General features: G+C 35.6%; 4 protein-coding genes and 1 non-coding gene across 6 annotated transcripts; 4 read left to right on the forward strand and 1 right to left on the reverse strand.

The window, feature by feature from the left end:
* Window positions 1-114,342: 114,342 nt before the first annotated feature.
* On the forward strand, window positions 114,343-114,529 carry LOC150094311 (U2 spliceosomal RNA). The gene has a single exon (XR_016550283.1). It is a non-coding gene; the product is annotated as a U2 spliceosomal RNA (small nuclear RNA).
* A 15,866-nt stretch (window positions 114,530-130,395) lies between these two features.
* LOC150094312 (uncharacterized) lies at window positions 130,396-218,467 on the forward strand. 2 transcript variants are annotated; one of them, XM_090411935.1, is made up of 18 exons: window positions 130,396-130,563; window positions 179,829-179,970; window positions 185,430-185,570; window positions 186,197-186,280; window positions 189,011-189,119; window positions 190,456-190,527; window positions 191,706-191,777; window positions 197,116-197,187; window positions 197,306-197,377; window positions 197,551-197,622; window positions 200,006-200,077; window positions 200,819-200,890; window positions 202,641-202,712; window positions 203,645-203,716; window positions 205,625-205,696; window positions 205,834-206,672; window positions 213,486-213,727; window positions 217,038-218,467. In XM_090411935.1, the coding sequence occupies exons 2-18, from the start codon at window positions 179,907-179,909 to the stop codon at window positions 217,140-217,142; spliced, it is 2,304 nt and encodes a 767-aa protein (XP_090268061.1). In that variant the 5' UTR covers window positions 130,396-130,563; window positions 179,829-179,906; the 3' UTR covers window positions 217,143-218,467. The 2 variants fall into 2 exon arrangements, with proteins under 2 accessions (XP_090268061.1, XP_090268062.1); XM_090411936.1 differs by lacking the exon at window positions 130,396-130,563 and adding an exon at window positions 174,695-174,749.
* Window positions 218,468-226,874: 8,407 nt separating this feature from the next.
* LOC150094313 (uncharacterized) lies at window positions 226,875-471,338 on the forward strand. The gene is made up of 6 exons (XM_090411934.1): window positions 226,875-226,978; window positions 293,172-293,250; window positions 337,432-337,510; window positions 425,164-425,218; window positions 445,187-445,336; window positions 471,098-471,338. The coding sequence occupies exons 1-5, from the start codon at window positions 226,957-226,959 to the stop codon at window positions 445,315-445,317; spliced, it is 366 nt and encodes a 121-aa protein (XP_090268060.1). The 5' UTR covers window positions 226,875-226,956; the 3' UTR covers window positions 445,318-445,336; window positions 471,098-471,338.
* On the reverse strand, window positions 255,947-381,158 carry LOC150094314 (uncharacterized). Its single transcript, XM_090411932.1, has 18 exons — window positions 380,966-381,158; window positions 336,512-336,718; window positions 325,076-325,215; window positions 309,275-309,358; window positions 308,736-308,844; window positions 305,251-305,322; window positions 297,384-297,455; window positions 284,947-285,018; window positions 279,839-279,910; window positions 274,436-274,507; window positions 273,841-273,912; window positions 273,569-273,640; window positions 273,385-273,456; window positions 272,891-272,962; window positions 266,552-266,623; window positions 265,604-266,442; window positions 263,332-263,567; window positions 255,947-256,638 (listed from the first exon to the last, which is right to left on the reverse strand). The coding sequence occupies exons 2-18, from the start codon at window positions 336,607-336,609 to the stop codon at window positions 256,519-256,521; spliced, it is 2,346 nt and encodes a 781-aa protein (XP_090268058.1). The 5' UTR covers window positions 336,610-336,718; window positions 380,966-381,158; the 3' UTR covers window positions 255,947-256,518.
* Window positions 471,339-501,975: 30,637 nt separating the features above from the next.
* On the forward strand, window positions 501,976-567,176 carry LOC150094315 (monocarboxylate transporter 10-like). The gene is made up of 5 exons (XM_090411933.1): window positions 501,976-502,606; window positions 542,823-543,156; window positions 553,691-553,973; window positions 559,658-560,039; window positions 565,999-567,176. Exons 1-5 carry the CDS (start codon window positions 502,003-502,005, stop codon window positions 566,646-566,648), a joined length of 2,253 nt encoding a protein of 750 aa, XP_090268059.1. The 5' UTR covers window positions 501,976-502,002; the 3' UTR covers window positions 566,649-567,176.
* Window positions 567,177-576,716: the final 9,540 nt, after the last annotated feature.

The following is a 576,716-nucleotide window of genomic DNA, read 5'->3' on the forward strand; positions in this document are numbered from 1 at the left end:
AAAATCGATGAACCAATCACTAATATTGGGAACTGTGCATAAACATGATCCTAAAATTATGATGCACCTTCAAGCATATAATATTATTTAATTATAACTACATCAGAGAAGGGGAAAAAAATTAAATGAAACTTGTGCAACTGATCATGTTTGTCTTGACAAGAAATATGAAATTAATATATTACTTGGAACTGCAGTGTTCAGTTTATATCAAACCAAGCATGGAAAATGAAAGGTGGAAACATGTAATAACTGTTATCATGTTTAATATTCTCCATAGATAATGTCATATATGAGGTGGGAGGAACTGAAAAGTTTGATAAACACTTAGAACAAAAATGATATTAAAGCAACGGATATAACCACAAGAAATAACATACTAGTAGCAGAGTTATGAAGGTAACTAATGCTCATATATTCTTATATCCTTGTATGTTCTTTCTTGTGGTTATATCAGTTATTTTAATATAATTCTTGTTCTACGTGTTTATCACAACTTTCCAGCCCTCTACCTCTCTCATGCCATGTCAGCAGTTCTAGTTGCTTAAGTTATCTGGCTAAAAAAATAAAATAAAATCCTCATTCTACTAAGTCTTCCAGGTGATAGATGAATTCATTTACTATCTTATACTAATAAATTCATTTACTGATATTGAGACATCACCACTCTGCTCATTGGTGGCCTGATGCATCTTGAAGTACCATGTTAAGTCTCTGGAGCAGGTTTAGGTTTCCTGAATTATCTAACCCGTAGTCCACTCATAGTGATAATGCAATAGAAATTTGCAACTGCATGGAATTATAAAAATAAAAAAAAAGCCTGATTTCCATTTTAATTTCTTTGCTGATTCTTTGTTCGACACATTTAAAATAATTGTTTGTTGGATTTATCTCTGTAATGCCAGTTATGTCAGCTTAGTATTTCTGTTTTTCATCTTCTTTCTCTGCATCTTTCTTGTTGACACTTCACAAGTCGAGTGTGGAAATTTTTAGTTATGGCGAAGATGCATGTGTTAGTGTAATCAGTTTTGAGTATTGGGTGACAGAAATTGTCAGTATTGTAATCAGTTATGTCCTTTCAAATTGTGGAATATCCAGCACCTAAACTTTGCTTTCAGTTTGGTTCTTCAGTGAAAATGGTAAGGGAGGAGAATTTTAATTAAATGATGGCCCATCGTTGATTTCCATCTATATATAGCTACAGTGTAGTTAATCTAGGTTCTCAACTGTTAGCCAGTTCTAGCTCTAACGAAAACCTACTAATAGCATGCACTTTGAAAAGATGAGGACTTGACACTGCATCATGAACTCCAGTTGGATTTCTGAGGTACCCTTCATTTTTTTGTTAGGAACTACTGCTCCAGTGAAAATGAGAAAGGAGGATGTTATCCTTTAATAAACAGTACATTAAAAATTGATGTTCTGTTTAATAATTTGAATATCAAACATTTAAGTCTGATACAATGGATGTATAAATAGAGAAGGGTGCAACATAATCCACTGATCCTTGATAATTTCTTAAATCATATGAATAGCAGGATAGTAAATGAATATTTTAATAAATCATTCAATTTCACAATTTAAGTTAACAACATATTCTTATTGCTTGGTATTATTGGTTCATCAATAATACAATTTTATGCATAGAAATGTAGTAATTGAAAACTATTTATTGTTGTTCTTTTATTCATTCAAGTGATGGCCAGATTACTTGCCATATACTTGTTGGTTCATATGAGTTTTTCATCACTTGGATTATTCAGCTAACTATTGTTTGCAGCTTTGCTTAAGAAAATGTCATTCAGCTGTGTGAATTTCAAGTAACAAGCATTGACCAGCAAGAAATTTGTAATTGACATTTTGTTTTCCTCATCTGATATGAATACTTTAGTACAATAGATAGATCACAGGGACTCATAGAAGCAAAACAACTTAATTAATCAGATCTTCACATATGCACCTATGGTGACCCAACAAACATGAAGATGATCCTAATTTTCTCCTGTTGTTTTGTAGCATGTCTGGACTTGTAAGCAGTGATTACCAATTAAAACAGTTCAACCATATTGCATGGGATCTGCTTTCCCAGTCCATTTGACTGGAAATTACTCATTCAGAAAGGCTTTCACTGAGTTGCACAGTGTGATTGCAATTTATCACAGTGAATAAGATTATCTCATGGTAACTGTTGGACTGCATAGTTTCACAACATAGCTGTATATACTTGCTTTATCTTTATTCATGTAGAATCAAAATTTATGAGGACATAAATGATTGAAAGGTAGTCTTACATATAGTATATTTTTTTTTTGAATTAGTGGCCATGACTTCTACTAGTTTGCTGCAGCATTTTAAAATGCTATTCCATAAAGATATTTAAAAAAAAAAAAATTATAACCACAAGAAATTGAAAAAAATAATCAGAGATATTTATGATACCAGAACTGTAATAAGATTATTTAATTTAATTTAATCTATATTGGATGGTTCATTTATTCTCTCTTAGTAATTAAAAAATAAAATAAAATAAAATCCAATATGGCAGATAATAGCAAGAAATTTTTTTGGTGTAATACATTAGCTACATAATGTAAATATTAAATATCGTAATTTCATATTATTTACTTAATATGAAAACAATATCAATTACAGAAAAAAAAATTAAAATCTGAGTTGGATTGGTAAATTTTATAACTTAAATAAGTTTTGATCATTTAACAAAACATGCATTTAGTCCATCTTCCCACAAATATACAATAAAGGGTATCGCTGATACCCAAAATTGATAGAATAATCATAATTTAAAAATATCATATAGCAGGCTTATTATACAGTTTTGTATATATTCACACATAATGTATATATTTTATCAGAAAGATATTCTTTGGTAAGAACGTAACGTCTTGACTAGAATGTCGGCTCAAGATGCAGGACACACAGTACTTGCGTGTGATAAAAGTGGATATCTGAACTTCAAATTGAGTAAACATTTATGACTATCAAAAGGTTTGAATATTTTAAAAATTTGAATTTTAATCAACATTTGATGCATTCTTGACCCACTTGATTCTTCACGCCACTCCTCCTTTATAAAGGTCTTGTTAAAGTGCTATATAGAATTTTGATTATTTGATTTTATTTATGAATAGCAGCAGCAAACTCCCTCAATGAGTCTTTGGGGTGTTATGTGATAATAATAATAGGAAATTCCTATTCTTAACTGACTGTAGGTAAGAATGTGGGTTGTTTGTTACAAGAGACATGTAAGAGCGAAATGGGAAAAAAAAGATAATTCTCATCTTAGAAATATCTTAATGTTTATTCTCGTAGACAGGCTTATACGTTGGTTATGCATTACTAAATCACTTAAGGACTTGACAACATAGATATGAATATAAATTAAATTACACTTTAATAAATATTTCTGATATTTCGGCACCATCACGTTTCCATCTTCAAAAGGAACTTACAAAAAAAGGCACGTGCACGTAGGCACTACAACACAGTAACTGAGAATGAAGTCATGAAGCTATTGTTCTCCTAAAAGTCCTAATGGTGCTCCCTAGCTGGCTAAGTAGGTGTTCTTGGCCGTTGGGCTGAAGGTCAGCTGATGTAAACCTCCCAAATTTGGGGCAGTCTCATACAACCAAATTTGTTGAGGTTTGGAGAATTTCTTAGCGCTGAGGCTGATTCCATAGTCTTTCGAATTTGTATTTGCTATGGTGTATTACTGTAGCTTTCTTCCACCGTATTCTGTGGCGTGTATCCAGAGCATGGTCTGCAAGACCAGAATGGCTGTACTTGTGAAAACGGATGTAGTCCTTGTGTTCCGAATTTCTGATATTCGCTGTCCTGCCTATTTAGCCAAAGTAAGACAGTTTACAGCTGCAAGAGACCTGGTATATAGCAGGTAGGTCTAGGGGAAGTGGTTGGTCATTAGTGGAGCAGATAAGGGATGCTAATTTTCTGTATGGTCTGTAACAGGAGGTCAAGTCATGTTTTTTTAAGATTTTGGTAATTTTTTCCGACGTGCCTCGGATATAGGGAATGGTGATGGATTTAAAGTAATTCTTGTTGTGGAGGGGGGGGGGGGTTGTGGTTTGTAGGTTTCAATATTTTTTTGAATTTTTTTAGGAGGTAGCCATTGGCTGAGAAAGTGTTGAAGATGTGATTTAGTTCAGTGTTTAGGGCCATGTCGTTAGAACAGATTAGTTTAGCCCTGTTAAAAACCCGTGGGTTTTCTATAAACTGAGAAAACCAAGGTTCCATCAGGCTGGCGGGTGACTAGTGTGTCTGGGAAAGGGAGGCTTGTTTTCCTCTTTATCCTGGGTGAACTTGATTTTGGGGTTTTGGTTGCTTAAGTGTGTTAAGAAGGAGAGGAGTGTATCAGAGCCATGTGGCCAAATAGCGAACACATCATCATCATAGCGAAGCCATATGGTTGGTTTTTGTGGGGCAGAGGCTAAGGCTTTTTCTTCAAAGGTCTCCATAAAGAAATTGGCCGAGGGTTGGGAGAGTAGTGAACCCATGGCTGTCCCCTCTATTTGTTTGTAGAAATTTCCCTACCAAACGAAATAGCCTGAGTTCATTGTGAACTGAAATAGGGCTGAGATATCGGGAGAAAATTTAGCTTGGATTAGCTCTAAAGTTTCCTTGGGTGGGACATTTGTGAATAAGGAGGAGACGTCATGTAAAATTGACCAAAGCTCGTGACTTAAAGTGCACGAAAGCTGCAGACAAAGAATTTGAAAAAATACGAGATCGCCAGATGAAAAAATTCGAAAAATTAAGAAGTCGACCGTCAATCCAAAACTCCCTACCAACAATGTAATCAACCTTTTGTCGGTCACCCTGAAGCCTGAAGCACTCAACGCGCTTACACGTGGCCACAACTTTGCCATTGCTCCTAGAAAAATACCTAGTGAGGATATTATGATCCAGATCGAACGCGGAATCCGCCACCTTCCAAATCAAATCGCCAACAGTGTAAGACGATGTAGCTTGTGTCCTCTCCAAAGCAAGACCACCAAAAACCAACATCCAACAAGGAATATAAAGATCTGCAGGAAATGAGAAATAATAAAGAAATAGTTATCACCAAAGCGGATAAGGGAAATGCAACTGTAGTACTTAACCAAAAGGACTACACAGGTAAGCTTAATGCTCTTCTATTAGATCAGGCTACTTTCCTCCCCATCGAATACAATCCCACCAACTCACAAATCAGAAAACTTCACAGGCTCTTTAAGAAAGTCACTTCTTGGTCTGTAGAAGTTACCAACAGATTAAAGCCGTTGAACTGTATGCCCCCCCCGTATTTATGGACTCCCAAATATACATAAAGAAAATGTGCCATTACGTCCCATAGTGGATGGCATTGATTCCCCCACATACAAATTAGCTAAACATTTGGCCAAAGCGCTCACACACTATACTGGCAACACACCATCACACACAAAAAAAAACTCAGCCCACTTCAAAGCTAGCATAGAAAACCTTACACTCCAACATACTGACATAATGGTCAGATTTGACGTCTCCTCCTTATTCACAAATGTTCCACTCAAGAAAACTTAAGAGCTAATCCAAGCTAAATTTTCTCCTAATATCTCAGCTCTATTTCAGTTCACAATGAACTCAGGCTATTTCGTTTGGCAGGGAAAATTCTACAAACAAATAGAGGGGACCGCCATGGGTTCGCCACTCTCCCCACCCTTGGCCAATTTCTTTATGGAGATTTTTGAAGAAAAAGCCTTAGCCTCTGTCTCACAAAAACCAACCATATGGCTTCGCTACGTTGATGATGTGTTCGCTATTTGGCACACTTAAATAACCAACACCCCAGAATCAAGTTCACCCTGGAAAAAGAGCAAAACAACAGTCTCCCTTTACTAGACACACTAGTCACCTGCCAGCCTGATGGAACCTTAGTTTTCTCAGTTTATAGAAAACCCATTCATACAGGCCGGTACATTCACCTACAATCCCCCCCCCCCCCCTCACAACAATATGGAGTAGTGAAAACACTATACAATAGGGCTAAACTAATCTCTTCTAACGACATGGCCCTAAACACTGAACTAAATCACATCCTCAACACTTTCTCAGCCAATAGCTACCCCCCACACACACCAAAAAAAATATTGAAACCCGCAAACCGCAACCCCCCTCCTCCACAACAAAGATTACTCTAAATTCATCACCATTCCTACATTCGAGGCACCTCGGAAAAAATTACCAAAATCTTTAAAAAACATGACTTGACTTCCTGTTACAGACCATACAGAAAATTAGCATCCCATATCTGCTCCACTAATGACCAACCACTTCCCCTAGACCTACCTGCTGTATACCAGGTCTCTTGCAGCTGTAAACTGTCTTACTTTGGCCAAATAGGCAGGACAGCGAATATCAGAAATTCGGAACACAAGGACTACATCCGTTTTCACAAGTACAGCCATTCTGGTTTTGCAGACCATGCTCTGGATACACGCCACAGAATACGATGGAAGAAAGCTATACTAATACACCGTAGCAAATACAAATTCGAAAGACTATTTATGGAATCAGCCTCAGCCCTACGAAACTCTCCAAACCTCAACAAATTTGGTTGTATGTGACTGCCCCAAATTTGGGAGGCATACATCAGCAGCCCAACGGCCAAGAACACCTACTTAGCCCGCTAGGGAGCACCATCAGGACTTTTAGGAGAACAATAGCTTCATGACTTCATTCTCAGTTACTGTGTTGTAGTGCCTACGTGCATGTGCCTTTTTTTGTAAGTTCCTTTTGAAGATGGAAACGTGATGGTGCCGAAATATCGGAAATATTTATTAAAGTGTAATTTAATTTACGAGTATATTCGTTTCTACGTTGTCAAGTCCTTAAGTGATTTAGTAATCACGTTGTTTATATAAAAATGATATGTGAAATTTTCTTCTAAATGTAGTCACTTTTAATAGGAATTCTACACACACATATAGTTGATGTGCATGTAGAATTCATGCACATCCTGGATTATATCAAATTAAGAGTTCTACAAATTGCAAGTTTTTTATTGTAAAATTTATAAATTATTAACTTTAGACATTTCATTTTGTTTAATAGGATTACTGGGATGCTACAGAGGACTTTCCAGTAGTGTTTTTTATTGTTGTTTTTCCCCCAAAAGCAAATTGATTTTTTAATATAGTAAAAAGTTAATGTTATGTTGTACAGATATTAATGTTATGATGAGTAAAACTCATGAAACTGAAACTGCTGGTGTATATATTTTAATTCTGTAAAACATTGTTTTTTATTTTAATAAAAAAAACTATGGAATTCTTCCTTGTGTTTATTTATATGTTTAAATATTTCTATCTCATCCAAGAGCTGAAATACTATATAACTTTTTTAATTTTTTAATACAGCCATACATTTAGCAGATTTAATACTCCAGTACTCTTCTGTATTTATTAGGGAAAAATGAAAGAATGGAAACAATATCATAGCCTTATAAAGAGTTCCTGTTAGAATTGCAATCAGAAGCAAGGTAAACATATATCCAAAAGATGTGCCTCAAAAAAAAAAGCAATTTTTTTTAGGCACTTTATGATCTCTGTTCAGAGAGCAAGTAGATCATAAATATTGTCTGTCACTGTAACTCTTTTCATTAGACTTTCACTGACCACTTGCATGAATCCTGATGGCAACTGTGAATGTTATTTGTGTAGCTATGAAAATTCCATGGATTCTCTGAAAAAATAATACATATTAGCTTTAAATGTGTAAATAATATAGTGTGACTAGTTTTATAAATTATAATCAGTAGTTTTAAATTTATAAACGATATAACCCTGGTTGGCCAGATGAATAGTGCTTCTACTTTCCAACTAATAGGTTATGGATTTGAATCCCTCTGCAAGTATGGCTGTTGTGAATGGCTTTAAAGGTGATTGTCGATTTCTCTTGACTGTATAAAAAAAAGTATTATGATTTCCTATTTCTTAATTAATATGAATTGTGATTGTTAATAGAAGTAATATACTGGCCTCATATAGTGTTAGTTGTGTCAGGGCCATACTTACACTTTTCCCGAGGTAGCACTAGAGTGCCCTGGGGCCGACGCCTCATTGTTTGGGGCCCTTAAATTTGACCTAATTTTTCGGGGTCCTCAGCCAGAGCCTCGTGAGCTGAGGTACGGCCCTAATCTTCACGTGATATTATCGCTTCTGAAGCGAGTAATGTGATTTGTCAGATATTTCTGCGTTTTATAGATAGGTTAGCAAGCTAACAGCACTTACTATGTCTCCTTTTATCCGCATGAAACAACCGATGAAGAATATAGTGATTTTGATGAAGCTTAAAATAGAAAAAAACATTAAGCATCAAATTTTTCTACAATCAGACAATTTATGCTTTAAGAACAAAGCTTTTTTTTCTTCACTGCGCGAGTGATACACTGGACGCGACTGATTTAAATTTTTTTCACTTGTTCATTAAATAAGTTGTTAATTAGCATAATTTAATATTGCATATGCCTGCAAGGCTGATTTATTGTATTTTTTAAAAATAACTTTGTAGTAATGCAGTATATTTATTAATTATACTCAAGAAAGAACAAAATGTGATACTTGGAGAATGACAATGTAAGTACTGAGAAGATGCAGAGAATAAAATATGCAAGTTGTTTTTTTCTTCAAAAAAAATGAAAAGTATGATCCTTTTAGCTAATTGTACTCACTTTAGTCATGTATTTAAAAATGTACATAATTCCATAACGCACGTGTGGTATTCATATTTCAATAGTTATTGGATATCAGGGCCGTACTTAAGCACAGGTGCACGAAGCTCTAGCTGAGGCCCCCGAAAAATTAGGATCAATTTAAAGGCCCTAAATAGTAATGAGGATCCTTGAAGCACTCTAGCGCCTAGGTAAAAGTCTAAGTATGACCCTGTTGAAGATTATATGGCATTACTGTTAAACTGTCTTCAGTAGGATTCTTCAAATGGTAGGCCACATCAATCAGCCAAAGGATTATTCACAGATCACGATTTCAGCCCTACTCCGTCTGTAATGTAATGCAGACTAGTTAGATTTTTGAACACCTGTAAAAAATAAAATAAATCCACTAAGCACCCTTTATTCCCTGAAAGGAGTGGACAAGGCCATTCAGCCTTGTCTTTTGAAGACTAGTGGACAGCTAGCCCCCCCACCCTTGGCCAATCACAGGATGTGAGGAAAGTGCGGTAGACTTCTTCCGTCTCGTGGTCCCTAACACTATATATATTATTGTCTGAAATAGCACGAGTCTTAGTGTAGATTTTCTTGAGTACACGAGATGAAAAATCTCACTTTCTGGCAGAAAAAAACAACTGCTTACCAGATCCTAGAGATTGACTAACTCAGGACCCGGTCGAAGAACGGGCTTAGAAAAAAAGCTCCTCTTAAAAGTCGAAAAAGTTGACAAATTACATTAAAGAGTTTGACTGCACGTCTAAGAAAAACATTTAGCGAATTTTCTTCGTGTTGAAATAGTTTGCTTGTCATGAAGGCAAGCAGCTTCCTGTAATACAATAATAAAAGCATTAGGTTGCGCACAATGTTAATCAAATTTCCAAAAGTGTACTTCATTAAAACAATTTTCGATCTCAAGTAGTCGATGGACATCTTCGACAATTTTTTACATGTCAAGTATAAATTTGACTTCATGTTTTGCAAAAAATATTGTAGAAAAGATGGCGTTTTCTCATTAATTAATGCATAAATTTGCAATGTTAGTAAATATTTGTAGTTATTCAGTAATTATAAAGGAGAAAAAAAATATGGTGAAATATAATACTTATGTTTTGTTAATGTTCAGGGATTCGGAAAGCAGTGATTTACTTGTTTCCTAATGTTGATCAACAAAAAAGACGAATTAAGGATTCTCGAGATAAAGTAGAATGGGCAGGTGAAGCGAGCAGTCACACCCCCTCTACTAAATTAAATAAACATAACGGAACATCATCTACAACTGAATGCACAATTCTTTCATAAGCAATTATGAGGATGTCACATTTCACATACTTAACTGCAGATTTAAATTTAGTTGCAAATTTACAAACGTTCAATATTATATCGTTTTTCTGCGGTGTACTCGTTCTCTTTACTGCGTAGATGTATTCAGGCTGGTCAGTTCAGCTTGTGAACATAATAATATACCATGGAGGTTCTTGCGAACGAAAACCTCTAGTTTGCATTTTCATATCAACAGTGACAGGTGATAGTCTAGTTCACTAGAAGCCATAAGACAACTCTTGTTGTTCTCAGTGATTGTAAAAGGTCGGAGAACGAAGATTTCATGTTTTCAGAAGTGTTGATACAACCGCTGTTAGATGGCTTCACAATTAGCACTAGTCTCTAGAGTTCGTCAAAACAATTAGGCGATATTCTGTCATAGGTTTCAACAGTAGAACTGGAAGATGGAAGCTATTGCAACACAGCAGAACATCGCTCATTGAAGATATGAACACAAAAGATGCTAAAACATCTGCTTCTTACACTTTACTCTGATGGTTTGTCCACTTCTGACTGTTTGTGAGAAGGGGACAAAAGTTTCAGTCCAACATACCGCGAGCAGCATATCACAGGGATGTTTGATATGATAGAGAATAACGGTATGTGAATTCTACAGGTATAAGCAATGATGGCCATTTGTAATAATTAAAACAGTATGTTTGGCAGGACGTCATTAGAAGCCAAGAAGCCTATTTTAAATTGTTAACTATCATATAAATAGGTATAGCTGAGTAATCGTCGTCGGGCTTATACACATGCTAAGTTGCAGATAAGTGTCTCAATATTAGATACCTCAAAACTGAAGATCTTGTTATTAGAATGGAATGATAAGTAAAGAAAAAGAAAGTTCTCTGCAATGTTACATTCATATTCAAATATATAAAAACAACACACTCACTACCAATAATAAATTACGTGTTTATCAGCTGGCTTTATTTAAAAAAGAAATGAAAAAGTGTTGCAGACACATAATATAAAATAAAACCGTCCTGCATGAAATACGGATGTAAAGATACAAAAAAAAAAAAAAAAGAAAGCAAGAACTAGAGACGAAGAAAAAGTTAATAACTTACTAGCACTGATGAAACCTTTTGTCCAAGGAACAAATTTCGAGTGCTTTTCTTCTCTGTTATAGATGCACTCGAAACTAGATTGGAGAGAAGCTTAATCATGTTATATAAAAATACTGCAATTAATTTTCCATTTTTAGTTGATCTGAATATCTCGGAAACGCAATTAAATGAATGGTTCTGAGGATGCTGATGTTAGCCTTGCTGCAGAGGCATAGTACTTCACACCATTACTGAAGAAGTTACATAAATAAAACAAGAGTAGTTTAACCATAAAGATCACAAAGATAATTAATTAAAAATGATAAATTTCGTAGCTCGTCATTTGAAATAACCATGAATGACTTTGCTCTTGACAAACAGCGAAAGAAAATGTTCCAATATGTAAGTTAATTTATTGCGCAAACCCTATTCTTAGCTTTACACTGTTCAATGGATGAGGGGATGTGCCTCCTTTTGTAGGAAAAGACCTAGTCTCCATTCTCGTTGGTGGCGTAAAGAACTTACACGGAAATAAAACGATTTTTTTTTTTTTAATCAAAGCAAGTATCATGCAGAACTGGTTCACATAATTTAGTTTTTCATACCGAAATCGGGAAAACTGGCTAAAACATAACAATGAAGTCGATCACGAACATCAGACATCAGAACATAGAGTATAACGGGCCTTGTATGAGTGTTCTCAATCTAATTATACATGATGTTGGCTTGTATTAGTCTAAGAAACAAAGATCCTAAGTAAAATAAATAACCAAATTCTAATGTTAGTCCTTTTTTTTAACGATTCTTAATTAGAATAATAAATATATTTTACCCTTTAAGAACCTTTTATGCATAAGAACCCTAAGGTTTTTAAAAGATCGAATTCTCTCCCTTGTATAAATTCCATTTTCAGTCTAATAGGCAACAAAAGAGGGAGAGCGATAGCTTATCACACATGTAATTTTTTCAGTGTAATAGCCAAAACGACATTTTAGCTAACAAAATTATATATATATCTTCTTCTTCTTCTTCTTCCTATCCAGGTTCTAGGCCAAGTGGCCTGTTCCGGACTTCATCTTCTTCTTAGTCGTCCCCTATTTCTTGTTCCTCTAGGCTTATATGTTAAGATCTTTTTTGGTAATCTTTCTCTCTGCTTTCTTGCTATATGGTCTAGCCAGTTTTTCATATATTTAATCACTGAGTCTGTTATCTGTTTTTCAGATATCTGTTTCCTAATCTGTTTTTCATTTTCAGGCAATTAAAATGGACTTATAAATGATAGTTTATATAATATGATTCTGATAATTGATTCTGCGACCTTGGAAGTTAAGGAGGAATGAATGTGAAGTGTTGACATCGCATTTTTGTAAATATATATATATATATATATATATTTGGCCCAATGGAGAAAAAAAGCACCAAAGAAAAGCAATTTCTTTGGAAATGAAAATTGCAATTTTAGATCGCTTAGCAAAAGAAGAGGGATCTACTACGATTGGTAAACATTCTAATTTAGGCGAATATACTATAAGAGCAATTAAAAAGAATGAAGTCGCAATAAGAAAATCTGTCATTTCTGTCTTTTCGATGATAATTTGGCACAAAACTAAGTGCCAAAGTAATTGGAGCTGACTACTTCCGCTTCCCAGGCTGATAAAGAATTTTCGGCTAGCAAAGGATGGTTAACCGGGTTTTTAAAAAGGAATGCACTTCATAACGTGAAGATTACAAGCGAGGTTGCAGCAGCAGATGAAGAAGCAGCCAAATATTTTCAAGAGAAGTTAGCCAAAATTATTGAAGATGGTGGTGATTGTCCCGATCAAATGTTTAACACTGACGAAACAGGATTGTTTTGGAAGAAAATGCCTAGTCGAACTTACATTGCAAAGTCTGAGAAAAAACAAAGTGGGTTTAAAGCAAGCAAAGATCAAGTAGCGTTGTTACTTTGTAGCAATGCATCAGGAGCAAGTGTTGAAATACCTTCTAGTAAATCGATTTCTAAGACCACGTGCTCTAAAAGGCAAAGATCTAAAACATCTACCGGTATATTGGATGGCTAATACAAAGGCCTGGGTAACAACTGCTGTATTTACTGAATGGTTCAATAATTGCTTTGTAGAAGCAATTATTGAAGTAATTTCTGCTAGCAGAAATTATCTTCAATAATTTCTGCTACCAGAAGTGGAAAAATATATGAAGCAAAAAGCTCTCGATTTTAAAGTTTTATTAATTGTTGACAATGCACCCAAGTCATCCGCATTTAGAACATCCAAATATGCAGGTAGTGTTTTTTCCACCCAATACAACAAGCATTATTCAGCCATTAGATTAAGACATAATTGCTACTTTTAAAAAATATTACATTAACCACACTTTTCTATTTATATTGGATAAACTACAAAATGAATCATTAACAGTAACTGATGTTTGCAAAAAAAATTCTATTTTGAACTGCTTAAATCATGTTGCATCTGCTATCGCTGAAATAAGACCACAAACTTTAAATGCCAGCTGGAAAGCAGCTTGGCCATGGATGTGTTGCAAACAGTGCAACCATGCTTTAACATCTACATTATCAGCTGAAATCATTACTTTGACACGTGAAATTGGTGGAGAAGGTTTTGATACATTTAGCCAGAACGATGTCGACGAATTGTTTGTGGATAATGCCTTAAGTGACGATGATATTATTGGATATCGATTAACTTTAGATATCGTTGGAATCCAGAAAACGATAGTGAAGCGGAAGAAAAACTGTCCCCTTCACTGCAAATATAATTCGAGAAGGTCTTGAACTGTGCAATAAATTGGAAAATCATTTTCTTGTTAATGACACAAATTCTGAACGAGAATTTAAATTCCAACGTGAGCTGAAGAATTGTATGTTTGGATATCGCGAGCTGTATAAAAAATTAGTGAAATCATCATCGCAAAGTTTAATCACTGATTACATTGTCAGGAGAAAAAAAAATCAGGCACAGAACGAGCGTGAAGCTTCTGTTTGTGAAGAATTGTCTTTATTCTTTATTCACCACAGATGTGATGCGCTGACTATCTCTTCTGGTGATGAAAGTGATTTCGCACCAGTTCTCAAACGTTGCCGAATATTGTCTAATAGCGATGATAATTCTGATGACAAAATGTAAAAAAAAAAAAAAAAAAAAAAAAAATGTTAGTTTTAAATAAAATTAAATGAGTAAAGCTTTAAAACAAACTTAGGCATTTTTATTTTCCTGAATTTTCATAAACTTTTTAATGCGATTTTAGGTTTATTTTAATTCACTGCTTCGGTTTTATGCGGTTTTAGAAAAGTATGGAATGTATCCCTAATATATATATATATATATATATATATATATATATCTCCTCCAGAGATTTTTATTTAATAAGGTTATAACACCTTATGGTAACTTGTTTTGGTGAAATACTTACAAGCTCTGTATTACTAAATCTTGGTATTTCTAGCCTAGCTCCCACTGACGAGACCTCAATAAAGGTCGAAACCGGTCTGGGTAGTGGCCCCTTGCCTTTAATACAAAACATCATACATCCCCTTTGTTTTGGTATTAAGGGTAAATATTAAGATTAGTGATCGGAGCTTGTTCCACCTTTGCCACGAGTTGGCCTGGTCCTGCACTACCTGTGGGATCAGTTAGACTTGCATCAATTGCAGGCGCAAACTTGACTTTTAGTCTGTTTGCTTACTTGGGAAATGGAGTAAAACCAGGTTTAAAATTGCTTGGTATCTTTAATATATATATATATATATATATATATATATATATATATTTTTTTTTTTTTATATATATATATATATATATATATATATTTATATATATATATATATATATATATATATATATATAACAATTAAATATAGTAGCAACATTCTTGATATGCGATGTTTATTCCAGTTCATTGCATATTAACTTCTGACAAATCGTTAGCACGGAAATTAAATTCGAGTATAAGCACATCCATCTCAGATTGTACAAGGAAGCAATTAGTAGGTAAACGTTTTGCCCTTCATCTGACATCAGTTAAGAACCCACTTTCTCCATGACTGCCTAATCTGTTTTTCATCCTCAAGTAATTAAAATGGACTTATAAATGATAATTTATATAACATGATTCTGATAATTGATTCTGCGACCTTGGAAGTTAAGGAGAAATGAATGTGAACTGACAACTTTGGTGTTGTGATGGAGGGGCAAGTAACTCTACATTACTTGCATCTATAAAATTATATATGACAGGTGTTGTTTGAAAACAGGCAACACAGTTTGTGCAGTATGAAGAGTGATCCTGTGCCAATATCTCTAATTTGCTGTTGCTTTTTTTTTAAAAACCAACCCACTCAGGTATATGGGACATTCCAAAAATTATTGTGGCCGTGGTTCTTCTATATACACACACTGAGTAAAGGGACAAATCACGTGACACGATAAGGTATGAAGAGAAAGGTAGCATACCGAATGATTGGTAATTTTACCATTCTGGAAATGAATCGAGATCACAGTTAACTGACTTTCAAAGAGTCTGTTGTCATAAGTCGCCATATTTACAATCAGTCAATGCATTTGCTGTATAATTAGTTGATACACAATATCAGCTGCGTCTGGTATTATAAAAAAAACATGATGATGAGGGGGGGGAAGGAAAATTAGTTAGAACACATATACAGACGAAAAGGATAAGAGAAAAGCGGACTGTGCAGCGATGTTGACATTCGATTCGCATTGTTGACAGATCAACAACACGAATTGCATCGCATTGTAGATCTGTCAACCCGAATTTTAGGAAGTCCACTTTTGAGAGCTTTTTGCCAGAACTTTACCTACTGAACTCAGCCAAAAGAGCTGCTCGTTGCTAGCTCAAAGTTACCTAAAAGAGTACTAAAGTTGGACTTCATGGTGCAAAGATCGAGGTAATTGAGCAGTACAATGTTAGAAAACTATGAAGTAACAAATACACGCTCTTTAAATGAGTTCTATTTGTTTATAAATGGCATCTTTCTCAGAAGGAACCATATAGAGTATGTGAACCTATGTTTGACAGAAAGAAGGATTTGTATAACGCTGACGAACTGTATCTAAATGGTTTTAGTGTTAGGTGTCTAGAGAGAGCTTTCTTCACCCAAGCGTGCTGAAGTGCAAATTAAGGAAAACTTAAGCAACTAGGGAGGTTCAGGTGAATGCGTGTAAAGGCATCCATGAAACAAGTGAGTGAGTTTAGTCTCTCAATAAAAAAATTGAATAGGGCAGTCAGTTCAGGAAGTAAAGGTCGTTGGGGACCTAAGGGGATGCTGCAGTTTCTATATATACTAATGCCAGAAGTATAAGAAACAAGAGGGAGGAGTTTTTGGCATTGGTTAGCGCCAAAAGTTATAGGCATTAGTGAGACTTGGTTAATAGCAGATATAAATGATTATGACTAGAGCAGGAATTAAAATTAAAATGAGGCATAGAACGTATATAGCATACAGAGAGCGAGCATAAAATTATTATTTCAGTGGTAAACTGTTGTGTATTGCCTACATTAAAATATTTACTAAAATGCAAAATATACTAAAATAAAATAAGATGGAGCCTTCGTTAATAAAATGGCGCTTCCAGACAACCGTTCAGATTAAGTTCATTGGCTAGAAACACCTAGGTTCGAATCTCCTCAACGACGGGAAGTTTAAATTCAAATTGAATTAGCCAGTAACATATGGAAGTGGATGGAAATTTTTTCTTTCCTCATAAAGACCAGGAGAATACACGCAATTTAAAACAAAAATATATATTTAGGCATAAGACTAACCATGTTAGTCTTATGCATAAGTTTAGGCATAAGACTATATATAAATATAGTCTTATGTCTAAATATACAGTACGAAAGCCAGTCTTGAGAGCTAATGAGCCTTGAAGAAGTGTAATTACTGCAAATTATTATTATTTACTATAATAAAATATAGAAAGTACATGTCCTTCAGAGGGCGTTTTGTGTATGTCCCTTCAGTAGCTAACTGTTATCACTAATCGTCTGCGTTAAAATCGTCTTTATGAGATGTGTTGTTTATTAATACAGCACAGAAGAAACGTTATTCAAATAGAATTCCGAAAAGGTGAATTAAAAGTTGAATTGATAATTCATAATTATATTACCTTTCTTTTTCTCTTCAATATAGACAAATGAGTAACTGTACAGGATTTATAATACTGTTTATAATTTAGATGATATTTCTTTAGCAAATTGTTTCAATCAGTTTCCTTTCATTTACTGCAATTTTTAAGTTAATTAATTGTGTATTCCGATTAATTTCCTATTTCATGTTGCTTAGTTTAGGTCTGGAAGTAACGGAAACACCAAAAAACGATCCCATTCTTATTTCTTCCCCTTGCTCTGTTTTCCGTTGTTTTTAAATTCGTATTATTTATTTATTTTTTTAAGGGAATATTCAGGTAACGCTGCGTTCTAAGTAAAACATACACGTATAGGATTTGTAAAACCTCGCATAATATTACTAATAATCTTTACTTTTTTATTTATTTTTAAAAAATACTTTTGTTACTCCAGACTGTCACTTGACTGTTATTCGTTGGGTATTAATAAATTAAATTAAATACTACTTGTTACGGAACTAGAATACAACACAGCTAGAATTTTGACGACTTACCTGCATGTTTTCAACGTGACTTATCCCAATCATATGAAAAAAAAAAATATTTTCAGTCGTTCCCAACTTTCTTTTTTGTCTCAGTACCTCTTAGCTATTGGATGAACAGTGCTGATAAAATGCCTCTTAGCAATGGAATATGTCATTAGAATATAATGGAACAAATGTCAAGACCGTATCTGGGATTTACTTACATACATTGAGATGCTAAGGTAACAGTGTATCTTAACCTGTATTATTATGTGTGCATGTGTGTGTGCGCGCGTGTCTTGCTGAAACAGCAGTATCATTCATCTTCATCAAGCATACAGTTATACTTCTGAATAATGTTTTGCTATACCTTAGCATTTATTTCCTGATCTAAAAAAATTGGTATGTAATCTATATTTCCGTAAGAACACAGCCATATGGTAAAGTCTAGCATCATCTGAAGGGGGGGGGGAAGTCAATTGCAGCACTACACCTGAGAATCCCATTTTATCTATTTGAATTCTTGCGCAAACATTTGCGCAAAAAACATGAATGAATTTATAGAGAATATTATGAAGTTATTATAAGGTTTTCTTATATATTTTTAAAGACCTCTTATTCTGTCAATATCTTGATGTGGTTATGATTCCAGTCCTCTGCACTAGAGATTCTCATCCCCTTATGCATGAGCCAGTGCAAATTCATATTCAAATATTATTATGGCTTGATACTTGCATAAAGAGCTAGAACTTATCGCTAGGCCACTCTCCAGATCACAATAATCCAACGCTATTTTACCCCCTAAAGAATTTTTGTAAATTAATCATTTACATCAGTCCATCCACATATTTGCTGTTTATTATTATTATTATTATTATTATTATTATTATTATTATTATTATTATTATTATTATTATTATTATTATTATTATTATTATTATTATTATTATGCTGTTGTTGTTGTTGTTTTAAAAACGCCATTATAAACTCTTATTTCAGTTTCTAAGTCAATTTATCATTCCCGTAAATATAAATGAAAGGTATGGATATCGTTGAAAAGAAAGTGATACAAGGGCTAGGGCGTACCCCTTAAGCGACGCGCAGCCACATCGACCTACAGCTGCGAGAAGTGAACTAGGGCTACCGCATCAAGGGCCGGTGCGGTTAAAGAAGCGAGCCCACCAAGTGGAGAGAATGTTGCGAGTGGGAACATTGAATGTTGGAAGCATGACTGGAAGGGGAAGAGAGGTGGCAGACATGATGAGGAAGTTGGACATTTTATGCGTGCAGGATACAAGGTGAAAGGGGGGAAAAGGAGAAGGAACTAGGAGACGGGTATAAATTGTTCTACTCTAGAACGAATAAAGAGGGAAGAAATGGTGTCGGAATTGTAGTGTGTGGCAGAATGAAGGGAGAAGTACTGGAAGTGGGTAGGAGGAACGACAGGATCAGGCAAATGAAACTGGGTCTTGGAGAAGAATGGAACTGGGTCTTATGTGTATACGCCCCACAAGTTGGCTGTACAGCAGAAGAGAAAGATGAATTCTGAAACGTGCTAGATGAATAAATGAAGGAACTGGAAGAAAACGAGATGATGATTGTCGGAGGAGACTTGAACGGACACATAGGGAGACAGAATAGGAACTGTGAAAGGGTGCATGGCGGCCATGGAGTGGGAATGATGAACCAGGAAGGAGAGAGGATTTTGGACCTCCCAGTAGCGTTTGATCTGGCAATTGTAAACTCCTTTTTCTGTACGAGGGAAGAGCATTTGATAACATTTAGAAGTGGCAACAACAATTCACAGATTGACTACATTTTGACTAGAAGAAAACATCTTAAGGCAGTAACAAATTGTAAGGTAATCCCAACAGATCAAGTGGCGCAGCAACACTGGCTGCTGTGCGCAGACTTTAAAATAAGGTCGAAGATAAGAATCTTTGGAAGCCATGAGATGGGAGGATGGGAGTCTTATGAGAAAGACAATTAAGTGGTTTCGCTTAAAAGAAGAGAGTGTGAGGAACCGTTTTAGGGAGAAGGCGTTAGAGAGGATTTCAGATGGACTAGAAAATGTACAAGATTGGTGGAGACATAATTCAAAAGCAATTCTAAGCTGTGCAATTGAGGTGCTTGGTGAAACATCGGGAAAGATTAGAGAACAGAAGGAGGGTTGGTGATGGAATAATAATGTACAAGAAGCAGTGACGGCTAAGAGGAAGGCAAAGCAGAAGTGGGACGAGTCAAAAGTGGAAGAGGACAGAGAGGAGTATAGTGAGAAAAAGCGAGAAGCCAAGAGAGTTGTTGCACAGGCGAAGGCCATGGCATGTCAAGACCTTTATGATCAATTAGAAACAAAGGAAGGACAAAGAAAGATTTATAGATTGGTAAAATGTAGAAATAAGGCATCAAAGGACATCGTACATGTGAGGCAGATCAAAGACTGGAGGAAGGGTATTAAGGAGGGATGTGGGTATAAGAAACAGATGGAGAATATACTTTGAAGGGCTTTTGAATGAAGAAAATGCAAGGACTCACAGAGAAGATGGGAGTCTTATGAGGGGATGGTGCAGAACATTAGTAAGTGGAAGTGAAGGAGGCCATAAAGAGGATGAAGAATGGAAAATCGGTTTGGTCTGACAGGATCCCAGTGGAGGCGGAAGGCACTAGGGGGAAGAGGGAATTGACCTGCTGTGGGACCTGTTAATAAAAGTTTGTCAACAGGAAAATATACTCGAGGAATGAAGGGAAAGTACTCTTGTCCCCAAGAATAAAGGGGGATGCGCAAGACTATAAGAATTACAGTTGATGTCCCACACAAATAAAGTTGATGTCCCACATAATGAAAATCCTAGAGAGGGTTGTTGATGGAAGACTGAGGAAGGAGGTGGAGATTGCAAAGTAGCAATTGGCTTCATGCCTGGTCGATCGACGACTGATGCTATTTTGGAGTTACAGCAGATGATGAGAAAGTTTTGAGAGAAGCAACGGGAGCTTCATCTGGTATTTATTGATCTGTAGAAAGCGTATGATAAAGTGCTAAGGCAAAAAGTCTGGAGGTGTCTGAGGGAGAAGAAGTTACCGGAGAAATATGTCAGGCTGGTGCAGGAGATGTACAGAAATGTGAAGACAAGAGTTTGGACCTGCCTGGGAGAGACAAAGTTTTCCAGTGACAGTTGGCTTGCATCAAGGGTCAGCGTTAAGTGTCCGTTCCTGTTTAATATTGTGATGGAGGTGGTGACGGAGGAAGTGAGAGAAGATGCACCTTGGACTATGTTGTATGCAGATGACATCGTGCTGTGTGCAGAATCAAGAGAAGAAGTGGGAGCTAAACTGGAAAGTGAGGAAAGTACTGGAAGAGACAGGTATGAGACTGAGCAGAAGTAAGACAGGGTATATGTGTTGCAAAGCGGATGGCAGCCAGGAGACAGATCTGGAGTTGGAAGGAAATGTCATCAGGAAGGTCAGTAACTTGAGATACTTAGGTTCAACAATGAAAGAGGATGGTGAGGCTGAGAAGGAAGTCGGATGCAGGATACAAACAGGATGGAGGAACTGGAGAGAGATGGCTGGAGTGCTATGCGATAAGAGGGTGCCGATCAATCTAAAAGGCAAAAAATCTACAGGACAGTAGTGAGACCAGCTATGACGTATGCTATGGAAACTGTAGCCGAGATGAGAAATGACTATGTAAAGGGAACAGTGAAAGTTACGAACTTAGGAGCAAAGATACAGGAGGAAAAGTTGAGATGGTTTGGTCATGTGATGAGGAGAGAGGACGAGTATGTGAGAAGAAAGGTCATGTAGATAGATGTGCGGGAGAGGAGGAAGCACGGGCGGCCAAAGAAGAGATGGAGGGAGATGGTGGAGGAGGACTTGAGGATGAAGAACTTGGATGTGGCTACAGCCCAAGACAGGAGGTTGTGGAGGAGACTCACTGCAAACAGCGACCCTGCTTAAGTGGGACAAGCTGCAGAAGTAGAAGAAGAAGAAGAATGGTATCGCAAGATTAATTGATATCAGGCATATTCAATTTTCAAATTCTTGGCCAGCGTTCAAGATAAATGGATATGCAAACAAATAATTCGGTAAACGGTACAATGTGAAATATTGTATACGGGTCTGATGGATATTATAATACTCGGATTCACGTCTTGTGGAGACGAAAATAAGTCACCACCTTAGTGTATCATTTATCATGAACAAATCCCACCAAACACTTTTGAAGCTTTGTCGTTTATACTTCAGTTACACAATAAATATGCTTTTTTTTAAATACTATCATCTCGATTTTTTAAAACAACTACAAAAAAGTTCGATGTCTTAATGTCTTTTACTGTTACTAATAGCGACGTATCATATATTGTTGATTTAAAAATTACTCCGTCTGAAAAAACAAAATGTAATACTGGAGAAACTATAATGCTGCTTGCCACCAAAGATATTGCACCATCTATCCTTTATTATGAAAGAAAGAAAAAAAAACTTGTTGCTTTTTCTTTGTCAAATGAGATTGTTTAGTGAAGCGTTGATGAAAAACGAAAACGTTTTGCTAACGCAAAAAAAAATATATATAATTCAAGATAAACCAAAACATTTATTTATTTTTTCTTTTTTTGTGCAGCAGTTAGATTGGATTACTGATTTAATTAATTTCTGTCAGATGAAATACGTTCGGTAGTAAATAAAACATTATAAAACAGTAAATGAAATGTTTTAAAAATATAGACGTTTTTTCATCACAAATGAGATAAACTACTAAATTTTGTAAGGGGAAAATTAAAATAAATAGATAAAATTAATTAAACTGAATTAGCTGCTAAAACCGTTCTATTATTTTTTTAATCCTGACAATTAAGCTCACATTAATGGGAAGTGAAATTGAATAAGTTCTTTTTATTTTTATTTATTTTTTTATTTTTTTATTCTCAGTCGAGGTCTGTGTTATTAAGATGAAATACACATACCTGCCACTAAATTAGAAAACTTTTATTTAATACCCCGTTAGACCTCCTTTATTCAGATTTACAGAACATATGCGGTTTGGCATAAATTCCACAAGTTGTTGGATTGCATCTACGATTACAACATGCTAGACATTCACCAGATTTTAATAACTCAGGTTTGACGGAAGAGGACTTTGCTCCCTGATCTGCTTTTCTAACGTGTCCCATACATTCTCAATGGAGTCCAGATCCGGGTTTTGTGGGGCCAAGGGAAGATGGCGGAAGTTGTTGTCATGCTCGCTGAACAATTCTTGCTCGATGGACAGTAGCATCGTCGTCCATGAAACAACTTTACCTGCTGGATAAAAAGTCAACATTGCAGGATAACCTTGATAGGTAACAATGTTCAGATATTCTTTTGAGGACATCCGATCTTCCAGCAATATCAGGTGACTCGTTCCGTACCAACAGTACATACCATGACACCACTAAAGAACCTTGAGTAGTGTTTACAAGGCAAGCTGTTCATTACTTCGTGGAGCTCCCTTCAAACTCTGCCTGCCGTCGCTACAGAACAAGGTGTACCGTGACTTGTCGGAGCACATGACTTTTTTCCAGTCTTCCAGTGTCCTCTCACGGTATTCATGACACCATTGCAGACGAACTTACCGGTTCTTCGCAGAAATTAGTGGCCTGCGACTGCAACTACCGATCCATCTGAATTCCTTGCGCATAGTTCGGTGAGATATGAGTCGGGAACATTAAATGCTTCGGTCAATTGCCACACACACACACACACACACACACACACACACACACACACACACACACACACACACACACACACACACACACACACACAGGAAGTTCTGTTTATCCGTACAAACCTTTTCAAATGATGGCAATTTCGTTAATGATAGACCGTCTTAGGACCACAGTTACCCTCTTAGACTATATGGGGTATTTTTTTCACTAATTAAACATTCCGAATATCTCATATTTTGAGAAGTCAGCGAGCTCTGCTGATTTCAAAATCGTGGTTCAGCCAGACAGGCACTCACAAAAAGCCTTTATTCGAACTCCGAAAGATTCTTTGTTTTTCTCATTGTGATCAACACTATTGACGATTACTAACGAGCAGCATTTTTAAATAGTTACCTAGAACACGTGGTGACGCACGCGACCAAGTATTTTGCATATACGCTGCGTAAGTGACGTTTACGTATATTTGCATAAAGGTTTCTGTGGCCGGTATGTGTATTTTAACTCGTTTTTATGGAATAGCTTAGGATTCACAATCGAATCGATTGAAGTGATTTTGAATGCCTTAATTAAATTTCAGATTAGAGAAACAACTTCATAATCTTATATTTTTCTATGACATGATAGAAACTGGAATTTTAGGTTCTAGATGACGGAAAGCGATTTTCCGAATTAAAATAATATTCATTCATATGCATTTGTGTATGTATGTTCTAGTCGATTATACTGAGTTGTGTGGTTAAAAACATTCAGTTTTTTTTTCCATTAAATGAAGGGAGGGAGCAAAATAATTTTCCTGCGATATTGATCGATTAACTCTGGAATCGGTTAAAAATGGTTCGGAAGAAATCCCTCTAGTCGATAATAAGAATCGAACCTATTTTTCCTTAGCCCTATCAGCATGGAAGTTACCACGACTATACTTAGACATCTATCATGAAGTTATATTTAAAGAAAATAATAAGCAAACTCATACCTGTTAAATTATTTTTTCAAGCATTTACAGTTCACGTATACAATAGATTTTTAAAAATACCATCCTCGGTCTCAGTACATAGTGAAGTTCATCTTTGTATGTCGCGTATGGCTTGCAGTAGAACATTAAAACTGTCGTTTATACTGGTCTCTCAGCATCCAAAATGGGACCACGCAGTTCAGGCCGTATTTCCTCTTAAAAGTATGCTATGTTCGAAGACATCTTTGAATTTATTTTTGTGTGAACCATACTCCGAAAAAAGGTTGTAAACGTATAGTATTTTAGCAGTATGAGAAGGCTAAGGGTTCAATAATTCGAAGAAACCCTTCCGTAAACATGGCACTTTTCCAAGCCACTAGTAAGCAGGGTGGAAAACGTCACGCCAGGTTATGAAACAATCTACCACCTAAAATTACCTACTACCTGAAGACATTCCTAGCCATTCCAACAGAATTCTTTTTAAAATCACTTGTCGGTGTCTTTAGCCTACTTGTTGGAATGAGGACAGAGGGAAACACCATCTGCACATTTGAGCTGTGTATTTATTACTAATATTTTAGGTATAATTAACATTGCTTCCTTATTGTATTTAATTTTTCATACACGCCACAACCTGAATAACTGAAGTTGTAACTTTTTTTTTTAGATTTAATTAAAAGTACTTATTTAATTTTCAAATCGAGTAATTAGTATATTAATTTTTGTAACGCAAGCCGCATTTATTTTGCGCATTTAAAGATATTTTAAAGAATTCGCACTATTTTTATTTATTTCTTTTTCGATTGCGTTTTCTTGTAACCCACGCTGCTTGACTTTCTTCCTATCATATTTCCAGATTAATAACAGCAATTCTTAGTTACTCTATAGTAGGATTGCGTAAAGTCAACAAAAGAACGAAAACTTATTTCTGAGGATTATGATGTCTGCTCTGGTATCCAGGAGATTTAATCTTACGAATAATTTTGTCGTGTTAGTCCGGATACACCCAGGTAACGCAATCGCTTTTTTGTAAACCCTCTTGCAGTGCGCGTCTCATATACGCACATCCGAGAGAAGCCGAACGGATATTGCATTCATCTTTTTTTTTTATTTTTGCTCTTATTATAGATTGCTTCTTTTCGTCTTGTACAAATGACCCGAGGTAATAATTGAATTTGTTGATGGCCGCTTGCAAATAGCTAACCTTGAACGGGTTTCGGCTGTTGAAAGAAGGCTAGTGGTAAAATGAAACTTGTGTTCCGAATGATTCGAATGCTTTTGATACCGACATCAGCGGCTGGGAGTAAATAACCCATATATTGAGTAGTAGGAGATAATTCTTATTCTCAGAAAGTAATGTAGATATCGATATGAGATAACACACAACACACACACGCGCACATGAAGTGAAACCCCCATAGGCAAAAAAGCCATTTGCAGGGAATATGAGAAGAGAAAGAACCCTAAGAAGATACACATCAAAGGGCACTTGCAGTGCAGTTTGAAAAGAGAGGGGGAAATGAAAGCATTAAGGTTTACCTTGGAGGAAACAAAATTATTAATACATCTTAATAACGTATATTGCCATCTCATGGATGAAAATAATAAATTTGTTATACTTATGGTTGGACGCATCTACGTGTTCATACGAGTCTTGGATCCCTAGCACGATTTACTTGTTTCTACATAAAAAAATCCTACATATTAAAAAAATGGCTTGAACATTGTCCCTTTCTTGGTAAGCAGGTGTAAATTAAACAATACGAGTGTAACTTCTGAAGAATCGAACAAACATTCATTACTATCATAAGCAAACGAGGACGGGAGAGAAGTGTAACACTGTGTCATGGGAAAGGAAAAGTATACCTATAACGGAGAATGGCGTGTTGTACAGATTCTGGATTCCGATTTCAATAAAATTCATCAAGCCAGAGCTCTGGAATAACTTGCGTACTGACGGACGGATGAATGTAGTTTGCAATCCGACCTAATTACACATTTTGAGAAATGCCGGAAAAAAAATAACATTTCGCACTGTTTTTAAAAAAATCGCAAACTTCCGCAGAAGGTCGAAAAATTGATTAATAATCTCCAGCTAGAGTTTATTCGTTTTAATAAAGATCAGCACAGCACTGAAGAAGGAAGTACGCATTTTGATCTGTCAGTCAGTCAGTCAGCCATTTAGCAGTGAGCCGTTTGTATGTGTAGGCTACGATGATGCCATTTCACAAAATCTAAGGGATTTCTTTAAAAAATGAAATCTTAAATCTTAAATATCGTTAAAAGGCTTAAGGGGGTGGATTTACTTTTTATTTCCCTTTTTAACTTGTGATAACATAAAGGAAGTGATTTTTTCCGGCTCTCTCTGACCTCTATAAAAGGGAGATTTAAAATCTATCCTCCTAAAAGTGCGACTCTATTTAAGGATCATCCCTTAATCACCCAATCACTTTCTGAGGTTAAGAAATTTGTTCTGAAGGAGGGGGGGGGATGTTGGAGATGCACTACTTAGTTAATCTATTTTGCCAATAAATGTTAAGAATAGACTACTTAAGTGAATCTTGAGATGCGAATAGACGACTGAACGAGCAATCATCAGGAGTGATGATGCGTTTGAAGACGATGCTAAGAAGACCATAAATAAGCATTCCTCACAACTTCCTTGGCATGCATACTTGTGGGTGGTTCAATAGCCAAAAATAAACTAAGGCGCCAGAGCAAACGACATATAATGTCAACGTACACGCAAAATATAAATAATTGTTGCACGTGGGCAACTTTCTGTGCATTTTCCCACCTATCATACCCTCAGTTCAGCCTTGAGCCCTTAAGGAATAACGCTAAAAAACTCCTTCCCATATCCTCCAACTCTATTCTTCCATTACTCTCGTAAACAGTTTCTTGGCTTGTGACGTCACTGGCGCCAAATGGAGCGAAGTGGAGTTCCTCGCCCTGACAGTTAAAAAATGTGTAAGTACGCTGAAGAGACACGCTCAACAAAGCAAGCCTAGAGATATGGATTGCTATCAAGAAAATGTAAAGGAAACGCACTTATATCGGTTACAATACTGCTCTCTTTCTATCCTTATAGGTTGATGCACTGATAGTAGTCACACGACTATCCTCCCACTCTCAGGTGATGGTATCAAAAAGCTGAAAGCGGGAAAATTTTAAAGTATCGGTTCAATTGTGATATGTTATTCACTCTTTTACGCCATAAAATTATGCAATATACATGTAATTATTAAATTATTATGGAGTAATAATCCCTATGGAAAAGAAACAAAACAACATATTTTCTGTCCGCCCTTCTGTCGATATATTATTTCCTGTCAGTAATGAGTAGCCATGCGGACAGGAACAAAAATAGCATCTTACTGCCTAATGCTTCTAATATTTGTAAGAGTTAGCAAGAGTTGCATGTAGGATTCACAGTGCACTGCGAGCTCTAACGTGTTTACTGCCTTTTAGCTCTTGCATGAAACTTGTGCAAAGCAGCTGCTCTTTTAGAGACTTCAAGAAAACGTCAACAATGATGATATTAGCGTTTAAAGAGCTTGTTATTATAAAAAAAGAAAAGAGAGAAATTTTGAAAGGTGCCGTTATTTAGATAAGGCTGACAAACATAGGACCCAGAATCAATGAGCAGTGATTCTGGGTTCTGCTATATCATTTACCTCCCTCTATTGCTTATGTTTATTTTCGACTTCTCGTGTTGATTCCATGAGGGGAATGGAGAACTTTGTTTTTTCGGAGAACTGTCCCATGCGAGGTATTCTTTTGTCCACCTCCCTCAAATTTTATTTCCCTGGCTTTCTTGAATCTTTCATATTTATGATTATTATTTTTTTTTAAATTTTTCCTCCGTGTAATAAAAAGAAGAATAAAAGTCTCATGGTTTATGTTTCTTAAAAAGTATTTATGTAAAACTGTTTACGAAATGTTTTTGGCCAGTAATACAGTACGTATACGTACATCTGGAGCATTTGGCTACGAAGGAAAAATAAACCCCTTAAAAAAGTCTTTGAAATTATAAGGCTACCTCAAATAATCGAGTTTAAGAATATCCGTTCATATTCATGGTAATAGGGTTTGCTATAGCTACTATAACGCCATAATAAAAAATATTCAAGCTGCTTCTTGCCATTTTTTTTATTTGTAGAAGCAAAATGGGATCTTGATCTCAATACTACATGTATATTAGTTCCCTTTTTTCGAATTCCTTCGGACTATGACATGATTCAAACATAAATACTTTCTATTTAATTTGTATCAGAGGAGCAGAGACTCCATTCGTGAATACTGTTGAATGTTGACAGACGTGTCCTCAATGGACTGCTGAAAACATATTCATAGGCGACTTTCTTATTGATTACTAAACATTCAGCGAAGGCTACAGAAAAGTTAGAGATCCTGGAATGCAAGGTACTTTTTCATATAATAGAATCGGTCATCGTCAGTCACCTGTTCTTCTTGTAACTTGATTCTCAAACTATGTTTTTCTCAAAGGAACTTTGGTTTGAAAAAGTGTAGGATTTGGTTTGGGCAATCTGAAACTAATAAACAATTTTTGAAAAGAATATTTTTTTTAATAAAAAATCGTGTCTAAGAATTTGAAGCTACTTTGAGACTGTCTTTAGAGACATACTCCAGACATATCACCTTGCCTCCCGACATAGATCTAACAATTCTCAGAAAACAGTCCCACTGGTAGATTTTTCAGAACACTTCTTTTTAGCCGGTTCTTCAAATTCAAATGTAAAGTTTCGATACAATCTCTTTCTGTGAAATTCTTTCAGTTTAAAAAAGATCTTAAAAGGCATCAAAGGAATACCGTTGATGGCATGAATACTTGCATTCCTTGGATATATGAGGAAATTCTTTACCAAATATTTACCGAGTATGTTTTTAACATATTTGCTTTCGACATGGCAGTTATAAATGTAGACGTCGTTTGTAAATATGCTATGTAATTAGTGAGTATGTTGGAGAATACGCAAACATGTTCATTGGAAGCTTTGTAGATGATTGAAAAACAAGTTGGAATGGTTAGAAATATATGGTATTTGCTTACATAATATTCAAAATGTTATAAGTTTGGCAATGTCAGTCAAGTTTCGTTAAACGCTAGTTTAGCAACGATGTTCTCCTTTCACAAATTCTTTCATAGTTGCATTCACCATAAAGAATTATATCAGATTTCGCCATTTGCAAAGAGTGGGAGTCAAATTATATATTGATTCGCTATTACAACAGGTATTGGAAGCATCACAATATATTTTCACAATTTATCTATTGAATATTTTTTTTAAAGTAACTATCTGTACTTTGATCTACCTGAAAGAACTCCTTTATGACCACAATCCATCATCAGGATATATATCCAATTGATGAATATGCACAGCCTTGTGAGAGTAATGAGATAGCTATTATGTATTTTTTTGTTTAATATATGTTGGTAAAGGTTTATTAATACTAACCTTTACTGACAAAACCAGTTTTATAATCCTGCGCTTAGCATTTCTTTTTCAAACAACGTTTTAAATAAATTAATTTTTTATATATTATATACATGCGACTGAAAAATTCCAAATTTTATTTGAACCTAGTCTTTTAAGCAACTGGTATTTGAACCTGGTTTAATTCTTAATGAATGTTTTTTTTTTTAGTGTCATGTTCCAATATAACCTTTTTATATGATTTTTTATGTGAGTCTCATCAACCAAAGACTCGTATCCCATAGTATATTATTGTTAATAATGTATTGTGAGCCAAGAGTGGCTAATGCTGTGGATGGAGTAAAAGTTCGATATTGCGGAAGTCAACTATAGATGCAAAATTTGAACTTTTTCAAGCCTCTTCAGGTTTCGGTTAAGCAGAAGGTGGTCGGAAATCAAATTCATCTACCGACATTCATAAAGCATCCACGCTCATGTTGGGATTCGAACCCACAGACAATTGACTGGGTGAGCTAACCATTCGCCCAACCAGTCCGATACTTACTGAAAAGTAATGATATACTTCTTATTGTTCATTAGGCAGTTGTGTCAAGTAGATTACAATGAGATATTTCTTAATTTTCCTAAATTTAAACTCTAACTACTCACTTTACATCGATGTCTATAGTGACATCGAGTTTCTGAATTCTTAGAAATGTGGAAAAAGGAAAACAAATACTGTATACTTCGTAATACTGTATTAGAAAACACATAATATTACGTATCTATGCCGAAGTTCACTGCACACTGTATTTTCAACATTAGTAACTTAAAAATAGAGCCTCTGGAGCTCAGTTGGTTTCGACGGAGTCCTTTGGTTGAAATGACCTGGGTTCGAATCTCCTGTAGGACACGAATAACCCTTATCAGGGCTTTTCAGTTTTCAGCTAAAGGTGAGTTAGCCGGCCTCATACGAGGTGGAAGAGTTTTCCTTTCGGTAACTCAGGTTCTTCCTACAACCAGGTAAACCAGTCAGGAGAAAACATGCAGTTTATAGACAGAAGATGGAAAAGAAATGTGGTTTGGGCCTCATGACCGCTGTATCATCATACGCTAATTCTGGTAAATAAAAACGTGAATGACTAAAGCACTTTCTGTACTTTTGCCCACACTCTTCCCAATATACAAAAATGATCTGTCGCTAAGCAGGAATTCTATGGGCGATTACAATATACTCATACTCCCTTCCCATTTTTCTTTGATAAATCTTGAAGTGTTCAAATATCCCAACCATCTTAAGTCTTAAATACTGATCTCCTTGCCATTTGCCTGTGTGTGTGTGTGTGTGTGTGTGTGTGTGTGTGTGTGTGTGTGTGTGTGTGTGTGTGTGTGTGTGTGTGTGTGTGTGTGTGTGTGTGTGTGTGTGTGTGTGTGTGTGCGTGCGTGCGCGTGCGTGTGTGTGTGTGCGTGCGTGTGTGCGTGTGCGTGTGTGCGTGTGTGTGTGTGAGAGAAAGAGAGAGAGAGAGAGGGGTAAGAGCAGCTTTGTCATCTTCAGTGAAATAACGCAGTCCTGTGTTATTTGATGCAAGCAAGGTCTCACTTCGCTTTCCCTTACGTTTATACCCGATCTCCAGGCAAGAATTAACGTGAAGGCCAGATAATAGTTAAGTAGGGACCTTTGTTGCAGAACTAGCCAAATCATTGAAAATTTCAACAGCAACCTCTTAAGTTTCTTTAAACCGTTAGATGGTTTGTTTTCAAAGTACCTAGTACTGGATAGGAGATCCACTGTAAAGCGGAATCCATATTAATGAGACTCAAGGTAGATAAGAAGTTAACTGTTGATAACGTTGTCTATTACGTTCGAGAGAACAGAGGCGAAGTAATGGGATTATAGCATGAAAACTGATTTTACTCCTTTTTTCCCAATAGGTTGAATATAGGTTTGCATGCATGCTGTTGTAGGATAGATGCTAAATGAGCTGAAAGATTATTCTAAAGATGATATAGATGATATATAATGTATATTAATTCGGAAATACAAGGTTAGAGTATACTGGGGGGGGGCATTCAGAACTCGAAGACCCGTTAGTATTTAACTTATTCAGAATTCATGTGATGACTTTCTGAGGGAAGACGGGAAGTAAACTGTTCAAGATAATGCGAAGACCTTGGCCATCTACGAGCTAAAGAGAAGAACGATGATGTCAACAAGTTTATTTTATATTTGGATGATGTTGCAATAGTATTATCTGGATGTGGAAGAGGTAGAAACATGGGACAGAAGATGCTTCCATTGGCTTTGTCGAGAACCAGAAAGATTGGTTACCATTTGAGTAGGGGATAAGTTTTCCCCTATTTTATTTATTTATTTATTTTTCAACTGGTGAGAGCTGAGTTGCAATGTATACTTGAGTATGAAGCTAGAAGTTTGTTCTCGAGTCGCGTGACATAGGCTGATTTTTTTTACTTCAACTATCTTGGACACTTGTTTGAAAACCAAACCTTGGATACTGAGCTGGAATTTTAAATGGAATAGAGGTCTTCATTGAAATAAAGATTATTTTAATTATTCACTCACAACCAGTTTTGGGTCAGAAGTGCAAAGACAGTGTAAAAGAACATAAAACGAGAGTGGATGGGTGAAGAACGTTTCGTAGAAAAGGAAACGTGGAACTCGTCATTTGTTGAGTAAGTAATCAAGAGAGAGAGAGAGAGAGAGAGAGAGATGATATCCACAGTTATATGTGAAAAGCAAACTGATTAATAATAGATTGAGATATTGAGAGGGTGAAGATTATTATATGTTATTATGGTAGGTGATGAATAATTTTTTGAGATCATCTAAAGGTAAATTCGTTGGCATCTCTTCCTGCTTGATGAGTGGTATTGGAGAAGGAAAGCTACTTTGAGTTATGAACATTGAAGTCCTCAATGACTACAGTCATTGACAACAGAAGATCAAACTTCAGAAATAAAGAATCAGTGACAGCGTATTTATCAAAAATTGGTGAGCAATAGAGATACCAAATGAACGCCGTTGAATGGGACAATAAAATTTTGAGTCACGTTCGGCATTCTATGACATTGGGTTTTAGATCAGAAGGAATCATGCGTCGTGCAGAGTATATGAAGTTCTGAGTATATGAAAGTATTTGAGGTTCTGTTAGAAAATAAGTCAGAAAGTAATGTCTGTCTATGTGATAGTGCACATATTTTATGTTGGAGTTCTCTACGAATATTTTTAGGAATGAAGGGGACGGCTTTGGAATGCCTTTTTATTTTTATTTTTTGTTTTTTGATTGCATTCCATTTTTCTTTGTTGTTGTTGTTGTTGTTGTTGTTGTTTTGAGTAGCGTTTGTTGGTTTTTATTATTATTTGACATTGTTTTCAGTTGAAGATTTTTTTAAAAAATTCGCAGTGTTATTGAAATTATTCATGATACTTTGAATGACTGAGTGTTAGGTAAGAGTTAACTAAACAGTAAGAATACGCGGTATGGGGTGGAAGGCTCACAGATATATCTCACTAAGAAATCCCTGTCTGCTATCTACTGCGTGATCTTAGTGGCGTGCCCCGCATACTAATATACTTGTATTATACTATAAATTAAAGATGCCAAGAAATTATATTCTTGGTTTAATCCTTTATCCAAGTGTAAGCAAACAAAATTTTCGCCTCAAGTAATTTCAGGACTGCGGCAACTCGTATATAGCCGTTAATGACTTCACATCACTTGCCTTAGTATCCCATAATGTAAATCACAAATCCTTACAGATATGTATAATATAATGCTATGCATTATGGGAAGGACCACTACCTAGGCTGGTTTCGACCTTTATTGATCGCAACCAGTCTAGTGACCTTTCCCATAATGCATAGCATTATATTATACATATCTGTAAGGATTTGTGATTTACATTATGGGATACTAAGGCAAGTGATGTGAAGTCATTAACGGCTATATACGAGTTGCCGCAGTCCTGAAATTACTTGAGGCGAAAATTTTGTTTGCTTACACTTGGATAAAGGATTAAACCAAGAATATAATTTCTTGGCATCTTTAATTTGTACTATACTTGTACTTCACTTCCTGCATACTACTATGCTCGTAATTCCTGCATACCACCATACTCGTAGCAGCCTGCGGAACCCACTTTGATGTACCCTAGTAATGAAGGGGTTCTGGGTCCCTACAGTGTTCAGTATGCTTTTTTGTGATAGTGCACACACACGCACACACACACACACACACTGAATGGAAGAAAGGAGCAAAAACTGCTGGAACTCCTACTTTGGCTGACATTGAGAGATGATAGTATTTCATAAGTTACACCGCTTAGGAATTTAGTTGACATTTCCTCCATCACAGAAGGTATGGATGGAGTATTATGGTAGAAATACTCGACAATTTCGCCAGAGTTGCCTTTGTAGGAACTGGCTAAACTGTGAAAGGTGGTACTTGGAGAGGCTGTATGTTATTAGCTTCTTCACTGGTACATTAGTTTCTCCATTTACCCGTTGGGAGGAACGACCAGGGGGTTCGAATTCCTTCTAGGAATGCGAGGAACTGTTGTAAGTGCTTTTCAACTGATCTTGAGTTAGCCGTTCTCAATTGAAAAGGCATTAGCTTTATAGCCTTAGTTCCTTCTTCTCTTGTTATGTGACGATCTAAGATGTAATAAAAGCTTCCTAAATGCCAGGGGGAAAATAATTCATTATAGGATGTTTTAAAATGTACAATAAGCATATGCAGCCTAGCAACTGGAACCTATCAACATTTATGTTTTTTCTTTTTTATGATTGCGACAGTGCCAGTATGTTTAGGCGCCACACATTTACGTAGCTCTTGATACCAAAGGAGAACTATATTACTCAAGGTTTCCTTGAAAAATAAGAAAACTGTACACTAAATCCAAAAACTATGCTATAACCCTCTAGCTACAAGTTCAACAGTACGATTTATTTACTTTGTCTAAATTACGGAAGTAACTACACTTGAAAAACTCAAGAAAACAGTAAACGTCTTTGATGTCATGACAACTTTCAGAGGATATTAATGATAAAGAACCTCAAGTTTGATGTAACACACTTAATTAGAAGCACAGAACAGAAAAACAATAAACACAAGGAAAAACTTCTGTTCTGACATTGACACACAGTAATCCTATCCACTTTGCCTGCATGTATTTCTGGCTCTGCTTGTTGACTCTACGAGATCAGGAAGCCCTTGTATAATTTTTTTTTTTACTAACATCCTAACAACGATGAGAATTGACTCGAATTTGAGTAAACAGTATGCGGAGGCAGAGCTTCCTGTTGAGCAAAACGTAACTGCTTTGCTTACACGCCGAGTGTCTCAACAGGAAATTCCGATGTTTTCGAGGAAGAGTATATAAGTGGTTGTTTGTAGTGTTCACGAAAATCGGACCTATATCCACATCATTTGTTACCTTTTGAACAATCGCAAAGGGGAGAAAAGTGTAAGAACGTGATCTTCACAATACAGATACTAGAAGTTGCTGCTGAAAGGTAAGCGATTATGTCTGTTTACTACTGTTGCTTGGAATCGCCAGTTCCCACGATTTTCCACTTCAAAAAAAGTAGAATAAATCCACTTGTCAAATTGTGAGAGTAATTTTTATTATTTTGAGGAAAAAAAATGACGGTCTGGAGTTTTCCGTTATTTTTTTATCTCCTTTCCAGATTTTAGTAAATTTGTAATTTGACAAAAATTAAGTTAAATTTTAAGTAACCTGAGTAGAATTCTTGAAATAATTATTTTTCTGAGCTTGGCTTAATTTGAGCTTTTTCTAAAGAAATCTGGAATTTGCTTTGATTTCAGAATGATGGCTGGCATTTTACATTGGTTTGTTAGCACTCGTGCTGTAACAAAATAAAATTGCGAAGCATATCACCTTGTGGTTTTTCGTCATCTGTAAAACCGAACAATAGATAGAATTATGATACAATTTTGCTTTCATTTCGGTTACTCTATCAATTCTTAACATCTGCTGTTTTTCAGCTTTTCTTCATCAAAATTTTATCCGTTATAACGGATTTCTTTATGCCAAAAAGTTTAAAAAATTCCACTTTATCCTTCAAGACTGTTGAAACGAAGAGAAACACGCGGACAGTAACGAGAAGTTAAATTTGTCTGCAAAGGGAAAGACGGAAGGAAATGAAAGATGTATAAGCTGAAATTATGCAAAATCCATTGAAATAAAATAGTGTTAGTAGATATGAGTGTGAGAGAAGAAACTGAGCGAAAAGGAAGGTCCTATAAACTTTCCGTTCTTTCGTCTCCTTTACTTGTTTTCCGCTGCCGCAAATGAGTCGTGATATTACGTAGCACAAGATATGACCCACACTTAGCGCAAGAAAGAAGGATTGTATGAAAAGTAAATAAAACCTCACCAGCAGATGTCGCTTTCAGAGAAGTTAACTTTACAAAGAAGCAAGGCACTAAACGCTTATGTAATTTTAGATTGCATACTGTTATGTTTAAATGAAACTTTCGTTATGTTTAAATGAAACTCATTTTTTCGAAAAAAGGAAATCTTAAACTACAGAAATGTCATTATAATTTTCTTTTCCTTCGCACCTAAGTATTAAGCATTACGCGCTTCACAATTTGAGAAACTTCTGTACTCGAAATATTAATCTGAACAAACTTCTGTCAGCTGTATGCATTACGTGCAAAGCAATGTCGCATAAACTAATCGAATGTATTACAAAAACATAATTGAAGAAATAAGTAGCTGATACATGAGGAACTTGGAAATATCTGCCTTTGCACATAAATTGATTCGTGATGTAATTAAAGTAAAGGAATGGTTTCTAGAAAATATTGCAGGTTTTTTTTTTTTTTAACTTACGAAACCTTATAAGCGTCAACAAATTAAAAAAATCGTTTAATCATTACCTTGTTTACTGTGTGCAAATGAAATAGTTTTTATAGCTTTTTGGGGAAAAAGAAAGTCAACAAAGAAACTAATCAACAAACGGTGTTAATTCAGATCCAACGCGCTACTTAATTACGCGAATGTGTGTGTGTGTGTGTGTGAGAGAGAGAGAGAGAGAGAGAGAGAGAGAAAGAAAGAAATTCCCCTGCATGTTGTCATTCACTGCATCATAACCGTAACTGCAGGTAATTTGCATCCATTTCTTTAGAAATCTCTTGTGGAAATAAAACTCATAAGATTATATAATCATTCTTTTTAAAACCATGCCAATGGAATATCCCTGCTTCTAAGGAGCCAATAAAGCTGAGATTAAGTAATGGATCTTTTTTTAAGGCCGGTTTATTTATTTATTTGGTAAATCGAAATGTTTTGAAAGCAGACAAGAAGGGATTAAATAAACGACAAATCCAGATAACATTCATGGGAGCAGTCTATCCATGATCTCTTTCAAATGATTGGCTTTCAGAACGATCCGATGTATCCCATTCCTCCATTTGTTTCTTTGCTTATCTTTCACCAGCACAGGCACACACATACACAACCTTTTCTGATTTAGTAAGTTATGTTTCAACTACTGTAAATAGTTTAGAGTACAGAAATAAACTGTTATAAAAAGGATCTACAGGTTTTATCGAACTGTATTTCGATAAAACCCGTAGATAAAACTGAAAAGTGCTCTTTATTTACAGACTACACTTCTGTAAATAAAGAGCACTTTATTTATTCTTAGCTACTTTTATAAAGAGCTATTCAGAAAGCTTAATAGTGTAATTTCTTACATTATTAAGCATTAAGAAAAACTTTTTTAAATGGTCTTCTTATGCAAGTCATAACTGAGATGGCACCTCCACATTTCCATTGGCTGATAACTTCGTCGGTAGTTAATTTTAATTAATGTAGCCTTTTACTAGAGTGGCGAAAGCATGATATCGCATCTTTATGATAAACACTTCTTCGAAGTCTGTAAATTATCTCCATGTGCGATTGACATATCGATGTACAATCGAGTCTAGGAATGTAGCTGCTTACCCGTTCAGCAACATAGGCCACCACACGTGAAGGTAAGAATCGAGGCATTTTTATTTCATGTTTTACTCCTGGAAAGAAAAATTCGAAAAATATTACTCGCGTTTATCCAGAAAGATTTAGTTTGTAAAACAGCCGTGATCTAATAGTAAATCTGTCAAAACACAGTTATCATCGAAGACGATCTACTTGCAATTTCAGAAGTATCCTTAGGGAGATATTTCAATTTCATATAGTTATAGAAATCTCTGAACGCATTTCTTGGTATTACTTCTGAGTTGAAGTTTGATAAAATACTGGAAGAATAGAGAAGGAGATATACATATCAAAAGTTTCAATGTTATAATTGATTGCATATATGTGTAGAAGTGTCTCGTTTGGCTATATTTTTATCCTTGCTTTTAGCGCTCATCCGAACGGACTGGTAGGTGTAGTTGAAATCCTAATATCTCTCTCATTGGCATATTTGACTGCAAAAGTAAACATGCTTTTAATATCACAGTAAAATGAACTCTGCTGTCCAGAAAACAGATCTTAATTTGTAAGCATTCCAACATACTAACAACATTTTAGACAAATTAAGAAATTTTTATCACATATATGCATTGTAGACATGTCATGAGAAGAAGTCGTGTTAACAACAGAAATTACAATAAATACGACTAATATTTTTCGCCATGTGCAATCGAGTAGCTGCCAAATATCAGTAATTTGCCGTTTCGTATCACTTCTTTCAGATCCAGTATCTGACACCAGATATTGGATCTAGGATATTCCCTCGCAGCAATTATGTTGAAGAAAATTAATGTGTTACTTTTGTATCTTGAACATAATTTTCTTTTGAACATTCCCTTCCCAGTACATTGCTGCAGCCCCTGAGATTCTTCGATGTAGTTTTCATGCAACAGTAGTAAAGGGTTCTATCGTAATCCACGTTGAAATCAGGACTCTGTAAATGTTAATCCAACTCTAGAACTTTGGATCAGGTATTTGCAAGTTTTACTTTCATAAGCAGAATATTGGGGTTGCAAAAAACAACATACTTTTTCAGTACTCTCATGAAGAGCCGGCAGGAGTTTTCATACCGGAAACTCGAGTTTTTATTCTCGCGAAATAGACAACTCAATCAGAAAAAACATACGATATTAACAGACATAATATAATGGCTGGTCTGACAACCCAAGTTTATTCTTTGGGCGTAAATCCAACCAAACCAAAAACTTGTTCAATACAATTTTCAGGTGTAGTATCAGGAAGTTCTTCAGAATATCATCTGTATGTTACACGAATAATGAATTTTACTTTAATATTCAAATATTGTTTCTGCTCTATAGCTCAATGATCCTGGTCTGAATGGTGAGAGGCTTTCCCACATCATAACGACTCACTCTTCTCATGAACTTCATTCTTCGAATAATTCATTGGATACATAGTATTCTCCGGGAATTATCTAAATCCTAAGCTTTCATGAAGAAATAAATATTAATGGAGAAAGATAGATTAATTTGGCTGCATCTAGAAATTGAATAATAACTATTAGTATGTTCATGAGGCATAATATGCAGAAACATGACAGTCTCCTGATGGATATATATTTAATCGAATGGACCGTATACTAATTAACAGATGACATGGAAATTGCATGCAGAATATCCGGAGCTTCAGAGGAGCTGAATGTGATAGTGATAATTTTCTAATTGGAGGTATTCTTAGTAACAAAATAAACAGTAAATAATTTTCAATCTATGAATCAACTGAGATACGATATTAGCAAATTGGATCAAACAGAGAAGGCAAGAAGAAAAGATGGGATCGATTTAGAACAAAAATAATTGAATAATAAACAACTGAACGAGAATTAAAATTGAAATATTGAAATATTTTGATTTAAATATTTCACTCTTAATATTGAAAACATCTGCAATCATATCAAGGAAAATATAAAAACAGCAGCAGAAAACTCAGTTGGAATTCAAAGTAAAACACAGCAAAAATAGTTTAAAGAAGAATGCGATCTACCAAAAAAGAAAATTAAAAAGATAGAACTGGTTGGATTCATGCCACTCAGAGATACAAGAAGAGCAGAAAGAAAATTATTAAAACAGCACACAACAAAAAATAATAAAAAGTTTGCATTAACAGATGAATGAAATAAATCCATAAACAATTTACGTTAATTTACAAAAGAAAATTTTTCTTTGAAATTGGAAACTAAAAACCAGGTTCACATTTGAAAGCAAGATACTCAAAACTATATCATAACGTAAAGGCTGTATTAACGTTTATTCCAGCCTCTGCAGTATGATATATTGAATTAGATAATTTCCATAAAATAGTTTAATGTTTGACTTACACAGCAGCTCATCTGTGGAATCTGGGACTATAGAGTTTAGTGCGTAATATTTTGGCACGCAAGTGATATACGAAGCATAACTTACTGTTGCATGGAAATATGAATCACATCAATCGTAACGTTTGGTTTGATTTTAGTTTAAATTACAGTCATAAAAACTGAAGTCATGGGTTCTGTACAGTATGGTTGTTAATTGCATGTGTTCTACGGCAGGTTTGCATGTTTTGTGAAACATCACGTTTCCGAATACAGACAAAAACCTATATATAGGTTTTTGCAGTACGCACTATTTACGCCGTTGGTCTGAAACTTACATGAACACACCGAGCACAATGCTTTTAATGATGACATTAAAAAAATTGCTGCTTTAAAGCGACTTTACATTCCACACTTAACTGAATGCTGAATTATTACGGAAACTGTTCAATGAATTATGCGTAGCAGTTGAATTACTGGACCATATTTCTCTGTGTTTTAGCGAATTTCGCGACTCTCGTAGAATGTAACGTATGGAAAAAAAACAGCACAACACGAATTATCTGAGATTAGGTTTAGGAGGGAAAGTCGTGCATGTATTCATAACCAAGTATAAGTCACGGTGGGGATTATTGAGGAGATAGCGTTCAGTCATTATTTGTTTGATTTTTTTGATAATGTTTCAATAAGTTGAAATTCATAGTACATTTAGTAAAGCACGCAGACTAACGATGAGGTAATTCGGAAATCCTGCTCTAGAGCTTAAACATGATATTTTTTCGACCAATTCTAACCTTCAGGTATACAAGAAAAGTGGTTTCATTCATGTGTCACGAATATTCACAAGCATCATCCATGTCACAGATTAATATAATTCAAGCATTGTAAAAAATTGTGTCTCTCAATTGTGTCTCACTAGAGAGATGCTGCATGTGGCTAAAATGGCAGGCATATATTTTCTGATTCAGTGTGCAAGCGTTATGGCAAATTGTATTGCTTGTATTGCTAGATGTCCACTTTTGCTACTATTTTTGGCGTATTGTATCGCAGAAGTGCTTCTAAAATTTCCGATTCAGTATGCAATATACGTAAAATGACATGTAAATATTCCTCTTCAAATATCAGTTAATGATATTTGAAGGAGGAATTGTATTAATAATTTGTATTATTGATAAAAATAATAATCGGAATCACTTGCTTGTTAATTGTTTTCTTTGAGAAGCCCTTCCATTTGTTGTCTTCTTCGTTGAACTTAAGCGCATCCGTAGCGCAAACGCGAGGACCTCTGTTGGAAAGACCTGGGACTTGATTCGAATCTTCTCTACTATGTGAGGAGCCTTTGAGGTTTTCTGAAGTGAATGTGAATTATCTGGATATGGTAGGAAATTCAAGTTTTCATTCCTCGACAAACCCAACCCACCTCTTCTACTGACTTACGAAAGCTCCTGCATAGCTATTTTGTATACAGTAAATGATGTTGACATTATTTATTGAAAATTCGATGTAGGAAATCCTATTTAAACACAGACAATTAATGCTTGCTTCTGATTCATAGACGATGAGTCTTTTCTTTCAAAATCCACGATTTTGGGATTTCGAGTGTCGCTCACCAGATAAGCAAAAAACATTGGAGATACTTTTTTCATCCTCATTGTCTCGTATTATGAGGAAATGACGCGAAAGAAAGAATAAAATCTATTAGCTCACTGTAGCAACTTATAATTTCTTTGTTGTCTCTCTGAAGATTATAAAGATTCATAATAAACTTTTTTCAAAATTAATAGCCAATTACTGCTGCGAACTAGATATTATTCGAATGACAGGTCTACAAAAAGTGAAGGACTATTATTATAGCATCACAGCTGGGTATATCATATTATTGATACTGCGTGGGCAGTGTTTACAACCTTGCAACGTGACGCTATTAGACTAATGATGTACTTTTAAGATACGAAAAAATATTATCTTAAGTAAAGAAATAAATATCTCACAAATTACTGAATGCGCGTTGCAATCGTTCTGAATAGGAAAGAGCGATGTAAGACAAAAAAAAAACATTCAGTTAATAACTACCTACTCTATGATTACCTACATTAGGGATCTTCTTAAGCATATACAATAATGTATACTTAAGGAAAAAATTATCGTAATTAGAGTCAAACAAGAAATGATAAATAAGAAGATAATAACTTTTTCCGATGTACATGCAATAAGTTCTTAGTAGTTTTGTTTATTTTTGTGTGAAAAAGGTCGCGTGATCGGGTGGAAGAGAAAGAGCTATACTGAAATGAGAAGCCTCACAATAAATAAGGGTGTTTTCAAATGATATCCAGAAATAACTGCTCATCGTATTTGCTCGTGAAGATAAACTTCCCTTATTACCAGTATACTGTGAACTTCAATTATAATCGAAACTATGTTGTTATGAACATCGCACAAGTTTTTCAAACTACTTAAACCCCCATTCTTTCTTCTTTCCCATTATGTATTATGTAAGTATCGAATTTGTCTGTAGGTGTACTTTTATAAAACAACTCCATTTATAGGATACTTGGAAAAACATTTGTAGCAAAATGGCGCAGGATATGCTTTGTATTGTGCATATATATATATCCATGCATAATATGCATATATGCATATTAATCTCTTTTTTCAGAATGTATACGTTATCATAATGTAGTTGCACTTCAGGTAGAGCAAAGATTTAGGCCGACCGAATTTTCAGCCTAAAAACACAAAAAAAGTTCGTTTATTTTCTCCTATTCTTTTTTAACTAATTCGAATTAGTTATTTGAAAGTACAGCAACTCAGTACAGGAATTTTAATCTTACACATAATTTATCTAAAGTAATTTCTTGATAATACTTTTTATTGTTGCTACGTTCTTCCCAACCATTGCGGTTGGGCACCCACTCTCAAGCAAGTAGGCATACATATTTGTTCAAATTAACGAGGGCATGTAGTAACTTTTTATCCCTTTCATTAAACAGTCTAATAACAGATGTTGTTTGAGAGTGAGAAATTTCCCACATGACTTTAACTGATCCTTGTGTCACTCCCAACAAAATATCACAAATATTTTGTATTAGTTATACAAAATATTTGGATATTTCAGTTTTCTAGTGGATGGATTTTTTTATCTATTTGAGAGAGAGAGAGAGAGAAGGCATTTGTAGTTAAGAAGATTTGAGCTCTAAAAAGGTTAGAAATAATTATTTTGCACAGATGTTTTATTCTAATGTGCACTGGACACAAAATGCACAGTGAAAAAAATGTGCTGTGGAATTTAGAATTTGTGCAGTTAAGAGTATTGCACAGAATACAAAAAATATTTAATTAATTCGCAGCAAAACTTGGAATTTTGGAAATTTGTGTAGGTGGGGAAAAACTTAGAATAAATATCTAGTTAATAAAATCTAGTTTTGCATGACACCTGTTCTTGACTTGAAGACAATTGCTAAACGATAGAAACTAAGTTTAGAAAAAAAAGTTGACAACTGCAAGGATGATGCATATTTGATATGAGAAAGGAAAATTAATCTCTCAAAAAAAATCAGCTTCAGTAGCTTTAAACTTCTGTAAAAAGTACACGTTTTAAAAAAGCTGCGATGTTCCAACACTACTTTTACTTCCTACTGTTTTTCTTCTTATTATTATTATCTGAGATTTCCAGAGAGTCAAGGGCTCATCGAGGGAGGCTTTCATCACCCTTACCAGCTCTCACACTTTCTCTCAAACTAATTCACATTAGATTCGCTCACGATTTCAACAGGCAAACTGTTCCACTCACTCATTAACTCATGCTCTGTGAGAGCAAAATCTAACTCTTACCCCTTCCTTAACCGCCAACAAAGTTAACTTCCATGGATGCGCTCCTGCGTTCTCTCCCCATCTTACATGTAACGAAAAATTTCTTCAGACAATATCCCATTCAGAAGTTTAAACTCGTATCATCCCTCTTTCTCCTATTACCAGTCTCCAGTCCAGACACTATCACGTGCCTTCATAATCTACATTCCACAATCCCGATATAATCATTGTAACTCTTCTTGGCACTCTTTCCATGACTTCTTTATCCCTCCTAACGCAGGAGACCAAGTCTGTGCATAATAGTCCAAATGAGATATTATAAGGCGTTGTAAAGAGGCAAAATAATTTAATACTTTCCTTATCCTTACATGTCAATGTTCGTTCCAACATTTCACAATTATCTTATGAGCTTTTATTTGCAATTTTTGCGACCTTTGAACTTCAAATCCTATCCACCATAATGTCAAGATTCCTAGCCTCATCCTTTTCTTGTAGTATAATCCCGCCAATACAATATGCCGTTGGGAATCTCATCACGCCAAAGTGCATAACTTTACACTTATTAACATTGAATCGACGAACTCTAGGGATACAGTACTTAAATTAGGAAGTTCAGATACTTCCTAATTTAAATGCATTTTTCTAAGATTCCCATGCATTACTGATATCTTTCCCATTCATTAATTGATACCTTGGGACCAAAGATAGTATTCTCCTAAGTTTATTATAATTCCCAGCTTTATAGTTTTGCATGTAACCTATCTTTATTAGAACATCTGTATAATTATCTACTTCCCAGGAGAGTGCGGCATGATCGCTGTAAAAATAGTCACATTCTTAACTGTTATTTCTTCTGACGCTGTGATCAAATGTAACAATCTTTGATCTCGAGGTCCTTCTTTCACATACTGCTTGAGAAAGTTGTCTCGCAACAACTCAGTAAATTCTCCGTCATTTATCATGATATTTCTCTTTCTACCTTATCAATTTTTGGATAATTAAGTAACCCTACTCATCAGGATAATATGACGACGCATTTCATATCCCAGAAACTGAATGGACAGGTCTGTATCAACACGCTATCACTACCATATATTTCATTCTACTACCTCCACTTCACAGGAAAGTACAGCATAATCACTTCCGTAGTAACAGCCTCAAACACACTGCTACATGGGACATTATTACAATTATTACTTTCATGGGTACCCTAACTGGACTCAAGTCATCTGATATCATTATTGCCCCCCCCACCTCCTCTCCTATCTCTTCTGTCATCCCTAACAATACTATATCCTTACACATCGATCTCAGTTACAACATCTGACTCTGATAGTCAGGTTTTACTAATACCAACAGTCTTAGGCCACAACGTATTCAATAAAGTAACGAATTCAACCCTTTTGTTCTTGATACTCTTGGCATTATAGACATAACAAATTACTACCTTTTTTTTTTCTTATACAGTATATCTACATTCAACTTGGTCATGTCGGACAACTTTCTTTTTTCCCCACCCCAGACACACTCAAAAGGTCTGAAGAGCACTTTTCCACCTCTTCAAAAGATACATAACCATGCTCAAATGACATTTATCATTATCATATTTGCATACCATAGATAAACTTACACATTATATGAATGTGTATATGTGAAAATGAAAAATTAAACTTTTCATTTAACATTCGCTTCAATTTAATTTAATAAATAAATAAATAACATTTATTTATTATTTTTGAAATCTTTTCACGAGTTTTCAACTTGCGAAACATGAAATAAGTAGAAAATAAAATCAAATTCGAATTCTTGACTTAATCCTTGGTTCTACAAAAGGTGTAACGGAGATTCTACGAGATTCTCGTATAATAATAGAGCCAGAGGCAACTTTTAATGACATCAGACTGAAGAAAGAGAGGCCTCTCGCTTCAACAAGCAACCGAAAATAGTTCTAATGCACATAAATAGAACGCATATTTTATTATAAGTGGCGAAGGATTCATAAAAATAATGCTACATTTTAAATCCAATTTTAAAAATTTTGTAATCCAAACTATTTTTGGTTAAAATATCCATGGGCTTTTTATATTTTATTCCTTCTTTCACAAACTGGCATGTTCACGGTGTCTCCTCTACGATGGATATACTTGAATGATGGGTTTCAACGTTCCTATGAGTAATGTTTTATTCATTTATTTATCCATTTTGTTTCTCGTCACTGGCGCGAAAATCTGTCACTCCGTATTCTTTCCAGGCTTTAGATAACTTCGCTTCCCCAGCTTTGCGTGCTCCTGAAGTTTCAAATTCTTGGGAAGTTTTACATCTGTAAACATTCGTTTCCCATCCCTTCCTATAACCGCAGGCATTTTTTTAAAGGCAGGAGGAAGTCATCCGATTCATGTTTATATTGGATTGATAAATAACAATAGGGACATCAAAAATAATAGAACTACGAAGTTGAGATATTCAAATTACAGCCGGATAATGATAACGCTCTCATCTTGTAATTTTATATCAATATCAGTAAATTCAAAGCCACTTTTATGGGATGAATATAAAAAGCAAAGCGAACATACGATACTTCAAGGACTTCTAAGAAAACTAAAGGAAAATTAACTTGGGTATTGAATACCTACGCATGATTACTAACTAATAAATACTCTTCTCTAAAGTAATCAAATAAAAAAAGTGTCATTTCCGGTAACAGATACGGACTTTTTTTTAATATAATGAAGCCATGCAGTCTTTCTTGTTAAAAAATTTACATACTGTAATGCTAAACTTATTATATCAGGAACGTATCTGCGTCTAAAGGGGAAGAAGGAATACAGCACAAAGCACAAAAATGATGTGGAGTAAAAGTAAGTTATTTTTACTTATTGGATGATGGGTTATTGGATGATGCTGCATACTGGCCATCGTCCAAAATTTGGGTGTTGATTTTGGATATAACAGAATAGCAGTTTCGGGAAGGATTAGTGAAGGAGTATTTAAGAATTATAAAAAAATTAACACCTAAAGGAAAATGAATTTGTTTAAATGGACGATCATTTTTAAGATGAGAAAGAAAATCATCCAAAATATTACCAGATTAGCGCGATCATAACAGACAGAAAAAGAGAGATGTATATGCTACACAATGAACAGCGGCGTTTAAGATTGTCGGTGAAATATATATGAATTGATTATATATATATATATATTCATTTTTAATATAAACTGACTAAAAACCCGAGAATTATAACAAATTGAGATTTATTTGAAAACGCAACATGTTTCATCGAGATTGACTTCATCAGGCGTTAAGAACATAGACAGATATTAAAAGACACTGAAATAAACATTGGGACACTCTAAAGCTATACAATTATAAAGTTATGATATTCGACTGTGAATTACAGTTATTATGAACTTGTGCTATAGTCCGTGTTAAAGTTCTATTGTTGTACACTTGTGCGTGTGTGGAACCACGCGATCTCCAGTATCTGATAGTAGAGCTGAAAGAGTCAGGCAAATTATAGCTGAGATTATTGTTCATATGAAGAGGGTCCAAGGTGATTTCTTTTGACTTTACAATGCGGCGTTCTACCTCATCATGGCAAATGTGTAGGTTTGAAGTTGTTGTCCAATTTACTTCATGTTGGCGGCTTTCGTTGTTCGTGTTTATTGAAAACAGGACATGGCCTGATAGGGCAGTTGCTCTGGTTCTCTTATAAGCAATGTCTCTCTGGTGCTCCTCGAGACCTAGTAGGATAGATTTCTCCGTTTGTCCATAGTAAGGTTTTCAGCACTCACATGTGACTTTGTATACACCTGGAAATTGTAGAAGGTTGTGAGATTGTTTATAGTTTCTAAAACGTGATCTTATTTTTGGAAGAGTTGAGAAGCACGTTTGTGTGTTGAATTTCTTTAAGATTCTACTCAGTTTTTTGGATAGTGTGCTGATATATGGCAAAGAGATATAACCTTTGGAGTAGTTCTGTGTCTCTACGTTGCTACGCTGACGGTGGGATAATTGTTTGTTGATACTTTTTAAAGAGTAGCCATTGCTTTTAAAGGTCCATTTAAGATGTTGTAGTTCTTTTTTTAGTTCTTCATCTGACAGTACAGATATTGCACGATTCGCAAGAGTTGATATAACACCCAACTTTTGCGCTGGATGGCGATGTGAGGACGCATGCAAATATCTGTCCGTGTGTGTTGGCTTTCTAAATATAGAGACTTTTATTGATTCAGGCGTCTTGGTGAGTTTAATATCAAGGAAACAGAGAGAACTATTTCTTCAATCTCCATGGGCAATTTAAGAGAACCAGAGCAACTGCCCTGTCAGGCCATGTCCTGTTTTCAATAAACACGAACAACGAAAGCCGCCAACATGAAGTAAATTGGACAACAACTTCAAACCTACACATTTGCCATGATGAGGTAGAACGCCGCATTGTAAAGTCAAAAGAAATCACCTTGGACCCTCTTCATATGAACAATAATCTCAGCTATAATTTGCCTGACTCTTTCAGCTCTACTATCAGATACTGGAGATCGCGTGGTTCCACACACGCACAAGTGTACAACAATAGAACTTTAACACGGACTATAGCACAAGTTCATAATAACTGTAATTCACAGTCGAATATCATAACTTTATAATTGTATAGCTTTAGAGTGTCCCAATGTTTATTTCAGTGTCTTTTAATATCTGTCTATGTTCTTAACGCCTGATGAAGTCAATCTCGATGAAACATGTTGCGTTTTCAAATAAATCTCAATTTGTTATAATTCTCGGGTTTTTAGTCATTTTATATTAAAAATGAACATATTCCAACCCCGAGTTAATAGTAGTAGTCATATACATTGTGTGTGTGTGTGTGTGTGTGTGTGTGTGTGTGTGTGTGTGTGTGTGTGTGTGTGTGTGTGTGTGTGTGTGTGTGTGTGTGTGTGTGTGTGCGTGCGTGCGCGTGCGTGCGTGCGTGTGTGTGTGTGTGTATGTGTGTGTGAATGAGTGGGAAGTTAAATGTTGTTGGAATTACAGCGACACAAATAAGACTACGAGACCAGTGTGTTGTGTCTGTTATGGAGTATGCGTCTGTGTTCGGGTAGAAAAATGCTCCCCCCTCCATGCCGCTTAACTCGCCTTCACCTGAAAAGCTTTTAGAAAAGTACTTCGCGTCCTAATCGAGATTAGAAAGCCTCTTCAAATAAAGGACATCATCGATATCGACTTAGCTATGGAAGAAGCAATAAAAAATGATGCAAAGATATAAGATACAGTTTGGATTTTTAGTTCTTTTATACAGTAGTGTTTATTTTAATTTTGCCATTGATTAATGCTCTGAAAGAAAAAAAATAAATCTTAATATAAAAATGAGGTATCGATTTTAGTTTTCCAGGCTTAAATTATACTTTTCAGAAACAGCTGCGATTTTATATTGAAAAGATGAAAGTTAACTCTGTTTAGGTAAGTGGAAAATCTTAGAATACTTTGCGAATGTTAAGGAAAAGAATCTGACAATACACTTTTTCTTATGGCGAATATATTGTTCTTATCTGAACGGTTATATAGGGAAGCTTCGATATATTTCTTGATGGTACAGCTTTATATAGTCTATCACTGCAGTCAAGGTCACCTACAGATTCTCTCAGCCATGGTATCAAGGACAGCTAAACAAAATTGTGAACGAAGATGTGGCTGAAAAGATTTAAAGCTAACCCATATCCTGTTATTGAAATCTCGATTCGTTGTCCATCATGCTGCTCAGAAGGAAAAAGAAATGTTATCGAGAGAGCAGACAGAGTTTTTATTAAATCCGAAAGAAATATCACTGAAGAAAGTTTTTTTCCGTCTCGATGTCACCCCTTAAATGCGCAATCGATAAACGATGTGTGATTTTTACTGAAAGTGCTTATTTGTGTGTGCATGTTTTAAACGTGCCTACGCAATGTAGACGTTTTTCAAATGCACTGTTTAAATTTGAAGTTTAAATGTAGGCACATTTAAAAGACAGGGATGTAAACAATAGTATTTCTTCTGTCATTTGGGCCCACACATACCATAAACCCTTTCTATTTTGGAAGGAAATCGTTCCCAAGTGAAAAGGGAAACGAAATGGAATGTCCATTGTCTTCTTTCTTTGATCTTCGGACAATTCGTTGTCCTTTTTTGCAAAACGCAAAAATAACACCGAATTGGCGAGAAATAAATAAAGACAGGAAATCTGATGACCACCAGTATTTAAATGCCGATTCAGTAATATTCGAAATAAATTCTCAAGTGATAAGAAATTGTGAATTCGGTGATGATAGTGTTTTAGTTTCCATACAGGAAAATCAAATTGGTTTCATTATTTTTCATTTGAATTTAATAAAATAAAAGAGCATAAGTTGCTAAGAGTTTGTGGAAGCTCTCAGTTCTGTTTATTACTCAGATCTACTTCTTTATTTCATTGGATTCTAAAGACTGTTATTCACCAAACAAGAGACGGTTGGAGCTTCCATAGCTCAGTCAGTACAGACGAAACCCTTTGGTAGGAAAGACCTGGGTTCGATTTCCGTCAATGACGTGAAGAACCTTTATCTGGTCTCTTTCGACTAATTGTGCGTTAACCGGTCTCACACGGTGGTGGAAGTTTTTTCTTCTCCCGGTAACTCGGGTTTTTCATCTCTCAAAACAGGCAAACCGGTCCCGTGAACACACATGGCGAAAGTCATAAAATATACTACGGCAAGGAAGGTAACGGAAAACCACCTTGCTCATAATCGTCCCCCTAGTATGGTAGCAAATATAGCTACCCTCCACTAGCCGTATGGCTGAGGGAATAATAGAATAGATAGATAGAGATGCGGTTAGTTAATATTAGAACTTAATGCAATCTCATTATACACTTTTCATGTAATTTCATTTGACTTTAATGAACTAAAAAATACGCTCAAAAGTACTTTTGCGAAAAAAAAAAAATGAAGCTGATACTCGAATACAGTGTATAGTGACAAATCACAATAAACTATGAAAGAAAAGTAATGGACACTAAATCAGCTAGCAACAGGGAAGTTTCCGCCAGCGAAGACTTTTTTTATGATTGTTTTATTTTGTTCAAACAACTGATTGGAACTCTCCAATTTTGCATTTGTTTCAAAATGCGTAATACCAATGTACTGTATGATAGTAGATGTATGCAATACTGGAAATCGGTTTATAGTTAACAGAATTCCAAGAGGCATTATCAAAAGTCGTCATACTAGTCCACATCAAGCAGTTCGTTCGATTGCAACACAATTAGATTGTTTACGATTAACTAGAGTTGGCGTCCTTAAAAGACGGAATAAATGATGGCGAAGAGAAACTCAGTAAACAATCAAGAGCAAACCACATTAACTAAAGGAAAGAGATAGGAAAATAACAAAATAGTTTGCATATTCCTATTATTGTACAATGGATTCTCTCACCAATAGTTTAAAGTAAAACAGCTGTAGAGGTTTGTGCTAGAACATTACATACCGATCTTCTTTGGTCGATCTCCATGGAATAAGCAAAATATCATTCCAAACGATGCTTAGAATCCGACTTGTGTGTTGCGAGGGTCGCTGTGAAGGGGTGTAGTGATTGAATATAATGCCTGCCAGGATTATTCAGCAAAGTGTTATACTCTATCTGCTGTTGTTGTTGTTTTTGGGACGATGGTGGTGTTTGGATTGGGAGAATACTTCTCTTCGTTTGAACTTGAACCCGTTCGAAGTGCCTAATTAACATAATTCCGTGTTATGTACGATGTGCGCTTCTGTAGAAACGATCCACTTAAGTATCAGCATAGTAATGCAAATGGCATGTTACAAGTGCTTCTTGTTCCGATCTGAACCCTATAGAATAGCTTTGGGATAGTTGTATAATGTCGGTTAATTGCATGTTCTGTTATTCTGAGAGGTGGCGCTGTCGGCCTCTAGAGAGATAATATTCAGTTATTCATGAATTGACAGTACTGTAATTATATGTTCAGTCAGAAGAAAAGACTGTCTGTAAAATCGATAACGTTGAGGATCTCAAGCTGCATCTGCTGATTTAATGCATATAGATGTAGTTCTTGATTAATACTTAATTAACAGTTCATAAATCGGATTTCTTACAAAATAATTTGTATTTTGCTGTAACGGAAGAATTTTGTATTTTGCTCTAATAAAATACATTTCTATGTTACAAACAAAATACAAATTTTGTTTGCAACAAAATCGTGCATATTGTAGTAAAAACTATTAATAGGGGCTATAGCAAACTTTTGCACAAAATGAAGCTGAAGTTTTTGTTGTTTGTTTTTTCATTTCGAAATCATCGCTATGCATTTTCTGAAGCCAATACATAAATAAAGTAGACAAAAATTTAATAATACTCTTAATTTTTTTGGCGAGGAGGGGTCTATTATTGCTTTGAACTTGCCAGCCTCCGACATTATAAATGCATAATTACCTTTTTATTTTTATTTTTCCCATTTTGCTCCCCTACATGATACCTTTCCGAATTACAAATCTTTTAAAAGATATTAGAACCTCTTTCTCAAGAAGCAAGTGTCGTCATTGGTACACTTTTTCTTTGTTGTAACCGATCATTACTACTTCACTTGATGCATAATTATAAATAGTTTTAATCTCACGAAAGTTCAGTTTGGAATTATGATTTATTAATGATCCACTATGCCAAAACTTATCAAATTACACCAAGCAATTTAAGTGATGCAAGACTCGATGTAACTCCCTATGCTTGACGCACAGAGTTGATGATGTTCTTGTAAAGTGTTCTACTGTTTTCTCACCTTCCTAGTACAAGATTGCTTGAAAAGGTTCGATATTTTTAAACGTGTTCTTACTTTAAAAGAAATGTGCGAACCGCTAGCTTAAATTGCATCGCGGAAGGTTGTTGATGATCATTCTATCTGCGCACTTAAGCGTTAATTCTGTCCATTAAAAAAATCTATGCTCGTTATTTAGGTTTGACAAGCACGTATTGCTGTATAGTGCGGCTTTTTTGAATGACATGCAGTCTTTTCATTTTGCAGACTATTGGACATGCCATCGATTGAATCACTGTGAAAAGAAAGCTTTGCTACAACAGAAGTTATCTACAGTTTTCAACTAATGTACCATAAATTTCTTTGATTGGTTACCAACGACATTACTTTGGACACAGGCCTTTCGTCTTATATTCTGTGCTATCTCTCAAGCGTAAATAAGGCCAATGTCGCCGGTAGTTGGCAAAAACCATCATTACTCATGACTTAATTACTATTCTTTATCTTTTGTATAACGACAAACCGCGTGTCTTCGAAGCCCTATATTTCGTGGCCTTTTCGGTTCCATTTTCTCGGTGTGTTTTTCTCAAGATAGCAATTAATAACCCGACTTTGTCACAAAAGCCCATCCCCTTGCCTTTTATCATTCCCACTTTCATCGTTTTCTTCACTTTTACAAGTCTCGTTGACAGTACAATGTCCCTTGGCAAAGCACCAATTTTTTTCCTTTCAGAGCATCTTTACATATTTATAACATGTGAACTTGATTTTATTTTATTGAGGTTTTAAATCATTGTTAATATCAGCGAAGTCACCATTACTCGTGCAAACATAGACAATTATTTCTATTGTTTATGCCATCTTATGTGGAAAGAGAATACAGTGGCGGAAGAATATATAAAAAAAGATAAAAAGAATTTTATGTAAATATTGGAATTATTTATTGTAATTTTTCAAAAGTTAGTATCATATGTAGGCAAAAGATTAGGTACAGTGAACGGCTTAAGTTCATATAAGCCCTATTATAAATAAGTTATCGCACTGGCGATGAAATGACCTATATATTAAGCAAACAGACAAATAAGTCAAGTTTGCGCCTGCACGTAGTGCAAGTCTGAGGCAACTCGTGGTAAAGGTGATTTAAGCTCTGATCACTTTCCTTAGTATTTTTACCTTAATGTAAAGCACATCCCCTTGCGGAGATGTATGATGCTATGCATTAAAGGCAATATATACACATACAGAGAGAGAGAGAGAGAGAGAGAGATCTGATCCTGTCTGGTGATTTGTGTATTACTGAGAGTAAGGGTAGGCGAGCTTAGATCTGTTTTGGACGACAAAAGCCAAGACTGCATTCAGATAACATCGAAAGGAACCATATTATCCATTGAAGTATGGTACGAAGATATGTTTATGGCATTGGTTACAGATAATCACTCTTGGGATGTTTGAACACTGCATGGTCTGTCGAATGGAGGATTAGTGATAATTGAAAGTGGGTCCTTTATGTATAAAAGAAAGAGAATAAGTGATAGAACAGAGCTCTGCGGCACTTCTTCATTGGTGGCGAAGCTAGAAGAGAGCCGTCCACCACGACATGTAGTGAATAACTAAAGAGAAGCTGGATAACCAGTTACAGAGGTGACAGTAGAGTGAAGAATGGCAATTTATGAGTATGTTTTGTTGCCAGACACAGTCAAATGCTCTGGAAATTTCAAGAGCGACAGTACATGTTTTTCCGAACTTTTCCATAGCACGCGTCCAGTAGTGAGTGTGATGTAGGTATGAAGTCAGTCGTGGATTTAGAGCTGCAGAATCTATACTGGTAGTCACTGATTAATTGATAAGCTTATAGATAGTGGATAGATGACTGTTGGTAACTTTCTCTATTATTTTAGAGAGGACTGGGGCGATGGTGATCGCCCAGTGGTTTGACGGCAGAGTTTTTATCTCCCTTTTTGGAATAGGTTGGATATATTCTTGTTTCCATGCATTGAGATAAGTGTCAGCTGAGTAGGTATAGAAGATTGCAGAGAAGATATAGAAGATGCGTTATTTTTGAAGCACATTTCAATACAACTGGAGACATGCCATCGTCACTGGAACACTTCAGTATCTAAGTTACTTGGTATTTTCTGATGACCTTTTTGTCCGAAAACAACAGAATGAATGTGGTAACAAATCACCTCTTGGATATAACAAGAAGCGATTTGCCTTGGTCATCTATCCAGGAGTTGCACGAGGAGAGTGATGTCAGGCAGTATGCATTATCTTTAGGTGCTCTAACAGTGGTGCCATGTGGATAACAGTGAGGTAGTGCAGGTGAATAAAAGTTGTTGCGTTCGATGGTTTTTACAAAGGAACAAAAGACACAGCTTCCATTTTGACCGTAGGCGAGTTTTCTGTTATTGGCTTTCATTAAATCAGATTCTGATTTGTAGATGATTGTTTATGCATCTGTTACTGCTTAAGCACTGGCTGAGTATGAAACTGGTTTTTGTTACAAGCCACTTGGAGTAAGGTGTGTTTTTTCTTCAACTGCTTTGGTGTGCCTTTCATTAAACCAATGCTTGAAAAGTTTCATTTCCCATTCTACCTAATTTTAGGTAGAATGGGAAATGAAAGCCTTTATGCTGGTGAGAATAATTTCTGTGCCCCACTCAGAACAGGTATTGGATTAGAGGAGTAGAAGATAATCTCTATTGCGTATCTGGAAGAAGTGCTTAAAATTAAAGATGTTAGTCAAGTGAAAATGATAATCAGGAGGTGTAAGATTTGCGTTAGGTTATTGTTTACAGGAAAACTTCTGCTCAAGCTTGTTCGGTAGTATTGGAAAGGAGATGATTTACTATTTAGATATATTAACCACAGAAAGTCAAGCTTTATTTGATAAGAAGATGAAGAAATCGGAGTGGTTTTCAGAATTTGGAGAGCGGTAAAAAGAGCAAATGAAAGTTACTGAATGAGACAAGGAAACCGTAATCCAGAAAAGGTCAGATGTAGAGGATTCTACATTAGAGATTCTTTGGCAAGCAATGTCGAATCTTGGATAGGCACAAATGCCGCCTTTGTGGCGAACCGAATCGTGAAGCGTGTAATTTGAATACATTGAAGCTGGATTGTGGTTGTTGTAATTTGGGTTTCTGTCAAGATTAGAACGTTTGGTCTGGATATCAGAAGTAGTGATGTAAGTCATTTATGTTGGCGTTTATGCCACGAATGTCGTTAATGTGGATATGTAAGTGATTGTATATGATGTGTGTGTGTGGGTGGGGGGGGGGGAATTCTGGCATATTTTGCATACTGTGCTTTTTGGCCTTTCTTTGGACATTAATTTTTGAACGAGATTTATTTCAATCCCAGTGTCATTGTTTGTTGTATGCTGATTCAGAGTTGGATGACAAGATAGAGTAAGGACATAACATCCATATGAGCCACCAGTCTCTTTGCTATAATGTAGCCTGTACAATACCTTCTACATACCATTACGGGGACTCCTTCCCCTCCCACTAGGTATGAACTAGCAGAGCATGGGGTAACGAGATTATCTGGCAACTGACTGGGAAGCCTCTTGACTGCTTGCTGACAGGTTCGGGCCCGTGTACTATCTGGCTTCTAGCCTGTGGCATCACTTTATACAAATGTTTCCTCAAAAATGGAGGTTTTAGAGAGTCTAAGAATATATGACATACTCTTGAATAGTATCACTCGTGCTGCATCAAAGAGAGAGGGAGGGAGTAGTAGACAGAAATCGTAACTCCCTACTCTGGAGTCCAGGTATCCAATATAGATAGTAGTGCTTAGACTCCGGAGTAGGGTTTTGTCCTTCCCTCCTCCACGAATGGTCGATGGTACCATCCAAGGGACATGCGAACATTTCCACTATCCTAATTACTTGAAGCCTGAAGTGGCATTCATTACTTCTGGCCTCTAATGAGTAGGGTGGTGGATCTCTAATAAGTAGAATGGATTTGTGGGTCTAGTTGGCATTTTCTCCAAATAGGACGATATCCTTTTGCAGAGGAAATATATCCATCTAACATCTAAATTATTTTTTAAATAAATCCACACTGCAGTAGAATTCGATTCCATTGCCTTTGAAGTAAAGTGGAGATATTATCCACTTGGTCACACACATCCGATAGTTAAAAATAGGTTAGAATTAAAATTAATTAATACAAATACCTTCATACCTATATGATGTTATAGGGCTGCAATAACATAACTGGTTACTCTAATGCAGCAGTGTCAAAGGTACTTCTGAGGATCCTTGACGGCAAGGAACCTCAGTTGGCGTCAAGAACCAACAATTGGGAATTTCAGAGATCGATATTGCTTATCATAGCAGGCTACAATTAAACTCAACGTATTTTAATAGAGACGAATCTCAAGAGTGCTTTGCTAAGTGAAACAGTCACTATAATACATTTTTTTTATTTGTTTCAGAAAAAAAAACGAGTAGAATAGATACTTTTTACTTCGTATCGTGGTGTATATGTATACCGGAGACAGTACTATAAAAGGCTTGGCTTACTTTTGTATGTATGTGGGTGTAATTTTTTGAAATTAGGGAATACTTATTTATTTCTTTATTTTACCATAGGGAGTATTGGGATGAAGAGAATTGATAAATAATTCTGCACGATATTATTCAAATGAAAAAAAAAATTTAGGAATTACTTTGTGAATACAGTTTTAGAGTGTATTTCTGTTATCGTGCAAAATTCTTGCTAAGAAAACTGAATTCCTCGCTATTGAATTTTGTTTGGCTTCTGGCGACTTTCTAAGAAAGTACACACTGTTCTCTCCATAGACGCAAACAGTGAAAGCGTAAGGGTTAGATATTTACTAGTTTATGCGTAGTTGATATTAGAAGAGATCGCCTATCTGATACCTGATTCCACACGTCTTTAGAGAGATCTGAACAAGAATTTCCAAAAAATAAGTATCTAACTCTTTGCCTGCATACACTTTTCGCGATATTTTCCATATTACAGGAACATGCCGCCGAAGCAATTTGGTTCACTTTTGAGCAGAGCAACAAATTGAAACTGTTTATTTGCTTTATCCCTTTTTTGTTGTTGTTTTACTTTATATAAGATTAGATTTCAAAAAAACAAAAACGAACGTCTCATCTTGAAGAATTACGCAATGATCACAAAAAATTCCCACAGAGCGAAGATATCAATGATGAAATGTATAACATTCCAGAAGTCGAAATAATATCTTCTGGTAACCATGACAACGATTACCCAAGTAAAGTGCATCAGTTTTTCCCTGCTGGCTCTAAATCCAGAAGATCACATGAGTCATTTCAGATCAAGTCAGTTATGAACGATGCTCCATACATTCTTTGCTCTTCCTATTTATTTTATTAATAATATTCTTCTTATTTTTTTCTCCGAACGTATCCATCAATACGGAACTCGCATACGATAAGATATCGAAATATTATTATTTCAAGCGAACAGTGAAAATTTGAATGTGGAGTTGTATATTATAAATTAGCAGTTGGAAATGTCGGAAGATTACGAATTTTATTCCATAAAAAAAAAAAAAAAAAAAAAATTCAAGTTGCCGAACACAGGCCAGAAATAACAGCTAGCGTGTACAAGACATTATGACCAATTACTTTATCGGTTGAGTGACGTTTGGCCGCGATCCACTTGGACGAAATCTATCCTGGCGAGACTCTGTAATACTTTTTAAAACGCCAACGTATATATATCAGTCACTGACGTAATAACAAAGCGAAAAAGAGAAAGTGTTACGTCGTTTGTTACTAGATGGCGCTGTGAGCTTCATTCATGGTAAAACTGAGAAATAAATCATGCTTAAGTACTCGCTTTATAACATCAGAATGCAACGAAGCTGCAAATTTAATTATATATACAAACATCAAAATCATATTTTAAAAAAAAATTAGCCCAGCAGATGACTGCGATTTTAAAGCCTCTTGTAAGTGTATTGCATTCAGATAACTCTCTATATAGAAAGTTTAATTTAATTTATTATTTTTTGAAGCACTGAAAAATCAATGCTTTATTTATTTTTAAAATTTTGTGTACGGTTTTCTCTTCAACTCTCCCAGCCAGTGATTCTGTTTGGTCTGTCTGTTTGTGTCATTAATCGTTTATTATGCAAATGATACGTGATTAAAATGATAAGCGGAAAAATGATAAGAGGACGGTGTCATCCTCAGATAAGCTTACATATAAGCTTCGAGGATGAAAGCAGAGAAATTAGTTCTCATCCAAGATGTATTATATGTAACCAAATGCATGTAATATACGTATCACATGTAAACAAATGTATGTAATGTATCATATGTAATCACACGTATGTAATGTATGTAATAACTGTAACAAAAGTATTCTGTTATATATATATATATATATATATATGTGTGTGTGTGTGTGTGTGTGTGTGTGTGTGTGTGTGTGTGTGTGTGTGTGTGTGTGTGTGTGTGGATGAAAAACGAATTCAAACAGCAGAAATGAAGTTCCTCAGAAAAACAGCTGGATATACCAAGTGGGACCACAAAACAAATGAAGAAATCTTACAATCCCTAAAAATCAAACCAATTAATTACTACATAACACAGTATAAACAAAAATGGCTAGAAGATTTAAATCGAATGGACAACAGCAGACTACCAAAAATATTATACAGATACAAAATAAGTGGAAAAAGAAGAATCGGAAGACCAACAAAGAGATGGCATGAGACCGAAACAGGCCACATGGCCTATATTTCATGTTAGGAAGAAGAAGAAGAAGAAGATATCTGTGTGTGTGTGTGTGTGTGTGTGTATATATATATATATATATATATATATATATATATATATATCTATATATATATATATATATATATATATATATATATATATATATATACACACACACACACACACACACATATATATATATACATATACATATATATATATATATATATATATATAGAGAGAGAGAGAGAGAGAGAGAGAGAGAGAGAGAGAGAGAGAGAGAGAAGAGAGAGAGTGAGGGAGAGTGTAAAATTGCAGAGAAACATGTAAATCTGTAATTTTGTTATTATTATTATTATTTAAAAAACTTTATGTGCGAGAAAGTATTTGTTATGCATAATTGTGTTCATATAATGTATGTAATTTATCCGAGAAATAATAAAATGTTAAAAAAATGTTAAAAAAAATTATTACCCATGTTAAGATAGTAATTATGTAGATATAGTGTAACCAGAGATTCATCGTTACTTCTTTTATTTTTACAAGTAACACAAGTAATTATTAAGGTCGACGATGCAATACAATATGAACGTTTCAAAATTACTTTCATAAAATAAAATATAAAATATTCTTTAAAATGATAATCATTATCGGTCTTCAGCAGGAAGCTCAGTTGAACTATGAGCGCTTTTATCCAATAACTTTTAATATATTTTAATTATGTGCTACACCGGTATGCAATGGTTGTGACTTTTGTCAGGAAAAAAAAAGCTGTGTCGAAATTATACATACCTCCCCCCCCCCCAATCATTAGATTTCTTTGCAGACTTTCATGCAGTTCCCTTTCGTGATAAAATTTCTGTAATATGGTAGATAATCAGAACTATTAATCTGCTTCTTCAATCCTTCTTTATTTCATTCTGATATTTCGATGAAGTAAAGAATAATAATTAATTCGCTCCTAGTTAGACAAATTCTGTTATTCCATTCTTAGTATTTGGCTACTAACCATCTTTAATAGGAACCATCATTCGTTCTTTGTACTTCTGAATTGTCGTAACTGTTTTCAAGTCACATCTAAAATATGAACTGGCCGCATCTTGCAACTTAATTTCATTTTAAACTCGGCTTTCTTTTGGTTTAACATTTTAGTATCGTATTGACTTTTGAAGTTGTGGTTTACTGCTACTTTTGCCTCTCAAACATATGCCACGGTCACTGAGTAACCAAGCTCGATGCATCACTAAGTTGTAGAAAATATACATTATGCCTATTTTGAAATTAAACTCGATAATCAAGACCACGATTATCTGACTATCTGGGAAATATGGCGGATTTGTATTAAGTATGAAGTTATGGAAGGAAGAAAAGAAGAGGAATTTTATGCCTTTGTACATTTTTATGCTGTACACCAAACTAAAGATTGCTACTTTTGTTCACGTAAAATAAATGAGTACAGCTCTAAAAACAAACACCATTTTTTATCCGAAAATATTGCAACTACAATAGTCCCCAAACTCATAGACCCACAGTTCCTGTTTTTTCACACCAGGACTACATTACTATTGTGACGCTGATTTCCGAAGAGGAATAAACTGCAGAGATATTAGATAATAAGTAAATTGATTCCTGGTTTTCCCTTTCAGCGTTTCCGACCGTAGATGACTTCGTAGGCATTACCCACAAAGTATTCCTGGTGAGATTTTTACAGGGTAATTCACCACTGCTTTCTCCCCCCCCCCCACTTTTATCCGGGCTCGGGACTGGCATATGATTGGGTCGTATTCATGACTGTAATCCATGTGTGTTCACGGAACCAGTTTGCCTGTTCTGGGGACGAAAAACCCGAGTTTCCGGGTGAAACCCCCCCCCCCACCACCACCACCACTTTCGTATGAGACCGGCTAACTCACCTTTAGTTCAAAGAGATCAGTTAAAAGGTTCCTATAGCATATTACTACCATGAATCTACAGCACATTAGTACCATGGCTGGACTAAGGATTTTTTTCTCTTTTTTATTAATTTTATAAATTTTTGTAGTTTTATTTATGTTTTGCCTAATCCGGAAACCCATCTCTAGAGAGTAACACAGAACTTTTAAAGCCACTTTAGGCCTACAATAAGCAAGTCGGTGGTCTCACACGGACGATGAAATTAATCTACTATCTAAAGACAATCACATACATACATACATACACGCCCACGGTTGGATTTGAATCCGCAGCCTGTTGGTTGAAGAGCGGATACACTAACCACTCGGCCGGCAAATATAGAAACATTCACATATTTTCTTCTTAGCGGAATCGGTAATGGAAAACTTAGTTTAAAACGACGTCGGTACAGATTTCGTGCAGCAGATGATTCAAGTTTTTACATTTACTTCTCAAATGAAGGTGACTTTGACCTTCTCAAACAGATGTTGCAAAACTTTTTCTCACCAAATCTCAATATTTATTTTTCTTATAAATTAGACAAACTTACTAGAAAACATACAAAATGGTAGACCTCCCCGCCCTTCTAGCACTAATTAGGTTTCATTAAAACCAGTTTTACTTAGATATCAATCCTTAGCTATACCCAAATTATTTTGTTTTTTTATGTGTATCCTACCCACAAAAGGTTTGTAAAAAGTGTCGTATATTAATACCGTTGACAGAGATTAGATAATCCACAAACTATGCTCTGGTGACCAAATATTGAAATTTATAAGCCACTTCAGGCCTCCAATAAGCAAAATAGTTTTTTTGACAGTGAACGACGAAATTGATCAACTGTCCAAAAACATTTACAAGCTATCCATGCTAACGGTGGAATTCGAACCCCAGACTATGGGTGGAGATCGAATAAGAAATTCACTCGGACAACTCTGCCGGCATAATGCTGTAATGTCATACTTTTCTTTTTTTATATTTATAACTGCAACTTATTAATATGCTTAAGTGAAATCATCCTCTTGAGATCTCTTGATACTTGATACTCGTAAAGGCTACGTTGAATGTCAAGAACACATATCCCTCGTTTTTCCCATTTTATATTTACCTATTCCTAATGTTTAATTTTTTATTTCATATATTAGGGACACTATAAACAGGAATTACCATGCATAAATATTAGAAATAGGCATATTCAAGAAACTGAAAGGGTATGACACTTTGGTATTTCCCTAAATCTGCAAAACATATATTAATATAAAACTGAAATCATGAAATATTTGCCAAAATTCATCGTGCGAATATTTTCCTTCCGTCCTCATGAATATTTGCAGAGGAAAATTTTAAAAAGTTTACTCGATACTCGCGATACTTTTAATGAGCATATTTTTACTAGTATATTAATTAGAGTGCTCTCGAGAATACGAGAGTACTCTAATTAGTACTCCCGTATGTGCGTGCACGGAAAACTTGCACAACACTTTTGACCTTGTTGTCTCCTATCCGTATTAAATGCTAATCCCTTGTTTTCAAAATGGTCATGATGAGACAATGTCACGTATTATGTTCAATTATCTTTTGTTATCTTCTGAGCTAAATAAAAGTTTCACTCTCAACGTATTCATTTAATTAATAAACACCTCGTTTCTTATAGAAATAAAGCTGCTAAGGATTTATCTTTCTTCCTAATATCTTAAATTTGCATCTTCTTTGGGATTAGAAAAGGATTACTTCAGTACCTTATCTTGTGTAAGTCGTATAAAGAACTGAAAGTTAGCGAGTTCATGAAAAGTAATGTCGTAAACGTACAACGTACTCGATGTGGTCTTTATTTAATCTTCATGGAGAATATATAGGACAGAGGCAGTTTCGAGCTTATAAAAATATAATCAATGATTCCTGTATCATTTTATGCTGTTCAGTTTTGATATTATGAAGCCAGTAAATGTTTCCACAAAATGATGATTTAAAATGTATACATACACTGGACTTACCAAGACATTAATCTTATCATGCGTAAATGTCCATTCAGTAAAAAAAAAAGAGTTAGAATTAAGCTTATACAAATGAATGATGCTTGCTTCTGTGTTCGAAAAATCAAAACATTTCCCCGTTTTTATGATGGCAGTCATCGAGTTTGAAGCACACTTAATAGTATACAGCAATTCTTTTTGATCTTAGTAATCATCAAAGAAAGCGAATAAATTCAGGTTTTGTCTCTTGAGTTTCGTTCAGGGACTCACTAACTGAATCTGGAAAGAACAACAAAAATTGTATCTTTAGTTAGTTATAAGCTTCCCTGAAGGTTTTTGATTGAAAGAATCTTTTAACGATATAGAGAACTTTGTTTTCTCAAAGAAGAAGAGGTCGAGAGATTTTTTTAGTAAAGAGAGAGAGAGTGAGAGAGAGAGATGTTTCTCTCTCTCTCTCTTAGCGATTTTCAGAATGACCTTTAAAACTTTGAGTCCTTCACTGATTAGCCAGCTCTTTAGCGATTAATATTTGGAACAGAGATTAATCTATTGAAGCAGAGGAGGCGATCATAAATCATACTTGTTAATAATATATATAATTTCTCCGAAATGAATGTATTATTATTATCAAATTAATTTCGAATCATGTAGGGATCGCAGCTATCTCTCTTTCCCCTTTTTATTATTTCGGTGTTTAATAATGATCAGAAGTAACTGAAAAATATTTTGAGATATGTTATTAATAAAATTTTCGTCTTAATTAAGTACAAAATATAATATAAATGATAAGAAACGTCCCCTGAGTATTAAAAGAGCGATTTTTTTCTATTTAGCTTGCCCATTAATTAATGTTACTTTCTTTGCTTTCTCATTAGCTGATCTTACCCATTAACAATTCACAGCTTATTTGTTTACGACACTAATTGTCGTCCCGAGGCTTTTACACGCCTCACTGAAGGATGCGAATAGTGAGAGAAGTTATCTGTCTGTGACAGTAATCTCTTCGGAACTTCTCGGGAGAAAGAGTGCAGTAAACAGGATCTCCTCTTTCATAATAACCTTTCTGGATGCAGCTGGAGTGTCTGCTTAGCTCACGTTGACCTGTCAGCGACTAAACGCGTTCCGATGTCGGAGAACTCCGTCTCTGTATACGTGCGACAAGACCAACAATAATTAGCTAGGTGATGAGTGAGGCGGCCCGGCGCTGAGATGGAAAAGAAGGGGGAGGGCTTTATGGTTCGTTGAAAAAGATCGTTTAAAAACAACTACAGATGGTATATTCTACATAAATATACACGAGTGTTGCTGTTGATTCTGTACATTCGTGGCAAGTTAAAAACGTGTCGCTTCAACGAGCAAAGCGACTTACATGAGATGGAAAAGTTTTGGTTATTTTAACAGCGAAAGAGTTTTATTTCAAATGACAAATATTACTAAAAAACATGTTATTCATCATCCCATAATGAACTACGAAGTCTATTACAATAAATTATGTAAAAATATTTTCTTTAATCTTGATGTGACTTTTATTTATCATTTTAACAATTAAACTCGCATCGTTTCTAACCCAAAATCTTTTTCCAAACATCGTAATGCGATCGATGGACATTCTAGTCTCTATTCTCCAAACCAAAAGACTGTGGGTTGAAATTCCGTAATGGGAATGGATTTTTTTAATATCTTTAGACGGTAAATGAATTTCATTACCACTTGGTTTTGAACAGGATAAAAATGATCTTCATATTGAAAAGAAAAACATGCTCGAAAGTTTTCAAAAGAATCTGTCTAGCACATTTCAGAGGTAAATTGCGCTTAATGGCAACCTGAACTGGTGCTTAAAAAAGTTCTATTTGATCTCTAATCCACTCAATGGTACACTAATTCTAATTAGCTGTAAGCTAGAGGCCTTTCTTGGACGGGACTGCCATTAAAGAAACCTTCTCTGTCTCGCTGAATATCGTTTCACCGTTAAAAAACAATGACTGGACATCTCCAGTATGAATAACCAAAAAGGGCAAATATCATCACCACTGTCGATCCGATGTTGCTACCTATTTACTAAAATCATTCCTATAACATTATGATCAAGCCTCGTAAATCTCAAAAAATTCAGGGAACCATTAGAAATGTTCTTATTAAGTACTTTAATTAAACCATTCAAAATTTCTTTAAAAAAATTAAAATTCTAAAAAAAAAGCATCCAGAATATAATATTGCATTTGAAAATCATGAATATATAATGGTTATGTTATCTTCCTTAATCGAATATTTATATTGAATATCATTAAAATACATCTGTTTTGATATAGAAATACATTCAACTAAATCTTTTATAATACTGAATACTTTATAATTGTTATTCAAACGTTAAAATGCATAAAAACAGTTTAGCAGGTTGGATTATCCTTATTTTTTTCGCAGTAATTTTTTCTCATTTTAACACTAGAGGGCGTCTTACAGCCTTAAGATTAATTCCTCTGCTGAATTTAGTTTTAAACTTGCGAGCAAACGCTCGATAACTGCACCGTATGAATACAACAAATTAAGTTAATTGTCGCCAAGTTTTAGTTCTTTCGTTCCACTTCATCTTTACAAAGCGAACATTTTTCTTAGAAGATGAATATGAGTCGTGTACTTTGTTGAATTCCAGAGACCTACATAAGGTCACCTTCGTCAATAGATAAATTGTAAAGGTCTTTGTCAAAGCAGATGCTTACATTTCAAGAAAGAAAAATGTGATACTTCACAAAGTATCACATTGTGCCGTAGAGGCACTAAGCAGGACGTAAGGGATACCTAAAAAGTTATACAAACCCAGGCCTAATTATTCTTAAAGTGGTTTCTATTGCTGGGATTAATTATTTAAAAGAGCGAAATGAAAATCTTTTTTTTTTTTTTTTTTTTTTTGTTCTAATTCATTTAGATGATGAAGTCGTGTAAAAATATTCTAGAGAGAGAGTTTTACAGTTCACAATAAGAAAATCTGCAGTTTTTGTTACAATAACCAGTTCTTTCTTTCTTTCTTTCTTTCTTTCTTTCTTTTTTCATTGTCTTTCACAATGCTTTTATAAAATTAGCGTTATCCAAAGCTGTTGGTAATTTATTATTGAAGTAATTTTATTGTCATGAAAGAAGAACTAAGTCACTTCACTAACTTTTACTAATAATCCACGTTATTCGAACAATGCACAGATAGATAACCGGAGAGAAATCCGCAAGGCTATAAATTTCCCAAATAGAATTATATTTAAGCACACTGTATTTTCTTCACGTATTAAATATGTTTGAGACCCAGAGTTTCTTTCCATAATTATAAGATGTATGTATTTTAAGGTTTCATTTAAACCTAAATTACGTATTTCATTGAGGTATATAAATTGATTCTGACGTGAAAACACACTACGCATAATAAAGAGCCCATAATTTATATCTAAAACATTATCTCAGCAATAAAAAAGTTACTTCTCTTTGTTCAAAAAATATCACTATAATATCTTAATTAATAAAGAATAAGAGATAACAACTGTTATCTCTATCACTACTTCGCAGCATTTATCGAAACCCGTTTGTGGTTGGTCAAAAGCATCTTCCTCAAATATTGTTCAGTGACCTCGATGTCATCAAATCTGTGGCTTTTCAAATAAATAAAAATAAATAATAGAAGATAAATCGAATGGAACTCCAATACCCAATATGAATGTCTTTATATTTGCGCTATCTCCTTTTTGGCCGAAAGCAGAAGTAAACGAAGCACGGACTTTGCTGAAACACTTTTCATGTTCAGGTCTTCGACTAAAACTGAATCCCAACAAGCCTATGAAAATTCATCTGTTTCTTTAACGGCAAATTATTGATCCGTTGAACGGGAGTACAGTTTAGTCTATTCTGGACGTTTATGATAGTCGCAGAGCCTCCGTAGCTCAGTAAGTATAGACGATGACCTGGGTTCGATTCCCGTCAGTGACGTGAGGAACCTTTGTCTGGTCGCTTTCGACGAAAGGTGAGTTAGTCGGTCTCATACGTAGGTAGGGTTTTTTTCACCCAGAAACTCGGGTTTTTCATCCCCCAGAACAGGCATAACAGCACCGTGAACAAACATGGATTACAGTCATGAATACGTTCCAGCCATATGCCGGTCCTGAGCCCGGCTAAAATTGGAGGATTTGGGAAAGTAATGGTGAACTAACCTGTAAAAATCTCACCCGGAATACCTTGCGGGGCAATGCCTACAAAGTCACCTACGGTCGGAAACGACTGAAAGAGAAAATTAGATCATATATGATAGTCGTATTCTACAGTAGAATGCATCAATCATCTTATGCTATTTTTACGAAATCATCTAGCTTTTACTACATTTGCGCCAATTTGAAAACAATATAATAGAAACATATAGCCCCTTATTTTCAGACATTGTAAAAATGACTACGAAGCAAAACACGTATACCTTCATAGGTTCACCTTTATAGGTTCACAATAGATATACACTTGACATCTACCTAGGGTTTAACATAAGCAGTATATAAAAGCACTGCCTATGTTAAAAAAATCTCGAAATATACATTCTTTCCGAATACTTTTAAACATACTTCGTAAGTTAATCTGAGCTAATTTCTGTTTCCGATGTTATTGATCTTCAAGAATTAAAGTTGAAAAGTAACACCATAAAAGCATTCTCTTTAACTTAGTACGTTCTATAACTAAGTACGCAAAATGATTTCTTTACTTTGAAAAGGGAAGATACACAGTTTTTTTAATCCAAATTAAACTAAACTTCCAATAGCTAAGCAGATTTGTTCTCATTTAAACATAACGAATCAGTTATTAAATATTGTTACCCTTATACATATATCCAAAGGCTAATTGAACTGCTAGAGTGAACGATCTAAATCTATGAAACAGCAGTTTATTTCTTCTAAAAGTTAGCGTAACTTATTACGGTCTTTCAAACCGTTTCTTTACGTTTATGTTTGTGATGATGATGATGATGATGATGATATATATATCATCATCATCATCTTCTTCATCAAATTCCTGATATGTACCCTCAAGGGGTATACAGGATATGATAGTACTACATGAAAAACTTACATCATTACTAACTTTCTACCTACAATTTTCCTCCAAATCAATTGGTTACCTGTTGATATATATATATATATATATATATATATATATATATATATATATATAATTGTGAAAGTAGTTAAAATACAGAATCAATCTGTGTTTTATATTTAGGTATATTTCGACAGAATCGCCATTGTCTTAAATGTGCACTGAAATACAGAAGTGCATATGCTAAAACTACAGTTGTGATTAATAAGATTATCGCTCCCCGACCTCATCATTCGAAAGTCAGTCTAAAGTATTCTTCAGGAAGTAGTTTAACCTTTGATCGAGACGGTCACCGATGAAGTGGGCAGTTGTATATTTTCAATTCAGTTTTTGTTGTGCTCTGGCATATAAAAGTGATCTCTGTTCTCTTTTCTGTATTTTACTAGAGTGTTTATGATACTCAAGCATGTGTTTTGCTCATTTTGTTAAATGAAATAATAATTTCTATCTCCAGAGTGATAAGTATTAACTTTGACATTATGTTCGTGTAATCTGTTTAATTATTATAACGTTTTTCACTTATTCCTCAATTCAGTCCATTAATTTTATTTATTCAATTATACTTTATTTCGGTGCTCATTCCAACCATTATAATCAGGAGAAGAGCGGACCATTAACCATTCGTCATACAAAAGAAATCTTAACAGCAAAGAGTTCGAACTGTAACAGTTAGCCGTTCTTTCTCCGTTTCTTATCTCCTGGTATTTTCCCCAGAAGTGTTCTATTTCATATAAGATTCCATTGCATTCTTATATTTGCTTCCAGTATTTCACCAATTATAGACTTAGGGGGCTATTTATTAGATAACTACATTATAGAGTGTTGGACCGCCCAGGTTTCAGAACAGCCTCCATGCGTAGAGCCAAGGAAATCAGAACTCAACTCAGAAGTTCTGAAAATATTCCGCAGTTAAACTAAACCAGGTGAATATGATAAATTCCTGCATTTACATCAGATCTGATGGCGGTGGGTTCCAGCTAGAAAAATCTCTTTCCGCCATATCGCAAAGATACCCCATGTGACATCCGGTGAATGAAAGGTGAAGGTAGTCATTATTATGTCCCAATAACTATTTCTTAATGTCAAGTGCCTTCTGACACAGTATTATTCTGTGCATTTATTTTCTGTTGGAAAAGCATTATTGCATACAGAGTAAATAGTCATTATGAATGAGTCTTCTTTGAATAACGATGTTCAGGCAGGCAGAATCATTTCTGTCTTTGCTCTAGTATAAACGCACTTATGGAGTGCAAGGAAAATATGTCCTAGAATTCGCTCTGAAATAGCAGGAAACGATATTCACCCGCGTTCCAACTTTTCTCCACTCCTCTGATTGTCCATTACTGATGTTCTTTCGGCCACCTTGACTAGCCACTTGTTTTTGATAATTGATAATGCTCTCCGTTTTATATTCAGATACATTCAGATACACATTCCTTCTTCTTGGACTTGAGGACGCTGTAGACCCATTGTCGTTCTCATCGATCAGCTGTTTCCGGCCACGTCGTTGACTTTATTTTTCTGTTTGCAACATTCTCAGTATACCCCGAGAGACACTGTTGCACGTACGTAGCTATCCTAGCAGGACACGATTTCTATGATATCTTACTTGTTTATTTTTCGCTATCGCTATCATCTACCGCTCGCTAACCTTCATACTCTCTCTCTCTCTCTCTCTCTCTCTCTCTCTCTCTCTCTCTCTCTCTCTCTCTCTCTCTCTCTCACACACACACACACACACACACACACACACACACACACACACACACACACACACACACACACACACACACACACACACACACACACACACACACACACACACACACACACACACACACACACACACACACTGACGATACGGTTAGTGTATGTGTTTCGGATGGCTTCTACTTCTTATTTATATCCGTTGCTTGTCATGCGTTGTTAGTCTTGCATTACTAGCAGATTCTATTTAGCACAGCGAATTGACAATAGACTGTGGTAATTGTTCACGTAAATCTTTGCTGATGTTAAATTATGTGATTATTGTCACAAATTTCTCGTAACGTATATTCAAAGCAAAGGAGCATATATGTGAACGGTAATAAAAAAAAGAAAAAGACGAGAAAATAATAAAAAACCGGAGTTGTTACACTTTCCATTTTGTTACTTTTGCGTAAGAGCCAATGTCAAAAGAGCCAATCCACATGTCAGTTTAAAAGAAATTAAAGCAAACCGGATCACTTCGGCTTAGGTGATGGCTTAAGGTCAACTTTAGGTTTTATTGAAATGAAAACATCATTAAATAATTAAACATAGGTTTAATAGTCCATCGGTTCGTTTCTCTCACTGAGACATCATCTGGGATTCAATATTCAATATCCAATGCAATAACACACACGGAAATACACAAACCATAAGTGGACGATGTTAGACTAGAGGTTTAAAGTCCTCAGAAGTTCTGTAAGTGATGATAGCTAGGCTTGCCTATTGGGCTGGGGGTCTGTTATTATTATTATTGTTGTTGTTGTTGTTGTTGTTGTTCCGGGCAACTCCAAGGAGTCGACAGACTCATCGAGGGAGGCCCTAACATCATGTCAAGAACAACTATTCGACATTCACACAGTATCTATCATACCTTGCCTTGAACTCATTCACGGTCGTAGCACCCACAACAGACTCTGGAAGCTTATTCCACTCATTCACTACTCTCCAAGTAAAAAACCTAGCTCTAACACCCTTGTCAACCACGCTCTTGCCCAGCTTCCATTCATGGCCCCTAGTTCTCCTACCACCAGTCATATTTTCAAAAATATCTTCTGGATCAATCTTATAGAAACCCTTCAGTAATTTGAATGTCTCAATCATATCACCCCCTCCTTTGCCTATCGACCAATTTCTGCAACCCACAAATCTTCAACCTATTCTCATAAGGTTCATTCCTCAGACCTGCTATCATCTTGGTCACTCGTCTCTGGATCCTCTCCACTTCCTCCCCATCACGAAGAAACCCTGGTGCCCATAACTGGGCACATTAGTTTAGATGGGGTCTTATCAAGGCTCGATACAGAGGAACAACAATTTGTTTGTCTCTGCATGTTAAAGTATTTTTCAGAAGCCAAGTGATTTGGTGAGCTGTTTTAGTCACTTTTGCAATGTGCCCCCTAAACTTCAATTCCCTATCCACCAACACCCCCAAATCCCTGGCCTCATCAATCTCCTGGAGTACGGTTCCACCAATGCGATATACTGCTGCTATTCTTTTCACCCCAAAGTGCATAACCTTACACTTTGGCACATTAAATTGACATCCATTTTTCCTAGCCCAGTCCTCCAAACTATCCAAATCATCCTGTAAAATTTTGACATCCTGCGCACTCATAATTGCTCTACCCAACTTTGCATCATCAGCAAACAAGTGAACACTTCCTCTCAAATCCTTTCCTATATCATTGATGAACAAATTGAAAAGCAGTGGTCCAAGAACAGAGCCCTGTGGCACTCCACTAGTCACAAGCCGTCTTTTAGACTCCACTCCTGAATAAACCACTCTCTGGTATCTCTCCTTCAACCACCCTCATATCCATCTCACCAACCCTATATCTATCCCCATTTGCTCAAGTTTACTGATTAGGGTTCTATGTGGTATCCTATCAAAAGCCTTGGCAAGGTCCAGTAGTATTACTGTAAACCCATTACCCCTATCCAGTTCAGCCGTCCCTGTGTTATAAAACGTGAGCAAGTTACTGAGGCATGATCTACCCTTCACAAAACCATGTTGTCCCCCATACAATATCCCATTTTCATCTATCGAATCCTGTATTCTTTTCTTGACTAATTTCTCTAAGACCTTGACAATGATTCCTTATATGCTAATCGGTCGGTAATTTACAACAGCAGTCTTGGAACCACCTTTATGCAGTGAAACTATTTTCCCCTCTTTCCACCCCCTCGGGACTAACCCAGACCCGAGACTCAAATTAAACAAAATGGTCAAGGGTACTGACAATTCTTTAGCTGCTTCTCGTACAACACGAGCTGGTATACCATCCAATCCCACAGATGTATTGACATTGAGGTTATGCAATAGACTACTCACCTCCACTTCATTCACCACAATTCCCGTATAATCTACTGGTACATTCGTTTCTGCAATGTCACCACCTGGATGATATATTCTTGCAAAGTGCTCACTCAGTAACTCAACTATATCAACTGATTCAGTTACCTCCCTAAAATCGGCATTCTTTAAAATCATTCTGCCATGTACATTTTTCCTTTTACTTGCTACATATCTAAAAACTGTTTAGGATTCTCTTTAGCCTGCATGGCCAATGTTCTTTCGTAATCCTTTTTTGCTTTTCTTACCACACTCGTTACCCTTCTGGCCTGCACTTTATACCGTTCGTGTGCCTGCCGGTCACCTTTCTCCTTAAATTCCCTCCATAATTGTTTCTTTTTTTGCAGCTCAAGCTTAATGGTGTTATTCATCCATTTAACCCCTAGTTGATTTATTATTCGGACTCTAGGTATACAGTCAGCCATTGCTTCATGCAAGCACTTCTTAACTATCTCCCATGCACTATCGACTTCTAGTCCTTGCAGTTGTACATGCCATGGCACTGAACCAATCAAACTCCTAAGCTTGTCATACTTTCCAGCCCGATAATTCCACATGTACCCTGTCTTAATTGAAAATTCTACACCTTTAGCCACCTCCCAAGTCAAGACCCTATGATCACTCTCACCGATTGGTGGCAATGTGGTCATATTTGTTACAGCCAAATCCTCAGATGTAATTACTAGTCAAGCACTCTCTGACCCCTAGTATTTTCCATTACATGCTGTCGCAGATAGTTATCCCTTAATAACCGCATAAAATACAATTCCTTCCTCCCGTGTGTCCTCTCCTCACTCCAATCAAAGCGACCATAGTTGAAATCTCCCATAATAATCACCCTCCTTCCACTCATTTCTTCTATTTGCTTGTGCATACTGTCACCACCATCTTTTCCATCACCTGGTCTGTAGCAGCACCCAATTGTATATTTTGTTCTGCTAGCCACAATCTCACACCAAATGGCCTCAAATGTGCTCTTTTCTCTATCCTGCAATTGAACTTCTATTCTCCTTAGCTGCAGTTCATCAGCTATCATCAACAATACTCCTCCCCCCATTTTATTCTCCCTGTCATTCCTGAACACACTATGCCCATCACATTCAATCCCAGTAGCTATATCATCTACAGTCAGCCATGTTTCAATAATACCAATAACCTGTGGTCTGGAAGTGCCAACAATGGCCAAAAACTCTTCCTTCTTGTTCCTAATACTCCTACATGAATTTAAGGCCCCCATTAGCCCCAACCCTACCTTGATGCCTTATATTAACTATCCCACTCTGATTTGTTGTCCTTATTTGCTCGGGCATATTATATTCATTCTTACATTCAACTGCCTCCCTAAGGACTGTCTATGAATTACTGTTTCCCAGATCTTAGGAAGTGTCATACAGCTATATTTATTTAGATTTGGTTAGCCTTATAAGTCTTTTGTTGATCCTGAAAAAAAAGTCTTTCAAGTTTTCATTTTCTGCGGTAAAATAGTAGTCTTTTACATTTGATTCTGTGCAGTGTACAAGACATGGTCAGCTTGATCTGATCGCCCATAGGCGTCGCGGAACATATATTTCTTGTGTTTTTCAAGGCGGATGTTAGCAGATCTCCAAGTTCTGGAACAGAGGTGATTCGTAGGAGAGCGGATAAAGAGAGCCAACTTTACGTGAGATTTGAAAACAGGACAAAGATATAATGTTTTTTTTAGAGTTCTGGCTTTTTTCCCCTTAAGTGCCTCATATATTGAGAATAGTAATAGCATTACTATAATCTGTATGTTTAAAGGAATGTGAGGCAGTGGAAGAATAATAATTTTGTAATCTTTTTGCATTGTAGCTATTATGTCTGAGCCATGTGGCCAAATGGAGAACACCTCATCAATATATCTTTACCAAATAGGAGGTTTGAGAACAGTTGTATCAAGAGCATGTTTCTCGCGATGTTGTTATGCGTATTTTCTAGATTTTCACACGTCTTCCCAACGACATCTTTCTTTCTCACTTTACAGAGAACACACGAGTAGATACATTCATAAACTTTTCCCATAATAGCTACAATTACAACAATATGGTGATAAAAACCCTCGTTAACAAAGACACCAAGCTCCTGACAGCTAAACTCTCTTTTATTCACTGTACTCTCCTATCCAGCGGCTACAATGCCGAAATGATTAACATATAACATATATATGTTATGAACGATATATATGTAAAATTATTATTCCTCCCACCACCTCACATTCTGCTCAACATATATATTATAGTAATACCATTGCTATTACTGTTACCTACATCTGGGAAGTTTCTGGGGAAAAAACCAGAAATTTAAAGAAACATGGTCTTGGCCCTGCTTTCAAACCTTATATGAAGTTGGCCACCTTTATCCGCTCTCCTAAGGATCAATTCTGTTCTAGATGTGTACAGAGTCCCTTGTTCTTGCAAATTGTCTTAGAACTGGGATATCTGCTATCTGCCTTGAAGAGAACAAGAAATATATCCGCCGCCACAAATGTAGTCAATTAGATCTAGCTAACCATGCGTTGATTGTGTGTGTGTGTGTGTGTGTGTGTGTGTGTGTGTGTGTGTGTGTGTGTGTGTGTGTGTGTGTGTGTGTGTGTGTGTGTGTGTGTGTGTGTGTGTGTGTGTGTGTGTGTGTGTGTGTGAAGTACAATTTGCATTTTAACTGTTGTCCTTATGACAGAGACGAAACATTGGAACTATTAAACGTGTGTTTAATTATTTTATTGTGCTGTTTTCGTTTTAGTAAACTTATAGATGAAACCTGATCACTCTCTAAATGTCAAGTGCAACTCTTTGATTTTCTTCAAATGTTTTTATAGCATTTGTTTAGGTGGCCGAACCGAATAATTCTTTACGAGAAGGCTAAGCTTGGAGGTATGACCTTCCGTTTTATCTCTCTCTCTCTCTCTCTCTCTCCCCTCATTACTCAAGAACAGAAATTTTTGAATTCATGTTCTTAAGTAGTTGAACGTTTATTTTTCACTTGGTTAGAGTATAATAAATTTAGTTTAATCCTTTATCCAAGTGTGAGCAAACAAACTTTGCGCCTGAAAGTATCTTCAGGACTGGGGTAAGGTGGTACAACACCAGGGCACTCCTTGCAAAGGTGGAGCAAGCCACCAACACTCCTATCTCAGTATTTCCCATAATGCCAAACACATCTCCTTGCGGATATGTCTAATGTTATGCATTAAGGGAAGGGCCACTACCCAGACTAGTTTCGACCTTTATTGAGGTCTCTTCAGTGGGAGCCAGACCCAAGTGGAGATACCAGGCATTATACTCTAACCAAGTGAAAAATAAACTTTCAACATCTTTCTCTAAATCCAGAGTAATTTATTAAAAAAGGGTTGCACACCATTTGGCAACTCCTATAGGTAGAGATGACCTGCTAATGCTTCTGCCTGGTATCTCCACTTGGGCCTGGCTCCCACTGAAGAAACCTCAATAAAGGTCGAAACTAGTCTGGGTAGTGGCCCTTCCCTTAATGCATAACATTAGACATATCCGCAAGGAGATGTGTTTTGCATTATGGGAGATACTGAGATAGGACTGTTGGTAGCTTGCTCCACCTTTGCAAGGAGTGTCCTGGTGTTGTACCACCTTACTCCAGTCCTGAAGATACTTTCAGGCGCAAACTTTGTTTGCTCACACTTGGATAAAGGATTAAACTAAATTTATTATGTTCTTAAGTAATAAAATGAAGTGATCCGCAAAAAAAATTTATGATCAAAAATCTTACGAACTACAGTTACATACGAAAATTTTCACTTTACAAGAAGAAAAATTTGTTTTTCATGTTGAAATTACATTTTGCTAGTTATTGAATACGATTTACTTTCCAGTATAGTTGGAAGATTTTCTACCAAATGCGAAAACAGAATTTTTTACAAGCAGAGACGCAATTAAGTAATGAAATTGTACTCGTATATATAAAAAGTGTTTTGAAGCATTATAATCCCATTAATTAATTTCTTCCATTGCTCGGGAAATTTTTAGAGTGTAGAAAGCATAGTTAGATAGATAGATAGAATAATAAAAAATAGAAATAGGGACAATGAGAAGGCAAATGAGGACAAAAACAGAAATGAGAGGGAAGGAAGACACAATGAAAAAAGGAGAACATAGATAGCGTGAGTGAGAGAAAGCGTGAGGACTTTGGAGGAAAATAACGAATAACAAAAATATATCGCAGTTTGATGTTTGTAAAAGAACTCAGTCTAAGTAATTTCTGCAGGCTACGTTTTAATATAATCTGTAGAAAATTATTTAAAGTGAGTTATTTTACAAACATCAAAAGTGAAGATCCAAGTTCATCCTAGACTGAGTGGGTGTTCTAATAAATAATGTCAATTACTTTACGACGAATCAAAAGCAAGTTAATGAAAACGAAAACTAAAACAAGTAGGAGCTCGATTATCTAATGAAATGAATGCTGATTATGAAATGGAATGAAGTGATTAGAAAATGAAACATGAGATGAAATTATTAGAAATTATCTTCTTTATTTACATTGGACATCATCATATCCAATGGTGAAATCATATCGAAAGGCATTTTATATTGCTGATTTCTGTTACCAAGGTAACCGCGATGCGCATAGAAAAGTAACTCGAGTTACAGATCAATTTCCGATAATGGAACAAGCGAAGAACCTTCAGGGGGGGGGGGTTGGTGATGTGTGATACTAGGTTTTCTTTAAGATGTAAATGGGAAAGTGCAAAGTGACCTGGAGCAATCGGACGGACGAAAGAAATGACATAAAGTAGATCTCTCCACATTTTACTTTACTTGTATTGAATCAGCTGATGATTGCTCTCAACAAATGATTTCCATCTTATGGAAGCCGTTTTGAATCTCTTATATACGAGTTGTTATCAGAAGAGCATTTGATTGCACAAAAAATCAAAAACCAATAAATATTAAAATGGAAATATTTTCTAATCCGATAAAGTAATGATTTCAATGAATTACATATGACTTGCGATACGATGAAGGCCGATGGATAACTCGAGGACTACTCAAGGACCTCCCATTCGTAAGATCACACTATGTTAATGTTATAATATTAACATAACGTTATATTCTATATAATGTTATGTTAATAACATTATATTCTATATAGAAATAATGAATATTAAAGATCCAGCATTATTTCAAAACCCAAATGTACGTAGAAACTTCGAAGTTTCTAAATTTTGGCTAGGGAGCTTAACTTGCACTGCACGCTGTCCGTGCAGTGCAAGTTAAGGCAACTCCCAAGCCTAGGATTGTATTATCATAAGCTCTCCGTCAAAATTTCGAAGCTTCCGAAGTTTCTACGTATATTGGGCTTTGAAATAATGCCGGATCTTTAATATCCACTATTCCTATGATTTGCGTCGTTGTAATGAAGCCGTATGGCTCTTTCTTTGATGATTATTATATTCTATTTTAACATATATTAAAATTGAAACTCGCGATATTGCGATTGGAAAGAGGGAGGTATTTTTAAAGTTTTTTTAAATAATAACTTTTAAATTAAAAACAAAATAAAAAACTCTAGAAAAATAGAGTTATACGAAATGTTCTGATAATTCTATGGATCCAATGTTTCATTTAACCATCGATTCGTTACCAAAATATCTCACGTTTTAGACAGGTGACAGAGTTTAAATTTGTGTATTACTGATCGTATATTTACTTTTATTTATAGCCTATTGCAAATTTTAATTATATTTAATTTTGTGTTAATTTGAAGTTCTGTCCTAGGTTAGACAATGGCCTCCTATTTAATTTAAATAATTTAGCATAATTTATATTTAAAGAATAAAGAATTAGAAGGCACTTTTATAGTTTCGGAAAGATAGTTTAAAGAGGTTTTGACTTCCGGATGTGAATTATATTTTAGGTAACGCAAAGCAAGTAAACAAACACATTACGAAAGTAAAAAAATGAGACGCATTATCCGACAGTTGCCAAATACGATCCATTTAGCTCAGCTTCCTGTTTATGAAACTGTAAACGAAATTTGGAAAATTGTAAAACAGTTTTTCTTTCTTTCTTCCTTCCATTTTCTGCTTTTTTTTTTTTTTTGTATAGAGGGTACAAAGAATGCTGTTACTTCTTATGAATGAAATAAAACACGCGACATTACCGTTCATGAAAATTATCCTCACAATATTTCCATCTGGTACATACTTTTATTTTCATATCACTCAACAGTGGTTTGATCAATGTCACATAACATAATTTCCCAAACGTGTCTAAAGCAAATGGATCGAAACATTTGCTGTGCACATTCCAGAAATAACTATACTTTTTAATATATCTGCTTAGTTCCAAGTTCAATGGACTTGTTACCTAATTCTTTTCTTTTGCTTTAATCAGCAAATGATGAGTTTAAATGAAATATTGCACCCAGCGAACTGCGATATTTAATGGCCGTTTCACTCCTTTAGAAAACTGGCTTTTTTTTTAATGTGTGCCGTTATTTTTAATATTAAATTTTTACTTAGAAATTGTTTGAGTATTATTTGCGTCAAAAACCTTATTTGACGCAAATACCTTAACTTCCAATAATTAGAAATAGCAGTTGTTTTAGTGAATTCAGGACATCTAAATTATGGCGAAAGAAAGAAAGAAAGAAAAACAAGATTTGCAGACTTAATCGGCTTATAATTTGGTTATTGGCTTGCATAATAAAAGGATTAGCCTACCTTTACCGTTTCCACTTTATTAAGTATGCTAGTCCATAGTGAAAATGATTAACGATTTTCTTGATATTAATGGTCAGAGTATACTACAGCTTCGACATAAGAAGAAAAGTGAAGGAAGTACTATGTGGTGTGTGTGTGATAGTTTTTTATTAATTAATTTAAATTATGTAATGGAAAAATCATGTAGATTTCGGTCTATGATTTTTAAATGTAAGTAGGATTGATTGTATTTTATGTATTTTGAAACGAGGTCATAAATTTTTATTTCATTATGAACGTATTTACTTGCGACAAGTTTTCATTTTAATTGAAATAAACATAATTAAATCTAAACATTTTTGGCATTGCTACATTACGAGAGAAACTATTTCTTTTCAGTGTTCTCAATAAGGATATATGGACTCTTACTTGTTAAAAGGCAGAAACAGATACCGTCGACCTTCACTCAGGGTAGCTTTTGATCTACGCATGGTCACGATTAACTGATACCCACTAAGGAAAAAAAAAAAAAACTATAACTAGAACTATGGAACAAAACGACAGATAAATGACATGCATCATTCCTACACGTGCGTCACACGACCTTGTCCAAGATGGTCAACAGTAGAGTAGTAAGATATTCAGGATCAATTACCACCAAAAAACAAAACAACAACAAAATAAACTAGTTTTTTTTTGTTTTTCTCCATTCTTACATCAGGTGGCGCTAGTGTCCCCGACCGGCACTTCCAGCCCACCCACGGATCACACCTGATGTTCTTAAGAGTCGGTGCCATTTCATGTCCATGATACTAAACTCTTAACAGCAACTCAACACTGTTACAAGCGCTGGGCGTAACTGCGCGTGTGTGTTTTTTCTTGTTTCTTCTTCTTCTTCTTCCGGGAATGATGTCTTACAGCACATGAGTGTGTAAATAGCCCTCTGATGACAAGTGTGTTTCACCACTACTTTCATTTGTCGTCTCACCCGGTGTCACGACTCATAAACTTTCCGTTTTCTGTCCTTGTCGGTTTTATTTAGTGGTGTCGAGTGTTTTGATAGCAATGATGAATTTCCAGTAAGATTCTGACGCTTTCTTATGGGTGGTATTTTGATCATTCTTAATGATTACATGGTAAGGACGTGACCTATCCTCTACTCGTAGCAACTTTTTTATTTGCGCTCCATCCAAACAACTTGTTAACGAAACTATACCGAGTCGCCCACTGTTCTATATTCTCCTCTTCTTTTATGCAGCCTTTTTAACTCATTTTTATCTTTTTCTTTTTAATAGAGGAGGAGGTGAAATATTCCTATAATCTTTCACTTTTCAATTTTCAATTCCTGATATAGTAAATTGTTTAAAGCGAAATTGCTGTACGCCACAGGCATTTAGGAAGTTATTTGAATGTAGGCGTGTTTACACTATTTAATTGGTCTTTTTGTGTGGCTTTTAATTGGTCTTTTAACTGCATACTAAATACTGGTAGGCGATGCTTTTGAGTTGTTTGACGTAACATCTTAAACTTACGTATTACATCAGGATTCGTGCGTGACGTGTTTTAAGAAGTTACATGACGTCATAATATTTTCAAGAAATGATGTTTTACAACATCATTTCTTGAAAATGATGTTGTAAAATGTTTCATTCTTTAATCCTTTTTTAGGATGTGGGCTAAAAAGATTTCTTCTACTTTCTTTTTCTCTTTCTCTCGTATTTCTTTCTTTCTTTTTTCTTTTAAGTAGTTTTCGTATATTACTTCATTTCTTTTTTCGCTCTTGTAATATTTTACTAGACCTGCCTCTCCAGGCGTAGTTGAATTTTTTCTTACATCTAGATAGATAAAATGGAGAATACAAAAGTGAAGACAAAATATGACTTTTTTCCCTTTAGCCTCAGTTCTTAAATTAATCTGTACCAAAATGTTTCGATGACTTTCACCAACAATTTGGATGAATTTGAATTAGTTACTCGTATTCTCTATTTTATACTGCGAACAAAAATAGCCCCGTCTTGTGCAACTGATTGTCCTATTTAGGCAGATATTTGCTAGCCAGAAGCAAATCGATATTGTGGGATAAGATACCGGCTAACTTAAATCCAGCTACTTACAGCACCAAGTTCACTTAACGCTTTTATTATCTATGAATCTCATCGCATATAATCTCCGATTGTTTCAGAGCATTCATTAGAATTCAAGTAAAATATTAATACGACATTAAAATGCAGTCGAATTAATATCTTCAACAACATCATTTCCTTCATAGAGATATGGAAACTTCTTTTTTCCCCCAATATATTTCGCATGTCCTATAATAGAGCAAGAACCTATAGCGACTACTCAGAAACCAACCGTCAAACTAGTAGGACAAAATCTTAACAATACGCATGCAGTATTCCACTATAAAAATATAGTGCAATATTTACTGAAAAGTAGATAATATGAGGAACAATATGCATTTTCTGTTTCATCTGAATGCTTCGTATAAATATTTTTGAATAATGTTTGCCTTTGGTGGGTAAAGAGACAACGTGTCATACAGATAACGCGAACTGTTGCGACGATCATTTCCCTGTTCAATTATTTTCTGTATTTTGTCTTTTTCAGTTCCAGTTATCTTTTTCTTCACTTGTTATTACTGACTTAAGTCAGTAATAACACGTGAAGAAATTATTGTAAAAAATCATAAAAAAGGTGCATTTCTAATAGCATTTTTATTTGCAGTGACTCCATTTATTATGCCTTCATCGAACCCAAACCGTTTTAACTTATTTACCTTAAACATAATTTTGTTTATCTAATTTAGACACTAATTTGGTCCAGTTGAACCAGAATTGAGAGGGTGAAGATAGAAAATTTCATCCAATTTTACTTTTGGTTTATTTATTTGGTTTCATTCAGAATGGAATTATTATTTCCAGTTGGAATTGTTTCGCTAATACAAATGGTCCAATATACCTACATGTCAACTTGAAATGAAAACCAAGTTGATTAAACACATTTTAATGATCCTAAATACTAAAATATCATTAAATTCCACCCAACTAGAAATGATTACTTTTGTATCATTCGAAATGTTTCTTGAATCTTCTTCTATAAGTCGGTCAAAAGTGATCAAAGTGAGTAAGAGTGTACATGAAACAATTTCTACTTCGTTTAAAAGTGTTAGTGGTTGAAATTTAAAATGAGCAAACATGTAGTAAGTTTTATAAGTTAAACGTAAATTAAAGAGGGAGCTCTTATTCTATGAGTCAATATACATCGAAAGATGATCCTTGCACTGTTGCAGTGGGTTCTTACTTTTCTGCTTAGCATTTCTAATATCAGTTCTACATGATTTACATGTGGAACCCTCGTCTGACAAATAAGGTTTTGAGAAGACTTTATATTGATAAAGCAAACTTTTCTTAATCTGTGAAGTCCCGACAGTACATGTTAGAGATATCTTTTAGAGATATATTCGTTTCGTAATTTTTGAAAACCCCACCGATTCTTATAAGGATCTCGAACTCTAAAGCCAGAAAAACATCCCAAGATCACAACTGTCCAATCTTCTTGATTTACTTATACGCGGTGGTAACATTTTTTTCTTGACGGACGAACATCTGCCTTTTTTTCCAACTCCATAGTACGATTCTCCTGGTCAAAGTTTTTTTTTCTGTTGCTCTGCTCTCCAATTCCGATGTTTCCAAACAATTGAAGTCTTCTCTTCTTATTAGCTAGTCATAAAAGACGTTTTAATCCAGCCATTTGACAGGCCTCGTTAACTGCGCTTTCCTCAAGCGACTTTTAACTGTTAGGATACTCATATTAATCTGCTTTTATTAAATTCCGCGCAAATTTGCGATGCCGAAGTCTTCTTCTTCTGTGCTTTCTGGTAATGACATTGCATGTCACATTTCATCTTCCAGATCGGTATTCATTCTTGTTCTTCCCAGTTTACTTCATATGTAGAAAATTTGAGCTGAATATCATTAATCTCTCTCTCTCTGAGTTCTTTGTATTTCAATGTTCAATTAAGCGAGGTTTTTTTTTTTTAACCTGGACAGTAAGAGTTGTTTTGATGGAGTTAATATTAATACTTTTAGTTTTGTGCCGGTTATTCACTTGAGAATGTTATATCGAAAACGAATGGACATTAGTAACGGGAGATGAAGTTAACATCTAGTCTTTTAATGAATATTGACGATTTGGTGAATTATTTATCTCAGTTAAGGTTTCAATATGCAAACTACGAGTGGTATTATTAACTTAATGATTTTTTCGTCTCTGATTATAAATAAATTTCATTATGATAATGTAAAAAATTTTAGACTACAATATTTATAATAAGTAATATATATGGAAACGTATGCAAAATTTTCATCTTTTTATGAATAATCCCCAAGGAATTTGATAAATTCATCACACACACACACACACACACACACACACACGCTCCTTAGTCTTGCTATATTGGCTTTATTTCCTTTACTTCACTTGCCGCAGTTCCTGTTATTTACGTAAATGCTCTTCTACCATCCTCTGAAGATGAAAAACAGCGTGTGCCGTAATCACAAGTGGATGGATGCTTTTCGCTACGATCTAGCTTTGTTTGACTTTAAGAAATCTAACAATGGCTCTGATTGTGTTGCGAGCCAGCCCTCCAGGGTTCTTAATTAAAATGTATTATGACTACCTCGTCAGCTGGCTCTGAGACAATTCTCGCCATGTTCAAGTGTGAAAAATGTCAACAACTTCATGCTTCCTGTTTATTTATATAACAATAGAAATGCAGGTTCACTGAAAAAAAATTTCCACACTATGTTGTTGGATATTATATTAAATTTCATTGTCTCTTCCATAGGTTGCGCAGTGAAGGATGAGAAAAACGGTTATTCAAAACTTTAAATAAGAAAAAGTATGTTTAAGAAATTCACTATATTTCTTAAGTATTAATAGCTATAAAAATTAAGACACTTTGATGTAAATATATATAAATGAATAATATGTCTTTTTATTATCTTCTCAAATGTTTTCTTTTAAAGTTCTTATAGTTTCTATCTATACATTTTATCTCTTCCGGGTACGTTAACCTCATTCGTCTGGACTGTTAAGAAAATCTAAAACTTCTAAAGTGAGATTGAATTTATCAGATGAAAATGTAACGCACAATTTAACCTATTTTCAAACAAATCTGTCCATTCTCTAGCAATTTTACTATCATTTAATTTATATCCATTTCTTTATTTCTTCCTCTGTGGAAAACACTGACTGGAGAATTATACAGCAAATGGAAGAAACGAGCGAAGGAATCTCAATGGTATGTCTTGAGGTGTAGACAGCTGTCGCGCTGTCTTTAAAATACATCAAGGAGAAGACATTTGTCGGTTGACGCGAATATCACTTACTTTAAACAGCCCAAATAGTTTGAAGCTGAAAGATTCATGCAAGAATAGGACATTCATTTTTCAGTTATATTTATTTCATTTTTAAGTTTTACGACTTGCACTATTTTCAGTTTCTGTCATGGATGCCATCCTGTTTCTCTGTTATGGGCTAACAGAAAAAAATTATACGATATAATAGAAAAAAGTTGTCATGGTCATTTAGGGGAAAAATCATAGACATAACTTAGGAGAGATTCAGTTGCAGCTGTTTTTCTCAATTTGATTTTTATTTTTTCGGTGACACACAGCATATTTGACGAAATAAATCTGTTAACTTTTTTGCAGTCTTTCTTGTGTGGTTTGTTCGTTTCATCTTTCCTAAAAAAGTGTTCTACAAGTGAATGATAGTCGGTATGTACTTTGTGACTCACTGATGCATTAGCCTTGAGGGTTTCACATGCTGACATCGATATGTTGTAAAAGAGAGTAACTAAATGGACGAAAGCTGCCGTGCAATAAGAGCCCTACATTTAGATGTTTGCTTATCTTTTATCTTTTCAAAGTACACAGTGATTGTTTGCATAGTGGATTTTCACTTTATATTCTAGTAGATAAAATCTAGACTATATCTCTCAAATATCAGCATATGGAAAAACAAATAATTATGAGCACAAACATGCATACATTCATAACACACACACACACACACACACACACACACACACACACACACACACACACACACACACACACACACACACACACACACACACACACACACACACACACACACACACACACACACACACACACACACACACACACACACACACACACACACACACACACACACACACACAATTTTACCTGAAGTCAGATTCAATAGCCTGTCACGAGCAAATAGCATTGATTCTTAAAACAGTTAATGCGCTGGCTATGATATATATATATATATATATAATCAGTTCATAAAAGATAAGAGCTTATGGGCACTCTTCTCCTTCGTTTTTGACAATTAAGAAATGGGCTGCCGAGTTTACACGGGGCGGTACCAGCCCTGAAGATGATCCACGTGAAGGACGTCCGAAAAGTGTAACAACACCAGAAATCATTGATCAAGTGCACGATATGGTATTGGATGACTGACCAGTCAAAGTGCGTGAAATTGCTGAGACTATAGGCATTTCAAAAGAACGTGTAGGATATATTTTGCATGAAGAATTGCAAATCAAAAAGCTTTGCGCAAGATGGGTGCTGCGCTTGCTCCCGGCAGATCAAAAACGCACTCGCATGAAAATCTCTGAACAGTGCTTGGAGCATTTTAACAAGAATAAAACTGATTTTGGGCGTAGATTTATTACTATGGATGAGACTTGGATTCATCATTACACACCAGAATCCAAACAGCAGTCAAAGCAGTGGAAAGAAGCCAGTTGTTCAGCGGTAAAGAAGACAAAGTCGCTTCCATCAGCAGGAAAGGTCATAGCATCAGTGTTTTGGGATGCTAAAAGCATTTTGTTTATTAATTATCTTGAAAAGGGTAAACAATAACCGGAGAATATTATTCCGATCTTTTAACCAGACTAGATGAATAAATTCGCGAGAAAAGACCCGGTTTGCAGAAGAAAAAAATCATCTTTCATCAGGACAATGCGCCCACAAAGGTGTTTTGGCAATGGGAAAATTAAGGGATCTGCACTATGAATTGTTGGAACATCTACCCTGTTCCCTAGATTTGGCTTCCTCCCACTTCTATCTCTTCCCAAAACTAAAACTCTTCCTCACTGGTCAGCATTTTTCTTCGAATCAAGAGGTGATTGTAGCTGTAGAGCGGTATTTTGCAGATCTTACTGAGAACCACTACAGGGACGGGATAATGGCGTGCTGGAATAAATGTGTTAGTCTTAAGGGAGATTATGTTGAAAAATAAAAATAATTTTGAAATTATAAACTTGTTTTTTCATTGTTATGCCGAGAACTTTTCAGACCACCCTCGTATATATATATATTACTGAAATTTATGTAGGATAGCTTCTACGCCACCTAAATATGTGAAACTCAAAAGACGAAATTCAAAGAAGAGTCTCCATGTTCCTTCGGGGTTTCCCTTACTGTTTCGCATCATATTGAGAGAGGAAATATTCATATAAATAGTTAAGAATTGTAAAACTCGCTACATAACACTAGCCGCTATATAAAAAAATATTTACATATCCAGCTCATGTTCCTTTAGGAAAGAGAACCATTGCATTCTCTCTCATGATTTAAACAATAAAATTTCTGCATAAAGAAATTAATAAATCACAGCAGATGTTTTTTGCGGTAGGGGGGGGGAAGACTGGAAGAAGGGCCTTTCCGAAACAGCTTTGTCAAAAGGACGCATGCTAGAAGCGTTCTGACTTTCTTTAAATGCTGTAAATTTAATGTTCCAATCTTTACAAAAACATCACCGAGGCCTCGTATGCAGAGTAATTTAAATAAAAAGAAATTGAGAAAAAAAAAAGAACAGGGCTGACATTAAATATGATTTAATGTCAGCTTTTAGTGTTAAAGTTAGTTGATTTCTTTTAATTCTTTTTTGATTATTCTTTTAGAATCGTTTTCCAGGAACCCTGTTGGAAATTCTGTATTCCAATAACGTGTTCGATATTTCATTAACCTCAATATAATTAATTTATTTTGAGAATTCTATTATGGAAATTCCTGCTAGAGAATAGTTAAGAATCTACAACACATTAATGCTGAGTTGGGGGGAGGTCAAAGATATTGAGAGTATATGTGATTGTCTCAAAGGTATTGAGAGCGTATATGGGAGTATAATTATATGAAGACAAGGCATGGTTTCCAATGCTACTTCAGTCCTCCAATAAGGATATGTGTTATACTGACTAATAAAAGTCATTTGTCACCTAATAATCTTTATGGAAAAAATAACTATCCATACCGTAAAAAGGGATTTATACTTAGATTTCGAAAAAAACGGGGACTTCTCTGATTCAACCATCAAGACTTGAAACGTTTATTTATGGATTTAAATATTACGCCAATGAAATAAAATCATTTATAGCTAATTTTGTGTGAGAGGGAATTGGCATTCGAATTCTTGCATTATTTTAGATTACTTGAGATTCTAGTTTATGAAATTAGAATCTAAAGTAATTCATGTCTTTCGAATGTCCACCTCTTCCTTTTTTTTATTCCAGTGTCATCTAAGATAGACTAGAAACCTATAGATGCGTTTAGTAACATTGGTGTGAGATCGGTTAGATCACACTTCAAACTGTTTCAAGCTACTTCAGGTCTGCAGTAAGTAGAGGGATGATTTCATAACAAGCAGTGAACATTATTTACCTTCTGAAGACATGCGTAAACGTCATGCACCAAACGTGAAATCATTAAACGGTGGAAAGCGATGACTCCATCTACTGGGCGAAGTAGGCCAGCATCCCTGTCAAACCCACAGATAGAAAATACAAATGTTCGCTATATATAAATATTCATCAGTCTGTTTTCACATTATTATTCACACTGTTTGGATAAGGAGAAAACAGAACAATCAATCATCGACAAAGAAAAAGCTGCCAGCGGGATATGAGATCAAAGGGTATAATTAAGAAACGTTGTGAAACCATACTAAGACTACTTCTAAAATTTATGTGTAGTGTGTGTGTGTGTGTGTGTGTGTGTGTGTGTGTGTGTTTAGCATATAAACTATCAGTGCTGTCTAGTTAGAGCATTGGATAGCAGTTTTCATTCAGAAAAATTTAAGAAATATTTTACTTTCTATCGTAATTTTGATCAAAGGGGCATTCTAGGAGTTTATTGGTCAATGGTTCACAATACGTCATAAAAATACACCCATTCAAATTAACGAGAAAGTATTTTTCCTGAGAAAATGCGTGCTCTTTAATAATATTAGTATTGACAATTGAAAGAAAGAGAGAAAGAGAGAGATGGAGAAAAAAACGAAAGCCAGTTCCAGTTCTTATAAATAAATTAACAAGATAAGTAAAAGAAATACTAGGCGAATGACAATAGAGGCAAGAGTCAAAGATGAGACAAGCAAATGCTAGTACCATAACTGTATTTAAAATAGAAATCGATTCATTCAAATTAACTACCAGTATTTGGAAATCACTGGTTGTTTACAAAACCCCCATATGCCGAACAAAGTGACGAAGTTAGTATTCGTTAAGCTAACCCTTACGGAAAGGACAAACCAAATTCTCGCTAAAGATCGATGTCTGCAGTGACGTCATATCTTTTGCTTGTGCTTATGCCAACCTTAGGTGTTTAAAATAAATTTCCGAAAATAAACATAGCCCAGATAATGAATTATATTTTTAACTGGCAAAAAACTCTTCGACTACGCTGATATATCTGCTTGCAAAGTATTCATTCATTAAGTTCTCTAAAGTCAAGTTTTGGATTTCTGTACATAATTTAGCATCTCACAAGAGCATAAGAGATGAGGTCGCCAACAGATGGATGCAACGTTTGATGATTTATTATTTGACGGGTTTTTTTTTTGCAGTTTCATTAAACCCTAATAAATGACATGGAACTTTTTGATTTTTTTAATAACTCACCAGCATTGGATACTGATATGACTATTATCTATCACGACTGAGTTGTTGGCTTTTAATCTATCACTTCCTGTAGTAAGATAATTCATGGTCGCAGTTGATGCATGCAAGTGCATGCTGGGAACACACATTTTGCGCTTGAAGTTCATCTCGAAAGGAAGAAAAATCATTTCTTCACTGAGAAATGATTTTTCTCGTTTAATTTAATTTATGAGAGATCATCCACACTTCTTTTCCAGGATTTTTTTATTTTGTTCTCACTTCTGTTATAGTGAATGTACTTCAGATCTCTTCCATGCTGTAATTTTTTTTTAAAAAAAAGTATGTAAATTGAGTTTTGTTTTTAAAATTTTTTGAGAAATTTATACTGTTTTTTAAATTTAATAATTAAATATAATACAATCTGCATTGTCTTATTTTGAAATCCCACAATTAGTAAAATCGAAGTTATACGTGAGTTTCATTGTCTGGAGAGATGGTATTAAGCGGAAGACAAATCACGTTTACTCTCGAAGGCAGAGCACTCGACCCCTAGAATCGCTGCGGTGCATTATATCCTTTTTTTTTCAAGTTTTAAGTTTTCGTAGGTGGAAATGATATAAATAAACAATTGAATTATGTTCCCATTCAGCAGTAGTTCGAAATTTTTAACAATTATATCTTAATTTTAAAAATTTTAAGTTGAAAAGTACTGATAAGCACCTGGAACAAAAATGGGTATCCGGTGAGTTCATCATCATCATCATCAAATTCCTGCCATGTACCCTCAAGGGGTGTACAGGATATGAGTTCATTGAAAGACAATTCATCGAAAAGGCAATTAATGGAATGAACAATTCATTCGAACGACAAATCGTCGAAAATGCAAATCATAAAAAAAAACAATTCACCGAAAATTTTAACTTTTCGAAAATGTTATGATAAAAGTGATCCATTTAGAACAAATAGTGAACCGTGCAGAGGGAGAAAGTAATGCTACTTTAACAGGGAATAATTATAGACCAATATAGTTTCTTATCGTCTTTCTTGTCCGATAATTCATGTTTGTTCATGGGACTGATTTGCCTGTTTCCGGGAGAAAAAGGCGAGCCTACGCAGGCGTCTTTATTATTACTAGTAGTAATATGCGACTTCAATACAGCAATTATTATGGGTTGAATTTTACTCAGATTCGCTATTTGAAACTTTTACAAGAAAATGTCTAACCGTTCCAGGTCAGCTATATTCGAAGCAACAAAGAAATCACGTGTCCAAATTATGTATTACAATAACTCTCTGACTTAGCGGAATTAGTAGAAGTTGTCGGTACAAGAAGCTGCCTGCACGGTTCAGTTTTTTTTCTAAATGGATCACTTTTATCACAACATTTTCGAAGAAAAGTTTCGAAATGATATTAGCAATTCAGCTTTGGCTGGATCAATTTAATGAAATATTCATTAAATTTTTTGGTGAATTGTTTTTTCGATTAATTGCATTTTCGATGAATTGTCTTTCGATTAACTGTTTTCGATGAATTTTCATGGAACCCAAAAATGATATTGAAACAACTAATATAACCGCAAGAAAAAACATATCTTAAAACCATTTAACCTCCAAAACCCTTTAACCTTCATCAAATTGTATTTTTTTTCTTTTAGGATATATAATAAGACATTTTTTTTATGTTGGGCCCATATACAGGAAGACTGTTCCACAGTACTGCAGTAGTAGGGATGAATGAGGAGGAAAAGAAACATTGTGTGGGTTTCGAGGTGTACTGTAAAAGGAGGTTGGGCGGCAGCTGTACGTGTCCAATGGGTTTAGTACAGGGCGGGGTAATTATTGCTGTTTCAGATGAACATTTCCCGTGAAAGTATTTATAGAATATACAGATTGCAGAGACCAAGCGTCTATGTGAAAGTGAGGGGAGCGAGTTGGTGAGGGATGGGTCATTTATTAGTCTAATTGCTCTCCTCTGTATTGAGTCAAACATTTTGAGGGTGCTTTTTGGATCCCCACTCCAGATGTGAGAGCAGTATTCGAGAGCCGGGCTGATTTGTGACTTGTATAGTGTTAACAGCTGTTTAGAAGTGAAGTGGCATCTTGAGCGAAAGAGAAAACCTAGTTTTTTGGAAGCTGAGGATGCAATGGTTGTGATGTGTTTATGCCAGGAGAGGCTTGATGTCAAGGTAATTCCGAGAAGAGAAATTTCGTCCTCTCTGTGAATTTGAATTTCGTCGAAAACAATGCTAGGGGAAAATGGTTCGTTCTTTTTTGTGAGAAATAAAGCAGAACTGGGTTTTACTAGCGTTGAAGTTGACAAGGTTGTCTGAGCCCCATTGGCGGATGGCTTGGAGGTCGGTATTAAGGGCAGCGGTGGTTGATGTTCTGTGGGTTGAAGTGAGTTGTGTAGAGTAGGGTTTGTCAAATGAAAGGGAGGATTGTAATGTGCTGTCATCTGCAAAACTGTGTATTGGGTTACAGGTGATCAGCTGTGTATTGGGTTACATCCATCAGCTGAAGTAGGTCATTGATATATAGAAGGAAGAGAGTCGGCGAGAGAACTGAACCCTGAGGGACCCGAGAGGATAGGGAGCAGTCTACCATCACACATAGTGTGCGTCCAGACAGGAAGCTGGCAATCCATCTGCAGAAGTCCTAAGGCAGTCCAAATGATAGGAGTTTGCTTAGTAAGCATTTGTGCCAGATTAGGTCAAAGGCTTTGGAGATATCGAGTGCAACTACTTGAGATTCACCACATTTTTCCATAGCATTTGTCCAGTGATGGGTGATATATGAGAGTAGATCTCCTGTTGAACGGCTTTGATGGAATCCATACTGGTGGTCACTTAATAGCTGGGTACTTTCAAGGTAAATTAGGAGTTGAGAGTTGATGATTTTCTCCATTACTTTTGATAGGAGTGAGGTGATTGAGATGGGGCGGTAGTTAGATGGCAGTGATTTGTCACCCTTTTTAGGAATGGTTGAATATAGGCCAGTTTCCAGGGTTTGGGATATATATATATACCGGGTGTTCGGGATAAATTTGACAGTTTCGTAAGGAAAAAGAAAATCTTCTTTGTATCTATTAAATTTAATGAATTGACAAAAAAACATTACAGGCAGAGTTAATTACAATACTATCAACAAGATTTACTCAAAATAACCACCATTAGCATCGATCACAGCTTCAATTCTGCTTCGGAACCTCGAACAAGCTGATGCTACAGTCTCCCTGGGAAGGGCCGCAAAAACTGTTTTAATTTTATCCATTAACTGGGCTTTTGTATTACTGGAAGTGCGATTGGTGTCTTTTTCAACTGCGCCCCATACAAAATAATCCATGGGGTTAAGGTCTGGGGAGTTTGGAGGCCAAACATTTGGACTGGTGAAGTCGTAGAAATTTTCAGACAACCATTTTTGACTTTTCCCAGAGGTGTGGCAAGGGGCCGAATCCTGCTGCCATACATACGGCCTACCATTAGCTACCCTTGTTATCCAGGGCTTGACTACAGTTAGCAACTCCACGAACAAAGCCCGAATTCCAATGCCAGGGTTCTTCAACACCTGTTCCTGCAGATTTGCGAGGAATTCTGCTGTACGAACGCAATCAGATCGTCTGCTAGGGATCTTTCTTCTTGCTACATCCTCGTAGTCACCATTGCAAGTCTCTAGTTCATGCCTGATTGTTTTTACTGTATTCAGGGAGCATTGGGCAGCAGTCGTAATATCCTTATTTTGATGGCGGGCACGAATCATCATGATACAAGTTATTCTCTTCCATGATTCAGGTGGGTTCCAGCTATCCATCCTTTCTGACATCTTGTATATGAATGAAGAAGGGTCCAAACTTTTAAATGAAGAGAAGTGTGTGTTAATACATGTAACTTACGGAAAAATATAATTAATTATAAATATGTCAAATTTATCCCGAACACCCTGTATATATATATATATATATATATATACCAGTGGAGTAAGAGAGAGTGTGTACAGGTGGCATAGGATAGGAGTCAGTTCAGATGCACAGCCCTTCAGGATAATTTGAGGAATTCCGTCTGGGCCAGGAGACTTTTTAGTGTCTAATTTAGACAGCAGGTTTGCGATGTCTTTTTGGCAAAAGGATAAACGGAGCATTGTATGTTGGGCAGTTAGAATGACTGGAGGGCATTTGCCATTGTCAGTTATGTGTGCATTGGAGGCAAAGTGTGATGCCAGGAGATTAGATTTTTCTGTGGGTGATGTTGCAATTGTGTGCCATCTGGGTATGATAGAGGTGGGAATAGCGTAGAGCAAAAGTTACGGCCGATTGCCTTGGCAAGAGACCAAAAGGCACGGCTGCCGTTTGGACAGGCTGCAAGCTTCCTGCTTTTGGCCCGTTCAAATTCTGTTTTGGAAGTGTTGATAATTTTCTTGCATTTGTTACGGGCTTCAGATAGGTATTGAATGAGGATGGGGTTCTTGATTTGAGCCAGTTCTGGTATGCCTGATTCTTCATTTGTACATTTGTACTTCATTTGTTTCACTTGGCACATTTTTTGAAAAACCAGGGTTTAGTTAGGGGACGGCTGGTCTGAGTAGTGTGGGGAATATATGTTTTCATGCCAATGAGGATCACTTTGCTGATACGTTCAGTGCATATGTTTGGACTGGAAGACTGGAAACAATAGTCTAACCATGGGAATGAAGCATAGTAGTCTCGTAGACTGTCCCATTTGGCACTGTTATAATGCCAAACTACTATTGTGTAAGAGTGACAGTGTAAGCGTTATTGCATGGGGAAGGAGATGAGCACTAAGTTGTGGTCAGAATTTCCAGGGGGCTCACTACATTTACTGCATATTTAGAGGGGTCATTAGTAAGGAAGAGATCTAGGGTATTTGGGGAGTGGTTTGGGTTATCTGGTATTCTGGTTGGTTTTTGAACAATTTGTGTGAGGTCATTGGTGACTGCAAATGTTTCAGCATCTCTGCCTTCAGGATCTGTATAACTGGAAGAGGAAAACCAATTGGTGTTATGGATGTTGAAATCACCCAGGAGGATGATTTCATGCTAGAGGTTTTGAAGAAATTCGAAGACACAGAAGTGCAAGCCATCATCAAGTTTTTCATGCTGCAAGAAAAGTTTGCAACTGAGATTCACCAAGCTTTCTGCGAGACTTTAGAGGACTGTGCTCCAGCATATCCAACAGTTGTCAGGTGGGTGGCCAAGTTTAAAACTAGGCATCCCAAGACAACAGAAGCCCTCGGGTCAGGAAGACCTACCACAGCGATCATACCTGAAAACATCGATGGAGTGAATGCCATGATCCTTAATAAGGGACAAATACCAGTCAAAGCATTGCAAAGAATAGAATCTGGGGATATTCAGGGAACGAGTTAAGGTCATTATTCATCAACATCATGAAATGCAGAGGCTCTCAACGAAGTGAGTCCCCAAATATTTGAATGCCGACCAAGAGAGGGAACGTGTGCTGTCATCTCAAGGGATTTTGGATCATTTTGAGAAATCAGGTGCAAATGTTTTGGCTCATATTGTGACTGTTGATGAAACATCGCTTCATCACTATGAGCCAGAGACCAAACACCAGTCAATGGAGTGGAGATACAGAGGTTCTCTATGGCCAAAGAAGTTCCAAACCCAAACGTCAGCAGGGAAATTCTTGCCATTGTCGTTTGGGATATGGATGGTGTAATCCTTACCAAGTACCTAAAAAAAGTGAAACTGTTACAGCAGCAGTTTATTCAACAGCTCTGAAAGAATTGAAAGAGGTACTGAAGGAAAAAAAAAAAGGCGCGGGAAACTGAGCAGAGGCGTGTTGCTTTTGCAGGACAACATACCTGCTCATGAAACTCAACAAACAATACAAAACTTGGACTTTCAATGTCTGCCTCACCCACCCTATTCGCCAGACCTAGCCCCATCTGATTATTTCCTATTCCCCGATTTAAAGAAACACTTGAAAGGAACAAAATTTACCGTAGATTATGAAGTTGTATCTGCGGCTGAGGACTGGTTTATGCAACAAGGGAAAGACTTTTTTTCTCAGAGGATTGCAAATGATGCAAATGACAGTGTTGTAACAAGCGTTATAACACTTCATGGAGAATATATAGAATAATGTGTACGTGTCCGCGCGGTTGGCCTAGTGGCTATACGCTTCGTAACCATATGCCTGGGGAAGGAGTGCCCTAGGTTCGATTCCCGTCGACGACGTGAGGAGCTTAAGGATCTTTCTCAGCCATAGCCAAGTTAGCCGATCTTGGGGAAAAAACCTGGCCAGCAGGTTTTTTCCCCTAGTTTATCTGCGGTTTTTCATCTCGCAAGCAGGCAAACCGGCCCTGTGAACACACTTACGGATACAGTCAGGAATACTTAAGACAATCCCTCCAGCCATAGATCTGAATTGTCAGCTATGCCGGTCCCGAGCCCGGATAAAAATAGGGGGGATTGAGGTGGTGCCGTACCTCCCCGTAAAAGGGACTCACAGTCGTTAAATCACCATACGAAATGAATGAATGAATGAATGTGTACGCTACATGGTTTTACCTCAATTTATTCGTGGTGATTATTTTAACATTTCAGCACACCCTTGTAAATTTAAATTTTATTTATCATTTGCAAATTTAAAAAAATAAAAAATGCTTTGACGTCTTTGTGACGTGACATCGTTTTCGAGATATCCATTACAAATCCACCTCTCTCTTCCTCTGATCAGAATGTGATAATAATTTCAGTACAACTCCTTCTTCCTTCTTTCTCTCACCGGAAAAATAAATATATGGTAATATGCATTATGCTAATTTTATGAAATTTGCAAGTATTTATGTGAAATTGATCGTAATTTGTTCTTAGTAAATACTTTTAAAAATAATGAGTGAATTTAAAAAATTACAACTCATTTATCATGCTAATTTAAGCTCTGTCTTTGTTTTGTCATCCAATTTCCATATTTAGAGGTTGAGAGAGAGAGATTTCATTTTAACACAGCAGATTATAACGTTTTCTTTTTATTTCTGATTGTATAAAGGGAGGAATTTATGAGCGAGGGAATAAGAGGTTAAAGTGAAAAGAGAAACTCATAAAGATCAACGAAAAATATCGGATGACTGAGGACTTACAGTGAGTGAAAACTTTCTCCTTTTTGTAGGGGGGGGGGTAAAGAGAAAAGAGCCTACTCATTTTTGAAATCTAGTGCTTATGGAAGAATTTAACTAATGAGGAGGTGGTGAACATTTTCTATAATATTCAAATATAACAGTGGTGTTCAACCTTTTTTACTACTTGAGCTACTTTTCTATAAAAAGTTATTCGGCGATCTACTCTCTTATATAGATCACGTTCCCCCCAACCTGATATCTGATTACGCACAAATAAACAACTAAAAATAAACAACTAAAAACTTTATTTGTGCATTTAAAACTTTATTTATCACTTTTAATTATTTTAATACAACAAAAAAAATATTGGAATAAAATATTTATTTCTCCATTTTGGAAAACCAAAGTTAGAAAAACCAACAGATTGATTACAAACTCATAAGTTACAGGAAATGCTGGTTGATTAAAAAAAAAGTTAATGTGAAATTTGGCATTGTTTGGACCTCGCAATATTTTCATAGTCAAGTTGATACGAAGAAGTGGCCAATCGCAGACAATCATCCAAATTATCATTTGTAATTTGGTTTCTTAATTGATTTTTTTATGACGGTCATATTTGAAAAAGCGGATTCTGACAAGTATGTCGATCCGAAACACACAGAATTTTTCGCGCAATATCTGTTAATATTGGGAATTTTTCATGTGCATACTTCCAAATGACTTCATTGTTTATTCATTTTAAATATAAACTATTCTGAATGTTGATTATCTCAAGTTATACTTCAGCTTGGTTTATATCAAACAGCCCACTAATTTTATTCGAAATTTCTGCGATGTTCAAGTTTTCTTGAAATGGATTATTGATAAAAGTACAACCATTTCAGTTTTATTAAAATCTTTAAATCTTGAATTTATTTCTTCCTCAACTAATTCTATTTCACGAATAAATTCTTTTAAATCATAGCGAAGCATTTCTTGATTGCGTTCAAAAAATTTTAATAAATATGGGAAATGTCTAAATTCGCGGGCATTTATATTTTTCTTTAATAAAAGTAAGTATTGTTGGAAAGTTTTTATTGAACTTAACATGCCAATTAAATTTTTATCTCTACCTTGTAACTCTAAATTTAAATTGCTTAATTTCGTACAGAAATCTACTACAAATGATAAGTGTAACAACCATCTTTTATCACTCAATTGTGTTTTCTCCTTTTTCATCAAGAAAAATTTTACATCGTTAATTAATACGAAATCTTTCTAAAAATTGACTTCTGCTGAGCCAGCGAACATTATTGTACAACAGAAATTCCCTATCATCATCTGCCTGTAATTTAAATAACCGCCGTTGCAGGGCTTTTCCTCGAACAGAATTTACAATTTTAAATGTAATATCCAAAACATCTTTTGTGTTTAATCTTTTACTACACAGTACTTGTTGGTGAATAATACAGTGGTACGTTAAAAAATCTGGATATTTGTCATCGTTTTTACATAATGAAATGAAGCCTCATTTATTACCTATCATTTCAGGAGCATCATTAGTAGTAATAGACACAAGTGTAAAAAGCGGAAGTTTGTGTTGTTTCACAAATTCATCAAATGCCGAAAAAATGTCTTCTCCCCTAGTCCTTCCCAATAATGGTATACTTTTGAAAAGTTCTTCTTTACTTGAATAATCTTGAAATACCATGCGAATAAATACCATTAACTGAGCAATATCAGCGAAGTCGTTTGATTCATCAAATTGTAATGAAAACGCAACACACTGGTGAATGTCTGACATTAACCTGGCCTGGAAACTTTTCTCCGGCAATTGGAACTCTTCCTTTCGGCAATTTGAAACCTTTTCTGCGGCCTATAAGTAGTCTCTCTCTCTCTCTCTAGCGACATCTTGAACCCAGAAGCTCCTTTCTGGAAGCGGGAAACTCCTCTCTCTCAAGCAACTTGGATCCGGGCAGTCTCTCTGAAGGCAATTCTGGAACCGGGACCCCTTCTGCTTGCTTCAGTCCCTTTTTATTTGGCCTCCTCTGAGACCTCGCATGAAGTTTGGCAACCCCTAAAGAATCGGTATGAGTCTTTCATCTTAAGTTTCAAGTTCGGCACGCCTTTTGTTCTCCTCTCTTTTCTTTTGATTGTAAGTTGCCGGCCATCGGAAAGTTGTTTGAACTCTTTCTGACTGTCTTCAGAGATGTTTACACTTAGAGCCTGCAAGCCTTTCCCATAGATACAAGTTTCAATAACAAATTTCTAATGCCGCCATGTAAAGCTTCGACGACAAAAACATTGCCTTTGTTTTTAACACTCTAACAAATTCTTATTAAAGCAGTATATACAGTTAGCTTCAAAAGAGTTATTTACAAAAACATCTAATACAAACTATACCGAGACAAACAAAGTTTATTTTTTTACAATATTCACATGGCACTTAACCTAAGTAAAAAATCGATGTATTGTGCTTTGGAATATTTTAAGCTACAATCGAGTTTTGACACTTTGCTTATAATCGTATTCACTCGGCTCGCTGTTTGACTTCTACTGATCCAAATTAATTCATTTACCCAGACTTATAAGAAAATTACTGATTTGACAATTTTAACGAAAAATAAATAAATAATAGCAATACACTTAAAGCGAATTAAAAAATGATGATAAATTATTTTTTAATAATGATTAAAGCGAAATACAAAATAATGATAAATAAAATATTATGTTTTCAGTTTTAATTAAATTTGTAAGGAGGAATACACAAGAGATCGATCAAAAATCGCTCTGCGATCGACGGGTTGAACACCCCTGAAATATAACTTGGTTGCAGACGTCGGGAGATTTTTGAAAAGTTAGATTGTAACTTCATTTTATGCATTGTTCTGCTAGTCTAAGAAGTTGTTCATATTAAGAAAAAAATCACAGTTCAAAAACAGGATCCAGAAACGAAGAAATTTAGTATAATTCCGCTCAAGAAAGATTTCCATACTCTAAAAAGTGGATTACAACACCTAATAATAACTGATCGTTATTATTACAAAAAAGATCAAAACAGACTACATCTCGACTGAAATTTAGAATATTGCTCTATTTAATTTCACCAATTCTCCTCCCCCCTCAATAAATAAATAAAAAATCGTTATTGTACATTATGATGAAATTTAAATAGGGTAGATGATATTCTTGCAGCTTGCTCATTTTTGTGTTTTAACTGCAAAAAAAGTTATTAGAAGGTCAGAGTATTTAAAAGTGACTGTGAAGGACGCCACTGTTATTACTAACACTGCTTGCTTACCACGTTTTTGGAAGAAAGTAAGATTGTATTACTTTTCGGCTGAGTTTGTAACAGTGCCAAGATACGCAAGTGCATGCGAGCGTGTTTGTGTGTGTGTGAAGCGCCTACGGATATTAACATACACTCCTTAACTTACATATTTGTATAAAGTAATTCATTCATTGATAGTATTTTCGCCATCATTACTGAAAATAGACTACTTAAAGCAATCTCATTAGTTTTGAATATATATTCAGCGATAGTTTTGTTAGCCAAAGAATGGCCCGTGTATATACAAGGTAGAATTAAACTGGTATTGTTTGTTGCTTGCTATGTATTTTCGAAAATGTATCGACGTTCAAGTCTGCATTAGTTCATTACACAGCATTAGAAGTCCGATGACTGCGATGGGCAAAGCTGTGACGAGTCATAAAACCAAAGCTTGTAAACAAACTACGCTCTCTAGATGACAGGACAAGATATCAATTGATTTGTTGCAAACGTTAACATTGTGATGCGCTCAGTTGTCTTTCTTTGTATTGTTTGACGTAAACATATCTTTCTATGGAATTAAGATAAACTTCATCCCACACGAGTCTGACCTAAGATTAGCTTAACTCTGGTCGATGAAAGCTGTTTTGCTTCATTGACTGCTATTGTGTTTCAGCATGGTAAGCTCTTTGAGTATTAGTTGAAGTTTAAAAACTACAGTAGTAGACTTTATTATTATTGTTGAACTGCTGAAGCAAAAGTTAAACAGTACTGTAATGAGTGCTTAAAATACCTAGTATAAAATTCTACAACTTTTTTATATAAATTAAAACTAAATATGAAAAATGAAGTGATAATATCCTTGACAGAGTGGATAAATGCTACGTTATTTCTGTTGCTACATTGCAACCGGTTACCTTGGTAATGTAGAGGTCGTCTGTTGAACACAAGCATCTACAAACTAGCATGTGAAACTGACGAGGATTTCAAGAGTGAAATCTCCCGATAACCTTGCTTCATACTCAATATGTTTCGGACTTTTGCCACTTAAAGTAATGACAATGCTTTAATTGGATGCAATTAAATACCTTTTAGTTTCGCTCGCTGTTTCTCTTCTCCCAGTACCAGTTGAATTAAACTGTCGTGAACTAGTTATTTAGAAGTAGAGTAATTGTGGCAATTTGTCATACGATATCTTGTCTTTACGATTAATAATTTCTAAACATTGAACAGAAACCTCTTTGTGAAATTGAATAACATGCATATAATATTCAAACTATTTCGTATATTTGTAAAAGTCTTCATTGAAATTAGGAACTGTACTTTATCTGTAAGATTCGTGGTAGACTTACAGTATTTAATTAAACTTTGACGAAATACACAACACAGATTTTATAGCATACTCTCTAATTTAATCATTACAAGGATATTTAAACGTACTATTCATCTAAGTCGTAATTAAATTTTCATATCACGCTGAGGGAAGTCTATTAATTTCGTCGCTGTTTACAAGAGTAATTTAAAGCGTTCCACATCAACTTAACTAGCACTACATACGTCACTCTCCACACAAATAATTTCTTGGAAGCAGTGATTTTATTCTGTCGAAAGACATTCACAAATTATTCATAGTGGGAATCGAACTCATGATGTATGATGTATTGGTCAGATAGCTAAGCGTTATCCACTTTGGTCAACCAGGGCGGTATTCAACGGAGTGGAGAATGATATGTGAAAGTGTTTCTCCATCATTGAACAAATTACTCATATCTATTTTTTTTTTACATCAACCCCCACGCACGAGAGGTCTCAAGACATATTCTACTGTAGCCCCGTGTGGGGGGACAGGTGATTAGAGAGAAAAAAGAAATCCATTAATGTGTTTCTTTATTCGCTTTCCTATAGATGGAAAAGGAGAGCATCATTGAGAGACGGGTCATCTACTAAGCGAGCCTCTCTTCACGATACAATCAAACATTCTGAGCTGGGGGAGGTTGATACGCCACCCCAGACGCGAAAGAATATTGATGAGCAGAAAAGTAATGTTTATTAATGTTAAAAAAAACGAAAGCTTTCTGGAATTAAAGAGGCTATGGAGGTGATGTGTTTCTGCCAAGATAAGTTAAATAAGTTAAATGTGAATGTCAGACCTCATTTTGATAAGTGAGCGAAGTGTTATCAAGAGTGTAGGAGAGGGAGGCATGTAAATTATATTCATCCCACTTTGGAATGACTAGAAGATGGGTGTTTCTTCTTCTTCTTCTTCTTTTTCCTCTTATTGCTCTACAGCTCAAATCGAGCCTTGGCCTCTTGGATTTGTTGCCTCCAACCCTGTCTGTCCAAAACTTTACTTCTCTGGTTTGGACACTTAATATGAATCATACTACAGTGTCCAAACAGGGCCGGCGGAAACGGGCATGCGGGCGCTGCTACGAAGGGGGCGCCGCCGCAGAGGCACGGTTCATAAGTTCATTTTTAAGAAACAAAATTTTTATCATAAAAACAAAAAATTCTTAGAATGATCAATATTAAAATAAATAAGGCCGGATACACCGAATAAAAATTTTTAAAAAATTATAGTGCCGCCTCTTTGATCAGCCGGCTGTTTACAATTTTGTAGCGAGAGCAGGCTAAACTTGCTTGCAGAATGTTGTGTCTACTGCAGTCTATCTAAAATGAAACGGTGAACGGTTTTTATGCGCAGAAACGAATTATCGTACAAAACATTTGTTCCTAGTTAGCCAGTCATATGGCACGCATCTCAGTAGGCTACTGACAGCAGCATTGCGAACTATTATTTCGTCTCTTTGTCATGTTGTGTAATAATTTCTTGTGGGTATAAAATAGAAATGGAATCAGAAATTTAAAAAAAAACGTTATCCGGTGCACAAAATCGTAAGCGTCATGCTGCGAAAGAAGCAGTTATTAAGAAACAAACTGGGGCTCTTAATAAATTTGTTAAAATATCAAAATATTCTGATGCAGATTGTAACCAACTCGATACATCAGAAATCAGAGTTGAAGAACCGTGCATATCATCCAGTTTTCATGAAAGTACTATTGCAACTATTGCAAACATAAGACGCATGATTTAAGTGAAAAACAGTTAGGAGAAGATTTAGTTGTAGTTGACCACGAAACTAACACATTGTTAGTCTCTGTAAATTTAGAAGATCCAGGTGAATGCGAAAATATTGATGAAAACTTACGAGTTGTTTTAATTGAAATTGGGCCTGTTCAAAAGAGAAATATAATATATCCCAGAGATACATATGGTCGTAAATTTGGCGACACGTATTATAATAGAAAAATGGAAAACGGGGAGCTCGTGCCAAGAACATGCCTCATTTATTCCGAAACTTTAACTTCTGTTTTTTTGCTTTTGTTGCGAACTTTTTGCACCTACTGAATTAAGTAGTCTTGTAGAAGATTATAACGATTGGAGAAATGTAAGTACAGCTTTGCATAGACATGAGGCTAGTTTAACTCACATGAAAAATTTCTTAAAATGGAAGGAACTTGATAAAAATTTAAAAAACAAAACTGCTGTTGATTGCCAGACTCAAAGCATGTATTAAATGGAAAAGAAACATTGGACGAGTGTTTTAGAACGCTTGATTGAAATTATAAAATTCCTTGGTAGCCAAAATTTAGCTTTACGCGGATCATCTGATAAATTATATGAAAGGAATAACGGCAATTTTTTTAAAATTAGTTTGATCCCGTTATGGAAAAATCATGTTGAAAGGGCCCTACATCGAAATAATAAAGTACACTATTTGAGTAAAGACAGACAAAATGAAATATTGGAAACTTTAAGTAACGCAATCAGGGATACAATTTTATAATCAATTCGAAAATCTAAATATTATTCCATAATTTTAGACTGCACACCTGATGCAAGTAAAACAGAACAAATGACCATTATTATTCGCTTTGTTTACTGTGACAATGGAATTATCAAGATCAGGAAAAACGTTTTAGGTTTTGTAGATATATCAGATTCCACAGGACGTGGTTTATCTGCAACAATAATGGAACAACTGGAAAAATGGAACATCCCCATTGAAGACATGCGAGATCAAGGGTATGACAATGCGGCAAATATGAAAAGGTAAACATATGGGCTCCAAAATTTGCTTTTGAACAAAAATCCTCTATCTTTTTACGTGCCATGTGCTGCTCATACTCCAAATTTAATCATTAACGATGCAGCCAAAGTGAATGCAGATGCAATTAGTTTCTTTGCAATTATTCAAGAAATATACAATTTCTTTTCATTTTCTTACAAACATTGGGCAATACTTTTAAAGTTCCCAAAATTTTAACATTGAAATAGCCATCAAGCGAGGGAAAGTAAAATTAATGCAACATTCTACGATATCAATTACGAGAAATTTACGATGCACTTTTTGAAATTTTAAATAATGAAAATTTTAATAAAGAAACTCAGCATGAAGCACAAACATTATGTGCTAAAATAAAGGACTACAAATTTATTTGCTCTCTTATAACTGGGCATGATTCACTTGACAGAATAAACCCTGTGAGTAAAATGCTTCAAGACAAAAATATGAACATTACACTTGCTTTAGAATCTATCGAAAACTTAAAAATATTCTTACAAGAGTATTTAATAAAGTTTAATTTAATAAGAGTATTTACAAGAGTATCTATCAGATACACATTTTAAAGAAGTGCTAAAAACGGCAAAAGAACCTTGTGAAGAGGTGGATGGAGAACAAGAATTTAAAACTGGTACGTTCGACGACGAAAGAAGACACGACAATTTGACTACGACCTTCATGACAAAATGCCACAATCGCCAGAAGATAAATTTAGAGTGAATGTGTTTTATACACTTCTAGACGTTGCAATGTGTTCGTTAATAGAACGTCTTGAACAACTAAAAACATATTATGATAATTTCAATTTCTTGTATAGATTACTACCAATTAATAACGAAGATTTACGAAAAAATTGTGACGATTTAAAGATTCTCTTGAAGGACGGCGACAATAAAGACGTAAGTGTAATAGACCTATATGACGAGTTATGCTTTCCGGGATATTTTTCAGAAGGATAATATAAATATTCAAAACCCTTTCGATATTCTTAATTTTATTGTGTCCAATAATTTATCTTTCCCTAACTTTTCAATTGCTTTAAGAATACTATTAACCTTACCTGTTAGTGTAGCGAGCGGTGAACGTTCCTTTTCCAAGTTGAAATTGATTAAAACCTACTTAAGAACAAGGATGTCACAAAAAAGGCTTGTTAAAAGTTTGGCGTTAAAAGCAATTGAAAATGATATATGTGCGAAATTAGATGTTAAGACCATTATTTCTAATTTTATGAATATGAAATCAAAACCCTAAAATTTTAATTAAAAAAATTCAAGTATATTTATGTAATTTAATTTATTTTCTGTTATTCTGTAAAGATGTTATTTTTTGAATACTTATATTAAATGTTCTAATTATTTCTGGATTCTTTTCTTATTTTCTCATCTATCTTGAGTTTCTTTTATTTTCCTAAAAGATAGTTCCACTTATAAAAATTATTAAAAGTTTTTACAAGTTACTAAGTATTTAGTAACTTGTAAAATGAAAGAAATTTTAAACTTTAGTTCAAATAAATTTTAACAAAATTAAAATTCATTTTAATTTTGTTAGCGATTCGGATCGGTGAGAAGGCTATAATCCCTTCATCATTATATTCAACGATTAAAGTGAAGCGGCTTTGTCAAAATATGCTTTAACTTTTAAGAATTTTTTTGAATAATCGGGTTTTTAACGATTATCCTGCCTAGTCAACAACCGCGGTTCGTTACATTTAGCGAACCCACGTATGGCTGTTCTGTCAAAATTTATTTAAGAAATTTCAAATAATTTAAATTTTTATTATCGTAAAAGAACCACACACGCCCGGATCGTTACAGGGGCGCTTAGATAGAAATTGCATGCAGGCGCCAAAGACCCTAGCGCCGGTTCTGAGTATGATGTTGGTATCTTTTCTAAAGGTGTCTATCCATTCTTGTTCTAGGTATTTCTTTTGGTCTTTAACAATAATTTTACCAGTCCATAATGACCTGAATAAGATAATACTCTTATTTGGTCCATATAATCCTGCTATCCAAGTAAGATCTGCATATCAGGATGAATTCATTCAATCAGTACCTTCACTCTTACAGTGTTGCAATATAAGAGTTTAAGATGGTGCCATACACATCAATTTTACATGCGCCATTCGCGTGTCAGAAAAAAGTGACGAGAAATGTACAGTCCACTTTTGAATAGTACTGGGGTTTATTTAAACAATCGTTTCTTAAATAGCTTCATGTTGCCGATGAATATCATTCAGCAAAACGCTGTCTCCTCTCTCTCTCTCTCTCTCTCGGCTATTTCGCTGCACAATTCAGCGACCACTAGTGTTAGGACGTGAAACTTCACACTAAAGAACGAGAACTGGAATATCTAATAAATGAGTGCAACCTGCTTTCCACTATTACTTGGTTTGTCTTTTCCTAAAAAGTGTATAACATATTTTGTTATACACTTTTAACATCTACCATTTCGAAATATTAGAAAAATTTTTCTGCGATAATGGACTATGTGTTAATTACTTGTTTTGAAGTTGTAACCTCTTTAAAAGGATAAGACAGTCATAATTCTTCTCAAATAGGAAAACGATAAGTATTATCGTTTTCCTATTTGAGAAGAATAATAATAATAAGTATTATTATTATTATTATTATTTAAAAAAATTATTATTATTACGGGCAACTCCAAGGAGTCCTTAGACTCATCGAGGGAGGTCCTAAACATCATGTCAAGAACAACTATTCAGCATCCACACAGTATCTATCATACTTTGCGTTGAACTCATTCACTAGTTACCACTCAGAACTAGTAGAAATACCACTAGTTTTCGTAGTATCCACTACCTAAAAGATGTGGTTCTAAATGACCATATTTTCTTCTTTTAACCGTTCTTGTTAAAGTATCGGTGACTTAGCTCTGTTTCGAATTTCTTAGTTTTCGTTACAGACTAGATAGAAACTTCTGTTGAAATTTATGTAATTCGTATGTTTGCTTTTGATTGGAGATCCAAATCTTTATGTTTATTCGAGCCATGCATGTTTTTTTAGGGATTGCAACGTGTAGAAAATAATAAATACATTATTCGGTGCAATATCAAGAAACTCTTAGTAAAATTGAACCGCGTATACTGTTAGCATACCCCTACTAGTTAAGCTTCGTTTCTAAAAGGAAAATGATAGATTATCTTTAGTGAGATAAAAATACTGATTTTTCAAAACATTTTTGATTATTATTAAATTTCCTCAGCTGAACTCTTTCTGCTATTCCTTCACTTGTACATGCGCCTTGTTTCCGTATTCATTTTAGATGGTAGGGTTTCTCAGAAGCACTTCATACTTCCAAAGTTTTTTTTTTTTTTTTCAAAGTTTGAAAAACTTTTTATTTTGAAGTACTCTGTTAGTTTTATTGAAGTTCACAGACTTGTCTCTGGTTTTGATCGAATAGAAGAAGAAGAAGAAGAATCACGAAGATCTGGAGAGTCTAAGATTCAAAAGATTCAAGCCAGCGTTATACTGCAAGCAATCTTCCATTCTCACATGAAAATTCTTTCTGAGATTACCAGAGCCTACCATCAAAGCATTCAGCGGAACCCAAACTTCAAAAGTTGAACATTATACTATTTACATTACTGCTATTGATCGTAAGGGAAGAGATTCTTAAAAAAGACGATGACCTTCTTGAGATTGTTGTCTGTTTCTTAATCTGTATTAACTTTTATATGCTTGAAAATGAAAAAAAATATTGGAAACACTATAAGAAAATCCGAATATTGCTTTGAACTGTGAAGAAAAACAGACATGTCCTTACGCATAATACTAGTCTATTCTCTCTCTCTCTCTCTCTCTCTCTCTCTCTCTCTCTCTCGTTCGATCAAGATGCGAAAAGAAAACTCTTCATTGCTATTGTTATTGTTACAACACATGCATAACTCTGAATATGCAAAGAACGTGCATATCTGCAGCTGTGCGCATTGTCATTATATAATTATTATATTATTATTTTACATAGTCCAATCAAACTATTATGACCACTCCTGTTATTTCACAATTGGCTATTTTAATTCGCCAATGGCACTTCTGTCACACAATCATAGTGTGGTAGTTAATGCGTTTCAAGATTTAATTTTGAACAGCGACGAATGACTGTGTTGTTTCCCTATTTCGGAGACTCCAAAGTAGGTGCCCAGTCATACGAATGCCTTATCATCGATTAGGATGGATTTCTGCAAATGCTTTCGACTTTATCTTCTACGCTAGATTCGTTATATCAAATCATAAGGAAACTACTCCGAAGTGGATATCACGATAAATTACGTTATCTTAAAAAAATACATCCTGCAGATACGCTGTTACACTCAATCAAGCTCCTTTATCATGCGATTAATATTTATTGTACATAATTTGTTTTCGATCCAGACTCACTAGATTTTGAGTAATTTATATTATCGACACGACTGCTTCCTTCTGCAGAAAATGTCCATTGGGAACTTGCATAAGCGATCTATTTCTTCCACTACGAGCAGCACTGACATTAGATGCTGAGAATTCTGGCTGATTTTAGTCGAAAGAACTGATGCCTCATCTATTTAAAGGATTTCAAGTCTGTTTAATAAGGATAATAAAGAAGTAAACTGTCCCATCGCTCTATCAGTTTATAGGGAAAGCAGAATTTCTCAGCTCTACATTTTGTTAAGCGATGCACGAAATAAACAGCGTGTTAGTATTTAAATATCATCGCATTTAAACTCAGAAAAATATCATAAAGCGAAGTGGACTTAAAAATAAGAATGAAATAAATGTTTATATCCAGATGTGTTTAATATATAATCCTCGCAGACTCGACAGTCAGGAAAATTAAAATTAAAATCAGCTTCCTCTTATATCTCAATGTCTTATATCTCATTATAAGAGAGTGACATACCCTAAGAAAATTAGATTCTCACGATATCCTATGTAAAACCTCCGTAGCGCTGCTGCGATGACCTGGCATCATTTGTCATTCCACTGGAAAATCCTAGATTCGAATCCAGTCTGGAAGCTAGGAAACTTTATAGAAGCTTTTATAAACAGAAAGTGATCAGCTGGTTTCATATGGATGATGGTAGGAATTTTTCCTTCCTGAAGCTCGAGTTTCATTCGGCAGAACAGCCAAATCGGCTGTAGAACACATGCAATTAGCAAAGATAATATTATGGCTTTATGTATCCTTAGATCCTATGGCTGTGATTCTAAGCAACGCATTCCATCATCTGCTAATCTAATAGACGGAATGGTGGCTTGTGTCTATGTGATTTAACTTTCCATAAAGCTAATTTATGCTGTTATATGATCTGCCGTGTCTGCTATGTTCTCCATTAGATGTATCTGATTTTTTTGGGAGGGGGGGGGATCAGAGTATCTGGAGGTAAAGCCTTTAATAAGTAAAGTGAATGTTGAGAGAGAGTAGCATCGAGTCAAATAAACTTAGTACAAAGAGACATGGAATTGAGCAAATATCCATAAGCACTTCATCCGGTTTAGCTCTTGATTGCCACTAGACCGTTCATTACTCAACGTATCTAATGTTTATTTAGAACTTTAACAATGTCACGAGCTGTCTTAGAGACTAGATGTTGTGATAACACCGTTTGAAGAGCAAACTGATGTGTGTACAACTCATTTTCATGTGCTTTGCTACATAAAGAAATACAAACCTTCCTTTCGGAGAATAAAAAAAAAGCGAAAACTCGTTTTAAAGTATTGCTTCAAAGGAAGCATTGCTTTCAACTATTGCTTCACAGTTATCCTCACTCTTTTGAAGAATTTCAAAGAAGCTTGCGTTGTGCACATTATCCTTTGACAGCATCTCAGATATTGCAGTCATGATTACGGATGTATACTGTGAAATAGCCTTAAGATGTATGAAAGCGTGTTTTAGTTGGGAAATGTAATAATATTCTTGTTGCTGTGCTTTGCGGATTGCTCACTCTACATTATATGAAGGGACTGCAGGCATAGTTGGTGATCAATTGCTTATGTTTCAGCATCGCATCGTTTTAGGATGGCGAGTAGGTTCGTTAATATTGTGGTGTTAGTCATTTTATGGGATTTATATAAACGGTGGTTTCAGATATAGCGAAAAGGATTACTTGAATGACAGATATTGGATACTGGAGCCGTAAAAGGTCACTGAAACTCGAACACACACACACACACACACACACACACACACACACACACACACACACACACACACACACACACACACACACACACACACACACACACACACACACACACACACACACACACACTTAATAGTTCAAATAGTTTTTATTAAATTGTTAAACTAGTTCGTTCAAGCCTGCCTTTATAGAAATTATTATTTTTCTTATCATTCCATTTTTATTGGCAAATAATTCCATATGAGATTTTTTTTTCATTTCACAGCATAAGTGATAAGAAAGTGAAAAGTGGATTGTCTCTCAAAACGATTTGAAATAATAATAATAATAATAATAATAATAATATTAATAAATCTTTCATAGATCGTAGGAATTTAATCAACTTTGATAGTTATGATATATTAAAATTTGAGCCTTCGTAGTTCAGTCGGTACCGAGGATACCCTTTGAGTGGAAACATTTGTGTTCGAATTCCATCTGGAACTCGCATAACCTCTATTAGATTTTTTTTTTTAACTTAAAGTGAATTCTCCGACTCCAGATTCGATTGTGATCATGGTGTCAGCGTAAAGACATGCGATTATTGGAAGCGCACCTTTTTAAAATCGTCTATGATCGCTTTCTCACTTGTTACTATTTGCTACATTTTTTTTTTTATTGAAATGACTGATTTACTGACAACGGACTTATTACATCATTCGGATTCGTCAAAAAGTGGAAAATGAGATCGCCTGAATTTTAACTTTTAATCAAGTCTCATATTTTGACTGATAACCCACTTATTTATCCTTTTTTCACGAATAAGTATATTTAAACTTAATTTTACTATTTCTAAAATATTTTAACCATTTTCCAAACTTTTTCTGAAAATACTAGTTGAGACAAGAAACTTTTCTAAGAATATCACGGTTTCCCTATTCAATGCTAAGCTAGATCTGTTTTGTTATGAACAAACATCATTGTACGGTGAATTCGTCCTACCCTCCCTCTCCACTAAAAATATTTCCCACAGCACATGTATATATAATATGTTGCTTATGGTGGCAGATAAAGTGGGATTCTTTTCATCCTTTACATGCCTAAAGTGAACTCAAGTGAGAAGACGAAGTGCAACCATCTTTTTTTATATATACCGAAAAAAACGCAGTCTGTTGTTTGGTAAGATATACTGCATAGTTTTGAGAATTTGTAGCTTTGTTTCTTTCTGTCGACAAATCTGTAGAAGTTCCAATTTTTTTTTACTTACGGGCTTCTCCGTCGACTATAAAGTACGTATTTTCTTCCAGTTAGAAATCGGAAAAAAAAAAAGAATACATCTGATTTCAAATCAGCCTGAAAATCAGTTAAAGAATTATATTTTCTCAGAATTTTTGCGAATTGATAGCAGGATTTTCACAGCATTCATCTTCTTGGGAAAGTCGGAAAATCTTTTTATAAAATATGTTTCAGCAAAAATATACAAATATACTGAGTGAATCAACTGCAAAGAACTGTTATGACATTCCACCCATTGTGCATTAGAAATGCATTTAACAGAGAAGGTATATAGTATATGCTTCTTTCTGCTTGGTTATAGGCTATTGCGGTAGTGCCGCAGCTTTACCATATAATGTTGTCAAGAAGAAATATTCGGGATCTTTTGTGTCACTCGACTACTTCTATTAACTGTGCAGAGTGGTTACATTTGTAATTTGCATTTATCAAGTTTCTGTTTTTTTTTTTGTTTTTTTTTTTACTGGGCTGTTGTTCCGTATACACTCAGGATTATTGCTGACTATAGCTTCACTCAAAGATTTGTATATCAACGAAACTGTTCCAAACCAGAGACAATGTCTTTGGTCTGGAACAGTAAGGTAGTTAATATCGCTAGTCCACTTCGTATCGTGATCTGCGTATTGGCTAAGATATTATATAAATAAGTTAAATATAATGTTTTATTATAATAATATTCAATATTTCCGCGCGTTTCGCAATCATATGCCTGGGGAAGGAATGTCCTAGGTTCGATTCTCGTCGGTGACGTGAGGAGCTTAAGGATCTTCCTCAACCATAACCAAGTTAGCCGGTCTTGGGCGTGGACAGCAGAGTCCCCCCCCCCCGGTTTATCCTGGTGTTTTTCATCCTTTAAAGCAGGCAAACCGGCCTTGAGAACTCGACACTACAGACAATAGGATATACCCGGGCGTAGGGCTGACCACCTTATCCAGTGAACGGTTTTAGGTCTGATGATTAATAAACCCTCGACATCGCAAGGTAAAAAAAAGAGGGAAAGGAAGATGAGATGAGATGAATATTCAATATTGAATTCAATGTAAGAAATTAAAAAAAATTATTATTAATTTTTTATATATATTTATAAAATCATATTTCAACCATTGCAGAGTTGAGTAAGGGAGTGGCCAACCTGTGACTGGCCACCCGCTACTGTATTATGCAGTGGTTCATTCTACCACTCTACTATGCAGTGATTGGCATCAGCATTCACTAAGATGAGTCAACTGCCCGAAATGAAAATTTTGGTGCCTAAGTGCGTGGTTCATTATTCCTTACCCATCACACATCGGAAGTGTAACACTCGAGCATTTATTGACACGGTCTACAATTACCTCACAGGTTACATAACAACACGTTAGGATCTTGTAACCTAAATCTACCATCGAAGGTAAGTAACAATACCAGATTGAGTGTACTTTCAAGTGGATCGGGAATAACACAGAAGATCGTACACAAATTTAGGAAATGTCCTGACTTAGTTCATATATTATTGTTGTTGTATGTACAATCTTCTTATCTTTTTAATCCTTTTATTCATCAGGTATGCTTAGTGTTTGAAGCAACCAACTGTTTACTAATTGCTGTCTTATTATCTCTCCATGGTTTTGAATACTAATTATGCTTTGGTAACAGCGCTGCTGTTTTAATCCTCCCATTAAACGGAATTTGCGTACAGTTTGCTTTAAGAACTTTACAGAAGTCCGTAAAGCTAATTAAAGCCTGGCGATTTCCGTTATTTTTACGAACTTAGCGGATGATTAAGCTACTAAGAAAATTCACGGAATCGTGTCTTGTTGTTTACTAGTCTAGATTTTGGCCCGAATAACGCAATAAGTTGTGCAATCTCCATTTTCTTACTTGAAGTGTTCTTTACGTTATCGAAGCTGATATTCAGCGACCATCTTAATAATGCGATAGTAGTCATCTTTAGACAGGATCTACTGTTCAATCTGTGATCATATCTCATGGACGCTGATAGCTTATTTGTTTGAAGTAAATACCTGAGGGGATTGTGGTGCAGTTTAACAAGCGCGGACTAACTCCAAGTTAGTCTGTCTCTCCAAATTAGTCTATAGTTATTCTGAAAATCAGCATTCATTATTAGTGATGAAATTACTAAACTCTTATAGGAAGTACAGCATTAAAAGCTTCTTTTTGCTTATTTTATACGGTGTCGTTTATTTCTACAAAATAGATTATAAATACAGAGCGATTGTAAAAAGTTTCTTTGGTCACAGATTTTATATTTTTGACTGATGCTGAAATTCAAATCTGGAAATAATGTTACTAATGGCGTATTTTCGGTAATTTAAAGTGCATATGTAAAGTGACGTATTTCCAGTTTTCACTACTGGCTAATGATAATATTAGATTGCATTTGTGATCGTTACCATAATAATAATACAACCCAAAAACTGGCTCAACAATCCTAAAATGCATTCAGCTAGTGAATAAGAATATTATATTATATTAATATTATATTTTTATATAAATATAACTATATTATATTTAATATTATATAATATAGTCAAAATATATATTATACGGCCAATTAATTGCTGAAACATTAGCAGTTAATTGGCCGTATTGAAGAACTCAGTGATTTTCAGCGTGACACTATCATAGGATGGCAGCGTCACAAAGAGTTAGTTCGGGAGCAACAACAGCACAATCCACATCTGGTAGGCCACATAAAATTACTAAGCGGGACCGCTGAGTGCATGTAAGGCAAAAAATCGTCTATCCTCGGTTGAAACATTCGCTACCGAGTTTCGAAATGACTCTTCAAGCAATGCCACCACCACAATTGTTTGTCGAAAGCTGAGAAACATCGGTTTTTAATGGTCGCACAGCCGCACATAAGCCTAATATCAACAATGACGACGTCAAGCAGTTCGGTTGGAGTGGTGTAAGGCGCATCACCATTGGATTTGGGAGTGATGAATTATGCTTCATCATCATCTGGCAGTCTGTACGAATATGAATTTGGAGGATGTCAGGAAAACAACCTGCTTGAATGTGTTGTGCCAGCTGTGAAGTTTGGTGGAGGAGGCATCATGGTCTGGGGTTTTTTTCATGGTATACGTCCCATCTGAAACGTTGGCCCAGAAACAATACCCAGAGAGGACCGAGGTTGTACAATACCAGGCAATTTAAGGCAAAGATTGGGCAAGCCCAAAGCACTTTCGCATGACAAAAGTCAGTTTAATATCTTGGGAACCGAAGAAGGTATCAAGTCGGTAAGAACAGATTTATACTTTGACTTGCCCAAAGGCCAAAAATGTGATATCTGTTGTTATCAGTTTAATACTGATACAGGCCCGATCGGTCCTAATATATTTAAATGAGTTTTGTCAGGCGACAAAGTGCGTGTAGCTTTCTCCACGTTTGCCACGAGTTGCCCTGGTGTACTACTACTAGTCTCAATTCCTCCCATCGTGGAGAAGTGCAAAAACAAGGTTTTGTAACGCTCGCAAAGGGCGTTACAAAAAAACAACTACTCTAGTATGCATCGGAACGCCCATTGCGAGCCAGGCAGAATCACCCGATAACAGTGACCTCCCATGCTAATGTCCTTTCAGAAGAATGGAACAAATCAAGAAATTTGACATTGCTTGTCACAGAAACTTGTTTATTTAAACCTACCAAAGTTATTAGAAGCTTAAGTTGTGAAAAGATGAAATACTGAAGATGATAAGTTAATGAAAGCATAAATCTGTTTTTCAAGAAGAAGGAAAGAAAACAAAAGTTGGTATGCTGATCTTAATACATAAAACGAAAATAGAGGATAAGGATCAGTTTGCAAATGTATACAACGTCAAGGAATAAAAACATTGACCTTATGACAAGTGAGATTCGAAAGAGGTAAACGTTACGGTACGGGAGTACCCTCTTTGCGTCTTCTTATCTGAGTTCTGTATGGTGTTAAAATATGAAAAAAAAAAAAACCCGAACGGATACACTGAATGCCCAAATGAAAGTATGAAAGGAGGATTTTATCAAATGGGAATCATATGTAATCTGCTACTAAATGTATGTGCATTTGCAAAATATAGGAACGAGATAAAAGTATCTCACATAATCCGAGTGAACGATAATTAAGTATTCTTGTCAACCATGGAATCCATCGTTTCGTCAGCAATAGTTACACGTGTTCTAAGCTGTACATAAAGCTAGTAGTCATATTGCGGATAGTGTGAATGTAAAATTTGATAGGATAATGGATCAATAGCGCTAAAAAAGCTTTGAGTGCAATATGATTAACGCCGCTAGTCGTGCCGATGCCAATATGAAGAGAATTGCCTCCTTGCTGGGGTTTCACGCATTACAGTGGTGTGTAGTATGAGAACGGACTACCAATCATCCAGCTAATGGAAGTTGTATGAACGAGGTAACTTGTATTTGTAGCGGACATAAATTGGAGGAATAAGATGCTCCCAAGTCAATGCAACTGTGGCCAGGTGAAATGGCTGCCAGAAGGGAACTGAGAATTTGAGACAGGCGTTGTGATAGGATGTCATATTGCAGGCCTATATGTTCGACAAATCGGGCCATCCCAGTTCAATCAGTGATACCTGATTGACTGAGATGAAAGCACAGGGGAGTCAACTGCAAGTGCTACCTTCAGTGGACGACTCACCACACTCACCGAACGTGACTGTAAGTTGCCACGAAGGATAATATTTAAAACCTGTCATTCGTCGGCCGAACCGTTGAATGCAGAATTCTGGGCATCGACTATATGCAAGTCCCACATTACTCTCGAACCAACATGCAGCGTCGTCTTTTATCCATTACCCATTTTTTTATTTTTTATCCATTTGTTAATACGATATTTAAGGTACTGTTTCAAAATTAAATTTTCTTCGGAGGCACATTACACTATCGTCCAAAATCTAAGGTCGAATTACCTTTTATCTACATATGAAAAAAATTATTTTCATGACTACAGCCAAATGTGGACATACATTTATTGCCAGCATACTACGAAATTTATAACACATTTTTGTGTAATATAATTTATTAACCATTTTGAATACTGCAATCCATTCAGATTACTTTGTAGTAATCTGAATGGATTGCAGTATTCCATTCAGATTCCTACAAAGACAGTGGAGTAGTTATATTCAAACGACGTATATTAGATCTGTTTGGTCCGTCTATCTGTTTGAATATAACTACTCCACTGTGGCTTAGTGGATTTTAATGAAATTTGGAATTTGAAATCTTTGTTATTTTTTATCGAATCTTCTTGATTATTGTTTATCTCATCTCATCATCTCATCTTCCTTTTCCCTCTTTTACTTGGCGGTGTCGAGGGTTTATTAATCATCGTACCTCAAACCGTTCACAGGATAAGGTGGTCAGCCCTACGCCTCGGTATATCCTATGTCCTGTAGTGTTGAGTTCTCAAGGCTGGTTTGCCTACTTTGCGGGATGAAAAACCCCAGGATAAAGTGTAGAAAAAACCCTACTGTCTACGTCCAAGAGCTTCTAACTTGGCTATGGCTGAGGAAGATCCTTGAGCTCCTCACGTCACCGACGGGAATCGAATGTAGGACACTTCTTCCCCAGGCATATGGTTGCGAAGCGCACAGCCACTAGGCTAACTGCGCGGACATTTACACATCTGATTCTATTTGTTATTACTAACATGCTATCAAATCCCTCAACCTTACATGTTTATAAAACGTTTTATTTTAATACTGTTCATCTTTTTAAGAATCGTTAGTGAATTTGGATCATTAAACTTTTGTCCATTTATTTTCCATTAAAGTCATTTAAATTTATTAAACTTTATAGTAACTTTTATTAATCTTCTAAAATTCTGCTAATTTTCGTATAAAAATAAACTTATTTTATTTTATTTCAAATGGAATATGCTTTAAATGTGGAGTTAGTTATTGCGAAAATTTTTCAGAACAGCTTTTTACCATGTTACACAATTCCTATGTTCTAATATTTATTGATTTATTATTATTATTATTATTATTATTATTATTATTATTATTATTATGTTTTCCATTTATAACCTACAGTTTTATATCATTTCGAACTATTTGGTTTTCACTGGTATTGCTGGATTGATATGGTTGATATCTCTCGAGAAAAGTTTCTTGCTGATCCCAGATACGAATTTCTACCAAACCTTAAAATTCATCCTCCGGAAAGAAGTTATATGGGTACAGACAGACCGACACACACGTTTGTGATCCATTGTTCGAACTCAACTAAAATCTCCCCTGTGTCATATCCAAGCACTTTTCTTGCGACATCCGAAATCCAAAGTTAAGGAAAGGGAAATCATTCTGCTCACGTTATACCTCTGTACCATTGCAATCAAAAAGGGATACCATTGTAATCAAATATCTGTTATCGAAGTACTTTGTCTTGGACAATTCCCTATCACAAATGGTTTAAAATAAATTTTGAAGTAAAGTTATTACGCGAGTACTTTCGTAACACAGTTGGTAACGATGACTTTAGGATAGACCTTACCCATTTGAGTCCTCCATAGAGAATGTTTCTAAAAGCTCTTTAACCGAAGGCGAGTTAGTCGGTCTATATGATGTAAGTTTTTATTTTTAAACCTGCAAGTCGGGTTCCCACTCCCTCCTGCATAAGGGAGAACGAACCGGCCTAAGAACACACTACTCACCAGACATAGTAAATGTTAATGAATTCACCACCCTGTTATTATCAAAATTACATCATAACAAGACAGCCAAGTTATCCGGGACTAAGAGAGCATTGGGTCTAATCGATAAAGAGAGATGGGATCGGTGGGATTATATGCAAAAGCACGTGACAGATATTGCTTCCATTAAAATTGATGGAACATTAAAATAATAAAAATAAACAAAAAACAGAACAGTACCGTATAAATTAATAAACTAGGAACATTAATTAAACAAACAAGAACAACTTTCAATGAGAACACAAATTCTCCTCAATGAACCGTACAAGAAAAGAAGCATATATACACATAAAATATTAATAGTGTAACTATCCTTTTTAACAATGCATGTTTTATGTAAACCTTTTTAACAATGCATGTTTTATGTAAACCTTTTTAACAATGCATGTTTTATGTAAGAGGAGTCCTGATTCTTATTGAATTGGCGGAATATTAACATTCAAATTATTAAGAGAACGAAAAAGTAGAATTTAATCTGAAAACTAATATAGCTTTCAAAAGACTTGAACAAAGCTTTTAATAAAGTAAATGAAGAAAGAAAAATGCTGGTATCATATCAATAATATGGATTTCAAAAGTTCATACCACCGACATCATGCATTTCAATACTGCCATTATTAAAGCTAGTAATCTTCTTCTTCTTCTGCAGCTTCTCCCACTTAAGTGGGGTCACTGTTGATAATGAGGCTCCTCCTCACCTTCCTGTCTCGGGCTGTCACCACATCCAAGTTCTTCATCCTCAAGTCCTCTTCTACCAGCTCCCTCCATCTCTTCTTTAGCCGCCCGCGCTTCCGCCTTCCTTGCGCATCCATCTGCATGACCCTTCTTCCCACATATTCGTCCTCCCTCCTCATCACATGACCAAACCATCTCAACCTTGCCTCCTGTATTTTCGCTCCTAAGTTCGTAACTTTCGCTGTTCCCCTGACATAGCCATTTCTCAGACGATCCTTTCTGGTCACACCGCACATCCACCTAAGCATTCTCATCTCTGCTACCTCCATCCTGCTGATGTTATTTTTCCTCAGGGCCACAGTTTCTATAGCATATGTCATAGCTGGCCTACTGTCCTATAGATTTTGCCTTTCAGATTGATCGGCACCCTCTTATCGTATAACACTCCAGCCATCTCCCTCCAGTTCCTCCATCCCGCTTGTATCCTGCATCCCACTTCCTTCTCAGCTCCTCCATCTTCTTCCACTGTTGAACCTAAGTATCTAAAGTCTCTCACCTTCCTGATGACATTTCCTTCCAGCTCCAGATCTGTCTCCTGGCCACCGCTCACTGCGCAACACATATACTCTGTCTTACTTCTGCTCAGTCTCATACCTCTCTCTCTTCCAGTACTTTTCTCCATTTTTCCAGTTTAGTTCCTTCTTCTTCTCTTGAATCTGCACACAGCATGATGTCATCTGCACACAACATTGTCCAAGGCGCATCTTCTCTCACCTCCTCTGTTATCACTCCATCACAATATTAAACAGAAACGGACTTAATGCTGACCCTTGATGCAAGCCAACTGTTACTTGAAAACTTTCTGTCTCTCCCAGACAGGTCCGAACACTTGTCTTCACATTTCTGTACATTTCCCGCACCAACCTGACATATTTCTCTGGAACCTTCTTCTCCCTCAGAAACCTCCAGACTTCTTGCCTTGGCACTATATCGTATGCTTTCTCCAGATCAATAAATACCAGACGTAGCTCCCTTTGTTTCTCTCGATATTTTTCCAACATCTGTCGTAACCCAAAGATAGCATCTGTTGTTGATCTACTAGGCATGAAGCCAAATTGTTCCTTTGCAATCTCCACCTCCTTCCTCAATCTACCATCAAGAACCCTTTCTAGGATTTTCATTGTGTGGGACATCAACTTTATTCCTCTGTTATTTTTACAGTCTTGTGCATCCCCTTTACCCTTGTAGATGGGGACAAGAGTACTCTCCCTCCATTCCTCGGGTATATTTTCCTGTTGGCAAACTTTTATGAACAGGTCCCACAGCAGGTCAATTCCCTCTTCCTCCCCAGTGCCTTCCATGCCTCCACTGGAATTCGGTCGGGGCCCACCGATTTTCCATTCCTCAATCTTTTCATGGCCTCCGTCACTTCCACTCTACTGATGTTCTGCACCATCCCCTCAGAAGGCTGCCCATCTCCTCTTACATTTTCCTCATTCAAAAGTCCCTCAAAGTATATTTTCCATTTGTTTCTTATGTTCACATCCCTCCATAATACCTTCCTTCAGCGTCTTTGATCTGCCTCACATGTAAGATGTCCTTTGCTGCTTTATTTCTACATTTCGCTAGTTGGTAAATGCCAGCTCAAACTATGATTAAAACCCGTAATAATAGAGCGAAATGAATTTCAGATTGCTGATAATGCATACATTACACCACAAAAGAACATAAAATGAAACTCTTCCAACAAGAAAACAGAAACAATCTAGTTCGAATAAAAGACTTCAATAGGAGAAGCTCCAAAATAACTATAGAAAATTGTTGTACACGTCAGAATATTTAAACACTTACATCACTATCTGAACTGTGAAAACGGTCATAATGAATAAAAGAGATTAGATACAACAAAATAAAAGTAACAATGCCCTAGCTCAAAGGTTCCCAAACTTTTTTTCCGTGGGCCGGTTATTTTAATACTTCATCTTCGTGACCCACTAAAATTTTATGGCCAATAGGTAAATAAAACAGATTTGAATGTTTTCATATTTTCATTTATTATTATTATAATAAAGAAGCGTTTACTCTTACAAAAATATAAAGAAATTAAACTAAAGCCAAAGAATTTATTAATGAACAGTGTGATGCTATTGATTGATAACTAGAAACTTCAGGTTTGGAGGAAAAGATGATAACTTTATTCTTAAATCCGGATCGACTTCCAGTAGGTTTCTATATTTATTTAAAAAAACACTGTTGAAAAGCCTGTTTTACACTTATCGGTTATGACAAAGGGCATTAGAAAATTTATCGCTTTTTTCTGCTAAAAGTGGGTACTCCTGATGGCAAGACAGCAAAAATTTCATCAGTGGTATTGTGGTGAAGATGTCTTTGAGTGCCGTAGGTCTCATGGACTCGTTTGAAAGTGCCGCACCAAAAATAACACATAATGGTTTGTCATCAGCACTCTTGATGAAACCGAATTGTATGTAATCCTCAGAATACTGTCGGGTTCAGTACATCTTCTTTTTTGTAAGAGTAGTAGACAACACATCGTTCGGCCGTTTATTAGTGCTGTTCTCAGAACTTGTGCCCGGCTGCACGTCATTCGATTGTTCTAATCGAGGAGTTTGTAACTGGCGCATTGTTTGTTTGTTGTTTTATTACCCATTTATCCATCGTTAAATGGGTAATGGCAAGCGAGATGAAGAAAGAATGAAATAAATTATTTAGAAACAATTATAATAATTACGGTTGTTCAGCCAAACCCACCGGCAGTAGCGGCTCGTGGCTTGAAATCGTGGGGGTGCTGCAACTTTCGAAATATACATACACACTGTAAGTACAGTGTATACGTGTTTGGATAAAATATCAAAATTATAGTAAAAATTAAAAAAAATTAAACATGAAAAAATATTTAAATTGTACATTTTTGGTCTGATGTATTAAAATAAAGAACTTTTATTGTTAAAAAAGACCAGAAGATAAATGATTAAATATACAAAAAGCCAACAAGTTTCACTAGCCACTGTCTAGCATTTTCAAGGCTGAACTGGTGTGAAAACAAATGCATTAAGTTACATTTAAAACATACACTTTAGTAACTGTTAGGCCGTTACATTTGATCATTCGTGTTTCATGGCGTGCATGTGTTCGAATGCTTCAGTCAGAATCCGGTACATGACCACGTGTTGTGTAGTTTTTTGCATATTGTAGTTCTGTTGAACTGAGAGAGATGATGAGATTTTTCCATATGTCTTTAAGAATAATACCTTGATTTCTATTTAAATTATTGCCTGTTCGTAGTACCACAGCTGCTTCTTTTAAAGTTCTGTATCTGTAGTCATTCTCGATGTAAGGCATAGAACTGTTTTTCCAATCTATAACGTGATCTGATGTTAAGAAATGATGAGCTAAACCAGAAGTGATGAGTCTGTTATGATTGACATCCCCCACATGCTCCTTCTGTGTTATTTCAAAACTTCTAGAAGTCTGACCAATGTAAGAAAGGCCACACGTGCATGGAATTTCATATACTCCAGGACATTTGAAGAAAGGTACCTCATCTTTGGGTGATCTTAAGATTTGTCCGATCATGGTAGTTGGTTTAAAAACCACTCTGATGTTATGAGATTTTAACATTCTCGCCAATTTTGTGGAAACTGAATTAATATATGGAATGACAGCTGTGAACACATATTGGGGCATCGTAACACGTTGTTGGATAGCCATTTGTTTAAAATGTTAGAAGGGTATCCATTAAGAGATAGAGTGTTAGCTATTAGTGACAGTTCTCTCTGTACATCTGCTTCTTTTGAAATAGATCTTAAGGCTCCATTACGGAGCATGTGAATGATGCTGTGTTTTTGTGATCTATGATGGTTGGACGAATAATGTAGATATCTACCTGTATCTGTGGGTTTCTTGTAAATGGAGAGTTGGAAATTGTTATCTTCTTTCTTCACGAGGATGTCAAGAAAAGGAAGTTCTTTGTTCTTCTCTAGTTCTATAGTGAATTTGATGTTATTGTGTAGTGAGTTGATTTTGTTCAGAAACACGAGAAGGTTTTCCATGGTATCCTTCCAGATGATGAACACGTCATCGAGATATCTCCACCATCCTTACATCCTATTCCTCCACACCTTTATGGGGCTCCCAAGACTCACAAAGAAAACGTACATCTTCGTCCAATAGTTGATGGAAGATCCTCACCTACGTACTTACTAGGAAAGCATTTGGCAAAATTATTGAAAGGAACAATTAGACACAGAGAGACCTACATTAAAAACTCTCAACAATTTGTAGAAAAAATCAAAAGTATTAAAATATCAGAAACGGACATTATGGCTAGCCTTGATGTAGTGTCCTTATTCACTAATGTACCGATCGTAGAGGTAGTCAACATTCTGAAAGATCTTTTCCCTCAAGGCATCACACAGTTGTTTCATCATTGCCTGAAATCAAATTCCTTCAAATTTAACAACACTGTATACAAACAATCGGAAGGTCTAGCCATGGGTATCCCCCCTCTCACCACCATGTGTAGACCTTTTTATGGAAAAACTTGAAAAGGGTATTCTTTCCACCATTTTATCAAAACCGTCAATTTAGTGGAGATATGTCGATGACGTGTACATCATCTGGAAGGATACCATGGAAAACCTTCTCGTGTTTCTGAACAAAATCAACTCACTACACAATAACATCAAATTCACTATAGAACTAGAGAAGAACAAAGAACTTCCTTTTCTTGACATCCTCGTGAAGAAAGAAGATAACAATTTCCAACTCTCCATTTACAAGAAACCCACAGATACAAGTAGATATCTACATTATTCGTCCAACCATCATAGATCACAAAAACACAGCATCATTCACATGCTCCGTAATGGAGCCTTAAGATCTATTTCAAAAGAAGCAGATGTACAGAGAGAACTGTCACTAATAGCTAACACTCTATCTCTTAATGGATACCCTTCTAACATTTTAAACAAATGGCTATCCAACAACGTGTTACGATGCCCCAATATGTGTTCACAGCTGTCATTCCATATATTAATTCAGTTTCCACAAAATTGGCGAGAATGTTAAAATCTCATAACATCAGAGTGGTTTTTAAACCAACTACCATGATCGGACAAATCTTAAGATCACCCAAAGATGAGGTACCTTTCTTCAAATGTCCTGGAGTATATGAAATTCCATGCACGTGTGGCCTTTCTTACATTGGTCAGACTTCTAGAAGTTTTAAAATAACACAGAAGGAACATGTGGGGGATGTCAATCATAACAGACTCATCACTTCTGGTTTAGCTCATCATTTCTTAACATCAGATCACGTTATAGATTGGAAAAACAGTTCTATGCCTTACATCGAGAATGACTACAGATACAGAACTTTAAAAGAAGCAGCTGTGGTACTACGAACAGGCAATAATTTAAATAGAAATTAAGGTATTATTCTTAAAGACATATGGAAAAATCTCATCATCTCTCTCAGTTCAACAGAACTACAATATGCAAAAAACTACACAACACGTGGTCATGTACCGGATTCTGACTGAAGCATTCGAACACATGCACGCCATGAAACACGAATGATCAAATGTAACGGCCTAACAGTTACTAAAGTGTATGTTTTAAATGTAACTTAATGCATTTGTTTTCACACCAGTTCAGCCTTGAAAATGCTAGACAGTGGCTAGTGAAACTTGTTGGCTTTTTGTATATTTTATCATTTAACTTCTAATCTTTTTAACAATAAAAGTTCTTTATGAAAAAGTATTATTTATTAGATAAAATTATACAGTTCGGTATAATTCAAAATTACTTAAAAATAAAATATATTCTTCTTGTTTTGTTTCATGAAACAATATTGCTTATATAAAAATAAAATCCATTCCTTTAATTGTAATTAAAGGAATGGATTTACAATTTTTGGACATTACAATTAAATCCGTTAATTGTGATGTCCAAATATTTAAAGAGACGGAGTAAACACGATAAGCACTACGAACACTCTAGTACTGGCGCAAACTGCATATAAACAACAGTGGAACTGCGCGACGGACAGTGTCGCATTACGCTAAAGCACGCATCTCATTATGACGTGCATATGCTTGCGTGCGTAGCAATATGACACCGTGGTAAACACAGGGCTGCTAACGTCTTTCGCCCTCCTAAGTGCTACAAGATGGATTTTTATTATTTTTATACAAAATAAGAGAATTATATAGAGAATTGTTGATGATAAAATTAAATATTACAAGCAAATATAAATAAATTAATAAATATGTTTATATATCGAGAAGAATTGGGGGTGCTGGAGTTCCGTAGTGCCTATGCATGAGTCGTTCCTGCCCATCAAGCAAGGTACACGTAATCAGTAAATACAAAAAAAAAATACTCTGTCTCTCGATGCTTAAGTCAAACTGAATAAGCAGAGTGATTACGTTGCAGGCGAGTAAAACAAACACCAGACCGCCAAACGATTCGGCTGGTGGCACGGTTGCCACCGCGTGGCCTTGCCATTAGTTGAGCTACTTTACCGCGAACAAAGAGACTGTGAAATGGCTACGAGGACGCAGCGCGTTTTTCGTCTCTACTAATTAAATTATTTATTCATTAGTCCCGATTAAACGCTATTTACTTGTATTTTAGAGTTTCTTGGGGGAAAAAAAAAACGAAACACCTAAATTTTCGAGAGTTTTTTTGGGCGACCCGGCATTTAGCTTTCGTGACCCAGTGCCCGGTTGTGACCCACCATTTGGGAAACACTGCCCTAGATAATTAAATTCAGCATGATACAAAAAAAAAAGGAACTAGGAGTATATTTCTATTAATATTACGCAGATGTTTATAATAATACTGTTTTTAGTATGGCTTCATCCCCAAGAAATAATATCTACCACTTTTTAATGTATTTCAACTAAAATATTTGCCTTTTCTCAAACAAAACATTTTTAACTCATCTAAAACAGCCTCTATTTTTCATTCCTCCAACTCATAGATTTTTTGTGTAATGATTACAGTTCTTAGTCCATCATTCCATCTGCAGCAGGTGTTAACTTCCCACATCCCGATAGCCTTCGCTATAGAATTGTATAATCCGTATGATTCTGTCTATAGGACTGTCTGATTCTTAGGTCTTCGTACATTCAAATTTTGTGAAGAATCCTCTAGACAGCACACATTAATTTTCATGCTTAGAGGGATGCATTCTTACGCCCTTTATACTGCATGAAAAAAAAAAAAGATTTGTCACTCCAGAGAATGTTTCCCCCCCCCCGGATATAGCGCGTTTTTACATTTTTATCCCCCCCTTCTTCGGATATGAAAAAGAGAAATTTTTGGAATGTAATATGAGTTTGCAGAAATTAACTTACGAAATACCTGTTGATGCGACTCCTACATACAGCAAATGCGATGACATTATCCTGTAAGCCCCTGAAATTTCTGGATGATTTTGATGCTTTGTGCATTTAATATGTTTTTTTTTTGTTGTTGTTTTGTTGTTGTGTACACATTTGAATGTTCTTCAGTCCAATTTCTTATTTTCATACTTGTTTATTTCACACTTATTATTATTATCATTATTAATTTACTGATCCATTATCATAATAACAATAATAATGCTTCAGAAATTACAAATTACATAAGTGAAGCTGAATATAATTCATTTGCTGCATCATATAATACATGCACTGGAAAATAATGCTTCGTCTTGTGACTGCCAAGATAGCTTGATCATAGATGCGAGAAACTTTCATTGGAGCTTTTTAATTGAAAGTATGTTAGCTGGTCTCATACGGAAGCGCTCCCAGAAACTCGGGTTTTTCCTTCCAAAACCAATCAAACCGGCCAGGAGGAAACTGATATTTGAAATTTTATTAAAACTCAAGAATTCTTAATTTATTGGTACAAATTATAGCATAATACAACTGATGCAACATTGGTCTTACAGTAATACAAGTGATAACAGAATCTAGTAAAAATGAATACGATATAATTTATAAATATGATATTAATGCAATTGCTGCTCAAGTGGGGTTATAGAGACTGATAGATTAAGGAAGATTTAGGATAATAAATAGGAAAAGGAAATAGAAGGAACTGTACAATGTGGGTAACAAAAGGCCGTAATCGTACTGGTAACTAGAGAAATATAAATGTAGGTGATCAGTCACTATAAAAATGAAATAACTCTATCTGTGAGGGCTTACGTAAAATGGTATATACTTAGAAAAGGGGTTGAAGAAAACTTCAAATCCTCTAATTCTCTTATCTTTGCGCACTCACACTAAATTGGCGCTACTTTTTTTTTTTTTTGAAGAGTACGTATTCTTATATATTCACAAGAAATGTATTCAAGCATTTTTGTACTGATTTTAAGGATCCTCATGACTGTTTTGCTTTTGAAGATACTCCCCTCCCCCGAAAACTGGATTTCTTATTCTATCCAAAAAATTAGCAAGTTTCAGGTAAAATACACATACAGTTAACAAATAGAATACACTGGCATCACATCACAGTGACTTTAGCCACAATTCTGTCCGCCTCATCTCTACTGATTCTACATTCAGAATAAATATTTAAAAAATTAGTACCCGTTTTAAATGCTGACAGTTTGGGATTCGGTAAATATTTCCCTTCGGATTTCTCAGGCGTTGCTCATTTCGTTCGTCAAGTCCATCGAAGGGATCCCTCTTCCACTCAGTAGAATTTCCTGTTTGTAGTTGCTCAGTGTCATCATTGACGCCTTCGCCCTTCCAAAATCACAAAGTCATTCATGCTTTCGGGCGACATGTTCTAAACACACCGAGAGTTTTGACGATGGGAACCTTGCTCAACAATGATATTTTTATCATCTTTTCTCCCTAAAAAATTGCTGACTGATAGTTTTGTTCTTTTATCTTGTTTGTTATTCGTATTGCCTTACTGGAAGCCTTTTTCATGTTGTTATTTATTATTTTTATCTTCTCCTTCTTCTTCTACTGCTTCTCCATCTTCTTCTCCTTCTTCTTCTCCTTCTTCTTCTTCTCCTTCTTCTTCTCCTTCTTCTCCCTTTTCTCCTTCTTCTTCTCCTTCTTCTCCTCCTTCTTCTCCTTCTTCTTCTCCTTTTTCTCCTTCTTCTTCTCCTGCTTCTCCTTCTTCTTCTCCTTCTTCTTCTTCTCCTTCTTCTCCTCCTTCTTCTCCTTCTTCTTCTCCTTCTTCTCCTTTTTCTCCTTCTTCTCCTTCTTCTTCTCCTGCTTCTCCTTCTTCTTCTCCTGCTTCTCCTCCTCCTTCTTCTCCTTCTTCTCCTTCTCCTTCTTCTTCTTCTTCTTCCATTCTTGCCAACTGAATACTCTTTACTAAACACAATAAAGGTTTATTATATACACTGGTGTTCAAAACCTAAAGATGAACGCTATTTCCGAAGAACGCTATTTCCGAAGAACCGCAAATTCACACAAACCAGTTTGCGGCAATCTTCCGATTTCGTGTAGAAGGCCGGAACATATTCAAATTTTCAAATTGCGCTTAAAGGGATCATGGAGTAACACTCAACAAGATAAAAAGCTAAAGGCTGCGCTAAGTGAATTGTGTTTGAAGCTCTTTTCGTGTAGGAATAAAGTTACAAACTCGAATACCAACCAATGCGGGAAAGAAAGTCACAGAATTACTGATATTGCCAGAGAGTTTGGAATCTCACATAGCGTTGGTGTCCAGGCTCTGGGCAGCGTTTCAAACCAAATGAATGTGTTTCAGACGTATGCTAAGAAGTTTCCCTCGCTCTACCACGGAGCATGAAGACAGATTTTTGGTTATAACAGCAAAACGTAATCGACGCACAACGGCAGGTCAGCTTGCAAGTCCGCTCCATTCAAGCACAGGTTCATATCTCGACAAACTGTGGCAAGATGGCTTCGACAAGTAGGCCAATACGCCCGAAAGCCTGTAGTCTGCTCCCTTTATCCACAGCTCATCGTAGAGTACTTTTTCAGTGATGTTGAATCCATAAAAATTGGACAAGACATCAATAGGCTAATGTATCTTTACAGATGAGAGTTGTCCTCAACTCTCATCTTGAGGATGCTTGCCATCGCGAGAATGTTCTTGAAAGCGATAAATACTACGGACCACGCTGTGAGAAGGCTTTATACTCAATGGACGCACGGAGTTACAAGTTCTGGAAAAAGGGATTATGACTGGTGAACGATATTGCAACGAAGTTCTTCAGCGTCTTGTTCGATTGTTCCGTAGTGCTGTAGGCGAAGAATTCATTTTTATGGATCACAATGCCTCATCGCATCGTACACGTGCAGTGGAGATACTTGTGGAGACAGAGGATGTTAATCGAATCGAGTGGCCAGCACGCTCCCCGGATCTCAATCCCATATAACATATTTGGGACGCAATAGGGAGATGCATTGCTGCTCGAAATTCCCTTTCAGAAAACAAACAAAGCCTTATCCTTGCTCTGAAGGCGGAGTGGGCCAGTTTGCTTCAAGAACTCCTGAATCACTTGGTGCTAAGCTTCGTATGATGTTGTGAGAGCTGCATCGCAGTTCGGGGTGTACATATTCCATACTGAAATGCCTCTCTGCATAGTTTTTTTTTTTGTAAGCACTTTATTCCTTAACTACATCCTTAGGAAATTTGTAACTTTTGCCAAAATATACTGGAATGTTAATTTGTTCGAAATTTATGACACATTTGTATTTTAGTAATATAATTTATTAATATGGTTGCAATAAATTTACGTGCACATTTGATTGTAATGATGAAAATAATATTTGTTTTCATATGCAAGTAAAATGTTGTTCATCCTTAGCTTTTGGACACCAGTGTAGTTCACGTTGTATTTTTTTCCTTATATACTTAATCATCAGATTATATTCAGATTAAATCTTATGAACACGTGACTACTGACGAGACAAGCAATTACGCATGTCAAACTCAGTGACCTGGTATCTAAAAGTCTTATCGATAATCCATAACTAGTATGTTTATAATACAGAGAATAAGGAGAATTGCTGTTTGATCGATTTGTCTTTATCTATAGAAACCGCAGCATATCGGAAAAAAATTTTGATCATTAAGCTACATCCAAGTACTTTGTAGCTTGAATCAATGCCTGCGAGGGATACGTTTCAAGTTTTAGAAAACAAACCATCAACGACGGAGAATTCTAAAGATGGAATTAACATCATTACAGGTAAGTGGAAGCATTTAAAATGCTACTCTTTAAAAGATGTACTTAGAGAGAGTCTTTGAAAGAAATTTATAAATTCTTTCAAAGGCTGTCATTGTTGATGTACATTTTTCTCTAAATTATGCATAATGAGACCTCTGCCGTTGAAGTGGTTTGCTTGAAAGGCCAATGCTCATGCCACTGAGGATGTTGAAGCGTGTATCTGTGTTTTTATAAACATTATTTAACTATCGAAGAAACATCAAAGATATCACGCTTTCCACATTAACTTAGACAAGATTATATTTTTCTAAATATAAAGAATTCATAGCCATGAACATCAATATTTTATTTTAGAACCCTTGCGTTCTTCTACGTCACTCCCCTTAACCAGCCATTTTTGACGAGGCGTTTTTACACATACGTAAGTTAAAAACATTTAACTTTCTAAAGAAAAATACGTCACTCGTATTTTGATTTATTTCTCTCGTATGTTGAAGAAATGACTCATAAAAGCCTTGATTTCATTATAGAGGTGTAAACATCCCCAAAAACGTAAGCAAGGTATCTTAGCCTATTTTTAGTCTACTGAAGGCTTTGCCACAAACTCACTCTTCAATGAAACGCCGTTATAGAATTAATCATAAGCACAAAGCGTATGTTGTATTTCCTAAGCTCTCCCATAGATGGCGCATAAGAGTTATTTAACATTCTATCCAACATCGTTTCATTTCAGTCTCGTGTTCCGCCACGCGCAACACATGTATTGTGCAAAGTATGTACGGACTGCGTAGATTTCATTAAATCATTCCCAATTTATGACGCTTTTATAGAACTAGTCGTCGGCATTTTAGCTCACTTCAAAGACGCTTAATTAGCAAAGAGTGACTTGTAATTTATTTCACAGATAGTTTTGTCATACAGCCAAGTAAGTGTTTTTTGAAACTAGCAGCATCGTTACTAATTAATTAATTCAATGGGCTAATTTTTTTAAAAATATTTTATTTGCTATCGGTAAATTTTCAAAGGTATAAAATGTGTAAATAGAAAGATTTTTTTACCGTTGGCATAAAAAAATGCAACTTTCTTTAAGCTGCTATCAAAGCAAGTTGGAATCAGATAATTATCAGAGCGATGATTTATTATTTTGTGTGTGAAAGCCAAATAAAAGTAGACGGCAAATAGCACTTAACGAAAAGATAATTAGTTGAATAATACATGCCATTCTAAGGAAAAATAATAGTTGAATGGAGTTCTAATGTAAAACTGAAAGTTTCTTTAACATGAAATAAAAAAATAATTCATAAAAATATAAGAATAAGAAGTATAAAAGTATATACTATTAGCAAATGAAGTGGATAACACTGTACAATAAATTAATAGAATTTGACATCATTAGAAGAATTTAGGTGACCTGATTGAGGTAAAAAGTGGCCCATCTAGTTCAACATTCACGGAAATATTTGAGCGGAATAGTTAATTAACCAATCACATCAAGTGTAATTAAGCATTTAGGTTGTTATCGGACTAAATCAAACCCTAAAGGTTTCCTGACTTGCCTTTTTTCATAACTTAATTAGAATTCATATGCAATTAATTGCAATTTAATTAACAGAACGTTCTTCACATCCTGCTAGAGATTCACTCAAAATTTTAATGTAATGGAAATTACATTAAAATTACATTAGAAAAAAACAATGAAAATGAACTGGAAATGAACAGATAATGCGATAGATAGAAAGAAATGAGCACCGGTTGTATTTTAAAAGTAAGATTTTTAATGAAAACTATGCATTTGAAACATTTACTGATAATTATCTAGAGATATTGACTACATTCGGTATTATCCACACACACACACACACACACACACCAATATGTTGTTTATGTAGGATTGCAGTTTTGGTTGTGTCTGTGTGTATTTAACATTAAACTTCACTAGCCAAATGTCAATTAATTTCAGTCACAATAAATTAGCAACTACACATCATCTATCATGAATATGAGGATTTAAACATCCCTAAGTGGTGATGGCGCATCGCTACCATTATTCAATTTTTGATGCAGCTGTTGCTAACTTATCAATTATCATTTTTCCCCCTTCTTGTTCATTTCCACGAAATAAAAAAAAAGTTGTTTGTCATTAACAGTAAATATTTTTGTCATTCGTAACTTCAAAAATTAATTTGAAGTTATTCGTATAAATTGTTTTGTAAATTCATAATGAGTGGTTTACATTATCATGTTTACTAAATTTAAATAAATAAAACTTGCTATATGCAAGTATTACATTAAATATGAATATGAATAAATGCAGATATTAACAAATACCAAGAAACTGTGGAGTTTTATATTTTGTGTAAGAAAAATCTGAGTTTATGTTGAATATGCTGTATTAATAATATGAGAGAAGCTTTTGGAATCCTTTTCTTGGAGGATATTTCAATCTTTTCGAAAGTCTGATCAGGAAAAAATTGACTATTTCACCTACATATTTAAAGCATATTCATTTATGTTAGTAGTTTTAGGTCTTCCTATAAAATTACTCTTGCTGTAGTATTTTAGAAAAAAATATTACTTTGTGCGTCTTTCTTTTTTTTTTTAAGTATTTAAAATCTTTATTTAAATATTTGCATACATAAATAAATATAAATATCTGCATTCTTTGATTATATACTGCTAAACATTAAAGATAAAAAAGAGATTTCATTTGGCAAGTGAAACGTTTATAAGGAGTACTACTTTTATTCCTTATAGTTGAAAAGAAATTTAAATAGAGAATGTCTGTATTTGGAAGATACGGAAACTATTTTTTGCTCTGTCACTTTTAATCAATTTTTCTTTATTGCTTTGTAGTTTCAATCAAGCAAAACATATAAGGAAAGGCTCTCTCCGCATACGCTTTTTCCTTAATTACTGATCCTGGTCTCTACTGCCCTTTCGACATTTTTGGAATTTTGTACCTCTTTTGTCAACATCGTTAGCATTGCGCCATTAAATTTTTATAGTTTATTCGCGAAAGATGCAAGTATCCATATCTCTTAACCAAATAAGACCTTAACTTTAGTAATGAGAAAACGAAGTTACGATACCGAGAGTATAGTGACTCCGCCTTTGTGAAAGTTGTGTTAGTTTACATCACTGTATTCGAAAGGCCCTCTTCTTGGAGGACCGAGAAGAGCAATATTTTTGCATTTCATTATTGTTCTCATTATCAAAAGCCAGTCAGAAAGAACGTTATGCTAGTTAATGAAGAGCAGTACGCATGCTTGCTGTGTTGTGTTTTCCGTCGAAATAATTAGTTTGAAGGAAGGCTTCATTTGCAAATGTGACTACGTATTTTAGTATGACAGTTATTAAAAAAATTCTCAACATTTTCTAATGTACAAAGATTTTCATGTATCGTTCATATATTTAGCCTAATGACTAATCGCAGCCAAGTAATCTGGCCGATTTTTAACTTAATTGTTAGTAGAATGAATGGCGAATTGTATCTTGATGTTCCTTTTTGAGGTGAGATGAAGAATTCTATCTCTCCACCTCCGTCCGAGACTCAATATGGAAAAAAAATATACAATAGGTTAATCATCGCCATTAAGACTCTACCCCATACATTAATGTGTATGGGGGAGAGTCCCTTCATCTGTCTGCGTACATAACGTTTCATTTTCATCACAACGTCATTTACTTACTCTACTTACTTAATTATTTTAATATGTTAAATAATTTAAATTGCTCAAAACAGTCTTTTTTCGCATTATAAACTGAATGTGAGAACTTGGAAGCGAACATTATTCGTTGGGCAACAAACAAAATGATATACACTTTATAGGAGTTTTGTCTCGTTACAATACAATCTAGAGCAATTTCGGAAGAGCGGAAGGGATACGATATTTTCTTATGACCCTTCTAAAGATTAAATTATAAGATTACTAACATTGCTTTTGTTTTATTACTGTAGGCAAACCATTTTCTCTTTTATGTTTTGGTTAATGGTTATGTTCAGAAGCTGTATTACCGGAGAAACTGATAAGGAGGATATTTTTCAATACCGCCAATGGGCTGTGACTTTCAAAACACTGGATGGCTTTATTTCTCCATCTCTTTAGTGTGTTATCAGTCAGGTCTTACAAAGTAGATGTTATTAACTAATTAGCATGTTTCGCACGTTTATGTTATCTTCTAAATGCATAGTTTCATAAGACAAATTTAATTAGAATATTAATTAACGTATTGATTTTGATTTTTGTCAGTATTTGCATTATTAATATTTTTTTTCTAATAAACATCTTTTCTTGGAACAAAGGGGGAAAATAATAAAGTACTCGTATATATATATATTGTCGGTGTATATATGTCTATCTCATCCGGATTATTTTGAATTAATAACAAGGCGGCAAAGGTCAAGGGGCGAGTGTATTATGTCCATCAATCGCATGTGCTTACCGGATGGTTCGTGCGTTTTGCAGGAAGCAAAATCCGAGTTTAAGACAGGCAAAGATAACCACAAACCATCTCCTAGAAAACTTAGGTTCAATTTGGTGGGAAGGCTTAGAAAATCGTATATTTCTAGCACGCTTTACGATTATTTGTAATTGTCTAAGTTTACTGAAGTCATTTATAAATCGTCAGTCCTTAGTTAACTGAAGACAGCATCTTCACTCACCCTTAGATTAACTTGGAATGCGCACCATGGTCTTTAGGTGGTAGATTGATTTCATCTCCCGGTGTGAAACGACCGCCTTATTTATATGAGGCGTGAAGTAGCTTGAAAAAAAACTCCCACGCTTGGTACGACAGGTTTGCGGTTTTTATTGGATGGGATTCGAATTTAATAAAATCATATATATATATATATATATATATATATATATATATATTTTTTTTTTTTTTTTTTTTTTTTTGTTAAGTTCTTCTTCCGGCAGCATCGTCGATCGATGTTATGCGCTATCATGAATAAACGTAAATTGTTTGTTCTGCTTGTTTCGGCATATCCGGAGGCAGAGAGACGGAGTGAGGGAAGATAATATTTTAACCTAGGTGGGTGGTATAATAGAGCATATATTAATCTGCATTCTTCACGTGAACTCTACTAATTTTTATCTATTTTGATATACGATTGCATATGCGTTATTTTTTATGTGATCCACTTTTTAATTTTTTGAAATAATATTAATCTTAACAATGAACTAAAATGACTGACATAAAATTAATAATTTCATGTCAAATATGACAAATTCATCATATGATTTTTTGGTCTGTTGGGCAAAAGATTGGTCTATTAAGCAAATTGTCTTCCAGTATAAAAATTTTACGAATGAGCTTTACAAGAGATCTAAAAATATTCCTTATCATCACTTCATATTAAGAACATTTTCCATCAAATCTCAGTTCAAATATCTAAAATAGCAGCGAAGCATGTATTTATTTAAGTAATAAATTATCAGGACTAATGAAGCTGAAATAAAGGCTATTTCTATTGACTCACAAAATATCATTTTTGAGTCAATGAATGAATCTGCGAGCGAATAAATGAAGTAGAAAAATCAGCAAGATTTGCCTTTAGGCAATTTGTTCCAACTTTCGATTCTGACAAATATGTTCATAAATATGAACTGAGATTTACACCTCTTGATTTACATCTTAATTACTTTTCCATGGACTGCAGCAGTACGTGAAGAGCTCGGGAATAGGTTTCATTAGGACACGAAATGATGGTAACGCTCTTTCAGAGAAAATGGAATTGAAATATGCTGATTAATTAGTGCTGGATTCCCTCTAGAAGGTACTTCCAAACGAAAACCATCAGCAAAAACTTTCTAAATTGTCAAATTTTGTATAAAAACTAAAAACACATTTATATTATTTATGTTTTGTAATTTTTACTAAAACTTTTGCTGAGAAAAAGTTTTCTCAAAAAAAGACTGGTCTATGGAGTAGGATTTTTTTGATTATCTAGCTCTTTCACCGTTGTCACAGGGGTTTTATTCTACTGCCCTTAAGATGACGAGTAGTGCCTGTAATTCTCAATTCATTACATCCGATGCTTCAAAAACAAGCAGTTTTTTAATGGCTACACACGGTCTTTTTTTAATGCTACTCCAAACTTTTAAGTAAAGCAGTATCACGCTATGCGATGAAAATCTACTACTAAAGACATTCACAGACATCCATTCAGCGTTCATTTGAATCCACAGGTTGTTTGGGAAAGGGAGAGTGAAGACTTTGCGCACTTCACCAAGACCGCAAGCTATTTCTAAACTTATTTTCACTTTATCTCCTTGTAACTGACGTTGTGGTAAACATCACGCGAGAGTAATTACTCTTCCCTGAAAAGAGTTCCGGAAGTTTAACACATGCCACAAGTGTGTGGGATAATTCACTTGACAAATATGTGTTACCTACTATTTGAAGACAAGACTTCTTTTTATTTCTATGATTCGAGTTATATCATTACTGCTTGCGCACTCTGGCAAGCGCATCCACAACAGTCTCCGGAAAATTCTGGAACTTTAGCTTCGTATGTTTTTATTTTATTAAGCATATATGTGAAACTTCCAGTCATGCATTACTGTCTGAGTGTTAAACGTAGACTGGTACGATAGAGTCCGCTACTAAACCAGAAATAATTTTTAATTAAAATGCTCTTCACAGTCCGAACAAATCAAAACCTCGAACGAGGTAAATTGCATACTCTACAAGCCGCGTTTTTCTTTTTATCATTTCCTCGAGGACTTTATTGGAATTCTGTTTTCTTTTATGCGTGTTAACTGTATAAAGAATAAGCCAAAAGTGAATTTATATTTCTTACAACCTTTAGTCATTTGCTATTGGTGTTTTGATCTGATTGATATTGCTTTCATCAATTGACTTTCAAAATACGCATATTACGTTTTTCGTTTGGCATGAAAATTAACAAAGAAAAGAAACCTATATTGAAAATGAGCCGGAAAAATAAACATTCACATCCTTTCTCGATATATGTTTAGCTATTTAAGCAGAGCAATATGGAAATAGATAATAGAATAAGTAAAGCTTGGGAAATGTGAACAATATATTTATATGGAATTAAAGAGAAATCAGCCAAAAGACTAATTGAACAATTTTAACATACGTATCGGAGAACTGCTTAAAAATAAAACGGTTGATTAAAAACTGAAAAAGGAGATATCAGAAATGAATTCTTAATTATTAAATTGTAAGAATGTGTAGACAGAAATCTTAATAGAACGATCACTTGAACATATTGTGAGTTATGATGGATGAGCAAAACAAGGGTTTGAAGCAAATTGCAGGAAAAAGACTAATCAAATCAGACCTGACCAATAATAAACCAGTTTGCAAGAAATGGGTCAGAAATCTTAATTGTGTTCGACTCTCTGGATATCTGTTACACCTCCATAAGGGTATTCACCACACAATGGTGATGATAAAGCACAATCTTTTAATGGCTTCATATGAAACGAAAAATAGAAGCCGCTGTATAAAAGACTGTAGGAAGATAGTTGGAAAGAATGCTTATAAATCACTCAAGAGAAACTGATGAATTTTTATCCTTCCTTTGAACCACCATTATTTCGCGATTCTTATGAATTCATTGAAACACGAAGCACCTCTGCAATCCCTTACTTAAGCAGCTTTTCTTATCACTGTTTGTTGTAACAATGGGAAATGGTTAAAAATATTTTAGACCATACAGGCAAACCAGTATATAAAGAATGAAGCATTGATTATTTGAATTGTCTGTTGTGAAATTAATATAGTTACAAGCCATTTGGCTATTGTATTTAGAATTTGGAAAATAAGGTTTCCATAAAAGAATATCGGTATTTCAAATAGAAATATTTATTGAAAAAAATATCAAGCCACGACTGCGCAATAACAAATTATCTTGAAGAACATTTTCGTGCATAATTAAAGAACTTAATTTAGGATGAAGTTCAATCAATCTAAATATGCAGCTCAACACACGTTCAAGCTGCAACTACGCTAAGCACTTGAAAATTTCGGAGTAAATGTGACTCTAATTTTGTCTTAAATTTCACTCTTCATGTATATAGTCTGGTCTTTGTCATCTTTGTCTATACTCTCTGGTCTTTGTCATCTTATTAGAAACAAAACTCCCTCAGGGATGTAGGATCGGGACTACGAAGTTGCCCGGAAATTCCTTTTCTGTTTATCGCCTATTCTGGAAATGTACATCCAAAAGAAGTTTTTATTAATTTATAAATTAAGTGTTGTTAGACTTAATCTTTCTCAATATTTCCGGATTCAGTTAAATGGATTACACTAACCCTTGATATGTTTATCGTCAATTAGGCAAGCCTAAATGATTCACCTTCATTTTTGATACAAATGGATCATTGAATCAAAATTTGATGCGCTATGAAATACACTTAATTGCCACTCATTATTGATGGACATCACTGTGCCAAAAACTGAGTACGTAAAGAACTAGATTAGGTTATGTAAATATCAGTAGATTGGTTTTAAAATGTTTGCATTTACAATATATCGACAGTCTTTTGTCGATACCTTGTATTTAGTTTAAAAGGACTCTACTTCTGTAATTGAGGTGGAGCCCATTTTTTTAATGGTGAAAGGTGTTAATCTGGCATTCCCCATTCGTTTTTTATGAAAGAAATTAGGGAGGATCAAGATTAATGGCGTCGTCAATCTAAGGTAGGACTGATTTTTATGAAAGAAATTAGGGAGGATCAAGATTAATGGCGTCGTCAAACTAAGGTAGGGCTGACTGAGAGAACCCTTATCCAACGGGATATTAATGGACGCCAAAACGAAGGACAAGAACTTCAATATGCTTTCAATAAATTTATGAAAGAGTTAATTACTAATCTATCTGAACCGTAAAAACATCTCGTTGCTGTCTTTCCATCAATGATGGGAAACATCAGCCAATGAAAACCTTTCCGATCATCTAAATGTTTTTTTTGGTTGAGCAATATGTGTCCTGAAATATGTTTTCATGACACACATTTTAAAATAACAGGAAACAGATTGTTCCTAAATTTAGTATGAACGGTTAATTACTAATTTGAGTTTGTTACACAATACTTGCTTGTTTGATTTTCAATGTAAATTGAGTATGGTGTTAAATATGTCAAAATGTAGAGTAATGCTTTCTTTAAATGCCCCCCCCCTTCCCCCGCCTACTAGTGATTGCTGCATATGCCGTAGCAGCAATAGGGTCTTATTCATCCGACACACAGTACTTTATCACCCCACCTACTATTGATTGCGACATATGCTGCAGAAGTAATAATAGGGTCTTATTCATCCAACATATACCGCGCGGTTAGCCTAGTGGCTTTGCGCTTCGCAACCATATGCCTGGGGAAGGAGTGTCCCAGGTTCGATTCCCGTTGTAGACGTGAGGAATTTGAGGATCTTCCTCAGGCATAGTCAAGTTAGCCGGGCTTGGGCGCGGTCAGTAGGGTTTTTTCCGCCAGTTTATCTGGCGTTTTTCATCCCGCAAACAGGCAAACCGGCCCGGTGAACATACACCTCTACAGTCAAAAATATATCCCCCCCCAGCGGCAGACCAGGCGACGGGTCGGTTGGGAGTAGTACTAACAAATAGTCGCATCTAAGTAACACGCGGACCCTGCATAGGAAGCGGGAATAACGCGAAGAAGAAGAAGATTCATCCAACATATCCCATCACAAATTATTCCATGCCAATAAATGAGGAAATTTCTGTAAACGCATTATTACTAATAACGTTTAGGAAAGAAGTTGGTTACTGCAACGTGTGTCAAAAATTGCTTCTGTGTGAATAGAATTTCCAATTGTTGATTAAATTTCCATTATACTAGACCATCTGGAATGATGCTCCCGAATGTCCTGGTCAAGTGCAAACTTAAGCGACATTTGGAACTTGTGTTCACGCTGGAAAAAACTTTAGATGTTGTTTCAGTGTGAATAAAGTTCTAGAATGCAATGCTTTGGACACTCTTTGGACTTGTCACGTAATAAAAAATTTTAATAATAAGAACAACAATAATAATATTTCCATGCAGCAAAATTCGGTGATTACATCAGTTGTTAATTTTAGTTGTAATGTAATGTTCGTATTCACTGTTCATAATGATTTGTTAGGTGATTAATTTTAACTACTAAATAGATTATAATGAGAAGAGAATTTAAATCAGGTCAGCGAAGAATGAGCATATACATTTCGTAATGTGCATGATGAACCGACTAATTATATCTACGGAATATTTTCTGTTATTAGACTGCGTTGGCGTAGAGCTGCTTAATGATAGATATCAGTGCAATTGGCTGCAAGATATCAATTTAATAATAGAATATCATTAAACGTTGTAGGAGGATGCATAATTAGATGAAGGAATCAGCTGTAAGACTGATTCCTTCATCTAATTTCAATTACTTTCAAGACTCTGTACCCTATAAAAGTGCTTCTTTGCACCTTGGTGAAATAGTACTCCTTACGAAGCATCTATCTGCAAATTTTCTCAAACATATGGTGGGAATAGGAAGCATTTCCCACAGTAACTGACTTCATATGAATCATTCGTCTTCCTGTTTGAAATTATCAAAAGTTGAATTCGTTGATACTCTTCATCTCTGAAAACTTGTCAGTTTTTTTTTTGCTCGGAATCGTAAATTAATTTGTAAGACACCGCTTTGAAGGTTTATCCACGTTATAATTGATATAATATTTTGTACATCCCAGTTCACCGATTCTCGAAAGAGAAATACTTACAACGTTTTAGTTTGAAATTCTAAAAAATGTCATTCTCATAAAGTCCTATTCACGGAATAATCTGTCTTCATGTACTACTCATCAGTGTACTTTTGCTTCTATTGGATTCCAAGCCAAATATTTGATGCAAGAACAATAATGATTAGCTGAATACGCCTCGAAATCAGTTACCGTACTAACCGCTGTTCAGTTATGGGGCACATTAAAAACACGATTTAAAGCCTGCGTAATTCAATCAGCGTATCTAGCAATTTGATGAGCTCCGACTAGTCGCAGTTCGAACTACGCAGAACTGATACATTAAGAAGTTAATTATATGTTATAAAACATCATGGTAATATCAATCATGAAAAGTGATATGCAATTAAAATTTTAATAAAACTTGGACAGTCGAAATTCCCTAGAGTGTAGCACAGGTTCATAAAGTTGTTTGGCTCTGCCTAAAAGTCTTGTGACATTCTTTAGTGCAAGAGTCTGTGAATTCGCTTCACTCTTACTGCGAGTAGTGCGATGCGATATCATCTAAAGAAACTCGTCTTTCATTTTTATACGGTTATATAATACTTCGTGCATTTTCGGAATTTTCTGATTCTATGTACTACAACAATTTACATTTAGATTAATTAATTTTTAGGTGTTATCCATGTGTAATATCCTTAAGTCTCTATTAATCATTCCATTATTTTTCACTCTGTTACTCTGCTTATTAATAACCGAAGTTCATCACTTATGCGCATATCTGATTACTCTACAGCATCTCTTGTGAATATATGAGAGTAATTATGTTTTAAATCAGTAACTTCCGTGTAACTTAAATTCATACGCTATCTATAAACTGCAATATCTTCAACTTCTACGAATATGATATCAGCTTTACTAATGCCAAAAATGTAATGAAAGCGATCAAATGGAATCCTTGGCAAAGTTCTTGTCTTTCAAGTAGTGCATACCAAGGGAACTCATCCCAGAGGTTTAGCATTTTGGTAAGTTTTCAGTCATTTTTAAAATTTAACTTAAATAAAAAGATAACACTGTTTGTCTATTATTTTCTTTAAAATAATAGATATTTATTATCCATGCTTTTAAATTTTCTTACAAGTGACTAGGAGCGGAACTTCAGACTCATAGTTCCGTTGATACTAAGGTTACATTTTCGGTGCCTTGAGCCAAGAGCATCTTTCGATAGGATCTAATGCTAGCACGCGCGCGCGAGCACGCACGCACGCACGCACGCACGCACGCACGCACACACACATACACACGCACATATTAAAGCCTAACCAGTTTTTGTTGGTATCATAAGTGTCACTTATCGTTTGAAACGGTGAAATATATTAATATCCCAATATTTGTTTGGGACTAAAGACTGAGCATTAGATGCTAGTAGCGTTCATTACTAGCGGGTAACATCTTCCTGTAATGATAGGATTTCCTGGATCGTATGCCAGAACTTTCTTTGCTGCCTCATTTCCCTAAGGTTATCTTGGGAGAGCCGTTACTATAGTGACGAGTAAGAGCTTGATCTACACATTGAGAATCCATATATAGTAACAAACAACTGTTAAATCTCTCTCTCTCTCTCTCTCTCTCTCTGTGTGTGTGTGTGTGTGTGTGTGTGTGTGTGTGTGTGTGTGTGTGTGTGTGTGTGTGTGTGTGTGTGTGTGTGTGTGTGTAAGCAAAAGATGTGCAGTAACAGAGAAAGAAAGAATGAAAGAAGGCGTTATCTTCCGCAGTGGTTAATGGTCTTCCTTCGGACAACAGTTACGTGGGTATCAATCCAAATTTCTATATTATGAAACCGTCAGATCAAACTGGGTCGATGTCCACATAACTGCTTTCTGAAGAAAGATCATTAACCTCTAGATGTTGCGATGGCATTTTGACACAAATTGCCATAAACACTATAAAGAGAGAAGGCGTTTCTCCGATTGGGTCTTCAGTTAATTAATGAATAATATGAGAGTATTTTGGAAACGGTACACAAATTTGTGATAATTATTTACGAACAAGGATATCAATGATTTAATGTTGGTAGACATGACAATGTTTGTCGCACTGAACATAAACACTGGGTCTGTACATGCACACGTTACAATCAATGTGGCTGAAAATTGGAGTTGGACACACACAGAGTTGTGATTCTTTTTGGGTTGCATTCAAACTGCAATCCAGATTCACTAGTTTTTGTTAGCTTGTGATTTAGTATATTCAAGAATCAATATGCTGACCCGAATCTTGAATACGGAAAGATAAGCATGAGTTCAAAAACAATGAGCACTACCAAATCATGCAAATGGACTATTTCGAGCATTTAATCAATACGAAACATTCATAGACAAAATCATTGGCGATGACAACAGATTCATCGCGTCGCACTTTAAGAAAAGCTGACTCAGTATAAACAAGCATATCCCAGTTTAAAATCAGACAGACCCATCAGTGAGAAGTTATGACGACTTTTGGGGGAAAGACGATCTATGTAGTAACATATTAGACAATGAGGGAAGCTGTTCGTCGAAAGAGTCTGGAAAAACCACTGATTAATAGTGAACTATTTTATAACACCGCCCACCTTCTCGGAAATAGCAGAGATGCCAGCAGTATAGAAACATGTGTTTACAGCATACAATCTTGATCAGTTGTCTTCGGACTTGCATCGAGCCAACCAAGATTCCTTCGCTACAGCTTTAATGCTCGGCTTTCTGGTGTGAAAAGATGCACATATAATTGTGTTACAGCGGTAATGAATGCAGTGTCACAGTGCTTACCAATGGTTAGTTTAAGAACAGCCTTCGTTTATATCTTCATAATTGTAACTCTTAAAACGTTAAGTGTCAGTATTTAATTTTAAGACATAATCCGAATGCTCGAGATAATTTAAAATAAAATAAATGTCGCTAATCAATAACTATTTTGAAGTCGGCTGTGGAAGTGAAACTGAAATCTAAAATATTCAAAACTCAAAGTGACTTTGAACGTTTATAACAGGGCTTGGAAGAATTCTTGGTTTTAAAATATTCCAAGACACAAACTGTCAGATAAGATAACGCCTTACATCAGCGCCCACTTTTAATAACAGTTCAACAGAATTCGAATTCTTGCTGCATTTGTAACACAACCAATAAAAATAATTTCACGATACTTTAAAATACGGGTCATTGAACTAATTTCTCACGCATTTATGACTCCCCACTGCATCTTCCAAACTCCGTCACTTATCTGCCAAAACTATCTCCTGGCTTTCGGGATAAGAAAATTTATGAAGTTTCTCTCAGCTTAAGTTATAACTGTATGCAATTGCTCGTGAGGAAGGAAGACCCTCAATTATGTCAGAGTGTCGAGAGCAGACGCTTATCTTCAAGAACACCTAATGTACCATCAAGGAAGAAAGATTCAACGGCAATAAAGTGAAAAATTTAAATATGTTTGGGTTTATTTTTCTGCCTAAAACTCATTTGTTTACTTTGCATCAGTAGGTCGAAATATTTTCGCGTCACTTTTAAAAGCAAACATCGGCATTAAATTTCTTTTTAAATAAACTTTCCATAGATTGCAATGGTGTAGAAATGAGATTTATGATCTTTAGAATGCTCAAGTAAACATTTAAAAAATTTTTCTGTATTTAGTCTCTCTTTTATCGTTTTCTGTCTCATAGAATTTTACACCCAATATGTTTACTTCAACAGTTTTTCTTCACAGTATTGCTTTCTGTATTTTAAATTCATTGAATGCTTCAAAATTGCAGATTTTGAATAAAAAAATTCCAACCTTTCTGAGAAATTAAATGTATTGGATATCTTTCCTCCCTGAACCGCTGTTTCCTTCATTTCTTCACCTGCCTTTTTTCCCCTTTCCTTTCCTTTTTTTTTCTAGTTTTCACACTCAGAGTACTTGTGATTTCACTGCAGACTGGTGTAGTGTTTGTTTCCTTGTTTGTTTGACAACATTTTCAATCACTTGTTTCTGTATGCTATTTTATTCAATAATTTTATTATTATTATATTTATTATTATTATATGGCTTTCAGAAAAATAAGGGAACAACATCTCTCTTGGAAGACTTTACAGACGTAATTAATACCGTCTTAGACAAAAACAAAATTGCCATGGCAGTCTTTATTGATCTAACTAAAGCATTCGATACACTCACACATCAAACCTTGTTAGAAAAGCTGAAGCATGTTGGAATAGACGGGCCTCTTCACAGGTGTGCTTTACAAACTACTTTCAAAATAGAAAGCATATCACACGTATCGGGTCAAACCGAATCAGAGAGCTACCAGTAACCTGTGGAGTACCACAGGGAGCTGTACTCTCCCTAACTCTATTCAACATTTACATGCACGATATTAATCAGCTACCACTCAAAGGTAAGATATTCCAATACGCAGACGATACAGCAATGATATCCATCCATAATAACGTAAGCATAGCCCAAACAAATATGCAACATGACATAAATCTGATCATAGACTGGCTCACGAAAAACTCCATACACCTAAACTCAGAAAAGACAAAATTGATGATATTCAGAAATCCACTGACGCGAATTTCCAACATTATTATTATTAATTGAGTAAGCTCGTTAAAGATAACGGTTTTGTGCATTTAATCTTACTTCCTTCTCAATCACGTCTTCATTTTCTGTTTCGATAATATCGCAATCTTATTCTCTAGGATGTTTGAATGAGTGAAATGTGATCCCTGAGTATATAAAGGGTGTCGCAAAATTCACGCAAGATTTAAATTTAGCGCCATTTGTGCGGTAAAGTGTTGCCAACGAGAAAAAAAAAGAGAGCGTGACAGCTGACAGTTCAGGGTTATTAAAAATGGAGAGCTACACGAAAGAACAACGCATTTTCATTGTTGAGCAATATTTTAAAAATAATGAAGGTTTGGCAGCTACAGTTCGTAATTTTCGTACAAAATATGGTCGGATTAGTGATTTAACTTCATCAACTGTGAAAAGATTAATTAAAAAATTCAACGAAACTGGATCAATTAGTGATCTTATTCACTCTGGCCGTCCTTCAACAAGTCGTTCAACAGAAAACGTCGAAGCAGTTCGTGAGAGTGTTGCTGAGAGTCCAGGAACATCAATTCGGCACCGTGGTCTTGAATTGGGCATTTCGAGAAGCTCTCTACAGCGTATTCTCACGAAAGATTTGCATCTTTATGCTTACAAAGTTCAATTGACTCAAGAACTGAAGCCTACTGATCACACAGCGAAGAGAGTTCGTTGAATGGATTGTGGAACAACAACAAGTGGATGCTTATTTTTCGAACAAAATCATCTTCAGCGATGAGGCTCATTTTCATCTTGATGGCTTCGTTAATCGACAAAATTGTCGCATTTGGGGTTCAGAAAATCCACGAGTGATTGTTGAGAAACAAATGCATCCACAACGTGTCACTGTTTGGTGCGGATTTTGGGCTGGAGGCATCATCGGTCCATTCTTCTTCGAAAATGCGGCTGGTAAGGCAATAACAGTTAATGGTGCTCGCTATCGCGACATGATAATCCAGTTTTTTTGCCTAAATTGCAAGATATGGATGTGGACGACATGTGGTTTCAACAAGACGGTGCCACATGCCATACAGCCCGAGAAACAATTCAATTACTGCATGAGTCATTTCCTGGTCGTGTAATTTCCCGTTTTGGTGATCAGAATTGGCCGCCCAGATCATGCGACTTAACGCCGTTGGACTTTTTTCTTTGGAGTTTTTTGAAGTCTAAAGTTTATGCCGACAAGCCCACCACCACCCACGCCTTGAAGAAGGAAATTGAGCGCTGTATCAACGAAATTCAGCCACATTTATGCAAAACGGTCATGGAAAATTTCGACAAAAGAGTGCGTATGTGCCAGAAAAGCCGTGGAGGCCATTTACCCGATATGCTATTCCATGCATAACCCTATACTGTATACTTTATGAATCAATAAGAAATTACAATTTTTAATTAAAAACTTGTGTTTTCTATCAAAATTACTTCTTCCGTGAATTTTGGGACACCCTGCATAAGGATAAACGACCACATAACAACTTATAAAGGTAGTGGAGTTTTGTTTGTTCTTTGTAACCATTATTAAATATACCTACCAGATAATTTGTACCAAATTGCAATCGCCAGGCTACGAGATCGAATGCCGATTCCAGATGTGGAATAGATGTTGAGAAAGATTTTAGATGGTAGATGATTTCGTCGCAATGTGTGAGACCAATAAATTTCCAGGCCTTTATAGATGTAATTATTATAAAAATTCGGTTGTTCTTCCACGCACCGCGGCTTAATTTTAGGATATCTAGACTTCTCCATATTGTTAAATTCCTCACATGTTATGATACACTAGTGTAATGTCTTGCATGAGGCGAAATTGAGAACTTCAGAATGCTGTCAAAAAACGGGCTACAAACCAATTTGAAAATTCTCCCAGGATTATAGTTTTTTTTCCCGTTGTTTCAGATGATGTCAAATTTTTCACTTTATTGCCGTCGAATCTTACTTCCCTACAATTATCTGCTTTTCTATGGATTTTTTAATGGAATATTAGAATATATCCTAAACCTTCTGTGATAATTCGAAATTGGGTCGAAAATCAGCACAATGTTTGTGGTGATTTTCGACCCATTTGGATAAACTTTATTTAAGGAAAGCGCATACAGAATGATTCGTGAATAGTAAAACAATGAACAATGAAAAAGAACTTTGAAGGACGCAAATATCAAAAAGGAAATTTTTTATGATAAATCCATCCAAATTTGGAAAGCCGTAGTATGTTAACCCAAAGTGGATTTTCGGCAACCTCTTCTTTCTCATTTATGAACATATTAGACGTAAGACGTACCTAACTGAATACTGTCAGTAGTCACCATCTATCATAGTCTTCAATAGCATCTTTTTACATTTTGTTTCTTCACATTTACTTCCTTTTCAAAATGTCACTTTCTGTTTATACAGCCCTAATAAGGCACTTCACTGTTCAGCTATAAAAACCAATATTTTACGCTCTTCTTTTTCTCATATTTTGTCGAATCACAATTGTCTGTTTCTTGCTTTTTCCTACTTTTAGATATCTCACCAGCACAATTTCGGATGTCTACAGTCCCTTTCAACGTTTGCGTATTTTGTGACCTTTTAGAGATTCTCTTCTGTGATATTATTCTTCAGGACTTCGTTTTTGATCATAAAAATATTTGCTTTTCTTAAACAATTTCCGACTTCTCTATCGTATACTGTATAAATATAAAAAACATCGAATTCATCACGTTAAAAGGAAATAGAAACAGGATGTTAAATTAAGTAATTTAGGAAAGTGGGAGCTATAGCCGTAATATATTTTATTTACCAATATTAGTCGTAACAGAACGAGATTTAATACTAGAGCTAAGTCCATTCCTTCTGTTTTTATAGCTTTATCTTTACACAAAAAGTTAATTGCTTTTCTGTGTAGAGTGCAAAGCCTTTTTTCTCCTCTACGGATAACCAAGGAGGAATATAAATAATCGCACATTATTTTAGATTGCGAGATAAAACTGCTTTCGACTGCTGTTAATACAACTGCAGTTGCTGGTGTTTCTGCAATCAAGAAAGAAAGAACCCAAAACTGGGCTGTAATATTTCCCGTTGCGTGGCCTATTTTCATAAACGGCGAACTCACGACCCTGACGAATATTGATGCCACAAATACACACCTTTGTAGTCGAAGGAAACGTTTTTTTTTGTTTGTTTTTTGTTTTTTTTTTCCAGTGAAACCACCGCTTTGTTTATTAGTGGCCTAACGTAGCTGATACGATGTTGTTTCCAGAGCAACGTGTACGTAGAGACCTCAAAATCTCTTTTCATTTGCGGGTACAGCAGTAGAACGTTCTTCAGGTCGGTCACTGGATACTATACTGAAATCTACCGGTGCTAGGAGGAAATCCGAACGTAGTGGAGGTCAGGATGAACTGTCGGGGCCATGTGGTGAACTGGACAATGTGTGCTCTCTCTTAATCCTGTACCTTTGCTGCTCTCTTTACCGATTTCTTCATATTACACAACCATTAAAGACAGCATAAGGAATTTTGTTAGTACTGCAGATAAAAAAAACTCTCAAAAGCTGTACAGAAAATAATAAAACAACTCTAATCCGCCAAAAAAAAACTTTTAAAACAACAGAAAATCCAAACAAAATCCTAAAAACATAACGAAAATCCATTAAAAAACAAAAAAATAACAGAATCCATTAAAACAGCAAAACAACAAAAAGACATTCATCTCCACTTTATTAAATTCGGAGAGTGAACACAAGTTTTAAGCTATTCTTAACAGAACCTAACCTAGTAGCCTCAGGTTCCACTGTCTACCTCAAATTTCCTCTATACACGCTGTACAATTACTTCAGTCACAAGGGTGGAACCCCAGTAGTTGTGAAATCTGACATCCCGTGCTAGAGAATGTTAATTGAATCTCCCTCTGTACGAGCTACTGTTGCTCAAAATTTCCGTGCTCCATTTAGTTACGGTCATTTCCTCTCGCCATCGCTCTCCAGTTCTGATACTCACTCTGATCTTTTTCACCATCTGTTTGAGAATCTGTTAAGAACAAATATCTACAATCGAAATATCCAAACAGTGAGCTTGTCTTTTTTGGGAGTACTTCAACATTCACAACTCAGAATTGTGTCTGCAATTCCACGGATCTCGCTGAAATTGATCATATCTGGCATAGACACAAGAATCTTTTTTCTGGTTTGTGAAAGTAAGAATCTTTCACAAACCAGAATACTCACTAATCCTCTCCACTCACCACCATCTCTGATCTCATCTTAATCGGTTCTTCTGATAATTGTACTATACATATTAACTTCCTTCTTTATAATTCAGAACATCATCTTATCCGTCTCCTTTCTTGCAAAACACACTTCGTTGAGCTACTCTCTACCGCGTGTCCTTTTGCAAATAAGTGTGCCAAATGAAATGACCTGCGTGATTTCTACTCCTTTCCTTGGGCTAACTATTGCTTTCACTCTATTCTGCTTCAAAAGAATTCTCTGTATCGCAAGTGGCTTGAAATCAAAACTCCAGCATCCCACTCAACTTGTATGGCAGCAAACAAGCAGTATCTACAAAAAAAAGGTAATCGGCAATCCAGATCTGACTTTAAAAAAGCCAAATGCAACAAACTTACCCCTTGCTCGAAATGACAGCCTTCTATCCTTCGCAAAGGCCATCAGGCGAAACTTGAAGAGTGGGTCACACGAGGTGTGTACTATCAGGTGGGCTATCGGATGATGAAGGAGTCGATGGTTAACAAATTTCTCCATTATTTTCGATAGAATTGAGGCGATTGTAATGGAATGGATACGTGGCTTTCTTCTCCTTTCATTGGGAATGGTTGGATATAGACTAGATTTGTCGAGGAGATTTCTCATACTGAGCTGCATCTACCATTCCATGCTAAAGGATAGGATCAGAGAATAGGGGGTAGGGAAGAGAAGGCACCATCCGATTAAAGCCTTGTTGGTATCCACTATTCAGAATTCTTCTGATGTCTTTCTGACGAAAACTTAGGAGCCATGCAGTGTGAAGTACTTGGTAAAGTGAGGGCTGATTTGCTTGGACCATCACCGTAGGAGCTGGAGGATAATAATCATGTCAGGAGATCAGCATTGTGTGTTGCAAATGACCAGTCTGGATATGATAGCGCGAGCGGGAGAGAGAAACATATCCAGATTGGACAGTTCATTTCAGTACGAGGCTATTCCCAACTGTTTTTTCATGGAGATAAAATTTATGAAACATTATTCATTCAGCTTTTCAAGTTCTCCAAACGGTATATTTTCTCAATGCTTGGCGTAATGAGCAAAGTTCATATGTTGTTATTATTTCGATACCGATTTCAACACTAACAGGTTTTGTTGATTCTATAATGATGTGCGACGCAATTTTCTCCTATGGTTTCCATCCGGTGTTCATTATAGATTCCTGATTTTAATGTAGGACAGTCAGTCCAGCCATATATATATATATATATATATATCGAAATATCAGTACCAGGAGATAGTCGGATTGACTACAAAGAAAATGAAAAAATTACAAAGTATCGTGATTTGCAAATCGAAGTTGAACGAATCTGGCAAAAGAAAACGAAAGCTGTTCCCATAATAAAAGGTGCTTTAGGCGCCATCCCTAAAACATTGAAAAAACATCTAGAAGCACTCGAGTTAGATGGATTAAAAATTGGGCAGCTGAAAAAGGCCGCTTTGTTCGGCATTTTCAGAAAGTATTTCCACAACTCATAGGCCCTTGGGTAGGGCTCGAATTAGTGGAATATAACCAGCCTTTTCTTAAGACTGAGGAAGCAAATCAAGCTTTGATGAATATTATATATATATATATATATATATATATATATATATACACACGCCAACAAGCCTATTCAGACATGTGCAATTTAGTTTAGTCTGAAATATAATACTCTCAGCATAGTATACACTGTGCAGACTATGTGTCCAGGTTTAATGTCTCATTCTGCGTGCCTTGTAATATTGTTATATTTATTATTTTTATCACCTTTAGATCACCATGCGCTTTGCATTAAGTGCTAAAACGTTTAAATCCACATCCGATCGATAGTCTCTGAAGGTATCGTATGCAGTCTAATATCGTGCTTTTGCTTCAATGCTGTTGACAGCAAACGCAGTGTAAAATGAAACTTTTATTGAGAAGTGATTTAGTGCTAATCGTGCTAATTTCCTTGATTAAGTAGCTCCCAACAGCAATTATAAAATGCTGGAACCTGAATGGCTAATAAGTATTAGTAATTATATGTCTGGCGTCTTGATTTCTTGCAAGCATCGAGTATATTTAACATCAAAGATGGGACCGCGGATCTGACACACTTGGTTATATTTTCCGGATCAGAAGTAGAGAACAGATGCCATCTATTTCATATATCTCTCGAATTCGGGATGTTCTAAGTATGCTCATTAATGCGTGAAAGCGGAACATCAGCTATTACAAATTATCAGCCATTGCATGTCTGAAGGCTTCTCATCTGACGACATAGCCGATCGCTTTGCTATCCGATTCGTTGCTAGGGGATAATTTGTTGCAGCATTCAGTATGCTCTTGTTAATATCTTGATGTAGACATGGCGTGCATTATCGTATACCTACACCGAAATAAGCAAGACTGGGATACAAGACTGGGATTACTAGTGCACTAAAGCAGCTTGCTTTATGAAAAAAAAGCAATATTGCTGTTCAGATTATTTTCTCTAATTAATCAGCGAAGTATTAGGTGGGAAAATAGCGAATAAGCTTGTATAAACATATTACAACAAGAAGGAAGAGTATAATTCAAAAATGTCGAAAATATTGAAAAGGCATTCTTCACTATATTTGATACAAACTCTGTCCTACAACCTTGTTCAATAAACAGGCAACAGATTACTTCTGATGTGCTAGACGGTTTTCAACTTCGAGATCAATATTATTATACCGTAAATTGCGAATGTTCTCCAACTGTTTTGTCTGTTTTGCGAAGGGAACGCATGTTCTCTTTGAGCGAAAAAACCTTGCATTCTCGTACGCCACACTGGTTAACTCACATTTAGTTCAAGTTCTTATATTACCATATATTGCTATTGAGCTATAATGGATATCGAACCCAGTCCTGCCAACCAAAGATCATCATCGCTACTTACACTACATGAGGAACATTTCAATCTATCCGTCTCTCTCTGTACCATTACTGTACCATAATGTTACTCTTGCTGTTGCTGGCATTTTGGAACATAAATATATGGCACTCAAAATTAAAGTATCTCCGTTTAAGGCCTTGTGAAGCCCCATCCAGTTCATGCGAAAGCGATATCCGAGTAAAAAAAATAAGTAATTCCAAATTTCAGCACCAGAGCGTTGTAAACACGAAATGCATGGAATTTCCACATCACGCAATTCGGCAGGTGCCGGGTGTTTAAAACGATGGACACTGAAAGTCGACTGACATTCACTTTAACATTCCTTGCTCTGGAGTTGGATGCTACGTGACCGTGGATGATTTTGTGGGGAGATGAGGCTCACTTTCACCTGAATGGAGTTGTGAATACCAACAACTGCCGGGGTATGGGCTATGCAAAACCCGCATGCAATCCAACAAATTCCTTTGCATTCATCCAAAGTTATTGTCTGGTGCTGGTTTACAGCTTCGTTTATCATTGGGTCACAGAACCCAATGATAAACTTCGTTCGCCAATTGGGTCCTGTGACCTGCTCAGTTACTGATGAGAGGTATCGCGATATGATACCTCTAAAGGTGCAATGAAGTTACAAACGTTTATAAAAGCAGTAATTATTTAAGCTTACTAGATTTCCCCCCCCCCCCCCATAAGAGTGCTCTAGGAAGAGAGAACTTTCATAACACTTGGACGTTTGCTGCTTGCTACTCATCCATTAGCAAATATTTGGACAACACAAAAAGTGAAATTTTGCATCCTGTTGCAGATGGGGGTTGTTTGATTGCCTCTGTAAATTAAAAATTAGTCCTAGTAATATGTTCAGGATTGCATGCGCTTCTCACTGCTTTTTTGTGCTGCTCCAATTGTACTTATGATAAATCCGTACGATTTAACTGCAACGAAAATTGCCTTTTAGGATATAGTACCTTTAAGAGAATGAAGATCACTATAAATTGTGATTGAAGTAGGAGAACACTTGTTTGTTTATGCTTTAGTACTTTATTAATACTTTTATTAATATCCTTTAATGCTTATACTTCAGCTAAAAATATACAAAAATAGTCGCTAAACTAAAACATTGAATTCTCTAAGCTGACAAAATATTTATCACCTAAACTACAAATAATGCTTTAGTGACAAGTCATTTTTGAATTAATACTGAAACTGAATGTCTGTGTAGCCTAGTGGCAATTTCTGGTTCCATAATACTGGCCCACCAGAAGGAAAAGCATTCCGGATTATATTCTAGTGGCCAACTAGAGAAACTTTAGCATTTATTTTGCCATTTAGTTATTTTTCCAGTTTGAAATCACTATTGAAGAAATAAAGATCGCAATTTCCTAATTTAGAGATTAGCATGGTAATGAGTTTGAGTGCTTTTCATGTTTCTTAGCGAATATTAATGGGATTTCTTTGAAAGAGTTGAGTTGCATGACCTAAAGTGGGTCTTATACAGATGGACAGAACTCTTCTCGTTCAAAAAATATTATCAGTCTTGTCGACAACATTTTGAATGAATTTATATCTGTAAGTAGGTTTTTAATATATGGGGTTGTCTCGATTTATGAACAGTCCTCCTCTTTCGAAAATAAACAATCAAAAAAAAGGACAGCTCAAATTCTAATATAAACTGAAGATGATCGATGAAATCATCAGTCAGTTTTTGTTTTTGTATTGAAAACAGCTGCCGTGTAAAATGGACAGAATTGAAGAAGGAGGAGTAAATTATATGTAAAAATAATAGTAGAGAAAGCGCTACATTGTCGCACATTGAAACTGCAGTATTGTTTCTTATCTAGTCCGGTAATGATGGCTGTGAATCACAGCGCAGCATTCAGATACATTCGAAACCCCTTTCGTTGGTAATGGCTTTGTTGTGTCAGGTATATCAGACATAAAGAATGCATCTGAAAAAAAACTTTCGATTCTTCTTCATTGAGCTAAACAATCTTCGCAGCTAACAAAATGTTGCAATTACAGAAATAAAACGAAAAAGTTCGATGATAAATGTAGTTACAATGCCTTGGGGGGGACACGCATATAAACGTCATAAATGAAAAAACTCAGATTATTATAATGTTCTAATAATAGATTAGCTGCCTTTTATAGTGATTGATGTAATTAACGATCGACAGGATTGGAAGATGTCCAACAAGATGCAAATTGCTCTGGTAGCAAGAAACTGTTTCAAGCAAGTTGCATCTAATGCCTTGCAGTTTTATGTCATCCGAAAAGTCTGATGAATTCAGATACAAGATAGTTGAGGACTCAAAGTCATTGGAACGATAGATTGATACCCTTTTTTCCAGTCCCTGGTGGTATCGTATAACATCATGTGCTGATTTAGTTACGTCTTTATACTCTAGTTCAGTCCTTTTATTCATTGTCAGAAGCTGATTTTGAAGTTTTATCAAGGTACATGATTTAAATAGAGTCATTTAAGTTCAAAATCAATGCCGGATTTATAGCTAGGCGGTGCAGCAATCTCCGGGTACTGACCATGCAATCTCCGGGAGGATCATGCTCTCAATATCTTGACAGATATCACTTATTAAGTACCAAGTACCATGATCTGGCTAATTAGCCACCATTGAAATGAAAATAAAACGACAGACCACTTAAGTAATATATTTGCCATTTTGAATAGATGCCTTAAATTTAAAACAGAGCTAAATTATTAAACCAAATACTTGGATTCTAGATAAACATTCTTTCTCAGCTAGCTACAACTCTCTTAAAACATTATAAGATATTGATGAATTCTTAAACTTTTAAGTTCTTAGAAAAGTATGGTTTCAAACAGAACAAATCGTTTAAGATTTCTGTGATTTATTCTTGTAATTGAACCCAAATGGTTATCTTGGAGGATTATTTGAAAACGTTTTATTATACCTTATTGAAAATAGCTAAAGAAAACTAAGCTGAACTACTTGTGTAGTGAATTAAGAATAAACCATCTTTTCACAGAAAATAAAAAAAAATATCGCTTTAAACATTTCGATCCGTTTTCAATAAGCATCACATACTTATCTAAAGGAGAAGCTTTGGAGTATGGAACTTTAGTAAAATAACATTACGAAACTTCATTACTATTTATTATTCTTTCATTTGAAGAAAACTTTCACTGGCATTCAATTTAAAACTGAAAGTTGAAAAGAACAAAAATAAGACAAATTCTCTTTAATAAGGGCTGAAACCGACTACAAATATGGCTAATTAGTTTACAAACTCCTTGAAGTCGTGGATATATTTCTTTAAAATTGGACAATGTGCAAACAGCCAATTCTCCCAGAAAAGTGTTTTTATCGTGTTTACCCAACTGCAGCATAAACGTCATCAAATTCGACCACATTCTTTCTTTTTTTATTCTTTACAAATCCGTATTTCTATTTGCAAATATCATTGAAACAAATGATGAATATGCTCTTGGGGTTTATAAGGTACATGTGCTACCAGATATAAAAAAAATCATCATTTTTCAGAAGTATCATTTCAGCATTGATATTATGAATATTGTAAATATTATGAATTTTGAATATTGATAATTAAAAATTCATTTTTAAAATGAATTTTTAAACGTATTCCTGACTTTTTGAGAAAATTAGAGGAATAAACACATTGGATCAACGAAAGCAAAGCGCCGTATTGAAAATGAAGATACTAGAAATAATGATATTATTATTATTATTCAATGTGTAAGCGAGTCGATCTTAGATGATATGGTCGCTCATCAAGGGATACGCGAATAATGATGACAAATGATTGATTGATGACCAAAAACAAGCGAAGGACGAACTCTTGGACAAGAGTTCTTATCTTTTATTAGTTTGGTACTATTATTGCTCATGACTAAGGTTATGTTTTTTTTTTTCATTTTGTCATACAAATGATAATACTGACAGATCCCCAAATTTCGATCGGTACGCATTTCGGAGAATCGCAGTCGAATCTCGCGGATGGCTTCCCTAAGGTTATATGCCATAATCGGGAAAAGCATTCTGACACTGATTAGTTATTGCAGATCGCTAATTGATTTCATTGATAAATGAATCACATCACTATAAATGGATAACCAGAGGTTAAAAATGTGAAGGATATGATATCACACACTTAGATGGCACTCCGACTGGGAAAGATCTAAGAAGAGGAAATCTATAATACTACCAATAATAAAAAAAAGGCCAAGCAATTTTCTTAGAAAAACATTTAATTTTTCAGACATACAACTTTATTCTCCACATTAACGTAATTTCATATTTGAAGAATCTTCAAAATTATTTAAAAGACACAAAAAGACTAGTCTTAGGAGTTCAAAATATAGTTCAAATCTGGTTCAAAACGTGGTCGATTGGATATTAGTAAGTGCAGTTGTTGAACTTTAAAATATAGAAATATACGTTAATTAAATTTTTAATCACAAGACTACGTGTTTCTATATTTTTAAATTGTAACAGTAGATGATTGGAAGGAGGAGGTTTCTTGACACAAGTTGGGGGATTACCAAAATTCCTGAAGACGAGATATCATAGAGTAACATCGTTTAAAAATGGCTTCTTATTTAGATTGAATTTAGAAATATAAATCTTTCTTTTACTCTTAAAAATTAATAAATTGATAAGATTGTTAAACGAAGACCATTTTCCTTTCTAAGGACTTCAAACTAAAGTTTGACTTATAAGAATATAATGAATAATTTAAATGATAATGTCGATAGGATTCAAATTAATGTTAATGTTAAATACTTAACAGTGGTTTTAAATAAATTTTCACTTAACAATACTCGTAATAATACTTAAAAAGAAGAAATACAAATCCTATATGGATTAGCCGCATATGCCAATTTACTATTTCACAGGTATATTCTTGCTTGCTGTCGTTACATCCTTATTTTGTCAGAGCACCAATAATTCTTCTTTCATCACTCTGAAGGTTGAATTGCGTTCACTGTTAAATGTTTTATTGATTTACAACACTTGGTGCTTAGTCTAGTGTCTATAAGTCACTTCAGTTTTTGCGTTGCGAGAGGCGCTAGTGTTCAAAGACCAGTTTGGCGGATCATCTATTATTGCGCTGGAGATAAATGACTGCGTTTATTGCTACCTACATTGGGATAGGCTTCATCGGAATATCAAGGGAAGGGAATCGCTCGTGCACTATCATGTCACAGGTTTCTTCAAGTTTTTGAGGCATTTATAAGTATAAAAACTGCATTAGCTGTACAACACTCTCTTATTTCAACTCCAAACTCACTCACAGATGACTTTTTTTTCTTCCCCTTTTTTCATTTCTTCTACTGCTATCCTTTAGAATAGTCCCTCATTTTTGTAGTTCCCTCTTAAAGAATAGAATCTGTCGGTCTTCAAATCCAATGAGCACTTCAGTAGTATAGTCACGAGGTCGACCTGACAATGTCCTTCAATTTGAAAACGACTACTCGTTTTGTAATTATACTTATTTCCTTAACCATCAACGACACTTCGCTTCTCTCCACATATGTGTTTGTTGCTTCTTCTTCTTATTATTATTTTCACGACATTAGGCGTACTGGCCTGTTCTGGTTTCATTCCATCTCTTTAAGATGAAAAAAAAATGAAAGATGGAATTTATTTTGGTATGAATTTGGTATATATTTTAGTATGCTTCTTCTTTTTGGTAGTCTGTTCGGTGACATTCTGTGTTCCCATGTTGAATCTGTTTGCTTCTGTAATTACCTATTGTTTGTAAAATCGATTCTTGTTGTAGATCTTGTAAAATTTCTTTGTTTCTTTTTTTATTTAGTTTAGTGTATCCTGCCATGCTTAGAAATTTCATTTATGCTGGTATTATCCTTTGTCAGTCTATTTTTTTTTTCATTGTGTATGTTTCACTTCCATATAATAACCAGTTCAGCTTAAAATATTGAATACTTTCAATGTTGTATTTCTTTGTACTAAATTTGGTTTAATGATATAGTTAATCATGCCTGTAATTTTGGTGAATTATTAATTTCATGTTTTGGATCTGTTTCTTCCATGTAGCGTGCATCAAAACCAACCAAGATAATTAACATTATTAATTTGTTCAACTGGTCTGTTAATCAAAATAATTTTTCTTCTTATTGGTCCCCTTCCTTTAAATGCGCCATACTTTTTTTTTTCGGAAGATATTTTCCCATATGTGATAGCAATCTTGTCAAGTTGCATAGAGAATTGGCATTTCTGACTTAGCAATTAAGATTTGATCATCTGCATATAATAATATACTTACTCGTCGGTAATTTGGTTCTAATTGAATTCCTGTGTTATTTATACATTCTCATTTTTTTAATATCTCATTAATATGCACATATACAGTACATTAAAATGGATTCGACTACTTCCCTGCTATATTTCTCTGTTTTTATGCATTCTGTAGATTTCTCATTGTTTTTTATAGCATTCTTTTCGTATTTATTATCAAATGTTTTTATTAATTGGGAAATAATTCAGTTTTAACTAATATTTCAAGCAATTTGTTTCTTTTTACTAGATGAAAGGATTTTTTATAATATATGAATAGGACCTGAGTACTTAGGTTGAATTATCTGTTTTTCAATTACGTGTTTTAAAGTGAAGATTGAAAAAATAAATCCGTTTTGTTCTTCTACTAAATGATTTTCCGTATAGTTCATTTTCCTTTTCGACATTCTTGCAAATAAGCTTATGAGTTGGTTAGACATACCTTCTAATTTTTAGGAAATGACAAACAACGTAAATTAGTTTATTAATTATAAAAACTTTAATTAATAACTACCTATATTTCGGAAATGTTACACTACCATCTCCAGGGATCACGAACAATGATATGTGCACGCAGGCACTCATACTAAGCAAATGAGGCTCAAGAAAGGCAAGAGAAGTTGGTCACAGAGTCCTAAACGGTGCCCCATAGTGGGATAAATTGTTGTCTTGGACGTTGGGTTGACGATCTTAGAATGTATGCTTCCCAAATTTTTGGGCAGTCTAATGTACCCAAATTTGTTGAGGTTTGGAAAGTTTTTCAGAGCTGAGGCAGATTCAAGGAATAGCCATTCGTACTTGTACTTGTTTCGGTTTAATAATGTGGCCTTCTTCCAGCGTATTCTGTGGTGACTGTCCAAAGAATGGTCATCAAGTTCTGAATGGCTGTATTGATGGAACCGGTGTAGTCCATGTGTTCGGATATCCTGATATTTGCTGTCCTGTCTGTTTGGCCGTTGTAGGACAGTTTGCCATTGCAATATCGATAGCCATTTGCTAAGCTAATTTTTCTCTTTTATTATTTTTTCCATATGATTGTTCCAGTTTCTGATGCTGTTTTCCTGTGCCATTTTTTCTTTTCTTTGGTATATCGACTTTTCGGCATTGGCATTATTTAATTACTTTGCATATATTCTTCCAATTTTTTTTCGGTATTTTCATTTACCTCTATCACTAATAAATTATCTTCTAATTTTCTTTGGTAAAGTCTCTTAATATTTTCTTCCTATAACAATTTTATTTTAAATACACTTTCTATTATTTTGTTTTTGTTTTCATCTTCAGCAGTTTTCGTGGTATTGATATGTTTCTTATAACTTCATAAGGAGTTTATTGCTAATACTGAATAATTACAACCGTTTATTTATATACCACTGGGGCGTCACAACTTTAACACCAACACATCACAGACTCGTGAATCAACACTTAACGTTCAAAAGTACTTGTGATAGTATGGAAGAATTACCAGTTGTACGGTTTCTTATATCCTTCAATTTAAACCTTCCCTTGAGAATTGTAATCGACTCGTGACTATATGAATGTCAAAATTCTCCCCGTCTGTACAACACACATTTAATTAAACAGGATATAACTTATGTCGTAAGGTGCCATATCCTCTATTGCTCAGGCTCTTAAAGAATGAGTTGGCATCTCTTCAAATATACGATTATATATGCGGTGTGTATGACTACATATTACAATCCAGCTTATCTTCTAAAGAACTGGTGCAATACAAATTAGGATAAATAAGTATAGTCTGTTTTCAGATACCGCTGGCATTGAGGCAGAGGAGAGAAAGAGGCACGAGGACTTATCTAGCCCGTGACTAACAGGAGCTATGGAAACGAGCAGAGCATGAAAGCCATTAAGATAAAACGTTCATGTAACAGATGGTAGGGGTGGTGTGAGGTATTTATTTTAATGCTGTTTCAAAATACTCGGATGATATACAAAACAAGTGAACTTAATACTCCTAAACCAGTATAGCATTAAGAAAAACGAAGAGTAAGGGAGGGGGAAGAGAGAGAGAGAGTGACGGTTACATCGAATGAGAATATTTTGGTGTCCCATAGAGTATCGTATAACTGTTAAGTAGGTCGTAGAGTGTCAGTTATTAATAGTTCCCTCCTTAGCAAAGTTAGACACTCCTCCCTCCATCAACAGCTTCTTTTTTCTTTTGCGGAAGTTTCGATTACCGCTTTGCAATGAAAACCCTTTCAAGTCTCTGCCAGTCAACAAAAGAAAACAGACAAGAAATTTGATCGCACTTTTAAAGAAAATGCTTGTGAGGCTTACATGAAAGAGAGGTCTTGTTACTGGCAAAGTGGTTCACAACAAGCTTTGCGAAAAAAACACGCCCCCATTGTTTCTTGTAATAAAAAGATAAACACACGCTTAGAACAAAGCAGATCATCCTAATCTTCCAATTTTACGGTTAATCTTTGAAGTACTCAACTCATCTTCTTGTTACTTGAGCTTCCTTCAGGCGTGAACTTCATATATTTTTTTATCGGGTATGTGTTTTTTTTTAATAAATCCCACATACAGAACACTAAACCTGTAGCATGGCAGTATTACTATCTTCTGGTGGGTATAATAATTCAGAAATCCCTTTCTAGAGGCAAACGTGGAACTTTTTCAAGCCACTTAAAGCCTCCAACAAGCAGAGTAACAGTACAGTCATACCTAGGCGATGAACTTGTTTTCTACCTCAAGACATACAAACATCGAAGCCCGCTGTAAAATTCAAACCCCACAACCACTTGGCCAACCACACAGGCAAAACGATCGAGAAGATACTTAAGGCAAATATTAAAAAAACGCTCTCCAGTCTACTATGATGTCTTCTATATATCATTAGGATATCTTATCCTAATTTACGCGTAGCCCTCCACATTTTACCATGCAGGCATTTGGAACCGAAATACTATGAAATGGGTTGGTTACCCCTTATTCCTGGAGGTGTCTTATGTCTGTAGAAACTTATTTATTATTCTCTTCCTCGAATCATTTCAACATTTGTGCAATTAAAAACGACTAACAACTTACAGTTTCTTTGTTTTGTTACATATTTCATAATTTTTGTTAAAGTTTTCTCGAATTATTTTCCCCATTAATCTTACTGCTGCAACTGATACGATGGATACTCTATCAAATGTTTTTGTCAACCAAGTACCGAAGTAGGTCTAAACCACAATGTAAATAAATGACCCATCAGTCTCCTGACAGCTGTTTTACAAACTTATACAAAAACTTTCGGTCGTAATACAGAAACACTAAGTCAATATTGACGAAGGGATTTGATAGCGAAGTAGCGCACTCAAGATGTTAGATGAAGGTTATTGGTGATCCACAATGTAAATTTAAATTTTAAAAATTCTAGCCGTTTCTTTAAGTATTTTCTACGTATTTTTTTATTTCTTTTAGCGCTATCATTAAAACAAAACGAAGTAATTATCATTTATCTGGCATTTCAAATTTTGCAAAATGATAGCAGAATTGAAGTATTGTTTTTTTGTGAAAGTTAGAGGAAAATAAAGCGGATATTCTGTTGCTGGGAATGCGTTACAATTCAAGCTCCCAGACAGAAAAAAAAATACTTTGTTGTTATTTTTACCATCATCTTGCTGATGGTTTAGCTAGTCTTCAACTCTGAAAAAGCAATTTCAAATACTATAGCCTTTTTTATCAGTCTGCTTTGTCTATTTAAATATTTACTCCAGTGATGAGATGAGATCAATATGGGAATTTTTCCAATCTTGGAAGAACTTCAAGTGCAGCGCACATACCAGAAAATCGAACCCATTTCGATAAAAGTGTTTTTAATTCGAAAACTTAATGATTTGCGACGAAGTCATTAGTGAAAAAAATACTGCAATGTTGTTAAAACTAGTTTCGTTAATAGGAATGTATCTCCAACAACCCTTTTTTTCAAATTATTATTATTATTGTTAACTCACTCTGGTTTCAGAAATTCTGTTTCTAGGTTGAAGTTTTAAATCATTTGTTGAACCGATTGGGTGAAAATATTTTCAACAACAGTGTTGGCAATGCGATATCATTTTCAGAAGTATATCAGAAGTATTCCCTTTTTTTAAGAAATCTAATTCCATCTCTGGTTTTCTTACAATCACATTATACAGAAAATACAAAGAGCTGACGATTGATGCAAAGATACACAATGAGAAGTTTCTTTTTTGGTCTGGAGATTCTTGTGTACTAACAGATCGGTCATTCTGTAATGGAAAATCCTGTCAATATTCCGTCGTCTGCGTTATTATATATATTTTGTACTCTAAAGTTTTATTGGCGGATGTGGTTTGTCGGTCGTCAGGTGTAAATTCTATCTCCGTCAGCAAATATGAACTGCTCAAAACATCCATCATCCATAAACGGAACAACTTCCTTGTTGTCCTAGGTACGGTTTGATTGCAATAAACTTCTATAAAGATAAGAAATATTCGCTTGCGAAGGTGTTTTTGAAAGTTGCAAAGCATTGTCATGGAAACGAAAAATCCAATTTGTCCACCAGTTCCCTACAAGCCATGCGTATTCGGAAACCACGTGTGTACGGTCAAGTGACTGTTACATTAATCTGAAACCTGTCAGATCGGAGACATCAGCACGTATGAGATGATTGCTATTTTAACATAACTTCATGCAGTGGACTAGACTCGGAATTTTTGATGCGATCGCAAACAAATACTGATGAATTCATTCCGGGTTAGTGGTGGAAAAGCCTGACTTGCGTTCCATGTAATGCACTTGTTTGGATCGATGATACGGCAGGTGCTGCTCCTTCCGAAGTGGAAATTTTGATTGCATTCATATGAGATGCACATTTTGTGACAACATTGACAGTGATAAGAGGATGTCTTGTCAAGTATCACTTTAGCTGAAAACGAATCACGAGGAAGTTCCCAAGAGCACAGGAAGTATCGATGACCTCCGGTATGTCTTACAAGTTCTCAACACTGACACTGCATGTGAAAAGAAAGTGATTTAGGGATGTAAGAAACCTAATTTGGACTTGTATTCAGAGAAACTATGCCCTCAATACCTCAACGTATGTCCGTAAATTTTATTTTCTACAAGTTGGCTGTTCTCTTTTCCACTGGAAAAAAAAAACCGACGGGTAGCTCCTCCTCCTCTTTCCTTCATCAAATTAATCATTCACATTCAAACCCAGATGTTTCCACTTAGCAGAAGTCGCTAGTAGTTGACTGCATACGCAGTGATCGGCTCACTTTGATAAATACATATTCCCATCCTTTTGGGAGCTTACTGAGCTTTTTTGCCACGTAAACTCTCTTATGTTATGCCAATATATGTAATTGCATTGTGAATAGTAAAGAATATAATATAGGATTCCGCCAAAAGTTCTGAATGACTTTCTGCTTTCTGCTGTCAAACTCAATTTAATCCCATGAAATATTTTACTAAGTCAGCTTAGCTTCCTTTTCAAATAATGTTTCTTTTATTCAATCTTTTATTAACTAAAGAAATGTCATGCTTAGGAAGACGAAATTACGTATGTGAAAGACACACACACATAATTAATTTTCATATCTTATTAAGAATGCAATTGCTTACGTAAATTTCTTAAAAGCGGTTCTATATTCCTTAAAAGTAGTACTGTAACTGAGGTGTTTTTTTTTTTTTCAGTTTTCTCCCCTCCTCTGAATTTACTCGCTTAGATAAAGAATATTTACACATTTTATCAGAAAATATTATTTCTAACTTAATTTTGACTTCTAGTCTGTTGGTGATATGTTGCAACAGCATGAGGTAATATAACTGTCTTGTTCATAGCTTGACTGATTTTAAGCGATACTCCGAGATGCATGCAATGCAAGTGGAATCTTTCGGGGGTTTTTCAGGCAAATCAGTTTCGACATTGCCAGACAGAGATGAAAGAATAGTTCATCCTCAAAATGTAGGTCTTTTCTGACTTAAAAACAAGCTGCTGATTCACGACCATAACCCATTAAAATGCCCCCCCCCCTCCTTTAATATTCTAGCTAACCAGTTTTGTCTAATACGAATAAGTAAGTGCGCGCGATGTCTGAAATGACTAATGGTTCAAAATATAATAACTGGCGCGGTATATGTAGCAACAGGTCTGGACAAGCTACTGTTTAAGTGCAAAAAATCACTTCAACACTCTGCCTCAATTCAGCGGCGCCTTTAAAGTTAGTATGTTATTACGGTGTGCAGTCCTTTTAATGGCTAATAATAATGAATGTCTTGGGTGCATTAACTCATCATAAAATTCAGTAAAACGCTAACCTGAATACAAATTTCTGTTGTAATAATGAGCAATGAAAGGCATATAAAATTTTTAAATTATATATTTTTTTATGTTAAAGAAGTCGGCCGAGTACTCCGCAAGACTAATGTGTTGCCGAGTGCTTTCTGCGTTCATCTTCAAAGAAAATAAAGAGCATCCATTAACCAACATTTGCATTTAGAATTTCGGAAACCCCTGAGTGATGCAGTACACCAGAAACTGGGAAAGAGGACGTCCGCCAAATGGAAAGTTCACCCTTAAAGTTACAGTTTGCATTGCTGGCCTTCTTGACAGAACCTTAAAAGGGAAAAGGTTTCATTATGTTGACGCAATTAAATTAAATGTGCTAACCGACGAGTCTTTTAGTGAATGTTTAAAACTGCATTTGAACGGCGTTTCAGAAAGTGGCTACATTAGTCGTTTTAGATTATGCCCAGAGCTATGAGTGAAGTCTGTTAATGGGGGTATGTTCTCCGGTGGTTTGTTTTATATACTCTTTGGGAGTAAATTTAAACCTCAGGGATGGACCCCCCTCCGTATGAAATAAGCAAACCATCATCATTTGAAAATCTGTTATCCTAGAAGGGATTCAACCGCCGGCATTTCCAACCAAAGAAGACATTTTCGTTACCAGTGGGATGGAGGCCGAGTTCTTATTACATAATCTCTATTAGTAACGTACCCTTATGTCAGCCTAATTAAGAAATTAAGTCATACTAAGGAATGGCGAGTTAGGAGCGTAGTTAGAATATATATTATTTCTAACTTAATTTTGACTCCTGGTCAGTTTGTGATATGTTTCAAAAGCAATATGAGGTAATATAACGGTCGTTCGTAGTTTGACTGATTTTATAATAGGATATAAATTATCAGATTCCAAATATACTACTAGCATGAATTTCAAGGCATATTCTACAACTGAAACCTAAAGAAAAGATCTAATAAACACGATTCTAAAAACCTCGCATTTCCGAAATAAAGCTCTTTAATGGTAAACCCCAACAATCTAAAATGAAATTAGACTGCAAAATATCAAAACATATGCATAAATCCCGTGCTAACTGGCAAAGTAAACACTGCAGAAAGAAAGTACTTCACTGCAGGCGTTCAAAATGACATTCGTTGCCAGCAACGCAGCCGTTAACACGCCTCACCATTGACAGTTTCATGCGCTCGAAAGTTTCTGGGTGGTAGCTGATGGCAGAGTGCATGCATGTTCAACTCCTTCCTTTAGTTCATCAACATTGCTCACTAGGGTAAAGCATACCAATGATTTCAAATGACTCCACAAATAAAAATCCACAGGTTTAGGTCAAGTGACGGAGGCTATCATACAAATTGGCCGCCTTGGCCAATCCACCGTTTATGAAGCCTTTGATTAAGATACTCTTAAGCCTCACAAGGAATGTGTTAGAGCTCCCTTATGTATAAACAACATATTTCTCCTCTACACTAAGGAAAACCATCAAACACATCATGGAATATGTTTTCTATCAGATTTTGCAAGAAAATATAATTTTCTTGTAACGTAAAAACTACATTATCGAAAAAAAATTTTTTTTCTCGCAAACAAGTTATTATGAAACCGAACATTAATATGTAAATTTAATTATTATTAACTCAAAACTACGCTACTTTCAGAATCATCTCGATTATTTATTACTGGCAACTGGAACTTCATTGTCATTGAAGCTGTTTCGTTCCCATCAAAACTCTTATCTAAGTCCAGAAATGAACTGTAAAATCAACTTCAAAAGTAACAATGTTTGTGTGATATTTTAGGTTATAAGATATATATAATATTTGCCTAATTTAGATGCTAACCATTCTCCATTCTAAACAAAGTGGAATTTTTTTATGAGTGTTACCTCTCACGAAAGGCTATCATTGTAAACTTACGTTATATAAGTTTACAACATACATGGGTAGAGTAACAATTAAATAATTCCATAATCTTTCTCTGGAGACCAAATATGGAACTTTCATGTTTACGTCTTCAAACGCATCAGTATTGAATGTGGATTCAACCCACATTCTAATAGTTGTGAGAGAGTAAGCGTTGTCCGCTCGGCCAACCAGACCGATATATTTGTGTTATATTTCAGAAAGGATTCTAAATGCTTTGGCAAAATGGATTTTTCATTAAAATTCCACTTTCCGGAGTAGATTGCCGTATCATATTCGGAAGAACGACCATCCTGTGTGTGGAAACATTAAGCTTCGAATACAGCCTATGACTTGAGAAACATCTCTAAAAGCTTTTCATTTGAAAGTTAATTAACCCGAGTTCATATGAGATATCAAGGTTTTCCTCCCAGAAACCGGGTTTCGATCCCCGCATAATAACAACAATAACAAAAGAAAGTCCAGAGAACGAGCACTGACAAATGGTGGACCATGACGTTATCTTTTCTAAGATCAGGTTATCGAAGTCAAATTACTTGACATTAACATGTTAATAATATTTGATAATATGTTAGTAAATTATCGCCGAGTTCCTTGGCAGTAAAATTTATTTTCTCTTATACTAAACCAAGCATTACTGAGATATACAGAGCTGTCGTTGTTATTGTTGTTGCTGTTCAACATTACGACAAAAAGCAAATGAGTCTATGAGAATGTCTGTTATTTGGGTGCGTTCTCCTGGCTGATTTCCTGGAGAAAAAGAAAGCCTGTCACCTCCGTATGTGACCAGCTAACGCACCCTCACTCGAAACGATCTTATAAAGGTTCATTGTGTTCTACACGGGATTCGAATCCGAGTCTTTTCAACCAAAGGGCAACGTTGATGCCGACTGAACTAGTGAGGATCAACATATGAAGCCAGAAATTGACCTGAAATAAAATATATAAGAGTAGTTGATGGACTAAACTGCTTCTTAAAAAGTGGATAATAAATACTACATCAAATGAAACACTTAATATGAGGGTAGATCAGAGTCTAAGGTTATTAATACAGTGATATGCGAAACCGCGAGAAAACATTTTTGCTTTCTTCGAACGCAATAAAGAATACCTTATGAATGGCTGAGACTCAAACGTATTGTGTTGCTTTATGTGTCAAACATACTGTAATTTATTGGCTGCGTTTTTCCACTTCATTAATCTTTCTCGGTACCATAAAATATAAGGGGCGGGGCAAGTAAAACAGGGCGTTCTTTTATAGTAATGGGTTGCGAGTAGAAACTCGAGAATACTTGTAACTTCATTTAGACTAACATACCGGAATTAAACTAAAGTGTAACTTTGCTGCGTCTTCACGTTTCTTAAGTGCCAATTTGTGATGCTAACCATATTCCGTACTTAGAAGGACGCCACTTATAACTTGGGGAGGGGATTTTACTGACACCAAACTTCTTATATAAGTTTTTTGAAGTTTGATCCCTTTCGAATCCAGCCTAATGTATACCAGAGGCAATACTTGTTATTCTTCGTGACATGTAAAATGATCTTAATCTCTTTAGGCTGGTGGCTTCAAAGTTTTCGACTTTACTTCCTGGAAGCCCGTCTAATCAATCATACGCGTGGGGATTCTGCCGTTTCGCTGTCTGCAGAAGATCTTGTTTACGTGCACCTAAATGTATTATGAAAGATTCAGTAATCTTCCATGCTACTTTTCAGAGACTTAACACAAATTCTTAATATTTTCTGACCTTTCTTTCCTATTTGTAAACACGCACTCCCCTGAAATTCTTTAACTAGTAAGGTATTCTGAAGATAGAAAGCTTCGTGATGAGTAGATCATTTCGACTTCTGGCGTTCTCTTAAGAATGCTTTACTCGTATCAGAATTCCAGGGAGTATGTTATTTCAACTTTCATCCTGTTCATCAATTATCTTCCTTTAATGACACCATATCCTTCTTTCATCTTCCCGATACTTGAAGTATTCAAATAATCAAGGTTTCAAGAACGTGTATAACCATGTCTCAAACTAGTCTTCGGGGTATTCATCAGCAGGGACATCACATATAGACCGAATGCGTGTATTTTTCTCACTTTCTAGAAATCGTGTCTCTTCCTTCCAGCGTAGGTGTTACTTCACCTACCCCAGGTCGAAAAGAAGCAACTTCAAGCACACTAAAACTCTGCACTTGTTTTGTAAAATATACATTTGCTCTTTAAACATTGATTACATCGCATGTTTTAAAATAAATCCTCCTTTATTCATAACTCTAAGTGTTTGATCAAGTTAAAATCATAAAGCAACAAAGAAAAATTGAAAGACAGTAATTACTCATTCACCAAATGCTTGTGTTTGGATTCCTCACATTTTCGCATTCAACATATGACTGAATATTTATTTTTCTTCAATGAATTTCATTGACAGGTGTTTAAAAGTATCCTAAGTACACACTAGATTTAAATGTTGACCGAGATTAAATTCAACTACACAAAATAGTTTTTGGCTATTCCTTTTCTCTTGCTGTTTGGTTGCATACATTTCAATAAAATTCTTTTTAAAATTATAAAAATACATTACGGCCTTATTTTTCTTAAGAAATTATAATAAGTTGCAGTCGCAGATTTTATAGTCATTGTCATCATCATTGCTATTTGTTTTTCTATTATGGCTCTTGATAAAAGTTCGGATCACCGCGATGTACAAATTCAAATACATATTTGGTCTTACTTCTTTCAGCTTCTGTTGTCACAAAGAAACCTAAAGATCCTTTAAGACCCTTTCTCACTTACTCAATCCTTTTTATGCCACAAAGTGCTTCTTCTCGACATTTTAACAGCGCTGCAATGAACTATCTCCAACTGAAATGGTTTCCATATTTCTTTCACTTAACGCAAAAGTCGGTAAATTCATGAGTGATCAGCATCCATATGCAAGCCCTTTGGTTTAAATTTAATCTCTAACTAGCAAGTACCTACTTAAGTGCCAGATGTTACATCATCCTTTGTAATATGGAATAATTAAAAATGTCAAATTAAGTGCATTGTTCCAAAAGAGCTAAAAGTACACTAAACTAGCAATTAGCATGTGCCATCAATTATCTCCTTATTGGTTTTTCTTATAAGGAGATAATTGAATATCTGCGATGTACACGTAGCGGAGAAAAGCATTATTATGGCAAAAATCAAAAGCTAATTTTGAAAAATAAAAACTCTCAGTAATATTATATTTCTGCACAGTTTTTAAATCCATATTATACTTGTATTTCTGTCTATACGATTTAACCACTTCTCTCTGGCTGAAAGGATTTTATTTATTTATTTATTTATTTTATTTTATTTTATTTTATTTTATTTTATTGTTATTATTATTATTATTTTATTTATTTATTTTTTTTTTTATTGTTGCTAAAATTTCACGTTATTTCAGTTTTGCTCTAAACCGAACCGAACCAACAGAATTCAATAAATAAACAAAAACAAAACAGCTGTGGATTCAATTGTTATGACAATTCAACTGGCTTCATAATTCAAGAATAATATTGTATTCTTTATCGATCGAACAAATAACCAAATGGGCAAATTAAATTCAAAACAATATACCAGCTTTTATAATAATTACAGGCCTGTTGTAAATCTACAGATCGCATTGATAGAAACCTTATTGTTTGCAATGTCTGCAAGTTTTCCACCTACAGAGCTATGGCAAAATGATCTCCGAACCAGAAACATTACGAAGGATAATAAGAGCACCTCTAAAACTCAATACGACTCCATGCTGAGTAATTATAGTATATTTCTATATCAAAGATGCTGATTAATTTAGATCAGGTTGCTTAGAATTACTGAAAGAATGATTAAGCTCATGTCGCAACAGTATGCTATGTATTATTTACGAAAGTATTTTCGAACTCCAGTTGAGATATTTTATGATTCTCCCTCCGATTATTTACAGACTTCGTATGTATTTTGTATTATATATTTATGCATTTTGCTCTTGCTGTTGTAGTCTCTAAAAATCTTTTTTTAAACATTAATTCTTAATTTCCCTAATTTATTCTTCATTTAATTTCTATCCATCAACCAAATACTTGGCTTAATGTTAATAAGAAAGTCCAGTGAAAATATGTAATACGACGCCTGTGACTTGAAGTACTCTTTCATGCCCTTCAAGTAATCGTTCAGATTACTATTTTTTATTTAATTTATATTAAATTAATTCTTCTAGTAATAGGAACCAAATCTAGGACCACTCCTTTTAAATTACGTCAGTGTTGCTAATAAATAATGTTATTTATAGCCCTGTGGAAAGTCCATTCTTGAAAAAAAAACTTTTTAAATCTGCGTGAATGGAACCAAATTTATCTCCCAAAACGTGTTTTAGGAGAAATACGTCCGCAAAGTAAGCATTAGTTTTATATTTGGACAGACACATGCTGTGAATGCTGAAAGAAATGGGGCAGTATTGATCGACTGGACAGTCGTAAGCCATCTCAGTACCGTCTACTGTGGAGACTACTCCTAGAATTTGCCGAGTAGATACCTAGATCGCGTTATTCGGCATCTATTTCGGAACTACAGAAACGAGAGAGAGAGAGAGAGAGAGAGAGAGAGAGAGAGAGATCGCCTCTCATGCACTGTTTCGAGATGTATTAACAGCTAACCAAATACACCATTTGCTCATTGAGAAGTTTGTCTCTCTCTCTCTCTCTCTCTCTCTCTCTCTCTCTCTCCATCAAAGAATCATTTTCTTGGTTTGCAGTAATGGAAGTACATGAAATCAGTTGAATTTTATAATTTAGATATTTCTAAATTATCTAAATATTATCAGGAAACATTATGTATCATGAAACATTAGCGACATTGTCCAAGAAGTTGAATTTAAAATTAAGAACTATAGACAATACCTGCAGAGCTAGTAAATATAAAAAAAAACACTGGGTTTTATTTTTATTATTTTATTTTATTTTTTGTGTGTGTTTCAATTCAGTTCATAAGACGAAGCGAAAATAAAATTAGCGACTACAAACATAAAGTCTCTAACATATGTTTCATTTTTTGTTGTTGTTTTTCTGCCATGTCCATTGTTTGTTTAACAGGTGATTTTATTGGTAGAGTTAAAATTCTGTATCAATTAAATTATATGAAAACGAATGCTAGAATGCACATGAAAGAGAATAAAGTAATTTTTTTATTGAATAAAAGAAATATCTAAGGTCTATTCTCATAATATCTGTATGCAGAAAATCTCAACAATGCGTCTTTCTGCAAACGATGTTAAAAAAAATAAAAGCCTTTCAGTAAATTCAACAAACACTGACGAAGCTAAAGATTCACCTAAATAATAAAAAATGCATTATAACTTAATTGCAATACGACATCACGCAGAAGAATTTAATGAGATTTTTACCGAGTTGCCTTGAGGATAATGTAATGCATTTAAAAGGCAACGCAAATGAATATTACACGACTTGTAATGAAATAAATATTTAAAGATATGTTTCATTTTAGATATTATAAAGTTTTTGATATAGCTGGGAAGAAAGAAAGAAAGTGATAATTACTATATCACTTTAATCCCTATCGACATCTGCAGTGGAGATATGGCAGAATTTTGGTAACTTCGCCAAAGTCGTCAAAATGGGCAAAACATTTTGATTTCAGTTGTTAAAATTTACGTCCATTTGATAATAAACGTATCTTCCAAGTTTGTTAGGTCAAACACGCGAAAATCTTTAGTCTTAATCACTGCAATATACTGCTCTGCTAAATAATATTGCCGATATTCGATTGCTGGTTCAACTTTCAGAGCAATATCTATTCTTCGGCTACAAATTACTAACTATTGCAGTTATCATGAGAATCTTCATTCATCTGTTGTGCAATTGCTTTAAGAATCTTTATTTGTCTACTTGACATTTGTCTAAAAACGTTTTATTCTTCTGCTGTGCAATTCAAACAATCTTGTCTGCTGGACTATTCTACTAAGAAAATATTCTTCTGCTGGACAACTGTTGCAAAATATCTGCCAGTTCCTACTGCACTCTTATTGCTTTAATCAAGTTCGATTTCGACATCTGCAAGCGATTTTTTTAGATGCAATGAGTCTACATATTATCAATTCTTATTGCACATTAGTTCTCTTTCAACTCAAACTGATCTCTCATGAATCCATATTTTCCATGCCACCTTACCTATCGATATAAACCAATGTTTGACATCCTTTCAGCTAGCTCATAAACACGTAAGCAATGCACTGTATACTTCTGTTGCATGGTCTATGTTAGTGAGAACCCGTGGGAGTCCATTTTGCGGTTGTGTGCGAAGGCAATTTCGCCTTCGAGTAACTCTTCCCCAGTGCACGCGAATAAACAAATACATCACTGCGTGAAATGGGTAGTGCGTGACATCCACTTGACATTGGCAAAGTTCAGGGACAGACTTACAAATAACAGATGGCTATTCTACACGAGGATATTTGGAATACTTGTACGTGTTTACGTATAGAATGGACCTTCTCGGCCATTTCTTAGACTGCCGAAATACCTAATCCATGTATATTTCTTAAGCGTGGGTATTGTCACGGTTTTACAGTGCTAAGAATTGCAGAAAACGCATTTCACACGCCATTTTTCACCACTTCATAAAATAAATGGAAACAAAGGTTAGACGTTCCCCATGGTTTCGATGAATTGGTTTGTTTTGAGTAAAGTATCCCTAGGCGTACTTCTGATTGTGTGTGTGTGTGTGTGTGTGTGTGTGTGTGTGTGTGTGTGTGTGTGTGTGTGTGTGTGTGTGTGTGTGTGTGTGTGTGTGTGTGTGTGTGTGTGTGTGTGTGTGTGTGCGTGCGTGCGTGCGTGCGTGTGTGTGTGTGTGTGTGTGTGTGTGTGTGTGTGTGTGTGTGTGTGTGTGTGTGTGTGTGTGTGTGTGTGTGGAAGCGTGTTGATCATTTCTTAATTGATGCTAATATTTCATGATCCACTTTAAACCAGTCGCGCCAAGTAGGTTGACAGCAGATTAAGCTGTTTCTAACACCAGTAGGTGTGCTATTTAAATAATAATTAAACTTTACTTCTAATTAAATGTGCATTGAACCCAGTAATCAATCTTGCACATGTCAAACACTAATGTCATTCATGTAATTAAAATATTTAATTTTAATTACGTTACCGATGACGTCGGAAAAACTAAAAAATGAACAGAGATCTTTTGTATTATTATTATTATTATTATTATTATTATTACATAACACCTCCAGGGGATAATAAATATATATTTTCTAAAAATTTAAGAAAATCGAGTTATTTTGATCTTTCTCTGATACATCACCGAGTTCTTGTAATGAGAATTTGAATGAAAACTTTATCAGTACTTAGACTTTTATCTTCAGATATTTAACTTCAAAATAGGAAATACACAGTCATTCCGTTTTACCGAAGGATGTTTCTATGTGATCAATATCCCGCGCGTCGAGCAACTGCAATAAACGATTGTATCTCAGTCTTAGATTTCTGTAGTGCAGTTTTTGTTGATCTGCCATAATTTTCAATAAATCAAGTGCATTCGATTAAACAGCATCGTTATTAAAAAGGTCTTGATTGAAGCTGTCACTTGATCCAGTTGAAAAAAGCTCTGAAATGTGATTAACGATTGCAGACGCAATACAGCGATTTAATCACACTAGTCCGTTGTGCGCCAAGTAGGAGTCTTCACCCCATCAATTGGTCTCTGTTTGTCAATCATCTTTTTTTCTCGTTTTAGAAAAGGGAGATTCCCGATTATAGAACAGAAACGCAGCAAAATAAAATGACCTCTTCTCTGTCAGCATGTGTATAACCGAACCTTAGACTTCAACCCCCTCCTTTTGCCTGCCTTCGATATATAGTGGTAGAGATATAAAGGATATGAGATCTCAGTTAAGCAGTTCAATGCTTACTGAAGGTATGACCTTTGGAGAGAACTTTACAGCTGGTTGTAGACGCAATCGAACGATCTCGTTACCCTGTTTCTTCATGTGTCAAGTGGGAGCTTTCTTCCTTCTTGATTCTGTCAGTATACTCGAGAACTGACGACTTCACTGAGCGTCTGTGAAACATACAGAACTGAGCTTATGGATCCAGGAGTATCAACACACAAAGGACCCACGACCTATTTAGCTTTGCGCAGCTTGTGTTCGGTTACTGATCGCAGTATTGTACAGGTTTGTTTTTATCATTCCCACTCACTGCAAGTTGTAAATATATAATACATTAATATTCTGAGTGGGCTAATTATTACTATTTTTATTTTATTTATTTTATATTATATTAATTTACTTATTTTGACATCATCCGGCAATCCTGCTACAGAAACCAAATATAGCACTTTTTAAGCCACTTCAGGCCTCCAAAAACCAGTGGATGATGAAATTCGTCTTTCAACCAGGCTTACACAATAACAGCTTACCTTGATATATAAATATACATAAAGAATGAACACCACTTTATATTCATATATATGAATATAAAGCGAGTATTCATAAATATAAAGCGAGCACTCAGTAGCGGTGGTTTACAAAATAAGTACTACTTTTTACTGACAGATGGATTTTATTCACATTTCACCGTGCATGCTTTTAAATCTCAAATACTTGTATATCTAATCTGCGTGACTTCAATATTCTAAAGCTCTTCTAAAAGCACCAACGACTTTTCGATTGCACTATTGGATAGAATGGTCGAAACATCATCGCGCATGAAATGGCTGGAAGGTAACGCAGGAAGAGAAAATAAATAAAGAATTGTAGCACCGTTGGCTTATTTCTTCGCATAGCGAAGAAACCCGTTTAGTGGCAACATAGCCCTCTATCCAAAGGAAAGTGCGAGTTCGTGCGTTTCTTTTGATAGAGGGCTTGATTGTTGTTGGATGCGTAATGATTTTGCGTCGTTTTTTATCTTCCGAAGTTGCAAGGTTACAATTTTGAATCTTGGCTAAAGCAAGGTGCCGTACAGGAACTTTTAGTGTGTGTGTTGCCATAGCAACTGACAAAGTAACAATAATGCTATCTCAACCATTAATTCAGAGCGTGGGCGTCCCCAAAGAAGATAGAAAGAATGCGATCCACCATGAAAATGGATAGAATAAAGTAGTCATAAGTGTACATCGATCAAAAAACTTATTTAAAAAAAAGGATTTCATTCCTGATATTTATTCCATTTATTTGCTTTCTTATATTTTGTTGTATTATTAACAGACATGGATCATATCGATCAGAGTTGGCACTTGACCTAGTGTTTACCTACTACGTTCTACAATTTGTAAATTCAGACTGCGTCAGAGATACATAGTGTAGTCCGGTTCCCAATCCACTCCTTATTAGGGGAATCCTCAGCCAGTATGTTAAAGTCCTTGCGTAAGAGGAAAAAAAGTAAGAAAACATAAAATAATTCTTATACGTTAGTTCCTTCGGCTTTTAAGGGCACGGGTGGGAAATGTGAAAATATTTGAATCATGTCAGTATTTGGTGTGCTAGATAGAAAAACCACTTCCGTTAATGTCTTCTAAAGGCTGCTGTGTTCATTATGGATGCAGCTACAACAAGGTTACTTCCTATGTGATAGCCTTCAGGTAGTCACTAATAAACAAGGTCAGTGTTAACGTCCCATTTAAAACGTTTCCTATTTTGCCGACGAGATGTGAGTTTGTCCATGACTTTACTTTGAAATGATTGTTGTTGCCATACCTTAATCACTACTGAATGATGGACATTTATTTATTTTCCTTGTTTCTTGTCAAATCTATTGCAGTGTTTAAGGTAATATAAAGTACGAATTTCTCTTGAACTGTAGAAACCAGTTTATAATCTTCTCACTATCCATATCCTGCTACGTTTCTATGATTCATTACCATAAACACCGGTTCTTTTCAAGGACAACGGCTTTAAGAATCTGCTTACATTAAAAGTGTTTGTCCTTGCTTATAAGATTTTCTTTGAATACAATAATACATTTTATCTTAATAGCAGTTTTGAATCAATATTGTACTCATATCGGAAGGTGGGTAGTATCTGCATTATTCGTTTCTACATTCGATAACAACGAAATATGAGATTAATGTAATATACCCAAGCTGACGTAAAGGTAACCACATCGTAGATACTTAGTCCACCTTGACCTTCCAGAAAAATTCGTAACCACTTAAATATCACAGTGATGTCTTATATTCTGCTTTATCCAAATTTTTGGATAAAAATTGAATCCTTATTTTTAAACCATTTTATGGATTTCTACAAATAAATAGCAATCTTTAATGCAGTAGACCTGTGTAATCACCTTCCTTAAAAGGAGCTATCGAAAGATACGATTAAGGCTTACGTTACACGTGAATGTTAATGAACAAATGACATTGGAATAATTGAATTATCAATATGTATCTAATGATAACCAAAGAAAAGACTGATAATTACTGATTTTCGTTAGACTTCAGGGTTGAAGAAGAACCATTTTGAATTACGCTGATTTGAAACTGAATATAAAACCCATGCAAATATCTTAAACTGAATAAAGCAGAATAAATGGTGTAAAGTAGAATAAACCATAGTAAATTATTGAACTATATTTAAAACCTATAAACGTTTATTGTGGTGCACCAAATGGTTAAATAAAGTTGTAAAATGATGAATGATGAAGACAGGTGAGAGAAAATCCAGTGAGAGAAAATCCACGTGGACGACTAGTATTTCTAAATCTGAATGACAGACAAGACAAGTATCCATAGGACAATGTAATATGACAAGCCTAAGAATATTGTTACCTAATTTGGTCCGTTGCGAGCAAACATCGAAGTGTGCTCCATCCAACACTTAGCTTTCCATCTAAGTTTGCACGGCAATAAAGTAAATAAGAGACTGATTCACTTACTTTGAGAATTAAATATTTAATGACTGCAAAATTTTGGGTCAAATTTCCTGAGCCTTGTGGATGATTAGATACAGTTTAAGAGAAAATAGAACAACAATTGGAAATCATATATTGTATTAGAGTGTACGATGTTAAACTCGGGAGAAAATCTCGATCTGTAGCCATTAGAGTTCAAATAAAAAGTGAAACAAACTACTGTTGAAAAATAAAGCTACTTACCGTACTCAGAACGAGTGCCTAAACTTTAAGCAGTATCGTATTTAAATTTGATTGATGAATAAGACCTTCACGGCTTTCTTTTTATAATCTTTCCCACAAAAATGGCTTCGCTGTAACAATTTTTTTTTCGAATGAATTCTCTGTGTGATAGTAATGGCATGACTACCTGATTTATCAGAGTCACAAAACCGAACGTATGTTGGTGTTTTTCTTCTGAACGTATTGGCGCATATCTACCGGTCTGTCCACAATACGAGAAACTTCACGAGAAAAAGAATATATCCCTGGATATGAAAGAAGGGGGAAATGAATTCTTTCGAGAATGCTGAAACGAGGTTAAATTACAAACTGGATGGGAAAAAGAAATTGGAGATTTATTTGGCGTATAAATCGAGCGAGTTTTTCTAGACGGACCTTTGACCTACGGAAGAGAAACTTGGAAAACCTTTCATCGAGAAAGGATGATCTCGCCTATCCTTTTTGCGATGAAATCAGAGTTGTAACCATTAGAGATGAAAGTATTTTTTAATAAAAGATAGTTTTGTTAATAGAAGAGAATCTGATCTACGAGCATATAGTATGTGCATGGCGCAATAGCATTTTGATAATACCTGACTTCAGAGATGGATGACATTAGATCGAGGAAAGGATGGAAGGCTCTTACCGTCTTCTATTTCAAGAATGAAATTAATTTGTTGTCGTGTCTATTACTTACGTATCGATATTTCAACATATCTAATTGTAAAGACTCAAATACGAGCATCGTGAGCCATTATTGTTTACAAAACTCAAAGTACATAACAAACTTATGGATTTAAACCCGATTATTTAGTACTTTCCTGCACGATACATTGTAGTAGTAGATATCAAATATAAAACTTTTATGACTAAGGATCAGTTTTTCATAATATTTTTAAACCCATTTTTCCCTTCTTTTGATGAACATAAGAAAATTAGCCTCACCAAAGCTGTCCTCAGTAACTGAACTGGAAGATCAAATGAGTGGAACATCACAATTAAAAACAAATTAAAGCAACAATGAAATGAAGCAAACGAATCACATTGTTATGCCACATATCCCCTCTGTAGTTGGCCGAGTGGATGACATATCCATTCTGCATCCAATAGTCGGATTCCACTGATTCCAGGTTCGGAATTCCACTGAGGAATGTCTTTAGGTGGAAGACAAATTTCATCAGCTAGTATGAGACCCCTGCGGTACATATTAGATAGTGAAATGACTTGAAACAGTTCCATGTTTGTTCTCTTGAGCACGGTTTCTGTATTATCTAGCCTTATCTAAGATTGCTAATGTATCATAAGTTGACAACCTATCGTGGATGAAATTAAAAAAAATACTCCATTTGTTTTAATTGTTATCAATGTTTAAGCAGTGAGGACAGCTTGTTTGTCTTTTTTTCTTTTTCTTTTTTTGGACAGTGATGAAGACAGATGTGAGTCGGTTTAATGAAAGCAACAGAATTTTTTTGTTCGTTTGTTTGTTTTCTAGATAAAATGATTCTATGAATTAAGTACGAGCTCCCGCACCTCTCAAGTACTGTCCAAAAGTTTTTAATGTTTACAGCGGGATACAAATCAGAACGACTATCCACTTTGACCCTTTGGTTCTGAAGATCCAGCTACAAATGCGAGGAACAAATTTTAGGCTTTTTCGGTCGAAGTGAGTTATCCTTTCGGATTAATTGTTTCGATTTTTTTTCATGAAGTTCTGTTTACTCGTATCTTTCAGAATAGTAAAACAAACCTTTATACATAGCACATTAAGAGATAATTACTTCAATCTTAATCTGAAAACAACATCAACTTTAATGTTAAAGGCGGTGTCACCAATTTAAGCGCATATTTCTTTTTATTATTTTTCTTATGGGTTTTAATACAAAAAAGTAAGCCACGGAGGTTTCTTGGATGTATAATGTTGTCTGCATTATACATCGAAAGAACATCCGAGCATAAAATATATAGCAATTTATTTCAGAGGAAACATATTAGTATTACACTTAGTATAAATCACAAAATCTTAGTGATTTTTCCGAGTCAGCTGCAGGACAGTTCCAAGAAATACATCCATCCAGTTTAGGTAACTTTTCACTATTTATTATTTTACCAAAGAAATAAATCAATTTGTTTTTGTAATTTTGTAGGGCGGTAGCACGATGATGCCAAAAAAAGAACTACCTCTTCTCTTTCTGACCTCTGTATAAGTTTCCAAGTTGTCCATCATGATAAGAACAAGTTCCATGCGAGTGCTTCTTCTGTTATTGGTAATATTTCAACTAGTTCTAGGTAAGTTCCACATTCATTATCGTCCAGTATAGAATATCATATAGTACATTATGTTTAGCAGAAACAGAATTCATTTTAAAGTAAGGATATAGTAAGGGTGTATATAAATTATTTTTAGTCTAAATACTGTCCAAATTTCAGATTGGCTAATATTTAGCCTACCTTCAGCATTCAGTAGTATGCACTGTTATGAATTAAAAAGATGTGATCACGAAGGATGTACACGTTCGTTTGCATTTGATATTTTTCAAGTTTAATTCGGTATTCGAGTTTACTAAATACGAACATGGAAATTGCAGTGTGAGATTATTTCATACGCTTAAAATGGTTCGAATATGAGCTTATGTAATATGTAAACGAATACCTGTCTTTCTGTTTATTTGTCCAGAATGCAATCTGTATCAGATCTGCATTGTCTATTTACTTTCTACCCAAATTTTGAGTCACAGTGACGTGCACGTACATTCTTTTACCACAGTCCTAAACAGGACCTTAAACGTCCACAACCGTACAAGGCGTCGTTGGATTTCTTTCACTATTCCCGGATAGGGTGGTTAACCCTATGGTATACTTTGAATGTAAATTAAATTTGCTCTCCTGGGTGATTTGTCTATATGAGGGAAGAGAAACCAGGATTTCCATGAAGAAGAAAAAAAAAAACCTGCCACCTCAGTATGAGATCGGCTTACTCACCATCAATTGAAAAGCCTCCTGGTCATGGTTGTTCGTTTTCTAGCGGTTATTCAAACCCAGATCTTTGCAACCAAAGGACATCTTTGAAACCGACTAAGTTATGGATGATATGCCACGTGCATGAGAGGCTCCATAATAATTTTATTTTTTCAATGGCGTTCAGTTTTTTATAGTGAATCACACTTTTAGGTAAATCTTATATGAAACACTCATGGAAATGATCAGGGAGAATAAGAAGGGTGAGAATTATGACCTCGCAAGAAAGTAAAGGCATTTCTATTAATTTGACTGACGCACGAAAACGATCGATCGAGTTGGGCCACTTTCGTGTCGAACAACTGGAACTGGTATTGATCACACCAAGCAACGCTTTTCCATTCCTTAATCCATTGTCGACGCTCCAATGTTCATTACGCTTGCATCTGATAAGATAAAACCCAGTGAGCTTGTCTATTACTTTATCTACATCCCTGACAAAGTCTGATATGCAGATTTGCTATTGCATTGTGTTCTTTTGCAATTTGATGGATCAGGACCCTCCTCCTAGACTGCATGATTCCTTCAATCGGCCATTGACTTCTTACATTGGCAAGTTTTGTGCAGATGTTGGCTTGATAACGAAACTTAGTTGTTGGCCAATTCGCTGTACATAATCTTGTGTATGAACGCCCCAGTGAGAAGGAAAGTTGCTGCGATACTTACGCCTGCACATCTGGCATCCATTAAACAGACTTCAGATCGAAATTTGTCGAATAAGATTTGCAGTCGATTAACTAATTACCCGTAAATTTACTACTTTGATTTAAACACAAGGGGAGGTCCATATTTACGCAGGGCTACATACGGAATTTTCCCAATCCGAGAAAATACGTAAGTATCTTTTTTTCCATTTTGCCGGATTCATTTATTTTACTTAATGACAAAATAATTATTTTATATTTTATAAAACTATGAATAAAAGGAACCAAAAGTAAAGTAAAATAAAGTTTACATAAAAGTGAAATGCTTATTCGGAGTCCCAAAATCTTTTCTTCTCTCTTTCTTTTCTTCTCAATTTCTTTTCTCTTTAAATAATTCCTTTTTGTTCCCTTTCCCATGTATTTGCATTAGTATTTTCCCAATTTAAACATCTGCATTAAGCAGACAACATGCTGACAATCTAGCATCCCTGATACCATCCAACCATCTTATCCTGATGAAATCCTCACTGCACCGACATTTTCAAGGCTATACCAATAAATGATCCTCCGACCTCACATTACAGCCTAACTTTTCCTAAGATTATTTTCAGTTATACTTTTAAAATCCGAATTTTGTTGTTCTCGAGAAACTTTGCTATTGCATTTTTGAAACAATACATTCTTCGTTTTTCTGCTGTGGTTAATTGTTCCTTCAAAAAGCCATATCGCGGTTGATTTTTCTATGCCTTCTTCCCATAATAAATACCATCTTTGAAACTGGTATCTGAATTTCTTGAACATTTGAATCTAAGACACTTAAATCATTCACCTTTCGTGTTTAATGTCATAATAAGCAAGTAATGGCATCACTGATCCTAATTTTATATGAAGTGGTTTTAAGAATTTCTTGTTAACTCGAATTTTATCCCAAAATGCATGCTGATAACTTTCAAATCACCACAAGCCATTCTTGTTGTTTTTTAATATTTCATGTAATAAGTAAATGAAATGAAATTTTGGATTTTAATTTTTCTTTACGAGGACAAAATGAGAGATTACTGCAAATTTTATAGCAATAAACACGTTTCAAGCTCATCTTTATGTTGAATAATCTAGTGACCAGGCCAGAAATATCTGAGCAGTACTTGGTTTATATATTTTGGATCGGACACATGATTCTCTCTCTCTCTCTCTCTCTCTCTCTTTCTAACGGATGAATGAATTCCAGGCTTGATCGAGATGTATGTAATAATCTGGCCGCTCCGTGTGTATTTTATAATCGAAAAATGACAAATTTTCACAAACTATTCCGATGGCTATTAATTTCTGTAATCTTCCTTGGCCGCTTCGACCACATTATCCGGAAGCATAAATGAAAAGTGACCTGTATCAAAATTTGAGATGCTTCCCCTCTAAAGGATGCTTTACCACAAATCACATCATCCATCTGATTTAAAGTGTCTTCATTTCATTAAGCCGTTCTGTATCAACTAATTAATGCTAGAAGAAAAACTAAGTGACAATTACAGGTGTAAAAATACGATTGCTTAATACTATCTTCCAGCCATTGTTTTGCTCACCGAGTGGCAGTTTCTCTTATGCCGATTTAAATGCAAACAACCTTTGACTTCTATTACGCAGGAGCCTCCTTATTTCAGTCAGTTTTAACGATGCCCTTTGGTTGGAAACACCAGGATTCGAATTTTGTCTAGGACGAGAAAGGTCCTTCACTCATAACACGTATGCACACAAACAACATAATATAATTTAGCCTTCACTTTAATCAAAGACGAATTACTAGATTCAATTAAGGCCGTCAAGAGGAGACTATTCTTTTATGAACCCGTTGCTTTCCAAAATCCATAAGTCGCCTTAATGCTATAACGTCACTCTGCAGGTAGCCACTCCACTCATGCGCAGAAGCTTAGGTATTGAAATCTGATTACGTAATTTCGTTATCAAACTCTGCGAAACAGACAGAAACATTCTTTGGAAATTCATTATGAGTATTATTTGATTCTTTCAAAAGCTTCTGTCCAAGAACAGATTAAAAACATACATCGTTTCGGTGTTTAATTTGAAAGGTCTGTTGATCATTCTGTTGACGAAAGAACGGCTTTGATTTGGTAAATTGAAAAATTTTCCAAAATCCAGTTCTCAAATTGAATATCCGTCCGTTACTTTTCATACTTTAAGTGCGTTTCCATAGCAATGCTAAATCTCTGATATTTCTGCAAAACAACATTTATTTTAAAGTGAGGTACAATCAGAAGAAAAAAAAAAAAACATGCGTCTTCCTTCCCTTGTCCACTTAGACACCGCGCTCGATGCTAGAGAATAACGTTAAATGGAGCGTATTTGAATGGTTGCGTCTTGCGTTGGGATCATAAGGAAAATTCAGGTTAAACTCCTAAATCCCTCTCTTGATCTAGGAAAATGCTTAGGATGAAAATATTGCCGTACTGGGGACCGAACAACGGAGAGTTCTGCGAGATGAATTATGCACGCTGGGAAATATTGTGATCGGCTGCGGCAATTCGAGCATGAATACACAAATGAGAAATATCGCTGTAAAAAAAATCAATAATCTCCCTTTCTGTTTGTTGGTGTGCTCTATTCGTGGATAAAGATGAGAGTATACCACGAATGATTACTTAATGACAGCACTCTCAATGGTAATGAAAGTCGGATTACAATTTTCCATACAGATTTACACAGTCCATTACGTAATAAAAGTCCAACATAGCAACTGCCCTAACGATCAATGCAATAATGTTAAATATACAAAGCGTTTCCTTATAACTCTATTTCGTTTGTGGAAAATTTCAATAAGGATTAGCAGTTGAAACTACGCGAAATAATGAAGAAACTTGTGCCTGAAATGACCTTTAATCCTCGTTTAATAAATTACGGTATGTTTATGTTCGACTGTTCATTCAGTTTTATTCTTTAAGTTTGTTCGTTCTGCTACCGAATGAAGGTTCGATAGTTATTTTAGGCAAATGGATCGTTTCTATCGTTTTTTCCCTTAAATTTTATATGCTCTGCGAAGTCACTTTTATTTATTTAGTATAAGTATGTTAAGAATGATAATAAAATCACTTGAATGGAATTTAAAGGTGTGTCGTGATCGGTAAGCAGACACTAATTTTTCTGGTTTGTCCATTCTCCGTAAATATCACGTTTGTTTCAGTGTTCATACTAACATGGAAGTTCGTATCGATATCTTTCTTTTTTTGTGAATAGATCGTGAATGATTAACAAGACAAATTCGCTGTTTAATTTGATTCAAATATTAACTATTGTAATTTGAAATTGATTACTGAATTTGGTATTTGACTCCTTGAAGAGAAAACTTACGTTTTTAAGTAGCATTCATTATAAAGACTTATTTTCCGACCGTTTTAAACGCTCATAAAAGTTCCCGAAAACTAGAATAACTTAGCAACATTATTTTACGCTTTCTTAGAGGAAAAAAAAACAACGGAACTGTGCGCAACACAAAACTTCCTGTCTCAATTATCTTCTTGCTTCTAACGCAATTCCACGTTGGGTATTATTTGCGATTAATGAAGAAAATGCCGCGGCATAAAGATGATTTGAGATTGGAAAAATATTTCTATCATGAGCTAGATTCAGAACGTTAAGGAAGTTTCAGAAATTCGAATCCCTAAATAATCCCTCCTTCTCTAGGGGTTAAAATTCACTAGATAGTAGTAGTTCTCTCCAGTTGCGTCAAAAAATCTTTGTTCTCTTATCAAGGATTAAGCCTCTGGATAAAACTTCATCAATATCTCGATAGAATTTCATCACGCACGGATTTTCCTGTTGTACAAGCAGGTCACAGTAGCGCCATCTCGAATTATCAACTCCTTTCCGAAATATTTTATTTGACAAACTTAAATAACTTCATTATTATCAAAAACAGATAATATTGAAAACAGATATGGATAGCCTTTCATCAATACACATTATTCGTGCTTATTAATTAATTACAACTAGTCACATTTCTTTGTAATAGTAAAACTTATTTTTGACATTTTCTTAGTCATTGATATTTTTTTTTATTTCCATGCACCTTTTCAGCCAGAGCTTTCTATCGTTTTGATATCACGTCGTGTCCTCCTGGATATTTCCCTTGCAATAGCACTTTAGACTGCGTGGAGCAACGACTCAACTGCGATGGCAACCCAGACTGCGATGATAATTCTGATGAATGGCATTGCGGTGAGTTGGATATCTATTTTTGGGACTAGTTCATAATTTAAAATATATTAATGTAACTCAGATGTTTACAATATGATTGATCATAAAAATGGGATGGGTTTCTTAATTTAGAGATTCTCTCATATTAGGAATATTTATTTCGCGCGCGTGTGTGCGTGTGCGCGCACAACCGATAATTAATACAAATATTTTCTTAAAGTGCGTTAGGTGTTCAGAAGTCAAGATCAACAGTTATGGAGGCTCCCATTATCGATGATATGTTAAAAGCACAACCATTTGTGAAGGCCTCCTTTGTTAACGATTCTCACTTGAAATAGAGAAATAACTGTTTATCGTACGTCAACAATCCTTGTATTGTCAAGTGGTTGTTGTTATGCTTCATGTAGCTAAGTTATTGTTTGCAGATCTGAAATATAGGAAAACACGAACACGCACACGCACATTTCTTGATCATTACTTTATTAACAAAATAACCAAATAGAAATTGTTCGAGTTTACATTCAAATAAGCTCCATTAAATATTTCGATAAATTAACGAAAATTCTACACGAGTAGTAAAACAAAAATAGAACTCTTGACAACAGACAACGCGGAAATAACTAAAACTTTTGTCTCTCTCTCTATAGATGACTCTGTTCGTAATGAATTTTGGAACAATTTATTCCGCAAAAGACCGGATGAGGACAGAGAGAAACATGTGCAAGGATGTGGTAAGTACATTTTGGCAGTTCTTTTGTTGCTAACATTCTTTGCATGTTATGAATACGTTTAACCTTTCAAACGATGGGAGTTGTTTGAAGAGTGCACGAATTGGCGTTTGTTAAATTTATGCATCAATAATTGCAAATGTGTTGATCGAATATTTCATTGTCTTTTGATAAACGCCTGCTTGTTGCTGTTACTGGAAGTTAAGCGGCATAATGTTTATATTGGGAACTGGTTTGACGTGGATGAAAGCGGTGTTTCCCCCAGCTGGAAGAAGGAGCCATTGCATCTATCATCGCTGCACTCTTAGTGTAGACTAGACGTTCGCTAATCTGTTATCTAACGCCGTAAACATTATCAGGGAAAAACCGTCTATCGTGTTTTGCTGTGTGGGAGAGAAAGAATAGGATACTCAGTGCAGTGAGACTGGAATTTCATCAGTTTTCTTATATAACGGAAAATATGAAATGGTTTACTTACTTTACGGTTAAAGTAACTTTCATGATTGTTTGCAATCATGACAAGATGTTAAAATGTTTCATTTATTATGGCACACCCTTGAAAATAATCAAAACAAGAAGCTACCAGAACTATCATGCAAGGTTAATGGAAAGATGACTGACCAGCTTTCCAATTTCCACTGGAGTTCTTCAGGGAGATTCTTTGCCTCCATATCTTTTCATTATTACCCTTGATTATGTATTCAGACTCACAGGAAATGAGTCCGGAATAATTCTTGAAGATTACGCAGGACAAACTCACACAACCAATCTCTATTTTGAAGATGATGTTGTTGTATTGATTGACTCTAACACTCAGACTGCCCAAAACCACTTAAGATAATTTATGTAAAAATGCGGCACTGATCTGAGATCAGGTAATATAAATCAAACTTAAGTCTTAAAGAACAGAATAGAAGGAAATATTAGGCTAAATGACCATATTCCTGAAGAAGTAATTGATTTTCAGTACCTTAGTTGCTACATCGATACTTTAATTGACGTAGTAGAAAAAAGCACAAAGCTCTCCAGTTCCATAAAAGTCTAACCAACATCTGGAAATGCAATTTCATCACCACAAATACCAAAATTCGTCTGTACAAAACCGCCAGTCAAGCCATATTTGCATGTTGTGTCCAGACATGAAACATCATTACTCAACGAGCAGTTTATATCATCAATGGCCTTGGGACAACATATCTTCGAATAATCCTAGGATATATGTGGCAAAGATCACATTCCTAATACTGTCATTCTTGAAGAAAGCCAGCAATGAAGAAAAATTAAGAAGGCCAAGCCAAAATTAACTGAGATAGTTGGGACACAAGCTTAGACATCCACCTTCATCTACGTTCAGCGTTCGTGCTCTTTACAGGCATCTTAATGGACACAGAGCAAGAGGAAGACCGAGAAAACCGTTTTGGCAATACAGAAGCAAACTTCTTTTTGAAGATGAGGCTCATGACATTTACTATTTGGCAGAAACAAGCCAACCTGGCTCACGTTCATGATTTTTTTTTTTTTTTTTTGCTCCGTGAATATTTGTGTATGGAATTCCCTATTTATGCATGAATAAATGATCATGGTGATGAATTAATGCTACTGTTAATATGGTGGTTAATTCTATCTAAACTGTGCTATATCTGTCAAAGCGTATGGAATGTGACCCATTTATCCGTTTTTTTTTGTGGACCAAAAAACCCTGAGATTACCCCAAATCCACCTCCTCATGAGAATAGCTAACTCATCTTCACTTGAAAAGTCCTTATAATGTTTCTTGCATTCTAGATGAGATTCAATCTAACCCGCGACTTTCTTAACGAAGGCCATTCCTACAGACTGAGATTCTTTTACGGTTTTATACAATTAAACAAAAGAGCTGGGTTCGAAACAACTATATTTACACAGCACGATTTATCACTTTAATTTCACATAACGATATTTTTCCAGTCGGCGTGGGCTGATCACCCCAATTTTTTTCTTTATTATTATTGGAAAATGAAGAACCATTCTTAACACATATTAATTTTGCCTTTTTATAAAACCGGATCAAAACGCAACATGCAATCCTCCGAAAGAACATGGATTTAACTCCAGCTTTCCCGAAACATATCACAAAGAACGTAATTTTATTAAATAACTGCCGGCCTTGTTCAGAGTGGTTAGCTTATTCGCTCTCGAACCAACAAACTGCGAGTTCGAATCCGATCCGCTGTGAGTGGATGTTTTAGGTAAGAGATGAATTTTATCGCCCGGTGTGAGACCACCGTCCCACTTATTGGATGCCTGGAAAGTTCCTTGTTTGGCCTCTATAGCGGGGTTTCCGGATAATGTAAAAAATACTCTCTCTCTCTCTCTCTCTCTCTCTCTCTATATATATATATATATATATAATTGTTCATGTAAAAAGTATCCTTTAGTCCACCCGCAGTAAAGGTTGTAAGTACTTAATTTTAGTGTACGATGTTAACAATGATACAGTGACTTTTTAAATAATTACGTACACAAGTAAATTACTTGAAATAAGGTAATTTTTTTGCGTGCTGGAGCAGAAGTGGTTGCTACGGAAACTTGACGCTACGGCTGTCTCACCAGATAAACTATTTTGCTGTATAGAGATATAATGTAATTCAAGTCGAATTGGTTTATACAATTTGTGAATTGTTATTTGCATAAAATAGCAAGCCTTCATTATGTAAAGCACTTGAATTGAAAATTGATTGTTTTTTTCTTCAGAATTATGGAAAGTTCCCGCTGAATGTGTCTGTTCCAGTGTTCGCCTGTTTTGCGAGCGAAGTGGCCTAGAAGCACCACCTCAAAATTTGCCTTCAAATGTCAGAGAATTGTAAGTATCTTGATGGCTGGACTTCGGCGTACATTTTTTGCGTTATTTTTAGGTTGCAGGCTTTGTTTTTTTTTATGTTTCGGTTAAGAAAAATGGTTGTTAAATAATACTTAGTAAATTAAAAAAAAAAAAAAAAACTGTTGATCACTAGATAATGACGGGACATTAGCCGTAACATAAACATACGAATTGGTTTTGGTAACAACCGTATTTTGCAACAACAATCCGAAATGCCAATTAAAATCATTATTAATCTGGACCAGCTATTCTGTGATTGGTTACGGATCGAAACTAATTGTCCAGTAACCGTCCTTTTTTATGTGTACAATTCTTGTCAATTTAATTGCCTTAATTGTTTGTTTTCGTAGTCTTTTAATTCTTTATAACTTACGAACGCCTGTTTTCAGTTTTAATAATTAACCATTCCGTAATAACAAATCTCTTATTCAAGAACAGTTTATTCACGAATACTTAATCCGAAATCATTGAAGTAAGAATAAAAAAGTAAATATTTTTGAAACATTCTTGACATTCTAATGAGTACGTTTGCAGACCCACAACATAAATATTAAAAATGCTAGAATCGTTTGCTATTCTCTTGAGTACTCTCATAATAATAACTTACGTTTTTCTGTTAATATCTAAAATACATTTCGAAATCAGGTGCAACTTGCTGATGAAGAAAATTCAATATTTTAATATATACTTGGAAATCTTTCTTTTTTGCTTAGTTAATTTTTTGTCAACAAGTGAAACTCGAGCCAAATTAGACCAATGTTTTTAAGTTTGTTTTTTAAAACAAGATTCTTGTTTACTAGAAACAGGAGCCCGTATATCGAGAAGCGGAATTTATCTTTAGTTTATTCCTGTCTGTTTTCTACCGTACTCTTTTTTATGTTCGTAGTTCTCATTCACCGACCTGATTACAGCGATTCGACTTGACATTTCTGCGTTACAACTGTTTACAATAGCTAAGACATTTATTTCCTCCTCCTTTTTGATGTCCGTTTCCATGGATACCGTATAACATAATCACAAATCTCATAACATTTGGAAGAATCAGATCTCATTTGGTTAAGTTCAAAATAGGAAGTGTCATCAACGAATACTGATTGCTGTGAGTAGGCTTGACATCACATTGCTGGCTTACTGTAGAGAATAAATGGACTGCTTCAATACAACTTTATTTCTTCCAAACCTTCCGATACTCTCTAGAAAATGCTCTGTTCTAAAAAATTGCTAAACGCTCATCCATTTTATATAATATATCATCACGTATTTTAATCTCCTGACTGTGCTCATATTTTTCACTCGTTTTTTCACGATCTTTATCTAGGGATCTCTCAAGTAACAGGATCCACATCATTACAGAAGCAACGTTCCCTATTTTGGAAAATCTTCAGATATTGTGAGTATAATCTTCGCACTTTTACCCTATGCGTCTTCTTGTCATGCGCGTAGAGTAATATGACCTTAAATGATCTCTATTAAAGTATCCACAGAAATTTACAGAAAAAAACATGCTTTAAAAGTACATATTACACAAGCCTTAAGAACTCTCTCCTCTTCTTTATCTTTCTCCCCCACCCCACCCCACCCCACCCCAGCGCACACACGGCCCTCTCCCACAGTTCCCAGTAGATTAGAAGCACATCTTCGTTTTTCTTGGTAGCGGACTCATCAACAAAGTTTCGTCATTTTCTAAGAAGTGCTTCACTTGAAAACAGCAGCTTATGCAATTCATATACAAAAAAAAAAAAAAAAAGCGATAGCCATGATCGTATCGCTTATTGTGCTATTTTAACCTTTTATCGCTATCAGATGGCGCCACCAGTATGCACTTATTATTCGTTTGTTGTGCATTAACACATAATTTAATAAAGATATTTTTAGTAAACAATTAATGTAGAATATGGACCTATATTTTAGAGAGTTGCCTGGGAAACGTGGTATTTTCTTTATCACAGCTTATCACTTTGTAGATTTATAAGACTACTTCATCCAAAAAAATTTGGAGCAACTTCGAATTTTAGCGGTAATTCCGTGCAAATTCTAGTGGCTTTTTTTTATTTTAATACAAGTGCTAAAAGTTTCGAAAATCATATTAAAGAAGGCCAATATTAAGCTTTAAAGCCAACACTTTAGATAACATTCGACACTTTTTTTTTTAATTTTTCAACTTTTTTTTTAAGAATGATTGTTATAAGCTGGAATAACGAAGACAAGAAAGTTTGAGGGCATCTATTTTATATTGTTGCTTTTTTTAGTCTTTAATGAAAGAGAATAAAATACCATGCTTCTTAAATTCAGACAGGAACCTTAACATAAGAAATAAAAGTTTGTTTTTTTAACAAAATCTCATTACAAAAGTAATCTCTTTCGAAATAATAAAGCTGCAGTTCGCTGTTGTCTTTTCTCTCCTTATAAATATTGAAATCTTTAATATATCCATGTAAAGTAGTTTGATGCTATGGTTTGACTGGGAGATAACGCGATATTGTTTGTTTGATATTTAATGTTGTTAAAAGCTGTTACTCTTCCAGTTCACGGCATTCCTGAGCAATTTTTTTTTTATATATTCTGCAGAATACTGACATCCTCCGAGGTAAACTTCCTCAATACTGATGCTTTTCGAAATTTACCTAATTTGACAAATCTGTAAGTATTTATTTAGTTCGATTCCCTCAACTACGTTTGTATATTATACGTAATAATTTCATAATGCGCTTTATATTCTTAAATTTGTTGAATACATGACAAGTTGGATCCATTTGTATCTGTTATATAATCAGTTATTGTTATTTGGTTGCGTTTCGATTTTTAATGAAATTTCTGACACGAACAACTATCTCTGTGGGAGAGAGACCAGGTATTGTTCTATGTGGCGACATTGTGGCCCGATGAATGTGGATTCTTCCAGCAAGACTTGACAAAGTTCGCATTTTATAAGCACGGTTCGATGAGTCTATCGAAGCATTCCGTGTGCTATCCTGGCTGTGTAATTCTCCCGATTTTAATCCCATTGAACGTTTATGGGATTATGTGGAACGCAGCAACCGCTCGATGCTGGTACCACATACCATTAACGGCTTCGGCTGTAATTGTACGCTGGTCTCAATAAATTAAGAACAAAGAAAAAAATAGCGATAACACGGAGGGAAAAGGGGGAAAAACTGTGAAAGTCAGGTACATTATAAAAAGTAACGCTGAGTCCTTTTGAGTGACGCTTTCGCCGGTATATGCAAATGAGCCACGTCATAAAAGCGGAAGTTTTGGAGTGGGTTTCCGTTTCTTGTCTGGAGTGAGAACAAGACATTCCGTGAAAGCAAAATTCTTGGACAAGACAGCATTTAACCAATGAATTCAGGTGGCGAGCCATCGTAAGAGTATAGGTCGGCCAAAGTCAAGAGAGATAGCCAGATGGTGACATGTGAGTCGTTCTGTAGTTCACAGAGTGTGTAACCAATTCCAAAAATCATAAACAGCATCCCGAAGATACACAACCACAGCGAACACCAATATCTCCGATTATCTGCTAACAGAAATAGGAGTGCCACCCCGAATCAGCTAAGTTCTGACCTCGTGTCGGAATATTGGTATCTGCTTTCACTCTGCGTGCCTCTATTTCCACACCACAGGAAAAAACGTTTGAAATGGGCTAGGCTCCACGTCAACTGGACCCACCACCACCAATGGAGGTACATAGTGTTTACAATCGAATCCCGATTCTCTACAGAGTGATGACAGGCGTGCTCTGATCTACAGAGATCAGATACACATCATTCTGCTAGAATCCGTAGAGGGTAGCGTGATGGTTTCGAGAAGCATCTCGTTGGATGGACGCATTGTGTTTTCTACCGGAATCATTAATGCTTCAACTTAATACTGCAAAGGTTCCGGACACTCTATGCTCATGCGTATCTGGGACCGATAGAAGAGACATTTCTTTTAATTTTGAAATAATTTTAAAATAATAATGCTCGCCTTCATCGAGCGAAGCTGGTAGACCAATATCTCAAGAAGAGACTATCGTATGTATGAACTGGCCAGCCAGCCAGGTCTTTTGACCTTAATCCTGTTGAGCATATCTAGGATGCTGTACATAGACGTGTTTCTTTTCTCGACTCCCCTCCCCAAAATCTTGAGGGGAAGTTATGAGAGTTTTGCGCGAGCAAACAGAGCTCCAAGAGACCATTATAAACTGCCCGGGACATTGTTGTGAGGGACGAACACAGTCCTTATTGAGGCACTTTGACAATCTCATTTTGACTTCCTGTTTTGAACCGTTGTCTTCATGTGGTCATTTGTTACTGAATTAAACTATTCATTTGCAATTTATGTGGGTGTTTCTTTTACACATCTCACATCTCATATTATACTACTTTTCCACCTAATTGCATAAAACTTCGTCATACAGTCTGTGAGTTACTGTGATTTTTTCTTTGTCCCTTATTATATAAAAACGAATGTAACTGAATGATTCTCCTTCAAAGATCTGTTTTTCCAAAACAGTTATCTTCCCTAATTCTTTTATTTCTCCTTATTTTAATGTTAGATGGGCTACATACAGTCACGTGAAGCTTGTCTTGACGTTTATGGCACTGCTAACAGGATGCTGCCTTGCCTTAAGCGAGGTTGACTTATCCAGTTTCATATGAACACAGAAAGATTATCGTCTAGGAATCTTTCGTTTCTCCGCTTTTAAAAAAGACACTCACTTAGATTAAAAGTCAGGCAGCCAATAAACATAATGCAAGGGCACCTCGTGATATTAGCCATCTCTACGTTAATCTAAAATATCTTATTTTCTTAATATATCAAATAGGGAAGTTGAGAAGTTGCAGAATGTATCGTAGTACATTAGTACCAGAGTCAATTAGCGCTACTCATTAATTAAGTGCCGCTAGTATAGGAAGTGAAGGAAGATTGGCGGAAGCGGTCGACCGATTGTACAAACATAAGAAGAATCGAATGCTGGTTTAAGTCACAGGATTCTGCTTTGGATGTAGGCAGCTACGAAAACTAACTTCGCAAAAGAAAATATTTCATTTCCTTTTCCTTTGAAGTTCAACAGCAAAACTCTTAAGAAGCATTGTGAAAGAATTATTTTTCTTTCATTCATACTTTCAAAGAAGCGAAGATTGCTTCTTCTGAAAGTAAGATGAAAATCAAGCGGTCTTGAAGTAGTAAAAAAAAAAAAAGACCGAGCAATAGAAAAAGCCTATTCTTTGCTTGTCACTCGGTAATAATAGATCTGACGAGTGTCGCTTGGCGTCTAAAATTCTAGAGAAATGCTTTGATCCACGTGCCACAATGGTGTGAAACCTCTCACTCCTACATCCTCTTTCCTCCCACCTGCTGTCTTATTTTTCCTGCTGGAGGAGCGCCTCAACATCAACGTGCTCTCGTTCGGTGAAGAACTGGATGTAATACACTTCCTTGTGTGATCTAACTTCGAAATCTTTCAGTAATTGAAAAGCAGTACTTCATATTGATTTCTCCGTGTCTAAGAAACTGTGAAACTTGTTTAAATGCTCATATTTCCAATGGATCATGTAGTGATTCGATCAGCTCTGAATGGAAGGCTGTACAGCGAAAATAATCGTACTAGCAACAGCATAATTTGTGATTCTCATCTTCGTATTTGCTTGATATACACAATGAAAAAGGTTTATAATAATTTAATAATAATTACTGGTTAGGTATATTAGGCGAAGCGTTTAGTTATTTCTGTCTTCATTTTTGGTTTCTTTAGTTGTATTATTGTTAATATGTTTTACGGTGAATAGTTAATTTCTTCCTTCCGAACAGGAAACTAACCATTAATTATATCTGTCGGCTTGATCTCTTCAAAAACCAGAAAACAGTGTCTAAAGTACATTTTGATTTCTCCAGCAGTGTTTTGTTTACAGACGGACGTATTGAGAAAAATCAAATTTTCACTTCAACACAAACAATACGTGGAACAACGGTTTTAAGATATGCATCTTAAGCGTATGCTGTAGCATTCACAGCAATGGCTTTCCTGGACTGTCTAACAGAGCAACTTCATGAGATTTTCACGGATAATTCAGACACTGTCTGAATTATCCGTGAAAATCTCATCCACAGTGAAAATCGTCCATCCACAGATAATTCAGACACTGTCTGAATTATCTGTGGATGGACCTGTTCACCATTAGCATGAGAATGTAGATTACGCAAGATGGGCATCTTCACATTTCAGCATGATGGAACGTAAATATTTTGAATGCTAATGGCCGTAAGTAGCGAATAAGTCATGATGGTCTTGTTTCATGCGAAGTACAAAGTTTAATCTCGTTCACTTCTTTCTATGAAGACATTTTAAAAGTCTTGTGTACGAGAGATCTAAAAACCACTCCCGAACTTCTGAAGACTTCAACTTCCCTCTCGTATTCAAACTGCATGTGACTACATTTGTCAAAGTCCCAAGATTTGAGCATGCTTACCAATCAATGATGTGTCGTTGTCTTTCGTAAGGGTTATTTATCGGATTCTTCCAAATTATTTATTTGGAAACTAGCATTTACTGAGGGTGCTATTGTTGTTTGGGCAGAAGTATTCTAGGCTGTGCTGCCACTGTATTATGTCTAATAAAATTCCGCGTGTTTTTCTTACCAGTTTCGTGTGCAGTGAAACACGATTTCCTGGGAGGGGAAACCTCAGTAACTCACCTTCATATTGAAAGTCTTTATATAGGTTAATACCATCCTCGACAGAAGTCGAACCTAATCGACCAAAAGGAATTGTTGATAATGACTAAGCTACTCCCTGATGCACAGAAAACCCTATGACTGAGAACGAGGCGAAGCCCCTCTCTTGTCTGAAAAACACGTCTCTTTCGTTGTCTTCAGCTGTGAGGAAAACAAACTATTTTAACATCTCTATATATGCCTCCTCTGTCCAGCAAAACGGCAATGGCCTTCAGTTGAAAAGACCGGTTCAAATCCCGTCTAGGACGAGAAAATGCTTTATAATTGCTTTTTAAACTGAATGTGGATTTGTCCGCCTTGCAAGAAGGTGAAAGCCTCACCCGAAATTTAGGTTTTTCACCTCGCAAAAAACAAACTTATAATCATTAATGTAAAAGGCTGCTTCAGGCGCGAATATGACCAGGTTTATGTGACATTTATGCCATCAATTTCATTTAGCATGGATTTGCAAATTTGGGTTATTTTAGATGACGTTTTCCGTCTCTTAGTTTAATTTTGTAGACGAAATACTACACACATTCTTAATACATTCCACTCCTTTGTCAGATGTTCGCGGTTGGCGATTATCTCCAGTAGGCCATCGAGTAATTCTTTTGTCACTATGTGCCTTTGTTCTGTACTTATATCAAAATTATTTGACGACTTTAAATGAATTGTAACTGTTAAGCGCACAACTGACTTGAACTTGCATAGTAAAGCAAGTATCTAGTCTTCCGATGAAAGCACGACATCAGGTGTTACGCAACATGAACTCTGCATTCTCTTAGTGACACGTTTGCGATTAATGCTTCACTAACTTTGCGTGGGAAATTTCAGATAAAAGATGTTTTGAGTATTTTTAAACAAAATCCATTGTTATCTCGCAAATTTGCTGATGGTGTAAAATGCAAAACGCCAGAATTCGGAATCAACGGCTCTGTATTAAGTAACAGTTTAAACCAGTGAAAATCCTTACTTGGTTTACTAAGGACACCTCGATAGTGAACTCAGAAGCTGACCATAAATACAGTATTTTTTGACACGAGATTGGCGGTACATATCTGTCGATTTTCAATAACTCGCTGAGTTCTCTGTCTGCCCACCGATGTCGGTACAGACTCAACTCGGCCATCTGACTAATGAAAAATTGATATATAATGAGAGACATTACGAGAATATCATTCGAGAACAGCATCTTTTAATTATATTCCTTCATTATATTAATTAAATCATTAAAAATTATATTCAGATTCTAAGGAATATATTTTTATTTATTTATTTAGTTACCTGAGCGGCAATCAGATCTCCATCATTTTGGATGGAACATTCGCTTCCAATTCAGCTCTACGACTTCTGTGAGTTTTTTTCTTTTCTTAATCACGCAATTTCACTTTATAATTAACTACTTTCCAGATTAGTAGCGAATACACCGTTGTGTATGTTCTAATACAAGATCGCCTGTTTTTATTCCAGTATGCTATCCCACAATCGAATTTCTGTTCTCTCTCGAGATTCGTTTAAAGGACTTTACAACCTCGAAGAGCTGTAAGTACTTAGTAAATGATTTTTTCATGTTAATTCACTAAAAAGAATTTTTCAGAGAGAGAGAGAGAGAGAGAGAGAGAGAGAATGAGAGAGAGAGAGAGAGAGAGACACCAAAAGCAGTGTATCTCCTTCCATTTAATAACATTCACCCTAATTAATCTTCTTTTTTTTAGCGATCTCCGAGATTGCCAACTTCGTTCTCTTCCCATCGGACTGTTTGATACCCTGGAGGCCTTAAGATCCTTGTGAGTACCGTCTTTCTTTCACGCATCTTATCTAAACATTAAAAGAAAAACAAACATACTTAATTTAATATCAGTTGTCTGTTGTGTGTGTTTTATTATTAAAGTTATCGGTTTTTATTAAAATGTATTCTCATTTCTGGTTTCTTAAACAGAAACTAAGATAGTTTTCTTAAATGCGCAGTGTGTGAATAAGGACAAAACTCAGAAGCAAAGACTGAAATATTCCATTCATCAGTGCTGTGAAAACACTTTGATTAAATGTAAGGAAACCAACCGCACATTAGCTCGAAGTGAAGAAGCCAAGCGAATTATAATCCACATTCTAATTGAAATCTTTGTAAACACCTTTGTCTGTTCTCCAAATGGAGCATCATGCTGTCTCTATGGTGATTACTTGAAAGAGGCGGCGGACCAATTACCGCTGTAATTGTGTTACAAGCTAAATCTCATTGTTCCCCTGGTAACAGAGTTATTGTCAGCTGACCGTACACTTGTTAGCGTGTCTAATTGGGATTTTCGCTCCATCTTTCTGGACATTGCTGGAAATAGCGAAAAGATGATAAATACCCTTCAACCGATATGAGTTATTGACTTGCAAATCCAAACTTTCTAATTTTCTGCTGTTTAAGTTTTACGAAAATTTTAAAATTGTCATATAAGGCACAACAAAGTTTGTAAAATTTAACCCATTCACGTAAGAGGTCAATAAGATTTTTAAAGTGACTATAAAATCCAATAATGAACCGTAAGATACGATGACATGACTTCAGGATTCAACAATGAATCCTAGAAATAAAAGCATCTTTAGATTCAACAATGAAATGTGAAAATGTGAAGGAGATTGGCTTTAGGATTCGACAATGAAACTTAGAAGTAGGAGTGAATTGGCTTCAGGATTGAACAATGAATCCTAGAAATGAATGAAAATGGCTCAGGTTCGAACAATGAAACGTAGAAACAAGATGAAATGAAAATAGTTTCAAGATCTAACAGTCAATCCTAGAAATACATATATTATTCATGTCAATAATCGCTGGTAAATATTTATGTAATGCTTTATTTATTTACTTTTTGCTTACATGCATTGTTAACACAAATAATCTTGACTAAATATTAACTTGTGCTTTATTTGTTTACTTTTGAATTTCTTACATCGTTCAGTAAACTGTTAAACAAAGTACTTTATTTTGTGCAGCAAAACTGATAATCCGATCCCTTTCCAAAAACGCGACTAAAAACAAAACCCCCTTTAGTTCTTCAAACAATTATCATCGAATTACTTTGCTTATTCTAGATATCCAAAGAGAAGTGATACATGTACTTTTGCTCTGAGTAAACGACGATTGTCGTAACAATGTCAACAGAATATATTTCACAGTAAATGGTGACAGCGCGCCACTAAAACTTCCTGCTGTCTAATACGGCTCAGGCATTAATCTCATCCGGGAATGTATACTGTTGCTGAAGTCGTAAAATGCATTCGGAGGGTGGAGAGGTAGTTAGATTGTACAAGGGCTCCTTTATAGACAGCGACTTAAAGCTAAGAACAGGAAAACACATCGAGAGTGTTGATGGTTAAACCGTAGGATTGGGTCAATAGTAGCAGTTTAAACGAAAACACCTTTTCTGGGTGAACAGCAAACGAATCAATATTTTTCGTTACACTTTAGCTACTAATATCTTAAGTGGCTGTATATCCGTGATCAGAGTTCTAGAATTAAATTGCTTGTTAGTAAAAAAAATATTTTTGATATTAAATAAAGAAAAGCATGGAGTCGAATTCTATTTCATTACATAAGGACAGAAAGAGCATGATGGAAATCACGCTATATTTTCAAAAACTGAAAAAAGAAATAAAAAAATGCACGCCTCTCAAATTTCAAAAAACTGAATAATCCTCACAACTTTATTTCGAAGAATTTCTATTTGATCATTTCAAATACTCTCATTTATACCATTTTTCCTTTTAGTTCGATTTTTTTGTCGAACTAAAAGCGATATTTGAGACGCGTTTCAAGTTGCTTCAAAAGACCGTAACTTGAAGCTGTGGAACTAGTTTCGCAAAACAGAAATCAATAAATAAAAAGAAACTCACAGTACTGAATTATCTTTGAGTATTATGTTCTTTGTGACTTTCTTGGAAGGATCACTTGAGCATTTTGGTTGGCAATATGAAGTGTCTGAGTAACAAAAATCCTGAGATTTCTGTGGGCGGATGTAATGGAGTTTGTGTATACTCACTTGGTAATACATGAACAGTCGATCGAATATTACAGAGCTGCTCGCGACTTATGAAAAATTACCGAATGCGTTTTATATGCTTATTTGCTGGGTACGTATGTGGTTATTTACCTTTAAAGTTATTTATTTTGTATCGTTTTAGGTGGCTAGATGGTAACCAGATCTCTACTATTCCATCTAGAGTATTTCGCAATCTGGAACAGCTGGAATTCTTGTACGTATATCTTATAATAGCTTTTTAGATCATCATCGTCATTTTTCTTATAAAATAGTTTTTATTATTAGCTGCTAGTTTAGTTTAGCGTAGAGTTGATTGTGAAATTTTTACATAAACATTTAGCTCAGCGTAAAGGTGAAGTCATCTAATTGGAATTTGTTTTGAAAAAAGAAAGTGCGTGTTAAATCCGATCAGTCGATTTCAACAATTTTCATTTAAAAATGTAGTTAAAACACGAGTTTGAATTATTTATCTTGGTTTGAAGCGAACCTTCAACTCACGGTCTTGTGAATAGAAAAACTGCCATTTTTTCCCCCTTTTAATTTCACATAGTGACGAAAAGTTATTTCCCCAGCCCATCTTTGCTCACAGATCTCCACTACCTGATAAAGTTAGCGAATGTAAACACCCCAATTGAGTTATGTTATGCTAAGTGGCGCTGAGTGACGTACGGTCAGTGATTTAGTTCGTCAAGATTTATCTCTTCCGTGTGGTTAGCAGGATATTTGTGGCTCTCCACGTTTCTCATACTTAATGCTCAGTCTGCTGAATTAATATTCGTTTCCATGGAGATACGTTTACCTGCCATTTTGTGTGTGTACATTTCGCTTCCTTCTTGGACTTAGCGTTAGTAACATGAAGTTTCACAGATGCGGTTTCGATCCCGAATTAATATATCAAGAATATTGATTGTTTGAGATTATTCATTAAGTGATTTGATGTTTTTTAATTATACAGATCATTCTCAAGAAACATATTAATGGACGTGAATTTTACGGCCTTTGAAGGACTCCATAGCCTTCGCAGTTTGTAAGTATTTGTTTTAATTCTTTCAATATTTGCTAAATAGTAACTCGTTTTGAATATAACGTGTGACTAGTTTTTGAATTATTTCAAATATCTGACTCACCGTATCAATTTCCAGCCAATCAATTGTTTCATTTACTGCGATAATCAAGATTTTTAAATAGATACGAGCTCGTAAGTTAAGAAAAGTTGTTAGCATGAAGAACACATTCTTAGATTTGGAACTTAAAAGCCAACTCTTCTACGTCATCAGTTTTTATTTTCTGACCTCCTTGTCAGTAAAAAAATCTCGACTGTTAGGATAGGCAACATAGTAGATAAACACAAGTAGTAGACATCCTTGCTTGTTTGTTTTACCGAAAAACACGTAAGGCGACCTCAAAATAAACGCATTTGATAGACATCTCATGAAATTAACTATCTCGGCTATAATTCAAAAAAATTATTTGTTTAATTAACTTTTTTGTGTGTGACGCTGAGGTCAAAAGCGAGTAATAACTGGTTGTCATCAACGGCCGAAAAAGTAACCTGGTAGCTTATCAACCTTCTTACAGATTAAACAAGTGTCCTACCCAATAGTGAATACCACGACACGAACAGAGCACAAACAAATTATCCCACTAATCAAACACTGGAAATCCAATCTGGACAAGGTTCGCAGACAGGAAGTTGTCCTTGCTCAGCTCTTGGTAGTGCACAGTCATGTGACGCATTCTTTCCTGTCGATGGCTGATGACCCACTTATGGGCGAGTATGTTCACAATCCATCACATTCCAATCGAAGCCGCTGCTTTTAGCAATGAATACGACTGGTTCTCTTTCAGCAAGGAAAATACACCTTCAGGTTTCAACAAATAACAAACACGCATCCGCATCTTGTTAAACACTGTCCTTCTTTACAGATAGATAATAAAAACAAAATCGTCGCTACACTTTAATTGGGAACTCTTAGTGAAAAATGTGATTGACAAATACATTTTTGTTTGGATTAGCTCCATCTAATAATCCTCTTTTTTTTATCTAATAACATATAATTGGTATTTCAAGAGAGTCTGTTGTCATGGCAACAGAACCACACTAACAAAGCTCACACGCTAAGAATGGTCGCGTCATCACTTGCCAGGACACCTCTTATAATTGATTCTTGAGTATAAAATCCCACTGATGTCCTTCTCAAAGTGTTTTAGCGTCTAGTGCCGCATCCATCCGTTTTTAGCTCATTCCAACAGTCTGCAAGGAAACTTTCCAAGGTTGTCTGCGATACAAACACAACTACTGCCACGGAGTGATTGTTTCCTCTGCTTTTCGTGCTTCTCTTTGTTGACTCATTTGCTCCAATTCTACACTTTGTTCGCATGATCGTTTATTGTCTGTTGTTGACAGGATGGGAGGATTAGTTACAGTTGCGAAATGGACAAAGCACGGTGATTACTGCGTTTCTGTTGGAATTATTCACGAAGTCTTACGTTATGTTAGTTCGATAATTCCATTATCAACAGAGTTTAGTTGCATAATTCTCCTATACGTTGTTATTAGTACCGAAATAATTAATACGCATGCGTATTAAATCTTATTAAACACACACGACTACGTTTCGGGTGAATTTATGCACGAAATTCTATCAAGTTTAATAAGATACGTGCAATTTGTTTCATATGCGATGAATAATCTGTGCATGTAAATAAATGCAAATAAATTAGTCATCAGTTAACATTAAAATAATTAGCATTCTATCAATGATTTTTTTTTCCAGATCCTTTTCGAAAAATAAACTCGATTATCTGAAGTTTAACAGTTTTGGAAATTTGACCTCGTTGGTGAAATTGTAAGTATGTGTGCCACTCCTTCACCAAATCAGACGCATGCGCATTGTAATAACAGATGTATGTGATTGATATAACAGATAATAGTTGATTTAAAAATAGATAAAAGAAGCAGAAATAACCTGAATTAATTGACATAATTGTTCTTATCCATTTAAATTAGTGTTTGAAATCAGCAAATACGATACGCATCAATATATGCAAAAATAAATGTCGATAATTGATAATTCACTGATATTTGGAGTTTGTTTTTTTATTTTATATTTTCCATGTCGATTTGGAACGAGCAATATTACACTTAATGGTAAAAAATACTAAAATTAACTTACAGGAAACCTTTATTTATATTTTAGTGAACTCAGAAAGTATTCATTTCTTTACCCTCGCGTACTTGTTAGATAATGAGAATCTTGATACTCCTTGCGTTTTCTTGTTATCTTCCGAGTTCTTGTTTCCTTCTTAATCTATATTGAGAAACAACTTTCTCTAAAACGGGTGCTTTTAAGTACTTGCATAGTTTTTCTCTTGATGACGATTTGAATTTTTGAAATAATTAAATTAAAATTAAACATTAATGAATATTTTTCAAGGTTGCAAACAACTTAAACTCCATTACAGATGACACATACGAATCCTTTCATAGTTTTCAAAATTTACTGAAATATATTTGAAATTTTTGGCAAAAAGATTATGGTTTGTGGACTATGCCCTGTAGACAACCGCAAGACAATAAGTGCTGCCCTCTACCCACGTAGGTTTCAGAGAGATCACTCTCGCAAACTGTTGATCGGATCGAACGCACACAAATCCTTTATTACTTCGTTCTTTCAATACACCCATTGTTACTTGATTGTTCAAATGAAATATTAATAAACTGTTAATCTTTAAGACACAATACGATCAATTCAAACTATTTTTTTTATTTCGATTTCAGAGATCTTGAAGGCAATCGAATACGAAGAATCGACAACTCCGCCTTACATTATCTTCCAAGTTTGGAATCTCTGTGAGTATTTACGTATTTCATATGTTCATACGGAAATTGTGCCCAACTTCCATTAACTGACTTTTAAAAGAAGCGCAAAAAAGCTATCGAACGACGTTATGATGAAACTCATGTCATTTATATTAACAGTAGATTGCCTTTGTTCATTTTAACATTCCATTGCCTTTGTTCATTTGGCGTAATACAAACTTCAAACGATTCTGGTCCCTCTCTCTCTCTCTCTCTCTCTCTCTCTCTCTCTCTCTCTCTCTCCAATCAATTCTCTTATCTAAACAATGAATCATTTCTCGTCTACGCTTGAATTCGACTGCTTACTGTTCACTGTAAATTCACTGTTTACATTTCTATTTTGTCTCTTTTATTTTTTCTTTGTTCTTTGTTTTAGATGATGAAATGGAAAGGAAGCTGCAACTTGCTAAAACATTTTACTTTAAAAGCAGCTCCTCAATAGAATCTTTATAATTTTACAACTACGTTTGTATGAATGTATTTTTTTTTTTTTATTTCCCAGGTCCCTTTTTTTTTCATTGAAATACTTTTCATCAGATATACTTTTCAGGAGATCTATTGCTTTTGCAACTGATATACACGTTACGGCCGCTGAATTAGAAATTCAGCGGCCGTAATGTTAAATTAAAAAAAAAAACTAAAAGAATTAAAAAACTGAATATGTGTCGGGAATAGCCTTCATTCAAAGCTTCGGTCAATTGCGGCAAGCAGGAAGTTCTGTTTCTCCGCTCAAGCCTTCTCAGACGACGGCGATCTCGTTGCTGACAGACTAACTGTCTTAAAACCACCTTACCGGCCATTAAAGATCAAATACGCATCCTCATACGCTTCGTATCCATCATATATTTCAATGTAATATCAATGGCATTACAATTTTAATATGCACTTCGCATCCATGGGAACTTGGACGTATATATACGTCCTGGCCGGTTGCGTGGTTAAGACCACGGTTACGTGCAGGCAGACAACAAGCAGCGAAGGTTGTTTTTCCACTGATTAAACACCTGGGATATCTCACCTTTTGAGAAACCAATCAGCTCTGCTGTTTTCAAAATCGTGGCTTCAACCAAACGAATTCCCACAATAAACCCTTTATCGAACTCCGAAAGAGCCTTTTTTGTTTTATTCATTGTGATCGACACTATTGATCACTGGCCAGCAGTATTCTTACGTAGTTGCCTAGAAAACGCGGTGACGCACGTGACCAAGTATTTTGCACATACGCTGCGTAAGTGACGTTTACATCCTTCTGTATAAAGGTTTCTAATTCGGTGGCTGATTTTTGATGTTTATTTGACTGCAAAACTCTTGAGTATTTGAAAACCGACCTATCAGGAGACAATAAATTCTTTAGCTTCTTTTTCTCATTATTTTCTGTAATATTTTATTTGAAACAAAAAATTGATATTGTCTCTAGAAATTATGATATATTTTTTAAACGGATTTAAGTCTACTGTTACAAATTCCTTTATAAATTTTCCCTCTGGGAACTTGCGAAAATTAAAAAGTATATTTATATACTGTATATTGATTTTGGATTTCGAAGTGTGAGTTTCATTGTTGTATTTGTAAGCATTTTTGTCATTGTTGTATCCTTTATTTTTTTTAAAGACTATTATGAAATAGTCTAAGTTATTATAAAATAGTTTAGAAATATGACTATAATTACATTTGTAAACAAAACTGTCATTCTAATTAAATGTATGTACCAATTGGATATTATAAAAGATAAATATTATAGTATTAAGAGAATATTTTAACAGCTACTTATAATGAATAAAATTTAACATACTGCAGTTATGATGTTTATTTGTAAATATCGATTTAATGAATTTAAAATTTGAAATACATTCAAATTAGTAAAAAATGCGTATTTTAGTTAGTGCTATTATTTTGTAGCGATCTACGGAACAACGCATTCCGGAAGTTACAGCGTGGCATTTTCGATAACATTACCTCATTACAATACATGTGAGTAGGCTAGTTCTTTTTAAACGCGTTTGTCAAGAAACGTGATTTATTAATGGAATTTTTACTAACCTGAATACGTATTAGTCGGAGTTAATACACAACAAAACCTTCCAAAGTTTTTGTCTTATTTATTTCAGATATTTTGATGAGTTCCGAATGTGTTCGTACGCGCTCCACGTGCGTGTGTGTAAACCCCGAGGAGACGGAATCAGCAGTATCGCTCACCTGCTGGACAGTGTGGTGCTACGAGTGAGTGTGTGGATCGTTGCCGTCGTCGCTTGTCTAGGCAACATCTTCGTCCTCATCGGTCGGATCTTGTTGACCGAACCAAACGAAGTGCATTCGTTCTACATCAAGAACCTGTCCCTGGCTGACCTACTGATGGGGGTGTATCTCATCATCATCGCCTCTTACGACACTGCATTCCGAGGGGAATACATCAAACACGAAAGCGGTTGGAGACACAGCTGGCAATGCAATTTCTGCGGGTTTCTCAGTACTTTGAGTAGCGAGTCGTCAGTTTTGACACTTACCGTGATCACCATCGATCGCTACACGTCGATTCTTCATCCCCTCACTCTTAAGCAGCGAACCATTCGTTTTGCCATCACCTGCATGTTCCTAGTTTGGACGGCGGCCATCTTGTTTTCTCTGTTGCCCGTGTTGAATATCAGTTACTATGGCGACGAGTTCTACGGTAACAATGGAGTGTGTTTGCCTCTACATATCCACGATCCGTACGCTCAAGCTTGGGAATATTCCACGTTTCTGTTTTGCGGTGTCAACATGGCTGCCTTTGCTTTTATAGTGTTCGCTTACATTCGAATGTTTTTCACGATCACGCATTCGAAAATAGGACTTCGATGTACGCAGCAACTCCATGACAGGACAATCGCTAAGCGTTTTGCTTTTATTGTAGGAACAGACTTTTTCTGTTGGGTGCCCATCGTGTTCATCAAGTTCATAGCCATGGGAGGTGAGTGTGTTTGCACTATTTCTGTAAAAGTATAAAAATTCGAAATCAACATTATCCGTTATTAAAAACATTATTAATTATTCATTCCTACATGGCTTTTGATAGATTGGTTGTGTGCAATCGGGGTCGAAGCAGTTAAGACTAAAAGGCCATTGCATCATATCTTTGCGCATGTTCTTTGGCTAGTCTGTCTGTTTAGCCGAACGAAATATCCCCAGTTCGCGGAGCGGAACCTGTCAAGTTTCGTGTGAGAATAGCTAATTGACGGACGTCAGTTAGTTGAATTGGCACCATAAAGGTTGTTTACATCACAACCAAATGGTATCATCGATACCGACAGAGCCACGGAGGCTTCTGATTTTTTTATTAGAAGTGATAAGTAATAATTAAACTGCAGAACTCTCACGTTCAACAATGCACAGTATTGTACTGTATAAGACTGATAAACTTTTACGACTCGTACTAGCCAAATATGTACCAATAATTGTGTTTTGTTCCGTTCATTAGACAGGTATTCACCTTTAAATATGCCAATCTTCATACTGCACCATATTATTCGATGTCTACAATGACAGAACACCTTAGCAACGGATGCAAAGGCTTCGTACTTTGCATATATGTTGAATCGCTTGTAATTCTAGGTATTTCTCTATTCGGTGACTATTATTAGGCAGGAGTCCTCCCTTCCAGTACAGGTGTTCATATTCGCTTAATAATAGCATTACACTTAATGGAGATAGCTGCGTGGAATCTCCAGTAACTCAACGTAGAAGGCACAAACCAAATCACCGTTTATCATCATACGAGCTTCTATATTCGTGCCTGTAGTATTACAGTCCACTCTTAGTTACTCTGATGTATTGTTTATTACTTTGGGGCTATTTATGTTCACTGATGCAAGTCCTTAACTGCTAGTAGCAATTTTCGAAGACACGAATAAAATTTTAGAGAGTTTTCAGGACCGATGTTTTCAGAAGACAACGAATGAAGCAAACACCTTGCATTCAAACCCACATTCAATACCACCACGACTACTGCGTATTGGAGGTCTGAAGTGAACTGAAAAAGTTTCTTTGCTGTCTCTCTTTGCGAAGTAGGAAACTGGATTATCTTACTCTTAGCTTACTCAAGGTACTCTTGTATGCTGCAGTTTTTTTCTTAGATAGGATTGAGATAAAAATTGACACGTTCAGAATTAATAAAGACTAAAGGCCTTTTTATTATATGAAAATAGTTTAGTGATATTTGGGCCGACATAAATTGCATTTTGTAGTTTATGTAGGCCCAACTCATGTCAAATAACACGCACCAAATTAAGTTTTCCTTGTGGAATGCGAAAGTAATTATGAAACACGATCTTGGCATATGAAAATACACCAAGACTACTATTATTATGAAGTAATGAATCATGAAGATCTTGGAAGAAGAATGCTCGAAAATTAAACTTATCATGCATCTATCCACTTGATTTGCCGTGTTGCTTTCCTCCAGTCGGCTACCTGTACAACTGACACGTTCCCTCGAAGTGCATGAAGCATCTTCGGTTCTTTCGCGAAAGGCAATCGTTTTAATGCGTCTGATCATATTAAATGATGTTTTCGGTGCACTTTATTGTCAAACTTCCATTCTCTTACTTTAATCATCAACATCATTAAACGAAATAATGTATACGGTGAACTTTGACATTTAAATGCTCTTCTGATCTCTTTGTGCATTTAAAATAAAGAAAGAAACCTCGTTTGGTTTGTTTTTCTTGTTTACAGTGAAATTCAACTTAAATTAGAGTTCAGTCTTCTTTCAATCGACAATCCATTATTCCCAGATAACAGACGTTTGACAAGCACAATGCTTAAAGCAAGAAATTAGAACTGTCTTCGATCTGCGCTTATAATACTCTGGTTCTGGCTTCTACTTTAAAACGCATGCTCGTACTACTTGACTCTCCCTCATTCAGTCGGTTTCGACGAATCCCTTTAGTTGGAAAGGCCTGGGTTCGAATCCCGTCTCCATGAGACGAAGAACCTTTATAAGGGCTTTGCAATCAGTGAGTTCGCTGACTTCATACGGAGATGGAAAATATTTTCGTCTCTCAAAACAGGCAAACCGGCTTAGCAAACCTACATATCTGCAGACATACAATACTATTGGACAAGGAAGACAACGCTAAAACTACCTTGTTCTATAATAAATAATTTCGTAGTAAAGCAGCATTGCTACCCTACCAATCATTAGATTGAGGACGCACACATATACTGGTTAACTACAATGATTAAAAAATTGTTTTGACTAGATATTTGTTCAGATATTTGCTTAACATCTTTCTGGGTTATTTTTGCGAAATAAAACTAAGGAAAATAAAGTGATTTCGCACTAATTGGAAAGAAAAAAAAGTTAAATGTATCGCAACATTATAAATGAGGTCCTGATGTGTGCAATAACGAATGTAAATATTGGAAAAGAAGAATATAAATCCCTAATGGCTTTTAGTTTCTTCTATTAATGGAGTAGACATAAAGACACAACATTAACAAAAAAATGTCTGGCAACGTAATTATAATTTACAAAACTATTAGTTTCAGAGCAACATCCACTTATTCTTGGTGCTGCCATCTACTGGTAAGAAATATAACTTCACTTCTCGATCGCGCGGTTTTGAATTCTCTCAAAATAAATACATAAATAAATAATACTGACAATGTTTTGTTCATTTGTGTATATATAAGACATTGTGTATAAAACTTTAGGTTTAATGTTTTGGTAAAATGAATTAATATGTTAAGTAACTCTGTAACCAATATATTATTTTCATTCTTGAAGTTATTCCTACATATATAATCAGCAAAGAGAAATAAAAGTGCTTCAGCAAAATATCCACAAGTGACTCGACTAGCTCTCAGCATGCTACTGCTGGGGACATATGGCATTCTTTCTCTTCAAGCGTTCGCATCTGTGACTGAGGTACGGCCATCTGCTAGCTTACCGCTACTATCTTCGATAGTTAATGGCTGGCACTGCCAGAAGCGACATCTTTATGAAATCAGGACGGAGATAAATTGGATGTGATTGATTTTCATTGCTCGACCCTGTGGCGATGGTGTTCTGGAAATAAAGACTTATGGACACCGATGACGGCTCATTGCTAAAACACATTATTATACCGTGACGGGATTTTCTCTAAGAGGTTTGCACAGAAACCGAAAACATGGGTTATGTCAACACCACTGACGGCACAGTGGGTGCTGGGGAGGGGAAGGGAGGGAGTGATAAGGGTGCTTTATTGTTCCGGATTTACATGTGGCACAAAGATACGGAATTCAGTATTTTCAGTCAGGGATGTGCTGGCACAAACAATGATATCTGACATGTATTTTATTCGATTTCTTATTTTTATAAAATAGATCTTTTATAACCTTCAAGTAATATAATACATTCTCTGATGTGCACTGAGAATTCACTCAGTGTCCAACAATGTACAAGTCTATTGAAAACATTATCTGGACCATAAGGCTATAAGGCCACTGTATTATGTTTGCTAATTGCGTATGTTCTTATGCCAGTTTCTCCCTTGTGTTATAGAATGAATAAAAACCCGAGTTTCCTAAGGAAACTGCTACCTCTGTCAGACACTGGTTATCAGCGTCTTCATATAGTTGGCATCCTAGATGGGATGCCAACGCAGATACTTCCATATCTGAGCATGTTTAGATGTCACAGACTGGTAGTGACTGTGTAATGTCAGTTCTCTATAGCGAGTCAGGGTGCTTGCACAAATAATGAATACCTGTTAAATCCTTTATTATTTTATTTGATGTATTTATTTTATTTTGTTTATGTGCCACTTTTTTTTTTGTTTCCATGGAGATTTTAGCGAAGAATCATGCAGTCATGAGTCTGTATTAAGTTTTGCATTAAAATTACCAAAATGATAGTGAAAGATATCGTTTACTGAAAGTCGAAATGCCACCAGGGGACTGACTTTAAGTGGTTCCATCTATTTAAAGAGGGAAGAACTTTAATGAAAAGTAATGCACATTGTTCTTGACAATTGGTAACGTCAGTAAACGCCCAGAGTTGAAAAAATGTGTGCAGTTGAGTTCGAAATAATTGACAGAACGCGAGAGACGGGAAAATACGTTGAAATTTTCAGAAAATCACTTGACTCATTTTTAACTGAACAAGAAGCGAAGTTCAACAAAGTTAGTAGCGTATCTATTCCAGAGTGTCCAGAAACAGAGAAAAACTACATCAGATTCAATATTAGTAAAGTTTACTAGGTACAATTTTTTCTGGCTGTTCCAAAATATTTTGATTGGTCGCAGATTTGATGAAGTCAAGGTCATTAATTCAATGTAAATACCTTTTTGTATTTACATTGAATAAAAAACACAGATTTCCGTAAATGTTCCAAATATTATGAGCAACTAACTGCTTCAGAACGGACGTACTTTGAAAAAGACACCACTCCGAATCTTATATAGTGTATATTGAAATATTGAATAATTTCCTACTCTTTTTTAATGAATATCAGCTGAGGTTGGGGTGAATCAATCGACCGTGAGATGAGGTGATTGATTAATACCCTTGGAGGTAATGAATGGCAATGCTGAACCAATGAAGTTTAAATGAATTCCTTATCCCTACACTGTCCTCGGCTGTTGCTGTTACCCCCTTGGATAATGAGTTTCGAGAGTTTGCTCTCTTGAGGTTTTTGCCTTAAGGGAGCAATTTGAGTCTCCGGAGAAAGTGTTCTCCGGCACGGCCCGGTGAGGGGCTTTGTCGGTGAATTATTTTCTTCAGAATTTGAGCGGTTCTGCTCGGTGGTCGGGGAGCCCGTCACTGAGTGGAACCAACGCTGAGACATGGACGGTCTTTCGCCCACTATGGAGTGGCCTAGAGATCGTCCGATTTTTTGAGATATCACCTTTACTTAAACAGTCGGTGATTGATTCATTCAATCCGATACCCTTGGAGGGTAATGGATGGCAATGCTGTAGCCAATGAAGTTCTCACTGAGGCTCGGCTATTGCTGTTACCCTCCTGCCATGATCAGAGCTTTAATTGCTCAATAACACCTTATCCCTACACTGTCCTCTACAGATAACGGGGAAGATAAAAGCATTCTTGCTTCGCCCCTTTAAGCCAGTCCTTATAAGGGCTCTTTTTTAATAAACACATTAATCTGATTTGCTCCAAGACACCCAAAGTAATAGCTCAGTTCTACCGTGTGGTGGCCGGGAAAGAATAGCGCCAATGCAAATCCAAGCATGTCGTAAGAGACGACTAATTGCATGCTGAGATTAGAGTTTGAGTTCGCTCTCTTAAGGTTTTTGCCTTAAGGGAGCAATTTGAGTCTCCGGGGAAGGTGTTTTCCAGCACGGCCCGGTGAGGGGCTTTGTCGGTGAATGCTTTTCTTCGGAAAATATGAGCGGTTCTGCTCGGTGGCGGGGAGAAGGCCATCACTGAGTGGAAACAACGCTGAGTTGGACGGTCTTTCGCCCACGATTGAGTGGTCTAGGAATCGTCTCAATTTTTAGAGATTGGCTTTACTTACGTATTACTAAAGTAACAGCTCAGCTCTACCCAATGATCAACCGTAAGAGCAAACTGAACTTACAAAATAAATTACTACTTTATACGTCCAGTTATAACCTACGCCTCACCGGCATGGAGTCACACGTCACGATCAAACATTTTAAAACTACAAAGAATCCAAAATAAATGCCTGAGGATGATTTTAGATGCCCCATGGTTTATCAGAAATTCACAGATTCATCGAGAAACTGGCATTCCATACATCTCCTCCCTTCTTAGTCAAGTCAAGTTCGCATTCAAACCCGCTGATCGTACAAGCTGTCAATTACAATGAGACTGATTACTACAAATACAAAAGACTGAAGGCTATTCTACTCCCAACTGATCACAGCTAACACAACTGCCCCCCAGTGGGCGAGCTTAATTGCTCACAAAACTCCCTTTCTCAAACAACCTCCAGCACAGACAAAGGGGAACATGAAAATACATGTGCTTCACCCATCCTGACAGTAGCGCTATGCGTTGTACTTCTTTCACTGTGAGAATCGTGTAGCTTAATCATTGCATATCCCAGCTGTACAAATAGTCATTTGAGAACAAGGCAAAGCCGTCTGGGGAGACTTTAGATAATGTGCACAGAGCTGTGCACGTTTCTTCAAAATCTGTTAGGTGAGCTGTCAGTATATTAGCAGGATCTGACCATAATCAAAACAGACCAGACGAATTAAATAATTATGTGTACGTACAAAATTATTAACTCATACTACCACCAAACTGTGAAGTATAATCCCCTGAGAGTTAGCTAAATTGTACAGTATTAATTAAACAAATTAAATGTATTGTTTCATAATTTTCGAAGCCTGTCCAATACGTAATTTACGGAAATGATATAATAACCATGTAGCCAATGGTTATGTCTTAAAAAATCGTCTAACTTGTTTTCCATTTCTAACGGCCTTGACTGTTGTTTCCTCACTCTGCCAATAATCGAAGGTTTTAGCAGAAAAGCAGCCTAATAAAACATATATGGAACTTTATTCACACTCCAGGTGTCGCTAACGATTATTTGAAAAGCCGGCCAGCAACAATATTGATAGCCGCGCCCTGTGTGTGTGTGAGAGAGAGAGAGAGAGAGAGAGAGAGAGAGAGTGTTGCGTGCTGATGCGATCTGTCTCTGTATCAAAGATCTGCTAAGAGATTATTGACGTTTTTAAGTTGCAGGTCGGCGTATTTAATGTCGATTTATCAGCCATTACTCAATGTCATATTTTCGTTTTTCAGGGGTGGCTATTCAAGCCGATCTGTATGCCTGGATGGCTGTGTTTCTTCTGCCAGTCAATTCTGCACTGAATCCTATACTCTACACGCTGACGACAAAATTATTCAAGCAGCAGATTGCAAAGATTGTGTACAACTGCCGACTTGGAGTTCCTGGTTCTCACGTCAATGACAACTCAGGTATTTCTCTATCTTCCATCCTCCACAGTGGATCGAAACGTCTGGCGGTCACAACTTATTCAGAGGTAATCATTACCGACGAATCAATTAATCTCAATCGTTAGTACAGTTGTTTCGAATAACACACACACACGCACACAAGCTTTGAAATCTAAGGTTGCTCGAATCAAAATAGTTAAAAACGAACTGATCTCCGAGGTTTATAATAAAGCCCGTCAAAAACATTTCCGTCAACAAACACGCCGATAATCCGATTAAATCACAAGTTTGCATTCCAGCATACATCATGCTAAACAACTTCAATTAAAAGTTTGTCTTAAGTCCGACCGATCCAATTAACGCCAATAATCAGATGACTGGAAATCAGAGTCCAAACAACCCTTGACGCGGTCCTGATCCTTACATTCATAGCACCCTCATAGGTTAAGTTGACACATAAGAGTTTAATTGAATTCATTTGAGGAAGCTCACTTGGAATTCGTGTTTGGGAGTCTGCGCAAAATCAGAATCCCGTCTTTATAAATTAGCCACTTTCTCATTAGTCTTAATGGAATTTTCGTATTTAATCTTTCTCTCTGTTAGACTAATCTAGAAGCAAATGATAATTGAATTTGTTCGTGAATATTATTTTTCCATCCTTAATGGTTTAGATGACTGACATCCTTAAGTTTGATAAACCTTGTCTAACAGCAGGAAAGCTTATTAAAAGAAAATTAGTTTCTTATCTGTTTAGTTTACATTCATGGTGACCAGCTTGGAAGAGTGGATATTTTATACTTTCACGAATGAAGAACATTGTCAAAGCGGGATTCGAACTTCGCAGCCGTTTGCCAGGAGAGTGGATACTCAAACTACTCGGCCAATCAAATCGGCTGTAAATCTTATTCAATTCTATTCTTCTAATGCTATTGAAAATATCCACAGTTCAAACTATTTTTATCCTTTTTTGATTCTAAGGTTCTAAGCATCCTTATTAAAAAATCGAAACTAACTGTATTTCATAAAGTTGAGTAGAAACATCCAAGCATGCAGAAAGAAAAAGCGGATAGAAACTGATTCAAATATCTCCGGAATGTTTTTCTACAAAGGTCTGACGTTAATGATGTTCTAAGAAGAGATTGACTGCATCTTTTCCAGAAAATATGAAATAACTGAAGACAGGCTTTAGATGTGAAAAAAAAAACTGCAAGAAATAGAATCTGATTGAGGTTTTGTTATCTTATCAGATCAGGTGACTTCGTTACCCATTGAAAATAATTAAGTGAACAACTTGCAGTATTTTTTGGAGGTCTTGTTCGATTAAAAGTGATAGGAACTCATATTATATTAAGTTATATTAGGCATAACCCGAATGACAGATCCGCATCCTTTTACCTCGCTATACAATTAAGACGGAATTCGTTCGCTGATTTTCAGCGAAAGAATCTACATTGCTGATCATCTGTCAAAGACGGTAATTCAGAAATTAATGAATTTTGTTCCAATAATTTAGAAGCTGAAATAAGACAAGAAGGAAAATAACTGGACGACAAAGATTTGTCTTCGGTTTTAGGGAGACTAAATATGGACAAGTTTTCGAATTACCTGATTTGGAGATAGTTTGAGATTATTTTCAAAATAAAGAAACTTTTTTTAAATCATGATCTTTTTTAATCAATGCTCGATACAAAAAAAAAGTTGCTAATAAACAGTTGTTATGTCGCTATGAGGCCGGTGTAATTATGTGTGTTCTTCGAGATGGTTTGTTGATTTTGCTGGGGGAAATCTTTTTCTCCTCCTTATGAGAACAGCTAACTCACCATCGGTTGAAAAGTCGTCATGAAGATGTTTCACGCCCTAGGTTCGAACCCAGGTCTTTTCGACCATAGGACATCGCCGCAATTACTGTGTGCGCTGCGTGAGTTCTGTAAGAGTGGATAAAACTTGCTTTTGAAAGAAAGACTAATTTTTTTGTTGTCAACTATTGACAGCTTCCGTATGTTCAGAAGAAGAAGCTTGATTTTGATACAATCTAGTTGTGCTCGGCTTTTTTTTGTCTTGCAGATTAGGGTCGTTTTTCCATTTAAAATAAAAATAAGAAAATTTATTCCAAGCTGTGAAAATAGATTTGAGGAAATAAAAAATTCCAGTGATCACCCTGTTCGAAATATTTCTTCAGCAATTCCGAACAAAATCTCATCTACCAAGAAAGGATCAGTGGAATGAAGAAGTAATCAGGATTATCAGATATTCTTGTAAATCGTCAGAGAGTGCAGTTTCGTCAACATTTTCAATCATTTAGAAAGAGAACGGCTGCAAAAAGGAATCTGTTGAAGTTATGAACGTGTCACTGAAAAAAAAGATTTATATTTAGGGAAGTTGGATTGCAAAAACTCATAGAAAGTTTTTGCAATTCGCACATCTTAGAAAACAAAAGTGTGCTGGAAGCCGAAATTATATAACCAAATATCTTTTTTGAGGTGGAAAGAATATGAAAAGTGAAACGAGTACAAAGTATGAAAAGCAATAATTTTAATCCATTTAAGTTCGATGTTGAATAGTTTTAAATAATTTATGTCCCAAAATGTGTGTGTTGGATACTTTAGCGGTTCGTGGTTCTACCGGCTTTATTATTGATGTTTGGTAACCTTCCGTCACGATTCACATGCTTTATTTTTATTTTCACTAATGTTTCCTGCTCCACCTCTTTACTTACCCTCTCTTCATTTGCTAGAACAGGAAAATGTATGATGGGTCACAGATTGGCTGACCGATTGCAATTTATATTTTGTATTCAAGGAAGCAGGCTTAGACATAATTAAATCTCGCCTTTCACTTAGTGAACAGATGGCATCGCATTTTTCGATGTATTCGTTTTATTTAGATTTATCCCACACACCCTGTCGGTGTCGAGTTACGTGAATTTTTTCCAGAGAGAAAATCTCAGTTTTGCAAATCGGCAGGATGAAGTAATACTTGTGATCATTTACTACTTGCTGCAGTACTTGGCTTCTGAGCCGCACTCAGTAACTCATAAGCTTGGCGAAACGTAAATCTGAGAAATAGCATAATAGCTTCAGCAACAACAATGACCACTAATTATTAAAAATATCAATAAAGTACCTTCTAAATTGCAGCCAACCTTTCTGCTTCTCCGGTACTAGCCTCACGTTTTTCACACACGAGATGTTTTTTAATGTAAAAAGGGAAAATTCCCATCACGAATGTTTGAAATGTGAAGCTCCTTCCCATCTACATATCGTCATCAGAGTATTCATTTACATTGGAATTTTCATTAGATGTATTAGCAAGACAGAAAAAAGGTCTATAAATTAGCTAAACATTTAAAGTTAATTACATTAAACTGTAAGTAAAGTTTTTTTCCTTTTCTTTCAGAACAACCACAATAAGACCGCTGTGTTATCTGGAAGCAAGCATCACTGCTGTTCCAATGGCAAGAAGAAGAAGATCTCCACTCCCGTTATAAGCAGCATGTTATAGTATTTGTGGTTAGCACGCAACTCCTTGGACAGTTTTCGCAAGTCAACCAATAGCAGAAGAGCACGATGAGTTGGCTTTCCTATATACAGGACCAAACACTGTAAATACAGAAATTCATATTCTGGAAACGAAAATGGCGAATTGACACTGGAAATTGTAAATAAATTTGTGCCATTTCTAAAGTATTTTGCGTGGTTCGGCTAACAACTATTTTAAGAAATGTTTTCATTAAATATAAACAATTTCTGTGATATTTATGGAATTAAATAGCTTAGATGAGTGTGATGACAAACTTTTTAACTGGGTTGTTTCATTTATGAGTTGAGATGTTGCGGCAACCATTCCTCAAATTTCAAAAGCGGAACTATGAAGCTATCTTACATGAAAGGAGTGACATAAGAAACAGGTGGAATTTCGTAGAATGAATATGAACATACTAGTATTTAAATTCATCAGCTCGTTCTGTGTTATAAGTTACGAGGTGTGATTAAAAGTTTCAGGACTAACCGCAAGATGACACTACTGTAGACAATACAGATTTTCTTCGCAAAGTATAGATTGTATAGTGGGCATTATTAAGAAGTAATACCTATGTAAAGTGCGACTGTGTTGGATCCTTCTTTACATCCGATCCATCAAACATGGAAGACTTCAAAAGAACAATGCGTGAGAAAGGTTTAGGTTCCAGTCTTCCTGATGATGTTCCTGAAATTGTGGTACGAAATGCGTTACTAGAAGATATCTGGAGAAATGAACAGAGCAAAAAAAAACCTACCGAAGATAGGTTTCTGAATTACACAATGCTTCTACATACCATGATCTGTATGTATAGAATGTCTCTATAAAAACATCCAGATTGTTCGTTTTCACTCTTAGTATCACTCGCTGGGACTTTTTTTTCGATCTTGCAAACATTCAAGTAGATACTGAAAGGAAGAAGATCTTATGACATCATCACGATGAAAAAAAAACGCTATAGATATTAGCTTCGTTGAAAAAAACATCTACAGATATTTTCACCGATGGCCTCCGAATTCTAGACACGCTGTAATAAGTCGTAAGGGAAATTCAAAGAATTCATTATGGGAATTGCAAGTAAATGGTATGATCTTAAAGAAATACAATAGGAACTTTTGGTTATGCATAATAAAACATTGACACAATGATTGATTAAATATTTAATAGCAAATAATTTAATAAACTAAATGAAACGACATTTTATTCAGAGTAATTTCTTTTTGTCGACTAGTTCAGTTCTTTTTAGAGTTTTATTTGTGCGTGCGTGCGTGCGTGTGTGTGCGCGTGCGTGCGTGCGTGCGTGTGTGTGTGTGTGTGTGTGTGTGTGTGTGTGTGTGTGTGTGTGTGTGTGTGTGTGTGTGTGTGTGTGTGTGTGTGTGTGTGCGTGCGCGCGCGCGCGCGTGCGTGCGTGTGTGTGTGTGTGTGCGTGCGTGCGTGCGTGCGTGCGTGCGTGCGTGTGTGTGTGTGCGTGTGCGTGTGTGTTTCTAACAAATCCAGGTTGTACTACGAGTCAATTGACACTTGTATTTGCCTTCCAAAAATCTCTTTTACTTGTCTATAAATAGAAGTATGTCCAAATCATAATTACGTAGATGTTCCGTTCAAATCACCTTTAGCCGAAATAACTTTAATAAACAAAGATATTTATGTGACATTCTAATAGTCATCCCCAATTATCAGATTCCGAAAAAAATCATTATTGCAAGTCGCAATAACTCCATCATTTCAAGCTAAGAAAACGAAATATGTAAGGTTATACTTTGCTCTCTGCCAAAAGATGTCCCAAGATTAAGATTCTTCTAAATTAAAACGGAAAAATTTCCAGTTTTATGCAATTGTCGGATTGAATTGACAATTCATCTCGAAGAATTTTGAATTCTATTCTCTCAGTTTGATAATTTTCAGGAAAGCAGGACATTGTGCTTAATCTTTATCCAGTCCGATATTATTAACCATCTTATTCGAATTGTATACATCATTGCATATGTGCTTTTAAAAATGTCTGTTTTTGATACTTTTTTCAGAGAATTCCATTGACCATACATTACAGTTACATTAGTATAATATTAGAAAATCAGTATTGTGTTTATTATAAGATATACCGAATATATCATTGCATATGTATTACATAATCTGTAACGCTTGGCTAAATTACTTCTGTTGAACTTATTTAATGACCATCGAAGTTTGGGTAAAACAATGGACGGAAGTCAAGAAGCGGAAATAATGTTTCTCGGACTCAAAATCCCAACCAATTTCCCGTTGGCGTCATCTTCTAGATAGTGACGTCATTGCTTGGTCCGTTTGTTGTTAGTGACACACTTGGATGTTTTTATCTTCGACTGTGATTGGAGATTTAGGAAAGGGCTTGGCGCCAGATGATGTTTATTTCTTCTTCCACTTTGTTCGCAATAAGGAAGAATGGGTTTCCTGCTTATTTTTCAATGTCTACAAATCGTGCTGTTCCAAAAAATGCCATGGAAACTGACTTCGCTCCTGTTCAACACTTTTCGCTATAGGAGATTGTCAATTGGCGAAAAAAGAAAAATCCAAAGATTGACCAATAATCCTTAGAGAGAATGTAACTGATAATTCTCAAAATATGACAAGAAAAATAAATAAAACACCATCCTTACTTCACATCATCGACTGTCTGTTAATTTTCGAAATGCATCTCAGAGAGTGAATGTTAAATCCGCTGGTAGAAAATCAACACTGGAGACATTAAAAAGAATACAGTGGCATCTGGGATGGATATGCCACACTACAAACCAGGAAATATATGATTCTAAATATATTTTATTCCTACAGATGTCGCTCCTACGAATACAAGTGCTAACTTGAAATTCTGACTGCAGCAATCCTTACGTCAAAGTATAATTAGTAGATCAAATCATCATCTACTTACCATGACATTGGAGATATATCAGAAAGGCTTATTGGCTTTCAGGTTCTCAGTGATTATCTTTCCTAAGCTGGAGAAGATGAGACGTAGTTATAGTGTTCTTACAGTCTTCCTGCTCAGAAGATATCCACTCCACTGTGCTCACTCTGAGGATCGCTAGCCATGTTAGACTGATGGGTGTTATAACAATGAAAGAAGTGGATGTTGTTAGTACCTGAGTGTTCCTGTTAAATGTGTAAATATCATTTTAAACTAATTTCAGAATACTTATCTACCGATAAAAAAATACGAATGGATGTAAAATGTGTATTTTAAACATGTTCATTGGATGTCTATATATTTCTATAAGATTAATTTCTATACTATACGCACACTGTTTGCGCCGATTGTGACGTCAGCGATGCTTTGTCTGGTTTTAATCCAATTAACTGAGTCTCTTGTTGCATGTTATATTTGTATATATTTGAGGTTTTACGATACTAGTGATACAAGAATGGAAATTTGTATATATTTGTTTATATGAATAGTACAATGATAGAGAAATCTGTGCCAAAATAGAATAGTCAATGAATTTCTATGATCCTACGAATTATGTTTTTTTTGTTTTTTTTTTGGAAAAAAAAAAACATCGTTAGCAGAGAATCGAAATACAGAGGTTCCTTTATTTTAAGCACCTCTAGAGTACAAATATTTTGATTGGTAGCTTCAGTTATTAGTATCAGCGAAGAATGTGCATTGTGTTCTAAAGAAAGTATCTTTTCCTGTTGTCCATAAAATTCATTGTATTTGGATCGATATTCAACTTAGTCACGGCCACGGCCTTAGTTGCTTTTCGTTATGTTAAGCAACCGTATTTATCACTTAGTTAATAATATTGGCATTTCTTTAAAAAATTTTAAGTGATTCATTTCTGCGAGGCATTTTATAACGTATTTTTAAGCACTCTTTAACCACCGAATCTGATAGTTATGAGGCCTCTTCTGGATCATGGTGCACTTGTCACATATTTCATTAGCAGCTATAACTGAATTTTTTTCCCGATCGAAATTGTATATTTTGTGTAATAGATTGAGAATTTATGTGCTAATATTCAAATGATATTCAAATGAATATTACTATTTTTGAGATCAGTAATTATTTAAAAAAAAAGGAATTTAGTCCCAAAAGATTTAGTGATCCCAATAAATAACGAACAAATTAGTGCGATTGTCGTGTGGCTTTCACAGTGAAATAATAAAGTTAAATCAAATTAAAAACGAACATTAAAGAATGCCTTTTAAAGCGATGTGTATTTCTTTAATAGAGTACACTCTGCCTTCTTATTGAGATGAACTAAAAAGTATTTTTATGATTATTTATGTGCAAAAATTTGATTATTTCATCGCCGTTAATGTTTCTGAATAAAATATGTCAACCTTTCTGTATATGTAATAACAAAAACAATAAACTATTTAGATAAATATTGCTTAATTTGTTCATTTTGTTATACGAACATTTTATTTTTCATAACTTGGCCAAGGAAATAATATTTTACTTTGCTAATTATTGAACTGAATCATGATTTCCCTGACGAAGCACAAGCCTAGCCTCGGAGATAAAGTTGTCTTTGTTTGTATTCACACCTGCTTCTTTTTAACACTGACATTTTTTTTTTCAGGAATAACTGATTTCGAGAAAATTGAAAGTTAAATACTTTTGAACTTAATTGGTTGATGGACTGAGTCCTTGACTCTTTATCCCTTCATCTGGATTTTAGATTGTGGGTAATGAGATTATTGTGGGTAATTTACCCGCTCATTGTGAGCATTGAAGCTGTATCAGCTTTCTATTGCGATGGAAGATTTCGGTTTTTTATGTTTGAAACGATCTGAGGACTTGTAGTCCGCTGCCTGTCGAACTAGCTGATTTGGGTGATTATCCGTGATTGTGAAGCATTTCTCCGCAATGCTTGTCATGTAGGTCTTAATATCTGGAAGACTTCTTGATGTTTCTGACGAACCATGGGGCATTAAATGCCATTCTTAGGCATTTATTCTGTATTATCTGAAGTATGTTGATGTTGCGTTTAGTCGTGTGATCCCAGGTTGTAGAGGCGTAAGTTAGTTGTGGTCCGATTACCGATTTGAAAAGTAAGATTTTGTTGCTTATGCTTAGGAAGCTGTTCCTGTTCAAAAGTGGATATAGCTGTGCTATGGTCTGACTTGCCTTAGTGGCGACACTATCCATATATGACTTGAAGTTTAGACGTCTATCAAGATGAACTCCCAGATATTTGGTAGAATTGTGCCAAGGGATGATTTTACCAAACATTTGTATGCTTGTATTCGTTTCTGCTTTACGTCTGGTGAAAAGTACTGCAGAGCTTTTGTTTGGATTAATTGCGATACGCCACTTGGTGTACCAATCCTCCAATTCATTAACTGCTCTCTGCAGCTTGATTGTGGCCAGGTGTGGACGGAGGGATCTGGCTATAATGACTGTGTCGTCGGCATACAGAGCGGTGATAGCTGGAGACAGTTTGGGGAGATGTGCCATGTATATGGAGAAGAGTAGGGGAGATAGCAGAGAGCCTTGAGGGACTCCGGCCGTGATTCTTCTCTCTGTGGCTCTGATACCGTTGAGTTTTATTTGAAAGTTAAATATTAGTCCTTATAAGGACTGGCTTAAAGGAGCGAAGCAAGAATGCTTTTCATCTTCCCCGTTATCTGTAGAGGACAGTGTAGGGATAAGGTGTTATTGAGCTATTAAATAGCCTGCTATTAAACAGCAATAGCCGAGCTTCAGTTAGAACTTCATTAGCTACAGCATTGGCATCCATTACCCTCCAAGGGTATTTGATTGAAAGAATCAATCGCCGCACCTCACAGTCGATTGATCCATCGAAAGTTAAGTATAATTTGTCATAATTTAATTATAATGTCATGATGTATAAAATAAAATGGTATATTTAATTTTTAAAATTACAGAAAAATAATTCAATTATTTTACGGTGATTAAGGTATTTTTCTCTGACATATTTAAAGTGAATATAAGTTATATATTTTTCCTTCGAAAATTTTAAAAATATGCATTGGTAAAGCATGCAATCAATGGTATGCAAAAATACATTTCATTTCAATCGAAAAATGTCGAGGAGAAAATAAAAATTTATTACCAAGATTTAAAGAATGGCGGTAATCGAATACAGTTTAATCGGTTATGTAGTCAGTAAATGATAGAATTAAATTTTTCCTGTTTAATTTATTCAGTTAAATTCAAATAAATAAACACAAACAAAGTAATATAGTTGTCAAGGCGCGGTTATTTTTATATTTTACTCTATTATTTTATTTTCTTGTTTATTCTTAAGAAGTTGAGACCCATAGGAAATCTAGAAAGACTGACTACTTTTTGAGATCAAAAGGAGTTGGAAAGATTACTTAAATTTTTACTGCATTACCTTTCCCCTTACTTTCTATTTCTTGTATTTTTTTAAAATTGAGCTGTTCGATCGCAGTGGGACTTAAAAAAACCCATCAAAGACTTTCTTTTTTAGCAACCTCTGAAAGAAAACATCAAAGTACTTCGTGTTAAAAACCAAACAGTTTTTGATGTAAACTTGGAAGAAGAAGAAGGCAATTCATTTTTAATGTTTTTGATAATTGTTTAATGATTTAAAGTAATCTGACGATGATTTCTTTTAAGTACTGTCTAAAAGCTTCTTTCAATTACTAATCTATTATTAAGAAAATTTTCAAAGAGACTTCTGTGAGTCGTGTAATAAAAAAGTTAAAAGCAGATTTATAACAGAAAAAAGAAAAAAATTTATTCAAGTAAAATAGAGCGAGATTTAAAGCATTGCAATATCGTTTTCGATAATGAAATCGCATTTGTGAATTGTCCCGGGGAAACATAATATTACATACTATTACTATTGTATGTTATCATGAGTGGGAGGGAAGTAAAAAATAGAAAAACAAATAAATTTATAAAAATAACGATGCTACGCTAAGCTCTAGAATATGTGTAATCGATCTTCATCAAGGCCCCTTCGATTGTCGCTACACCACTAGTAACTGTGAAACTATGCGTATGCAGAATCTATACAAGCGTGCAAATCACGTGTCCATGATATAGAGTCGTGCGTGTTTACAACGCTTCGTCATTCTAGTAGTGATTCAAGTGCTATTCACGACGTGAACTTGACGTGTGCCGAGAGTGTTTTGCTTTAGTTTATGTTATAATTCTGCTTTGTTCCTATGCCTAAAAGGAATTGTAAGTTCAACGATGAACTACAAAAGGGCTTTCCTTTTCTTAACATTTCAATGTAAAATTTATATTGCAATTTTTTTGACCGCGATCTTACTGAGGTTGCGGTCAAAAAAATTGCAGGATAGGTCGCGTGTATCTGAGAGATACATTCATTACTAGTATGTGCTAAAATGTGATAAAACTTTAAATAAAAAAACACTACAAATATAATACATGATGGTTTATTTATTTTCAGTTACAATCTAGAAATCATTGAACAAAGAAACAAAGAAAGAAACAACTAAACCAATACTATATTTACATCGGAGGTCGCGGTATCTCTCAGATACAATTTACTGTCAAAATCACACACCTTTATGTAATGGAATGCAATATTTGCATTCCATTCTGTTTCGCATGATGTAAGTTTCAGAACCTCTGATTGTTCATTTAAACTGATTTCGAAACTTTTTGAATCAAAATTTACACTTGCCAGAACAAAATCTGAGGTTGAACGTAATTGGACCCATGGCAATTGATGAACTCTACGAGGACTTAGAGAAATGTAATTTTGTCACAGTTACAACAGACACATCAAACAGAAAAGAAATTAAATTTCTTCCAGTCGTTGTGAGGTACTTCATGCCCGAATATGGAATAAAGATTAAACTTCTGAATGTTGAAACACTCCCTGGTGAGACATCGGAAATAGTGCCGGAATCACTTAAGACCATCATTAAGAAACACAAACTGTCTACTAAAATTGTCGGATTCTGTGGCGATAATTGCAATACCGACTTTGGAGGTGTAAAACGCCAAGTTGAAAATAACGTTTGAAGAAAGACTTGGGGAGAAACATTGTTGGTGTTGGTTGTGGAACACATATTGTCCACAATGTCTACAAACTGCAGTAGATGTTCTTCCAATAGACATTGAAGCTTTGATCGTTAAAGTGTATAAGTATTTTTACGTTTATACCGTTCGCGTATCTCAGCTGAAAGATTTTTGTGCCTTTGCGCAAGTGAAATACAGGAAATTACTCAAACATGGAAATACAAGATTCTTATCTCTCCTCCCAGCTATTGAACGATTTCTTCGTATGTATGAAGGTCTGAAGTCTTACTTCTACTCACTAGAGCACTGTCCAGTGATTTCAAGCATTTTTTTCAACAGTGAGTGTGAAGAAATGTAACTGTGGTTTGTGCATGGACAGCTCCGTCTCTTCAATGAAACCATTTTGGCTATGGAGACAACGAAGGCAACTGCCACTGAAGTGACTATTGAGCTTGAAAAACTGGGAACAAACATTCAGGAAAGGCTAGAAAGTAGATTTTTGGCACAGGGTGCCAAAAAAACTATTACAATAACTTGAAGACGAGGGACAGATTAATGATACAGTTGTCATGGCAAGAAGTTACTGCCTTTTATGAGAGATGCATCTCTTACATTGAAATGTGACAAAACAGCTTTGGTGAGGACACCAGATCCTTTGCTTGGATCAACAACGAGTGGTATACTACAGCTCAGAAAGAAAGACAGTGGATAAAAATATTACGAACATTGTTTAAACTAATCATTAATCTCATCAACATTCATAGACTAAAAACCATTTTTAAAGTTTAAGTTTTATTCCAAAAAACAAAATAGACATTTAAAACATACATAATTAATAAAATACTTTAATTTTTTTAAAGTTAACAGTAAACCTGTTTTCTTTGCTATTCTTGGAAGAACCGTACTTAAATGTACAATTATTTTGATGCCAACTAAACAATTTAAAGTTAAAAGTCAATATTAATATATTTGTCATACAGTTATTGTCTTGTGTAGAAGCGTCCCAGTTTGGAAAATCAAAAGATGGTCAGCTTACTCAAATAATAAATGTCTTTAAGGTAATAATGATTAATAAGGAATTGAGTCTGTCGACGTACGTTTTGGCTATAAAAACCAAAGTATTAAAGTATTTAAAAAATACATGCAAATAAGTGAGAGTAACTTGTATTTCAGCGCTTAAAACGAATGCATAATATGTCCAATGTGTTTAAATTTTAAATATTTAGCCAATTTTAGTTTACAAAACATCATAAAGAATTCAAAATTTATTTCATTACATATAATAATATTTAAAATGATATAAGGTAATATTTTGTTGATGCTTATTCATGTTAAATATTTGTAAAACTTAACATGAATTATGTGAAATGTTATACACTACTGACCAGAATAAATACTAGTTTCCAGTATTTTTTTGCTCTTCCAGATTAAACCTAACACCCCTATTAGTTTATTTTTAATCTGACGTCAATACGTGTTGGACTGCATAAGCACGCAGACGACAACTTAGTGCAAGTAACTATATTCTCGTCCTCAGCTGTTTTTAAAACTGAAGTTCATGTATGCAGCCATAAAAATTCCTCTTCAGCTTTTCACGTATTATATTGTCAGTTAATTATACCCCATTCGTAAGAATTTGCAAGTATTTGTATATCTTCAAATATTTTGTTTGTGCTTACTGTTTAGAATATGCAATGGAAGAATAAGTAAAACAAGACTTTACAATGTCTGCCTTTCCAACGTAAAAACAATAATGTAGCCGTTTAACTCATACTTATATGAGTCAAACGACTTTCATATTTACAAATATGAACAAAGATTCCTATCATGTTTTGCTACAATTTCACAAGTAAGTCTTTCTGAATTTTTTCGTGTTTTTTATTCTCTAGAAATTTAAATATTTTTGTAGACGTTTTTTTTTTATTATTTATTATTATTTATTTTATTTTATTATATTTTATTATTATTATTTATATTATTATTATTTTATTTTTGTAGCCCATTGTAGACGTTTGCGTTTAAGCGATATTGATTTGTATAGTGAAGAAATATCTTCGTGTCAATGTAAATTCAGGAAGGTATAAAAATAGTTCACAATTACATCGAGAGGGTTCTTTTTATGTTTTTTTGAATGAAGCATCAATTGAGTAATTAGCAGAATTGTTTTAGTCTCGCTTACATGAAATATAACAAACTAAATTGTGTGGCTGGATTTTTTTTTCTTAGGAGGATAAAAAAAAAAACTTTTTGTTTGATAGCGTACGTTAGGGAACTGTTAGTATTAAATGTGTGTTTAAAAGTAGGCGGATGCATTGCATTGAATGCATAACTAACGACCATAAATACACGTCCGTTGCAAAAAAATAAACTGCGTCAGTTTTAGGACATTAGATTAGATGTGCCAAGTAATTCTATGTAGATTACTTTCTTGTTGAAACAAATGACTGAAAGTTTATTCATTTATTTGGTGATTCCAACTCACAGAAGGTTGTAAACCTATAATAGTCATTAGCACGGGTGGGAGCTAAGTATTTTTTCTATTTTATTAATTTTTTTTATTGATTTTTACCTAGTCCAGAGACCTGTTTTAGAGACACCACGGAACGTTTTAAGTTTCTTCAGACCTCCAGTAAACGAAGGCGGTGATGTCATACCGTATGATGAAAATCATTTATTACCTAAAGACATTCACAAACATCCCAATTCCCAAGGTGGGATTAGAATTCGCAGGACTTCTGTTTTAAGGGCAGATACGCTAACCACTCGGCCAAATAGGCTGGCAATCTATAGCTCCTTGATTATTTATTCTTAGTCATATAAGGTTGGATGTTTCTCTTCTATTGGGAAAAGATGGGCCCTCGAATCCTACTATAGAACTAATGAGTTGAAAGTAAGTTAACCGGTCTCATTTTTAACTAGTGTTGTGCATTATTAAAAAAAAAACTCAGTTTTTGGCTTAAATCCATACAAAGTTTGGATCAATTGAACAATGCAACAGTAGATGGAGATTACTTGGTTGTTTTGGATTTATGGTCGAAGCTAATCAGACTAAGTCAGTGTGTTTGAAGAACGTTCCCCATGAAGATAGATTGAGAGTGTCGACTGTAAAAGTTGGTTGACAAGCGAAAAGAGGGGGGGGGGATATGATAGAAGCGTTTAAGTTACTTAAAAGGATTGTATAGGATTGATGTAACTTGGCTACACGGGCAGAACAAGAAGCCATCCTTGGAAGTTGAATAAAAGTGTGGTTAGTAGAGACGTGAGGACTACGGTGTCAGTTGTTAGCGCTTTGTCTGTAATTGGATTTAAGGAGAGGGGTGATAGATTATTTGTGGATAGTTTGGGTCTCCCGCGATGAGTCTTCGGACTCCATGGAGGTGCTTATACAATAACAATAATGGCGTGTGTTCTTATGGCCGATTTGTAGTGTAGTGTATTTATTCCGAGATGAAAAAACGAGTTTCCGGGAGGACAAACCCAATCACCGCAGGTGATTGGGTTTGTCCTCAAGACTGGCTAACTTACCTTCAGTCAAAAACCTCTAATAAAGATTCGCGTTCTACACATGATACGAACCCAGGTCTTTCTAACCAAAAGCATCGTCGAAACTAACTGAGTTACGAAGGTTCCATGGATTTAAACGAAGACGTATTTATAAACAATTTGGTTTAAAGAGTTAGAATAACAAACGTATGTGCCAATACCTTTCTAGGACATTTGCAGGTGTAGCGTATTTCTTTTCGAATAGAGTCCGTAGCGAACTCATTAAAACAACCCGACATTTGGCCTTCGGGATGTTCCTTGTTTGGGATGCGAGAAATCTTTTGTTTATTGAGTTATTTGAACTCGTGTTCAAGGTGATGACATTTTTTTTTTCCATTCGGCAAAACAAACAGATTACCCAAAAGAGAACGCACGTAATTAATACACAATACGCTGACCTCATAATTTTAATTGCTTCAGAAGAAATTGAAATCAATCCAGTAATGGGTTTAGCAATGATGACATTTCAAGTTAAAGAACGGCAAATAACCTCCAACATACGCAACGTGCATGCAGGTGTGAGTACTGCGGATGCTCATAGTGGATTAGTGAGTGATCCGATATGCAATCATGCTCATAGTGGATTAGTGAGTGACCTGATTCTTGATTACATGATCCGATATGCAATCATGGCAACAGATCAGATCAGAACATTGAAATACATGCATTTTGAATGCTCTAATCCAAATCAGCTGACAGAAACTCGACACCACTGAAGAATTTCAAAATAAAAAAAAAAAAAATCTTTTACCAAATCCTTGACGTTATACGCATCTTTTTTGTTTTTTCGAGGAACAGTTGATCACGCGTTTTTTCTTCAACTTAAGTCAAAAAATTGCATTTGTTTTGCGTCTATTGCGTTTTACGTTGTGTCTGTGTTTACATTTTTCTAAGCCCAAGCAATGCGCATTGGCATTGATAATTTGGATCCGATACTAAGAATCAAATGAGATTTTATTGTAAACTATCAAAAGGAAAGTTTCGATTCGGAGAAAGAAGAACTTATTAAATTTTAAGTGAATAGAAGTCATAAGAAGTCCAGTTTGATTGGTTTGTTCTAGCACTTTTCTTAATGCGTCAGTGATTAATATTAAGCTGTAGATTCTTAGTGTGTATCAAAAATACTTTACACTTCTTAATATCTATAGATTTTTATTAAATTATAAAAGAAAATATGCAATTTTAAAATATTGTAATATAATAATAGAAAAAATTTAAATAATAAACATAATAGTTTTAAAAAAGAATTTCTTATTAAATACTAATACATTTTATTTATGGATAACTCTATATAAATACTATATTTGGTGAATTTATACAGATACAGAGGCGGTGATCCAATACCCTTGGAGGGTAATAATGGATGGCAATGCTGTAGTCAATGAAGTTCTAACTGAGGCTCGGCCATTGCTGTTACTCTCCTGCCATGATCAGAGCTTTAAGAGCTCAATAATACCTTATCCCTACACTGCCCTCTACAGATAACGGGGAAGATAAAAAGCATTCTTGCTTCGCCCCTTTAAGTCAGTCCTTATAAGGACTATTGTAATCTCATTTATAGAAAGAAAACTGTTGTAGTTTTTCTGATTATTATTTATCTGTGAATTTTCTTCTCGGTAGAAAGTGTAAATCTAATATGAGAAACTTTGGTTTTGTAGTGTAGCAGCAGCAGCTAGCTTAACTAGCAGAGACGTGATTAAAGTTATTAAATTACGGATTATACTGTATTTAAGAACAGCAGCACAGGTAAGTGGACTGTAATTGCAACGAGGGCGATTCGTTAGGCCTAACAACCGCTAGAATCGCCATTGTTAGCACATCTATTTCAGATCCATATATTTGCAGGAATTACTTGCGTGTATTTAATGGAGTTATTTTGCGTGTAATTAATGATGAATGTGTTAGAATTAGACGCCCTCACAGATTCTCTGGATGAAGAGCCAGCGCTTATTCTTGTAAATAAACTTCAAAGGATGTTTAAGCTCAAATGGCCATCGAACATGATAGATCCTGACATCATTATAGACTCTTTAAATAAAGGGCTGGCATTCAGCTTCATAAAGAAACTCCTTAAGAAGTTCGAGATTGAATGGCCCGGCTTCCTAAATCTTTACTCTTTACCCGAGACTGATGAAGATCAAAATGAAGACGCTCCTCAAATGGAGGAAAAATTAAATCTAGTAATCTCGGACTCTACTCATTCAGATCAAGGAGAGACGCGCGCGCAAAACTCGCCTCGGAGTCAGCAAGCGAAAATGGCATGGATGAAGATGTCCCCAACACAGATTCCTCTGCCTCCAGTCATCCTTAGGGAAAAGCAGAGATGGACAGCCTTAAGAACCACCATGGCCAACCTGCAGATAAATAACTCCACTGCCAAGAACACAGATGAGGGCATCAAAATTCAGCCCGCTACAGTGACTGACTATAGAAATTTAACCAAGGAGTTCAATGTAAGAGGTATACAATACCATACCTTCACACTTACCTCGGAGAAAAATTTAAAAGTGGTACTCCGAGGAGTATCAGAAGACATTGAAACAGCTGAAATAGTTGCTGACCTCAACATGCAAGATCTGCCTCCCATAAAGTCAGCAGAATGTACAGATCAAACAAGACCCCTATGCCTCTGGTATTGGTGGAAATACATAATATCTATAAAAATATTTATAACTTGAAGACAATCTGTGGGCTTAAGGTCTCACCAGAGCCACTTAGGAAGAGGGCCTCTTCTGGGCAGTGCCATAGATGCCAAAAATTTGGTCATGCCCAGAAGTTTTGCAAAGCTCAATACAGATGTTTAAAATGTGGTGACACCCACCCGACACATACCTGCTCCAAGCCAAAAACCACCCCGGCTAAGTGCGCTAATTGTGGTGGCCCCCACACTGCAAATTACAGCGGGTGCATTTGCCACAAAAAACAGGCAAACTGAGTTAATCAGTGAATCTACCTCATTATCAGAAACGAGAGCCTAAGAAGCTCAAGTTCATCAGGCTCCTGTTAGTTTGACCAAGATGACAGGTGTTCACCCACCATCAACTGAGCCCCCCAAGAAAATAAATCTTCAACACCAAACAAGAACATATGCTGACGTGGTCCGCCCCAAAAAAGCAGTCCATGATCAGAATATGCCAAATCCACATTCAAATATAACAGCCATCATCACCTCTTCTCTTGTAAATATGTTACAGGATTTCAGTAACGCAAATCCATCACTAAGCACTACAAAACGTTTCTTGCAGCAAACACCGTCCATTTTATCTGCACTCTCCAATGCATAGGGAAAAATTCACCCCAGATTCTCTAATGATTATTGCATGGAATGCCAACGGCCTTAAAAATAAAATACTAGACGTGCAGGAATTCAATGACAGATATAATCCGTATATATTATTAATTAATGAAACTCACCTGAGACCTGCTGACAATCCTAAATTCAAAGGATATCAACTTAACAGGAATGATAGGCTGGATTATAGAGGTGGTGGTGGTGCAGCCGGAAACATAAATATCTATGCTGCTTATAACCCACCCAAAAAACATTGCTGACCACAGATCTGGATGCTATCCTCGGAGTTAAACTACCGGTTATTATCACCGGAGATTTAAACGGAAAACATCACGCCTGGAGCAGTAGGTCTATAAATAGGAATGGCCGCATCCTCTTTAACTACACAAGCTCAAATTGCGCAGCTGTGGCTGGCCCCTCAGTGCCAACTCACCACAGTCCGACTGGCTCATCCGACGTCTTGGATATAGCTGTCCTTCAGAATATCAACCTACAGTACACCCTGGAATCATTGAATGAATTATCATCAGACCACAATCCTATTCTGCTCCAACTAGGTTATCAGAGGGGACTTCCTCCTTCGCCTCACACCTTCATTCCCTGGGAAAAACTATCCAAAATGCTTCCAAACTACATTGATCCCATCCCTAATATTAATTCCAAGGAAGAAATTGATTCTGCAGTCAATAAACTTACTGATCAAATCAACACAGCCATAGCATCTATCACCTCAAATTCAATTGCTTTCAAGCCTAAACGACTACCAGATGCCATAATGAACTTATTCAGGGAAAAAAGTAAAGCTAGAAAAAGATACCATGACACCAGAGCACCCCAAGACAAAAAATATCTCAACAAAATGAACAGTGCAGTGAGAGATGCACTTAAAGCCCACAGAAACAAACTATGGGAAGACAAATTAGCCTCCATATCACCTGGTGATGAATCCGTTTGGAAGTTCCTGAGAAACATCAAAAACAAATCTCTTCCTCCTCTCAAATCTGACCTGAACATTGTTTACACAGATACAGAAAAAGCCGAAACTATAGCTAAAAATTTAGAAAAACAGTGTAGCCCTTCATACAATAATCTAAATTTTAATCATATTTACAAAGTCCACCGCCACGTCAGACACGTGTTAAAACGGCCTGATACTTGTACCAGCCAACTCACACCTACTTCCCCAGCTGAAATTTATGACATTATGAAGAATTTAAAGAATAAAAAAGCTACAGAGCCTGACGGCATATCTAACAAAGTTATTAAACTGCTACCCCGCCGAAAGGCCATCTTACAACAATAATAAATGTTCAGGTTTAGGTACTTTCCTTCTGCATGGAAGTTGGCAGACGTAGTTCCTATATACAAGCCTGGCAAGGATCCTCAGCAGCCTCAAAGTTATCGTCCCATAAGGCTGATTTCTAATTTGGCAAAATAGCAGATAAAGCTATCCTTTCCAGAATTCAACTTTCAGTAAAAAAATTAAACAACCTTCCTTCAGAACAGTTTGGTTTTCGCCAGTTTCACGGTACCACCCAACAAATTCATAGACTAATCGAATTCATTACCACAAGTTACAATTGGCATCAATACACCGGAGCAGTTTTTCTTGACTTAGAAAAGGCGTTCGACAAATTATGGCACTTTGGATTACTATACAAGTTGATTTTAGCTGGCATTCCATTAGATCTAGTCCAAATTATAAAGTCATTTCTTAGTGGCAGACGAATGCAAGTCAAACTAAATGATATATTATCTACCCAGCGACGAATCTTGGCAGGAGTGCCTCAAGGGTCCCTACTGGCACCGATACTGTTCACGATTTACATGGCCGACATTCCGCACAATCCAATGTCATTTATCATTGCCCTATACGCAGAGGACACAGCTATATTAACCAGATCTATTAAACCGCACCTTGTCACCAAGAAACTGCAAGAAAACCTGCAGAGATTAGAGCACTGGTTCTCGGAATGGAGATTGCAAGTAAACTCTCAGAAGAGTATTGCCATGCTCTTCACTAAAAACTCAATATCTCCCAAGGATGACATCTTCCTATTTAATATCAAGATTCCCTGGAAAGCAGAAACCAAATATCTGGGTGTACTGCTGGACAGAAAACTAACCTTCAGTCCACATATAAAAGCCTCATGTACAAAAGCATCAAGAGTCATTGCACAGCTGTACCCTCTCATCAATAGGAATAGCAAGCTGGATACCAAAATAAAACTGCTTCTTTATCAGTTGATGATTCGACCCATTATTACTTATGCTTCCCCAGCCTGGAGCCACACCTCAAGTACAAATATCCTCAAACTACAGAGAGTGCAAAACAAATGTCTCCGCATGATCTTGAACGCACCATGGTATGTCAGAAAGGTCCAACTCCACCGGGATACAAAGATCCCTTACATCTACTCTTTCCTGCAGTCTTCAGCAGTAAAGTTCTTCTCAGCATCCTCTTCACATTCAAATGAATTAGTGCACCAAGCCGCAAATTATGATGAAACAGACTTCTCCAAATATACATGAGACCTAAGGCCACCCTAATTCTTAACGAGGATCTATAACTCGCACCCACTCAGGCAGAGCACTTAGCTCATAAACTTTTCCTCACGCAGCAGGGATTATAAATGCATTTTGCTTCACTCTTATAGTCAACAACGTCTTGCGTTGCGAATTTATACAGTATGTAGTTAAATACAAAGAATAGTGTTATAAAGAGTCAGTTCATATTTTTTAATTTTATTCTATTACGTAAATTATTCAATTTGAAAAAAAAAAACGATAGATCATTTTTCTTCAGCATCAATCATGCAAGTGGTATTCGATTTATAGACTTACACTGATATCGAATTTTACCTCATGAACATGCTAATTTAGAAGGCGGGCTCGTGATGCTCCTAGAAGATGCGCTTTAGTCCGCTGTGGCTGTTTTTTTTTTTTTTTTCATATCAATATGGCCTGTTTCTCTCAATGCGATCAATCTGTGTTCACATCTTACACAACATTACATTGCTTCACTAGGTGAAGCAATGTAATGTTGCGTAAGATGTGAACACATCCGTAATTCGTTCTTTCACTCAAACGACGTTTCCAATTCACCTTATCTGTTTTTCCACTTATTTAGGATTTGAATTCACTGCTGACTTTCTATTTTATTTGATGGATTGTTTGTAAAGCAAAACATACACGCAAATATTTATTCAACGCGAAGTACGGTGAATAAATATTGTTTAGCACTTTGTTTCTAAAGGCAAATAAATATTTAATCGGCCACCTTTTTTACATGCAGCAGTCCACAATTCCACTTGTTCGGTTAGTATTGCGAAGATGTGAAAATACCCAAAGAGGTTTCTTTTACAGCAATTCTTGGAATGTCTGCTGCAAAGTGCGTGCATTTTCTATTTACTTGAAGAGTGCGTAGCTAATGTCAGAAGTTGTGTTGTGGTACACGCATCCGGAACATTACATCTTAATAGATTACCAGTGCTTTTGGTCTGTTCCCTTAGCAACCTCACGCTCTCTACGGCATGTTTACTCAGTTTCGACGCTGTTTGACTTCTTCCTGGAAACTAAGTGAGTAACAAAACGACTTTTATATCGCGTAGCTGCTACTCCGGAAACAAAGATGAAACCATTTTGGTTGGAGATCCACAAATGACCCTGTTTGGGGAGTTTTCTGACGAAGTTACGCCGACGCAGGGAAACGTTTCTGACTGTTTCTTGTTTATTCCCGAAATGTGTGATTCTTTGAGGGATATTGGATTCGTATTCACTTGATTTTTACAAGATCAGGAAATTTTACAAGAGCAGGAAATATCTCTTATGAAAAGTAGGTTTTTCAAGTATTGGCAACTCTGAAGTAGTTTCTGGAGAAGATATATAAAGGAGTTAAGTGTAGTGGTAGTGTAGTCACTTCTGACAAGATCAAGATAAGATAAGGAATCGTGACGTGATTGGTTGTTCATTTGATGACGTCATGTGTTTGGAATGTTTGGAACTTCCCTGGGGGCATATGTCTCAGTGACGTCAGTTCTCGTGTTTTGGTTTCTCGTATGGAATTATGGGTGATGGTAGAGATAAGGATTCGTGTTGTGATTGGTGGGACACTTTGAACAAGATCAAGATAAGATAAGGAATCGTGACGTGAATGTTTGTTGTTATTGAGTTTGGAATGTTTGGAATTTCTCTGGGGCCCTCGTCTGTCAGGGACATCACGTGGTGTGTTTGGTGATATTTAGAGATAAGAATCGTGACGTTATGTGTTTGGAAATTTCTGGGGAACATATGTCTCTCTGTGATATCACATGGTGGTTTGGCTTGGCTATGGAATTGTGGGCGATGTTTTTCGAGATAAGATATCTTGGAATTTTCCCAGGGTGACACACAGCCGTCATTGTCGTTATGTTTTGTGTTTGGTTTTCTATAGATGAATGTACTAATTTCCAATACATTTTGGGGTATTTCTTTCCTGTTAAAGGGTGGGAATTCTTAGAGTAGAGTAGGGTCTAGTGGCGCAGTGTTTCGAGCTTTTCTGAATAGTTTAATTATATGCTAATGTCACTCAAACATACACTTTTTTTTTCTTCTATAGATGGCTGTACTAATTTTCCAATACATTTTTGGGTATTTCTTTCCTGTTAAAGGGTGGGAATTCTTAGAGTAGAGTCGTGATGGTGGCAGTGATTAGGCGTTTCTGAATAATTTAATTATATGCTAGTGTCACTCAAACACACACACACATTAGACATGAAAAGTCGCTAATGTATCCAAGTTGATACTCTAATATATACCCTATGATTATTCTTATGAAAAAAAAACTATTCAGTATTAGAATTACGCTTACCAAAAAACATACGGCTAGTGATTATTGAAATTACGATTATCACTTGTTATGTTTAAGTTAAAAAAAAATTAACTTACATTTCTTTCCAGAATGGGAACATCTTGGTACTATCTAGGTTTTCTGAATATTCCAAATTGTTGATGTTTAACGTATATTCACAGCACAGAACACAAACACAAGTCTGAAAATGCAGTTGAATTTTTCCTTATAGGTTACTGGGGCTAACATATATTCACAGCACCTGTCTTTTGCTGACTAATATATCAGCCAGCGATCGGAAATTGTTGTGTCTACTTGTGAACTTTTCTGACTGGGGGTTTGGAATTCTCCTGGTCTTACTTGAGGGTTTGATAATACTTCCCACAGCAGCACAACCCGAACATCACCTTTTACATGACTCATATTCTCCCTTTGATGTTTTGCATGGTATTATCAGTTAGGGGAAGTACGACTGTTTTTCTAGTGTAAAATTCTGATGACACATATCCTAAGTTATTCATTCCTGATTAAGGATTTTATAAACTTATTGTTCTCAAGTTTGTTTGTTTGATTACATTTTGTGTAGCTAGGAAACTGGAATTTATTTCAAATGAATATTAGCTCTGTAACATTTTGTTAATTTCTATGTTACCTTTTATTTTACCGCAATATTATTAACAAATTGTATTTACTTAATCTAACATACAGAAATTAAATAAAATGCAAAAGACAGTTTTTTTTTTCTTATTCTTCCGATTTCACATTCACGCTGATGTTCATAGTGTATGATTTCCCACTGGTGCTTACGTATAATTCACGTGATTTTTCTCCATGTGACGTTTCAAAACAAGTTGAACTATAGTTTTTACATAGTTCAATTATGTAAAACTCATATCTGTTAGTTCCTATTGACTGTTGTCCTCTAAGCCCGACATTTATTTCGCAGTAGGGATATTTATATATATATATATTTTAACACAATTATTATATTAGATATTCTTTCCAATACAAATATTTATGCTCACAACAAACAAGAAATTCATCACCCTTTCAAAGTTTTGAAATTCATGCACATATTGTTTTCATCATTTGGTATCATTTAAATGAAGAACAGGTCTGGCTATTAAGTTCGTTAATGTTTTTTGATTTTTCTCTTCCAATGGCGAGTATTTTTTGATCTATACGTATTGATTCACTTATTATCTGCATGCTACGATACCTTTTTATTTATACAACAAACTTTTAAGAGTTTAGTAACTTGATGGGTTAAAATATCTAATTTCCCTTTGTAAATAACCAAATTCTAACAGTTGTACTTTAAGTATGATTGTTTTTTCTAGTCTATTAGAGGTATCTACATATATAATAAATAATTTGTCACTTTTCAGGTGAAATATTCTCCACTAAAATTCTGCCTATTAATTTAATACCCATTTTCTTTTGCTTCCAAGAGTTGACATAGTTTCACTGAGTGGATTTTCAAAAAAAAGTCTTTGGTTAGTTTGTGGCATGAAATTTTACAAGGAGAAAAAAAAATGTTATGGTCTTAAGTTTGTATAACACATCAACGATACCCAATTTGTTCATTTAAATTTACACATTTTATTTGAATGAAATATTATTTACAAATTGTATTTACTGAATGTAAAATTTACTTTGTAAATTTTAAAGTGAAAATAAAGTGAAAAATACAATCTTTTTTTTTTGTTCCTTAATCTTCTTATTGTTAAATTTGCACTGTTGTTCCAAGGTTCTTCCCATGCTGATGGAATTGCCATCTTGTGGTTTTTGACAATGTGACTGTCATCTGAATGGTAATTTTCATTTGGTGATCGTTGGGAATTTATTACTGTAGTAAAATGAAGGGTTGCATATTTATATTTTTGAAACCAATACATATACTTCTGAGAATTATTAAAAGCACAGAATCTTTCGTTATTTTTCCAAAAGCATTTAAAAGTACACGTTATGTTTTCACGTTTTGGGCATCCAATTTCATTTAAATCAAGAACAGGCCTCCCTATTAACCTCGTTAAAGTTTTTGATTTTTTCTCTTCCTTTAGCGAGTAATATTTTTGCATGTTGATTCTATCATCGAATTTCTTAGTTCAGTTTTAATACGCCAAGTGGAAAAATGAAAAAAAGAAACTTGTCCAATTTCCTCTTACAGATATACTTCCGCGTTTAGGTGATGGCGAAAAGCTCGGATGAAAGTCTGTATTGCATCACTAAAAGATCAAAGAACTATGTGGGTCACGAGTAGTATTAACTACAAATCCTTATGTTAGGTAGCGCTGTGTTAATGTGGTGAAGTTGTCTTTGCTTGGTGAATATAATCTTGCTATCTCGTCTTTTTTTTTCTCTCCAGGAGCAATTTTTGTAACGATTTCATTGAAGTTGTTTCTGCAGAAGTTAACGTTGGTGTCATAAGAATAAAATGCTTAGGAATAAATACAAAAAAAAAAAAAATCCTTTTTGGCTTTCAGAAAGGTACTGTTTAAACATTCATCCAAAACTACCTTGACTACCAGTGATAATTGAAGAGGATAATGAAGTTTCTGTGCGATGTAGAAGCAACTTTCATTGAGCAAAGTCCCCCTTTTAACGACTCTCTTAAGAGAAATACCAGAGCACCTTAAACGACAACTGAGTCACGTAGTGAAATTTAGGCCATCGATAAGACAGTAAAAGGCTGATGTTCAGTATTCCCGACATCTGCTACCGGACCCTATTACTCTATAAATGGATACAGAAACATGAAATTTGGGATTAAATAGCTGTCATCTCTCGTCATCGATGTCCCTGTTAGTTTCCGATTGTCATAAAGTATCGTAATTTCTTAAAGACATATTTAAAAGCACCTTTGTGAGTGTTCAAAAAAAAAAAGTTATAATTTTTAGATGATACGCTTAAATCCCTAAAGTTTTTTTTTTTTTAAATTAAAGCTCTGAGTTAAATTTGTAGCGAGTTGCATTTCGTGTTTTTTTTTTTTTTTCTTTTGGCATATATTGGTGGTTAAATTGCATTAAGTGCGAATTTATGGTGATAAATAATTCCATTTATGGAAATCCTGTTACCCTACGATACGTATACTAAAGTACATTACTTTTTCAGGAACTATTTTATTGTTAATCTACACTGCTCAAAACAAGTATGGGATATTTTAGTTTCTGTTGGATAATTATAAATTTTTGCAAATAATTATAACAATTGGGTACTTTATACATGAATAAATATTTCTTACTTATGGATAGAGTGTAATTGATAAAATATTGTTTAAAAATTGATATTTATTACAAATTTAACAAATTATACATTTTAGCCTGAAATAATTTTAACAAGAATAGCCCAAACGCTTTTGTTAATTTTTAATAAGACCTATGGTCTCCATTAACATCTTGGATAAGACTGGATAAGATGATTAAACTCTTGTGGGATATTTCTCCCCTCTTCTGTGAGAGCAATTTCGAGCTCTTGAAGCGATCGTGGTGGCCCCAGTCGAGCAGAAACGCGCCTACCTAAAGCATCCCAGGCATGTTCGATTAGATTACAATCCGGTGAACGGGCAGGCTAGTCCATCCGTTCAATACCTTCTTTCTCAAACCACTCTTGTACTAAATTTGCACAGTGTGGACGAGCATTGTCATCCATAAAAATGAATTCTTGGCCAATTGCAGCAGTATATGGACAAACTGTAGGTTCCAAAATCTCATCGCGATACCTTTGGGCTGTTAAAGAACCGTTTCTGATAAAATAGAGATCAGTATGGCCACCTATACTTATTCCAGCCCATACCATCAAACTCCCACCATGATTTGGGGGCCTTCCACGAACAAACTGTGGATTATTTCTTGTTTCACTTTCACGCCATATCAAGATACGTCGGTTATCTGATTGAACCTGGACTCGTCACTAAAAAGTACACGAGCCCAATCCTCATTTGTCCAGTTGCGGTGTTCCTGTGCCCAAATTCTTCGGGCTCTTTTGTGATCTGCAGTACGTGGAATGCAAACCATTGGTCTTCGAGCATATAAATCTATGGCATGAAGACGATTTCGAACATTTCCCGTCTCCACAAAGCGATTCCAAAGTCGTGAAATTACGCTTTGAGATACACGACACGCTTGAGCGACAACTTGCTGCGTTTGTCCAGCTTCTAATCGACCAATGGCTCTCCAAGCCATCAATTCCAGGATATCATGTTGCTCTGCCATTTTTAACAAAATAATGGGCGGTAGATGATACAAGTTTACAATTGAAGTGATAATTATGCACTGTGGATGTGAGCGCAACAAGCCACGCTTTTATACCCCCCCCCACGTGCTAATACTGCTAAGACACGTTTCGACAAGTCTTAACATGATTTTGTACGCATTTGCGTGTTCTACTTTGTTGTATATTAAGAATGTTTTAAAACAAATGTGTTACATTTGTTAATTATTTTTAACTTTATACTTTACAAGAAAGCCAAAATATCCCCTAATTGTTTTGGAAAGTATATATTTAAAATCCATTCAAAATGGTCCAGTGCTTATAATCCAGTTTCTCTCGACCATTCACAGGGATCGAAGAGAGCAAAACCTTTCGAAGCTCTGTCTAAATGGAAACCGAATAAAATTTGATGTCTATGATATACACTATGTTGACAAAAGTGTCTGGACCCCTTATGTGGCATGCAAATCACAACATCCAATGGCAATCCAATTCCAATCACGCACCACCCTATGAGAAAAAAACCTAGCCCTGACCCCTTCTTAGTAGCATTCATTTCATCTTCCAAGGATGCTCTCTTGTCCTCCATAAATTGAAATCCCGTATGAATCTTTCAGAAGTCTGTAAGTCTCCATCACCCCTCTTTCTCCTGTTTGCTAGTGTCTGGGGCCTAAAAAATTCTCAATCTGTCTTCATAATCAGTATTCCACAATCCTGATATCATTTTTATCACTCTCCTTGTACTCTCTCCACTCTATCAGAATCACAACGGAAACCAGGAGACCAGACCTGCGCACAATCACCCAAGTGAGGTCTTATCAAGGCCTTGTAAAGAGGCAAAATGACATCCTTATCTTTGCATGTGAACGTTCGTTTCAGCATAGCAATTATCTTTTAAGTTGTATTTGCAATCTTTGCTACATGGCCCCTGAACTTTAACTTCTTGTCTACTAACACTCTGAGATCCCTAGCCTCATCACTTTCTTCTAGCATAATTCCATCAGTATAACACGACATTGGATATTTAATCACGCCAAAGCGAATGACTTTACATTTACACACGTTGAACGGACACCCATTTTCCCATACCCACAATTCCATTCCTATTCAAATTATTCTGCAAGTACTGCATATTAGCAGCATTCCTGATTACCCTTCCTACCTTTGCATCTTCAGCAAATAGCTGTATGTCGCTTGTCAAATCCTTCCAAATGTCATTCGTGTACAGATTGAATAACAGTGGATCCTTGTGCTACACCACTGGTTACCTTAAATCTTGCAGACTCACATTCTCCATATACCACGTTTTGATATCTGTCAGGCAGCCATCCTCTTATCCATGCTAATATTGTATAACCCAAACCCATTTTCTCCAATTTATGCAGCAGTCTGTCATGTTGTATTCTGTCAAAAGCCTTAGCAAAATCCAAGTATTACGGTGTATCCATTCCCATGTCCAGTTCAATGGTAACATTGTTACATTATGTGAGCAAGTTGCTAAAACAACGTTGGATGGTAGTTGGGTGTCACATCAGTGGTCGTTTTTCCCGTGACATTGCTATCCCTACTGCGCTGCTGCGAACATGTCACGCATCACCCCCGTCAACGCCAAACGACGTTTGGACTTTCACACCGGACCTGGACCATAAAAGATTGGAAAAAGGATTCTGTGGAGTGGTGAATCACGCCTCCAATTTCACTGTGATGGTCGTGTTTGGATCTGGAGATTAGCCGGTTTCGGCAGGACTGCATCATTCCAACTGTCAAGTTTGGGGGGGGGGGGGCTTGGTAATGTTATGTGGGTGTTTCAGTTGGACAGGGCTTGGTCCATTGGTGGACGTGTCCAAATCCATGACGTCTGATAGCTACCTGGACAACTTCATGTTCCAATGCTGTGGAAGTACTTCGGCAATGACCCTTGAATGTTTTAGCATGACAGTGCTCCATGTCATACTGCACTGGATGTCCAAGACTGGTTCCACAACGCTGAAGTGTCGCACTGGCCGGTTCAGAGTGCAGACCTTAACCTCGTCGAACATCTTTAGACAAATTAGAACACCGAATTCGCTCCAGACCACAGCCGCCGTCATCAGCAATTGGAGATAGTTTTGCGAGAGGTATGGAAGAATATTCCTGTTGCGTATAAAAAAAATTGGTTGACGGCACTCCCCGAAGGGTAATTTCTGTCATTCGGGTCAAAAGTGGTCCCACTCGTTACTAAAACTGTAATTAAAACGCATTTTTTTACCTCAACTAGGTGTCCACATACTTTTGTGAACATAGTGTATATTAGAATACGCTTTTTCGCTGTAGTTGGATCATTTTATTGTCTAAATGATTCGAGTTGATTAATCACTAGACGGATGAAAAGGATGGAAATTTCAATTACAGTTTCAGTCGAATGTTTGTAGTGGCAAAAATATAATTGTTACGGTACACAAGTTAAAAAAAAAAAAAAAAAAAAAAAAAACACGGTCCTACTAGTGTGATAAAGAAATGACGTCACTGTAAAAGAAACGTACCTGTGAGACGCATCTTTTTTAATAATTGTCCGCGAATAATATCTTATTAATAACTCTTCCCAGACAAATCCGCTTAAATATTTTCATTTTTTTCCTTCTCTTACAGCTAATTATAATATTTTTAGAGGGGTTCATTATTGTGTTATTTAAAAGCCGAAATCAAAACAACTTTTCCTGTCCTTTTGCTTCTTTTTTTTCTCGGAATGTTTCGTAATTCTTTACGAGAGCTTATTAGCTGTGTGTGTGTGCAGTAAGTCTCACAAATTCTTCTGATTGTTTTTCCATCGCACAATTTCCCAATCCACATTGCGATGAGAAATTTAAAAACAATTCATATTCATTACGATCATGTAATAAACAATTCCCTGAATTTCTGCGGTGTAAAAGAAATAGGGGATAAGAAATAGAAACAGTATTTGTTTTAAAAAAAAAAAAAAAATCTGACATTTCCGCTAAGTGAATTAGTCATATTTCTCGTGTTTGTCGTTAAATTCCTTGTTAACGTTTATTTTTATATGCGAAAAAAATATAGGATTAAATACGTTTAATATTTATTTAATAAAATTATAGAAATTACATTTTTTATAGAAATAAAACTATATTAATAACTTGTATACCTTACTTGTCACGAAAATTTTAAAAATGGATTATTTTGCGAATATTTATTACTAAGGTCAGAATGCTAATCTTTTTTTGTTCAACCCTCTTGCAGAGGAAAACAATTTTTTTAAATTATAAATTATGATTTTAATAATTATAATTTTAAATTTTATATTAATTTTGCAATACATTTTACCGTTTTTTCAGTTTAATATTTTACATTTTCACACCATTAAGAATTAAAAATAATTTTAATATATAATTCTATTTATTGGAGTTCATATTCATATATTCATATAGTTCATATTCAAAATTATATTCATATAATCTTTAAGATTCGCGGATTGATTTATTCAGTCGCTTCTCGGCCTTTTGGCTTAGATCAAGTGTGTAGTATAGTTCGCGTTTTTTCGTGAAACAAACTGAGCATCTGTTCATAACCGTTGATATCGGTACGAGTCCCATCGGGCCTCACGATATATTTAACGGAGATTTACAGATCTTCCTAAACCTCGGACCGGGGCAATAATAAACACCTGGGGGTGGGAATAGCTAGGCCCCCCTCGCCAGCTATGGCCAATGTTTTGCCGCGCACGCGGACTCTCGGCATCGAGACTGACGCTGATCTGAGACCCCGACTTTTGGCTAAAGCCCTGATTGACTGCGTCGGTGCGGACCAGATATTTGGATTCACTCCTTTCGGTAATGGCAGATACCAAGTTGTAGTTAGGAGCGCCGAGACTAGGGACAAGTTGCTCAAAGGCTTTCAATGTAACGGAAAGGAAATTTTTTCGTTCATGGTGGGGAGCATTATCAAACTGCTCAAAATCTCCAGATTCCCCTTGGAATATATACAATGTGATGAAAAAATAATCCACGAAGTGTTTGGGAAATGGGGTGTTGTTCGAAACATACAAATCTTAAACGATGCAGACAACCCCCATTGGAAGTCGGGGGAAGTAAACATCTCGCTCGAGATGAAAACAGCGGTTCCAAACTTCGTCAGCATCGGATCCGCTAGGGTAATGGTAAACTACCCTGGCGTTAAGAAGCAATGCTTCCGATGTGGATCCTTCGACCATCTAGGAGCGAACTGCCCAAAACTGACATGCAAAAACTGCCTAACGACAAGTCATTCACTGGACAAATGTCTCATGGCTTGCCTCAAATGCGGGTCCAAAGACCACAAAGTTAACACCTGCCTATCAAGAACGCATGCAGAAAGGATGGGAGGTGCTATTATACCAGTCACAGTCTCCTCAGTAGAGAAGCCTACAGCTACTACAGAACAAGAGTCGGGAAACGGATTTTCCAACTATAAACGAGGCATACGGCAAAATAACGGCTATAGAAGAAAAGGCAGCCGCCACAGAAACCATAGCCTGCACACCCAAGAAAGAGAAGAAGCGAGAAACAGCCAATAAACAAGCTGTGTCACATGATGAAATCACTGCAGAAGGTAAAGTAAATAAAACAGAAAACATGGAGGCAAGCAGCGCCCCCTTCAAAAGACCTCTGAGTCCAGAGGAAAAAGAGATGAAAAAAATAAAACCAGCAGAAACAGAAGAATTTGGAGACTCCTCATGCAAAAGCAGGGGAGACTCTAAAGCATCTAGTTAAAGGTATCCCTGGGGTGGCAGGAAAATTTCAAGACGCAATAGTGAGAATAGGGGAACCTGAGCTCCTCCTCACTGGGAAATATGGTCCAAACGTAGTTAGTGCAAAATGGGGTGACATATTTGTTGAAGACATCAGCCAAATCACCCCTGAGCAAGTACAGATAGCCATGGACATAGACGAGGAGGTGGCATCGGCGTTCTTCATAGCTCTCTCCAAATTAGAAATGGCCAAGGGAAGTGAGGTGGCTAAAAGAATAATGACTGCCCACAAAAAGCGACAGTCACAATAACCATCCCATGGTTTCCTGTCCACAGCAATAGCTCTCTAGTTCCAACAGGTGGGGGAGGGTCTGAGAACCTGAGCAGCGAAGGCCTACAGCGAGGCGGTGCAGCTTCTTGAGAGCTGCATCACTTAGGCCAGACCCTTTTCCCCTCATCTTTTTTGGTTTCCAGTTCTTTCTATATTGTTCTATTTTCTCTGTACTTCATGTTTTTGTTTTTGTTCCACGTTTCCTTTTTAGGATTTTTCCTTTTTCTTCTAAAGTGAAAAATCAACGACCGTTTTCGAATCGCCCCTGGGGGGCAAACAGCTAAAACAGGTCAACTGAGGCCTCTTTTACCTACTCTACTACTATGCACTCTATCTTTATTTCCTCTCCCACTATCTGCTGACTCTCAGTCTATCTTACTCTACAGGCCGATGATGAAGATTTGTTGAACTCACAAATTATAGTTCATATTCAAAATTATATATGATTGATTCTTACTGACCGCGACTTTTAAGGTGACTCTTGACGAGATCGGATGTGTTATTTTAGACTTTGCCTGATTGACTGTTATATAAGGTTTTTCTGGAATCTCACATTGCACTGGCGCTAACACAGTTCTAAACCTACTGTATCCCACTCCGCGTGAAAAATGCACGAGGTCTGATGGCCGTGTAGGCCACACCCGCGACGAGAACCAGTGGTTGATGTATGGTACTTTAGGGAGGGAGGTTTTCGCTCTGTGGCCAAGTGAGTTCTTGACACTCCTTTCCTCTGTTATTAGAGCATTATAAACTTTAACATATATTGTTTTGCTTGTAGACATCCGTATGTGTGTCTACGGGATTTGCCAATGGACCCTCCAAAGTCTACAGAATTATCTACAGACACCGCAATATTCTTTAACAATATACGGTGAACAATAACGGAAAACGTAAGACGTTAAGGACGCCATTCAAAATTTAAACAAAGATCTGACACTCGACTTTCTTAAATTTACCTTAAAGAAATTTGAGACAGAATATCCTGGCTGTCTGAATCTCTACACTCAGTGACATGGAAGAAGTTGATGTGGACACTGAAGGGGACTTCACACCTGTTAAACCACCAAAGACCCCCCCCCCCCCGACAATACGATTGTTCGCAGGAGGGACAATCAAACAAAACACCAAGAACATCTGAAGATGACATAGAAGAGGATGTAGCAACACATGATACCCAAGTTACCCAGGATAGAAAAGAAAAGGTCCCTCCAGTTATCCTCCGAGATAAAGAGAAGTGGACCTCAGTCTCAAGGTCCCAAGGAGAACAAAACATCAACTTCTCCAGGGCAAGAAATACCGATGAGGTTGTAAAGATTGAGCCTGCTACTGTTTCAGATTGTCGTAAGATGACTAAAATGTGGGACAACTCCAAATTGCCCTTCCGTACTTTCGTACTACCAAGCGAAGGTATTAAAAATCTTAAAGCTTAGAGGGGTTGCTGAGGGCACCATAACTGATGAGATCACTGCCGACCTCATCAGCCAAGGACTGACCCCAATCAAAGTCAGCAGGATGCTGAGATCTGACAAAAGGCCAATGCCGCTGGTGTTGGTCGAAATCAGCAACACACAGAAAAGGATATATGAAGTGACAGGTATTTGCAGGCTCAAAATGACAACCGAGCCTCTAAGGAAGAAGGCATCGGCAGGGCAATGCCATAAATTCGGGCACACCCAAAAACTGTGTAGAGCTGCCTACAGATGTCTGAAATATGGAGAGGGACACCAGATCAACACCTGCACCAAGCCAAGATCTACACCTGCCTGTTGTGCTAACTGTAGAGGACCACATCCCGCTAATTACAAGGGGTGCCTTTTCCACCCAAAAAATCGTGGGTCAGCAAGAGTGCAATGACACCATAAGCAATCAAGCAGGTCGCCCTCCTGATCGAAATACCTCACATTCAGCAGAACAGGAAGGCACGCGACCTTCATCCATGACCAAAAAACATACGCAGAGGTGGCGCGGACTCAGATTCCTTCATCTCAAGAGCAAACAAGCTCCAAGTTAACATCCGTTCTAACTGTTTCACTTGCCACAATGCTGCATGAATTCAGCAAAGCAAGCACTTACCATCTTCCAAAAAGAGATTTTATCTATAAACCCAATCCATATTGACAGCTCGCTAAAATGTATAAAAAATTCAAACCAAACTCCCTCATTATTATAACATGGAATGCTAACGGCCTGACAAATAAAATTCTTGCGCTGCAAGAATTCGCAAACAGATACAATCCGGACATAATCTTGATCATCGAATCCCACCTCAGACCATCTAACAACCCAAGATTAAGAGGATATATACTATATAGGACAGACAGACTTCACTCTAGTGGTGGTGGCACAGCCATTTTTATTAAAAATTATTTAAGCAACAATGTTTTAACCAATCCTCAATCTTTAAACCTTGAAGTGACAGGTGTGGAGGTGCACACCAACAACGCAGGTAGACTTAAAATCTACGCAGCGTACAATCCTCCGAGCATTCCACTATTGACATCGGATTTAGACTCCATCATCGGCTCTATTGATTCCATAATTATGACAGGAGACCTCAACTCCGAACATACAGCTTGGTTTAGTTCGTCAATCGACTCCAAAGGCCGTACTGTATTTAACTACACGTCACTCAACTCATCAATAGTAGCTGGATCTACTGAGCCCACCCATTATAGGCCATCAGGAAGTTCGGATGTACTAGACATAGTTATCCTCAGGAACATCAGATATCAATATCAGCTGGAGACATTAGAAGAGCTCACTTCAGATCATAATCCTATCCTGCTCAAGCTAGATACCCAGGATCAGCTCTCTCCTCAACACTCTTTTATAGCATGGGATAAGCTCTCTAAAGTTCTCCCAGATCACATCGGCCCATCTCCTGTTATTCGCAAAAAAGATGACATAGACTTAGCTGTAAGCAACCTAACAAGACACATTAACACAACAATAACATCAGTCACAAAAGACAGTCTTTCACTCGACTCCAGTTGGATTCCGGACAAGATAATGGACCAGATTAGGGCTAAAAACAAAACCAGAAAGCGATACACAACACGAGAGCACTGCAGGATAAAACAACCTTAAACAACTTGAACAGACAGATTCGAGAAGCTCTCCAGAAACACAGCAATTCCGCATGGGAATCTAAACTTACGAAATCAATCCAGAAGATAACTCCATATGGAAATTTCTAAAATCTCTTCATACCAAAAGACAACTCCTTCCCCCTATGAAGACCAAACATGGAATTGCACACTCAGATGAAGAAAAAGTAGAAGCCCTAATTGACAATCTGGAAAATCATTGCAGCCAATCTTACGAAAACTTAAATATTAATCTCATTTATAAAGTTCATCGTCAAGGCAGAAAAGCTTTAAGACAGCCTAATGATGATTCAGATCTTATCATCCCCACTGCTCCAACAAAACTAATCAATATTATATCCCAATTGAAGAATAAAAAGGCTCCTGGTCCCGATGGTATCACCAATAGAATAATTAAATTACTCCCAAGGAAGGCCATAATTCATCTAGTTAATATAACCAATTCCATATTAAGATTCCAGTACTTTCCCTCAGCTTGGAAAACTGCTGACATCATCCCTCTGAAAAAGCCTTGTAATAACCCACAACTTCCCCAAAGCTACAGGTCCATCATTCTTCTTTCCTGCCTCTGCAAAGTAACAGAATAATCATCCTATCAAGGCTACAACTAGTAGTGGACAAACATAAAATAATCCCAAATGAATGAGCAATTTGGTTTTCGCAAAACTCACAGAACAGTGCAACAAATTCACCGATTAACAGAAAATATCATCCATGGTTTCAACTGGCATCTCCACACTGCTGCTGTGTTCTTGGACATTACCAAGGCCTTTGATAAGGTCTGGCATCAAGCCCTCATAAGTAATTTTACTCATAAGTAAAATTAACTCATTTTATTTATGAGTTAATAAGTTTTACTTATTAACTCATAGCTCAGCGAAAGATATATGCAAGTAAATCTTAACGGAATTGTTTCATCAAGGCTCAAAATTCTAGCTGGTGTACCTCAAGTTTCCCTTCTGACCCAAATACTTTTCACAAAGTATTTGGGTCAGAAGGGAAACTTGACGTATCAGACATCAAAAACATTTCAAAAAACAACCAAAATTCAAAAACAACCATTACGGCCCTTTATGCCGACGACACCGCTATTCTAGCAAGGTCTCTCAGCCCTCGCCTGGCAATCAGTAGACTCCAAGGGTGTATCAACCCATACATCTCCTCCCTTCTTCGTAAAAGATCCCATGGCAATCAGAGACCAAATATCTCTCGGAGAAAAATTCTGATCGTACACGTTGTCAATTACAATGAAACAGAGTACTACAAATACAAAAGACCGAAGGCTATTCTACTCTCAGCCGATAATAACTAATAAAACTGCCCCCAGAAGGCCAGCTTAAAGCTCACAAAACTCCCTTTCTCAAATAACTTCCTTTACAGACAAAGGGGAATATGAAAAGCATTTTTGCTTCACCCATCCTGACAGTAGCGTTATGCGTTACACGTAGTGATATTAACTTCGTAAAAAATCGTCATGCAGTGGAAGTTTTTGAGTATGGTCACAAATGTGTCTTGATCGTATAATTTTAAAAATCTTTTGTACGTGATTGGTCACCAATAAGACTTTAATTTTTCAGTAACTTCGAAAGAGGAAAGGGTTTGTTTAATTACTCTGTGTGTGTGTGTGTGTGTGTGTGTGTGTGTGTGTGTGTGTGTGTGTGTGTGTGTGTGTGTGTGTGTGTGTGTGTGTGTGTGTGTGTGTGTTGCAAAAGAATCTGAGACATGTTTTCTATTGAAATCGCAAAGAAAACAGAGTTATATTGCGACTAATAACTTTAAATCGGAACGGCAAACATTTTTTGACCGGTTGCAAATCATTTAAATTGAAAATATCCTTGACTAAATTATTCTTAGCTCTTTACTCTTCAAACGAGACTTGAAGACACAAAACAGCCAAATTTTTATCTATTATTTCTGCCATTTAAAATTATAATTTGTACGTTCCTTACGATATTAACACGTTTGTTAAAGGAACATTTAACCGAACTGGCTACGCCCTTGACGTGTTTGCATATTTGAGTCTCAGCTCAGGAAAGATTCCGCAGGAATGGAAAAAATAATTCCATTGTATGGGGATGGTGCAAAGACTCATTTCTAACTATCGGCCTGTCAGTATCTCTTAAGTGGTTGTGAAGATTTTAGAAAAGTTGGTAAGAATTCTCATACATTCTGATCAATTCGCTCATATTTTATAATGTTACAGATGAGCTGGATAAAAGGAATGGATACGCTATGATACTGTTGGACTTTGCTAAGACATTCGATAGGATGCCACACTATATTATATTATATTCTTGGGATTAATATCTCATGTAATAGTTTCTTTCGTAAATTGTATTTTCGTTGCATTATTTTTAAAACATAACTTTAAATATAAGTGGAAATTTAAGTTAAATTCTATATAAACGTTTATAAACACTTATATAATTTATAAATATATATATATATATATTTCAGTTTTGTTTACAGATATTTACTAACTAAACACTAACAATAATAAACACCAACAATAAGTTTGTAAAACTTTTCTTTTAAGAAGTACCGAAGACCTGTATTTTATCGTATAAAGTACAATGTATTTTATCGTGTAAATCGTGTAAAGTACAATACATGAGTTTGTATGGTTAATCTAAGTTTATCACAATAGGAAATGACCCCACAAGTCATCACGTTTTTCAGATGCTAATTAGAGTTGTTTTTTTTTTTTAATTTCAATACTGTTCGCGCTCTTGTCAATTAGCCGACAAATTCGGAAATCAGTGTTTATAATTTCTCGCTTACAATGTTTTTCAAACAAATATAATTTGCTCTTTGAATTAAGGCGACTCCACTTACTGATGGAGATATTTCATCCGCTTTGCTAATGGAACAGTTCACCAACTGATCATCGGTGAATACTTCAATGCATTTGTTAATCTCGATGGAAGTCGCTCAGATGTGATAAATGAAATACAATCCGCTCTCCATATTGTATAAATATTTTTTAATTAATGTATTAAAATAATTTTTAAATACTAATACGAAATATATTTTGTGATAAGATCATTAAAATATTGCGCAGATACACTCAACAAGAAATATATATTACCAGGAGCGTAAACACCAAATGTATAGCAATGTATGTTAGTGGGGAACTAACCTTTCCCCACCGTGCTATGCTCGTGAAGCTGTGTTACCTAAACAATTGCAATGCTGTTGTTGCAAGGGCGCTGCAACAACAGCATTGCAATTTTTTGTTGGGTCTAACAAATAATTTTGTTGGGTCTCAGCAGCGCCCTTGCATGAATTTCGTTATTTGCATTCAGGATGGGGATCCTCCACACATCATCGGTCAATCCGAGCACGAGGCTCTTCAAGAACATTTCGCGGAAGCCAGAGTAGTCGGCAGTGCGTTTGACCTTGCATGGTGGTCACGTTCACCCGATCTTACCCTATGTGACTTCTGGCTTTGGGAATTTCTCATTGGCAAGTTATTAGGATGATTCCGATAGGATTTATCGGAATCATCCTAATAACTTGCCAGCGCTGAAAGACAGCAATAACGCAGCATGTGTGCAACATCAATTCCCGACCAGCTGCATTTTGCTGTTGAACACACTGTGACAGTTTGTGACACACGAGAAGAGCAGCACGTTGAACAGTAGTCCGTGAATGCATAATGGAAGTGAATAAAACGTGTTATGCTTGTCACATTTCTTCTTCTTCTTACACACAAACACAAAAAAGAAAAATTACTACGTCTGCATTCAGTACATCATACAGCGTCCCCTGGTGATGAATTTTGGAACTAGTTTTTTTTTTTTTTTCATTACATATCGCTTCTGCATAACGCACAATGCATTCCTGCAAAGATTCGCAGCAGCATTTGAATCACTGAGTGGCTCTCCACACGGTCTTCAACAGGGTACACTAATGTTGATCACCCTGTATATTCACACACACACACGCACACAGCTTGGAAAGAATAGTCAATGATTCCCTCAACGGGCAAAGCGCATAGTTCCAAGTAACAAGTCACGTGTTTGTAGCCGGTATAATTTTTAGGAACACTATGCTCCCAAGTCGGTGCAGCCTGGGTGAAAGGTAGCGAAAAGGGAACTAACAGAGTTTGAAAAAGGCGTTGCGAGGCCTTTGTTCGGCAAATTAGGGCACCGAGGTCAACAATCAGTGACACCATACTGAGATGGAATCGTAGCGAGTAAACTGAAAGTGCTACCCTCAGTGGACGACCCATCACGTTCACCCAACGTGACCTTTGATTGCTATGAAGGATAATATGTAAAAACCGCCATTCGTCAGCCGATACCTTGAATGTGGAGTTGGCTTCGACGGGAACACGAATCTGCACAAAAGCATCCAGAACCGGCTCACAAAATGGGCTTCCGTGGTAGGATTGCAATCTTCAAGTTCCTTAACCAGTATGCAGCGTCATTTTCAGTGGTGTAAAGAGCGTGTACGGTGGGATGGAAGCTTGGAATGCTGTGATGAAACGACGAATCACGCTACACCCCCTCTACAGAACAGTTAACGAGTGTGGGTGTGGCGGGTGCCTGGTGAACGTCTCTTATCAGCGTGCCTAACCCGACTATGAAATGCAGAGGTGATGGCATGGTCCTGTTTTTCCTGGTTTGGCCTTGGACTTCTGTTTGTGGTGTCACGAACTTTGAACTCCGAGAGGTATCTCTGAACTTTCCAGGCAATGCAATGCTTCCTACTTCGTGACGTTTCTACGGAACTGACCATTTTCTCTTTCAACAAGACAAAGTACCATCGTGTCATAAGGCTGCTATTGTAACTGCATGGTTTGTGGACACGAACGTCGCCACACGTGACTGATCTCCACAGAGCCTCGATTTCCTCCCTGCTGAACATCTGTGGGATGAACTGCAGTGTCGGGTGAGGTCAAGAGACATCCTCCAGACATCAGTCTAGAACCTGATCACATGCTTATAGGAAGAATGGTTCAAAATTCCCATTGGTCATCGCAGCGAAAGGAGGTCCTACATCTTAAGGTGTGCGCCATGGCTATTTGTTCGTCACATTATGGTGTTCGCTGACTTCTTTCCAAGCTGTGTATATATATTTTTTTTCAGTTTGTTTCCCAGAATATTTTTATGTCCAGAATTGGCGTGAGTAATATGATCACCCTTTCGTTATTCATCTACAATTAAAAGACAAATATATATCCATTGAAATTCTAAAGCCAGATTAAAACTTTCCTGAGAGCTTATGAAAATATAGAGTTTGTTACCTTGGCCTGCATTACTTAAAAGGCACGAACTGGCCCGTATATTCGCCTTTTATTAGTGCGATTGGGTTTCACTGGCCTGATAGCTGTTTCGAATAACTGGTTGATTTCATCAGATAGACAGAGAAAAGGGGAATTTATGGACTCGTGGTATGAGTTCATATCTTTTAAGGAGTGCACACCATTGCCAAATGAGCTCTCAGGAAGTTTTAATCTGACTTTAGAATTTGAATAGATATATTATATCCTTTACATGGATAATTTGATCTGCCAGTTGTTAGTGTCGTGATCGGCTATTACCATGTATCCTCGAAATGGCTATTACACACGCGCGCACACACAAAACAAGAAATGTAAATATCCGCGCAAGTAATATCCTAGTTAGAGCAGTTAATGTCACATCAGGATGGACACGACGATGATTTATTCCTCAAGTGCTGGCTCATTAAATGTCAAATAAACCAAGTAAATCTTTTTTACCACAAGTTCATCGGCCTGCATTGTTAACCAAATGTTGGCTTCTTTGTGGGCTGACTGGCGCCAAGCAAAGACGAGAGAATTCTAGTATCCTAACAGGCAAAGGTAATTAAAATAAATAGTTTGAATTGCATTTTACTAAGCAGAGTGATTTTACGCATTTTGTACAAGTAGCGTGGATTTAAAATGATCCAAGCAAACAAAATACTGTTTCCTGTATATTGTAGTAATTTCTGAGTTACTACCATGTTATTAATATATAGCATCATCTGCCTATTCCGAACAATGAATAAATGAAAAATTACAACCAACAATGCAATTTCTGCTTACTGTAATGAGCAATGAATAGTCACATTTTCATTGTTGATTAAAACTGTGTTTACTTTTCATTCTTTTATGAATATATGCATAAAAGAGCGTCCATATTATACAGAAATTATATATATATATATATATATATATATATATATATATATATATATATATATATATATATATATAATATATTCTTATGAGCGAGCAAACTATCTAAAGTCAACTGAATATCAATAATAGTAATGTTATAAATATTTTATGATGATATAGTATTTTATGGAATACGATCCAAATTCTCCTCAAGCGGAAAGAATCGTGGATGGACATCCCATTCAGTGAGTTTTTTTTTTTTTTTTTGACGTCTCTAGTGATCAGTGTCATCAAGAGGTACTTATAATTTGTGACAGAATATAAAGCATGTAGCGTCAAAAGCTTCGGTCCTAGACAGTTCAAACTAATCGACACCAGTCATATGAATTTATAACTAATGTTCGAAATACCAACGTCTAACTAGGCGGATTTAAAATAAATAAATCACTGGGAATAGGGAGGAATTGAATTTTAATATATGCTTCTGGCTTTAATTTTCCACAATGAGACTGAATAAGTGTTTACTTTTTTTCAAAGCTTCGTAAATCTAAGTGTCCGGGGGCGTAGATTTGACTTATTGATACTAAAATTATGCGAATTAGTGGTAGATGCATGGATTTGTAAGGGAAAAAGAAGAAATTTACTATTGGTAGGCAAAGTTTTTTTTTTATTATTATTATTCTGCACATTTTTACAATATTTATATTAAATATACAACTTACAATAAACTCGTGACCTTCAATCATTGTACAACAAATAGGCAATAGATTTCATACGATTTAAACTCTTTATACATAACAATGAAACCGAGATAACAATCACATATCTACAGTTACCATGACAACGAAACTCAGTAAGTCATGACTATCATGAACAAGGATATGAAATGCATAATTAAATATTCATGATACCCATAAACTACGATACCGGATGAACAGTCGAAAGCAACAATTACCATAAAACCAGGACTTAGGAACTCCCAAAATCAAACGGCGCCAATATACAAATAATAGCAATAATTTTTTTTTTTTTTTAATTAGAATATTGGAAAGCGTGGACATCTCGAAGGTGGATTCATCGATTGCACATACCTAAGCCCGGCCTCTGATGTAATTAATATTGAGAGTGGTGGTTTCCATAAATATTCATGGTTACCATGAAGAAAGATAAACAAGGTCGCCATCACACGATCCGCGAGTACCTTAAAAATCGTCAGTTGTTCTTTCTTATAGCATATCACATACAAAACGCGATGGAACGTTTTTCTTCCACACAGTACGGACTTGATTGTTTCTATTACATCCTGTAGATAGTAAATTATTCTTGTTTCCCGAACTATGATCTTCCTGTAAAATATTAAAATAAAAATGAGCATAAATGACCAGTCAAATATAGATAACACCGACCAATCTGTATGTTGGGTTTGGGGGCCAAGAAACAAAATTTTATTTGGTGGTCGTTACTTTTCTGAGATGTATTGTAATGTCCAAGAATGGGATTAGAAACGCAAAGTTAGGGAAATAAAAAAAAAAAATAAATGAATTAAAATCGTTAAAAGAAAGAAAAATCCTTGACTGGATTTGTGAGAAGTAGATGCAATATTTGTACGTGAAAGAATAAAAAAAATAAAGAAAAGACACAGAAAGTACTGTACTAAATTAAAATAATAAAGTAAAACGTACCGTATATGTATTACATTTTGAATCCCACTTCTTTCTTAAGATCGCCCATTTTTCTCAAATCTTGGTCTTTAGGAAATGCAAAGTACTTTGTATTATTATTATTATTATTATTATTTTAGTTGTTCAGCAAATTACTATCACATATGTACATATAAAACTGAACGATTATAATTTTTTTCATTAAAATATTGCTAAATTATCTAAAGGAATACAATAAATTTAAATACATTTAAAAAAAACATATGTTATTTGAAATTATAGTCCATCACTGAAGTTGACTGCTGTAAGTTCAGTTTCGTAGATTATAAATTACTGAAATGCGTTTTCATGTGTTATCGTACTGGCATGTTACCCATCAAGGATAATCCATTGGTATCTATATAAATATTCGATAATAATATTTTATAGAGCAAACTTATAATTTTAACATTTCTGCGCATGCTATATAAGCATATACGAAACGAACCTTTCAAAATATACTTTATGAGAGAAACAAAGTACTCTTTCCAATCTTATCTGCTTTGTCGTCCCTACAAAAATAGAAGAGATTTTGTACCTTCTGGAATAAAGTACAGTAAATTTATGTTTTTCTTTATCGAGCGACCATAATGCAATATCAGAAATGAAAAGTACTTTTTATTATTTCAATAATAACTTAAAAAAAAATGAGGCAATCGATTCTTTCTTTGAGATATAATGTTCTGCGTTGATACTAAAAAGCGATCACAGAGGACGCGACAGTCGCTCGCTCTAAAGAAATAGAATATCATTAGCGATTATTTTTTTGAAGAAAAAATAAACATTTACTTTGTATTATATTGCGTTAAATTTTATTGCATTAAGATGCGTACTTAAACGCCAAAAGTATTTTATACTGTAAATTAATAATCTTTAATTCTCCATCTTCTTTATTCTTCTCAATAGTTTGTTGACATAATAAAGGTGCATCTATTTGAACAGTTAAGTGGCTAACTGTAGCTGTTGACACTGCTTGAAATGCAGGCATTAAATATCTTCTGGCATATTTCTTTACCATTTTATATTCTTAGGAGTGAATTAATAATTGTAAATTACAAGTGGACTGTATGTCCACGTTTTTCATAAGTAAATTCTCAGTCCGTTTGTAAATTTACAGAAAGAAAATATTTTTTTCAACCTGCTACGTCATTTGTTATTATATTTGTTAAAAAAATCTCCTCTATAGATAGATATGTATTTATTATATTTGTTAAAAAATAAATACCATAAACATCCTTATAAGGATTGGCTTAAAGGGGCGAAGCAAGAATGCTTTTCATCTTCCCCGTTATCTGTAGAGGACAGTGTAGGGATAAGGTGTTATTGAGCTCTTAAGGCTCTGATCATGGCAGGAGGGTAACAGCAATAGCTGAGCCTCAGTTAGAACTTCATTGGTACAGCATTGCCATCCATTACCCTCCAAGGGTATTAATCACCGCAACTCACGGTCGATTATGCTTCCATACCTTTCTACCATAAACACTGACAATTGACATTTATGACTTCAGGGGTGAAGCAAGATGCTTTTCATATTCCCCGCTATCTGTTGTGGTTACAGTGAGGGTAACATTTACGAGCAGTTTGCTCGCCCTGAATGGGCATGGAGATTATGCATCGCTATAGTAGGCTAATATAGCTTTTGGTCTTCTATATTTGAATATGTCCGTTGCCTCGTATGCTGCAGCTTGCTGAACCAAATCGTTGGGGTGTGTGTGGACGTCTTGAGGAAAAACTTAGATGCTAAGGATTGTAGAAAAGAGAAAATATAGGAAATATTTGTATCTCTATGAAGTTGATTGTTTCTAACATACCAAGGGGCGTTCAGAATCATTCTCAAGCACTTGTTCTGCACTCGTTGTATTTTGATAATGTTAGTATTAGAGGTGTGGCTTCAGGCCGGAGAGGCATAGGTGATTATAGGACGAATCATCATCTGGTATAGTTGCAATTTGATTCTGTTACTGAGCTTGCTATTTCTGTTAATTAGCGGATAGATCTGAGCTATGGCTTTAGATGCCTTTGCGCACGTAGACTTGATGTGTTGGTTGAAAGATAGCTTTTTGTCGAGAATTACACCCAGGTAATTTGTTTCTGTCTGCCAGGGAATTTTAGTATTGAATAGTAACACATCTCCTGCAGGTGACATTGGACTTTTTGAGAAAAGAACGGCTGAACTTTTCTGGGGGTTTACTTCCAATCTCCATTTGGAGAACCAACCCTCCAGTTTTAGGTTTTCTTGAAGCTTTCTGGTAACGAAATGGGGTCGGAGAGATCTGGTTAGTATTGCTGTATCGTCCGCATACAAGACCAAAATGGAAGAAATGGGATTGTGCGGGATGTCCCACATGTATACAGAAAACAGCAATGGAGCTAGTAGGGATCCCTATGGCACTCCAGCAAAGATATGGCGCTGGGACGAAGTAGAACTGTTGATTTTTACTTGCATTGATCTATTCTGAAGATATCAATGGATTAGATTAACCATTTTAGTGAGGTAACGGCTGAGATAAGTTTGTGTAGGAGTCCAAAATGCCAGATTTTGTCAAATGCTTTGGATAGGTCTAGGAAAACAGCTCCCGTACACTGGTGCCAGTTGTAGCTGGTGGGGTGATGTATTAGACAATTCTGTGGATTTGTTGAGTAGTGCTATGGTGTTGCCGAAAACCACTGTTCTTTAGGGAGGATGTTTAGGTCATTTACTGAGGTTTGGAGTTGTGAGAGAATGACCTTCTCTGCAACCTTACCCAGATTAGAGATAAGACTGATTGGACGATAATTTTGGGGCTTTGCCTGGTTTATGTACAGTAATTACATCAGCCAATTTCCAGGTAGAAGGAAAATTGTGAAATCTTAAGATTGCATTTATTATAATGGTCAGGTGCACTACAGCTTTTCGAGGCAACAGCTTGATTACTCTGTTTGAGATGCCATCTGGTCCCGGAGCTTTATTGTTCTTAAGTTCTTTAATAATATCATATAATTCAGCTGGTGATGTGGGTGCAATATAGTCAGCACTGGTATCTGGGAGATTTAATGCATGTCTGACCTGTACTGTGGATTTTATACAAGTGATTGAAATCTAAGTTGTTATAAGAGGGTTTGCACTGGTCTTCAAGAGACTTTAGTATGGCTTCTGCCTTATCTACATCTGTGTGAATTTAGCCCTGGTTTGAGATTATGGGGGAGGGAACTGTTTTTATTTCTGATGTTTCTCAGTAACCCCCAGATAGAGTGATCAATAGGTGAGATAGAGGATAACTTTTTATCCCAAACGGTTTCTATGAGTTTTAAGTACATCTCTTACTGCCCCATTTATCCTGTTTAGAGCTGTTTTATCTTGTGGTGCACGCGTGTTACGGAGTCTTTTCCTAGCTCTGTTTTTGTCTCTGATCAAGTTCATGATGTCTTCAGGCAAACGATCTGGGTTGCGAGCAGATTTGTAGGCGGTAGCTACCTTTATAAGAAGAATTAATTTGTCGTGTGAGATTTGTAACTGCAGCTTCTACTTCTTTTGTGCGTATGTGAGGAACAGATCCAATATAATCCTTGAGTGCTGTTGACAGTCTTTCCCATGTAATGTAGGAGTGAGGAGGAGGACACAGGTATTCTTGATTTCCCAGCTGTAGTAGAATTGGATTGTGATCGGATAATAGTTCATCCATAGATATGATGCTGTATTGAAGTTTAATATCCTGCAGGAGGATAACTATATCCAGGATGTCAGCAATGCTAAACGTACTGAGATAAGTTGGTTCGGTGGGGCCTGCCACAACAGCGTTGCTTGATCCTAAGTAATTGGAAAGGATGCAACCATTCTTGTTGGTGTTTGTGCAATTCCACGCAGGATGCTTGGAATTCAGATCCCCGGCAATGGGCTCTCTGGTGCATAAGATGGCATTTAGGTCAGAGTGAAGTAGAGATTTTTGGGGAGGGTTGTAAGCTGAGTAGATTTTCAGTTTGCCAGTGGAGCTGGTGACAACTTCCACGCCTGTGATCTCAAGGTTAGTGGTTGAAGGATTGCTCACAGAGTGGTGCTTAATGTAGTTTTTAATGAAGATGGCAGTGCCGCCACCTTTGTAGAGTATTCTGTCATTTCTGTTTAGGTGATAGCCCCTGATTGTAGGATTGTCTTAAATGAGTTTCACTGATTAAAATAACATCTGGTTGATATCTATATGTGAATTTCGGAGTTCCAGAATTTTGTTTTTGAGGCCATTTGCGTTCCAAGCAACTATCTGAAGAGATGCTGGAATGAGTTTGTTACTATTCATTTATGAGAGCAGTGAGGATGACCTGCGTTTCACGAAGAAATCTTTTAGTGGAGGTTTCAGTAGGGTTTGATAGACTGAAATTTTGTAGCATGTTGGCTAGTGAAGCCGTAATAACAGCTGTTAGGTTTTTAGGTGCTGTTGATTTATTTTGTTCTGGTATTGGTCTATTTGTGCGAGTCACATCGGCATAACATCTTGTTTGTTTTTGGGGGTGTCTATTTTTGGAGGTCTCCGATTTTGGCCGCTGAGTCTCCGGTTTTGATGCCTGGGCCTCTGGTGTTCTTATACTGTAGGAGGAGGGCTGATTGACTGCCTTCATCCGTCTGTTTTCTTTGGGCGCTGAGTATATCCTTTATCGTTCGCAGGATGAGGGCCACCGCAGTTTGCACATTTGGCCGAGGTGGTCCTCGGCTTTGTGCAGGTATTAGTTGGGTGGCTGTCCCCACATTTCAAACATCTATATTCTCCTCTACAAAGATTCTGGCATGGCCAAACTTCTGGCACCTGTGGCACTGCCCAGAAGATGATCTTTTCCGGAGTGGTTCTGGTGTGACGATGAGACCACAGACTGTTTTTAAGTTATAGATATCCTTGTATATTTTATGAATCTCAACAAGGACTAATGGCATGGGAGTCTTGTCTGCTTTGTACATTCTGCTGACCTTGACTGGAGGCAGATCTTGAGAATTCAGGTCAGCAGCTATTTCTGCTGTGTCAATGTCTTCACAGACACCACGAAGGACCACTTTTAAGTTTTTTTCGGAGCTGAGCGCAAAGGTATGATACTGGATGCCTCTGTTGTCCAGTTCTTTGGACAACCTTCTATAGTCTCTCACTGTTGCTGGCTGGATCTTTATGCCTTCATCCATGTTTTTGGCCTTAATAAAGCCAATATTCAAATTGGACATTGTGGATCTTAAGGCTGCCCCCTTATGCTTTTCTCTAAGGATGATCGGAGGCACCTTTTCTTTGGGAGAAATAGCGGCGTCCGAACCCTGTTCCATTTCATTATTGTCATTGTGCGGTTCTTCTGTTGCCCTTTGCTTTTTGGGTGCGCGCACTTCTACAAAGTCTGAAGGAGTAGAAGGCACCGATTCTAATTGATCTTCTACGACAACGTCTGTGACACTTTCCGGGGAAAACGTGTCGTACAATTTCACTTTTCCCGGCCAATTTTTGTTAAGTAGTTCACCTAGTCTTATAAATTCTTTATATACCTCTTCGAATATTGTCTCATTTAGCTGTTTTCCATGATTATCAACGTGAAGTTAATAAAATAAAATAAAATAAAACGCTTACCGTGCAGTTGTAGTCTTACCGGCAATGCTACAAGACTTTGTACTGTTTTGGCAAGAGCACGGAATCAAAAATTGCATGATGTACAAGACACATAATGTAAATAAAACGCACCACAATTCCAAAACTGACCAAGGACGCAAACAAAAACTGACCATAAACATTATAGTCCTTATAAAGACTGGCTTAAAGGGGCTAAGCAAGAATGCTTTTCATATTCCCCGTTATCTGTAGAGTACAGTGTAAGGATAAGGTGTTATTGAGTGTTATTATATGGTGTCTAAATTCACTATATAATTGATATTAATAATAAAAAGGTGTATTATAGAAAAATAATATTAAAATTCTTAAATTAATAATTTTGAATAATTACAACTTATTTTGAATTATATATTTTATATAATATAATATAATATAGTATAGTAATTATTTTTATAAATTAGCCAATGATTGTAGAACCGCATATACTGAGGATACGGTTATAATGCAAATGTAAATCTCCTCTATATATGAAAATTCAACCATGCCATGGTTTAGTGAATTTCCATGGCATGGTTGAAGTACAACAAAGTGGAAATCGTTTTTAAAATTTAACAATCTATGAAAAAACGAAATGAATTTTAAACTAGGGATAAAATTTATTGATATTAAAGCGTGAATACTACATGAATACGAACAGATAATACATGATTCAAGAAAGGTTGAGGTTCCTGTTATGGATTAAAATATTATTTATTGACAGGGAAACATTTAAGAAAAAAGATGTACTCACTTCTGATAATGTGGCCACTAACGTTCTTTTGGATCCACGATGATGAAGGATGGATGACAAAGAAATTCCGGAATTGTCAGTGGCGTGCACGCTGGTTCGACACGTGTAAACGATTTTCGCTATGTGCTGTTTGAACAGTTTGGTTGTCAAAGTGTACAGGACTGGATTGATGGCAGAATTGACTGGAAGGAGGAAAACGGCCACCCACGCATACAAGTCAGCTCGGATGGAAACACCTGCCAACGAAAAAACACAAACGAACTGTGAAAAGATGAGAGTCAAGTGCTTATAAATACAGCAATCCCTCGATTAGTTTTAGTTTTAAAGAACGCATTAGTGTGCCTAATGCGTTCTTTAAAACAGGCGCATTAATCGAAAACGCACTAATCGAATATAGTAACCTATGGGGAAAAAGTATAATTCGTTCCTCAAATTTCCTAGTTCCTAGTTAGACCTAGTTAAAGGAAAACCGTGAAGCTGAAGGACAATAAAACATATTCAGAATATAAATTTATTATTCTACTTCTTAACAAAGAATTGAGCTAACGTAGTTTGACGGGCATTCTGTTTCTTTTTTTCATACAAGTGACGGTATGGCCCTATTGCCTCTTCTGCAAATTTTACTGGTTCTCTCTTCACCAGGGTCAGTCTCTAAGCATTGCTGCTTACAAACTTCGATTGTACGAAAAATATTTTCAGATTGTTTCTGTGAAAGCTCTTTGGGGGCTTGTCAGTGATTAGATTTTCTTCATATTCTTCAGGATCTTTCCACTGTGCATCTAAATTTAGCAGGTCGGAATCACTCGATTTCTCAGAATGAGATTTAATTAACTTAGATTCATTTGAAAAACCTCTAAAATCATTTGCACACTGTGGAAGAATGTGCTTCCAAACGGCTCGCATATTGCTAGCAGTAATTTCATTGTGATTAGAACATTAGCTATTTCTCTTTATGAAACGCTCAAACCACCCAGCACTAGCGTGGGATTCTTCTTCTTCTTCTTTTTTTCTCCCCATCATTGATAGCCCTTTCTTTCCAGGTTACAAAGATACAATGCTTTTGATATAATAAGGTCAGTGCTTAGCAGGATGTTTTTCGTTACAATCTTCAATCCATGTAGAAAGAAGTCTCTCTAATTCAATCATTATAATACTTTTTGATTTCGAGTGCATGCATGATGAACTTGAAGCTGCCTTACCTTTCTCTTTGTATTCAGCAGTTGATTCACCCATTTTTGTGTTCTTGTCCTATCTCTGCTCTGGACTCGCCTTGTTCACTTTCTTTATTACATCACGTTTTTCTTCCAGTGAGATTACTTTTCGAATAATTTTCACACTTCCAATTTTTTGCTCACTAATTCTTTTACTCATGATGAAAGGTTGAGAAAATACTTTAAAATTAAAAAAAAAAAGGTCTTTCGGTTAGCCGAGTGGCTATGTGCTTCGCAACCATATGCCTGGGAAAGGAGTGTACCGGGTTCGATTCCCGTCGTTGACGTGAGGAGCTCAGACATAGCCAAGTTAGCCGGTCTTTGGCGTGGACTGCAGGGTTTTCCTCCCCCAAGCAGGCAAAGCAGCCCCGTGAACACACGAATCTGCAGACATAGGACACACCGGGAGGTATAGGGCTAGCTACCTTATCCTCTCCTCGGGACGGGTATGGCTTTGAAGGACTAAGGATAGCCCCGTAACAGGCCACTAGGCCATATATGTGAAGGAGGAAGAAGAAGATAAAAAAAAAGTAAGGAAAACAATTGCAAAATACGCATGAGATATGATCATCAAAATGTTATGTAATTAGCAGCGACATAAACTTTGGCGGTAAATTTGGAACATAGTGTACATAGTAGTGTAGTATGCCATTAAAAAATAACTTTGTAAAATGTTTTAAATCGGTAACTAAATTATTTCGTGGTAGTGATTTTTTTTAAATAGTTAGCCATAAATATGTAGACATAGAAAAATTTTTAAAATCTATAACATTTATTTTTAAGATGCATATAGGCGCACTAATCGAATTTGGGTATCGAAAAAAATGACGCACTGATCGGAGGCGCATTAATCGAGGGATTGCTGTATACTGAAGCATCTAAACCCATCAGAACTACTGTTGACCGAAGAACAATGGTTTTTTTGGCGCATGCGCAGTCAGTACGCATTCTCGAACCAATTACATTACTAATGATAACAATGTTTTTGGCTCGTGTGCACTCCAATGCAATATAGTTTGTAATGACAATATTTTAAACAAGAATATTAAAGTCTTTCTCACCTGCCATTGCAATCAGCTTGATCAGGACAATGGGCACCCAACACAGAAAGTCCGTACCCACAATAAACGCGAACCGTTTAGCGATTGCTCTGTCGTGTAACTGTTGAGTCGACCTCAGTCCTATTCTAGAATGAGTGATGGTGAAGAACATGGTGATGTAAGCGAAGAAGATGAACGTGAAGGCAGCCATGTTGACGCCACAGAACAAGAAAGTGGAATATTCCCAACCCTGAGCGAAAGGGTCGTGAATGTGCAGGGGCAGACACACGCCATTGTTGCCGTAGAACTCGTCACCATAGTAACCAATGTTCAACACGGGCAGCACAGACAGCAACACGGCAATGGTCCATACGATCGTCATGCAAGTAACGGCCGAACGGATCGTGCGCCGTTTCAGGGTCAAAGGGTAAATGATGGACGTGTAACGGTCGATGGTGATGATGGTTAGAATCAGCACGGACGATTCGCTGCTCAGAGTGCTGAGGAACCCGCAGAAATTGCACTGCCAACTGTGTCTCCAGTCGTTCTCGTGTTTGATGTACTCGCCGCGGAACTCCGTGTCGTACGAGGCGATCACGAACAGGTACACGCCCATGAGTAAGTCCGCCATGGACAGGTTCTTGATGTAGAACGAATGCACCTCGTTGGGCTCGGTGAGGAGAATGCGACCAATAAGCACGAAGAAGTTGCCGAGACAGGCGACGACTGCTACGACCCAAACGCTTACTCGTAACACCACACTGTCCAGCAGGTGGGCGATGCTACTGATGCCGTCTCCCCGAGGCTCGCAAACTCGCACGTGTAAGGAATAGGAACACAAATGGAAATCGTCGAAGTATCTGAAAAAGAAATCTTTGAAAATAAATACCAAAAAAAAAAAAAGAAATTTTAAAAATTCATCAAGCGATGTTTTTGAATCTCATGATTTTCTTTTTTTTTCTTACTTACATATATTGTAAGGAAATTAGACTGCCAAATACACCAGGCTGCAACTTCCTTAACTGGTTATTCCTGAGATCTCTGCAACAGCACCAAATTCGAATTACTCACGTAAATCCAAACTGAAGTTTAATTACTTAAAAAATGCTGCCGAAATCATCAATAGTTATTTTGTTCAACTCATTCATTCTCCAATATATAAAATTAATACGTAAAACTAAATTCAATAAACTCCGAAACAGCAATTTAACCTTTTTCATTTTGAGTTCTAACTCGATTTCAGTGATCTTATAAACGTATTTCTTTATATAAGATAAGGGCACGTCCACGAATTATATATTGCTTGTTAGATGCAGGGAGGAATCCTGAACGCATAAAAACAATAACCACAGATTTTCACTTTTTTAAATATCCATTTTTGGATTCCAATCGCTTTACACATTACAACTTGAATTTTGACAACGTCAAATGAAGGTTGAATTTATTGTAAGAGAATTTAATTCACAGTTTCGACATCAAATATTAGGTGCTTAAACATAATTACTGAATTTCAAAAAGTGTTAAATAAATACGGGATAACAGTGCCCCCACAGCTAGCTAAATTCTAGATTTTGAATAAATCTAGCTTTTTCTTACATAGAAGAAACAGCTTCCCCAGAAATAGAATAAATAATGATAAAACTACCTTTTAGCACAACAACAACGTTACTGACTAGATGGGTGAAGCAAACATGTTTCTCACATTCCTCTTTGTCTGAATAAAGAGTTTGGTTTTGAGCTTTACGTTCGCTCTTTGTGGGTTGTGGGATTAGTTATGTTCATCTGGGAGTAAAACATTTCAAAAAAATCTTTAGTTTAATTATTTAAATACATTTTATGAATAGAAACAAAAGGTGTATTAAAATTAAAGACATAAAACTTATTAAAAAATAATAAATATTTGAATATTTCGTCTTATAATTTATAAAATAAGATTAATATTTATTTTTTATAGTAGAAACTTCAAGTTAAGCAAACAATTTTATCATATACTATGAAATGCCAGATTTCATAGTATATGGGAATAATAAAGGTGAATAATATTCACATTATTCACCTTTCTTTTTGGGAGAGCGAATTCAGAAGTTTCGAGGGGTGGGGGGGTTCGTAGAGATAGAAATGTTCAGGATCAAGTTTATACTGTATGATAATTTGACAGAAGGGGAGAAGAAAAATCTAAATATCAGGAATACAGTATATCATAGCGTAATTTATTTATGTAAAAATGCTCACTCATTTTAATTTTTTTTCAGCACAATATGCTAAACGAAAGCAAAGAAATTCACACTGAAGTTCATGAGTTTATTAATAAGGCGCGTTAGGCCTAATTGAACTTGAAACCAAATGGCGCTTCTGTTGCATAATCTGAAAAACACACAAACTTTGTTTAAAAAACCCTCGGATTCGACTCCACTCTTTTTAATCCTAATTTTGTTAACTAAGCTTGTTAACCTGTCTCAGATGAAGGTGGCCTCTCCATCGGAGTAGTTCATAATTTCAAAATATGACTTCTGTTTGCAATTATGTCTTTAGGGGTGAAGCAAGATGCTTTTCATATTCCCCGCTATCTGTTGTAGTTACAGTGAGGGTAAAATTTAGGAGCGGCAGTTTGTTCAATCGTTGGGGTGTGTGGACGTCTTTAAGAAAAACTTGGATGCTAAGGATTACAGAAAAGAAAGAATATAGGGAATATTTGTATCTCTATGAAGTTGATTGTTTCTAACATGCCATACCAAGGGGTGTTCAGAATCATTCTCAACTTCTGTTTTCTTATCCTTATAAGGACTGGCTTAAAGGGGCGAAGCAAGAATGCTTTTCATCTTCCCCGTTATCTGTAGAGGACAGTGTAGGGATAAGGTGTTATTGAGCTATTAAAGCTCTGATCATGGCAGGAGGGTAACAGCAATAGCAGAGCCTCAGTTAGAACTTCATTGGCTACAGCATTGCCATCCATTACCCTCCAAGGGAGAATTTTATTATTCATTCAATCTATCTAAATCAACTTCTGTTTGACATAACATACATAACATCATTGGCCAGAAGGGTGAAGCAAGATGCTTTTATTCCCCGTTGTCTGATAAGGAGGATGAATTGAAGGAAAGATTTATGAGCTGAGAGCTCGCCCTGGGGGGCACGGAGATCAGTCATTGTTGCAAGTATTTAGGATGGCTTTTGGCCTCTTGTATTTGAAGAGGTCAGTCTCTTCATAGTCTGCTGCTTGTTTAACTAGATCGTTGGGGTGAGTAGAGATCTTTGAGAAAAATTTTTCTGCTGTAGTTAATAGGAAGGAGTAGATGTAAGGGATGTTCGTATCTCTATGCAGTTGCACGTTCCTTACGAACCACGGTGCGTCCAATATCGTGCGTAAACACCTATTTTGCACTCTCTGCAGTCTGAGGATGTTGGAGTTGGATGTGTGGCTCCAGGCTGGAGAGGCATATGTCAACATTGGGCGGATCGTCAACAGGTAGAGGAGCACTTTGATTCTGGTATTCAGTCTACTTTTTCTATTTATTAGAGGGTAAAGTTGTGCAATAGTTTTAGATGCTTTCGTACATAAGGCTTTGGTGTGTGGGTTGAACGTTAATCTTTTGTCCAGAATTACTCCAAGATATTTTGTTTCTGTTTGCCAGGGGATTTTGGTGTTGAAAAGATAAAGGTCCCTCATGGGAGTTGCCATTCTTCTGGTGAAAAGTATTGCTACACTCTTCTGGGGATTCACTTGTAATCTCCATTTGGAGAACCAATGTTCTAGTTGTAGTAGGTTTTCTTGCAACTTTTTAGTGACAAGATGAGGTCGTAGAGATCTGGCAAGAACTGCTGTGTCGTCCGCATAAAGTGCTAAGATGGATGACATTGGGTTGTGCGGGATGTCTGCCATATATATTGAGAATAAGATCGGAGCCAATAGGGAACCTTGAGGAACTCCCGCAGAGATCCGTCGCTGACTTGAAACTGTACCATTTATTTTGACTTGTATGTGTCTGTCCTGGAGGTAAGATTTAATTAGGTGGACGATACTTGATGGTATACCTGCTGAAATGAGTTTGTGTAGCAGTCCCAAGTGCCATATCTTGTCAAAAGCTTTCGCTATGTCAAGGAAGACTGCTCCGGTGTGCTGGTGCCAATTGTATCCGGTGGTGATATACTCAATTATCCTATAAATTTGTTGAGTAGTACTGTGATGTTGTCTGAATCCAAATTGTTCCTTAGGAATGATATTTAACTCATTTACTGAGGCGTGGAGTTTAGAGAGAATGATTTTTTCAGCAATTTTGCCTAAGTTTGAGATTAGGCTGATGGGTCGATAGCTTTCAGGCAGGTGTGGATCTTTACCTGGTTTATGCACTGGGACTACATCTGCGACTTTCCAATAGCTGGGGAAATAGTTAAATCGGAACATGGCGTTGATTATGGTGGTGAGATGTACAACAGCTCTTCGGGGCAGCAGTTTTATTACTCTATTTGTTATGCCATCTGGGCCAGGGGCTTTTTTATTCTTTAGCTTCTTTAGAATTTCATAGATTTCCGCTGGTGAGGTGTTTGGAGGTATGTTGTTGCTGGTATCGGTGACTTTCAGTGCATGTCTGACATGGAGGTGGATTTTATAGACATGTTTGAAATCCAAGTTGTCATATGTAGGGCTACATTGTTTTTCTAGGTTCTTTGCTATCTCTTCAGCTTTTTCTGCGTCCGTGTGTACTAGTCCCATGTCTGACTTGAGTGGGGGAAGAGATTTGCTTTTGTTTCTGAGACTTCTTAATATGTTCCAGATGGAGTGATCGCCAGGTGATACAGAGGCTAGTTTGGCTTCCCAAGTTTTGTTCCTATAAGCTTTAAGTGCTTCTCTAACTTCATTGTTCAGTTTGTTGAGAACCCCCTTATCCTGAGGTGCACAGGTGTTGTGGTACCTTTTCCTTGCTTTGTTTTTGTTCCTAATTAGATCCATGATGTCTTCTGGGAGTCTGTTTGGCTTAAAAGTGGTTTTGGTAGAGGTGATTCTTCTGTTTGATATTCTGTCCATACCATGCCATTTGGCTTAATATAAAATAATAAATGGTGTGGAAATAAATAATTAAAATATTTCCAGTAAATTTTGCATATAATGTAAATTTAAGATATTCTAAGTTTAAAATACAATTTGCATTAAGCTTTAATTAAAAAAATCTAATTTTTGCGGGATTTATTCTTAGAAAAATACAAGTGCGTATGTGAGAATCTTCATTCAATTTTAAAAATCCACTTCCGCTTCAAGTTCATTAATTACTACTGGATTTATGAGTCCAACAACCCACGGGGGTTGCCAATTCGGGTAGAATGATGAAAAAAATCCTGCCCGAGTTGTATTTCTCCAGCTGTGATAGTTTTAAAAAGTTTCTATCCAATTTACTGTTAAAATATCTTGAAAATCACAAAATATCGTACTCGTAAATTAAGGCAATTATTAATTTAAACATCTAGAACAAGTCCGTCAAAAATGCATTAAATTAAGAAGCTTAACATACTACTCTCTTCAGATATTAAACTGGTGTTGTCAGAGAGTTTAATTTGTGATTCAAGAACGAGTAGAAAAGATTAAAAGATTACTTGTTGGCTGAATTTCATTTAAGTTACCAACAATGTCTTATGATGGATTAATCGACTGGAACTAATCTTTAACATGTTATTCATCGTAAGTGTAGTAATAGGAACTATTCTTATGGAAAATTTGTTCCATTCGAAGTTATTTTTACCGATTTCCTCCTTAACAATATTAAATTGACTTTTAATCCTTAGACCAAATCCTAACACATTTATTACAACTTTAAAAGCAATTTTTTTTTTTTTTAGAAATGTTAAACTTTCGTTGCTTATAAAAATATAACAATGCAGGTATAAAAATTAGAATTCGGCTTCACTTCAGTTAGTTCCATTCTGCTCCTTGTTCTTTATTTCTTTCTCTCTCTCTCTCTCTCTCTCTCTCTCCCTTCCTGGTAACATTTAAGAAACAATTCAAAGATCAATGCCACAGCCTCTTACTCTCTTTAAACATACCAAAGTAGAAATTCTAAGAAGGAAAACAAAACCAAAATTGATCACAGCGAAGAATATCGACATGGAAAAGCCATTAACTCGATTTTGGATTCCTCCCTCTTTTTGTGTGTGGGGGATAAGCCTTTTATTTACGAAAAACACGGTCGAAGAACTTCGCACTTTTATTCCTTCGAAAGTTCAACAGATCCTTATTGAATTCGGTTGCATACCAGATTAATTCAGACTTTTCAAATCAAAGTTGTTCTTAAAACTGAATGCGTAAAACAGTGGGAAGAGTTTTGAGAAATTTGTTGCGCCATTTTTAGTAGAATGGAGTGTTTGGATCTGCTTTTGATTCAGTTAAAACTGTTCGTATGCCGATTATCTGATCATCACTAAATTCCTAATATTTTTGGATCTTTTAAGTTAGAAATAGCAGGTGGAAAAAAAATAATCGCAGATTACCTGAAATTTATGCTAAGGAGGCCTCCTTATTTTCATAATCTTATCATTGAAGTTTAGCACTTATTAAAGTTTTCGAATGGATATCAATCCTTGTGAAACCTTGCAAGAACAAGATGAGCAAATTAAGCTTTTATTTCTTAAGAGCTTAATTTGCTCTTAAATTAAATATCCATTTAATTTAAGAGCAAATTAATGATATGAGCAATCATAATTACTCATCTTATTATGATTCTATGATTCATATGCCTTTGGTTAAGCAATTAAGATTTTCCTTGTGTGAAAAGTCTTAATCGTATGGTGTAACTTTTGAAGAAATTAAAAAAAAAGAGAAGTTTGTTAACATTTTAACGCTGAACCAAATGCTGCATCTTTTCACTACTAGGTGGCGGGAGGATATGACAAATATATTAGTCACTATCATCAAGGTAGGCGATGAATTTTTATAATCGATCATATTCAGATAACCAACACAAATAACAGTACAGCAAACAGTAATACGAAAATTCAAATATTATTTAAAAACACTAGTATCTTCAAAATATTAATATAAAAGAAAAATGTAAAGGAAAAATTTCAAAACTTTTAATCTATTTTACTTGCTCTGCAGAAAAATTAAATATATATATTTGAATGTTTTTCTAGACACTAGTCTACTTTTTTAATAAATCATCTGAATCAATTATCTAAATGTTACTGCTGCAAAATAATCTGAAATCTATTTCATGAGTTTAATCAGACATGTAGCATTCTTCGTAGTTCCTGATTATTGTGTACAATTTAGAATCTTAGTCAAATGTTTAAAAAAAAATGCTATAAAGTATTTCTACTTACAAGGATGTTAGTTCCGGAAGGAAAGAAAATGCCTCCTCGTGGATGCTTTGAATTTCATTTCCATTTAGATCTCTGCAATTAAAAAAGAAGCAAAATATTGTATTGTATTGTAGAAATTAGAACATATAAATATATTGGTTATTATAATTTTAATTCATTAAGCAATAATTCTTTCAACATTCTGATATACGACTTATTAATCTTTCATATAATCTCTTCTACAACATAAATTCTAATGGTGGATCAATTACATCTTATCACTTTTACCTCTTCAAACAAATAGCTGAAAACAAAACAGTATATCGCATTAAAATTGTCATTTTAATAAAATGCTTTTATGACATTTTCTTCAATGGAATGAGATGGCCAGTCCCCATTTTCCTTCTCATTTATAATATTTGGAATTTCAGATGATACTCTAAGCCAATCATATTGCTATTACTAGACTTTCTCCACCACAACAGAAAATAATATAAATTATGATTTTTACTTACAACTTACGCAGAGATGAAAGATTTCCGAAGTTTCTAGCTGCTAGACTAAAGAGTTTGTTACGAGAAAATGACCTGTAAAATAAGAAATAGTATAGTTGAGTTATCGGCTACTTATTGGGTATTTAGGATTGTCTTTTTAATTAGTCACAATAATTAAATTTTATTATGCCCGTTGAATACTCACATTGTGCGTAAATTGTTGAGTCCCTCCAAGGCTAAAGGGTCAATCATCTGGAGCTCATTTCTTGACAAAGAACTGAAATGGGTAACAATCCAAATGTTATTCACAATTGGAACAAACTTAATTGGAAGATAGCTACGAGAGTTTCCACATATGATAAAAACTGATACGGTCAATAATGAATTTTACATTTGCAAGCTCAAAAATTGATTAAAATTGCAGGAAAATATACTTTATTAATTCATGCATTAATATCAATAAAACAAAATACTCACAGTATGAAAAGGTCATGAAGGCGATAGAATATGTGAGGAGGTAGAAGAGAGATCTTGTTACCATCTAGCCATCTGAAAAAAAAAAGATTTTACCAAATGTATTTTAATAAGAAAACTTATTAATTACAATTGAATTTATTAAAATTATTTAAATCTTCAAGGCGACTACCCGTTTGACAGTAGGAGGCAATTTATGCTATTATTTCTTTTATTGTTGTGTAGAATGCCCTCTGGCGGATACTTTAAAAATAAATCCAAGTCATTGTCGATTAAAATTAGATGCGTCTGCTCTACTATATGAGTATAAAATGTCTAAACGATTGTGTGTAATTGTCAGTTTTCAATTTTAAAAAACCCTGTAAAGCTCGCAGAATACAATAATTGTAATTACGATTAAGTAAATTAAATATTAAGTAATATTAATTCATTGAAAATTAAAAAAAAAATTATAACTCACTGTCAACACTGAAACAGAGCTCTTTAGTCTGTAATTTGAAATTACATCGTGTAATATTGACAAAACACATTTTCAACACGATAAATCAGTACGAAATGAAAAGTGCAAACAATTATCGCAGGGTTAATCGATACTCACAAGGTCTTTAACTTGATTAATGAATCGAAGAGGCCCCGAGGCAGTCTACTAATTTGGCAGTCCCTCAGATCCCTAAAGGAACAAAATGTTTCAATTCGCTACTTCATTTAGGAACAAATTAAAAATAATCACTTCATTTAATAGATGCATAATTACTAAGAGCATAATTTTAAATTTCAGCTCTCCTTAATATTTATAAATAAAACAGTTGCTTTGTGTTTTATTAATGAGATTATACGAAATAGAGATGACATCCCTGTCTCACTCCACTTTAAAATTATTCAGTTATATATTAAGGAGACGTACGATTGTACGCATGCGCATTATCATCAGGAGTATGATTGTTCATTTATTTAGTAGCTGTTGCGAATATTTCGAAAATGCTATTAGGTCTCCGCTATTTATCAACAGAAGTATTTATTTGTTTAGCGTATGATGACACATCGGATGGGATTCCCACACAGGCATTTGCCACCATCTTATGAAACCAATATGCTACTATTGGTTATAATGTAGTTTTGTTTGTAAATTGCGTGGGTTCTTTCCTTCCCTCACACAAGTCTGTTTGAAGGAGGAAAACCTTGTTACTTCTTACCCAGGTCTTTCCAATTAAATGTCTCCATCTATACTGACTGAGCTACTGAGGCAACAGAAGTATTCTTAAAAATTCAAACCGTTATATTTTTTGAATCAGTATTTTGCGTAACTAATAAATTAACGATTAATATTGTCAAATGTCAATATTGTAGTAAATGTCAAATATTATATTATATTATATTATTATATTATATTTGTCCTTATAAGGACTGGCTTAAAGGGGCGAAGCAAGAATGCTTTTCATATTCCCCGTTATCTGTAGAGGACAGTGTAGGGATAAGGTGTTATTGAGCAATTAAATTAAATTATTAAAGCTCTGAACATGGCAAGAGGGTAACAGCAATAGCCGAGCCTCAGTTAGAACTTCATTGGCTACAGCATTGCCATCCATTACCCTCCAAGGGTATTGGATTGAATGAATCAATCACCGCATCTCACGGTCGATTGTTCTCATTCATAATGCATATTTCATATATTAAGGTTCTTATTTTTCTAAAGAGGTGTCAATGGCTTTTAATAAATTATTGTTAAAACTTCAAGCTATAATTATTGCTAAAATTTATATATATTTTGTATATATAGTTGCTCATGTTTTGTAATAAATATTTATTATCTATTATCGTTTTTATATTTATTAACATTTATCATTATTATATATTGACATCTAGAATGCCAATTATATTTATTGGTATTTATTATTTTTAAGGAAAAAAATGTTTTTAGTGACTATTGCACTATACTGGACTGTCATTTTTTTAAATTGATTTTTATAAAATTTACAAACGTTGTGAATAGTGACATATGCATAATCATAGCAAATATTTATTTATAATAAACTATTTCTAAATAAAATTATAGAAAAGTATGTATTTATTTGTTTTAAGAAAATGTTTCTGTAAAAATCGTTTATTTATTCAAAACACCATCTAGTTTTTTTTCTCTTCAGTAATTATGAAATTCATTTGTTTCACATGAAAATCAGACTAAATTTTAACTTTCATCACTTATATATTAAATTATCTCTGTGGATGGAAGATTCTTCAACGAACGGTGCAAACCGCCTATTATCTTTTCATGACACAGGGACAAATTAAACCTTGTCTATTTTTATAAAATAAGTCTTTTGTTTTATAGTTCACAAATAGGAGGGAGTTGATCTGATTAAACCCGCGCTGCGAAAGCCAGCATCGAAGCTAGTAAATTATATAACACATTCTATGTAGAGCAGTTTATTATACAATATATTAACTCAGCTTCATTCCATCGAAAGTTTGGGATCCCAAACTTTCAATACGCCGGCGTATCTCTTTTGAAGTTTTAGTAGCGTCGGATTACTCCATCTTAGGCAATTTGGGAGAAGTTATAATATTTCATTGAAACAAGAATAATTTATTTTTTTTAACACTGAAAATTCTTTCTTAATTATTAAATTCAGTTTTAGTTATACAAATCCAATATGCATGCAATAGAAAAAAAAATGAAATTTAAAATTTCCATAATAATAAAAAAAAGTTTAATTGGACGAATGAAATTCAGCGGAGAGTTCCGACAGCGTGGTAAGAACAATTTGAATTTTAAACTTGTAATGCAAACAGTTCGAACGCGATCGTGCCATCAACTAGACGCGGCTGTCACGGAGGTCAGTCGACACATGCCAAGAAAAACATTTTGTTTAAAACATCCTTTAGATTTTTTTATTTATTAAAAAAATTAAAATAAAATAAAATAAAATTTTAAAGTGCCTCGTAATGCAACTAAACCAAAAACACCATTAATTCAGCTAGATAAAAAAAAAACTAGAAAAAAATTAACTAAATTAAAAAACACCCTTGAAATTTATCTTCTCTTAATCTTAATTTATATGAAAATCCATTGAGTCAATATGGTCTTATTATTTTTTGATGACAAAAAGCTAATTAACTTAGCTCAAATGAGAGAATTAAATTGTAAATGTTGAAAAACAAAATAGTGGGAAATGGAAATCGTTATTTATATATAAATATTAAAAAATCGCTCAGCATGTTCCTGGCAATAAAAGCAATCCTTGTTTCTTCGTTAATGTCGACCAGGGTTAGTTTTCATCTATGCCACGTCGCGCTGTATTACAAGAATCTAATAATCTTATGCCTTATCTGATCTCCCCACCCATTTCCCCAGCAAGTCACCAGTAGTTTTATCTGTGATCCCCTCCAGCGTCCAAACACGTTTCGTAAAAGAAAAAAAAAAAAAAAAAAAATTTAAACGAGCTAAACCTCCTTCCCTAATTTCGCCTAGCGATGACTTACCTCGACTGGTATTAAGAACGTCGTCATCATTCTGGTGAACTAATAGGTGTCGTAATTTTATTAATGAACGTGTTAGTAGCGGAGATGATGGCGGAATTGATAATGTCAGTGTAATGTGGTGTACAACATCAGGTGGCGAATTATTGATCCTAAATAAGAGTATTTCTCAGTAATGTTGGCTAGTCCCTAGAAATAGTAAACACTTAGCATTTCACTTAGCGAAATTGAAGAAAAGAAAAAATTATCAAATGATTGTGAATCGAAACACATTATTATTGGGAATAACTGTTCCAATTAAGGGGAAAAAAACTTTTTTTTGCGTGTCTGTTTATGAATCTATTTTACCTCAGATGGAAAATTCTGAGCAGTGGATTTTATTTATTTTTTCAGATTAGCGAGGATTATAGTCGTTATTTGGTGTTTTGTTTTATTTAAAATATGTTATAAAGCATTAACCTTAGTATGATTATTGAATGTAAATTACCAAAACTAATCCTACTCTTTCATGTATGAAATCTTACCAACATGAACTTCATACACCATCTAATTGTGTATATAAAATAACATGAAATAGAATTCTTTAGAGTTGCAACAATGCTTCTTTATTTAATTGATTTTGAATAAATAAGGACACTCACCTCTTCTATAAATATAAAATAAGAATGTCACTATCCTTTAATTCTAAAATCGATTTTAAAATGGGACTGAGAACGAGACAAACAATTTTCTCTGACGTACACCATGGTAACATTATTTTCTCATTGTTACCATCCTCGATACATAGTTTTTATACAATTAAAGCATCGTTCCAAAGCTGGTTATTTTGGTTATTTCATATATTTTGGTTATTTCATATATTTTGGTTATTTCATATAATTATTTATAACTTGATGAATTTTTGCCAAAATGAAAAGTTCAGCATCAATTATCTGCATTTGTAAAGAAAGAAATTGAACTAGTCAATCTCAACATGTTGAAGTTCGACAAAAATAGTGTTAAAGTAGATTAATAACGGGGTTTCAAAAGTTCTGCACACTACCCCTCTTCGTTTAACAAAATACATTTAAAGGCCTTCGGAATAACTCCATTTTTCCTTACACTACTGCCCAAAGTTCGGACGAGTATACCTATCCGCAAGCCGTTTTTGTGTTTGATAAACCAGATCATATCAGCAGAAAACTCATCAATGGTATTGAAGCACTTTGCAACTGATCCAGTTTGCGTTTCTGTTGGCAGTAATATAAAGTTTAAATACTAAGAGCATTTTAAATCTGATTTAAGGATGTGGAAATACGTTCACGTACGCTACTAGAGGCATGATATATATTGTCCACATTTCTAGATACCGGCCATCTTGAGGTGGATGACGTCATCTTATATCCGAACATCAAGTAGCTCGCGAATACTTATTCAGAACGCTTTTCGATTTTTTCTTTGTTCCGTTACCCGGAAAACTGGCGAACTTTTTATTTGTTCTAGTGAATTTGCATGATTGCTTATGTGCGATTCTTTCTTTGAACTCTCCTGCGGAAATAGCTGTTTGTTGAGTGCTTAGGAAGATATTGCTGCAACGAGATCGTGAACCGAAGACCCTTTACCTTGCTAAGGAGGAGCATGTTGCATTTTCGAAATGAAAGTAGACGGTTTATGAGATATATTTTTGATCAGTTATTCACCAAACTGTTCGATCAATTTTGAAGAAATATCTATAATACATTCTAATAAAACTCGACGAGGAGTATTATACCTAACTTATCCCAATTTGATAATAAACATAATTACAGCACTTTCTAACTGAATCACATTACCGTATTATTTTTTGTTTACAGTGTTTTACAACTTACAGTCTAAAAATTAATTCCCATTTATTTTATATTTTTTTAATATAATAAATTTTAGAGTGTATTAGATATAACGATAATGCTTTTAGTTTTACTGTTTCATTTCTTAAAATAAATTTTATACATAATTTATATAAAGTTTAAATACTAAATATATATGTAATATGCAAAAATTCATTTTTGTTTTTGTATTATGCTGTTTCTTACACAAATAACAAAACAAGTTCAAAATCTTTCTTTTTGAACTTCTGGTATATAGTAATAATGTGAACATTAATAAAATCAAATAGGAGTGTTTGTGTATGAATTTTCAGACATTTGCTTGATATTATTCAATCTGTAATAGCTAGTTAAGAAAGAAAACGAAAAGAGATTACAACATCACACCAAAAAAAGAAAAGTATATTAAAACTATATAATGCTTTGTAATGTATATCTGTAGATTTGAATGCAACAATAGCTTAACATCGTAAGCTATCTAACAAAGTATATTTTTTATATTAGTTTACTGGGTGTGGTTTCTATTCTAAATTTAAGAAATGCCTAATAATATAATAAATATAACAAATATATAATAAATATATAATAAATATAATATATAATATATATACAATAAATAAATATATGTATATAATATAATGATAATTAAAATAGTTCCTATTGAAATAACTATAACTTACAATTCTTCTAATTTTCTGAGTCCAAGAAAGGCACCCTGAGGTAAAGCATATAGGGGATTGTGGGATAATACTCTGAAAAAAACAGAAATAAACAGGCCTTATCAGTTTTTCTCTAAAAGTTTATTTCTAATTCAATTAACGAACAGCTTAATTGAAATTATGCAAGTCATGTCTAAAATCTAAATTAATCTTGATTGATTTAAACCTTTTTCTTATTACTGTTAAGACAACCGAGTGTCGACTTGAAACATTAAAGTGTGCAAACACTTCAGTACACCATACCGTGTTTGGATGAGAAACCTCTTTAAGTGTCGATGCGATGTTATCTGGAAAGTCGAGTATTCTTGTATACGGAAGTGTGGTCGAAATGGACACCGAATTAGTATGGATCACGCACGACATGTAAGGCGTTATCAAAGTGTTGCAGTTCTGGTGTCTTCGTATATGGTTACAAGTCGCAGCAGGATCTCGAGTGTTATCAGCAGAATCGGAATAAACAGAATAAGAAATAATTAATTAAATATTCAGAAGGGTGATTAAAATTTCTTTCCTTTGAGAAGATTTGATAGCAGCAATATTTACTGGCTTATCAGGACAACGAGCTATATTTTTGCTATCCTCCTCACCACCACACACACGCACGCACGCACGCGCGCGCGCGCACACACACACACACACACACACACACACACACACACACACACACACACACACACACACACACACACACACACACACACACACACACACACACACACGAGAGGTCACAAAACCTATAGCACAATAATTTTTTGTGGGCTAATGCATGTTTAGTGATATCAGAAGCATCCAAATTCAACGGTTGGCGATATAATCGACAAATGGTGACGTTCTGGCATCGCTAGTGCAGGAAAACACCCAGGGCGGCCGCCGAAAATGACTGATAGGGACAGGAGGGTATTAAAACGAGTGGCACGCAAAAACCGGCTACAACCGTCACAGACAATCCCTGATGAGTTCCATAGCGCCAGTAACACCATGGTGAACACTAATACTGTACGAAAAGAACTCCATTTATTGGGTTTCCACGGAAGAGCAGCGGCACACAAGCCAATCAAAACAACGAACAAGGCGGCTCTTCTGGTCTGTTGCAAAGAGCTTGGGAACTGGACGATTGACCAGTTGAAAACGGTACTCTGGAGCGATGAATCAAGGTTCACCTGTTTCCAGTCTAATGAAAGGGTGTGGATGTGGAGGCAGCCTACTGGATGCTTGTTACCACAGTGTGTTGTACCCACAGGAAAGTTTGATGGTGGAGGAGTAATAGTATGGGATGAATTCAGCTGGTTTGGAGTGGGACCACTGGTCGTTGTCCGTGGTTCCATGAAGGCAGCTCAGTACCTTGATATTCTGAATAATCAAGTGCTGCCTACACTGTGGAATTTTTATGGAATGGACCCGTGTTACTATCAAGACGACAATGCCCCATGCCACAAAGCTGCAGCTGTTATGGAATGGTATATGAAGAGATCGACCTCAATCTGACCTCAACCCCATCGCACACCTGTGGGACGAATTGGAGGCGACTGAGCTCCAGAGCAGCAGGTCCTCGATCTGTCGCAGAACTTAGTGTTGCTTTGATGGAGGAATGGAGACAAGTTCCACCTGATGTCTGTCTCACATTGGTGGAAAGTCTCCCTCAAAGGATGCAGGAGGTGATCAAAGCCATAAGTGGCCATACCTGATATTAGGATTCGCCTGCTGGTGTCAATTGTAAATTGCTAAAGTGTCCGGACCATTATTGGCAGATAGTGTATATGTAACCTTCCTGCGGTAGAGCATATATCTCTCAAACTGGAAGAAGTTTTGAAATCTGCAAAAAAAGAAAAAAACTAACAGGAATTAAATATAAAAAGAGAGATAAAAGGCCTAATTTCACATTTTTTTCAGAATCTTATAAAATGATTATCTTCTTTGATACCTTACTTGGAAGACAATCTCCTCTTAATGGTATTTAAGGAATTCTTTGAGGTATTGCAATCGCGTAGCACTTTCAGCAGAAACCAAGATCTCATATTAGATGTTATTTAGAAGTATTATAAAATCTTTGCACGATGAACAGTTTACACTCGAAATATCAAATGATCCAGGTTGCTAATCCATGCTATGATTAATATTGTGCGTTTGAAAAAAAAAAAAAAGCTTCTGTTTAGAAGTTCTCAGATTTGTTTTGTATATTCTCTAGCATGCTAACCTAATGACATCAGTTTGTATATAGTCAAACATATAGAAGTTATATATATTAAATCTACGAGTAATCCTGCTATTGCGTAGTCGCTGTTATGAGAAGGCTTATTCGCCAGTTGATCGAAAACCTCCTGAAGCGTTGCCACGAGGTACTTCCAAGTACCATCTAGCTCCAGGCCTGTGGAATCCTATTATTGCTGGAATGGAGGAGGTGATAGCTGCTTAGTTAATTACGGAGTATTGAGTATGTCAAAGCCATCTGTCGCATTGCATGTGCAAAGATACTGGAGATAGAAATCGGATACTCTACTCTGGAACAAAAATGTGTAAATAGCCATTTCATGCCTCCAATAAGCAGATAATTACGTTTTTATTGGGAAAAAAAAGTAGTCCACCTATCAGTGTGGTTGGTATTTCCTCGCAGCGCAAGAGCCTGGTGTTTGGAAACAAGATAGCAAGGAGAAGTGGAATTGACTTCGATCTACACTGGACCAAAGATCGACTAATTATGGAAAAGGCCGAAGAAAGACTTGAACAGCATTCCTCCAGTCAGTGACTAGAATCTGTAATTTCTTTTATAGGCTTAGAGTCACTGAAGATTATAACTAAGCTTAATTAAAATCCTTTAACATTTCAGGATATAATGATATGCCAATTTAACTCGGTGAAGAGTGATTAAAATCGATGAGGAATTTCCGAAAATAAGTCGAATAACAAAATTTGTTAATCATTAATAGAATAATAATTCGGAAAAGGACTCCCGAAAATATCGTTAGACTTCACTGACTTGATTAAATTAGCAGATCTCATTTTTTTGACGACTTAAAAAAAATAACCGAGAGTTATACAAGCACATCCAGAATAGGCTTTTACAAACATCCATGTACGGTGGTATTCGAACTCAAAATCTATTGGTTGGAGAGGGGGGGGGGGGTGGTATCTACTCGGCCAGTCAGGCATTTTATTTTATTTACGGTTTTCATACATTGATAATTTACTTTTAATTTATTGTACTTTAATTTAAAAAAAAATCAGCTAACGCCTTTTTATTCCCGTATATAGAGAGTAGCGAGGCCGTTTTAGCCCTATCTTACTTTTGGAGACTGAGTTGGCAGCTCAATCTCCACTGGTACCCAATCAGAGATAGCTGGCCCAAGGCTATCGCTAATTAAATGGCACGCAATGAAGAGTGACGGCTCAACAAGTGCCGCCATCTCGTGGTCCCTAACGCTCGTATTTAATGTCTGAAATAATGTGGGTTCTACGGTCGATTTTCTTGAGTTTACGGGACGAAAAACCCGAGTTTCCGGGAGAAAAAAAACCCGTGCCAGAGATTGACTAACTCCGGAACCGGTCGAAAAAAGGCTTAGAAAAATATCCTCTAGTCCCCGACTAGACTCGAAATTAAGTGTTCCTTCGTGCGGCCAAGCGCCGTGGTATGCAAACGCCACATCCACTGAGCTACACAGGCTCCTTTAGTACTAATAACTTACTGTTTTTATTACACAATTTGTGGATATGTAGAGAAAATCATCTTTACCGAGATCAAATGTGCACAAACCCGATAAATGCAATAGTGCGATACAAAACACTTGTACTCGGTTAAATAGTGATAGAAAATGATGTAAAGAATATGACTCTTTATTTACATCTAACTTCAAACATTTTCCCTTGTTTCTGCAAAGACTTGTTTAAAACGTTTTTGAAAGCACATTTAAATAACTTTAAAAACAAAAGTTACAATTATGGTTTCTAATCATAAAACAGTATAAAAATTTATGAATAGCGTTGGAATACTTCTGAAATATAAACCAGAAAATATTTAATTATCTAATATAATTTATAAGAGAATATTAAAGATCCAATATTGTTTTATAGAAAACAAAACAAAACAAAACAACGCTTCTTACCAACAGTCAGATCTAGCAGCATGACAATCCATGCTCTCGCGAATTCTTTAGGATCTTTTGAAAATTATTTTTAATTATGTAAAGTTTCCCTTTTGTAATAAATGTTTCCAAGTGCGGAGATTATTTGTAATAACGAAGTATAGAGATTAATGAGAGACCTACCTGTAACGTTACTACAAATTATCAGTTTTTGATTGAGTTGTGTCTCCTTATGCGGCACAATTAACATCGGAGTGTGACAAAAATCGCTTTGTTAAAGTCACAAAGGCCAGTATTTTGTCCTTATTGGATGGCGGGCCTCTTTATTCTTATAATGCACCATCTAGAATAAGAGTAGATCGCATATTTTTGGCATTATGTGGGAATCCGTAATAGAATTACTTTGACTCTATGTTGTAATGCCCCATATATCAGCCAAGAAGGAGAGAAAAATGAGCGAAAGCTATTCCTTGTACGTACAAAACCGACAGTCACAAATTTCTGAAATTAAAGCACTAATGTCTTATTTACCAACGTCTCAAATGACCTTTTTCCAAAGACACGAATAGCGACCTTGAAGACGATAGGTGGTCGACAACTTCCAAATGACGCATCATGCGAGCAATGATAAGCATTTTTCTATGCGATAATGTAACTGTTTGCGTCTTCGTCGAAGAAAGATGTGATGGATGAAATATTTATTTTGCTTGATGGTTGGAAACATGAAAGAATAATGATGTGGGTTTTTCACTTCAAAAAAGGAGATGGAAGAAACAGATCTATTTGTTCATGCGGCGTATATTAAACCCAGAAACTCCTTACTCATGATTTTGTGAACCGTTGAAGATGGAAATGGAATGAAGGCCAGTCGAGAATCGAGGTGACATCAATACTTCTCTTCATAATGCATTTTCTACAAAAACAAGATCAGTAATACCACTTAATTCGATTAGTTTGTGTTACTATTATGAAATGTTTTGTTACTATACTTACAGAAGTGCCATGTTTTCATTAGTGGAAAAAGTGTCATTCCTGATGAATGAGATGAGATTTCCACTGAGGTACCTGGAAAACGAGGAAAAAAAAAAAGAGAAAATGTAAATAGTTTTGTTATAGAGAATTATGTGCTAAAGTGTCACACGAAAATATAGGTGAAACTGAATGTAGTTTTTAATAATAGGAACTAACTGGAGACCGCAGAGTAAAAACAATATGACGGTTAGAAATAGGAAACAGTTACTGTTACGAAGTCAATTTTAACAAGACAAAGTATATTCTTGCCTGCTCAAACAGAAGTTTGCACATGAACTATAAAAAGTAACTTTCTATCAGTAGTCAAGCAACCTAATTCAACTTATACCCATGTACCCATGGAAGGTATATATATACCCATGGAAGGTATATAACATTTATGATGTAATAATAATAATTTGTGAGTTCAACAAATCTTCATCATCGGCCTGTAGAGTAAGATAGGCTGAGAGTCAGCAGATAGTAGGAGAGGAAATAAAGATAGAGTGCACAGTGGTAGAGTAGGTTAAAGAGGCCTCAGTTGACCTGTTTTAGCTGTTTGCCCCCCAGGGGCGTTTCTAAAACGGTCGTTGATTTTTCACTTTACAAAAAGGAAAAATCCTAAAAAGGAAACATGTAACAAAACAAACAAAAAGGTACAGAGAAAAGCAAAAATTGAAAGGTAAACTTAGAGGTGGAGGAAGGATCTGGCCCGAGTGATGCAGCTCACAAGGAACTGCACCGCCTCGCTGTAAGCCTTCGCCGCTCGGGTTCTCAGGTCCTTCACCCACCTGTGGGAGCTAAAAACCAGTGAAGCTGAGTACAGAAATCCACAAGGTGGTTACTGTTCCTTTCTTTTGTTGTGGGCTGTTATGATTCTTTTGGCCACCTCACTTCCCTTGGCCATGTCTAGTTTCCAGAGAGCAATGTAGAACGCCGAAGCTGCCTCCCCGTCTATATCCAGGGTTACCTCTACTTGCTCAGGGGTGATTTTGCTGATGTCATCAACGAAAAGGTCACCCCATTTTGCACTGACGATGTCGGGTCCATATTTCCCTGTGGGGAGGAGTTCAGGTTCTCCTACTTTATCTATTGCCTCTTTAAACTTTTCTGCCACCCCGGGCATACCTCTAAGGAGATGTTTTAGAGTCTCCCCTGCTTTTGCATGAGGGACTTCTGGGTGTTCGGTTTCAGATACTTTTGCTGTTTTGAGATTTGTCAGCTCTTCTTCTTGCGGACTTATGGCCGTTTGGAAGTTTTGGTGTTCGTCTCCATCTCTACTACAGCTTCTTCTACTATATCTGAATTGGCGATGTGGGACGAAAGCGAAGCTTTCGTCCGTGGGAGTTACCATGATGGTTTCTGCATTGTCAATCTCTTCTGTTGGGATCGTATGGCTGGTCTCTGCAATTCTGGTAGGTTTCCCTCCCTTACGGGACCTTTTCGTTGTCTTGGACATGGCGGCATGATCAGGAGTGGCCTCAAGAGGCGGAAACTCTTCTTGTATTGTGACCTTTTCGTTACTTGGTTTTGTTGCTGATGTGACTGCACCACCCATCCTCTCTGCGAGGGTTCTGGATGGGCAGGCGTCGACTTTGTGGTCAGTGACCCCACATTTTTCTTGGTTGTGGCCAATTTTTTGGCAGTTCTTGCATTTTATGCGAGGGCAGTCTGCCCCAAGATGATTGAAGGCACCACATCTAAAGCACTGCTTTTTGACGCCTGGGTAATTTACCATTACCCGGGCAGATCCTATGAGGACAAAGTTAGGAACTTCGGTCCTCATTTCAAGAGAGATAGTTACCTCCCCTGACTTCTACTCAGGATTGTCTGCGTCATTGTGAACCTGGATTTCCCGTACTACTCCCCACTTAGAGAATACGCTGTGAATTATATCGTTGTTCTCTGCCTATTCTAGGGGAAATCGTGGTATCTTAAGGTTTCTCAGGATGCTCCCAACCATGAAGGGAGACACTTTTACTTTACCACAGTCAAACCCATTGAGAAGCTTTTCTCTGGTCTCCATATTTTTGGTCACTACCTGGTATCTTCCTCCCCCATAAGGGGTAAATCCAAAAATGTTCTCTGCGCCGACGCAGTCTATGATAGCTTTCGCCATCGCCCTTGCCGGTATTGTGGCGTCAACCTCAATTCCGAGGGTAGGGTATGCACACGCGGCAGAATAGAGGGCATGATCAGATACGGGAGCCTAACTATTCCCACCACCAAGTGTTTGATATTTCTCCAGTCCGGGGTTTACGAAGTTCTGTAAAATTCCGGTTAAATATCGTGAAACCCGATGGGACTCGTACCGATATTAACGGTTAAGAACAGAAACTATACACTTTATAGTTTACAAACTGTATAAACTACACACTTGATCTAAGCCAAAAGGCCGAGAAGCGATGTAATCGTTAATAATAACGACTATATCATTGAAGAAGTCATGTTTTAATATACAAATAGAAAATCGGTGTATTAGAATATTATTAAAAGTTTTGAATATATATATATATACTGTATATACCCATGGAAGATACATATATATACAGTATATCTGCCCATGGAAGATATATATACGTAGGCTGTTCAATAAGTGATAAGACTATATTTATACAGAAAACAGATTACCTTTAATCGTCATCATCTACATGGTCTTTTTCGAAGTAACTACCGTGAGACTCGAATTTGTCCCAACGTTGCGTCCACTTCTTAAACACATGTGAGAGTCCGTTTTTTTTGAGAGTTCTTTCAAAACCGTCTCCACAGCTTTTACACATGCTTTGTTGCTTTCGAAATGGCGGCCTCTTAGTGGTTTCTTGAGCTGAGGACACAGCCAGAAATCGCACGGTGCGAGATCAGGACTGTATGGAGGGTGTGGTAGGATATCTGTGTTGTTCTTCTGCAAAACGTCCACTACACAACCAGCAATATGTGGCCTTGCATTATCGTGGTGCAATAAGAAGCCATTCTTCAGCAATGGACGCTTCCTTTTGACGTGCTTGATAATAATCGCTGATGTGTTGATCATTGTCTCTGTGATGGACGTTGAAGGTCTTCCCTCACGTTCAAGATCTTCCACATTTTGCCTTCCTTCCTTAAAAGTTTTATGCCAGCGAAAAACACTTGCCTTCGACATTGCTTCATCGTGGAAAGCTTCGCGTATCATGTTAAAAGTGTCCGATGCCGATTTTTGCAAATGCACACAAAATTTAATCGCATAACGCTGTTCCAAGGACGCTTCCATTTCGAAGACTGGTCGCGCCTCGTAGACGCGCCGATGAGCAGTTGCGTTTAGTCAGGTGATACTCTGGCACATCAGCCCCTATACGCCATCTATCAACCTCTTTTGTTAATACAGACAGCAACATTTCTTTATTCCACAGAAATTAATATTGTGATGAGTGGTTTCGCCACATTAATATTAGTCTTATTACTTATTGAACAGCCCACGTATATATATATATATATATATATATATACCCGTGGAAGATATATATATCCATCGAAGATAGAAGATATAACAACATACCATAACATCATTGGCCAGAAGGATCAAGATGCTTTTATTCTCCGTTGTCTGATAGGGATGATGAATTGAAGGAAAGATTTATGAGCTGTGAGCTCGCCCTGCGGGTGGGGGGCACGGAGATTAGTCATTATTGCTAGTATTTAGGATGGCATTTGGCCTCTTGTATTTGAAGAGATCAGTTTCGTCATAGTTTGCTGCCTGTTTAACTAGATCGTTGGGGTGCGTAGAGATCTTTGAGAAGAATTTTTCCGCTGTAGTTAGTAGGAAGGAGTAGATGTAAGGGATGTTTGTATCTCTATGCAGTTGGACGTTCCTTACAAACCACGGTGCATCCAAGATCATGCGCAAACGTTTATTTTGCACTCTCTGTAGCCTGAAGATGTTAGTGTTGGATGTGTGGCTCCAGGCTGGAGATGCATATGTCATTATGGGGCGGATCGTCAGCAGGTAGAGGAGTACTTTGATTCTGGTATTTAGTTTGCTTTTTCTATTTATTAGAGGGTAAATTTGGGCGATGGTTTTAGATGCTTTCGCACATAAGGCTTTGATGTGTGGGTTGAACGTTAATCTTTTGTCTAGAATTACCCCAAGATATTTTGTTTCTGTTTGCCATGGGACTTTGGTGTTGAATAGATAAAGGTACCACTTGGGAGGTGTCAATCTTCTGGTGAAAAGTATCGCAATACTCTTTTGGGGATTAATAATAATAATAACAGTCCTTTTAAGGACTGGCTTAAAGGGACGAAGGAAGAATGCTTTTCATCTCCCCCCGTTATCTGTAGAGGACAGTGTAGGGATAAGGTGTTATTGAGCTCTGAAAGCTCTGATCATGGCAGGAGGATAACAGCAATAGCCGAGCCTCAGTTAAAACTTCATTGGCTACAGCATTGCCATCCATCACCCTCCAAGGAAATCAATCACCGACTGTTTAAGTAAAGATGAACTCTCAAAAAATCGGATGATCTCTAGGCCACTCCATGGTGGGCGAAAGACCGTCCATATCTCAGCGTTGGTTCCACTCAGTGACGGGCTTCCCCACCACCGAGCAGAACCGCTCTAATTCCCAAGAAAAGCATTCACCGACAAAGCCCCTCAGCGGGACGTGCCGGAGAATACTTTCCCAGGAGACTCAAAATTGCTCCCTTAAGGCAAAAACCTTAAGAGAGTGAACTCAAATTCTCGAATCTCACCGCCCCAGGGGGGTAACAGCAACAGCCGAACCTCAGTTAAACTTCATTGGTACAGCATTGCCATCCATTACCCCCCCCCAAGGAAATCAATCACCGCATCTCACGGTCAATTCTAGGTCATTAATTCGAATAATAATAACCCTCAAGACGTTGCTGACTATAAAGATGAAGCAAAATGCTTTTATATTCCCTGCTATCTGATAAGGATTGCTGTGTGAGGAAAAGTTTATGAGCTAAGTGCTCTGCCTGAATGGGTGCGATTTAAAGATCTTCATTTGGAAGTAGGATGGCCTTGGGTCTCCTGTATTTTGAGAAGTCAGTTTCATCATAATTTGCTGCTTGTTGCACTAATTCATTTGGATGTGAAGAGGATACTGAGAAGAACTTTACTGCTGAAGACTGCAGGAAAGAGTAGATGTAGGGGATATTTGTATCCCGGTGAAGTTGGACATTTCTGACATACCATGGTGCGTTTATGACCATGCGGAGATATTTGTTTTGCACTTTGTGTAGTTTGAGGATATTTGTACTTGAGGTGTGGCTCCAGGCTGGGTACGCATAAGTAATAATGGGTCGAATCATCAACTGATAAAGGAGCAGTTTTATTTTGGTATCCAGCTTGCTGTTCCTATTGATAAGAGGGTAAAGCCGTGCAATGACTCTTGATGCTTTTGTACATTAGGCTTTTATTTATATGTATGTGAATTGAAGGTTAGTTTTCTCTCCAGCTGTACACCCAAATATTTGGCTTCTGGTTTCCAGGGAATCTTGGTATTCAATAGGAAGAGATCATTGGAAATTATTAATAATAACAATTATATATGTCATCTTTGGGAATAATGAAAAAATTAAATTAAATTAAAGCTCTGATCATGGCAGGAGGGTAACAGCAATAGCCGAGCCTCAGTTAGAACTTCATTGGCTACAACATTGCCATGCATTATCCTCCAAGGGTAATCTTCTGTCTGGGAATAATGAAAACTATATCATTGGAAAAGTCATGTTTTAATATACAAATAGAAAATTGGTGTGTTAGAATATTATTAAAAGTTTTAAAAAAGTTTTTTTTTTTATTCAAAAATTAAATTGAATTAGGATTATTATTTCTTTTCTAGTTTATTTTATAAAAATAAATAAAAATAAGGAAAAATAAGATTGAACAAATTAAAAAGAAATTTTTATTTGTTAAATCATTATTTTAAGTTCAAAATATTATTTATTTATTATTGACATATTTAGATTTTAATAGGCTTGATGTGGAAATCACAAATTCTTTTAATATTAAGAACAATAATATCAGATCATTATCTTGTTTGTTCCTGTATGCTATCTTGGTTACAGTATAACACGAATATCCATCTATACATATCCATATATCAGTAACAAGGATGCTACTGATATACATCACTTACCGAATAATTTGAATAGGCTGGAAATTTGGGTAAATGATAATGTCAACCAGTTCAATGTTAGTAAGTGTAAAGTTACACTTTGGCGTGATGAGATTTCCAACGACATTTTATATTAACGGGGGTATGCTACAAGAAACTGATGAATCTTTGCGTAAATAGGTGAATAGGAATTTGCTAATTTTGCAATGTGATCGTTGAAAAATTGCAAATTCATCTCATAGGATTATTACCGGCTGAGTGGATAGAGTACCCACTCTCCACCCACCAGGATGCGGGTTCGAATCCCGCATTGGGCATGGATGTTTGTGATTATCTTTAGGTGAATTTCATTGCCAGGTATGAGACCGCCGCTCGCTAATTTGAGGCCTGAAGGGGCTTCAAAAATTTCCATGTTTGCAAGAGTGTAATTTTCCACGAGGATTCGATTCTTCGTTTAATATCCATCACAGTAATTTAGAGATCCATATTGTCACACCCTGTAACTAAATTGTCTATGTAAAAATAATTTTAAAAATGCAAAAAATATATATTGGCATATTCGTGGTCGGGAACAACATAAAATTGCGATGTTGAAAGGGACATTGATATGTGAGGAGATGGGAATAATTTTTCCTTTTTACAAGGCCTTGATAAGGCCACACTTGGACTTTTTGTGCACAGATTTGGTCTTCTGGGTTCGGATGGGATGTGGAAAGGACGCAAAGAAGAATTACCAGGATTATGACATGTGTATTGCAGACTCTGGTTAACAGGAGAAAGAGGGATGATATGATCGAAGTCTATAAAGTTTTGAAAGGGTGTTATAGGATATCGTCTGACATTTTTCGTGATATGGAAGGTGGGAGAGAATACAGGGGCATCTATGGAAGTTGAATTTGTTCAAAGTTAAGAAAGGGGTTACAAGAAAGAAGTTTTTCCTCTCACAGAGCAGTGAGTGAGTGGAATAGCTCGCCTTTAGGGATAGTGAGTGCATCTAGTGGGAATGAATTTAAGAAAAGGCGTGTGTTGGTGTGTGCGCGCGCTGTATGCCTCCCTCGATGAAGCCTTTACTACCTGGAGGTCTCAGATAATAATCATAATCCACATTAGCATCCTTGGGTATTTACCAACTCTTTGCAGTTGTCATTTCTTTTACTTTGGCAAGATATTTCACGAGATATGATGGACTACGCTTATTTCCATAATGTAGATAGTATTACTTGAAACCTGTCATCAATGTTAAATAAAAAGGGGAAGAGTTTTGTTATTGTTTCTAACCTTGTCAGGACTTGATGCTTCGTTTCCGCTATTCAGTGCCACTTCTGCGCTGGTGCAGTTTTTATTGTAATTTTAACTTGCCACATTTTTCTAATATTTTAATCCTGTCGACGTACAGAAGATTATTGCTACACAATTCATAAAAGACCCTAAGTTGAAAGCATATATATATATATGTGTGTGTGTGTGTGTGTGTTATATATGTTACATGTGTTATATATGTTATGGAAAACTATTTAAAACAATAAACCTACAAAGCTTACCATATGTAATAAGGTTTTTAAAATAAATTAATAATGTAATTTTCTTATTGGTATATTCAAATTCTTATAAATTATTTTTTAAAATCTTAAATTTGTAAAATTTTTAAGAATTTTTTTTTAAAATTTAGTTATAATTATTTTCTATTAATAATTTTTAATCTACTCATGGGTTATTTTGCATCTAATGAAAGTAAACTTTTGTTAAAAATAGAGCTATGAATGGTTTTTTTTAATTTTTGTGCCCCTTTAACGAAATATGCTTCACTGAATGAGGGGGAACCAACACAGGTTGATAAATGTCTTTTCTGAATAACTGTTTCCAAAGAAATTTTGAAATAATTAAGTATACGTTTAAAATAATGAAGGGCTTAAACTGAAACATATATAAGAAATTTAAAAAAATATGCTTTTTCTGGTTAAATACATCGAGTTTTGAATTATTACTGTAATATTATTATTATCAAGTATACCCACCAAAACTTGAATCAATGCAATGTTAATTATTATTATTTTTTATATCGAACATTGCTAAATTTATTCATTGCATCCTTAGCTCACCTCATTCTCATTGAAGAAAGCGCCTGGACTATCGTTTTTCCTAAGAAGACCTCATTTCAAGTGCTGAGAATTTTGTAAGTTCAATTTATTCTTTTATTATTCGAGAATGCATTTCGTAAGAGCAGCCACTAGCGTTTTCAGGATATAATCATAAAAATCTTTTATTTCCCATTCGTCAGAACTTTTCCCATCGAATCAAAATTGCATTTAATAACTCTTGAGCAAGATAAGATTAGATGATATCTATCAAATAAATAGACGTGTTGCTTCATCCTCATCGTGGCAACCAATCAGCTACCAGAAGCCGTTTTCAAAGTCGAAAAAGTCTTTAATTATAAACAAGAGAGAAGAAACATGCAATAAAGCAGCTTCTGAAGGAGGTCGTAGATAATTGATAACAAAAAAAAGTAACCATGTGGCGCCCCTCCTCGAGAATATTAATATTAGAGCTATTTTACAAGCGATTAGTGAAGATGTGAAAGAACCTGTAGTATTTCGTACAATGAAGGAACGCACTATCCAATAATAGATGGATAATATCCAAACCATATAATGTATAAAATCTATTATTTTTCATATTGCTAGCTTGAACCATGCACCCTTTCTAATCAGACAAATGACACGTAAAGAAAAAGGTCAAAACTTGGGCTCCTTTGTTGTCATGGGAACCACTGTATCATTTTCTATGATGTGAAAGACATTTATTTCGTAGACAGTGACAAGAAAAACTCACTTAACAATATCAGTTCTTTAATTATTAATTATTAACTATTAATGAATAAGAATTTCTATATCAAATCTTTCCGTATGTTATATGCAAGAAATCACGTGTCTGTAAGAGATGAGATCCGAAAATAAAGGGATCAGGTGCTAGTCCAACAAACTAGGACTATTTCCTTTCCCTCTCGATTATGAGGTGTAATGACCCAGAGAGAAACTGGATCCTTCTCCATAAATTTTCTTTCTGATCCCTTAAGCTCCCCTATAGTTTTTACGAAGACTCCTTTTAACCTTAGCTACAGACATTAACTTGTTTATACAAAACATGTTATGTAGGGAAATAGAACTTTGTTATTTAGTTAGCACGGTTATTTAAAATATATTATAACTAAATAACAGAAGTGATAGTGGGAAATATAAGTGCAGGAACAGTTGGATTGGATTGGTATGGATTTACGGCAGAAGCGACTCAGGCTAGGAGGCCAATATATTATGACTGTGATACTGCTGTGTTCTTATGGCCTTTTTGACTTTTGCGGGATGGAAAAACCCCGAAACTTTCGTATGACATTGACTAACTCTCCTTTAGTTGAAAAACACAGTGACAGGTAAGATATAAAGTAATTAAACAACATAACACGAAAGAAATAAATTCACGAACTCCTTTTTTGCGCTCCACAATGAGTTGGTAGAACGCTTTGAACCTTGATGTTTTGGAAATAGCTGCCAGAATGATTAGGCAAAAGGTGGCACAACAGAAATTCCACTATCTTGTGTCCCTATTACTTGGGATCGGGGATTACTGTTTGTTTAATGGCGAATGTTTGTCCATATCGAAGACTGATTAACTTGAGAACCGATAAAATTGGGTCAGGAAACAAAAATTTCTAGGCGATGACTAGAATTGAATTTATTTCTTCTGCTTCACTGAAGTTAACAAGAGGCTATACAGTCTCTCTCTCTCTCTCTCTCTCCCCCCCTGCAATATTATCCCTTAGACATAATAGAACATTACAAATTTTCTGAAACCCAACAGTCCGCTGGAGCTAATTATTCTCCACGATTGCTAAACTTCTAAAAGAAATGCCTCTAATGATACGTCGGGTTCTGCAGTACGAATAAAACAATTAGGATTGGAAATCATAATATAGGATTTTAAATAAACTATTTGGAATCCTTTATGGTGCCTTCTTGTGATGATCTCAAAAGTGTCAAGCATGAGTTTATGGTGTGTTCCTTTTAGCCGACGACCCCGGGTATATGTATTAAGGCATTTATAACCAGCAGAAAATGACCAGTTTGATGTTGGGTGTCCTGACGGCAAAAGAAAAGTGACTGATGATCCCTTGTTCTAAGTAAGTCGCATGCACTTTTTGATTGTTTATAGGATAGGAAACATTTCCGTATCACTGCAAGGATCGACAGCTTCAATAAAATTGTTTCATCATCTGTTTACAGTTAAAAATTGAAAGCATTTCCATCCTGCCCAACATAGATCATTTTAAATGTAAAAAGATATTTTGGGAGTTCATATCTTTCATCACCGGCCTGTGGAGTCTAAAAGTTGTGCTGAGGTTCAGAAGATAGCGAGAGAGGAAGAGAAACAGGTAGAGAGGATAGTAGTAGGTATTAAAGAGGCCTCAGTCGACCTGCTTGGCCACACTTAACCTGTTAACAGGTCTGGGCCAAGCAAATCTCCGACATCATCTCCCTACATCCGTTCTTACAGCTTTCGACGGTCGGCCATCTTTTCAGATGTCTGACCGACGAAAGAGGCAACAACAAATACAAAGAGAACACACCAATGAACAGAACTGGGATATAGCACGAGAAATTACCCGAACAGAAAAACCGAGTGAATTGCAAATTTAGACATGAAAGAGTGGGAGAAGAGCCTGGCCCGAGTGATACATCCCACAAGGAGCTGTACCGCCTCGCAGTAAGCCTTCGCTGCTCGGGTTCTCAGGTCTACCCCCTCCTATTAATCATCAAACCTATTGAAATCAGACCGAGAACTTTTTATTTTTCCGAGAGAGACTAGCGAATCTATATAAGGAAGCAACGGAGTTGTTAGCGTGTTAGGGCGAGGTTTACTTCTCCCTGCTTTCTATTTTTGTGGGTTTTCAGGATTTGATCGGCTACCTTTTCTTCCCCGGAGTAATCTAGCATACAAAGAGCTCTGAACAACGCTATTTCCACCTCTTCTTCTACGTCCAGAACTCCTTGTACCTGCTCGGGAGTTATTTGACTTATGTCCTCGATAAAGACGTTATCCCATTTTGCACTAACAACTTTGGACCCGTTTTTACCTGTAAGTAGGAGTTGGATATCCCCGAATGTTCCTATTGCTTTTTGTAATTTCCTCCCAAGCTCGGGGAATCCCTTTAAGACATGAAGTAATGTCGCGTTGGCTTTCGCGGAAGCGATCTCTGTGTCTTCTGATGTTGCCTTTTTTTGTTTCGTCTTTACCTGGACTTCCTGGTTTCGGTTTTCTGACATTAACTACTTCAAAAGATGACACCGTTGGTATCACTAATTACTATCTCAAGGTCGATTGGATACCGGTTTCTCCACCACTAACTAATTACTATCTTTTTTTTTTGTTGAATTTTTATATTATTTAATAGTCAATTTTTGATTGGTGTGGTTAAGATTTTTAAGTAATTTAAAAATGTTATTTAAATTAAAAAACTAAAATTTTAAATGTTGAATATAATTTCTTTTAACATAGGATTTTATATAACATATTCTAAAATTTGAGTTAAAACTAGTAAAACTAATAATCGCAGAGATTGCGTTGGATTTTATTGAATGGAGAGAGAGGCTTCGAAATATTATTTATCTAAAATTTCATGTTGTAAAAAAAAAATCCCTAATCCTTTTTTTACTCTAGACAGGGAATGAGTGTGGCATATTTTTTTTTTTCCATAGGATTTTAGTATCCGCTGCTTACCATTTTATGGACCCAATGCCTTCTGCATTCTTCTGAATTTCGGCATGCTAGGGAGGCGTTAGTAATCCTAATTAGTATTTATATGTACTCGTGCGCGTGTTCTGTTGTCGACTTTGCTCAATTGAAGAATAAAAAAAAACACTATATGCTTCTCCCAAAGATCGACTAACTCTGAAATAAGTTGAAAACATGCCTAGAAAAAAAACATCCTCTAGCCAATGACTAAAATCGAACATACAATAGTCCTAAAATCTATCACCATAATTATCACAAAGCCAAGCAGATTTAGATGATGAATTGCAAAGTTGTTTTGGGAAGAGAAGCACAACTGATAGGTTGGGGACCAACAAAGGATCTGATAAGTTCACTTTCCGGAAAAGAAAACACGATGAAATGAAACTCTAGGTCCCAGAGGGAGAGGAATAGACAAAGAAAGCGAAAGAAAAAAAAGCAATAACACAAGTCTTTCTGGAAAAGTAGATAAGATAAATGACCTATTTTCAAAAGTAATTTACAACACGAAACTATACTTACAGATTTCGAAGACCTCGTAGATTTTTAAAGCCATTCTTGTGTATGAAATTCACTTTAGATGTTGTTAGGATCCTGAAAAATAAGAAAAAAAAATGGAAGTTTCTGATTATTATTTATAAACTGTCCAAAACAAGAATGCAAGTAAGAAAATTTATTTAAAAAATAATTGCCTCTGTACATAAAATATTAAAAAAAAAGTTTTTTTTATGAATATTTCTTGAAACTTCTTGTAGTTTTCAGAGTAATAGCTACACCATTTTATAATTAAATTAATAAAAATTGAAATAATAAACGAATAAGTAAATTTTGAAAAATTCAAATGGTGTGGTCTTCAGTTCTTGAGGATGCTCTTTTAACTTATAGTTTCTTATCTTATTTTCGATTAAATTGCTTATGACAGCAAATTTAAATTGGGTCCTTTAAATTTACATAGAACCCAATTTAAATAAAATATTTAAAAAATGCATACGAGTAATTGTGAAGACGTAGTAAATTCTTTATAAACTCTTGAGATAATGCACTGCAATTTAGTGGAAAGAAACAACATATTGGTTCTATATAAAGCATTTCTCTCTCCAAAGTTAGCTAATTGTAAATTATAATCAATTGTAGTTTATAATAAAAGAAGTAAAATAATATTTTTAAATGAATACTTCTAATTAAATTTAACTAAATACAATAATTTGTTTTGTAAATAAAGTAGCAACAATTTATTATTTTTTTAAACTATAAAACAGAATTTCAAAGTCTAGGTTAAGTAAAACGTACTTGCCTTGTGGATCAAATGGGTATAAATGAAAAAACACCGAACATGATCTTTTTTGTGAAGCGTATGATGCATCAAACTAGCACTCAAATAATGTTCCCTGAGTAGAAGGCCCGATGAAAACATTGTAATTTGTCACTGGGTCCTCTCATCCCCCACTGAACATACCTTGGCTACTAATTCTTATCTGGGAATTGTTTCGGACAGGTATTGCCTTAGCTGGTAACAATTTGGGTGGCCTATGGATCCGGATACATCCAGTAAGACAACACCCTATATCACGAAGTTGTTATTGTGTAATTATGGTTAAAATAGCATATTCAAGCATTACGTGTGCTCCGCTAGATAATTCTTCTGATTTGAATCCCACAGAACATTTATAGCATCATATGGAAAGTATCATTCCTTGGTCGATACCGGTGACGTGCTCGATCATTGACCTCGTGGACGTTATTTTATTTAGTTGGTCCAGAATACGCCAGGACATCTTCCTTAGTCTATAAATGAGACGAGCGCAAGCGGCCATCTCGGCCAAAGGAGGCCTAAAAGAGTGTAATTGGGCTTTTATGACTTTTGTTAATGGAATATTAACTGTAGCTAGGATCTAAGTGCATTGTTATACTATTATTGATCCCAGTGTGTTGATATGAGAAGTCGATTGTAGGTTCAGTATTGTACAGTGTGTAAAACAGACGAAACAGTCAAATAGCAGAGCTTCGAATAGTGCAATATTTGATCTCTAACTTTGTCCAATGTTCTGATGCTTCTTTGCATCAGTGGAAAAACCATAGCAGTCGATCTCATAGAATTCCGTTGCTCTCAAAGAGGGGAGGAGTGACAGTGAGATGTTACTCTCTCTTAAGTAGATATACCTAATTAACTGGCTACTTCGTGCATAGTAGAGTTGAAAAATAGGAACCAAAACCGATAACCAATAAGAAAGTAGTTAAAACCAGTGATGAATATGCTGTAAGTTATCAATCTGGTTTGAGACAACATATTATTGGCTTTAATTCCAATAATATTTTATGAAAGCCATAAAATGCATTGTTATAACCAAATTTTCGGTTTAGCGAAACAACTGAGTTTAAAATAATGAAGGACTTAAACTGAAACGTATTTTTTTTTTTAAGAAAAAAAAAGATGGATAACTATTCAAGGAACGTCTTTTTCAACTTGATGCGAGTGTATATCACATACACACTTCACCTCGATTGCTAATAAATACCTCCGCCCACAGGCTATTCCTCAAGTCCTTAACTCACGCAAATGTGCTATTTTTGCCTCTAAAGCTCACACGTGTTTTGTATCAGATCAGTATGTCGACAACGAAGGCTTATGTAGGCTATTCACAAACAATGCTTGGTGAAGTCGATCTTGCTCAAGGTGAAGGTCACCACGACTAATGTACCAGAGAAAATCCAGATAACGGAACGGTGGAGAATCATTCAGAAGCTTAAGATTGTGAGTGCCTGGCTTGAAGCCCAACTTACAAGATGATGTGAAATTTTCAAAGCTCCCAGTATGGGAGCGTGTCAGGACAAAATTACACAAAGAAAAAAGTACAAATAGATAAAATTACACTAAGAAAAAAATTAAAAGGAAAAAATACACATGTAAGAAATTACACAAAATAAAATTTACCAAAAATTGTACAAAATTTATAACCAGCAAGGGGTAAGTTACTAGTGCAGATTAGGGAGGTGGTTGAGTTGGAAACTCAAAATGATGTGGTGATTAGCTACCCTAATTAGTACTTACCTAAGATTTACAAGGAATAATTTCCTAAGGTAAAACCAATCGACAATTTTTAATCACCATGAACTGCTCAAGAATTTCTAAGATTTGTTTGGGTGAAGGTATATAAGTAAATATTTTTCTTACATTTTTCAGTTCTAGTTTAGTGACTCGTAATACAACTAGTGTATAACGTGCAAGTTAATAAATTTCGTGATTAATTTTTTTAAATTAATTTTTAATTTACCCATGGCTGATTTTGAGTACGGCCTTAGTAATAAAGGTGGTCAAATTATAATTTACAAAGAATTCGAGTTTGTTCGTCACCGTGAAACTGCTATCGGAACTATTCATTGGCGTTGTGCAAAGTTTAGAACTTTACATTGTCGATCGCTGCTCCATACCAGAGACAACAAGATTATCCGTGAGTCTTCAGAACACCGTCATGTTAATAGGACTTTTGAATCTGAAGCTCATCAACTTGCAAATCAAATGAAAAGAAAAATGTCGAATCCAGGCGCAACGGCTCGTGCAATTATAGCTAACAGTTTAGTGACTGTATCAGACGGATTAAAAATGTGTCTACCGTAGAAGAGCTCCATGACGAGGCGATTAAATAGATCCAAAACTAAAACAATCGGAAACGTTCCGTCAAATCCAGATAATAAAACTTTTGAAATACCAGAGAAGTACTCTAAATGGATTGTTAATGATTCCTGGGCAGAAGATCCAGAACGTATAATACTAATTGGTCACAAGACTCTTCTAGATCAACTTGTAGTTAACGATTTTTAACTAGCAGATGGTACATTTAAAGTGGTTCCAGAAATATATTATCAGTTATACAGTATCCATGTCCAATATGATTTTCAGGCTCGGTTTTCCTTGTCTACTGGCTCTTCTGCCAGGGAAAAAGGACGAAATATACTTGAAGATGCTGAATATGTTACTGGAGAAACTTCCTCAAGCTCGACCACGAAAAATTTTGACCGATTTTGAAACAGCAGCAATGAATGCTTTCCGTACCGTGTTTGAAAACATCGAAATTGGTGGCTGCGTTTTCCACTTATCACAATCTATTATACGCAAAGTAAATGAATGTGGACTAAAATCTCTATATGACTCCAATCACTCATTTGCAGTAGTACACATTAAAATGTTACAATCACTTGCATTTTTACCAGAAGAAGAAGTGTTAGAAACATTTTTAGAAGTTGCTGATCTGTTCTCTAATTTAGACGAATATAATGAACAAATCGAGCAAGTTCTCCTTTACTTCGAATATACATATATTCGAGGTCGACAGCTCAGGAACGGCACTTATGGACAATCTCTATTCAATATTTCTACTTGGAACCATAGACACTCTGCAGCCAACTGTATAGTTAGAACTACAAATTGTATCGAAGGATCCAGATTACTATGGACTTGAGTCTCTCTTTCAGTGTTCCCATCCAACTGTTTGGAAATTTTTGGATAACACTGTTAAAGAATTATCTTTACAACATACAAACTATTCGCAGCATTTAACTGGTCAACGAAACCCAGGACGTCGTAGGTACATTTCGTTAAAACAACGTATTTCAAATATTGTAAAAAATTACGACTCTAATAGACGATTGGATTTTTTACGTTGTATAGCTTATATGACTTAGTGTTTGTTTTTTTATTATTTTTTAAAATAAAAGTAATTTTTGCAATATTAAGAAAGTTTATGTGTTTAATTTGACAACAAAATACCAATAATATTTTAATCGAATTAAAGTCAACAGGTAGGTCTTATAAAGTATTACAAAAGTATCGGAACTCTTATCTGAAAATAAATATGAAATTCATCATAAAAATTTAAAAACTCTAAAGTAAAAAACCTCGGTGTGAATATTCAAATTTGTGTAATTTTTTCTGAGTGTATTTTTATCTATATGTAATTTCATCCTTGTGTAATTTCTTCCCTGTGTAATTTCTTCCTAGTGTAATTTTATCCCGTGTAATTTTGACATGTAACCGTGTGTGAGTACGTTGGCACGTCAGCAGATGAATCTACTTACTCAATGATAGTGTTGTAGCTTCAGAGTTAATTGATATCATTTATCTCGACATTTAACGCTTATGATTTAGGTAATGCGGGTAATATTGGAGTAGAATTATTAGATTAAAATCGAGTTGTCATTTTTCAGTTGAGGTTGTCACATGGTTAAAGTATGTTGTGACGTCATGAAGCCATTCGCCACAGATTATGAATTATTCATCCCAGTAGAATAGCGAGTGGTTTATGTCAACGAGAGCTTCTTGTGACAGCGTTAAAGGCCACAAGTTTATACCTTTAACAGGTGAACCATAAGTTAGGTTTCTATCTACGGTGAAAAATTTATATATATTCGGTCTAGGCAACATCTGTTTAATATGACTTTGCCTTTGAAGATTTTTAAGGGTTCGGTAATGCTTTTTTGTTGGTTTTAAAAAAAATTCTGTTTGCTACAGTTGTACCTTTCCGGGTAGTTCTGACCTCTGATTAACGTCAGTTTTTTTTGTTTTTTTATTTTTATTTTTAAATTGGTTTTCCCAACACTACGAACAGATTAGCAATTGCAGTAATTTTATGTTACTTCTTTATTGATTCAATATATTGACAATGTTTTTCCTTTTCTTGTAGAGTTTAGAATGTCGTTAAATTTCCTTAAGTTGCTGTTGAGCACTAAAATCCTTGATGTGTTTTCGTTATTCGGCTTAGGTGTAATCTTAACCAAAAATTATGTGAATTGAACGATTGTATTAGTACATTAACGTGAATAATATTGTGATTTTTGAACTTCTATAATTACTCACGTACACTCGCAGTGATGCCAGTTTCCTTCCCCTCAACCCCCTTTTGCATTGAATGTAAACCTTTTTTACTTGGTTTGTTCGTGGTTTGCGGACCGTATGACGAAACAAATCCTGTGTATGCGCCAGAAAATGTACCTCAAGGACTGGATATTAGAACCATCCGTATGCGTGTGAGAATGGCATACTTAAAAGAGATGGGTAGCCTTAATAAGGACCGATATCAATCTGTGTGTTTGTGTGTGTGAGAAAGCGAGAGACTCAGGTAAGATAAAAACATTAAGCCTTGCTCTTCCCATAAATGAATATCATATTACATGTATAAAACATAGACGGGTGAAACTCTGTCGCTTTAATAGAAAGCAAGTTCTATTTTTAGCAGAATATTAGTAGGAATAACTGCATTTTATTAATAAAAAATCATTTATACTAAAAAAAGGAGGGAATGATTTTTATGATACAATGACGCATTTTGGTTAAATTAAGTTATTTTAAATATTGTAATTATTACTCAAGTTCTTGATAATCAAAATATTTTTTTCGTTGAACATATTTTTTTTTCTGCAGAAAAGGGGGGTATGGGATTTATTTGTCCAGACGTCGCGTCCTATATATTTTGTCTCTTGTCGTTAAAGTTTTGAGTTCTAGAATCGGAACTATTATGTACTCAGAACCGCTGTGAGATATAGTATTTTAGAAGTTCGTTCAGTCCTGCTTACTGCTTGACAGAGAACTTATACAAAAACTATATAAGTATTGTTTTTGCGTCATGAGTCCCCCCCCTCCGAAAGAGTATATACGTGTTTTGAACTCCGCATCTAAAGAACGAATGCTGATTCACGCATTCAGGAATTACTCCATTTTTTTTTTCAGTGAATCCCCCCCCCCCCAAGAGAGGTGGAATAACTACAAAAAGCAACTCTCACACCAATCGACCAAAAAAACAGTTGCCCCCCCCCCCTAAAGCCATTCACATACATTGATTCCCGCAGTAGGGGTTCAAATCTGCATCTTGTTGATTCGCCAGTACAATATCATCCATCGGCCAGCACGTGTTGGATGTCAAAGATCAGGGGCGTCATGCTACGTTAGAAAAAGCTAGTTCCTAATATCGTCAAGAACTGAACAAATGAGTCTCATTGGCTGAGTTAATCAGATGTTTATCATTAGTTTTAATCGATTGAACCCACATTTTTTTTTTTTAATTTTGTTACTTTGAATCGAACAAAAAGCATAACCATTAATAGGGGTTGTCAAGTAAATTTTTGCCCGTTTTAGTGTTTACTGATAGTAAGAAATCGGAGTTAAGCACTCAAACCAAGTGCTCTTGGCATGAAAACTCGACAAGCGGTAAATGACAGTTTTTATTATGACTTTCCGATTTTCAATTTCCTGCCTCGCATACCAAAATCTTCTTATATTTTGCGCTTAATGATTGGCTCAGATTCAACATATTTTTCCTTGAAGTTTTAGGATTCCTTTTACGGTATACAATTGCTCTGTAGTTCCGGGTTATGTTTTGAGTAAGCTAGATGTTACAATTGTTTTCGTTTAGCTTCATTGCTGTATGACATTCCTCTACGCTCGTCCTGTGGTCGATTAACTTTATGAAAGGCTGAAGGATTGATTATTTTATTGGTTCATTCATTTCGGTCCGAGACATCGGAACTTAAATAGTTTAGCACGTCACTTCCTGTTTTAAAACGGAGGGGACCTACAACTTCCGGAAGTAAACGTTCTCTTTAATCTTCATGCATAAGGGCCTCATATGAGGAGATCATTTTTAACATATACAGGACACAAATTTAGCAGAATTAATGATTTTATGGTAATACTGTAAGGCTTAAATGGTACTGTATGATCATTATAATTTTTTATAAATGAATATAAAAATTCATGCACGAGAGGGTTAAAGTGTTTGAGAATGTTTCTTTCATGTGAATTTAATAAGATCATTACGTGAGTGTTGATTTTATATAAACCAATCGGAACATATCACAAATCAACTAGTTTTCTAACGAAGTCCTGTATAAAGTGGATAAAATGAATAAAATAAATATGAAGTAGAAATCTCTCAAGCAGTGTTTAAATATTTAATGTCCTTAAGAACATTCCCTTACATCGCTTTACTAGTAAATACACTTAATAACCATTCTCTAAGAAATATGTTTACCAGTATTGAATCTTTACTACACGATAAATCAAATTTCAGTATAAACAAGCTAAAAACCACTTAATTCTGATAGAGGAGGGGGGGGGGGAGAAGATATAAGAATCTGTTGATTTCTGCTGTTCTCCAAGAAAATATTTTTCAGAATTTCAATTGAATATTTTTATATTCATTTATAAAATCTACGTATTTCTTTATATAGACAATTTTTGGAATGGAAAACATTTACTTACAAAAAAAAAAAAATCATTAAACCTTAATGCATTGCATATCTACGAATGCACTTAAAGATTGGTAGATATTGCATATCTACTAATGCACTTATCGATATAAGTAAATATAATAAGCAAAAAATTCTTAAAAATACTTACAGGGTTTCTAAGTGCTGAAGCAGTGGAAAATGATCAATGGAAATGATATGAATGTTGTTACCAGACAGATCCCTGTAAGGATAAAAATACAAACTCAGTATAGGATTATATTGAAAAACTTATTGTTGAGTTTTATTATATTATTATGTAAAATACATTTAACTGATTCGATTGATTGGAAGGATATAATGTGCTGCGCACCTATATAGAAAAATGCACTTAGAGATTTTCAAAACATTATTTGAAACTGACGGAATAAAAAATAAAATTTTTGTGAAATCTACGTATTTCTTTATATATACAATTTTTGGAATGGAAAACATTTGACACCAGGTGGCGTACTGTCTCTGTCTACGTTATCAAGATGGCGTGAAAAATATACAATAGCGATTTCTTTATCGCAAGTCATTGAATGATTTTTTTTTTTTTTTTACACATAAAAGTATTTCCGATAAAAGATTAGTATTTTCATAATGCCTGAGAAATGAGAATCAACGTTCTCAGTTCTTGAATTTGAGGAATATCTTTCGACTGCGGTCACACAAAAATTTCCCTATCATGATATTTTTTTAAGAAACTTTATTCAGTTGTCCAGAGTTTGAAGAATTTGGATCACATGTACATTTACTCAATAATATAACACTTAACTCTAATGACCGATGTCTCAAAACAGTTACATATCCTGTTTTCGAAAAAAAAAATTTAAAGTATCTTCAATAAATTAATAACTTGACCTCAACACGTTTCTCATATTTCGATCTTTTTATGATATAAATAAAAGTAAGTGAATAATTTTTCATAAATTAAAATGTCTGATGCTGTTATCAAAGGTTTGCATTTTCTAAAATTTTAAATATAGCTTTCTTCCATATAAATTCATTCACTCAATTAATACACTATTTTTTTCTATATATATGTATGATATTCATGGTATTCGTGGAGTGCGGATGGAGATTATTAGATTTTTAATAATTAATAAGATAACTGGCGCTTGTTCGATTACGATTAGAAGGTTTGTTTCCCTTCATAGGACGTGATAATCTTTCGCCCTTTGAGCAACTTGTAGTATCTGTTCTTAACCGTTAATATCGGTACGAGTCCCATCTGGGTTCACGATATTTAAACGCAAATTTACAGATCTTCCTAAACCCCGGACCGGGGAAATATCAAACACTTGGTAGTGGTGGGAATAGCCTAAACCCCCCCCCCCCCCTCACCAGCTATGGCTTTGCCGCGTACGCGGACACTCGGAATAGAAGTTGAAGCCGACCTACAATCTCGATGTTTGGCCAAAGCCCTCATCCAAAGCGTCGGTGCTGATCAGATTTTCGGGTTTACTCCGTTCGGTGGTGGCCGTTTTCAAGTTGTTCGAAATGTACAAACGAGAGATAAGCTACTCGGAGGATTTGAATGTAATGGGAAAACAATAGTCCCATTTCTGGTAGGAAGCATCACCAAAGTACTTAGAATCCCCAGATTCCCTTTGGAATATATCGAAACTGATATAAAAATTATTCGGAAAATGGGACGTTCTACGTCTACGTAATGTAGAAATCCTAAATGATGCAGACAACCCGGAATGGAAGTCGGGCGAGGTCATTATCTCCCTGGAGATGAAAACGCCCATTCCCAACTTTGTTGTTATCGGATCCGCCAGAGTAATGATTAACTACCCTGGCGTAAAAAAACAGTGTTTCAGATGTGGTGCCTTCACTCACCTTGGGGCAGACTGTCCTAGAGTTAAGTGCAAAAACTGCCTCAAAGCAGGCCACAATGAAGAAAAATGTGAGGCAGCTTGCCTGAAATGCGGGGTCATTGACCACAAAGTGGACACATGCCCATCAAGAACCCTGGCAGAGAGGATGGGAGGTGCAATCACACCTGCAACTGCACCAAGCAATGGAAATGGCACAGCACAGGAAGCATCTCCACCTTTAAAGGCCACTCCTGATGCTACAGAAAGCCACCCCTCCACCTCTAAGACAACCAAGAAAAACCGTAAGGGGAAAAAAAATTTCCACAACAGAAACGAGCAGTAAAAACCACACAGAAGAAACAGTCGATATAACTACAGTAGAAGAAAGAGAAGTTACAAATACTAATATAGATATAGCCAAGGAAGTAGAAAAGATGGAGGCAGATACCAACATTTCCAAGCGGCCATTAAGCCCGCAAGAAGAAGAGTTGATAACACCAAAAACAGCTAAAGTATCTGAGACCGCCCACCCAGAAGTCCCTCATGCAAAAGCAGGGGAGACTCTAAGCCATCTTATTAGAGGTATCCCTGGGGTGGCGGATAAATTCAAAGAAGCGATGGCAAAATTAGGAGAACCTGAACTCCTCCTTACAGGGAAGCATGGACCTGATGTTTTCAGTGCAAAATGGGGTGACCTTTTCGTGGATGACATCAGCAAAATAAGCCCTGATCAAGTAGAGGTAGCTATGGATTAAATGAGGAGGCAGTTTCGGCGTTTTTTATAGCTCTCTGCAAACTGGACATGGTCAAGGGAAGTGAAGTGGCCAAGAGAATATTAACAGCCCACAACAAAAGAAAGACACAATAACCACCTTGTGGGTTTTCTGTACTCATCTTCACTGGTTTTTAGATCCCACAGGTGGGGGAGGACCTGAGAACCCTAGCGGCGAAGGCTTACAGCGAGATGGTGCAGTTCCTTGTGAGCTGCATCACTGGGGCCAGATCCTTCCTCCACCTCTAAATTTAGTTTTCCATTCCTTTGGCTTTCTCGATACTTATGTTACACTTTCTGTTTGTTACATGTTTTCCTTTTCAGGATTTTTCCTTTTTCTAAAGTGAAAAATCAACGACCGTTTTAGAATCGCCCCTGGGGGGCAAACAGCTAAAACAGGTCAACTGAGGCCTCTTTTACCTACTCTACTACTATGAACTCTATCTTTACTTCCTCTCCTACTATCCACTGACTCTCAGCCTATCTTACTCTACAGGCCAATGATGAAATTTGTTGAACTCACAAAATATATATACTTGAATATTGTGTATTTTGAGAAAAAGGCCTGTCTGGTCGAGTTATTTTCGCTTCACATTCATGTGCAATGAATCCCATTATAACTAAATTGCAGATAATGCAACAAGGATATGTTTTATTCGCGGTAAGTCAAATAATTTAAACAATTTAAAGTGGATTACTGACGATAGTTGAAATACTTCAGTTTTTGTTCATTGAACGAAAGGTTAATTTAGATATTTTTTTTCCATTTTTACTCAAATCGAAATGCAATTTTAAAACATGGCTTGAACTCTTAAAGGGACGAGTATTCTATTTCACTCTGTTTAACTGAAAATTATTAATAACTTTAAAAACATCACTCTTCTAAATCTCCACGTGTGTTCCTTAATAGCTTGGAATCCTTATAAAAGGATTTTTATTAAAACCCTTTTATAAGCTTTTTAATAATAAAATTAAAAATAATAAATTAATAATAATATATTTACAATTAATGCTTACAGTTCTTTTACTTCAGAGGGTAAACCTGTAGGTGGATTTTCCAGTTCTTTATGGTTACAAAATAAGTTAGAACTTGAGCATGTACAGTCGGGTGGAATTCTGGGTAGCTCTGAAATTAACCAATCAAATATTAGGCGGGAAAGAACACAAAATTAGCTCATCTTATTTCTAATGAGATTACTTTTTATTAATCATTAATACAACGAACATATCGTTATATACTGAATTATATTAAACATTAAAATTATAATAAAGTAAATCTATTGCTATCATAAAAATAAAGTTTTTATTTAACTTTTACTTTCACTTTAACGTTTTTACTTTGGATGCAAAGATGGAGATAGAGACCAATCCTTAGTTACCCATATATGTTGCAGAAGGTTTGCCCTTTGTTTAAGATAGTTAACGGGTGCAGCATTCATCAAAGACATTTACTGCGCTCGCTGTCTATATTATTACGCCAACAGATACGCTACAGAATACAACACACTGTAAACATTGTTTTAAAAATTAAAAAAAAAAATAATAATAATTCTTACCACAAGTTTGAACTTTTTTTTCCCGATCTTCATCTGGTCGCTTGCGAAATAGACTATTCCAAAATTCCTTTCTGGTTTTATCCTCTACGAAAAAAAAGAAAACAGATTACTAGATCCTTCTGATACTTCTTACCAATATTGAATTTGTATGCAATTTCATATAACTCGATCATAAAGAAATGCATATTTTATTTCTAAAATATAGAGTTTAAATTATTTAATTTGAATAAAATAAATTAAAAATGCGTAGGGTGTTATAGATCCAATCATATTTTATAGCTAAATATAGAAAAAAACTAAAAATTTTCGAAATTTACTACCAGAGAAAGCTTATGAGAATATAATCTTGAGCATTGGAGTTGCCTTGGTTTACGCAATTTAAAGCACAAGTCTTGCCCAGGAGCCCGTATGATGGCCTTTTATTGGGACTTGAATTAATTTTCATTGGCTTGAGAGTTGTTTCGAAATTGTTACGCTTTTTTCTAAATTTCGGCTATAAAATATTATTGTATTTATAATATCATCTATTTTAGTAATTTTTTTATAATTTGATTGCAAATTTTCTTGCTTGAAGAACGTATTTTCTCTGTCCACATAGGCAAACAAACATCTCAATACTAAAATTTACAGATAGCGGAATGACAATAATTATTTTATTCATACGCATCATCGTACATCACGGATGAAGGCCACTGTAGTTCTGACGGGGCGTTCAATGTCCAAATGCGAGTAATGTCCTCTATATCCGCTTGATTAGATTAATACCGAAACGGACAAACACTAAACCCATCATAACTGATTACTAAAATGAAACGGTAATTATGTATCTGCTAAAAACAAGAGAACGGTGTTATTGCGAAATCGTGCTGGCGAAATGCAATTCCAGATAGTGTTGCCATGGTAACGTTCAAAAGCTTTTAATCAGCGTAGGAGATTAGCTGACGTGTTTGGCAGTTTTCAGTTACATTCACATTTCGAGTACAGTGCTCTGCAATGAGTCGATTTAACTACTTTATTTTTACCAGCGAAACCTTCAACTATTCAAGCAAAGGTTATTTGATGTTGTTTATGTTATGCAGAACAGAGAAGGTCGTCTACCAAAGACATCCCTTTCCTGTATAATTCACATGTCAGTTTATTTTATTCGATGACACTAATGTTCTAACATCACTCAAAGCCGTTGGTAATATTAGTACAAGGTAGCATGCAAAACACACACACACGAAAACGATAATATGCTAATATTGATTTATTTAGAATAAATTAATCCACTCTTAGGAGGGTCTATATGCGTGCTGATTGTAGAATTAATAAAGAATATGAAATAGTTTTGTGGTATGGAAAAATAGGTTAAAGATAAATAAGTAAAAATATGCACATTAGGACCTGTTTATCCGCCTCATTTAGTTTCAATATACCTGAATGAAAAATGCCTTTTTAATATTTTAAAATTCACGTTCGTGACCCTTTCCTTTCATCTTTTCTGTCTACTAGTACGGGTGGGGTCACGGCATTTTAATGAAACGGGGATGCATCAGAGGGGTGCTATACTTGCATTAAAATGCCTATTTTATGCTCATAGACGCGCGCGCGCGCGTGTGTGTGTGTTAACAGTTTGCCTGTTTTAAGGGATGAAAAACCCGAGTTTTCAGGAGAAAAAACCTGCTCCCCTAATTCTTGATACTCAACGTTTTTTGCAAATAGCATTAATAGACTGAAAGTCCATATTTGCCAAAATTTGACATATCCTATCCTAGGTTGAGAAAAAACCTGGATTCGAATCCTGTTTCTGACGAGAAAAACCTTTATCAATTCTTTTCGGTTGAAGATGAGTTAAGTCTTATACGAATACTGAAGGGTATTTCCTCCCAAATTCGGTGTTGCCTGTTTGTCTGTCTGTTTATTCGGAATGAATAGCCGATCTCATAGGTTTTTTGACTTCAGAGCCTTAGTTGCCTGGGTCATAATTCAATCCAGACATATTTACGTAACGTGAGCATGTCTACTGCTTTCAGTTACTAATAATAAATACAGCAATTTAGCTTCGCCTATCGGCTTTCTAATATTTCATTACCACGAGACTGAAACTCCGATGAAAAAAAATTAATTATTTTCAGTAGTAAGGAAGGTCAATGTATTTAAGAAACCTTTAGAATTTGAGTCTCATGTGTTATCGTCCACGTGTGTCGGTTTCTTTAGACTCCCCGGTATCCCATTTCATAGGACTTAGTTAATGATAATAGTCTCTAATGAACTCTGAATAACAGACTCTTAGGGTGTACAGTAACAGTAAAACTGATAAACAACTAAAATTAATGATCGAAATGTAACGTTGGTTTACTATGCTTTAACATATTTTCAGCTTCCATTTTATCATACGGTTGTTATGACATCGGATGCATCCCTTTTGTTGTTACCGTCATTGAATAAATCTTGGGGTACGTCATGTTTTGTATATCTTTCCAAGTTTTGTTTTATATTTAATGTTATATGAAGGTGAGAGAGATGCATAAAGTTCCTGCACGAGTGTTTGGATATATTTTGTCTGTGTTATTATTAATCATGCAAACAGTATTGTCTTTTATAAATTTAGAATAATCTCTTTCTTTGTGTAACCATATCGACTTCAAAATAGAAATATTTTTCTTTGATGTCATGTTCGGTCTTACTAGATATTTACATATATATAGCGTTATTACCATGAGAAACAGCACTTTTCAAAGGAACTACGTTAGGAGTTACTGTTTCTTTGACGTATTTTATCAAAAAAAAAAAAAAAAAACATGCATGTTTGCAAAATTTTTTCAAATCTAGTTTCACTCAAATACCATATAATTTTTTTTTTATTATTTTAAAACTATTAATCATGAATTAGGTGTTATTATCGGATATAACTTTTTCTTTTGCGGGAGTTATAATGATTTTATGTAACTTAACGAATTGATAGCAATACACATTTAAATGTATCGAATGTAGATGTACCACACAAACTATCCAAACATATTTTCTCCAAATTATCTTTAAGATATCTTTTGGATTAGTGAAAAGAAATTTCTGTCTTTCGTTTTTAAAAAATATATAATGTCGACATCAACAAATCTTATTTGTTGCACTCTCTTGAAATTCAAATAGGCCATTATGATATCAATGAAAATGCAATTAGTTACGAAACTAAATGAGAAATTTATTAGAAGAATAAACTCTTCAAATAGCTTTCAATCTAAGCCTCTTTCTATAAATAACCCCTTCTGAAATGATTATATTGATCTTCCTTCGTGTTTTGGGAAACCCATTCCCTTAGGACTCTCATGTCATTAAATTGACAATTAACGGATCCTTTTACGGCAACAATGACCCACACATCGATCGCATTGATCTATTTTGTACGTCTCCAGCTTAGACTGTTCTTCACGTGGATGTGGCCTTTACAATAAACGTTAGATAATATCAAACCATGTTTTTATACAACGATGATAGGCACAGCATCAAGAATGACACGGCAGTAATGCGAGTCACCGCCGTCTGTCAAATTGAAAAGAAATACGATCGAATTTCTCCAACTCGACACTTGTGTTGAGACTGCCAGCTGCTTTGCACTTGATTAATGTAGAGTTGAAGTTAAAAATCTCAACGAATCCATTTGGTGTCTTCGAACAGTTGATTGCAGTTCAGAATGACAGGCGACAGTGCGCAATGGCTAGACTGCCGCCGTTTTTAATTGGTTCTTCGAAAGTCAAGTAAAACATTTAAATTTAAAATAAAAGCCAAAAAATAATAATAATATTCTTATAAAAAAAGAGATGCATGTCTATTTTAAAAAGAAATTTATAAAATTTTGGATAAATCATTATTTTTAATACATTTTGAAAAATTACCATTTTATTTAAATAATAATAAAAGTATATCAATTACCAAGTAAGGTACGGTGAGAGGTTGAGTGGTGTGAGGAATGTTCTCAATCCAATACCCTTGGAGGGTAATGGATGGCAATGCTGTAGCCAGTGAAGTTCTAACTGAGGCTCGGCTATTGCTTGTTACCCTCCTGCCATGATCAGAGCTTTAATTGCTCAATACCACCTTATCCCTACACTGTCCTCTACAGATAACGGGGAATATGAAAAGCATTCTTGCTTCGCCCCTTTAAGCCAGTCCTTAAGTCCTTATTATAAGGACGGTGAGAGGTTAGATAATGGATAGTACTCAAGGTTATATCAACATATCTGGTAATGGCGGTTGCCAAGTGTTTATGTTTATATATGTGATCAGTGATTTAAATAGTTGTTATGATGAGAAACTTTGGTTTTGTAGTTTAGCTGCTAGATTAACTAGCTGAGACGTGTTTAAAGTCATTAAATTGCGGATTATACTGTATTCAAGAACATCAGCGAAGGTAAGTGGACTCTAATTGCAACGAAGGCGATTCGTTAGGCCTAACAGCTAGCCATTAGAATCGCCATTGTTAGTATCTATTTCAGATCCATTTACTTGCGTTTATACGCAAACTGTTAGTGATGAATGTGTTAGATTTGGACGCCCTCACAGATTCGCTGGATGAAGAGCCAGCGCTCATACTTGGAAATAAACTGCAAAGGAAATTTAAGCTCAAATGGCCATCAAACTTGATAGATCCTGATATCATTATAGACTCTCTAGATAAAGGACTGGCTTTCAGCTTCGTAAAGAAACTCCTTAAGAAGTTCGAGCTTGAATGGCCCGGCTTCCTGAATCTTTACTCTTTACCCGAAACTGATGAAGATCAAAATGAAGACGTTCCTCAAATGGAGGAAAAACTAAGTCCAATTATCTCTGACTCTACTCATTCAGATCAAGAAGAGAGGCACGCGCGTAAAAAACGCAAAACTCTCGCCTCGGAGTCAGCAAACGAAAATGGCATGGATGAAGATGCCCCCAACACAGATTCCTCTGCCTCCACCAATGAAAAGGTGCCTCCAGTCATTCTTAGGGAAAAGCAGAGATGGACAGCCTTAAGAACCACCATGGCCAACCTGCAGATAAATTACTCCACTGCCAAGAACACAGAGGAGGGCATCAAAATTCAGCCCACTACAGTGTCTGACTACAGAAATCTAACCAAGGAGTTGGACACAAGAGGTATACAATATAATACCTTCACACTTACCTCGGAGAAAAATTTTAAAGTGGTACTCCGAGGAGTACCTGAAGACACTGAAACAGCTGAAACAGCTGCTGACCTCAACATGCAAGATCTGCCTCCCATCAAATTCAGTAGAATGTACAGATCTAACAAGACCCCTATGCCTCTGCTATTGGTGGAAATACACAACATCTATGAAGATATTTATAACTTGAAGACAATCTGTGGGCTTAAGGTCTCACCAGAGCCACTTAGCAAGAGGGCCTCTTCTGGGCAGTGCCATAGATGCCAAAAATTTGGTCATGCCCAGAAGTTGTGCAAAGCTCAATACAGATATCTGAAATGTGGTGACACCCACCCCACATATACCTGCTCCAAGCCAAAAACCACCCCGGCTAAGTGTGCTAATTGCGGTGACCCCACCCTGCAAATTACAGAGGGTGCATTTGCCACCCAAAAAACAGACAAACTGAGTTAATCAGTCAGTCTACCTCACTGACAGAAACGAAAGCCCCAGAAGCTCAAGTTCATCAGGCTCCTATTAGCTTGAACAAGATGACAGGTGTTCACCCACCATCAACTGAGCCCCCCTAAGAAAATAAATCTTCAACACCAAACACGAACATATGCTGATGTGGCCCGCCCGAAAAAAGCAATCCATGACCAGAATATGACAAATCCACATTCAAATATAAGAGCCATCATCACCTCTTCTCTTGTAAATATGTTACAGGATTTCAGTAACGCAAATCCATCACTGAGCACTACAAAAAGTTTCTTGCAGCAAACACAGTTGATTTTATTTGCACTCTCCAATGCATAGGAAAACATTTACCCCAGATTCTCTAATGATTATCTCATGGAATGCCAACGGCCTTAAAAATAAAATACTAGAAGTGCAGGAATTCAATGACAGATATAATCCGGATATATTATTAATTAATGAGACTCATCTAAGACCTGCTGACAATCGTAAATTCAAAGGATATCAACTCTACAGGAATGACAGACTGGATTACAGAGGTGGTGGCACAGCCATCCTCATTAAAAATCACATCAATCATCATGCTGTAGCCATTCCTACAACCACTAATCTCGAACTTACAGGTATCAATGTCATCACAAACTCTATCGGAAACATAAAAATATATTCTGCTTATAACCCACCATCAAAAACATTGCTGACCACAGATCTGGATGCTATCCTCGGCATTAAACTGCCGGTTATTATTGCCGGAGATTTTAACGCAAAACATCACGCCTGGAGCAGTAGGTCTATAAATAGGAATGGCCGCATCCTCTTTAACTACACAAGCTCAAATTGCGCAACTGTGGCTGTTCCCTCAGTGCCAACTCACTACAGTCCGACTGGCTCATCCGACGTCTTGGATATAGCTGTCCTTCAGAATGTCAACCTACAGTACTCCCTGGAATCATTGAATGAGTTATCATCATACCACAATCCTATTCTGCTCCAACTGGGTTATCAGAGGGATCTTCCCCATTCGCCTCATACCTTCATTCCCTGGGGAAAATTATCCAAAATGCTTCCAAACTACATTGATCCCATCACTCATATTAATTCCAAGGAAGAAATTGATTCTGCAGTCAAAAAATTTACTGATCAAATCAACACAGCCACAACATCTATCACCTCAAATTCAGTTGTCTTCAAGCCTAAACGACTACCAGATGACATAATGAACTTAATCAGGGAGAAAAATAAAGCAAGAAAAAGATACCACAACACCAGAGCACCCCAAGACAAAAAATATCTCAACAAAATGAACAGTGCAGTGAGAGATGCCCTTAAAGTCCACAGAAACAAACTATGGGAAGATAAATTAGCCTCCATATCACCTGGTGATCAATCCGTTTGGAAGTTCCTCAGAAACATCAAAAACAAAAACAAATCTCTTCCTCCTCTCAAATCTGACCTGAACATTGTTTACACAGATGCAGAAAAAGCCGAAACTATAGCTAAAAATTTAGAAAAACAGTGTAGCCCTTCATACAATAATCTAAATTTCAATCATATTTACAAAATCCACCGCCACGTCAGACACGTGTTAAAACGGCCTGATACCTGTACCAGCCAACTCACACCTACTTCTCCAGCTGAAATTTATGACATTATAAAGAATTTAAAGAATAAAAAAGCTCCAGGGCCTGGCGGCATCTCCAACAAAGTTATTAAACTGCTACCCCGAAAGGCCATCGTACATCTTATAACAATAATAAATGCTATGTTCAGGTTTAAGTACTTCCTCTCTGCATGGAAGTTGGCAGACGTAGTTCCTATATACAAGCCTGGCAAGGATCCTCAGCAGCCTCAAAGTTATCGTCCCATAAGTCTGATATCTAATTTGGGCAAAATAGCAGAAAAAGCTATCCTTTCCAGAATTCAATTTTCAGTAAAAAAATTAAACATCCTTCCTTCAGAACAGTTTGGTTTTCGCCAATTTCACAGTACCACCCAACAAATTCATAGACTAATAGAATTCATTATCACAAGTTATAATTAGCATCAATACACCGGAGCAGTTTTTCTTGATTTAGAAAAGGCGTTCGACAAATTATGGCACTTTGGACTGCTATACAAGTTGATTTTATCTGGCATTCCATTAGATCTAGTCCAAATCATAAAGTCATTTCTTAGTGACAGACGAATGCAAGTCAAACTAAATGATATATTATCTACCCAGCGACGCATCTTGGCAGGAGTTCCTCAAGGGTCCCTTCTGGCACCGATACTTTTCGCGATTTACATGGCGGACATTCCGCACAATCCAATGTCATCCATTATTGCCCTATACGCAGACGACACAGCTATACTAGCCAGATCTATTAAACCGCACCTTGTCACCAAGAAACTGCAAGAAAACCTGCAGAGATTAGAGCACTGGTTCTCGGAATGGAGACTGCAAGTAAACCCTCAGAAGAGTATCGCCATGCTCTTCACTAAAAACACAATATCTCCCAAGGATAACATCTTCCTATTTAATACCAAGATTCCCTGGAAACCAGAAGCTAAATATCTGGGTGTACTGCTGGACAGAAAACTAACTTTCAGTTCACATATAAAAGCCTCATGTTCGAAAGCATCAAGAGTCATTGCACAGTTTTACCCTCTTATCAATAGGAATAGCAAGCTGGATACCAAAATAAAACTGCTTCTTTATCAGTTGATGATTCGACCCATTATTACTTATGCTTCCCCAGCCTGGAGCCACACCTCAAGTACAAATATCCTCAAACTACACAAAGTGCAAAACAAATGTCTCCGCATGATCTTGAACGCACCATGGTATGTCAGAAATGTCCAACTCCACCGGGATACAAATATCCCCTACATCTACTCTTTCCTGCAGTCTTCAGCAGTAAAGTTCTTCTCAGCATCCTCTTCACATCCAAATGAATTAGTGCAACAAGCAGCCAATTATAATGAAACAGACTTTTCAAAATACAGGAGACCGAAGGCCATCCTACTTCCAAATGAAGATCTTTAAATCACACTCACTCAGGCAGAGCACTTAGCTCATAAACTTTTCCTCACACAGCAATCCTTATCAGATAGCAGGGATTAAAAAAGCATTTTGCTTCACCCTTATAGTCAGCAACGTCTTGCGTCTTGCGGTGAGAGGTTAACGTTGGTACTGGAAAAAGGCGTTTTTATTACTTCCAAAGCAACAAATGGCAATACTGTAGCCAATGAAGTTTTAACTGAGGCTCGGCTGTTGCCGTTATCCAGCCATGACTAGAGCTTTTAGCTCAATAACACCCCATCCACACAGATTTTCTTTATTCAGATGACGGGATAAAGAGTCAAAGACTCAGTCCATCTCCCAGTTCTTTTAAGAACTTTAGCCAACTTTATTATCATAAAAAGTCATTATTTTCTTTAATAATATCTTAAATATTTATAGTATATGAAATACTTTTTCATTCTAGCAATGATAAAAAACATATAAATCTAAATATTAACCAGCAAGCAAGATTGACGTTTCAAAGAAAATAAGGCATGGGAAAGTTCCATTTTGCACGCCAAACGTTCCAAGAGTAAATCTATTAGATGGATTAAAGCTCTTGATTTATGAGCATATTCCATTACAGTATTTGATTTCTCCATGTTTTCATTTCGCACCTTCATTTCCGACATTACTCTTGGGATTCATTCCCGTTTCGTGTTAAAACCCTTTCAATTAGAAATGTATAAAATATTTTTTGGCACTTTCTTGTCGTCCAAATACCTTCCTAATGTCCATATATCTTATTTTGTTGTTCCTAATGTTCGCAGTATTGTCCCAATAACTTTCATTTCTGTTGTCTACTTATATCTATTTATTAATTTCCATATTCTGCATAATACAACATTAGTAAAACTAACATTTGCTCTCTATCCCAAAGCAAATAGCTTACACCATTATAAAAAGGTTTTAGCCAGTGATATTTCTTGATCCGAACTTTCATCATGAGAAAGCAAACTCCCCAAATATTGTAATTTTTTAAATAAGTCATTAATCTGTACATTTTGTCTCACTCTTCTTAGTATCGACGTATATCCCAAAGCTCTGTCACATTGTTCCATTTCCCCTCAATTTATTCCATATTTTTTTCTGAATGTGCCCAAATCACCTTATCATCTTCAGATGCAGCTATTTTATGTTTCAGTCGTTAACGATAACTTCCTTACAAGTATAATATACATTTTGACCTCGCACACGAAAGGTCACACGATCCGTAACACTGGGACAAGTGACTACAGAGAAAGAAGGAATCTATTAGCAAGTTTCTTGAAAAGATGTGGAAGAAGTTTGCATTCATTGGAAAAAACAATGGAGAAGGCTATTAAAAAGAGGCAGACAGATAATGGAAGATGACGAGAAGTTGGTTCTGGTTTGATATGTCCTAGTTGAATTGTGTACAGATGTTGACAAGTGGCTGCTCTTATGTGATGAGAGAAAAGTAGAGAAATGACAGCAGTGAGCTCAGTGGAGAAACCCCATGAAAGTATATATAAGATAGACAGAATGCAGAAACAAAGCGTCCATGAGAAAGTGTGGAGGGAATCTGTAGGAGAGGCGGTCACCTCTCCCGTATGAGAAGTAGTGTTTTGAACGAAAAAATAGAACCATGGGGGGGTGGGTCCTTCAGTATTCGTAAAGAGATCAGATAAAAGGAGCCAATGACCATGGCATGCATTCAACGTGTTTTCTTTCTTTCATTCTATATTATTACCGTCTTTTTGCAGCTCTTTCCGATTCTTGACCTCATTTCCCCCCCTATTCCTGTTATGTATTCGCCAGCCTGAGCGTTAAGATTTTTACAGATGATTATGCTCTTATATTGTGTATTTTTCGATTGATCTTCCAATAATGTCTTTTGTTCTATATCCTGACCTTTCCGTGATACACAAACCCGAATCAGTGAGATCTGATTTCCATTAGATGCACATATAATGTCCTTATTCTCTCCCTAACTCCCATAACAATTTATAAGCCTCTTATTATCATCGATATCATCTTTTTTCTTTTCTTTTTTTCCTTTCGTGTTAGGCTCCATAGCCTGCCACGGTCGAGTAACTTGGTTTTCTTAGAAGCCTGATTATTGCTTATGGGGAGGAATTAATCCTGTCCGGTGTGAATATAAGCTGGGCGTTCTTTAGGCTGGTTTGTCCAAGTCTTTTTAACCAAAGGGCATCTTCTATACCGACTGAGTTACGTTTATTTAATTTGCTTCTTTCCTATGATAAAACTTACTCCATTTATCAAATCCCTTTCAACTTCTTCAACGCTACCTTGTTAGCATTAATACATAAACTTTCTTATGATCATTTTTCTTTTACAATTCAGCCCTCCATTTATAACAATTTTTTTTTAGCTATAAATAAATGCACACCCAGCTCGCTGAGTCCCACTGTATCTTCAGAGACTCGTTAAACCATAACTTTCTGAGTTTTTAGCCGTTCTGGTTGGCCGAGTGGTTAGAGTATCCGCTTTTCATCCAAGAGACTGCGGGTTCGAATCCTACCAAGGGCATGAATGTTTGTGATTGTCCAATTACCATATGTATTGCTGTGTCCTGGCGCAATACTGCGCCAGGACATTTCGTCTTAAAGAATTAAAATGATGTCATTTCGTCTTAAAGAATTAAAATCAAAATCTGAGTTTTTAAATGATTCTCTTTCGTTGGGAATATTACGTTGCTTTCGCTACTCATCTCAAGATTATTGTCAGAGCAGATGGGGTGAGACTGGGTTATGCTACATTATATTACGCTATTTAATACACTTGACGATAAATTAAAAAAAAGTGTTGCTATGATGTTATTTGGAGGACACCGAACACCTCATCATGAATGATTAAAATCATCACATAAATGAGTCGAACCCCTAGAAAAAAGTGAAGATTACAAAGTAGAGATTCGGAATGACTACGGGAACATCTCCAAAGGGAGAGAGCAGCCACCCAAAAAGTAGTAAGGATAGAACGAAAAATCAAAGCAATGCAGAATAAGAATAAACTTATAAGTTTGCGCCTGGAAAATATAGAACTAAATGTGAGAGAGAGAGAGAGAGAGAGAGAGAGAGAGAGAGATCGTAATAATCTAGAAATAGAATGACGGGAGGACGAACTGAAAGAAAAATGTAATCTTACCATACATAAGAGAAACAGAATAAGAATTACAAACTGTTTGGAAATCAAAAAGCTGCATAGCATGATTACAATAATACAAGGACGGGAAAAGAAAACGAGGGCAATACGCATGCACGAATAGGGAAAAAAAATTCAAATTCGTAAACTGAAGGATCATGAATTGTTCATATTAAAGCATACCTCTTCAGTAGAGCTTCCTTGATGAAAGCCAGAAAAAACAAAGATAGTCAATAAGATAGAAACCAGCCAACAGAAAATATTGGGGATGTTTCTACATATATTGCCTTAGGTGATGTGTCAAAGAAAGTTCATATACAAAGCATTTTCAATCTGTAAGTCCGGAAGAAATGGATAAAGGAGCAATATACTTATTAATAAGTAAAACGGGAGGGGAGGGGAGGGGAGGGGGGATTACCAGAACAGTTAATTTAAAAAAAGCAGAAAGATGTTGGTATTGGTTCCAAAATACCGCCCTAAAAAGACATGTTTCCACAATTAAAGACTTTTCTGTAATTATTTCAGTATTAAACTACAAAACTAACCCGTAAACAAGGAAGTCAACGGGAAAACACTTTGTCCTATAATAATTCCCCAGTAAAAGCAGCATCGCTACTCCACCAGGTGCTGGGCCGAGGGAAAACAGAAACGGACTGCCTTCTCTGTTAATCCATGCAGGGCAAAGAGCTTGCTTTGTGGTGGGACAAACGGATAGCAAGATAACAGAAAAAAAAAGTGTTTAGCTGTCACATCAACTACTATGCTAAGTGGGGGAGACTGCTTACTGCTTAGAGGACAACTGAAAAGTCAAAAGTTCGTAGTCTCTGGTGTTGAGAGAAAACAGGTTACCATATCTTTAGCATTGCTGAGTGGGTAGTTATGTATTAGGTCACCTTTTGAACGCTATGAGCGTTGATCACTTTTGCGAATTATTTGCGAAAATAGCCATTTGTAAAAGGAAAAATCAAATTTTTTTGTGAATTACGGAGTATAGAATAATGATTAAGTTTTCCATTCTATTTTGATTTGATTTATTGAGTTAACTTGTAAACTCGCGAGTATCCATCTTTTGAGTTATGATTATTATCATTTCGAATTCCACGTAGCAACTTTAATCCATCTGGAGCGGGGAAATCTCAATTAAAATTACCCAATCCCTACTGAATACATAAATGTTATACTAAACATGCATTCCAGAGGCCAGTTTTGTGTTTTTAGACAAAAACCGTAACATCGTAGGAACCAAACCATAAAAACACAGTCTCACAACTAACTAATTCAGTGGTGAGCTATATACTGCTCACCACTAAATTGTAAGTAGCAGTGGTGAGCCATATACTGCTTATCACCACTGTGATTCAACGAATCCCTGTGGTGTGGGGAGAATCTTGTAACAAGAAATTTCCCGCATACACTTCACACAAATGGCTTGCCTCTAATTGCCTTTCCCCACATATTTATTTTTCTTTATCTACAAAAACATCAGATTAAACAAAGCAGTTATCTATCAATCATAATAATGAATCAGGATGGTAGTTAATATATAACGATGCCAACTGTGCTAATTGAATATCCATCTTTAATTTACATATAACGGCTAGTGACATTAAACTGGATTATCTTTCCATTAATTATCTATTAATCCTTAATATCTATTAATGTTAATTGCCTATTAATCCTCTCAGTAACTATTGGATAAATAACAGTTAACTGATTGTTATACTCTGCCATTTCGCTTCCATTTTAAAAAACTGTCCACTTTTTTTAAAAATGTTTTTTTATGTGACGGAGGAATGCACGCAGTAGCCTCATAACCTTAGCTGCTTAATAATTTCGAACAACTCACCTTGATGCACCGTTCAGTGACTTGAGTAAAGGTGCTATACTAACTTATTCGGCAATTCATGTATCAGATAACTCTCTGACTCTCAACCACAAAATGTTGAGAATCTAGAATGCATTAATACCATAGACGGACCATTTTTTTTTTTAATTATTCCTTTATTTTTCTTTCTTTACTTAACCCAGAAACTCTGTTAGAGCCATAAACCAAGAAATACATTTTTTAAGCCACTTCAGGCCTCCAGTAAGTGGACGATTCAATTACTTCCCACCTAAAGACAATCAGAAACATCCATGCCCATGGGGGGGGGGGGGATTCGTTCTCTGTACTCTTTAGTAACTTACCAAATATTGATAGGAATTTTTAGAATGATAAACGGCAAGTTCATCCACGATTATCGCAAAAACTGATCGGTTGTTTTAGCAATTGAGTTATAATTCTCTTGGCGACAACACCAGGCTCTGATACTCGTATAGATAATAGCATTATTTTTGTATATTTTTAAAAAAATAATGTGGGCCCATAGTGGAATTCCTGAATTAGGTTATACCAGGACCATTTACAAAGTTTTGCAGACTGCGCGTCAGTGACCAGTTGGCTGGCGGAATATTTTCTAACTTTATAGTGAAAACTGTTTTCCTAAAATTATCAATAATTTTGGAGTTTATTCATTCTTTTTCTGGTGTTCTTGTTCCTCTAAATAATACTTTAAAATGCAGGAAAATTTTAATTCAGGTTGCGTATCACTCCCAATTTTCATGTGCTCAAGCCTACATGTTTCTCTTATCAAATCTATGCTTTACAGATAGCAAAGCATGTACTCGTCCAGATGTTGGGAAGTAGCGATAAGGTAGAATAAAGTAATTGACAGTTTGTAAATGTATATTTCGTTCGATAAACGTTTGGTTTGACCACTACAGGAGTACAGTGTGCAGAACTTGAAATAACCTCTCATATTTATGCAAGGTATATTTTAAGTAGGATTTTAAATGTTTTTGTCCAGATAAATCATTATTGGTTATTTACTAAAATAAAGAGCCAAAAGGCTTCATTTCGACGATTTTGGCTCTTTATTTTAGTAAATACTTTACGCACCGACCGAGAGTTCGCTTACGAAAAATACACGTCTCCGATACTTCGAGTTCCGAAGTACTGAACGAGAGTTTTGGCTCTCTTAAGGTTTCTATCTGGTTTCTGAGGAGAACCAACCAGTTGAAAACAGCTGTCAGGCAAGTGAAACCGCAAAATGGACCAATAGGAGGGGAATATATGGACGCTTGGGCAAGCGATCATGTTTTCTAAAAGATCCGCGCTAGGGCAACTCGGCGCAAGTGTATTCCCGTAAGTTAACTGGTCAAATTTCGTACGAAACTTGGATAGTTTCTACATTCGGCTTTGAAATAATACTGGATTTAATATCCACTTTACTTATATAGTTATTGATTATGTTAATTTTATTTAGAAATATTGAATGAGGAGCATTCAACATAACGATACAAGAGCACATAAGTGTACAACAATTCTGACAGTGATCTGTGGCAGTCTTTGAACTAAAATTATCTAAATAAAAATTGTAGTGATGTATAATTACGGAATCATTTCTGATATTAGGCATTATACAGTGAAAAATCTCAACATTCAGTGAATGGTGAAATCCATTTCCCAATTTCGTTTGTTAAAAAAATTCTTAAAACGGAAATAGTAATTCTAATTTACGTTACTTAAAATACCTTAGCAAGTTTCTTCTGCGTCTAGAAATGATTTTTAAAAATCGTCACTGCTGTGAAGATTAAACACAGAAAACATAACCAAACGAATCAGCCGAGTGCTTATATTAAAACAATATTTTATCGCAGGCAATCTTCTTCCCATAAATCAATGAACAAACTGGGAGCAAGTATTATTTTCTTTTTTTTTTCCTGTTATTTCCCAACCACACTCACCAGCTACGCTACCTTTCAGCAAATATAAAGAGCATGTTTGCTTTCTTTCGGTAGTCTGTTAGTTGGTTTCTGGGAGTAGTGTGGGTGGTTCGTTTTACGGTTGAAGCCTGTTACTACATAGCGAAGTCCTACAAGTGACCTTTGTTCCATATGTGGCAGTCACCTGCCGTGAGCGAGTGAAAGAAAGAGAGAGAACATGTTCTATCTCTTAAAAATTAAAAATAAAAACGGAAGAAGGTAACTCACCACAATGCCATTCATCAGAGTGATCTTCGCAGTCTGATTTTCCATCGCAATTGAAACGTTGCGCTACGCAGGTGTCGCTGCTGTTGCATGGAAAGTACCCCGGTGGACACAAAGACTTGGAATGTTTTGGGACTTCTAAACTGAGAAAGAAAAAAAGCGATTTAAATGCTTGCTTTTCTGTCATTGGATTTAAGACGTAGACGGAATGAGAAAAAACAAACACGATATGGAAATAATAATTTTACTTGCAAAATATCTTTTCAAAGGAAAAAAGAAACAAATCAATAATTTAAGCATTTACAAAAAAAAAAAAAAAAAAAAAAAAAAAAAAAAGATGAGAAAAATTTTATGACCATCTCAAAGCTAAACGTTTTGCATATTTCTTACTTGTCCAAAATAAGATTTAAAATACAAATCTTTGTTATATAAAAATAAGCAATTACAATTATTAATGGTATTATATATTAAATTGTTATATTAAATAAATTGTGGTAACATTTTAAAAATTATATAAAATTTTAAATAAAAAAACATTTCATATTGAAATATCGTATTTCAGAAATATAACATTGAGTATAATCAAATTATTAGCGATTTCCAATTTAAAAGTTATTTTCTTAAATCAACTATTTAGTTGGATACTGGACTTCATTTTATGTATGAGATAACATAAAATGAAGCTTCATAAAATTTTTGAAATGTTCAATATGTGCTTAGGCTTCAATTGTAATATATTTCACGTCCGTTGACTTTCCGATTAGGGTTTATGTAGGTTTTATGATTTTGTTTCGCTTTAAAAAGCATTTTCTCTCTTTTATACCACACTTTAAGTAATTTATATAAAATAATAATGAAAGAATATAAATTTTATTTATTTTTCATAATTTTTCTATATAAAATGGAAAAATAAATAAAAAACGTAATTTAATTTTGAAACACTTATTAATATTTCATTCATACTAAATACATAACTTTGAAATGTGTGTTTTTGTAATCTCATAGTATTGATCTCATAGTATTGACCGCGAGATGCGGTGATTAATACCCTTGGAGGGTAATGGATGGCAATGCTGTAGCCAATGAAGTTTAACTGAGGCTCGGCTGTTGCTGCTACCATCCTGGGACGCAGAGATTCCAGAGTTTCAGTTCTCTCTCTTAAGGTTTTTGCCTTAAGAGAGCAATTTGAATTTTTGCATTAAGGGAGCAATTTGAATCTCCGGGAAAAGTGTTTTCCGGTACGGCACGGTGAGGGGCTTTGTCGGTGAATGCTTTGCTTCGGAATTTGAGCGGTTCTGCTCGGTGGTGGGTGGAAGGCCATCGCTGAGTGGAGCCAACGTTGAGATGGACGGCCTTTCACCCACTATTGAGTGGCCTAAGGATCGTCCGAATTTTTAGAGGCGGCTTTACCTTTAAATATGGCAATGCTGTAGCCAATGAAGTTCTGAGGCTCGGCTATTGCTGTTACCCTCTTGCCATGATCAGAGCTTTAATAGCTCAATAACACCTTATCCCTACACTGTCCTCTACAGATAACGGGGATGATGAAAAGCATTCTTGCTTCGCCCCTTTAAGCCAGTCCTTATAAGGACTATTGTAATCTCATTTATAGAAAGAAAACTATTGTAATTTTTCTGATTATTATTTATCTGGAAGTATGTGTGATAAGTTAGCGATTAATTTTTTGGTACCATGCTATATTTATATTTATAAGAAGATAAAAAAAAAATATTTTCTGGAAATATGTCCGTTTATCTTAAGTTAGCTGCCCACAATGCCTAGCAAACCTTTATAATTCATACAAATTAATACTACCAAAAGGTAAGATCGCAATATTAGTGACTCAACCTGTTAACTTTAAACAGACATTTCAGAACTGCCCTCTTTCCATCAGAATGTGTAATTCGATTATATAGAGTGTTATATATCTCATTTATTGCACAAAAGCAAGTCTTCTTTCTACAGTATCCTTCGCCACTTACTAGCATAGAACTGATCCTAATATTCTTATGAACAAATACGAGATCTGGAAAGATTTCTCTGATGTTCCAGTTCACTGATTGCTTTAGATTTCGATCAACAAAGAGGTTCTTGTGGGAGATCGGAAATCAACTATAAGGCATACGAACTAATTCCTTTCTTTTGTGTCGTGGTTATCAGTTCTATAGAAAACATTCGGAGAAAGAAAGAGGGAGATGTTGTGTGGGTATCTTCGATGGTTTTGTTTGAAAGTAATTGGAATTTTGGAAGTAATGAAATTCTATAAACACTAATAGGGAACATTGTGATGTCAGAATTTGAACATTAATTTTGAGGCTATTGGATCCTTTATCAATAGTTCGAAATCTTGGCGAGGTCATGGAAATTCATAATGAAAAAGCACTTCAATACGGAAGCTTGAACAAAGTTTCTATCGTTTAAATAGTGCACTACCACGGAAACTCATATTGGAAGATTGTAATTTCATACGGCAGTAATTACCTTCGAAACCTTATAGTTGAAAGCACATCTGCCTCCTCGATATAATATAACTAGATGTTTACTATATTTCCTCGTTAATTAATTACTAAAGAGAGAGGCTAATTCTAGCTAAAATATTGCGTAATAACAACATCAGCTCTTCCTGGTTCGGCGCCATTTTTAGCATCGAAAATATTGCACAGGAAAAACCTACATTGAAATCCTACTTTTTTGTTTGTTTTCTTTTCTTCTGTTTTTCAGCTTGACTTCAAATCTCATCTCCATCGTAGCAATTTATAAACATTACGAAACTGTTTCTTAGAAATTTCTAGAAAACTTTAATTTGAAATTTTCTAGGAAATAATTTGCACTTTTGTATTATTCACATATTATGTCAAGCGAGTAAATGCACATTAACTTTCTTATTCGTTGTTCTTTTATGCCACGTTTATTATCACTACAAATTCTGCAACCAGAATTCAAAGCATTCTTAGTATACAACCCACCGCTTTAACTCATACAGCATGGAATCTTGAAACCATAGAATAATCTTGTATAAGGACAATAGTAATACATGTAGAAAAAAGCGCACTTCTGACGTCCTCAATTAAATTTAAGTTCCATATCTTTTATTCTAGATTTCAAGTTTTTTTAAAAGAATATTTCCCTTTCGGAAAAGATAATTTTCGTTAGGTAAACGTGAAAATGTCGCTTCTAAATACGATTATATGCCTCGATTACTTTGTGTTAGAGGCCGATGAGAATGAATCAGTGCCCAATCAAATAATTCATTGAAGTATAATGAATTGCCGTCTGCATATAACGTCATTTATTTTATAAAGTCATCTGCTAAGGAATGGAGAGAAAATTCGATAAAATATTACCATAGCTACACGTGCATGATGATGATGTCGTATTTTTAATGTTCAAGATTGCCATCTGAAAAGTTAGAATAATGTTATTAACGAAGCCTTGAAATGTTTCTCAAAATAAATAATTCTAATAATTCAATTGGAATTTGAAGTCCATTACAAGGGCTGTAATATCTGAGTTTTTATTAACCTTAAATGAATGAGTTATGCAAGACGATGCTCTTTTCATCAAACCGAATGTACATCTTACTATATTATTATGTAAATATATGGATATTATAATTATATTCTGTGGCTCAATCATATATTCAAATTAATACGCATTCCTATAATGCTGGTTGTCATGACAACACATTGGATTTTAGAGGTTCACTCTCTCGTCTTATAGAGAGTGGTAGAGAGAGAGATGAGGTAATTAAAGAAAACTATATACTTTAAAAGTATTTGATAATTATAAATAATTTATATTTAAATTCATTCAGTGCATAAACATAATAATTTAACTTTTCACTCAGTTTATTGCAAAGTGATAACTATGTAATTTACTGCTATGTAGGCAATTACTTCCACATACAACTATAATTTTTAAAGAGCCCGATTGCTATTGCTCTAGAAAAACAGCTCAACGGTTACTAACCCGCTATTAAGGTAGATACCCTAAGGCGAAAGATACAGTGATGCGTTCAACTAAGAAATTGTTCATATATTGGGGAAAATCTTAGACATAAACAGGGGTAAAAAGAAAGACAATCGATTCTATTGTCTTGTATTTATCGGTGTTTCAAAGAACTCGAAACCAATTGAAAACATATTAACCTTGTTGACCCCATACTTGCGACTGTAGAAGCTTAGACGTAAAATACTTATACAATGTTTTTATACGTCTGGAAATATTTCGGCAGCAAATAGATTTTAAGTGTAGTGTGAGAAGTAGTAGAGGTTATGAGTTTGCAGACAGTAAACGAGGTGTTTTGAAAGAGAAACGTGCCAATCTTAGTTTTGAAAAGATGACAGAAGAGATAAAAACTCCTTTAAATGCGCCTTCATGATGATACCTAGACAGTTTTTCTGCTTAATTATAAAATTGAAAAAAAAAAAAAAAAAAAAAAAAAAACATTCGCCAAATACTTCAAAATATATTTTATTTTCTCACTCAACTTATTACCTACAATCGTGGCTTTGAGATTTGTGATTGTGCCTAACTCTTTAAAGTTCGTATTTTAAGAATGTGTAACTGAATTGTCTTTTTTTGCCACCTAAAATTTAATTAGTAGTCCGTACTGTAACAACACCAAACTTTACAAACTTTCAGTCAATTTTTCCAGAATTTTTCAAATAACTTGTTTTACGATAAAAGAGTAACAAGCGCTGATGAAGGTTAGCTGCTGCCGGTGGCTGCAGCTTGCATTTTAAATGCGCGGACAAAGAATACAAAACCTAGTAGGTAAGGCAGGCCTGCCGACCCTGAAATTAAAAGAATCGCATCTTTGATGTACTTTGGAAGTTAACGCTAAAGTTAATGTTTAAAACTGAGGTGTGTCGTGTCCTTAACTGCGTATATCCAATAGTCGATGTGTTTAAATCACGAGGAAAACTCAATTTTTAGGAGTAACATAATATTATTCTAATATTACTATGGATCTAGGAAGAATTAAACTATTTATTAAACAATGTGCGTAGTAATTAGAATCGTAATCAAATGTGTATATACACTGCTTGGAAAAAAGTCAACGGACACCATAGTGTAAGGAACAAACAGCCATGATACCTTAATGATATGTATGATTGCTATTGTACGCTTTTCACAAGCGTACGATAGAGATCAATGGGAATTTTGGAACATTCTTCCTATAGAAATGTAACGAAATTCTGGACTGTTGTGGGGCCGAGGTCCCTTAATCTTACTGGACTCCAGTTCATCCCACAGATGTTCAGTAGAGTTGTGATCAGGGCTCCTCTCTGGAGGCTAGTCACGTGTGTGACGTTCATGTCCATAAACCACGCAGTTGCAGCCGCAAGCCTTATGACTCGATAAATTGTCTTGCTGAAAGGTCAGTTCCGTAGAAAAGCAGGAAGTATTGCACGAAGAAGTACCTGAACATTTTGAATGTTCAGGTACTTCTTCGTGTTCGGTGTTCATGGTACCACAAACAGAGATCCCAGGCCAAACCAAGAAAAACAGGACCATCAGATCGCCGCCTGCGAATTTCATAACTGGGGTTACGCACTCAGGTAAGAGATTCCCCGTGCATCCGCCATACCCACACCCGTTCATCTCGCTCCATGACAGCTTTCCAAGCTTCCACTGTACACGCTCTTTGCACTACTGAAGATGACGCGCGCGCTGCACGTCGGGTAATGTGGGGCTTCCATGTGGAGTCCTACCATGAAAACCCATGTTGGGAGCATTGGTTCTGAATGTTTTTTTTTTTTTTTGTGCAGATTGTTGTTCTAGCCGATGCCCGGAACTCTGCATTCAACGTGTCGGCAGATGAATGGGTTTTTTTTTTTTTACATATTATCGTTCGTAGCACCCTAAGGTCACGTTCGGCGAGTGTGGTGGGTCGACCCCTGCGGGTAGCACTTGCATCTCAGTATGATATCACTGACTGTTGACCTGAGATGGCCAAATTTTTCAACAGGTTGCCGAACAGATAGGCCTGCAACAATCAGTTCCCTTCTCGCAGTGATTTCACTTGGACGCAGTTGTACTGAATTGGGAGCATCACATTCCTCCAATTTATACTGGCTACGACCACGTGATTCTTCACATGGCACGATGCAACCTTACCCATGGGCAAATGTCTACTGACTTCTTTCCAAGCAGTGTGTGTGTGTGTGTGTGTGTACATATGAAATAGAGGGTCCAAATTCAAATTCCATATTCAGGCTGATTATGTGGAATTTTCTCAAAATAACTGTGGCATATCAGACTCATAAAAAAGAACTTGTTGACTGGGAATGGGAAATGGAGTGTAACAGGTTTATTCTACATTAAGAAAAATAAATGAAAGGCGTTTTATGTAATGTCGTAAGATAATCTCAGGTTTCAAAGACGAAAGAAATTCAAATCAAAAGTGGCAAAATGGGTCTCATTAATTTATTTTATTATTTATTTCATATGATGATACAGCGGCCGTGAGCCCCTTTTACGGGGAGGTAGGGCATTATCTCAATCCTCCTATTTTATCCGGGCTCGGGACCGGCATAGCTGACGAATCAGACCTATGGCTGGAGGGACTGTCTTAAGTATTCCTGACTTAAATCCGTGAGTGTTCAAGGGACCGGTTTGCCTGTTCTGGTGGACGACAAACCCGAGTTTCCGGCTCCCTACCTCCGTATGAGACCGGCTTACTCACCTTTGGTCGAAAGAGACCAGGCAAAGGTTCCTCACGTCATGGACGGGAATCGAACCCAGGTCTTTCCGACCCAAGGTCTTTGGTAGTAGAAACATTTGTAAAGTTAATGCATTTGGTAAACCTAAATAAATACATACAAAAATACTTTTGTATGTATTTATTTACTATATTATTAATATAGTAAATCGCTCTGTCGTGTTCATGAGGATGCCTTCAGAGTTCAGTCGATACCATGATGCCGTTTGGTTGGAATGACCTGTTTCTAATCCTGGAGGTGAGTTAGCCAGTGGTAGCTTTTGCTTTTCTTTCATCCCACAGAATAGATAAAGAGGTCAGACGCAATGCAGTTAACGGGCATAATACACTGGCCTCACGGCCGATTAGGCCAAATTCCAAATAACAGCACAATCTGGAAATCAATCTTACACATATCCATGTGCACATCACTTGGGTTTTCATGTTGCCAATCAATATCACGCAACTTAGTGACTGTCAAAAATGCTTTAAGGCTGCTAAAAACACATTCGATTTCCACCTTGACATGTTCTGCTCAATGGTTTTTTACAGCCAAATGACTTCATACTAGTTACTCGTAAGCACTGTTATGATAAGATGGCTAAACCTCTTCCAAGAGTGCTGCGTTCGTAGAATGCGCGTTTTTTGTCCGATTTGTGTCTTTTAAGAAATGAAAAAGCAACAGTTTCTGGTAGGAAATCTTTCTACTTTTGTATGAAATCGGCCAATTGATTTCGGTTGTAACAAAGTCCTAATCATTTCTGACATTAACAGCATTCAAAAAAGGAGGTATTTTCATCCAAATGTGTTTCGTTCTTACCTACTAATTTATGAAAGTACTTTTAGCAGATCTAAATTTTGTGTTTGAAACTCGTTCAAACTGGATCACTGTGTTCTGAATAACTGCTTAAAAATAGTAAACCTAATTTTAGGACGATTGTCAGAACAATGCATCGATACTTAGGACATTTTGAACAAAGGAGGCTTACCTGGGTTCGGAATCTTGACTTTGTTCATGTGAAGGATAGCTGCTGTTTGGGAATGGGGGGTGGGGAGAGTTGAGGTGGGGGGGAAGAAGCGGGAACAGAAAAATTAAGATAAATTTTTGTAAGAGGAAGATTAGTGAAAGGTGTACAGAAAGTGCTATTCCGGTAAAAAGTCGACGGAACTTGAACACGTGCATGTTTACTTTGACTGAAATAACATTCCCGGCCTCTTCACTATAACTTCTGAGACGGAAGGCGAATCTGGAATTTTTATAACAGATGAAGTGTCGCGTCACCTACGACTGCCCTACGAAGTTAAAAATGTCATTGAACTACGATGTCATTAAAAGTTGGTACGTGTCACCGGATTAAAAAAAAAAAAAAAATAGTACTCTTCGGCTTGGAAAATGACAAGATTCCACTGATAATTGGTTATTTTTTCCTGGATTTATACCATAAACGATCCTTGCTTCTGTGTTATTTGAGTGATTCGAAATTAAGATCACAGTTTTTACCCTTTTGAAATGACTCCGTATAATATCACGTATGTGTAATTTGATGGGAGAAAATCGAGTTAACACGTGAGCATGTTTAACTCGGCTATTGATCCAATGTAAATGAGCCCATGTACCTGCTGTGTCTTAAAAGCAACGTAATTGGAGTTTAATATCGAGTACCATTCCCCTGCTGGTTCTTGTTTACAAAGTAAGCATTATATTACTGTATAATCAATTCTTCCACAACCTTTCTAATTAAAATGCTACAGTTACAAAGCTCACACCCTAAGAAGCACGCGAGGTAAATATTATTTACGTTTTATGTAAATCATATTTACCTCGCGTGCTATTATTTTAGACTGTGAATAGCTAGAATAAAACCAACCACAGAGAATAATATCCTACAGGAATTTACTCTCGGTAGATCCAGAGTTTCATCTAAGAATTTAAAGGCTATTTTCCTTAAGGTTTTATTATGCGATTTAAGAATAAAATGTTTCTTGGTAGCAATGTAATATTTGAAGCGATGCAGTAGGGAGTCACCGAATACTACACCATTAATGTACAAATCAGTGAGCGCGACTGATCCAGTTAGATGGCGTGGCCAATTCGTTGTTGGCCAACCAACCTTTGAACACTATGTTCTGTAGAATGTCTAATTATTGATTATTTATTAGTAGAATAAATAAACGGTATCATTACTAATAAATAAGCTTTATTTATTAGCAATGTCTAATAAATATGGGCAAATTAGTTAATACTGGTGCTTGTTCTTTGTGTGTGTGTGTGTGTGATATTTCATATAAATATATCACAATTAATTACCTACCTTGGCTCCACATGCATCTGATGCTTATCCTTCCAAGCAACAGGAGCTCTGTTCATCAAATAGGATCGGGACTTGTTTAACATGCCTGGGAGACCGAACATGGTTTTATGTTACATGTCTCCAGAAGGATAAAGTCCTCAATAAGCTCAATATATTTAATGAAACAATGAAATTTAGCTTCTTTGTGATTCAAGTCGTAATTTTATTTGTATTTCAAATTTTCTCTTGCGTGTTAGGCTTAATATCTCATGGTATATCTCTCTTAATATAACATTTAGTCTCATATTTAAAACTTAATGCCCAAATAGGACGGTTAATCATAGTTGATGCACTCATCCAACTTCGCATGACACTGACTGAAAATCCCTGGTTCTAGACGAGATACGAACCCAAGTCATTCCCACAAAGGCATCCTCTGTACCGATTGAGCTATGGAGACTTCTTCAGGAAAATAGTTAAAAGTAAATATTTGGCTATTAATTCATCCTTGCAATCCTTAAATTTTGTTATTCTATTCTTAAATTACAACCTGAAAATAAAGTTAACACAAGAAATATTTATTGATTTTCAATATCTCTGAACTTTCTGAAACTACAGTGCGTGGATTGAGATATTTGTATATAAACAAACAAACCAATATACGTACATAAAAAGTGCTTTAGTTGGGATATGTTGTTTGTTACATGAACCAGTATTACAGAATTGTAGGCAACATTTCTTTTGTCCACAAAACTCATATTTCTATAGTAACAGAAGAACGATTTTGATTTAGAGAGATTTCACATAGAATATCAGCTGTCTGAATAGCAGAGTCAAATCAGTTTGGCAAGAAATAGTAAACAGGTTGCCGAATACGATGTCCTTGCTCATGAAACACAGTACTGCGCAGTCTCTGAAGTCACATAAAGGACTTACAGAAACAAAGATAAAAATCGAATGATCGACCCAACTATATCTTACAAAAAACTTTTCTCCCATAATCTACAACTATCAAACCGCAGATGCCTTCTAACAAACTAATACAAGCCATTAGCAGGCAGTTCCGCAAAGTCGGGTGACGGACAAACAAATCCATCACACTTATACTTTGGAAACCAGCCAAATATCACCAGTGGAAAAATATGTCTCTATATAAAAACGTATGACGCAGAGTTTAAAAACAAACACGCGCAAAACATAAAATACTTAACAAAATAGTAAAAAACAGAGCGTTTTAAAGAAGAATGTCTTTTAAATACTTAGACTTGTCAAATTCTATTAAGTATTGATGGTAAAAAAGGATAAAAACATTAGCCCACCCACGTTACTATTAATAGGACAAGTTTACAACTTTTCGTGTGGGATTATTCACGTAAAAAGCCCAGCTGACATTTGTGCAGCATGTGAAGTTTCTTAAATTGGCAACGGCCACACATATGAACAAAACATGTGCAGAGTTTTTTCTTTCGTTTTGATATCCTAGATCAGTTCGGGAATCGCACAGCACTCGTCCCCGAATTAAATTACTCGTCCCAAAATACTTCAGAAGCTTGTGTGTAAGAGAGAATTACATATTGAATTGTGTTGTACTTAGTGCAACATCGAGACAACTCGTAGCAGGTCCTTATAAGGACTGACTTAAAGGGGCGAAGCAAGAATGCTTTTCATCTTTCCCGTTATCTGACAGTGTATGGATAAGGTGTTATTGAGCAATTAAAGTTCTTATCATGGCAGGAGGGTAACAGCAATAGCCGAGCCTCAGTTAGAACTTTATTGGCTACAGCATTGCCATCCATTACCCTCCAAGGGTATTGGATTGAATGATCGTTAAAACCGTCCTTATCCTTATAAGGACTGGCTTAAAGGGTCAAAGCAAGAATGCTTTTCATATTCCCCGTTATCTGTAGAGGGCAGTGTCGGGATAAGGTGTTATTGAGCAATTAAAGCTCTGATCATGGCAGGAGGGTAACAGCAATAGCCGAGCCTCGGTTAGAACTTCATTGTCTACAGCATTGCCATCCATTACCCTCCCAGGGTATTGAATAGAATGAATCAATCACCGACTATGTAAGTAAAGGTGAAATCTCAAATCTCAAAAATACGGACGATCTCTAGGCCACTCCATAGTGGGCGAAAGACCGTCCTAATCTCAGCGTTGGTTCCACTCAGTGACGGGCTCCCCGACCATATTTACAGCTCTGAAAGCTGTAAATATATTAATATTACTTGAAAACATTAAATTTTGGTGTATTTAAATATCGAACCTTATTGAATGGGAATCCATTTCAATGAAGTGATTTTCAATAAATATATTAATTATATAATAATATAACTAATAAAATATAAAATTCATTAACATTTAAGGATTTTTTGAAACCTAAAAAAGCACTTTAGTTAGTATCAAAGTCTATTCGTATATGAAATGCCCAATACAAGGCTTACCTTTGTGTAGAGGCAATGGAGACAAAGATGAAAAGAACCATGTAGATGATGGACGACACGTGTTGTCGTCCCTCATGACAACACGTGTTGTCCCTCATGACAGGGTGTCCAGGGTGTACTCTTGATAAATAGCATCAAGGTGCTGGGATGGTCTGGCCTGGAAGATAATCGTCATCTGTTGATGTCTGATGCGGTCATGATGGGCATCTATTGGAAAAGAAAAAAAAATAGTAAAATCGAAATCACTTTTGAAAAATATTGTGATTACTTTATTTAATTTAAATATAAAGCTTCAAAATTTAGACATGTCAAAAAAAAGTTCGAATCTATTGTTCATTCTTTGCATTTGGTGGTATATGCAAATAGAGTCTTACTGTTCAAGTGAGTTCGACATATAGATGTCGCTGTTGTGATAATAACTTTCTAAATACAATACAATGTAGTGATAAAATTGCTAATGAAAATTAGACCAAAATATTAAATATATCTAACACGTGGATTTTTAAAATCACCTGTAATGATATTTTTTCATTTTATACTTTGTTTATAGCTGCAAATGCCTCTTTCGGTGTATATTTTATGGCTGTTTTTGTATTTCTGAACATTTCTGAACACCGATTAAAAGATCTCTAGGAAACTCCAATTATCGTAATAGCCTTGGCTATTGAAAGATCTACTGCTCATCCACCAACTATAACAACAACTGGAGAATGCATAAATGCGCAAAAATGCACAGAATTTATTTGTGCTACGCATTATTAATTATGCACGTATACAAAAGATTTCAAGACCACAAAATTACTTAAAATTCTTAATGTTCTTTTCATAATGAAAACGTTAAATTCTCATTTAGTTTTTTTTTAATTTAATAATTTGTATTCACATCCACAAGAAGTATATTTATTTATTATATGTTTCAGAGAAGAATCATTGGATTACAATCATAAGGATCATTCTATAGTACAAAGAAGGCTGAATTTTGGACAATCTTGTAGTAAAGTAAGTTCTTCAAGAAGTATATTCTCGAGAAAAAAAAAGCCAAGACTAATACTCGAGTTTTGTAAAAATATTTGTCTAATAGGTTTATTTAATCAATGTATTACTTAATAATCTCTTTACACAGAAAATTTTATTATAGATTAATACAATTTAACCTTTTTCTTTTTATTATATTATTATAAAAAATCATTTACATTATTCTTCCCATATCTTTCAAAATCCTCCACAGGTTACTAATTCAATCATATTGATTTTGATTGATTGAGAGATGACAATTGACATTTGTCTTCAGGGATGAAGCAAGATGCTTTTCATATTCCCCACTATCTGTTGCGGTTACAGTGAGGGTAAAATTTATGAGCAGTTTGCTCGCCCTGATTGGGCATGGAGATTTTGCATTACGCATCGCTATAGGAGGTTAATATAGCTTTTGGTCTTCTATGTTAGAATATGTCCGTTGCCTCGTATGCTGCAGCTTGCTGAACCAAATCGTTGGGGGTGTATAGACGTCTTTAGGAAGAACTTAGCTACTAAAGATTGTAGGAAAGAGAAAATGTAGGGAATATTAATCTCTATGAAGTTGATTGTTTCTAACATAGTATGGGGCGGTCAGAATCATTCTCAAGCACTTGTTCTGTACTCGTTGTATTTTGATAATGTTAGTATTAGAGGTGTGGCTACAGACTGGAGAGGCATTGGTGATTATAGGACGAATCGCCATCTGGTATAGCTGCAATTTGATTCTGTTACTTAGTTTGCTATTTCTATTAATTAGCGGATAGATATGAGCGATGTCTTTAGATGCCTTTGCGCACGCAGACTTGATATGTTGGTTGAAAGTTAGCTTTCTTGTCGAGAATTACACCCAGGTATTTTGTTTCTGTCTGCCAGGGAATTTTACTATTGAATAGTAATACATCTCCTGCAGGAGACATTGGCCTTTTTGAGAAAAGAATGGCTGAGCTTTTCTGGGCGGTTGACTTCCAATCTCCCCTTAGAGAACTAACCCTCCAGCTTTAGAATGTTTTCTTGAAGCTCTCTGGTAATGAAATGGGGTCTGAGAGATCTGGTTAGTATTTCCGGATCGTCCGCATACAGGGCCAAAATGGAAATCATCGGATTGTGTGAGATGTCTGACATGTATATAGAGAACAGCAATGGAGCCAGTAGAGATCCCTGCGGGACTCGAGCAAAGATGTGGCGCTGGGAGGATGGAGAACCGTTGATTTGTGCTTGCATTGATCTATTCTGAAGATATGAACGGATTAGATTAACCATTTTTAGTGAGATACTGGCTGAGATAAGTTTGTGTAGGAGTCCGAAATGCCAGATTTTGTCAAATGCTTTGGATAGGTCTAGGAAAACAGCTCCTGTGCACTGGCGCCAGTTATAGCTGGTGGTCATGTATTCCACACTTCTGTGGATTTGCTGGGTAGTACTTTGGTGTTGCCGAAAACCAAATTGTTCTCTTTAGGGAGGATGTTTAGATCATTTACTGAGGTTTGGAGTCGTGATAGAATGACCTTCTCCGCAACCTTACCCAGGTTGGAGAGTATTGGGGGAAGAGATTTGCCTTTGTTTTTGATATTTCTTAGTAATTTCCAGACAGAGTGATCAGTAGGTGAGATAGAGGCTAACTTTTCTTCCCATGGATGGTCTCTGGGAGCCTTGAGTGCATCTCTCACAGCCCCAGTAAGTCTATTTAGATTTGTTTTATCTTGTGGCGCACGAGTGTTAAGAAATATTTTCCTAGCTCTGTTTTTCTCCCTGATCAAGATCATAATGTCTTCAGGCAGATGACCAGGCTTGTGGACAGATTTGTAGAATGTGGCTACCGTTATGGTGGAGTTAATTAGTTGGGAGAGGCTTGTAACTGCAGATTCTATGTCTTCTTTTGTACGAATGTGAGGAACAGGGCCAATACTATCCCTGAGCACTTCCGACAATCTTTTCTACTATATATAGGAGTGAGGGGACAGGTATTCTTCTCTTCCTATCTGAAGTAGTATTGGGTTGTGATCAGATGACAAATCATGTAATGATCTTAGGCTGTATTGAAGATTAAAATCCCGCAGGATAGCTATATCCAGGATGTCCTCAGTTCCAAACGTACTAAGATGAGTTGGTTCGGTGGGGCCTGCCACAACAGCATTGTGTGATCCTATGAAGTTGAAAAGGATGCAACCGTTCTTGTTGGTGGATCTACAATTACATGCAGGGTGCTTGGAGTTCAGATCCCGGGCTATAATGGTGGGTTCTCTGACGCATAAGATGGCATTTAGGTTAGAGTGTAGTAGAGTTTTTAGTGGTGGGTTGCAAGCAGAGTAGATTTTCAGTCTGACAGCCGAGCTGGTGAACACCTGCACGCCCGTGATCTCAAGATTAGTGGTTGGAGGGTTGTTCACAGAATTGTGCTTGATGTAGTTTTTAATGAAGATGGCAGTGCCACCACCCCTGTAGACCAATCTGTCATTTATGTATAGGCAGTAATCCCTTATTTTAGGGTTGCCTGAGGGTCTTAGGCGAGATTCGCTGATTAATATAACATCTGGTTGATATCTGTTAGTGAATTCTTGAAGCTCCAGAATTTTGTTTCATGGCCATTTGCATTCCATGCAATGATCTGCAAAGAGGCTGGAATAAGTTTGTTTCTACTCATCAATTGGCTCTGTGAGGATGACCTGTGTTTCACGGAGAAATCTTTTGGTGGAGGTTGCTGAAGGGTTTGACAAGCTGAAGTCTTGTAGCATGTTGGCTAGAGAGGCTGTAATAACAGCTGTTAGATTTGTAGGTGCTGATTTGTTTGTACCGGCCACGTCAGCATAACTTCTTGTTTGCTTGGACGCTTTGGACTGTGGACGCTGAGCCTCTGGCTGTGGTGCAGGGGCCCTCTGGTGTTCTTGTACTAGAGGAAGAGGACTGTTTGGCTGTTTCCATCTGTCTATTTTTTGGGGTGCTGAATGCATCTCTTGTAGTTGGCAGGGTGGGAGTCACCGCAGTTGGCACATTTAGCCGGGGTTGTTTTTGACTTTGTGCAGATATTAGTTGGGTGGCTTGCCCGGCATTTCAAACATTTAAATTCAGCTTTACATAATTTTTGGAAGAAGATTCCCTTTTTCGGAGTGGCTCTGGTGTGACAATGAGTCCGTAGATTGTTTTCAAGTTGTAGATATTTTTATATATGTTATGGATCTCTACGAGGACTAACGGCATGGGGGATTTGTTGGATCTATACATTCTGCTGATCTTAACAGGAGGTAGATCCTGTAAATTAAGATCAGCAACTATATCTTTTGTATTAATGTCTTCACAGACACCACGGAGGGTCACTTTTGAATTTTTTTCCGAGCTGAGCGAAAAGGTATGATATTGTATACCTCTATTGCCCATTTCTTTTGTTAGTCGCCTGTAGTCTATCACCGTTGTAGGATATATCTTTATTCCTTCATCCACATTTTTGGCCTTTACATAGCCAATGTGTAGGTTGGACATGGTTGACCTTAAAGCTGCCCATCTCTCATAATATAATCGGAGACACCTTTTCTTTGGGAGAAGCAGTGAAGTCCGAAACTTGATCGTGTTGTTTTATTATGCTGTCTTTGAGTGGTTCCTCTGTTGTTCTCCGCTTTTTACGTATGCGGACTTCTTGAAAATCAGAAGTAGTGGGGTTTGCCGATTCTGACTGATCTTCCATAATCTCGGCGTCAACGTCTGTGACACTTGCCGGGGGAAACGTATCATAAAGTTTCACCTTTCCTGGCCAATTTTTGTTGAGTAGTTCACCCAGTCTGATAAATTCCCGATATACTTCTTCAAACGTCGTCTCGTTAGGCTGCTGTTCCATATCTATTAATCTATTAATGTGGACCTTAAAAAAAAAAAATTTAAAAAAAAGGCTTACCGTGCAGTTGTAGTCTTACCGGACTGTTGCAGGACTCTGAATATACAGTATATTAAAGATATCAAGTTATTTTAAATATAAACCTGTTTTTTTTTCACTCGATTTCCCAAGTAAGCAAACAGACAAGTCAGTCAAGTTTGCGCCTGCAAGTGTTGCAAGTCTAGCTGACCCTGCGCGTAGTGCAAGTCAAGGCAACTCGTGGTAAAGGTAGAATAAGCTCTGATCACTATTCTTAATATTTACCCTTAACGCAAAGCACAACTCCTGGAGGAGATGTATGATGCTATGTATTAAAGGCAAGGGGCACTACCCAGACCGGTTTCGACCTTCATTGAGGTCTCGTCAGTGGGAGACAGGCTAAGAAATACTAAGTTGTAAGTAATACAGAGCTTATAAATATTTTACCAAAAAAAGTTACCATAAGGTGCTTGTTAAACCTCCGGCTCAATATATATATATATATATATATATATATATATATATATATATTTCGGTTATCTCGGTTTTTAAGTTATTAAATCTATGTTTTAAAATGTATCACAACAACCGAGTAAAAGTCTATGATCACACACACATATATATATACCAAGTCATTATATATATATATATATATATATATATATATATATATATATATATATATATATATATATATATATATACAGGGTGTTCGGGATAAATTTGACAGTTTCGTAAGGAAAAAGAAAATCTTCTTTGTATCTATTAAATTTAATGAATTGACAAAAAAACATTACAGGCAGAGTTAATTACAATACTATCAACAAGATTTACTCAAAATAACCACCATTAGCATCGATCACAGCTTCAATTCTGCTTCGGAACCTCGAACAAGCTGATGCTACAGTCTCCCTGGGAAGGGCCGCAAAAACTGTTTTAATTTTATCCATTAACTGGGCTTTTGTATTACTGGAAGTGCGATTGGTGTCTTTTTCAACTGCGCCCCATACAAAATAATCCATGGGGTTAAGGTCTGGGGAGTTTGGAGGCCAAACATTTGGACTGGTGAAGTCGTAGAAATTTTCAGACAACCATTTTTGACTTTTCCCAGAGGTGTGGCAAGGGGCCGAATCCTGCTGCCATACATACGGCCTACCATTGCCTACCTTTGTTATCCAGGGCTTGACTACAGTTAGCAACTCCACGAACAAAGCCCGAATTCCAATGCCAGGGTTCTTCAACACCTGTTCCTGCAGATTTGCGAGGAATTCTGCTGTACGAACGCAATCAGATCGTCTGCTAGGGATCTTTCTTCTTGCTACATCCTCGTAGTCACCATTGCAAGTCTCTAGTTCATGCCTGATTGTTTTTACTGTATTCAGGGAGCATTGGGCAGCAGTCGTAATATCCTTATTTTGATGGCGGGCACGAATCATCATGATACAAGTTATTCTCTTCCATGATTCAGGTGGGTTCCAGCTATCCATCCTTTCTGACATCTTGTATGTGAATGAAGAAGGGTCCAAACTTTTAAATGAAGAGAAGTGTGTGTTAGTACATGTAACTTACGGAAAAATATAATTAATTATAAATATGTCAAATTTATCCCGAACACCCTGTATATATATTAAGGATACCAAGTAATTTTATAAACTTGGTTTTTTTTTACTCCCTCTCCCAAGTAAGCAAAACAGTTAAGTTTGCGCCTTAACGTAGTTCAAGTCTAAAGGTAGTGCAACACCAGGGCAACTCCTTGTAAAGGTGAGTAAAGCTCTGATCACTATTCGTAGTATTTCCCATAATGTAAAACACATCTCACTAAGAGATGTATACTGTTATACATTATGGGTGTGTGTGTGGGGGGGTCACTACCCAGACCGGTTTCAACCTTTTTGAGGTCTCCTCAGTGAGTAGCTAGACCCTGAAGTACTAAGGTTTCCTTATAAGGACTGGCTTAAAAGGGCGAAGCAAGAATGCTTTTCATCTACCGCGTTATCTGTACAGGACAGTGTAGGGATAAGGTGTTATTGAGCTACTAAAGCTCTGATCATGGCAAGAGGGTAACAGCAATAGCCTCCTTGCCATTCATTACCCTCCAATCTCACGGTCGATTAAAACTGTCCTTATGCTTATAAGGACTGGCTTAAAGGGGGAAAGCAAGAATGCTTTTCATCTTCTCCGTTATCTGAAGAGGACAGTGTAGGAATAAGGTGTTATTGAGCTATTAAAGCTCTGATCATGGCAAGAGGGTAACAGCAATAGCCCAGCCTCATTTAGAACTTAATTGGCACAGCACTAGTATCCATTGCCCTCCAAGGGTATTATTAATCACCATATGTTAAGGTAAAGCCGTCTCTAAAAATTCGGACCATCCCTAGGCCACTCAATCGTGGGCGAAAGACCGTCCATCTCAGCGTTGGCTCCACTCAGTGATGGCCTTCCACCCACCACCACCACCACCACCACCGAGCAGAACCGCTCATATTCCGAAGAAAAGCATTCACCGACAAAGTCCCTCACCGGGCCGTGCCGGAGAACACTTTCCCCAGAGACTCAAATTGCTCCCCTAAGGCAAAAACCTTAAGAGAGCGAACTCAAACTCTCGAATCTCTGCACCCCAGGGGGTAACAACAACAGCCGAGCCTCAGTTAAACTTCATTGGTACAGCATTGCCATCCATTACCCTCCAAGGGTATTAATCACCGCATCTCACGGTCGATTCTTCATTTCCCTCCCCATACCAAGGTTTGACAATTGACATTTATGTCTTTAGGGGTGAAGCAAGATGCTTTTCATATTCCCCGCTATCTGTTGTGGTTACAGTGAGGGTAAAATTTATGAGCAGTTTGCTCGCCCTGAATGGGCATGGAGATTATGCATCGCTAAAGGAGGCTAATATAGCTTTTGTTCTTCTATATTTGAATATGTCCGTTGCCTCGTATGCCGCAGCTTGCTGAACCAAACCGTTGGGATGTGTGGACGTCTTTAGAAAAAACTTGGATGCTAAGGATTGTAGAAAAGAGAAAATATAAGGAATATTTGTATCTCTATGAAGTTGATTGTTTCTAACATACCACGGAGCGTTCAGAATCATTCTTATGTACTTGTTCTGCACTCGTTGTATCTTGATAATGTTAGTATTATAGGTTAGTATTACAGGAAGAATCGTCATCTAGTATAGCTGCAATTTGATTCTGTTGCTGTGCTTGCTATTTCTATTAATTAGCGGATAGATCTGAGCTATGACTTTAGATGCCTTTGGCACGTAGACTTGATGTGTTGATTGAAAGATAGCTTTTTGTCGAGAATTACACCCAGGTAATTTGATTTCTGTCTGCCAGGGAATTTTAGTATTGAATAGTAACACATCTGCTGCAGGAAACATTGGCCTTTTTGAGAAAAGAACGGCTGAGCTTTTCTGGGGGTTGACTTCCAATCTCCACTTGGAGAACCAATCCTCCAGCTTTAGAAGGTTTTCTTGAAGCTTTCCAGTAATGAAATGGGGTAGGAGAGATCTGGTTAGTATTGCTGTATCGTCCGCATACAAGACCAAAATGGAAGACATCGGATTGTGCGGGATGTCCGACATGTATACAGAGAACAGCAATGGAGCCAGTAGGGATCCCTATGGCATTCCAGCAATGATATGGCGCTGGGATGAGGTAGAACCATTGATGTTGACTTGTATTGATCTATTCTGAAGATATGAACGGATTAGATTAACCATTTGTAGTGAGGTACCGGCTGAGATAAGTTTGTGTAGGAGTCCGAAATGCCAGATTTTGTCAAATGCTTTCGATAGGTCTGGGAAAACAGCTTCTGTGTACTGGCGCCAGTTATTGCTGGTGGTGATGTATTCCACAATTCTGTGAATTTGCTGGGTAGTAGTACTATGGTGTTGACGAAAACCAAACTGTTCTTTAGGGAGGATGTTTAGGTCATTTACTGAGGTTTAGAGTCGTGAGAGGTATCAAGGTTTTTAGTAATACAGAGCCTTATGAACTTTACTTATACAAGTTGCTAGAAGGTGACCTCAAAAAAAGGTTGAAACCGGTCTGGGTATGACCCCACACACACACCCATAATGTATAACAGTATACATCTCTTAATGAGATGTGTTTTGTCTTTTACATTATGAGAAATACTAAGAATAGTGATTAGAGCCTTATGCACCTTTACAACGAGTTGCTCTGGTGTTGCACTACCTTTAGACTTGAACTACGTTCATGGGAGAAGGAGTAAAAAAAAACCAAGTTTATAAAATTACTTGGTATCCTTAATATATATTATCCCCAAGGCAAAAAACTTTTCACACACACACACATACATATATATATATATACATATATATATAATATTTATTTATTTATTTATTTTTTGTGAGTTCAACAAAATCTCATCATCGGCCTGTGGAGTGAGATAGATGCTGAGATTCAGCAGATAGTAGGAGAGGAAATAAAGATAGAGTTCATAGTGGTGGAGTAGGTAAAAGAGGCCTCAGCTGACCTGTTTTAGCTGTTTATCCCCCAGGGGTGTTTCTAAAACGGTCGTTGATTTTTGACTTTAGAAAAAAAGAAAAATCCTGAAAAGGAAACATATAACAAAACTAGAAAACTTAACATGAATAAGATACAGAGATAGTAAACCTACAGAAAAGTCTGGAAAGAGAATAGAAAGGTGAATTTAGAAGTGGGGGAAGGACCTGGCCCGAGTGATGCAGCTCAGAAGGAGCTGCACCGCCTCGTTGTAGGCCTTCGCCGCTCGGGTTCTCAGGTCCACCCCCTCCTGTGTGGACTTAAAGACTGTACAAGGAATTGACAAGGTCTACTTCCTCTTGTTGTGTGTTGCCAATATTTCATCTGCCAACCCCTACCACCTTTGGCTAAAGTTATCACGTGGAGAGTTCTGAAGAACGCTATTTCTGCCTCTTCCTGTCCAGAACTCGAATTATCTGTTCTGGAGTGACCTCACTTATGTCTTCTATGTATAGGTCACCCCATTTCACACTCACAACTTTAGGGCCTTTTTGGCCTGCGAGCATGAGTATAGGGTCTCCTATTTTTGCTATTGCATTCTGGAACTTTTCTGATAACACAGGGGTTTCTTTTAACAGATGACTTAGCGTCTTTCCTGCTTTCGCATGAGGGGAATCTTGGTGGGCAATATCTGCTTTTTCAGATTCATCTGATTTTTTTTTTGTTTCCATTTCCTCTGGACTGATTGGTCTTTTGAAACGGGTGTTGTTTGTCTCCATGCTTTCTGTTTTATCTTCTTCTTCTTCTGCAGTGGTTTCATCATTTGTGGCAGCTTGTTTTTTGGCTGTTTCTTTTTCGTGTGTGCCTCGCTTCTTCTCTTCCTTAGGTTTCGATGCTGAGGTTTCTGTGGAGACTGTCTTCTCTTCTTCGGCCGTTGTTTTGCGGTATGCCTCTTTTAGAGTTGAAAAGTCTGAGTTTTTCCGACTCTTGTTCTGTCGTAACTGTTGTTGGCCTTATGATACCTCCCATCCTTTCTGGATGGGCAGGTGTCCACTTTGTGGTCTATGGCACCACATTTGAGGCAAGCAGCTTTACATTTATCTAGTGTATGGCCTGTTTTAAGACAATTTTTGCCTTTTAGTCGAGGGCAGTCTGCCCCAAGATGACTGAAGGCACCACACCTGAAACATTGCTTTTTCTCGCCAGGGTAGTTTACCATTACCCTGGCAGATCCTATGAGAATGAAGTTGGGAACTTCAGTTTTCATCTCACGGGAGATGTTTACTTCTCCTGATTTCCACTCTGGGTTGTCAGCATCGTTAAGAATCTGAATTTCCTTTATGTCGCCCCACTTTGAGAACACGCTCCGAATGATGTCTTCATTCTCCGCGTATTCTAGGAGGAATCTTTGTATTTGGAGCATTTTTAAGATGCTCCCTACCATGAAAGGAGAATTTTTTTCTCTCCACATTCGAAGCCGCCAAGTAGCTTATTTCTGATTGCTATGTTCTTGACCACTACTTGGTACCTTCCGCCCCCATAGGGGTAAACCCAAATATGTTTTCAGCTCCTACATAGTTCATAATAGTTCTTGCTATCTTCCTTGCCAGTGTTGAAGCATCCAACTCAAAAGTCGAGGGTCCGGACACGAGGAACCACAATGTTATTGTTGGAATATTGCCTGGAGGGGGGCCTATAAGGTCCTTATCCCTATTTCGTGTTTACTTTTACCCCAGCCTGGGGTTTAAAGTGTCTGTACTTGGATAGGTTGATATCTCGAGCCCCTATGGGACCTGTATCTTTGATATCAACTGGAAAGAACAGACGCTACTCTCACTTAGCTCGAAAACTTTGTGAGAACAGAAACTACACTTTGATCTTAGCCAAAAGACCGAGAACTTATGAGCGTTAGATGATTGCTTTGATAGAACCAGATTGAGACCTTATAAGGACTGGCTTAAAGGGGCGAAGCAAGAATGCTTTTCATATTCCCCGTTATCTGTAGAGGACAGTGTAAGGAGAAGGTGTTATTGAGCTATATAAAGCTCTGATCATCATGGCAAGAGAGTAACAGCAATAGCAGAACCTCAGTTAGAACTTCATTGGCTACAGCATTGCCATCCATTACCCTCCAAGGGTAATTTTAGTCGCCTCGTACGACATGCATTAGCTACATTGGTGTTATTCTTATCCCGGCAACCACACGGGGACCAGATTGAGAGTCCTTAAAAGGACTGGCTTAAAGGGGCGAAGCAAAAATGCTTTTCATCTTCCCCGTTATCTGTAGAGGACAGTGTAGGGATAAGGTGTTATTGAGCAATTAAAGCTCTGGTCATGGCAGGAGGGTAACAGCAATAGTCGAGCCTCAGTTAGAACTTTATTGGCTGCAAGCATTGCCATCCATTACCCTCCCAGGGTATTGGATTGAGTGAATCAATCACCGCATCTCACGGTCGATTGATTCAATCTCTTCTCCTTTAGTTGTTTAAAATTCCCCAGATTGAGAGATGAATTATACTTTAACTAATTGGTAATCTATGGTGGATTTTGAAAGGTATGGGAAGAATAATGTAAATGATTTTTTTATAACAAAAAGAAACAAAGTTAAGTTGTATTAATCTAAATAAAAATTTCTGTACAAAGAGATTATTAAGTAATACATTGATTAAATAAACCTATTAGACAAATATTTTTACAAAATATGAATGCAAATTTTACTTCCATATTATAATATTTTGTACCGTGGAAGTGAATTTTCAGTTTCTGCATATATATTTTGCAATATTCGTTTAATACAACCTTTTAAGCAGTCTTCAGAAACTTTACTAAGAGTACAATTTTCGTTAAGCGTTGTTTACTCACGCTACAAACGATAATGACATTAGCTTAAGTAAAGAAACTTTTCAAAAGATATTTCACGCATTTATTTAGTTGCAAAAGTACACAAAAGGATACCATTTGTTAAAAATCGCATTGAATTAGGCTTCTCTCTTTTGATGCGCTGCATCTATTAACTGTTTATAAAATTTAATTTTTTTCGTTCAGGCATTTATCTATTAATTTTCACCAATCCCAGTAACAAAACACACAGTGCATATCTGAAGGAAAATGATTTATTTCTTTATTTTTGAAATGTATTCAGTTTATTTATTATTGTATTTTGTTTATTATTATTTGCATCCGATTTTACATTTTGTAATCATATAAGCAGAAAATGTATAACTTGTGAAATAGATGGCGCTTTTTAAAACTTACTGGTTTCAATTGCAGATATTATTTATAAAGATGATAAATTAAAACAAATGTATGTTCTGGCAGTATAATATTATTTCTTTAATGATGTCTTTTAGTCCTGTTTTTTCTTGATATCTATGTTTTTTACTGTATCTATTCTTTTTATATCTAACATTGATCTTTTCATATGTCTCTGTTCCGCTCCTAATTTATTTCCCAGTCTTCTCGTGATGTTTACGTTTCTGTTCCGTATGTCATAGCTAGTATGATGGATTGTTCATATGCTTTTCTTTTTAGACAAATAAGTATGTTTTCTTTAAAACATTTATTGTATTTTCCAATGTCTCCATCCGTGGTTTATTATTTGACCTAGATATTTGAATTTAGTTACATTTTCTATTTCTCTGTCATTTATTTCTATCTTTGGGTTATAGTTTATCTTTTTGTTGTACATTATTTTAGTTTTATCAATATTTACGTTGAGACCCGACTTGTTGCTTTCTGTATATATTCTTTAATCATTTCTTTTAGATCTTCAGGTGTTTTAAAAAATAGTACAACGTCGTAAATTGCTTAGATATTGACCATTTATTCTAATACCTTCATTCCTCCCAATTTAGATTTTTAAATATTTCTTGTAGGAAAGCATTAAATATTATTGGTGACGTATCTCCTTGTCTTATTCCTCTGTCTGTTTTAATTTTTGCTTTTACATTATTGAATCGTATATCACTTGTTGCATTCTGGTATACATGTTGTATTAGTGGTATGCATGGTTTTTCAATACCTTGATTATTTACTGCCTCTATTATTGCTGTTCTTTCTAGTGTATCAAATGCTTTTTCATAATCTATAAATGCCATCAAAGCATTTTTTATTATCTGATTAATAGTTTGGAGGGAGTCATTAGTTGAATATCCTCTTCTGATTCCTGCTTAGTCTTTTGTTTGTGAGACTTGTGCTTTGTTCCAGTCATGTGAGATTTTAGTCAAGCATTTATTAAAAAGCATTTGATTTTTTTAAAGTAATTCTCTTCCTCCATGTCTTATCATATCTGCTGTAATTTTATCTGGTCCGGTTTTTATTATTTCGCATTTGTCTTAAGGTTTTTTGTATTTCTTCCATCAGTATTGATGGCGCTTCCACGTTGTAGTGGATTTCAATGTTCTGACTGGGCTGTTTAGAACTATATAAATTACTGTACAATTCTTCGATTGTTTTATGTCTTTCCTGGATCAATTTACCATTCTTGTGTTTAATATTGATTATTTGTGCTTTTTAGTATTCTATTTTGATTATTTTACTTATTTCAATAATTTCTTTGTATTATATTCTCTTATTTCTTTTTCTATTCTCTTTGATGGTTTGTGTTAATTCCGTCTTTTCTATTTGATTTAAGTTTTGCTTATTTATTGGATTCTTCTTTATTGGATTAGGTTTTTGCTGTTTTCCTTTAGTTCTTATCTTACTTAAGATGTTTATAATTATATCAATAATATATTGGTTTAGAGTATTTAAATATTTTCTTCCAATATCCGTTTTTTTTTATTTCCGTTTGGTATATTTTGTTTAAGCATTGCATTTGTTACGGAGTCATCTGTTTTCTTTTGTATAAGTTTTTTTTTCCCCTTTCTACTCTTGTATTTATACTTATTCTTCCTCTTGAGCATTCTATGGTCGCTTCCTGTGTTCAGTTTATTTAAGACACCTACATCTTCGATTATATATTCTGTTGGTTAGGATGTAATTATTTCATTTTTTTTATTATATCATTTGCTCCTTTCCGTGTCCATCTTTGTTGAAGTCTTTTCTTAAAGAAGATGTTGGTTATTTTTAGCTGATTTTTGGTTACAAATTCAGTTAGTCTTTCTCCAAGTTCATTCCTATCTCCTATCCAAATTTTCCTGTTTGAAGTTCTTATGCATTTGATATTATTCCTTTTTTTGAGTTTAAATCACCTATTGGGGGGGGGGGGGAGAAGGTTTCGTGTTGATCCATAGCAGAATTTGACTGTTCTCAGTGCTAGGTTTGCAAAATTCATTTATTTTTATGAAACGACATTAAAAATTCATATCACTATAAAATAATGATGTTGTTAGCTCAGTTATCAACTTAAAACAGACAGACAGGCTTGAAAACAGTCCTCAATGACAGACAGCTTGTGTGGGTGGTTTGGCCTTACTTTCGAAGGAACTAAGTCTGCAGGAAAGTGTAGTTTATTTAACTGCTTGTCTTCTCCAACCTTTAAAAATTAAATAAAAAGATAATATAAAGTTCAAATTTCCGGAACGGAAAACTCTGCTACTACCGTAAAATGCGAAGAACTTATGAAGGTTCCATGTGCTTTAGGCGAGACTCCAACCCCGATCTTTCCAACAAAGAGAAAATGTCATAACTTCGCTGTACCACGAATATGCTCCCACATAGCAGACTGTACACGTAGGATTAACCCTTGAGCATTGATAATTTACTATGAAGTCAGGTGTACTTGTCCAAGACGGGCCACTGAGACCAACCTAAGGAGAATACTGAAAAAATAGCGTCACAAAAATGAATATAAATGTTCATCATAAAGCCATTTAAGCCCACTTGATTTATGAATGCATGAGGGTTTATTTTGTTGCATAACTGAGATATATCGTAACAGTTTTCAATCATAGTTAGCTTTGCGACTTATAATACCGGTCTTGATTTAGTAGACAAAAGAAATTTTGAGTTCAAAGCCTGACTTTCCGTTTTGATTAGAGTTGTTTCATGAGATTTTTATAATCTCGTGACATGAAATTAAGAAAAAAAAAAAAGAAGTCTAGCATTTGATGAATTACAAGTTTTATTTTTATTCAAGATTAATGAATAATCTAAAACGGAATAAATAAGTAAGGCTACCATAAATTTAGCAATTTTAGTTATAGTTTTATGATTATTTCTATTAAAATGTCGGTGGTCGATTAGTGATAATATCCCCGATATACAACTAACAGGTCACGGATTCGAATCTCATCGAGGTCTTGGACTAATACGTGGGGTTGTATCTCATACAGAGCCTTGAAATGTCTTAAAAAATTCCGTGCTTCGTTTATCTAGAGCAGGGTTTGCGAATTGCCTTATTCTATTCACGGTATTAATGTGATATAGGCTTATAATCTTTCAGTGGTAGTGGGATTATTATGATATAAGACCTTTTTTTTTTTTTTTGGACGATTTTTGACAGTATTAAGATACTCCAGCCTAATCCCTAACTATCTAGTAACTTTTGGGGTGAACATGAATATTTGTCTTCTCTAACACAAATGATTATAATGTGTGTGTGTGTGTGTGTGTGTGTGTGTGTGTGTGCGCGCGCGCGCACGCACGCACGCACTTGTTAGCTAGTTTCGTGCTGTTTAAACTAGTGAATTTAGTTTTTGAATCACCAATTTATTATTTTTAATTAATGTTTATATCCATGATTTCATTTTTTCCTGTTTTTTTTCCCTACTACGTTATCCATAAGTAGAATTCTATTCATTGTTAGATAAGGAATCCCCCCCCCCCGGAGAAATTTGAGTTATGCGATTCGCTAGAAAATTTCCTTTATTTTTTGTTACTTCGATATTATATTATTGTAGACACTAAACTCAGTTCATCTCCATATAAAGAAAATAATAATAATGTTTAAACCTTAACAGTTAGAACATTACTCACCTAAATTAAAAAGAGTTTTCTCTTGGGGACTTCTTTATATTTCTATTTAAATATTGTAATATTAAAAATATTTCGAAATTCTTTATAAGTATGCCGGTAGCAGATTTGTCAGCTTTTAGGATTACTTCGGCCTGTCTGAGTTTCAGTCTTCTTTGACAGCCTGCCAAACGCAAAATGAAGTCCAAAAGCATTGTGCGTAGACTATAGAATCTTTCTGAAGAAGTTATTGACCAATGACGTTCGTCCAGTTTATTAAATTTATTTTCTATATACAGTTTGCTATTGTTGAAGTATTAGTTACTGCGCAGTCTCCAGCTCCGTCTAAAACAGTTGGATATTTACGTGAAAGATCTAAAAGTTCCATAACTGGAAATATTGACAGGTTTTAGGAAAAACTGAAAAGAATATTCCACGAAAAATCTCAAAAAGAGAATATACAATTTTAGTCGTGAAAAGAATATATAGGGAAAAAAAGGATATATAAATTCAAACCAGTACAAGCATTGTAAACAAGATATTCTGAAAACCCAATTTACAGTATACAAAAATTGGATAAAAATCGAAGTCAAAAAAAATAAAAAAACTTGTACCATTTTACAGTACAAGCACACGTGACATCTGCAATCACTTCGAAGTATGAGACCGGCAATTTCCTGTATTTTAGTTGGCTTATGAAAAGCTTCGAGGGAAACAGCTGTCAACAGAGCAATTTCAGGTTGCAAGTCGTAAAACAGATCCTTGAATTGCGTCTTCATGAAGGTTTTACAAGAAGAAAAATAAATATTATTTGAACGTGTCTCTCACCTTGTTACTGTTTGTCTACCTCTTCAAGAAAGTTCTTTCTCGTGTTATCCAGAAATCAGCTGAGTTTGACATCAGTCGAGAATCTTCCAAAAGGAACAAAAAAAAAAAAAAAAATTTCGTTTTTTTTTTTTTTTGTTTTGTTTTGTCCTGCGTAAAGTGGAACGCCAGATATCAAGTCTAATGTGTGTAACGTTTGTATTATTTACTAAGCCCCTAGCGCTTCTTGCAGAGAATATATCTTGTCATCTGGCGATGACTCGCTTCTTGTAGTTGGAAATTAAATCTTTTGCCTCCATTCTAATTGGTGCCTAAGGCTAAATGTTCTCCTAACGCTTCATGCCATATGTCAGAGAAATATCTTTAGAAATCTTATACGTACTGATTTAGATAGAGTTGTTTTCAAGATGGGATGAGGAAAGGCGTTTACTAATAGTATTTCGCCTTGTTACTTATCTAATTTAACACCCCTTCTCACAAATCGTCATGTTAACCTTTAATAATAGAAAATAAATAAAAAAAAACGTAATTTTCTGTGCAAAACACAAAAATATTTTAAAATTGATTCATCTTAAAAGACATTTGTCCACAGCAAAGTCGATTTATTATTTTTTAATTATTATTTTTTAAAAAGACGAAAACAAAGCCAAATTCCATTTTTTCCCCTTTTTACTGTCCTGTGATTACAAGCATTTTATGCATTGTTTGCACCTGAGCATGGCTCGACCAGAAATGAAACTGCAAAAGTACTCGTGTGACAAAATTCCAAAATGAAACTGGGTCGACAAATTAATTTCAGTTCGTTGCTTCTACAGATCAGAAAATACAGAATGAATTGATAGCTACAAGTTGGATTAGTAAGATCTCTTCTTTAATCTTTAAAAAATTGCATTAGCCACAAGCAATTAATATTTATGTCAAAGAATAGTTTTTGTGGCGATTTCCAAATGAATTTGATTGAACACAATAGCTCAGAAGTTTCTTTTCAATCACAAATTCCCATTACCTTTTGTATGCCTATTGGGTACACTTTGTAGATTATTCGCTTAAAATGTTATTTTCCATACTTTTTGAAGTATACGTGATCGCTTGAGAAATTAATTCTGAAATAAAAAAAAACACTTCTAGATTAAAATAATTTCTAGATGCTACTCATAGTCTTTTAAATACAGGCACTGTGTTACTTCTTTTTACGCTGTTGTTTTCAAACAAAGGTGAATGACATAATTTTTAATTAGTTTTTCTTTGAGGATTGTTGCGTAGCTTACAAAAAGATTTACAGTTTGCGTTTGCGCAATAACTTACAACAGTTCTGTAATGATTCACAGCCAATAGGAGATCAGGAAATCTAAAGAATAACGAGTAGGTGGTAACTATGGAAACGTAACTGACCAAAGTGCGTCTATACAAGTGGTAAACAAGGAAGACAGTGCGAAATGTTAGTTTTTTTATTATGACAAAACTTAAATTTATTCAGCTCTTGCAATCATTGGAATAATTCAAGAACGTGAATTGGAAATTATTATAGAACTGACTGAAAATTTGGGGAGTTCGTCTTAACTTACAGCCAATTTGCATGTTTAAGATACGGGGGGGGGGAATTATTATTTAAATAAAAATTAGATTTTCATTATTCAGATTGATTTATACAACTTGTTCAAAATAAATATTATACGAGAAGGAATTAACATTATTTGACTGGAACTGCAATTTATTATCAAATCAAAACTTTGAAGACGGCAAAGTAAATAGCTTTTTTAGTTATAATCAATTAAATATGGAAATTTTATCACTATTAATAATTGATAATTACGCATAAGTATCGTTTTCTTTTTTCTTTTCCCCCTTTTTTTCCTGAAAAATAGTTAAAATTTTGAGTCACATTTTTCTTAACTCTTTTTACAGAGCAGTTAATCGCCATCTAAGTGAAAAATATTTCAGAATAAATTAAATAGAAGCTTTTAATTCTAAAACAATTATATACGCGAGTAAACATGTGGTTAGTAAGATTCGCTCAGCTTTTATAAAGTAGTACAATAAAAACCCCATAAAACATAACGTGAACTACTGATCCTAAACCGGAAATCTTACGAAATTCAAGACTTCCGGTTTTTGTACAGCATCCAAAGTTGTATTTATTAGTGATAATAAAGAAAAGAGAAAATGATGGATGTGAGTGTGGTGTGTTTGAGAGAGAGAAGTTAGCAGTGCGAATGTGAACCACTGGACTAGCCCATAGATTCCCAACAGGTAGTGCGCGACCCTCAGGGATTAGCAAAGGTGTTCTGTGTTAGGGGGTTCGTGTGGTGCACATTAAAAATTCTGCAATGACATCCGCTTAGAATTCCTACCTATTTTACGCTTAGATCCACGCCATACCATACCATACCTTGTAGGCTATCGAAACCAAATACGCCAAAACAAGAAGGTTTACACTTCTTCCCGTAGTCTCCCGTGTCTGTATATGTATGCATGTTTTCAATTGCTATTAAACGTAAATCCTAACATGGAACTTTTTCAAGCGACTCACGCCGCCAATAAGTGGGGAGGTGGTCTCACACCGGACAATGAAGATCATTTACCACCTAAAGACAAAGACTGTACTTAGTTTTGCAAAACAAGTCTAACAATCCTATTATTACTTTATTTTGATTTATAGCTACTGTAAATACTGTTATGTTTAAGGATTTTATTTAGTGTTAAATATAAATATTATTTTCTATAATGATTTTTATAATGAAATATCAAATCAAAGCAAAAACTTTGTAAGAGATGATATCAATCCAAGAATAAACATAACATCACTGGCCAGAAGGGTGAAACAAGATGCTTTTTTATTCCCCGTTGTCTGATAGGGAGGACGAATTGAAGGAAAGATTTATGAGCTGTGAGCTCGCCTGTGTGTGTGTGGGGGGGGGGGCACGGAGATTAATCGTTGTTGCTAGTATTTAAGGATGGCGTTTGGCCTCTTGTATTTGAAGAGGTCAGTTTCGTCATAGTTTGCTGCCTGTTTAACTGGATCGGTGGGGTGTGTAGAGATCTTTGAGAAGAATTTTTCTGCTGTAGTTTGTAGGAAGAAGTAAGGGATGTTTGTATCTCTATGCAGTTGGACGTTCCTTACAGACCACGGTGCATCCATGATCATGCGCAAACACTTATTCTGCGCTGTCTGCAGCCTGAGGATGTTGGTGTTGGATGTGTGGCTCCAGGCTGGAGATGCATATGTCACCATGGGGCGGATCGCCAGCAGGTAGAGGAGTACTTTGATTCTGGTATTTAGCTTGCTTTTTCTATTTATTAGACGGTAAAGTTGTGCGATGGCTTTAGATGCTTTCGCGCATAAGGCTTTGATGTGTGGGTTGAACGTTAATCTTTTGTCTAGAATTACCCCAAGATATTTTGTTTCTGTTTGCCATGGGACATTGGTGTTGAATAGATAAAGGTACCCCTTGGGAGTTGCCAATCTTCTGGTGAAAAGTATCGCTATACTCTTTGGGGGATTCACTTGTAATCTCCATTTGGAGAACCATTGTTCTGGTTTTAGTAGGTTTTCTTGCAGTTTTTTAGTGACGAGATGCGGTTGTAGAGATCTGGCAAGCACTGCTGTGTCATCCGCATAGAGTGCGAAGATGGCTGACATTGGGTTGTGTGGGATGTCTGCCATATATATCGAGAATAAGATCGGTGCCAGTAGGGAACCTTGGGGAACTCCCGCAGAGATCCGTCGCTGACTTGAAACTGTTCCGTTTATTTTGACTTGTATGTGTCTGTCCTGGAGGTAAGATTTAATTAGGCGGACGATTCTTGATGATATGCCTGCTGAGATGAGTTTGTGTAGTAATCCCAAGTGCCATATCTTATAAAACGCTTTTGCTATTGTTGTCTGTGATGTTGTCTAAAGCCAAATTGTTCCTTAGGAAGGATATTTAACTCGTTTACTGAGGCTTGGAGTTTGGAGAGGATGATTTTTTCGGCAATTTTGCCTAAGTTTGAGATTAGGCTGATGGGTCGATAGCTTTCAAGCAAGTGTGGATCTTTACCTGGTTTATGCACTGGGACCACATCTGCGACTTTCCAATAGTTGGGGAAATAGTTAAATCTGAACATGGCGTTGATTATGGTGGTGATGTACGACAGCTCTTCGGGGCAGCAGTTTAATTATTCTATTTGTTATGCCATCTGGGCGAGGGGCTTTTTTATTCTTTAGAACTTCATCGATTTACGCTGGTGAGGTGTTTGCAGGTTTGTTGTTGCAGATGTCGGTGAGTTTTAGTGCATGTCTGACTTGGAGGTGGATTTTATAGACATGCTTGATGTCCAAGTTGTCGCATGCATGGCTGCACTGTTTTTCTAGGTTCTTTGCTATCTCTTCAGCTTTTTCTGCTTCCGTGCGTACTATGCCCCTGTCTGACTTGAGTGGGGGAAGAGATTTGTTTTTGTTTCTGAGGCTTCTTAATGTGTTCCAGATGGAGTGTTCGCCGGGTGATACAGAGGCTAGTTTGGCTTCGCACGTTTCGTTCCTGTGAGCTTTAAGTGTTTCTCTAACTTCATTGTTCAGTTTGTTGAGGATCTTTTTGTCTTGAGGTGCACGGGTGTTATGGTACTTTTCCCTGCTTTGTTTTTGTCCCTAATTAAATTCATGATATCTTTGGGTAGTCGGTTAGGCTTAAGAGTGGTTTTGGTAGAGGTGACAACCTTTATGGCTGTGTTGATTTGCTGGGTCAGGCTTTTGACAGCATTTTCAATTTTTTTTTTTTTTTATGGATCTGATGTGAGGTACAGGTCCAATGTGTTCCGATAGTACTTCTGGTAGTTTTTTCCATGAGATGAAGGAGGAGGGGGGGGGGGCAGCAGTTGTTCTTGCTTTCCCAGCTGGAGCAGGATTGGATTATGATCGGATGTCAGCTCGTTTAAAGAGTCTAGGCTATACTGTAGCTTAATATTTTGTAGGATAGCAATGTCAAGGCTGTGCCATACGTACTATGATGTGTTGGTTCTGCGGGGCCTGCCACTACTGCATAGTTTGAACTGGAAAAGCTGAAGAGGGTGTAGCCGTTTCTGTTGGTGGTTTTGCTGTTCCATGCAGGGTGTTTCGCATTTAGGTCACCGGCAATGATGATTTGCTCTTTATTGCCCAGGACGGCATCCAGATCTGAATGTAGTAGATTCTTTGATGGAGGGTTGTAAGCTGCATAAAGTGTTAGTTCCCCAGCTGAGATTGTGGGTACTACTATTCCTGCGAGCTCTAGATTTCTGGTTGAGGGGCTGGTTACAGTGTGATGATCGATGGCTTTTTTATGAAAATTGTGGTGCCACCTCCTCTGTAGTTTATTCTGTCGTTTCTGTGGAGGAGGTATCCTCTAACTTTGGGGTTGTCTGCTGGTCTTAAGTGAGATTCATTCATTAGGATGATTTCTGGGTTGTATCTCACTGCGAATTCTCGGAGTTCCAGAATCTTGTTTCTAAGTCCGTTCGCGTTCCACGCGATGATCTGTAGGGAAACTGGGGTGCTTTTATTTTTATGCATTTATGAGAGCTGCTAGGATCAATTGGGTTTCTTGTAGAAATCTTTTTCTGGAGTCCGATGTGGGGTTAGATTTGCTGAAGTCTTGCAGCATATTTGCGAGGGAGTGTGTAATGGCGGCTGCTAAATTTGGCTGGTATTGTTCCTGATTGGCCTTTGTTCTGTTTTTTGGGTGTTGTATACATGCTGGATGCGGTCCCCCCCCCCGCAATTTGCACATTTAGCCAGGGTGGATTTTGGCTTGATGCAGGTGTTTGTGGGGTGGCTCTCACCGCATTTTAAGTATCTTGTATTCGGCTTTACATAATCTCTGGGCATGACCATACTTTTGGCACCTGTGGCACTGTCCTGATGAGGTTCTTTTTCTTAGTGGTTCAGGGCTGATTTTTAGCCCGCAAATTGATATTAGGTCATATATGTTTTTGTATGCCTGGTGGATCTCTACTAAGACGAGTGGCATCGGACTTTTGTCTGCTCTGGTCATTCTGATGACCTTGATGGGTGGTAGATCTTGGTAGCAGAGATCGGCGGCTACATCTTCTGTATGTATGTGCTCTGATACTCCACGGAGAACCACCTTCAGGCTTCTCTCGGAGTCGAGGGTGAAGGCGTGGTATTGTACACCTTTATTGTCTATCTCCTTTGTGAGTCTGCGGTAGTCCATTATAGTGACAGGTTGAATTTTGATGCCATCGTCTGAATTCTTTGCTGTTGTGTATGCTATCTGTAGACTAGTCATAGTGGTTCTTAGTTCCGTCCACCTGTTCTTTTCTTTTAAGATAATTGGGGGCAATTTCTCTTTAGTGGAGGCAGGGGATCAGAGTTGTGTCCGTCTTCCTCCATACCTTCATCCGTGGGTGGTTTTGTCGTCTGTGTTTTGTATTTTTTCCGCGTGTGGGTCTCTCCTTGTTCCTGGGGGGGGGGGGGGATTGGAGACCATCAAATCCATTTTTTCCTCTGTATTAGCAGTATCTTCGCTTTCCTCACCGTCCCTCATTGTGTGGAGTACAGGTTCAAGTAGCCTGGCCACTCTACTTCAAAATTTTTTAGTAGGCTTTAGCGTTAGTCCTTTGTCTAGTGTTTCTGTCAGGGCGTCGGTGTCTATTTCGGTCATAATTACATCTAGTAGGTTTTGATGGGGGGGGGGTCAATTACTAAGACTGAAAATTAATAGTGAAACCTTACCTTTCGCTGAACGAATCGCAATCAAAATCCATTCCTCTGTATCGAATACTCAACCTCCCTTGTTCACTAGAGCACTACTTAATCACATCTACTCACTACACTCGTCTAATACCTCGCTAATATCAAATCAAAGTCATTCCGTATATATTTGCTGATTCCGTATTCCATAAGCCTTCCATAAAAGCATGTTACCACGTTTGTATGGAATTATAACACTTTAAAAGCATGTTATCATATTTATCGTATATAATACAAATAATAGTATATAAGCATATTTGTATTATACTCTCTAAAATACTGCTGAATTTCGAAATATTTTAATGTGTTCAATAGTATATTATATTTGACAAAAATTATATTATTATTTTTAATTAATCTATTAAAATAAGTAAACAATAAAGGTTTACTCATGACTTAACTTCGTGACTAGCTACTTATATAATGATTGCACTTGACAAAAATACTGCTTAGGTGTTAATTTGCATAAAGAATCCCCATTTCGAGTAAAGCAAATTAATTAAGTCGAAAAACGAAAACATTTGTGCCGACACGCTCCTTACAACACAAGACAGATCGCATTTCTTATTACATGCTTGACATCTCGACACCAGTGGAGGAAAAACTTGTTTCTTTGTCGGTTTTGCATACGACTTGAAGTAAGAAACGCAGGGTCATAAGCATGCAATCTTTAGCATCATCGATTCATCAAAAAAATAAGGACATGGCTGGCTGGCATTTCATAAACAGCAATGTGTGCGTGTGTGGGTCATTTGGCGCCAACTTATGGAAGGGAGACTCATCCTTAAGTAATGCATTGCAACAACTACTAAAAGACAGATATTTTATGCTTATGGCTCGCATTTTGTTGCCTGTTTCAATAGTTAAAGGATTTCGGAGGTTGGTCTATTTTAAGCTATTATAGAGGCATTTGATTCTTTATTTTTTTATTTTAAATGGCGTCAGACACACTTGTCGGTCTAAGTGGTGGTAATATGCACCCCCCCCCCCTTTGGCTTTATCTCATTCTCCTCCCCTGTCTTCCGTTTTTATAGTAATGAATATTAAGAGGTTCGGAAAGGCAAACTTCAAGATTTAAAAAAAAATTAATGGATAAAAAGAACATATTATCGTTTTATATACGCCGTTTCTTTCTACATTAACTAATGAACTCAATATTTGTAAGACGAGGCTGTTTGTATCGATGAACGAAGTAAAATTAACAAGCATCTCTCCCAGAAGTGCACGTTCCAGATTCTCTGTAGTGTCCTTGTCAAGTTGAAGGGCTTCTGGTTAACGTTCGTCTTGATTTATGAGTAACTTTACCTTCGTCCTATCAAAAATGTGCGTACTGTTCCATAGCCAATATCCTTCGCAACGATATTAACATGTTCATAATCAACAGTGAGTATGCCATTAGTTTTTAAAGGATAAAAAGTCAACGAAGCGATCAGAAAAGTATAAAATAATATTAAGAAAATAATTATTTAAATAAACTGTCATTATCTTTAACAGTATGTTATTCTCGACCTTATTTATTAAATGCGGTTGAAACATGTAATTTTAAACGTCTGCAAGTAGCTATTATCACGCGTCTTGTTGAGCGCGTGCGCAGTTGAATACATTGCTAAGCAAACGAAACCTGTTATCGTATGGAAGGGAAGACAGGTTTAAAAGAAAAAAAAAATAAAAATGGACGAAGGAGTTATGAACGTTTAATATTTATGAATAATTATTCTGAAAGTAATTTATTGATTGATTGATCGATAGTGTTACCATTAGTCAATCTTTTGCAACTGTTTTTGAACGACATTTACAAATATTTGCGCATTTATGTAAGCTGTGGATTTTATATTAATAAGCATGTTGTAAGTGTTGCTTTGTCAATATACACGAGTGGAACTCATTCTTGAGAGAAGCCGAGAATGCTACGACACTAAGTATCGCAGTGAAATATGGCAGGGTAATATAAACAACTACGAGAACAACCAATCAGGTTTCTAGTTCCACAATCATTGGCAGTAGCGCTGACAGATTCATTGGCCATATGAGGTTATCGCGGCTATGTCACTAGTTTTAGCTTACTGATCCAAGTACCTATATGGAACCTGTGGCCCTGAACTAAATCCTTTATGTGGGTGTTTCATTCCCTCTTGCGATCACTCAGAAGACTCCAAGGATGTTTATAGGAGTCATATTCATGATTTTTCAAATTATCGAACTTTTTGTGACTTTTCGATTGTTTATGGCGATTGAATTTTTAAAACCGAGGTCGTCCGAAATGTCAGCGTGCTTGTATTTCTTCTAAATCATATTTTTTTATGTATCACCCGTATAAAACGCAAAAAAACATTTATAAGACCTTTCAGCTAAAGAGTAGTTTGCTGATCTCATATATAAGTGACAGTTTTGTTGGAAACTTTGATGTTAATCATCATGGTTCCGCTTATTAATGGGATGCCTGGTGGTGTCTTGAAAATCTTCCATGTTTGGTCTTAAGAACAGATTTTCCGGACTGGTATAAAAAATAACACAAAAATATGGGAAATTAATAAAAAAATAGGGGAAAAGAAAAAGGTCTTCAGTTCATTCACGTTATCCTAAAGTAGTATACTATACTTTTGCCATTTTTCATCGGCGGGAGTCGCATAAAAGTAGTATTTGCTCAAAACAAAAAAGATACTATTAGTCAATAAGGAGAAGGAACTCAAATCTTCTCGGATTTTGTAATTGTATTTTTTTTTTTAATTTTTTTTTTTTCTTTTGATAGATGGGCGAAGCAAGATTGCTTTTCATATTCCCCGTTATCTGTAGAGGACAGTGTATGAATAAAGTGTTATTGAGCAATTAAAGCTCTGATCATGGCAGGAGGGTAACAGCAATATCCGAGCCTCAGTTAGAACTTCATTGGCTACAGCATTGCCATCCATTACCCCCCCCCTGGGTACCCATTTTAGTCACCTCATACGACATGCATGGGCTGCAGTGGGATTAATAAGTAAAGCCACCTCTAAAAATTAAGACCTCCGGACCACTCCCTACGAGTAGCCGATAGCCCGTCCAACTCAGCGTTGGTTCCACTCAGTGACGGGCATTTCCCCCTACTGAGCAGAACCGCTCATATTCCAGGGAAAAGCATCCACTGACAAGGCCCCTCACTGGCCACGCCGGAGAACACCCTCCCCAGAGACTCAAAATGGTCTCTCAGGGCAAATCTCCCGAAATCTAAGCCCCCCCCCCTCACCGGGAGCAAAATTCCGGAAGAAACCTGAGAGAGGGAAACTGTCGAAACTCGTCCCATTTTAGTCGCCTCTTACGACATGCATGCAGCCAATTCATATCGTAAGAGTCAAATAAAACCGAATATTATCCATTTTCACATTTTTTATTCGAACAGACTTCGTATTCGTTTCTGTGTCATTGATAATGAGATAGGAAGAAGTCGCTAGAGGTCAACAGCATCTTATTTTGAGTAAAAATAGATGAAATAACATCTTATTTATTTTATTTATAATTAATTGAATAATAATTTTAAAACTATCTTGTATTCTTTTTCCTTCACCTAGTTAAAGAACATATATGGCGTTCACTGGAATGGGAATAGGGCGAACATTTAAAATTGTTTTTGTATAAGAATATGATGCTTGAACGTAGAAGAGGCATGTTTCAGTGCAAAATAAATAAATAGAAATAAATTTCAGAAAATTTTAATTATAGTCAAAATCTCAAACCTACTTTTTTTACATGAAGATCAAAACACATTTTTTTTTATTATTCCAAGTTACCCTTAAGTGCTGGTGATTTTATTTCTCCCCTCTGAATACTAATCGCACAGATCTTCTCGCCTTTTATATATTAATTATCATCATCAGCCACATCAATCTACTGTCAGATGAAAGCTTTTGAAGATGTCTCCCAAAGTGTCTGTCAATGACTTTTCTTCCTGAAGTCCATATCTCATGATATCATCAATCCATCGTGATTTAGGTCAGCGTCGTGGTCGTTTTTCCTCTAGTGGAATCCAATCCAGTACTTCTTTTGTCCATCGCTGATCTTGTCTTCGAGCAATATGCCCAGCCCATTGCCACTAAAGATGTTTCACTCTTCCTATGATGTCAGAGACTTTGGTTTGATTTCTTATCCACGTATTCCTTTTGTGATCCAGTCTTGTGATACCAAGCATACTTCTTTCCATACTAAATTGTGTTGGTCTTAATTTTTGAATTTCTTTCGGTTCCTTTTCAGGCATTAACGGTAACCGACTTTTGAATATTGACTGCAATTTTCTAACATGCTTTCAACCAAGCATTGTACTTTCCAAAGCTCTTTAGTACTTTTTTTTTAATCCGTTTCTATAATATCCTTTATAGAAACGGAAATTGGAAATATGTATAAAGGTAAAATCCATTACCTTTACACATATTTCCAAATGTATGAGTACTTGGTAACTTTGATTGATGAAAAGCAGTTTCCACCTGATAATATTTCATTAGCAAATGGATGTTTGCTATGCCGTAGAGAATGTCAAAGATATCGACTTTCTGACAGACTCTCCATTTTCTGTAACCTATACACTAAATCTTAACTTTTAAATCTTAACTTTTAAATCAAAATGAAGTTATCTTAATAAAGATCATCATATGCTAGAAAACAAAGAATAAAATAAATATATTTGATCCCCCCCCCCTAAGCAGAGAGACTACTGAAATGTTACAAACTCTCCTGAATCCATGTTCTTTGTCCCGTGTGCCGATATTAGCATAATACATCCTGCAATGCTGCTTGAACTATTAATTTAGCTTCTCTCATCAATTACGATGATAAAATTAGTCTTTTTTTGTCACTGCTTCTCCTTTTTATGATTTTTTTTTGTAATATTGGTTTTTGTTTTCATGGATAACACAAGAGACATTGTGTGTGTGTCACTGTTCAGCTATTCGTCCAACTGGATGTATGGAGTACTATAAATCAGTTATTACAACTTACTCTCGAATAAGGAGTGTTTGTTTGAGTAATACTCCTGCTAGAGAGCGCAGTAGTTTACAATGAACCATTTTAGCAAAATTAAAAAACCATATCTATGTGGTCAGAACTGCGACATGTGGAACAAATCATGGTGCTTTTAACTAGGGTACGCAACAGATTTCAATTAAAATAATTATTAAAATTAAACTGCTAATATGCCTTGTAACTCCAAAGTTAAAAAAGAAATTCTCAATCCTTATTTCGAATTTTGATTATTTCGAATTTTGGTTAACTAATTTCATTAAATATTTTATTTATAAATATTGATATTTTCTTTCAAAAGGTGTATTATTCGCTTAAAAAAATCTCTTAAAATTCTGTTTTAATTAAAATATTTAAAAGAATACTTAATATATTTTTAAATTTAACATCATATTTCATGAGTAATTTACTATAATAAATATTTGGTATTGATTATAAAATATCATTACATTGAACTTCTTTCGTTTCACAAAAATGACATGGCTACTACTACTGATATCAGAAATAAACAAACCAATGATAACGATAAATAATAATAATGAACAATTCTTACTTTATTTAAATACCAGTTATCCCCGTTTTTCATAAGGCATAAGGGATTTTATAATTGGTTTACACACACACACACACACACACACACACACACACACACACACACACACACACACACACACACACACACACACACACACACACAAAGTTAGTAATATTCAAAACCTATTTATGAAGTATCTAAAATCTTTTATGACAAAGATAAATAATTAGACAGTAAATATATGACATAATTTCCTGTGTTCTACTCATAGAAACTTTATAACGATATTATTGTACTCATGTAATTTTGCCATTTCGATGACTTTTATCAGCCTGCTTCAAAAGGAGATGAGTAGACCCATTTAAACGTGCCAATATCTGACAGCTTACTAATCAGTATGCTATACGTTACACTGTCCTTCCTTTACAAAGATCATGCATTTTGACCCCAATAAAGTTATAATGTTTCTTGTTTTCTTAATCTTTCCTTGAGAATAAGTTTCTCTTTAACTTGAATTTCAGTTTTTCTGGGGTTACATTTTAATGTTTTATAAGTATAGTTTGCCACAATCAAGTCATAGCTTACTAAGCTTTAAATCGCTGTGGGAAGATTTTTCCGTTGTAGTATCTGACAAATCAGATGTTTGAATTAATCTAATCGTTCTATTCGAGATCTTTTCATAATTATAATTATATTTTAGTCCTTATAAGGACTGGCTTAAAGGGGCGAAGCAAGAATGCTTTTCATATTCCCCGTTATCTGTAGAGGACAGTGTAGGGATAAGTTGTTATTGAGCTATTAAAGCTCTGATCATGGCAGGAGGGTAATAGCAATAGCCGAGCCTCAGTTAGAACTTCATTGGCTACAGCATTGCCATCCATTACTCTCCAAGGGTATTGGACTGAATGAATCAATCACCGACTGTTTAAGTAAAGGTGACATCTCAAAAAAATCGTACGATCTCTAGGCCACTCCATAGTGGGCGAAAGACCGTCCTTATCTCAGCGTTGGTTCCACTCAGTGACGGGCTCCCCGACCACCGAGCAGAACCGCTCAAATTCCGAAGAAAATAATTCACCGACAAAGCCCCTCAGCGGGCCGTGCCGGAGAACACTTCCCCCGGAGACTCAAATTGCTCCCTTAAGACAAAACCTCAAGAGAGCAAACTCTCGAAACTCATTATCCAAGGGGGTAATAGCAACAGGCGAATCTCAGTTAAACTTCATTGGTTCAGCATTGCCATTCATTACCTCCAAGGGTATAAAATCAATCACCGACTGTTTAAGTAAAGGTGATATCTCAAAAAATCGAACGATCACTAGGCCACTCCATAGTGGGCGAAAGACCGTCCAAATCTCCGCGTTGGTTCTACTCAGTGAAACTCGACCACCGAGCAGAACCGCTCATTCCGAAGAAAATAATTCACCGGCAAGCACCCCTCAGCGGGCCGTGCCGGAGAACACTTTCCTAGGAAACTCAAATTGCTCCCTTAGGGCAAAACCTAAGAGAGCGAACTCATCACCCAGCATAACAGCAACAGCCGAACCTCAGTTAAACTTCATTGGTTCAGCATTGCCATCCATTACCCTTCATGGGTATCTCATCACGGTCGATTGATCTTTCCTCCACCATAATTATATTTTATAGTCCTTATAAGGACTGGCTTAAAGGGGCGAAGCAAGAATGCTTTTCATCCTCCCCGTTATCTGTAGAGGACAGTGTATGGATAAAGTGTTATTAAGCAATTAAAGCTCTGATCATGGCAGGAGAGTAACAGCAATAGCCGAGCCTCAGTTAGAACTTCATTAGCTACAGCATTGCCATCCATTACCCTCCAAGGATATTGGATTAAATGAATCCATAATTATATTTTTAGTCCTTATAAGGACTGGCTTAAAGGGGCGAAGCAAGAATACTTTTCATCTTCCCCGTTATCTGTAGAGGACGGTGTATGGATAAGGTGTTATTGAGCTATTAAAGCTCTGATCATGGCAGGAGGGTAACAGCAATAGCCGAGCCTCAGTTAGAACTTCATTGGCTACAGCATTGCCATCGATTACCCTCGATTACCATTGAATGAATCAATCACCGAATGTGTAAGTAAAGGTGATATCTCAAAAATATCGGACGATCTCTAGGCCACTCATTCGTGGGCGAAAGACCGTCCAAATCTCAGCATTGGTTCTACTCGGTGAAACTCGAGTACCGAGCAGAACCGCTCATATTCCGAGGAAAATAATTCACCGGCAAGTACCCCTCAGCGGGCCGTGCGGGAGAACACTTTCCCCGGAGACTCAAAGTGCTCCCTTAGGGCAAAACCTAAGAGAGCGAACTCATTAACCCAGGATAACAGCAACAGCCGAACCTCAGTTAAACTTCATTGGTTCAGCATTGCCATCCGTTACCCTATATATGGGCATCTCATATAAAATCAATCACCGCATCTCACGGTCGATTGATTCATCCTTCAGCTAGCTTCCCAATTATATTTTTGTTTTTGTACTGCACTTTTAAACTTAAAGGTCTTGTATGATGATTACATTGTGGTGTAGGGCAATATGTTAACTTAACCTATTTAAAATATATTAATTTGGAATTGATCTACGCCAATTCGTGCAGCTTTTAATAGTTACTTTTTGTTAACTCGCAGAAGCTGCAACAGTGCAATCAATTTAATCACCTCTAAAATGTGATTAGTGCATACGAGGTAGTCTTCATGATCGTCATCATCTCCTAATGGCTATCATCTCCGGTACCCATTAGCAATCTAAAATTTGAGATAGAAAGTTGTTTTCGCTGCTCCTTATCTATAGTGAATTTTCTCATTTATAAGTAGGAGAAAATTTTCATTTTCATCTCCGGTTGGGCAATGTCCTAATATATATGAAAAGTCTACAACTCTATCATGGATGGGATTCACATAAAAAAGTAAAATAAAATCAATTCTTTTTAGTTATCTTATTTTGAGTGTACGGAAAAAGACTAAGTTAACATTATAATCACGCAATAAAATTAATGGCTATCTAATAAAACGATATTTAATTCAATAAAATTGCGCATGTATTAGAATCACATTTGTGGCTTTTCTCTTTCTACTATATAATCGTAAAAACCAGGTCGCGTCAGGGTCATCCTACACTGATAGGGTACTGCACTAATCGCCACCTATAGCATCTAATGCAATGTCATCACCTCACTTCAATCCAGCTCTCATTATGCCAATCAAAGGATTAACAATTTGTGGCTTTGGTATTGTGACGTCACACTTTCAATTGCACCATGAGTTTTGTGAGCGACACTTTATTTAATGTACATCAACACCGGTACCTACAACGAAATTTTACGATTTAAATTAACACCCTACAAAAAATACGAACTGCTCTAAAACTAAAGGAAATGTGCTTTGCGTATCAACTTTAAAAAGTGCATACAACTCTGTTCATTATGAAGAAACTAAAGCTTCCCTGAGCTAAAATATCACTAATATCGCTTTTAAAAACGCGGTCATTTGTGATATATTTATGACACAAATTGGACTTGAAAGCCAAATGTTTTGGAAGCGCAGTTATGAGAAATGTTACCAGTTAGCTTACAATACCACTTGCTTCGTTCTTGAAGGCGTAAACTACTCAAGCGCCATCTGATCGATACACGCACAACCAACTGTTGCCACGAAACACAGAAATCTAAAGTCAGTTAAATTACAAGGCGAGAGAGAGAGAGAGAGAGATGATTTTGACGAATGATTATTGTCGCTGTAATTAAGTCTTAGCAGCCTTAGTCGCCATTCCTAATTATGTAATAATTAAATCGGAAAAATTAAAGTCTTAGCAGCCTTAGTCAATATTCCTAATTATGTAATAATTAAATCGGAAATATTACAAAATCTGTAATGATAAAACACAGAAAGAAATTTAATATTAAAATAGAGGATATTATGGATCCAGCCATATTTTATAGCCAAATATAGAACAAAGCTTAGAAAAGTTTCAAAAAATATTATTTCTGCTATTCATTATGTTCTATTGTTTGCATTATGTAAAATCTATGTACACGGAAAACAAAGGTATTATTATTATATAGGATGTAAAATGGTTCAGATAAAGCAAGTTATCAATTAATTAAAGATTTTAGCTAAAAAATAAATATTAAAATGATGTATCTTAAATATTTTATAAAATTTAATTATAAATTATTTAATAAACTAAAGTTTCATATTAATAATTTTATAATTATTATACACCATTTTATTATATATCATACTAAACTATTTATTTTGAATATTTATAGTTAAAAAAAATCAATGACCAGGGTTAAATAATTTAGTTACCGATTTAAAACATTTTACAAAGATAATTTGAATGGCATACTACACTATTTCCATGTGCACTATGTTCCAAATTTGCCACCAAAATTTATGTCATCTACTAATTACATAGCATTTTGCTGATCATATCTCATGCAATTGTTTTCCTTCTTTTTTTATTTTAAAGTATTTTCCCAACCTTTAATCATGAGTAAAAGAATTAGTGGGCAAAAAAATGGAAGTGTGTAAAAGATTCAATAAGTAATCTCATTGGAAGAAAAACTTGAAATAATAAAGAAAAATGAACAAGGCGAGTCCAGAGCAAATATAAGACAAGAACACAAAAATGGATGAATCAACTATAAGAGCAGTTTTAAGCAAAGCTGCTGAATACAAAGAGAAAGGTAAGGCTGCTTCAAGTTCATCATCATGTATGCATTCGAAATCAAAGTATTATGATTGAATTAGAGACTTCTTTCTACATGGATCGAAGATTGTAACCACGTTAAGCACTGACCTTATCAAATCAAAAGCATTGTCTTGCAACCGTGAAAGAAAGGGCTATAAAGTCGGCCTAGTTATAAAGTCGAATGAAATTACTGCTAGCAATCTGCGAGCCGTTTGGAAGCACATTCTTCCACATTGTGCAAATGATTTTAGAGGCTTTTCAGATGAATCTAAGTTAATTAAATCTCATTCTGAGAAACTGAGTGATTCCGACCTGCTAAATTTAGATGCATAGCGGGAAGTTCCTGAAGAATATGAAGAAAATTTAATCACTGACAAGCCCAAAGAGATTTCACAGAAACATTGCGCCCTTTTTCAATCGAAGGTGAGTTAGCGCATCTCATACGGATGTAGCAGGGTTTTTTTCTCCCGGAAATTCGAGTTTTTCATCCCGCATACAGACAGATCGGCCCTTCAGAACACACGCAATTTACAGACAAAAAATACTAGTTCTGGTGGTGGTGGGCGGTTGATGGAAATGATTGGTAATAGAGGTTCGGTGTTGTGATGGAGACAGTTGTATAGTGGGTGTCCTCCCGCGATGAGTCTTCGGACTCCTTGGAGGTGTCACGAATAATAATAATAATTTAAAAATATTTTTCTACAATCGAGTTTTTTAAGCAGCAATGCTTAGCTGACCTTGATGAAGAGAGAAGCAGTGAAATTTGCAGAAGGAGCAATAGAGCCATACCGTCGGTTGTATGAAAAAAAAAAAAAAATGCCCGCCAAACTACGTTAACTCAATTCTTTGTTAAGAAGTAGAATAATAAATTTATATCCTGAATATGTTTTATTGTCTTTAAGCTTCATGGTTTTCCTTTAACTAGGCTCTGAGATATGCCCTAATATGAGTTCGTCAGACTAATTCTTCGTATTATTATTTTAAAGAGCGCATTAATCGAGGGATCTGTATTTATCTTTTTTATTGTTTACCTAATCCGCAAACCATTGTCTAGAGACTATTTTTCAACGATAGCTTCATATATTCATTTATTTCCACTACTAAAGCCTTCACAGCCTAAGCATTTGTATAAATGTTTGCTACAAGGGATGACTCCTGCACATTTAAAAAACTCTGACTGTAAACGTGACCATCATCTTTGAGCAAGTGGCGTTATTTTCTTCCCACAGTCGTAGGAGTGACCTACTTGAATATTTTTTATCCTTCGTACTATTATATATTAAAAAACATGTAGATTTCTTTTATGCGTGATAGAAAAAGAAGACAAAAGCAAAAAAAAAAAAAAAACTGTTCACCACCGTTGACTTATGCGTCGGTCTTGTTATGCCGCTCAGGGGGGGGTTGTATGAAACCATGTATGACAGCGTCAATGACCGTGTATGGTATTGACGAAGAACGTAGGTAACTCAGCAGGCCTCTACCCAACGGAAAGTTGATTTATTGAAGCTGAATGTGCGCTCATCAAGGACGGTTAGCGCAAGTTGCTTTCTCTGTTTAGCCGCCTTTTATCTGATGTGAAGGAAGTCAGCTTCTTGCTACTACCTCTAATTACGTAACGATGACAACGAAGGAGGTATTTACAGAACTTCGAAGATCTCATGTAGTGGGGGAGGTGATAGCACAGCCAGCATCACTTTTAAGGAATTAAAGAATGAGTTCGTCAGACTAATTAACTCGTGTTAATTAGAAACCCGTACTTTCCTATTCCTTTTCTGAGTTTCTTTAAATTACCGACGCATTAAGTATTGTACTATAAGTAACCGAAATAGAACCACGCATTCCAATCTTAGAACTAATACTGAACATTTTGAATTGAAGCTGAGCAGCCGAAAAATACACTACGCAAAACTTCAATAAATAGTAAACTATACTTTATAATAAAATGGTGTTCCAATATTTATAAACGAAATAATTATTAATTTGAAATATTTTAAAATAATAAAAGAAATATAGTAAATTATTTAATAGTTTTTATAGTTTTTTATTTTTATTGTGTAATTTTAATAAAAATTTATCTATGTAAATTTTATTATTAGGCAATTGTTAAGTTTTTATATTCATCATGATTCACTTCTGACACGTAATGTTTAGCATTATTTTTTTGTATACTAAAACATATCGTTCTTTCTTGAAAGAAAGACAAAATAATGTTTTTTTATGCAAATGATTATTTTTTAATATTTAGTATAATCCCCCCAAAGGTATCTCCATCGTGACTTGGTGGTGGGGCTTTCGTGCTTCGACAACCCCGAGAGCTATGCCATCGGTAGTGCAACTACCAGAAGGGCCACCCAAGCTGGACAGGTCTTCGTGGGGTAGGTACCAGACCAAGAGATACATAGGAGAGGGAAACTCCGATACAAACCCTGGTAGTGGGCAGCAGCGACTACCAGTACTGGCCTGAGGCAGAAGACAATTGATGTTAGAAAGGCTCATAACCAGAAACTGGTTCTGGTTATGAGCCACAAGCCAGACCAATTTACAGAACTAAGGGTTGTGACACTGCAATGTGGAAAGTAAGGGGAAATTACCACATTAATATCCCTAGAAAAAGCAGCATGGAAACTAGAAACAATCAAAATGAGATAGACGATGGAGCCTCCATGAGAGGCGTTATGTCCAGCAGGGGAAGAAATCAGGCTTCTCAGGTCGTAAGCCAGCGAAACCCTGATACAGACAGAAAGAAACAGAAAAATTATACAAACATAGGAACATGGAATGTGAAAACCCTATTGAAAATAGGAAAACTTGAAAACATTAAAAAGGAAATGAAGAGGCTTAATATAGACACACTGGGAATATGTGAAACAAGATGGCAAGATCAAGGTGATTTCTGGAGCGACGACTACAAGATAATATTCTCAGGAAGAGAGAGAAGAAAAGCAGGGATAGCAATAATACTCAAGAAACAGTTCGGCAAAAAAGTAACCACAACAATCAAACATAGTGACAGAATCATGGCAATTAACATCCAATCTGAACCAGTAAACCTAAATATTATAATGGTCTATATGCCTACAACTGAACACAAAGATGAAGAAATAGCTGAAATGTATGAGCAAATTGAAGATATATGGAACACAATAATAATGGGAGATTGGAACGCAATCGTAGGAGATGGAAAGGAGGACAATACTGTAGGGAAATTTGTCTTAGGACAGAGAAACAACATCTAGTAGATTTCTGCAAACGGAAGGAACTAATAATCACAAAGACAATATTCCAAACACACAAAAGAAGACGATGCACCCGGAGACAAATGGATACTAAATTGATTACATAATGGTTAAAGCAAGATTTAAAAACCAAGTCAAATTTAGTAAAACCTTCCCAGGAGCAAATGTTGATAGTGACCACAACCTTGTATTAATGAAAACACAATTGAAATTCAAAAAACAACACAAAGATAAACATATTGAAACTAAAAAATAAAAACAAAAAACAATTTCAGGAAAGCACCAAAAAAACTAACAAGGAAATGCAAAAGAAAATACGAACAATAATAATAAATGGAATCAAATAAAAGATAATATCCTAAAAGCTAGTAACAAAATACTAGGAAGAGAAAAGCAAAATAAGAAAACCATGGATAATTGAAGAAACATTAGATTTAATGGAGGAAAGGAGCTATACAAGAAGTTGAAGAAAACGTAGAACACAAAGAAAAATACAAGAAATTCAAACATCTGATAACAAGAAAATGTAAGCAAGCAAAAGAAGAATACCTCCATGAAGAATGTAAGAAAACAGAAGAACTATTTAATAAAGGAAATCAAGAAACAGCTTATAACCAAATAACAAAAATCAGCAACAAATTGAAAAAGGCCACACGTAGTAATGCCTTAATAGATGCGAATGGAAAACTAATTATTTATTCTGAATAAATATTACAAGAATGGAAAATATATCTTGAACACCTGTATCAAGGAGAACAGGAAGAAAATGACACAAAAGTTGAAGACAATAGTAAACCATCAATAATAAAAGAAGAGTTTGAAAAAGCACTTCAAGACTTAAGCCAGAAGAAAAGCCCAGGAATCGATAACATCCCAAGTGAAGCCCTTCAAAATCTGGATGAGAAAACAAAAAATGACATATTTGAACTAACAGTTAAAATATATGAAATGGAGATCTCACAGAAGACTTCACAAGATCCCTGATAATGGTAATCCCCAAGAAAGCAAACACTCTCTAATGTAACCAACACAGAAATAGCCCTAATTACACACATTAGCAAAATCCTATTAAAAATAACACAAAACCGAATACATAAAAGAATAGATTCACAACTAGAGGAAGACCAATATAGATTCAGGAAAGGAAAGAGAACGAGAAAAGCAATACTAAGCCTGAGAACTAGAATCGAAAAAGAATGGAGCTGAACCAAAAAAAAAAAAAAACCTATGCTTCATGGATTTAGAAAAAGCATTTGACAAAGTTAATTGGGAGACGATGTGGAATATTATGAAGAAAAGTCACATTGACCATAATGATAGAAGAGTGTCAAACATGTGTAAGGCAAATGGGATACATAAGAACAAACAAGGAAGAAACTATTTATATTAGATGTGGAGTAAGTGTGCATATTATCACCCTTGCTCTTCAACATATTGAAAATGCCATCAGAGAAGTTAAAGAAAAGATAAGTAGCGGCATAAAGATTGGTGGAGAGGAGATATTTTGCCTGAGATTTACAGATGATATTGCAATCACAGCAAACAGCAGAATAAGATTAAAAAACTTAATCAAAACAACAAATGAAATATTTAATAAACACCACATAAAAATATATGTTGAAAAACCAAAATTCTACTGGCAAGCAAGAAATCAAAGATCATAAAAAAAAATTAAATTAAATGGGAAAGAGATAAAAACAGTAAAGAATTACAAATACCTAGGGAGTACAATAAATGAGGAAGGAAGATCAAAAGAAGACATAAAGATAAGAACAGGCATAGCAAAAAAAAAAAAAAAAAAACCAATTCAATAAAATGGAAAAGGTATTAAAAGGAAACTTAAGTCTAGAACTAAGGGAAAAAACTTTTAAAAACTTAAATATGGAGTATAGCACTTTATGGCAGCGAAACATGGACAATGGGAACAGGAGATATTAGAAGACTGGAGGCATTTGAAATGTGGTGTTGGAGATGAATGCACAAGATAAAATGGACAGACAAAAAAATCTAATGAAGTACTTAAGGAAGTAAATGAACCCAGAACGGAGAGACAGATAGATTGAAAGAAAAAGTGGAAGACCAAAGAAAAGATAATTTGATCAAATAAAACAAAGCAAACATACTACGAAATAAAGAGGAAAGCAAACAGATGAGAAGAATGGAAGGAAATGCTGCTGAGCTACCAGTCATAAGACTGATGCAACAGAAGAAGATTTAGTATAATAAAATAAATTACTTTATAATTTCTTTTATTTTACTTTTTTTTTTGTTGACGAGAAATCCATCATACACACAACACATATAAAGTAATGGCAGTTCATGTGTGATTAGTAGACATATGCTCAGGGCCGGTCCGAGAGTATCTATACATTGTCTCTATATATATATTTCCCCCGAACTATGTAGCAAAATCTGACCCCGAAGCTTAGCGTCCTTAGGCGATTGCCTAGGTTCGCTTAATGATAAAATCGGCCCTGCAGACGCAGTATATTATTAACTTCATACATTCCGGTCAATTTTTTCTTTACTTTATATTTATATACTTTATAAAATATTACCGATAACTGCTCAGCTAATACTTATTTATTACACGAAATGCTAAAACCTTATCGGCTTATCATAAATAGGTCATTTTTGGTATTAACTTCCTCGCACTCAGAAACTTTGTTCCCAAATACGATAAAACAAAAGTTAGAAGATGCAGTTATCTTAGCAATTGTTACTCAATCTTATATTCTCTGCTCAAGTGCTAACTGTCAAGTACAATAAATACAGAAATGGTATTTCTATATTTATTGTCACTAACAGGAGGGTAACTGTTGTTCGTAAAGTCCATTATTTATTAAATAAACTACCGTTTGCAGACTGAATATTTATATGTGTGTGCGCACGTGCGTGACAGAGTTTTTTAAATATCGATATATTTCTAGACAATAAAATCCTTTACGTTTCCGTACAAGAGGGAGGTAAGGGAAACATAAACGTCTTATTCCTTCATTTCCAAAAAAAAAAGTCACTCACTTGGATTGAAGCTACAACAACATAACCCTGCCATTCATACTTGTTGTTATCGTAATGAGTAACAACTTCAAAGAAACTGGGTCAAAAGCTATTGGACAAAGACTTAACAAACGAAGTCAAGTTAGTAAGTTAAACTCGGTGATACGATGAAATGTGGAGAGTTTTGAGCGGCGTATGTAACTCAATGAAGAAAGCACACGTATTATTCACAATTAGTTGCATAATTTGTATTACGGACAGCTAATTTTCGATGGTAAAAGTCTCCATACTGATGCATGTCAAGCTTTCACCGCATGAACTTAATTCAAAGTTCATGCGGTGAATCTTTCTTCTCTTTTGCCGATTTTGTTGCAGAGATGTAACTGGAAACTATTATCCATATAAAGTGCCCATCATCGGACATAAAACCGCCTTTCTTTCATCGTTCATACGTCTTCAACATCTCAATGAAAGCAGAGATTGTTGGTTACCATGGTAACCTCTTCTGTTGTAGATAAGTAAGTTCGTAAATCTTGCCTTAAAAGCCAGAAGACAACAGCTGTTTTTATTTTGTAAAATACCGTGACTGCGACCGAAAGACTAAATCAGCTACGAACAAAGTATCTAAAGAGTCTATTAATTCGTGGTCTTTTATCATACGAAGCATTTGGATACGGGGGGGGGGCACATAAAGAAGTCCAAACAAGTAACTTGAATTAAACTGTGTTCAATATTCTCACAACGTCGCAACAATTGAATTGCTTATTTCGAACAATGAACAGATTTTGACAATTGATTTGCTATCATGGTTTCTAAATGGGCTCTTACTATTGTTGCGTTCATTCCCAGCTTATCTATAACATTTATGTTGACAAATTGTTTGGAAATATCCGATAGCTTGACACGTGTTTTTTACTGTTATGACATGAATCTCAGTGAACCATGCAGTAAGTGTTTCAACCTACTTTATCGATTATGTTTGACTATAAATTTTTAATCACTAGTAGCCACATGTAATTTCTCCATTAAGAGAATATCAATATATTTTATATGCACTTCGTCATTGCTTTCCCCCTCCTTATATTACTAGAAGAAGTATATTTCACAAGAACCTGATTTCTTCCCAGGAGGTTGAGCCCTATCAAGGTCATCTTCCACGTGGTGTAGCCATCACTGATGATAACCCGTAGCGCGTACTATATCCCTTCACATCCGGTCTCTTTATCATGGGGTGAGGTTATCTCGCTGGCGACGAAGAGATATTCAATATCACTGACCGCGGCTATCATTATGTAATAATACATATTATAGAAGAAATGTCGGCGAATATTATATAGGACACATCTAAAGACATTGGGGAAATAAACCACAGATGGATGCATCAAAGGTGAATTGTAGAACTATCGCATTTATATTACAGTGATAGATGATCTACTGAAAAAATTTTTAAATGGAAAAATAATAAGTATAGATTAATACCTAATTCAATTATCAATATCCTTTCTTGATTTAAATCCCTAATCGTATACAGCAAATTATTTATTTATCCAAGAACGGGTAGTAACTATGTGGATTACAACAAATGTATGGAAAAAGAAATAAAACAACAAAATTATTTGTAATTTTTTTCAATTTTTATTTTAAATTTATTCTGGAGAAAAAATCGAAAAAAAAATTGCCTGAACACTTTTAGCACTTGAGGAGATAAATGCAATAATTAACATAAATGGACCGAATTGGAAGATTCCCCCCCCCCCCATAAACTGTTAGAATGTTTCGTGCTCTAATTAATTTACTTTTTTTTTTGTTTTCTTACATGTATCTAATTTAACGAATAGGCGCATTAGTGTAGTTCTGATTTTTACAATTACGAAAGCAAATTCGTTATTTTATTTATGTTAGTTTGTATTTTTGGACATTTTTATTCCGTATTATTATGAATGCTGTACAATAAGCAAAATGCCTGGTTTATAAGACGTAATGACCAGATAAGTTAAAGATGCTGAAATGATTGACCCGTTTTCCAAAACGAGTATTTTTTAGTCAACTCCTATTGAACAAACTAGCCTCTAGAAGCGAAGAAAAATTTACGTTCTACTGTTTATTTCATCGTAATGATTTCGATAGTTTTCAGATATTAAAATACGTATTAATATTTGATCATTCCCCGTTTTCTCTTGCGTGTGAGGTTCAATAATCTTTCACGTCCAAGTAACTTTGGCATGTTTGAAACCAAATGAATACTCTGATAAAGCGATTAATCCTATCTGCATGGTGTATCGTGGCTGTCAAACTGCGTATGTTCTTCTGGCCTGTTTGCCTGTTTTGTGGGATGAAAAAAAAACCCGTGTCTTGGGGTTTTTCTTCCCACCTCCATAACAGATCGGCTAACTCACCCTCAGTTGAAAACCCTAAATAAAACTTCTACTTTCATTCTGTTTCCTAATCTTAACTTCTACATACGTATGGAGGCAAACAATCGAAACGTACCAATGCTATTATACTAAGAAGTACTTACAAGAAAATAAATTTTAAAATAAACAAAAAAATATTAGAATATAATAAATTTATTAATAATAATCAGAAAACAAACACTATTGTTGTCGGGATACTCATTACAGGAAAAAATATATAAAGTTTTGATGCTTAGTTTTGTCAAAAATTATTTTTAAACCTTGTAAACAGCGTATAATGCTTCGAATATTTTTAAAACTTAAATGCAAATATACAGGCGAAATCCCGGAGGACAAATTACTCTGACATATTTCTAAAAGGTGGCGCCACTGGGCTTATCTCACATTTCAGTGATACCCTTCAGACATTTGACAAAACTGAATTTGTTGGTCGTAGGATTTGACTTTTCTCAATATATTTTCTTGGAAGGATTTTAAAGGGATAAATGTCATAGAATTACAGGTTTCCTTGCACGTGTTTTTATTTATTTATTTTATTTTACTTTTCAAAGCTGCGAAATCAATTTCTGCTCTTAAAGAAATTTCGTACGGCACAGTACAATTCTTGTTATGATTCGTAGCCACAAAAAGTCTTAATTCATAGAATATATGAAAAATGTGATCCCTGAAAAGCCAATGAACTCATTAGCTGCTGTCAAAAAGTAAACAAATAAAATATATACAAAATTCCAAAGGAGCAAAGAAATATCCCCGACCTTATAAACTCTATGCTTCTGGCCACATTGCCGACTGCATTCCACAAATAGGACGAGGTGGCGTGTGTGGTTTGAATTCACGATAAGGTCAAATCGAGGTAAATTAGATCTATAAGAGTGCGATGTAAAATGTCTCCTATAGGACGTGTGGAAAACAACTGTTAGCTGAAGAACTAAATAAGTTGTTTACTTCAAACAGTTTGACCATATTAACCTCATCAAGTGTAACCGACTTTTAATCTCTTTATGATTCGTCAATTAGGATGTGGTTACTAGGAGCAACGCAAAATGACAAATAAAAGAATTCAAATACTCCAACAAATGCTTCCCGTTAGAAGATAATACAAGTTGTTTTACATTTAAGGCTTAAGAGTTAAATTTCTTATATTCTTTTTAAATAAAGGTGTACTTATTTATTCTATAAAATCTAAATATATACTTTTAAAATTTTTTATTTTACCTTGATTTATTAATGAAAATTAAGCTTTAAATATATTATTATATATGAAAAGAAGAAAAATGATATTTAGAAACGATATCTGTCCTAATCTGCCAAGCTTAGCAACAAATCAGGAATTCCAATCAAACTTGAGTCGCTCTTGAGTTTATAATTCCATGCACATCTTGCATCCTTCCAAAAGTTTCTCATAATAACTTTTCTTTGAAGAACAGAAACGCGATTATAATTCAACAGTGTTATTGTGCAAATCAGTTGCACAATAATACTGTTGTGAAACCGATTTGCACAACAGCATTATTCAATATAGAAATAATTTAAGAGTATTATTATACTACTCAGTTGAGTAGTATAATAACACTACTGTAATTATAAATAAATATATAATTATCAAATATATGAATGAAATTCATATATTTGATTTTTGGCCTTTTTCTGACATTCATTTGAGCTTTAACAATCAGGGTTCTATAGAGCGAACAAACTTAATATCTTTAATACGTTTGGAGAAATAAGAAACCAACATTCCCATTCCCATTCCCCTTCAGTGAAACAAACAACTTGTTGCTTCCCCTACCTGATTAAGGTCTCCTCTCCTCTGTAATCTCTCTTCTTTAATTAACTCCTTTTACCTTCAAAAATTCTTTTCGACAGAGCAAAGTTCTTTTCATGACATCTCGGCAGAGGTAATTACTCCATGACTCCGTAATCCGACGCCAGTTTCGATCTGTACGATCGCGGACACTGACTGGAGCTTGAAGATACTCTTAATGCGCCAACAATTCAACTTTCTCTCGCCAACTCCAAGGTCTTGTCGGTTATCACTTAAACATAGATAGGAGAACGCGCCATCTATCGGCGTCTTTTGTACATTTCCAAACGCTACGTGTTGACGATAGCAGCGAATCAGATCAGTTGGGATGACCGCTCTGTTCGAGGGTGGACTAAGGTTAGGCGTGATCGTTGATTGGTTATTGGACAGAAAAGGTTATTCCTCCCCTCCCCCCCTCTACTTTCAATGATATGACGCTTTGATGTCTGGATATTAATTTTTTTAGTGATAAAACTTAATTGAGAATAGTATTTATGTGAATTGTGTGGAGCAGTGGACAGAAGGGAATATTTACCTGGGGGGGGGAGAAGAATTTATTCCAGCAAGAGAAGAATCCGTATCGGTCTGTGTACACTTAGTAAATAGAGATCTCAAGAGCTACTTAAAGACTTTAATTTTGTCGTTGCTACTATAAAAAAAAAGACTCTTCGATGTAGGCTTAGATGTCAGTCATTCTTTCTCTCTCTATTTTCCGTATAGAAAATTAGGAGTGTCCAAGTCTTAATCAACTACGTATATATTCCATCGAATATTCCATCTTTTCCCTCCCAATATTCACATTTCGTCCATATTTCTAGATATTATACGATTAACGCTATAGCAGCATACGTGTCGTAGAAAACAGGATAATGATTGACAATTGTATAATGGTGATAGTAAAATAGAACTATAGTGAACAGTTTAGTTCGTTGATATAATATTTAGTTATAAAAAATCCAGGGGAACAGAATTATATAATTTAAGAACGCATCTAGGGTGATGACTACGGATTTTGTTGCTTATATAAAAATATACTTTATCACAAAGTTCAAGGTGAAGGGAAAGCAGAACATTAATACTAGATCAATGGCGCTTCGTGTAACGCGAAACGAGGAGTTTCGCGTTAAACGCACACAAGCTTCTTAAAAAGTCCACAAGAAAGCTCTTCGATTATAAAGGACTGACTCCAACCCATTGTATTCAGAAAATAGAATAATATGGGATGGTAAAAAAGGTTAGGAAAATCTATTCGAAGATCACATAGAAGTCATGATCCTAATCAAGCAATGGAATTCTTAAGTTACTACATTTTAAAATGTATATTGAATGATAATCTTGCATCTTAGAAGTGCTTGAGATGCATAACCTCTCCATTATTTAGTCGAGTGCCGCTAGACTGGAAAATATGAAATGACCTTGAAAATTTATAGATGTGCGATTTCAAATATATTGGAATTCTTCAAGGCTAGCATGCTAAAGAATGATGGGAGATAATTTACTTCGAGGAATGGTAGAAGAAGCGAGAAAATTTGATAGACCAAGTTGAAGGATGACGTCTGAATACTCATCATCTTTCTGCGGAAATAGAAGACAATCAACTTGGTGGATTAAACCCACGCAAGTCTCTATAGCTCATACACAAGCCTGAAACTCACTAAATAATTAAAGTAATTGATTTCTGAGAATATTAGGTGTATCTAGAATAATTTATACTTTGACAGTTAGTCGATGGTTCTAACAAGATGAAATTCCATTAAAAGGAATGACATAATAATAATTATAATATCTTAAAACATTCAAAACAAACAAAGAATTTGTAGAGCATGTACGACTCCACCGTCAAACTCACTTATGGTTGGCAAACGACTTTATAACATACTTAGCTGTCAATGGAAACGTCGTTAGCGATGTTGTGCAGTAGAAGAACAAGGGATAGATTATAACGGTCGCAGATAGTTTTCATTACATCGTAACAAGTGTAATTGTGTAGGCTTTCGAACTATCATTCTTACTCTTTAAAGCGAGTTTCAAAATTTCAAACCAGCTGACTTATTAGTCAAAAAAAAAAAATTAAACCAATTTAAGAAGTATTCCAAATGGCAAAGCAATTATGCGATCTAAATATATAGCAATTATTAATTCCACTCAAGATAATTAATAGTTCATTCTCATTATGAGGCTAAGAATTAGAAAATAATTATTCTTAATTTTTTTCCCATTCTTTAAGGAAATATTATTTAAGATCCGCTGTATTTATATCTCTACTTATTTCTTATTTATCTGCTAACATAATCTGTCACGTTTCTGGATAAAGAAAATCATTAAAATTGGAATGACTAAGCGGAATTGCCTTGTAAGAAGGTAATGAAGTCAGACAATATCTTTATATAAAACTCTAGATAGTTTCTTCTGCTCCCGAGATAACCATAGTAACAGAGGAATGAAATCGGACTGTGAATCTTAATAACAAAGCTTTAATGGATAGTTTTGGAGAGATCAGGTTATTTGGTCTAACATCTGCTTGCGAACCAACTGACATTTGAGGGCTTTAATGATCTTCTCCCCCCCCCACCCTTCAGACAGGGATTCTTACAAAATCATTCCTGAAGATAAAAAAAAAAAAAACTTGTTACTAGCCACAAGAAACATTTTAACTTCCTGATTTCGCATTGATCAACATATTAACTGCTATTTATGGAACTGCTATTTATCATCACATCTCAACAATTGATAATACAGAGAATAGCATTCTTTTAATTGCCATGACAACAATTAGTAATATACAAATTGCATTTCTTCAGTTTCCGTATTCACCATTGATAATACAAATAGCATTCCCGTTGCCGTGACAACAGTTCATATTACACAAATAGCATTCCTCCGATGCTACGACAATAATTCTTCTTTTTCTTTAGCCTCATTCCATCCATTGCCGGATGTAGTCCTCTTTCCAGTTCTTTCTGTCTTTAGCCAATGTCCATCATCTCATATCAAATCTTTGTAGATCATCCCTCTATCTTCTTATTCTATGGTAACATTTCCTTCCTTTGGTATCCATTAAATGATTAATTGTATCCATCTTTCGTCTGTTAATACAGTGAAGTAAAGCAAAAATAAACGTTCTCCATTGCAATGACGATACTTAATTACGCATCGAATAACATTTCCAATTCACATGATATTTAATCATTCATAAAAAAAAGGCATTTCTCCATTTGCCATGATAACAATTGATAATGCACAGAATAGCATTCATTCAAATGTCGTAATAATAATCATACGCAGAACAGCATTTCCAGTTCCCATGGCAACGTTTAATAATGCATAGCATTACTCCAATGCTATGACAATTATGATGCGCATAATAGCGTTGCTCCAATTGTTATGAGAAATTTGCACGGAATTCCATGAAAATTAATAATGCACAAATAACATTTCCTAGTTGCTATGACAACGCCCAGCAATACAAAATAGATCTCTGAATATTATCACAATGCACAGAATAACATTCTCCAATTAAATTTAAAATGTCGAAGGGCTATATAGTTATCTCTCTCTCTCTCTCTCTCTCTCTCTCTCTCTCTCTGATTTTTAAAATTTGGAGAAAAATGTGCTCCCTCTATGTGCCGTTATATGACAAATTAATTAAAATACTATTTAATTAATTTACTTTTTGTAGATTTTAGTCATGTTAATTGATCTTCCTTGAATGCTTCGTTTACTAACAGCACAAAATTGCGTTAATTCAGAATTAAACAAACGCTTGGAATAATATTATAGTATGTTCCGTCTGGTTTCTATTTGAGCTTTGTACTTCGCCATTTGAGATTTTCTACAAATAAGAAACAACATATGAAAAAAAAGACAAAAACCTTCACTTTACAGATATAAGTGGGGAGATCGTTAACAACAAAGTCGTTTGTTATTATTAGAAAGATCTGAAATTGTTCTTCAACCACGTGCAGGCTTTTTGAAAATAATAATGACCATTCCGAACAGGAAATTTATTATTAAAAGAGATATAAATTGAATTCCTTCTGGCCTTCGATGTTATTTCATCTAAATAACGATATGAAAGATGAATCAAAAATTCTTTACTTTATGCATTGTAAAGATATGATTGTTGCTTAAACTATCTTAAGAAATTTGAACTAATTTAATTTCAAGAAACAACCATGGTTTTAACAGGAGCCCAAAGCAACCATACACAACTCAAGATTTTGGGGAATTTATTTTTCTCTCTCCATGTTTCCAGCTGTGTGATTTCAACTGCATTTCTAAAATCGCTTTTGACGTGGCCTACTAATACTATTTAGTGAAATAATTACCTCTCGGTTTTTCCAAATAAATAATGACTTCGATAGGTATTCAACTAAATTATTTTCAATTAAATATGAATTCAGTTTGCGTGTAGTGCTTTGCTTCTTTTTTAACTCACAACTGAAGCCATCCATAGTTGAGATCATCTATGATTTGTTGCAGTGAGTTACAGAACGAATAAGTATTCGTTTAGTAATATTTAAGCTTCTCGAATAGTTCTGCATGACTTTCCACAACATTATCATCCAGTTCATTACGATCAAAGAGGCTTTAATTACTTTGTATTTTAACAATGCGTCATAACATGCATGGACGCTCATACGACATCAGAGAGAAGTTTAAATGAATTGCCATTGCTTCGGATGCATAATTCCTAATTAATGAGAGAGGATTTTTTTTTATTGCAATGGTATTCCTTTGATGCCCAATTCAATTATTCACAGTTTGCAGTTGAAAAATTATTACTAATCATCTCATTATCTATACCTAGACGTAGTCTCTTATAACTCTCACTCCTGCTGTAAAATAGGTTACACACACACACATGCATTAAGTGAGCTATTAGGAACATCTTCATCATTCCCAGATTCCACTGCTTGGTCAGAGACGGTTAGGTGTTATTCTTTCTAGGCTATATAAAGCAGGTAGGTGTATAAATCAAGAGAAGTGTAGAATCAATGCAATAATTGGCTATGAGTACAGTCTGCATGACTTCGAGTGTAGTATGGTGGTCGGCACCGTGTATGTCAGTGTGAGTGAGAAACTGGAAATCCCCCCCCCCTCCGATTATTCACTTAAAACGTATGCTATACGAACAATGGTTTTATTACCAGAAAATAACCAGCTAACGATAGCCACCTTTTTAAAGTACATCCCACCCATGAAATGATGTAAATCTATAGTTCTTTAGTATCATGGGTGGGGTTAGGATTAGCGAATCGGAGAACCCTATTCTAGAAACCAATCATCAAACTCTTTCAAGCTAATTCAGGCCTTATGTTAAGATTGCAATTTATTTTCTAAAAGATTCCCAATTCCTAACTTTCAATCACGCTTCTGATTTTAATAAAAATGCTTGTCTGTCTGTACGCATATAACAATCGCTATTTGCCGTAAAGATATTCATGCAATTCTATACTTACGGAACTTTATTAAAAGTTATCGAACTGCTTCAATTTTGATTTCAATGAGATGCTCGATAGACTCCTTATCTATCCGAAAGCATAATCTTAGATTCAGATTATCTTAAATTTCTAATATGTGTAAGTTAGTACAACATTATAGATTTCTCCGCATTTATTATATGAACGTATATCTCTTGCTAGATCTTGAATTGAATAAAATTTGTAAACGTTACTAAATTTAAAACATTACGCACAAACACACGTTTTATGCTTAATCTCTTTCACACAGAACGTCGCACTCTGGAAAGAACAACCAAAAAATGTTCTTAGAACTTAGTTTTAAAATACTCCGTTTCAACTACCTCTGTTCTTGGTCATCTTATCCTACTAAAGTTAAGAATATTAGCGTCTTTTATTATATTGTTTAGCAATACTAACACTTCGAACATCAAACTCTCTCTCTTATACGGACTTTGTTTCCTCTCTCTCATATATATATATATATTTTTTTTTTCATTTATACACTGCTTCCATCTTCAAAAACTAAATCCTTCATTTCTGCTCCGTCTTGGCACCCGTGTGTTCGTCTTGAGTGGCCATTCAACTATCTTGATGACCAGAGGTCAGTTTTGTCTCCGTTCAATAACATTCAAATCTTTTGGGTTTGATAAATGAGTCTATGCTTCTCATGGAACTCTGTTATCAGCTGTCATCACTTGGAGGCCAAGGACAGTCCCTAAAAAAAAAAAAAAAAAAAAAAAAGGAGGCAGGGATTTCTATCAATTCTTGATAGGTAATGTGTTTGGCACGTGGATTCAAATCGCGCTCGATACAAATTCACTTTATATTTTTGTTCTCTGGGAGTATATGCGGTATGATCGGTAGCCTTCCTTCCAGTCAGTGGTTTGAAATTAATGACCGATGAATCTTGATTGTCTCTGATATGGTCGAGTAGTCCTTCGAGTGGGAAAATGTTGTCCGGATATATATATTTATAGTCGGAATTTTCAAAAATGTTTCGTCCTTTATATAAATATCAGTATAAAGCAAATATAATGTGATTGAACTGCATTTTCAGCCTGTGTGTGTGTGTGTGTGAGTGAATGAGAGAGAGAGAGAGAGAGAACAAGTCTCTGTAATTTGACCCTTACAATAATGAAACTGGCAGCGAATAAGCAAACAGGAATCCCAAGTAGTAAGACTGTCATGGGCTTCACTTGCAATTAGGCTTGTACTTTCGTGTTGCATCCATTTATGACGTACTCGCTGCGCAAAGAATCGGAAAATGCCGAATCAGCAGTATCAGTTGAAATCACGAACTGTCGAAATTTAATGTAAGTTTATTTGTTCTGTTTCACTGGCCTTTCAAATCTTCCATCACGGCTGTCCGTGTTATTAAATTTAAAGACTTCCAACTACGCCCAGTCAGTTCAATAATGAACCCTTCGGTATAAATGAGCAGAACTCCCCAGAGTTTGAGAGAATTCCGAATGGTCAGCTTTGAGTTATGTTTGAATTATAATATTTCGAAATATTCTTCGAAAATTGAGACAGAATGCGAATAATGAATTATGGAATAGCGAAACCCTTTTAATATTTCAATTCTCTCGCAGATTCTTATTATATTTAGGGTTTGGTATTATTTTCAGGGTGATTTTCTTTGATTAAATGTCTTATCAAATTTTAATGGATCTTATATCACATATTTAGTACTACCGCCATAATTAATACTACTACTAATGCTACTACTACTAATAATACTAATAATATAATTAGTAAATACTAATAATATAATATACTAATACTAATTCAAATCAAATACTTTCAATCTCGTTTCATGTCATCGTCAGAGATGATAACTTTCTTTACGAACATCGTGTTTCTATTTCTTAAGCTTGAACGTTTACTGATGACATTTATCAAATGCTTATGTTGAAAAAAAATTTTTTTTTTGGGGGGGGGGGACGTATTTACTGATCAGTTGTTTGGACTCTGTTAAACTAGTGCGATGAGTTTTATCGTAGCATGATATATTTCGGTTTGTTGGAACGTGTTGTGGTCAAATTTAGCATCGGCGAAATATCAATCTTCTTTCCTCATGGTGAGAGAGAGAAGAGTGAAGTCGTATTTGAGGATAATCAATTAACGCGATCAATTTAACAGTGAGATTAAGTCTCTCCTGCTTTGGCATAAGTATCTGAGTTCACGGCAAGTTGTAAACTTTTTTGACATCCGGTAATAACACCAAATGTCACATGATCACTATTTCCAATACGTTTCCAAGAAAACGATTAAAACAGTTAATTAGAATTTGGTTACGGATCTTAACTTATCATAAAATAATGAAAAAATTACGTTTTAAAATACTCATTCGTATTATGATGTTCCCTTGATATTTCCGCTTCTCCTTAGAGAATGAAAGTGGTGTGAGAGAGAGAGAGAGAGCACAGTGATCGAATGAAGATTCACCAGCCTACTGATCATGCTTAGAGCAATCAGATTTGTTAATCAGATAGCGATAATGTTTTCATTTATTAATAGAAGAAAATACTTTATTTCACGAACGTGTTAATTATTACTCTCCACTTCATATCTTGGAATATTCCCAAGACTATGTTGTGCGACCACACCATCATTAAAATCCACATTAGGCATAGCCTTGGCCTACTGCACTTACGGCGACTGAAATATTTCCCGAAGTTCTAAATCATAACGAGATTCCAGGCGCAAATGAGATTATTTTAAAGACAGTTTCCTCTCTCGAGTGTCTAAATCATGGTAGTAAATTCAGAACCACCCTGCCTCTACTATGAGCAACGTACGTTTGGTGTTCCTTAGTGTGTATGTATGTGTGTGTGTGTGTGTGTGTGTGTGTTTACAGAAATAACAAGTCCCTATCCCCCCACGGTAGTAGCAGTAATAGACCTAGTGGGTCTGTAGGGAGCCTGAAATAAGCATCCGAAGTTGGACTGTTGCCAAGGGAAACAAGAAATATGCACTGAAGCTGGCACTTTATATGTCTGTGTTGAGTCAACGATGATGGTTTTAAATCGTTATTTGGAACTATTGACCTGTAGGTGGCATTAGTTTCTTCAATCTATTCTAAGTAACTTCTATTAGTTGGAAAACTGCTCTCTGATTCCCCCAATGTTCTTAAAGTTCGTCTCAAAGGCTGTTTACTGCAGTGTCTCATGAGACTACATCTTAAAATTCTTAGGTCAAGACAACGATAAGAAATGCAATCAAAGGACAGCTTGTGATGTTTTCGAAATCAGCGAAGTAGGTTGTTTGTACTCTAATGCTGTCCATTACAAGCTATTAGCCATTTCTTTACATCCTTTCTTCTGTGCAGCATAAATTATTCTACAAGAATCTTTCTGTTGAGTATTTAGAAGATTTTTTCCTCCAGAAAAGTCGAATTTTTCATCCCACAAAACAAACAAACTTACTACGAAGTTAATAGACATAATACAGTGACCTCATATTTAGTTGCAATAGTATGCGTTTTTGTGGCGATGCAGAACGAGAGTTGTGTATTTTCAGATTAAGTGTTTACTTAAACTTTCATCAGAATGCTATTAGAATCCATTGATTCAAACATTTATTGTCGTCATGGTAAAATAAACTGTTTGCTCCTAGGAACTATAACGCTAGAGCTAACTTTTCAATTGTATGGATACGCGAAAAGTCTACATTGTGAGCAAATACACCATCATGGGTATGTAAGAAACTGAACTCGATGCGAATTGTCTCACAACTGAAGGTACATTCCATCTCCAGCTCATTTAATTATTACAAAAAATTACTCTGATTATGTAATCGATGTCTAGATTCAATTTGAATAAGAAAATAGAACAGCCAGTGAGCTGTCACGTGCTTCCAGTAAATTACTTAAAAAATTAAACGATATTATGTTATAATTAGGACTTTAATGATGTCTGAAATCGAACTTAATAGCATAAAAACGTTAAACAGGGAATTATTAAAAGAAAAGCATAGGATAGGATTTAACGACGTTTACTCAATTAGTAATTAGAAGAATTAATGTCAGTATTATGGATTAAGATTTTTGCTTTGTATAGCATTAAGAATAAAAGGGAGCAAATGGAATAGTTACTATTACATTATTCTATTTATTAGTAATAAATTATAGTAATTTATTACTAATAAATTACGATTTAAAGATAAGAGTTCTAAAAAGATCCGTGTTTAATATTTGCATATATATATGGTCTCCTATAAAAGTCTTGACGCCGTTTCAAGGTCTTCGAATAAAAATTCGATTTATAAATTTATTTTTAAATCCATATTGTATCTGCTAAAGCAGGCATTTTGTTTACCTATAGAACAACTGAGGCGTCTTGCATCATAATGATAAAAGGATTTTTTTTTACTTATTATTCCCTTACAGCATCATATTATCAGCACATATTTCTCCAAGTATTCAAATATTTGCGATATCTGTTGTCCTAAAATCAATGTTCAGTCATGGCGCCACATGTGCCATGAATAGCTGGTTTACATTCCTTTTCACTATGACAGATTCCATGAATATTAAAAGAGTTTAATATTTACGTAACCTGCATACTTATTCAAAGAATTAAAACGAACGAGACTTCATCTTCAACTCTGTTTTGCAATTTCCTTTACCATAAAACTGGATGAAAATTAAGCATCAAAAAATAAGAAGAATACAGAATTAATAAAGGCTTGTCTTTGAATTTTATTGTCCTTAGGATCCGTGACGACAAATAGAATCCAATTTTAAATAAACATAACAGAAATGGTGATTATCACAGAGTTGGGAAAAAAATAGAAAGCAGTAATTGGTGCAAAGAATGTATTAAGAAAAGTAATTTGCTCGTAAATGGAGGCCGATGCTTAGCTTCACTCCATGAAATTTTAATAAATTTAATTTATGATTTATTAAATGAAATATTTTTCATTTAAGAACGCATAAATAAAGAACTTTACAAATAAATAGAATTAACTGAAATACGCATTTAGTATAATAAAAGTATATGTATTCTTTGGAATTCTAAAGAATAATTATTTTCCGAATTCTGTAATTTAATATTAAACTAGTTTCTTGAAAAATCAATATTATGTAGATTTTGTCATAAAGACAGGAAAAAAATAAGAAAACAAAAGACAGGAATGCCTTTTATTAAAAAGGTATAGGTATCTTTTTTTTTTTTTTGGCTAAATGGGTAAAGCAAGAATGCTTTTCATATTCCACGTTATCTGTAGGAAAAAAATGTATGGATGGGATAATATAGTTCTATAAGCTCTGATCATGGCTGGGTACCCATTTTAGTCGCCTCGTACGACATGCACGGGCTACAGTGGGACTATTGTTATCTCAGCCACACGGGGATGTATAGGTATCAATTTTTTTTTTGGGGGGGGGGGGGAGATGGACTGAGTCCTTGACTCTTTATCTCTTCATCTGATTGAAGAAAATCTATGTGCATGGGTGTTATTGAGCTAAACGCTATAGTCATGGCTGGGTAACTGCTAATAATCCGAGCCTCAGTTAAAACTTTCATTGGCTACAGCATTGCCATCTGTTAACCTGTGTACGTGCTACTAAAGTCTCGCCACTGTATGTATATGTATCCTATCCTAAAGGACTGGGAGATGGACTGAGTCCTTGACTCATTATCCCTTCATCTGAATGTAGAAAATCTGTGTGGATGGACTGTTATTGAGATAAAAGCCCTAGTCATGGCTGAGTAACGGCAATAGCCGAGCTTCAATTAAAACTTCATTGCCATCCGTTAACCTGGAAGTCCTAAAAAGGACTATAACATATTCCAATCAGCACCATTTGGATATGTATGTATGTATCTTATATAGTCCTTATAAGGACTGGCCTAAAGGGGAAAAGCAAGAATGCTTTTTATCTTCCCGTTATCTGTAGAGGACAGTATACGGATAAGGTGTTATTGAGCAATTAAAGCTCTGATCATGGCAAGAGGGTAACAGCAATAGCCGAGCCTCTGTTAGAACTTCATTGGCTATTGCATTGCCATCCATTACCCTCCAAGGGTATTAATCACCACATCTCACGGTCAATTCTCCATCCCTCGTTAACCGCTAGAAATTGTCCTTATAGTTCTTATAAGGACTGGCTTAAAGGCGCGAAGCAAGAATGATTTTCATCTTCCCCGTTATATGTAGAGGAAAGTATAGGGATAAGGTGTTATTGAGCTATTAAAGCTCTGACCATGGTAAGAGGGTAACAGCAATAGCCGAGCCTTAGTTAGAACTTCATTGGCTACAGCATTGCCATCCATTGCTTTCCTTGGGTACCAATTTTAGTCGCCTCGTACGACATGCATTAGCTACATTGGTGCTTTTTTTAAGTAAAGCCGACTCTAAAAATTAGGACGATCCCTAGACCACTCTATAGTGGCCGAAAGACCGTCCAATTCAGCGTTGGCTCCACTCGGTGATGGGGCACCCCCCACTACCGCTCATATTCCAGGGAAAATCATCCACCGACAAAGCCCCTCAGCGGGCCGTGCCAGGAGGACACTCACACCAGAGACTCAAAATATGTACTCCCAGGTAAAACCTCCCGAAATCCAAATCCCCCCCCCTCACCGGGAGCGAAATTCTGGAAGAAACCTGAGAGAGCAAACTCTCGAAACTCTGCATCCATTTAGTCGCCTCTTACGACAGCGCTTCCCAAACTGTGGGCCGTAGGTTTTGTTGAGGGGGGCCGTGAAATAATGAAAACAAATTTAAAATGTTTTAAGACTAAGTAGATTTTTTATTTTAAAAGAAACGTATTTAACTTTTATTATTTCTTTTTTGTTATTTTTTATATTTTAATGGAAAAATTTTAACATTGGTGTTGGTTCACAAACTTTGCTTCCTGCGTATTTCGGCGCTTAACGAATATTAGAAAATATTGCTTATTCATATGTTTCATTTCAAAGCAGTGGTTAATTGTATTTACTTCGAATGCTCTCCAGGGAAGCTCCAAATCTTTCTGTCCCTTTCATAACGCGTTCGTAATCAGGGACTGTTGATATTGACTTTATATACATAACAAAACTCATTTTATATTATCACTATCATCCGAGCTAGTTTTCTGTTACCAATAAAAGTTTCGCATATACTTCACACATGAAAAAAACCTTAAACAAGTTCATTTGGGGAGATAGTAACTCGCTTGCAGTGGTAAACAACACGCCCTCCCTAACAGCCACTATACTGCAGAGGCAATAAAAATAAGTACTTTTATTATGCCAGTGAATAAGGTATGAGGAGTCTGTGTAATATATTTCTTAACAAATAGTGCAATTAGAGACAACTGGGATAAAAACACACTAATTAATGAATCACATGTCCCCTCATGCAGAAACTATGCTGTATAGACTGAAACAAAACCATATGTTGCAAGGGCAAACACAGCATCTAACTAAAAACTATTGTTATTAATTAGATGTGTGTGAGTTCGATTTCCCAAGGCAGCAATAAAATTCAACCGAACGTGTTAACATTCGTAAAAGTGTTAAAACTAAGTAATATATATATATTTATAATGAATGTTATGGCAGTTTGACATATGGAATTCGGTTGAAGAGAGTTAGCATTTCAACTCAATTGTCAGCTATGCTTTTATCTTTCGGTTGCGCGATCTTTTGTTAATACCGCACCAATCATATGCACGTTTTAATAGACTGCCTTTGCTGTCTGTTTCGCGTTAGGCTTAATTACCGTAAAAGGAGAAAAGTCACAAAAGAGAAAAATGTTCCTGGTCCGAGATTCCCTTATTCAGGTAATATTCACTAATTTCATGTTATCAGTCTGTGATGTGCCAGTATCGGTAAGTGGTGATATTATTTGATCTATTCTACGTTAAAAAATTTAACCCTGAGATGGATAAGTGGTTGATAAAAAATAAAATAAATAAAAAAATCCCGCGAACAATCAGAAGAAGCAGAAACAGACTAAAAAAAAAAGGACAGTATTTTACCAAAACAGCCCGCATCGTCTTCAGAACCAAACGGTAAGAGGCAAAAAATGTAATATATGCATTTGATTTTTGCAATATTCGCTGTGTATGTTTTGTATTGAATATAAATACAATAAATATTATAATAATATATCTCTATTACGATTTTTTTTCGAGGGGAGCCGTGAAATATTTTAATTTTTGCAAAGGGGGCCCTGACATCCAGAAGTTTGGGAAGCACTGTCTTACGACACGCATGGATTTACGTCGGCGCTTTTCCTATCTTTCCTTATAGTCGTTATAATAAGGACTGGCTTAAAAGGGCAAAGCAAGAATGCTTTTCATCTTCCCCGTTATCTGTAGAGGACAGTGTAGGGATAAGGTGTTATTGAGCTATTAAAGCTCTGATCATGGCAGAAGGGTACCAGTGCCGAGCCTCAGTTAGAACTTCATTGGCTACAGCATTGCCATCCGTATTTCAGTTTTAATTTATTATAGCTAACTCTTTAAAAATAAAATTAGGTGTCTTTGTAATGGATGATTTATTTTAATTTTTCTTAAATAAAAATACTTTAATATTTAATGGATTTTATTAAAATGCTTTAAATATTCAAACAATTTCATTCAATTTTTATTTATTTTTTAAATTATCTAATTTTTAAATATTAATGTAATTAAACTTTTTTTTTTAATACAGTATATGAATTAAGCCAATTTTTCTGGAGATATTTATACTAGCAGGTACCATGCCACTAATTGTACACATTGCGGTTTAACGTTCGTATAGTTTATAACAAGACAGTTAAATAAATTTTTCGATGCAACATACAAAGTAAATCATCATTTTTACTGTATTTAAATATTTCGAAGTTAGATATTTAGTAAATGTTATCTATTCAAAACCGATCAAACCGTTTTCTAAGGAAGGCAAAGTAAACAACAGAATTTTTCCTTTGTTTTTTATTGAGTTAAAAATTCCCAGTAGCATTTCCAAATCCTCAAATCTTACATAGTTTATTTATTTTAACAATTAAAATAAACTGTTTTTATGAGAATTAAAACACGTGCTTTTTTTGTTGTTTGAGCATGCGATCTAGGAAAAGTCATCACCATCCAAACGGACAAACCGTCCAGAAGAACACACAATTTTCTAGCGTATACCGCTGGTTTCATACCGTCATAGAGAATTTCGTAAAGAGTCGAGCAACAAAAAGTAAAGAAATTTTTGCCATAAAATCATCAGTCACATGATCATCTAGGCGTGTTATAATGTCTTAAATCAATAAACAAATTCTTTATTACAAGAACAAATCATATTCATCTACAAGAATATGTTATTTTTTCTTTCTTACCTGCTTATTTAAATCTTCAACTAATACATAATAAATTAACCTTTATAAAAATAGTATGATTTGTAAGTCACGTTTTGATGTTGAAATCTGTCGCCAGTTTTCCAATTGTCACCTTATTGCTGGACACGGACAGAAATGATGTGACAAAAAATGCTGCATTCACTCGCTAGCCAAGATCTTATTAACTATATGATAATGCACGAACACATTTCGTGCACACACCGAAATATGAGTAAATTTGCGGTTGGGCATATTTTAATGAATTCTTGTTAGCATCTAACGCGCGCACCTATCTAAGTTGTCAACAGTATTCGTATTTTTCAGGCGATGATGAGATGGCACAACTTAAACATTTATTGGTATCTGAGGATGAATTAATGATTTCAAAAATATCTCTGTTATTTGGCTACGTATTGTTATTAACATATCGGATTTTTAAATACGTTGACAAATGTTTAAGGGAGTGAAAAAAATGTGACATTTTTATGACTCATTTGGTTGGAATTGCATATCAAAAGTTCTGTTTAATAACAATAACTAGAACAATAATACAAGTCAATATGGCAGTTAAATTGTTAATATTCTTAATTTTACATATAAAAATAATCTTCGATTAAAAAATGAAATGGTTAAAACTTTTTTAAAATTAAAAAAATTTTAAAATAAAAAATATTTGCTTTTATTATTAAACACCTAATAATCATATAAATAGCAACAGGATATCTTGCGAAGAGGACACACGGTGATTGATTCATTCAATCCAATACCCTTGGAGGGTAATGGATCGCAATGCTGTAGCCAATGAAGTTCTAACTAAGGCTCGGCTATTGCTGTTACCCTCCTGCCATGATCAGAGCTTTAATAGCTCAATAACACCTTATCCCTACACTGTCCTCTACAGATAACGGGGAAGATGAAAAGCATTCTTGCTTCGCCCCTTTAAGCCAGTCCTTATAAGGATAAGGACTTCGTATCGCATCATTGTTTTTTTTTGGATGTCTTCAATCATTTTTTCGCATATTGATTCTTATGTTAATAATACCGATTTCGGTTATAACTTCTAGAAATTTATGGTGATGAATTATTTCAACTCCGAGTCAGATTCTTGTAGAACAGCTGTGCGCATTTGTTCCAGCGAGTGATGTTGTACGGCATCTGTATAGAGTGAAGTCTGTCAAGAACAATTGATTATTGCCAACCGATATTGGCAGACAAGCTACCAAAAAATAAACGATTACACAGTGTTACAGAAGACTTATTTTAGATCTCCTTTCAGCTAGTGAAATGATTTTTTCATTGCCTTCATTATGCTTTCAGTTACATTGGGAAAACAACGAAGTTTATTCTCCATATTGACTTTTTCATAAAAGTAATCTGAAATATGTTTACTTATGGAAGCTAAAAAGGTTGGCAATGTTAATAAAGATTGTATGTAAAATAAATAAAAAATAACAGGAGGGACTTTTTTGTGGATCTTACGAAATTCCAATTTTTAGATAAAATAAGACAGGGATGGCAAACACAATATGGAGTGCATATTAAAGTTCGGTAACTTTTTCTATTCTACTGTGGAGTTGCAGTTGTCCATGTTTACTCAATATTTGCATACAAGAAAATAAATCTGTCTACTCCAAGGCCTCGTAGTAATATAACGAAAGTGAAATAATTATCTCTCTATCGCAGTATTCGCTGAATTTGTCAAATAAAACGGTTGACTATAACATCTATAACTTTTTACTTAATTAATATAAAATAAAACTAACTTGAAATGGAGTCCACTGGACCAGGGGAAAATGCATTTATCATTGTTGATCACATAGATTCACAGAACAGCCGTTTTTAAATGATGGCCAACGTGCATTTATAAACTGAGGTAATCTTATCTTGAAGTTCAATGCTTACTGCTATACCCTTCGAATCTAGAACTCTAAGAAGAAAAATGGTTTGTGTGTTCCGGAAGTCTGTTAATTATTATTTCAAGACTCTTCAAAGAGAGGACCTGTTTAAACAACTACTAATAAATTATAAATGCCAGTAGCCTTGTCTTGGAAGGTGTTTAAAGTGGTCACTATTTTTAACTCCTTGTTAAGCATATCAGAAGAGATTCGGGACAGTATTTCGTTGTGTGCACTATAATAAAATAAGATTTAATTTAGAACAAGATATGCTGTATCTTCAACTTACGAAATAGAAGTCTGTTATTATACGAGAGAGGATATTGAAATATTAATCAAATAATTAGTACAATGACGTATTCTGTAGCTGATCTTTTTTTTTTTGACCAGAAGTAACATGAGAAAACCAATAATTGTACGACACTGGAGAAGATATATAGCTATTAAGATGTGAGTTAAAATGACAGTTTTGGCTTTCGTAATGGATGGATGGTTGGCGAGCCAACTAATGGTGTGGATGCGAACAGTGGAGCGAAGTAGGTCTCTCTCTCTCCATGTTTTAGAGGCGATTTTGACTACTGTACGCAGTTGCCGACACTCGAGCTATTTTCGTATCTTAATTCATCTTTGTAACTGCCAGGGTGACATCGCGTGTTCTTCCTTTGCAAAGAAGTTACGAGGATCTCTACTGCGGCAGCAAAAAAATTAATCATTCTTTGACTTTTTTTTACCGTGTTTAACAGAGTTTTAGTTTGCGTTGTGATACCTCTCTCCTTCTGTTGAGTATCTTCCCCCCCCCCACACTTCTCGTTTGATCTTTAGGGATTTATATCTCGTGAAACTTTTGCTGTTCTTTCAAGGATGAGTACGTTGGTTGGATAGAAATGCTTTGTGGTATGTAAATAAACTTTAGTGTTATAAAAACGCACCCATATGGAAAGAAGTAATAAAAAATCGCTACGTGAACTGCGAAGAGGCTAAAAAGGATTTAGTTTAGAATTCTATTTAAAGAGTACGGTATTTAATTTATTATTTGCAGAAAGCGCTGTGTCAGTTGCTCGATGTTCAAAATATTGCAGAACATCTCTATTTTTTTTTTTTTGGAAAATAACATATTTCGAGATTTTGATATTTTTACCTCGACATTTATAAAGACAGAGTGGATTAAGTTTTTTCAAGGTTCTTAAAATGATTTTTAGAAGCTCAAAAAAAAAAAAAAAAAAAAAAAAGATAGAGAGATAGATATATAGATAGATAGAAGTGACTTACAGTGCTGAATTTCACTGGGTAGTTTTTATATTCAACTATTATTGCACGACTGTATACAAAACAGAAAGCAAAACCCTGATTGTAAATTTCGTCTAAAACTGTTGTAGAACTCCAGCGAATTAATGTGGAACTGAATATCTTTCTACGTATTCATCATATAAAAAAACATTATTCTCGGAATTACAATAAAGTAAAATATCACTGCTACATTCAGACATATACAGGGTGGTTCAAACTTCCACGTACAAACTTTGAGGGGAGGTAGAGAACATCAAAATCAACCATATTCACATTCACGAGCATGACCGGAAACGCCACTCGAAAGTGATAGGTGGCGCTGTTTGCCAGCGTTCCAGGTGAGCAATTGGAGCTTCCTCATTCAAGCTTTCGACGTCGCTTTACGAACGCTGAGATGGCAGACATGCACCTCGTTTACCATATTATGTATCCAACTACTATCTAACTGTTCAGTTACGCCTAATAAAGTTTTTTACACTACTTACTCTGCCTTGTGTTATTTCTGTGTCTTTGTGTCCCTGTTAGTACTTTTCGGTCATGCTTTCCTAGGTGAATATGGTTGATTTCGATGTTCTCTACCTCCCCTCAAAGTTTGTACGTGGAATTTTGAACCACCCTGTATATTGTGTGAATTCAAATCTCTCATCATTGGCCTTTTCAGCATAAAAGTGGCACTGAAATTCAGCGCCATTTTTATAGCGATAAGGAGAAAAAGAAGCGCCAGTTGACTCGTTTTTGCTGTAGACCTACCGGGTACGTCTAAAACGGTCGTTTGACTATTCACTCAAAGGAAAAAAAAATACTCTAAAAACCTAACAAAAGTAAACTGATAGAAAGAACATTAAAAATACTATAAAAGCCAGTGTACGAAGAATAAAAAAAAACTGTAAAACCTAATAAACGGATAAAAAGAATAAAAACAAACAGACGGATTGGAGGAGACTAGTCCTGGGAGATTCGTCCTAAAAGAACTAAGGACCTCCTCGATGTTGGCCTTCGTAGCTCGGGTTTGTTCAGGCCAACCTCCCTCCATTGTAATAAAATGAAATTAGACAAAACGAATAAAATCCGAGTTTAAAACGTCATGAAGTCAATGATGTTATAGATATCGGCAAACTTTGATTCTCCCCTGTGCTATCAACCATATGTTATATATGGTTGGTAGCCTACACACTATCTCTTTATGAACTGTTCTTCGCCCAAGAGGTGTCTGGAAGATACCTCTTGGGCGAAGATTTTTCATTAAAACATTGATGAGAAAATGATTTTTTTTTCTTCATCCAGGGGGAGAGACTGCAACACTATTATCCCCAGAGACATTGGCACTTCAGCCAGCTTCCAATTGTCCTACAGTTTTAACTAAATGTCATACTTCGCAAAAAGGGTCACAAGGTCAGGGGGCGCTATTACGATTTCACCGATTTCACAGGGAGTCGGCCAAATCCCGGTGAAAAGGTTGTCCCCAGCTTTTTTTTTTTTTTTTGATATTCGTAAAGAATGCGTCTTCATTCGCGCCCAGTCCAGGCGTTTCAAAATCAAAGAAATCAAAAAACTTCCAGTAAACTGCTTTGGGTTAAGCTGAGCACGCATCCGAAATCCCCCCCCCCCCATCTGCAACAAATCTTTTGCGTGTATTACATATGATATAGTACCACTCTGGTACAATCTGCGCAAGTGGTCCAGCTTGGCCAGTAGTCCCAAAACAGGGCTGGAAATATCAAACGAAATAATTAATTAGATTGCCAAACAAATGGGTAATTTCATAAAACTGCTTCCCTTAAGATTCGAGCAGTGTTAGTGAAAAATGAATCTCTTAAGATCGGCAGAGCAAAACGTGTGAGGGGGAGGTCGAGAAAAGCCCTGCGTACCTCATGTTTTCCTGTGGCTCCAGAAGAAGTCGATAACCCGTTTAAATATCCGTGATGTGTGTTATGTTGATCATGTGTAATACCATTGGTATGACGGTTTGATGACTGTTACTTTACCGTTGAAAGATAAAAGGAATAACCTGGCGCAAAAATCGACATCGACAAAAAAAAAAAAAAAAAAAAAAAAAAAAAAAATTCGATGTGTCTCTAAGACGATTTCCACATCTCTTTAATTAGGGAATCACTGGGAGTTCCGCTTCTCTGGTTCGCAAAATACCACCCTAGTTCTATACAGAGATGTCTCAATGTTTTTCTTTGTAAGTCCATTCGCTTGAGCAATTTTGCAGACTGTTTTACTTCGTTTTTAAAGGTGGCCCATGAGTCCCAGTGGGTGTTCCTGCATTTTTCGTATAGCAATTCCATTCCTTGTTATACCTTTTTTTCGGGAAGTTTGGAAGAACTTTCCAAGGTCCATTGAATGTGTCAACGACCTCAAGTAGTTCGATAGTTAACAGAACCATTTTATGGTCTCGCCAACCGCTCTTTATCTTACTGTAACAACTCGTGGTTCGAAATTGCTAGAAATATAAACGCAGTCGAGTCTCCTCCCCTCGACCATGTGGCACCGCCTCTGCCTCCTCCAGATGTCGATGAGGTCGGCATTATGACAGCAGAATTGCAGTTCCTTACAGCCACCATTACCAGAATTGTTATTACCACCCACTTTATCACATCGTGTGTCTGCAATGCAGTTCTCCTTCCCCCCCCCCGCGCGATGATATATTGAAACCAGTAAAAATAGGGTTCTAGATACGTGAAGAATCTACATCGCTGGTATATTATTGGGGCATACACAGTGAGGAAGCGGATGGTTCTACGTTATATAGATAGGCTGACGAACAAATATTCCCACCCTCTTTCGTAGAGCTCTCCAAAAGACTAGAAGGGAAAGGGAAGCTTATGGTAGAGTTTTCAATGTCCTGCAGAAATAGTACATGAACTCTGTGGCGCACTCAGGATTTAATCTTGGGTGGGGAGGGTGAGTTCAGTAGACGATTTACGAACATTCACTACGCATTGTACGACCTACGACTGAGCATCTGCAGTGATCGCCAATACATGATACCCGTGATCTCTTCTGGCCCGGCTTGGGCTCGGTCCTCCCGAACACTGCTTCGTCCGTCTGGTGTTCACCGCGGCCGTGATTCCCGAGAGCTATAGGGTATTCCCACCTTATGCGACCGCTAATTCATAAGTAGTACAGAAATAGAAGACACGACACAACATAAATAAAAAATTGAATTTTAATTAGGAAAAGATTTTTGGAAAATTTTTAGTGTTTTTTTCTTTTTCTTTTTTTGGGGGCCCGGGCTCCCTGCTCCCCTCCCCCCCCATGGGTGCGCCACTGCATGAACCTGATGAAGTAAAAATAGTCTCCGCACAGTTCTCTGCGGAGATAGATCGCAAACGTTGATATTCAGAGTGGCAGAAGAGAAAAGGGAAATTGTTAGTCGTCTTAAATTTTTAGTGTGGAATCCCCCCCCCCTTTTTTTTTGACTATTTTCATTAAAGTCTGTTATGTCCTCTTCATCAAGACCTATTTTTGTGGCTAAGATGGAGTTTTTAAACGATTCTGATGAAACCGTTTTATGTTGGTTGCGGAGAGAGTGGAACGTTCCACATTCTCATAGGTGTCTGCATACTTTCCTTGTTAAATATATAAAATAAGGATTCGTCGAACCTGTTAAGTGCGGGGAGAGAGAATCCTTTCCATTGCACTAGCTGTTTCTCGGAAAGAGCGAATTGCATTGAATGCACTTACATCGTCCCTCCCTTAATGGTACTTGGAACTGAAGGCATAATATTTGTTGTTACTTCAGCAGAAAAGCACGGGCTCTGTGAATTATCATTCATCTTTGACGGACGATGCCTCTGTGAAAAAAAGACGGTTCTTCCTGGTAGATAGAAGCTTTGTCTTCTGCAGGCTGACGCTTTTTTCTTATTTTTTTAGCTTCTTATCACATTGTTCCATCTGTCGCTTGATGTTTAAGGTTACTTCCATCTCTTCCATTGTTCGCCTCCCCCCCCTCCCCTCCCCTCTTGGACAGGCGAAGAGAGTGTTACTACTTCTTAGCTGCTGTCTCTGTAGTGGTAGAGTTCTCCAACTCTATTTTACGGGTTTGATTTTTTCCCCCGAGACAGGTTTTGATGAACTCTGCTCATTTCGCCTCGTCAGGACCATTGTTGGTGGCGGCGATGGAAATTCTTGAGCCCTGATTTTGAGCGTGGACATGTCCGCATTATCCAAAGGGATTGTTGAGAATGGTTCAATGACACCCCCCCCCCCAGTCGTTCTACCGCCTTCCGACGAACACGTATTGATCTTATGGTCTTGTCGGTGGAGTTTTCTGCAAGAGCTATTTCAGTGCTATGAGATGTGTCCAGGTTCACTATAGTTTCTGCATTTGTATCGTACGAGTATAAATTCTGCTCCTAGATGGTCATAGGCGCCACATCTGAAGCATTGCTTCCTGACTAGTTGACCCTTGCAGATGCTATAAGTGGGAAGTTGGGAGTAGGGTTCTTCATCTTCATGGTGAAACTTATCTCCCCAGATTTGCATTGTGAGTTATCGTCTTCAGCATCTTTTTTAATGTCTCTGGTAACTCCCCATTCTAGAAAAAAAAAAAAAAACTTTGCGGATGACGTCACCACTTTCCACGTATTCTAATGGGAATCTGTTCATTTTCACTGTTTTTAAGACTTCTTATCATTATTGGGGTTACTTTGGCCCGGCACATTCAAAACATTAAATAATTTGTCTCTCGTCTGTCTATCCTTGACTGCTATTTGATATCTTCATAAGGGATAAAGCCATAAATATTTCTAGATCTCTAGCTGCCTCACAGCTATTTCAAACCCTTGTTCTTACTCCAGACAAGAGCGAGACTTTATGAGGACCTTTGTGGTCTTCCTCCTCCTCTTCTCATTCCCTCAACATAACTGCCTTTTCCAGTGATTCATCAGCTTCTGTTTAGCGATCAACGCCTCCAAGGAGCGTTCTGTCTTTACATTCTCAAAAACCTTATTGATCATTCTTGCAGTCCATGAGATTCTTAATAGTCTCCCCCACGCCAATAATTCAAATGAATCGATTCGCTTTCTGTCTTTCTTCTTAATAATCCAGCTTTCACATCCATACATTACTATTTGGAATACCATTGCTTTGACAATTCTAACTTTGGTGGCCTTACTCCCACCTCGAGCTTTCATAATTTTTGACAGGTTTAAACATCGCTTTTTTCGCCATGATTATCATTTTTTTTAATTTCATCTTCACATTTACCATCATTTCTGATTCTGGACCCCCCCCCCCCAGTAGCAGAACTTTCAATTTTTCTACTTTCTATTTTATCTCCCTCTATTATAAGTTCATTTAAATTGCCAGAAGCCATCACGATTGTTTTGCTGATGTTTAAATTAAGCGCGGATTTGTTATTTTCCGTCTTAACCAATAAAACCGCTCCATATCTTCTTTAGTTTCTGCTATGAGGGTTGTATCATCTGCATAATCTTAAATTATTTATTTTCCTGCAACCAATCTTAATTCCAGCGGGATCTTTGTCTAAATTAGCCATTCTCATGATATATTCACTATATTAAAATGGTAGAGCGACAGCATACAACCCTGCAGCACTCCTTTTCCCACTCGAACACTTCCTGTTTCTTCAAAGACAATTTTTACTGAAGCTTTTTGGTTGTCATATAACTCTCTTATCAAGAGTATTCCCACTAAATTCTGTCGTGATCCACACAATCAAAAATTGATACACTTACTTTGAATAAGAATAATACAATACCACAAAAATATGATTGCTATAGTAAAAAAAAAAAATCTCCGTGGCTTTTATGAGGAAATTTCATATTAAATCATAACAGGTTTACTTCTAAAATTTTATTTATTTAAAATTTTCTTAAAAAGTATGTTCTATATTAACCACTGTTTCTTAAAAAAATTAAGTTTAATTCATATTATATATGAAAAATAATTAGAGTACAAAGAATAAATGATTTTTATTATTTATTTCAAAGTCGATCGTAGCGTCGTGTTACGTTAAAAATATCTCAATCCTTAGGAAAGAGAAAATTGGCCACTCATTCAAAAATAATGAAGATTCTATTTAACCTAAGAGTTGTAGTGATATTAATTTGGTTATTATAATATTCCTGAACAAATAGAATAACATTTTCATGAATAGTTTAAGATAAAATTCTCGTTTAATGTTATGATTAAGTCATCCCTGATGGATAAATAGATAATGTCACTAAAAAAAAAACAAAAAAAAAAACATACAACCATTGGTGGTGAGATTTGTCATAGGAAGATAGCGCGCTAAAAGTTATTCAAAATATCTCCGCATATGCAAATTTGGAAAAATAGAAATACAGAAAACAGAACATCACTGTTAGCTATTGTGTGATGTGTTAAACTGTGACATACGTTCTTATAAAATATGAGATTAGAGGATTATAAGATTTATATAGTTTTTGTAATCTCTCTCTCTTTTTCGGAAAAAAAAAGAAGCGTTTAGGGCTACATTGTCACCTAAAATTCCGTGGAGAAAACGTTCAATAATGTTTACACATAAGAACATCGCTTACCCAAGACCCAATAACTTTTTCATCAAATATTACTGTTCTAACCCGAACTCTTATTTTCCCAACTGGGTTATCATGCGTCAAAATTAAAATCCACATATTCCATTGACAGAAAACCCACAAAACATGGAAATTCATTCGAAATTGCAAAGAAACTTCCTATCTTCGCAAAATCCAATTCAAAATTGGCTTTTGCGAAGATACGTTTGTAAGGTGCTATACTGCAGTGCCTCGCTTGGTACATGCAATCTAAACGCGACCTACTTTTAACCCACCGACATAAGCAAGCCCATCATTTCCCTCCCTCCCCCCTCTTTTTTTATTAGAATTTTCCCGTCCTGGTCACTTCACAATCGTATTAAAGACAGAAGCGAGGAATTCATATACGCCTAGCTACTGCTATACGTGTCCCTGATAAAGTCCTCGGGTAGATAGGAAAGTAGGGAACCCTTTTCTAGTGATAAAAGTTTATTATGTGTGAGTAAGCGCGCAAAATTGATCCACAAAGAAAGATAGCAACGCACATAAATGATAATGCATTCGATATAACCAATAAATCACTAATATCCATCATTTCTTAATGCATATAATGCACTTTAGTCTGCCAACTTACGTGGTTGGTCTAGTGACCATTACTATACTAATAGCGCACTTGTGAAGTAGAAATGTTTGCAATGGAAAAAGACAATTCAAGATAATGAAAGACCAACTCAGACAAATAAATCGGACAGCGACATAACAAACAACAGACCGTTCCATTACCTCGTGTAAAAGTGTAATCCCCTGTATGCCGAGAAACATCAATAAAATGTTGAAAATTGCAGACATTTCTGTCTGACGCAACCAAATGACAGTACACGAGAACGACAACCTGGATTTAATTTGTTTTCGTTATAATTAATTTCGTTTTTCTCTTGTTTCATTATCTGTTTGTGCTGTTTTGCTTGCTTTCTGCTTATCTAAGATATAACGTGATTTTCAGCATCCAATTTTAAAGAAAAATTCAACAACTACTACAGATTATGTGCAAAAATGTTTTATTGAAGTGATTAAAATCGCTTCAGTAGAATTTTAACTAAATATTACTTTAGTATTACTTTAGTAGTCTTACTCAACCACACTCTGCAAAAATGCATGTTGAATTGAAAAATAGCAAAGGGATCTTAAGCTTAAAAAATTATTAAAAGCGTATTTATAAAAATAAATGGTGTATATATAAAACTCATAGTATAAAGTCATAAAAATGTATTTTTTTAAAAAAAATATTTTATATATATATATTTATATTTTATATTTACATTTTAAATTAGATATTTTTTATTTAAATAATATTTTAATTTTTTTCTAAACCCTTCAAAATCGATTTTAATATGCTGCATCAAAAATGTTAAGTCGCCATTTTTGTAAAAAACAAACAACTACTGATTTGTTTAGAACGAATTCAAAAGTCCTAGGCCTTGTATATGTACCTCATTAGAAGAATCCATACTAAAGCTTTCTACATATGTACTGTAATAATAACACCAGACTGCTTTGTCTATAGTGATGTAAGCGATGGCTGTATCAATGGTAGAGGATCTTTTGTTCATAACTAAGTGCATGTATGTGTACGTCTCAGCATAACTGCGAGGGAAAAGATTCATAGAAGACAGAGTGGAACAAAAACAACGTGCAGGAAGAGATGTATAAGACTGGATTTCTGAAGAAACTCGAAACGGAAAAAGGAACCTAAGAAACAGTCAAATATCGAAGCCACCGAGACAAAGAACGAAAGATATGGATGCTGTATTGAACCATTGATATATAGACGTGGTTCTGTTTGTGTTCATTTCAATGTTTCTCGTGAAAACGTAACTCACTTCTGCTTACGACGTAGCACAATTATGAAAAATTGGCGTGCAGGCTTCGTTGGCGTCACTTAGTCCTGAACCTGTGACGAGATCTCTCAACTGACTGTGGGAGCTACCGTTTTCTACCCCAAGATGAGAGAAGGCGCCACTCAAGTTCCGTTCTTTGGCCCAGAATTCAATATTTTACGTCAGAATTGTTGGCCGTAACTCAAGTGTGAAGATACAAGAGTAAACAGTTCTATATGGAGACATCCCGGTTAGCGCAAATAGAAGAACATGCTGAGAGATAGAAAGAGAACGTATACAGTACACCTACTCATCTCTATCGGTAATTGAGGAGTTTAGGACACATTATGAAGATGATAAGTTCATTATCTGATGACCTAGAAGTCATTAATGCCGTTATTCGCCCCCGTGGTTCGTGTTAACAATATAAGTAGGGATCAACTTTTCTTATAACATTAGATGTCGTGTTGCCATTGCAAAATCACAATTATCGTTGATGACAGTGGTCGATGACAACAATAGATCATTCTTTATATGGCAATTATGACGTAACAGTTACTTCAGACACACTTCGAGTAGTTTGGCTTGTTATTACACATCTCGCGAAGAAAACACATAAGTCATCTCTATCAAAATAGCGAACAACATACGAAACCTTTCCGAGCCACTTAACCGCACGATTTCAAAAGAAAATAAATGCTTTCCACACATTTGTTGTTAGCTTTTATGGACCAAAGACAAAACCAGAACAAAACGAGAATCAAGTCTTTTTTTTTTTTTTACCTCCATTAGAGACAAAAAAATTACCAAAGCACTCAACTCTATAAAAATAAATAAAATAAAATAAACAACAAAGTACATATATGAGTTAAAGTTTTTGTATGAGTTTTACAGCATCCTACGCAAGTTAACAATAATAACTGCTTTCAAAGGACAAATGGATGTCCAAGTACAATTTCTGTTTATATAATAGTAAAGCAATTATAGATAATGTAATCGGAAATTTAAAGAAACGATATGAAATATAAATAAGTAAATAGATATAATATTTATTAACATAACTAAATGATATAAATTATTATCTATAAAAAAGTAAAGTTTATCTTTATTTCTTGAGAAAGTTTTCATTTAATTGTTATTTTATTAATACACCTTTTTGAAAATTTTATTATTTTAAATATAATGACATGAGATTCTCTGAATGATGGTGGATTTTTTGGATTGATTCATTCAATCCAATATCCTTGGAGGGTAATGGATCGCAATGCTGTAGCCAATGAAGTTCTAACTGAGGTTCGGCTATTGCTGTTACACTCCTGCCATGATCAGAGCTTTAATAGCTCAATAACACAACACGTTATCCGTACACTGTCCTCTACAGATAACGGCGAAGATGAAAAGCATTCTTGCTTCTCCCCTTTAAGCCAGTCCTTATAAGGATGAAATTATTTTTCAATAGGGACTGACGATTGCTTATTGGTTGATAACCTTCTTTGAATTGTAATGTAATTAAAATCAATCTTGCCACGTCATCATCTCTACTATTCAAGTTCTGCTGTAATTCATTCAATTTTTTTTTCTCTTCGGGAACTGCAGAAGAGATCTAGAAGTAATGTCAAAATAAGACAAATTAGAATAAATTCCTAGTTCATAAATAATAAAAATAATTATTGCTTTCATCTTAATATAAGCTTCTTATCAGATCAATCATTTTACTTATTTTAGGCTACTAATTGTCTTTACGTTAGCGTCCTTGCCCTTGATATTCATTTCCTAATATTCACCCTCTTACGTAAGTCACGTGTCAGTGTTATGGCGTTATCATAGAAACGGAATTTCTACTTGTAAGGCATTCTGTCTTAAGTGACAACACACAGAGCTCTCTGGGGCTTTTGTCACCAGTCATTAAGTTAGCCAACAAGCCTGACATATCCTCAAGCAGTCTCAAGTGGTTAACGCCAGAACCAAACTGCGATCGCATTCCTTGAATAGAATGAAGAGAAAAATAACGGGATAGTTACAGTGTTTCGTAAAGATTATCAAGATGATATTATCTCGGCCATAGCTCTTTTGTCTATTCTATTCTATCTATCTATGATTTTTTTTGTCTTTTTTTTTCTTATTCTTTCTCTTTTCATCGCAGCGAGTTGAAATCAATGTCGAGTAACATTAGAAGCATCACTAATTATAAAATTATTCTTTATATTCTTGTGATTTTAATGAAAGAAGAAGAAAAAACAGTGGAAAAGCTATCCAAGAAGAGCATACTTGCGCTTGCAAAAAAACACAACCCGTTTACAGTTATCCGATACTTATAGGAAGACCAGACTGGTGGCGACTGGTTTTAACTGGAAGTCACCAGTGGTGACTAGTTTGAAGTTTGAAGGCACCTTTTTTCTTATATACGAAGTTTGTGTTGGCTGCATCAGGGTTGCTTCTTCCCCATGATCGGATCTTGCCCGGGAAACCTCAGCGAGGCCGCTGGGAAGGCGATGAAGGATAATTAAAGAATTTTGATATCATTAGCAGGCTTTTCCTGACCGGTCCATCTCGGAAGTTCCCGCGCCCGAAGTATGTGTAGTAAAAGAAACCACCGTCAAAGGAAGAAGGAAATTTTTTTGTTTCCGAAGGTCACTTAAGGGTCAATCTCTTGCAGTCAGAAAAATCTGTAGTTAAATACCATTTCATAGAATATTTAAATTAATCAAAAATGCATTGCTTAAAAAAAGTCAGTAATAAAGTACAATAAGAGGAATCGGCATTAAACAAAATATGAAAATTTATTCGAAAATATTAAAATAAGATCACGAATAAACTATTTACTTCATGAAACTGCAACAATGCGATAATAACTTTTGCTTGAATATGTACAAGCGTTGTCATTTTAAATTTCTGCGAATGTAACTTAGAAGATTCGTAAACTTATAAGCCGAAATTGACTTCTATCTTTTCCAGTTTACCATCCGAATGTGCTTCCACTTGCAATCCTTCCTCTGATCTAGTTCAGACGTTTCCACTTTGTTTGATATTTTCCTCATGGTTGCACGTATTCGTTCTCCATATGTTTACGAGATGGTGAATATTTAACATGAATTGTATTTTGATATGAGCGATGATATTAAACTTCTGAAGAACTAGCTTGGCAAAGAAATAAAAAAAAAGAATCAAACAAAGCCAGTTTGGATTTATGTGTATTTCAACACAGACAATGCATCGCCAAACAAATTGCTACAAAAAAGTCGGAAGATATTGAAAGAAGCAAGCATTTGCTTAGTGACTTCAAAGAGAAGATATAAAAAAGTTGCGTCATCTCCCAAAGCCATTTTCTCATATTACAGCAAAGTTTCACATACGTGGCAAAGGTGAAGGAATTTTGGGATCTTTCACATAAAAACGATCATATATTTACATAAACCTATATCTTCACCTTAAGATAAGATTTAAAAAAAAACAGTTTCTTTATCTAGATATGAATGTGGTGATTTGTTGGGTATATTTTTATCTTAATAATTTAACAATAATAACTTTTTTATAAGAGTGGCCTCAATACCTTGAATACATACTCGGACCTGAAGTGATTTGAAGAGGTGCCATGCTCGGTTTTTTATAGATTAGGGTTGGATTATCTGTTGTTTAGCTCACCCACGGTAGTGGAATAAACTTGTGAGTGGAATAAATACCAAAAAAAATATTGATATGACAAAATAAATTCATTATTTGTAAAGAAAAGGATACTTGTTCAAGGACAACTAGATTAAAAATTACGAGTACTCAATACATTTGTTGTGCATAAAAATAGAAACACGTGAGTGCGTACCACACATAATAGATTTTATTCGTACATTTACATACGTGAAAAACAGAATATCTTCCAACTCAGTTCTTGTCAATGCCAAACAAATTAACTCTTTGGCTGTAACATTCTTATCTAAATGGAAGATGCTCTTCCTATCTATTTGCTGTTGTCTGCACATTTGCTTGTTTTATTTCTTGCATCATTCCGAATGTATTTTCCTCTTCTTTCTTTTTTGTTTCCAAGTTTCATTCTAATCCTGAAAATACTCGTTTTTCATTTGACTCCTTTGAGCCGAAAAAAAACAAATGCACACCAACAGCGTTTTTCCTATGAATATCTTTAACGTATTATTATAAGAAAGAAGCTTTAGTTTCTTGCCTTCTCGCAGCTGAAAAATTTCACAAACATCTGCGCGAGATTTATTTATTTATTTATTTTTTTTGTCTCTTTTTCGTCTATTGTTTTTGTCTCATACTTTCAAGGTTTCAGGAGCGGTTGAATTCTAAGAAATAAATGAACATCGTTTCTTTGATATTTATTTTTAAATAAGCGCCTTTTGATGAAGATGAAAACATAACAGCAGAATATTAACAGGGTCGATTTCTAAATTATTATTTGGAAGCGGAACACGTTCGTCGGTCGTAATTCAACTCAACCCGACTCGCCACTCTTGTTTTGTTTCTTGAGTAAAATACTGACATGAGCAACCCTTTCAGTCCAGAATGTGGTGCGCTGAATTTCCAAAATTAGCAGAAACTATTGTTTTAAATTTCCATTTGATAAACAGTGGTTCAAATTAGTGGTTGTACTTTGGATAGCTGCTGATAATTTTGACTTCCTCCCAATGGGTAGCAACACGTGGCCACTGGTGTTTTGCCTTTTTCTGAGCACTAAAGATTTCCACAGCGAATCTTCCAATGGAAAGCGGACGTATATCGATTTATGTTAAGAAAAGAGACGAGGTTCTACAGGCATTCTTAAGCCACTTACCTCAAGCTTACGGTTTTAGAGGCTAAAATTAAATCTAACATAAATTGGCGTGTTTGTTACCATGGAAGCAATGTTGGGTGGGACACCCACCTGTTTTTAGAATTAATTTTTATTCCTCTCCTCTTCTTACTGTGCGACCACAGATGCGAGACCCTTTGACACTTCTGCGCATGTCACAAAAAGGAGAATCCATTCCGATAATAGGGTAATCAATGCATTTCGTGGGACGAATGTTTATTGTTATACGTCGGAAAATTAGCCTTTCTTTTATGGTGATTGTAGTTTTTAAAGTGGTAACTATTTTGCTTGTATAACAGTTGGAAATTTTACGTATAAAGCACGTGATTCGCGTGTTGGTAACGAATTCGTGCATTGTCTTAAACCTTTCTCCCCTTCAACATGAATGGACTCTTCTTGGCACCTTGTCATCCAAGAGTCTCGCTCTGGTCGGACAGTAAAGAGACAGTCCTCCAGAATGAATTTCAAATCTGTATACAGTCGATGAATAATTTATACTCGGGTGCATCATCCCAGTTGCAAAGTTCGGAGGCGAAGATGCAATAGTCTGGAGGTGTCCATCCTAGCGAAGATGCAATAGTCTGGAGGTGTCCATCCTAGCGAAGATGCAATAGTCTGGAGGTGTCCATCCTAGCGAAGACTCGGATCTTTGAGTGTAATGCCGGAAGGATGAACGTCAATGGATACGCCACACTTTTAGATAAATCAGTGCTTTACATTTTGGGCATATTTACATAACAAACCCGTGTTTCTTTGAATGCACCACATCATATAACAGTGCTTTTGTCACGACCTTAGGAAAATCACGTAAGAAAGGTTTGTTGTCCTGCATGGAATCGGATCTCAATCTAATAGAACAACTCTGAGATGAAATGGAACAAGGCCAACGCATGAAACTATATTTACACATGGACTAGTTGTCGTGTTAAGGACAGTAATGATCCCAGATATTTACGTCGTGTTAACTCAAACTGGTGGAAGGTGTGTGATCGGGACCATAGGAGGATCTGCACGCGATTGAGGCATCTCTAATTTAAAGTTTTTCTCTGAAATATACGAGTGATGCTCCTTCTCCAAATACTTATTATAACATAGAGAAAAAAATTGCAAAACAAACTGCTTCCTCTTTGTTAACGAGGAAGCAGTTTGTTTCGATGCAAAGCAGAGACTTTTGACAAATGTTTATCCGTGTGTGTGTGTGTCTGTGTGTGACTACAAGCAGAATATAGTAGACAGCCCTAGCTAAATATTTTGTTGCCTTTTCGTCTAAATTTCGCTTTGAAGGTGATTTCAAATTGGACCAACCGCATTCAGAGTAGTTTCTTTCTATGCCATGTTCGGTATTAGTGCGTTGTTGTTGAACAACATTTCAAGAGGGGGACGACTGGAGAAGGAAGGATAACATAAATTTATCATCTCTACAGAAATGCGACCTACAACTCTGTACACCACCAACATTTTTTTTTATTTCGATTCTTGGTGGCGCCGCGCAAAGAAAATAAAATCTGGCGCGTTTATATTACAGAGGGCGTCTTTGGGACGCCTCGGTGCTTCGTTTAATATGACTTGGGATTGTTTTGGTAGAATCTAATTATGGAAGAAGTGTTGTTATTGAGTCCGACATGGTGCATACCCACTTCATTATCTTCTTATTTCTTCTATCTTTCGTTTTGAAATTAGCATCAAAAGACAAACTACTGCTGTTGATAACAACACAACAAAAATTCATTTTATATTCATTCGTGAAGATTTAAAACTTAATTTTTGTTTTCTTTTCATCCCTTCTACTATAATCTTTCATTCATTTTTTCCTTTTTCGCCTAATTCGTATTCTTCTACTTCATTCTTTTCTTGTTTTTCTTACTTTGGTTGTTCGTTTTTTTTTTCTTATTCTTAATAAACTTTATTTATTTATTTTTCTTGAAGAAAAAGACAAATAGATATCGTTGAGCTTCTTCATGTATCTTTGAAAAAGTTTCCCACTGATATTTCAAACATGCGAAACATCTCGCCATCTGCAGAACGACCATTTAGGGAACCCGAAGTGATAGCTGAATGCCAAGACTCTGTTATAGCTGCAAGATATGATAAACTGCAAGAAATTATGCTTTACAATAACGAAAAGAAAAAGCCACGAAAAAAACAATTGCATAGAAATGTAGGATGGGTGTAGGCAAACATTAGAAGCAAATGTTTTGACAGCTGGCGTTTTACGAGACACGAGCTGATATACAGCATTTTAAGTTTTGCATAGGCAAGCGAAGCGCGCGTGTGTGTGTGTGTGTGTGTGTGTGCGCGTGTGTTGCTCACGTCCTAATCGGATCTTATCTACGGCTTGTGAAAGCTAAAATGTCACTGCATGATGTTTAATGCATAAATAAATGGTGGAGTGTGGCGCCAGCAGAACAGCTTTATTAGCGCCATCTTCCGGAAAGTTAAATATTTTGCTTCTGCATAGTTATTATACAGAAAACACAGGCATGAAATTGTTAAATTTCATGCCTGTATAATAACATCGTTGGGTTTTTCATGGATTGTGGGTGAATTTTAACTCTAGTTTTAATTCCAAATTTTTTTCTTTCCGCAGCCAATAATCTGAGATTTGGAAGTCACATCAGGGGTAATGATCCTATTAAAGCCGAGTCTTGTTAATAATTAACAAATATTCCGGACGAATATTGACGGTGAGTTAATCGATCTCATACGGAGATAGCAGGGTTTTTTTTCCTCTCGAAAACTCGGGTTTCTCATCCCGCTTACGGACAAATCGGCCTTCAGAACACACAATTTACAAAAAATACTGTTGTTGGTGATGATGGGCGATAGATGGCGTTGATAATAGTAGTGTGGTAGTAGGAGACTTAAATAGTAGTGGGAGGGTGAGATGTATTTAGCGCAGTAGAGTGTCCTCCCGCGATGAGTCCCTGGGCTCCATGGAGGTGTCACCTAATAATAATAATAATAATAATAATAATAATATACTAATCCAGCAAAAAAGTAACGGAGCATTGTGTTGTCACTGTAACGAATTTAACATGAAATCGCTTGCCTGCAAGACTTAATAATCCCACGTACATTCGCAACTATTGTATAGTGCTGCCATCTTAAGGATGGGAAGAGCAACTTGAATGACTTAAGCATAGGAATATTTCGAAACGATATTTATTTATTTTTAATAGAATAGTTAATTATTAATAATTTAATAGAAATATCGAAATTTCTACCTAATAGGCAATCACTAATTTTTTAGTCTATGATGAGTGCTTGAATTTTTTAGAAATAATATAAAGAATTTATCCCACATAATCGATATGGTTTTTTTTTTCTTCTTTTTCTAACAAATCCCAAACGTCATGTAATTCATATACAATTCAGTTCGTTGCGGTAATTTATTTAACTTCTTTCTTAGAAAGTAAGAAATTCAAACTTCTTTTTTAATAATTGAAGTGCTTTTATTCTCTCTCGCTACATAAACAATATTCCATTAGGGCAGCCTTTGAATAATTAAGTTACTCGAGCAACAAAATAAAATTCAAGGAACCTAAAAAAAAGAAGCAATTGTGTGAATAATTTAAACGAGAATGAATTTAAAATAATTTAAAGTTTCTTCAAATTACATAAAAATGGAAATTAAATTGAAAAGCAAGTCACTTAAGTCACCTTTGCAAGTCACTTAAACCTTTGCTTGACTTTTTTGTTTGTATTATTCACAATTAAATATTGTTCCCCCCCCCACCCGCCTCCCCAAACTGTTCGCTAAAAAGTACTCACTCAGAGAACTCTTTGGTCTTATTGTTGAAATATTAACAGAAGTATTTTGTTATTTTAACTTGCCTGCAATTTATTTGTTTATTTGTTTGTTTAATCGCGAAGACATTGCTAACCTTCTTCTCTTCCTCTTGGTGTTGACTTCATTTCTGGAAAAAGTAAAAAGTCGCACCATACAGTAACATAGGCTACTAGGGAAAAAATGGCCACTGATCTATTCAGATTCTCTTTAACTCATGCCTAGTGGAAGAGATTTGTACTAATCTGCAGTAGTGTCATCTAGTGGTCATTCCGACAAGTTTTGATCACAGATCTAAACTTTTTTGTGACTATTAAACGGAATTGTTCTCTCTTATTCATTTTATCCTTTTCTGTACAGATCTGTCTCTTTCATCTATACACAACTTCTTCGTTGAATTTTAAATTTCATATAAATATTTATGTCCACAAATTACAACGTCTGTGGCGAACAACGGGGCTCTTCGGGAAGATTAAAGTTCAGATTCCATCTACAAGGCGAGGAAGTTTTATAACGGCTTTGTTTAACAGAAGGGAAGTAGTCACAAGTATCGGTAACAGGTATTTTTCTGTAAATTGACTTTTCCTGAAACTAGGACAGATGAGATTCGAATACAGGACCTTCCGATCAAAAGGCAAATAGTGTCATCGTCTTAGTAAACGATAAGCTTCTATCAGCATCGTTTAAAATTAATCGGTTCCCAACAGGTGATACTCGTACCTCCGGGGGTATGTGCTGGGCCATTCAGGGTACACGAAAAATAATCAGTAATGGCAAACCTCATTTCCACTATTTTACATTAAGATAGGCACTGAACAAAAGTGTCAGTATTTATAAACAGTTATTTTAAAAACAAGGATTTATAGAAATGGGTTTAAAATGGGTACACAAGTGGAAAAAGGTTGGGAACCACTGGTTTAAATGAAGATGCGTTTTAAGGTTTCACAGTGGATGGTGAGTTTTCCTTCCAAAGTTTTCATGATCATCATAAAATCAAGCCCAAACTAAATCATTTCACCAAACGGACAAACCGACCATTGAATGCACGCTACTGGTAAACGTAATATAATTGCCTCGTGGCCTTGACAAACTAGTTGCGAATTCTTAAAAATATTTAAACTTCTTTGCCTTTCACTTTAGAAAATACCTTATTATCTTTTCTTCAGCAGTGTCCAGAGTATTTCAATGTGAATTAATCACAAAGAAGAGAAACTAATTCAATGGTGATTTCTCCAGACGTTCTTGCTTCCTTTCATGAAGTCTCGGCCCTAATTTGCATCCATTCACTGGTGGAATCAAAAGGAATCTCCATTCCTTTTTTTTTTTTGTATTTTTAGAATTATAAAAAGAAACTCTTCCAATTAACTGTTTGTTTTCATATTCCCCCCCCCCCCCCCCAGCCAGCGTCAGCTTCTTTCCAAGCGGGGATCTCGGTTATTGTGAGACTCTTCTCCACTTGTCACCTGCTTCTGAAAAAGACTTAGAGAGATTAATCCTGTGTGTGGGGAGGGGGGGGGTTGGTTCTCTCAGGTCTTTCTTGCAGTTTTACGTTCATTACCTAGGTAGTCTATAATTAATGTGGTTCTGATCAGTTTTGTTTTGTTTTCTAGCAATCCCAGTTCCCCGAAACATATATACTAGCTCCCCCCCTCTCCCAATGAGGGCACTTGATGAAGATCCTTTGTATATACTGTATTTTTTCAAGCCAATTTGCCTGATCAGCAAATGAAGGACTTTGCCGACTCCTTACGAATCTATTGTAGAGTCACCGGGGGGAAAAATAATTCAAATGTTTCTCATTCGATAGACAAACTGACCAGAAAATTACAACCAGCCAATATGGGTCTAAAGGCATTCTTATTCTTCTTACCATTTTTCACACTTAATCTTTCTACTTCATGCGTTATAATAATTGAAGCAACTATAATTTAGAAATATTTCAATTCTTTATTCTGCTTACACGAATTTAGTTTGGGCTTTCTCCAGTTTTTTAAATGTACTGTCTTTAAATGTAATTACTGGAAAAAAATCAAATTCTAACCTCAAGTCAATTTATATTTGAGTCAAATACTGCCTCGTGATCATGCGATAAAACTCCTGATTAAACAAATAGATGAGAAATATAACATTATTTTTTTAACAATCCTACATAACTGTGTATTCTATTTATTAACTGAGAACAGGGGATGGGTGTGCAATATCATTGAAATGAAACTAACTTACATATTTGAAATTCACTGCTAAGAATGATTCCGGAAAACTATTTTAAAATGATATTGTATGTGTTTTTTATAGTGTTATTCAGAAATTAATGCCCCACCTTCTCCCTGCATCTTTAATCTATTGTAATATTTTATTACAATAGATATTGACTTAAAATATCAAATGATTTCAGAGATTACCATCAGAGTGGTCTTTTGTTGGTTTGATTAATTAAAAAAAAAATTCATTATTGACGTAATAATGAGTATTTACAAGAATTAAATTTTTCAATCAGAGCATTGATAAGAGAATTTGCATTAGGTGTATGTCGTAAGAGACTAATTAAATAAAACTGGTGTTCAATTATAACAAATTCTGCACTTATTTAGACTTTGCTCCACTAGAAAATACATTCTTTCCTAACAACAGATGGCGCTGCATTTGCAAATTAAGTTCAACAAACAACATAGCTTAAGTTCTTAAAACAACTGGGAGATGGACTGAGTCCTTGACTCTTTATCCCGTCATCTGAATGAAGAAAATCTGTGTGGATGGGGTGTTATTGAGCTAAAAGCTCTAGTCATGGCTGGGTAACGGCAATAGCCGAGCCTCAGTTAAAACTTCATTGGCTACAGCATTGCCATTCGTTACCCTGGAAGTCCTAAAAAGGACTTTTTGTATCATCCTTACTACAATTAAATATAGCTTATAGTCCTTATAAGGACTGGCTTAAAGGAGTGAAGCAAGAATGCTTTTCATCTTCCCCGTTATCTGTAGAGGACAGTGTAGGGATAAGGTGTTATTGAGCTATTAAACTCTGATCATGGCAAGAGGGTAACAGCAATAACCGAGCCTCAGTTAGAACTTCATTAGCTACAGCATTGCCATCCATTACTCTCCAAGGGTATTGGATTGAAAGAATCAATCACCGACTGTTTAAGTAAAGGTGAACTCCAAAAAATTGGACGATCTCTAGGCCACTCCATAGTGGGCGAAAGACCGTCCATATCTCAGCGTTGGTTCCACTCAGTGACGGGCACCCCCACCACCGAGCAGAACCGCTCTTATTCCGAAGAAAAGCATTCATCGACAAAGCCCCTCACTGGAAAATACTCCCCCCCGGAGACTCATATTGCTCCCTTAAGGCAAAAACCTTAAGAGAGCAAACTCAAAACTCTCGAATCTCAGCGCCCAAGGGGGTAACAGCAACAGCCGAACCTCAGTTAAACGTCATTGGTACAGCATTGCATTGTTGCCATCCATTACCTCCAAGGGCATTAATGAATCAATCACCGACTATGTAAGTAAAGGTGAAATCTCAAAAATACGGACGATCTCTAGGTCACTCCATAGTGGGCGAAAGACCGTCTAATCTCAGCGGTGGTTCCACTCAGTGACGGGCTCCCCGACCACCGAGCAGAACCGCTCAAATTCCGAAGAAAATAATTCACCGACAAAGCCCCTCAGCGGGCCGTGCCGGAAACACTTTCCCCGGAGACTCAAAGTGCTCCCTTAAGGCAAAAACCTCAAGAGAGCGAACTCAAAAACTCATCGCCCAAGGGGGTAACAGCAACAGTCGAACCTCAGTTAAACTTCATTGGTACAGCATTGCATTGTTGCCATCCATTACCCCCAAGGGCATTAATGAATCACTCACCGCATCTCACTGTCGATTGATTCCCCAGCCAATACCATTAAATATAGCTTCCTTATCCTTATAAGGACTGGCTTAAAGGGGCGAAGCAAGAATGCTTTTCATATTCCCCGTTATCTGTATCGGACAGTGTAGGGATAAGGTGTTATTGAGCTATTTTAAAGCTCTGATCATGGCAGGAGGGTAACAGCAATAGCCGAGCCTCAGTTAGAGCTTCATTAGCTACAGCATAGCTACCCATTACCCTCCAAAGGTATTGGATTGAATGAATCAATCACCGCATCTCACGGTCGATTGATTCATCTCCTTAAATATAGCTATCGCTACTGTAAGTTATTGATTTTGACTGATACAAATAAGTTATTGGTGTTTTGGCTATTTGGTAAGAAACAAACTAAATTGTTTAAAAAAAAAATCAATTTTTCTAAAACCATTTGTCATGTTTTTATATTTTTCTCTTTTTTACTTTTGTTTTCCCTTCAATAAACATTCAATGTGCTCGATTAACACGTTTAATGCAATAAAATCTTTTAGCATTATACACGAGGTACATAATTGGTGCAAATTACTTTTTTTCTCTCACAGATTTTACTGTACTAAAAAGCATTGTAATTCTTACTGAATATACACTACTTTTTCTAAACAGACAACAACAACAACAAAAAAAAAAAAAAAAACTAGAAACAGCACATTTTCCAAAACTATAAACTCGTTCAAGTTTGATAAAAGAATAAAGTTGAACAGACGAGAGAGATTTTTTGGCGCCTCGCTTGCGGAAGTATTGTTGACTGGGAACAGTCTAAAAAGGCGACTGATTATATACAGCTCACAGCTTCTGGAACAGTGAGATAGGAAGCGGCAATATGTTATTTCTAGTTCTGCCCACCTGCCACATTCAGATGGAAAATAGTTCGCAGGCTTATTGGTGTTTCGTGAAAAGAAAAAGAAAAAAAAAAATCCTGCTTCGTGGAAGAACTTAGTAGTTTTGGAATGATCAATGCTGGAATATAAAAGTAGCAAACATTTTTATTTTTATCTTTATAAGTTTTTTTTTTTCTTTGCAACGGCAAATGGGCATAACTTTTCATAAAATGCACTCATGCATTTTATGACAATTTAGTATATTGACCAATATTTGGTGTATCAGAGAAATGTTAATTTTTAAGACAAATTTTTTTCTTTATGTTAAATAGTACATTTAAAATTGATTTTAAATATTTATTGCATGTTGAAATTTTAGCAAAATCTATCTTAATTAAATTATAAAAGTAAAAATTAATAATTTGTTTAGTTAGTTGAGATGTCTAGTTTTATTTATATTTATTTTTTATTCTTGTTTTTTTGTGTTCAAAACTATAGTAAGTCTCAAATTTCATCATTATGGCTTTTGAGTTTAATTTTCTTACGTCATAAAATTTTATAAATTGCATACCCCTCTCCCTCTTAAACTTGAAAACTCAAACATACATTTCAATAATGATTAACGCATGCTCCACAAGATGGCAGCACTAGATAAACATTAACTATGTATTTTTTCTATTTGTTTGAATTATTGTTCTCTACCTTAATTTTAATTTTCTGCGCTGTTGCGGTCATTAAATTATAAATATAAAAAATAAACTGTTTACTTGTTATTCTCGATACTTTATTTCTTTCTTCATTTTCATGCCTTTTAATTCTTTCTGCATTTCCTGTAAAATAAAACAAGCTCAGTATGAGCGAAGTTCATTTGTTTCATATGTTCTACAGTTACACAGGAAATAGTTATAATACTAGCAGTAAAATTTTTAAAATTTAATTTTAATTATAAAATTTAGATGTATTCATTAAAATGTTTTTTGTATGTTTATTTAAAGAATTTTACATCAATATTTTAATTATTTTCCTCGTATTAAAATGTTAAAGGAAATATATTTATTAATATTAAACAATTATATAATGACAATCCTGGAAACCATGTGAAAAAAATTTGAGAAAGGAGCGAGAGGTCATACAAGCCGCTGAGTATCATCATGTACCAAATGAGTTGACAAAAGTAGAGTCGCGTTGACTGATCATTCGCTTCGTGTCCTTAATTAGCTTTTAATTAACGTGTTCAATCAACTTTAATGATGCTTTAATTACTTCGACCGCCTTAAAAGAAAGACAAAAGTTAAACGCCTTGTTTACTGGTAATTTCAGAAAAATTTCAAACTTACTTTTCATGCTGTTCAAACAATTAAATTTAGGTCTAATGAGTAGTCAATTTCTTACATAACAGTTTGTAGTGCCATCTATCGGATATTTGGATACTTATATTCAATTAGAATGAAAAATATTAAAATCACAAAAAAATATATATATATATATATATTTTTTTTTTTACCTTGGGTTTATTATACGTTACAGATACTAGGAAATTATATACTTGATTTTAGTCCTTTTTCTCAAGGAAAACAATGTTTTTTTATCTCTTGGGAAAAAAGCTTAAAACAAAGTATATAATTTTTATATATAATTATATGTAAATTATATAATTATATATACGCGTCTATTTTATATAAACGATTTTTTAACAATAAAAATAAGGTTTATTAATAGATAGATTATAACAGCTTTATTGTTAATTATAAAGAAAGTGTGTGTCGGGGGGGGGATAATTGAGTAGTAGGATGTTTTATTATTATTATTAATCCCCAGACACATTTTATTATTATTGTTATTAATAATTTTATTATTAATAATAATATTATTATTATTATACGGACACATTTATGGAGTCCGAAAATTCATCGCGGGAGACACAATCTATCCACACAATGCATCATACCTCTTCTTGAACCCATTAAGAGACAACGTCTCACAATTGACTCTGGTAACCCATTCCGCTCATTCACAACTCTCCAAGCAAAAAATGTAGTTCTCACAACCCTACTGGCCACACCTTTATTCAATTTCCAGGGATGACTCCCATTTTCTGGTCCCTCAAGCCAAGTGCCGAAACATCTCCCCTACGTCTATCCTATAAAATCCTTTAAGAAACTTAAATGTTTCTATCATATCCAGCCTCTTTTTCCTCCCATCAACCAACTTCTGCAATCCACACACCTCAATCTATCCTCATATGGAATATTCCACATGCCACCATCTTGGTCACTCTTGTCTGAATCCTTTGCACTGCTTCCTCATCTCCAAGAAACCCAGGGGACCAGACTTGAGCACATTAATCCAGATGTGGAAGTATCAATACTCTCCCACCCACATTCCCCTCCATCGAATGCTGCCTTAAGTAATCTCTCAGCAGGTTTATAAATTTTATTTCCTTTCTGCATGTGATCTTTCTTCCTTCCAGTCTACATCTCCATAGTTGAAGTCCTCCATAATAATCACTCGACCTGTACTCATTGTACTAATTTGGAAATAGATGTCTTCCAGATAATCTGTGGAAATCACTGACCTATAGCAACAAACAACTGTATATTTTGTCTTACTGGTCTTAATCTCACACTAGATTGCTTCAAATGAACGGCCACCCTCCCACCTGTATCCTATTCTTTTTAATTGCAATTCATCATCTGTCACCAACAGTACTCCTCCTCCATTCTATCTTCACAATCTTCCCTGAAAATACTAAACCCTTCACATTCTATTCCTGTAACTCATCATCTGCTGTTAACCAAGTCTCACTAATGCCTATAATTTTTAGCGAGGTCAATATTTTGCTTGAGAGACTAAATTCCTCACTTTGTCATTCTCACACCCACTTGCTTCCTGGGTGCCTTCACACAAACTCATTTGCTTCCACCCTAATTGCTTAAGTTTCCTAAGTTTCCCTGCATTTGCACGCCAGCATGCTCAGTGAACAAAGCCCTCTCCTGACACTAACACGAAAACCATTCAGATGCAATTATCCGCATTGCATAAATCCTTTATCAAACAGAGGCCACAGATCCACAAATTCCAGATCATTCTTTTTTCACGATCTACATATAGACTGATTGGCTATCAATGCCTTCCTCTTCAGTTCGCCTTTATCATAGCGTGGTAGGAGATTTACAATCTTCACCTTCTCGCTCTTCAGTTTTGCCTTTTCTAACTCCTTTACATCCTGACTCATAACATACGTCTTGCCTTCTCAAATCATTGATATCAACCAAGACAATCATTGCCTTGAACTTATCTTTTTTTTTTTTTGTATCCCAATGGCGTGACTAATATCGTGAATTTTTACACCGGGGAAACACGATTTTGTCACACTTTCATTAAGAAATGTTAATCCCTTATGTCGAAGACCCAGGATCGAACCAGGGACCTTTAGCTCTTCAGTCTCACGCTATCCCAAATGAACTATGTCGGCGGTTTAATATGTTTGATATGCAAATGTACGTTACAATACTTACATCGTTTACTCCCGCTTCCTTTACTAGTAATTCAATCGGATTAAGAGAATTAGGAAATTTCCGACAAACTGTAACATTGCATTGGGCTAACCAATAACCACATTGAAGGAAGAATAATATAAAAGAACAAACACGTATTATCATAAATTGGTGGAGAATAGGTTTGAAAGCATGGAGAGGGGTCCCAGTTCTTATTTCAACATACTGAAAACAATGCATTCGTATTATTTCTTTAGGGTTCCCACTACCCCCTTCCGTTTCTCTACCCAGAACCGGCGCTAGGATCTTTGCCACCCGCATGCAATTTCTAAGCGGCCCTGTAACGATCCGGGAATGTGTGGTTCTTTTACGATAATAAAAATTTTAATTATTTGAAATTTCTTAAATAAATTTTGACAGAACAGCCACACGTTGGTTCGCTAAATGTAACGAACCGGTGGGGGGGGGGGTTTGACTAGGCAGGATAATTGTTAAAAACCCGAATATTCAAAAATTCTCATAAGATAAAGCAAAATTTGATAAAGCCACTTCACTTTAATCGTTGAATATAATGATAGAGGGATTATAGCCTTCTCACCGACCCGAATCACTAACAAAATTAAAATGAATTTTAATTAAAGTTAAGATTTATTTATTTGAACTAAAGTTTAAAAAATTCTTGCATTTTACAAGTTACTAAATTCTTAGTAATTGTAAAATATTTTTAATAATTTTTATAAGTGGAACTATCTTTTAGGAAAATAAAAGAAACTCAAGATAGATGAGAAAATAAGAAAAGAATTCAGAAATAATTAGAACATTTAATATAAGTATTCAAAAAATAACATCTTTACAGAATAACAGAAAATAAATTAAATTACATAAATATACTTGAAATTTTTTAAATTAAAATTTTATGGTTTTTGATTTCATATTCACAAAATTAGAAATAATGGTATTAACGTCTAATTCAGCAAATATATCATTTTCAATAGCTATTAACGCCAAACTAACAAGCCTTTTTTGTGACATACTTGTTCTTAAATAGGTTTTAATCAATTTCAACTTGGAAAAGGAACGTTCACCGCTCGCTACACTGACAGGTAAGGTTAATAGTATTCTTAAAGCAATTGAAAAGTTTGGGAAAGATAAATTATTGGACACAATAAAATTAAGAATATCGAAAGGGATTTGAATATTTAAATTATCCTTTCGAAAAATATCCCGGAAAGCACAAAATTCGTCATGTAGTTCTATTGCATTTACAACTTTATTGTCGCCGTCCTCCAAGAGAATCTCTAAATCGTCACAATTGTTTCGTAAATCTTCGTTATTAATTGGTAGTAATCTATACAAAAAATTGAAATTATCATAATATGTTTTTAGTTGTTCAAAACGTTCTATTAACGAACACATTGCAACGTCTAGAAGTGTATAAAACACATTCACTCTAAATTTATCTTCTGGCGATTGTGGTGTTTCGTCATGATGCTCGTAGTCAAATTGTCGTGCCTTCTTTCGTCGTCGAACTTCCGTACCAGTTTTAAATTCTTGTTCTCCATCCACCTCTTCACTCAGTTCTTTTGCCGTTTTAGAACTTCTTTAAAATTTGTATCTTATCGATACTCTTGTAAGAATATTTTTAAGTTTTCGATAGATTGTAAAGCAAGTGTAATGTTCATATTTTTGTCTTGAATCATTTTACTCACAGGGTTTATTTTGTTAAGTAAATCATGCCCAGTTATAAGAGAGCAAATAAATTTGTAGGCGTTTATTTTAGCACATAATCTTTGTGCTTCATGCTGAGTTTCTTTATTAAAATTTTCATTATTTAAAATTTCAAAAAGTACATCGAAAATTTCTCGTAACTGATATCGTAGAGGGCGGATTGCATTAATTTTACTTTCCCATCGCGTTTCTGATGGTTGTTTCAATGATTCTTTTTTTACGAACTTGAAAAGGATTGCCCAACGTTTGTAAGAGAATGAAAAGAAATTGTATATTTCTTGAATAATTACAAAGAAACTAATTGTATCTGCATTCACTTTGGCTGCATCGTTAATGATTAAATTTAGAGTATGTGAAGCACATGGCACGTAAAAAGCTCGAGGATTTTTGTTCAAAAACAAATTTTGGAGCCCATATTTTTTCCCTTTCATATTTGCCCCATTGTGATACTCTTGACCTTGCATGTCTTCAATGGGAATGTTCCATTTTTCCAGTTGTTCCATTATTGTTGAACATAAACCACGCCCTGTGGAATCTGATCCTAAAATGTTTTCTCTGATCTTGACAATTCCATTGTCGCAGTAAACAAAGCGAATAATAATGGTCATTTGTTCTGTTTTACTTGCATCAGGTGTGCAGTCTAAAATTATGGAATAATATTTAGATTTTCGAATTGATAATAAAATTGTATCCCTGATTGCATTACTTAAAGTTTCCAATATTTCATTTTGACTGTCTTTACTCAAATAGTGTACCCTATTGTATTCATTGTAGGGCCCTTTCAACATGATTTTCCATAACGGGATCAAACTTCGCAAACAGTTCGACTACTTTAAAAAAAATTGCCGTTATTCCTTTCATATAATTTATCAGATGATCCGCGAAAAGCTAAATTTTGGCTACCAAGGAATTTTATAATTTCAATCAAGTGTTCTAAAGCACTCGTCCAATGTTTCTTTTCCATTTCATAGATGCTTTGAGTCTGGCAATCAATAGTAGTTTTGTTTTTTAAATTTTTATCAAGTTCCTTCCATTTTAAGAAATTTTTCATGTGAGTTAAACTAGCCTCATGTCTATGCAAAGCTGTACTTACATTTCTCCAATCGTTATAACCTTCTACAAGATTACTTGATTCAGTAGGTGCAAAAAGTTCACAACAAAAGCAAAAAACAGAATTTAAAGTTTCGGAATAAATGAGCCATGTTCTTGGCACGAGCTCCCCGTTTTCCATTTTTCTATTATAATACGTGTCGCCAAATTTACGACCACATGTATCTCTGGGATATATTATATTTTTATTTTGAACAGGCCCCATTTCAATTAAAACAACTCGTAATTTTTCATCAATATTTCCGCATTCACCTGGATCTTCTAAATTTACAGAGACTAACAATGTGTTAGTTTCGTGGTCAACTACAACTAAATCTTCTCCTAACTGTTTTCCACTTAAATCATGCGTCTTATGTTGTTCAATAGTTGCAATAGTACTTTCATGCAAACTGGATGATGTGCGCGGTTCTTCAACTCTGATTTCTGATGTATCGAGTTGGTTACAATCTGCATCAGAATATTTTTACATTTTAACAAATTTATTAAGAGCCCCAGTTTGTTTCTTAATAACTGCTTCTTTCGCAGCATGACGCTTACGATTTTGTGTACCGGATAACTTTTTTTAAAAAATTTTTGATTCCATTTCTGTTTTATACCCACAAGAAATTATTACACAACACGACACAGAGATGAAATAATAGTCCGTACTACGCTACTGTCAGCAACCTACTGAGATGCGTACCATATGACTGGTTAACTAGGAACAAATGTTTTGTACGAAAATTCGTTTCTGCGCATGAAAACCGTTCACCGTTTCACTTTAGATAGACTGCAGTAGACACAACATTCTACAGGCAAGCATTTAGCCTGCTCTCGCTGTAAAACTGTAAACAGCCTGCTGATCAAAGAGGCGGCAATATACATTTTTTTGTTTTAATTTTTATTCGGTGTATCCGGCCTTATTTATTTTAATATTGATCATTCTAAGAATGATCAATATTACATTTTTTGTTTTTATGATAAAAATTTTGTTTCTTAAAAATGAACTTATGAACCGTACCCCCAGCGGCGGCGCCCCCTTCGTAGCGGCGCCCGCATGCATCGCATGTCCTTTCGCCGACCCTGTCTCTACCCAACATATGGAAGTACTTTCAGGATTTTTTTTTATTTTTTTTTTTAACGATCAATTACTCCAGAATAGTTACACAAGTGTTGCTGTGTTGTTAGGGGTTACGGGAGAACCAACTAACGCAATCAGGCAAGACTGCTTATATCTTCTAAGTGCATGTATTTTCTCTTTTTCAAAAGGGAAAACACGCTTTTCGGAAAGGTTAATCTCCCCATGAAACCAGGTAACTCATTTTAATCACGTGCAATGAGGTCATTAGTTTTGTATCGGCCTGGATAAGTCGAGTGGGTAACGTTCAGCCGTCGAACGAATATTAATTCAATTCAATTATGATTATTAAATGAAATTAATAAAACAATTAAAATAAATTGATTACATTACTTATAATTAATAAATTAATTCAGACCACTAGTGTGCTTACTTGAGAAAATGTCTTGAAAAAATTATGTGCGCCATAAAGTCGGATGAAAAAAATGTTCCTACGGCGAGAAGAATTGAATCCGGATCTTTTCCAGCCGATTTGAACTTCGGTCATTCCAACCAAAGGACACCATCGTCTTCAGTCAGTTGCAAGATGACGTTCAGGATGCATAAGGGTTTCTCAACTGATGCTGAGTTAGCTGTTCTTGTACAGAGGTGTAAAAGTTTACCTCCTGGAAAATCGGGATTTTTGCTTCTGCAAAATAGCCAAATCTGCCAGAAGTACCACACCAAAAGGAATCTGCATAATACACTAACTTCGTAGCTGTAGTTGCTTCGGCTGTAATTCAGACAATTTTGTATTCTTTACTATGTTTACAAAGTAAACAAAGTGACTCGAGTAGACCACACAGACGACACTGAATTTCTTCGTCCATTATGAGCTCACTGCATGCTTCATTTTTTTTAATGCGACGAAGAAAAAAGAGTGATGGACAAAGAGACAAAAGAGGGAAACAATGTTAAGTAGTTCAAAGGGTTTTTTTTTTTTTTATTACTCTTCTTCTAAGTTTGGCTACGTCCAAGTTGGACCATAACGGTAGAAACTTTCAGAGTATAATAAGGAATTTTAATAGTTAGAATATGACACATTTCTCAATTTATAGGCTGTCGTGGTTGTTTTAACTTTTCCTCAAGCGAGGCAATGTAAAAAAAAAAAAAATTGTCCCCTGTTCAAATGAAATATCCGAAATTCTGATAAAGCCAGCTTCCATATTAAATGCTGACGGATATAATCAGAAACATAAAACTCTGTGTTTAAAAGATAAAAAAGTGTTTCAGATTTCCGGTCTGTTTTTAGCACAGCTTATTTTATTTGACAAATAAGTCATGTGCTGACGTACAAGATATTCTTAAGAAATGCAGGCAAAATTTAAACCTTTCCGTGCAAAATATTTTTATGCAAACACGAACCCATATTTCTGTTTATAGAATAAATGATAGACGGGTCCTTATTCATTGTAGTTATTGTTGGAGCCAGTGGTGCAATATTTTCCTCTGTGGTTCTTATTTCTAGGTTCATAAATCGTCATTTCACTAAGACTACATTAATTAACGAATAATTAACGTGATTTATAGCATACCTTATTGTATAATCAAATATTCTATATTACATTCAGTAATATATATTTTATATACGAGTATTACAGTAATCCGTGCTGAAATCAGTTACTTATGATTTGTTATGCCACGTTTTCTAAAGAAAATTTGAGATATTACATTATTTTCTTTCTATACTTAATCAAACACAATCATTTAAGAGTTCCATGCACAGGAAGGATTTTAGATCACTTTAAATAAAACGTAATTTATGTTCCATGGATGGCAATAGATGTAAAATGAAAGCAAAACTAATTGACAATTGACATTTATGTCTTTAGGGGTGAAGCAAGATGCTTTTCATATTCCCCGCTATCTGTTGTGGTTACAGTGAGGGTAAAATTTACGAGCAGATCGCTCGCCCTGAATGGGCATGGAGATTATGCATCGCTATAGGAGGCTAATATAGCTTTTAGTCTTCTATATTTGAATATGTCCGTTGCCTCGCATGCTGCAGCTTGCTGAACCAAATCGTTGGGATGTGTGGACGTCTTTAGGAAAAACTTGGATGCTAAGGATTGTAGAAAAGAGAAAATATAGGGAATATTTGTGTCTCTGTGGAGTTGATTGTTCCTAACATACCACGGGGCGTTCAGAATCATTCTCAAGCACTTGTTCTGCACTCGCTGTATTTTGATAATGTTAGCATTAGAGGTGTGGCTCCAGGCCGAAGAGGCATAGGTGATTATAGGACGAATCGTCATCTGGTATAGTTGCAATTTGATTCTGTTGCTGAGCTTGCTATTTCTATTAATTAGCGGGTAGATCTGAGCTATGGCTTTAGATGCTTTTGCACATGCAGACTTGATATGTTGGTTGAAAGATAGCTTTTTGTCGAGAATCACACCCAGGTAATTTGTTTCTGTCTGCCAGGGTATTTTAGTATTGAATAGTAACACATCTCCTCCAGGAGACATTGGCCTTTTTGAGTAAAGAACGGCTGAGCTTTTCAGAAGGTTGATTTCCAGTTTCCACTTGGAGAACCAACCCTCCAGCTTCAGAAGGTTTTCTTGAAGCTTTCTGGTAATGAAATGGGGTCTGAGAGATCTGGTTAGTATTGCCGTATCGTCCGCATACAGGGCCAAAATGGAAGTCATCGGATTGTGTGGGATGTCTGACATGTATACAGAAAACAACAATGGAGCTAGTAGAGATCCCTGCGGCACTCCAGGAAAGATATGGCGCTGGGACGATGGAGAACCGTTGATTTTAACTTGCATTAATCTATTCTGAAGAAATGAATGGATTAGATGAACCATTTTTTGTGAGATACCGGCTGAGATAAGTTTGTGCAGGAGTCCAAAATGCCAGATTTTGTCAAATGCTTTGGATAAGTCTAAGAAAACAGCTCCTGTGCACTGGCGCCAGTTGTAACTGGTGGTGATGTATTCGACAATTCTGTGGATTTTCTGGGTAGTACTATGGTGTTGCCGAAAATCAAACTATTCTTTAGGGAGGATGTTTAGATCATTTACTGAGGTTTGGAGTCGTGAGAGGATGACCTTCTCCGCAACCTTACCCAGATTGGAGATGAGACTGATTCGACGATAATTTTGCGGTAGGTGTGGGTCTTTGCCTGGCTTATGAATAGGAATTACATCAGCCAGTTTCCAGGTGGAAGGAAAATAGCGAAGTCTTAAGATTGCATTTATTATACTGGTCAGGTGCACTACAGCTTTTCGGGGCAGCAGCTTGATTACCCTATTCGAAATGCCATCTGGTCCAGGAGCTTTATTTTTCTTAAGTTTTTAATAATATCATATAATTCAACAGGTGATGCAGGTGCAATATGATCAGCACTGGTATCTGGGAGATTTAAAGCGTCTGACCTGTCTGTGGACTTTGTACAAGTGATTGAAATTTAAGTTGTTATAAGAAGGTTTGCACTGCTCCTTTAGATTCTTTAGTATGGCTTCTGCTTTATCTACATCTGTGTGAACTAGGCCCTGGTTTGAGATTATGGGGGAGGGATCTGTTTTTATTTTTGATGTTTCTCAGTACTCCCAGATAGAGTGATCAATAGGTGAGATAGAGGCTAACCTTTTATCCCAAACTTGGTTTCTGTGAGTTTTAAGTGCATCTCTTACTGCTCCATTCAATCTATTAAGCACTGTCTTGTGCTGAGGAGAGCGAGTGTTACGAAATCTCTTCCAAGCTCTGTTCTTCTCTCTGATCAGGTCCATAATATCCTCAGGTAAACGACCAGGCTTATGAACAGGTTTGTGGAAGGTTGCAACCGTTATAGTGGACTTAATCTGTTGGGTGAGGCTAGTCACTGCAGATTCCACATCTTCTGGTGTGCATATGTGAGGGACGGGTCCAATTTGATCCCTAAGTGCTTTAGGCAGTCTCTCCCATGATATGCCTGAATGAGAGGGAGGAGACAGGCATTCTTGTTCTCCCAATTGCAGTAGAATTGGGTAGTGAACCGACGACAGCTCGTTTAGTGATTTAAGGCAGTACTGTACTTTAAAGTCTTGCAGGATAGTTATATCCAGGATGTCAGCAGTGCCAGACGTACCGAGATGAGTTGGTTCGGTAGGTCCAGCCACAACAGCATAGTTTGATCCTGTGTAGCTAGAAAGGATGCAACCATTTTTATTGGCAGTTTTACTGTTCCAAGCAGGATGTTTTGCATTGAAGTCTCCAGCGATGACGACCGTTCCTTTTACTCCAAGGACGGCATTCAGATCTGAGGTTAATAATGTCTTTAACGGAGGGTTGTAAGCAGAAAATATTTTTAGGTTTCCAATTGAGTTTGTGAGGACATTAATTCCTGTGATTTCGAGGTTAGTGGTTGTAGGGTTGGTTATTGAATGATGGTTGATATAGTTTTTGATAAGAGTGGCTGTACCTCCACCTCTATACCCAAGTCAGTCGTTTCTGTAAATCGGATACCCTCTAATGTTTAGGATGTCGGCAGGCCTCAGGTGAGTTTCATTGATTAGTAATATATCTGGGTTGTCTCTATTATTGAATTCCTGGATTTCTAACAGTTTATTTTTGATACCGTTGGCATTCCAAGCAATAATCCTAAGAGAATTTGGGGCGATTTGTTTCCTATGCTTCAGAGAGTGCAGATAATATGGATTGGGTTTGCTGTAAGAATCTTTTTGTAACACTTAGTGATGGATTTGAGTTGCTGAAATCCTGCAGCATGTTTGCAAGAGAAGAGGTGATAATAGCTGATAGATTCGAATGTGGATTATTCAGGTTCTGGGTTTGTACTATCTGTTTGGAGCGGACCACATCAGCAAATGTTCTCGCTTGATGTTGAAGATTCATTTTTCTTAAGGGGCTCAGTTAATGATGGGCGAGCACCTGTTGTCATGATCTCACTCTTGGAGGACTGAGGAGCCTGAGGTTCAGGAACTCTCGCACTAGATGACGAGGTAGACCGATGATCTGGATCGCTCCATCTGTTTTTCGGGTGATGTATACACCCTCTATAATTAGCAGGGTGAGAACCCCCCACAATTAGCGCACTTAGCAGGGTTGAATTTTGGCTTGGCGCAGGTGTTTGTGGGGTGATTCTCGCCACATTTTAGGCATCTGAACTGAGCTTTGCATAGCTTCTGGGTATGGCCAAATTTTTGGCATCTGTGGCACTGCCCAGAAGATGCTTTCTTTCTCAATGGTTCTGGGGTGATTTTGAGTCCACAGATTGATTTTAGATTATAGATGTCTTTGTAAATGTTATGAATTTCTACTAAGACTAAAGGCATAGGTGTCTTATTTGATCTAAACATTCTAGTGACCTTTATGGGAGGTAGATCCTGTAAGTTAAGGTCAGTAACTATTTCATCCGTGTCAATATCTTCGGAGACTCCTCGTAGGACCACTTTGAGATTTTTTTCGGAGGCAAGTGAAAATGTGTGATATTGAGTTCCTCTTGCGTCCAGTTCCTTTGTAAGATTTCTATAATCAGCCACCGTGGTGGGCTGAATTTGTATGCCTTCGTCTACATTTTAGCAGATCTATAACTTATTTGTAAGTTAGCCATGATGGTTCTGAGTGTTGTCCATCTCTGCTTTTCCCTTAGGATAATCGGTGGCACCTTTTCATTGGGGGAGGCAGAGGGATCTGTAATGGGAACGTCCTCGTCCATACCAACATCATTTGTTGGCTCACCAGCGAGAGTTTTTTCTCTTCTTACGAGCGTGGATTTCTCCTTGATCAGAAGAATTAGAGGTAGAGACAACTAGATTGAGTTTTTCCTCCATTTGAGGAGAATCTTCATTTTTCTCAACGTCGACTTCAGGTGAAAAATACAAGTTTAAGTAGCCGGGCCAATCCCGTTCATACTTTTTGAGAAGCTTTTTAATAAAAGTGAGTGCTAGCCTTTTATCGAGTAACTCGATAATGATGTCGGGGTCAATCATGCTAGTAGGCCATGTCAGCTTGAACTTCTTTTGGAGTTTATCAATAAGTACAAAAACAAATCCGTGAATACGTCTAGGTCAGGTAGGCTCATATCGTTTTAACTGCGTATGAGTGTTAATAAAAATCCCGCAAGTCTAAAGACCTGCCAGCAGAAATTTTTTATAGAGTATCCCTCAGCAGCAAAGGACTGCCAGCAATACCAAGCGTAGACTAAAGAAAGCAATAGCAATTAATTTGCATCTAATCAAAGTCTTACCTTGATATTTCATATTTCATAAAATGAACAACGCTTCGAACATTCTAAAACAACTTATCCACGGTATCAAATCGGAAAATCGGAAAATCAAAATCATATCATAGGCATAATTAAAAGTTCACCAAAGCTAACACAAGAAAAAATAATTAAAATAAATTTTTAATAAGAATATCAGTTAGGTGTGTCATGTATATTATATATTTTAAGAGATTTTTTTAATTTTCAAAAATTTTTATTAAAGTATAGAATTTATAATATTTCTTTCTTATATTTTATATATATTTTAATGAGAAATTTTTATTTTTCTTGCATGCTTTTGAAATGTGTCATTAAGAACATATAGTTTCAGAATTAGGATGTTGATATTTTGCTATTATGATGTAATATTTAAAATTAAATTAATTCTCTTCTTCTTCTTTGGTGCATCAATCCGAAGATTGGTTAGTTACAGCAGCACATCACAACATCCTGTCTTGCGACCTCCTTTTTATCTCTTCATAACTCTTAGCGCCAGTTAGCATGATTATGTTATTTATGTATGAAATTCTTAGTCTGCCTCGTGGTCTCGTTCCTTCTACAGTCCCTAGTCCCTTCCATTATTTCTGCAATCAGTCCCCGATGCCCCAAATGGTGTCCAATTAGGCTTTTTCTTCTCTTATTGACGTGTTTCATTAATGACCGCTCTTTATGAACTATATTTAGAACTTCTTCATTACTTTTCTTTTTCATTACTTTTTCATTATTTCAAGGCTTACTCCAAGTCAAGAAAGACTATCAGAGTATTTTGATTCTTCTCAAATCTTCTTTCGATAACTGTTCTTAGAGCTAGGATTGCTTCTCTTGTCCCCTACTGTTTCCTGAATCCAAACTGCTCATTTCCAACATATTCTTCAACATCCTTTGTTAGTCTTTTTTGTATAATTTTGAGTAGTATTTTTGAAACGTGTCATATTAAGTTTATTGTTCGATGATTTTCACACTTGTTTGCATTATTTACTTTAGGAATGAGTATGATAGAGCACTGTGTAAAATCTTTGGGGGGGGGGGGGATGATCCCCGTTTCATAAACATCCTTTATGATCTTGAAAAGATATGACTAAGTTATGTTTCCTGAGTACTTTATTAATTCTGAAGGGATGTTATCAAAGCCTGGTGCCTTGTTGGCTGACAATTCTTTCGGTGCCCATTCAAATTCATCTTTTAATATAGTTGGACCAATTTCTTCCACATCAAGTCTTGTTTCATATTCAGTAGCCTTCGCGTCTAGATCTTTTTCACTATATAGATCTAAGTACTCCATCCATCTTTCCGAAATTTCTTCCTTATCTATAAGTATGTTCCCCTGTTTATTTTTGATAATTGTACTTCTTGTCTTGTTATGCTGACTTATTCCTTTTATAATGTTGTAAGCTTTATCAATTCTCCCAGTCTTCTTCTATTTCTTTACATTTCTCTGTATACCATTGTTCTTTTGTTTCTTTACACTTTCTATTTATCATATTTTTTATATGTTTATATTTGTCTTTGCTTTCTTCCTTTAGGAAGGTTTTGTATTTCCTTCGTTCATCTAGAATGTCCTGGGTGATCCATGGCTTTTTTATTCCTTAATCCTATGCAGTCATTGGCGGCCTTGATGATTGTATCCTTCAAACGAGTCCATTTCTCCTCTATGTTTTTCTTTTCCCTCTCTCCCTTTTTAATGCTTTCATCAGTTTGTTATTTATAGTTTTTATGGTTAACTGGTAACTTTTGTATGATTTTACTTGATTTTTAAATCTATTTCTTGTCATAATATAATCTATTTGGTACCTTCCTATATCCCCTGGCATTTTCCAAGTATACCTTCTTCTTTTTGGTACCTCATACCAGGTATTAGTAATGATCAGATTGAATTGGTGGCAGAACTCTAAATGTCTATCTTCTCTTTCATTTCGACATCCAAGTCTGTACTTTCCCACCTCTCTACCATCTTTGCCTTCACCAATGACGGCATTCCAATCACCCATGACAATAAGATTATCTTCCTTTTTGGTGAGCTTGATCAAATTCTCAATATTTACACATACTCTCTCAACTCATCATCACTGGTCGCTAGTAGGCATGTAAGCTTGTATTATTATAATATGTGTTAGTTTTGCTTCTAGTTTTACCATTATCAGTCTGTTACTACATTTTACTGGGTTGATTTTCTTCCCCATTCCCCATTGAGAACCACCGTGACTCCATTTTTTGCTGTCTCATCACCTGAATAAATGATTTTGTAATCACCACTCCAAAAGTCTCCAGTTCCAGTCCATCTCATTTCACTAATTCCCAATACGGCTATTTTTAATCTATCCATTTCTCTCTTCAACTTTTCCAATTTTCCAATTTGAAGGGGGGGAGGGGAGGGGAGGGGCTCATATTCCACATCCCAATAAATGTACAAGGATTTCGCTGGTTTACGACCTGGGAAGACTTGCTTCTTCTCCTGCCGTGCACAAGTATTGAGCCGTTGTGCGCTTTACTATCTTTTAGAATGTCTTTACTATCTTACTAGGGAAAAATAGAACAAGGTGGTATCTCCTTAGCTTCCTTGTCCAGCAACAGCCTTCTAGAGAGGCTCAGTATAGTATAGTATAGTATAGTATAGTATAGTATAGTATAGTATAGTATAGTATATATATTATAGTATCGTAACAACGGTAGCCTCTGAAACTATTTTATTTTCGGTACTTCAATTTATTAATACTTTCTAAAGTCATTTACATAGGATGCATTATTCAAAAAATAATAAAATACGCTAATAATAATTTTACACGTATAATATACATTAATAATAATATATATATATATATATATAATGAGACATATTTCCTGTACAGTACAAAGATTCAGTACGAAATGCAGAGTACTTAATTCTTTATAAATATAAATATACTTTTTAAACTAAATTTTTATCGCAGTTTATTATCTTTCAAAGAAATTACATGAGTGTAGGGTACATTTTGTTATATGTTATTAACATTATTATGATTAGGACAATGTAATACTATAATTAATGTTTAAATGAATCAAAATTGCAACTTACAGTTACAGTTTTACATTAAAACAATTAAACAGCTATATTTGCATTTGTGTCATTTACGTTTCGATTTTACAATTCATTTTTATTCACAATTCACATTAACAATTACTTTTTTTGTTAACATGCAAAAGATAATGCTATATGCATTCATTCCACTTTTCACGATAATAATTAAAAATAAAAAAATAAAAAATTATTATTTTTTTTTTTTTTAGTTCACAGTTACACAAGGTAGATAATGTGATCACATGCTGCATTTTACATTTTATTATATATTTCTTTTTTTTTATTTGACAAAGTGTTATCTTTATCATACGGCTATTTACATTTAGACTATTCACATATTATATTTTCTGTTTAGTACAGAAAATATAATATGTGAATTTTATTATATTCACATATTATATTTTATTAAGGTATTGTGACTTGGAAGTTAATTGTAGTGATTGGCTAATGAGGATTTTTTAATTAAGCCGTGCCTAATCCCACCTACTTCGAAGCTAGGGTTAGCTTTTATGAAGAGAGTGGGATTAGCATACGCTCAATTATTTTAAATACATTAAAAGTTTACATGTAATTTTTATCGACAGTATCGTTAAATTTTAAATAATATTTACAAAATAAATGTTATTCATTTATAAACTGAAGCGAATGGATAATTCAAATTTCTCAGTTACTCTGCTAAAATATTCTCATTCTCTCCTAGATCTGATCTACTATTAAAAGTAGATTAGATCTAGAGGTAGCGTTTATATTTTTATGTTATGTATGTATATCACACTTCTATTAAATCTTTCCCTGGGTTTAACGGAAAAGGATGAAAACCGCCTTACGAAGTGGCTTCACAAAGAAAACTTAATAACTTGTATGGTTATTAGGTACAGCACAAAAGTCAACGACTTTCAGTAATGCTTCAGTCCAATTCCTTTTTGGTGACACAGTAAAACGTATAGCGCCAACACCGTTTGCAATAAGCATTGCAAGAATTTCTCTTGCAATTTGTTTCCGAGTTTGTTTCAGACTAAGTATTATATTGTTCTCTATGGTCCGATGGATCCTTCCAACAAGACAGTACCCAGCGGTCAAGGCTCGCATTGTGCAAACATGGTTCAAAGAGTATATTCAGCCATCTCGTGTGCTCTCCTGGCTGTCTAATTTTCCAGATTTGAATCTCGTCGAACATTTGTGGGATTATAATGTTTTGACTCAGTGAGATGAGAAGCGTGGCAAAGCTGCTTTTTCTTTCACTTCCACTAAAATACCACTGCTTGGATCTATTTGTTCACAAAACATTTCCGAATACATCAAAACTAAATAACTGAATTCGTACAATAATTTTACACTTCAAAATTGTTCAATAAGCACTTACAGTATTATTAAGAGTTTTGGCATTTTGGCAGTATCTCTTAAGACCAGCAAATTCTCCATTACTCTTATTATAAAAAAATCATTACATCTTTCGATATAATGATTTTTTTTATAATAAGAAGTAATGAATAAAGAGGATTGAACAAAATTTTGTTCGATCCCTGTAAACTCCTGTTCTGAGATAAATATTCTAATGCTTTCATTCGAGGCAATACAAGACACAGTCTGCCAACGTGAAATCCAATTCTCTTAGAGCTCTGAAAAAAAAATAAAAATTTTTTTTAAATCATCGACCTGTTTCATATAAAATGTGTTATCGCAAAAAAAAAAAAAAAAAAAAAAAAATATTGTACCCGTAAAAAAAAATTGTCTAAGCACTGAGAAAATCAGATTGTCTGTAATTTGTGTTTATTTTATTATTTATTTATTTATTGACATGAGATATTCTGTAGCTCTTGTTACACCAAAGAGTCAAACGTGAAAATTTTTGTCCCCAAGATTTTCGAATATTGCTAGTTCTTCTTCTTCTTCTTCTTCTTCTTCTTCTTATTATTATTATTATTAATTATTTAGCGAAATAAAATCATAATGTGTACATTTTTATGACTATTAACAATCCGGAATAGTTTTACAATGGAAAATATAAACGTTATCAACCGTTTAATTTCAAATTTGAAATAAAATTAAAAAAAAAAAAAAATTAAAAGTTGAAGTATTGAATATTGAAATATTAATTTTAAGTATTGTTCCCATTTATTAAATTTCAATTACTAAATCCGTTGGACCCATATTCTCACATAAAATGACATTAGTACGTTGTAGCAAATGATAACTGTGAAGGCACATTGAATTGTTATTATGTTATAATTTCGTGTTTGAATTTCTAGCCTTCTGGGCAATAGCGAGAACTCTTTTTTAGAACTATAAACTTATAAAACAACTCAAGAATTATGGATTTAAGTGTTTTCGGACTCTGGGTTCTTGTAATCTGCTGTTCGCTGTACTCTGCTATTTCAAGGATTACTGGGTTAGTGTAGATTGTGACATTTGTAAAGAATTTCGCGGTTGTTTCGCATATGAAAGTTTTAATCTACGAACCACGGTGCGCTAGCTGCTATTCGCAAGCATTTGTTCTGGATGAGTTGCAGTTTCACGATGTTTGAATCTACCGTCTGGACCATAACTCAGGACCTTCCTGATTATAAATCTGGTATAGGAGCAACGGAGTTCTTTGATTAGCCGATTACATCGATTGAGTAACGGATATTATTGCCTTATAATCATGTTTGCTTTGAAAAAGTATAATCGACATGGTTGTGAAGTGAAGCTCTTCATCTAATTGTAGTACTAAATAGTTGACAACTATTTTCCAAACAGTGACCACTTTGCCCTTTGGGTAAGCTTGTCTTCCTGTAAATAGCACTGCAGTATCCTTTGCGTTGGCATCTGTTTTTAATTTCTTAAACCTTGTTCTAGTTCGAATATTGCACTTTGTAGTTGCATTAATTCAGATGGCGGAGGGCAAATTGAAGCCTTTGAAGCTTTTTTTATACATATATTACGGTATTTAATTTAATTAACTTTCATCAAACTCACACCGTTCAGACAGATATTGTTGCATGTCGGACAACACTATAAACAATTGACAATTGACAATTGACATTTATGTCTTTAGGGGTGAAGCAAGATGCTTTTCATATCCCCCGCTATCTGTTGTGGTTACAGTGAAGGTAAAATTTATGAGCAGATTGCTCGCCCTGATTGGGCATGGAGATTATGCATCACTAAAGGAGGCCAATATAGCTTTTGGTCTTCTATATTTGAATATGTCCGTTGGATTGTATGCTGTAGCTTGTTGAACCAAATCGTTGGGATGTGTGGACGTCTTTAGGAAAAACTTGGTGGCTAAGGATCGTAGAAAAGAGAAAATATAGGGAATATTTGTGTCTCTGTGGAGTTGAATGTTTCTAACATACCACGGGGCGTTCAAAATCATTCTCAGGCACTTGTTCTGCACTCGCTGTATTTTGATGATGTTAGCATTAGAGGTGTGGCTCCAGGCCGGAGAGGCATAGGTGATTATAGGACGAATTGTCATCTGGTATAGTTGCAATTTGATTCTGTTGCTGAGCTTGCTATTTCTATTAATTAGCGGATAGATCAGAGTTATGGCTTTAGATGCCTTTGTGCATGCAGACTTGGTGTGTTGATTGAAAGATAGCTTTTTGTCGAGAATTACACCCAGGTAATTTGTTTCTGACTGCCAGGGAATTTTAGTATTGAATAGTAACAAATCTCCTGCAGGAGACATTGGCCTTTTTGAGAAAAGAACGGCTGAGCTTTTCTGGGGGTTGACTTCCAATCTCCACTTAGAGAACCAACCCTCCAGCTTTAGAATGTTTTCTTGAAGCTTTCTGGTAATGAAAAGGGGTCTGAGAGATCTGGTTAGTATTGCCGTATCGTCCGCATATAGGGCCAAAATGGAAGTCATCGGGTTGTGCGGGATGTCTGACATGTATATAGAGAACAGTAATGGAGCCAGTAGAGATCCCTGCGGCACTCCAGCAAAGATGTGGCGCTGGGAGGATGTAGAACCGTTGATTTTTACTTGCATTGATCTATTTTGAAGATATGAGTGGATTAAATGAACCATTCCAGGTGAGATGCCGGCTGAGATAAGCTTGTGCAGGAGTCCAAAATGCCAGATTTTGTCAAATGCTTTGGATAAGTCTAGGAAAACAGCGCCTGTGCACTGGCGCCAGTTGTAGCTGGTTGTGATGTATTCAACAATTCTGTGGATTTGCTGGGTAGTACTATGGTGTTGCCTAAAACCAAACTGTTCTTTTGGAAGGATGTTTAGGTCATTTATTGAGGTCTGAAGTCGTGAGAGGATGACCTTCTCTGCAACCTTACCCAGATTTGAGATGAGACTGATTGGACGATAATTTTGGGGTAGGTGTGAGTCTTTGCCAGGCTTATGTATGGGAATTACGTCAGCCAGTTTCAAGGTGGAAGGAAAATAGTGAAATCTTAAAATTGCATTTATTATACTGGTCAGGTACACTACTGCCCTCCGGGGCAGAAGTTTAATCACACGATTAGTAATGCCGTCTGGTCCAGGAGCTTTTTTGTTCTTTAAATTTTTAATAATGTCATATATCTCAGCAGGTGATGTTGATGCAATATGGTCAGTGCTGGTGATAGGAAGTTTGAGTGAGTGTCTGACCTTGCTGTGAATCTTATATATGTGGTCAAAGTCAAGGTTTCCATACGAAGGCCTGCATTGCTCTTCCAAGCTGTGCGCTATAACCTCTGCTTTGTCCACATCTGTGTGAGCAAGGCCCTGATCAGTTAATATTGGGGGAAGGGATCTGCCTTTGTTTTTGGTATTTTTCAGTAGTCCCCAGATGGAGTGATCACTAGGTGAAATGGAGAATAACTTTTCATCCCATACATAGTCTCTATGAGCTTTCAGTGCATCTCTTACTTCCCCATTTAGTCTGTTTAGATTTGTTTTATCTTGTGGTGCACACGTGTTACGGAATCTTTTTCGAGCTCTGTTTTTGTCTCTGATTAAGTTCATGATGTCTTCAGGCAAACGATCTGGCTTGCGGGCAGATTTGTAGGAGGAAGCTTCCTTTATAGCAGAATTAATTTGTTGTGTGAGATTTGTAACTGCAGTTTCTACTTCTTCTTTTGTGAGTATGTGAGGAACAGGTCCAATATAATCCTTGAGTGCTGCTGACGGTCTTTCCCATACAATGTAGGAGTGAGGAGGACACAGGAATTCTTGATTTCCCAGCTGTAGTAGAATTGGATTGTGATCGGATGATAGTTCATCCATAGATATGATACTGTACTGAAGTTTAATATCCTGCAGGATAGCTATATCCAGGATGTCAGCAGTGCCGAACGTACTGAGATGAGTTGGTTCGGTGGGGCCTGCCACAACAGCGTTGCTTGATCCTAAGTAATTGAAAAGGATGCAACCATTCTTGTTTGTGGTTGAACAATTCCACGCAGGATGCTTGGAATTCAGATTCCCGGCAATAATGGTGGGCCCTCTGTGCCTAAGATGGCATTTAGATCAGAGTGAAGTAGAGATTTTTGGGGAGGGTTGTAAGCTGAGTAGATTTTCAGTTTGCCAGTGGAGCTGGTGACTACTTCCACTCCTGTGATCTCAAGGTTAGTGGTTGAAGGAATGCTCACAGAGTGGTGCTTAATGTAGTTTTTAATGAAGATGGCAGTGCCACCGCCTCTGTAGAGTAGTCTGTCATTTCTGTATAGGTGATAGCCCCTTATTGTAGGATTGTCTGAGGGTCTTAGATGAGTTTCACTGATTAGAATAACATCTGGCTGATACCTAGATGTGAAGGCATGGAGTTCCAGGATTTTGTTTTTGAGGGGCCATTTGCGTTCCAAGCAACTATTTGAAGAGATGCTGGAATGAGTTTGTTACTATTCATTTATGAGAGCTGTGAGGATGACCTGTGTTTCACGAAGAAATCTTTTAGTGGAGGTTTCAGTAGGATTTGATAGGCTAAAATTTTGTAGCATGTTTGCTAGTGAGGCCGTGATAATAGCTGTTAGGTTTTTAGGTGCTCTTGGTTGATTTTGTTCTGGAATTGGCCTAATTGTGCGGGTCACATCGGCATAACTTCTTGTTTGCTTTTGGTTGGAGGTCTCCGACTGTGGCCGCTGAGTCTCCGGTTTTGATGTCTGGGCCGCTGGTGTTCTTGTACTGTAGGAGGAGGGCTGACTGATTGCCTCCATCCGTCTGTTCTTTGGGTGTTGAGTACATCCTTTGTAGTTCGCCGGATGAGGGCCACTGCAGTTGGCACATTTGGCCGAGGTGGTCTTTGGCTTAGTGCAGGTATTGGTTGGGTGGCTGTCTCCACATTTTAAACATCTATATTCTGCTCTGCATAGATTCTGGGCATGGCCAAACTTTTGGCACCTGTGGCACTGCCCAGAAGATGATCTTTTACGGAGTGGTTCCGGTGTGACGATGAGACCACAGACTGTTTTTAAGTTGTAGATATCCTTATATATTTTGTGAATCTCAACAAGGACTAATGGCATGGGAGTTTTGTCTGTTTTGTACATTCTGCTGACCTTGACTGGTGGCAGATCCTGAGAATTTAGGTCAGCAGCGATTTCTGCTGTGTCAATGTCTTCACAGACACCACGAAGGACTACTTTTAAGTTTTTTTCGGAGCTGAGCGCAAAGGTATGATACTGGATGCCTCTGTCGTCCAGTTCCTTGGTCAACCTTCCATAGTCTGTCACTGTTGCTGGCTGAATTTTTATGCTTTCATCCATGTTTTTGGCCTTAATGAAGCCAATATGCAGATTGGACATTGTGGATCGTAAAGCTGCCCACGTTTGTTTTTCTCTAAGGATGACCGGAGGCACCTTTTCTTTGGGAGAAGTAGCGGCGTCCGAACCCTGAGAATCCTGTTCCATTACAGTATTGTCATTGTGCGGTTCTTCTGTTGTTCTTCGCTTTTTGCGAGCACGCACTTCTACAAAGTCTGAAGGAGTAGAAGGCATCGACTCTAAATGATCTTCAGCGACAGCGTCTGAGACACATTCGTGGGGAAACGTGTCATACAGTTTAACTTTTCCCGGCCAATTATCACTCAGTAGCTTTCCCAGTCTGAGGAATTCCCTGTAAACTTCTTCGAATTTGGTCTCATTCAGAAGTTTTGCCATTTCAAGAATTTAAAATGTGTTGAGACACAGATGGAGAAAGAGTAGAGATCCCTCAGGTGCCCCGAGCAGGCAAAGACAATCCTGTGGACTTTTGAGGGTCCACTAGCAAATCCCGTAGACACTCTTAGGTGTCTACCAGCAATAAAATGTTACTCTATATATATATATCCCGTAGATCAAATCGATCTACCAGCATCAGTAACAAATATTTCACCTTAAAAAACCTCAGAAAATGAAGAACACTTACCTCTATATATATCATTTATCATTCAAAACTATCGCGAAAAATATCTGAACTAATACGCGAGCCGCCATTTGCATTCCTCCATCGCAATTACCATTCCAAGCGCACAGTGCAGCGGCTTTTCTTCTTTTTCAGTACGTGCCATTACTTCACTATCAACTCTTACGATAAAGAAAAAGCAGAATAATCCCACTATAAACAAATTGCAATGTGTTTTACTTTATGATAATCTTTTAATTATTTTAATAGGTGTATTTACTCTTATAGAGTTTTCAACAAAAGAAAGCCTATTTCTGTAAAATTATTTATTGAATAAACCTTATTTTAATAATATATATTTAATTATTAAAGCATATTTTCCTTATAATGTATTTATAAAATAAATTTGCTTAAAAGAGTTATAAGTTGCAAATATTCTTTATAATATAAAATAATAATGGCACCTTCATATTTTTTTTTAAAAAAATGAAGCTATTTTTCGATAGCCTATGAATTAAGTCCTATGTGGAAGTCAGTAAAGAACTATGACAGTTGCAAGTTATTTATTTATTAGGTTTGAAAATTCTAGGAACCAGGATTGATTTCTCTCATCGGTTGTATCCTACAGCTTCTCTTTTAAAAGGCCTACAAAAAAAGTATAAGATAGCAAGAGAATATGGCATAGTGATTACAGTGAACCATTGAGAGAAGAGTCCTGTATTAAGTAGGTATTAAAACCTTTGGATTAAAGTAGACATCTTGTATCGAATGATGACTAAAAATATTAAGAAAATATATTATTAAATTTTTTTCCTTAATATATAAACATATATCACAAACAAAAGCCAGTTACATATAAATAATAGCTTTTAGTAATTAATTTTATATTAAATAATATAGCAAAAATTATAAGATAACTAATTTGTAAATTAAAAATAATTTGTTTTATAGAAATTGAAATTATTTAGAAAAATTAAAAACACCACTAATTATTTTACATTTTATTACTACAATAATTCAATGATAGAGAATATTTGTTAGATGCTTGCTAAAAGTTATTTTAGAACCATGTTCGGTACATAAAATGACAAGTACGAACATCTTAATCAGCCGCTAAATTTGATGCAGTTTTAAATATAAATATTTTATTTTACTCAAAAGATCCGAATCATGTGATGCTAAATAAGCTTCAGCAATTTCTTTGTATAAAATTTTGCTCCTCCAATTTTATGTGACAATTAATCCTCTGCCATCTAGTTTCAACCTATCTTGCTAGAGAATAATTTTTCATCCGGAGGTGTTACCAGAAGTATATTTTGCCCCTCCTTTCCCTTTTGGAGGAGATGAATAACAGGTTTTTGTCTGATCTTCAGCGACTAAGTTTATTTATAATGAGATCGTACTCATTTTTGTGTGATCGTTTTTTTCCGCCTATTAAAAATTAGAGCCGTGGTGGATGCCGATGCATATCTGCATGTTTGACAAATTGCTTACTCGATTCGGTCAGCTTACACAATCTCGCAGAGAGGATCAAAGAGTGACGCTTCCAACAAGAATTTAACAAGGTAGTGGACGATATTTATAACCCACTTATCGCCTTAATAGAACATTCTTTCTATCATTTTTTCTGTCCTTCAATAGGACGATTATTACCGACCTCTACAGGGTCCTATATCGTTGGCGAGTGCAGTGGCCTATCATTTTGCCTGCTGATGCTTGTGAAGCCGTACTCTAAACAAATTGCAATGATGTTGTTGCACTCCCCGATTTTCGTCGAGTGAACAAATGTCAACGACATCCACTGTCCCCATGTGCTCTGCGACGAATGATTTTTGAAGAAACCCGATTGTTGGGAGTTAGACCTCGCAGAGATAACAAACCAATCAGTTTACAAGTGAATGAAGTTGCTACTGCCGTTGTGGAGCAGGCCCTGAATAACAGCTTGGTTAGGTTAGGTTAGCTGTGCAAGGCATACATGGATGTGCCTTACACAACTGTCTGGAAAATTCTACTGAAGATTCTGCATTTCTATCCATCCAAGAAAACCCTGACACATGAATTGCTCCCGTAGGATTTTGAAATTCGATTGACATTAGCTTTAAAATTCCTAACTCGAGTGGAGGTGGACGCTGCGTAGACGTGGATAATTTTGTGGGGGAGATGAGGCTCATTTTCACCTGAACGAAGCTGTGAATACCCATAACTGCTGGGTATGGGCTACGCAAAACCAGCATGGAATCCAACAAATTCCTTTGTATTCACCCAAAGTTACTGTCTGTGCAGATTTACATCTACCTTTATCATTGGATCATTCTTCTTTAAGGACATTCTTCAGTCGGGTCATGTGACCTGCTCAGTTACTGCCGCGAGGTATCGAGATATGATAAACAATTTTGTTGTGCAGCAGCACTTGTGGATTCCGTCATTTTCATGCAGGATGGGGACCCTTCAGACATTGGTCGATCCGTACAGGAGGTTCTTCGAGAACATTTCACGGAAGTCATGATCTGATAGAAAAAATCATATCGCTCATTTTGCACTAGTACTACAAATTATTATTATTAACTTTAACAGTTCTTTCTTATTTTATTATTGTTGTGAATTATTTAAGCATGATATTCCTAGAATCCAAACTTCATCTAAATGTCGTTCAACTAAAGTATTGATTCTATCCAACACAATGTTTTATTTACAAGTAATTTTGCATGGGATGCATTCAGCTGGGTCATAGAAAGCCATAATCTGTTGATCATTGAGTGTATATGCCTAGATTTGTTTTTGGACATGCAAGTTATTAAGCTTATCTCTAATTAAAAAGAAAAAGAATGTAAAACAGTTACAAAAAAAGTGGAAGGCGTGGGACTGTCTCACATACTGAGCAATCGTTTTATATCTATCTTGTTAAATTAAAGAGTTCAAACCTTTAAAATCTTGTGAATAAAAAAAATTATCCTTACAATTTGCAAGAAAATTATATAATTACATTCTATATTATTTTTATTTTGGTGTATAAAAATCATACAAAATAACAATATTAATTCGAAAATTTTAAATGAATTTAAATCATTTTTTCTATTATTTTAAGATTTTTAACTTATTTATTTTATTATCTAGTTCCGCCTTAGTCTGTAACAAGAAAATAAGGTTTTGAAAATTGCAAACACTTGTATATGAATTGTTTCTGTTCCAACTCCCAAATGCTACTCTACTGCAGTTTTCTCTGCTTGCAAAATGTGAATAAAGATAAGAAACATTCCACCAACTGTAGCCACTAAATCATTGTTATCTCATCGTTTGACTACTTTTTCTTCTCAACTTTTTGTTTTTCTGGGGTGGCAATTTATCTACGTTTATGACAGCAAGAGTAGGAAAACGATTTAGATACGCTTGCTCAATCAAATAATTTATTATTCACTCCAGGATGTTTTGTCGCCGCTCGCAATTATTTCCGCTTCTTCCGTATCCCTTTGATTTCCCCTTCATTCTGACCTACCGCAGTAAAAAGCTTCGAAAGCATAAATAGGGAGACTCGATGCTAATTGTTAGCAGAAAGGATTTATTGTCGGTCACAACCTTTTTGTAGAGGGCGCAATCAGCTGTGTGTCAAATTACGACAAAATTCCTTGGTGTTTAGACGTGGAGACAAATTGGCAACATATATCTTGGTTAGGGTCGTAGACAGGCATTCAAAAAGAAAGAAAGCATCTAATTATTTAGGAGTGCGGATAAAAAAAAAGGAAAGATAATTCCATTCTGGAAATTATTGCTAGATTTTTTATCACAAATGTGAATTCATAAACTGTATTTAATAGAAATGCTATCATCAGACCATTATGGGCTCTAATGGATTTCCTCTTCTCATTTTAATGCTCTTTTTGCTACTTTCAATTAAATAAATTTTTTAAAATTTATAATTTGTATTTGAAACTTTTTAAAAAATTTGAACTTTCAAAAGATATTCTGTTTTATGAAGAAAAAAAGCAAAATAAACAAAGTTAATCTAATACACCTTTTTTTATAATATCAATGAGAGGTTTAAGTAAATATCACCTTTAGGAATTTAAATAAGGTCTGGAGGAATCCAATACCCTTGGAGGGTGATGGAATGCAATGTAATGATGTAGCCAATGAAGTTCTAACTGAGGCTCGGCTATTGCTGTTACCCTTCTGCCATGATCAGAGCTTTAATGGCTCAATAACACCTTATCCCTACACTGGCCTTTACAGATAAACGGGGAAGATGAAAAGCATTCTTGCTTCGCCCCTTTAAGCCAGTCCTTATTATATAAGAATTTAAATGGAGGATGAGAAGCAGAAAAAAAAAGTCATTTTTAGGAGTTCAAGGGTAACGAATGGCAATGCTGTAGCCAATGAAATTTTAACTGAGGCTCGGATATTGCCGTTACCCAGCCATGACTAGAGCTTTTAGCTCAATAACACTCCATCCACACAGATTTTCTTCGTTCAGATGACGGGATAAAGAGTCAAGGACTCAGTCCATCGCCCAGTTCTTTTAAGAACTTTAAGAATAGGAGTTTAAAATTCAGTCACTTTCTAATTAATCAGGAATATTTGTTCCCGAAGTAGGGGCTATGAATTATTAACCTGTTTCATGCTATTTTCTAATAGTGGGTTAATTTAAACGCTATTGTAGTAACCTGCGGCTTTGGTGATTCAACAAATAAAGCCTCAGAGCTATTGGTCGTTAACCGAACTCTCCACCAGCAGTCCTTTATTGGCGGTTATTTATTCGTCTAATATTTTAGCGCTAAAGCATTCTATCTGTCTGACATTGTAAGCCGCAGTTCTCCCCGGCCGTATTTCACCTTTTCTGATGGCTTATGTCTTCAGGAAAATACAGTCAACTAATTTTTATCTTTCAACAGTATTTATCACTTAGTAAAAATGACTTCGAATAATCTTTTCTCAAGTCCATCAATAGATTTCCTCCTCCTCCCTATCTCATCTCTGCGTGCATCACCGGAACTGTTGGCGCGTCTTGTTTACCGGCGTATTAATAATTGCCACTTGTTACGTGAAAGATGATAGCTGAACAGGTCGTAGAAGTCGAGATTAAACTGTCTTGTCACGATCATGCAGAAAGGTAATCAAATTACCCATTGTGTTAGCGTCAGCCAGTCTGATCCTCTATAAATCGCTGGGATTTTGGTTTACATCGATGGAGAGGGAAAATTCGGAATATTGCGAATAGAAAGCGCTTTAATCTTGAAGTCAAATAGATGTCTGGGAATTTAATAAAACTTAGGCACAAGTGGAGGAGTATGGATTTATTTGTTGTGGAATAAGTCTGCAACTAGAAAGGTTATTTCCTCGTAGAGCAAATTGTGAATTTATCGTTAGACTAATAGATTTTCATTTTTAGGATTATCTCTTTAGATTGGCTCTTTACCACACACATTTCTTTCTTTATTTATTTTTATATGAAGAATAATGCATTTTATCCTAATTAGAAAAGTGTGATTAGTTCGTTGTGTGATGCTAATATTCAGATTTTTGTCCCGGAAGATCTGCCATTTTTATTATAAAAAAATACTTTTTTTTTCTAGTGCGGTACTTTGTAGCGCAAAAAAAAAGAAGAGACTTCTCAGATTCCATTGTTCGAAAATTCGTGGTTCGAATTGAAACCGTGCTTCAATTCGAACCACTGACTAGAAGGAAGGCAGCTCAGCTGATTAGTGGAACTCCGTACATATCGTATAATGTAATATTTATGCAATAGCATAAAGTGAATAATCACTATTAGCATAGCCTATTAGATGAAAGTGCAAAATGCGCATGCGTGGATCAGTGCATGGTGATTTCATTCCCTTTCCTCCCCCCATCTACAACTTCGGATACGTTTATTAAAAACTTACACATTACAGGTCGCTTTAAAATAGAGTAATTAAGAGAGAGTGAACAGAATGGGTAATCTGCAAATACGCTGTTAATAAATTCCTCTGAGTGGTGTCTTTATTTCTAAAACCTCTTTAGAAAAATATGCTGTTTAGTTCTAGAAGAATATTTTCTGCACGCCCTAATGGTTATTTGAAATAAAAGCAATAGACATGTGACTGATTTTCTATAAAGAGAACTACATTAAATGTAGTAGATATATCTAAATTTAATGAAATCCTAGACAACTATAAAGTTTTATTTAATTTATTACTAATTTATCTTAAATTACTTAAAATTTCATTAAATTTAGTTATTAGTTTCAGACACCATCTTATTTTTTGAATAATTTTTTAATAATTCATTATCCACTTACATCAGAGTTTTACGTTTTTTGGATCATTCCCCACCTCAAGGCCAACTTCTGAAAAAGTATAATAAAAAAAAAGTAAAATATAAATATGTGCATGTACATTTTCTAATTGCCACCCCCCCACGTTGAGAAACATTCATATTTTTGGATTTTGTAAGTGCTATTCTGTAAAATAGGATTTTTTTTCATCTTTTGGACGATATTTTCAATGGCCTAATTTCTGTAGTGAATGTCTTTATGAATTTCTGGAATTATCAACAAGCAAATAAAGTCCTTGAATTTTGATAAACTTTCATCATCGTCCCAGGTTGTGTATGAACTGACACTTATTTTAGTACCTACTTAAATTGATCTTTTTTTTTTATCTAGAAAATTTTAGTCAATATGAAATCATGCTTCTGGGGAACTTACACTACATTATATTTATCAATTAAGGATCTTCTAAGCCAGTATTCCTCATACTTTTCAGACTGCAGTAAACTTGGGCAAAGTATATAACTCAGAGATCCACTAAATCTCCATATTTTATCGACATTGCATCCCCCCCTCCCCATAGGGATTAGCCTTCAGATTATATCCTTAAGTGATTTTTTTTCTTATTTCCTTAAGTGCAAAATTGTAAAGTTCACAAAACACACAAAATATATTTTTCAATGGAAAATTAGGATGACATTCACAGCATATGGTGGTGACACAGCGACTGATTTTATGCACAGTACTTATTATACAGTCGCGTGTTGAGATATACAGCATGTGGCAAAATATTATTTAAAATTAAACAAATTATGTAAAATAACTTTAAAAATATGATTTTAGTATATATCGTATTCTAAACTATAGGTGAAAATTCACAGAATAAGATATATCCATTTACTCTAAAATTCCATCGTGACCCACCAGCTGAACCACTTAAGTTGACAACAGATGCAATACATACATACATACAGGAAGTGATCTGTAGCTTCAAGTGTATAGTCCTTATAAGGACTGGCTTGGAGGGGCGAAGCAACAATGCTTTTCATCTTCCCCGTTATCTGTGGAGGACGGTGTAGGGATGAGGTGTTATTGAGCTATTAAAGCTCTGATCATGGTAAGAGGTTAAGAGCAATAGCCAAGCCTCAGTTAGAACTTCATTGACTACAGCATTGCCATCCATTACCTTCCAAGGATATTAATCATCGCATCTCTCCTTAATCTCTCAAGTGTATACGCAAGACGTTGCTGACTATAAGGGTGAAGCAAAATGCTTTTATAATCCCTGCTATCTGATAAGGATTGCTGTGTGAGGAAACGTTTATGAGCAAAGTGCTCTGCCTGAGTGGGTGCGATTTAAAGATCTTCATTTGGAAGGTGGGATGGCCTTGGGTCACCTATATTTGGAGAAGTCTGTTTCATCAAAATTTGCTGCGTGTTGCACTAATTCATTTGGATGTGAAGAGGATGCTGAGAAGAACTTTACTGCTGAAGACTGCAGGAAAGAGTAGATGTAGGGGATATTTGTATCCCGGTGGAGTTGGACATTTCTGACATACCATGGTGCGTTCAAGATCATGCGGAGACATTTGTTTTGCACGCTCTGTAGTTTGAGGATATTTGTACTTGAGGTGTGGCTCCAGGCTGGGTACGCATAAGTAATAATGGGTCGAATCATCAACTGATAAAGAAGCAGTTTTATTTTGGTATCCAGCTTGCTATTCCTATTGATAAGAGGGTAAAGCTGTGCAATGATTTTTGATGCTTTTGTACATGAGGCTTTAATATGTGGACTGAAGGTTAGTTTTCTGTCCAGCAGTACACCCAGATATTTGGCTTCTGCTTTCCAGGGAATCTTGATATTAAATAGGAAGATGTTATCCTTGGGAGATATTGAGTTTTAAGTGAAGAGCATGGCGATACTCTTCTGAGAGTTTACTTGCAATCTCCATTCCGAGAACCAGTGCTCTAATCTCTGCAGGTTTTCTTGCAGTTTCTTGGTGACAAGGTGCGATTTAATAGATCTGGCTAGTATAGCTGCGTCGTCTGCGTATAAGGCAATGATGGATGACATTGGATTGTGCGGAATGTCCGCCATGTAAACCGTGAAAACTATTGGTGCCAGGGGACCCTTGAGGCACTCCTGCCAAGGTGCGTCGCTGGGTAGATAATATATCATTTAGTTTGACTTGCATTCGTCTACCACTAAGAAATGACTTCATAATTTGGACTAGATCTAATGGAATGCCAGCTAAAATCAACTTGTATAGTAGTCCAAAGTGCTATAATTTGTCGAACGCCTTTTCTAAATCAAGAAAAACTGCTCCGGTGTATTGGTGCCAATTGTAACTTGTGGTAATGAATTCGATTAGTCTATGAATTTGTTGGGTGGTACTGTAAAACTGGCGAAAACCAAGCTGTTCTGAAGGAAGGATGTTTAATGTTTTTACTGAAACTTGAATTCTGGAAAGGATAGATTTTTCTGCTATTTTGCCCAGATTAGAAATCAGCCTTATGGGACGATAACTTTGAGGCTGCTGAGGATCCTTGCCAGGCTTGTATATAGGAACTACGTCTGCCAACTTCCATGCAGAGGGGAAGTACTTAAATCTGAACACAGCATTTATTATTGTTGTAAGATATACGATGGCCTTTCGGGGTAGCAGTTTAATAACTTTGTTGGATATGCCGTCAGGCCTTGGTGCTTTTTTATTCTTTAAGTTCTTTATAATGCCATAAATTTCAGCTGGGGAAGTAGGTGTGAGTTGGCTGGTACAGGTATTAGGCCGTTTTAACACGTGTCTGACATGGCGGTGGATTTTGTAAATATGATTGAAATTTAGATTATTGTATGAAGGGCTACACTCTTTTTCTAAATTGTTAGCTATAGTTTCGGCTTTTTCTGCATCTGTGTAAACAATGTTCAGGTCAGATTTGAGAGGAGAAAGAGATTTGTTTTTGTTTTTGATGTTTCTCAGGAACTTCCAGACGGTTTGATCACCAGGTGATATGGAGGCTAATTTGTCTTCCCATGGTTTGTTTCTGTGGACTTTAAGTGCATCTCTCACTGCACTATTCATTTTGTTGAGATATTTTTTGTCTTGGGGTGCTCTGGTGTTGTGGTATCTTTTTCTTGCTTTATTTTTTTCCCTGATTAAGTTCATTATGTCATCTGGTAGTCGTTTAGGCTTGAAAGCAATTGCATTTCAGGTGATAGATGCTATGGCTGTGTTGATTTGATCAGTAAGTTTATTGACTGCAGAATCAATCAATTTATCCTTGGAATTAATATGAGGGACGGGATCAATGTAGTTTGGAAGCATTTTGGATAGTGTTTCCCAGGGAATGAAGGAGTGAGGCGAAGGAGGAAGTCCCCCTCTGATAACCCAATTGGAGCAGAATAGGACTGTGGTCTGATGATAATTTATTCAATGATTCCAGGGTGTATTATAGGTTGACATTCTGAAGGATGTAAACCTGCAAGTCGGATGAGCCAGTGGGACTGTGGTGAGTTGACACTGAGGGGGCCAGCCACAGCTGCGCAATTTGAGCTTGTGTAGTTAAAGAGGATGCGGCCATTCCTATTTATAGACCTACTGCTCCAGGCGTGATGTTTTGCGTTTAAATCTCCGGCGATAATAACCGGTAGTTTAACGCCGAGGATGGCATCCAGATCTGTGGTCAGCAATGTTTTTAATGGTCGGTTATAAGCAGCATAGATTTTTATGTTTCCGACATAGTTTGTGATGACATTGATAGCTGTGAGATTAATGGTTTTAGGAATGGCTACAGCATGATGGTTGATGTGATTTTTGATGAGGATGGCTGTACCACCACCTCTCTAATCCAACCTATCATTCCTATAAAGTTGATATCCTTTGAATTTAGGATTGTCAGCAGGTCTCCGGTGAGTTTCATTAATTAATAATATATCCGGATTATATCTGTCATTGAATTCCTGCACTTCTAGTATTTTATTTTTAAGGCCGTTGGCATTCCATGCAATAATCATTAGAGAATCTGGGGTGAAGTTTTTCCTATGCATTGGAGAGTACAGATAAAATGGACTGTGTTTGCTGCAAGAAGCTTTTTGTAGTGCTTAGTGATGGATTTGCGTTACTGAAATCCTGTAACATATTTACAAGAGAAGAGGTGATGATGGCTGTTATATTTGAATGTGGATTTGGCATATTCTGGTCATGGACTGCTTTTTTGGGGCGGGCCACGTCAGCATATGCTCTTGTTTGGTGTTGAAGATTTATTTTCTTAGGGTGCTCAGTTGATGGTCGGTGAACACCTGTCATCTTGTTCAAACTAATAGGAGCCTGATGAACTTGAGCTTCTGGGGGCTCTCGTTTCTGATAATGAGGTAGATTGACTGATTAACTCAGTTTGCCTGTTTTTTGGGTGGCAAATGCACCCTCTGTAATTTGCAGGGTGGGGCCACCACAATTACCGCACTTAGCCGGGGTGGTTTTTGGCTTGGAGCAGGTATGTGTGGGATGGGTGTCACCACATTTTAAACATCTGTATTGAGCTTTGCACAACTTCTGGGCATGACCAAATTTTTGGCACCTATAGCACTGCCCAGAGAGGCCCTCTTCCTAAGTGGCTCTGGTGAGACCTTAAGCCCACAGATTGTCTTCAAGTTATTAATATTTTTATAGATATTGTGTATTTCCACCAATACCGGTGGCATAGGGGTCTTGTTTGATCTGTACATTCTGCTGACCTTTATGGGAGGCAGATCTTGCATATTGAGGTCAGCAGCTATTTCAGCTGTTTCAATTCTTCAGATACTCCTCGGAGTACCACTTTTAAATTTTTCTCTGAGGTAAGTGTGAAGGTATGGTATTGTATACCTCCTACATCCAACTCCTTGGTTAAATTTCTATAGTCAGTCACTGTAGCGCGCTGAATTTTGATGCGCTCCTCTGTGTTCTTGGCAGTGGAGTTATTTATCTGCAGGTTGGCCATGGTGGTGCTTAAGGCTGTCCATCTCTGCTTTTCCCTAAGAATGACTGGAGGCACCTTTTCATTGGTGGAGGCAGAGGAATCTGTGTTGGGGGCATCTTCATCCATGCCATTTTCGTTTGCTGACTCCGAGGCGGGAGTTTTGCGTTTTTTGCGCGCGTATGTCTCTCCTTGATCTGAATGAGTAGAGTCCGAGATTACTAGATTTAATTTTTCCTCCATTTGAGGAGCGTCTTCATTTTGATCTTCATCAGTCTCGGGTAAAGAGTAAAAATTTAGGAAGCCGGGCCATTCAAGCTCGAACTTCTTAAGGAGTTTCTTTATGAAGCTGAAAGCCAGTCCTTTATCTAGAGAGTCTATAATGCTGTCAGGATCTATCATGTTTGATGGCCATTTGAGCTTAAACTTCCTTTGAAGTTTAAGCTCAAATTTCGCGCTTCATTTTGAAGCGCTGGCTCTTCATCCAGGGAATCTGTGAGGGCGTCCAAATCTAACACATTCATCATTAACGATTTGCGTATAAACGCAAGTAAATCCTGCAAATATATGGATCTGAAATAGATGTGCTAACAATGGCGATTTTAGCGGTTGTTAGGCCTAACGAATCGCCCTCGTTGCAATTACAGTCCACTTACCTGTGCTGCTGCTCTTAAATACAGTATAATCCGTAATTTAATAACTTTAATCACATCTCTGCTAGTTAATCTAGCTGCTACACTACAAAACCAGTTTCTTATTTGATTAACACGTTCTACCGAGAAGAAAATCCACAACCGTCATACGTTCACGCAAACCCGCCATCGCAATTTATCTGTAATCAAACCATCGCTTTAAAAAAGCCTCTCAAGTGTATAGTCCTTATAAGGACTGGCTTAAAGGGGCGAAGCAATAATGCTTTTTATCTTCCCCGTTATCTGTAGAGGACAGTGTAGGGATAAGGTGTTATTGAGCTATTAAAGCTCCGATCATGGCAGGAGGGTAACAGCAATAGCCGAGCCTCAGTTAGAACTTCATTGGCTACAGCATTGCCATCCATTACCCTCCAAGGGTATTAATCCTCCCGTCTCACGGTCGATTAATCAATATCCCAGGCTCATAATCTTAATGTTCTTAAAAGAACTAGGCGATGGACTGAGTCCTTGACTCTTTATCCCGTCATCTGAATGAAGAAAATCTGTGTGGAGCTAAATGCTCTAGTCATGGCTGGGTAACGGCAATAACCGAGCCTAAGTTAAAACTTCATTGGCTGCAGCATTGCCATTTGTTACCCTCGAAGTCCTAAAAAATACTCATATTCAATAACCTCAAGTGTATATTTATTAAATATTTATTAAAGCTCTGATCATAGCAAGAGAAAACAGTCGTAGAGATTTTGCGATTTTATTTCAATATTTATTATTTTTTCAAATATTAGGTGTAAGATATATTTTTTTGAAATTTCTTTTATTTTTCCTGTCTTGCTAAAATTTTTTCTGATAACATTTCTTTAGATTTTATTTCCATAATAATATTTAACTAAATTATCTTAAATTTTTTTTTTATCTTACTGATCCTATGATACTTTTTCTTATCTTCCTATATTTTTCTATGTTTTTAGATGTGGAAACATCTAAAAACATTGCTTCAAAATAATTCTTTTTCCCTTCATTTTTTATTGTAATCCCTAAGTGAATCTGGGTTCTTAAATATTCCATTATTATTATAACAGAAAACATGTTATTGTTGTGATGACTGGTAAGTTCTTGCCACAATGGTGAATTGATGCTATACAATGGAAAACTGCGTATTGGTTGATTACTGCAAATCTTTACCATACAAACTATTATTTATATTCTCTCCAGGATTATTTTTCATCTTTTTTTTTTATTAGCATTAGGGTGTAGCCTTCGATACAATTTACAAACTACAACAGCCTACATGAAAGTAATTAAATTAACAGTAATTAGTGTTGGCTGCAAAAGTGATGAGAACATAGGTGAGAAATGGACAGTTGCCTATCAGAAAGAGCGATCGACATAATACCTGTCGCGAGAACAAGATGGCGTGACAAGCAGTCCATTTCTTTAGTTACTCGCTGTAGTTCCCTTGTGTCTGTTGGAGGGGCGATGGAATGTAGATAACGCCAAAAGATCAATGGTGTGCTTGACGTCTGGAGACAAGAGACAAAGAAGTACTTGTCAACTGGCAGGGGTGATCACAAAGAATGCAATTTTCGGTTTCGTAGACAACCCACACGTTTCGTCTGTTTGTTGGGAGATTGCACACTTGGGAGGAAAGCGATGAAAAGCCGAAAGGCTTCTGAAAGACAAAAGTCTGCTTAAAACACTTACACTAACACCTCCTACCCACTTAAGATTCTTCGAGAATGAAATTTTCTACTGACAGGTTATTTATTCCTCCAGTAGGGTTTGTGTATCGATTACTTAGGCTAATCAGATAACTGCCGAGTAATGATTCGATTGATTGATGAAAATATCCTAAAATATATCATTAATAATTATACGAAAGTTTAAATGCGAACAGAAAATGTTGATACTGTTGCTTTGTTGATTTTGGTTTCTTCCGCTAGGTGGCATGACGTGTAAAAATGTAAAATTAGAATTCAAAGACAAATAGGCTGAATTTTTTTTTATAAAAATGAGCTCATTGTTACAAAAATACATTGTTGAAATCATTGTTTATAGATAATTTTTCTGTTTGTTAAAAACTACGTTTTTATAACAATATTTTCATTGTTATCACAACAATTAATAATTAAATCTATTGTCTGCTTATAGATAATGTTTTTAATAATTAAAAACAGTAAATAGAATGATAGTAGACCTTAGCAGGCGGCTGTAACGAATGAAGAATTCAATATTAACCTACCATTTAACTGTTGTTTGATGTGTGGGTATATCATAGCTGTCATTGGATCATGTTTAGGGAATTTTCGGATGACTCCAACCTATAGCATGATAAGGATGATGGAATGAGGCACTCAGTGACAGTGACATAGACACATCGCCTGCACATTTACGCATGGTTGCTATTATTGGATCAGACAATGAAACTGCGTTAAGATCTACAGCTACCTCTGTTGGTGGTCAACCTTGCATTGCTTCCTGTTAGTTGTATAGTTCGCTTTAATTACAGCTGACTCAGAATTAATCAAAGTTTCAATATCCAGCTATATTAAAGCATTCTGCCTATAATTTGCGAAATTATTAGGGAATCGATACTAAATACCACGAAGCTTTTTGATATTTTCGTTAACAGCCTGAAGAAGGTTGTCGTGGAGAGGTTGAAACGTCACTTAGATACACCAGAATAAAGTTGTGTTAAGTTGTGCTAACATATAGCTTTAGATAGATATCTAGAGGTGCATTAAGAAGAAAGAAGAGGGGAGGCGGAACTGATCTTATTACCCGACCAACACAGACATCCCAAGATGCTAAAAATGCCTTCCGACACAAGGAAGAAGCAAAAAAAAAAAAAAAAAAAGTACACGCTACCAGAGGACGTGACAGAATCAGGAGAGCCTCCTTACATGAAGAATATGACGGAACGAAACAACCACTAAATTTGACATAGATGTATCGCATCCTTTTCGGTTCAGGCATACAATGTAATTAGTCCTGTGCCGTCCGCCTAGACAATCAGTACCCGTCTTGCATGTTGATTTGCAGGAAAAGAACCAACAGGTTTGTTAAGCCTAAAAGTGGCTTCGTTTTTCCTAACCACATTAATGAATGCGAGTTGATAATGTGGTCAGTTGTAGACAGACCTATGACCAATTTAAATGGAACTTGGAACCCTCCTAGCTTGTAGAGGCTGCCGCAGTTACTCCTTCCTGTATTTGAGCAAGCGTGTAGTTCACATATTAGCAAGATCATTAAGATCGTGTTTCTATTCGATATATATCGCATATGTGTGTGTGTGTACCGAGTCTCAGCCATCAACAGTATATACATTGTTAAATAATTACACACCGCGCACTACTACAAAGAACGAGTCTTCAGTTGGAAACATTTAAGTGTGGAGAACTTGGTTCAGCAGTTCCGTGTTTCCATCTGACTGATCACGTTTTCATCAATCACTACCAGGCGCTATACCAGCAATTAGTTCGTTATTGATGGCTCAATTTTTTGGTCATCGCCATACAACACGACATTACAGTTCACATCAATGGTTCCGACACATTCCACCTATCAAACAATTGATTTTTTACGAAAGGTTTTAAGCGCCATCTGTTGATTAATTTTATTAAATTTCAGGTCTCATAAGTATAATTTAGCATTACTAAATTGTCAGATAGTTTAAGGCTAAATCATTGTTTACTGTAAAAAAGTTTAAGGCTAACTTATTGTTTACTGTAGACAGTTTAAGGTTAACTTATTGTTTACTGTAGACAGTTTAAGGTTAACTTATTGTTTACTATACACAGTTTAAGGCTAACGAAGCGTTTAGTATAGACATTTTAAGGCTAACGAATCGTTTACTATAGACAGTTTAAGGCTAACTCATCGTTTATCATTAGATAAATCAAGGCTAAACCATGTTACTAAGGATAAATAATTTCACTTAATATGTTTAGTAATATATAGCCTAAGGCAAAGGTGGTTTATCTTTTGATATCCTATTACCGTGGTAAATGCAAAAGAAATTTCGCAAGATAACAGATGACCTTTGAACCAAATCTAATATTCTTTTTCTTTCTCAACTTTTTTTAACGCAGATTCCTTATCCTAAAATTGCTCATATATTGTAATCGTATAACCAATATAAGGTGGATGCTCATTAAAAAAATATTGTGGTGATTGATGTTCTAGAACTATCATCACCATCAACAGAGTGATCGTGATGATAGTTCCTGGATGTTCGCTCGTCTATCAAAATTGTCTCAGCACTTCGTGTTCAACTTAGCTTTGTTTTTGAAAACTCTGTTCGTTTACTAATATTTGCCAAAGATGAATGGCTTTGTCTTAACAAATAATACTAAACTAACCGATTCTGTCTTTGCTAGAAAGGTGCCAACTTGAAACGTCTCTATCAAATAAAAATTCATGACAAATGTTAATGAAAAGGCGCATAGATGAATTATTCAGACATTCTGGATTATTTTGTCAGTAGATAATATTTAGAATTATCTACCATTGAAACGATAAAAGGGCAGATTAATTCACTAGTTAATCCAATTGCACATAGTTTAGTAGCATTCAAAGGAGAGTATTATTACTGTTTGATTTTGTATATTCGCCGATGAACTTCGCATGACTGAGCAGTGATATCTTGCAGTATCACTGCTCAATGATGCGAAGTCCACCACCGAATGTACAAAATCAAACAGTAATAATATTATCCTTTGAACATTAGTGCATATAAAAATAGAGTATAAGGAGTTTATTCAGAAAATCTGACAGTTGCCTTCGTTGGGCTGCCGGGAACGTAGTCGGATTAACTTCGTTGTCCACTTACTGTCATAGGTTTACAAGGGATACTAAACTAGGAATAAATTAATCCAAAAGGCCTTCACCACAGCCCAGAAAGAAACAGCCACATAAAATGCTACGAAACTATAAGATATGTTGACAAAGGATTGACTTGTTAAAATTCACACACTCCGGAAGCTTATGAACTCCGACAGGGGTTAGTAGCTCTCAAATGTAGACAATTCCAAGTGTAGTGTCCTCTTCGTAGCATGTGTGCTTGAAAAAAATTGTACATCGCAAGAAGAAAAAAAAAAATACTAAGGAAGTAAATCTGTTTAGGACTTTCTTTCACTACTAATGAAATAGATGTTAAAATTTGAAGGGTAGTGAATAGTAGAAAAACAACAAAAAAAGTTTCATTTTATTGTTATTTTTTATCTTTTATTTCTTGTTGAATACGACATCGACTGGAGAAGCGTCAGTTAAAGTAAACATGTCTATCAGCGTCTTCCTCATCCACAACCCCATGTAATCTGCTAATAGCTATCTAACAGCCATAGCAGCGAATCACTCACAAAGTTGCTGGACCAAATCAAATAAATAGAATTTGTCTTTCTTACGTAGCATGTTCAGTCTATTTTCTCTTACTGGTTGTTATCCTTTTTTTATTTTCCTTTTTTTTTATTATTATTTAGTTTTCTTCTCTATTGTTATCTTTATTAGTCGTCAAGTTGATTCCGCATCTTTATTCTATCCCCCCCTTCTATTTTATTGGATACCGCACTAACAATTACAGCTTTGAAGATCGTAGCGCAATACTAAGATTAAATAAACACTAAAAACAAAGTAATATCTGTCATTGATATATTCTAAGTTGGTCAACTTTTCTTGACTTCCAGTGGTCATTAACATTGATTCAGCTAAAGCTTGAGAACACTTCCGCTTCTCATTATAATTTCACTTCCGGTTCTTTCATTGTCCAAGCAGAAACTATAATGTTTGTACAGACTGCGTCTTCCTTTCAAAGGAGATCGAATAAGTAAAGTATGAAAGTGCTAAGGGATATTCCGCCGCCCCCCATTCCATTGTCCTTAAAATTTTCATGTATTGCAATATTTCGTTTCTAGAAAAGTCGTATGATATTTCAAAACGATTTGTTGGAAACATAATATTTTTATAACAATGTTTGTAATTGTTCATTTCAACAATGCAATAACCAAAACTACAGGCAATCCAAGCCTGATAAATAAATTGTTGTAGACTATGTGATCATTATCTATTGCTAATTTTAACAAACCAAGAGGAGACTGTTAATTCGTCCTAACCAGATGGATTTAAGCTATTCAATTAACGCGTTCTTCCTTCTTTATACATAAAAATGAACACATCGGGAATATTATAACGAGAATTTACCGTAAACGAAGTAGATTACAGGCAGATCATTACAGTAATCAATTTAATTTGACACATATCACCGTGTGCTATTACACAAACACATTTTGCCTGGGATGCACACTCTCGCTTGCATCCTTCTTCCATCCGCCACCCCCCCCCCTCGCTATCTCCGCCGTGAGAAGCAACGAATGCTGCCACTCGCAAAATAGAGCCGACGGTTAATTTAACATTCAACCCTCCCTGCGAAGTAGGAAACACGTGCATGATAAATTGACGGTATGCGGGGCACGAGGATGACAGAGATATCTGATAGTCGAGATAAAGACGAGAACATGTGAGAGACAAGTGTCACCGTGAGCCTCCCAGGTACATTAATCACAGAACTATTACTTGTGTCATCTGATATGAGTTGCTATCAACGGCTTCGCAAAGATTTCACTTTTCTCAGAATTGGAAAATTATCTTAAAGGGCTTCCTTAAAGGTGAGTCGCGCTTTAGAATAGGATTTCCTGTAATATAATTCCGGTAGGCCTATTTTTTTTTTATAATCCGTTCACTGCCGTTGATTTTCATTTCACTAGGATAAATTGGTTGCTATAGTTACGCCAAAGAAACTAAAGTTCTATATCGTATACTGAGAGTGTACCTTTCGCGATCTTTGTCGTTTTGATTCAAAATACTTGAGTTCCATTATTGTTTAGGATGTATTTAATTTTTATCAAGGCTCTTTAACTGATTGTTATCCGGTCTTTTATAGTGATGGCAGGGACTTTCATCCTTCAAATCCGCTATACCAGTGCTTCCCAAACTTCTGGATGTCAGGGCCTCCTTTGCAAAAATTAAAATATTTCACGCCCCCCCCTCGAAACAAAAATCGTAATAGAGACATATATTATTATAATATTTATTGTAATTATATTCAGTACAAAACATACACAGCGAATATTGCAAAATCAAATGCACATGTTACATTTTTTGCCTCTTACCGTTTGGTTCTGAAGACGATGCGGGCTGTTCTGGTAAAATATGAAATACTGTCTTTTTTTTTTTTTTTTGAGTCTGTTTCTGCTTCTGATTGTTCACGGGATTTTTTTTTTTTTTTATCAGCCACTTATTCATCTCAGGGTTAAATTTTTTTAACGTAGAATAGATCAAATAATATCACCCCTTACCGATACTGGCACACCACAGACTGATAACATGAAATTAGAGAATATTACCTGAATAAGGGAATCCCCGGACCAGGAACATTTTTCTCTTTTGTGACTTTTCTCCCTTTAAGGTAATTAAGCCTAACGCTAAACAGACAGCAAAGGCAGGTTATTAAAACGTGCATATGATTGGTGCGGTATTAACAAAAGATCGCGCAACCGAAAGATAAAAGCATAGCTGACAATTGAGTTGAAATGCTAACTCTCTTCAACCGAATTCCATATGTGAAACTGCCATAACATTCATTATGTATATATATTACTTAGTTTTAACACTTTTACGAATTTTAACACGTTCGGTTGAATTTTATTTCTGCCTTGGGAAATTGAACTCACACACATCTAATTAATAACAATAGCTTTTAGTTAGATATTGTGTTTGCCCATGCAACATATGTTTGGTTTTGTTTCAGTCTATACAGCATAGTTTCTGTATGAGGAGACATGTGATTCATTAATTAGTGTGTTTTTATCCCAGTTGTCTCTAATTGCACTATTTGTTGAGAAATATATTACACAGACTGCTCATACCTTATTCACTGGCATAATAAAAGTACTTGATTTTATTGCCTCTGCAGTATAGTGGCTGTTAGGGAGGGCGTGTTGTTTACCACTGCAAACGAGTTACTATCTCCCCACATGAATTTGTTTAAGGTTTTTTTCATGTGTGAAGTATATGCGAAACTTTTATTGGTGACAAAAAAACTAGCTCGGATGACAGTGATAATATAAAACGAGTTTTGATATGTATATAAAGTCAATATCGACAGTCCCTGATTACGAACGCGTGATGAAAGGGACAGGAAGATTTGGAGCTTCCCTGGAGAGCATTCGGAGTAAATACAATTAACCACTGCTTTGAAATGAAACATATGAATAAGCAATATTTACTAATATTCGTTAAGCGCCGAAATACGCAGGAAGCAAAGTTTGTGAACTAACACCAATGTGTGACTTTTTCCATTAAAATATAAAAAATAACAAAAAGAAATAATAAATAATAAAAGTTAAATACGTTTCTTTTAAAATAAAAAAAATCTACTTAGTCTTAAAACATTTTAAATTTGTTTTCATTATTTCACAGCCCCCCTCAACAAAACCTACGGCCCCCAAGGGGACCGCGGTCCACATTTTGGGAAGCGCTGCGCTACACCATAAGCGAGTTTTTGCTCTTGCCTTGGGGGGGAGTGCATAGCGTCTTCTTTCTGCAACCAATAGGTTGTGGGTTCGAATTCCACCGGTGGGAATGAATATTTGTTAATGCCTTTTCATGGAAGTTGAATTTCATCTGGTGCGAATGATCTTCGGACCTTAGTAGAGATGTAAAGTGCATGAAAAAGCTCTGTTTGCTCATCTAATCCTTAGCTCACTCACGTACTAATGTATAATCGGAACATTAATATCGATTTTTATGTTTATTTTTAATTTCCCATCAGCTGTAAAAAATTGCGCCGCTTTTTAATTAGCTACTACTTATTATTGGCGTATTAGAGCCTCTGTCTCAGCCCTTTGGTCATTAAGACCTGGGTTCGATTCCCATCTATGACATGAGGATCCTTTATCTGGTTTCTTTCGACTAAAGGTGAGTTAGCTGGTTTCATACGGTTTTTCGTCCCTCAGAACAGACAAACCGGCAACAGTCATAAAATAAATATATTGAGATGATCACTCAATAGGAGGGATCACCTCCCGAAAGGGGCGGGGGGAAGGGGGGGAAACCCCATACGAATAAATAAATTGGAGTAAATAAATAAATTGGTACACAAAAAAAAAAAAGATTATTCCAACCCCATGTCGTCATTGCGATGAGCGACATCTGGCGTCTAAATGTAACTCACTTTACCCCGTCTTATCTTTGTTACTGCCTCAGTTCACAACCTAAATGCTTCTTGCATAGTAAAAAAAGAAAAAAAACGTCGAAGTGTAACATTTGCGGGATTTTTTTTCTCCTTCTTTATCTCAATTTTTGGAATGATATATCAAGAGGTTAAGTGATAGAAACCAATGCGTCTTGCGTCTCTCTCTGTTGGGCCACTTAAATTTTCCGCTTAGTGTGTGATTGATGATTACGTTTGACATACTTGCTGCAAGATGGATAGCTGTCTGCCTACAGAGAGCAACGTAACAAGCCGAAATAATAAAAAAAAAAGAGATAATTTATATATTTTTCACAATGTAATACTCAGATACACATATGGTGTTACGTATACCTCTAATGTTCAAGAATTCTATTAACAAATCTTCACCAGATTAGTTATTTCGCTATGGTGCTGTCACCTAGTGACGCTTGTGCGAACTAAAATCACAAGACATCGCTATGTATTGATTTCCTATTTGTCCGTTCGGTAATAACCTGTGGTGAAGAACTGCAAGATTTGCTTATCACCAGGTGGCGCTGCTGATTCACAACGCTTTCCGCTAATGCAATCAGACCGTGGAATTCCTGATTATTGACCGAGTGTGGCTACGAAAATCCCCCCTTGCTTTATCGACACGTACTGGCGTGCCGTCAGTGGGATTTCTTGCGGTTTCCGTAGAAGAATGGAGGTTCGGATTTCATTACACAGACAAGACGGAATGTCGCTACAGTTCAGGGCATTGTACGTCACCTGTAAATCAGATTCTGTTGAACGCATGCGTCCATCGCTATACTTGGTAACGGTTGCTATGGCGACAACAGTTTATCCATTGGAGTCTTCATTTCCATGAACACGTTTTTGTATATTTTACGGATTTTTTTTTTTTTTTTTCAGCTCATTTCATGTGTTGCTGATTTTCATAATTGAGCCTTGTAGTCGGTAATGACTTCAACTACTGAGCGGGAAGAAGCGAGTTTATATTCCGTCGATATTCGAAAAAAAATTTTCGCGAGTGTTTGATCTTTTTTTTGCTAGTCATTATGGGGGAGTGTGTTCGTGTAATCTAGAACAGGAATCGAGAACCATTGAGTCTATGATCATAACAAAAAAGAGAGAAAAAGAGGGAAGAAATGTGACTCGCAGACTTTCATGTTTGTGGCTCTCTTGCAATCAACCAATCGTATATACAAGCTTTGTGTTTAGTGGGCAAGAAATATATGCATTTTTACACAATATCGGGAGGAGTTTATCCCAGTTCTGCACTCAATGTTTTCATTTTGTTGTGGTTATTTATTTTATGACTTTAGCATAGTAAAACAAGCAACGTTATTGATAAAGTATATGAATAGTTCTCAATTTAGTAATCACTATATAAGACAAACAATACTTTAAAAAAAATAGTCAATCTTCATAAACGGTTTTATAATGCTTGAAGCAATTAATTTCGATCTGTGTTCTACACAGAAAACCTCTTTAAGTCCTGTATTTTAATGGAATGGCGACTACTAGAATTATCAGATCCCTGGAATTGTTCGCTAGTTCTCCCCCACCATCTGGTTTTGCGATAATGTTCAGGGATCATGTATAGCTCGATCATCATCATTAAACACAGGAAGATAAAATAAACATCTTAAGCTCCTCCTTTGCACATCGTGGTATAAATCAAAGAAGTTCTTCCCTAACAATATAATTAGCAGATGACATGTGGAAAACAGTAAATGTAAACAGAGAATTGGCAGGATACGTTTTTGCGAATATATTTATCGCATTCCTTTTAAGTAAATCTTGCACTTTAACTAAATTCGAATTGTCATACACGAAGAACCTTATAAATTCTACAAAATCCTCTCAATAAATCTATATTTAATTAGTCTCCTTTTTGTAAAAGAAATTGTTATTGGGATTAGGCAAAATACGTGAGAACAAAAAATTTTGATAATTCTGTTGTAAGACATATGGGAAAGATAAAGATTTCATATTATAACGGGGAACTCTCATGCAGAGGACATCATTTTTCAAAGGAAAGAAATTCTCTGTGGGGGGATGAAACGCTTTTTCTCTCTCTCTATCTGAAGTTCTTTCATTATATTTTGAAGAATGTCTACCTAAGATGCAAATTTATTGTATGAGTTTCTGTAGACGAAAATAAAAAGATACAAACTGATACAGCTAAAATGGGATTAGCTATTTTATTTTTCGTGAACAAAATAAATTGTTATTTTAATATGATCTCCATCCACAACTTATTTTACTAAATTACCAAAATATCGTCATTATAACTTATCCAGAGCATACTTGGCTGCTTTAATTGACTTAAGAAGCATTTGTTTTCGAGTAGTTTAAAATATATATATATATAATTTATCAATAATATAATTCCTAACTTAACGATAGAGATTATTCTCTTATGATACTGGTTTATAAATAGATTTTTAAAATAATTCAAATTATTTTTGTAAATGTCACTGCTTTCCATTTGTTCAGTTTAGATTTTCCAGATAAATTGACAAATCATCTGATCTTTTTCAGTTTTTATAAATAAGCGATAGATGGCGCCTTTACCAATGAGTTCGATTTCTATTTGGTTTCATATTTAAAATACAGTAGGCGTTTGTAGAAGCAAACCTGAGTCATTACCCTTTGGTCACGCTGGCTTGGTAGGAAATATCGCGTGTCCTTTTCACACACACCAATCACCTTGCAATCGAGACAAATTACAGGCAAAATATCTATAAGACTATGATTAGCCTTCCTTTCCGTGTGAATCAAGGCAAAGAACGAAGAAAAAGAAATCTTTCTGTGTGTTTTATCTTACGGCATGTCAATGGGTGAAGGGATTTGCAGATATAAAACTTGTCTTCAGTACTTCGTAGGTGTATTTATATTTTTCGTTGCGAGTCAGTTAAAAGTAGAATATTCCTGAATTTGTTTTCATCGATTCGTCCACAGCTGTACACATTTCAAAACTTTGTCCTGTTTAGTATTTTTTATGATAATTCCAGTTTGAATTACACAGTAACATTTAGATAGTTGTCATAGTAACAAAGAGACACTCAGTTACCATGGCAATGCATCCATCCTTATCTACTATTTTTAATATCCGAAATCTTTAGAAGTTTTTAAGTTTGTCTCTTACAGAAGTAAACGGACGACACAAATATCGCATTATGACGAAAACTGTTCTACTTCCTTCGTATTTTAAAGTGAAAATCGTTGTTGTAGACCGGCGCACCATCTGGCGCCCATTACTCGAACATGAAGTCAAAACTTGAGCTTCCGAAAGCCGACAAGGGAAAAAAAAAATCAAAGGAGTAATACAGGAGGAGAGTATATAAAAACCGTTATCTGCGACAGTCTGCGGATGCCAGTAAATCGGCATGAGTTGTGCCACGTGAGCGGAAGCGAGCAGGAAACCATTAGCACATCTGATGCCACGTCGTTGGATCACATGTCTGCGAGAAAATACGCGCCATTTATTTCTTCGTGACCCCGACAGCCCTCCTCTGTTACGGAGCAATTTGTCATTTTGACGAAAAATGCCAGGTTACCGAGGAATACTTCCAACAGTTTCTGTGACAGCGTTTTGGAGCCAACCAAAGTCTAGCTGGGTTGGCAGTGGAGAATTCGAACAGCACAACAGCAACTGTGTTTACTTCCTTTGTGTTGTAAATCACAGCCAAATGACGAAGCTCCGGATTGATGTAAGAAAGGTATCTGTGCGAAACGAAATAAAAGAAAAAAGGCTGAAAAAAAAAAAGACATTAAAACTTCCGATTTAGTGACTGTTTTAGTAGAGCTGAAATGTGAATTGTTAGCTGAATTGAAAATAAATTTTCTTGACGAAGTTCAAAAACTATGGATTAACTTCATAAATGGTTATCTGGTATTGCACTAAATCTCTCTGTCTTTCAGAACTCTTTGTTTAGTGTTGGGCAAATTGAAAGGTCGTTGAGAAGGGTGAACGATCGGATTGACAAAAAGTATTCATTTTATGTGATGAACTAAGTAGTTGACGAAGGTGAAATACAAACTTAAAATCAATGGAGTGGCCCATTTCCACTGGAGTGTGGATTTTTCCTGGAATTAAAAAAAAATATGGAAAAAATAAAAGTGCAAACTAAGGGGCAAGTGAACTATCATATATTTTTCTGAGTACGTGAAAGCAGGTAGGAAAAACAATGAAAACAACTTAATTACATCCTATTTATAATCATACTGTAGTATTATGTGAATCTTCGATCTGCTTATTTGTAAGCACAAAGTGGAGCTCCATCTTCGTTTAGATTTATGAACTTCTCAGGTTGTATGTGGCCTTACCAGATCTACTTTTGTCTGTTTTTTTTTTTTTATTCCTTGTGAAGATAACTACTTTTCCATATCGTGTTAACCTTCTATTTTCTTGCAGAACTATCTCAGGTGCGTTTGGTGCATCCCCCCCCCTTTACCAATCAGGTTTCATTCTCTTGACGTGTCCAAAACTTTTTGAGGCGAATCTTCGATATTTTGCATGAGAGTAGCAGCATTTAAAAAGATAGAGGGGATCCAAATAATTTTCTTTGTTCTTAAATACTCTGGTTGCAACACTGGTTGGTCTATGGTTTATGAATGTTCATTTTTTTGTATATGACTATGGAGGCCAGTATCTTTGCCACTCTTTGCGTATTATGAACCACCTTTGATATATTAAGTCTATCGATAACTAGTCATTATTAAAATGTTAATATTGAATACAGTGTGGTTAAGTTTTTATTGAATTTCCGTACGAATTCTATTAGACACCATCTAGACGTTCGAAATTGTAATATAAATATAACCAATTTTTTGTTTAAATTTAGCTTTATTTCAATCTTGACATGAGAAAGTTGTTACCATGGTAGCCAGATGTTCAATGTGTGTTTGGCAGGAGTTTTCAGTTCATGCCACTTGTTATACACTCTTTGTATACGAAGTCGTGTTAGTTATCTATAGTGCAATGTGATATGATGAAAGCATCCGATGGTAGTCCTAATTCTCAATTTATTTATTTTTTTATATAAATATTTCTTTATTTATTCTTTCAATGATATATTATTTACTTTTATTGTAATATTTTTGTGTAGTTACTATAAGAGACAAATTATCTGAAACACCTTTTTATTATTCATATATTATAAATATGTATAAAACTCTGAAATATTTCCTGTTAATATCCAATATATATTTATTAGCATGATTATTAGCTAGTTTTAATGGTTTGATTTGATAGATCAACGTTAATTATGAGAATACAGAAGTCTTAAATAGCACCGTTGTTGTTATATATATATTATATATATTATATATATTATATATTATGTTGTTATTGTTATATATATATATATATTATATTATAGGAAATATTATATTATATTATAGAAAAATGCAGAAATCAAGAAATATCCGCATTCCAAAAATGAAAGATAAGAATAAAACTAGACGCAGTGAGGACACGAAACAATTTTGCTGGAAGGAGATGAGAATCTATACCAAAGAAAAAGAGGTTCTGGAATTGATCAAAGTGGAATTCGGTGGCTCCGGGAAGTTGAAAGAAGATACAAGCAAAAATACTAAGGACAGATAAGAGAGAGAGGATTAAAAATAAATTTCCTGGCCAGGAAACCATGTTCAGTCAAGTATTGATGAATAGATAAGAAGTTAAATTTACTTACTGTCCAATAACCTATTCAGTATCACAAAACTGCCATCTAGCGGTAAAAAGTCTATTCTTGGAAAAATGTACTCAGTATTCTTTTCGGCATGATCGCTTTCCTTGTATATTTTGAGAAAGATTTCCCAGTACACACAAACTGCATGTTATTCTAGTAATCGAGTACGTCTGTTTTTTTCCCCTCGTCGGCACATATAAAAGCATCATTTTACTAGAAGGAGGTTACGTTTTGCTTAAATAGAGATTTCAGGTTTCGTGGTGCACAGTGAGGGGTGTAGACAGATGTCAAATGATGGGGTGCGTTGATGATCAATTCGAAGGGTGGCAAACGAAATCGGGATTGGAGGAATGAAAATGGCCTCCTACCATAGGAAAGAAGGTCAGAGGTGGCCATGAGAAACTTGGGAGAAGTTGCCGTAGGCGTCAAATACACGAAACACACCTATTCTTCGTTGGGGAGCAGACGATGCGAAATTTAAGTGTGAAACCAAGCCATCTAATAACACAGGCCATGGACCACAACGACAATCACGTGCACATATTAACTCCCTTCCCCCCCCCCCATCCGCCATTACCACACGCCTTTTACACATTCGACAAGGTCAGTAAGAATAAACTCCTGCAAGTTGACGCATTATACTGTTCTCGAAAGTGTAATAAGAGAAATATAAACTACAAGGTGGGGTCGGGGATATACATCCGGGTAACTAAGAGAAAACTAAAAGTAGCTAATGTGAGATAAACAGCAGTCAGGTGGTCTTGTAAGCGATTTTTGAATATTTTTTTTGTGGTGTATAGAAAAAAACATGTTTTTACTAGGCTTGCTTTTGTTTTTGTCTTACTTTCTTGCTTCCTATGGGCTCTTTAAAAATGTTTTAAATGCTTATAAATGAGGAATAATTGCTGAACAGTTGTGATGATCGCTCAATTCCTTCATAGCGATTATCACAACTGCTCAGCATACCCTGGTAAGTAGGTATGATTGCTTGTTGGGGCCACCCAATGGATGTTCAAGATAAGTCTTTTTTTATGTGGGTGAATTAAGGATTTTTTATTGTATGTTTATAATTTTTTTTAAATTTATTTTTTATCTAATCAGGAAACCCTGCTCTAAGGATCAAACTTAGGAGTTTTTTTTCAAGTCACTTCAGGTCTCCAGTAAGCTGGGCGTTGGTTTCACACCAGGCGATGAACATCTCCCACCTAAAAACAATCGCAAACATCCATGTACACGCCAGGATTAGAACTCGCAGTCTGTTTGGGAGGATACGCTAATTAGTCGGCCAACCAGTCCAGATTTTTAGGCACTAGACATTGCAAAGCCGTAAGCTATGTTCATGTGAAGAGGCTTAAACAAGTGTTCAGCCTTCCACTTCCGACAATAAATGGTTTTGAGAGAATCGTGGTTATGTCAGTTTGGGGAATCTAGGTTTGCCTTACCCTCAGTCAGTTATACTACAGCTTTGTTTGTCTATTCTTGAATCCGTACGATTCAATAACATTGGGGACCATACTTTTGAAACCAACTTTTGATTAGCTTTATTAAAACCTCGAATATTTCGCTATTTTCGAACATTTCGATTTAGCTGTTGGTGACTTATAAAACAGGGCTATATTTTCTTGCATTGCTTTTATAATTTTTGCTCCTTCATGAGAGCCTAAAGAGTAGATGTCACAACTCTGATCTTGGTCTTTTGGATCCGACTATTACGGTATTTCACTTTCCATGATGACACTTTAATTCGATTCTCTGGATTGAATACTCTCATTGCCATTGTTTATTTTTAGTGTCTTTGTGGGGGAGGGGGATGTCACTATTTTGGATACTGAGTCACTCCGCTTGGGTGACTCAATAATCTATATGGTTTAAAGCTCTATTGAGTGAGAAAAAGTAGTTTGTTTTAGTTATTATAGTTTCATTTGAAAGGTGGATGCCTACTACGTTCTCAATTCTTTCTTCCATTCGAATATCTGGTGGTGACAATGGAGAATTTCTTACTATTGGGAGAGGTGAAAAGTCTCTTCTTTATCCACAATCTTTCAACAAGACAAAAACTGAGTGCAGTTTTTGTCATTTTGTTTTACATGGATATTCTAACTTATTCTCTATCAGGATATTTTTTAAATGGATGTACTATACTCACTAATTATTGTCGCACAGTTGGCATCAGTGATTTTAGCGGGGGAGCGTCCTAAGGGGGTGGGGTGGTAATATATAATATCACCATATCAAATGCATAATGTTGTTTGACTTGAATCAATATTTCTTTGTTAATAAATTTATCCATTACATTAATTGTGTTGGGTTCATTTAGGTTCCTATAATAATCTCACTAGTTGAATAGTTGTTTTTATATCGTAAATCTAATGTGGTTTATTGCTACACATTCAGAATCGAAATCAACAGTCTATACAAGTAGTGTTTCCTGTCAATACGACTTAATCATAAATAAAATATAATAAACAACAACAACGTTACTGGCTTGCTGGGTGAAGCATAAAATGCTTTTTATTTTCCCCTTTATCTGTGTGGAGAAGCTTGATGGGGGAGGTTGTGAGACTTATGCTCGCACTTTGTGAACTATGGAGTTAGCTCTGTTCTGCTGAAAGCAGGATTGCCTTGGGTCTTTTGTGTTTTTGATAGTCATGTTCACTATAACTGGAAGCTTGTCTGATTAGTGGAGAGAATGTGCCTTGCTGAAGAACTTTTCCGCATGGTCATGAAGGAGAGAACGGATGTCAGGGGTTCCGGTTTCTCTGTGGATCTGCGTGTTTCTGACGAACCATGGGGCGTCTAAGATCATCCGCAGGCATTTGTTTTGTATCCTCTGTAGTTTCTGGATGTTAGATTTGGATGTGTGACTCCATGCCGGGGATGCATATGTGATTACTGGTCGAATTACCATCTTATATAATAACAGCTTGTTGTGTTTATCCAATTTGCTGTTGCGATTGATCAGGGGATAGAGTTAGACTATGGTTCTGGATGTCTTTGTGCCTATGAGCTTGATATGGCTGTTGAAATTTAGCTTTTTGTCTAGTTGTACTCCAAGGTATTTGGCTTCTGTCTGCCATGGTATCTTTTTTCCGAGAAGTTCAATATCATCTTGGATGAAGGCTTTGCGTCTGGTGAACAGTATAGCTGAGCTTTTGACGGAGTTTACTTGTATCCTCCAGTCGGAGAGCCATTTCTCTAGCTTTGTGATAGTATCCTGGAGACGACTGATCGCCAGGTGTGGGTGGAGAGATCTTGTCATTATGGCTGTGTCGTCAGCATATAGGGCTGTGATGGTAGTCTTCAGGTTCTGTGGAATGTCCGCCACGTAGATTGTGAAAAGTAAAGGAGCCAAAAGAGATCCCTGTGGTACTCCTGCCAGGATTTTGCGCCTAGTTGAGATGGTGCCATTTATTTTTATCTGCATGGATCTGTCAGTGAGGTATGATTTTATCAGACGGGTAAGGTTTGTTGGAATGTTGGCCTGAATGAGTTTATAGAGTAATCCTTGATGCCATACCTTATCAAAGGCCTTGGCAATATCCAGAAAAACTGCAGCTGTGTGAAGGTTCCTTGAGTGATATGCTCCACTAGTCGGTGTATTTGTTGCACTGTGCTGTGCATACGGTGGAAGCCGAATTGTTCGTTTGGAATTATTCCTATTTGGTCTGATTTTTCTTGTAGTCTTGAAAGGATAATTTTTTCAGCAATCTTTCCCAGGTTGGAAAGCAGGCTTATTGGACGGTAGCTTTGCGGGAGTTGCGGATTGTTTCCTGGCTTTTTTATTGGTATGATGTCTGCTGTTTCCCATGCAGAGGGGAAGTGTTGTATCCTCAGTATTGCATTGGTTATGTTAACCAGGTGCATAATAGCCTTTCTAGGAAGTAATTTTATGATTCTGTTAGTAATTCCATCTGGCCCTGGAGCTTTTTTGTTGTTTAGATGTTTTATGATGTTGGTTATTTCAACTGGAGTAGTGGGGGTGATGCTGGCTGGTTTGTCTTCGGACTGACTTAAGGTACGTTTGACCTGCTGGTGGACTTTATATATGTGGGTGATGTTTATATTATCATATGACGGGCTGCATTGTTTTTCTATGTTTTCTGCTATTGCTTCTGCTTTTTCTTTATCAGTGTGCGCCGTTCCATGAGCAGTTTGCATGGGCGGTAGGGGATTGTGTTTGGTGCGCAGAATCTTCAGAAATTTCCATATCGTGTGATCTTCTGGGTTGAGTGATGATAGTTTATTGTCCCAATCCTGGTTCCTGTGGATTTGAAGTGCTTTTCTGACTTGGTTGTTCAACTTGTTCAGAGTTTTCTTGTCCTGTGGGGCTCTTGTGTTGTGGTATCTTTTCCTGGCTTTGTTTTTTGTTCTGATGAGGCCCATTATGTTTTCTGGGAGCCGACCGGATGGGTGGTTGGTTGTGGTTTTGGTGACTGCTTCTAGTGCTTTTTTAATTTGGCTTGTTAAATTGCTTATTGCTTCATCTATTTCTTCTTTTTTGTGGATGATTGGTACAGGACCAATGTATTCTGGTAGGATTTTAGCTAGCCTATCCCACGATATGAAGGTGTGCTGGTGGGCTAGTTGGTCTTACGTGCCAAGTTTGATCAGGATTGGGTTAGTGGTCGGATGATAGTTCACTGAGCGTCTCTAGTTTGTATTGATAACTGATGTTTCTAAGGATAGCTATGTCAAGTACATCTGATCTGCCATGAGGGCTGTAATGAGTGTGCTCAGTGGGTCCTGCTACCACAACTGAGTTAAGTGTTGAATAGTTGTGTAGTATGCGACCACTTCTGTTGTTGGTGGTGCTGAACCATGCTGTGTGTTTGGCGTTCAAGTCACCTACTATGATGGTGGGGTCTGTGGTGCCGAGGACTGCATCCAGGTCTGTTGTCAGTAGAGGATTGCTTGGTGAGTTGTAGGCAGCAAATATCTTGAGGCTTCCAGCATTGTTTGTGTGGACTTGTATTCCTGTGGTTTCCAGGTTTGTAGTCTGTGGGTTGGATATGGCATTGTGGTGGAGGTATGGTTTGATGTAGATGGCAGTGCCTCCCCCTCTGGAGCTGAGTCTATCCGTTCGGTATATTGTGTATCCTCTCACTTTTGGGTTGTTGGCAGGTCTTAGGTGGGTCTCGTTGATCAGCATTATGCCCGGGTTGTGTCTTTGTGCGAATTCCTGTAGTTCTAACGTTTTGTTGGTGAGGCCATTGGCATTCCAGGCTGCAATTAGAAGCGAGTTAGGTTTTACTTTTGCTTTATTCATAGTTGAGTGCTGTGAGTATGGAATGGGTTCCTTGCAGGAATCTCTTTGTGGAGGATGGAGTTGGGTTTGTTCTGCTGAATTCCTGCAGCATAGTGGCTAGCGAAGCAGTCAGTATTGCTGTGATGTTGGAGCCTATTTGATTGCTTTGTATTGTGTCCTTTGGGCGGGCTGCTTCTGCATAGGTCTTGGTGGAAGGTTGAGCCCTTTCCTGACTTTTATGGATTGGGTTTTGTTGGTTTGATGACTGTGCAGCAGAGATGCTTTGAGTGGTGGTCCAGATTGGGGGAGGTTGGACGGGTCTTGTAGTTCCGTGATTTCTGGGATGGTGGCTGCATCCTTTGTAGTTTGCTGGGTGGGGACCTCCACAATTGGCTGGTGTGGTTCTTGCTTTTGTGCATGTAATGGTTTGATGCTTCTCGCCACACTTCAGGCATCTGAACTCGGCTTTACAGAGTCTTTGGGCATGGCCAAACTTTTGGCAACGATGGCATTGCCCTGCTGATGCCCTTTTCCTGAGTGGCTCTGTTGATATTTTAAGTCCACAGACCGCAGTTATGTCATAAATTTGTCTTTGTGTGTTCTGTATCTCAACCAATACTAATGGCATCAGTTTGTTTATCGGATCTGTACATCCGGCTGACTTTGATAGGTGTTAGGCCCTGCTGGGTAAGGTCAGCCGCGATCTCCTCGGAGGTAATGCCTTCGGTGACACCTCGCAGTACAACCTTTAGATTTCTTTCGCTGCTTAGTGCGAAGGTGTGGTACTGTAGTTTGTTGTTATCCATCATTTTTGTTATTCCTCTGTAGTCTGTGACTGTTGTTGGTTGAATTTTTACACCTTCGTCGGTGTTTCTGGCCCAGGAGTATCCAATTTGATGTTCTCTTAGGTTTCTTGCAACTGTGGTCCATTTTTCCTTTTCACGGAGAATTACCGGGGGGACCTTTTCCCTTTTTTCAGGGACTATTTGTGAGGGTGTTTCGTTTTCCACATGATCATCCTCGATTCTACGCCTCTTGCCCGTCTGTTCTCCTGTGAAGACCGTCTGACCGAGGCTCTCGGGCAGGGAGATGGATGTGTCATTGATCTCTTCCACTTCGCCCTCCATATCATCGGATTCTTTCGGCTGTGTGTACAGGTTTAGGAAACCTGGCCATTCAGTATCAAATTTTTTAAGCAATAATTTAAACAATTTTAATGCTTGCTCTTTGTTTAGATGCTCTATCAGATCAGTAATATTATCCATGTCTGTTTTATTTGTTGTTATATCTAGTAGGTAGTGATTGGAAAATTGCTTATGATCGCAATTAGAAATCCCACAGGTCTTGAGACCTGCCAGCAGAAATTTTGTAGAGGATATTGCAGATGAAAAGGATTGCCAGCAATATCGAGCGATTAGCTAAATGCGCAAATCAATAGCATATGAAATTTCAGAAAATGAAGAACGCTTACCTCTATATATACCTCTATATATATATATATATATATATATATATATATATATATATATATATATATATATATATATATATATATATATATATACCTCTATATATATATATATATATATATATATATATCATTTATCATTCAAAACTATCGCACTGAACTAATACGCGAGCCGCCATTTGCATTCCGACAATCAGCCAATTCTATAAAAAAACATTATCCAGTAACAAAGGATAATAAAAACTGATTATTTAAACTATTTGGTATATTAAAAAAACGTATTAATTGTAAATAATATTATAAAAATAAAATATTACTCCTAAAATATTTAATTCAATTAAAAGTTACAATATGATTCTATAGAAAATAAATAGCTTATTTCGTTATTAAAAAAGATATTTTGATTTATTTTTCGTTTATGCTTGCATATCAAAAAAGTTTTAGAATCTACAGAACAGTATTCTTTTCTTTAAAAAAAAAAATCGATTTTACAAACTTGAGTCGCATAAACTTGTAGATTGCATTTGTTTTGAAGGAAGGCTCTTCCCCCCCCCCCCCAAAAAAAAAACTAGTTAAGGTGGATTTTAGTGATGACAGTGGTAGCATTAGCAGTAAAGCCATGTCCGTGAAATATATCAAGTGTCCAAAGAGTGTTTTCAAGATGAGCAAGGTGACTACGATAATAACAGAGTCGGTATCGTTCCTTGTTGGCGTGTAACACCGGTAAACATATCGGTTTATTATACAGTTGCTGTCTTAATTTTCAACTTCTTCCAGAGACGTCGGGTAGGGCTGATCGAAGTGCAAATCACGACATGGATTCTTCGCCTTGGCTTGACGAAGATTAAAAGTGTTAAGATGCGAATGATAAGGATCACCGTTCCACTCTTTCTCGAGACTGTCGGCCACTAAACAACATTTTTTCCCCTTGACACCTGACAGTGTAATAACCTGCGCCGAATGCTGTCAAATTCTGAAATCTCTTTCTTTCTATCTCTTCTCGTTTCACTTTCTTCTAATTATTTCTCTCTCTCTCTCTCTCTCTCTCTCTCTCTCTCTCTCTCTCTCTCTATCTCCTTAAGCTAGTTCAAGTCAATACACGGGTGCAGGTGCAGATCAAATCGATTTATTGGCGATCTCATACAAGAAACGGAACTTTATAATCTTAAGGCATCTGCAAGGTCTTGAAACTGATAATATTCACTTTAATTTGCACGCTGTGAATTCGTACCAAGTTGGTTAACAATATCATGTGAGAATGGCCATTTTCATTGGAATCATGGCAAGCATTTCAAGCTCAGTAGTGTCATGTCGAAAAATTGTACATGTTTATTATTATTAGCACAGAATATAAATAGGTGATTAAAATTATAATAATAACATCGGTAAGATCAGTCGCCATTTTGTTCAGTTGAAATCTAACACTTCAAATACATATCTTCTATCGAAATGGTTTTAGCCTTGTGACGTCATCATGTACGTCACTTGCTGCTATTACTCATTGGTCAGCGAAATTGCTTAGGAATTGTAGCACTGATATTGTCGTTATTGAAACTTCAAATGTTTGTGACTCTCATTGTTCATTTTTTTCCAATTGCTAACTTCAGTATTCCTCATTCAAATTTGTGGGTGAAATCAAAGAATCACGGTTAATACCACTCCTACCTGACTATTCTTTATGTTCAACTGATGACGTCACCAAAACACGTGACCACTTAAATAGAATTCAAATCTGAGCATGATTTTCATGCAAGCGCAAGTGTCATAATAAACAAAAGAAAGAAGGGGAAAAAAACACGAAAAAAAGTATTCAATAGGTGGGAAGAATGGCAAAGATCAGATAGTCAAGGTCACAAAGACAACCAAAATATCACGACCTCGGTCATCGACCTTTTACGCATGCGCAGAAACGACACGATAAACGTAACGTGTGGCTTTATTGAATAAAAGAAAAAAAAGGGGGGGTTGAAAGAAAATCACACTTTCTTTGTGACATCTACAATCGACTTGGAGGTGTAGATGTTGAAAGGGAATGGTGTCAGCGACAAATGACTGTCCGAAACATTAAAGTCCCATTTGCGTAGGTAGCAGTGTGTACTAAAACGCCTAACAGTTGCTCGAAAAGGGTGTCACTCTTCAGTCAGTCCATTTAAAGAATTCTTTTCTCTCAATGGCTTGTGCAAACGTCACAGCAAACCTTGAAAACTGAACTCCAAGAAAATGGCCCCCAAGGTATACACGATTTTATTATTTTTTTATTTTTTTGAAGAGTTCGTGGAAGCATTCTTTCTGGGAATCCTCTTTATATAGAAGTACTAAGAGTTGCTTCTTTTATTGTCAGCCCATTGGGAAGTGTTTCATGTAAGATGCACCTCTTAGTACCTCCAATAGAAACGTCCCTCTTCAACCTACCTGCTCCACAAGCCCCCCCCCCCCAAGCAATTCCATGGTGGTGCTAATAATGACATGTTTTCGAATGTTTCTCCAACTTAAGGTAGTACGTCGTGTCTGATAGTTTTTTTTAAATATTATATTATAGTAGCAAGAGATGATTATTGTTTGGACAAAGAGGACTTGTTGTGTTACTATGTTTATTATTTATACCAAAATCCAGGGAAATTGAACATAAAGAACTACGGTAATAAATAATGTTTTCGAAATAAAGGACTGAAATATAAAAATATTTTGAGATTTCTTGCTTGGATATTTCATTTGTTTTTTATCCCTACCTTTTTTTTTTTTTTCAAGAGCATCAATTAATCCTCACGATTATATCAGTTTGTGATGTTTTTGGTAGTTGCTACTACGAGAGGGAGCTGAAAAGTTTCTGATAAACACCTAGAACAAAAATTATATGCAAGCAACTGATATAACCACAATAAAGTACATCTTAAAACCCTTTAACCTCCATGTTTCATCAACTTGTAATAATTTGGTCTTTTTTCTTTCTTGTGGTTCTATCAGTTGATTTAATATCAATTTTGTTCTAGGTGTTTATCAGAACTTTCCAGACCCACCCCCCAAGTATAAGAGGAAGACGTGGTCCACACATTGTCTTTCATTATACTACTTCAGGATTTCGGAAGCTAGTGAACGATAGCATCGATTGACCCTCCAAGTATTACTTCTGTCGAATTTTCATTTTTAAAAAGCAGGATTTTGGTTTCTTTATCTTTGTTGAAAATAAGAGTGTTGTACTCCACTTTTTAAAAATGAAAATTGTTAAAAAGTGGAGTACAACAATTATTAATCTAAATTAATAATTGCCAACTAAGTAATTGTACTACTGGAACCAATAAGGGAGTATATATTTTCTCTGGAGGGAGAGCCTAATGTCAGACCATGTTTCTCGTTCTTACACTCTACCGAGTAACAGCATGCAGTTAAAATTATACAATCCTATTTAAACCAGCATATAGTTTATTTTTATTCTGTATTAAATTTTACTTGTTTACCGTTTAAAATTCAAGCAGCATCGATGCAAACAAACCACTTTGCAAGTTCTTACTGTCTACAGAACAAACTTCGTGTGTTACATACATCACTATCTGCGAAGTAGAAAGAACAGTCAAAATGAAATTTGACGTCCGGCTTACGGGAGGTCCGTAAAAGCTAATTTTGCAAGGTTCCCATAAACTGGAAGACCTTTTGTCAAGTAGTCCTATATTTAAGACCCTACTTCAACAATTTATGCTGACCTTTGGCCTCCGGAGGATCATTAATTAGCTACTCCTAATGAATACAAAAAAGCCCCTTTTAAGCATTCATGATATTCGACCCATATAAGCCCGCGTGGTACTCTTCCTTCGAATACCGTGTGCCTTTTAGCGTCTCACTCTTCACGCATCTCCCGCCTGTTTTGACGGAATTAAAGCAACCCTAAAGAGCACTTCGAGTGACCGCTGCATACCGGGTTGTGACCTCTAACTTTAAATTTTACGCTCTTCAACTTCGTAAATTTGCCTCTATAAGGAATCTTGTATACACCTACGAGAACATGCCTACTGTAGAGGCGGGAGGGATTTTTTTTTTCCCCGTTGACCGATGGCGGCAAGTGAACGTAAAAAGGGAGGGTGAGATCTTTTCTTGGAGCAACCCTCTCTTTCTGTTTATAACTTTTTTTTTTTTTTTCGCAATTCTGAATTTTTGGGAGTTACTCCCTACTTCCTGTGGGCTAATATATTGGCGACAAGAGATGCATTATAAATATAACAACCCTTAATGTTTAGACTTCCTTTTTGCATGCCGTCGTGCAAAAAAAAAAAAAAAAAGGGGGGGGGGGGGGTTCAAATACTTTGGCCTCCTCTCAGAGTGTGCGCAGAACCTTTTCCTATGTTTGGCACGTAATCATCCTTATTATGTTTGATGACACAATAAATTTAACATACTGAAATGTTGGTTGGTGACTTTAAATGAAATTAATCCTTCAGGACCGGCTAGAATTTTAAATATCTACTAGTAAATTGCATCAATTTGTCACTCTGTTGTTTTTTTTTTCTGTTTGTTTTGTTTATTTTCGTAGAAGAATGTTGTTGGCGCGGTCTGGGTTTTAGGTAAAGATATTGCACTCTTAATATTATCAATTTTTTTTTCCTCTTAAAAAAAAAGTCATCGTAAAACCTTCTTTCAGACTCATGAGATTTTTAGTATCGTCAGAAACCAACAAACCCTTTTAAAAAGCTTTGATTATTAAAGTAACAAATGTTGTAAGTGCCATTATAATTTGTGATCTGTTTTCAAGCGAGAACAAGAGTTGATTAGACATGTTACGGGTTATAAAGGTGAAAAGTTATCTTTAATTTACCTACTCTAATTACGCTAACAGCAGGTAAAAAAATAAATAAATAAAACACCATGTAGCGTCGTCATCTTTCCTGGTCACGAGTGTCAAAACGAATCGGTTCAATCCGAGATATGTGGCAATTATTATGACGATTTCCCGGATGCCAAATTGCATCCCTAAAGATACGAAGCATAACAGTTCCATCATGTTGACAAATCCCAGCAATTTACAGCATAAATGTGTCCTTCTTTCCATTGTAATTATAGAGAACTTTGAGTGATTTAGTAGTTCCAGCCAAACCGATCGTTTGCATACATAATAACTGTTGCCCTCATCGGTTTCATGCTCTTTCTTTTGCTAACCATGTCAAATGTTCCTCCTAAGAACTTCCTAAATAAGTCTTTCTTTTACATGTTCTACGGACCACACACGTAGCAGCGAAAGAATCCATTCCTCCCCCTTTTTTTTCTGTGTACCTCAATAGAGGGATTCACTATGCAAAGTATTTCATTAGCCACGGACTTTTGATACTGATTCAGATCCAAAGAGGAGAGTCAATTGTTAAGGCTTGTTCCAGTTGATTTACATATACTGGAATAAACATTACCTTAACTTACCTTTTTTGTTTTCTCGGTATGTTGTAAAACTAGGATAATTTATTTTGTTAACATCTAGGCTGACAAATGCAAGATAATTGATAATATATTCTTCTGTTCTGTTGATTTGTTTCTTTTCTAAGATAGTGTATATCCCAACACCCCTTTCTGAATTATATATTATTATTATAAATAGTGAGTATAACAAGATGTTTTCCAGCACCTTGCTTTTGTAGTTTCCTTTTTATATTATCTCCTCATGTGAAGGAATCAATCGACCGTGAGAGGCGGTGATTGATGATTGATTCATTCAATCCAATACCCTTGGAGGGTAACGGATGGCAATGCTGTAGCCAATGAAGTTCTAACTGAGGCTCCGCTATTGCTGTTACCCTCCTGCCATGATCAGAGCTTTAATTAATTTAATAGCTCAATAACACCTTATCCCTACACTGCTCTCTACAGATAACGGGGAAGATGAAAAGCATTTTTGCTTCGCCCCTTTAAGCCAGTCCTTATAAGGACTATAAGGATCTCCTCATGTGAAATAAAAGTGAAATAAAAATAAATAAATATATATATAAATATATATGAACGTGTGCAGTGTATTCAAAGGTAGAATCAACTAAAAAAATATGTGTGGGGATGAGGAAAGAAATACGGCGCCAGATATATTACAGGCTATGAAAGTTTAAAGCCCCGGACATAAATCTCTCCATCCAATGTTAGTTTCATGTGTAGTCGAGAATCCACAGGAAATCTGACGCGACATCTCCTATTTTCGTTATTTTCTGCCGTGTCTTACGATCCATAATTCACCAGGATACGCTAGCGTCGCTATCTTTCACGGACTTTCCGTACGTACCTTGGTTTACAGGAAGAACCTATCAAGTGACATCATTAGAATGAAATAATACTATTTGATGACTTCCTTGATAAGACTGGAAAGACGTAAAAACCAAAGACGTCTCCAGAGAAATGTCTTATTCTCCGGTGAAATACTGTGGAACACTTAAAGTAAGTAACAACATGATTGTAGTGACATTTAGTCACTAAAATTTTGGTCATTGAGAGAATTCCTCTTGAGTGTTTCAGTGTTGCTTGTATTTGAAGTTATTTATAAAGAAAATCTTGTTTCTTAAAAACAAAGGATTTTTTTTTTATCTTATCCGTGTCTTAGTTATAAAGATAGAGAAAATTTATGGACATTTTAGTACTCGAAGACCAAAAATAGTCCTATGTACATACGATTTTCTACTTCAAAAAAAAAAAAAAAAAAAAAAAAAAAAAAGCTATCATATGACTAAAAAATCTTTCATATCGTGATAACCAAACTCAAAACGACAACCAACACTTGACAGAGAAAACCAATATTAAAAGTACAGTCTGTCACGAGACTTGCTATAAGAAACTCGAGATGTATTGGATTCCCGCATTTCTTTTCAACCTCTGCAGGGAAAGATGATGAATGAGTTCCTTTTTTTCTTGCAACGTTTTGACAGGAGACGCACCACAACACAAAATATAAGGATTACGCCAGTCTTAGATAGTACTTAAGGAATATTTAAGGGTCGATTGAAGTTATGTAGTTAAAAAAAAAAGCTTGATGAATGAATCACGTGTTCTACAATCTTCCGTTATTATTGGTAATGTTCATTTTTCCACTAACTCGGAGTATCTTTTTTCCCATTCTTTCATCGTCTTGCCCATACGACCTTAGCATTTAAAAATGTCGTTTTTTTTTTCTTTTCGTTCTTGTATTTTCGTATTTTTTGTGAATTCTTTTAAGAATCTAAAGCGTTCGTTTTATCTCCTTTAATTGGCATCTTGTATATCAGCTGGTGTGTATGTGTGTGGTCCTTTTCTAGCCTTTAGGGAGGGGAGGTTTTACCGTTTTCGCAGCTGCAACTTTTCACTTTTTGTTAGACTTCCTTAAGTATCTTCACAAAATTGTAAAGAAGCTGCTGCTTCCCCCACTTTTTTACGGCTCCCTTTCATTCCCCCCCGTTCGAAGGCCATTAAGATTTTATAGCTGCTATTAAAGCAAGTAAAGAACACCGTAAAGTGTTAATTTTAAGACAAGTGGCTATTTGTTCACGAGCTATAGTACTATGTAATAAACATTCGCACTCTAAGACTAAAGACAGAAGCCTCCAATGCTTGTCTGCGTTTAGCCCACATCAGAATGCCCTGTTTTCTATGATATTTCTACGTAGCTCAATATATGGACGATGCCTAAAGGGCATCGTCCAAATCTTGTTCTTCCAGTCGCTATGAAGTGTTATAATCAAATAATATTTAATTATAGGAACTATCCTTTTGATTTATGCATAAATCACAAGCTTTTTTTTTTCTTTTAAAATACACTTACGATCTAAAATCTGGAATCCATTTTACCATTCAAACGTTTGAATCACATAATCTAAAGTTTTTTTTTCTCGTTTAATTAGAATTTTCCACCAAAAATTTGTGCAAAGGTCATAGTTCAATCTTCATGCAAACCATCTTTTTCCAGTCACGTCTTCGTGTCTGTTAATTACATAGTTAAGTAATAAATTCCAAAAAAACAAAAACGAATTTTATCGTAAGCATAAATAACGTCAAAAGCGAAGAGATTTTTAATTCCCTAAAACACGTTCGGCTTTTCATAGGTGCTTAAGGCTACACTTATCCTTGACATGATTGATTCCCACCAGGTAGCGTCCTTGCCTTTTTTCTATGACGCCCTCGAGTCGTGATATCTACTAGATATTATCAAGCGTTTGTTGTGCCTCTTCCATCACTGAACTGACAGTATGCGTAAGAAATACTTGGGTTGATGGTTAAAAGACATTTCTATACGTACTCCATTTGGGTAACAAATGATTGGCAAGTGAACGCTTGCTCATATATACGTTTTTAGCAAGAATAAGCTATTCAGACCTCGTATGAGGTTGTACTTCCACAGCGTAGGACTATGAAAAGAAAGCCAAGCATTTCTGTCTTATAAAAATGTGGGTTCGACTCCCGTCTGTGAGGAGGGGAACATGTTCCTGTGGTCTCATACGCCTTTTCTATTCTGGTAATTCCAGTTTTTATTCATGAAAAACCGACCAACCAGTAGAGGCAAACCTACATCAGTTGATATTCATGATGAACTCTCCTGATAGTGTTAGATAATCTCGAAATTTCGAAGTCATCGCCTGCATTAATGAGAAACGATCCATTGTTTTACATTTTTCGTTCACATTCTCGTCGGAGTGGGGGACAGAACAAGTATGTTTTGTGATTTTCGTCAATCTTTAAGAGATGATTGCTGCCAGTTACTATCGGCAGCTCTGTCTGACAGCGAACGTAATTTTAAGTTCACTTATCTGACCCACTGTGATGTGTCGATGGTCGATCACATTTTTGCGGTTAATCGAGTGACATAGAAAAAGACAAACCTTTTGAGTGCTATCACGCCTTACCACGAGCCATGACTATATCCCTGAAAGATGTGTTGACACAAACGAGACAATATCATGATGGATACAGCGATCAATCAAACTCGATGCTATCGCAATCTTATGAAGCTTATGGTGGGAAGTGAAATAAGATGTCGAAACGAGCTGAGGTCATGGTTCTACGTTGTCATTGAAGGACCAATCGCTAACGCCTTGTGATTCAAAGGGCTCTTGCTAGCATTTCTAGCTCTCTTTCAATCGAAGGGATAAATGCTATACCATGTTTTATGCTACAAAGGACAGCTAATGTAATTCTACATGCAAACAACCGAATCTCTCATGATTACTTTGCTGTAAAGTTCCATTATTTGGATGAATAACAACCCTGTTCCTTAACTTCCTAGTCATTGGGTTTTTTTATGCTAACTTTGTTTGTCTGAACTGAAAAATGTAGTTTGAACACGTTGACATCCTTTAGTATCAACACATATTTGCATAGTGACTTATGCCAGTTCTGTTTGCGTTTCACTAAAGCGGAACCAAAAGTTAAAAAAAAAAAAAAAAGCGCTTAAAATTGCTACCTAGAATAAAGAGCAAAAAAAAAAAAAATAAATATAATTATTAAATTAAGAAAACAGGTTTTGAATATCTTGAACATTGCGGTCTCATTTCTATGTCAGGAAACAAAATAAAAATTCACTTTTATTGACGCAATAGAACTAAGTGAAACAAAGGTAGCCCAGAAAGGTGGCCCCGTATTTCTCTAGGAACAACATACTATTTAGATGTCACTTCTGTATGACAGGCGGCAAAAAGATCCCTGTTTTTGTGATCTTAGCTAGGTTTACAGCCTTCCTGAAAGTTGAAGGCTTAATTAAAACATCCACTTCTCCTTGTCACTTTCCTGTTTTCACAGGACATTTAGATTGCGGCCCAAAGAGGGCAACTACAGAGAGTTAATAATGATAGGAGGAATACGAAATATAAGGGGATGCATCAAGTTTCAATGCGAATCTAACTGACTTCCATATCCTCACTTCATTTATTATTAGCTTCAGAATTGACGTATGTAGTTGTATCAATCTCTTTTAGAGATGAATATAGGTGTCGCTGTAAGCAAGTAACAACGTGTACATAGTAATGTGTAAATAACATTTGGAAAACCATATCTCTTGATTGTAATCCAGTTAGTTTTTTCCTATTATAAATCTCAACTTCCGTTTCTTTATTAATTTTTATTTAGGTAACTATTATTATTAAAGATTCTAGTCATTTTTGTTTAGAGCGGTAGTTTCCAACCTTTATGTAGCAGCGCCCCCTATGTTAGCGAAAGTTTCTTTGTATTTTCATTACGTACTTATTACGATAATTTTTGGTAAAAATTTTTACCTGAATTGTATTCAGAAATGAATATATTTGCCACTACGCATCAAGATGAATGCAAAATATTAATATATTATAAATTGTCAATAAGTTAATTATTTTAAGAGATATTATGTTTTATTACACTATGGTGTTCATAATATAAATACTTATTTAAAATATTTCTATGCGTAAATAAATGGCAATGTTTTAAAAAAATAGGTTTAAATTGTAACACCCTTTCAGTACTGTCTAAAACTTTAAATATTAATTGTCTAGGGCCAAGCAGTCCGTATTTACACAATAATGATCTGCACTGATTTTTTTCTGAGTAATAATCAGAAATAAAACTTAGATTCGTTTTTTTTTTCCCAAGAAGTAATACGAATCTATGCCACTTAATTACTTTATACGCTTAGTTCATAAGAATTATAATTTTAGACTCGCTTCTATTTGCAAACAGATGTAAATTTTAACTTACATATCTGTTTTGATTGAAAGACATTCATAGAGAAAAAATAATCGACATTATAACTGCGTTTCATGATGGAAGTAATTTGCATAGTTCTGTATGCTCTCCTTGACACAGACCTTGTACTGCACATTTAGGAAAACGGTCCTATATCGGATAGAGGTACGCGCGGTTAGCCTAGTGGCTTTGCGCTTCGCAACCATATGCCTGGGGAAGGAGTGTCCTGTCCGATTCCCATCAACGACGTGAGGAGCCGAAGGATCTTCCTCAGCCATAGCCAAGTTAGCTGGTCTTGGGCATGGACAGCGGGGTTTTTTCCGCCAGTTTATCTGGGGTTTTTCATCCCGCAAACCGGATTATAGTCAGGAATACTGACCCAGCCATAGGTCTGATTCGTCAACCTATCCCGGTTCCGGAGCCCGGATAAAATTTGGGGGGGGACTAGATGGTACCGTGAACTCTCGTAAACAAAGGGGGGGGGGGAACGCAGTATCATCACACGGAATTTAATTTATTTATCGGATAGAGTACAGGTTTTATGTTGTCGTTGATATCTTTCCTTGAAAGACATCTAATGCTGTCAGCATTACTTTAATTCCACTTTAGTAATTTTTACTTCGCCTGTATTCCTTTTATCTATATAAGAAATCGTGTAAACAAACAAAAAAAAAAACCCATAAACATTGTTAAGCAATCTTAAAGTCCTTAAAAGGACTTTAAGATTGCTTAACAATTGTTTTAAGATTGCTTAACTTCGCCCTGGTTAGATGGGCGAAGCAAGAATGCTTTCATATATCTGTAGAGGACTGTGATTATTGAGCTATATAAAGCTCTGATCATGGCAGGAGGGTAACAGCAATAGCCGAGCCTCAATTAGGACTTTATTGGCTACACCACTGTCATCCATTACCCTCCCTAGATACCCATTTCAGTCGCCTCGTACGACATGCATGAGCTACATTGGGTCTATTCTTATCCCGACCACCACACGGGAATATTATTAAGCAATCACTACCAATCAGCATTATGTACATCATTTATGAAGAAAAATATTAGGTGTATAGGTTAACTCAAAAAATTCTATAAAATTTAGAAATATTAAATAAAAATGTTCTTTTTAAATGTATTCTTTTATTTTCTTTAGTGTTTTCAGTAAGAGCTTAATATATTTATTACATAACCTTTTCTCACATTTATTATGCGATAAAGCCCACATTATAGATGCATACATTTCGCAAAATAATAATAATAATTATTATTATTTTTATATTTGAAAAGTTATATTTGAAAAGAAGTACTATTCTTCTTTTTTTTAACTTTTTTTTATTATAACTTGACATTTCCCTTTCGGGATGATTTATTATTCCTTCTAGTAATACATTAGACAGATGTCAACTTAGATCAGTTCTTTATGCAGCATCTTATATGGTGGAAAATGCTTCTACTCATTGCTATGTAGCCTTTGTAGCCCAGTTATGATTTTGTTACAGTTGCAAAGAACTTTCAGCCTCGTAGCCTTACTTGCATTGGTTTTAATTTTAACCAATACATCAATGCCATCCATAAATATTACTTCATCGCTCCCATTTACAAATAATAGAAATTTCTGAATATAAAACATTATTCAAGTATTATCCTCTTAATGACCTTGCCAACTACTGATGAAACCATTAGTCATACTTCTGTCTACCATTTAATATTGGTTCCTTTACAAAACTTCCAAGAGCTGATCCAGTATGAAATGTTTATTCATACGATATCCTTCATGTCAACCAATTTTCCATTCTACGCTATAGGGAAAAAAAGCATGGATTTCTACATCTATGATCTTTGTTCTCTCTGTCTATTTTCCCTATTGAGACCAGCTTAGTCCTAATATTTTCCCAGTGACAATCTCCTGACATAGACAAAGACGATGAAGTTACAAGAAAGCCAAAACCTTCGTCTACTTCTCAAGATTGCCTGGAAGCGGCATTATTTTACAAATGACAGGAACATATCCGAGACACAGAGATAAATGCGTGGTTATGGGAGCATTACCTTGGTGTCTTGTTGCTCGACTGATAGGCGTGTATATTGTACAGTGTGATGAATAGACCGTTCACATCGCGAGAGGATGCATTTCCTTTATCAAGAGCCTGCTTGGCGTTCCATCGATGGATGTGTGCTGTCGTCAATCGACCGCAGGGACTTTTAAGTTGCCTGTCATAGAAAGAAAGATGACAGAACTTCTAGAGAATAAAAAAAAAAAAAAAAAAATTGAAATTTTTAAGAGAAAATATTTAACGAGCCACTTCCGAGTTCTTGGAGAATATTATAAATTTTATTTTATATTTGTTGTTGAGAAAAATAGTACCCTGTTATAGCTTCCGAAAACAGTTTCTATAGCAACCGGAAACTTGCTACCTTCCAAAACAGATTCCATGGCAACTGATCTCAGGTTTTTTTTCTAAGGTATCCATGGTAACTGAAATGTACTGTTATAGTTCTGTAGCATTATTAATTCTGCCTAGAGCTACACGATCTGCTACAAAGAGTATCACTTGCGGTGTTTATACTCAATAAATAGTCACAAGTATCTCTTCAGTGTGTCTAAAATAACTTAAAAGTAGGCCATGGCGTTCCTTTTCGTCTTAGGTTTCAGATAAGATGGTCAATTTATTTCCCTCCCTAAGTGACAATCCCTTGACGTTTCGCATTTCAGGCAACTGCAATAGCACCATCAATTGTTACTATTAGTGGCGTTGCACGTGTCTAAAACCATCCTTAGTTTTGTATAAGAGATTGTAAGTAAAAACATTTTTTAATAACGATAATAAAATTGTTTGTATAAACAAATTTGAACCGAATATTAACGATCATGAGCTGTCCATCAAAATAATCTCAAGTAATTACAAACCCTGCAGGCGACAGCTAACTTGTTATTCACCTATTGATAAACATTATCAACAGTATTATGAAAATGAAAGATGAATAATATCCACAAAATATCTGGAACGATGCATATTATTAAAATGATCAGTTTAAATTTTATTATTTGGATTTGTGTATATAAGTTATTTTTATTTTTCAGTATATTCATAGAAAATCGAAAACAGGCTATTGTGTTTACGTAGTTTGGAGAAGAAAAAAAAAAGATCCACAAAAGATTTTGTATTAGGAAAAAGTTACTTCTGCTAATGATGATGAAAAATACAAGTTTTGGTTATATCAGGAATATATCGATTACATAAAAATGCCTATCCAGATATACATGATGTTGAAATAAATATTGAGACAGTCTCATTTCATATAAACCTAAATGGTATGCACCTCAATAGCTATGGACCTTCCTTTGTTCCCAGTCACACTAGACACTCTTCTAGGCATTCTCCTGTATTAGTTTGTGATAACACGAGTCGGATATTTTTGATCATTCCACTTTCACCATAACCACCACTCAAAAGTGCTTTGATAACCATACTAGTATGGGACAGACTAGTGCTAGTCTGTCCCGCACTCAACGTTCTAGTTTGTCTCAAGTATGTTCTGTTGGTCTCACATTAGTCACAGGCGTATTCCAGTCAAGTTTTTCAACAAGTTTTCATCGAGAAGAAATTCTTCCGTCCAGGAACGATATAACCAGAGGTTTGTCCATACTAAAGAGAGAGAGAGAGAGAGAGAAAAAACAGCTCAAAAATATCACAAAATTTCATAAGCGATGAACGCAAAAAGCGCACTCCAGTCACTCAAATCCATACCCACCCACCCATCCAATCGGAAAAGGGTATGACGTGATTTCTTGCTTCATATTACGAATTTTTAATGGGTTAACACACAGATGCCCCCCTGAACCAGGTGGGTAAGTATACATCTCCTTACGTATTGTCCTATTACTTATCTGAACTGTTCTTTGGACTGCTGATATTTCTTACCATCCTTCTGAACATCTTTTCATTCTTTTGGCAGCGTTCCGAATCATCCTATGTATTTCCAGACTAAGGCAAAAACCATTACAATTAGTGAATAATTCCAGTCACAGTTCATTTTGAATGATGCAGAATTTTTACGAATATCACGAACAGGGACAGTCTAATAATAATAAGGCGACCAATGAAAACACTTAGAAGTCCTTCCTTTAAGTTGCAACATTTTGTGTCTTCAAGAAGGTAGTCACACCTGCAAGTAAAAATCACGTACTACTAAGCTGATAATGTTTGATGTAATTCAGCTCTTGCTGCAATGAACAATTTGCTTTAAGACCGTTATGAAAACTTGTATCCCTTTTTCATTTGTTATTTATCTGTACTTTATATTTTTCATTTTACAATAAAGCTCTTTAGTTACAATTCTTAACGCATAATTATAATATTTAATCCACACGATCTGGCGTCGAACACATTCGTCGACCAACATGAAAGCTTGAAAACACCAAACTACTGGCACAATAACCTCGTGAAGCTGGTGTAATCTTTTAACTCTTTTATTTAGATGGATAAGCTTTTAAATTAAGCATATTTGAAGCATCAAACTACCTAAATGATGATGAATTAGGGTGTTGGTTCATTCTACGAAGGTCCTCTTGCTAAAATTTGGTGCCTTCCATGCATAAGGTATAATTAACTCGATTCATACACCTAAATGCTTTTTTAACTTTTAAATAACACTTATTTATGTAATAGTTGGAAAATTTTTGTCAACTTGCTAAGATAAATCGGACAAAACCATATAATTAAAAGGATCTTCTCTGAGCCTTGTAATTAATAATACTTCGATACACGTGATAAGATGTAAAAAAGTGACATCAACGTCTTGTACCCATAATTAATGTCTTTTCCATCACCAGCTTGTCCTTTATAATCGGTAGAAATTTTCAATTTTCTTAACTATCCCCTTATTTAACTTAATTTTCATTTGCAGATTCTATAAAACTCTGTTAGATGCTACACCAAATTCCGTGTCTTCAAATGATTCCTTTGTTTGAAAATAATCAAATTAAATACTCATTTCTCTTGTGGCCACCCACAGGCAACCAAATGCTATTAAAATTTTAGGAAGGAAGGTTTAAGATGAGATAATTGAGCCATCGATTATCATTCCTTATCTCGGCTGCATGAAGATTACACCCTAAGTGTGAGATTATTCTTAATTGCATTCCTTCCCTCCCAAAATTCCACCCCTCCCAAAATAGCCAGATGTTTCTATATGCATATCGTTTGTCTTAAATAATTCAGTTTAATTTTCACTAGATAATGAACAAATACTTTATAGTTGACAAAGGCTGGAATCTTTACCTTGACGCATCTAATCCAATAATAATTAGCAATCCCTTCTTGAAGAAAACTGTTGAATTTCAAAGACTAAACTCCATCTTAATTGTAGGTGTTGTGGTCTTGAGAATGACGTCATGATTTGTTTTGGAATTTAGTATTGGCTAAATTATGAGAGTTGTTGAAGGCATAACTGAACTTTTTTCCCTCATCTTAAAAGATGAATAAAAAAAAAACGCTGTAATTCTGTGTCAGACACCTTGACAATAATTAGAGCTCTGTTCCATCTCTTTGCCTTCATGCTCCCATTTATATTGATTCATTAGTGGTTGACTAGCCTTTAAGAGAAGCAGGATCCTTAGAGGTAAATTCATTCTGATGTTTTAGGTAAAAATGTCAAGAATTGCGCTTGTATAAAGTAGACTACATGTCTTCAAGTCTCGAAACTTAGAACTTCGAGACGTTACTTGCTTTAACTTGAAAACAGAAACGAAGCTTCAATACATTACTCGCCTAAGGAAGGATTTATAGATTACATCAAGAGTTGGAAACCTCTTTTTTTTTTTTTTTTTGAAGGGCTTCTTCAGCACAGTCGCTAGGAAAACTAGATATTCTCCTTTTGTTGGTTCAAAGATTCGAATTCCATCTAGTATTTGGAACCTTTTTCAGAGTCGAACCTCAGTTGGTTTTGACAATGTCTTTTGCATGGAAGAAAGGTTCAAATCATGTCTAGGAAGCGAAGGATCTTTATTAAGGAATTTCATTTGAACAGAATTAGCCGGTCCCATACGGAGGTGGAAGGATTCCCCTCAAAATAGGCAAACCCATCAGATGAACACTGACTTCTTTGGATCTGGTTTCGAAAGCCTGTATGCTACGGTGTGGGTCTACGAATAATTTGAAAAAAATCAAATATCAATCAGGCATTTCATTTAGGATTATGACAAAGTATAATCCGTTAACACATCCTCATGATAAAGACTCCAAACTTTTTTTTTAACTCCTTGAGCTCTTCCTGTAAGTGGTTGAACCTTTCAAAATATGGTTATAGTTTCATTTTACTTACGTCGATAGATAAATGGACTGAATAAGATTCCAATAGTCATACAGACTTTCTTAAAGTGACAGCGATAAAACTTTACACATGTTGGTGCCTTCTCAAGATATCTTTGCTACCCCTAAAATCGATTCTTCAATCTAATAATACAAACGTTCCATTTACTCTTGAAAATAAGATTACGTGTCTGTTTCTCTCGCGCCCTATTTCCTCTTCACTTTATTACGTTTCAATCTGCTTTACCTTTTCAGTCGACTCCTTCTCCATGCGTGGGAATGTCTCCTAACGTAACTAGAAGATAAAAATTGTTTTAGATGATCATTAGTTAGCCGAGAATTCTTCTATTCTAAGACAGTTAAGGATACACATTAGTGGGGAGGAAAGAAAATTATTTATTAATCTTCTTGAGATTTCTACTAACTCATCTTTCTTTTTTCTTATCATTTATTGGTTCTATTTTCTTTTCTACGAAGTCACGGATATTTTCCGTATATATATTTTCTGTAGAATTCGAATTAAACCTTTATGTACTGTTCAGTGATTTGGTAGTCCCGCGTGGTGTGTTGACACTCGCTCATTACCTCCAATTAAGCATCCCAAACTATTAGTGAGTTAGAATTTTAATGTTGTTTCAATGATCAGATAAGAGATTTTGATTACCTCCATTTATTTTAACTCTATCTGAAGTTACATCAACGCTGACCTTTTACTCGATCTATAGTAATTAGAGGCGGGTAATTAGTAACTGGAACCATTTCTTGTTTTCTACGTTTTTGTATTCGCGTGTAGTTTAATTCTTGGTTTGAAGTTTTGACTAACTGCCTATACGAGTAATTTATTGCTTTGTTTTTATACTCTTAAAAATAAATTAAAAAGTGCTTTGAGGGGGGGGGGGTAAAATAACAAGACATTTTTGTGGTGGAGCGGTTCTGTCACGCATTAACTTGCTTCGAAAAAAAAAAAACTAAATGCTGCTTACAAAAGGGAACTGTATAAGCCTTTTTTTTACAGATAGGCTAACTTAGTAGCAGGTCTTAGGCCAACACGGTCAAGTTCTTTGGCATTTATATCGCATTTTTTGTGTTAATTTTGGTCCAAAAATGGTTCCATAACACATCCAATAGGTAGGGGAAATTCATTTCCATTAAAAAAATTATGGTTTATCTAATCGTATAGATTAGATGCAGTTATATGGGAAGAAGAATGCGAAGAATCTTCCATAAGGTAAGTCCAAAAATGGCACGTTTCCTTTGGCTAGGAAAAGCAAGGTTCGAAATAGTTTCTCAGAAAATCTGAACTAGCCAGTTATAGTTTTAGTCTTTTTATCTCAAGCGAAACATGCCTAATAGCAAGCTCTTAAAACACAACACAGCCATATCCGGGCCTCTTGGTTTTCTTGTTTCCGTTAATTATAAACGAATAAAAACAATTAGAATAAGAATTAAGACATGGTGGTGTCGAATGCGTCCTAAAAAATAGCAAATAATAATTTAAGTACACAGTTGTACGCATAAACTAATAAGTTCAGGTTGGTTTGAGATCTATTGTCAATATAACTGTAATATCGTGATATGAAGCTTTTAAACGTATATGCTATATTTTTAGAATTTAAAATGTTTGAGAAATGTTCATGATGTTGAATGAAGTATTATAAACAAATCAAGATTCATCGCAGTAAATCTTAAACTAAATATTGGAGTCTCCTTCTACTTTTATTTCAAGAAAATCATCAGGACCAAAATTCAGTTTATAAACTTGGTTCTAAGGTGAATATTAATAGTAGCTATTTCTATTCAATAGTCTTAAACATTTCAAAGTCTACAACATTTGAAGTAGCAAATACATTTGGAAGAATTGGAACATTTGAAATTATTAAGAAGAAAATAAAAAAGAGAGCCAAACTGTTCTGGTATACATGACGTCACTACAATCCTCGGATCTATTAAGCATTTCCTATTGGAAAAACGCATACACTATAAGAAAGATCAAGAACTATTACGACGGCTAATATAATTTAATTCCTACAAAAGAGTCGCAAAAAATTGGGGGGAAAAAGTTCTTACTGGTTTATTTGCTACATAATATTCATAAGGAGTAACTATGTTACATATGTTTATTCTGCTGCTGCGTCACGCACTACGTCATTTAAAGCAACCAATTATATGCCGAAGAAAAAAATGATGATCCGTTGCTGCCTCTTATAGTCCTTATAAGGACTGGCTTAAAGGGGCGAAGCAAGAATGCTTTTCATATTCCCCGTTATCTGTAGAGTACAGTGTAGGATAAGATGTTATTGAGCTATTTTAAAGCTCTGATCATGGCAGGAGGGTAACAGCAATAGCCAAGCCTCAGTTAAACTTCATTGGCTACAGCATTGCCATCCATTACCGTCCAAGGGTATGGTGGTTCTCACCGAATCAACCTCTATCTCCCGTTGCTGCCTCTGTCAAAACCAAGTCATTTTAATATCCAAAAATTATCTGATAATATTAGGTGTCAGTTATATTCTTACAGTTTTTTCTTTTATATTTTTTTCTATCACTCATTTCCAATTTTTATTAAAATATCTACACATTATTAACTTTTTATTATATAAATTATTGTAATTTTTAATTTGTGAATTTTTTATTCATTTATTTTTGCTACAGGAAAGAAAGCCGAATCTACGCATGCTCAACATATTCGGTTAATAAGTAAAACTCAAACAATATCTTGTTAGGGTTTGTTGAAGGAAAGGGAAAACCATTACTGACCCAAGTCATTCATCATTTGTGGGATAGCAAAAAAAGAAGTACGTTAGTCTTGCGATTTCTTCCGCATCATTTATGTTATAATAACGTTATAAGTAGGCTGTGACGGAAAGAGATGATTTTGAAGTCGACCACCACCGAGTATGATAAAAACTCAGAGTTTTTTTCTCCGCGGAAGAATCTCAGCATTGAAGGATAGTGAAACCAAATAGATAGAAGAGTAGAAAGGTGAAGTGTATTCCGATGGGATATCAGCGTTTGTTTAAAAAAAAGGAAAAAAGTTAGGTATGTTAAATAAATTCAGGCAAAGAGATATGCTGAATAATAAAAAATCTAATGGTACGTTACCAGTCGTAAACAATGAATCAAAACGACAGAAAATAAAAACTTCCGAAACACAAACAAAAATGTACAGGAGAATCTCATTACTAAGTTTTTCATGATCACAAAAAAGGAAATATTAACTGAGGGTTGTAAAATGTATTTTTTGTGAAGGAAACAAAAAGATGGAGAAAATTTGTGCGTCATAACTGCTCTATCCAGTCTATCGGCATTTAAGAGGTACTATAAATTTTAGTATTTGAACGGATACCACACAGATTTAAATGATCTGATGCCTTTTCATTCCTAAAGAGAGTAAACAGACTGCTTCACTTTTTAAAAAAGAGATGTAGCTGGTTCTTTCCCTCCTTATCATTGCAGTTGAGTTAAATCGGAAATAGTGGATTTTTAATTCCTTTATTAACTTGAAATAAGTTCTTAAAAGAACTGGGCGATGGACTGAGTCCTTGACTCTTTATCCCGTCATCTAAATGAAGTAAATCTGTGTGGATGGAGTATTATTGAGCTAAAAAGCTCGAGCAACAGTTAAAACTTCATTAGCTACAGCATTGCCATATTTAAATTTAAAGGTAAAGCCGTCTCTAAAAATTCGGACGATCCCTAGGCCACTCATTCGTGGGCGAAGGACCGTCCATCTCAGCGTTGGCCTTCCACCCACACGCCACCACCGAGCCGAACGGCTCAAATTCCGAGGAAAATAATTCACCGACAAAGCCCCTCAGCGGGCCGTGCCGGAGAACACTCTCCCCGGAGACTCAAATTTTGCTCCCTTAAGGCAAAAACCTTAAAAGAGCGAACTCAAAAACTCTCGAATCTCATCATTCGGACGATCCCTAGGCCACTCATTCGTGGGCGAAGGACCGTCCATCTCAGCGTTGGCCTTCCACCCACACGCCACCACCGAGCCGAACGGCTCAAATTCCGAGGAAAATAATTCACCGACAAAGCCCCTCAGCGGGCCGTGCCGGAGAACACTCTCCCCGGAGACTCAAATTTTGCTCCCTTAAGGCAAAAACCTTAAAAGAGCGAACTCAAAAACTCTCGAATCTCATCACCCAAGGGGGTAACAGCAACAGCCGAACCTCAGTTAAACTTCATTAGCTACAGCATTGCCATTCGTTACCCTCGAAGTCCTTACAAAAGGACTACTCATTAACTTGAAATAACTTCACTAAATTTTATTTTAACTTATATTAAAATTTTAAAGGTGTTTTCGATATTTTTAGAATATTTCAGAAAAATTCTAAAATTTCTTTAATATTTTGAGAAGAATTTGAAGTAAAATATATTTGACTATTATTTATAATAAAACTAAAAATATATTAAAAAATTTGAATATATACAAAGTTGAAAACTTTAACGCGAAGAAAATAGCATAAAATGTATAGAAGGATAATGCACCAATGTAAGAAAGAAAAAAGCATTTAAACCACACGCATTGATGTGCTTTAGGTTATATGAGGTTATGACCTATCGCGTGTGGGCTGATATAAAAAAAATCAGTTATTTGAACTGAAGAAAAAATAGTTCCTATTATCTTGTTAATAAGGGGAACTAATTTAATTTGACAGTTCCGTATAAAGAATGGCAAATGCATTATAAACGACCGAGGGAAAAAACACCAAGTAAAGACTGTTCCCAGTAGTGTACTAAACTTCTGTTGTAATGTTGACGTCATCACGCTTGCGCTGTAGGTTGTTTTAAGAATATAGCATGCAGAGTTGAAGCAAAAGAAATTATTTAAATTCCCAGACTTAAGTTTTTGCATTTGGCTATAAAATATGAATGGATCCATAATATTTTCCATGATATTATTCAAATTAGCATTTAGGATTAGAGTGTATTAACAGGATTTCTTATCAACTGTACTGAAAATTATGACCTGAATAATTAAATCATTTATATCGTAATACCTATATGGGAAATTTTGGTGAGGATGGAGGTGATGAATAATCGACCGTGAGATGCGGTGATTAATACCTTTAGAGGGTAATGGATGGCAATGCTGTAGCCAATGAAGTTCTAACTGAGGCTCGACTATTGCTGTTACCATCCTGCCATGATCGGAGCTTTAATAGCTCAATAACACCTTATTCCTACACTGTCCTCTACAGATAACGGGGAAGATGAAAAGCATTCTTGCTTCAACCCTTTAAGCCAGTCCTTATAAGGACTATAAGGGAAATTTTGGTAATTACTAACTACGTAATAATATTGTCAAAGTTTTTTAATGCTTTACTGTACCAGTTCTTGCAAGATGGTCACCAGTTTGACTGAAATCACGTTTTAGTTAACTTATCACATTGTCAAAAGAATTCTGTCATACAACTATGCTAGCGATCAACTACAGTTCATGATCTCGCGAACAACAATGTTCTAAAAAAAAAAAAAAATTCCCTGCTACCAAATTCAATGATGGTGATACGCTTTGTTAGTTGCTAAAGCACTCCTGAAATCAGCACGATGATTACACCATCTCTGTATATGCGTGCGTGCACGCACACACACATATACACACAAAGGCATAGCTAAGCAACTGCTGTGTATAATTACTGTAATTACAACCTTGACTGGAAACTGTATTTACTGCATTTCCTTCAGTCTGCTCACATAAAAGGAATGGTGCGACACAGCCAAATATAACAATGGAATTGATGGCCACGTGATGGCTTGGCATGCCATTTATAAGTGTGCATCACAATGTGACGCCTCGAAATGCATATGAAAAATAAGAATGACGTAGTCAAAGTGACATAATGGGGTTCATTTTTATCTTTTTTTTTTTTAATATAAGTAAGAAGTCTGGTTTTAAGGTACGTATTAAGATAAATGCAGCTCAAAAAATTGCACACTTTACTGAATACAGTTCATATTCCAGTCACCGTTAATTATTATAGTTTCCCTTTTTTAAAACATCTTTTAAATTTTTTTCCGTTTTATTTGGTAGGATTGCTGATAAAGAAATCTATTTAAGATAACATTCGCTTGAGCTATTCTATTTGTAGCCATTCCTATATAAATATCAGCATATATTTAGACGTTATTAAACCGGTACTCTTTCTTCCCCTTAATACTCCAGTTCCCCCCACCCATACGTGCCACACCCTTTCAGAATACTACCAATAACAGTGTGGACATCCACCTCTTTGACTATCACATGACTATGATGGTACAATGACGGCTGGCGACATTTTATGTAATCTCCTTTAGGAAACCCTAACTATCGCTTGTCCCAGAATACCTCGTGGTCTGCCAAGCTCATCTCCATATGGATCGCTGGATCTTCTTGGAGGCTACACATTCCTACGATTTTTATTGATTTAAGCGGTGAGGGATCGTGATATAAGGCAGTAAACACGTACGTGCACGTCTCAGAGGCCCACTTCTCCCCACTAAATGACCACTAATTTCGGACAACGAATCATTTGTCAAAGTGCTTCGAACCGGTTTGTTGCAAAGCACCTAACGTCGAACGGACGGTAAGCTCCACATATCCCCTTACGACTCCGCTACGGCCTATCTCTATTTCGTGTGTGTGTGTGTGTGTGTCGCCGACAACTTTCAAGACCCCATCCGACTGCCACATCTCCCCCCGAAACTACCGTTTCTTATTTACGGTACCGAAATCCAGCGCCGTAGCGTTAGTACGTGCGTGCATCATCGCGCGCGAGAGCCGCCGTTTTCTTCTGAAGTGGCGTTCTTTCCCAAAACAGGCGCAGCGCTAACTGGTGGTTCGTCGTAGAGAAGGCGGCACCGAATACTTTGAGGAGTTGTTGACTGAAGCACGCTGACACCGCACGACTGGTGTGCGGCGTGATGAGTGTCGTCGGTGGCCCGAGCGGGGTTCATCATCATCGGCAGACCAAATGACCATGTTGACAGTCAGCACGGAGAAGAAGGTTCAGTCTCTGGAGGACGCCGCCAGAATCCGGAACGGACCATGTTCGCCCTCTTCTTCTTCTTCCGTGACCTGCACCAAGGTAGGAGCAGATGGCGAACGGTCCGAAAGTGTCAACTCAGGTGTGCGGAAGAAATATCGTTCCAAGTCTGTGGCCAGTACCGATCCCCGCAGTCCTTATTACACCAGTCAAAGACTAGGGGTGTTCGAAGGGAACTTACTGCGGTCTCCAAGCGTCTCTTGTGTACCTGCGTACGACGACGGATACAGACGTTGCCCTCGCCTTCCCCACTCCGATCATGGTCTCCTGACAGAAGGGGTGAGAAGAAAAGTTTGTGATCAACCTGACTTGAACGGTGACATCCCTGGTTTAAACCTCAATTTATCTCCCGATGATCCCAAAGCTGCTACTATCAGACAGCATTATTATCCCGAGGGGGGATGGGGTTGGGTAGTGTGCATATGTGCCGTCCTCGTACAAATATTAGCAACTGGTGTGCACTCGGCGTTTGGATTCTTCTTGCTGGATGTTGTTCGTCACTGTGGGCCCGAAACTGGCATAATCCAAGCAGGTAAGTTTGATTTAGAACGAAATCTACTGCTCTGCACAAGCTGTTGCTATGACAACCAAGATAACTTGGGGCTTTATAAGCGAACAATTTTAGTATAGAAAAACTCCTGCTTACGTTGCAGTCTTGACCGTTTTATTTTCGTCTAAAAAAAGGTCATTGTGATAACAAGACTTGCGCACCACAATAACGGTTTTAACGGCAGATAAGATCAATGTTGGTTTTCCAGAAATTTTCGGGATTCGCATGATTGATTAGCTTTTATACACATTGTGGTTTCTGGTAGCTGAACTACAACTTTAATTACCCCAAATAAGTCACTTGAGTGTTTTCATTTTTAATGAATTGCACTTTAACTGACACTCCCTATCTAACTAATTAAATCATGGATCGGTGAGTTGATGTCCTTCCTTTTGTATGCGCAAGTAACGAAACAGATGGTAGAAGTGCCAAAAGTTCTCGATTTATGAGAAGTAAATGTCTGAAAATGTCAGCGCACATTCTCATTGTTGCTGTTGTCATGACGACATCACTATTGTTACTTATTTAAACCGAATAGTGGTATTTCAATGGTGAATTTAGAGGGAGGTAAGACTTATATTTTCCTTTATGAAAATAGTTAAATGATGAGGACACTTTAAACTGATACACTTCCCATCTCCCCACCCACAAAAAAGTGGATCACGAAATGTGTGTCCATTTTCAAATGAAGAAGTAGAATGCAGTAAATAAATTTATTTATTCTGTATTCTACGAATATGTTTTAATTTGTGTACTTGATCTGGGGCATTCAATTATCAAGATGTGTATCGTTGCGTTTACTTCAACTCCACAGCATAAACGGCAAATATTAAACCGTTTTGAGAAACAAAATATAGCCCACAAGTTAAACTACTGCTATCTGAATGGAAAAGAAATATAAAGAGTTTTTACACCATTGATTTAGCTCGCACAAACGCATATGAAAATCCTTCGAAGTTTTATTTGGAAAGCTTTTCTATAATCCATGGTTGATTTGGTATTGTTCGATCCGAAATATTTAACATGGCAGTGATTATTTTATAATAGCCAGATCGCTATAAAAGTAATTGCGATAAAGATCAGTTCCCCCAAAGACTAACATTTTTATAGTTCGTACTTCGTAACTTGTTACCTAAAATCAATAATTAAATACCGTCAAACGTGCCGAGAAAAACAGAATTCCGACTTTCACACAATCGATTGATTCCTTCCATTTATTCTTTAGCTTTCTTTTTCCTTCCGTTTTCTGTTCATCGATTGTTATTCTTTTAATTCCATGTATTTCCGTCTATGAAGGCATCTCTGGTCCGTTTATGTTTCGCTCTGTTCGTTCCCAGTAAGCTTCTAAACTATCAAAGAACATCGTCGCTAATATTCTCGAAAAGATGGACAGGACAAGGATGATAACCCGAATACCGTCCATCAAGTCAAAATTATCATGCAAAAACGCTATCGGCTTATTTTGCATAAATAAGGCCTATTTTTCCAGGATAACTTTCTGTAGGCCTATTTTGCATAACAGATAAATGGCCAGCCTACTTTAACCGCAGTTAATGGCCTGTGCTTTCTCACCCACCGATGAAAAACCAGAGAAGGAAAGGCGAGATGAATCAGCACAAATATTAGCACGTGGAGTCACACAACCCTCGGCTAGCTGACGACGATAAGATTATTAACAGCATACTTCCTGAAGAGTGTTCAGACAACGCTAACATCTGTCCGTATGTTTCATTTGACAACCCCCGTCATCCGCCCCATCCCCCCCTTCTGACACCACCCCGGATACAACCTTCACCCGTAGTGTCAACTTACTAAGTGGGTTCCTATTCTTAGTTGCAGTCAAGGAACATCTTGAGCCCTTTCTTCTGGGAGGGGGGGGGCGGAGGGTTGTTAAAGATTCCTCCTAGGAGTTCTGGTACCTTAGGGCAAACACACAGTCGAAGCGTTGACCTCGGTTGTCTACCGTGAAGTCTTCAAGATATAAACCATCTTGCGTGCGAGGGCTTCACCCCACTGGAGGTGTCATCAGTGATTATACGTTGCCACTTGCTTAAAAAGTACGGCCCCTACTTCCAAATCCGTTCCTCTCAAACTTTCTCAGATCCCATTTGGGGCTATTTATCAATGACGAAGTGGGATGCTTTGAAATGATAAATGACCTAACAGAGTATATTTCGTCTTTTCCATCTACTTCTGCAACAGTGATGCCCTACTTGGATGGCAAAAGAATGAACTTCCACTTAACTGTGGTCTTATAAACGATGCCTTTGGAGCATCTCTTGTGTACATCCCTGTATTTACATACATAAGAAAGTGCCAACCACTAGCCCCATTGAAAAATAACGTCCATTGATTAACTAGTAAAAATAACCGTAAAGTGTTTTTAGAATATTTTTTAATTAAAAATGAGTTTTGTGTGTCATAAAGGACAGCTGTGGGACTTTTATGCTTGCTTGTTGAACTGCGTGGTTTTAATTGCCACTCTCTTTCTCTCTGAAGGAGAGGGGAGCTATCGTATTTTGTCAATAAGCATAAATAAAATTTCACTATAGGGTTTCCTCTTATCATGAAAATATTCTATCAACTACGCATGAGACTGATTAAGTTGCCTTGATTAGAATAGTCTAGGAAGATTCCTCTTCTATTACAACAGATTACAACAGAAATCGAGGGGGGGGGGGTCATCACTACCAAATGCTACTGAAGGACTTTTTTTGTTTTCAAGTAATAAAATTTAATGTATTGTAACCAAATAATTGTTTATAAGAAATGTAGTACAAAAATCTTCCTTAAAAAAATAAACTAAAATCCTTTTACATAAATGAAAAACATGAAACTACAATCTCAGATAACGTACAAAAAAGTTACGTATTTCAGCTATTTTGGCACAATTTTATTAAAGATGGCAAAATTAAATACAAAATAACAGAATAAGCAAAGTCAGTAAGGTAGTGAGTGAGTCAGCTGAATAATTTTATTTGGGAATAAGAGAACATGACCGACCAGAGTTCAAACCAATTTTAACTTGTAGGTTTAGAGTTGGATTAGAAATAAAGTCGGTTAACAACAATATGACTTAAGAAAAAATAGTGAATAGATGGCAAAAGCATATTAAGATAAAGATAAAGATATTAAACTAAAGCATATTAAGATATTGCGAAGTAACTTGACATTGTTAGCAGTCAGAAATGGGGGAGCAGAGCTAATTTTAGGCGATGTGGTCACTTGAATGAAATGGCAGAGGAGAGATTAGCAGTTTATAATGACAAGGAAAAGACCCGGAGGAAGAAAAAGATTCTAGGTGATCAGGCGACGTCTGTAGTGCTTTAAAGAGATTAAAATATAAGAGCTGATTGATTAGAGAACCTACAAGTAGAGCAATTTAAGAAGAAATCGTACATGGAGACTATTAACGAAATCTTAATAGCACGGGTGCATATCTTAATATCCCCTTGGAGGTAATACATATGGAAACGAAAGAAGTAGAACTATAGAAAAACTTCTTTTATGATGTCTTTAAAACTCTGCATAGCAGCTACATTTCAAACATTTTCGATATAATACCCCCCCCCCTTTTAGGCTGGGAAGATGTAGGCTTCAAATCTGTTTACGAAGACAAAAACCTTTTTATATAAATTTTTCTACTGAAGTTAAGTTAACAGAATTTCATCAATTTAAATGGGGAAATTAAAATATCCCCAATCTAAATAGGTCCAAAAAAAGACAATTTGCGTTGTATCATAGCAATGCCATCCTGTGTAATTTCATCATGCAATATGTGATATTGTTATTCTACTTACTGGAGGTTGTAAGTGATTTGGAAGATAATCTGAAGACGGTAGATTTACAACCATACATAGGTAGGACTAATATGAAAAAAATAATAATAATAATTAAAACTAACTGATACCATCGTTTTCTCGGCAGCACTTTTAATCATTCTAAATATTCCTCCACCCTCATCTCTACTTAATGGCATTATATTAGTGATATTACTCAGTGAAATTGCCGAGACCGTCCCCTTAGGTATACATTTTTATATAGGAAGATCAGTCCGTCTGTGTAAAATGTTATTTTGGCATATGTTCGGATTTCAACCTATATAAATCAAAAGAAAAGCGTCTATTTCAGGGAAAGTGAAAGAACCTACAGAAGGACAATATTGCATCGCCAACCGATTGCCATCATTAGTACTCTGTTACGATGCAATATTACCGTGTTAATAGCAAAGACAGTATTGTATTGCACTATTTTTGTTTTATTTCAAGCCGATAAGAATACAACTTGTTTGCCTAAATCCCAAATTGACAGTCCGCTCTTGTTCGTTCAGTATCCAAGTGAATACTTACTGATGGGGGAAAGGAACACCGCTATCAGAAATCCCAGTAGCTTGGACCCTTAGGCGATCTCCATCTATATTTTTTATTGGTGGTAAAAATTTATTACATTTTTGTTAGTGATAGCATCGTGGTAGATGATAGTACAAAAATAAGTTAGATAACATACGTCCCCACGAAAAATAATCCTGAATAAATGCCCCACCCTCAAATATATGGAATACTCTCTTCAAAATATTAAACGAACAATGGATAGAATCGTTCTTAAATCCTGTATTTTTTTTATTTATTTATTCCTTCTACTCTTCGTAAATAGGGGAGAATATTTCAGGAATGGTTTTATTGGGGTGGGGGTAAATATACAATCTTCGCATCAGTCACTTTATTGATTTTCTTAAATCCACTGAGGTTATCTGGTTCTTTTCCCTCATGTCATGAGTAAATTATTCACACCGACTTGGAAATTTCGAAAGCCCAATGCAAGTTTAACAGACCACACCCAACAGTGTAAAGTGGCAACAAAAGGCCACATATTAAGATACTAATAAGACTTAAAATCTGTACATCAATCAGAAAAGTTGGAGAACTTTATTGGATAAAATGGAGAATAAACAGCACACTAAACAATCAAATCATATAATAGAAACTGCTCTGATTTTATAAAAATCAAACGTTCTTGTGACGTCATAGTGTGTACAATTCAAACCATTATTTGTTCATTTCACTTGAGCTTACAATATAACGATATTGTTCAATTGTCGTGTTCCAACAATGAAAACTTCCAAGAGAAATCTTCATTGTTGGGGACCGACAATTGTGTAAATAATGATGTGCACTTCTGTTGGGAAGTAATTATTGTCAGTTTTGTAATCTCGTTTCACTTCTGCGAACTAAACAAGAATAAATATCGAACAAGTGTCACTAAAAGAAAAAAAAAAATCTCTTCTCTTATAATGCTTGATATATCTCCACTTTCGAGTTTACTGCCTTGATAAATTATACACACTTTGTTATCAGTGACAGAGGTCGGTTTGCAACAATTAGGTGATTTTTCATAAGCTAGCAGCTATTTCAGATTATCGTATTTGTTGCCAATTATCAGACGTAATAATATCTGTCTACATACGAAGTCATTTTTTTTCGTTGTAATTATCTTTTAGCCTTTCATCATTATGAAAGACAGTCGCTAGTGTACTGTCTCCTGATTTATATCTGTTTGGTTCTTGTGTGGTAAAGAGAAAATATTGAGTCACTGCAGACAGATGGAGTAAGAATAAGTCTTTTCATGATAAATGAGGAAAGAGACTATTTTTGAACTCCAAGTGACCTGGTTTTCAATTGAAAGTTAACTCTCACTTAAACAAAAATTCTACTCTAGTCAGCCACAAATAAATAATTATGTTAAAAAAGTTTTCCCCGAAATTAGCCGAAGACATTCGGGTCATTTCCCTTCAATATCCGTATCTGTTCAAAATCCCAATATGGTCTCAAGACAATGATATAAAAATACCAGGTGTGTGTGTGTGGGGGGGGGGAATCTTCCGCCCCCCCCATCTCTAAGTTAAGAAATTCTGTTTTGTAATACTAAGGATGTAATGCGAGATATTGCCAATCAGAAATAGTTGTTTGTGTCCACCAGATGGCAAGCCAATCAACAACGCGATCTTCAGTAAATGGAGTATTATGGCGCGCTAAGCGCGCCGAAGTTTTAGTATTATCGTCATTTCGTCAACATGTCTGTGTACAACATTATTAGTAATATTTTTATTTCTGAAGTCAAATTTTGTAATTAAGTTCTTTGAAGTAGGCGAAAGTTCTGTTTAATTTTCTTCGTATGTTTGATATAATTACACTTCAATTACTCGTTGATGTCCGTAAAAAGAGTGTGTGAAAGCACAAATGCATTCGCAGGTCCTCAAATCAGTCGTTTTACTGAAGAAGGCAAGTCTTAATGAGAACTGCAAGAACATTTACCTATCATAATTACAGGTTGTCGACAACTTTAATCCCTCGAGTAAATCAATATGTAAATATACGGTATTTTGTCCAGCAACACATAATTTATCTATCGATAGAGGAGAGTATATTAATGGAATACTTATGGAGTACAGACAGAAGTGGCCGGGCTCTGTTTTTACAGCAGATTTATCGGGTGTCAAGACGGATGCAATTGATAATATTTCCTAAAGGCACGACGATACACTGCTTGGATGGTAAATGCATTTTGAAACGTTAGCGAATGGTTTAATTTACATACTTCTGTAGCCATCTTTTTCGCTATCAATACAGAATTAAATTTATTTTCATTTTGGGGAATGAACGTGTACAGTTGGTTTACGAACTGATCATAGAAGGGACAGAGAAGATAAAATAATACAAATCGTATTTTAATGCAAGTATTATTTCTGGGAAAATTCCAATGTTACTCCTCTAAGTAAATATTATTTTTATGGCTATTTAGCCTATTTTTGTTTTATAATGTCAGCTTTTGACTCAATTTATAGGGCATTATTGATGTTTTAAAGACAGATATAGGAAGAATATATATATAATAATTCTGACATACCTTTTTGTAGGATGTTGCTGGTTGTCTTTTTAACGAGCGACATCCTCTGCATGGCGATATACATTCGTCTTCTGTTGAAGTATGAGTGAAAGGAAAGGGGTTGGAAATGTGGGGATAGAGAGATGTGGGAGAATGATTAGCGAAGCAAGAGGTATGCGAACTTTTAAAAACCCTGTTTCAATCATACTTCCTTCCTTCAACAGTAGATGAGTGTATATCGCCGGATGCCGCTCAATAAGAAGACAACCAGGCAACATCCTACAAAAGGTATGTCCGAATTATTCCTCCTATGTATTCTGTCTAAAAAAAACATCAGTAATGCCCTAAAAAATTGAGTAAAAAGCGAATGACATTATAAAAAAAGGGGCATTCCTAAACAAAAATAGGCTAAATAGCCATAAAAGTAATATTTTAATACAATTTTTAGTACAAAATCATTTTTATACAATTGGGTTATACCCAAATCTGTACTATCCGATCTCTAAAATTTTTATTTTTGTAGAATTTTTTACGTGAGAAAATTTTAAACTTCACTATTTTGTTTCTCATTTTGAAAACAAGGATGGGTTGCTTGTTTAGAACATGTAATAGTCATGAGGTATCTGTATTTGGGGGGGGGGGATGATCTTTACAACTACGGGTGAGTTAGCCTACACAGAGGTGAGAATGCTTTTTTTTTTTTTTTCTTATTATTCCTCGCACAGACGCTAACTAATACTCTCCTCCTAGCATTTGATGTTTAGACAATTTTTTAACTCTTAAAAATATAATTTATTATAACTTATCATTTATGGTTTAAACTTTCTTCTTCAAAATGAAGCTATTTTATCGTTGGTTAAAGAAGATAAGGTTCTTTTTGACAGAATTGTTGACAAAGACATCCTGCCTTTGTCAACAATTCAATGACCGGTGTGTCCAAAACTTCTCTTCGATAACCAATTAAAATCCATCTGTAAGTACAGAGCAAACCAGTCCACGTTATCACAGTGCATGTATCTCGGTGAGTGCAAGGTAGTAGGAGAAAATTATACGCCGACGATAATCAGGTCACCCCGGCATGTCCTTTGTAATCAACTCCGTGTATGGCCCGTAGAAAGCGAAGCAGTTGCATGCAAACCAGACACCTTTCCAAATCCCGTACTTTGATTATTGCTCGCCCCCCGCCAACCTTTTTTTTGAGGGAAAATAAGAAGTGTGAGTTTTGGGCCACAACTTTATCATCATTAATGTCAAATGAAGGTAATCTTCACTGTAGAAATTTGTACGTGCACATGGGGATGGCTACACAGAACGTGACTCGAAGAAATACATATTATTGTAGTGGTTGTGAGGTTTTCTTTCTTTCTTTTTTTTTCTGATTGTTTTTATGTTGGTTCTGAGGTGTAATCTGCTCGCTATCTATCGTTGGGTGTCCGGGTTTAATAGCGGATCTGATTTTAGACTCGAGAAGAACGGATTGTCTGTAATGATAGAAATAAGATTCAAAGTAGAGGCTTAAAAACGGTCAAAATGTGTGACTGCACATACAATGCGTCCTTCGGAAAGATCAAAGCAGAAAATTCTGGTCCTGAAATCTCCTAAGAAAGGGCCGAGTAAAACCTTGAGGCTATTTTCATCCGTCAACTGCATTTTCCGAGGAGGCGGCACTACCCTCTTAATAGGGCAACTTTTTAAGGGCTGGTAAGCTCTCCTCACGAATCTAACTCCGTCATGCCATAGCGAATGGGTCTAATTAGGAAAATTACATTTTCATTTAAGTATTCCAATAGCCTTTTGAATGCGAGATGTAAGAACCTGTTGCCTAAAATAGTTCTTGGTAATTTTGTGGCGGTTCTTAGATGCATTTAAGTTGCATTCATAATATAAATATAAATAAATGCAAAACTAACGACAATTCTTTGGCCGGTTGCATGTTTGTGCTGTTAAACGTAAAGTCATTATTGCGAACTAAAAACCAATGTATGGCGTAAAAAGAAACTTTCTTGGAAAAATATGAATCTAAAGTATTTATAGTAAGATAAGGTGTTATTCTTTAAATTTATTTTTAACAGAGTATTTTAAATTTAAAGAAGTCAAATTAAAATATTTGAAATTTTGTTTCAAATCCACGAAAAATGTATATATTTTAATAAAAGATATTTATCCAAAAATTCGTAGTAATAATATTTTCCGCTTATCTTACTTCCTGCAATATCTTTGTATTGTAGATACAGTAGTGCAAATATCTGATTGCTAAAATAGTACTGGAGAGAAAAAACGTTAACACCAGAGTTTGGCCCAACAGATTGTTTTCTTTTTATTTCGTAAGAAATTGTTGAGAAACATAAACAGTCAAAACTTTTTAATATTGGAAATTCGAGGAGCTTGTCTTCACAGAAATGCAGAGTATGTCACAGCTGGTCTTTTCTGAAATATCAGGCTCGAATATTACAGCGAAAAGTGCTACGGCTGAAAGGATCTGCAAGGCGATTTAACGTGTCGTTCTTCTGACCAGATGATATGGTAGAATTATTTGGAAGAAGTTATTGAGAATTTGTTCCCAGAGAAAGTTGACGCATCCCTCTTGGCGCTTTAACGGAGGCCACTCAAAAAAAAAAAAAACGCTGTTGTTTCCTATGAAACCCATAATTTTAGATCCGTACTCAGGATTGCTTTGTATGGCGCTAATAAACTGCTCTTTTTTATATTATTATTATGTTATTTTATCCACCTACAGAAGGGCACTTTCTAGAATATCCTCTTCCTGTTTTAAAATAAAATATGTTCGTTGATATCATCCTGTCTTTGTAACATGCGCTCTGTATTTCTATAATCTCATATCGATGCAAGGCAAACAGATTCAGCACGGCCAACAACGTACAGGCAAACTCAGAAAACTAATGCCATAAAGATCTCAGTAGTTCGAACATTCAACCACGACTTTAACGATTCTCCAGAGGTTCAGGTTAGTAGTTTGACATTATATCAAGAGCGCAGTCTCGGTATCTGTAGAAAAGTAGATGCACATAAGACATGCCGATTAAGAACACACACAGTTTAGACATAGGGCGGTTAATCTTATCTGCATTCGCTGCTATCATGCGCAGTAATAAGTTTCTACGAAGCCAAGTTACTTGGCCCTAATTGAGCTTACCACGAACCGGAAATGGGATATACAGTATGTATTAAATTTGTTTATTATACAAATTATTGATTCAATGATTATATTGCTTCAGCAGTTATATTTAATAAAATTTTATATTAAATAAAATCAGACAAACACATGCAACTTGACACAGGCCTCAGACTTGATTCCTTCTGCAGTAATTCATCAACAGTTCTTGCTTGTTGGAGAAACCAACTATGAACTGATTTTTGCTATGTTGGGTCTCATTTATTGGCTTTTCTTCTCAGCTTATTTTTTTTATTATTATTATGCAATGCGGATGACAGTTGAAGGTGTTTATCACAGTTTCAAACTTACCCACAACCTCTGCAACGTGGTATGATTGCAGGCTGCCAAATAGATAACGCAGAGAACCGAACTTGTTAAGGTTTATCAACCAAATAGCTAATAATTCTGCAGTTTCTTATCCTGCATATCGTTCTTGGATGTTTTAAGCATATAAGTCAATGCAGGGGTGAAGACTGTGGACGTTACATTACCAAGAGATTGAGTGTCGTCTGTGTGAGAAATGTTCGCTTGTCATTATTTATCCAAACATGGTGCTGATGTGATATAGATTTAGAATGACTTGCGTTGAGTCTGATATAAGTCGACTTTCAAATATCTTTCTCACACACAGAGGAATTCTGTAAGTGCAGCGGGGGCGAATGCTAGTCTTGAAATTCACGCTTGCTCTAGTTATCATTCAGGGAGTGAGAGGTGTGATTGAAGTCTGATTAGGGGAATAATGAATTACAGGTAACCGCGTATAACGCGGATGTTAGGTTCCATAGAAATGCCGCGTTATATAAATCGCGTTATGCGAGACTCAGATCACATAGAAAAAGTAGGGTTAGGTTTCGAAATCGTGTTTTTTTAAATATATATAAACAACAATGACATACCCAACAAAAATATATTGTTATTTAATCAGGTAATTCATGTAAGTTAAGAAAACAAACTATGACACAAATACATAGTATAAAATTATAAATTGTAATTTAGCTTCATTGCGCGTAATACATAAATGTTTTAGGCAAAATAAAAATAAGTGCATATTTTAATCTTTCATAGCACGAGGATTTGAGGATTGGTTAATAAACACTGGTTTTGTCATGTAATCACCTGATGCATTACTACAAAACAGTAGAGTGATTCTATTTTTGGAAACTTTGAATCCAGGAGCTGATCTTTCATTTTTCGAAATATAAATATAGGTGCGTTTTGGCATATTTTTCCAATATAACCCGGATTCATCCGCATTGAACACCTGGTCTGCACTATAAATGTTTATAAACTTTGAGAGTTGTTTGTTTAATAAGATTTCCATCCAAAGGAATTTTCTTTTGAGTGCATCTTCTTTCCAAATCATTAGAGATTTCTCCATTTTCCCATTAGAATATCGCGTACACGAGCAACGAGCTTTGCACTTATCGTTGACCCAGCTATAAACACTTTCTCGGATTTTATGTTCATTGTGTTTGATTGTTCGAATTGTTGATTCATTTAAATTCAAAGTCCTTACAACATCCGGTTTTTCTCCATTTTTCAACCGATCAATGATTTTAATTTTTTTTCTTCGAGACGAATTTTCTTTTCAGTATTCATTTTTCCCCTTTCAATGCAATTTGTGGCTATTACTATAAAAATAATTTTTTACATAAAAAAGCATTACACATTAATTACGTATGTAACTCACCAGAAAATAAAGTGCTCAGCTTGAGCTTAACACAATTATGATTTTTAATGCGCTTTCCTGGCAGAAAACGAAGACAATTTTCAACAATAAACACTTTATACGGTATACAATTGACGTACATGCGTGCTAAATGGTGTTTCCCCTAATAAAAATTCACTACTTATAACTACCTGCGCGATACGGGCAGACACAAATTTAACGAAGTTAAAATTTGATTTTTAAGTCGCGCTGTGAAAAATATATGAAAAGATAAAGAGTTACTACAATTTCTAGACTGTGTTTTTGTCAAAACCGCGATGTATAAGTACCGCGTTGAACAAAGGTTATATTGAAACCGCGTTGTATAAGTACCGCGTTATACGAGAATTACCTATACTGACCATTTAAAACTATATATTTAGAAATTTTAAGTGCATTTAATCATACAAATACAACATTTATTTTACAAATGATATTCTGTCTTCTTCAATTTAGCTACTTGAATACAAATTCTACCCTACGGTTCTTCTTTATGAACTGGTCAATAACATCATCATAAAAAGTTGTCTGTAACTTAATTTTCCTAAGTAACACGCACACTTGTAAAGTCTGGCTGAAGCTCACCGGCTAGAGCTACTTTGACTGCGTATGGCCTTGTATTTAAGACGACGTGAAGGGAGCGGAAATGGTTATGCGCGCGCATGAAATCACAGTGCCGCAGCGAGGACCTGGAAGCGCCTACAACTGAGCAAGCCAAGGTAGCTTTGACTAGACGAGCAAGCATCGGTCTTCGATACACAACGCAAAGCTCAATTATTGCCGCACAAGCTTAAGACGTCTTCTGTCTACAAAAATAAAAGCCTGAATGGAATGCTTATAAATGCATGCATTTATTAACAAAAAAAAAGTGCATTTTTCATGTGGTCTCATATGAAGTAGTATTCAAATTTCCATTCAAAGGTTGAGCAGTGTTGCATTTGTGTTATTAAGTATAGAGAGACCCTGATTTACATAGGTTATGTTCCACAAACCAGAGGCATAGGGCTATCCACCTTATCCTCGGGAGGGGTAAGGCTTAGAGAGCTAAAGATAGCTCCGTAACAGGTCACTAGGCCTAGTACGTGAAGGGAAGAGAAGATTAACAAATAAATATTATTTCTTTCTCAATTAATGAGCTTGCATAGCAAGCATGGAGAATTCGCCACTGAAGTACGGCGCCTTTTAGTATTGACGTGAAATTCCATTTCTATCCGAGATTTCAACTTCTCTGCAAGTACAGCTTCTGTACAACTTACCACCGTTAGGTATACACTGTTTTGCTCCATTATGAATTAGCATGTAGTTAAACTGTGTCTACCAATACAAATTACTTATAGGACCTTTTAGTAGCATTCCAAGATATTGGAAAATCCCTTAAATGTTTAAGGGATGATTTCCGTAGATAACCCGACTACAAATGTACTGTGTTCTGTATGCATTGCATTCTCTGGACAGTAGTTTTTGCCTTTTACGCACCTTCCTTACTAAGTGCTGTCATGTTTCCGTAAAGATGAAGTTGCAACTTAAAGGATGTTGATCGGAAGATGTTTTAGAGGTTCAGACTGAAATGTAGGCTGCGCTGAACACTATCTCAATAGAAGACTTTGAGGTAGAACAACAGCGGCAGACTGCTGGTTTAATTCGTAAGGGAGTACGTTGAAGTAAGCAACAATACTCTGTAACTACTGGAAGCGTATATTTTTTTGTTTTTCAAACCATATGGCAACTTTTGGTGCATTGTAAATATCTAATCGAATGATTTTCCAATCCTTGATTTCTTTGAAAATTTTATTTACTCTGTTTTTGTTAGTCCTATGATTAACTTCGAACTAATTCAAGTTTTGGATTTAAGAATCTCAATTGTGCCAATTAAAGAATTTTATGACTTAGTAGTGTAAATGGGGGGGGGGGGGGGGTAATCTCGTATTGAAGATAAAAAATATCTACAAACTCTTCGATATCGGTTCGTATAAATAGTACAGTACAATACAAAGACAACTCGTGCCAAAAATGAAAAAAAAAAAAAAAAAACCCTCTATCGACTCTTCTCATGATGGCCGAGCGGTCTAAGGCGCCAGGCTCAAGGGTGAACCTTTCGTAAACATACGGCTGTGAATTCTTAGAAGTTTAGAAGAACAGAATGATGGAATAAATATTGATATGTTCTACGCATAACATTATTGGCTGGATGGGTGAAAAAGATGCTTTTTGTTTTCCCCTTTGTAATGGAAGTATTTTGATAGGATTGTTAATGAGCTTTAAGCTCGCCCCGTGATGGCTGTGAGTTTAGCTATGTTCAGCTGGGACGTAGGGTGGACTTAGGCCTCTTGTGTTTGTATCTTTCCTCTTTATTATATTCCGAAGCTTCCTTGATTAACGGGTTTGGGTGGTTGCTTGTCTTTTGTGAAGAACTTCTCAGCTAGATCTAGGAGTAGGGAGGAATGTAAGGATGTTGATTTGTGAGTTTCTAACCTACCAAGGGGCGTTTAAGATCATCCTCAGGCATTTGTTCTGTATTCTCTGTAGTTTTTGGATATTTGTATCCGCGGTATGCCTCCATGCGGGGGATGCGTATGTGATAACCGGGCGTATTACTGTAAAATTCGATGCAGCGTCATGATTCCTACAATTTTTAATTGCATCGATTTTACAGGAGTCTCATCCGAAATTCAAAGAATTGTAAACTTGTATATAATAGATGTAACTAATAATATCAGCCCTTATAAAATTAGCACAGAAAAATTTACATGATACCGTAGATAGAAGATATATGAGGGTGTATTTCAAAAGAAAATCCCTTAGAGAGCAGAAATAATACAAAATGCCCATCTGTAGAGATCCCAAGGAATTAAACATGCTAAAGTAAAGTAAACGAGTATCTAAAAATAGAAGTTTAGGGGCAAATTACCTTAGAGTTCGGAAATATATCTGATGTATCACTTGGTATAGGGTAGAATGGAAACCCATTGTAAACCCATCTTTTCAAAATATGATGCAATTTTTGAAGAGAATCGAATTAAACTAAATCAATAAAATAAAACTGTTTTAATATAATTTATAAACTATTTTGAAGAAATTATTTTATAACTTATAATTAGTGATGCGAAATTGGTATGACATTATATTAGAGTGCCATCTATCGGCTTCCATAGAAATATGGATGAATGTTGTTGTAATGGTATAACCGAGATTTCATATTCATTACAAAATCTTAAGAATTAATTTTAAGCAATACTATGTTTATTTCTGAAAAGACGGCGTACTTTAGTTTTTAAAAATAGTTTTAAGAATTTTTGTTTAAAAATTAATCCAAAGAATTAAAACCAAACGGTGAAATATTTTTGAACAAATATTAAGATGAGCCTTAATGACAAAATTAACTTCTGCTCTGTCATATTTTCTGAATTTGAGGAAATTTCTATCCAAAATCTACAAAACCTTTAATTATAGTCAAAGTAATAATTAATTACTGTTGGTAAAACCCGATATTTCTGCCATATGAAAAAAAAAAAAAATTGTTCGCAGGATTAGAAACAAAACCAGAAATATTTTCTTTCTATTAGATAAATATAACACTTTATATACGCTCGCAACTTAATGTTTAAAATTTTTTATATTTCTTAGAAATAATAATGCAACACCTTAATTAAATTATAAATACCATTTAATTCTTAAAAATGTTTTAAATGTAAAATTTTTAAAAATAATTTATATTTACACCTTTTTATTTTTTTTATATATTATAAATATATATGCAATATGGGGATGTTTGGTTGATCAACCGTGAGATACGGTGATTAATATTCTTGCTCAATAATGGGTGGCAATGAAGTTCTAACTGAGGCTCGGCTATTGCTGTTACCCTCCTGCCATGATCAGAGCTTTAATAGCTCACCTTATCCCTACACTGTCCTCTACGGATAACGGGGAAGATGAAAAGCATTCTTGCTTCGCCCCTTTAAGCCAGTCCTTATATATATATATATATATATATATATATATATATATAAGGATAATAAGGATTTTTTTGTTTATGCTTATTTATCAGGATGATTAATAAGATATTTTTTGAGGAAATTTCTATTCTATTAAAAATCTACACAACCTTCAGTTATAGACAAAGTAATTAATTACTATATTTGCATCTTTTTATATTATATATTATAAATATATATACAGTGGTATCTCGCTAATCCGAATCTCTTTAGTCCGAACCCTCCAGTAATCCGAACTGCGGTTTGAAAGAAAAAAAAAAGTTTTATTTATTACGTATTATTATATTGTTGTGCCTCCAAACTGTACTACATTGTTGCATCCAATGGATCAGACCATAATGCAATCCATTAAATTAAAAGATCGTGATGACCTGCTTTTAAATGTAATTTTCCAAAATTATGACGTTACCACATCAATAAAAAAATATAAATTTGAAGGATGTAGCATTCTTAGTTGCTGCTGCTTGGGAAGCCTCGAACCCGAAGCAATTCGAGCGTCATGGAAAAAACCGTGGCCTTCTAGAATTTATCAAGATAACTACAGTGATACAGAAAAAGCAGAAATTAAAAACGTGCATAATTTCGTTAAAAATATAAATTCAAATATTGAAATTTCACAAACAGATGTTACGGAATGGATTACAGGTAGAACCGAAAGTGAACTCGAAATCCAATCAGATACTGAAATTATAAATATGATGATGCAGAATGAATTAGCAGACGATGATGGCGATAAAGAATTCAAAGAAAAAAAAAAACTAAAACATGAAGAGGCAGTTGACAGTTTTCGTATGTGTATAGAATGGGATAATCAGAATGATACGCCATTCCACAAAGTTTTTTTTGTTAATGCAGCTCCGAGAAGCATTCGAAAACAGTTTAGTTTTCAAGAAGCGAAAGAAAATCAGTGACTTTGTTTAGAAAGAAATTAAAAAAAACTTTTTTGTGTTATTTTGTGAAACTTTGTTTTGTGTGTTGTGTACAAGAAAGTGATATTTTTTACGCAAATTAAGTTATGTACTGAACTATAACTATGCAATTTTATTAAATCAAAATCCTCAACAATAAAGATATATACAAACTAAATTTTTTACTAAAATAAACTTATATTACTTTTCAAGTTTTACATTACAGTACAGTAGCTTTTTTTTCTATGAGTTACTTCATTTATTTCCAGAATTAAATTGATGTACCATTAGAATCTGATTATTTTTGTCTTAAATACTAGTTATCGTTGTCTCTTGGGCGAAAACTCACTAATCCGAACTTTTCGCTAATCCGAACGAGCACTGTTTTTATTAGTTCGGATTAGCGAGATACTACTGTATATTAATATATATATAAATATAATCTGGGGAGGATTTTTTGTTTATGTTTATTTATCGGGATGATTAATAAGATATTTGAGGAAATTTCTATCCAAAATCTACACAACCTTTTTGGTAAAACCCGATATTTCTACTACATGAAAAAAAAAAATATTGTTTACAAGTTAGAAATAAAACCTAAATATATTCTTTTCCTTTCTATTAGTTAAATATAACGCTTTATATACTCTCGCAACTTAATGTTTCAAATTGTTTCTATATTTCTTAGAAATAATCATACAAACTTAATTAAATTATAAGTACCATTAATGGTACTTATAATTTAATTCGTAAAAATGTTTCACATTTAAAATTTTTAAAAATAATTTATATTTACACCTTTTTATTTTTTATATATTATAAATATATATTTAAGTTAAGGGATCTTCATCATGAAAATTACGGCCGTTCCGGCTCCTAATGGACACTATATTCACTATTATACAGCATCCATTTGTACCAAACGCCTATCCCACGCAGATACACTGTAAGAACCATGATCGTTTACTTTTTAGTCTGTATCTGAACAGTACTTCGTCAATATTGGCTAACATTGGGTTATCCAAAAATATACTTAATTCCCTTTTAAGTGACGTTGCAAGTATTATATACTTCAGTTGTCTATAGGAATAAAGCCCAGAGAGTTTTGAACATACGTTTTACTCACCATAGTCTGGTGTGCAGTCGTCCGCGCCGTTAGCTTAGTGGCTGTGCGCTTCGCAACCATATGCCTGGGGAAGAAGTGTCCTAGGTTCGATTCCCGTTCCCGATTTTCTTCAGGTATAGCCAAGTTAGCCGGTCTTGGGCGCGGGCAGTAGAGTTTTTTCCACCAGTTTATCTGGCGTTTTTCATCCCGCAAACTGGCCCCGTGAACATACGTTTCACAGCCAAAAATATACCCCCCCCCCCACCCCAGCGACAGGTCGGTTGGGAGTGGTACTAATAAGAAGTCGCATCTAAGTAACATGCGGAGCGGACCCTGCATAGGAAGCGGGAATAACGCATAGTGGAAGAAGTCTTGTGTGCAGTCATTGTGTAAACACAAATAACATCCCTCTTCCCCCTAAAATTTCTTCAGAGCGTGGATTTAAACTTTTCCTTACGCGATACGAAGTCTTTAAACTTACATTTATCATTCTTGAAATCGAAAACAATTTCTATTGGATGCTTCATATTAAATTTAAAATACTTAATAAATTTCTTATGTTCATCTTTTTTTTTACATACGTATCCTTTTGATCTAGCAATGATAAATTCCATTTTGGTGTCTTTTGACATGTTTTCTATTTTTACTAGCCCATAATGCAAGCTGTTTTCCATATCGGCTTTCGTGCTAAAAAAAAAAAAAAAAAAAAAACCGCTTTCATCTTGGTTGTCCATTGTCTTCAGGATGTGTAATTAGTTAAAAGCTTTCTGCTATAAACTAATGCAAATCTGTTGTCACACAATTATTTTTCTTGATAACGTTCACTATTTCCAGCCCCATATTCTCTTCCAGAAGGGCTGGCCTTTTGTTGTAATGACTTCGCAGTTATAAAAAAAAAAAAAAAAAAAAAAAAAAAAAAAAAACGGGTTAATTTACATGTGACGCTTAAGGAGTAGCCTTTCTTCATTTTATGCTATTTTATAACTCTTGCTACTCAATAACGCTAGCAATGTAGACGTCTATACACGCACAAGCGTGTCAATTAATGTAGCCTACAACAGCTTCCATGCTATTTCATGAATACTGTAATGTGATTGGTTAGTTTATACGTGAAACACTAACTTGAAAAGTTCGTTTCATGTTCAATCCTTGTTTTACATAATATCTTGAACTGAATGCCTCCAACAATGACCACGCCGCCACGTGGTCAGTAAGACGCGAGTTCGAATCGAAGAGGCAGAGAACATTTGACGTAGTAACTTAGATCTCCTATCGGGATAGGAGATCGATATTACGGCTATGAGACAGTATGTTACGCCTAATTTTGAGTGTTCTACAGCTGGTTTCTGTTTAAAGAGGAAAAACTTTGTCTTCACTACGTCTTATTGTACTAGCAACAATTATGAAAATAAAAATTATAACGCACGCTGTTTCGTAATCAAAATGGAACACAAAGCAACTGTTCCCAAATTTTTTTGTTACAACTCATCAAAGCAATTTGTAGGAAGTGTGCTGTTAGTAGTGTAATGTGAACCCATAGAAACCACCGGTAATCATTACTTCGCACGCAATTAATGTATCGTTCCTCTTCACTGACAGGATCATTAGGATATCCTTTTTTCGATGACTATAGGCACGCGCCCAGTTTGACCCTAACTTAATGAGTCTCTAAGGTGTGGTATTTATAATACATCGCTAGCTACTTAAAAACTGTTTTAATGATGTTTAGTTGTTTTTTTTTTAGTTGTTTTTTTTTATTCCAGTAAGTCGCTTGTCACCTTATACGACAGGTCAGTCAATTCCGCCGATCTTTAAGTCCCAAAAGCTCTTGTGTAATCAAACAAATCTCCATTTAGGAACTTTCGAAGTGCCGTCCAACTAAACGACATTTCTAATTGCCATGGTTTGGATGACACGCTAAAGATTAACAGTCTATCAAATGTTTTAAACAGAACATGTGACACGCACGTGTCGCTGTTCGACGGGTAAGCAATTTATGGAAAAGAGGTGAGAAATCGGCCGAAGCATATCAACGAAGTAACTAGATGCGTATCCGTTAAGTTTTTTTGCAAAATGAGCACGCAAAAAAATCTACCGGACAGTAGAACACCATCAGAAATTGACGTTACAATGGGTTACCATGGAAACAACAGTTCGATTCTGTGTTGTCCATCTCCATTTTTAATTATATACATACATAATACGATGGTAGACAGTTTTTGGCCTTCATCCAAACTAGGAAAATGCAGTAATTAAAAGCTCCAAGCACACTTATTTTTACAGAGTCGTAAAAGAAGCTTACTGCCTATAATTAAGTGGGTGAACAACTGCTAACACAAAAGAGCAGCCTATCATTCGGAATTAATTCGTACGTCTGCATCAATTTCCTGCTTGAACCACTTTTTACAGCGGGTGGACAACTTTCCATGTCGTGAAACTCTTTTGTCAAGGTTTAGCTGAGCTTCATAAGTTTTATTTCCGCACGACCACATTCATTTAACTGCCTGACAGTTTTACTAACACGAAAATAACCTCACGAACAGAACAATTCACCTTGTGAAGAGAGTCCAACGGCAAAACAGTTCAATTTTGTCGACTGTCATCTTTCTGGATAGATGACAGTCATAGAAAATTTTTGATTCAAACCAATAAATTTGTTTATTGTTGCTTTGCCCCGTCTTTACTCTTTCTGAAGACGTTTACGAGCGTAGAAAAAAAAAAAAAAACTTTGGACATGATGTACAGCTGTATATTTAGTACAGATGGATCTTTTCCCGTCCCCCCCTTTGTCAGACCTCTTGCCTTCCAATGTATCATTTTTGATGCCATTCGCATTTGTTGCCTACATGCAGGGACATTTGTCCTATCTTTCATAGCCAGACGTGATTGCTCGTGCAGTAGCATAACCCTTGGCTCGGCTGGCGGGCTTAAATTGCTACTGCCGTCACTCTTCAAAATCAAAACAACCCTAGTGTGGCTGGCAGGTTGTGATCAGATATGTATATGTCCAGCTAACATCACACACTTGCCTGCAGTAACGAAATATATATAGCAAGATAATAGGGGACCACCTCATTTAATAAAGGAAGCGGCTCTTCCTTTTCTTAACAACCCGTCTTTGTGGAAGGTATTGCAATAATAGTTAGGTAGAAGAAATCTTAAAATTTTCATTTTCGAAGAAGTAGGATTAGAACTTAAAAAAATATATATATATATTTATTCCTGACAGATTCAAAACATATTTGCAATTTCTTATTGTGTCATGTAAACAAAATGTGGATTGCAGATAATCTCGTTCTATGTGTATTGACTAATCTCGTTTCCAGTGCCATTGTTTGGTAGAGAGGCACTCACTGTCATTGGTTGCGATAAAATGTCACATTTTTCAATTTAAAAAAGTCTTTAAAGAATGAAATAATAATGCAACTGTAATGTTACCTTAAAAAATAGAAAATAAAGAGTTAAGTTTGGAAAAGTTTTTTTGTTTTTAATCGTAAATTAAATACACCTGTATATGTTTAAAATTAAATTTTTATAATCAATTACGATAGCTTGGTAGCTTTTAAGGTGGAGTGAAGACATTCCAATACCCTTGGAGGTTAATGGATGGTAATGCTATACCAATGAAGTTTTAACTGAGGTTCGGCTGTTGCTGTTACCCTCCTGCCATGATCAGAGCTTTAATAGCTCATTAACACCTTATCCCTACACTGTCCTCTACAGATAACGGGGAAGATGAAAAGCATTCTTGCTTCGCCCCTTTAAGCCAGTCCTTATAAGGACTATAAGGACTAGCTTTTAAGGTATTTGAATAAATACTGAACTGAGTGTCATATACTGCTTCTAATATAATAATAATAAATAATAATATATAATAATAATATAATATTAAACTAAGATTTAATTTTATCGAGGAATGATTTAATTATTTAACATACCTGTGGGCATTTTTGAAAGTAAAGATGGCATAATACTTAGTATGTGACTTTAAGGTGAGACGATTTATAATTTTAAGTTGAATATGGTGGAACGATGACTGAGCATGGAAATACTTAATGAACAAAAGGAACTAAAATAGCTTGGTTTTCATTAGTCTAATTAACTTATTTTATATGTAAGCTATTTAGAATTCGTGCCAATTGAAGTCGTTATTTTCCACTTGAGTGTGTCTTTGATGGTCGTGTGTCAGATTGCATTATTCAATTGACAGTGTATCTATCTTTCGTTAATAAACACAGCCTTTAAAGATTCTTTGCAAACTGTCAACTGTGCATCAAGTTACACTAGACTCAGCACTTCATATTTGATTCGTGAGTCATTTCACCAGGCCATGCGTAGCTGTTAGTGCGAGTTATATACCTTTTAGACGGGACACAAATGAATAATGACAGTTACGCCTTCCATCATAAAAAAAAAAAAAAAAAATGCCCCATATAGATGAATGCTGTTTCCTATGGACAAGCGTATATTTGAACCGGTTACAATTTGTAGGTCCAAACGTCCATTTTTATTGATTAGGGAGAACGCTGAAAAATACACACTTCAGTCAGTGGCTGACAAATCAGTTAGTTGATTATTTCCGGGAAACACGTCATGAAACGCACCTGTCACTGAATTCTGTACATTACATATAAATAGGCGTGTCACAACTTTTCCAAATTCGTATGTGAAGAATTTTATATTTTAAAATTCTGTATGAAAATCATTTTTTTTTTAAATTTTCATAATTCAATACATATAAATCAAGTGTATATTAAATCCAGCATCATTTCAAAGCCGAATGCAGAAACCGTGAAAGTTTCGTACGAAATTTGACCAGAGGGCTTACGGGAATACACTCGCCGGCATTTACGAGTTGCCTAGACAGTGAGTGTGTTCCCGTAGGCTCTCTGGTCAAATTTCGTAAGAAATTTTCATAGTTTCTGCATTCAGCTCTGAAATAATACTGTATTTAATATTTATTTCATTTTTAAAATTTTATCTCTGAAATAAATTATTTTAGTTCTTTATTTTAGTAAGTAATTCAATACACCTTTTTACTATTTAGTATTATATTTTATAATTATTAGATAAGGAAATTGCAGGTGGAGTTGAGAAATCAATCGACCGTGAGATGCGGTGATTGACACTCAATCCAATACCCTTGGAGGGTAATGGATGGCAATGCTGTAGCTAATGAAGTTCTAACTGAGGCTCGGCTATTGCTGTTACCCTCCTGCCATGATCAGAGCTTTAATAGCTCAATAACACCTTATCCCTACACTCTCCTCTACAGATAACGGGGAAGATGAAAAGCATTCTTGCTTCGCCCCTTTAAACCAGTCCTTATATATATATATATATATATATATATATATATATAAGGACTATAAATGCAGGTGGATTTGGTACAATTCATCCCCGTTTTGAACTGTAATTAATAATTTGATTTTATACCAAAGAGGATGCAACCTGAATAAACGAATGCCAACACTGAGGTAGCTTCCCCCTTTAGGGTTGGCTCTCCTGAGCCATGTCTCTATAAAGTGATTTTGTGGCTAGACACGCTTAATGCTAATAATTGATTTTTTTTTTTTCAGAAATTCCAATAGACTGAGCTTCCACAATATAAAACTGAAGGGAGAAGTTGTCAAAATTTCTTAAGCATATTCAGGGCCTAACCCAGAAAAATCATTAACTGTTTGTTTCCTTTCCATTGAAGAAGTTTCCAATTTTGCGTCTTAGTAATTTAGAACAGATTACGTTTTAATATATTTTCAGACACTAAACAAAAAAAACTTAGAATTCTGATCTAGACAAAGTGTTTTTTTTTTAATCCCACGCCTCCTTGGTTTAAAAACATTGTAACCCAGCGTATCTTCCACGCCATAAGTAAGAAACATGCAGCAAAAAGATGCCGAAAGAGGGTCGCAGGTTTATGCTAATCCAAATAGAAATTTCAGAGAAAGACGAAGTTCTCCATACTAATTCAGGGCACTGAAAGGGTTGTTAAATCTTTCTTTCTCTACTGATCCAGTTGGCAAGACTCTCCTTATTTCCTGTCGACGTTAAACGTCTGTTCAGCTGCTGCCCCCTGTAATTACAGGGTAGCTAGGAAGGCGTGCAGCAGTGTGCTTAGGGCGGTGGGTCTTGCTATAATTATCTGTGTTGGAATATTTTAGTGTGGCCAATTTTCTCCGACAATACAGCCATAAATATTCGTGTGTTCTGTAAGGTTCGCAAGTGGGTTCTCAATATGAGCAGATACTTATCAGTGTATCAAAGTCGGTTATTAGTGCTGGTAAACTGGGGATGGAGAGTAAGAAAGAGAAATCATCTTATCACCATGCAGATGTGAGGGGAATGACTGCAGCAAATTAGCTTCCACCGGTTTCAACAAATGTGTTCTGAAGGAATCTGTGACATTTTAATAGGGAGTGAGAATTCAACTGTTTGGAGGACTTCGTGTCCTTAACAGGACATGCGCATCTGCATCTACTGTCATTGTTGTAGGTGCCGAAGAAAAAAGGTTTGGAACAGATAGTATTTAGGTATTTTTTGAATGGTAAGGAGAAAAAAAGAGAAGATAGGTATCGGCATTCTTTCTATTAGTCTAAGTATTACAAATAAAAATGGCATTTTTTCAATAGCGATCTATATCTAATGATCACTCACACCAAAGATTTCGCTAACAAATTAATTTGATGTCGTCTGTGGGATAAAGAATTCATTGATCATAATAAAATATTGTAATAGAAAAAAAAATTAAAAAATAATATGTATGTCAACTCTTGTAATATGCTCGTAGTGGATCTTTGTCTTTTTTTTTAATGCCGAAGATGCTGTGTAAGCTTCACTAGGTCCAGATCAGGTATCTATAAACATTCATGCTTATACGGGATTCAAACTCAACCTTTGCATAAGTCCTAATTGTAGTTTTACAAAGACTACCAAAATATCCCTCCTTCTACTGTAATTACGTTAATAAATGTTTGAGAGCCCCTACTGCCGTTCTATAATATTGATAATGGTTCAACTTCAGAGCGCTGGCCTGCTTTACTTAAAAAGAGTATTTCTTCCAGTCTTTGGTACTTTCTTAAAAATATCTCGGTTCGACTCCCGGAACCTTTAAGAATTTTTCACTCGAAGAGGGTGGAAGGTTGGTGGATCTCATATGGAGGCTGTTTTTCTCCCCTTTAGGCCATTTGTCTTTCTCATGCCGACCAAGGAATTAATATAGAAACTACAGACTGTTTTGTCTAACAGTTTGTAGATTTCCTAAACTGTTGATCTCTTGCCGTATATACTACGCCAGGGGCAAATTCTCCATGCTTGCTGCGCAAGCTCATTAATTGAGAGAAGTAATATTTATTTGTTAATAAATGCATGCATTTATAAGCATTCCATTTAGGGTTTTATTTTTGTAGACAGAAGACGTCTTAAGCTTGCGTGGCAATAATTATTGAGCTTTGCGTTGTGTATCGAAGGCCGATGCTTGCTCGGTTGTAGAAGCTTCCAGGTCCTCGCTGCAGCACTGTGATTTCATGCGCGCGCATAGCCATTTCCGCTCTCTTCACGTAGTCTTAAACACAAGGCCATACGCAGTCATAGTTTTGCTATGTAATGAAAAATTCTGTCCATAGGATTAATTTTAGGTTTCCTAAAGTGTAAAATAAATCGAATATCGGTCATTTAAGAGGAAAAAAAATCAGGTCATGTAATCGATACTGTTTTACCAAAGGGATGATAGTGTATAGGCTAGCCTTCATATGATCAACCTTTTATACCCATCACTGAGTTAGTTAATCTCGATGTGTGATTTGATTTGTTTTTTTCTTTGAGTTCTATCATTTTTTTTTCTAGCAAACATAAAACCAGCTATCATAAGAATTTGAATAAAATTTAAAACTCTTTTTGGACAAAGTTAAAAATTCTCAACTTAGAATAGAAAAAATCGCACAGCGTGTCCTTTTTTTATTATTATTATTTTTTTTTTTTCGTGTATGAATTCGATGACATAAAGGTGCAGGATTATTAATCATTGAGGAAGAACAAAACTCAGTTAAAAAAAAAAAAGATAAATAACTACCATGCATGTAATCTGAGAAGGGAAATAAGTGTCATTAATTTGTTATGCCATAGAACACGACGGCTTGCTGGCTTTAAATATCGGAACTGATAATAACCCCTCTCCATTCTCACACATCCGGTGGTTAGCCTTAAGAGAGAGAGAGAAAAAAAATACTCCACAGTGGTTGTTTTTAAGTCTTTCCCAGAACTGGATTTGAATATTTTTCTGAATTGTTCAAGCATCATCCGATGCATTGTAGTGATGGGGCCATTAGAGGGAATATAATACGCTATAGGAATTTAACAAACAAACTAAAAAAAAGTGGAATATGAAGAGTGAGGCGAGGTAGCGGAAGCAGATAAGTGAGTCGATTAGAATGACTCGGGTGTAGAGAACGCATGATGGATGAGTAGGGGAACAAAAGAAGTAAGCGACGACCTGTCAAGAGGTCCAAGTAGGAGGTCGGGAGAAAACAAACAGGAATCAGGGAGAAACAAAGCAATTGTAGACATAGGACGGCTTAAGCATGACAGCGTAGTAAGAAAACAGAGTCAATGAACTTGTTAGAAATATGCATTACAAAAATTCATATCTGTCATTACCGATTGCGTACTCTTTGGCCCGGGCAATTTTGGGGACAACGTAAAGTTGCTGAAGTTTGTCTAAAGATTTTTTTGGCTCAACTGTTGTTCCAAAAAGATTGTTTCCAAACGTACGAAAACTTCTGATTTTTGGTTAGACTTTTTTTTAGACAAAAGTTGAATGTTTCCAAACTTCAACTAAAGATTCGTTTTTGTGGAAAGCTCCCGTCTCCCATTGAACAATAAGTTTTTAGGAGTTTTATATCTATTTTTTTCCCCTGGATAATACTGTTGAAGTGAAGGAGGGAAATACTCGAAGATACGACGGAAAGGAAATGACCGATGAGGACGGGAACCGAGTAAGGGTTCTCTCTCTCTCTCTACGGAGCTATGGGGTCGAGGAGACATTCATTTGACAGATGGAAAGAGAGAGCCGGCGAGGAGGGAGGGATTTGCCGCAGCTCTAAAGTAGACCCATCTTGACGGTCGCAGATCATTTCCAAAAGTGATACTGCACGTTATCGCCAAGCCAAGCTGCGGAGAATCTGTAAGACATGATAAAAGTAGTTATGTTCGCAGCTTGTCTTTCTTCATCCTTTTAATCGGAGAAAGTATTACTGGCATATACAAATTTTATTTCCATAGTACGTGAAAATAAAGCCTTGTTGAGAAATTTTAGTGAGTTGATAACGACTTGCACAGCACACAAACACCTTTTTAAACCTACAGTGTACACATTGGAGCTGATAGGAATAACTGAGATCTCTCTTTCACTTTGTGTGCTTGTTTATAAATGCGTTCTGTGCCATCATGAAAGAAAGGCCTGATGATTAATAGTATTTCGAAATATCCACAGTACAGCGTTGGTGTTTGAGTGACCCTGACACCGCAGTTTTCTTTTTAAACAGTTTTTGAGTAATGGTCCGTGCACACTTCTACAGCTACGCGTGCGTTGTGAATTGCTCCTTCATAAACGGAAAGAACGAAGAAGTAAGTTGCCTTCTCCTAGTTCTTGTCGAAGTCTAAGTGTATACGTGCTTTGTAGCTTCAATGGGGGACTTAAGCGAAAGATAACTTGTAGCGGAAAACGAGTAATTTGAAAAATAATTTCACACGAAATTATGGAGAGAAAGATAGAGAGAAAGCGATAGATAGTAATAGAGAGACAAACATGAGAGAGTGGAGGAAAAGCATACTTCTAACCCCCCCCATCCTCCGTAAACAATTATCCAACAAGACATTGGGGGTATACCATCGTTTACGTTTCCTAAATACCGTATAATGTTTTTGTCGGCAACACCAGATGACGGCCTCCGGAGAGTTATAAAGTCGATCCACGTGTGCGTTTACATATTTATGGACAAGATAGCATCGCATCCCCGCAGCTACGCCATAGTATACCTTTTCAGTTATCCGTAGTCGCAACAGAATGGCTCGCCTATCAGTAGACACTTTCCCTGCAGGTGTCGCTTTAATATCGCCTGACCTGCGATTTATGGGCTGTTAAAAGACGAACAGATAGGCGACAAAAGTTAGCGATGTTTGCTAGCTATGAGTACGAAATGGGAAAGTCAGAATGAGTTGATGTCAAGGAGATTGGTGTAACAGATCAGTTAACTAGCGAAGAGCCAATCTTTACGAGTCCCAGTAGCTGAGACGTGCGGTGTCGAAACGGAGTTGAAGAGTATCATGTTCCTCATAATCACTGTAATAAGAAAGGAGGTAATTTATTGGAACCTGTGCGGTTATTTTTCATGCAAATTGCTTGCTTAATAGAAACGTATCTAAATATATATTAAAAATAATAATCGGAATTAAGGGTCTTGGAAAACATTTGGGCACACGTAAAATCTTATTTATAGAATTGGTAGAAAGAGCTGCCTATTCCTATTGTAGAAATCGGGAATTTTATTTATTCGTAGTATCAATACTTCTCTACGGTACTTTATGTATGAATGATTCCTGCTGTTGTCTTTCATTAACTAAAACGCTTTAATCTACCAAGTTGAAGTGCCTTGCTTTACAAAGGCGCTTGAGACCCTACTGGACCTTAATCTTCAACAACAAACAGATTGAGATTACTTTCTTGGGCCTGTCTTTTAACGAGATTCCAGTGAGGTTTGAAATAAGCGACAAGGTTAACGAATTTAACTATGAATCTTATAAGACATATTTGAAAGACAAATCTCTTTAGGGTAGTTAGTGGCCCTTTCAAATAGAATAAGCCATTCAAGACTTCGCTAAAACCACAATGTAGTATCTGTTGTTGCTCCAATGGAACCGGTTTTGTTGAGAAAGCTTTAGTTTTTTTTTTTTTTGTTTGTTTATTTAGAAACATATTTCCTATTCTTTAGAGTACAGTTCATTGGCCACGAACTTTATTTTTATAAAGGCGAGTTACTGTTGGAACCAATGCCCGGATGTGAATGCAGGAACTTCGTATACTTATCCGAACGGGTTGTAAAGTATCCTGCCACAGATGGACATCATGGAGGAGAAGAATATTTAGGCATCCCATTTCTAAAAAGGACCGCTTCCGTCTTACGGGCACCAAACTTGTCTCGAGCTTCATAACTCACTTGACAGTAACGGTAGCGTAATCTTGAACGTGAGAACTTAGGCGCATGGGGGGGAGGGGGTGAATACTGTCGAAGTTAGCGACACGTGTAAGGCAGAGGAAATGTTGTTGGTGTTGCTATTTTAATGATCCCATAGATTCTTCTTGGGGGTGTTTATTTTCCTCGAGAGACTTCTTTCTCCCCCACCCCTCTTGGCAAGTCGTCCATTATTTTAGGTGTCGTTTCCGTTGGCTTTTCTGTTTTATTTCGACACTTGGAGAGACTGACAGCGGATTGGCAATTATGTGTGGGATTAGGGGGGGAGGGGGGGGGGGAATCATCGCAACTCTCCACTTTTCACTTATGGCACATGCGCAATCATCAGCAGGAAGTTGTCAACACGGACGTATTCTCTGGAGGTTCGTTGCCTCTTTGATGTCCAGTTAAGACTGGTTTCGGGTGTCGTACGGCCTCAACGGCTTGCATTCAAGCATTCTATTACCGCCTCTTACCAGGAAATCTCGCAGAGATCAAGTATACACGTGCGCGAGCGCGCACACACACAGAAATTAACGTTCTAGTATTTCGTTACGAACGTTTCCTTTGAACTCATTATTGTTCTTCAATTAAGATTTATTTTTGGGTTCACTTTTCATTAATGTATTATACCCAAGGGCCTGTTACTTCTAAATAACTTTCTTAAATCTAATTTTTATTAGAACATGTCAGTTATTCCTGTCTGCATAGTTTGGTAGGTCTTATTTCATGTGGCATTCTGTTCTGCAGGAGTAAGAAACCCTCGCGTTTAGTTAACACTTCTATAGAAAGATTTCTCCCATCCCAAATGTAGACCTCTCCAACCACCAACGTATTCATTTAACCAACACGTCGATGATTTTAATTTTGTGATTGGGTTGGCTAGTCAGAGCACTACCACTCTCCAATCATAGCGATAAGCTCACCACTAACCTTTTAATCGCCTGAAATGGCCTTAAAACAAAATCCATGTTTATTGTAGGGCAAAGCTATTTAATTCTTACTCCATCCGTGGTGTTTATTGCTAATGTACTATTAGGTTTATGGCTTTACATGTAAGATTCACATTAAAAAACAGTTCTCGATGTTGGAAAAACTTGAGTATTATAAGACTAGTTTTTTGTAGTGGGAATGAATAAGAGAGGATGCCTGTTATTTATCTAAAGAGACTTAGTTCACTAAGTTCAAGTTGTACATTGCAAAACTTATGTGTACTGTCATCTGTATGCAAGTAGTTCATTCAAATTTGGTATGGATTACCTTTATTAAAATTGTAAGTGATATCAATTTAGGCTTAAACCTAGCCATTTTTGTGGTAGAATTTGGTAGAACGATTCTAACTGATAATAAAAATAAAAAAATATTAAAAAAAATTGTGATGACTTCGTTATTCGCTGGAATAATGAGAGGCCTCCACCCAGCATTTGGTATTACGACACACATCGTATGTTTTTTTTTTTTTGTTTTGTTTTTTGAGATGTAGGATTGGACGCTTATACTGACTATTTTAACCGAAAAATGGCGACTGTCTTACACTGTTATAGTTTTGCTACCTAATGAAAAATTCTGTCCATAAGATTAATTTTAGGTTTGCTAAAGTGTAAAATAAATCGAATATCGGTCATTTAAAGAAAAAAATATCGGGTCATGTAATCGATATTGTTTTAACAAATGGATGACAGTGTATAGCTAGCCTTCATATGATCAACCATTTATCCCCAGCACTGAGTTCGTTAGTCTCGATGTGTGGTTGGATTGGTTATTTCTTCGAGTTCTGTTATTTTCTTTTTTCTCTCGCAAACAAAACCAGCTACGGTCTTCGCTGGTGTATATTTTTGTCATAATATCATAGGAATTTGGATAAAGTTAAAAATTCTCAATTTTTAACCGCCTGAAGCGTATACTCTATACCTTGTATACTTCTTAAAAATGACATAAGGGAATAAATTTCTACGATGTTTTAACACTATTCACCAAAATCTGTGTTTTACTTATGCTTATTTAATCTTGAGCACGAGATAATTACCGTGTGTAATCCTTTTTAAGTTAAGAACGACAACAGCGGACTATTTTCGCTCAAAAGCAAATAAAATGAAAGTTAAAAAATACACTGATTCGATTATAAGTCCATATAAAGATCAGAGAAGAATTGACCACTTATCCCTTCCTCATGCTGCAAGTCTTTTCTCAATTAGATTTTTTTTTTAAAAATTCACTGGCTGATATTTGAATAACTGCATCATTAACTTTGTAGATGAATGGATGAACGTCACTAGTACCGCAGAGTGTATAAGAAAGGGTGTAGAACTTAGTTTATAAAACTATAAAAGTACAAACGATTTATAGAGGTTATTGGGTCATGTTTTTATAACTTGTGTTTCAATAAAGAAACACAAGTTATAAAAACGTTGAAATCCAAGGACTTAAATTTTTTACTTTCATTTTCTAACTGTATCCTAAAATTTTTTGCGTTCTCAAAAAGGTGATTATTATACTTCGTAATTATAAAAAAAAATCGTAATGGGTTATAAACAATAAAGATGTTGCTATCTTCTTGCGATACTATTAATTCTGTCAAACACGTTAAGATTTTTTTTTTTTTTGCCGTTGTTAATTGTATTAAAATTTCCTCAAAAGATATTTGCTACTGTTAGCAATCTTCCACAAAGTATTTTCTAAAATTTGACGATAAGATAATGTAATGGAAATACGATCGCACTTACCAAAGCTAACCATCCCGTTAACTTATCGACAGAGGCATCAGAGCGGCCAAAGTACACAGAAAATATCAGTATCCAAGAACCCAACCATTATTCAACAGCATAATTTATCATAATAAGCCATTGACGTGTAAAATGGCTACCTTATCCCACAGCTTATCATTGGCTTTACTCTCCTCACATTAAACTTCAATGATTAATGAACTTCGATGTATGAACGGTAGTTGAGGATGGATCATTTGCACACCAGATTGGTGTTGCTTAATAGTACTTAATTGGAGACTGTATTCCGGTCTCAACACTGCAGGTGCAATTCTTATCTGTCCATTGGGAGGGTTGGTAGCACCACGTGGCATGCGCTGAGGGAAACCAAAATTCGTTCTAATTACTAGTATGTAAGGGGTTCTAAATCGAAAGGGCAAATCTGTTTAAGCTAGGATGGTCAAGTGCGTTTTTTTTTTTTTTTTTTTTTTTTTGTTCTCTGCGGTAGCACATGTGGTATCCATTAGTCTCTTAAAGCCAGTAGCAGTGCCAAAAGGTAGGAAGAAAATAGAATCGCATCCATCTTGAACGTGATGGAAGCCACGTTCGTTCATGGTTCGTTGTAACCATGGTAGGATAATAATTACATTTGAAAACTTTGTAAGATCTTTCGATACCTGGGAATAAATTTTTATTTCTTCTATTATAGTGCTCAGATATCTAACTTGAGCTCTTGTGTGATCTGCGCGCGCACAAAAAAAAAAATTTATTTTTGTTCTTAATTTTAGAGCACTATTCATTTGAAGCAGAATACCGTTACTAAATTAAAAAACAAACGAACATACTTTTTTCCAAAATTCCAATTGATCATTTTTATTTCAAGTACACATTTAAAAACAAGAATGGAACTTCTTTTTGTTTCCACATTCTACGTCTAAATCCCACCCATGACAGGTTTTAAACCAATATGCTAGTTATGGTTTAAAACCATAACTACTAGTTTGTCATACATCGCATAGCTATGGTTGTCATCTGTCTCCACCATATATATATTTTTTTTAGGGAAATGTTATAGCAGATATTTTTATTATTATTAAAAAAGAAAAGTTTCAAATTCAATTGGCACTACAAAATATTTTCAATTATAGTTACCACTTTGGAATAATAAATAGGTAGTCAAAAAAGAAATTACATTAAAAAAAATTAAACTATTGGACTAATAAATTTTATATTATAATTTATTTAAATCTTCAATTATTGTTTATTATAAATCTATATTTATAAAATTAATTTGTTAATTTTTTTGTTTTCCTTGATTTCCACACTATAAATTCAAATCGTGACGTCACCAGGCTATTTGAGTTTTCGAGATAACCATTATTGTTCCTGTGTGGATGGAATAAATGTATTTACGAACTTGAAAAGCAATACAAAATATACTGTGATCACGATTACTTAAAACATTTATCGCCAATTCATAAGTATTTGTAAGACAGTGGGACAAGTGCTGTTTTAAATGGTATATAAATATATACCATTTAAAGGCAATAGTTTTAACTAAAGAAGGAAAATCGTGCAGAAAAAAAAAGGGAGTCATGAATTTCCGGAAGAACTCGAAAGCTAAACTCTTGAGAACATATCGGGATATCTTAACTATGATATAATTACTTAAATTAGCACAGATATAACTAAATTCACGAAACGTCCATATGCTATGTCAGGGTATTGTTTCAGGCATTCTTTTGTAAGAAGAATACTCGTAAGCTATTCAGTGGGGGGGAATAGGAAAAATCTCTATATTAATATTTGAGTACCTCTTGATATCCCCTTCTTTGAATACTTCTTGATACCCTCTTGATAAACAGTGGCAAGAATTAGTTAAAAAAATGCACTGACAAATTTTCTCCGACATTCTACTTTTTTTCTAGAGACAAAACGAAGTTATTTTTTTTTTTTAAAAATTGCGCCATTCTGTACATACTTATCGATTATTTTCTTTTATTAAACAATTATATACGTACAGAACATTATCAAACCCATAACAAGAAGTTACAGCCTTTCATTCACCAAAAGTCGACTCTCCTCCACATCTAGGTTGTAAAATAAGCCATCCCTGTTCTCTTTCTGACGCAGATTTTAGGTTAAATGGGCCATAAATTTCTACAAGTCTACAAACACAGAAGCTTATCATTAGCAAAACACAGAACGTAAATTATGAAGTTATCGAGGGTGGGAGAAAATACATAAAATATATTCACTTATCAAACTAAACAGACCTACATACTTGGTTATATTTAAAAGAAAATGTGTCACAAAATATTCTAAAGTCATCTTCTATATAGCAAATTATAAATAGCCCTTTGTATGCTATGGAAATAGTCCATTCTCGTATAAACTGTCACAAACTATTAGCATGCTGCAGTATTTTATCGCATGTCAAACCCAAGGAGCCGAAAATTCCAGTGCCTCTAATGTCCCATTAAAATTGTCGCTGCATTACGAGCTCGTTGTGAATAGCTTTGTTTTTACGAAATCCTAATACATCGGAGACCATTTTTCTACCCACTCAACTCATTGAATTATTCATCGCCATGGGTTATTACTGTCTCCACGAGAATGTCTTATTGATGATAAATACGATACGCTACTAAAGAACCCGGCCTAACTTTTCTTTTCAAAACCTGTTAGTGGCCATAATTAGAGTACAAAAATGTCTTTGGGAAGTACAAATGGGTTATGTAAGTAGGTGGAAGAACTCAGTGGGACAGATAGATGGAATGATTTATCGCCATTCTCCAGTTGGTATTTTTATTTCAATCTGTTCATGGTGAATCGGTCGGTAGATTGAATAAGTGCTAAGAAAGTTTCATTTTTTGATTAAAAATGAAACTTTCGTAGATGAAATCTTGGAAGTTTTCTTACTTGAGTAGACTGAGGATGGTTACATTGGTTTACTTGCAATTCATTTTCCTATAACTAGTAAACCGAGTTATTCAATATATAAATTAGTAACTACTAAATACATCGTGTGAGTTCAAGTCTCTCATCATTGGCTTTTTGAGAATAAAAGTGGCGTTGAGATTCAGCAGAGAGAGATAGAGACATAGAAGAAGATAAAAATAAAGAGGTATCAAATCCGTTTTTTGGGGGGGGTGGGGTGGACTGAGTCCTTGACTCTTTATCCCTTCATCTGATTGAAGAAAATCTGTGTGGATGGGATGTTATTGAGCTAAAAGCTCTAGTCATGGCTGGGTAACGGCAATAGCCGAGCCTCAGTTAAAACTTCATTGGCTACAGCATTGCCATCCGTTACCCTGGATCTCCTCCAATTAAACCCCCGTTTAGCCGCAAAACGTTAATGTCTATAAGAGTGAAGCAAAATGCTTTTATAATCCCTGCTATCTGATAAGGTTACTGTGTAGGGGAAAGTTTATGAGCTAAGTGCTCTGTCCGAGTGGGTGCGAGTTATAGATCCTCGTTAGGAATTAGGGTGGCCTTAGGTCTCCTGTATATTTGGAGAAATCCGATTTATCATAGTTTGCTGCTTGTTTTTTTACTAGTTCATTTAGATGTGAAGACGATGTTGAGAAGAACTTTACTGCTAAATATTGCAGGAAAGAGTAGGGATAGGGGATACTTGTGTCCCGATGAAAATGAACATCTCTGATATCAGAGATGGTCATCAGAATGCACCAGTATTATAATTATAATAACTAACCTTCCTTATATAAGGACTGGCTTAAAGGGGCGAAGCAAGAATGCTTTTCATCTTCCCCGTTATCAGTAGAGGACAGCGTAGGGATAAGGTGTTATTGAGCTATTAAAGCTCTGATCATGGCAGGAGGGTAATAGCAATAGCCGAGCCTCAGTTAGAACTTCATTGGCTACACCATCGCCATCCATTACCCTCCAAGGGTATTAATCACCGCCTTCATTAATTTAGGCCCTTATAAGGACTGGCTTAAAGGGGCGAAGCAAGAATGCTTTTCATCTTCCCCGTTATCTGTAAAGGACAGTGTAGGGATAAGGTGTTATTGAGCTGCTATTAAAGCTCTGATCATGGCAGAAGGGTAACAGCAATAACCGAGCCTCAGTTAGCACTTCATTGGCTACAGCATTGCCATCCATTACCCTCCAAGGGTATTGGATTGAATGAATCAATCACCGACTATGTAAGTAAAGGTGAAATCTCAAAAATACGGACGATCTCTAGGCCACTCCATAGTGGGCGAAAGACCGTCCTAATCTCAGCGTTGGTTCCACTCAGTGACGGGCTCCCCGACCACTGAGCAGAACCGCTCATATTCCGAGGAAAATAATTCACCGGCAAGTACCCCTCAGCAGGCCGTGCCGGAGAACACTTTTTTCCGGAGACTCAAAGTGCTCCCTTAGGGCAAAACCTAAGAGAGCGAACTCATTAACCCAGGATAACAGTAACAGTCGAACCTCAGTTAAACTTCATTGGTTCAGCATTGCCATCCGTTACCGTATATGGGCATCTCATATAAAATAAAATCTAAAATCAATCACCGCATCTCACGGTCGATTGATTCCTCAAAAACGAACCATTAATTTAGGCCTTATCGTGCTATTAAAGCTCTGATCATGGCGGTTTAGGTTTGCATCAATTATATTACTGTGATATAAAATAATTAAAGGTGTATTAATATTATTATAATTTTTTTAAAAATTTCAAATACTTAAAAATATATGTTTGAGTAAAATATTAAGAATATATTATGATAATTAAGAAAATAAATTTAATTAATGTAAAACGCTTTGAAACAGCACAGCAAATATACAGCTAAACAATAACTTCGCTGAACCAAAAAATCGCCATGAAAAGTCCTATTGGCATTTCTTTTTATGATTATTACTACTACTACATAAAACTGTAATGTCCAGACTCAGCGTGGAAGGCCAATCTATACAGTAACATCTGTCTACTCAGTGCTGTAACTGGAAGCAAAGAATTAGTTTGAATATTGTTGAGCAGTTGCTTTATACTGTGATATACGCATGCGTCATTTATTCTTGTCTGGCAACTCCTTTTCATTCTCGACTTATGTACGATAGTTATTTTATTTTATTTTATTATTTTTTTTTTGATTTTCGGAAAAATAAAATTATTTCATTAGATCATAAAAGACGAAAACCGGTCGTAATTATATTTAATCAATGGTTAACATTATATTGTAGAGAATAAAGCTAGAAAATGAATTCCCTTTATTTTGGTCATCTTATTGTTGGGCTTACAGTAAATTTTTCATTTATCAATGAACTGCAGACTTTCCCTTTAACCATTAATTTAAGCTTCTGTTATATTTCGATGCTTCTGAAATATTGCGATCCATTTTTCGCAGACACATTCACGAGAAATGAATGGAAGTGTTGGCATCATAGTTCAGCAAGCTGTCGACATTTAAAGACTCTTCCCGCTGATAAACATATTGTCCGATGAATAAATACTGGGAACGAACAAAAATGTTCACTTTACTCGCTCAATGTAATATAAATGTCTCGTGGAACAAACTTATTTATCCTTGCAACCGCTGCAGTTAAATATGACATCAGTTTGAAAACCACTCAAGTCGCAGTGGCAAAAATAAATAAGAAAAACACTTAAGACATAATTTATTTCTTTTCCGTAAATGTGATTTGGAAACACCTTAAATCTCTAAAGATTTTTGAAAACTCACAAAATCACGCTTCGTCATTTTCCCAACACTGGACAACCACTTTTTGATTTAAAGTAAAATGTGATTAATTTAGAAGTATTTTAAATAAATAATTATAATATATAAATTTTCGTATATTAAATAAACTTATAATATAATTAAAATGTTTTACAATAGAAAATTTTACAAAATTTATGAATTTTTATTAATACACCTTTTTTAGTTTATCATTAAAAATTTTATATTAAATGTCACGCCTAATTTATAGCGAGATATATGTAGGAAATGTGAATTCATTGACATTTCATGACTTATGCAGTTTTTACACTAAGATCGTTTTTTACTGCCCTCTGGGTTGGTGCCCATCATGCACATTAAATTCAGACTGTTACAGACGAATCATGATCTGTTTGGCTTCCTAGAGTAAAATAAATGGCGGGTGCAGCACACCTGATACACGAGGCAGTGTCATTGAAGGACGCTTATCCTTGGGAGAATCCAAACATCAAGGATATATGCAGACAGGATGGAATTCTCTCTTTAGATTGAGAGTTTCATTGGCGATAGCCTCAGAAATCCGAATTCTTTCCTCGGCTGGCCACACAATTAACATTTTGAACATCTAAAAAGTTAAGATAGCATTTCGTATTGTCCGTAATATTTCCGGATTCCGACAAGGATAAACTTCCACTAGGTTTTCCTTATTCTTCAGATCCTTTTTGAACTGTCATTTATCATACTCTGGCCAACCAATGAGATCGAAGATTATCGCAATGAATACAAGAAATACATGAAGTACCGTGAGTCAGAACCATCTGGAGTTGAAGAGCATGCTATCACTTTCAAACACAGAACATTTGCTGGGAAAGAGAAGAGGCAGGTTCCTTATGGTAATACAGCATAAAGAAAGTTGTGAAACATTGCCAAATTGTCCAAATATGAAAAAATCAGATGGTCTTTCTCTATTCCCCATTTTTGGCGTGTATATTTTATTAAACCTACTCTGCTATATCGTGACGCTACATTTGCATTTCACTTCTGTTATTCATGCTTAAGCTATGCTTGGACATTTTAAATCATACTCAAGATAAAAGTTGAGACACGAACATTTCAGAAATTTAAAAAATAAATTTTTTTACGCAAGTAATCTGTTTCCTAATGAATGTAATTTCTTCTTAAGTAACTAAGTAATAATAGTAAGATGATCTACCTAGCATGACGTATCATGCTCAATACAAGCTTCTCAAGTTAGAATTTCTGATTCCCTACTATTGAGATATCTGAAATTTTCTCTCATAGTCGACATGACCTGAGCGAGCGGAGTGCATTCAACTACCGACACTGTTAATGGATGAGGCATGAACAATGCAATGCCTACAGCCTTAGGGCGTACACAGATTACTCATTGTTCACAGATCATGATTCCTGATAATAATGATTGTGGCGGTATGGCCACGACTTCATTCAAATTTCCAACTACGGGGTAGCACTGTTTCGTTTCCCTCTTCTGCTGCTGATGTCTTAATGAGTGATTATTTTCCCCTGAGAGATGACAGAACATTAGTCTTACCTGTCCATAAGATAATCATTATATTAATACGATGGCCATGGCGAGCTTAACCTTATTATCAAGGCGTCCATTTTTCTTCAGATCGACTAAGGAACATTTAAGAAAATGCATAATAAACTTTAAATGAGGATCCGAAGGTGGAGAGTCTGGTTCGTTATTACATAATCAAAGTTTGAGTGAAAATGTGAGAGAATTTATCGAAACTGTTGCTGATGAGCTGCAATAACGACGAAAGAGAAAAAAAGTGAAGTTGGTTTGCTGTGGTTGAAATATTTCTCGTGTAATGATTGTTCCCAGTAATTACTTGCAGCAGCTATGGTAAGACTTATACTTGATTTTATTCATCGATACCAGATATGGGATTAGGCGCTGTGGTTATTAAATACGAACAAGACAACTGTTATATTTTAAACTAAGCAACAATGTAATCGGAGTTCCTATGAGCCAACGCTCTTAGGATAAAAATCTTTATACAACGAGTCTCATTTTATTATTTTAGTAGGTCGTCCAAAAATTGTTCATACTTTTGGATATTCAATCCCCCTCCTTTCCCCTAATTAACAAACGCAAATATAAAATCTCCAATAATGCAAGTTGGAATCCACTTATGAACCAGCGTTAATAAAAACAGTTGAATGTAATTTGTTGGTTTTATAATATAATATAAAATTATATATACTAAGATTAATAAAATACTTCTTAATTTAATTTATAAACTTGTTAGTAAAATCATTAAAATAAATAACTGGTGTAAATTAATATAATATCTATCACATTAAAGGAATATCTGTCTTAACGTTCTTGTATTTTTATGGAACATTAATATTCTATTTCAATAGATTTTTATAGTATTTTAATACATTCCTATTTTAATTTTGTTTAATCTTGTTAATTTTTAACGTATTTTTTCCTGTTTGGGAAGTTTTCTTTCACTCTATTTCTCTTCTTATTCTCTGTACTGAATCTAAGAGTCACTTTTATACTCAAAAGGCAAATGATGAGAGATTCAAAATCACACAATATCTTTATGTTAGTGGAATAATATAATTATATATATTCTATTTTAATATCTTTGTTAATGGAATATTTACTTGTATGTGTATTTATTTACATTTTATATTACGGTAATGTGTTAAACGCATATTCTATCTTTATCGTTCTAACACACTTTAGACAAACTTGATTTCTTAATACCAATTTAAAAATTTTCAAACTTTTTTTACGAACTATTTTCCTCATTCTTTTTGCAGTATGCCTCGGTGCTCTCTCCACGACCGCCGCCTTGTTCCTTTCGCCAGTCATCGTGTCAATATGTCGAAGGAGGAGTACTCGTCTCTTAGCCGTCCTAGGGGGTCTTGTCACAGCATTAGGGTGCCTTTTTACATCATTCGCTTCACAGTTTCATCAACTCTACTTAAGCTATGGGGTATTCGTTGGTTGCGGAGTTGGATTGACCCGAGACACCTCGATTATCATGGTGGGTCAGTACTTCAAGAAAAAGAGAGAATTTGTGGAAATGATTGTTTTGGCAGGAACCGGAATAGGCATGTCTGTAATGCCTCTTATTATTACTCAAAGTATCAGGTACGTAATTGAACCCATTTTCTTGAAATAGCAATACTCGGCCTTTAGTATAAATTATTTTGATATGTTTCATATATTTGGAATGTTTTTAAGGGTTAATGAAATTTCAGAATTATAATGCATGTTTTTACATACAAAACTGGAAGTTCTTCGCGTTTTTTATATAACGTAAGAATATGACAATTTTAAAAATATCTAATTGTAATAGTAAACTTCAGTTCATAATAATTAATATACAGTATCCAATTGTCAATTCATGCATTTCTTACAATAGTGAGTAATCCATACAGGAGCGGCTCGTGCATGGGCACTGCGGAACTGCAGCATCCCCAATTTTTCTCGATATGTAAATATATTTATTGATTTATTTATATTTGCTTGTAATATTTAATTTTATCATCAACAATCCTATACAATTCTCTTATTTTGTATAAAAAATAATAAAAATCCATCTTGTAGCACTTAGGAGGGCGAAGGACGCTAGCAGTACTGTGTTTACCACAGTATCATGTTGCTACGCGCGCAAGCATATGCACGTCATAGTGAGATGCAAGCTATTAGCGTAATGCGGCACTGTCCGTCGCGCAGTTCCATTGCTGTTTATATGCAGTTTGCGCCAGTAGTAGAGTGTTCGTAGTGCTTATCGTGTTTACTCCGTCTCTTTAAATGTTTGGACATTACAATTAAAGGTTTTAATTGTAATGTCCAAAAATTAAGTAAAATTCATTCCCTTAATTACAATTAAAGGAATGGATTTTATTTTTAAGTAATTTTGAATTATACTAAACTGTATAATTTTATCGCTAATAAACAATATTTTTTCATGTTTAATTTTTACCATCATTTTGATATTTTATCCAAACACGTATACACTCTACTTACAGTGTGGATGTATATTTCGAAAGTTACAGCAACCCCCACGATTTCAAGCCACGAGCCCCCATTGAGTCCACATGAATTAATTTTCCATAATATAAGACATGAACAAAGTGTGCGATCTTTATCTCTGAGATAACGACGACATTTCTTTGCTAATCCTTTGCATCAAGTCACGCACGCCTTGCATGCTCCTTCCTTTTGATGGACATACAGACCTCCATTGTAGAATCCTTGGTAAGATCAAGAAGTTTGGATACACCACGATACGTCTAGATCCTGTTACTATTATAGAACATCAGCAGATTGTTAAACCAGTACCTACTTTTAACAAACCCGTGGTAACCTCGGTACAAGATCCTTTTGGCCTGCTGTATTGTTACAAGTTTCCTCATGACTGGATACAGCAGCCAGTCCAGCATTGGCGCTATTGCTGAAGATCTTTGTAGAATGCTTCTTTTTGTAATACAAGGCTTTTACAAAGATAACTAGAGATTTTTTTTAAATAATGATGTGAAATTATTTTCCATTCAAATGCCAGTTTGAATGCTGAAACAAACAAAAAATAAATAAAGTCTTGAGGGTGTCCAAAGGGGCAGGGGGGCTCTAAATGTAACTTAGATTTAGCAAAGCGAAATCTTAGTTGGGTTGGTTAGAGTAACCAACATTTTAAAGCATCTAAATTAAAGTCTCTTGGACAAAAAGATGTAATAAAACTCTCACCGTATATTCTGACGTTCAGTTTGAAAATATCAAATAGTTTTGGGACATAATCTTAGTTAAGATTTTTTTTTGTTACTTCAATACCCAGTATGCTACAGTCTATAATTTACTTAACATGTTGCATAAGAATTATTGCAGCCTTTAATCCTGTCTCGAAGTTTATAAATATTTAATTTCATCACACAAAACTACTATCTTGCAATTTAGAAGAATAGGTTGAAAAATAATTTATGGATTAAAATAAGAAATGTTAATAAGTTGCAACTCTTCGATAGAGTAGCCATTGTGACTGACAATATTAGGCACATATAGTCTTATTTGTGTGTAAATTATACCTTTTTACATGAATAAAAGCATGATCAATTTTATTACACGTCTACACTTAATTACATTCCATTATAAACTGTATTAGTTTCCTTGAAGCATTTTAAAGGCAGGGGGCGTGATAATACGGCCGCCATCTTAATTTCAGCACCGAGTGTTAAGACATTGACTGACACTCTGTTAAATGACTTTTTTTTTTAGTTTCCTCAAGATTCACTTGCATTTCTTTCTAATTTAAACTTCGATCAAAATTCATGGAAATAAACAACAAAATAGAAATTTCAAAGCTGTACTTAAAAACATACATTAAAAATTTTAGACATTCAACAACTCAGTAATTGATATATAATTCAAATGAAATATTTATATTTTAATAAAAGTTTTTGTAAACAATAATAAGTTTTCAGATTTTTTAAGTATTATTTAAAAGTTTTAAATATTTTTAATGTATTATTGAAATTTATTTATAAACCCAGTTGTTTGTAAAATGACTGCTAATTATTAGCTACAGAATTTCTGGTATCATTTGTTTGATAATAATATATTATATAAGTTATCATCCTAACTTGAGTTTTGTTCTTTGGTTATAGTTAGTAGTTTTCGAGAAAATTCTAAAACCCAGTTTATACTCCTAAAATAACAGGAAGTGACAGGATAATGAAACTCTAGTAACTTGCATAACCTAAATAAATAAAGTAAATATGTACTTATCTAACCAACATTTTTCTAACACTATTAAAAAATATAATTAGTCGTTCTATATTCTCGGAAAGAAGATTTTTTTTAATGTTTAAAAATAACTTTATTTTTTAACAACTTACTGGACTATACGATTTAATAGAATATCTTAAACTGACTTTTTTTTTAAAGTGATTGTTCTCCAGAACAATCATAACCTTTTAGCAGGGCTTACGGATATCTAAATTCTTTGGAACGCATCGGCACTACTATACATGTATTATAAGTTTAGACTTTGGTGGACAAAATTATGATCATTATGGGTTATGATATGCAATTATTACCATTTAAGTTAAGATATCTGTTTAGGCGCAAGGATTATCCTTTCGAATGTTTGTATTAACCAAGAACACGTACGTTTACTGGATCCAGATGAAATAGGGTTCAATTTCGATTCTTTACTGGTGGAGAAAATGCTCTGAGATGAATGATCAGATATGTAAAACACAACATATAATAAAAGTTAAAATATATTTGAAGAAATATCGAACTCATGTACTGTCATACATCTCTCTAGCAGTAACGAATGCATTCACGTGGCTGAGAAGCAATCAGATAATTTGGTAAGATGCTAAGCGAGCTAGTGATAATTTATATTAATAAATTATTAATAATTAAGGCTTATTAATAATTTTCTGATAATGTTAGAATTCCTTGTAAACTCTTCCAAGGGTAAATATTTGCGGTGTATACTAAGCTTAGCTTCAATTAAGGGATACCTTTACCGTGTCATGAGTCCGCTGCGGAACAGTATAAGGTACAGTGCACTATAGATCAATAACAAGCCCTGTTTTGGTCTTTTAAAGTATAATTTATAAAACACTTGTTTCGGACGAGGTTAGTCAAAACATATAATGGTTTTTTTATTTCAGATGGTGAGGCACTTAAACTGAACTTTATTTACAATCGCCACCGATATTGGATAATGTAATTATTATTGGAGAACTTAAGAAAACTGACAATATTCGTACAAAGGCAATTTGTGCTATTAATCAAAAGAAGTGTTTTGCGTCTCCATCAAATGTCGTTTATAAAGAATGGCTGTGCAGTATTGAATCGCTAATAAAAATCATTACTTAAAAATACACCATATTAGGAATTTCAAATATAGTAATTTCTTTTTAAAGTATAAAAGTAAAATATTTTATATTATATTAAAAACATTTTTAATAAAAATAATTCTTTTAAAATCTTTTTTAAAATTTAAAAAAGTCTTAAAACTTTGCAATTCAATTAAACACTTATTAATTTCTCAAATAAAGTTTAATTATTAGTCATAGCAATACTGCAATTTAATTGATAGGTGATGGATCAATCGACCGTGAGATGCGGTGATTGATTCATTCAATCCAATATCCGTGGAGGGCAGTGCTGTAGCCAATGAAGTTCTAACTGAGGCTCGGCTATTGCTGTTATCCTCCTGCCATGATCAGAGCTTTAAAAAAATTTAATTGATATTAATAGCAATAGCAATTCCCCGACAAAGCCCGTCACAGCCCGGTGAGGGCTTTGTTGGGGAATGCTTTTCTAAGGAATTTGAGCGGTTCTGCTCGGTGGTGATGGTGGGTGGAAGGCCATCATCATTGAGTGGAGCCAACGCTGAGATGGACGGTCTTTCGGCCACTATTGAGTGGTCTAGGGATCGTCTTAATTTTTAGAGATAGAGATTGGCTTTACTTACGTATCACCAATGTAGCTAATGCATGTCGTACGAAGCGACTAAAATTGATACCCGGGGAGGGTAATGGATGGCAATGCTGTATGAAGTGCTAACTGAGGTTCGGCTATTGCTGTTACCCTCTTGCCATGATCAGAGCTTTATAGCTGAATAACACCTTATCCTTACACTGTCCTCTACAGACAATGAGGAATATGAAAAGCAATCTTGCTTCGCCCCTTTAAGCCAGTCCTTATATAAGGACTTATTTTATATCGAAGACGCGAAGAATTAATCGACCGTGAGATGCGGTGATTAATACCCTTGGAGGATAATGGATGGCAATGCTGTAGCCAGTGAAGCTCTAACTGAGGCTCGGCTATTGCTGTTACCCTCCTGCCATGATTAGAGCTTTAATAGCTCAATAACACCTTATCCTTACACTGTCCTCTACAGATAACGGGGAAGATAAAAAGCATTCTTGATTCGCCCCTTTAAGCCAGTCCTTATAAGGACTTATTTTATAGACTTGGATTTTACTAGTTATTAAATTCTGCTGGCAATAATAACAAATCTCGTCGTGTTCGCAAACGAGATTAAAATATTTTGTTGCGATTCTTTGAGATCGATTGGGTAATCGATTATTTAGACATGTTCGTGCCTTATGAAATGACCGAACTCATCGATCTCCACATTATAATTTAATTACTGTTTATAATTATCTTGTTTCGGAAACCACCTTTCATGTATGCATACGCGTGTGGCAAAGCAATCAATAATTTTTATTTTTATGCCTTCTTGGCTGCATTTAGGTTTAATAAACACAAAGTCGTGATGTCATAATCAGTTTGCAGTTACTACACTACATGCTTTACATTAGGTTGGTCACGATTTTTAGTGTTAAATTGTTGCTTTAATTACACTTCATTAATAAAATTCCTCTATATAGCTAGCCGTATATTTTGTTGGTAAAAAAATAATAGTTTGGTTTGCGATTTTAATACTGCACAACAATTCATTATAAATGACACTTGATGGAGACGAAATACTTTGTAAGACTACCATCCCGTTGATTAATAGAGCATATTGCCTTATATTAATACTGTAGTTTTAACAAGTTCTCCAATAATTATTATATTAGCCAATATCGGTCATGCCTGTCAGTTATAGTTAATTTTAAGTACAACACCATTAAATCAAAATCCACTCTATATTTCGACTCTAACCTTGTCAGAGACAAGTGTTTTATATAAATTATACTTTCAAAGACAAAGCTTGTTATTGATCTAAGCAGTACTGCGGGTTTTCAAGCGTTTCACAGCGGACCCATGACACGATAAAGGTATCTAGTAACACAAGCTAAGCGCAGTGTACGCGGCAGACATTTACCCTTGTAATGGTTTATAAGGAATTCTACGATCATCCGAAAAGTTTTCTTTACTGTGTCACTGCTACCATATCTTCACAAGAGTAGAACTTTCCAAAATGACAAGAGAGCTTCATTGTTAGTCCGCCCACTGGCTCACTTCTCATTTTACAAAGTAATCTGATGGCTTCTCGATCACTTGAATGCATTCACGTTACTACTAGAGGCGTGTATACGTAGTACAGAATAGGTTTCGATACTTTAAACACATCTTAACTTTTATTCTATCAAGTTAGCTTCTGCGATCATCCATCTGGGCGCATTGAACTGCTCAACGTTGTTCCTACTAGTAACATCAAATTGCATTACAGCCGATTTTAATCTAGAATGGTTAAAGGCACTTTGTGAAACGATTTTTGCTACTAAGATATCTTATCTCTTATCTTAAATCTTATCTCTTATCTTAAAATGCTAATGATTTTTGGCATTTTAGGACTATGTTATACAATTATAATTGCATAGAATAATAAATGATAATTTTCAATGCAAAAACCCATACGTAAAGTATTCTAATTTTTCTAATTTATATAATATAATACGAATAATCCGGAAGTTTATTTTATTTAAATAGGATATTTAGATAAAAAAAGGTGTTAATAAATAAATTTTATTTTTAGATTGATTTTTTAAAATAATAAATATTATTTGAAATTATATATAAGTAATTATATTTAACAAAATATATTTTAAGTAAATGTAAATTAGTTAAGAAAACATTACAATGACTTGTCATTTCTATTAAGAAACTACTCTTTGAGTAGTCAACTCTTTCAAAGTCTAGACAATTTTACTAATAAATCTGATAATTCTGCCAGTCATTTTCCTATTCTTTTATAAGCTAATTTTTAGAATTTTATCTTAATAAACTAGCTATAACAATTAAAGCCAGAATGATAATTCTAAGAATCCTTTCTTAATAATTTAACTTATAATTTTTGTATTGTAAATACACAAAGCCAAACCTATTTTGAGAGATAATTTTCTTTAGTCCAACTTTCTTAAGAACTAAGTCATCTTCCTTGTAGATGACTTCAACTGCAATGCTTCAGCATGTGTAAAGAAGCAACATTTGTTATCGCCAATGATCTCACTTGCCTGTTAGAATACGTTAGATAACTCCAACCATCTCCAAACGCTTTTCTTCACCAATGCCCCTTCTAAGTATTCTGTGGACATGATTTGTCCTCTTAGCAAGTCACATGCTCAAGAATCGACTCCTCTTCTATGTCTCCTTCTTGTTCTCCCCTATTTTACTGATATCTATCCTGCTTCTTGGACATCTGCCATATTCAGGCCATTTCTAAGACAAATCTTGACTATCCAGCTTTCTTTCATTTAAATTGTTTTTAAAGTAATGTAGAAGCCCACTCTGTTGATCGGTGGAGTAATTTCTTGCCCCTTACACTCGCCTTTGGATAAATGCCATGGAATAGTGTGCGGAATCTCAAGTTGTTTAGTATTGATATCTCTAAAGCATTTCATTTGATCAGCACAAAGGCCTATAAAGTAACTTCCCATCACATGGTCTGTCTCCTCTCTTTTGTAACTGAGGTACTCCCGCACATTTCATGCGCTGATGGATGCATCTTTGTTTTCGTGCACTGCAAATGACCTTAGGGTTCTCCAAGGTTCCGTTCTTTGACTGACTGCAAATCCAATTCACAGTTTTACTGATGACAGTAGGCCTCTCATTTGACAAACTTCGTGCTACACATGTAAAAAGCCTTTATTTTGTTTATATATTTAAGTAACTTTTTTAGCAGTCATATACAATGCTGTAGATTTTGTTGTACTTCAGTGTTTTGATGATTATTCAAATTATGCTATCAGAATAGTCCAGAACTTCCAGTTGAGATGTAGGATTTCATTCTATTCGTATAGCCTTCTTCACACTCCAATTAATGACTATTAAAAGTAACCAGACGTTGTACAGCTCTGTTTCACACTAGACTTTCTTTCAAACCAATAAGATTTTGTTCGCTATGCAGCAACACAGTTTTTACTTTTTATATACATTTCTTTTATTATTTTAACATATTTTTTCAGGCATCCCATAGTTTCTGATAATTAGTAATGTCTTTACGTACAGCACAGATAAAGATCTGAGCTGTGTCTAAAGCCTCGGCAAAATCTATAAAATTCAGATATAGAACGATTCTAAACTTTATTCTGAGAATCCCTGATATAAAGATTTCTTAATAAGAGTATCTTCCTCACATTAATCCTCTCCCGTCTAAAATACACCTATTTTAATCTTTAATGGATTGACTATAAGAAATAAAAGTTTCTAATTCAGTGGCTAGTGGGAAGATATGATTCATTCAATCCAATACCCTTGGAGGGTAATGGATGGCAATGTTGTAGCTAATGAAGTTCTAACTAATGCTCGGCTATTGCTGTTACCCTCCTGCCATGATCAGAGCTTTAATAGCTCAATAACACCTTATCCATACACTGTCCTCTACAGATAACGGGGAAGATGAAAAGCATTCTTGCTTCGCCCCTTTAAGCCAGTCCTTATAAGGATTCATTCAGTGGCCAGTATGTGTATATTATTTAAAAATATATTTTAATACTTATGTCATTTGGTTGTGGATCCCGCGAGAATATCTAAGTATCTGATACACAGTGTTTCGAAACCAACCTGCTCTCACCTTAAAGTATCTTATGTTTAATTCTGTTTATCAAAGTTTTTACAAAATATGTTTTTCAGGTACTCGAAGTAAACTTTAATCCACTTGCAATTTTCACAGTTAGCGAGATCTCCTTTCTTTGGAAATTATAATTGTCATGTCATGGCTTCTTTTCGATGTCCGGGTATCTTTTTTCTCTCTCTCTCCAACAGTTGATTATAGTTTTACAATTTATCAGCAGAAATTATAATTTTGCTGGTAATATTTAAATTCATACTAATAGGAGAGTTCTTTTATTATTATTATTCTTACCAAATCAATTATGAGAATAGAAGTGTTCTGTGAACACTTATATTCTCCGCACCACCAGAACTGTATAAACATGCAAGAACGTGTCAGCGGATATACCTTGTTTCACAAGGAATGCATATCGGTTCGTTCCCCCTCCCCCCTTCAACCCATGTATTACAGGCTAAATAGTACTCGAATATGAGATTACTACTTTTTGATAGATGTCATTACTTCTACGAATACTTCCCTATGGAAAGGCATCCAAAATTAAGTGTTTCGCGGTTTATTTAATTATTAGTCTGTCAGTATATTAATATTAATAACCTAAGGAAAAATAATTATAAAAGTTGTGTACGCTATAAATATGCAAACTGTATATATTTTTTATTTATTATAATTATCAATTATTACGATTTTTCTAAGAATACAGAAACTTCCGGCAATATGTACTTTTTATTTGTTAAAAGTATGTCTAATACCATGTCTGGTATTATAAAGATTATCATCATTCTAAAATATATAAGGTGTTTAGAAATAAATTTATTTTTTAACATTTTATCTGGTATTAATAACATTAAAGATTTAAAAAAATATATGATTTTTATAATATTAGAAAAGCTATATTAATCAAATTAAAATCTAATATAAAATTTATCTAACTCATGTATATTTTAAAGCATCTAAAATAAAATGATTGGTATGTAACGCATTTAATACGTATTATCCCATTTCCTAGCATTTGGTTTCTAACAATAGTAATATTTCTTTAAAACACATAACGAACCAAATTTTTATATTCATATCTTCTTAAAATAGTATTTTGTCTATTATATATATATATACACATTATATTATATTTTATATGTTACTTCAATATTTCATTTTTTACTAATATACATTTAGTTTTATATCTTTAACATTTATTTGTAAATACCTTACAAGAGTTAATATCATTAGGCAATATATTACCAGTCTATGAGCCTGGCCTAGCTGTTTCATGATCATCTGGTGTCAGGAAAGTCCTTTTTAGGACTTCCAGGGTAACAAATGGCAATGCTGTAGCCAATGAAGTTTTAACTGAGGCTCGGCTATTGCCGTTACCCACCCATGACTAGAGCTTTTTAGCTCAATAACACCCCATCCACGCATATTTTCTTCATTCAGATGACGGGATAAAGAGTCAAGGACTCAGTCCATCTCCCAGTTCTTTTAAGAATTATGAGCCTATCAAATATACAAAAGACCAAAGGCCATCTTAGTATCAAACAACTATAACTTTCATCCACTCGGGTCGAGCAATTAGCTCATAAATTTTCCCCTTCACAGTATCCTTATCAGATAGCAGGGATTATAAAAGCATTATGCTTCACCTTATAGACATTAATGTTATGCGTATGACCCTCTAAAATTAAATGTACTCTCTATATGAAATTAAAACAATACAAAGTATGTTAATTATCAAATTTTGCCTTCAGTAGCAACTATGATACCGTATATACAGAACCGACATCTTTTTTTCTGACAATTTTTCTCTCAAACAAATATTTGTGAACGTCTCGCAGATAGCATCCTTGAACGCTGCTCTTGAGACCAACTTGTCCTTCCCCAGTCTTCAATCAGCTGGATGGTAGATGCTTTTCATTTCTTGGTGTGAAGCTATCACCTAGGATGCGAACTCACAGCTTGTACGATAAGAGTGGGAAACTCGCTAACAAGGTGAATCAAGTGACAGAGTTACATAAGCGAACTCTTTAGTTTGTCACCTATTTAATTAGAAATTTTAAATGCAAATAGGATTAATGGAATTGTAAGAGTACTGTTATGTCTATAGCTATTTTACTTGGCATTATTGTTCTCTATTTACAGAACTCTGGGGTGGAGAATTGGCTTACAGACGGTCACTGGCCTTGTCTTCCTCACTTTTGTCCTAGGTATCTTCTATAGACCAGCATCACTGTATCATCCTCAAAGGCGAGCCATTTTACACATCAAGAGCTTACAGAAACGTTCAAAGGCCAAGGACAAAAACACATCTACGGAAAAACCACCATTTTTCGATTTCGGCGTGCTCAAATCTCGAACTGTACAGATTTTAGTAGCAGGAACAGCGTTAGCCGCATTTGGTATTAACACCCCCTTGATGTTACTGGTAGGTCAACACTTTTTTTTTTTTATTACGTAACACTTTCATAATGTACGTGCTTGTTGGTAATGAATTTTAATTAAAATTTTTTGATTAAGGTCAAAGGTCACAGGCAATTTGATTTCAGTGAAACGTGTTTAAAAAAAAAAATTGCCAAATAAGCCCACTCTTAAAATTCACCTCACTTATTAGATCCGCTATATTCTGGGGGGTGTCGGGGAGGCTTGGAGAAATAGCAAGGAAGTTAATATGACCCTAGACGAACTCCGGTGACCCATTCTCATAAAGTCTTGCCTAACCCAAATGTTTATGGTCCATTTGTCTACCGTCTTCTCTCCTCTACTAATTCCGTCAGTCCTGCGTGGGTACCCGTAGCACGAGCCGTGAAGGACTTGTTAATTAAGCTTCACACCTGCCAGTCGGATTGACGAGTGCATTTGTGACCCCTCGGAAGCATTCGATCGTTTATTACCGATGTGGTGGAGTGGCTTTCATAACTTCATTAACGTCCGTAATGGTCACGTTTCGAAGGGGACGATTAAAAGCAAGAGGTCATATCACAAAAAGGGGATAAGGTTGGGGACGAACGAACAGCGTTTGTTCTTAATTAATCGCCTATCTCGTCTGTGATAACCCCACTTTATTACCCTGATGATGTCTCGGATAATTTGAGGCGAATGCACGTGATCATCAGATGGCATTGTTGTGGAAAAACAGCTATTGTTACGTCAAAGTTAGTTGAATGAGGGATTGGAAGTCGCAGATGATAATGGAAATAATTTTGAATATGGGACTTAAGAGATGTGACAGCCCAAAAAAGGTTTATTTTCATGTCCTAAGCATTTTATTTACAGAAAGTAGGTCGGTTTAGAAAGACTGCACACGTATAACAAGATTTCAAAGCATACTTCGAAGATGTATAAGGGAAGATGATCAATGGGAGATCGTTCTTTGTATTGGCTTGACCACTGCATGCGATCTACTGTAAACATTACTGTTTTTTACTTAGTTTATTTATTTTAGATTTCTATAATTTTGTTTAACAAAAAGGCTTGATATGCAGGATTATTATAAAGTCCTTGTGCTTTAATTTTCATAAATTCCGTTCTATAAAATTGATCTGTAAGAAGCGTTAAAATGTCATTATTTAAATTAAAGGGATATTAAATCCCACATTGTTTTAAAACCGAATAAGAAACTCAAAGTTGGAATCGGAGAGTTTCATGCCGAATATTGTATAAAAAAAAACTATAGAAAAGTATCGGCGAATACTAGCGTGAGCTAAATGCAAATAGTCCTAGTACGTAATACAAACTCGGGCAACTCGCAGCAAATGTGGTTAAAATGTCATTTTGTGAAGTTTAATATGTGTTAAGTGATTCATTTATTTTATTGTAATTTAGCGAAAACTGGAGTGCACTGGTCATTCTTTTTTGAAGGGCGGGTTGTTAATAGGGAGAATTATTTGGAAAACGCTGCAGGAAACTTTATTCCTGAAACGGTTTGGAACTCACTGGATTTTTGTCTGTGGCGACATTTAGAATATTGTTGATTCAGTCGAAACCTTGTGCTTTAGACGATCTAAGGACTACAATACGTAATGTGATTCAGGGTATTACTTAAAATCAACTGCAAAATGTATTTGTAGAATTTTGAAATTATATCTTGTTTGTATACTTTATGACGGTAGACATGTTGAGAATTAACAATCCCAAGAAATGTAAACGTGTAGAACGACTTTATATAATGATCTTATATATTTAGTTTGAGTAAATATTTTTTATATGATCATCTTCATTTTATGCAGACCATTTGGTCAGAATTATTGCGGTATTCCTTAAGTTCAAAAGTTTTGAATGTTCATTTGGGAAAAACATAAAACCAAAAACACTTTAAATGTAACTATCTCGAAGGAAACGTCGAATATTTCGTTTAGTTTTTGTTAATGCGAAAACTTCTAGTTCAATTTTGGATTTGCTATAAGGAATGAATTTAGTTTTATTGGTTTCTACAAGTCTCCTTTACATCAGGGATAAGGCAATTTCTTGTGCATCAATTTACGCATCTGTTGTACAAAAAAAAAAAAAAAACCTTTGTAATTACCGTAATTAAATAAAAATTAATTGTGATCTCCAGCTTTCGGAGCTTAAAATGTTATTAAAAGCTGTCCAATTTAAACGAAATCAAACCAAAAAATTGAAATCTGTCCAGTCAGAGCGTATTTGGTTGTTGTGATCTTAGAACCCTTAAACCAATTTAATATTTAATTGGATATGTACTTTAAAAAATTGTTTAACTTCTTTACCGCTATTTCCTAAGAGGAATGGGCGGAGCTCTTTTATCTCAAACTAGCTTTTTTGGGAAATCGGTTGAGAGCAAGTCTCCACGGCCCCTGTGCGTCAGGAACTGCTGATCTCGTGGTTATTAGATTGTCAAGGGTGGGGGAAGGGAGAGATCCCAGATAACTGCCACCATCTTATGATCCTAAGTCCTAACACTTGTATTGTTTGAAATAGTGTCAATTCGACGCTATTTCAGACAACGTTAGAATAGGGATTGTAATAAATTATCGGCGAGACAGAGAGAAACGTACCAAAGATATACTGACTCGGAGATGACTGAAGAACAGTTTTTTTTTCAGTAAGATATGGTATACCACATTATGTAAAATAATATGAGAGTACATGCTATAATTACATAAAAAAAAACTCTTAGGTATCAGTCTACTCACGTGATAATGACAAACTTGCTCAACATTGTCATAAAGACCACCTACTTCATATATTAAAAACGACAGGAAATGATATTCTCACATTTATTTTACAAACTGACCACATTTTTTTTTTCTTTTTGATATTATAATTATTTATTATCGTATATTCACGATGGTACAATACAAAAAGTAGAATATACAATATAATCATGTTCAACGAAATAACATAGTACAGGACCATATACAATTACAATATAGTTACGATTAAAATCATGAGCATTTTTACGAAGTCGCCCACTTTCCCCTCCAACTGCTGCTGTTGAACGAGCGCTCAGCTGCATGAACTGTGAATTCTCCACTTAAGGTTGTATCCGTTCTGTAAGTTCCTCCACGCTCTTGAAGAGAATGACAAACCACATCTTGTGATACTTGCAGTCGAGCAGTAATGACATATACCTGCAGAAATAAATAGTATGTAGAGAAAGGGCAACATTTCACATCGTAAAATCAAATCCAACCAACACGAACATTAGTCTTTCTAGATTCCATCGTGTTATTGAATCTTTCCAGGAGAATTCTAAAGTGAATTAGTGGTAGTAGGTAATATTTAATAATATTACAAGACCTATTAAAAAAATCTTTCCTGAATTGACAAGCATCAAAGAAGACGTATCAGGACATGCTTCAATTGTTTTGTAAATCCACAAGTGGAAGATGACAAAGTTACGGTGAGGTTCAGCAGGATAGCGGACTGTGCTTCGCTCCTCATTATCGAACTTGTATTTGAAACACATTGGTTCTCTCAAGCGGAGTTCCATTAGATATAATCTGTGTAACAAACTCCACAATGAAAGGGAGTGTTTAAGAATTATATGGGGGAGGGGAGAATGTAATGAGTCCGTCAGACGAAGATATACACTGATTTCGTAGCTTAATTGCTTTGGCCGCCATAATACTAACTAAATTATACTTAATTGAAACTATAAATTTGCATTAAGAGCGTGAGTCGCCTTTCTCTATGAGTTGACTCTATATCAATGACTCGGCTACATTCATTTTCAAATGTCATATGGGTACAGATATCATTGTAATATGATATAATTAATTAAAATTTTAAAGTTATTTATTAATATATATATATATTACCGAAAGCGTATCTTTTTTTATTTTTTTTATATTTATATATATTAAGTATTCTTAATTTTTTCACGAAAATTCTCAAGTGCGTGTGCATCAGACCTATGAATGATAGACTGGCAAAACATCTCAACCTTGGTGTCGATCATTGTATTGAATTAGGCATTTTTTTGGGGGGGGGGAATCGTGGAATAGAGGAGGAGACAAACTTGCCACTACTTCATAAACTATATGAATCCTCGATGCATTCTGGCACTAATAATACCAGTACTTCTTTCTTTTCTTCCAACTGTTACTTGAATATGCAAATTAGCGTATCCTCCACGATTGCGAGTTCTAATTATAGCTAATGATCTGGTCCCGAATTACAGCATTACTGATAGTGCTGACTTTATCTGTACTTTAATTTTATTCAGCCACAGGAGTTCTAACGTGTCTCTATAACTGTTGCAGGTAGAGAATGCCTAAACTAATTCTGTATAGAAGATATATGTTCACTATACTACTTCGACTCTTTCCAGAAACAAATGCCTTTGCATTTATTTCATGCTCAATAGGTCCTTTACTGTAGTTGAAGATACCACAATCTAGAAAGAATGTCGGACAAGCAAATTCCTTGTGCAGTACTGATTGCAATCAAAACAAGCATAAGGTGTCAAAAGCACGCAGGCATACGAGGTTTTCAGATAGAACTAGTGTTGAAACTGTTCCTGCACGATATATTCTCTCTAGTGACTATAACTCTCTCCTCTACACACTACGATACTCTCCATGAGTCTAAAGCGAATATTTGAAATGGTCGACATCTCTCTGGAGCACATCCTAATACTCATTGAAGTTGAACTTAATATCATTAAAAAAAACCCAATCCATCAGTTTTCTTTCCAATATCTATCGGAAAGAAAACTTAATACTTGTTCTTCGAATAAGTATTAAGTTTTCTTTCCGATAGATATTGCGTTTCCATGACAACAGATTCCAGTTTTAATAGTTCAGCGGTAAGAGAACTATTGCTACTAACAAATAATTCTATTGGTATCGTTTGTATGTGATTTTAACTATGGTTATAACAGCTAAATGCGTTTCAATCCTATGTACACTAACAATTAAATATTCACTCACGAGGATGTTTCACTCGTTTAGTAAGTCTATAAAGTTATCAACTACATTTTGGAGTGAATAAATCATGTAACTAATTTTACGGACTCAATAACGATTGCTATTTGTTTAAAAGTGTTCTCTGACCTTTCACCTAAACAAAAACTCGTAATCCCCAGCACTCACGCACTGTCCGGAAATGAACTCGGTGTCCACTATTGTGACAGTGTCGCTATTTTCTTTTTCTTCTACTTCAAACGAAGACTTTCACTTCATTTGATTAGCTATCCGCGAACCAAGTCTCTCGCTTGAACAGACCGGTGTTCGTAAAGGTTTATGGAACGTTCATCTGCTCTGCAACAAGACATATATATGGATGAGTGGATAAAAGACTAAGACTTGATACTTTAATTTATTGTTTTGCTTTAGTTAGAACTAAAAAAAATCAGATTTACGATACCTTATATTATCTTACAGATTACAATCATACATTAAATTATACTTAAAATTAAACTGATTCGAACTCGTTATTTGTATAAAATGCCATTTAAAAAAAAATATAGTGTATAACACATAATCTAATTTTATTAAATTTTTTAAATAAAAATTTAAAAAACTTGTTATAATATCAATTATATTTATAAATGCATATGATTTTATAAGAAATACTATATGAAATTATTAAATACCGATATGCTAACCCAATCATTTCTCACGCTTAGTTTCTTTTATTCCCCAACAGATCTATCAAGGCAGGAAAGAGGGACTGGATTACAACTCCTTACTACTTCTGCAGGTGTTCTTAGGACTTGCCTACTTGGTTGGGAGTGGCTGCTTCGGTTTCATTGTCGTAAAGAACAGCGTTCAGTGTCTGATAGCACGTCAGTATCTGTGTCAGGCCGCGTCCTTCATGATCAGCACCTCCCTCCTTGCCTTCACTACTCTAGAAGAATATCATGGTTACTTGTTGTTTATCTGGATCTACGGCATTTTCTACGGAGGATATCAGTATTCCTTAAGAATGTTCACCTTTGAGAAAGTAAGGGCAAGGAATTTTGCCAAGGCTTGGGGTTATGTGCAATGGTCTCAGGCTATTCCGAATCTCATTGGTGTGCCTATAACGGGTAAAGAGTTTTTATTAAAAAAATTATAAACTTAAGTAAAATAAAATTTGATTTAACTTTTATAAAATATAGAAAGTAATTGTAAATTAAGCTTAGACACCATTTTCATTAACATATATTAGTATACAAAGTGGAGTTAGATGGCATTTCCGTTTAAATTTATTAAAGGAAATATCTTGCTGTAATAATTTTTTTTTCAAGCAAATAATAAAGTATTATCTGCCAGTTAAATTGCATACACGTACTTACTAATGTACATATGTGTATCATAAATACAATTTTTCACATGTTGAACCACAATTTATCTCATACTTTGTACAGTGCACAAGTCGTTTAGTACAACAATTCGTGTTATTAGTAGTAATAGTTTACAATCAATTGTAGTTCAGTTACACAGGATAGATTATCTATACTTTTTTCAGCATAGAATGCTAATATCATTATTTATGCAATTTAAATAAGATGTTTCCTAGCAATGTATTTTACATCTTTTTTCACATACATATTTACAATGATTCACTTTTTCGTAAATCGATTATAATATTTACTTGTTTCTTTGGATGGCATTTCTGATTTCTTCCTCAGAGCTTATCTGAGGAAGATAATAGATGGCGGTGGTTTTGTTTCTATACCCGTTGCAAGCCAGGTGTTGATTTTACTGTTTGTAGGTATGTGCTTGGAAGATTACTACTGCTTGTGCACGGTTTAACTTTTTTTTGCAAGTGGGGTTGGATTTGGATATTTGTGTCCTTCTAATGGTGTTTTTGAGAAGGGTTTGTTATATGCTTTGTCTGTGTGAGAGAGAAAGAGAAATTTCTCTGATTTTCATTCTCGCTATAATATTTATATAGCGCCTGTTTCAGCTCCTTGTTGGTCTCTAGGCTTCTGTCATCGAACGGCAGTTTATCATGTCAGGTACGTAGAAATTTCGGGTGGCTTTGGTAGTGATTGTTGCACTTATATGTTATGTAGTTTGTGGACTTGTTATCTGATATGTTGTTCTGGTTACTCTATAAGTTGGACTGAAGTAATGTTTTAACCTGACTGTGTAGTGGCATAAGTGTTTCACCTTAAATATTTTGTGTTCTGTCCATGCTGGCCGCATAAGTGTGGGTTGTTCCCAGAATATCATTTTATCTTGCAACCATTGTAACCTGAATTTTTTTTTTTTCAAGTAAGGCTTACGTCAGCAATTTTTTGTATTCCTTTACTAATCCTCTTAACAGATAGTAGCTTTTCAATGTCATTACGACTTCGAGAAGTGTCAATTATATTTGACGTGGAAGATTTTATTTTATCCTTTGGTTTTTAGGTTCAGCTATTCCTACTGTTATATAAAGTATAGTTTTATATGGTAGATGGAAATATATACATACGCTTTAATCAGTGCTAATTCTGAATATTATCGTGATACATAGGACTATAGCATAAAAATGCTACATACTGACATTTAACTAGTATCATTAAAAAAAAAATTGATACCAAACTTTGTTCTGCGCTTGTAAACAATAGCATGTCATGCTTCTTGATAAGCTGAAAGTGATTTGGACTAAACACGAACAAATACACTGCCAAGTTTTTGGGTTATGTGCAATGGTCTCAGGCTATTCCGAATCTCATTGGTGTGCCCATAATGGTTAAAGAGTTTATTAATATTTTTATAAAAAAAATTATAAACTTAAGTAAAGTAAAAATATTTTAGCTTTTATAAAGTTATTCTTAAATTTTAGAAAGTAATTATAGATTAGGCTCAGCCACCATTTTTATTAACATATATTAATATACAAAATGAAGTTAGTTGACATTTCGTTTAAATCTATCTATTAAAGGAAATAAATATATATTGCTATATTTCTATGTAGGAGCAGTGTACTAGATTTGAAAGCATTAGTTTTTTTATTTCATCGTTTAATTGCACTTCTGGTTATGTTATAGACGTAGTAAAATATTACTGTTATTCAAATAGGAGTTAACTTACAAGCTCATAATATGTGAGAGAAACTTATTAGTTAGAGGTCAATATACAGAGGATTTTGAATAGGGAATGATTACCATTTATGTTTGAGTAAGATGAAACTGGATATCATTTTTAAAACAAAATAAGAAAATTGTAGAAATAAGCAAAGGAGCAGCTTTCAGAGATGAAATCTAGACTCAAATGCACAAATGTTTATTATTGGGAAAAAATTGAAAGAGTTTGAAAACAAGAACGAAACATTGGATAAGCTCCTACCAAGTAAATCAGTATATGCTCTGAGAGAATATAGAGAAAATGTAAAAATAGCTAAAAAGTGTCATGGGCAGGTAAGAAGACAAAATTTAGAGGAGGCTATTAAAAAGATTAGAAATGGAGGAAGGAGTGCTGAAAAAGTGACATAAAAACTGAGGAGGAAAGAGAGATTTACATCAGCACATGAAAGTCTAGGGACACATAAAAAATACATATATGGGAACAACGAAATAAAAAAACTGACCTTTAAAAGATGAAATTGAATATAAAAAAGACGAGCAATAGCCAAAAGAGAAACCAGCAAAGGGGAGAGGAAAAATTTGTATCATACCTAGAAAATGATATGCAAATATATTTGAAAGAATGCTTGGATTACGTTACAGTCCTTTTGACAGATAATACTAACATAAAAAATTTACAAATGCTTTAAATGATATAAAAACAATAAAGGACAACCTAAGTAAACTAAAAAATGGCAAATCAGCAGGAGAAGATAGGATAAACGTCGAACTGTATAAATTTGTTGGGGAAATATTTCATCAGAGATTATTAAAATTTTTTAAATATAATATATATATAGAAATGGAATACAAGTAGAGTAATTAAAAAATTTTTCATTAAGTATTTTCAATACTTAATGAAAAATTTTTTAAAAATATTATTAGTGTCAAAATGGATTTAGAAAAGGACGCTCTATAATAGATGCAGTTTTTTTTGTTTAAAACCACTTATAAAGAAGAGAATTTAAATTAGAAACTCATATTTTGTCTATATAGATTATGAAAAACAATTTGACAAAGTAAAAAGATATATACTGTTCGATATATTACAAAAAATAAATTTACATAATATTGTAGTACATGCAATAATGAATAATAAAGATAATGTCTGAAAAACAATCTATAAACCAAGTGTTGGAGACAGGGATGCCCTCTGTCTCCAACACTTTTCAATATTTACATTAATGAAATATTAATACGGTGGAACACCTTAAATAATCAAGGTGTAGAAATTTCCTGGAATAACGAAATAAATACGCTCTATTATATTTTATTTGCAGATGATCAGGTAATATCAAATAAGGAAGACAATTTACAAAAATCCCTTTATAATTTAAACATTATAGCAGAAGAGTTTGGAATGAAAATATCCATGGATAAAACTAGAACAATGACATTTTGTGGACAAACTCCAGTTAGAAATATTAATAATAAAACAGATAAGTACTTTCTTGGATATGAAATATCATATGAAGGGGGAAAAATACACAAAACTTCAAAATTTTTACAGATTATAGGACTGATAAATAAAACACTCAAATCCAAATATACAAAAATAAACACGCTTGAAGATATACTTTAGCAATGACTACATTATCATATGACAGTGAAATGAGATTCATGAGGAAAAACTGCAAAATACATATTAGACAAAAAAAAGGAATAAAACATTTTGAAAATACTAAAAATGAAATCAGTATAAGTAAAACTAATGAGTTATAAACAAAATTGGATAGAATATATAAATCTAATGGCAAAACACCCGATATCTTAAACAATGAATAAAATATAAATTAACTGGAAAGAGAAGGCCGGGTAGACCTAATAAAAGGATATTGGATGGATAGACACTGGAACAGACCAATATGATCAGCATGTCTGGAGTAATCATTTTAAAAGATCGCTAAATGAAACCGGCAGTGACATCATAATGATGTATAAAGTAAAATCATGATGATGATAAAACATTGGAGAGAAATGGAATCGGGACTACATATCAATGCTTGATGTTGAAATTGAAAAGCCATCAAAATCTTAAATGTAGAAAGACAGCTGGAGTAGATTATATATAAAATAAAATCATGATGATAAAACATTGGAGAGAAATGGAATAAGGACTACATATCAATGCTTGATGTTGAAAAGCCATCAAAATCTTAAATGTAGAAAGACAGCTGGAGTAGATTATATTATATTCGACCAGAAATGCCCGAATATGGAGGCATAAAAATTTTGCAGTGGCTGCATTGCATACTTCAGAAGGTCGAATGGATGGACTATAACAAGGATATGTATTTAAGTTCTTTAGCCAGGAAATGGCACACCAGATGGCGAGAGAAAAGCTGCTCAGAGTACTACATTACATGGAACAGCACATGATCTGTATTGAGTAGTTAGAAATGAAGGAAGATGGTTGGATTTAAAATCATCTTCCATGACGTAAGCTATACCTCCACTCTCTTTAATAGTGTGATCCGTGTAGATCATATTATGAATTGAGAATATGAAAATCACTTGGCTGACTGGTCAGCGGATCCACTCTTCAACCAACAGGCTCTGGGTTCGAATCCCACCGTGGATGCTTGTGACTGTCGTTACATGGGAGACCAACCCTAACTAGAAGCCTGAAGTGGCTTGGCAAAGATCCGTGTTTGCTTGACCTATAAAAACAGGAAAAATCCTTAGTTCAAACTCCTATGTTTAAAAGCTTCCTAATTGTTTGAAATAGAAAATAAACAAATTCACACAAAAAAGCTGTTTTTTAAATAAATCCCGTATAAGTCTGCATGATTCCGTAGCTAAGTTCGATAACAAATTGGCTACGAAAATCAGCAATAAGAAGTCCAAAACTATGAAAACATCAACTGCATTGTGAAATGGATCAAGTTTTTTTTTAATAAAGAAAATATAGAACAAGTAAAACTTGGACAATTTTAGTGAAGTGAAGCAATGCATGAGTTGAATGAATTTATTTATATATAGAATAAAAGAGAAATTAATCAAAACACTGAATTAGTTATATATACAACACATCATTCAGAAAAAAAAAAAAAACATTAGGCCCAGTGAATAATAATGATCTCTAGAGGATCGCATATAGCCATAAGTTATATCCCCTATATATATATATATATATATATATATATATATATATTATAATCACGTTCAAAAAATTGCAGTGGGCAGAATATGTTTTTCCGTATGGAAAATGACAAAATTCTCGCTAAAAGACCAAAAGGTAAACCTAAACACCATTGGTCAAGATATCATATTACATTACAAAATTTTGGACACCAAACTCGATTTGGGATATAGAGCCATAAGAAGAAGATTCAAATCAATGTTAATTTGTGGACTTGAGAGGGAAGGGTTACAAATAAAACAATTGATGAAAGACTGGATACTGCAGATAATAGACTTCTGCAAAACATAGACAGAATCATTAAAACATAAAGATATTATGAAAGAACTTGACATTATTAACCTATAGGAATAGGCGAGCAAAGCTAATCTTGGGTAGGATTATTACAATCAAAATGGGAGAGGAAAGACATAAAATCAGTGCTTGATCTTAGAGGAAATGACTGGCAGAAAGACCAAGACTTAGGTGGATTAAATAGGTTAGAATGCCTTATCAGATCTTGTATTTCGGCCTTCTAATATTGAAGTCCTAACAAACTATATTATTACTATGGACAACTTTACCTGCAGAACTGACTTCCTATCATAGTACCAAGGATATCTAAAATAGCAATCGAACTATTTAAACACGAATAATGTAGACCAAGCTACTGCTAGACTAACTGACACACTGGAGACCTTTTGAATGATGCATTTTGTGTATATAATTAGATCTACTGGACAATAAAATTTAGTGTGTCGTGCATTACAGTTGTATGAACAACGTATTGAATTCCATTAACTTTACCTTGTACTTTTCTCTCGACAGGCTACATCAACGAACTCTACGGAGACAAGACAGGATTCTACCTCTCTTCAGCCTTTACCTTTCTGGGCACTTTGACTCTCTTTCTTATCGACGTCCACAAGTGGAACCTCCAGAGGAAAAAGACCAGCATAATGTCGGACGAGCGACGATGCTCCGATCCGTGTCTCGACCGCAATTTCAGCCGCAGGTCCTCGCTTCAAGAATCGTTCTTCGACCGTCACACATCCCTAGCTCATCTTCAGCAACGGAGTCTCACCTTTGGTAACTACGCTGACCTCCGTCGCCAGGAGTTGACGTGCATATCGGAGGAGGTGATGATGGATAACTTTCTCGAGGATTTTGTCGACGACTGCATCACTTCGTGCAACAAAGAGGAAAAATTCCTGATGTTGAGCGAGTATGAAAACAACCTGAACAAAACCGAAGAGGTTACTGGGGATAGCGGCAGGATACCCATCCGGAAGACGGCGGTATTCGCCGTTCCCAATTTAGAGCAGTGTCCGAACTGCAGACGGTGTGTGACTATGCCGCCAGAGGGCAGCATCGATCAAGGGTGTCGAAAAGATTCGCCTTCTTTTCAGTCGTCGATAAAACTGTCGAAACCAGCATGCAGCGTGGATGTAATCGAAGAAGTGACTACTTCTTTATAAATTAGTGAACTACGCCATAAGAAAGAAGTCGTCACGAAGTGATTGATTTTTTTTTTGTGTGTGCAATTAATTTGTTATACTGTCGGCAGATGGAGCTGTCTTATATAATAATCAGTAGTCGAATATTTTGTCTTTCAGCTGCACTGGAATATTTCTTTGTTAATATTTTTTTTAATTGTTAATAAATCTTTGTTAATTTTGTAATCGTTTAACCTGAATATTTTATTTAAATAGCCGAAATTATGAACGTGTGTACAGTTGTATTATGATGTAATTACCAGCAAGTAACCTTGAATTCCTTGACATTTGTATAATTTATTTATTACTGAATTACACTTCTCCCCCACATAACTATCAGGAAATTAGTCCCTTTTAAGTGTTCTTACTTATTATAAAATAATAAATTTTGCATTGGAATAGCAGGGAAATCAATATTACTATTGGTCACTGTTAGACCTATTTCTATGTGGTTTCGTTTTCCCAACTGTAACAGTTTATGTGGCAGTTAATAAAAATATTATTTGAGTTGATGGCTGCAATACTTAATATCTGTAATAACATCACTCCAGAATAAGAATTTGGGCCACTACTACTAAGAAAGAAGCAAACAATATAAAATAACCAAATTAAAGGTTAAATTAAAATCCTTATAAGAACTGGCTTAAAGGGGCGAAACAAGAATGCTTTTCATCTTCCCCGTTATCTGTAGAGGACAGTGTAGGGATAAGGTGTTATTGAGCTATTAAAGCTCTGATCATGGCAGGAGGGTAACAGCAATAGCCGTGCCTCAGTTAGGACTTCACAGCATTGCCATCCAGTACCCTCCAAAAGTATTAAATATCGCATCTCCAAAAAATTTAAATTAACTACACATATGAAATTTATATTTAAGTTATTTATTATTCATATTGTTATTCTTGGTTACTATTCAAATTTTTCGATTATTTAAAATAATAATTTTCTTTATTTCTATGTTATTTACCCTCAAAAATTTACTTCCAATATATATGTATATTTTTTATTAAAATAATTTAAGTTAAACGAGCCTTGGAATAAAATTTTGGATCTATCGGAGGCTCCGTTAAAATGTAACGTTCATATTTTTTCTGGAAAAAAAATCGGTAGTTTCGTGCAACGAACAAACTGTGTTGCGAATATTTTACTCCCAACAAAATATCAATTATATTTTATTTTAATTGATTTGTGAATAAATTGTTTACTTCCTGGAAGATTTGTGGCCACCTAAGAATAAGATTAAAGTCCATAAATATTTCACATTTCGATGCTTGCCGAAATTCCAATTTGTCATACAAAATATTCACACACTGCGGAGCATTAACTTTAGTCTCAAAGTATTGTGCTGTCGGATTTTTTTATTTGTAATTTTTGTTGTAGCTACTTCCACTTGTGTAAAAAAAAAAAAAAAGTTTAGTTTGGGCTTTAATGTAACTGTTGGTTACTTCTGTAGGAATAACTCTCCAATCAATTACTGTTAAGCTTAAATTAATAACCTGCTCTCTTTTTTTATTACTGGAAATAAGTGCAAGTGTGGGCAGCCAGGTTCTATTATATTATGTTATATGAAAAATACAGTATAATATTTTTAATTTAGATTCTAAATAAATAACATAAATAAACTTGCAAAAAAAGTAAACATCAATCAATCTAGAGAAACTTACATTTTTTTTAATACTCCTTATAAGGACTGGCTTAAAGGGGGCGAAGCAAGAATGCTTTTCATATTCCTCGTTGTCTGAAGAGGACAATGAAGGATAGGGGTTATTGAGCTATAAAGCTCTGATCATGGCAAGAGGATAACAGCAATAGCCGAACTTCATTGGCTACAGCATTGCCATCCATTACCCTCGCTGGGTACCAATTTTAGTCGCCTCGTACGACATGCATTAGCTACATTGGTGCTATTTTTATCCCGGCAACCACACGGGGAATGAAAAACTTGTACACAAGTTCTTACTAATTTTCTAGACATGATATCTGAATTTAGTTATGGTATATAAGGGAAATTGTGATTTCTTAGTATTATCTAAGAAATAGTATTTAATATTTATTCATTATATACAACTTAATATAATTTATTCATTAATTTATATTCATTTTATCTCTTAAAAACATTAATATGGCGAAAGAGTTTGCTGTTGCGATATATACACACAGTAGTTACTACTGGTTCATCCAGTAATATTAGAAATACCGTTTTTTTTTCTTGCTTCGAGTAATATGTTTATTATGTAATATACTTTTTGCAGTTCATACTAATGAAGCGGTAGCCATTTGGTATTGTATGATAAAATGTTTGTAAACAAAATCAACCATCTCACTATACTGATAGTTAATTTATTTGTGTGAAGCATGAGATAAGGTCTAAAATCCTGTTATTATAAAATAATAACAGGATTTTAAACCTAAGTCTACCATTTTATTTTAACAGGGTTAAAATAAAATGGTAGACTTTTCGGGATGTATATTGGATATTTGCTCAAAACCGAATAACATAAGATGCTAAACTATGTTAAAAGCTGACAGTTTCTTCTAAGATCGAAATAAGATAAAGGTGTTTAAAAATATTCTGAAATAAAATTACTTTTCTATTATTAATAAATTAAAATAATACTGCTGTAAATAAATTTATTTGTGGTGCTTAAGAGTCAAAGCTGTATAACTGAGAGGAGACTTCCACATAGCCTTTAAAGGAATGCGGAGAACCGACCAGGGCTTCTGACCTAATGTCCAATCCTCACCTTCTCGTGGTGCAGCGTTAGGTATCTAACATGATAAATTCCATGCTGGATGGGCCGTCGCCAAGTTAAACAAGTTCCCCGTTGTTTTCGCCAGGGAACCAGGGCAAACAGCGAAAAGTCAGCTAGTGGAACAAACCCTAAAACCCACCCCAACTCAACATCACCAGAGTTCAAGATCGGTACTATCAACATACGAAGCATGAATGGCAAAGAAATGGAGCTAGCTGAGGAATTAGGGTAAGTACCAGATCGACATAATAGGGGTGACTGAAACAAAAAAGACAAAAACTGGTGAGATCTTTCTGAGCAATAAATACAAAATGTTATATTCAGGCAAGGAAAAGAAGGGGTAATAGTATTCAACACTAAATACGAGGCTAATCTTCTTGAATGGCAGTCAGTCTCAAGTAGAGTAATGTGGGCAAATATGAGAATGGGGAACTGGACAATGAGATTTATTTGTGCCTATGGTCCCACAGAAGGTTCTACTAAGGTAGACGTGGAGGAATTTTTGAGGCTTTAGAAAAAGCAACTGACACAATGAAAATTTGGCGATCTAAATAGCAGAGTAGGAAATGATGGTCAGACATACAAAAACATTTTGGGAAAATTTGGATCCGTCCAATAGCAATCCTTATAAGGACTGGCTTAAAGGGGCAAAGCAAGAATGCTTTTCATCTTTCCCGTTATCTGTAGAGGACAGTGTAGGGATAAGGTGTCATTGAGCTATTAAAGCTCTGATCATGGCAGGAGGGTAACAGCAATAGCCGAGCATCAGTTAGAACTTCATTGCCAACTGTAAAGGTAAAGCCGTCTCTAAAAATTCGGACGATCCCTAGGCCACTCAATCCTGGGCGAAAGACCGTCCATCTCAGCGTTGGCTCCACCCACCGCCGAGCCGGACCGCTCATATTCCGAAGAAAAGCATTCACCGACAAAGCCCCTCACTGGGCCCTGCCGGAGAACACTCTCCCCAGAGACTCAAATTGCTCCCTTAAGGCAAAAACCTTAAGAGAGCGAACTCAAACTCTCGAATCTCTGCGCCCAAGGGGGTAACAGCAACAACCGAGCCTCAGTTAAACTTCATTGGTACAGCATTGCCATCCATTACCCTCCAAAGGTATTAATCCACCACCAGACATCACGTCCTTCTCAATCTCAATAGCATACATGACATAACATCATTGGCCAGAAGGGTGAAGCAAGATGCTGTTATTCCCCGTTGTCTGATAGGGAGGACGAAATTGAGAGAAAGATTTATGAGCTGAAAGCTCGCCCTGGGGTCACGGAGATTAGTCATTGTTGTCAATAGCAATAGTCCTTATAAGGACTGGCTTAAAGGGGCGAAGCAAGAATGCTTTTCATCTTCCCCGCTATCTGTAGAGGACAGTGTAGGGATAAGGTGTTATTGAGCTATTAAAGCTCTGATCATGGCAGGAGGGTAACAGCAATAGCCTAACTTCAGTTAGAACTTCATTAGCTACAGCATTGCCATCCATTACCCTCCAAGAGTATTGGATTGAACATCACTCCCCCTCTGTCAATAGCAATCTGAACTTATGCTGCTACTTGTAGCATAGCTTAGTTAGAATTATATTGGTGTTTAGTATATATCTAGTTTTACAATAAATTTTTTGTTTATTTTTATGAAATAAAACTAAATCTTTTATATTGAAATGGTTACACTAATTTTAAATACATATTTAAGATAATTAAATTGTATTTCAGTAATAATTTAGCTAAAGGAAGGATATTAATATATAAATTAAAAAAATAACTTCAGACAAGGCAATAAAAGTTATAAATTCTATAAAACGATCAGTGACATTTTAATATATTTAACCAAACAAATTAAGAAAAACAATCTTACAATATTCCATTTGGGATGGCGGAAGACCCCGCCCCCATTTAAAATCAGAAACACCAACCAACGTGTATTAATGTTGAGATATCCATGACTAGAAACCTATGATGAAGTTACTATACTATGCATGATACCAATTAGTCTACAAAAAAAAACGTATTTTGACATTTAAGAAAGTGTCTTTCCTTATTAATTCTACAAAATAGGGTTAAAATGACTGGTAAAAATAAATCAAATGTTAACATCCGAATAAGCATATAAACAGTTAATATCTATTCTTCGTAAATGGCGTCCTTTAAGAGTGAAATATCAAAGCAACTCACACTGAAGGTAAGTACTACCAATTATTTATTTTGTAAGTTTAATTTGCTCTTGATCATTGGGTAGAGCTGTGCAATGATTTTGGAAGTCTTGGAGCCAATGAGATTGATGTGTTTGCTAAAAAGGAGTTTCTTGTCCAACAATACCCCAAAGGTATTTGGTTTCTGATTGCCATGGGATCTTTTGACCAGAGAGCAAGACTTCTTCTTTATGCAGACCTTTCTTCTAGACAACATCATAGCTGAGCTTTTGAGGGGGTTTATCTGAATCCTCCAGTTGGTGAACCAGTTTTATAGCGCGTTGATACTTCCTTGAAATCTTGTGATTGTTAGGCGAGGGCTGAGCGACCTTATTAGAATAGCGGTGTCGTCGACATACAGGGCAGTAATGGTTGTTCTTGAGTTAAGAGGGATGTCTGATACGTAAGTTGTGAAAAGTATTGGGGCCAGGAGAGAACCCTCAGGTACTCTAGCCAGGATTTTGCGCCTTGATAACACAATTCCGTTTAGTTTTACTTGCATGTATCTTTCACTAATGTATGAGTATATAAGTTTCACTAGTTTAATTGGGATATTGTTTTCAATTAGTTTGAAGATAAGGCCTTGGCAACATCTAAAAATACAGCAGCAGTGTGAAGGTGCCAGTTAAAACCATCAGTGATATGTTCTGTTAGTCGGTGAATTTGTTGCACCGTGTTGTGAGTTTTGCGAAACCCAAATTACTCATTTGGAATTATTTTCTGTTTGTCCACTGCTGATTGTAGTCTTGATAGGATGACCTTTTCTGTTACTTTGCCAAGACAGGAAAGAAGACTGATGGGCCTGTGGCTTTGGGGAAGTTGTGGGTTATTACCAGGCTTTTTCAGAGGTATAATGTCCGCGATTTTCCAATCTGTGGGAAAGTACTGGAATCTTAAAATGGAATTGGTAATATTAACTAGATGAATTATAGCTTTTCTTGGGAGTAGCTTTATTATTCTATTAATAATGCCGTCAGGGCGGTGAGCCTTTTTGTTCTTCGGGTGGGATATAATATTGATTATTTCTGTTGGAGTAGTAGGGATGATGAGCTCTGAATCATCCTTAAGGTGTCTTAAGACTTTTCTGACTTGACGATGAACTTTATAAATGAGATTAATATTTAAGTTTTCATAAGATGGGCTGCAATGATTTTCAAGATTGTCAATTAGGGTTCTACTTTTTCTTCATCTGAGTGTGCAATTCCTAGTTTGGTCTTCATAAGGGGAAGGGATTGTCTTTTGGTACGAAGAGATTTTACAAACTTCCACATGGAGTTATCTTCTGGGTTGATTTCAGTGAGTTTGGATTCCTATTTGGAATTCCCGTGTATCTGGAGGGCTTCTCGAACCTGTCTGTTCAAGTTTTTTAAGGTTGTTTTGTCCTGCGGAGCTCTAGTGTTGTGATATCGCTTTCTGGCCTTGTTTTTGGCCCTAATCAGGTCCATTATCTCTTCTGGGATCCAGTTGGGAGCGTGGAAGACAGTGGTTTGAGTGACTGATGCTATTGCTGTGTTGATTTGCCTAGTTAAATTGCTTACAGCTTGGTCTATTTCTTCTTTTTTGCGAATGACAGGGGGGTGGACCGATGTGGATTAGGAGAACCTTAGAAAGCTTGTCCCATGCTAAGAAAGAATGATGGGGATAGAGCTGATCCTGGAGTCCTAACTTGAGCAGGATGAGATTATGATCTGAGTTAGGCTCTTCTACTGTCTCCAGCTGGTATTGATATCTGATGCTCCTGAGGATAAGTATGTCTAGTACGTCAGAACTTCCTGATGGGCTGTAGTGTTTGGGCTCAGTGGGTCCATCTACTATTGATGAGTTGAGTGACGTATAAGGTACGGTCTTTGGAGTTGATTGACGAACTGAACCAAGCCGTGTGTTTGGAGATTATTTTTTCCCCTTGCAACAAAATATTTTAGGGATTGGAGGTAACCTGATACGCTTTGGTGTGGGAAGGAAAAAAGGAAGTTAAATTCAAAGAAACTTTATAATTTCTAATTTTTGAACTATAGAATTGGTAAACATAATTTGTTCCAACTTTGTGTATTCAGTGATTTTTTTCTCTCGAAAAATAAGTATTGTAAATTAGTTATATACTATATATATATACTTTTCATTTCTGGCCTTACAACTATGCCCTCTCTATAAACCTTACTATATTGCTTCTATAATCTACCCTTTCCCCTTCAATATACCCTATTCCTCCTATGGGTTTAAATTCGGAAGAAGGCTAGTTCAGAAGTCTTAAGGTAGCAGCCCTACCACTGAACTATTCCATCGTCAGGCTAGTCCCCTGACATGGAGAACATAATTCTACTTGTAAGCCGACAGAAAAAGATAATCGGATTGAATCTATAGGAAACGACCCTGGAATGGAAAAGGTAAAACAAAAATGGAAACGACAAAATATAATACACATAGCAAACTGGAATGTAAGAGGAATAGCATATAAAGAAATAGAATTAGACCAATTATTAAATGAAAGAAATTTTAAAATAGCAGTAATCACTAAAACAAAAAAGAAATTAAAAGGAACCATGAGAACTGAAAATGTTAATGTGATATACAGTGGAGTCGACAGAAACCAAAGAGCACAAGCAGGAGTCATGATTTGGATACATAACTCCCTTTCAAAACAGTTAAAACATTATAAATTATGGAATGAAAGAATAATAGAAGCTAGAATAAAAATAGATAGAGGCTATTTAACAATAATTGGTTTATATGCCCCAGAAGAAGGAAGAGAACAGGATAATATTGATTTTTATAATCAGCTACAAAACATATATAATAAAATAAATAAAAATGATTACATAATTTTAGCAGGAGACTTAAATGCAAGAATTGGAAACACGAAAATTAATAATAATATAGGAATACATGGAGAACATACTCTAAACAGGAATGGTAAAATATTGATTGACTTTTTAGTTTATAATAACCTAAAAATAATGAATTCCTTCTATAAACATAAAGACATACATAAATATACTTGGGCAGCAAGAGGATGGAAATCAATATTAGATTACTTCATATTACATGAAAAGACATCAAAATTTTCACTAGATGTTAGAGTTCACAGAGGATATGAAATAAGCAGTGACCACTTCCTTGTTAAAATAAAATTAAGATTATCACCTAAATGGCTACAAGTAACAAGAACAGAAAGAAAAATTGAAACATTTGTTTATAAAACTAGACTATTGAATGACACAAATGTACAATGGCTATATGAACAAAGAATTAACCAGTATCTAGATAAAATGAAGAAATAGAAATAGAATGGCTTAATATAAAAACGATACTAAATGCAGCAGCAAATGAAAGCTTAGGAAAGACCAAAAAACAATAAAACAAAAAGACAAACAAAGATTAACAACAGCAGAAATGAAGTTTATGAGAAAAACTGCAAAGTATACCCTATTTGATCACAAAAGAAACGAAGAAATTATGAAAGAATTAAACCAAGAACAAGTAATAGAAAAAATTAAAAAATTTAAACGTAAATGGATGGAACACATTCAAAGAATGAAAACAACATTAGGTTTTCTTTTTCCTAATGGCTTGTACCTTAAAGTACAAGCCATTAGGAAAAAGAAAACCAGGACGTCCTCTTAAATGATGACTTCTAAGGCCGGAACAGGCCATGCTAGGCCTAAATCCTTGATATGCATGATGATGTTATATTATATACCAGAAGTTCTCAAATGGAAATAAGAATCGCGCCATCTACCGACGCTTTATGAAATTGATGGAATTCTCTCTCTCCACATATAGCAGTGATGTTCAACCTTTTTTACTAGGCGAGCTACTTTTCTATAAAAAGTTATTCGCCGATCTACTCTCTTGTATAGATCACATTCCCCCAATCTGATATCTGATTACGCACAAATAAACAACTAACAAAATACACAACTAAAAACTTTATTTGTGTATTTAAAAATTTATTTATCACTTTTAATTATTTTAATACAACAACAAAAAAAATAATATATTGGAATAAAATATTTATTTCTCTATTTTGGAAAACCAACAGATTGATTACAAACTCACAAGTTACAGGTGATCAAATGCTGGTTGATTAAAAAAAAAAAAAAAAGTTGATGTGAAATTTGGCATTGTTTGGACCTCGCAATATTTTCATAGTCAAGTTGATAAGAAGAAGTGGCCAATCGCAGACAATCATCCAAATGATCATTTGTAATTTGGTTTCTTAATTGATTTTTTATGACGGCCATATTTGAAAAAGCGGATTCTGACAAGTATGTCGATCAGATAACACGACAGAATTTTTCGCGCAATATCAGTTAATATTGGGAATTTTTCATATGACTACTTCCAAATGACTTCATTGTTTGTTGATTTTAAATATAAACTATTCTGAATGTTGATTATCTCAAGTTATACTTCAGCTTGGTTTATATCAAACAGCCCACTAATTTTGTTTGAAATTTCTGCGATGTTCAAGTTTTCTTGAAATGGATTATTGATAAAAGATACAACCATTTCAGTTTTATTAAAATCTTTAAATCTTGAATTTATTTCTTCCTCAACTAATTCTATTTCACGAATAAATTCTTTTAAATCATAGCGAAGCATTTCTTGATTGTGTTCAAAATTTTTAATAAATATGGGAGATGTCTAAATTCGCAGTCGTTTATATTTTTCTTTAATAAAAGTAATTATTGTTGGAAAGTTTTCATTGAACTTAACATGCCAATTAAATTTTTATCTTTACCTTGTAACTCTAAATTTAAATTGCTTAATTTCGTACAGAAATCTACTAAAAATGATAAGTGTAACAACCATCTTTTATCACTCAATTGTGTTTTCTCCTTTTTCATCAAGAAACATTTTTATATCGTTAATTAATACAAGAAATCTTTCTAAAAATTGACCTCTGCTGAGCCAGCGAACATTATTGTACAACAGAAGTTCCCAATCATCATCTGCCTGTAATTTAAATAACCGCCGTTGCAGGGCTTTTCCTCGAACAGAATTTACAATTTTAAATCTAATATCCAAAACATCTTTTGTGTTTAATCTTTTACTACACAGTACTTGTTGGTGAATAATACAGTGGTACGTTAAAAAATCTGGAT

This window comes from Typopeltis vanoorti, chromosome 22 (assembly GCF_054136105.1).
Source record: "Typopeltis vanoorti isolate ZY-2024b chromosome 22, IOZ_Tvanoo_1.0, whole genome shotgun sequence".
In the NCBI taxonomy this organism is placed as follows: Eukaryota; Metazoa; Arthropoda; class Arachnida; order Uropygi; family Thelyphonidae; genus Typopeltis; species Typopeltis vanoorti.

What these genes read in the sequence shown, in the direction of transcription:
- LOC150094312 (XM_090411935.1), top strand. Translation starts at nt 179,907, where the DNA reads ATGATAAGAACAAGTTCCATGCGAGTGCTTCTTCTGTTATTGGTAATA. An exon ending in GAAACATGTGCAAGGATGTG is followed by an intron (nt 186,281 to 189,010) that starts GTAAGTACATTT and finishes TTTTTTCTTCAG; the next exon opens with AATTATGGAAAGTTCCCGCT. An exon ending in ATTACCTCATTACAATACAT is followed by an intron (nt 205,697 to 205,833) that starts GTGAGTAGGCTA and finishes TATTTATTTCAG; the next exon opens with ATATTTTGATGAGTTCCGAA.
- LOC150094313 (XM_090411934.1), top strand. Translation starts at nt 226,957, where the DNA reads ATGTTTTGCTACAATTTCACAA. An exon ending in TTTCAAGTGCTGAGAATTTT is followed by an intron (nt 293,251 to 337,431) that starts GTAAGTTCAATT and finishes TATATGTTTCAG; the next exon opens with AGAAGAATCATTGGATTACA. An exon ending in ACCGCTCGCTACACTGACAG is followed by an intron (nt 425,219 to 445,186) that starts GTAAGGTTAATA and finishes TTTATTTATTAG; the next exon opens with GTTTGAAAATTCTAGGAACC.
- LOC150094314 (XM_090411932.1), bottom strand. Translation starts at nt 336,609, where the DNA reads ATGAGGGACAACACGTGTTGTCATGAGGGACGACAACACGTGTCGTCC. An exon ending in TCCATTGCCTCTACACAAAG is followed by an intron (nt 325,216 to 336,511) that starts GTAAGCCTTGTA and finishes TTTCTTTCTCAG; the next exon opens with TTTAGAAGTCCCAAAACATT. An exon ending in AAAAAAAGTTCAAACTTGTG is followed by an intron (nt 308,845 to 309,274) that starts GTAAGAATTATT and finishes GGTTAATTTCAG; the next exon opens with AGCTACCCAGAATTCCACCC.
- LOC150094315 (XM_090411933.1), top strand. Translation starts at nt 502,003, where the DNA reads ATGACCATGTTGACAGTCAGCACGGAGAAGAAGGTTCAGTCTCTGGAG. An exon ending in AACTGGCATAATCCAAGCAG is followed by an intron (nt 502,607 to 542,822) that starts GTAAGTTTGATT and finishes TTCTTTTTGCAG; the next exon opens with TATGCCTCGGTGCTCTCTCC. An exon ending in ATTATTACTCAAAGTATCAG is followed by an intron (nt 543,157 to 553,690) that starts GTACGTAATTGA and finishes CTCTATTTACAG; the next exon opens with AACTCTGGGGTGGAGAATTG.